General features: G+C 40.4%; 5 protein-coding genes across 9 annotated transcripts; 2 read left to right on the forward strand and 3 right to left on the reverse strand.

The window, feature by feature from the left end:
* Window positions 1–377: 377 nt before the first annotated feature.
* On the forward strand, window positions 378–33,420 carry DNAJC3 (DnaJ heat shock protein family (Hsp40) member C3). The gene is made up of 12 exons (XM_054192158.1): window positions 378–553; window positions 6,753–6,863; window positions 7,873–7,997; window positions 9,066–9,140; window positions 18,309–18,461; window positions 19,772–19,953; window positions 21,977–22,096; window positions 24,330–24,435; window positions 24,531–24,651; window positions 29,736–29,868; window positions 30,692–30,840; window positions 33,179–33,420. The coding sequence occupies exons 1-12, from the start codon at window positions 472–474 to the stop codon at window positions 33,334–33,336; spliced, it is 1,515 nt and encodes a 504-aa protein (XP_054048133.1). The 5' UTR covers window positions 378–471; the 3' UTR covers window positions 33,337–33,420.
* A 7,752-nt stretch (window positions 33,421–41,172) lies between these two features.
* On the reverse strand, window positions 41,173–132,425 carry UGGT2 (UDP-glucose glycoprotein glucosyltransferase 2). 4 transcript variants are annotated; one of them, XM_054192135.1, is made up of 40 exons: window positions 132,218–132,246; window positions 130,699–130,781; window positions 129,868–129,927; window positions 122,687–122,817; window positions 121,417–121,529; window positions 117,693–117,867; window positions 115,657–115,753; window positions 114,533–114,608; window positions 111,803–111,903; window positions 108,553–108,652; window positions 104,148–104,208; window positions 98,769–98,860; window positions 97,173–97,323; window positions 96,052–96,171; window positions 91,966–92,051; window positions 90,470–90,605; window positions 88,772–88,903; window positions 87,143–87,307; window positions 86,574–86,697; window positions 86,397–86,495; window positions 84,461–84,555; window positions 81,142–81,348; window positions 79,757–79,888; window positions 77,639–77,766; window positions 75,887–75,982; window positions 74,048–74,150; window positions 69,283–69,362; window positions 67,376–67,565; window positions 66,351–66,509; window positions 64,838–64,923; window positions 60,074–60,158; window positions 57,140–57,225; window positions 53,672–53,770; window positions 52,280–52,364; window positions 51,661–51,843; window positions 50,271–50,431; window positions 49,854–49,968; window positions 46,131–46,247; window positions 44,682–44,826; window positions 41,173–43,826 (listed from the first exon to the last, which is right to left on the reverse strand). In XM_054192135.1, exons 4-40 carry the CDS (start codon window positions 122,696–122,698, stop codon window positions 43,804–43,806), a joined length of 4,215 nt encoding a protein of 1,404 aa, XP_054048110.1. In that variant the 5' UTR covers window positions 122,699–122,817; window positions 129,868–129,927; window positions 130,699–130,781; window positions 132,218–132,246; the 3' UTR covers window positions 41,173–43,803. The 4 variants fall into 4 exon arrangements, with proteins under 4 accessions (XP_054048110.1, XP_054048093.1, XP_054048102.1 ...); XM_054192118.1 differs by lacking the exon at window positions 129,868–129,927 and having other exon boundaries at window positions 132,218–132,425; XM_054192127.1 differs by lacking the exons at window positions 81,142–81,348; window positions 129,868–129,927 and having other exon boundaries at window positions 132,218–132,425.
* A 17,779-nt stretch (window positions 132,426–150,204) lies between these two features.
* On the forward strand, window positions 150,205–453,797 carry HS6ST3 (heparan sulfate 6-O-sulfotransferase 3). Of its 2 annotated transcripts, XM_054188970.1 has the most exons (4): window positions 150,205–150,740; window positions 222,643–222,663; window positions 240,102–240,113; window positions 452,328–453,797. In XM_054188970.1, exons 1-4 carry the CDS (start codon window positions 150,205–150,207, stop codon window positions 453,031–453,033), a joined length of 1,275 nt encoding a protein of 424 aa, XP_054044945.1. In that variant the 3' UTR covers window positions 453,034–453,797. The 2 variants fall into 2 exon arrangements, with proteins under 2 accessions (XP_054044945.1, XP_054044946.1); XM_054188971.1 differs by lacking the exons at window positions 222,643–222,663; window positions 240,102–240,113 and having other exon boundaries at window positions 150,205–150,330; window positions 150,400–150,773.
* Window positions 453,798–498,170: 44,373 nt separating this feature from the next.
* Window positions 498,171–499,145, reverse strand: LOC128902709 (2-oxoglutarate receptor 1-like). Its single transcript, XM_054186142.1, has one exon. It carries the CDS (start codon window positions 499,143–499,145, stop codon window positions 498,171–498,173), a length of 975 nt encoding a protein of 324 aa, XP_054042117.1.
* A 19,940-nt stretch (window positions 499,146–519,085) lies between these two features.
* LOC128902448 (2-oxoglutarate receptor 1-like) lies at window positions 519,086–520,084 on the reverse strand. The gene has a single exon (XM_054185491.1). The coding sequence runs from the start codon at window positions 520,082–520,084 to the stop codon at window positions 519,086–519,088; it is 999 nt and encodes a 332-aa protein (XP_054041466.1).
* Between the last annotated feature and the right edge of the window lie 50,064 nt (window positions 520,085–570,148).

Below are 570,148 nucleotides of genomic sequence, written 5' to 3' on the forward strand. Positions count from 1 at the left end.
AGCCTGCGGCCTCTTCCAGGTCTGCTGGCACCCTCAGCGGGGCTAAGCCGGGGCCTGGACCAAACCCCTCCTCATCCCAGGCGAGTGAGCAAAGCGACACGGGATAAAACACAGAGGCAGATGGAGACACTCAGGGTTTTCCTTTCTGCGGGACGTCCGGGGCCCACCGCCATTTCCAGTGCGGGCAGACCGCTGCGGGCGCCGCCATCGCTTCGCCCTCCCGCGCATGCGCAAGCCCAATGGCGACGCCGGCGCCCCACCTCCCTACCGCGCATGCGCGGAGCCGCCCTCCCCTTCTCTCCCCCTGCCCGCTTGGGCGTGGCCCGGCGTTGCGTCGCTTCCACGTTGGGCGAGCGCGCGCGGCGGGGCCAATCAGAGGCGCCCACGACCCAACCCGGAGAAGTTAGAGCCGTCCGTCCGGGGGCGCCGCCACTGTCGCCGCGGGCGTCGCGGGGGGGGGGGGCGGCGGCGATGGTGTCTCCCGCGGCCTCCGCCGGCCGCCTGGGCTCCGCGCTGCCCTTCCTGCTGGTGCTCTTCGACCTGCAGTACCAGGGTGAGGGTCGAGGGTGGAGGCCCGGCGCGGTGGGGTTTGTGAAGGGGGCGCGGGGGGGAGCTGCGGGGCCCGGCTGGAGCGTGTGTGTTTGTGTGTGGCTGCCGCCGCTTCCCTCCGTGGCTCGCGGGGGCCAGCGAGCCTGAGGCGGGGCTGCCGGCGGGCCCACAGCGGGCAACTCGTCCGTCCTCCTTCCGGGCTCTCCTCAGCGATGGCGCCGGTTGAGCGCGTTGAGGTGCCCGCCCGGGTTGTGGGGCAGCCGGTAAAGCCGGGCCGAGGCGCCGCGGGAGAGCGGAGCGGAGCCGGCGGGACCGCGGCCCTGCCCGCAGGGAGCTGCGGCCGGTGCCACCGCCATGGCGGCGGGACAGCCCCCGCGGGACGTCCGCGGAGGGGAGGGGGGGGAATATTTCTGGAAGGGGTGTGAGGAAGAAGGAGGTACAGAAGTGCCACCTCATCACAGCTGTCGGGAAGGGTGCGTAATGAGGGCACCGTCGCTGCTTGCAACCTGCTCGGTTTTATCTGAATTCCTCGGCGGTGGCGTTGAAGGGAGCTTGATGTGTGTGCTTCGTTTCCCTCGGCCTGTTGATAAAGTGCCAGCACTTGTGAGGCCTGGAAAATGTCGTGGTGTCCCTCGAGTGCACCTGTGGGACAGCATTGGCCGGTTCCATACTGGCCTTGAATTTCTAACTTCTGTGTGAATTTTACGCAGTTTCCAAGTTCAGAGGTTTTTCCAGTGGTCCTTCTTGGTCACAGCCATTATTAGTGCCAGACCTATGAACTCACTGAGGCTTTTAACAGTTGTATTGCGTTTGTTTATGTTTTGTTGTTGTAGCTTTCTGTTGTCTGATTGTTGTTTTTTTTCCTCACACCATTAGTATTTTAAGTTTAGCAGAGAAGTTTATCAGCACTTTGAATGGCCTGTTTGCTTTTGGAGCACGCTGTCAGCAACACCTGTATGGTCAAACTTATATTCACAGGGTCCTGTTAAATGTATAACTTGGTTATATAATTGCGCACACAAAGGCAGAGTTTCACCTGAGGAACGTTCTTTAGCTGACAGTGGTAGATTGAAGTGGAAGTGAAGCTGTCAGTAGTCGGAACAAGTGAGACTTAAGACTGGCCTGGGCTGACATTAGAAATTCAGTTGATGTACTAAACTAACAAATACTTTAGCTGGCAAGTGGCAGCAGGAACATACTGTGACAAAACCGCTCTGTAGTATAAGACTACGTACTGTGGTGCTGAATTGCTTTTTTGGATGTGTATTCTGTTAGTGTTAGAAGAAAAATAATAATTGTGGTCAAAGTATACTTTTTTCCCCTTAGGATTGTGACAGTAATGCTCCTGCTGAGGATTCTGTATTTGGAGCAGCCAGGCTATTTCAAGTACATGGTTTAAGGGCTATGTGGCCTTGCCAAAGCCACATTTCCTACTTTGGGGTATATTTTCTTAACTTCAGTTGATAAAGATATACAGTAATAGAACGAAAAGTGATGGTTCTGTATCTTATTTACTGAACTTACTAACCTCTTAGTTTATGAGTTTATTTTCCAGAGTATATATTTAGGGACTTTAGACGCATTATTTAAACATCTGGATTTTTTCTCTCTAGTATTATTGGTCTTTGAACTCAAAGGTGTTCATATTCACATTTAAATTTACATCTTGCTGTCTTGATAATAGAAGTCCGCCTTGTGCCATCTGATTCATGAATCAGCGCAACAGTCGACCTGTATCAACTTTGTATCTTACAGTCGATATTTGTGAATACTAATTTATATCTGACTGGTAAATGAGTTTATTGGTGATGTGGCAGGTTGCAGTTCAGTCCTTACTGTTGCGTTTCTTGCATTCTTCCTCTTCAAATACCCTGACTTGTGCTGAATAAGCTCCCATTTGACACAGATCACCTCTTGGGAAGATTCATCCTTCATGGCTGTTTGTCCACAATAATAGCAACAAAAAGAGGCGACTAAGGATAGAGGACTATTGTTCATCTTCCCCCTCTCCTTCCTAGTAGTAAATGAAAGGAAATGTAATAAGGGGAAGAAGAAAGAGTGTTTAAGTATACAGAGCTCAGGTCATTATTGACAGACCACTGGCCTTAAGTGTTTCTTTCACCACCACGCCCCCCTCCCCCCAATACGTTTTCGTCCTGAGTTTGTGAGGCTTTTTTTTTCACCCCAAATAGTGAAGGCTACTTGGCGGGGGGCGTGGCTATTTGGTTTGCCAGTCTTAGCTATATTTACCAACTATCTTTGCAAACAGAGGGAGTAAAAACTTTATGGGAGCAAGTTACACATGGCTCAACTGGATGCTCTGAGGCTCCTTGTGAATCTTCTCATATTGCTCCTGAAACTGTAGTTGCGTGTCCACTTCGTACTTTGTTCTGTCTTGTCCTTGGGAAAAAAAACACCTGCAAAGCCCAAACCTGTTTAATAATAAAAGCAAACTTAAGACTTACTATGCTAAAACTATGATCAAAAAATGCCTCCAAACCAGGTTCTCCCACTCATGTGACAAGACAATCTTCAATGTTAAAAAAAAAAAAAAAGAAAATAGATTAAGATTAGTGACATGCATGTTTCTTTGTCTTTGAAAAAATTCTGTTTCTGGTACTAATTCTGTTTATTTTTGTAGTCCTGTACCCAGCTTGGGGACAAGAGTTTAAAATAAAGAAGAAAAAGTAGTTGGAAATGCTACAGGGGAAGAAGAGTGTGTAGACGAATGTAAAATCTTGAAACTGTTTTCAACCTGGAGGCCTTTCTTAAGCTTTTTATGCTGTAGATGTGGCTGATTATATGAGGATATAGTTGAAGTTTGCGTACTTGGGTACCCACATATTAACACCAATTATTCTAATAAAACAAAAATCCTACCAGGAAGTTATAATTTGTTTGAAGTGAGTGTATTTAACTGGAAAAACAGGTTAGCTGCATCTGCTGTTCTTTCCTGTGCTGACTGACTGACTTCCTTTGAGTTGTCAGGGCTGGTACCAATTCTTATTTGGGAGTAGTTTGGTGGCTTTTTTGGGTTTGGTGGTTCGTGGTTTTTGGTTTGGGTTTTTTTTTTTTGACTCTGCCACTCTGGCATAAGTACCAGGACGACAGACTCTGAATTTATCCAGAAAATCTGACTTGATTTGACAGCTGGAGCTCTTGTGTGTGGTTGTCTGAAGTCCTTGGTGAATAGATAACAATTAGGCAGGCTTTAAAAATAATATTCAAATGAAAATACTTGGAAGCTTTAAAAATAAACAGTATGCTTGCATATCTCTTGCATAAATTTAGTTTCTTGCTGGAGCATACAAAGCTGCTTCAGCTATAGTGCTGGGTGCTTGGTGTCCAGCTCACTAATATCTGTCTATCTGTTGGAAAGAGCTCTGTGGGGTTGGTTTGTTTTTCCTCCAGATGAACCTGAGTCCTTATGTTCATTGCCAGTCCAAAGAGTGACTAGGTACCCAAATAGGTTACACAGAATTTAAGTCCTTAGACTGCTGTCCCTATGTTAAATGTTTTCAGATGTCTACTCCGGGGTGGTTTATTGAGAACAAATGTTTGCCTACAGCCAGAAAATGAATAAGTAATATATTTTTATGAATAAACAGCCCAACTGTCAGGTCAGCGTGCAGCGTTCCTGTGTAGTTACGGTAAATGTCACTGTTCATCATGTTTACACTGACTATATGGGCTCCTGCTGGAGATCCCCACATCAATTTATGATGCTCAGCAACTTGCAGAGACAAGTTTTAATGTATGTCTAGTATAATTAGTCTTGTTCTGCCGGGAACAAGACCTTTACAGTTTGCCTTATTTCTCTATCTGTGTTGCTCTTGCTTTTCTTTCTTACCTGTTTACTATTAATGGTCACCTTTCTCATTTCCTTTATTTATCATCTTCAGTATTTTCAAGGAAAAAGATGTCTCTCCTACCTAAAGTATTATGTAACTATAAGCTGTACTGAACATAACGTATATGAAAGACCCTAAATAGCATAGGTACATCTTAATTTTGGTAAATCTATTCTTGGAGTTATCCTGATGTGACTAAATGTGAAACAAGGACACTGCTTCAGATGCTTGAGACTGTGAAAATTGAGTGCCGTGTTTAGGTGAATGGAAGGTTCATCAGAGAGTAATTTACGCCCCGCTTCTAGGATGCCTCTCCAACTAACAAGTTTTGAAAGATATCAGATATTCATATGTGGGGAGAGATGGGAGGGATGGAGCTTAAGAATTTTTCGCTTGTTTGTTTAAGCTCATGTTAAATACTTTGGTCTGTTTATGGTTGGTTATCTGATTTGTTGCTAGTATACTTCCACAGCCAGGGAAATCTGCGGTGGGATGTTTTTCCAGTTTCGGGGTGGTTGTATTTGTTTTGGTTTTTTCCTCTTCAGTGCTTGGCTTATCATTTTAGAGGACATTGGACTGCTCAATGATCAAAGCTTTAAGCCAGAAAAGCAGCAAAATGGTGAAGAATGTCAATTTTTCTGAAAATCGGACCTTCACATAAAAGCTACCTTGAAGTAGAATACCGTGTGTGAAAAATGACTCTCAAGAAATACTTCTTCACTATCAGTGGAGCTATTCCTATTTTATTCAGAGCTGTACATACCTAGAATGGATTTTAAAATGCATCTTTTAATAATATCCCTAAATAGACTATATGATAAGTAATTAATATTATAACTTTGTCTAAACAAACCCAATTGCTCACTACAAAATTGGGGCTTATTTTATAAAGTCATTTCCATTAATTAAAGGAATTTGTTTGCTGTCATTGTTCTAAAGCAAATAATTGAATTAAAGCCCTTGAATCCATTTTGCTGAATTATTATCAACATTTTAGCAGATAGAGCTTTTTCCAGGGGATACAGAGGGCATTTTGTTAATTTTAGTGTATACAGCTCAATGATTTTCTTATAATATGGAATTAAAAGAATTATGAACTATATCAATGAGTAGGAAAGGAAAATTAAATTAGGATCCTAGGTGCTGAGAGTTCCTAGTTCTAAAATCTTGATGATTTAGTGATCAGAACTTATTGTTCTTTCATTACAAATACTTTGTTTAATCACCCTTCAGTGTGAGAAGTTTTGATATACTTTACTTCAGTCTGTGTAGTGTAACATTTTTATTCAGACTCTAAGAAACTACTTCAAAGTGCTGCTGTGTTTTTGTATTTAATATTAATTCAAGTGCTTGTCTGAATTAGCTTGATACAAAACCTGACTGAAATAAATTGATTCCTAGTAATTGTAGTTCATTGTTTTCTAGTGCAATGTATTTATTCAGGTTTTTAATATATTATCTTGCTTAAAATTGTGCATAGGGTATGCTCTTAGTAAAAGAAAACTGTTTATAGGGTGGAAATTTTAATGGTTCTAAACTGGTAAACTGTAGTGACATTCTGTCCTAATTTGAAGAATGCTGGAAGCAGTACAAATGAAAAACCTCTGTGGCTGAATTGATATATGTACAGCATGTACTTGCACTTAGCTGCTCATTTCTTCTCAACAGTAGTCTTTCCCTGTTGGTTGAGCAGCAGCAACTTATTAGCTTTAAACTAAAATTGGCACTTTGAAGGCACACCACTTTAATGTGATTTTCGTACTACTGGTTAGTGAAAAGAGAATGAGAATTTTAATTGTTTATACCAAAGCTCGTGCTGTGGGAACAGTTTGCCTTGGAAGTTACAAAGATGAGGCAGAAGTGCAGTAGATGAGAAGCCAGTCTTTCCAGTAATTAACAGTTCTCATTTAAGTCCTAAGTTATCAGTAAGGTCATGAAATTTAACTTAAAGCTTTTTATACTTGCTATCTGTGCGTTATGAATGTTTTTCCAGATTTTTTTGAAATTGAAAGCCCACATAGAAATGTCTTTTGTCAAACTGTTTTTTATAGTTTATATATCAAGCTTGATGTGCAAAAGTATGTTACTGAAAGTACAGACAGGAATAGAAATGCATATTTGATGCCTTCTCACAATGTGGTGCTTTACAGTGTTTATCTATTAACTTTGACATCCTTTTGGGGGCAGGAAAGACATGCTAACTGTTTATTAGGCTGCAGGTTGTTTTATTACTGAAAGATGTGACTTCTGCTTCTGTATCAATAACTGTTTGTTATAAGTGTTATATTATCACTGTATGTGTTTGGTATAATCAAACTGGTCATTCAGACCCATTTTTTTTTTTTCTTGAAGGAGCTGAATGTGGAATAAATGCTGAAGTAGAAAAACAACTTGAAATGGGAAAGAAGTTATTGGCTGCTGGACAGCTAGCAGATGCTTTGTCTCACTTTCATGCGGCCATAGGTACGTATCTCAGGAAAGTGACCGACCATAAGATTTTTGGCAATGCTATGTATTCCATTTATTTTAAAGTTCAACCTCAAATGAGGTGAAAAAGAGAAATACTCGTTCTGTTCCTCAGATATGGATGTCCTTGTCTACAAATTCTGGATTGATGTGGGTTTTTTTTTTAATAGCACAGTAAAACATTTACTGTCTTCTAGTGCATATGGTTGTTTGGGTGGTCTGTTACCTTTCCTTGAGAGCCCACAGTAACTGTCATCTGTTTCTTTCAAATACTGTATAGAGAATAATATTAAGAATATTCTTCTTGGTTTCAGAGGCTGATGTTTGTCTCCTATAAGGGTGTACATACATGTACTAGCCTAGACAGTGTTGAAATTGCTGGATCTTGGAATTTTGACCAGCAGACAATATGGGATGTGTGGGCCTTGAAGTTAGTCTTCAGGTTTTGATAATGTACATGTGTTTGGTGTTGAGAGGGGGTGTTGGTGCCCACTTGAATATTAAAGAAGTTGCTGCTATTTCAAGGGATGGTGTAAAAGGTTTATGTGTCTGTGATGACGTTGGACTAGCATATTGGTCATTTTGGGATTATTTGCTTGCATCCTATATGATGGACAGGGACTGGGATGGAGAATGGTGAATTAACATGCTTTCAAATGGAGGCCTGCAGTTGGAGATAAACACTTAGTATGCAGTGGCTGTTTTCCCATATGAAGCTGAAAAACATGTACATATTTAAACTTCGTACTCTTAATCATTTGACTTTTACTGTGTTTCTGTAATTTGTATTGTTAAATAATCAACCTGCTGCCATATTTGTATTAAATAATCAACCTGCAACTGTATTGCTTTGGTAATGTTACAAGTGTTTTGTTTTATTGATAAAGACAGTATTTTCCAGTGGCATAAAGCTCAGGTAATGTATTTTTACTCGTTACAGTTTCACTATACCCAAAGTTTCAGTTGGTTTGAGGTAGTATTCTGATTACTGTTCATTCCCTTGCAGAGGGAGACTCTGATAACTACATTGCTTATTACAGAAGAGCCACAGTGTACTTAGCCATGGGCAAATCTAAAGCAGCAATTCGTGATTTAAGTAAAGTGGTTGAATTAAAGCAGGACTTCACAGCAGTAAGTATTACTGGAATTGAAAATTGTTGAAGCATAAAAAAAACCCAAAAAACCTGCTTCGAAGAAGGTTGTTTTTTCAGGTTTTGCTAAACTGAAGTAGAAAATCTATTATCACTCAGAGGCTTTAAATAGGATAAAATAATAGCAATGGTGTACGTGCTTAAATCTTGCAACTATGCTGAGTACAGTCTAGCCAGTTATTCTAACAACTGACGGTAGTTTGATTAAGCTCATGTTCCTCATGGGTTTGTGCTAAACACTTTCCCTCTCTGACTTGTGGTTATTCTTCTCTCAGTCACCAAGGCTATGCCCTCTGAGAGCAAGGCAGGGAAGAGAGCGTACAGATGCCTCTGTTTTTCTTCTGTCTTAATTGGCATTTGATTTGCCTAATCTCACTACCTTCCAATGGGATTGTTGCAAATTCTGATTTACTTACCCCTTGCTCACTTCTGCTTACCATATGTGGAGACTGCCTTAGTAGTTGGACTCAGATGCTGGGCTCCTCTCCATCTGATCCTCTGGTCTCCCTTTCCCCTGGGCGATGGCATGTCCTGTATAGTTACAATGAAGGACCAAACATTAAATTCACTGTTGTATGAAAATATTCTATCATAAATCAAAATCTTCTGAATCATTAACTTGTCTTTTTACTAGCTTCTATTATTCTGAAAGTGTAGTGAAAGAATTAAATGTGGGGATTATTTATTATTTCTGCTAATTTCTTAAAATCTATAAGCAGTTATAATAAGGAAAGAGGTGTAAGGTAAACATTCACTTTCTTTTATGCAACTCTTCAAATGGGCTCTTTCCACAAATTGCAGCTGCTCATAAAAACTGTGACTACTTTTTTCTCTTCTGTTCGGTGCAGAACAATCCTTTACCATCAAAGAGGCCTCATAAGGACACTGTCAAATTGAGAAGACAAAGAATGGGTGTTATAATCTCTATTTCAGCTTGTTAGCTGTAGTAAAATGAAACTTTTTTTTTGCTGCTAACTGAAACTTATTTTCGTATTTTGCTGAATTCCAACTTGTAAATCAAAATAAATTCTCCTATGTTTCATTTCAGGCAAGATTACAGAGAGGACACTTACTGCTCAAGCAAGGAAAATTTGACGAAGCAGAGGATGACTTTAAAAATGTAGTAAGTTGGAGGCTTAAGTTGAATTACATCAGTGCTTTTAAGGTTGGATTCTGAGCCAAAGTCTTGTGTCAACTCTGATGCTTTAGAGCATATGCGTATATATACCTGAGTTTGTCTTTCTTGTTCTTAGAAGGTATTGTAGCTAAGCTACCTTGTATGAATAAATGACTAATAAAGTTGCAGTGTGGTAATGAAGATGAAATCAGAAGGTGTTGCATGAAGTAGCACAGCACTTTGAAAAGTCTTTTTTTTTTTTTTTGGTGTGCCTGGCACTTCATGATCTCTGCTTGATGATGCCTATACTAGGGAGCAATCTTCATTCAGAAAGAAAGATAAGTGATGTGGGACTCAAAGTACGTAATTGAACCCTGCTTTACATCACTATATTCAGGTCACCCCGGGAAATCACTAGGGACCTCATGGGTCAACCTTTGAAGGTTCCTATCTCTCTTCACTGATTGCAGGAGGATCCCAGGCTCTTAATTTAGTCACTGGGCTGTTAAAATCAATGAATTTCAGTGTCGTGCATCTGTGTGTCTTCTCATCTGCAGAGGAGTTCTCATCTTTCATAAATGTGTTGGCAGTACTTTCTCTCCATTATCGGGAAGTGCCCAGAGTTTCCATACAAACAGAGTTGGATATTACCCACCTGAAACTCACTTGGGTTGTTTTTTCTTTCAATGGGTACTCTGTGTATTTTGGCCTTATGCTGCAAAAGTAAACTGGTCTAACCCCAGAACAAAATTCGTCAGAAAATATATGAAACTCGTTTCCCTCTGTTGCACAAAATTTCTGTAAGCATGAGAATAAATAAGATCCATTCTTATTCTTGCTTACTCTTCAAGAGTTGCTGGTTTGAACAGCTTGCGTGTCCCTTATGCCAAAACAAACAGAATTTGCACGTGCAGCTGCTGCTGTCTTGTTGGCTTTCTTAAAGTGTGGTGGAGAAAGCAGTTCTGTGTTTTACCAGTTAGATTTCCATTAAACATCTGTATGTATGATAAAAACAGAGCAGTTAAACTGTATGCTCTGCAGGGCAGTTGGGAGGAATCTCTCTTGCAGGTAGAAATGCACCAGTGAGTCTTTGTGTTTATAGCAAAGCTGCAGTAGCTTATTCTGAAATTTGTGTAGCAATGGCTCCTCTGGCTGCTGCTCCTTCCTCAGTAAGTTTCTTAGGGGTGTGTGGTCTGCAGTTGCATGTCTGATTGCAGTGCAGCCCTGCTGTTTGCAAACATGGGAGAATGTCGTTCAGCTCTGATTAACTGAGGACATAGTTGGTGCAATAGCAATTACGTGATGTCATTGTTGATTCTGAGTTTGTGTATGCATCTCTTTGCAGTTAGTGTTTCCTGGAGTATTGTTTGGTACTGCATATGGCAATGCTTTTCCAGTCAGCTGTCAAATAGCTTGCCTTTTTCCCAAACCAGCTGCGAAAATTTAGATTGCTGCCTTTGGTCAGTAAAATAGTTTCAGTCTTCACTCAAGTTTTAAATCTGAAGTAGAACAGAGTTTCTTCTCAGAAGCTGACTTGTGAAGATACCATATTGATCCTAAATCTTACTTCCAGTTTCCTTGGTTCTGTGAACAATGTTGCCTCTGTACTTAGAGAATATGGCAAGCAGTCTCTCTTGAAGAGCACAATTTTCAGTAAAGTACAGTATATTCAAGCAAAGTAAGCCAATATTAAAGTAAACCTTTGTAATAGGTTAATTTATTCATATGCAGGAGGGCATTAAGTTATCCTACGTACCATGACTCTTAAGTAGAATACATATATATTTGAGAGATTTCCTGTGTTTTCTTCTAAATCTTTCAGATAGTCAGTCTGATTACCAGTTCTGTGTGTTTAAAATACCTAGTTTACTCTGGTGGTATGTTTAAATAAGAAATGTCATTTAACTTCAAGATGAGAGGAAGTCAGAGTCACAATACTGTGAAATGTATTAACATTCTGTGTTTATTTGGGGTGTTTTTGTATATGAGAGGAGAGAAGGAGGAAGGCTGCTACAGAGTGAATATCTTTCCAAATGATTTCAAGACTTTTATGTCCAGACTCTATCTTTGCTACCAAAAGCGACAGGAAGCCAGGAGGAATAGGTTGTACCTTGAAGTGAAAATTCCTTCTACTACTCGGGCAGGTATGGCCTGGAGAAATGCCAATGGGATCTCAATGGCTTTTAGACTAGAACTTAGTTGTGGACTTGGCTACCTAAAATGGCATGTTTTACATGTGAATAGAGTATGTAATCTATGATTTTGCTCTTTAGCTGAGTAAATATAGGTCAGGATATGAACAGCCCTCTACCCTCTCACTTTGTTGGCTGAATATCAGCTGACCAGAATGCTCTGATCCTGGGTAAGCATGTAGCACATCAGCAAACTTTGTCTGAATCTGGACCTAAATTGCAGAAAAACTTTGGCCGTCCTGCATTAGTAATGCATAGGGTCTAAATCTGCAGTCACAGTAAATCAGTAAGCGTGCAGCAGCCTGGTCATATGTTTGTGTCTGCAGAAGTTGAGTATCATGGAAAGATGGGGTGGAAATGCTGTATTTAAAAACCAAAACAAAGCTCCACCCCATCCATCCCCCTTCACTGAAAGAGAAATCTTAATTTGAAGAAAAATAATTTGCTTGCTTTATTGTGCAGGGTTTCAGGACATTATCTAGAATAGGTGGTCCTGAGGATATCATGCTTACAGAAATGAATTGCAGGCTGTCAAATATGAGTTTTTGCCTTCTGTGTTAAGTTTTTCTTGATGAAATAGTTGTGTAGAGGAGATAGGCTTTCTTCTGGCAAAGCCAGCCTTCCTTGAAGTAGGCTGTATGCCTGTGAATGAGAGTAGCTGTGTTATCTCTTGTGTGATTTCACACAGGAGATTGTTTGCTTGGGTCAGGTGTTGACTTTAAGGAAGTAGATCAGATGTTGAAATATTCCCCACTTCTGAGTTGGAGAAAACAGATCAGGGTGTAGAAACTAAGGAAAGTAGTTTTTCTTGGACTACTCAAGGACAGACATGTAGGAATTAGATGGTTTGTAATTTGCTATATGATGCTTGCATTAAGAGTCAGTGTCACCAGTGTTGCTTTCTGTGACAACTAGAACTGCAGGGTGATTGGTGTAATGAGCTGTCTGAAAAATGCTGTTTTCTTCTAGCATGTTCCAGAAGTCTGTTGAATCCCAGTGGAGAATCAGAAGAGCTTTTTTTTTTTTCCTTCTTATCCCTCCTCCACTCTCTCTTGGAGTCATGCTCCTTGAAAGGGATCTCAGCAGTTTAGGAGATGCAGTCATTTTTGAGGGAGAGAAAGAGTAAGAAAAATTCAGCCCATCTAAACAGAGGAGAGGATGACAGGTAAACTTCCCCAGCTTGTAACAGCGGCAATTTTATGTAGAGCTTAAAAGAGTCATTGGAACTATTTTTTACGTATAATAGTAGAACTATCCTTTAGTGCATGCTTGTGGGAAGAAAAAAAAATTTCATACCCTTAAATTCTTTCTGCACAATTTTATAGTATGTGGGAAAAGTTCCGTCAGTACTCTAAACCTCTTTAAAGTGTATGATCGCTAAGCAGAGCAGTTCTTCTGGATGTTTCTGCACTCCGCACCCCACCCCACCCCTGCCCGTGTCTGGAATGCCTGACTGGAAGGGATGGGATTACTCCTTTCAGGAGCACAGACTCCTGAGACCCCGGCCTTCATGTCTTATTTTTAAATTGCCCCTTTTTTTTTTCCCTCCTCTGTACTTCCCTGCTAGCTGAAAGGTGTGATTCTAACTTACGCCTTGACATGTTAAGCAATACTACGTTTCTAGAAACCTCTCCTTTTGGTCAACAAATGCACTAAGCTGATGAAGTTCCTTATATGGGCCAGTTTGGTGTTTTGGTTTTTTTTTTGCTGTCTAGAGGTACAGAATCACAACTCATTAATCTTCAGAAGCTCTATAGTGTCTTCCTTTGCAACTCAGCTACCAGTTTGGAAATCTAGGACCTAGAGGGTAATAAAACTTTCAGCAGGTGTCAGTAGAGGGGTCTAATTCTTGTGTTCAGAGTGCCTGGGATGGAACGGGGATTAAGCCAGAGTCCTTAGGTGACTTTAGAAAGTCATTGCTCACAGTATATGAATAGTATGTAATTCTCTGCTCCAGCTTTGGTTGAGCGTTTATATGCTTTAATATCAAGTTTCTTTCTGTTTTGGTTAGTAGTTTCTGAATAACAGAAGTCAACAGGACAGATCTGTGGGCACATCAACATTCATGTCTAAGCCTCAATCTACGAAAGCCCTGAAATATTTATTTTATCTTTAAGCATGTGATTTTTAGTGAAAATAAAAGGAATATTGCTATGCTTTGGTTGATTGAAGGCCTTCTGAAAAGGTGACAAAAGCAGTACAAGTCCTGGCAGCCCTTTGTATATGCCTTGTAATATTGTCTATGGCCCTGTTTGCGGCCTAGAGAAAATGACAAGTGTTTGACTTGCTGAATTCTGTAGAAAACACAAAAATAGAACAGAACTTCTGCCTAGTCTATTGGAAAGTCTGGAAAGCACTAAGTTGTCATATTTCTTTTAAATTATCTTCGTTTTTTTATACTGAATGTAATGTTCACAGTTGCAGTTTGTTGGAATAAATACTGTACACTTAGGACACTGAGGTGTCCTGAATATGCAATTCTGTCTCCCTTGGAAGCATAAACACTTAAAAGCTGGAAACTGAAGGCATCCCTGCCAGCTCCACTAGATGTCAGCCAAGACCAAGTGACTGAGCAACGTGCGTCTGCAAATTCTTGTTTACTAATCTAGAGAAGCCGTTGGCTGTTGCAAAATACACTGGACAACAGTTTTCCATGGTTGGTTGATATGTGTAATAATACTACTTCGGATGTAGGTGGAAGAGACCATCTTACAGCACAGAAAGTTAACCTGATTTGAGTAAGTTAGTAGGCAAGCTTGGGTTGGGTATTTGAAGCTCTCTCAAGCAGATCATAGGAACATCAGGTTGTTTCCAGATGCATTCTTCTGTGGTACTGTGATCATCTGTAGCTTTCTGGGTAAAGAATAAAAGGTATTGAAATATTTCCTTCGTTTTTTCCATCTACCTAACATCATGGCTGTGTTACCTAATATATTTCTCTGCTGATGCAGACCTTTCCTTTGTGTGCTGTTCTTGTGTGTGGATGACTTGATCTCAGATAACACAAACCATGGAGGTTCCTTCAGTTCCTCTAAGAATGCTTTTCACAAGCCGTATCAATTTCTTTTCGTTGTTTGTGCATTTACTAGTTTGAAAAGCAAGAAAGTAAAACAGCTCTAGAATGCGTATGTCTACATTAGTAGTGCTGGAGCACTGCAAGCAAGGGATAGAAACAGCATGTCTGTAACACTTCACGTTTTTAACAATATTTTTGTTTTTAAACAACAGTATTTATGAGTTTTTCAAGTTGATAGTGTCTTTTCATAATACATACTAAGATAACTGGAACGCTACAGGTGAATTGTCTGTATATCTTTAATCTCTACTCTTTGAGAGTATGGATTTTGAGTTGGTGGTTTTTCTTCTCTAGGTTGTTGTAACTGTTCTTCATTAGAATTCTTGTACTAAATGCCCAAATTTTTCTGTATTGTTTATGGGCTGTTGCACAGGAAGGAACCGTATTGCTGATCCAAAAGGCATAATTGTAGGATACAAATAGGTGTATCACATTGAAATATGTTAATCAATTCAGACTGGCACATGGCATCATCAGGATAGCAGCGTCCAACACAAAAGGCAAACGGATCCTGTGTAGTTTAACATTAGTCTTGCTTCAGTGTTTTGTCACTGTTGATATACCAGCTTGGCTGTATTGATGGCCTCATATTAACAATATTTTTCTGAAGTGCTGCATTGTATTTTTTTTGTAGCCTTGTGTGTGGCTGGTCTTAACTTTTGTGTATGGTTAGAAAAGCCATATTGATGGACTTGTGAAATACAATGAAGTATTGCGAGTTGGGGGTGGGGGAAGGCTTATGTTGTTTCTTGAAAACCAGCATGAATTGTTTAGCTTGTTAAAATGGTTTTCCCATCAGAAAACTTTTAAATACTTGATGTTTGACTGCAAATGCAAGGCAGCCATTCCAAGGCTGCTAACTTTGATTAGAAATAATCTGAGCACTTTCTAGATGCCAAGAAAATGCTGGGTTTCATGAAGCAATCTACTAATACCTTTCCCTACTGTCTTGGGTGCAGCAAGGTAATGTTGCAAAGTTTTGAGTCGAGTCCTTGAGAATAAAGTTCTGGAAGAAACCAGTTTCTTCACTGAGAGTAACAGGGAGAAAGATGGATACATGTCTGAATGCTTTTAAAGCTCAACCTGATAAATTGAGTGGGAATGATGATTTTGTTCCCTTAATCTTGCTTACTTGGGGGGTGGAGGGGGAAGAGGGTGTTTGCTTACCCTAGGGTGTGTTTCTTCCCTATACTGAGACTGGGCTATAAAGCAGCACTGATAGTAGTAAATCTGTGATAAGAATTATTTTCAGTAACAAAGCCATTCCTGTGTAACAGCCTTTGTTTTTTGTAAAGGAATAAGGTGCGGGTTTGGCAGGGGGCTTGGTAGTGAATGAAAGCTGCTGTTAACAGATGGCTAGCTCTTATTGCTACAACTTAAACTGCAGCTAAGTCAGTGTTCTAATTCTAATGTAGTAAACCTCAAAGACAGCAAAGGATACTGTGCTGAGATGTTTACCAGTAGCAAGCAGTGTCCTTGTCCAGCAGAACTGAGCAGAGCATAACTTCTGACTTTGTACTTTGAGGCCATTGGCGGAGGATGGAGGAGGCCATAGAGGAGTGTTAGTTTTGCCTTAGACCTGTACTAAATTCAGCTGAAGAGTGTTTTTGCTCCTTTCTTGGAAATGCAGCATACTTAGTGCAAGCAGTTGTTCTGAGTTGTTACCCCCAAGCTTCCTGCTCCACAGGAAAAGGAGAAATAATTGAAATGTGATTGATAGTGATGTGACTGACAGTCCTCTGATCGCAGGGCCACAAGACCAAGACAAGAAAAAAAATTGGGAAGTAAACCAAAGTGAGAGTATCAAACAACGGCATCACATTTCCAGCTCTTTTCTGGGAGTTGAATGAACAGAATTCCTTTTGCTTTAGTTAACATTACTAATTAAAACATCATAGCAATATACTAATTACTTATTAAAAGCTTCTGAGTGTATTATTTTCATCAAACTGTAGCACACAAACACTTGATGGCTTTAGTTTGAGTGATAACTTGAAAAGTTTCCCTTTCTTCATTAAGAGTTATCTAGGATGTCTCACTCAAATGGTCTTTGTTGCTATCAGACTTGTCTGTATGATTGTAACATTGCTTTCCATATTCCACTGAATATGAAAATTCAGTTCAGCTCCAAGTAAATCATGAGAAACATACTGTGTCTGAGGAGTGCAGTGTCATCATGAGATGAGTTTAAATGGAAGCATAAAGCTTGTCCGTAGCAAAAGCTCTTAATTTTTGAGAGGAAAATTCTGAGAAATTGAGGGAGACATCAAGCAAGTCAGCTGGAACTGAAGAGTTCAGAACTTAGAGGGTTTTGCAGTCTTGGAACTTTTAAAATTACAGGTGCAGAAATTTGCCTCTACTATAAGCTCCAGATTTTGGGGGACAAAGAGTATGCACAGCATCAGGAGTTTATAGGCAGAGTTTTTGTTCCAACCAGAAGAAAAGCTTTTTGAGACTTATATTAGGAATCAGCGTACAAAGAAGAAAACTTTATCACTTTCCTTTCCTCTTGCTGAAAGACAGCGTAGAGGATAAAGGAGAATTTTCAGGTCTAAGTACAACTTGATTTTTGCTAAAGTAAAATGAAACAACTGCATAAGGCTCAAAAAGACTTAGATTCTTCATTTTAAGACAGAGGTGGGACCTGTGCATGCTTTTGATGTTGCATTTAGGCTTTTTCCTTTCATATACTTAAGTGTTAGAACCAGGGGAAATTTTGTTACGGGAGTTCTGAGGGCTGATGTTGAATTATATTAGAGACTTAAGCACAAAATACAAGTGTTTGAGGAACTTTCTGATGAGAAAAAGGTAAGAGGCCCCTTCAAGATAAAGGAGGAAAGAAAAAGTACTGGATGACTTTGAGGACTTGGTGACTCCAGTCACCATTCTGTGTATAAAATGCAAGGTAGTGCAAGCTTTGATTTTTAAAACAAACAAATGAAAGTGTTTAAAAAAAAAAAAAATAATAAGTCCTGCTGATCTGTCCCTTTTAAAACTTTGGAAGTCATTCTGATCAGCAACAAGTGTGAAGCCACTGCCTTATTCAGCCTACACTAATCTTACAAATGGCTTCCTGGCTTTGGAAGGGAATGGCTCAGATTCTTCCTGGCCTGTATTTGTCTTCCTGGGTGGTAGGAGAGTTGCCTGTGAGATTTTGGGTTTTTATTTTCATTGAAAATATAAAGCTGCCTAAACAAATGAAGGCAAGTACAATGTGACCCCTTCTGTTTGCTCAGAGAGAGGGGTTTGAGAAATGAGAGTCTTTGTAGACAGATCTTTAGACTTATTTAAAACCACATATGAAGCATAGTGCATAAATTCCCAGCTGATCCCCGTTGAGCCTTCCCCCCCACCATCTGCAGCATCTTAACTTGCTGCTGTAGCCATTCTTTCTGGGGAAAATGTAAGAAACACAGCTTTACAGTATAAATTCTGTGACATGTTGCATTTGTTTCTGTCATGAATTTATAAATATATATTGTGCTTAAAGTGAGATATGTGTTTATGCCATGTAGATATACTTTCTACTGATGCTGAGGAATCTAGTGTTTAATAACTGTCTGCAGAGAGGTGAATTAACTAGGCTACAATTCAGAGGTCCAAGACTGCACTGGTTGGATTGGGGGGAGCGGAGGGGGAAACAACAACTTGTGTATGATGTGTCTGACGGTGAATGATCAGGCATAGTGGGGGGAGGAATTAGTTTTCTCTGATGTTAGACAACTTGTATTGAAGCTAAAAAGTCTTTTTTCTGAAGTTTGGAGTTGGAAACACTTCCAGTGGAATTTAAAAACTAATTTTGCTTTATTTGCAGCTTTAGTCAGTTCTCCATGATATGATTATTAATGGGACAAAAAGAGATCCTTGAACAAGCATTTCAGTGTCTCTCCTTGTTAATGTTTGCAGCTCAAATCCAATCCTAGCAATAATGAGGAAAAAGAAGCCCAGACTCAGCTGACAAAATCTGATGAGCTACAGCGCCTGCATTCACAAGCATTATCTGCCTACCAGCGAGAGGATTACGTAGCTGCTATTTCTCTTCTTGATGAAATCTTGGCAGTAAGTGTTAAGTAAAATGGTACTGTGAAAGGGAAATAAGAGCTCCTGACATCTGTGTATTTTTGTTTAATAACTTCTTCAGTGATGTGAAAACACTTGGTGTAATTGGCTCAGTTTTGCTGAGCACCATGAGTCCGTAATGAAGTTGGAGAGTGGAGAATGCTGAGTGCTAGCTGCAAAAAAATAAAAATAATAGCTTGTAGTTCAGGTTAAAAATACAACTTCAGCCAAACTTCTGTTACAGATAACTTTCTTGATTATACTTTCACATTTTTCCACAGTTCAGTGTTCTTGGTGAAGCTGGGGAAAAAGTTGTTCTCAAAACAATGAGGTTTTGCCCAATATAGGAGGTATAGGTTTTTTAATCTAGATTTTTCATTGCCTATATGCAGGCAATTTTTGTCTTGAGAACATGAAGTAACAAAAGATCAAAAAAAAAAAAATCAAAAGTTAATGTATATAGCTATTTGGATTTTCAGCTTGTTCCTTGGATATCTGTATTTGTTGGATCTTAATCAGTATAGGTAGCCTGATACTATAAGGGTAAATAAATCAGTCACGTGGGTATTTTATGTGTCATATAGAAATATGTATTAAAAGATAGTTAACTACTAACACTCTTCACATACAAATTAACACTGCTGATTTGAAATTTGCAGCATTTTAGCTTTTGGTGAAGAAACTGCCAAAGTGGGAGTTTATGGGGAGGGAACACGGAAAAGCAGAAAAGCCTTGTTCTCTAAAATGATGGTTTACAAACAAATGATAAGACCCAGAATAAATCCCCTAAAACGAATTATGATAAGAATTCCTTTAAAGTAATTATTCTTGCCATACTGTCACATTGTTACTTCTGCATATATCTTTAAAATCCAGATACTAAGGTCAAATCTTGCATAGCTGAATCTTACCTACAGGCTTCTTTCTAGAGGACAACTGACAGCTTGGTCCTTGCTGTTCATTATCCCTATTCTTTTGGGAAGATATAATAATTTATGATACTGATATCCTTCCCTGGAGGCTCAACAGACTGTCCCAGTTTAAGCAGTGCCAGTAGATTTAATTCATCTCCCCACATGAGCTTATTGAATCATTTACAGATTTTTCAGGCCGTTGTTTTCTCTTTGGGCAGGTGCATCACAGCATCCACCAGGAAGCAGAGATGCTAATTTCATGCGCTCTGCATGCAGCTTGAACCTTATGCTGTTGCAGTTGGCAAAGTGAAATTAAATGGGATTTTTCTTTTGTTGGGGAGGAAAAGAAGTGAAGTGTTATGGACCAAAACCAAGCTTTAATTTTGATTTCTCAAGGTTTGTGTTTGGGATGCAGAGCTACGGGAACTTCGAGCTGAGTGTTATATAAAGGAAGGGGAACCAAGCAAAGCCATTAGTGACTTGAAAGCTGCTGCCAAATTAAAGAATGATAACACTGAAGCCTTCTATAAAATCAGCAGAATATATTATCAGCTGGGGGACCATGAATTATCACTCAGGTAATCTTACTGTTTGCTGTAATCATTATAATTGAGACAGAAAATGGGATGATATAGGTCATGATAAATGGTGAAATATCTATGTTTGTCTGTTTTTTGGATGGAGTAGCAACTCTGGTCTGGATCTGATAAAGGAAGCTCCTTTCCAGAAGCTAAGAACTGGCAGTGAATACGCCATGTTTAGTCTTTTAAGGTGAACCATCGATGGTTCCTAGCATCTTGTTTACTTAAATAGAAGCCATAGTGCAGGTCCATCAGAGTTGCTTACATCTACTGTCTTTATTGTAGTTCTCCATCCTAGAAGAAAGTGTTTCTCTAAACTTGCTTTGGTGGAGCCTTTTTTTGACCTTGAACCTCCATTCAAATTGAGTTTACAATGCAAACAAAAAATGTATACATTAAGTCTTAGGGCTATATTTTTATTTTCAAGAGTGGGAACAAAAGGTTACAAGCTTAAGAATAAATAAACAGTACAGGAGCATCCAAATATGAGGAGCTGGGGATTGAGAGCTGTCAATCTTTCATTCTTGCAGGTAGTGTCCAGTATTTTGGATAACATCCTACCCTTTTATTCATATTCAGTTAAGTTTAAGATGTCACTCACATACATCCCTAGTCAATCCTGCAGATAACTGCCCTTACCCAATCCAGACCGTTAACTTCATACTCTGTGCTCGGCTGGACAAGATGGTATATCCTTCTTCTTGCATACAAGAGGTTTCTGTGTGGCTCTTCATCTCAGATGCACTACCCACATCTCCAGACTCCTTCTAATATGGTTTTTGCCACAGAATTTTTTCAGTAAGAGGTGAAGGAAACTGAAAAAGCCTAAGTGTACAACAAAAGCTTCTTGGCAGTGTACGACAAAAGGTGGTGAATGGAAACTGCTTGTGATTATAACTGCAAAAATTCATTTTATAGATGGGTAAAAGTAAACACCAAATAACCAATTGGTTTGCTTTAGGAATCTCCTTTCCAGAGTACACTTAATTTCTGGAGCTCATAGGTCACTTCTGTGGTGACTTCCGGTAGCTGGCTGTCACTTAGCCTAGTGATTTCAAGAATAGGTGATATTTTTTTCACTGTAATCCACACATGGACACTCTGTTAATAACCAAATTTTAAGGGTTTAAGTACAATTATGAGCTATAGAAGAACAGAATGGTATCAGAATGAAGATATAAGCCTCTTTATTCTTCTCTGATTCATTTTTTCATTGTAAGATACACTAAGAAGGAGTTCTATAGCTCTTTTACTTACTGGGTGATTAATCTTGTCCTTCCTTAGTTTCTTCCTCTTACCTTTACAGGCCTAATGATTTTCAGGTAATAGATATTGTTGTCTGTGCTTAGGAACAAAATAAGATTTGTCATCTGTTTCTGAAAATAACTTGGTTGTACTAGCATGACTCTGAATGACACAAAACTTTTATTCCTTCATATAGTTATATTCTGAAGAGTTTTTTTTTTAAAGACACTTGACTATTTTAAGAGGTATCTGCCGTAATCAGAGTCTGATTAAAAAGTCTTCACAGTGAAAAGGAAGGCTCAGGTTTGGCTGATATTCCGTCAAGAGGAGGTTTAAGTCTTAGCTGAGCTATGTCTGTTTTGTGCAGTATAAAATATACTTTAACGTAGGTATTTTGTAATATAGCTGAGTTAAATATACAAGAAAATTACAGTTTTATCTGATAACTGTTGAATTGAATTTATTTCCCAGGGTCTATTTTTATTCTGCTGTTTAGTCAGTTATTAATGTAACACTCTTCAATCTCTGCCGCTTTGGTAAAACAATTAAAACCAAAACCAGACAAATATCCCTGTATGTTCTGGAAGACTTTTTTGTCTCACTTTGAATTCATTTTTGGATGGAGAGATTGTGTGAAGAAGTCGACTGTTGTTCTGGGCAGCTTATAGATGCTGCATTTTGTCTCTTAAGTGAAATTTCATAATGTGTGGTGATTTCTTTCTGTTTTGGGTTTGTTTTGGGTTGTTTTTTTTCCTCCCTACCTCCCTGTGAAAAGTGAAGTCCGGGAGTGTCTGAAACTGGACCAAGACCATAAGCAGTGCTTCTCTCTCTATAAGCAAGTAAAGAAACTCAATAAGCAGATCGAGTCAGCAGAGGAATTCATCAGAGAAGGCAGGTAAGTGTTCACTGCTGTATTTTAGGAAAAAAAAAAAGGGGGGGGGGGCGGGGAAAATCACTACTGTGGCACTTACTGGTTGAGGATTTGATTAAGTGATGCCTTTTGCATCTGTCAGTTGAAGTGGATGACTGAGCACAGCTCTCAAATTACAATTAAAATAAATATTGACTCACGTAGTGACAATCCTATTCTGATTCCTTCTGATGCCACTGTCTTCTTTTTGCGTACTTAACTTATTTGTGGAGCAGGTAGTAAGATCAAGATAGGGGTAATATTTTCAGCTGTCACAATTATTACTCAGCACTGGTGAGGCCATGCCTGGGGTGCTGGGCTTCCCAGTACAACACAGATGAAGCTACAGAGAGAGAAAGTCCAGCAAAGTGCCACTAAGGTGACAGAGAGACTGGAGCATCTCTGTCCTGTAAGGAAAGGCTGAGATAGCTGGGGCTTTTCCCCCTGAGCCCTCTTTGCCACAGAGTGATCTCATCAATGTACATAAATACCTGAAGGGAGGATGTAAAGAGGGTGGAGCCAGGCTCCCTTCAGTAGTGCCCAGTGGCAACAGACACAAACCTAAACAGGAAATTCCATTTGAACATAATGAAATGTGTCCCATCACCCCCTCATTTCCACTGGCACAGGTTACCCAGGGAGATTTTGGAGTCTCCCCTCTTTGGAGGTATTCAAAATCTGTCTGCACATGGTCCTGGGCAGCCTGCTCTAGGCGTCCCTGCTTGAGCAGGGCAGTTAGACCAGATGATGTCCAGAAGTCCCTTCCAGCCTCAACTATTCTGTGATTAGAGGACCACATCTTAAAACTAAAAACATCTAGTGACTCTGCAGTGCCTTGATAGCAAAAGTGGATCTGACTGAGCTTCTTTTATGCAGCCTGTTAAATGATAGACAATACCTCTGTATTCTTCTACTTCTTGCATTATTTCAATTTTGCATGTTCCCAAGCACACCACATCCAACTGTAAGGGCCCCTAAGAAGTGATTAAACATTGTCAAGGTGGCTTTTTGAAGTGAAATATGTTAGGCGTGTGAATCAGCACAACTGAAGACAGTTTTATTTAAGTCATCAGTCCGTTTGGACTCTTCACTTTAGTCTTTTATTTAATACAGTATCAGCACATTTTCTGGGAGTCTCTTGAGAGCTTGAATTTCTCCTAGCTTGTAGCAGCCCATGGCTTCAGTCAAATGCTTGCATTTTTATGTGAATGTTCTAATCCTTTTCTGCTCAAATCATGGAACTTCAGCATCTTTGAAACCTTCACAACAAAAACACATTTTACTATGTGACTTGCGGAGAAGAAGGAAGGGAGAAAACAACTGCTTGATTCAAGCTAGCATAAAGAACTTTTTTATTTTCTGTACCAAGAAATGCAGATAGTACAGTGCTTACATCAAGACTCCAGATTTGGTCCATCTCGGATATCAGAGGGGGAGGTGCTTTTTTCCAAGTGCAGAGTGGTGCGTTGGGCAGGAGGCAGGTCTGGAGACTGTTGTCTGTGCAAACTCAGGGGTGGTAGTCGTTCTCTTCTGCAAAAGCCTGACAGGCATAGTTACTGCTTTTCTGTTTCATAGCACAGAAAAGGGAACGGGGATGTAATTCTCGAAATGGCTAAAAGCTTTCTTTATCCTGTTGTCTCACATCACACCTTTGAGACTATTAAAAGTTAAGGTACACTGCTAGAAGGGTGTCAAAGTCTGTGAATTTTAAAATTTTGTAAAGAGATGATAAAATCATTTTGGTTGGAACAGACCTTTAATATCATCAAGTTCAACCATTAACCTAGCACTGCCAAGTCCACCACTTAACCGTGTCCCTCAGCACCACGTCTACCCGTCTTTTAAATACCTCCAGGGATGGTGACTCAACCACTTCCCTGGGCAGCCTGTTCCAATGCTTGACAATCCTTCTGGTGAAGAAATTTTTCCTAATATCCAATCTAATCCTCCCCTGGTGCAACTTGAGGCCATTTCCTCTTGTCCTATCACCTGTTACTTGGGAGAAGAGACCAGCCCCCACCTCTCTACACCCTCCTTCCAGGTAGTTGTAGAGAGCGATAAGGTCTCCCTTCAGCCTCCCTTTTCTCCAGACTAAACAACCCCAGCTCCCTCAGCTGCTTCTCATAAGGCTTGTGCTCTAAACCCCTCACCAGCTTTCACAACACCCTGAAATTGTTATTACATTTCATGATATTATGCTTATCTTTGATTTAAACAGATATGAAGATGCTATCAGTAAATACGACTCTGTAATGAAAACTGAGCCAGAAGTCCCAGTTTATGCTACTCGTGCCAAGGAAAGGATCTGCCACTGTTTATCAAAGGTAATTCTGCTTCTGTCTCCCTCTGTAAATTTCTTTAAAACGAATAAAAAAAACCCCGCCACCACATGAATTTTGTTTTACGTTCTCCTCTCCAGAATCAGCAGGCTACAGAAGCCGTAAAAGTTTGTACAGAAGTTCTGCAACTGGAACCAACCAATGTGAATGCCCTGAAAGACAGAGCAGAAGCTTATTTGCTGGAAGACCTGTATGAAGAAGGTACAGTTGTATGCAGTTTGCACGCATACTTTTTTGTGGGCGTTTAAAATGCAGTCAGTGTTTCAAAAATGTTTAATATGCTCTTTGATTCTACACTATGTTGTTATCCCTAATCAGCACTGGTAGTTGCAGATTTACAAAAATACCTGCTGGTAATTTTGTCTTGATGAGTGTAAGTGGAATGTTCTTGTTTTATCTACAGCGGAGTTGTCTTTACAACAGTGAGCTATGTTCAGGATGTTTTATGAGACCATACAGCTTACTCAACGTACTTAAACACACTTTATATAATCAGCAATGCCAGACAATTGCATTTAGAGATAAAAGGTAATTCTAGTTAGAGGGATGTAAATCCATTTTAAGAACTCCATTTTAATGTCTTTAGATGGCAGCATGAAACAGTACTGTTCTATCCCCTAGCATGTGCGGAGGGCAGAGGAAGCTAACAGCCATTGCTTCATCTCCATGGGTCTCTGTAGTGCTGTTAAGAGCAGTAAACTGATTCTACTCCTGAGGCTGCATTTTTCATACTGGGGTTTCCATAAAATGCATACATGGTCCCATCCACAGCCTCGGAAAGTAGGGACTGAGTAATGGGTGTCTCTGAGTACACCGTTATGTTGTTACCGAGCTTCTTTAAGGTACTAATGTGCTATAAAAAAAAAAATCTTAAAATTTTAATATAGTGAATCTCACTTCCACAAGAAACCAGGCTTAAGAAGGACCTTTGAACAATCCGTCTGTTCCAACCTCCGTGCTCAGTCATGCAGCAGTTCTGGAAGTATTGGGCTGTTTCAGGCAAATGTGATGAGGGAAAGCACATGTAGGCTTTAAATCTGCTGTAGAAAACTACTTCCATTAATTTTAGTACTCATAGAACAATTTTCCTTTTCTCTATTCTGATACTGGATCTTCTGCTTTACAACTGAACAAAAAAAACTTTTCTATTTAAACATTCATGAAGGCAGCTGTTCTCATTAATAGCACGCTCAGATTTTTTTTTGTCTTTTTGAGAAATTAATCACCGAGAGATGATACTGCTCACCTCCTGAAGCTCACTTCAAAAATGAGATACCTATTTTATTCTTTTTTTTAGGCCTCCTTGACTCAAATCAAAACTTGGTATAAAGAGGACTGGTGTGGTTTCAGGCAGTCCTCTTCATCAGCCCTGCAGACTTTGTACCTCTGAAATGACCAATGACCCAGTCCTAGTCCCTCTTTGCTGAGGCTGGCAAGCCTTCTTCCTTCTTATAAGAAAAAGGGTGGAAGGTGACCGCACTTTGGAAAACTGATGATCTTTATACAAAGGGATTGCTTAAAAAAAAAAAGAGGTCTAAAGCGTGAGGAAAAATTGTCTTTCTATTTTTCTTAGGGTAATGTCTTTCCATGTTTTGTTAAGAACCACTCTGTCAACCTAAAAGTAAGGCTCAGGAAGACTTTGCAGCGATGAGGCCCCCTTTGGGCATTTCCCCATCTTTTTCTGTAGTCAAGTACAGTGGAAGTAAGCTCAATCAGCGTTGGGAAAAGTAGATTTACAAGTGAATTTAAAAAAAAAAAAACAAACAAAAAAACCACCAAAAAGCACTTCCCTAAAATAGTTGAAGGTACAGAATACAAATCTACATCGGCTACGTCTTATACAAAGGTTTTTGATTTAAGAGGAAGGAATATCAGCAAAAGGAGAACCCAAAGAAATTTAAGATTATTTTTTCCCCTCAAGGTGTGTGAATCCTCAGCTTAGAGGAGGGGCAGGCCAAACAGGCCCCTTGCCGTGAGTCCTCTTGGGTGCATCTTTTGCTTTTTACTAGTGGACAGAATTGATCTGTTTGTTTTGTTGAAGTGGATTAGTCTCAATTTGGATCTTTCTAACATTATCTTCCATTAAGTCCTCATCTATTTCTGTCACCCCTAGGGTGAGAGAATCTGGCAACTTTTGCAAATTAGAGGTGGGGGAAAAAAAAAGTTTTGTAACAAGGTCGTGCACAAACGCACAGAGCCAGCTTGGTTTGTGTTGCAGGAAATGCCTCCCCGTTATGGGATATATGGAAACACAGAGAGGATACACTTGGGGTCTGGGAGAGCGTATTTCCTGGGCTGGGGCCTGCTGGGCTTGGTCCAGCCTGTTTCTGAGTGAACAACCATGCTCCAAGTCCCTGTTGTTTTAACACATCCCCCGCTTTCCTGCTGCCCTTGACAGTAGTGAGATGATTGTAGTTACACTCTGCCTTCCAGCAGAGCCTCCGTAAACAGTATTACAGCCCATTAATGTTAGCCTGCCTGAAGGTGTCTTCACTTGTCCTTCAGTTTTAACTGCTGTAAAATGATGGCTGATTCCTCTCTGCTGTAGAGAACAGTAGAGCAATTAAAATTGCAGTCTTGTGTTTGAAGGGGCAAACTCATTCTCATTCTTCCCTCAAGAAAATGTCAAGCTGGAGGCACCTATTTTCCTTTTTAAAGACAGGAAACTTCAAAGTACTTTTAATTCAGAACTGCAAGGCGATTATTGTTGAATGTTCAAGATGCACTTCAGTATGTATAACTGAGTTCTGATTCCCATCAAATGGTTTTAATTACTATATAATCACATGGGATCCAGGGCTTGTCTGCAGAGACAGATGTATAATGACTCCTTACCTCCTCCTTACCAGGGCTTACCTCATCAGTACAGGAATCTGTCTAAAGTATACAGCACAAGTTTTACCAAAGAAAATAATCCACCTTGCTGTTTAAAAATTGGCCAAGATGTCACTCTTCTTTTCTTTTTTTTTCCCTCCCCACCCTACTGCTGTGTAGAGGAAAGAGTCCCTAATTCAGCAAGCGCGTAACCATTCATTTATTCCTCTAACAGAGTTGGCATGGACATAAGTTGTCTGTAGTTACTTGTGTTTGATATGAAATTAATTCTGCATATGGAATAAAGTCCCATCTTAGTCACTCAGTTTTAAAGAGGCAGGGAGAGCCAGCTAAGGTATTTAGAGATATGATGCGATTACTATTTGAGAGATTGTGAAGACCCTTGTATTAAAAGGAGGAGAGTTAGATTTGGCTACAGTATTTAAATTAAAAGTGATACTGGAAACCGTCTGTTCCTTTCATGTCGTGGGACAGGAAAAAAGGATGTCTGAAATAGCAGGCTGGTAAGAAGCAGCAGTGAATTTTGTGTTGGTTTGTGAGTTATTAGTGCTTTTAGAAATAGGACTGAGGAAAAACTGATTAAATAACTCACTCAGTGTACCATGAATTAGTCGTAAATCTCCTGGTTTCATAGCAAACATCTTGTGGACAGGAAGGTGTCATCCTGCTTCCACCTGTATCTAACCCTCACCCCTCAGGTGGGGAGAGAGATTAGCTCTCTGAAAGAGGAAGATTCCTCCACTGGAGACCACCATCAAAATTGAAGGATTTTCCAACTGAGAGAAAGGGCATAATGTACTTGCCATCAGGTGTGCTGGGCTAAAAAAACAGACCTTCCCATATGCTTCATACTTGCAGCCTTTAAATAAGGGAATCAATTCTAAAAAAGGAGAAATCTAGTACTGTCATTGCAAGTACTTGGCCCCTGAGCAGCTTGGTTTCCAGCAGTGGTGTGTGCTGCAGGTGGCGTGTGGTGCTCAGTGAAGTTGAGCAATCTGATGTGCATTTGGCAGGACATTATGATGGGACTTCCCGTTATTACATGAAGCAGATTAAGTACTCTGGCGCTTCAAATTATTGGAGCAGCAAAGCAGCATAATGAAATCCCTGCGTTTTCATTGTTTTTATCAGTTTTGACAGCATATATTTGGCACATGCATTAGTGTATACTGCCATTTGTTGGGTTTTTTTAATGACTGGACAAATTATTGAAAATACCAGCAGAAGCCAAAATGCTTTATTCAGGCAGCAAATGACAGTTTCCAGTGATGTGAAAATGAATGGAAATTTCGTTTTGTTTGTAATAGCATATGAAATTGTTGGGGCACTGGAAATACTTTTTGGAATTATTTTTTTTCAATAGCCAGAAGAAGATTGCGGTGGTATCAGATGTCTGGGTAATACAAATTCATTATCACTTCCTGCTGTCTTGCTCAGAAACAGCGAAAAACAAATGTAACACCTGCTGAGAAATGGCATCTGCTTGGAAATAATCTGATGCAAGTACTTTGTCTGACTTGAGAAACCTGGGAGACTTGGATCTGCAAATGAGACTTTGAGGATTAGAACAGTGAAAGAGGAGCAGTTTCATTAAAGACTTCAACAGTTGCTTCCCTTGATAAATCTGAATATCAAAGAATATTTAAACTTGGTGTCTTAAGCATTCAGTTGCCACTTACAATAATAATATAGTTTACTTTAAAAAAAAAAAGGGGGTAGAACTGGATTTTCTTAAAAGCGTATGAATATGTTACAGCACCTCTTGCTTTCATTCCAGAGAAATGCAACTCCTGAAATAAAAACGACAGCATGCTTCTGGACAAAAAAAAAACGTAAAATGTAACTGTCTGCGTATTACGCAGAGGCATAAAATGTGAATATTTGTCTTTCACTAACAGTATGGACTTACTGATAATCTGAAATCCATCTTTACTGTCATTAAAGAGGAAGAGGTTTTTCTATTGTGTTGATGGAGTGCAGACTGTGGGAGAAGAAGGGATATTAATTTAAATACCTGTATAATGCATCCTTCACTTGAACAGGAGTGTGGGACTAGCATTGTGCAGCGGGCTTTTCAAATACTGGTTGCTGAAACTTGCTTCTTGATTTCTGTTTCATCCCAGTCCTACACGCTCATTATGTTCAGCCATGAGACCCTTGTAACATCTAGAGTGTTCTGACCTGCCACTAGTAACCTTCCATCTCCTTCCATTCCGAAAAGTGTCATGAACCTAAGGAAAGAAAATCACCAAATTCATATGTGAAAATGAATCTCCTCTAAGGTTTTCTAATATCGTGGGGAGTGGGGGAGAACCATGGCAAGTTGAAATAGAAGTTTTACTGTTTATATGTGGTAATAGCAAAACTTCACTTTTGGTGAGTGGTTGAGTTCTTAAAATTGAAGTTTTTAAATATTTGTGTAATTTTTTTTATTTGCTTTTTTATAAAAGCTATTAAAGACTATGAGACTGCTCAAGCCAATAGTGAAAATGACCAGCAGATTCGGGAGGGGCTGGAACGTGCCCAGAGGATGCTGAAGCAATCGCAGAAGAGGGATTACTATAAAATCTTAGGAGTAAAAAGGTGAGATAATGATAGTTGAGATAATGATATGAAAATTAGTTATTAAACAGTACATCTAGGGCTGATCACTAGAATTTGTTCTGCTGTTAGTTTTTGTTCCTGTATCTTGGTGCCTTTGCTTTCCTACTGTACTAGTTTAGCAGTGTTCAGTTTTTAAGTAGCCTTCTTTCCTTTAGAAAGAATGAAAAAAACCCAACATTAGGAAGGAAGGAAATAAATCCCTTGGCAAGAAATTTAGTATAGATGATCAAGATTCAGGTGAATGAATTGGGGAAGAAATGAAGACTGGAAAGAATTACTGAAAGCAACAAAAAATAAAATGGTGGCAGATAGTATGATAGATTGGAAGAGTTTGAAAGGACTAATTGAAAAGTATCTAAAATACTTCTGCCATTAGCCTTGAGAAACTAACAACTCTTTCTGATGAGGACCGAACAGATGTCCAGCTCTGAACTAATATTGGTCATCCTTCCAGTCGTGAACTAATTTGGTCTCTGCTCTTCGTGCTTTTTGTTACTCACCTGATTGTAAATTCTTCAGACTGGGAACTGTATTCTGCATAACAGCTGGCAGTAGCATCTTTCCAAAGAAAGTAAATGTGTAGTGAAGGAAAGAGTGAGTAATCTTTGTTTAAAGTTGCAGCTTGTTTCCTCTGGTTTTTGTGTGAAGAATCTTCAGTGCCACCTGCAGAAGGTTAACTAACTCATAATTTTCCTGATGCCTGTAATTCTTGTCTCAGTGTTTAAAATAAACCTGTAGATTCACTAGTGTGCCATGTGAACAGTTAGAAAGTTTTAAGTTATCTATAATTTTATCCATTCAGAAATGCTCGAAAGCAAGAAATCATAAAAGCTTACAGAAAGCTGGCATCTCAGTGGCACCCTGATAACTTCCAGAGTGAGGAAGAAAAGAAGAAAGCAGAGAAAAAATTCATTGATATAGCAGCTGCTAAAGAAGTCCTCACTGATCCAGGTAAGGATTGTTCTTATGCAGTGACTTCTTTTTAATTACTCTTTTACAGAAGTGTAAAAATGCAGCAAGTGTGAGTCATGACAAGCATTACAGCTTCCCTTTTTCCCTTTCTGCCCTTATCTGTCTTGAGGCAGCAATACACTAAAACTTGTATGCAATCTGGTGCAGGAAGTCAGATGTAAACCTGAAATTTATTTATTGTGTTTCAGTGACTCTTGTTTAATGTGAAATAAAAATTATTATTTCAAAGGTCTCTTTTTAGGATAACATCTTGCGGAGATTTTCAGGATGGATTAACTCTGCAGATGCTTAATTTAAGGATGTGGGTGTCTCCTTCTGCCTAAAGTTCTAGTGCAGACTACATTTAGATTAGCAGCACCTGAGGAACTCCAGAGAAGCCCTCAAAATTGGCCCTCATTGTGTGTATCAAAGCCTAGATCCAGTGTGCAAACAGCATTTCCCCGGCGGCAGGGGACTGAGAATTCCTGTTGGCCTGAGGGAGAGGATGCCCTCGCTACTGGTCTGTGGCCAGACTCCTGGGGATGGCCCAGTCCCTCAGAGCGAGGAGCCCTGTCAGGCCCAGACCTGGTCCTCTCTGCTGGTCAGCTCTGGGGGAGGGGAAGAAAAGTGAAGAATGCGGTCACTCTCCTGGGAGACCCCGTGGGGTGGTGACTAGGAGACTTGATGCCTGTCTCGCCAAGAGATGAACAGAAGAGGTTGGACCATTTTAGTCTCAGAAATGTAATAAAAAGCAAGGTGGTGTGGTTATCTTACCTCCTTGAAAAAAAAACAAGCGACCAACCAAAAAAAAAATCCAAACAAAGCAAAACAATCAAAAAACCCACCCCTCAACCACAGCCATCTGTTAAGTTCTTGTCTTTTGAACTGTTCCTGTATGGTCACTGGAAAGAGAAGCACATAAAGGATGTAAATATAGACATCGGAGGCTCTTGCTTTTATCTTCAGCTGTTCAGGATCGTCTAAGTGATAATTAGGCAGATGGGCTCGGACTTTCTTGGGAGGAGGAGGGCTCCGAGAGTGATGAACTGCATTACAAGCACTTCTGGTCAGAAAACCTTCTTCCGTGTTAATGTGATCTTGGCTCATAGTTCTGAGCACAAATTAGGAGACTTATATACTGGAAGTGTTTGAGATGCTGTTTGCCCTGTCAACATCTCCAGGAGATGTTCATCTGCTTTCTCCTTGATGCTGTTTCTTATGTGGTGTTTAAGATTCCTGTCAAACCAGCTGGGCAAGGAAAGTAACACTGGTCTGTCTTGGCTTTTATAATGCCACCTGTATTGCCTTCAATCTCTTCTTACTGCGGTGGCATTCTCTCCTTTCATACAAAGATTTTTTTTTTTTCCAGCTCATTTTCTGGCTCTAGTGATGATGTTGGTCACGTAGCGAAAAAATATAAAGCCTGTGGACCTCTGAATCTCTGGGCTTTGATTTGCAAGCTGCTTATCATAGGGCTCTGCTGTACTTTCAGGCCTCTTCCACATTCCTCCCCCAGCCAGTCTCATGATTCCCCCCTAACTCACTCCTTTGCTTCCCAGCTCTGCCTTGGTAAAATGGGTGTCCTGAAAAAGTGCTGGGTGATCAAAAAACTTGTGGTGCTTGCAGGCTGCTTGAAAGTGATGTGTGGGTGTGAACAACAGAGTAGTGGTGTAGCCTGTGACTCGTCTGTGGGTCCCAGGGAAGGCATTCAACTTTGTCCTCGCTGAACAAAGATACTTAAAGAATGTGCTTTCCGCCTCCAAACCGCTGTCCCCTAGGCAGCGCTCTGCCTGAGTGGTATGTGGAAAAGACCGAAAAAATCTGGGGCTCTGCATGCTGACTTTCATGCTCTCGCTGAATGATCAATATTGGAATTTATTGGTTGCGGAGAGTTGGCAGGATACAGCATGGTCTGTCCTTGGACTATCCCAAGTGAGCGCAGCTATGAGAGAATAGGGCAAATAAACTCATCAAGGACAAAATGTCCCAATTATTTGTGGGACTCAGTTGGTCAAAGCACAGCGGGCCTGTCCCTGTTGAAATTCACGTCTGTCCTATTGGACTGTCGTGCCTTGTTTTAAACTAAACGCCTTGTTTGAAGTCTTTCATCCAGTGTTTTCACAGAGTTTGTCTCTTCTCTGGCAGCATCCTGGACAGCTTTGAAAAACCTCAGTGACTGGGTTCTGCAGATGCTGCCAGTACAAGTGATAACTGCAGCTCTCTGGCCGCGGGGGGTGCGTGTGTGGTGTGTCTGAGTTGGCTGTTGATCATCAAGGGTGCTTGGTGTTACTGCCCTAACTGCTCTGCCATGATTCCACCTTGGTTTTGTTTCCTGCAGAAATGAGGCGGAAGTTTGATGCGGGAGAGGACCCACTGGATGCGGAGAGTCAGCAGGGCGGGGGCAACCCTTTCCACAGGAACTGGAACACGTGGCAAGGATTCAACCCCTTTGGTTCTGGAGGAGGACCATTTACATTCAAATTTCACTTCAGTTAGAGCCAAGACTGTTTCCGGTGGCTGCTGCTGTTTTTTACTTAATTCGTTGAAAAATAAAAAGTCTCTCGGTTCAAGACCCAAAAATCTTAATTTCTAATGTTGTCCTTAACCCAGAGTCTTACTGCCCTGGGAGAAAGCTCCTTCTTTCTTTTAGTATTCGGAGAGTTTGCTTTGTGGTGAACTTGACAAGCTCAAACTGGTTGGGGGGGTTTGTTACTGCCCGCGTGTTTGCTGTGGATCTGCAGGACATGCTTACTTCCATGGAAAAAAAAAAACCCAGTAAGAGGCTACTTAGGACAACACTTAAACTTAGGACTCAAGTATATGCTTAAAGGTTAAAAAATGCATGTAAATATTTTTCGGAATCGGGGCCTAATAAAAGTGGGGAGGGTAGTTACAATAGTCGCTACGGTAACAAATTGTTTTAAGTCATTGTCCATCTCTCAGTATTCTTAAAAGGAAACGCTAGTGCCCACCTGCTGTATTCCTGCCGGCGGTGCCACAGGTGGGGTGAGGAGGCTGCCTACGGAATGAGTCTGCACAACCGCTCCCAAAGAAGATCGCTTGTAACTAATTGTATTTGAAAATATCCGCTCACTTTATTCATTAACCCGAAATGAATCGGGATGATTTCCTTGGTAATTGTCAAATATGAAAGTAAAAAAAAAAAAAGATGTTTTTTGAAAGACTTCTCCGAATGTGATTTGGGATGTTTAGGTATCACTTTTGAGTAGTTTGCACTTTAACAAAATACCTGCTTGAGATTTGAGCAAAAAAAATTCAATGTGACGTTTCCCCGAGTATGCAGCGGTTTGTTACTTCTGTGTACGTAAGCTCAGAACCCGTACAAGTTGTGAGGTGAGCGGGCTGCGGGAACATTATATTAACTCTTCCCTTCTCCCGTAATACACCTTCATTTCTGTTGGGTGATGCAACAGTGAGTTACGACTACATGAAGTTATTTGAAGTAATCTTACGTCTTGTGTAACCAGCCGCAGTACTGCAAAAACAACGGCCTGTGTGCAAAAAAAAGAGGGGCTGATTTTTCCATTAGCCAAAAGTCTGGGGTTTTTTTTTTCTATATGCATGTAGCTAAAATGGATTTGGCGTTATTGATCCGACTGTGTGAACGCGGTGTGAGGTATTACCTGGCTGTAGCTGCTGGGAGTGAATCGGCTTCTCGTTCTGTAACCAAATATATCACGATTACTGATGAGTTTCATCAGCAGCCATCTTCTTAAAATGCAAGAATTACAGTTCACCAACGTTTTTCTTGATTGAATTTTAACTGGAAAACAATAATCAGTTGATAGGAATCTTCTCTCGCTTGAGCTCGTGGCAACTTGAAAGCACAAGCGGCCTCAGTAAAACAAATGAAATTAGCAAACAAGGCCTTCAATCTGAAAGAGGGGGTTTTATTGCTGTAATGGGAGTTGCTGTTGAAGCGTAACCCTTTGTCTCCTGCCTCAAGTACTTTACAGATGGAATTGTGAGGCCGTGTGGCTTTGCAGAATGTTTTTCAACAGCAATTTAAAGGTCAATGTTTGTTCAGCAGAAATTTATCTTCAAGCTGACGAGTGTGTGTGGTGATTTCCAACAAGTTGATGGCACAAAAACGCCCCAGCAGCCTGTTAAACGCCGCTGTCAGGTATCTCCCAAATTGAATGACTTTTCTAGAAGTTTGACTTCTGCTTTTCACCTGTCTGGAAGCTTTTTCTTTAAACTCCGTAGAAGATGCTCAGGATGCTGTCGATGCCGTTGCGGGCCAGCACAGTTCTCCTGGCACCTCTGAGGGCTCAGACGTAGGAACCTGCTGCACAATAAATACCCCGTTACCCCCCTGCTGTCAGCCCATGCAGCCGGGTCTCTCTGCGCGTGGTTTTTTTGCTCACAGTAAGTAAAAGATGGAAATAGGGAGCTTTCATGTACAGCGGCCGCTCTCGGCTGTCGTCACCCCTCTGTCCCCAAGGGCTGGATGAGCCAGACCCAGCGATCGCTTGTTGTGCGTGTGTGTGTGGGAGCCGCTGCTCTGTATAAACACTTTTATATTGCCTTGTTCACTACAGAAGGGGCTGTTTTTAAATTACTCTTGAATGACCGGTGTAAGCAATACGTCGTATTTTGTACATAGGAGTGTTGCGCAGTTCCGGGAAGCCGCAGCGGCCACCGCAGAGAGCTGTGCCTGCGCGCTGGGGGGGCGCGAGAAATGGTACAGCTTCTTGTAAAGGGCGGCCCCTGCTCGTCCCTCTCCCTTCTCTCTTTTGAAAGCTGTAGGTGAGAAGATTGTTCCCTGGTTTTTAATTTTTTTTTTTTCTTTTAGGGAAGGAATTAGACAGTCCCTCCTAAGTCAATTATTCAGTGACATTAGAGCGGTGCCTGTTCCTCTCTCTAAGGCAGCGGCCAGCTCTGCTGCACGCAGGAAGCAGTCGGGAACAAAAAGGATATGCTCATTTTGACAAGGAATGGGAAAATCCTTAAGTACTAAGGAGGAAAAAAAAAAAGGCTTGAATGTAGTCAGTAGAAGGCGGCAGATGATGAATGCGTGAATGCTGTTCACAGATTCCTTCTGGGGAAGACAGTGTCTTGAAAACCCCAAAAATGACAATGGAGAAAGCGGTGTTCTGATATTGAGCAGCTGCTGGTTACAAGAGTGTTACGGCTCCAGCGCTGTCTTTAAGGGAGCAGATACTGGCTTTTAGCTCTGAGGTACTTCTGAAAATACAGAAAGACAAAGTTGTGTTAAAAAGGAGGCATTTGCCTTTCAAGGATCTCCAGACCCGCATTTTCCTGATGTGACTCTAGAAAATGAAGCGCTGGGAACACACCGAGTGTTAACGGCGCAGGCGATGTACAAGGAAGCTGAATTAGCTTTTCTATTTATTAGTGGGTGTTCTGTAGTGCAATAATGTTCATTAACTGAGCATTGAAATAAATGTCTTGGTATTTTGTAAACCCTGAGATGTGCATGAAGCGTCCTTACAATAATTGGCCTATATGTAGATGCAAACTTTCTCTGTTGAACTCTCAGTTTTAAGAAAACTAGTTTTCAACTTGTTTTTAAAATGAAGTGTGTGTGTGTGGGGGGAAAGCGTATTTTACTGGATACGTGCTTAATACTGATGTATTAATAAATCAGTATTAAAACAGATTCAAAGTGAATTATAAACTTTTAAGAGCTCAAACTTGTAACATACGTAGAAAATGTGTCAGCTTAAACTTTATTTCTTTTTAAAAAAAAAAAGCTTGTTACCATTTCAGTTTTCAGACCAGCGTTTGGAATAAGAATTATTCTTCTGTTCAGGGCTGTGATTTGTAGGAGCTTTGCTGGAAACCAGCCAGTATAGCATAGCGGGTTAGTTGTATTTAAAAGTGCCTTATTGTAAGGTATTGTTTGTTTGCTCTGTGATACACACTTTTATCCATAAAACAATAAAAAAAAATAAACGGGAGAATAACAACTTGGTTTTTTTTTCCCCCCTCAGCAAATCTCAAAGTAGCGGTTTTATGTTTTAAGAAGGATGAGTAAAGCTAGCCGGAGATTTATCAAATGTTTCAAATTATAAAATGTCTTTGTATAAAAAAAAAAAAAAATAATCATAAATCTAAAAAGCAAGAACTTGTTTTTTCTAGAACTGTGGGAATTATTTTATGGTATTTTTCACAATAAAGATATTTATGATGACAAGAAAGCACCCCCTGTGTATTTGTCTGCCCTTCTTTCCCCAGCCTGGAGTTCGAGCCGTGCGGAAATGCAAGAGGGCAGCGACCTCTGGCAGGGGAGGCAGAGGACAGTGTCTCACAAACTGTCCCAGTCCGGTGCCTGGCAGGAAACGGCAGCCCGTCCTTCTGGAGAGCAGCCTGGCCCGGGAAGCCCTCTGGCCACCTGCCTGCTGGTGACACCAGGGGAGAGGAGGAATCGCCTCCACGGCAGCTCCGGGGTGAGAAGGTGGGTGGCCGAGAGCATGTGGAAGGAGCAAGATGAGCGTGATTTCTAGGCAGCGATTGAAAACTCTCTTCTAAAGACAGTACACTGACTTTTAATTACTTTTAATCCAGTAAACGTTGCAAAAGTACTGGAACTTGGAAGGCGGGTGAGAAGCTGTTGAGCCTGCAGGAGCTCAACTCAGCAGCTCCTCCAGCCAGACTTCCATGCCAGCTGAAGGCAGCAAGAGGCAGTGCTCCTCCGCAAAGGCCTTGGGAGTCTGTAGGAGGCTGGAGCAGAACCTGCACCATGGGCCTCGGAGCAGACCATGCCCTCGCAGTACTCCAGCAGGGCTTGAAGTCCACCGGGGACTTCACTGAAGAAAGTGCCACCCAGGGCTCGGTCTACTCGCCAATATAACCCCTGTGCAGCAACAGGAGGAACGAAGCGAAGTCATGCCCACGTCACCTGTAAAGGCAACAGTCCTGCCTGAAGTCAGCCAGAGCGCGTACACGCACAGGAATGACAGCGCGAATAAGTAAGCCAGCTCCTTATCCGTCATCACGAGGTACTTGTTATTCTCTTAACCTCTCCTTTAGAAATTTAATCTTCAGGAGTTCCTGGTTGGAAGCAATTTATCATACGCAGGGGCTTGTGTGCGTACGCAGTGGTGAAGGGCGCAGAGGCGCACACGGCTGGTGAGAGCGAAGGTGTCTGAGTTTAAAATTACACGGCTTGCAGCTGCCAAAGGTGTGAATGAGAACACAGAGGACAGAAGGCGAGAGGAGATGTGTTGGGGGGTGGCTGGAAGCAAGGACTTCTTTAGGAGGCCAGGTTTTCCATGAGATTCTTTAGTGTGGTTTCCCAGTGTCTGTCTTTGGAAACCCGTCAGGCATGAGTGCTTCAGGCTTTCTTGTCCTCAAAAAAGCACAACAGTGAGACGTGCAGTTACAGTCTAGGAGAGATTCTTGAAAGCTCAACTCTGTGAAGACTGGGGAAGGAGTTGCAGCAGGACTGGGGGGTTAGTTTTGTGGCTTTTTTTTTTCTTTTTTTTCTTTTTTTTTTTTTTTTTTTTCTTCAGGCCTGTAGCTGTAGGCAGAGCATCCACCTAAGGAGGGGAGGAACACGCATCGTACAGAGACGGGAGAAGCTGCAGGTGGGGTCCCAGCTGAGCAGCTCTTTATCAGGGCTTATAACGTTGCCACGTTCTGGCTGTTTTCAGAACGCTAGAGCGGTGTTACCTCTTGCATCATCTTCCTAAAAGTGAAGAGTCTTTCTATGGGCAAAACATATTTCCCTGCTGTTGTAACTGCAGGACCCAATGTGCTTCAGAGAACTGCAGATGCTCGCTATGGCATAGCTCATGGTAAGGGTAATAAAGGCTTGAAAACATGATGTTATTACCATCTACACCTCTATCTTGTACGGTCCATCCCCTTTAAAGGGAAGGGAAGCAGGTGGAGCAAGAGCCCCCCTCGGCTTAACTGCGAGCTTCCAAAAGAGGAAGAGTTCCAGAGATGGAAAAGCGGACAAATACCCGCTGAGAACTACAAGGGCACTGCCAGGGCCTGCAGACGCGCAGCGAGAAAAGCAAAAGCTGAGCTCAAATTGAAATTGGCCAGAGATGTCAAAAACTACAAGAAAGGGTTCTTCAGGTACATAAACAAGTGTAAAGAGAAGGAAAAACATTGCCCCACTGTTAAACGGGGGAGGTGAATTAATCACCAGCGACGCTGAAAAGGCAGAGGCCCTCAACACTTCCTTCACCGCTGTCTTTACCAGCACTGCTGGGCCAGAAGCCTTGGGAGCAAAAATCCAGGTTGATGCAAACACAGACCCACTGCCCCTGAAGGAAGAGTTGGTACGTGAACTGTTACAGAATCTGGACCCCTACAAATTCATGGACACTGACACTATCCACCCAAAAGTGTTGAGCTAGCTGCCCGATTTTGATTGCGAGGCCACTCTCCATGATCTTTGAGAAGTCAGGGAGATTGGGGGATGTTCCAGAAGACTGGAAGGCGGCTAATGTCACCTCCCTATCTACAAGAAGGGCTTAAAGGAGGATCTGGGAAATCACAGGCCCAGCAGTCTTACTTCAGTCCCTGGGAAAGTTATGGAACAAATCCTCCTGCGGGCTACTACAAGTCAAATGGAGCACATGATTGGGGAAAGCCAGCATGGATTCACTGAGGGCAAATCGTGCTTGACAAACCTTGTTTGCCTTTTCCAACAAAGGAACCTGCTTAGTTTATGTGGGTTGAGCAGTGGCCATTGTCTACCTGGATTTCTGCAAGGCTGTTGATACAGTTTCCCACAGCACTATCCTTTCTTTATAAACTGATGTGTTATGGTCTAGGCAAGTGGTCTGTGTGGTGGGTGGGTGGGTGGGCAACTGGCTGTCAGGCTGCACACAGAGGGTGGTGGTAAATAGCTCCTGTTCAAACTGGCAACCTGTCACAGGTGGGGTCCCCCAGGGATCAGCATTGGGCCCAGCTTCATAAGTGATCTGGATGACGGGATCAAGTGTACTCTGATGAAGTTTGCTGATTATGCCCAACTGAGTGGGGAAGTGGACATTTTGGAAGGCAGAACCACCCTGCAGGAGGACCTGGATAGGCTGGAAGAGTGGGCTAACAAGAACCTTATGAAGGTCAAGGAGGACAAGGAACTCATAATCCAGGAGTGCAGCACAGGCTGGGATCTACCCAGCTGGGGAGCAGCTCTGTGGAAAGGGACCTGACTGTCCTGGTGGGCAACAAGTTCAATAAGAGTGAACAGTGTGCTGCTGCGGCAAAGCCACCAGGATGCTGGGCTGTATTAACAAGGGCATCACCAGCAGAAGAAAGGAATTATTATCCCACTCTATTCAGCATGTGTCAGGCCACCCCTGGAATACTGTGTTCAGTTTTGGTCCTTCCTATACAAAAAAGATGTGGAGAGGCTGGAGAGGGTCCAGAGAAGGGCCACAAAGATGACCAAGGAGGGGGAAGCCTGCCATATGAGGAAAGGCTGGGAGAACTGGATTTGTCCAGCCTTAAGAAAAGAAGGCTTAGGGGAGACCTTATCACCACATTCCAGTGTTTAAAGGGTGGCTACAAAGAAGATGGAGACTCCCTTTTTACAAGGCGTCACACGGAAAAGACTGGTACAAGTTACTCCTGGGGAGATTCTGGTTGGACACAAGAGGACAATTTTTCATAATGAGAACAATATGGAATATTCACACATATTCATAATGAGAATATTCACACATTTCATAATGAGAACATATGGAATATTCACACTGGAATAATCTCCCCAGGGAAGTGGTGGATTCCCCAACACTGGACACTTTTAAGTTTCAGCTGGACAGGGTGCTGGGCCGTCCTGGCTAGATGACACAGGTTGGACCAGATGATCCTTGAGGTCCCTTCCAACCTGGTATTCTATGATTCTGTGAAGTCTGGGTGTGAAGGCAAGCACTTTATTTAGAAAAAAGGTTAAAAGGAACCTTACTGAGAAATACCTTCGCTACTAAAGCTCGGGCTTGCCCACAGTACTGCACTAATGTCTCGCTTGTTCATTTTCTGCTAAACTTGCACGTTGATATCAAGAAGAGCAAGCTGAGAAAAGACACGGTAATAGTAACATGACTATAAATTGTATAAGCTCTTCCTTTTAAGAGTCAAATATTACTTTACCTATTTACTGATTTGAACCAGGTTTCGGTAACACTCCTATAACCCCGGATGCACTTTCTTCCCTTTCACAGGGCGGAGCACACGGATTGGAAACTAGAGATAAACTCTTCGCCTCTCTACGGTCCCTCCCTACAGCAAACGCCTGACTTTGAACTTGCCGCTTCCCAGCACAGAGACTTTCTTCAGATTAAAGCCATCGGAGGACTTGCTGCAAGGTTTTTTTGCCTCGGATCTATTAACCCAGTTATTGTATAATACGACATAGGTGAACAGAAAAATAATTATTTTCTCCAGTGGCAACTTTTAATATTTTGTACAACATAGACAAGCAATTGGTTTGGTATTAAAAATATAATGATATGCTAATGATTCAAAGTGCTGCTTTAAGGAGATCTTTGAAAAGTAGCGAATATATTTGCTGGACCTTCTTTGTTTTATAAACCAATATATATCTCAAAAAAGAGCTTTCCTTGAAAAAAATTATTATGCAGGAAAAAGAAATGCTGTAAACCTTTTTTTTTTTACAAATACATAGAACACGGTAGAAAATGGCATGAAACCTTCTAAATCTTCAAAATATCTCCAGCAAATTACATTTCTAAACATTATATTCTAATCATTTAAGTGATCTAAAGGAAACGGTATTTAAAGAACTATTTCTTTTTTGAAGCCTGTAGAAGTAATCCAATTTCAAAAAGAACAGGATGCTACAGGTAAAATGAACAAGAAATCAGTGCATAAATTATCTGCTTTTTATACTGCATAACAGAAATTTCCCACACAGATAATTACAAATAATGAGAACTAAGGATTCTTAAAGATAAAAGCTTTTAACTTCTGGTTTAAATAAAAAAAAAAAACCAAACCAGTTTTCCAATGTATGCTTCAAGCATGAAATCCCAATTCCAAGGCAGATCAACGTGAAATGCTGCTGCAGAGTAAAGCATCAGGATGGAAGTATAAGCTTAAAAAAAAAGAAAGGGAAAAAAGGGGGAAAGGAAGGAAGGAAGGGGAAAGGAAGGAAGGAAGGGGAAAGGAAGGAAGGAAGGGGAAAGGAAGGAAGGAAGGGGAAAAAAGGGGGGAAAGGCAGCAAGCAGTTGAATAATGTTTTTTTTTTCTCTGATATGGAGTATCAGTTGTTTCACTGTTATGCATTGAATTCAGCAGATGTATACGCACCATTACTACAAGTCCATTATAAGTCCATCTCTATGGTAGCAAAATACCAACTTAAAGAAGTTCTCTGTTCACATATGTTCGAGTTGCTGCCTGATCTCCTTAAGGAACGATGTTAGAGAACAGGCGTGAACAAACCAGACATTGCAGTGACAGGGGCTAGCTAAAGCCAACCGCCATCAGGATTTAATTATTATTGCTATTGGGTTACACACGCAACGCTTCGTTGGGTACTTCATACAAAGCAAATGCCCACAACAGACTTTTTAAAATCCATATGTGACACGTTAAAAGTGTTCAAAATGCATAAAGGTCATAAACCAAAAAATATAAAAAGCTGTAAAAAAAATTCACACGTCTCGTATTACTAAGACTTGAAAAAAATCAGCAAAGCATGATTTTAAATACCTGCTCTTTACAGTAAGAAATTTTAAATAACCAACACCTGAGGATGACGACAGTACATACAACACATGCTTCATTTTTCTTATTATTTATTCAATTATTTGCTGGTATGGAAATATACGTAACTCGTCGTGGATTCACACACTTAGTGCAAATTACCTTATCTTTTATAATTTCAAGCATTTAGACTGAAAGACTGTGTTAAGCCGTTCTTATAAGGATTTGTGGTCACGTCCACCCTATTTTGAAACCAGCACAGTCTAAACAACAGTGTATGTATTTAAGGCACTAGATTTCAGTTTAAGAAATAAATCCCCTGTTTTCAAATATGTATTGCAAGAACTTTGCACTGCAATTTTTTGGGGGATCAAAATGTCAGTAGCCCATTAAAGCAATGGTTTTGTGTGTACATATTTAGAAAATTACATGAGACACCACTTATAGTCAAAATTACTCACGTATTTTATTATTTTCTTTTAAATTCTAAACAGAATGATGATAATGAAAACCGAGTGGAAACCGCTTTCAGGTACCGACCTTCTGGTGCAATGTATGCTGGTTGGAAAATCATCTTAACCAAAAAATATAATGGAATTTTATAACATACTATTAAATGACCAAAAGGAGCCTAAGAATCAAAAGTGATTTTTTTTTTTTTAAATTAGTAAGAGTGCAGCAATCCTGCATAAAAAAAAAAAAAAAAAAAAAGTGACATTTCTTGCTTTAGTAAGCTTCCAAGTTGACTTAGATTGGTGTGGTCTGAATTACATGAGGTGGTTTTTTATGCCTAATTTTTGCTACGCTGACATTTTTTCCTGTGACCTCAGCATTTCTCCAGGGACAAAACTATGGACATATAACCAAAATTCTTTATATTTAAATACAGTAGCTTAATGCATTTAATATGCACAAAACGGTTTTCATGTACATCTTTAATGTGTGTGTCCTCCCCCAGATGGGCACAACACATCTCTGAAGAGTTGAGCACATCGTTCTTTATACCCTAAAAATCCTCTGGGCAAACTGTCTTTTAGCAAAGGAAAAGAAAACCAATGAAATTAGGAAAGCTACTCTGCGCTGGTTATAAAAAAAAAATAAAAAAATCAAGTACCCGTGGATTCTCTTCTGGTTTCGTATTTCATTTAAAACATTTTAAATAACACTATAAGTTATAAAATATTTGACCTCCCATTATGGAATATCCCAAATGGTGCCAAAGTAACATTCGTAACTTCCACTCGGTCTTTCCCAGAAGACTACTGAGCTGTCACCATTGCTGTGCTAAAGCTCGTCGTGCTTAAGCCCTGTAACCAAAGGAAAAAAAAGTAATTATAAAACCCAGTTATACGCAGACCTAACAACTAGTTTTGTAAAATGTGGAGAAAGCCCTTTACTTTGTTTCCTGTTAGTCAGTCAGTTCAACAACATGAACTTCATTTTTAGAGCCTCGCTAAAAGTTGACCCATAAGCTTTCACAAACTATAAAAACTACTAAGAATTCTTTATAACAAAAAGTGAATCTGTTCCTTGACACATGACTTTTAAATACTTATCTGCTAAGTGTTTTCTTCAACCTTGAGACCTGAGATCACTATTTTTTTTGTGTTTCACATTACTCCAAGAAGTCAAGTCGTATTGGAAATCCTATAGGAGTGAGGTTTTTTTTCTCATGCTATCTAACTAACTCAGTTTAAAACAATTTTAGTAAAAAACGAAACCACCATGAAAATCTATTTGTAAACTAAACGACCATTTAGTCTGGTGCGAAAAGGCCCCACGTTGATAAGCCCAAAGTGAGAGATGCAGAGAAAAATTAATAGAGACTCAGTTACCTACTGTTTAATAGACATCAGCTTTAGATTCTCTAAGTGAGGTCTAAGCTAATGTCCTTTATTTAATATTTGCAGCTCAAATGACTTGGAACCGTTGGTTGTGTTTGAAGTCCACCACTACATTTTCTCTTAGATTCTGGCATGAAACAAAAGGTTTTATCCTCTTAGTGTAACTCCTGTGTAAAGAAGCATCCCACGACTCTCAAACCCCACACAATTGCTCTGAGAGCTGGAAAAATTACACTAATACTGCCTCCAATCTGAATTTCAACTATATAAATGGTTATTTTTTTAAAAGCTAACGGATAGAATATGCATGAAAATTACCTTTTTGAAAGAACGATGTTAGATTTTTCTTCTCTTTTTCAATTTGCTGGATTAACTTTCGTATCTCAGAGTCATAGTCAACCCATTCAGGAACTATCCGGGCCGCAGCCTTTAATTTTGGTTCTTTCGTTTGGGGATTGTTGCACTGAAAGTTTAAAAGATACTAGATGTAAACAAAGCAAGTGTGAAAACATCACCTTTCGAAGGAACTTACCTAAAATAGTTTTGTCAGCATTTACAATTTCACCGAAGGACGGCGTGCAAGGTCAGTTACCTTGATATTAATAATTAAAAAAAATAATAATAGTCACACAAACCAAATTGTAAATAAACCGTGTTTAAATAACTCAAAACATTTTATTGTAAATACTCGTATTTTTCCATGTGCTGCTGACTATACGGAGAGCAAAAGCACGGCTGGCGCAAGACTACTAAGATTTAGACAAAGTGACACAGGGAGATACAAGATATACATGAGTATATTGAAACTGAATCTGGTATGTTTTGTATTAAGTTTGTGATGCTTCCTCTAGTGGCGTCTAGAAAATGTATCGATTACTGCCATAAAATAACATAAATGGAAATGATAATAAAAAGTGATACATGATAATGGGGACTGAAAGACAGTCTAGTAACTTAATTTCAGTCTTTCTTCAATAGAGCACCCATCTTTAATGCACCAAAAAAAAGCTTATTTTAACATCTGTAAAGGCACAAAGAAAACCAAACTATTTATATACTGAATATTCGCAGCAGATTCCACCTGTCTGTCTGTCTTCAGAATTACGTCTCTGAAGTATCACTTACAGAGCGTGTGCATTGTCAGAAAAACAAGAATGGGGAAAAAATGGGATGGGAGCAATAATGACAGAGAAGAACGTTTTCTCTCTCTGTTTCAATGCCCAGAGACACTTTCTTCTTTCTAAATATGGACAGTCTCCTCAGAATTACACTTTTCAAGCTCTGCTTTATCTCCCATTTATAGCGATGAAATGGACAGAGCAAACCATGATAATATTAACTCCTCTACACAGAGGGCTCTGGGGGAACCTTCTTTGTAGGGAGCGCAAGAGCAGCACACAATAAATACTCAGACAGTTAACAGTACTTCATCATCAGAGTTCCACTAACCTGGCTGAATATGGAAAAAAAGATAAGGAAAATACAGATGCTGGTTTAAAAAGCCCCAATCCTGTCCAGTTACAGCTAGCGACATTTAATTTTGGGGTACAGTTTTCAGCTTTAATATAAGCAAACTGGGTAGAGAGCGAGCGGGAGAGGTCTCAGAGGAAAGGCAAAAAGTTGCTGTACTGCGAGGGGAGGGAAGTGGTGTTCCTGTGCCGGCAGCGAGGCCGCCTCCGTGACATCACGTACGCATATCTCAAAAGCCACAGAAATGACAGCAGAGTTTTTAATCTATAACACTAATTAAACTCAAAATCAACTCACCAGATCTATTGTTTTAGCCTTTTTCTTGGATTCATCGTCACACCAGGTTTCACACCAAAGCCACTCCTGAGGAAGAGACTTAATGGCTACTTGATGAATCATATTATTGGGAAGATCCTGTACAAATGTTGTAAAATCATAAATTAGCATTGAATTTAATGTAACTGGTTATCAAGCAACTACTTAAAAGTAGAATAGCTTTGCCTAGTACATTTTCTGCAAATTGTTCTTATATTTCCTTCTTACGTTTCCTTCTAAGTGCTCACCTAGTTCTTTTTCAGGTAGCTTGAAAACTCAGTCACGCTCACTTTGATGGCCAATTCCACCTCATTTCTCAAGCAATTTTTTTCTTATACTTACATCTGTCCTTCCTTAGCTTGACCTAAGCAATACTACTGTCTGAACTACTTGTGGTTCAGATACTGCATGTCAGACCATAAATACTACTACGCAGAATTAGACTGTGTGAAATTATTAAAGCAAAACTTAACCATCTTTCCATTCCTCAAATTCACAAAAAAGCTCAAAAGCATATAATCCGGGATTATGCCATGACTCTAAATTTAGACGACTTCTAGGAAAATGAATTCCAGGAACAGGAGCATGAAAAGAAAAAGACATTAAACTGCTATTCTGGCTATCTTCTTTACTTCACTTTTTTTTTTTTTTTTTTTTTTTTAACCTTTAGTATATAGTCAAGTACTCTCATCATGAAAACTCTGAATTAGTATCTTGCTGAATGCAGGGAACAGCATTTACAGATGAGAAAACCCTCAGGCCATCATACGCTGCTGCAGGTACTCTGGCCACAGTTAAAAATAGCAGGTGTAATGGGTAGATCCATTCGTAAGCTCCTTCACACGTGCAACTCCTACATTATACTTAAAAAAAAAAAATAAAATCAATGTCAGTACTGAAATAAGTATTAGTTAGTTCTTATTTTGCCAATTCACATTGCTAAATGTGACAGAATAGCACATATAGCTGCATTATGAAAGGCATATAATTTAATTCAAATATAGATATTAGTGTGGGAAAATTACATCAAATCTAAGTAGACTGAGAGTCTATTTAAATCAAAACATTGATTTAAATGCTTTGTGTTTTAAAAACGTCAATTCTATTAATTTTTGAAAGGTAAAATAAACGATTTATCACCATCTCAATTTCAAGAGAAAAGGGACTGGTTTTCTGTTGCGTGTCTCTGAGGGTTACAGTGGTAACTCAGGAATTGTGATTTCATTTAGAAAGTCAAAGTTGTGAATTTACAACTTGTTATATGGAGTAAAAAGTAGAAAGACAGCTGCTAGTTCCAGGATTTATAGTAAATAGAAGAAAATAAAAAAAAATAATCTAAACAAAAAGTTGCTTATCCTTTCTTCTAAGTGTTTTATCCTCAAACCCACTAAAATACATCTAGAAGATCAAAGGAAATATTCATGAATCAGAAAAATAAATTAACGAGGGTAAGAACAGATTGTTTTTACTGCCAGGGCCAAAATTCTTGTTCATCCAAAATATGTAAACTGCTGAAATGAAAGTCTTCTAGACTTTCACAAACAACATGTAAAAGTTGTTCTTCAATTTGATTTACAGTACAACTGTTTTCACATTCAGTCAGATAAGCTACACAGTTTTAAAGGGGAACTCCTCTACAGCAATATCTTTATTAGAAAATAAAACCTCAATTTAAAAATATAAAAACATTGACTCTTAATAAAAGAATGTCTTACATTCCTTTCTGCTGATTTTTATTCTTTAAGTAAAGAACAAGACGGTTAATCATTTTTAGTGAATGGCTATTAGTATAAATACTTGTCAAGTATTTGTTTTGTCATCTATACATAGACATTTCCATGCTTCTCCTTTAAAAAGTACAATTAAATGCACTGTACTGGAAGTCTAGTTTTTATCATGTGTGATTTTTCTCCCTAGGAGTTCTTTACTTACTCTTCTTGGCATTTAAAATTACTTTTTTTTTTTCCACTCTATCTACCTCTATTTTGTGGTTTATGTTAACCTTAACTACTACCCGTGAAGGCATCAGTGCTGGCAGATGAGCAAAGAGCTGAGATTGCTGCATCTTTGAGAAGGGCAGTGAGCACTCCAATCAGACATTTAAAATAAAAAGAAAAAAATTATCATAATGCATACTTATCAGTAGACAAAAACTCTGCGGGACCCTTGTAAAATATATTGGACTGTGGTTTGTATTTCTAGGAATGTTGCTGTGTTTGGTGTAAGTAGTAACAATGAAGACAGAAGATGATTCCTATCAATACAGTCAGAAAGCAGATTACTACAAAAATATTACTTTGAAATATTTCCCTTTCCTAAGTAATTCCAATTCCATTCTGCCAAGATGTAACTACCTTAAAATCTGCTCTCAGCACCGATGTGCTGAGGGAAGGGCAGCTGACACTTAATGGCTTTTGATTGGATCCAACAGACTTGTAAGAGATATATGCTGTCATGAATTAATGCTGTAATCGAAAACATAAACACCTTAAAATGGAAAGAAATACGTTATAAATATTTTGAGAACATTAGATTAAACTAAGTACCATTTCTGAAAAAAAAGCAGCATCATGATGCTGTAACCAGCTTCTGAATCTTAAAGGTCTTTCTGAAAGACACCTTGTCCATCTGGGTAAGACTATGTTTGAAAAACATACAGCTCTATCACATCAGGCCTCTCTAAGTGTGCGACACAGGGCCAACACTTTGTTCTGTTCTCCAGAAGAGAGAGGTAAAATCTGACTCTTGCTGTTACATCAAGTCTTTTCCTCTTAACAGTTACAGCTTCAGGCTGCTCTGACTCCCTGTGTCCAGTCTAGTTCGAGTTTGTAGTGTAGCTGTATTTCCACTTTTCTTCCAGCGTCATAAGAACTGCTATTTTCAATACTTAGTTTTATTTCTGGATAAAATGCAAGTGGCGATAATGTACATAGGTAAGCGAGAGGAACTCACTTGCAGAGAAAGGGGGTGGAGTGCAGACACTGAGAGATGTGGGGTTTGCTACTGTGGGATCCCTTACTGCGACAGGCAGGTAAAAACCTTTTGTGGTTCAGTAATTTCCAAAAGAAAAATTACAAAAGCAGGGACAATCATGCTTATGAAGCCTTATGAAGTTCATCCAAAGAGAGACATAAAGTATTATCTACTCAGGCAGAAAGCAGATGAGATGTATTATCAATCGTCTACTGAGTTAAAGAACCTCTACTACAGAAGAAAATAATAAATTTAAGTATGTTCTGTACATCTGGGAATATACTTACATGCTTGTGACTTGCACCCTGACTTACCCCTCCTAGCTTTAAAAATTGGTGGAGTTATATAAATGAAGATACTGTCACCCCAAGGTGACCGTGTACAGCAACAAGTAAGAATATAATAATATAAGAATATAATTACCATTATCAGAATATAGGATTATCATTAGAAAAACACAAATGCACATAGAAAAACTACAAATAAAGGACAGCGTCCCCTATGCTGTTTTCTCCTCATTTTTTCATATTAAATAATTATTTAAAGTAATCATCATTTAATGTTCAGTTTTATGAACTGTGCTCATCTGCACACCTGAAAATGTGCTAAAACAGCAGGAAGGGGCAAACGGTTTCAGAATTATATAACATACACATTGAGATACAAAATAACTCCACACATATTGAGAAAGTTAAAGAAAATAAAAACCAAATTGCTTAAAGCCATATATACCTGATCTAGATTTGACAGACTGTTTGGATCTTGACTAAGTGCCTGGTACTGGCCCCGAAGCCTATCTCCTGCTGCAATCTTCCTGAACTTCTTCAGATCCACAACATATAAGGCACTAAAAATATGAACAAAAGAACTCAGTTTTGTGGAGTTTCACCTCCTTTTTGGTAATATTAATGAAAATAACAAGAAACCAAAACCTGTTCCCATCCTAAAGGAATATATTTTTTTTTTAATTAAGTGCCTGAAGCTACAACAGAAGTGAAATCAGTATGTCATCAGAATTCACGCCTTATTCATCTCTTACTGAGAACGACTATAGGGCAATTGCTTTTGAATGCCTCAGCAATCAACACCAAGACCCAGAATTTAATCAAATTCACAAACTGCACAAAAATATGTAAGGGGTTATCCCACCTAATATGGTATTTCCTTTTCCCAAGATGCGATGCCCAGTATCCTGATTTCCAGAAACGGTACCCATCCATTTCTTTACGGCTGTCACAGAAAGGTGTGTATCCATAGGGAGCTCCATTTAGATCCAGATCTCTGAGTTCTTTTAGGTCACTTCTCACAATCTAAATAAAAAAGTCTTTATTTTTATGATTTAATACTCTCTTTAAGGTGTGCATATGAGGACATTTATTGCAGCAAGCTTCCCAAATTTTAATTAAAAAAAAAACTCAAACAAACTGCGACACTGCAATGGTGCAGTATGAAGTATTCCACTGGAATGATATTTACCAAATTATTGTTCAAGGAAAAAAAAGTATAAATTAAATAAAACAAGCAAAGTATTTTTATTTCATAGACCAGTGTTTCTGGCTGACCAATACTAAATGCCTTCGTGCAGGAGTATAGAGCTTTCAAAATCTACCGAGCATCTCCCTTCTAAAAAAGTCCTTCCTTTTTGTTACCTAACTTGGGCACTTCAAAATTATTGCATCATTTAAAAAATCTTTGTATCTAGGAGTAAAGTACTTTTAAAAATGGGTTATGAGGACATTTTACAGATGTCCTTTATTTACTAATCAATCATTCTTCCATCAAATCCCACTAATCTAATTTATCAGCAGTAAAAAAAAAAAAAAGTTTTAGCTTTCTCTGTATAGAGAAATCCTTACAGTAAGCAGTTAGGACAGACAACCAGTATTACTACTGTATCCAGATGAAATTATAGAAGTTGCAGTCTGCATTGCTACACCTAAATTTAATTTATTCTCAAGCTTTGGAAAAGGCCCCAGATATGTAATATTTGTTCTGAAGTTTTTAATAACCACAGGATGGACTCTTCAGTGTCTCATCTGTTTGAGACAGCATGTGACCTTTCAGTATACCATATAATATTAATTTCCGAGTGAGAGACTGCATACAAATTTAAGAAAAACAGTGAGAGGATTAATATTGAAAAAATTCAGCCATCTAGAAGTTGTTCAAATGCTCTAAACGAATCGTCTCAGACTCCGTCCATAGTGGAGAAGTCCTCTCACAATCAGCCCAGAGACTGAATCACTCAAATATACCTTAGGTGAAATGCGCCTTTAAGGTCACACAGACCCCTCCAGGTGCCTTTCTCGCTCCACAGACAATTTAGGGCAAACTCAGCGCAGTGAGGCTCTTAATTTCTACATGACTAAAAGTAAAATTATTGCATTTCGCTTTCTGCACCACCACTGGTTCTACTTGTACAACTGCAATAGTCTTACGGGACCAACATCTGAATAAAATGGCCACAGAGAATGAAACCGGATCAATTTAAACCAAAATGAATTCCTCATACATTTATACAGCATTATTTTTGCCTTACCTGGTCAGCATCGACAAATATTATTTTATCCACAGCCAAAGGGAAAAGAACATCCAAAAAAAGAATTTTGTAGCCCCAGATAATTCTTTGTTTTTCTGTCTGTTGATAAAGCCAACGGGGCCACTTATACTGTACTAACTCATACTTGAAACCATACTTTTTAGCCATGTGAGGAATAACATCCTAGAAGAAGAACCAAAAAACTATTAGTTGCACAGGTACGGGACACAAAAGGACTCAAAAGGAAAAAGAGGGAATGTTGCAACACAGTTGCAGCTGTGTTGGCCTTACTGACTACATAATTTATTACTTGAAAACGTTTCTTTAGTTCTAGCAGTATCCTCAGCTATTACACAACTATAAAAAGCATTGATTTCAAGCTCTGGGAGACTATCAGAAGAGATTAAATTATTATAATATATCACTGGGCTTTGGGTTCCAGAAAAGAACTACGGTCCTCATGAGATTTTTAAAACTATTGGTATTTAATGCATTCAGACATTATTTCCAACTATGAAAATTTAATTTTAACTATATAATTACTCAACTGTAATTTAAAAAAAACAAACCTATTTAAAATTTTAAAGAAAAAATAATTATAGGAAGACATTTCTCCTACCTTAAATGTTGGGGAGAGATAGTTTTTCAGAAACCAAAATTTAACTGGTGTTTTTGTATGACGTAGGACAGAAAGCATCATAATTCTGTGGAAATATAAGTCTATAATAAACAAACAAATACACACACGTCATTAAATTTCAACTGCACCTAACAGACGCTAAAACTTTCTAAGTCTAATTTTCTTTAACCCAGTTTAAGCAGAAATTTCTATCTATTTCAATTAAAAGCTTTGAAGAGCATTTGTTCAAGACCACTTTGAGATGGACTTATTCAATCCACATTGGCTTAGCAACATTAGAATGAACAATTTCAAAAGCGGATCTGTTAACAAGTTTTATTCTAAGAGAGGTGCCTGACAAAATCAGAATAACAATTACTACCTTATATTAACTCGGGTACTGAGATAACTTATTTTAGAAAACATTGGTTGAGTTTAATACGGTTGCCGAAAAGAAAAATAATGGGAAAGAAAAAGCATTGTTCAAGTTAAGGTCCTCTTCAGAAAACCCTTGATAACTGCAAGAATCACTATTTTGGTTTAATTTGTTTTTCCACTATTGTGGCATTTGTTTGGTGTAACCAGACAGATAAGCAACACCTTATAGCCTTATGTGAGGACAAGTCTGCCTGAAAAAATCAAGAAATAATAAGCTTTAAAGTAAGGTAAAGAAGTATGTAGGATGTTTTAAATTTTTTTTTTCTCCTTTAAAATAAATGAGTCTTTCCTTTTATGAAGGCTGTCGTAGGTTGAAAGAAAGAAATGCAGATGTTCAAACTGCATCAGACTGCTAAGAAATAAAAATCAATACATACAAAAATACTACTTTCCAAATAAATATGCATGAAAGAAAGAACCGTGAAATTCCATTTTAGGGTAGGAAAATCACTACATCTGACACCCGTAGACAAAAACTCAAATCAGAAAAGTAACAGAGATGGTCGTGAACAGATTAGGCAATGCTGTAAGAATTCCTTAGAAGCAATCACTGCTTACTGAATGAACGCCGAGATAAGTAAGGCCGTATGAGCATGTGTTATCCATAGTTTGGACTAAACATAAATAGATGTAACTCTAACGAAGTCACTTCAGTTATATCTTTATAAAGAGAGGCTGAACTGCATCTGTTACGTTCACACCTTACACATGCACTCATGAAAGACATGGATAACAATATTCTTTCTTCAAAGAATAATGGTATTTTTGAACATCTGTACGTTGAATCAGTTTCTTCTCAAAGATTTAGTCCTCACTATATACAACTTTTCTGTGCTTTGATAATTTATACTTTACACCTCGTTAAAAAAGTCAGTTTCTTTAAGCTGTTTAGTTTTAGGATGAGCGTTTACAGTATTGCTGTGAAATTCTTGTTTCCCTTTTACCTTTCTTTACCTTAAAAAACGTTCATATAAATGGCCTGAAGCAACTGAAAAAATGTTAAGAACATCACTTTTCTTTTCCTTCTCTTCTGCTGGAATTTCTTCTGAAAATCTAAGAAAAAAATCCCCCCAAATTATTATATAAAGTAAGCATTCAGCAGAAAGAAAATACTACTACATTACCATTAAGCTTGTAAAAGAATCAAAAGTAAGAAAATACACAAAAGAAACACTCATCCTACAGTAACTGAACAGACTTACATTCCACTCCCACTGCAGGTGCCTATGATATCAAAATCTTTTGGGAGCAACACCTCATACCCAGTCACTCGGGACAAACGATGGCACAACTGCAGTCTCCAATATTTGCAATCAAACAGAACCTAAATTTGGCAAGAACTCCACATTTTATCACAGAAAAAAAAAAAAAACAAAAAACCCCACCCAGCCAGAAACAACACACAGCCAGAATAAGTTGAGAACTGGTCATTTTTAAAATCAGCAACAGTTATTTTTCAAGCTTCATCCACACACGTTCTACACCAGAAGAACCAATGCACATTCTTGAGGCGAGGGATGTCTGCAGAGCCCCACAGGTGGTTGAGCTGAATATATACTCTAAAATAGAGACCGAACATAACAGAAAGCTGGCCACACCAGGCCAAACCACATATTTAGCCCAGTACCTTACCAACAGCAAGTGACAAGGCTGAGGAGTAGCAGCCTTTCCCAGAATACTCTCATAACAGCCAGTGGTCTCTGGTGATGGGCATTCCTGATTTTTTCATAATATTTGCTGAATTCTTCCTTAAATTAATCCAATTACTCTCCCTATAGGCCACCCTATATCTTTGAGGTCCATCATCCAGAGGTTTTCTAGCTTCTGCTGCACAGCATTTTTTGCTTGCTTTGAACACCAGGTCTTCTTTTTCAATCAAGTCTACCAGCATTGTTTTTTAATCACGTATGCCTTCCAGCACACGGAGGTGGAGATGGTGGCTGCAGTCTCCCTCAGAGCACCGCTTCACAGATCTCAGAAGTGCGAAGGCTGCCTTAGCCAAAATTGGTTACAGCGTGGCTTTATATTGTTAGAGATTCACCTCAACAGTCTTTTTTTGAGGTGAGTCATTCCTCACGCACTTAGATTGTGTGAGTCACTTCTTTTTATTTTTCTTCTGCTTAGATCCCTTTTAAAAATATACTTTAAAAAGTACAAAAATAAGTATCCCTCGTAATCTTTAAGAGCAAATCAGACAAGTCTCAGATCTCCAACATATTTAAAGGAATTCACATCACTCCACTAACACAAAGCTGAGATCTCAGAAGGCTGCAATGTGTGTACATGGTGCGAATAATCTTTTGAGAAACCCATGTTCTTTTCACCGAGCATTGGTTAAGAGGAGACAGCACAGTCTTACCTGATCAGGACACAAAAGAAAGGGACATCAGTGGAGCGGCACTGACTGTGTGGTGCGGCATCTCCAAAGGAGACAACTCCACAACTAGCACTGAGTTCTCACAGGCTAAATAGACTGCAGTTCACAGTCTCAAGCTGTCCGTCATCTTTCTTTCTGACTTTTTGTCCCATTTCTCATACGTAGTGATAGCAGGACTGAAAGAACGTCAATCTCTTTAAAATGCAACCATCACCACATGTGACTAACAAAGACAGTGATGAAACATCCTTTTCTGCCCTTACGTCATTCTCAAAAGTGATACAACAATTTCATAAGAATTTGTATCTCATTAATAAGAACTACATTCAAATTTTAAAAAGGGCAGCTTGAACCACATACAATCCACACTCAACATAACTGTGAGCAACATTATGACCAACTGAAAACAAAATTTTACAATGGTGTATGGCAAATTAGAAATACTACAATGTTAGTAGTTCCAAGTATAAAGCTTGAGACATTTATTACAATTATTTATAGAACAAAAACTTTAAGGCAAAAGGTATTTTATTGACAAATACAAAACCACATAATTTCATAAACTAGGTCTAGCTGCAGACGAGCAGCATCATAGTCTGCCTTTTGATGTTCATTTTGATACATCTGAGGACCACGTTACTGGCTGAGATTTGCACATTGAGATTGATTCCCTGACACAACAAATTAAAAATAATGCCAATGGAGAAAATGAACAGGAATTAGAAATGCAAAGGAGGGACTGAAAAATAAATAATGAGTTGAACAAAACATTACAACAGAAGGGGGGAAAAGACAAGCTGTAGACTCAGTTTGGGTTGGAAAGGACATTTAAAAAGGTCATTAAGTCCAACCTCCCCTGCAGTGAGCAGGGACATCTTTAGCTGATGAGGTTGCTCAGAGCCCCATCCAACCCGACCTTGAATGCTTCCAGGGATGGGGCATCTACCACCTCCCTGGGCAATGTGTTCCAGTGTTTCATCACCCTCAGTGTAAAAAATTTCTTCCTTACATCTAGTCTAAATCTTCCTTCTTTTAGTTTAAAGCCATTACCCCTTGTCCTATCGCAACAGACCCTGCTAAAAAGTTTGTCTCCATCTTGTAAGCCCCCTTTAAGTACCAAAAGACCACAATAAGGTCTCCCCGGAGCCTTCTCTTCTCCAGGCTAAACAACCCCAACTCTCTCAAGCCTTTCTTAATAGGAGAGGTGCTCCACCTGCTCTGATAATTTTTATGGTCCTCCTCTTTCTATGTGTTTCCTGTGCTGTGGGCCCCAGAGCTGGATGCAGTACTCCAGGTGGGGTCTCCCCAGAGCAGAGCAGAGGGGCAGAATCACCTCCCTCGCCCTGCTGGCCACGCTGCTTTTGATGCAGACCAGGATACAGTTGGCTTTCTGGGCTGCAAGCGCACATTGCTGGCTCCTGTCCAGCTTTTCATCCACCAGTATCTCCAAGTCCTTCTCAGCAGGGCTACTCTCAATCCCTTCATCCCCAGCCTGTATTGATACCGGGGGTTGTCCCAACCCAGGTGCAGGACCCTGCACTTCGCTCTGTGGAACCTCATGAGGTTCCCATGGGCCTGCTTCTCGAGCCTGTCCATCCTGTTCTGGATGACATCCTGTCTCTCAGGCAAGTCAACCGCACCACTCAGCTTGGTGTCCACAAACTTGCTGAAGGTGCACTTGACCCCGCTGTCTATGTCATTGATGAAGATATTAAACAGTACTGGTCCCAGTATGGTTACCCCAAGGGGACACCACTTGTCACCAATCTCCATCTGGACATTGAGCTGTTGACCACTACCCTCTGGATGCGACCATCCAGCCAATTCCTCATCCACTGAACAGTCCGCTCATCAAATCCATCTCTCTCCAACTTAGAGAGAAGAATATTATTGGGGACCAAAACATAATATTTATATTATAAATCCCTTGGGGAGCCTTTTTATATATTTGTATCGCTATTAAGTAAGAAACATTTACTTGACTTGCTGTAAGTAATAATAAACATGTCCTGGCAGAGTTAAAATATAAGCAAATTATGCATTACCTTGCAATTGATTCCCGATTTCCTTTTTTTCCTGTTGTTCCATCAGTAAGGAGATCTTCATTGATTTTATCAGGCTTTTTCTGTACCTAGTCATTAAAATAAATGTATTTGTGTAATTTGGCAAGTTAGTTGATATTAATTACTACTTCAGTTGTGATATCTAATTGCAGCGTACTTATTAGCTAGAGCTGGACCAGCATCTTACCAATTTCTATTTCAGTAAAATACTTACTGAACTTCATTAAATTGAACAGTAAAAATTTCATTTTGTGCTTTTAAACTACACACAGAACTGTGGGATAATTGCTGGAGGTGACTTAGGAACTAAAGTTATATTCACATTTTAAGAAAAGGTACAGCATTGAAGAAATTTCCAGGGTGGAATGCAGCTGATATGCAATGAATGTATTCCACTGTAGTTCCCTAGGCCACATAACCTGCAGTCTTAGAGTCAGCAGATTCTAAGGTGGAAAAAAGCCAGCAGAGAGAGTGGGGCAGTGTGAAGATACTATAGCCAAACTCTGTGCATCAGAGCAGGGAATGGGAACTTACAGTACTATGAACACTGATAAGCTTCATAGTTATTACCCTGAGCCAATAGTTTCTTATTTTTTGTAAAAATCATGTCCTTAGATTGAACTTTGCTAATCATAATGTCATTATAACACCAAAACACACCTCCATGCTAAAAGCTACCCGCCTCCAAGGTGCAACCACCCCTCACTGAGTCTGTGCTCTGAGTTTCTGCTTTTCTGAGTTTACACCAAGCACAACAAAGGTATGTATGACTAGAGTCACTCGAGCTCCACCTGAAAGGTAAAAAATAGTATAAAAATGGCTTAAGAATGGAGGGATGTCAGGAAGATATCACGAACCATCACTGACTTCTGGGACCAGTCAATGGGCTGAGCCTCTCTTCCACCCCCATAGGGACGCCTATCGGGTGAGATTCGAACACTCGGCTATACTGAGTGCTTCCCTGGGAAACTCAGAAATCGCTATAGAGAGTTGTTTTATGCTACTATATTACTCAAGTTGGTTCATGCTGCTGTATTACTTGCATGTGCTTTGCAGACAGGGTATTGTCACCAGCAATCCAAAAGAATCTGCAATTCTCTTGCCTCAATAAACTGCACTATTCATTAATCTAGCTGTGAGAGTTCTCATTGAACGTGACCAAGCTCCTTAAATCTGTCCATGCTAGTTCATTGAACGTGACTAAACCAGAAGTGCATTGCGCTATTGTGCATCTGTAATTGTGGTAGTTCAATACATTGAACGTGACCGGACCTATAGTGCCAAATTGGGCATCACTCAGAATTTAAGCCCAGCTGCCCCCAGCCCCTCTGATATCTGAGGACAAGCTGGAATGCAAAGGGGTTTATTTTCTGCCAAATTCCTGTAACCTTTAATGCAACAAGAACTTGCTGTAGTAAGAACAACAATAACCAATTAGGAAAAATTAAATGGCGATTAATAAATCAAACAGCATGTTCAAGCCCTCTGTACTTCCTTATGCAAACAATAACTAAAAGTGTGGGGAATGGTATCTCATTTTCTGCCCTCATGAGTTTGTGATCTGGACACTGGCTGCGAGAAGAAGGGTAGCAGGGTGTCACACCACGTTCATGGAACTTACCTGCAGGGAAACTGCAATTCTCATAAGTCCTTCACAAGGATAAGGCGACAAATCTGTCACTGGAACATAAGCTCTCCCAGCCAACTTAAGCAATTTCTGTTTTCTTACCCAGATGCTTAATAAAGGTTCCAAATTAATTTTGTTTGCTGACCTTAGCTTCCTTGATTAAAATAAACCTAATTGTTCTTGAAACCCGAATAGCTTTTAAAACACTAGAAGTTTGAACATATTCAATTCTAACTATATTAATTTCCCATGTTTATGCCGTCAAGCTAATGCTTACAGATTTCTTTTCACCTTAATGCTTCTGAAGCCACATCCTACGTATTGCATAGGATGCAACCGTAGTGATTCTACAGTTCAACTGAATAATAGAGCTCGCATATTCTAGTTATAAGCTCAGTAGATACCACCTTTCACATAGAATAATTTTACTATTTTGACCCAAATGGCACCCCTTTCCCCCATTCTCTGTGGTTTAAAGGCAGGCTCATCACGCTCCACGGAGTAATACGTTTCCTCCAGGTTCTGGAAACTTTCAGTTACAAGGCTGGGAAAGAGACTCTCACATGTGGTTTTAAAAATTCCTTCTATAGTTGTGTTCACATTGTTCTCTCTCCTTCTCAAAGGCTAAAATTAGGATACAAAGTAGCAAGGACACCTACACAAAATGTTACTTTACAAAATAATGGAAAACATATACTACTAGGACGTTCTTTCTCCTTAATTCTCCTCTGATTTCATTACCTCTTTTTGATACACCTTCAAGAATATAAGTAACGTAATTTCATTTACACAAATTTGGTAGCTTAGGGTAGCATTCGACATACCCAATTTTAACTTCCACTCTGGTATCTGGACTTCATGTAAAATCCCTCCCCAGTCACAGCAGAGAACTGGATGTCTCAAGAGGTGGTGATCCCCTTGGTTTAAATACACACACGAGATGGGACGAGCAGTCCTTTGGACTGTCTTTCTCATTCTGCTAAGCAGAGAGGGAGTTTAAGGCACCTAGACTATGCTCTTACCTTAAGCTGGATAAGACAAATCCTAACTATGTTACACACATGGATGTATTATTTTAACAGCTATTTAACAATCTCCCATGCAATTAGTATAACCTGATTGGATCAAATTAACTACATTAATTCGCACACCTTTCTCTAATTATACAGCATCCAAATTACATATTTCGGTACACATCTTCCAATTAAATATAGCCTAAAACATGTAAGCATTAGTCATACTTCATATAAGCAAATACTGTAGACAAAAAAAGGTATCTCTTTACATACTTGGACTTTGATAATTTTGCTTCTGAAGTTGTTTAATACCACGATAACATCTGTCAGGTCAGCTTCAGAATCCGTTCCTTCATGGCTGTGAGGAAAAAAAAAACCCATGCCATTAAAACAGGCATTATTACTCGTGTTTAATTAGAGTATAAGGTTTAGGATTGCTGAAATTTATAGATACAAAGTTTCTTCACTTGCACCTAATTATACCTTAACTTCAGAAACTTTCTCAGTTTTATCCATCACTAGACATTGTCCACAGTGGAAGCCCTCACTTTTTAATTTGGATTTTCACAGGAAATTCTACCAACCAATGAAAAAAATGCAGCAACCTTGAGCCGAATACTTAATTATGTATTATATGGGTATGTATTATATTCAAATATTAAACTACATTTTATTTTTCAAATACGGAGTACATCTTAGAAATTGCCGTGTGACGGCATTAAATGTACTTTTAAAATAAATCCGCTTTGAGAAGCCTAGGGAAAGCTTCACCACAGTGCTGAGATAGTGAAGAATGGCTTTCAACTGGCTGGCTTTGGTAACTGAACCCCTGCAGACACGGCTGGGCAAGGCACCACATGAACATCTGCCCTACTGAACATCGGGTTCAAGCCTTTCAGGCATCTCAAAACTGTACCGCAGTCCACTGAGTAACAAGTATGAAAAATGTTGCTGTCACCCCATGATACAGCATAGCAACATAATTCTCAAATTTTATAGCCTTTATATTTATATATGTGTATATATATATACAGCCCATATATTTTTCCATCAATCCATTCTGTCTTTTAACAGCATTATTGGTTTCCTCTTGCTAAGGCTGCACATACAAAAAATGGTTTAAGAAAGTAATCTGCTGCCCCTTAGGCTTGATTTTATTTTTTTTTTTTGGCCTAGAAAACAGAAATATTTAAACCTTGTTTCAATCTGTTTCATTCTACTTATCTGAAAACATCAGCATTTTATATAGTTATCTGAATTTTCTATTTAATACATTTCTGTAAAAAGTGCCCATGATTACTAAGTTTCATAGAGATGGCCGATTGTTGCACGAATCAAGGTTCAGGGTTATCTTGACTTTTCTACTCTCTGGTTTAGTTTCATTTTCACACTTTTAAAATACTGCATGTATGAACACTCAGCCAAGGACTGTCTTTTTATCACAGGGATGTACAGTACTCAACATAAAAGGGCACAGATCTCCATTTCAAATGAAGTGTGTCATTAAAAAGCTCTAAAATAGTAAAACTAGAGCCAAACACAACTGCTGACAGCAAAAAGCTGGCACAGCATTCCCATTTTTGCCCTCAGTTTTTACACAATCAAAATTTTCTGTTATTCACTCAGTTACCTCAAAATCTCTATGTTAGGAATTCCGTAGCTAGCTCTGCAGCTCTGCTGATGAAGACGATTTTCCAAAGTCTCTACAATATTCTCAAAGTGTTTAGTTTGGCTTTAAATTTAATAACATTGCTTTGTCTCCCTAAATCCCTTCTCTCGATCCCTCACTGGCATCTCCATCTTTAATGAGTGCTAGTTGTTTTTACTCTGCACGACATTCTGTTTGATGCATTTCTGTCCCAGTATGAACAAGGCACTGAAAATAAGAGTTACCTTGGACACTTAATGTTGGTCTCAAGATACAGTTTATCTGTTTCTCCATTCACATCTTTATATACTTCCTATTATTACTTCTTTTCCTGACAGAGTACTTCATTTCAATTCCTAGTCGCTCAACTATGTGCTACTTACTGACTAGGAGAGTCACTCATTTTTAGGTAGGTATCTCTCTGAAAGAAAATGAAGTCCATCATCTGTTCTCTAATTTTAAATCAACGTGCTGAATCTTATACAGGACCTCTTGTCTTCTCTCTGTTCATATGATATTCAGCATGTTGTAATTTATTCATGTAACAGATACACATTGCACATGAGCGATCATTTGAATAAGGTTTTGATTGTGACCTGGGGTTTGGAAGAACTGGGATCATGATTTATAAACTCCCTTAACGAAATGAACAAGGATTTTGTGTTTTGTCCAAAAGATGCTGAATGCTGTTAGTGTAACGTAGTTTGTAAACTCACTGAAAGTAGGCACAACTTCCATTTTAAACGCAAGCAAAATGTCTTGCATACTGACAACACTATTAAATATTTAACAGTAACTACTTCATTGTTATACAATTGTTATATGAAACTAAACATGTCAAGCAGACTATTTATGTCACAGCTTTAAAATGTTTCAAAACACCTATGTACTTTAAATATAAATATAAATAAATATCAATATAATATAATTTTCCATACGGAGAACAAAAGCACTCAAGTTCAACAAATGGAGACCCTTTAAGAATCTCAAAACAAAAAAAATCCTCCTTGCCCGAATTATAAAAGATACAACTTTCAGTTAAGCAGTCTGCATACCATCAAAATATAATGAATTATATCTACCTGCATTTTTTAAAAATGGAATATTCAGCAGGAGCTTATATACCTTTAGATGTATATTATTTTCTGCAGTCTTATCTTGCAATACCTGTTTTCCTACCAACATCATAGAATCAAAGTTCCAATAACAAGCAGTGCTCAGACTGTTGCTGAGCATATCAATTTTCATCTTCCTAATATTCATAGCAATTTACTAACAACAAATTGATTTACAAGTATGACTGCTTCAAAATAATGATCCTTTTTAGAAGCAGTGTTTGGCGGGGGGGGGAGAAGCTTATTTCAAAAGCTGTGTATTTACATAAAGTAAAAATAAATTATTTGCATGTGTATTAGATGTTACTATGAGAAAAGCAAATAAGCACTGAGGTGTAGAACACGCTGTAACTTCAAAATCCTGTATTTCTCCTAAGATTCCTACAGGCCTGTGCTTCAAAGAAAACAGGTCATCTCTCAGTTCAACAGGAGAGGATATGATTAGTATACGAGGATGGTGAATATACTGCAATACCTCTTGGCAAAATTCCCACCCTGTCACATAGTTGCTTGAGTTCTGATAGCAGTTTGATACTATCAATAAGTAAGAGTAATATCAAAGATCCTGGTACAGCCTCCCAAACATACTTCAGCTGTTGTACTCTAAGCCTACGGCTTGTAATAATTCAATGAAATAAACAGTATTGTTTAGATTCCTCATCAAGTATTAATTTTACATAACTTAGCTGAGCTCAATTAAGCTCATTTGTATTACTCCTTATGGAAAAATAAATCAGTAATCTTAAACGGCAGAAGATTTAAGTTTTCTTTGATCCAGCCCAGAATCTCGAGTGGTTTTGTTTCATTTTTTAATTCAACTACAGCTCATTACGTTATTAAGACCATGATATCTTTCATAAATCACTTTATATATATCTTAAGAACTGAACGTTAAATCCGACAAATAACTACAGCTGGTGGAGATTAAGTGAACTTCTTAAGATAAAGACCATGTTTTTCTGCTTTTTCAACAGATCGTGAGTGGTTTCTGGAAAAAAATAAATTGAAAATTGCAAACAAATAGAATGAACCTAATATTCCGTTACCATTTCTTCCAGTAACACTGAAATTGATTCATTAACTAAATATTCAAAAAAGCAAAGATGTTCATCAATTTTTTCATTTTTTAATAGTAGCGATGACTAAGCATCATATGGAACTATGTGTTCCTGAACTCCAAGTAATAATAAGTATTTTATAAGAAATAGACTTATTTCAGCCCACAGAATTAAAGGGGAGGGAGGAAAGAAGGAAGAACTGAAGCTGAAATGAAACAATCCTGTTCCTCTAGAAGGGGTCGGATCCAATGCTTCAAGAGGAGGCCCTCATATGCTAGAGATCTATGCTTTTACATAAAACATGAGAAAAAGATGATTCTTCCAACAAACAGTTGGAATGATGGCTAGCACATGCTCCTCATTTGAAAACTGACCATGGAAATTACAGAGCCATGTAGGTGGCAATTAAATGCCAGTTACTGGAGTACAACGTGACTTCTTTTCATGCGCAGGGGTTTCTCCCAAGAGAGGGAAACGTGGCGCAGTCAACATGCAGCCAGGGTACAGAACTGAAGGGTGCTTCTACATCCTAAGGTGAAGGTGTAACCACAGTGATTCTTGGATGACTTGGACAACTAAGAAACACTCAGAATTAATTGAAGAAAAAAGCCTAGAACTGACATTAATATAATGCTCTTGCTAAAACAAGATGCCACCCTCAATAACACTGCATTCAGAGGCATCCTCAGGGCTCAAAAAAAATAACGAGATGGAAATTCATGGCACTTCCTCTAGTTGATCAAGACGCTGCTGGAGAGCTAGCAATGCTCCAGCGGACATGTTCTTGGAATTACACGTTAAGTATGTTGGGAATGCCCAAATATTAATCAACAAAGCCATGAGTGACATTTCTACAGAATTTGGTGCAAGCAGTTGCATGATAATGCTAACCATGCTTGGAACTGACAGGACAAGCGTCTGGAAGCTGCGTAGCTGCACAGTAAGAGACTTTGCTAGCATCAAGCCTAGCTGAGCAGCTTAGGCTTATTATGCATTAACATATCCAAATATCTTCAAGAACACATGGAGCAATCAAACAAGAACTTAGGCTAATCAGGAAATAAGGTATCTCTTACAAACTTTACATCTTTCTTTGCTTCTTGTTCAATTTTTTTCGCTTTATTTTTGCTCATTTTCCTTCAGTACTGTCTGATCTTTCCAAAATATGTGCACTTTCAGATTTATTCATGTTTCCAAAAGATGGATTAATACTTACGAAAAAACCTGATAAATGTCTTCAGATCTTCCTTTACGCAATCTCAGTGTCCAAGCACCTGGATTTGCTTTCAGCTGAAAATACCCCTAAGAAAAAAAGGAAAGACAGTCACTTGTTCCATCAGCATTTCAGAATCAACCATGTACGCTTACAAACATCAATTATCCAACATTTGGTACCGCAGACAGGGTTAGTAGCCATTAACTACTGTCAAACCAGCACTGAAAGTAATATGGCAGTGACGCAATCAAGGATCACCTTTCCTGTATGTCCATATTAATGCCTTTCAGTGCTCCATTTGTTTCTAGCTCCACCTAGAACAGCAAGTGACTGAGTAGGAAAGAAATAAATTATTAAACTGACCCTAAACTGAAAGGCTTTTTTGAAACCTACAGTTTTTGTCTGGAACAGCTTTCCAAGTCAACACAGCTCCTTCCCAATTTAGGAACACTGCATACAGCTATCGCTATGTGAAAGTCAGATGAAGCAAGCTTTGGAATGTGAAGAATCATTAAAAATTTCATCATGTGGAACATCTACTGTTGAGATCGTATTTGGTATTTGTGTAAAAATCAAAGATTCACAGTTTATTAATCATTTTATTCTTTGTGATACAAAGAACAGCAGATAGGTAACAGATCTTATTTATCAAAATCCTTCCCTATCAAATGACCTTAGCCAATAGAATTTAAATCTTTCATTTTGGAAATAACAAGATTTTCTGCTCTACAGACTGTTAAAATGAAAAGTAATTACTTCAGATGACCAGAGGAATTCTCAGATGTGGATTTGTCCTACAGAGGCTTTAAGCGCTTGACTGAAGTATCTAAAATAGGAGCCTTCTTTTGCCTGGATCATTGTGTGACAATGATTTTGTGTGACATTGTGTGACAATGGTTATTTTAATCAGAACATGATTCATACCTTACATTTGTCAGTGGAATCTCCATCTGAATATAACTACCTCCAACCATCTACTTAAGACAATTAGGCTCCCAGTTTAGGTATTTCAGATAAGAATCTAAAATTAGCCTATATCCAAACCTTTATTGGATCAGAAGAGGAGCGGAGGAAAGCTCAGCAAATTAGAATCATAGAATGTGTTGGGTTGGAAGGGACCTTTAAAGGTCATCCAGTCCAACCCTCCTGCAGGAAGCAGGGACATCTTTAACCAGATCAGGTTGCTCAGAGCCTCATCAAGCCTGGCCTTGAATGTCTTTGGGGATGGGGCCTCCACCACCTCTCTAGGCAACCTGTTCCAGTGTTTCACCATCCTCGTTATAAAGAGCTTCATCCTAATGTCTAATCTAAACCTACCCTGCTCTAGTTTAAAACCATTGCCAATTAGAGATACACATCTTTTGTAGATGGTCTTAACTCCAGGATACTCCTGTTACTTTTAGCATTACTAAGTTTGCAACACAGAGAAATGGACTTAACGAACAAGAAGCTCATGAAGAATTCTCATGAAGAGCGTGCAATTGTAATGACTATTTCTGTACTTAATACTTACCAGGTTGGCCATCACAATAGTATCAACCATGACAGGATTATTCTTTGTGCCCAGAGTGAACTGTAACCCTCGAGGAGGTTGTCCAGTTGTCACATCAAAGCAGTGTCCTTCAAGCAATATATATTCTAGTTCATATTCTGCTATAACTGTCCCTTTTATCTGTGGAAGGAAGATTTCCTCAATAAATTACGTCATTTAACTATGTGGGAAAAGCAACATGTTGCAATGACAAATATGTTGCATAGGATTTACCTCAACTAAATTCAACTGTCAAACAAGAGAGAAAGGTCCTTCCAGAAGGAATTTCACTGAATTTTAAAATAGGTATCCAAGGTAAAGAGGATGAGTATCTGTGTGGAGGGACCTTCTCTCCACTGACCATTGATGAAGCTGAGGCATCCCAGCTTTGGTAAGGTAAATCCCAACCTTCATTTTCACAATACACCTTCCAAATACACAGCTTTGGTCTATCAAACACCCTCAATATTTTGAGTAAGTTTCATGACCGAAATGAACCTAGTGACTTTGAAGCTGATGGATTAAAAATAATTTTAAAATTGTGAACTAAAAAAGGTCAAATATATTTTAATAGATATTAATAAACAGCCATCTGTTCATGTTTATTTGAAGATTTACCTAGGTTAAACCTATTACTACCAAAAACATATAAAAAGAATAAAAGAGAAATAGAAAGCTAACACACAGAATCCCTTAATTGCTTTATTTTTATCTAAAAAAATAGTATTCCTGTAAACATTATAAAGCTCAACGTAGCAGATAAATTGCTTTCACTTGTACTCTGAATTCTGAATTTTTCTGTTTCATTGCTTTTTTTTTAAATTAAGAGAAAACGTAAAAAAAGATGATGAAAATATAAGTGGTAAAATGCTGACTAAATAATCAATTACCACAGAAAATATTTCCAGAAAACAGACACACAAAAAAACCTCACAGTATTTCCATTTCCCTTGAGGTAGAAAACTTGTCCAACACAAGTTTTATAATGTTTACAAACTATTACTTACATCCTGTAAATGAATGTTATCGAGATCACAGGAACTGTTTACTGCTTCAACCAACCAGCTTTCAGGAGTGATCATATTTAGAGTTAAAAGAGGTGATTCTGGCAATTCCAGGAATTTTGCCATTGGTTCAGAAGGAAGGTGCTTGTTGATCCCATAAGTTAATTCTGGTTCCAGAACAAAACGATAGAAGCTGTTGAAAAAGTGTTTTTAAAAAAACCCGTAAGTTTACTGACATATGAAGGCCCAAACATGAAGTTCTTCTAAAATACTAAAATATAATGAATGTTTTCCAAATTATTGATGTTTGGAGGCACGGCAGCTCCCTATTCTTTTGGAATACTGTCAGACAACACCTTTATTGTTTTGCAATACGTCAGACAATTTGATACGCTGTATCATATCAAATGGGCTGGTAGATGAACACAGATCTATTCCCTTTTGAAAATTTTTTGCTGTGAAAGTGCCTAGTTTCCATTAACATTCTAAACAGCTGGCAAGATGAATACCCGAGAGGTGGATCTCAACATCTTGACTGTGAACCACCTTGAATTCTCAGAATCTGTATCACTAAACTAAGCAGCAGGACTAACGTCTGCTAGAAGAAAAGAGTCTTTGGGAACAGCTCTTGACACTAGCAGCAGCAAAAGACAGAGCAGAGGAAAGGAGGGTCCTTCTATTCCTCTGCAGCTCTTACCTCATTTATTCCACAGGTAAAAGTTCCTTGCAACAACAAAATAACGATGATTTTCTTCCTTCCTCTACTGATACTCAACAAAATGAGAAGAATCAGTACAGAGAAAGAAGAGCACTAAAGACGCAGAGTGAAAGAAGCAAGCAATGAGTGCTTCATACAGGGGCACTTGTATGAAGTAATTAAATGTTACTAAGAAAAGTAAAAAGGTAAGAACATCTGTACCCATCAGGAGGAATACAGTTTTCCCCACAAAGTATTTGGGTTGGTATGCAGATGCATTTCGTATTAAACCACTACTGCAAGAAAAATACAACCTTTACGCAGGGTAGATGTCAGGACACTTTTTGCTCTCACCTCTCCCAAGCACAGGGAAAGAACCAGGCACTAACACCTGCAGAGTGCCTAAATTTAAAAGCGATCATGAAAACGTTCACCCAAGATCACTCAGAAGACTGATGAGATTAAGACACTCTTTTGCGGTATAAGAGACGCGAGCTCAATTCCTCTCAAACCGAATAGAAACTAAGGACTTCTGTTTTGTGAGGAAGTGATTAACTAGTCTGGTGGCTAAAGGGCAGGCAATACCAGCAGCCTCTCTCGTAATAAGATTGTATTTAAAATACCTGCCAAAGGGATGGCAGTGCTTAAACATTTCTCTTAGAGGGACTGGAATCCTCTCTGGGGAATTCACTGCAGTGTAACTGTTTGTAACTGAGTTAGTGAACCCTGGTCTTTACAGACAGTTAAAAGAAATGACAATTTAAGGCAGGTACTTTTAGGATATAATATTCTTAATGAATTATAACAAGATCTCAAATGCAGACTGGACATTTACTCAGATCAATTTAACTTTTAAAGTTAAGGGTACCTGTAAGAAGTGACCAAGTCAGGCAGACAATCTCCCCCTGCAACTTTTCACAGGCACAAAAGGCTCTCCACTGATTTCGCTAAGGATTGTTTATGAGAGGTGCATTTGATGGACTACATCACTTCCCTGTGATCCCATGCTTGACACCACAGAATTAGAATTTTTCTCCAGACAAGTGCAAACTGCTCGGGTAACATTCAGCTTACATTCAAAGAAACTAACGAATAAAACAAAAGAATTCAGAAACACAAGCCACTGTTTATTTTTCAAGGGAATATACACTAAGGCTGTTTTTCCAAAACGAGCTAGATCATACACTTGTAAGAAAAGCTATAAACTACTTACCTCTTCAGTGGCACTTCTGACAGCTTAGACCTGCAGTTCAAAAACAACCTGAGTTTCACATTGATAATGTCTTTGAGCACCTACAGAAAAAAAAAAATCTCTCTAAAAAAATAGTTCTTGGTAATCATCAAACTTTGAGTATAAGCCAAAGTTATCCTTGCCACATCCTGTCATTTCTCAAGCTTCAGTAGAAATCTCAAACATTTTAAAGTTCTAAATTTATCTGTATATTAAGGGAGGTTGTCAGATATTCCAAATAAAGATTTGACCTTTTCTAAAACTGCATGAGTTAGCATATGATATTCTTGATAGTCAAAATGTTAATGTTTTCCCCTAGTGATGCAGTTTTTTAAAGAGCAGCTGTCCCCCTTTTCTAATACTTGAATCAATTACATTATCACCGTTCTTTTATTGTTTTGTAGAAGATTTTAATGCACTTGAAAGTCTGTAAATATAACACATGCCTTTTATTCAATAACCAATCTTAATGACTTTCACTCCTATTAAAACAGTTGCATACAGTAAATTGTTGAATAAAGCTCAGAGAATTATTCTAATACTTAATTATTTGTTAATCTTCAATGGCAACAATAGAGTAATGATGTGTTAAACTTGAAAACATTCCAGTAAGTTAAAATATTTCTACTTCTTTCTCAGTTTCATCTATTCATTTCTAAAATACTAATTTTCTGGATGCTGTTATATAGGAACCATAATATTAGGACAGTATTTTTTCCTTATTTTTGTTAGCAATCAATTTTGTTTAAAGTTAACAAAGTTATGGATTTCTTTAAAGCCCTCAAAACCCCTTACCAAGTTATCTTCGCTTCTGTGTTTTCTGATCCAAAGTGCTTATTTGAAAGCATAAAGCAGCTGTGTCTACGTTTATGGATATTAGCAAACAAGATATTAAAGCTAAGTTAAAATACTGCTACCACTAAGACTAAAATCTAGAATTACTATAACAGCAAGCAAATTGGTAACAAAGCAAGACAACGGTCATCCTTAAATCTCTCTTATTATAACCATTTTTTTCCTCTTTCTTCAGTTCAACCCACGGCTATGCATACTCTTTACTATATGCTACAACTTCACATAGTCCTAGGGACCTGTTCTGCTCCTCATTTCTCATTCTCATCCTTTTTGTCACATGAATACCACCACTGAAAAACTACTGAGCAAAGGATGAAGACTAGGGAATGGTATAAGGGTGAGAACAAGTGAAGAGGCAGGAAATGAGAACCCAACAGCACTGGAAGCATGAGACGGGAAAGTATTATGTGACATGGGCTAAAGACCACCAAAAACCAAAACAGAGGTCAAAGTCACTCAAGAATCTATCATTCAAAAAAAACCCCATTTGTAACCAGTGCTAGCTGGTCTCATCTACTAAAACATACCCAGAATTTTCAACATTAAAGAAAACAATTTCTCAAATAAAGATGCTGCACGCAAAGTGATGTGAATCTCTATTGGACTTTATCTTCAAGCAAGACAAAAAACCCCCATCCATTAGTAAGAAGGATACTTCAGCGATCTGCATGGAGAGGTTGTTGTGTGTAGAATAAAATGATCTTGAAAAAGACTGAGGTACCATCTTCATTCATCAGCTGACCATGAAATTTAGTGTAGTATCATAGCCAAAAGAATAATGCAGTTCTTAATTAACATTTCAAAGGAATTTAATAGGAAATGACGGATAAGACAAGAATGCATTATCTCTGTGTTTTCCAACAATGCAAATTCTGGAATACTGTATCTGGTTCTGTTATTTAGGGCTGCTGGGGACACCAAAACCCAGGGCATTCAAGTGAACACATGAAAACAGGTTACGAGACTGGAAAGCCTCTTCTATAGCAGGGTATTTGAAGAGTTCAGTCTGTTTACTTTAAATAAGAAAATCCAAAGAAGAGCATGGAAATTTAGTTCAGGGAGTATTGTTCACACTGCAAAAAATAGGTGAATTATTTCAGTTTACTATGATTGGAAATTATTTAAGAGCAAGTTTTATTTTGCATGTGCAGTCACTTTGCAAACCGCTTACTGTAAGTTACCACAACTCATCCGAAAAGCATTAACTAACCCATGAGTATTCAACCAAACACTTGGAATTGTCTGTGAACATCACCATAATACGAAGCATCTACACTGAAAACAAACTCTTTATAATAGAATCTTCAACAGAACAGGCAAAATGATACAGCATGGAGCTAAATAAAAATCTGCAATTCCAAGCCTGAGTTTAACAGTCAGGTTCATTAGCCACTGGAAAATCTCAGCAGGAGCTGTATTCAACCGCTTGATAATATTTTAATTAGCTTCAGATTAAAAAAAAAAAAAAAGAAGATTTTTGCTTCAAATGTTAATTGATAAAAAGAAGTCTTATGACCAGTGTTATACAGGAAATCAGACTAATTATCAAAAGGGGCTCCTTCGGAGATTCCTGTCACTTTAGGGATGGCATAAGAGTTTCTCCCTGAAGACAGAAGAACCTAGAATAAAAGGCAGAAGATAATTGACAGGAAAAAAGAAAACGTTTGATTTTTCACTCCACATTTTTGAGTTCTTTGACAGTTACTGGAACAAGAAAAAAAGCGTAGATGATCCTAAGGATTACATACTGCCAGGGCAAAGCAGTTAGGCTAGGGGACATGTAGTTTGTTCAAGTGCAACATGTATAACATTTTTGCAGCTTTGCTATCTTGTCTGGAAATATCTGATGCTGACGTCTATGATAAAACTTTTTGAGAAAGGGAAAACAGGTTATATGGAAAGTTCTACCTGCCTCCCACTAGAGAGGATATAGAGCAGTTCTTATGATACAATCCAGTATATATTTTAAAAACAGATAAAGGCCTTGGCTCTGCTCTCATCCATGCTCTGACTCATACCTTGCCTCTGGCCTTAAATTCCCACTTTCTCAGAATAAGCAGTAAAGTTTAAATTACAGTTTACCAATAGCTGTTTCCACCTCCTCAATTTCAGTTCCATTTAATATGAGTAACTTTTTGTTTATATTAAAAAAAAAAAGTTTTCTTTGAAGTGACTATAAAGTGACACAAAGTAATAAAGTAACATGCTTTCACCAGGGTAAAAAAAAATAAAAATATCACAATGTGGACATAATCACCATGGACTGGGGCAAGAATCGTGTGTTTTGCTGTGGTAATTACCACGCAAATTTTGCACTATGAATAGCTACCATCCCAATATACCGGCCACTAATCCAATTGTGTTATTCAAAAAAGATCCTTTAAATATGAATATATCCCAGTGCTTAAAGTTTACATTATTTAAGTCACCTATATACAGCAAGATAATCAGAGAGGCATCCATTTAGGAACTTTGAGTTTGGGCCTTGCTGTACATGTAAGCATGTTTTGTCTACACCAGGAGGTAGTGGTTTTCCAGATAATTATATCTTTGCTTTTATTTTTAATTTTCAGGTTATTTTAATTTTCATTTTAAAAAATAAAAGATAAGTTTCACCTACATTAAAATACTTCCCATTTGTTTAGTTCTAACAGCATTTTGTTGTTCTCTCCGAAGGGTTGGCTTCTTGAATAAGACTCCTACGAATGAAGTAGGATCTGTGATAACTGAATAGCCTGGTACACCCCGGGGGTCAATTGCCTAGGCATCCATTAGGGAAGATAGTGCTCATTAGGGAGCCTGTTCCACTAGGAGGAATGGAAGCTTCTGATCTGAGCTGCAAGGTCCTTGATGCAACTTACCACAATACAAACTTCTGGCTGAACAGAGAGAGTTTCCAGTCAATTCCAAAATGAAAATACTTTCATTTGGTAGTATCGAGCTTTCACTTTAACTGAGAATGGTGAAATGAAAGATCTGGCTCTAGACAGAAGCTAGTATTTCACAGTCTTGAAATATCAGAATTTTCATGAATTTTTAAAATGTTTTACTTTACTATTATCTACGAAGAGCAAATGGATCCTTCGACATTTGATACAAAAAGCATAAAAGGGTATGAAAGTGGGAGGGGAAAAAGGAATGTAAGAATTTATGAAACTTTCATAATTACTGCAGAGAAAAAGATAAAACAGGATGCAGCAAAAATCAAGTTACGGGCTTCAGAATTGTAACAGACCATAAAGAGAAGACAAAATTTACATTTTTATGGGAAACTATAAAGGAACCTGAGGTAGAGTGATATCCTGCAGCTAGTGAAAAGAGAAAATCATTTTAGGAGCTACGTTTTTAGGACAGTATCTCTTTAGATGATCAATAGCTACACACAATGGAAGACTTCTAGATATACTTGGTAGCATTAATCAACTAAGAAATATCCTTCCAAGAGCTGAAAGGTTTATAGTGCAATCTTCTTATGATGATATTACGGGTCAGATTTAGACCACCTCATTTAGGTACCTTGGAAAACTAAGGTGATTTGGTTTAATGGAAAGAAGCATATGCCTCTTAAGATTTTTGAGATGGGGGATCCTTTCCCTCTATATTACGCAATCTCCTTCTTTCTTTTTATTGACTATAAAGAGCATTTATGGACTCACTTTTAAAAGGACTGGTTCAAGGGGCATCTGAATTTTAATTGCAAATGAAGTATTTACAATGATGAATCAGATCATCCCCAACTTTTTAATATGAATTTAAATAACTAAATATATATATTTTTTAAAATACCTACTTTTCGTTTACTTCTTTATCACACTGTACATGGAAATTAGAAGAAGTTTAGTAAAAATTAAACTACGAATATGCAAATTAAAAAAAATGACCACCATCTTACAATCAATAAACGAGCCATCTTCTGTGCTTCTCTTGTCAATGGATCCACAATAGCAATAACATCATAGAATGGTTCATTCTGTTGGGGATCGACTTTTACTACGCTGTTAAAAAAAGTTAATAGACAAGTGACAAGAACACTCTAAACTGAATTTGTGGAATTAACAAACATTTTTAGGCATGAATTTGTAATATAAGAGGCACTTCAGATTTTACTGCTCATGAAGATGTTTCCCTCATTTCAAGTAGTAACCATTATTGCTCCCTGTGATATCACTAGGAAAGCTAAACGTGAACAACAATAAAAAATTTAGCGTTACTCTACATAGTTACATATTGGTTATTGATTAAATACATGCCCCGTAACAAAATTAATAAAGTAAAAGGAAAACACACAGCAAAGTTTTTTAAACGGCCTTTTTGTTACTGGTCTACAGTTTCCTTCACCGATATGTAGAATTATCAGATTTGACAAGTGCCAGCAGTGACACAATTTTTAAAAAACAGTGGGAAAAATGGCAACTGACAAGTGTGAAACTTGACAGGCTGGACTAGCTTTATGCATTACAGAAAGTAATTTAGTTTGATAAACTCGATTAGACTAAGTCAAGGAGATCCTTGTTAAAAGTTGTCTGGATCTACAGGAATGAGAAGTTAGTAAACCTCACTTACAAAAAAAAAAATCATGTGCTGAAAATACGCAGAATGGACTATCTGAATTTGTTTTCCACAAAAAACATACCTAGAAATGTGAGTACCATTAGTGAGTCAAACGCCTTCCAACAGGGTAGTAATACAGTACTGGCCGTTGTTAGTGCAAGTTTGGAAAACGTGTTAGCCACTTAAAACAGGCTACTACTGATTTCACTCCTTGTATTTTCAACAACAGGACCAGCCCATCGGCACAGCATGCTATAGCACCTTTACCAATAAAAACAAGCACGGATTTGGAAATAGCATTACAAAAGTTTTTATTTTGATCATGGTTCTTGTGTTATCATATGTCCTTTTAAAAAATGTACCTGTCTGCTCCAGAAAGCTTGCCCCAGCTAAGCTTAAATTAAAACCAGCTACCATTAGAGTATCCCATTACAAAGAGGATAAGATTCACAGATGCACATGTTGGCATTTTAGGTCTCATTTATTAACAATGACAACAAAAGACGACACTTAGGGTATATTCACTTTCTAAATCTGGGATCAGAAACGCAAGGAGCCAACATACATGTAAGTACACTAATGACATTAATATGAGCTGGCCAAGTGTAAAACTGTTAGCTGATCTGTTCAGTTTTTCTTCAGGAATTAAGTGCCAATGAGCCCTACTAATTTGCATTTGAATGAAATCTAGGTGTATTAGCTGTGGATTTAGCTGTGGTCAAGAATGACACTGCTAAGCCACAAACTGTTATACAGGTATAAGCCTTGACAATACTACATGAGATCCACAAACAGAAAAAGCTGTACTAGAATTTTCCACATTAATGAAAATTAGTGGGGGCTTCTTTTAGCTCTAATCTGTGAAAATACTTCTAACATTTTAGTAAATGCACAGACTCCAAGTTTTCTAACTCCGGATCACCACTTGCGATTCACACCAATTGTAATAACTTTTTTTTTTTCAGCAAAGGACAAGGCAGGAAAATCACTGAATATTACTAATTAATTTATGAAGAAAGAGGTAAAGATGAACAGGTTGTTCCTACAACCACAGAATCAACAACTTCTTTTAAAACTGGAATGCTTACTCAAGTTTCCAAAGACCTTATGTAGTCATCAGTATATTCTAATTTTAATATGAAAGTACTATAAGTGCATTATCATGACAGACAGAACTTACCTGTGCTGTTCTTTGAGTAATTCAGCATCTTGTCTCACCTCTGTTTTAGGCAAAGACGACAGTAGGGCATCTATTTTCATAATCAAATCACTGCCACTATATTAAATAAGGCACATATAATTTGTTTTTCATTAGAAAAGCAGTAAAACATTCACATTTTCATGTCTGTCTGTCTGCATAAGGAATATTTAAAAAGCCCACATCCCAAACCTGGACTCTTTAAAACAATTATCACCTTGAGATTTGCAGCTTTGAGTAAAACCTTTAGCATGACAATGCCCAGGAACCACTAGTGCCTTAGAGCTTGTGAACTGTACGCTTCTTAAAATTAAATGATACAGAATTAGCAGAATTACCATTCAGCCTCACAGTTTGCATGGTACAATCTACTGACATTTATAGCTCTTTATTCCCTTTCTTTTTTTTGCCATTTTTTCCCTTTGTGACAACACATCTAGGAACAGACATAAATGAACGAGTTTCAAGTTTACTTGGCCACATCTCTTAATTTTTTTTAGTACTTCTTGCTGGAATTTCCTTAGAAACCTTAGTAGTTCTATATCACTGGCACTAAGTCCTAATATTTGACTAAATATGTTTTGCCTCTCACTACTTATCTCGTTGATAGTTCTACCTCTTCTTGATTTTGTTTTTCTGGTAGTTATTCTTTCAGTTGTGCCAGTCCTTCCAGATAACAGAAGTGATACTCAGACACAGAATGTCAATAAGACACTGTAAATACAATAAAATTTTGCTGTCGTCTTTGTACACAGAGTGGATCCTTAGATTAAAAGCTGGCTAGAACTCATCTTTACACTTCTTCAATTAACAGATGTGTGAATGCTGTCTAGCACGATGTCAGAGCACCACATCTGCGCACGCCTCTACAGGCTCCTTTTCCAACGATTCCCAAAGACAATGCACTTTCTTACTTCAAATATCAATATGCAGTCTTTAATACGCAGTCTTTAAGATGCACTGGATTTTATCGAGCTTATTATTATTCTTTACAATTGCCCTTAAGTAAACAAAAGCTAGTAGGAATTGTCTACAGTCAGCTGTACGCATCTTTTGGTTTTAAGCACAGTGAGAGCAGATAAAATATTTGGAGTGATTTAGCAGAGCTGCACACATGTTATGAGGCAAGTTGGAGAGGATACGATCCTTCGGACACCCAGTGCTCTCTTATGCCCTAGCTTCATCGCACATATGATAAAAGAGGGCATGTCTCTTGAATAACGCCAGGCGCCTTTTTTTCAGCTCTGTGCTGTAATGAGGTACCAGAGAGTCTGTCAGCAGCAGGGTAAGCGACACACAAAGTTGAAAGCTAACATACACAGTTTGTATATACAGTGGAAAACTATGTCAAATAGCATAATTAGCCAAGCATAAAGGTGATACAAAATTTAGCAGATGCGCCATTTCTTTTAGAAAATAGGGCGAGAGTTTGAGTAGGTAAGGAGACTAAGCTTGGCAGGGAAACGCTAAAAAGGAAATGAAGGACTGTTAAACCTGTCTACATAGAAGTACTCAGATACTAAGTAAGAGGATAGCAAATATATACCATGCAAACAACAAAAAAGTGCATGTAGAGGGTATATATATATATATATATATATATATATATGAGTATATAGTATGAGTACTGTGACTATATATTTCTTATTTCCCTTCATGCAAAAGGATTATTATTTGTCACAGGCAATAAGTGAGGCAATACATCATAAAGCCTCAAAATACAAAAAATTTTACCTTTTACTACTGTTTCCCATCTCTTTGACAATAGCTTTAATCTTCTCCGCTGAGGTACTGTATGTTATTTTTTCCAACAAATTAAAGTCTTCTGCATAGAATTCATTTTCTTCTAAAGGACCCAGTACCTTAGATAGAGAAAAAATGTTACTAAACATAGAATGTCCCAATAATGTTTCTTCTGTAAGCAAAAATATACAAATATTTTAAATGAATGCACAATATTCAATATGCAACCCCCAGCCCTATATACATCAATGTTATTAACTATATAGTACTAAACTGTACATTAACTAAGCAAGATTAAGTTTTTACAGTTATGTAATTACCGTTAATTATCTGTCACGAAGAACAGCTGCAATGATATCCATGGTATTTTTCATTACGGATACTTATGTAAAGGAGTACACTATTTAGAAATAACAGATCTAAGTTTAAGAAAAAGCTCTGTTAGGTACACTATTTCAAACTGAAATTCAAATTACTATCTATCTGCCTACTGCACTCTTTAGTTGTTTAATTCTGTGAACACAGTCTTGGCTTCTCAGATGAAGCAGAATGGATAGAATGGAAGAAAAGAGCAAAGGACAAGAAATGCAGGATATGCAGAGACAAAAACCAGAACTACCACATTTTTTCGGTGTCTGAAGGAAAAGAAGGTGCCTTGAAGTCCCAGAAAACAGCTTTGAAGATGCTGTTTGGATTTCCTACTCATAGTCTACCAGGCTAAACTGACCCAAGTCAACTTCAAGAGCCTACAGGGCTCCTAGGATATAGAATGTCATGATGTAAATCTGGTGCTGAATGCCTCTCTCACAAAATTCAACTGCTTCCTAGAAATGAGAGGTCATCTAACAAAATTCCACTTTTGAATTTTTTATTAATATTAATGATGCATGAGATAATCACACAATGGTTCTCTCTACGAAATACCATGCTACTTTTGTAGAAGCCATAATTAGAAAAAAAAAAAATTGCTCATAAAAACAGGACTTCAGTGCTGACGCAGCGAGGATAGAAATTAAGGATATCCCATGTCTTTTTTAAAAGTAATCTTTTAAAGTGAAAACATACTTTCAGAGAGATGAATATATATTACCAAATTCATCCATGTATTTTTAAGAAATGTATTTCCTCAAAACTTAAAATATTACATAATTTGAGCTTTTCTGGGCATGGAAAACAGAAATAACGTTTTCTAAAATAACGCTGCATATTTAGCTGGGGGTGTGTGTGTGTGTTTGACACAAAAAAGCCAACACATTTCTTTTGTGCTTCATCAACAAAAGCGCTTTCTGTGGGTTTGATAATGGTATTCCAGTTGTATCTTAGAAGTCATTTAGGATGCACAAGAGTAATTAAAAACATAATTTAAAGACATTTTCCAATAATGAGATGCCAACACAGTATCTCTATTTCTTTCTAATGTGGAGCAATAAATAGAAAATAGAGAAGAGTTAAAGAGTAGTTTGTGCAAATTGTGTTTGTAACATTAGGTATGGACTGTCATTAACTAGTACTAAATATTGAACACAATATTCTATTTTTTAAGCACAGTTCATCTACAGCCACATTGTAATTCAGGCTATTGGTTTCAGGATATAAATTCAAGAAATTCAATCAACAAAACTACTATACTTTTATCTGAACATTAAGAATTAAGACTATAGAACAATATTTATAATATTTATAAACAATATGAGTTTTTAAAGATTGAAATAACTATCCTAGTCAATGTAATTTATTTTTTATTATATATGCAATAGTTTATCCTATCCCAAAAGTGTAAAATATAGGTAACTTCAGGATCAAAATTTATTCTTAAATACCATTAATAACACATCAAATATTATCTTACTTAGAGAATTTTGTCAGATTAAGTTTTAAAATAGCCATGGGAATGACATAAGTATATAGTAGCTTCAATGGAGTGGAGCTAATAAACAAATTAGGAGTAAAGCAAAATAAGAACCAAGGCAAACATTCATACCACTCTCTAATAACAGGTTGCATAAGCGGAAAAATCAACAAAGTGCATTTTCTTTAGCTTGAAACTGAACTTCCAGGAAGTAAAAAGTACCTACAAAAAGACTGAGATGACTTTAATTTCTTTCTTACCCTGCCATTGCTCACAACAGCCATTTGCCCAGGAAGCAGCTTAAGAACCTCCTGGCAGAACATCTGGTGGGTTTTAATTATATCCAGTCCTAAAGTGTTGTACTTCTTCTCAAAAGCATTATTATCCATTTCCTAAGGCAAAGGTAAAGTATGAGATGGTAGAATGATTAAGCAAAAAATAATTTTTGTAACAGCAGAGGTAAGCAAAGATTTTCTTCAAGTTACACGGTAACCAGAAATCAAAATAAAGCAACGACCTCAGCTTCAATATAAGTAATATGACTATTTGTGTGGACCCACAGTTTCCCAACTAGTTAGTGTGCAGCTTTTACCCTTGGGCAACTGTGAATAACCATGAGAGGAAATCTGAGCCTGAGATTAAACGCTTTTTCTAAGATCCAGCACAAAGTTGCATGAAAAATAACACACTCTGTTAACAACTCAACTGTATTCTCACCTTTAAGAAAGGGACATATTACTCTAATAACCTAACAATAATTTTAACATGGTCGTTTGATACAGCTTAAACATGTTTTGGGGATGCCAACATCATCGAGCAAGACACATAACAAATCATTGTTCAAAGTGGGAAAAAATGCTGGAACTTTGCCACGCTTACAATGGCACTGTACCTCATCTGTTAAAATTATCCCACTAAATTAAATTCTACTGATATGTATTTCTTCATTAGAAATATACAAATTAAGCAAATAGAGTCATTCAGATACAATTAATATAACAAAATAAATTAGTAACATGCATAAACTGCTTAATTGGCTACCTCTGTGACTTTCAAAATGTATTAGACAATGAAATAAGAGCATGACCCAAATCCGCTAATTAGTTTTCCGCTATGGTGCCATAGAGTTCCCTTAATCTTCCAAATCTTTCTATTTAAAAATACTACAATTTACAGCTCCTTCTGAAAAAAAAAACCTGTAGTTTGCAGCTATTGTTTGGTAACTCTGCTCTAGTCTATGTGCAAACTTTGAAATAAGCAAGATTTGCATTTTAAACCAAGGAATTTTCATAGAAACACACCCGAATATGTTGGCCATAAGTATACAATGATCATTAACCTGAAAAATTTTAATTGAGAGCGCTTTAAAAAAAAAACCCCAAACAATTAAAAATTATTTTGATTCAATAATCCAGTGTCCATACTCAACATTCTTCAGTACTCTTGTACTTTCTTCCTTTAGAGAAATTTTCTATTCTTCATCACATAAGAGTTGTCAAAAATCCAAATCTGCTTGAGCAGAAACTGTATAAGGGTCATAAACTCCACAGCATTTGACCACACAGTGTTACTCTCAACAACATATCCTTACATTAAAATATGTGTAAAATGAAAAAGGAAGTAGTCTAATTCAGTTTGCACTCACTGAGGTGAGGAATTTAGTAATTTTAGTTCCAGCAGCAAGGGATTTTGCTGTCTCTTCTCTAGTTAGTTTACTTAGCAAACTTTTTAAGCTGCTGTTGTTTTGGGTGAGAAAAGCAGTCAAAATTCCTCTTGCAATGGCTGTGTTATCTTCCTTTATTTTTGATGAAGGATTGTTCAAAGTCCCAACTCGTATATGACTGCTTGTTTTCTGCAAAGAAAAATACAGAATAATACACAATTTTACAGTTCCATCTGCTGTTACCTAATGTATTCATATCTATTATAACTCTGTGAAATGCCCTTAAGTATTCAATTTTTTGCAGCTACTTGTCTTTAGAAAACACACATCAATGCCTAATTCAGAACTTCAACTAGGAGTAAAAGCGTTATTAGTAAGGATTTACCTATTCTGTCATACATATTTTAAATAGAAGGTTATTTTTTTTAATAGAACAATTGCCTTTGAGCATTCTGCAGAAGTTCATTTTTAACAAAGGACATACACAAGTGTTCATTTACAGATTTCAGAACTGGTTTTCTAGTTGTTTTTCTATTTTTCAAAAACTATCAAACTAAGCATAAAATAAATACAAGAAAGTTTACCCACTTATCACTTTACTCTTAATCAGCAGGAAAATCTTTACTTGCTGAAATTGGTGATACCACTTAAATTTTACTAGAGAGAACAATGATCAAATAGTGTCACTAACTGCAGAAAAGATAGATGGACTCTATTTCAGTAAAGGATACAAAAACAAGGGATGAAATGACTGGTATTCAACGTATGCAAACAGCAAATTTTAAGCCCCTGAGACAAGTTTTGTTAAAACACTTATTTGAAAAGGTTGAAAATGTATACTTTAAACTATTCCTGAGAAGCATGCTCTCACTGGAAAGACAACAAGTGGCATAGTAGGCTACATTAGGAGACACATGGCAAGCTGATCAAGGGAAGTTCTTATTCTCCTCTACTCAGTACTTGTGAGGCTGCACTTGGACTGCTGGGCCTGGTTTTGGTCCCCCCAGTGCAGTAAAGATGCTGAGATGGCCAGGCTCTTTTCAGTGGTGCCCGGGGACAGGACAAGAGGCAATGGGCACAAACTTGAACATAGGAAGTTCCACCTAAACATGAGGAGGAACTTCTTTACCCTGAGGGCGGCAGAGCACTGGAACAGGCTGCCCAGAGAGGTGGTGGAGTCTCCAACTCTGGAGACATTCAAAACCCACCTGGACGTGTTCCTGTGTAACCTGCTCTAGGTGACCCTGCTCTGGCAGGGGGGTTGGACTAGATGATCTCCAGAGGTCCCTTCCAACCCTATGATTCTATGCTGGACAGGCTTCAACAAAGGCTTCAACCAAGACGGTCAGAGGCCTATGAGGAAGAACTGAAGAAGTTGGGCTTGCTCATTCTGGCAAAGAGGAGGCTACGGAGAACCCCAATAGCCAGCAACAACTACTGAAGGGAGAGTGAAAAACAAGACAGAGGCAAATACTTCTTGGTAGTGGCAAACAGTGTAACAAGGGGTAGTGGCCACAGATTTTGGCTTGGCGGACATTAGGAAAAACTACATCAGGAAGACAGTGCAACACCAGAACTGTGCAACACCCAAGGGAAGGGATGGAGTCATCTCCTTGGAAATTTTCAGGACTCCTTCAGGCAAAGCTCCAGCTGACCTGATATAATGATGGCAATAGTCCTCCTCTGAGCAGGAGGGTGAACTAGATGACATCCAGGAGTCTAGCCAAGACATATCTACTTTTTTTCTAATAACGTTACAATATATTAGTAATTTTCAAAATAATATATATATTAGCTGAAATACTTAAAAGTGAGTTCCCTTCGGCCACTTCCCCTCCCAGATTCTTGCACATGCAAGAGGTGTCTGTGCCAGCTCTGCACCTATCAGAAATTCTACTGGACCCTGACCCAACAGACAAAAAGGCCCAGAAAGCAGTAGAGAATCTCTATACAAATCAATGGACTTTTAAAAAAATAATATGTTTTTGTATGTCATGAAAATTGAAAATTAGACCAAGCAGTACAACTGGAAATTAAGTTTAACTAAATCAAATCTAAGAATTAGAATGAACATAATCAATTAAATTGCTATTTCAAAGAAGATCCAACAAACCTTGTACAGAGCAGCTTTTTCTAATGCTTTTCCTGGATTCTCCTCACTAACAAATGGGGACTTGCCCAGACAGATCTCACTTCCTAGAGTTGTGAACTGTGGTATATTTTCCTTACTGAAGGATAGGTACTACAGGGGGAATATATCTACCTGTCAAGCTCGGATCACAGATCTAGCAGTCAGATAAATGAAATGTTTTTCCTGTAACAAGGACTTGTACTGCATATCTCTCCTTGCAGTTTTTTAAGCCTCTTTTTAGGACATATTTGATATCACATACTCTCTGCAACATACTGGTTTTTTAATTCCCTTAAGATGGTTCCTATTTCTTTCCTGATTATTAAACCTAGATGTTTTCCCAATTTCATTCTAATTACTCTTCTAAACTCCCCAGCACTGAGTGTTTTTGTCATTTATATTCACATGACATTTACTTGCGTACTTTAAATTCTATTATTAATACTGAAGAACTTAAAAATAAGCAAAACTCATAAATGCAGACAATCCTTCTAGCATATTAAAATGCTTCTTAGCTGACCTTGGTTGTTACAGCAATAAGAGCCTCTCTGCATACCATTCCTTGGCATGAACTATAAACATTGGTCTTATCAGTGTGAGAACGAACAGTTTTCTGCACAACATGCTGTTAGTTTCAGAGAGTTAGAAGACGCCTAGCTAAGAAGTAAAATTACTGAACAGAAAAAGTTGGTTCTGTTTTACCTCAGAGCAGGACAAAAGTGTAATCTGTCTCAGAAGCATACAAACAGCACGTGGAAAAATAGTCACTTCATGGCCAGTTATGCCACATGATACTGGAGAACACTGCATAATGCTTCACATGAACAGGCATTAACCCAACTTCCCTGGCCCAGGTAACATGCTAGGTTACCTCATGGAATAAGGTCTGTAATTGGGAAGAAATTAACTCTTTTAACGCACAGCGTTATAGTTTGTCTCCTGTGTCAGGAGCCCATGAATCAAACAATCATTTACAGGCCTGTAAGATGCCAGTGCTGCAGGAAACTAGAGTAAAATGAAAGCACTATCTCATAAGTCTGCAGCTGACCCACAAAAAAAAAAAATAAAATACTGTTACATCTTTATTTAAGAGTAAAATTTTTGAAGTGCACGGTGTTGTTAGGAACCTATCCATAATAATTATTTTAATAAAAACTGCTAGAAACTCACCAGGTGTTTCAAGGCATTAGAAAGCAGTCGTCTCCCAGCTGGCTTATCGAAATCAGCAATAATCCAGATAGTAACAGCATACAATGCATCTTCATCTGAAAATTAAAGATAATCCTGCTTCACATTCTAGAGAATCTTCTCACAAGTAATGAATTAATTCTGTTAAAGATTTTGAAGGTTATGTGTACGTCTGACTGTTGACTTCAGCTGTAAGACTAATCTTTGCCACATGAGAATCTTTTGTCCTCTGAATTGGAATACAATTCTTAGCAGGTACTTTATCACGTTAATATGAGAGAGTCACTAAAATAGCCAATCTATTGTTCTACCACTGAAACAAGATGGCTTTAATAAGCCAGCTCAAATTAACAAGACCTGCTTTACCAGAGGTTTCTTGTGAACATTTGATGGAGGCTCATTTGACAGAGGCTGGTCATACGGCCACAAATGAAAAGAATTAAGTAGTTACAAGAATGCCTGAGTTAGGCCATTCAATTTCCCCAGCAGCAAAGGGAGAGTCCTTCAGCCAAAGGCAGGACAAAACTTACAATTTCTGGACACAAATGGGAATATACCAAATACAGTCCAAAGAAAGTAAACTACAGTATAGGTGTATATGGAGAAAATGTCTCTTTTCCCTGGTCTATAGCCTCCTGTTCTTCATTCTTCATAGAATGGCAATGGTACATGAAAAATTCTGCAAAATTATCTGTACAACAACATCAGTCTATTCAGGCCTATTGAATATCCCCGTATTTTACAAGGTTCTGGTAAGATTCTAGGAAGAGGTTATGATTAAGCAAAAAACACTGGGGACAGAGGTTTGAAATGTAGATTCCAGCTTAAAAGTTGTGGGTTTTACAGAAGAGATCTGAATCTTCGAAATGAGCCTGCAGATTGAAGGCCAGTTGTTATTTGACCATGAGCTGGGATGTCCCTGTGGTTGTAGACAGAGAATCAAATACAGTCAAATAATTTTATTCCAAAGAAACGTAAGTATACAGCATTTCTTTTTGATAATGGAGTAAGTAAAAACTATGTTAACACCATATAATAGTTACTGAAAGAACAGCACTTTGCTAACAGGACTATTCTGTTCCTTGAGGGGCTGATGTAAAGGAGCAGCTTTTAATTATCTACTCCTAGATGTTAACAAAGTACAGACTAATGCAAAATTCCACACAGTATTATGTCCCTACTGTTGTAATTAGCATTTCCTGTAACTCAGAGGGAAAATACTTGCATATGCAATAAGAATATTTTACATAAAAAAATATCGTAAGTGTACAAAAAAGCGTGCATTTTAGTAAAATGTATAAATGAGCGATAATCCATAAGAATATATGCATTTTTTCTTTTCTATAGAAAGACAAAGATTTAGATAACGAAATTAAACAATCAACTAGAGTAAAAAAAATAAAGAGATACTAAATGCTAACAGATAAGAAATAAAATCAATTATCTATTAAACCGTAGAAATGCCTAATTTTGGTATAGATATTACAAAGACTATAAAGTCTTGACTTGATAACGCTGCAAATAAGAGTCACTTGAAAACTGAACATACTCTGTCCAGTATTCTCAAATAGAACTACGTCACGATGAAAACTGAGTCTGTTTTCAACACTGCAAAAGTCTTACTTTTTAATTTCACGTCTGTAAAACAGAAAACAACTAGCCATGGCATCCATTCCATTTCAAAACTACAAAATTTAAAATACCTATCCTGTTATTATAATTTTTTTATTTTATTTATTGTAAATAATAATGTTAGGATATGATCTAGCTCCAGAAAGAAGATACTGGGATATTGGGAAATGTACTTATTTACATGGGATCCTTGGGATGCTTGCTTACTTGAGATATTTTATTGGCAAACTTCAGCAATTTTTAATACCCATATATACATATAAGGCATATAAAAAAATTAATATACCCCTTTTTGTTAAATACTTCATGTTGTCTGAAATTACAGCACTTTTATCTTGTGAGTCCAAGAAGGAGAAAGTAGAGAAGTCTTCCACATCAAATGGAACTGCAAAATGTAAACCACAACATGTTAGACTTAAAAACGGAAAATCATAACAACAGTCAATCCAAGAAAAGTAGTTACCAGATGTGGATCTGAAATGTACGTATCTTCTTTCTGCTCCAAGAATAGTTGGGTTTATACGGGAAACTACATTGTGCTGATCCATAAGAAAATCTATTGCATTTACATGATCATTTAACAAACCCTGTAGTAAGAAAAAAGAAACTATAAAAGTACAGATTTAATTTAAAACAAAGACCAAGTACTTGTAAAGCCTTTCAATGAGCTTAAAGCTTCTATATACACACCCAGTTATGGACAATGTCAAATCAAAAATGTATGACTATCACACATACAGTATTTCAAAATACCAGATACACATTTTTCAATGAATAACTGCATTATATCCTCAGTTTCTGGTTGAAAAATTCCATATGATTACTATATGCTTAGTTGATCCTTCAACTTTGTATAATCTAAATATACTGTTTCAAAACCATGACTGCAAATTAATATAACAATGTAATTTCAGTTGTCATGTTACTAATTTTAAGCCATCTCATTATAAAAAAATTAATATATAAACGTGACTCAGACAATCCACTGACAAACATTTCATCTTGCGTTCACTCAGAAAATGTTAAACATACCATGAACACTGCCCTCTGGAAGAACCCAGTGGCATCAATAATCCTCTGAAGAATAACTGTCTCCAACTCCGCAGCATCCATCTCTTCTCTGTTAAAGGGCACGCCATTAAACAGAGCTTGAGGCAATGGACCCAGGCCAGTCTTTTTATAAAAGGTTGCTCCTGCCTGATCATATCAGAAATATCACAGGATTAAATAGACTGTGGCTGACTGTAGCAAAAAAGGAAACTAATATCAAGAGACAATGAATTCTAATCTCCAAGCACTATTCACTGTGACACCTTCTCATGAGTAGCCGGGACAAAAGAGGACATGTTTGGAAACTAAACAGGACACGTGGAACTCATTTCTCAAACAGATGACAAAAAATTCTAGATCTATACACGGCATTTTAAACTTCTGCTTTATCATCCTGCTGAGAAACATTATTTTATTTTGCTCAATATTCTTAGCAAAAAATATTAAGTAAATAATATTGCAGAAGGACCTTGAGACAGTCACAGTTTGAGGTGGATCACTCTAGACCTTTTCCCCGAAGACAGCACCCCCAAAACCCTCAAAACACTTTTATGTTCAGAAGCCAAGCCTTATTTGATTAGAAAGCAGAACTGGCTAGTTTTTCCCAAACAGAGAAAATTCAGTGAGACAAACAGAAATTAAAATGTATTTTAAGTAATTCCCCCTTCCTATTCCGTATCCTTTCATGCTTCCTTTCAGTGTCACTTTCTGAATGGCTACAAACTCTATGGCAGTGCCCATGCATCCATCTTTTTGTCACCCCACTGTCTCCTCCCTGATCTTCACCGCAGTTTCATAGTCCCTGTTCCTACAGGGGGCTTCCTCCTGGTACATCTCTGTCTACTTTTCCTTCCTTTAATATTCTCTGTGGGAAGCTTTTCTCCCCTAAGTGTATCCAGCTGTTTCCAGGGCAGATTCAAATTGTTCTTCTATGCAAAGCCTCCATGCAACTCAGTGAGGAACAAGCAGCATAAGGCAAACAGCACCTTTTTTTCCTGGCTGCCCAGATGCACCTTTTTAAAGGAACATAATATCCTTCATACAACAAATTTAAAAAGGAAATAATTAAAGTGAATGGCATGTGTCAGAAACACAAGATTGTATAGATGGCATGGCTGAAGAAACGTGAAGGACAAATACTTTTACATAGGTATTTTAGCAGAAAATTGTCTACATAATCAATTATAGATAAAAATGTCTTCTCTATAGCCTTTAAATCAAAACTCATAGCTGTCTTTCCCAAAGGAAATTATAACCAGAAAGCACAATTAAAGGAAACAACGATTTGCCTAGAAGATTGGCTTCAGCTCCTCACGTACAAGACATGGGTAAACAATATCTGCAGTGAGAGACAGACTCCTTGACATGCTTACTAGAAAAAAACCACAAAACTTGTGCTCCTGAAAGCAGCAGGCAATAAGAAATTTTAATAGTGCAAGCCGTAATGCAGAAATCCTTTCAACATTTCCGCAAATGCCTGAATGGTGGCTGAAGAAAAATTAAACTCAAAGATACTGTATTTCCGTGCTTTAACACCTACCGGTCTTTCAGCGGGGCAAATGCAATTAATTGTGTACTGCAATATTTCTTACCACTTTGCTCTCAACATACCTTCCTCCCATCATCGTATTCAGAATGCACACCTAGTATACTCTGAGCATCAGCATGGGGGTATTCGCTTCTAAGAACATCTTTCACATGATTTACTGTTAGAACATTTCTGTCTTTCACTTCACGGTACATCTGTAAAAATTATAACAGAAATAAATAAATAAAGTGTAATAAATTTTCAATCATATTTAATAAAAATAAAGACGCAATAAAGTAAATATAATCTTTGTACAGTACTGGAGTAATTTTTGTATTGGTATACTTTTATATTGCTTTTATTGCTATATTGCAGTTTTTACATTGCTTTAGTAATTATCACCATTGCACATATGCTCCATTTTTCATCAGAGCACTGTTCTGATGAATCTATTATTATACCTTTAGTCTAAATCTGAAGTGGCAAAGTGAATATGCTTATGTGAGCAGAATGTGAAAGGTTATTTCTCTCCACTGATTAGAGAGGGAATCTAAATTATTCCTACAAACTACCTAACCATGGGTATCTACCAGAATCTATATGGGATGAATCCAAGTCTGAATTAGTAAGTGATACTTTTTCCTACAGGAGTAATTTTTCCTTACCAACGCCATTTTATTCATAGCATAAGATTTTATTACTTTCATCAAACATACAAAAGAAATTTGAAGTGAAAATTATTCCACCCATTTCTTTTCAAATGAACTGTAAGTTTATCTCTACAGCACTGAATATCTCAAACCTGTATTTAATTGATTCTATTTTTGTTATCTTTTAATTATATTTATCATCTCCTCCTTTTTATATTTTGAAACAAAGTAAATAGAGGAACACAATATTTTAAAAAGCACGCTGTAAATTGATATTTTGTGACCTGGTCACAGACCATAGTCACACATGCGTGTCAGCTCCTAACACTTGTAGCTTTCTATTTCTCTTCCAAGGTACTCCTGGCTACTTCAATTCCTTTCATCTTAAGCTCTCTGAGTTTGTCCATGACATTAGTTTCTAGGCACTGAACAGAATAATAGAAAACAAAAGTAAGAAAAGATGTCATGTATTAATACCATGACCATATTCTCTGATATAATTTTGCCTGCAGAGTCTTCACATAGACTGCTCACTTTATTTCCCTCCACTCATCTCTCGTCTCTGAAATTCATGTCTTCCCATGAACCTGCATTCTCTCACACAGAAAACCTGGCTCACCTGTTAAACTGCAAGCCTGGAATATTTCCATTTTCTACACTCATTAACAGCTCAAACGACCAAATAAGACCTTAGCTTACTCTGTTTCACTTTCTACACTAGAGAACCAAGAGTTTTTCAAAGCTTATAGGATTGCCAAAGAGATATTAAAATGCCTGTACTCCAAGAGATACAGAACACAAAGGCAGACACATCACACTAATGCAGATAATACAGAATCATTTTTTTCACAAGAATGCACTGAAAGCTGTAAGGTATGCATCTGCTTTTTACATTCTTGTAGAAAGCCTGTAGGTAAGTAAAATTACAAGAATAAGTTGGTTTCTGGAGGAGGAAAATATTTCTGCAAATCATTCTATAGCAAATTAATGCTATACATGTTTTAATACTTTGTTTCCATGCAAAATAAATGCGAATGTATCATGTTGTCACAAGGTAGCAAAATCCTAACTATACAGAAAAGCAACAAGTTTAAAGAAAAAAAAGAGGTGATTTCTTGTGAAAGAACTAACATTAATTATCGAGGTAAAGGCTTGAGAGGTGTCAGTTTCCTCTGCAATGTAATTAAAAGTTCTCCAAAGAGCTATTCCAGCGTCTTCATTTCCATCAATTTCTTCTTTAGTATTTAAAACGAAAACAAATCCAATTCTATAAACAAACAAAAAGAGATCATACATTTTAAACCAATATCAGTTTCATACAACTTGTTCACATAACAGTTCACGTAACAGTCTAACACCAACAGAGAAACCCAAGAAGTCTGCATTTAAGTGATCTGTCCAGCATGTAGGCACAAAAAGCCAGCAGCAATTAAGATCTTTGGGAGTTATTAGGATTTACTGACAGCCCTTTCTTTCCTTAAGCGATCACAGGTTATGACACACTTTACATCCCTGCCATCATCTCTTAACCTTGAGTCTTTGTTTTAGTCTGAGTATGATCTGTCTTTATTTTTCCTGAAATGGGTGTTTTGAGTAGCTGCACGTAGACATGCTGGGGTCTTGGCACCCTGTTGCCAGTACATGCCATTCTTACTAGCCCTTCTCTTGCCTTTTTCACCTTCTGGGGCTTCCCCACCCTCCTATTACCATTCATTCTCCATTCACAGCAATTTTAAAAACATCTACTACAATTCCCTACATTTCCATTAAGTGAAAAAAGCCCTAGAAATAGGAGGCTTGAGAGGAAAAAAACCCAAGAAAACTCCTATTGGAGATGGTATTTTGATACTGTTCTCATGGAAAAAAAAAAATTGGGTCATACTACCTTTACAGCATGAAGTGTAACAGAGATTTAGTGTTCTACAACAGCAGGGGACATTCAAACCTAACAGCCACTTGTTTGTCTATAACAAAACATTTTGATTAAATTGAGCATCATCATTTTCACACGAAGACATCACTGAAAGGTTTGGCACACGCTCCAAAAAGCTCAAAAGTGAAAGATACTGATGCGAAGATCCTGTTTCTCCAGGGAACAAAGGCTTTGAGCAGTGAGACAATCTGGTCAAACAGACTGCAAATAGCAGCACAATGACTAAAGCACAAAGTCTTTCGCAGACTGAAGACATCTGAAGTCATATTCCCTGCTGAGAACACATGACGATCCTTCTGGTCTCTACTATACTACTTGAAAGGACTTCTGATCGTTACAGTCAGTTCTATCTTAGCTGGTATAGGAAAAGGACCAGAAAGATCCTTCCATTGAGGATCTTGGGACTGGCAAATTGACCTGGCCCAGAAAACACCAGGCCAGTTTCTGACAGTGCAAGGAAGGAAAGCGTAGACAAGCTCCATCTTGCATGCCATGTCACAAGCAATAGGTAAGAGGAGCAAGAGTACGAATATTTTCCATTAAATTTATCACAAGTGTGCAACCAATGTGTTGCATGAGAATGCTGTTGCATTGGACTTCATTTGAATTCACATATTTTCCTAGCAGAACAGAAGATGAAGAAGAAAACAACCTCCTTTTAAGACTTTTATTCAAGTCTTTCCGTTTTCCTTACCTAAGTGGTACATTATGATGATAGAATAATTCTGCCAGTTTCATATAATCACCTGTATCTCCTTGGACAGGATCAACAAAAAGTACCTAAGAAGAAAAAACATATTATACAGCCAATATTCATTCTTGATATCTGCTTTTGGGTTTTTTTCAGACATAAAATCTGAGATAAGAACAGAAATTTCCAAAGGAACTGTGCACCCCAACGGTTTTCAATTGCCTAGAGCACTCATTGTAAGAAACGTTAGGAGTGTAAATGAAAATAACCTCAGAATCAATGAATTTGGAGCAAACACTGAAAACAGGATTTAACCATTTATTGAACTTAAAACCAAGTGATATCACTACTCTCCTTTGAAAGACTGTGCCAATACTTTGTTCTTATTAATGAACTTGCTAATTAATTAAAAAGGATCTCATGCTCATTTTTCTATTACTTCTTTCAACTAACTCTCTTCTGTTGTGAAAACTAAACTAAAATAAACAAATAGAATATATTGACTTAAAACCTTAATTAAAAATATGGAGCATTGGGAAAGAATTCTTCCTTCCCGTCTCATGTATCTTTGTATTCACTCTTTCACTTATTGTAGCTTGAAGTGTAAAATCAGATCTTTCAGGCATGCACAGAATTTAAAACTGGGATCTGTCTGCATAGGTAGATTATCCTTATGCAGATTTAAATATGACACTAGTACCTTATTTATTCAGCTTCGCACTGCAACTCCCCTTAGAATTTATCATAACTTTGCTAGAATAGTTGAAATGCAGCGGAATAAATTTAAATTTTGAACACTCCCTCCCCCTCAGATTATAGTTAAATGATAGGTTGTAGGTTTCCATAATACAGCTGTTATATACATCTATGCCAATATTTAACTTTGAATACATAATGCAATTTACTTCATATTACACACATCATCTGCTTCATTATGAACATTTTTTTATTACATACTGCTTGTATTTTGGTTGTCTTTGCATATACTGAACTTCATGTCACTTGGATTGAATACAACAGTGGACAGGAAGGAGCTACTGATGTCATTTATCTGGACTTCTGTAAGGCTTTTGATATGGTCCCCACAACACCCTTCTCTCTAAACTGGAGATACACGGATTTGATGAGCGGACTGTTCAGTGGATGAGGAACTGGCTGTGTGGTTGCATCCAGAGGGTAGTGGTCAATGGCGCCATGTCCAGATGGAGATTGGTGACAAGTGGTGTCCCCTTGGGGTAACCATACTGGGACCAGTACTGTTTAATATCTTCATCAAGGACATAGACAGTAGGGTCAAGTGTACCCTCAGCAAGTTTGCCAATGATACCAAGCTGAGTGGTGCAGTTGACATGCCTGAGGGATGGGATGCCATTCAGAGGGACCTGGACAAGCTTGAGAAGTGGGCCCATGTGAATCAGCAAGGCTAAGTGTAAGGTCCTGCACCTGGGAGGGAGTAACCCTCAGTATCAATACAGGATGGGAGATTAAGGGATTGAGAGCAGCCCTGCCGAGAAGGACTTGGAGGTACTGGTGGATGAAAAGCTGGACATGAGCTGGCAATGTGCGCTCGCAGCCCAGGAAGCCAACTGTATCCTAGGCTACATCAAAAGCAGTGGGACATGACTCTCCCTGTCTACTTTGCTCTCATGAGACCCCACCTGGAGCACTGTGTCCAGCTCTGGAGCCTGCAGCACAGGAAAAGACATGGACCTGTTGAAGCAGGTCCAGAGGAGGGCCACAAAAATGGTCAGAGGGCTGAACACCTCTCCTATGAGGACAGGCTGAGAGAGAGCCTGGAGAAGAGAAGGCTCCAGGGAGACCTGATTGCAGCCTTTCAATACTTAAAAAGGGGTTTATGAGAAAGGTGGAGAAGCTTTTTACCAGTAGTAGTGACAGAACAAGGGGTAACAGTTTTAAACTAAAAGAGGGTAGATTTAGATTGGATATGAAGAAGTGAGGGTGGTGAGACACCACAGGTGTCACAGGGGAAGAGCTCACCCAGAGAAGTTGTGGATGGCCCATCACTGGCAGCGTCCAAAGTCAGGTTGGATGGGGCTTTGAGCAACCTGATCTAGTCAGAGATCATGGGGTATTGGACTGGATGATCTTTGAAGGTCCCCTTTCAATCCAAACCATTCTATGATTCTATGATTCATATAATTACCTTTTGTAATTTAAATTTCAATTTAAATTAGCAATAACTTTTTCCTTAACTTACTAAGTGATACAGACTGCTACAGACAGAGAAAAATTAGGCTACAAGACATTCATAATTAGTATGCTTTATAAATTAAATCTTTCTGTACCTTAGTTCATCACCTCTAAAACAAGGACAGTTATCATTACCTTCTCTCAGTACTGTACCATGAAGAAAATTAATTGATAGTGGTGAATTATCTATATGTAGCATGGAAAGGAACAGAAAAACTGACAAAACTGTGCCCAAGTCCAGTATTGTATATTATAGGAGGCAGAAAGCCAAGAATTGCATGGGGAGGATAAAATGAAATACTGAGTTAATTCAGTGAGTAGAAACTATTCTTCGCAGTGAACACAAATGTCACCTGGAAAAAAAGTTTGTGTTGTCATGCAGGTCAAAGCACGACAGTACTGTAGAAGAGAGCTGAAACTATAGCTGCACCATCAGAACTTCACTCCATTCCCCAGATTAATATTCATTCTGTGCTCTTTTTAAGCAAATTATATTTCACAGTATTCCCAGATAAGTACTCGCTGGACGCTAGCATTTATCAAAAATTACAAACAAGCTCAGTGGTGCTTCGTTCATCATGTGGGAGTAGCTCATTATTTATTTTCTGTTTTACTCAGGAGGATATAAGAAGTTTGCATTTCTCTGTCAAATTGTAACCACATTGCATTTAGAATTTTATTTACATCAATTCCTTGGCAGAGAGGTTGAAGAGTGCCATTACATTATCCCATAATTCCTTACAGGGCTGGAATAACTTGCTTCCTGTATTCTTCAGTGCTAATCCTATGCATCCCTTTCATCTCCTAAACTATATATCAAGGCAGTGGAAGAAGACCATTCATTATTTCACATCTCCAGCTGGCGGTCTTCAGTGACACCTAGAAGCAACTTTCATTGCTTGAAAACAAAACCTAAACCAGTGGTGAGTCTTCCATGAAACTGGCAGCATTTTCTAAAATAGTCTTAAAATGAGGCATGCATTCCTCTTCTCCTCTAATTAGTGGCCTGCTGGTACAAAATTTCCATCTTCATCTTTTGTCTCTGAATCTTAGCAATGAGATTCACCAGTGGTAATGGTGACTCTCTGAAGGATTTCAATAAGTTATGAGGCTACTTTATAATACAATCAGTTGCCTAGTATAAACAGAAAAGATTGACAGCTTGCTTGCAAAGCCTGAAAGCCAAGAAACACATGGGAATTAAAATACTGCTTTTTATGGCAGCATCTAAAATAAAGAATATGTCAATTAATTGAATTTGACATTCACATGTTAACTGTCCTGAGAAATCAGTCAGCTGTAAAAGTAGTTTCTTCTCCTTATACAGAATACTCAGCTGTTACGATCAACAGGCTCATGAACTCCAGTTTTAGGGTCTCCATGTCAACTTCACCTATGCCCCCTCACTCCTACACATTCTGAAAAAATTAATTTCATGATGTAGTCCTGAACATGTGCAGTATCTTTGTCTTTTATTATCTTTTTGTTACACAGCCAAATATACAGAAAAATTTAATGATATATATGTATTTACACCCTCATTAGAAAGAAAGTCCAGGTTACCAAATAGGTTGATTTTGCAGAACGTAAAGTTTGACATTATTTGTAATTCTGGGAATATTTCATAGAAATAAACCACTTCACCAAAATTCAAGCTGTTAGAGTCAACAGATAAAAGACATAAACGCCGCTTCTGGAAATCAGACTAATAATCACATATGACTCACTAAACAAAAAGATTTATTAACAGATCCACACAGAAAACATGAAGTTCTAACCTATGTTAACAATGAATATAGCATGTGTATTTTTCAATAAGTTGTCTGTCCACATATTAATACATAAAGTACGCAAAGAAATTAAGTTCTCCAAACTTACCAAATTATATAAATTACGTCTAATCTGCTGTATAACTCCAGGAAATGTGGGCTTTAGCAGTTCCTGATAGCTTGCAGGCCACGTGCTATAGCTGTGATCTTGTTCTATATTATTAACCCACTAAAACAAAGAAGCCATTCATTTAAAAAACCCAAATTTATTAACCACTGAATAGATTATGTATGTATAAATAAAGCTATTTTAACACGCATGGAAATGCTGGAAAGAATAAAGTGTTTTATCTTCTTTTCGAAATTGTAACAGGAAATAGCTTTTAAAATTAGTATTTTTTTTTCCTTCTCAAACTGTTTGGGTTTTTTATTTGCAATACATAATAAAACTAATAATAAATAGAAAAGGAAAAAAGACCATTTGTATGCTGCATCAGGATGTGAATAAAAGCATTTTTTCAAGTGTGCAAACTACTTTCACAATACAAAAGTCATAACAACATAACACACAGATATGTATGTAATACAGCATAACACCTTGCAAGACAAATACAGAATTTATCTATAACCTACAGCAGCAGTATTTTTATATAAAAATAAGTAATTAATATATGGCCAAATTGTTCTACTATTTCCCATGCAAGCCTGTCTACACTTGGCAAACAGAAGAGTGAAATGTGGTTCTTTCAGGTGAAGAAAATTAGTATTTTAGTGCCTTTTTCACCAGCATATAACCTTTGTAATGAAAACTGCATAAACTTTGAAAAAGAGAGGGAAGAAAAAAGCAAAGTAATCAGACAATTAAAAACAAAGTATTTAAGTTCTCCACAATTCAATTACCATACCTTTAAAGTACATTTAGCAGTCTTGCATAATACAAAGACATTACGTAGCTAAATGAATTGATGTAAAGTCAAATTCTATAGCTATCAGTGTGCAACCACTCTTCCTCTTTTCAATATCCTACATATTAAAATTTTAATAAGGTATAGGCTAGAGTAGATGACTCCTAAAATGTATTGAAGAAATACCACCCTCCAAAATATTTTACACTGCTTATTGATATATGGGTTTATGCCTAGTATTTTAATTACACTGCAAAAAAAAAGACAGACTGTCTTACACATAGCATCAAATATGTAACATTCAAATAAATAGTTAATTACTCACTATTATCGAAGAGTGACGAATATCTAACGCGTAATTGTCATCTGTAGGATGTATATGCAACCTCATAAATTTACTCAGGATTTCCTCTTTGATTCCAAGTTCATGAAGGCCATGCATCACTTTTCCTTCCAGTTTAAGAGTCTCTAAGATACTTTTTCGGGAAGAAAAAATACATAATGTCTACACAGAACTCTTGTCATGACATAAAAAATAAAAAAGACTTAACACAAGGATTATTTTAGTATTAAAAATAATTTTTATATTCTTCTGCAGTCAAATGTTTAAAACAAAATAGATTAACAACACTGCACTTATATGTCTTCAAATTTTTCAAAATAGAATTATAACATATTACACAAATAATAGGAAGCTTTGCAAGTGTGTAGAGAAGCAGGCAGCAAGTGGTGGAGAGACAGGCAGCCCCTAAATGTGCATCACAGCAGAACCCTGAAAACAGCGGGGAGGGAACATATAGCTACTCCTCTAAGAGAAAACTCTTTCCCAGAAAACCCAACAAGACTAACATTTGTTGCAATCTGAAAATTCACTATGTGAATGAAACAAACCTGAAGTACTCACCTACTAGACCACAGCAGGCAAGATTTTTCAAATGCCTTTATTCTACCTTGCTTCATTTTGAGTTCTATTCTAAAGGTTTCTTCTAAATTATACTGAAATTAAACCTAGCACTAGCACTAAAAAATACTATTAATATTTGCATCATTATCAAAAAAGATGCAAGTGACTCCGTCCCAAAACCACAGCTGAGAAAAAAATTGAGTAAAAATTGCAAGTATAAACACTAAAACCAAGAAAGTTTAAGAATTTCCTTGAAGGAGCAAAGATGACATTTTGAGTTAAAAAATAGAAAATAAAGAATTGTAGACCCTGATGAATTATAGGAAAATTAAAACAAAACAAAAAAAACCACTCAGCCTCAGGAGATTTACTGACAGTTTGCAGGCCACCAAAGATGATTTTGAAGTAGTCATGTCTGTTCTCTGTTGACATCATACAGAATGTAAGGGAAAGTGCAGTTTATGAGAGCTTGCATAAGAGAGGCAAGTCACACCCCAAAAAATTATACTATAATTACATAAACTGGAAAAAGATTTCTTATACCAAAAGCAGGTTAGTTCTGCATTAACAGAAATTATTATAAAAGGTGGCCAGATACAGACTCACAAGCATCCCAAAAAGAACCCTAGGTGTTGTGTATTTAAATTTAATGCCTCCAATTTTTTTGTTAATTTTTAAGAAATAGGGATGAAGTGAAAGCACTTAACTTACATTAAGTGCTTTTCCCATCTTTTTATACATAGATATTGGATTCCTTCCATTTTAACATGAATTTTACATGTTGAGTCATAAAACTGTAAGCAAAATATAAAACATGTTCCAAGAGAAAAAAATACTGTTTTCAGCTACTTCTACAATGTTCGTATTCAGAGTAAAACCACTGTAAACCAATACTCCCTCTATTGGAGCACTTCATGGCCCCAAAAACGCAACAGATGAGATTACTTATCGCCATGAGTAAAACTCCTCCAGTATTATTAGTAATTTGTAATTTTCAAATAAAATATACCATCTTACCTAAAAGGATCATGAAAATCCAGGTCAATATGAAGGCCATTTAGAAATAAACGTGCTTCTCCAGGTTGGATTCCAAGTATTTCATGAAAATGCTTAAAAATAAGAAGTACTGCTAAATTATTTAGGACACTAACACACATATATAGATATAAAAATACACAAAACTAAGTAATTCTACACAACAGAGATATTAAATCTCTTCCACATAATTTCTTCTCTTAGCCGAGTGTTGTTGGTAAAAATATTGGAAGCATACTTTTAGGAGTGCTATTCAACACACTTTCAATGCCTAATAGAAATACAAATTAAAATAGTCGATAATCCCCCCCGAAAGAACCTACAGTGTCCCTACCTGTACAAAGGTATAGGCAAGAACACATTCTCAGTGTCTCCCAACAGAAAGTAAAAATACACACAGATACAGAAATACAGCTCATAAGTTTTTGAAAATTAGCCCCAGCATATTCCTCCTACGTATCCATTCACCTCCAAATGGAGATCAAAGGCAGACCCTACATGTGCTCTCCAGACCTCCACTTGAAAGTACCTTCTCAATAGCTTAAAATCTTTCACAATTCCAAAAACGTGTAGTCACAACTGTTAGAGGGAGGTAGGAAAGACAGACGAGAAAAAACACAGTCTCGTCTAACAGAGGGGTTCTGGAAAAAAAATAAATCAGAAAGGGATAGCACATCCTTGCTTTGCATAAAGAAAAAAATCCACAATAAACAAATACAAGAGGAAGGAAGTGTTTAGGGACTAAGGTATGCCTTATCATTTTATTTCAGAGCTGTGAGGCACCACACTGTTCAATCTGCAGTGGCTGCAGCAAGATAAGTAACACGAGCAACAGCAGCAGTTTATTCCAACTCACCCCATGAGGAGCAGTCAGAGTTCCAGATCTGTCTTAATTCCCAACAGAGGAATGGAAAGCACCAAAAAATAGGCAGAAAACAAAAAGCAAGCTGAGAAAGATAATTTTTTCCCCATTTAGCTCCCACTTAGTGAACAAAGTAAGTGTGAACAAAAAGCACACTTTGAATAAAAGCACCCTTGGAGCAAGCAACTCAGGCTGCATATACTACTCCACTTATGAGCCTGCCACTGAACAAGTGAGAGAAAAAACAGGACAACCTTGAAAGTGACATTATTCCATTAAAGTAGCGTGGTTACTTTCACGCAGTTAAATGTAAGTAAACTCAAAGCTAACTGGTTTGTGGCATTCTAAGTGCAACCCCACATAAATGAGACAACAGTGCACTTGAAGCTCCTTGTAATCCAAGAGATGTGCATATTACTCACCATTCATTGAAAAGGTACCGTATTCCTCAGCTTATATAAACGTTTTCACAACCCAAAGCAGAATGGAAATATGTAATGGTACCTAATATCAATGTATGAAAGGCAGGGCTCTGCATGAAGGAAGAATGCAGCTGTGATAAGTCCGAGCCTAACACAGAAAGAATTTTTATGAAAGCCCCAAACCTGACCTTGAAAACCAGCTTTTGAAACTGGTAGACTTAATTTATTCTAATGGTGTAACCTGAACTTTGTAGTGCTTTTTTGTATGTAGATTTACAAGAGAGTAATAATTACTGTGTTATAAATTATCTAAATACTTTATATATTTATATTTTCAAACTCAGATATAATGTGAAGAATATGGTGGATTTGGGGGGGTGGGAGGTGAGACTGCATCCCACTAATCCTAAGAAATAACCAGAAAGCCTTTTTTTTTTTTTTGGTTAATTTAGTTAGTTATTATCTTTCACGAAAACTTCAGTAGGCACCTAAAAAATGGATGTCAGTGGGCCTTTCAAAAATAAGGAGCATAAATGCGTGGCACTAAGTTTCCTATGGTTGGATAAGGGAAAAAAAAAAAGGAAATCATTTAATTACTTTTCTAATTTATAAAGGAAAAAGGAAGAGGAAGGACTTTTATCTTCTTCATAACTAACTGCTGCTTTGCATTACTCTGGCCCAAGTGCAGGACTTCATACTTATCTTTGTTAAACCTCATGCAACCGTTAAAACAAAAACTAGAAGTAGGGGCTAGTGTCTGATGTTAACATTTTTCCTGCCACAGCTTCACACAGAATTACACACCCTCCCAAGGTCTCACTCTACACATCCTTTATAAGCAGCCAAAATTCATAGATGCCTAACAGTGCCAAGTGCCGCTGCAGCATGTGGTATTTCTGATCGTTTTACCTAGACAGAGCTTGATCCTGAGACACAGTCAAAATGGGCAGATGGGACAAAATTAAACAGCCAGGCACACAAAGATAAGACTTCTTTCTACCCAAAGTCCTAGGTAAATTTGAAATCTTTTTGTAGTTAGCAAATCCAACTTGGCTTCCAGTTTTAATACCAGCGTTGTGCCACAGAGTGCTGTAACCACAAAAAAATCCCCCTTAATGCCACTGGACTCAAGGAGTGAACAACTATAAGGAGGATTCCAGCCTCAAGAAATCTTACCAGCATCTTTCAAGGCTCTTGCACAGATCTTGTGAGATCAGCTAGAACAGTCCCTCTCCTTGAAGCACCGAAATCAGCATTTCAGGTAAGAGATCTCTTACCCCTACTGAATGCTTAATACGCCCAGACATTCACGTAAACAGAGATACTGAGTAAGACTGCAACTGGCTGATGCAGGTCACACAAAAACTAATACTCAGTAAAATGAATGCAAGAACAGTGATAAAAGTATCAGCCATTGGGTGTTGAAATAGGAGTTTAAAAAATTTTTCAAATCCTTCAGTAGGAAAAGAACTGAGCTGAATCAGAGATGAGACTCACTATACAATTTTGATACTAGGCATTTGATTGTTCAGAAAAGCATCCATTTGCTGTAGCGACTTTGATGGAAGGAGTATTTAGGCATCTAAGACCAGAATTTAATGATGATAATACTCACACGGTATTTTCTTGCTAAACTGTCAGCAGATTATTGCATCAGAAGTTCCGAGTTGTGTTTAATGAGATTTTATTGTTTCTCTTATCTATAGCAGTTCTTTGTCTATTTCTTCGTTAGGTATCAATTCATTACACTAAATCATCACATGCCTTTCAACTTCTAATACCTTTATTTCCTCCCATTACATTTCCTATTCAACTTTCATTATCTTGAGAGGGAATCATCCAGTTACACACAGCATGAGATCATATCTCTCCTGCTGCTAGATGGATGTACTGCAGCTTAAAAACGCACAAGCCAATTTATAGTGCTCTAGCAGCAGTGCTCAGAAAGTTTCCCTATTTTTATTAAACAGACTTTAGCTTTTAGCTGTCGAAAGGCCTATACCCTCAGGTAGGATGTAGCATGAAATTTAAACTTAGTGTTCTAGGTGCTTAAGACCCTCCTAATGTATTTAATACAGTCATGGAATCATAGGAGCAATTTAGTTGACCAACCACACAGACACCCAATATAATTTATCTCAGGACAAAGCATCTCAGACTGGGAGGTATGGGTCAGGCAGAAGGGAATGGATATCCCAGTGGACACATCTGCCAGACCTGTATGGCTATCTCAGATAGCCTGCAGCATCTCAAATGACATCAGAAATTCAGGTTTAGGCAACTCAATCATGTCCCACAAAACAACCACCGAGTGAGCTAAATTGTTTTTGATGTCCATTGACTACATCTTCATTGTCATAACAGGAGTTTACATACCATACAGATGTGCCTAAATGCAGAGATATTAATTTCCAATCAAATCTCAGTAACTTTTCCTAATCCTTATATTTAGTAATAACAGCTATTTCAATTTCTGATATGCCTTTTTTTTTTGCATTTTGGGGTAGAGTTTTTGATTAAGCTGTTGGTTTTTATTTTTGTATTAACAGAGCTGCAGTTTGAGAAAGACACTGTAAAGACTTCACCAAAAAACAAGGAAAGTCCTGATACCAACACTCATACTCTGGAGAAAGTATGATCAACAGGGCTTTGTTTTGCTTTATCCTGACTATAACCCTAACAACAAAGAGATACAGGAAAATGTGTATCTCATCTGCACATAGAAAGCACCAAAGTGGGGTGCAGATACTGATTTGGTCCCTTGAGGAAAAACTACAGCACTTCTCACTAGTGCAATAAACAAGCTGTCTGCATAATGTTGAGCCCACTCCGAGATCTCTGTGACAACCCAAGAATCACACATGCAGCTGGCACACAAGCAAGCTGAAGGGCTCAGGCAGGTGAACTGCTGGGATACATGAATTGTATTCTCAATAGGCCAGTACCATGTGGAATCACCTATGGTCTAAAAAGGCCCTATAAAATTGTTTGCATAAACATTTACAAGGATGCAACACTTGATCCTGTCACTATTTGGGCAGGAAATACTCAAGGCTGGAAAGCTTTACAATTAGTTTTGCGTGGTGGAGAGCTCTAACACATTTATGTGAAATTTTTGCTACAACAGAGATGACAAGCTCTTCATGAGAAGGTGGCATCAGTGCAACAGGGATATTGTTAACTTTCACTCTTTTGGAAGGTGGAAGAAACTGGAAAGGAGTGACCTCTGGAGATATTAGTCTTGGCAAGACAAGAGGAAGAGGCCTGAATGGATACAAAGGAAAACAATACATGGAAATGTTCCAAAAGCACAGAAGTACCGTAAGAAAGAAATAAATCCCTTTTCACTATGGTGGCTGGTCAGCCTTAACACCATATGAAAATATATGTTCTGAAGATCACGGGCAGTGCTATGGATGTCCTTTCATGTGACCAAAAGCATGGTGGCCAACATTTAATTTTAACATTCAACTTGAAAGAAAAAATCCAAACTCTCAACTGAGACAGAAAATGACAGATGTCACAAACTCTACAAACGCAAAGTGGCATCTTAGAATACACCTCAGATCAGTCAAAAATCACATGAACAACGGCTCCTAATGTGATACACAAAAGATGCAATGCATCAAGGATGAAAATAAATCCACCATCCACCACAGGCAACATTCAAAATACCTTGCAGAATAGTTCTATGCGTGCGTCAGGGTGTGGAAAGCTCACAGCTAGTATGTGCTAACCATAATATAAGCAGCAAGCCTAGAGTCAACACCAAAACTCTAGAAAAATTAAGTGATACTTATTTTGCTTTCACAGCACACAATTTATGACTGAACACAGTACTCCATAAAAAAGAATTGTTTGTCCTTGCCTAATTCTGTAAAAATCAAAAGAAGGAAGGGAAAATGGACCAAGAGCAGCAGAAAGTGAAAAATTTGAATTGAGTATTTCAATGTTGTTTCTTTAGCTCTTTTTCTCTGATAGAAACCCCATGAAAGTTGCTACACTAATAAAAAATTCTCCAAAAGCAATAATATGATAGTAGTACTCAAATGTCCACTTGAAGAAATAAAAACAAACCTTCTGATTTTCTTCTATTTCATTTCGCATTTTCTTGTCTACAGGCAGTCTGGTCAGCGATCTGTAAAAATGAGAAAGGTGTAACTCAAACTGTGATGTCAAAGACAGCAATAAAACCAGTCAACATGGTTTAAATATGTTATTATCAGTAGTCATCGGAGGATGAGCTTAATAACTTGCTTATTGTTTGTTGCGGTTTTTCCTCAAACCAGGACATTGTTCAACTAATCTAAACCTTCTCCTAAAGCTTAGGTACTCTCTCTGAACATACAGAATGTTGTAAGTATATTCAATACTGAGTAAATATAATACTGTACTACTTTCTATGTTCACTAGTTTTGATATATGAGTCATAGAGCAGAGAGCAAGCAACTATAAATATTTCTGCTGAAAAGTAAACATTGCTGATTAAGATTTTTAGAAAATATTAAAAGACTGTAAGTACAAAGAAAAGACTATCTGAAGCCAAACTTGAACTTGGAAAAATGGAGAAGGATTAGGATGAACACTATCAAGTAGAAGTCTCAGAAGCTGACTATATAGGACACTGCTTTAAGGGAACTTCCACCAGCAACAGACATAGTTCAGGAACACTACAGAACTTTTCTCATTAAAAGAATATCTGTAATTGATGGGAATTATTACTGACAATTTACTTAGCCAACAAGCAAAACAACTACTTAACAGAAGGACTTCATAGCAAGGTAGAAATTTAACGTGTGGCAGTACTAACACAACTATTACTTTGAATTCATAGCAATAGTTTTAGAGTCCTGAAGTAAAACATCTGTTCAACATCTTCATCAATGACATAGACAATGGGATCAAGTGCACCCTCAGCAAGTTTGCTGATGACGCTAAGCTGAGTGGTGCCGCCGATGTGCAAGAGGGATGGGACGTCATCCAGAGGGACCTGGATGAGCTAGAGAGGTGGGCCCCAGCAAACCTTATGAAGTTCAACAAGGCGAAGTGCAAGGTCCTACACTGGGGTCAGGACAATCCTCATTATCAACACAGACTGGGGGATGATGTAATAGAGAGCAGCCCAGTGGAAAACGACTTGGGTGTACTGGTGGATGAAAAGCTGGACGTGAGCCAACAATGTGCGCTTGCAGCCCAGAAGGCCAATCGCATCCTGGGCTGCATCAAAAGAACTGTGGCCAGCAGAGCTAGAGACGTGATTCTGCCCCTCTACTCTGCTCTCGTGAAACCCCACCTGAAGTACTGTGTCCAGCTCTGGAGTCCGCAGAAAGACATGGACCTGTTGGAGCTGGTCCAGAGGAGGGCCACAAAAATGATCCGAGGGCTGGAGCACTTCTCCTATGAGGACAGGCTAAGACAGTTGGGGTTGTTCAGCCTGGAGAAGAGAAGGCTCCAGGGAGACCTTATAGCAGCCTTCCAGTACCTGAAGGGGACCTATGAGAAAGCTGGGGAGGGGCTGTTTGCAAGGGCATGTAGCGATAGGACGAGGGGCAATGGTTTTAAACTAGAGCAGGGTAGATTTAGATGAGACATTAGGAAGAAGTTCTTTACAATGAGGGTGGTGAGACACTGGAACAGGTTGCCCAGAGAGGTGGTGGAGGCACCATCCCTGGAGACATTCAAGGCCAGGCTTGATGAGGCTCTGAGCAACCTGATCTAGTTGAAGATGTCTCTGCTTACTGCAGGGGCATTGGACTGGATGACCTTTAAAGGTCCCTTACAACCCAACACATTCTATGATTCTATATTTTAGGGAAAAAAGTTCTGATTTTTATCTTGCTCAACTCAACATAAGTAGTACGAGGGCCTGCAACTCTCAGAATCAATGCTTCATTCTGCATACATAGGTGAAGAGAGCTACACAGATAAAAAGAACAACCTAAATCTTTCCAAATAGCTTAGAGTAGTAAGTCAGAAACATTAAAAAATGAATGTGAAAATAGTAAAAAGGTGGAAAGGAAGAGACGAAGGTGGCCCAATATTAGCAAGGAAGTAAAATACTTATCAGCAAAAAGGCAAGCTTTACTGATAGCTTTTTCTGATAATAGCAAAGCAATACATTAAAGAATCATTAACTAGCTCCTTGTCTATGCATGGCAGTTGACGATGCAGGTTTCTAGTAAGATTTTAAGGAAAAAGTGTGATGGTCAGCTGTTGAGAAGGACACCCTAGGAATTTGAGGTAACAACTGTAAAAGTACCTGTGAAAGGTATTAGTTCATTTTGAGTTCAGTCATTTGTTCAATTTGTTAAAAGCTTTACAAAGTTTTATGCATTGCTCTTCTAAATATTCAGTGCTAAAGACTTACCAAACAGAAACACCTTACTGTCTGAAAGTAAATGGATACTAATTATCATTCTACATGATGCAGGAATATTCTTGTATGACCTTAAAGTTGTAATATTTTCTGTCACGTTATTTTATACATCTTTAATCTTATCTGGAAAAACATGTAGCTATACAGTACTGCATATCAGGAGAAAAAAAAAGAAAACTTTGCACATAGTTCATAATGTTAACACTCATGAATAATGAACAGATAACAAGAAACACAGTATGATAATTCTTGTTATCGTATTCTTAATTAACAGATATTTATGACACATATACAATAAATCAAAGATTAAAAATATCCTAGAAAATGCATTATCAAAATATTGCCATGACATATATCAGTTCTTACACTGTCTACATCTGATGACATTTTGTACAATCTAGCTCAGACTAAACTGTTCAACTGGAAATATTGAGACACAAAAATGCAGGAAATTTCACTAGAAACTTTAGGAAGACTGGTATATTATTTTTTATGGTCTAAGGAACTCCTCCATTTTTAATGAACGTGTAATATTTAATTTTTATTTTAATAACAATAGTTCTAGAATTTTTACACAGCCTTTTCAAAGCAAAATTTGCATAACTAAGAAAATGGTTATTTTCATACGTAAACTGTGTGACATTTAATCAATTTTAAAACACTACTATTAGAATGACCAGTTATCTATCTAAAGTGATTAAGCAATATCTTTTAATTTCCTGTTTATTCTAGGTTGGGTTTTTTTCCAAACTAGTATTTGTGACTCAGCAGGTTAAGCATGATTAGGTTATTAAGGAAATATATTTTGTGCACTGTTGTGGTTTTTTTTTTTTTTTTTTTTTTTTTTTTTTTTTTACACAATGCCCCTTTGATTTAAGTCTGTTTGTTGCCAATGCAGACCTACTAACTTTATTTAAATATTCATAATCTCTCTTTGTTAAAAATAATATGTTAGATTAGCATATTAGAATAAATTATACAGGACATAAGCTGCGATTCCCCTTTTAATAACTCTAAAATCTTCTTACACTTTTACTCATAAAAATAAAATGTTTGAAGAGCAGGTAAATTGCGCTCTAATGCCACAAATACACGGCGGGAGTCAAAGGGAATGTAACAATTTGACTTTTTAAATCAATGATTTAAATGTCACCTAGCATACTTCAAACCGTCTATTTCCTATCCTTTAAAGAACAGAACCAACCTTGCAGTTCATCATTATGTACGTTTCCACTACTTCTAAGGGAAAGCTGTGTTTTCTGATTGCTAATCTAACTGTAATTTGCACCTTAATATTTAATAATAATTACGTTTCAGGCATTTTAAAGTTATTTTTCTTCTTTGAAACAGGATGTTACAAAGCTGGTTTTTCCATTACAGTGTAGATTTTCTCTAACAGAAAATCAGAGATGACAATGAAACACTGTGATAATTAAACAAGAGTTGTAAAATATGAAAGCACACTGAGCTAAAGAACCCTGTTTAGCATCATATTTAATTCAGTAATTCAAGCAAATATTGCTGATCGGATTGCATGAAGAACTTATTAGATATGAAGACAAGCATTTCTCAATTACAATACAATTATCTTACAGGAAGAGCAATTTTTAGTATTACTACAGATATTTACCTTGATCTTTGTCAAGTAATCTGTTATCTTCCCAGGTAAAACACTGACATCTTATCAGCAATGCTGTGCTTCTAAGCACAGTTCTAATTCTAACTAATGTGGGTGGATCCTCTATGAATTTTATTCATAGAATTTTGCTTCTTCCTACCGTGAGTAGATCTGCTGTTAACTCAACAGAATTTTCCACCTGGGAAAATATTATTCCAGTAAAAGCAGAGAGGAGTAGGCATTCAACCATAAGTGCCTGATGGATTAAGAAGCCTTCATGGCATCTCCTGCATCAGACAGGAAGCATTTAAGAGACCGATCATGAGCTCTGCCAGGAGTTATTTTCTACTTGACGAAATTGCCAGGAATCCATCTAGCAAGCTGTAAAACACGCATATCTGACTGCAGGATTTGGATATAAATCTATACCGGTGCCATTAAACTCAAACACAAAAACAGCATTTGAAAAACAAGCTTAAGTATCATACCTGGCTCTTATTGGGAAGTTCTGAGCTATGTCTTTCATTACCTTTAAGGCATCATAAACAGGGGCAGACATAATTCGAGCAGCTGCTTGAAAACTAAGATCTGGAAAAAAATAAAAAAAATCACTGGAAATATCACTCTCAATCAATACTGCCTATAACCAGAAAACTGTCCCGTATACACACTTCCATTATTAATATTTTTTATGTTTCAATTATACATTGTAAAAAAATTATGCAGTCACATTAAGGTCGAAAGGCGGGCACTTAAAAGTTTGAAATACCAAAATCAGGCTTTCCTACGCAATTCTGCTCAGCCGTCCTAAGCACATACATTGTCCATGTAATTTCTAAGCTTACAAAAACACACTGAAAAAACCAGACAATTCATCATGTGATATTGTACCAGTATCACAAGGATATCATGCTCAAACCTAGACACACGCCAACCCACAGGCACCCATAACTGTAGTAAAGAATAAGATCTTTCCAGCTCCAGGACTTCACAAGATTTTCAGAGAACAGATATGTTAAATGTATAAGACTGTATTGAGCATGTGAGGTGCACAATTTTCAAGAGTTTGCAGCCATTTCACAGGAAGAGAAAACAGAGACTCATGAAAGAAAGGTCAGTCTACTGTAAAATTCAAATTCATAGTTCTCCTAAGTGTCTAGCTCAATTTTTAAAGGTATCTCATTTTTCTCTCCCTACTTTTTCTCAGAATGAGGTAAATTTTCATATGTCAGGACAGTTTATAATTCATTTGCCTGTCCACTGGAAAAACAACACTGGAATTCAGTCAGCCTTCTTTAGGTGCCTAACCTGGATGTGACAAACCTTGGCACATGAGACTGGAGAAAATCCAATTTTGGTACCAACAGTACCAAATAATAAGGCAATAATATAATAGGTGCTTCTGTGTACTTTGGATACAGCCTGTCTAACTATCTTGGGGCAATGATGCTTTTTCTTCATAATCTGCTAGTTAAGACATTTGAGCAGAAACTGAAGGCCTTGGGTTATTCACTTTGAGGAAAGCAGATGCCACGTTAAGTAAAAAGTGCTGGGTAGAAAGCCATAGAGGATGCTGCCCTATTAGAATTTTGCATCACCTTTTTGAAGCAATTAGGAATTAAAAAAAGCTGAAGAAAAGCAATCAGCATGCATTCCTCATTTAGCCCAATAAGGTACACCTTGGCTGGAAAAAAGGCGAGTCCGAGAGGTGGAATGTTAACGTGATATTTCTTAATATATTTAATGAAGAATATGAAGAGATTAAGGTTCTCAAAAAGAACCTTTCAGATCCCTTTCAACAGCCACATAAGCTGTGATCAGGTGAAGCAATATCCAATTGCTGCTGTTAATACAGCTAGTGATGCCTTATCTGCTGTGCACTTAGGACACACACTTAAAAATCCTTCATAAATTGTTGATTATTTCCATTCTACGCTGAACAGCTTAGAGTACAGATATTCAAATCCCGCTGAGGCAAACTGACATGTCGTTTTATCTTCTTGGTTATCTCTGGTCCAGGACTGTCACTTACAGACCTCCCCTTGCGGCACCCTAACACAGCTGAGAGTGCTGTGTAGGGCACCTTGGGGAAAAGACGATCCTGAGCTTAAAGCAGATCTCAAAGTATGCTTTGAAAGCTAATGAAGCACTAGAGATCAAGAGGCTGTTCACACAGATAAAAGAATGAGTTATTAAAGGGAATACCACATCAGTACTCTGTGCATCGTTTCTCATTACGAACAGTAAATCCGATTACTTACCTAAAACATAAGGCTCCTGAAAGACTCTGAACGGTGTTTAGGGTCATTTATAAATAGAAGTATGCCTTATAGCTGACGGAGTTTTGGTTAAATTTAGTTAAGTTTTTACTTGGAAGCTAATTAAAGGAAATCAGAGAGTATCTGAGCCATTAACTCAGCCACTATCGTTAGTCATTAAGAATGAACTAGAGAAAACACCCAGTCATGTCAAGAGTAAGAGTAACAAAACAATTGTGCCATCCAGAGAGGGGGCTGAAGATGCCATGTCTGAAAAGGCCCTGAATGTACTTACCACAAGCCAGTACCACTCTTCCTAGCACCAAACAAACAGCATCCCAACACTTAACTACTTTCAACATTGTATGAACTGGTTGCTTGGGCAGCTGCACCACTTTCATTTTTTATTTATATAGTCATGACACCACAGAGAAGACCACCACTAAATAGAGACCTTATACAGGCTTTTGAAGGTAGACACTAAAGGGATCAAAGCTTCACAGATGCTTCTGTTCGAACATCAATTAAATGGTATTCAATCATGTAAAAAAATTAATTAACTAGACAAAAAGATAATTTTATTTTTATTTGCATAAGAGATTTCTCAGGAGAAGTGAAATGCGATGTTTTTCAATTTTTTTTAAATTTTGGTCCAAGATAAATACTGCACCCGAAGGAGAGTTCATTAATAAAAGACTGCAAGTGAACTACAATTATCTCAAATAGCCAGTTTCAGACCAGGTACTGCTAGCAAACAGTCAGGGTCCCCAAAAGAAACTGAAGTTCAGATGATTGCTCAGTCTCCTTTGTTGCACTAGTATAAAGGTAAATTAGTTTTGGTCAGCTTGTCCTCTAAAACTGAAGAATGTAACAGGTAAAATTTAGTTGCCTAAACTTTTGTGCATTTAGGGACCTGTTTTAGAGTGATTTATAATACCATCCAAGCTACAGAACATCCTGTAGGTCATCAGCACAGAAGGCGTTTAGAAATCAACTTCTACATATTTGTTCTTCTTTTCCACAGGAAAGCTTTTAAAAGCATGCGATGTGAACTCCAGTACATGATAAAAGTTAGCATTTATAATTTAAAGAAAGCAAAGGTATTAACCTGTATTTCGTCCCGACTCAATAGTTATGCCAAGGTGATATTTTTTGCCTGATTTCTCAAAAAAACCCCTGAAACTAAATTTAACATCCAAGATAACACATCAGGCAGAAAACTGGGCAATATAATTTCTGTCTTTAAAATCAGTAAAGCTAGTTATGATTCTCCACCTTATAAAATAACTTCAATGCTCCTTTAATATCTAGCATGTAATACCAGGACAAGATACCAATACATTCTTTTTAAATACTTGATATAATACTGCTTTTTTTATGAAACCATGCATCTCTTTTTAGAAGAAGCTTTTATCATACTGTTGATACATCAACATAATGAACAGAGTACTGTGTTAATTCAGAAATATGCAATACGTACCCTGTAGCTCCCAAACTTTAAGCGGTTCCATGTTGTTAGTAGTTTCAATTAGATGTTTTCTAAACTCTTTCAGATTATTTTTCAGATCAGGATGCATCTGTCTACAATAAGACATTTTTTTTAAAAAGGCAAAAATCAGTGGCATCCAACAATGTCTGTTTTTATCCACAGCATTGCTCACAGGTAATACTATATCTGCAGGGTAACAAGCAAGAGTCAAAATTTTAATTCATACTTAAAAGAAAAATGAGGATTTGGGGTGAGAAGAGGTGATTTCTAAGGACTAAAAAACAGTTAATTACAAGGAGGAGTTCAGTTCTTTTGTAGCGATATATCTCAAACCCTGTCGCATAAATTTTGATGGAATAAAGAAACTCAAAGATTAAGTAGTATTAACAATACAGTTAACTGTATAGTTAGTTTACTATAGCATAATGTATACTAACTGTATTGTAGAATAACCGTAACTGTACATAGACACAGAGTTTGTTGTATTACCTACAAAAGACATAAGCCAGTCAATGTTGAGAATATCTTTTATAAATTAACATCACTGACAAAAATCAAGGTACTGAGCACGCAAATCACTAGTCAGACCTGAAGAAGAGCGTGGTGCCCAAAAGCTTGGCTATCTTTTTTGAAAACAGAATTGGGCAAAGACATTTGGAGGGCAAAGACTTCAGCCTGCAACAAGATACCTTCCAACATCAAACAATCACCACTAGATTTTTAAAGACTCTTCTACAGCAAGTATAGAACAAGAAGCAAAAGAGTAGCTAAAAGTCTTAATGATTTAGATTCTGTAATATTTCATATTTTATTTTAGATATTAAGGAGTTTCACAAGGAATCTCTCCCCCCTCATTTTATTAGCTGTTGGATTATATTAGCTGTTGCTCTTTACAGAAAAAAAAAAAAAATCACTGATGAAGACTGTTGTTCTGGGATTAAAAAATAATCCAGGTTCCTCAATGAAAGCATACTCATCTAAAAAGGGAAGCAAAGACAGAAAATTCCTTTTTATCTTACTTGTAATATAGGCCTAGAACTGACAAACATGGCTCATACTCCTAGAAATCCCTCTATGACAGAACAAACTTAACTAGTTTTGATGTCTTTAATTACTGCTTTTACTGCCTTCTTTGCAAATTTATCTTCATGACATTTTTTTCCTATTCAGACCCTCTATTCTTCTGTGAGTGAAAGACAATTGACAAATAAGACCCAGCCACAAGCTCTAACCAAGATCTAGTATTGATGCTCGGTCCCTCATTTCTCTTGTTCAATTACATTAGGGTCAGCGCGGGCACAAAATTCAACACACAAAGTAAAGTGAGAAAAGCTGCCCTTCTCTGGATATGTATTATGATATGGGATTAAATTACGTTAATTTGAAGAACCAAAGAGTTATATTTCTAAGATTTTTTTATCTTCTGCTTACATCTGTACCTATTTCACAGTGGAGAAAAGTATAACCTTTGACATGGCTACTACAACTGAAGGACAATATAAAGATGGCTGAAACATCTCTTTCATCTTCAGTATGAAGAGGGGAAGAAAAAGAATTTAAGAGTCTAGATACACTGTCAAGAAGTCGGGGTAACTATCTGACAGCTTCACAAATTAGCCATAGTGCAACACCAAGAACCTAAGTATAACTGATCTGGCGCAACTGAAGAACAAAAAAGCTCAGATAAAAATATGACATAGGCATTTGATGCTACCTGCTGTGGAAGATCTCTACAGATAGGACAATCACATAAGGATGCCTGAAGATCTGGGTGCACTTCTATCTCAATGTGTTTACCTTAAAAAAGGCAGAAAGGGCATGGGCTCTCATGAATTTAGAAAGCATTAGCAGCTCTAAACCCCAAGGAGACTTACAGCTTGGTGAGAGTATCTACAAATAAGTTTACTTTTTACTTTAAAAAATAAGAAAGAATGACATTAGAGAAGACCCACACTCTTGAGTTTCTTCTTGAAGAAAAAGCCAAGATTTATGATTCACTCCATGGATCTGTCACAGGAAAATGGAAGCACTTCTGCTGACAACAATCATGAAATGAATCCATCAACAGAGAACCAGAAGCAGCCCATAGCCCTCAATAAGGTAAGGATCCAACTCCATCAATCACTTGGACTAACAGATTGTAACTTGGAGATAAAAAAGTTCCTGCCAGAATGGAACACAAATTCACGAACTCCAAAATCAGAAGACATTTATAATAAGCATATCTTCCAAGAAATATCACTGCTTAACCCTAAGAAATCAATGCCTAACTAGCTTGAAAACACCTTATGTTACTGTAACCCACAGCCTTGGATTTGTTGTGCTACTGCTTGCACTTTGAAAACCAACATTTTGATTCTAATTATCTGAAAACAGAAGTAATAGTAACCATTTACTGTAGAACTCCATGTTTTCACATTTGTATCTAAGGTTTTTTTTTTTTGACTGTTGCTCAGAAGGATTATTTTTTTTTTTTTACTTTAAAAACAGTTTACTATATACATTCTGAAAGAATTAGGAAACTAAAATCAATAAATTGAAATGAATAAACAACTGTTGCACCTTTACACTCACAAGACATATACACCAAAAAAAATTAATGAGAGTTTTCACCAGTGACAAATTTTCAACATAAATCTCACTACTTCTATAAAAGAATTGGGTTTGGTTCACATTTCAGAAACTAATGTAGAACTTTAATTATAACTTATGTCAACTCACTTTAATTTGCCAAAGAGAAATCCTTGGACATCACTTTCCTCCTCCTCCTCTTCCACTTCTTTTGTATCATTTGCTCCTGAACACACAGCACATGTAGAAAATATAAAGAAAGAAAGTTACCGATGTATTATGGTCTTACGAATTATAAGACTGTTAAAAGAAACATACAAACAGAAAGTTGTTGTTCCCAGACATAATGTCAATTAAATTTATATTTATGCATTCATATTTTGGCATCAGAATAAATAGCTTTACAGAAATTAGCAACATTCAAATTAGTTTTTAAATATCATTCATCCAACGGTTACATTTTTTACATAAATTAAATTGATATGTTTAAATAGTTTGCTTCCCAAAATAGCCATTTCTCAGTTTGATTAAGTGGTAAGGTATAACTCTTACGAGCCAGCTACTACCAGATTTATGCCTGAAAAACATGACGACTTTAAAGCGCCTGAATCTCCAGCTATCATTTGATGTAAGTCAAAGATGAGTTTCTTCCCCTTAAAAAAATATTATTCTAGTTTTGAAGTGGCTCACAGCCTATTAAACCTTATTCTCACCAGAAGAGAGTTAGTTTCTTTAAATCTTGTAAATCTCCACACAAAGTAATTTCTCACTGTCAGAATGCTATAGCTACTACTTTCTGTGATGTGTGTTTCATTTCAACATGTAGTAACATACACCAGTACCAAATACTATGGTAGAGCACATCTTTCCTACCAAAGGCTGTGAAAGTATTTTCTACAAAAATTTAGGAACCCAGCCCTGAAACAGTAATGTGTAGCTACTGTGGTAGTTAGCATATTAAAGATGCCAACAAACATAAAATAACTGAACAAAGGTTAACGTTCTTATACTTATTGAAAGGAGGAAGAATGGGTTACATTTTGAAATAAAGCTCCAAATAATAATTACAGGTTAGGTAATGAACTATATTTTAAGCACAGCTGTTTAAAAATATTTGCATATATTTTGATATATTACTTCCCAATGCTGAGACTTCCTTCTGTGAAAAGAAATTAAGTATAACCTTCAAAACTTTACTGACTTTATAACTGAAGATTGTAACATATTTTAATAGTATCACCAAATACGACATAATGAATAAAAAACCAACATACCTTTAACCTGTGTGTCATCTACGGCTTTATATTCTGTGCTCTTTATTGCAAGTTCTACACCATATCCAGACAAATACAGTTTTCTGGAACTTGGTTTCTGTTTGATGATATTATTTTAACAGAACAAAAAATGTAACTTAAAAAACTGTATTTATAGGAGATTAAAATATTTAATACTGTAACTTTAAAATTTTATGACAGTCATAACTTAAACTCATCTTTCAGTTTATGATTCAAAATACTACATCAAATAAAATGCAAGAGTCATGTAAGGCATATCAATAGTCCATTGAGAAGGTGTGTAAAAGAAAGTAAGGACTTCCTTTATCTCCTGCAGACCACAGAAAGGCTGTCAAAATTGTAGTCACTGTAAGTAATATTAGAGGAAGGACTAGAACAGGCAGAGTTGATAGCCCCCTATACAGTTACTGGTCACATTTTAAACTGTTTTTCATTTAATTGTAATTTTAGCAGATTTCAGCATCTTGGGAGGAAACTATCTATTTCTACATCAGGCTGATTCCTTAAAAAAAAGTTTTAATGAAAGAGTTAATAACTTTATGCAAGAAGGATTAAGAAAACATAATAAAATATCACTGCTAAAAACACGTCACCACTTATTAAAAACAAACAACACGCATTTCTAACTTTGGAGTGGAAGTTTGACATTCAACAGTGTAATTACTCAAGAGCACATGTATTTCTGAAAAACACTCCCTAATTTCCCCAAAAACGTTTGAAAATCCCCTTTCCAAAATGCAATTTGCATACACACAGAACTTGAAAGCTTTTTGGCTTTGGCTTACAATTTTTAAGAATCATTCTGCATTGAGAATACTCCAGCCCACAACTGAAAAGCCAGCAGGACTGAGGGTTTTCTCTGCTTGTCCTCTAAGCAAATCTCAATGCAGAGAGCAGTGCACTCTCTAAGCAGTCTTGGTGATACTGGCAAAAAAAAAAAAAAACCACCACAAACAAAAAAACCCCAAAAACCAAACCGACAGCAGAAAGACCATACCTCTTCTGCTCTCAATGCTCCCTCTTCTGGTATTTAATGGAAAAAAGGAGGGAGAATCCCTCTCAGTGGAAACCAAAGAATAAAAGAGGAGGTTGTGAGGAAGGAGGAAGAAGGAAGAGCAGTCTGAAGAGAGAAAAAGTGCAGGGAGGAAGACAACAGGCATTTGGGGGGACCATGGTGCATAAGCCAGTCAGAGCAAGGAGACTGTAGGTATTTAATTGAAAAAAAAAAAGTGCACAAAAGAACAGAAAGTTCAGTAAAAACTATATCCCACACAACTTAGAATTTAAGATTGGTTTCCTCAAATTCTCTGTTTCATTACTGTGAGCAAACAACTCAGTCATCCACAAACTATGGATCTCATTAAGAGCTGTACCTTGAATATAAATTACAAAAACCTTCCAATAACCAAAAGTGGGGGCAATATAGTACCATGTACTGGTATTTGTCTTGTTTTGTTTCAGGGAGAAGCGTAAGTTATGAAAAGCATTCAGAAACATTATGTTTAAAACACTGACACTATGGAATGTGTCGAAAAATTGGTCAATGATGATGTTGACTGTGATAGCCCATGCTGTTATCATACAATGAATGTATGCGATTATACTCAGAATATATAAAGTATAATTAATTATTTTGACTTGATTTTCTATTCTACTTCCCATTTTTCTAATTCTTGTTATTAATATATTCAGTCTCCTGCACCAAGATTCACCCAAGGTCTCCATACAATGTACAAAAAGCAGACACATAACCAAAAATTAAGTACTTCAAGATCAATCAGTGATGCAAACAGTGCTTGCATGCAGGATTAGATAATATTATCATGCTTTCCCAGCTTCAAAGTTTGTATTAGGTGAATCACTTAATCTAGAAGGTTTTAAAATTAGAATATATATTGCACATGATTTAGGCAAATGCAAAAATAAGTGTAGAAAGTGTGCTTTGTCAGAAAGCAAGCAAAATAAAGACAGAATACTAACAGTTTACTGAATCAATGTTAATTTGAATTGCATACCTGAACATAATGCCGGAGAACATAAACAATTTCCTCCTTTTCCGCCTTCTCAGATAAAATCTTGTGGAATTTAACAAAGTCTTTTGTACCCATTTCTGCATAAAGAACAACCACTGGGCCATCCTCTTTGAGAGTTGGGAATTTATGATCTCCCTTAAAAAGATACGGCCTGGGTCTGTTTTTAAAAACAAATAGTTGTGATATTATATATTCAGAAAATAAAAGCAGTGGCAGTTTTTCTACTTCATAATTGAAAAACTATTAAGGGCTTACACACTAAAAGTATAAAAGCCATGTTAAAATCATCACAAAATAATCATGATTTCTCACAAAACAACTTAGAACATAAATTTTCAAGTTAAAGCCCAAGAAACTGAAAAATCAGCATCAACTGTAATTTATTTTACCCAATCACAACAGAGCCAATGAAAAGCATGGCGCTTCGAGATTTTGTGCAACAAGCAGTTACAGCTCGAACCTCTTAAATTAAATGATGCATTACATCTACTAGAGATGTACAGATCAGACAGTGAGTAACAGAGTAGCAGATGGATAGTCACTGAAGTTTGTGAAAGCTGCCAACACACACTGGGGTTATGCTTCTCTTACACCATTAAGCTCTGTTGATTTAGGTAATTTTACAAATTTTGATTTCCTACCTACCCTCCTAGTTACGTTTGCTATACCTGTGATGGTATCTTAGATGACTACAAACATCTTTTGAATGAATCCTTGAAAAGATGGAAAAGTAACAGGGGATATGGTTGAGTAATATACTCAACATGCTAATTATTAATGAGTACACTTCTTTTTCAAAGTTGCCTTTGCATAGTTACACTTGAAAGACCAGTAAACTCCCTCCAAACCTCTCCAAGGCAAGTGAGAAACTGTAATCCAAAACACACTACAGAAATGCGTGTAGTAGATGTTCATTGAAAAGTCATATTGGAAAGGTGCGAGCAGAACTGCACGCACCACAGTTCCTGTGATACAAAGTTTAGGAATATCTTCAATATAAAAATCACAGAATAATTTACACTGCAAAGGACCTTTGGAGATCACCTGCTCTAAACCCTCACTCAAAGTGGGGCCAGTTTGTATCAGGTTACTCAGGGCCTTAACATCAACGTCCTACATAACTTGGTAGGTACACAATCAAAGACCACATTTGTAAAGCAGAGAAAAAGTGCCTGGTTTGAGAATTAACTTGGGTGCATGCAGCCATGTGTCACAGAAATATCAGGCAAGCTTTCCCCTCATCACAGGACAGGGCAGATGAAGTAGGTGTCATCAGGGAGTCTGAAACAACTCCTGAAATGAGTAAGCTCTGTTCAAGAACAGATCCATATTTGCCCAAGATTAAAGCATATATATGGGATGTGACTTGTGCAATTTCCTTTTCATATACAGAGAGACCTGAACTGCCACAGTCATTTACAGAGTTGAAACCTAAATCAAGGGAGCTTCTCTTTTCTAAACTAGTCACCTACGTATCGCAGAAGGATGACTCCTGTTCTCAAAAGGTGGGTACCAAGGGCTGTCATGACTTTCTTGAACGCTGACAAGGGAAGCATTTTATACTATAATGACCCAGCTCCACTACAAAAAAAAAAAAAAATTAAGTGCTGCAGTGGAATAACACTGCATAGGGCTAACCATAATGACCTTGGATTGGAGAATTAAAGTGTTCAGCCCTTGTAAATCCAAGATAAGTCCCCATTCTCTGTTTCTCTTCGACACTGAATAGTTGTGAGAAGTAATTGGTTCTCTTGCTCTTAGAGCTGAAAGCTAATTTATTTCCTGCCATAAGAGATTCTCATGAGAAGGCTGCCTGAAAGCAAAGGACAGCAGCTGGGCAGAGAGAAAAACCCAAAAGATAGAAAACCCCCATGGATGTGGAGTTCTGCACTCGCTACCCAGTTACTAGGGTAGTATAAGCAACTATAGGCTTGCCTTGATAGTTGCCAAGACATGGTGCAGAAGGAATGTGGTACACAGAAGACAGCAGACATGCATACTGACAGACCTTCTAAGGCATTATTGTTTTGAGCAAAATATGACTCCCATCAATGCTTCTCCTCTTGGCAGCAACAGCCCCAGAAATCTTAGTGTTGTATTTTGGACAATTAGCAAGATAAGCAATCCCAGCCATTTAACCACAGAAGATCTTGCTTTGAAAGGTCCAGAGCCCTCGATAGTAAAACTGGAAACAATAGTGGAAACAATTACAAGAAGGCGAACATGGATTTCTCAAAGTCTAGCTCCAGGAACTCTAAATATTTGAGTGACTCAACTACTTTTGGGGTGAACAGAAGGAGAGGAAATTTATCAAGATTTGTCTCTGCAGCTCTGAAGGTTGTGATGTGACTGGTGCACACAAAACCATCCAAAACACAAGAACAATTCAATAGAAAGAGCTTAAGTTTTGAGTTCTTAAAGTTAATGATTCATAGAAGTCTAGCTCTTTCAATTCCAAATACTTCAGGATTCTATTGTGTAGTATTGTGAATTTCCAGAATCTTGTCAATTTGGGGATAGTATCTCCAGAATGGAGAACATACTGAATGCAGTTAACTGCTTTAAAAGAAGAGCATATTCAGACATTGTGATAAAATATTAAGGTCTCATGATGCCTAAATGTATGACCAGAAGAATTCAACATCATTTTAAAAGCCAAAATATAGTACAAATAATCTATGTAAGAAAGTAAGAGACATTTGTTAGGCAGAATGTAATAGTTAAAATGGGACATGGCATTTGAAAATACTGTACATGTAGAACGCAAAATTGTTTTCAGAAGCAACCATCCCCAAAGAGACAAATTTATAGGTTTTCAGTTTTGGGTTTTTTTTTTTCTGATTTCTATTTGATAGAAACCAAAATCCAAGAAATATGGCCTACTGAATCATCTTTCAGCTCTACATATCTCCATGAAGCAGTTGAGGGTACAGACACTGACATGTATTATGGTGACCTTGACCGTTGCAGGAAAAACAAACAAAAAAATGCTACATACAGATCTTGAAAAAATACGGATTAATTCTTTTTTTATGGAGATTAAACATTTTGCTTTCATTATTTTCTTATTATTTGTTATTTTGATAGGTTCTATATTACTTTACATCCCAAATTCATTCTGGACTGATGCTACTTTCTACAGGACAAAGTCTGCAGAAAGGCTTGATAGGTGCGAAGTCTAGCACAAGGTGAGGAAAGGTTATGCCAGCTGAGGTAGACTCCTCTTCCACCCCTGTGCCAACCCCTTACCACCCAGAAAACCTCAAATGCAGCAGCACTGACTACACAGAAAGGTCTGACAGCAGAAGTACTGTCTGAGACGCATTAAAGGGTAAGCTTGTATAGAAAGTGCACTGTAACTTAAACCTGACTATTCCACACCAAAGAAAAAAAAAGGGAATACAAAATTATCCACGTGTTTAGAGTAGCAGAGCTCTTTTTTTTTTTAAATCCCTAGTTTGATTCATAATTGATGAATTCTTATAGCAGAAAGTGTTTAAAATATTTCAAAACCAAAAGTCATTCTTAAAATAACTTATATTTTAAATGGTTATGTCTTTCAATATCCAGTAAACAGGGATTTATGGGCTTGGCATTATCAAGTAAATAGAACACAAAATTTCAAAATACTACAAGTATATATGCAATAATACCTTTTCCTCTTTAGTAATCTATTTTTCCTCTTAAAACAGATCATTACATTTACCTCTTAGTAGCTTTCTTCAGCAGCTTTTTTATTTCATTAGTCTTACAGGTGTGCTTCTCATGGATAACCACAAATGCACTGCAGCCTTCTGGTGGAGGTTCATCAGCTGCAATCTAATATTTCAACAATTATACTCAACCAGAATGCTTTGATTGCACTTCAACTTAAACTCACATCCCTTTGATTAAAATAACTCAACAGCTGCCACTGAGTTGTGTTTCTAATTAAGCCCATTCAAAATTGGGTGCATGTGAAAAAAGTAATGGAAAATATTAGAAGATTAATACCTTATAACCTTTGTGACACATAGTCTATCAAATGCAGTCATGCTCCATAAAATCCAAGTCCATTTATGTTCTGTAAGACAGGGCGGAGAAATCTCCTCCACAAGCTGAAATCACAGCCTGTACTCTCAGACATTTTTAATTTTAGTTGCTATCAGCAATCATGTTAATATACAAAGATTTGACTGCTAACCGATAAATCCCAAACAATTAACATCAATTTTTGGTTCTCTCTCCTTCCCATCCCCCCACTTTTTTTTTTTTTAACTATATTCAGCTATTCCTATGTAAGTGGGAATTATATGACTGCCTATCAATGACTCTGGATTCACAAGCTGAAAGATAAAAATGAAAATATACTAGTCTGAGATGATGATATTCCTCCAGAGAACACTTGCAAAAAAACCCCTTAACTTTATTACAGCTTATTACCTTTCAGAAACACGGATTTCTCACTTTATCTTGAAGGTGGCATTGCTAAAAGGAGGAGGAGCAGCTTTAGGCTAGAGGCACAGTGAATTTATGCCCTCCCACTTTTTCATTAACAAAGCAGGTATTTGACTATTCTATCTTTCATCTTTTCAAATACTAATATAATGAGAGGGGGGGAGAGAGGGGGAGAGAGAAGTGCACTAAATAACAAATATAAATGACTTGGAAGTTACAGGAAATTTCCTACTTAGGGAATGTCTGAAATTCCCATAGGATTATTTAAAGCAATGCAAAAATACCACCCACAACCTGAGTTTTAAAAACAAACAATTCCAAAAATTCCACCCTGAAAATGCTATCCATACCATTAAACATGAATATTTGTTCCTGTCAATATAACCAGCTTATAAAGCATCACCTTCATAAATTGATCATGCTTGATTCCAAATAACATTGGCATATATTTTACTGAACTATAATAATGAACATTCTTCACTCTGCAGCAAATATACCACATAAAATCATGTACCAAATATATCAGATAATACAGTCACCTGCTGAAACATCTGAACAGTTGGAGAATATGCCCGTATGGAAAGTGCAAACTTCAACAGATTGATTTGCAAATTGGATAAAAATTGTCCTGCTTTCTTCAAGATTAAATTGTAATAGGAATGCTCTGAATCTGTTGAAGAAGAAAAAAAAAAAAATGACACTTTTAGTAATTAGCCATAAATGATGTGGCATGTCTACCTGTGCTATATAACAGGCAAACATTACATTAGTGCTGCTTGGCAATTCAAGTCTTAAATGTTGTCCACTGATAATTGTTTCCTTTCCTACCAATTCTAAAGGCCTAATGCAACGTAAATACAACAAAGATGAGTGCAATAGCACTGGTTAACATTAAGTCATTTTCAGCAATATAAAAATTGGCTCAAGACAATAATGCCTCTCTGCAGACCCAAACAGAAAGACTTAAATAGAACTTCCTCATTTATTTCTATTTGTCATGCTTATGCTAGCCTTTTAACGCAAATTTTGGAGGTTACTTACTTTCAACTAGCATTTTACATATTATTTCCTCACATTTAGTCTGGGAACACTCCAACCATGCAACTTAAATAAAAGTCTTCAAAAGGTGACATTCTTTGTGCCACTCTCTCATGTCCTATTTCTTAAAGACAGATGATAAACAGGAGTATGAGAATGGATGCAGTACAGAAAGTGGCTTCCCCCCTCCCTTCATATCTTGCCTTCTCAAGGCCAAAATTAGGACTCCAAGTAGGAAGGAAGGTGGATGGTGCCTGGGAATGACAGAAGTGATAATAAAAAACATTGGTTGGAAATAATTAACCTTCATTTATTCTTCTAGAGGCACATTCAAGTGAATATAGTCATGCTCTCCTTGGACTGTGAGGCAAAAAAGCCTAATTAGAATGAGGTTCTAATATTGTTTTGTCAAGTTGTGAAAAAGACCTGTACCTGTTTAGGGAATAATGCTCACCAAAATTTTAAATCAGGCTGTGTACATCGTACTATATAATATTTTTGAATACAAACGAATTAGAGTCAGAGAACCAAAGCTGTGACCATACTATCCCTGTTCCAGGGGCTGTTCTTCCACAGGAGGAACCGCTGAAACACGCGTGAAGCGGTCCAGAATTACCAACTTATGGCCCAAAAAACCCTATATCTATGTAGTCAGCATGTATTTTACTTACACTGATAAGATACTATGTGGAAACTGCAGTGACTCAAGATCTTTTTCATGTGTAATTCAAACATTCTCCTATAAAAGCAAAAACTTGCAGCAAAGTGAATTGCACAGAGGAACCATTCTAGCTGTCCCGCTTGAATTTATCTGTGTTCTTGGGTCAACGCCTTATTTTAAAGGTGCTCTTGCTGTGAAAGTGGAATGATCATCCCAGAAGGAAATTCCTTTAGGGGTCCAAGAGGCACCAAATTTTTTACACGGTGTGAAAATCACCTCATATGATTTAACCGGCCAGGTTTCACCTGCCTCAGCTGCAGCAGATCTGAGAATTACTCTTATCAAATCATGAATGCAGCAATGCAAATGCCATTCCCTCACCATGGCCTAGGTTCCAGCGAAACATTATACCACATACAATAGCCCTACAGGCCATAGTTTTGGAAATGCCCATTAACTGCTCCCAGCACTTCTGTATGCTATTTTCATAACTAAGCACTTCCTATCTTCTCACTTTCCTCTTTACAACCCTTAACCTTCTTTTGTTCTTAAAGCCTCAAGGATCTCTTTTCTGCCTTTCCTCCTTCTTAAAACTCATTATTTAGAAAGGCCGAGTTTGCTGTGATTCACTAGAAAAAAAAATAATCTACGATTACAAAAGGGTATGATCTACATTTCCAGAAAGCTGCCTTCCCATAAATTGTATATGATCATTACTGTCTAACGTTAAATTCAATGGACGAAAACCCCATCTCTTCTACGTTTTCTAAACCTACACATAGCCCTGGCAGAACTCAAATGAGATAATTTTGGCTTCACACATTCCAAGCAGCGAATGTAAAAGTTTTGGAAGTGGCAAATACTTCCAGATTGAAACATCTTCCCAATAACATGAAGCAAAAATAAAAATTAGATATGAAATCTCTGCCTCTCCACTCGGCCCCAAATAACTTCCTATTGAAAAAAATGAAGTTATTAAATATACAATTCTAAAGATACCACCTCAATAAAACATTTTTACCGCAAGTCTTTAAATTCTTTGGCTTACAAATTCCAGCTGTGCTTTCAGTGCTTTATATAAAACATCTGACATTTTTGCTCTGGAAGATTATTAAGACAATGATGATTTTAGTAAGTAAAAAAAAAAAGAAAGATAATTTGTCACGTGCTTTCAAAAATAGTTGTGTTACATATTGACACGGTCACATTTATCAAATTATGCATACATTCCTACCACTTCAACTTACATCACCATTGGTGGCTTCAATCAGACTACAACTGTACTTAAGCAAGATAAATTAATCTACATCAAACGCTATACAATACACCTAATGCAAAAGCATTTTAAAAAGTCTATTACACACAGAACTATGGTTTCAGTTTTGAAAATTATTTTCACATAGTACTTGCTCCTTGAAACTTTATAACTACTTTCCCTCCAGGCACATTTTAACACTGCACTCCACGCCAAAAAGTAAAAGTCATATTAAGTCATATTAAATTTCTTAGGATGTTACAGGGAACCATGGAGAAACAGATGTTTCTGGTCATAAAATGTGGCATGATAGCATATTACCACTAAATTCATTAACAGAGTTGATTTAAAAATAAATAAATAAATGAGACAACATTAATAGGATACAGCTCCAGATTTCAGACATCTGAACGCATGTTTATGAGCTACATACCTGTAAAATCCCATTCTAGCCAAGAGAGATACAGCCTAGCAGCCAACAAAACCTGAAAAGCTATTCAGCTCACTCTAAAGATGCCTAAATTTGTCAGCTGAATAGCTCCCTTAATTCCTGTGGCCAAATTGATTAGATTGACTACAACAAGAATGGAACAGCTAGCTAAGCAGACACATTTAAACACTGTCGTCTACTATCCACAATCTACAGCAGTATCTGGCATCACAGGTAGATAAAAAATAATTAAAGGAAGATGACCAGGACAGTCACAAAAGGAAAGGTCTGTATTGCAGCTCCTCAGATCTCATGCACACACAGCACAAAATTAATCTGAGTATACACTGGTGGCCCGCAGGAGAATTCAAAGTGCTGAGACACAGTCAGTAGGGAGAGTAAACATAAGGGACATAATTAGTCAAAAGAGCACAGGGTTCTGGCATCATTATTTTGAGGGATGGGAGCGTGGGGATTTTTCCAACTGCATAGATGTGTATATCTGTATCTATAGATCAGCTAGGGAACTAAAGATCTCAGGTAACAGCAGTTGAAGCAATCACCAGCCAGTCAAATCCCTAGGACATTCAAGCAAGATGCCAGTAGAGAGGGAATACTTTATTTTATTGCATGATTATTATAGAAGTGCCATGCTTGTGAAACTGATTCCTCTTGAATCTTTAATGTTGATACAGTATATAAAAAAAATTATGTAATTTAGTTGTGAATAATGTATAGCCTTCTAGATTACAACAAATAATTTTCATGATTGTTATTTCTATGTAATGCTCTGTTACATTTTTTCAGAGAAAATAGCTTCTCTATTAGTATGTTTGTGTGGGGTTTGTGGCTTTTTTTTTGGTTGTCTTTTTTTAATATGTATTTAAGAGATTGCTGAGAATTCATTATATTAACTGAACCACTTGGGAAGACAGTAAACACTCAAGTTATAATTAGTCGGCAGGGAACTGGCTACTTACCTTCACTGTGTTCCTAAATTAACCTTTTGAGATATAAAAGCAGCAGTAAATTTAAAATGCAATCTTCAGTGTTTTGTAACTGTGCTGGTTTTAGTACAAATTTTTTGCAGCTTTGATTTCTTTATAACATGCATGCAGCCCAAAATAGCATCACCTGCATTTACAAATCTTCCATAAGCCTGGTGGCAAGTATGTTGCATATTGAGTAAGCACACACAATCTTGCCCATACTACCTGAAGAACTCACTGTAATTTAATATAGTAAATCCCATCATTAACTTTTTCATGTTTTTCACAGTGTATAATCTCAACGATGCCCAAGCTGATTTGAGTTCATATTAAAGAAAGTGTTAAAACAACCAAATACACCACCAGACTAAATGCTTTACCGAATTCCACGTATATTGTTCCTACCAAATCCGTTAAATTGCTACCTATATCATAGCTAAAGAGACCATTACTAGACCTAATTTGCTAAGGATGAATATTTTAAATGAGCAAATTAACAACAGATGTTGATTTGATTATTCTAAATTTAAAATAACAAGTTTTGAGAACTGATAAGCAATGGTTTGGAAATCATCCAAGGGATAATTTTAAAGAACAAAAAGAGCCACCATATTTGATTTTTTTAAGTTTTAGTTTCAGTACTTCTGAAATACTCAACTGTAGGTTGGGATACAAATCTATCATCCAATTCTCCTATAAACCCAGTTTTTCAGCTTCAAATCTAGTAATTCTTTACCTTCTATGAAAGCATTGCCATTTAGAAACAACAACGCCTTTATTTCCCAGTTGTCCATCCTATCTACTCTTGATTTCATCCAGAGCAGAACTAAAAAGCCAGTCATCACAAACAATCCTTTTTAAGCCAGATCCTTTAATTTGCTCCAGTAGTTATTGTTACTTCAGCCTTAACGCATCATGAACATCCCTCTACGTCAACACGTCTTGACATGCACCAGCTAAGACGGAACCCATTCCACCCCATCCAGAGAACCACCTTCTCCTCAGAGGCATACTGTGCCACACCACTATTTCAGTATCAGTATTCTTCACTCAGCTGACCATTTTATTGTAGACATCTAATGCAGACTTCCCTACTGAAAATGGCTTAACTATTGCTGGATACGTATGATGCTCATATTATTTCTATTTCATACTTAGTATGTTGACTTCTGTAAGGCGCTCTTAAGTTGGAAGACTCAGTATCGATGTGATTTTGTCATTAAATAACCACTTTCTTCTCCTCTAAAACTGAATCTTTCCTTCTCATCCTGTTCATAAAGAGCATTGTTTTGCTTGTATAATACTACCCCAACTATGAATAGACTTTTAGGAAAACCACTCGGTGCCAGAACTTTTTTTCCTGCATTGTAAACACAGGAGTTCGTTGGCCATTATGATAAATCAACATATACACATCAATTGCTTAGTATTCTTAAAGTAATATTTTAGTACATTCTCAAGGTTCCCCACTACCATAATACTGCAAGACAGACCATGCAGATCATCCTACTGGTAATTTATTTATTCTGAATCACAGAGCTTATCCAGGTAAAATAGGTAAAGTATGCAGCTAACAGCAAAGTTCAACAGACACCTGTGTCACTAAAGCTTCAAATTTCTTGGAAAGTTGGTCCGAGCACACAGACCAGAGATGGCTAATAAAACCCCCTGACACATCATCTAATACATCACTCTTCAAGGCAATATCAGCTGCATCTAGACTACTCATAGAAAAAACAAAACAAACAAACAAAAAAAGACTAATTCAAGTCAAAAGTGACTTCTGGAGGTCACCTTATCCAAACTTTTACTTAGAGGAGATCTAATTTCAATGCTGTATTAGGCTGCTCAGGGGCTCACGCAGTGGTTTTGAGTATCTCTAAGAATGCAGATTCCACAACCTCCTGGGGCAGCCTGTTCCAGTGTTTACCCAACCCCACAGCAGAAACATTTTCCTTAGTATCTAACCAAAATTTTCATGTTTCAACTTGTGCCCATTGCTTTTTTTCATATTACTGTGTAACTTCAGGAAGGATCTGGTTCCATCCTCTATATCTTCAACTTCTTATTAGGAAGGTATGAGGTCTCTCCTTACTCCTCTCTTTTCTTCCTCAGGTTGAATGAAACCCAGTTCTGTCAGCCTTTCCTCGGAAATCTGCTCCAGTTCTCCAGCCACTGTGGTGATCCTCTCCTAGACTTGATCCAGTCTTTCTTTTAATGGGGAGCCCCAACCTGGGCGAAGCACTCCAGAGGCAGTCTTACAAGTGCTACATACAGTGAAATAATCACTTTTCTTTACTTGCTGGCTACACTCTTGCTGATGCAGCCTAGCATGTAGCCAGCCTTCTCACACATATGAATTTAACTCGCTGTTGACAAGAATCTCCAGGTCTCTTTCTCAAAAAATGCCTTCTAGTCAGGCAGTGCCCAGGTTGCACTGTTGCTGAGATTATTCCAGCCCACACGCAGGAGTCTGCAAAGCGCCTTTGCTGAAACCTCCCAATGTTTCTGTTGGATTATCTCTCCAGCCTGCCAAGGCCTCTCTAATGGCAGCCCTACCCTCCAGCTTCTCAACTTCTCCTCCCAGTTTTGTGTCATTCACAACCTTGTGGATGGTATAACCCATGCCACTGTCCTGTGCGTTGACAAAGATCTTAAACAGCATTAGTCAACAGTACTTGGCTCAACAAATGCTACAGGTCAAATTCTGCACCTACTTCAATTTTCCACATCCTCATACCCTTACACAGAATGGCTCCAAGCAGCATTTACCACCCGGGCCTCCGTTCTCAGCAGTTCTCTCTGGCTTTGTTCATACTTCTGACCTCAGACCATCCCCAGTTTTTATCAGCTCACAGTAATTTTCTAGGTTTCTTTTCAGCTCTCCAGTTGATATCCCACAACTATAATCACAGTTGTTTGTACATCTTCTGCTTATACTATATCCTTTCTGAAGAAAGGGAGAAATACAGAGAAACAGTGAAGTAGAACATCATGTGTTGCTCAACACAAAAGCACATCACGGAATCATAAGCAGCAAAATGCTGTTTACCATGCAGGTCCCTGTTTCTTTCCTAATAATTTTTTTAAGTCTATCAGCTACCTTGGACATTGCTGAACACTCAAAACAACATTCTCACTGACCTATCCACAAGGACACCGCAATCTCTTTTTGACTTGTATTCAGTCAGTCACAATTGTTGAAGCATGCCGTTTCTTAAGTTCTCCCTCCAATACATAGCATTTTTCACATAACAAGGATTCATTTTTGTCATCTCACTGCCATTTCCTGCATAATCTTTCTAGTGTTTGTTAGCTTTTGACAACTGATGTAACATTCAATTTACCTGAAGTCTCTTCGAGTAGTAGTTAGGTCCTCACACTCATGCCTAAAGAGCTGTACTATTCTGAAATAAAAAGCAAAATGAAACAGCCTTACCTTGTTTTGAAGCTTTTTTCACCTTGTTCATCTATTGACCTACCAAGTAGGTCTAATATTGACAACCTGTTGTAAAACCCAGTAGGTTTCCAAGTTTTTCATTACCATGGTCATTTCTAGTAAATCTCTCTCCAAGGTATCTTCTCAGGTGGCTCATTTTTACGATTCATTTCCTAGATTTTATGCTTTGTTCCTCTCTCCAAACTTCTAACAACTTAATAGTCTTATGTCTAATCATGCCAGTTTTTTTAATCCTATTTTCACAGTGATAAACATTTATTCCAAAACACCAGTATTGCTGCTAGAAAACAGTCTGTATGCCATCTAACAGTATTAAACCTTTTTTGGTCATTCTTTACATTTTTTCCTTTAGCTAGCATTCTCATTTTAGTTATGTGTGGGTTTTTCTCCCCTACGAACATACATCTTACATAAAACATGAAGCCTGAACATCCTATAAGCTCTTGCAGAGCCACCTAAGAAGGTAGGTATCTTGTAATCTTTACATTTCTGTTCCATATGGTAACAGCAGTTCAGTCCGTCTCATCTTCCTTGCTTTTACAATGCTCCTACAGGTAGAGCTCCCAGGGAAAAACATGCTACAACTTTCTGAAAGAAATCTACCTCGTAAGCAATAGTGGAAGAGTTAGGCTTTACCTGACAGGAACTAGCTAATGTGTTAGCTTGATTTTTAAAAGTGCAAGATAATATATTAGAACTAGCATGCTCTTTAACTTACCTCCTTGCTTATAAACTGTTAATTCTCGTACGGTTTCCAAGAATTGCCAAAACTTCTCATTACCATCTTCTGCAATAAATTCACTGTTTAAAAATAAAAATGAATCGTCCATAGGTTGATTTTGTCCAAAGATGTACCACAGTAAAAATCTTCAATTGCTTAAAATAACAAATACCCAGCAACAACCAAGTATTAAGTATATTCAATGACCATCTAAGTTCTCTGCAGCATAAACACTGAACAGTGATGTACTTGCATTAAAGTTTTGAACAAAATACTACCCATCTGAACTCAACAATGAGAGCTGTAAAGCAAGCAGACTATTCTCCAATACAGAAATAAACACAATTTTTCACTTTATTTTTCAACAGGTATTCCAATATACAGTTATAAATAAAATCAACTAAACACACAAACTTTATTTATTAGTGGCTAAATGTACAAATAAGAACATACACTCTGTCAGGTTATATTTTTTAATTAAATGATAATGTCTACTGTGCTATGCAGAGGAGGTCCCCAATCTCTGGAACACTTTCAAAGATGTGTTAATCCTTACAAAGCATAAAAGGTAAGGTTTGCTTTATTCCAAATACCATTCTTCCACTTACTGGTAACACTTTTTAGTTTTGTGGGTTTTTTTTTTAAGAGAACATCAATTGCTCACACCATCCCAACCCCCCTTACATCTGCACAAGATATCTACTTGCTAGCATGAGTGTACTGTTTTCTAATCTTTACTTTGGAAGTTTGCCACTCCTTTGATTACAGAAGCTTGCAATCCTCCCTTTCATGGGAGTTCTCCAAACAGCAGCAAACAACTTTATAAACAAAACAACAAAAAAAAAGATTTTTAAACCAAACTGGCAGGAGAGCCGCAAACATGTAATACTGGAAAACATTTTCACTTCCAATTTTGAAATTATGATTACGAATTAAAAATACCATTCGAGAAAAAAAAGATATGTTTTATTACTACAGCATCACATATTCGCTAATCCCTTTATACATAATTATTTCATTCACGAGCAAAAGTAAACTAATTGGGGTGAGATGAAGAGATACTACTAGTCAGCAGAAGGTCGGAATTGTGTAGATAGATTAGCCCACTGCACCTCCTCGAACTAGCCTGCAAAATATCCGAGGTTAAATACAAAGCAACTTGAGAGCACACTGAAAATCTGGGAAAGCCTGTCAGCACTAACCAGAGCATTTTACGAAGGGAGAAAACAGTTAAGCCCTATACCAACGGAGCACTTGAACGCGCCCTCTGACAGAGAAAGAGAGAATCGCAGCCATCCCTTTCTGACAGCCTCCCTCCCTTCTCCGCCGAGAGAAGGAAGGGCCCCCCCGCCCTCCTCCTGCCCCCTCAGCCAGGCGCCCCCGCCCCCCCCCCGGAAGACCGCAAGGGGAGGCTGCGCCGCCGCTCCCCTTCCCCAGCCTAACGGCCCGCCGCGGCGGCCAAGGAAGGGCGGCAGGGGGAGGAGGAGGAGGAGGAGGCGGCGGCGGCTGCACGCACCTCGCCTCCAGCAGCAGCGGCGTCGCCGGCCACTTCGCCGCCAGCCGGGCCGTCACGGCCTGCGAGGAGGCCGGAGCCCTGCCGCAGAGGCAGTGCTGGACACGCAGGAGGGCGAGGAAGAGGGCCGGCAACAGCAGGGGCCGCCAGCCCGCCATGAGGAGGAGGACGGGACGGTGAGGGGCGCTCGGAGCTCCCGCCGCTCCCTCAGCCTCGGCGTGCACGGCCCCGCCCACGACGGCCTCTGCCTCGCTCCCACTGGCTGCACCGTACCCTCGCTAGGGGGCTATTGGCCAGCCTAGAGACCAATCAGCGGCTGACGCCAAATAAATAGCGGGGCCAGCGGGGCTGGTGCCGTGACACGCGGCGCTGGGGGCGGGGCGGCCGGGCGGCTCGCGCCCCCGCGCAAGCGCGGGAGCGGCGGTGGCGGCAGCACCTCCCCTCCTCCCCCGCCGCCCTCAGGCGGGGCGGGGAGCGCCTGTGCCCGCCTGGGGTGCTGTTCCGTTACCTTTTTGTGAATTCTCGGGATGTTTTATAAGTGGGAGTTTTGCGTAGGGTGTCTCTAGCTTTCCTGTTAAAGGAGAAGCCGCTGGCCGGGCGTTCACACAGCAATCGTGGTGTCGCGCACACACACTTTCAGGGGCGCTTCCTCCCCTTTCGGGCGTTGTTTTTTTTATAAAATAATTAATTTAATTAGGAGGTACAGTGGCAAGGACAGCCCAGGCTAGGTGCCTCCAAAGGGGGGGACCCCAAGCAAAGAAATCCCTGGGCCATTACTCTGTGATCCGCACAGCCACCCCTCATCCATCTTTCAGTCCAGTGGTGATCTTTGGTCTGGGGTCCTGTAACATTTTACTCAATTCTTTCTCTGTGTCCAGGCCCGCGGGCTCTCACCTTGTTGATTTGCAGTTTCAGCCGAGGGTTGGAGCCTCCTTATCTTCTGGTCTACGCTCCTCGTGCACCTGTGTCTGCCGGCAGAACGTGGAGAACTGAAGAATCCCAGACTTGGGAGAAACACTAACAAAACATCAGTGTGATATCAACATATTTCCCATACTAGAAGGCTAAACACAGCACTGTACCAGCTGCTAGGAAAATTACCAAGAAAATAACTCTATCACGGCCTAAAGGCTTTAGCAAATCTAGCTACTCATGCTAAGTAAAGCGAGGCAAACAGCACAAATCACACCATATTGTAACCCTAAGTAATTTATTCTAATTAAAACTTACCTTTTTTTTTTTTTGGAGGTGCTATGATAGAGATGGGTTTTTCTCTGTGTTCATTAATTTTTGTGCAGCTTACAAGAACTTAATACTGTTGATTTCTTACTCAAATTTGATTGAAATTATTACACTAAACAACTAATACCCCTCAACATTTCCCCTGCGGGGCTCTGGCGTTATTTGTGAGTGGTGGACACTGCTGTTGGTGACAGTGGCAGCGGCGGCTCACGGCTGAGGAGAGACAGGGCTGTGTCATCCAGGAGCCGTGGTGGCAGCTGCATTCCCTGGTGATCCCCAAACTTCCCAGTGCCTCTGCTTGTGCTTGGTCCTGAATGGTTGTTCAGCTGAAAATAGTAGCTAGGAGCTTACTAAGTGTGAAAGGCTTCATATGGAATATACATTCACATATACTTGGTAAAGGAAGAGGGAATTACTTAATTTTTTTCCCCCCTTAAAGTGAAAGTATTCCATGCCAATTTCTATTTTGAGATGTGTTCTGTTTCCTACCAACATAACGTTTTCCTGAATAGACATGAGCTTTGCTGGAAAAACAATTGTTTGAACCCTACCTTTATATTCAAACTTAAGATTTTTCAGGCTTGTGGTCTCCAATTTCTTTTTTAATCTGTTTTTGTAATTGCACTAGTTAATTCCACTTCCTCTGCAAAACTGCTGCATTTTCTCCCTTAGTTTTCCCCCAGCTGTATAGCAAAGCTAGAAAAGCAGGTGCAGGTGCTTCTGAAGCAGTATTGTGGGATGTGAATGCGGAGTAGCTCCGAATAGTTGTTTATTGGAGGAAGAATCCTCCAGCTGTATTAAAAATAGAGGGTACCGCCTTTCCCAAAGAAAACATAACCCATGAAACGTGGAACTTGAAGCTGAAACCTGGAACATCTCACTGCTGCATGCACCATAATTTATTTTGCTAATGGTCACTTCCTGACTCCTTAAAGCTGCTGTGTGGGTAGCAGGAGTCAGTTAGGGCTGTAGTCTAGGGAGCAGGGTATGGATTGTATAGTCTCCATGTTAGTGCTCAGGACCAGTCAGAATAACACCATACGTACAAACAAAAGGAATCTGTTTGCCAGGTGTTCTCAAACTATGGTACAGAAACTCTGCCCAAACAAAACGCCTGTACTTACACACCGCTGGGTCCTTATCATCTGAAAGTATGATAAAGACATCCCTGAGGGTTGTTCATATGCAAATTCAGTCTGGGGCCCTTGTGTTTGATCTTTTTTGGACTTATTCCAACAATTTTGTGCTATTACATGACCTCAGATAATTTTCAGGTATCACTGGGAAACATCAGTGATGCCAACTTTAATGTAAATCAGTTGATTTAAGTAACCTTACATAAGACTGGTAGTGTTCATATACCTCCATAGAAAAAAGTACAGGAGTATTTCTATTGGTTCATGGTTCTAAGACCATTAGAAATACTATAAATTCAGTATCTTTCGTATGGATATACTGTGATACACTGTTTGAGCAGCTTTTTTCTTTTATATTGACCATTCAGAAGCTGCTGCTGCCAACGGGGTGTTGTGTGTATGGATAAGTAAGTTTTGTTCCCGTGTTTTTCTGTGCTAATAACCTATGTATGTGGACAAACTCTTGCATCCATGGAAAGTAAAAACACTTACGATGAACTGGTGAAAGACACTTCCATCACTCCCTAGCAAAGTTCAAAATGCATTTGATAGACTTACTAGAACTCTCTTTACACTTGTTCTGCACAGAATATAGCTATTTTATATGAGCATCTATCAAAAAAAAGCCCAAACAAACCCAACAATCCTTTTATGGTTAAAGGAGTAACTAGTGAGTTGCTTTTCGCTGTTTCTTCAGCCAAACCTGACATTTACTAAGCGTGCTCCCCATGTGTATACATTTACCATGCATTTTTCATAACTCCATGCGATACTATGTATTTGGGATGATGGATGCATCTCTCTTACCCTAATCTCTCAATTACTTTTCTATATAAAGTTGCTATATTACATTTTGGTTGATATTGGTATTGAAGAGGCTGCTATTGTTGCTTAAATGTGAATTCTTAATAGCTTGTACTTGTTTCATCTTGAGCTGTAACAATTTATGATTTGCCATGTAAAAAGATAAATAAAAGTTTGTTGCGACTGGTTATGGAAATACGACTAGCTTTGAATTTAGTGGCAAGGTAAAGCAGTAGCTCTGAATCACAGGTCAGATAATTAATCTCTGGTGAACTGCAGAAAATATTTTGTGCGGTTTTTATCGTTCTGCTTAAATTCAGAGATCTCCATGAGGCAAAAAGAATCTCCCTGCCAAGACATATCTCTCTCTCACATTTAGGATTACTGTTTTATTAGGTGCTTAAAATTTAGGATGATGGATAGGCTAAACGAAGTTGGAAGGGACCTCAGGAGGTCTGTGGTCCAGCCTCCCGCTCAGAGCAGGGTCAGCTCTGAGGTCCAGTCAAGGCTTGAAAAAATCTAGGGATGGCACAACCTCTCTGGGCAACCATTGCTTAAGATGCAGTTCCGATAGCCCCTTGGAAAGAAATACATTATATTTCCGTATAAAAGCTTTTGCATGTTTATCCATCTTCCCTTTGCTTTGGCACCTTAGCTACACTCTAGCCACAAGGAGCCAATACACACTTTTCAAAAATCTGTTTCTTTATATTTGGACAAAGGCAGATTTTAGGTTTTTAAGCGGTGTGCAAAGCTAGAAGATGGAGAGCAGACTTAATTTCTACAGCAGAATTTTATGTAATTAAGTATTCCAAATAGCACTTGGCCATTTTTGTACGTATATTCCATATATATCTGAGAAAGCCCCATAGTTCTCTGAAACCGTTTTTCATCACAACAGAAAAACAATTACAGCAAAATTTAAAAATTATTCATATCACAGCTGTGCAAATAAGAATTGATTATCATAGCTGTTTCAGTGTGAAGAGAGGAAGTGATTAATGAAGACTTCTCAGTAAGATGCAAATGTTTTATAGTATAAGTCACAGTGAGCTATGTCTATTTAATAGAAACAGTAGCAGTAAGTGCAAATAAGTTGAGCTTCATCAGCATATTCAGTTAGTTGAAAATAAAACTTTATTTTTTAATGGATTGAAGCCAATTTTTGAGCTGAAAGGCTCCCTTTCTCCCTAACTTGGAGGTAATGTAAATGTCAAACACTAGTCAAAAGATGTACCCGATATCTGGTTATTAATTGACAGCCTCCTGCGCAGTAACTGCTGGCATCCTTTTATCTCGCTGCGAGATTGGAGGCCGATCTCTGCAGAACCTGTCAATGTCACTCCTATGTCAGGCATTTGAGGTGTTTCCCCGAAGACATTAAGGATGCTCTTCGTCCATTCCGTTGAAAAGAAAGACCGGCCTGGGTTACTTGATTAGCATATCTCAATATAGTGGTATTATGTAATAAACAATGCAAAATATATTTTATAGTCTGTTAGCTCTTCATTTTGATTTACAGGGACAACCAAGTGAAAGAAAAACAGATGCAGAAGTAACATAAGCCTGATTTCAGCAGCTCACAAAAGCTGCTCAGTGGCAACTTTTTGGCAATCGGAATTTATGCTGCTTTGCTATGCCTACGCGTGCAGCTGCAGTGACAGTAAATGGGTCTCTTCCAGTGTGCTTCTCTTTCCAACTTTTCATAGAAAAGAAACTGAAGCAACATTTTGCTTTGTAAAATAAAGACGGAAGTTACAGCTTCTTATTTAAAATGACCCACCTCTGAAATGTAAAGAATAGACTTCCCGGGCCAGATCAACACTGTGGGCACATCTGTGCTGCGTAGTGGGGGACAGTAAAATGTGGCCGTGATGTGGACTGCAGCCCCATTTGGATACATCGGCTCACAAGAAACGCCACTGCTCTGCTGTGCCAACAGGACAGTGTGGTTCTGTCGATTTCTGGACTGTACTGGCTCCTACTGTGCCAAATCTGAGCAACTCGCTCTACCAACGGATAAATGTAGGGCTTATCTTTAACATAGCAGGTTTTCCTAAGTCTGACTATGCTAAATCTTAGCTTATGGGATCAAGCTCATCATGCAACATGAGTTGTCACTTCTGATGCCAACTAACAACCCTGGTTGTTAACTGGCATGCTCTCGTAATTATTCTCTTATTCACAGAACCCTGTGAGCTTCTTAGGTGTTGAAAAAAAAGAACATTTTTCCTTCTTTCCCTAATTGCAACTTGTGAATCTGTCTATGTACTCAGTGAAAGGAACACAGGTGATACACAGGTCATAAAAAAAATTAATGTAAAATGTCCAGTAAGGCTATTAAGTCACCATTGTTAATGATTCAAATAATAGCCACATACTTGTGTTTTAGACGTGGCTTCTCACATGCAAACATTTAGGAGATTATAACTTCAGTAGGTAGGATATTTAAAAATAAAAAGTACTAAGTTGAGTATTTTTACATTAATTCATAAGCTGATAATGTGCACTGAAGTGCCTCAAGACAATTCTGGCCACATAGTACAACAGCAGCACCCAAAAAGACTTTAGTGTGAAGGTACAGGTGTGTTCACTGAGAAAATACAGTATTTCCCAGAACAGAGATTTGAATTGTAGGCCTAGCATGTATGAATCAAAAGGTGCTATTGCTGCATGCAGGGTGGAAAATATAAAGATAAAATAACTGTACAACGAAGTATATCAGTGATTTTTCCTTTTCAAGTCAGATCAGCGAGGCGAGTTCTGAATCCTTTCCAGGATACCTAAGAAAACATAAGTTGGAAAATTAGCCAGTCCTGAATGTGCACTCAGCCAAGTCACCTTTGATAGAAGCGAGGACTGCAGAATCATGGCATACTGCCCACTTAAAGCCAAGTACAGTTTTTCTTTGAAGAAGCTCTTCTTTTTTAACTGGTTCAGAATTGCAATTGTATTTTCTTTTGTGCAGCTTTACATATAGACCGCACCGTCCAGCGTCCTGCAGTGAAGGCACACGCTGGGCTGTTTGACGCAGCAGTTCCTGGCTCAGGGTGAATTATGGACTCGGCAGGAGCGAGGAACCACTGCCACGTGAGGAGGCACATGCCCCTAAAGAAGTGACTTCTGGGGTAGTTCTCTGTTCCCAGCTGTGCATGGAGTGATGTTCAGGCCACAGCAGGAGCTGGGTGTCGGGACCAGCTGGCTCGCAGGCTGCATGTGGCCAAGCATCCAGCAGGAGAAATCTTGTGTCTTTGGGAACGGTATCCCTCACTTCTCACTGAATGTCTTGCTAGTGCACCTCCAATGCAGGAAAGAAAAATATAATGCACTTCTTAAAAGGATGCTCCCCTCTGCATTATGTTGTTCTAATTTCCAGACTCTAATTTCAGAGAGTGGTGACACTTAAGATTACACCCTGTTTTTCGTGCGGCTGTGACTCTTGACTGGACAAAACGCTGGGCAGCCTGAGGGAACTTTGAAGCCAGTCCTGCTTTATGCACAAATAGAACAAGGTGACCTCCAGCACGCTCTTCCAACCTAAACTATTCTATGGCTCTTAAGTGTGATTTATTTTAATTAAAGCTTTGTGTAGCTAAAGTGAAACAGAACAAGTCATGCTGCTTTATTGTGTGAAATGCAATGGATTTTTTCCAGTCGAACAAATTCCAATGCTACTTTTTAGGTTTTGCTATGTCCCTTCTCATTGGTCTATCATTTTGGTAATGTTAGTAGCAAACTAGTAGATTGGTTTCTTGCCTGTCAGGGCTCGTTTCCCCTTACTTCCCAACTTTGAAAAAGCATACTTGCAGACAAGTCATCTAAAGCTATTCCTTCCAATAATTTATGCTGAATATCTTTAGAGAGAACACAAAATTATTACTTTCGAATAATGAAAATTAATATTTTATGTCCTTTTCACTTAATCTCAGTATATAAAATTTTCAATTTTTATGATTTATACACAAAGCTAATTACAATCCGTTGTGAAGACAGCTTTAAAAATCAATGTAAAAAATAACAGTTACACATAAATGAAAGAGAATCAAAAAGTGCAGCCACAAGCTATTACACATATAATGAAAATGGATTTATTGCTCAAGTCTTTTATTACCTTCTATTATTAAACCATTAAGAAGGTCCCTTAAGTTTAATCCAAACTGGAAAAGACATGTTTCCATGCACATATATATGATATTCCAGGCAAATATATACTAAAGGAACATTATGAGACTTGGAGCTCCCAGAAGAAAATAAAAAATTATGATTCCCACATCTCTGAAGTCAGCATGCCAATAAATCATAAAATGTGTACTTTAAAATGTTCATAAAGCTTGGAACGGTCAGGAATTACAGTTTTTTAGCACTGGAACATACACATATAAATTGATTCCTAGGTATTAGCCCAGCACATTTCTTTGGTTTCACTGGCACTAGCCACTCAAAAATCCAAGGAAGTACAGTCCCAGAGAAATAACTGGTCACTGAACACTGAAGTAACTGCAAAGTTGTGGTTTATATCTGTATATGAAGAGATTCAAATATGCATATTTCTGGAGCTTTGCACCTGTGTATTGAAGTGATTGCACATAATTAGAAATGTGATTATCAAATATGTTTTCACATACTGCATATAATTAGACTTACAGAAACACACTACATTTAGAATATTTTAATGTAGATAAACTTTGAGGGCAAAAATGAAGTGTTATTAACGAAATGCAAATTGTTTAACCCCTAATGTGCTAGCTTCTGCTAATGGTATCTCCTGTATCCTCCTGTTGGTAGAGGGATTCCCAGCCATGCAAGCTTTCCGCAGCGGTGAGGTAAGAGCCGGTAGGATGCTCTGTGCGGGCTTTTTCACCCCTCCCTACTGATGTGCAGTTCCAGGCTATGGGACACTGAAGAGGCAGGAAGAAAAAGAAGGCAAGAGGACTAATGCTAGATGTATGCTATCCTGATGCATGGTCTTTTGAATAGCTTTGTCACTAAAATAAAATGGTCACGCATCTAGACACATGTTTGACTAACTTCTAAGATGACACACAGGTATGTATGGTAATCCCATATAACTAATCTCTCATCTTAAACTAAGGGAAAATTATGTTTATCTATTAGTTTGTAATAAAGCTATGTTTCTGACTGGAAAACTTGGCCTTATTTCTGTTTTCCATTATTCCTTGATCATGACTTCCTAGATTAACTGAAGTTAAATCAGATGTATGCTAGCTGTACTAGTTATTCACATTTGTTTAACTGCTGTTCATGCTATAGTTTTAATAACTCTGACCGTTATCATAAACAATTTACTATATTAGACTGATATACTTAGGCCTTCTAAAAGTATTAGGATTAAATGATAGGTCTACTCTATGATACTAAAGAATGAAAAATGAAATCCTGCCTGCTAGAGGCCCCAGCAAACTTTTCCAAAAGAGTCTTTCTAAAATTCCTTACAAAAGAAAGCGTAAGCTCCCATTTTCTCCACATTTTTGCTATAAACTTGGGGTTCTCAAACACTTTATTCAAGGAATGCAATTATAAAGTCTCTGGACAACTCTCATCCTTCTATTTCTTAACAGTTGGGAGAGGGGATGATAATTACGTTATAAACATCTCTATTTAAATAAAAAGGCTTTACAGCGTATGCATTTTTATGTTATAACTGTAAACCTCGATTAAAACTATTTTCATGGCTGTTAATTCCCAGTTATGCTTGCACATAGCCACAGATGAGTGTACAGGGCTGATAATTGTTTTACAGATCAAATTCTGGTATTTCACGCACCATCAATGGTTTGTAAGCCACAGTGCGACTACACTGCTGTGGGCAACTTCTGTCTTCTCTTAGCAGTGCAATTCTTACTCTATTTCAGCTTTCCTTTTGCCACAAAATGATGTACAATGTTGGTAGTTCGAAAGTACGTGCTTTTCCTCACTAAACCGCTTCAACTTCAGGTGCCCTTAGACCCCTTGTCCAAACAAACTCCTTTGACCAACCTGTATTTTGATCTCATTTTCTGCCAACCAGAGAATTATTCTCTTTTTTCGGTCGTTCTTAATCAGAACAAACACTCAAGTAATCTTCACCTCAGTTCTCCCTCTGAATTTACAGTTTATTCATCTCAAACCTGTCACAGTGCTGAACAATTTTTCTTCCTTCTTGTATTTCTTACTTAGTCATTGGTCTCTCACAGACAGACTGCAAGGCCAACAGATCATTCCCTCTGCTGAGGGTTAGGGGAACTATTGATATCTTGACACTTGCTGACACAATTTGCCATTACAGGTTAAAACTCCTGGTTCTTATGGTAATTACAGTTCTTAGCATAGTCTAATCCAAGATCATAAGATAGATTAGAGGCAGATGTCTCAAACCAAGACTTCAAACTGAGTATGAGTATCTAACCCGTCATCTACAGTACTGGTAACTTTTCTGCACTGTAACTTCTGTAGGTCAACCAGATTTGAGGTAATAAGGGTAATTCTACTGCAGCCCCAGCTGTGAAATAACTTACATCCCTTCATAACTAAACCTGAACGCCTCTCAGCATTTTCCAGAAGTCCAGCTGAACTTTTAACTGATGACAGGACCAGTATTTCACTGATCTCAGTAGGATAATTTAGAGAATAAATATTACCATTCATACATTTTATGAATCCATAAGGAAGACAACATTAAATCTTTATATGGCTATACGTTAGGGAAGAATCACTGATTACATGCCTTTAGGTGCACAGAACGACAGGTGAATATGGAAGAGTTAAGAAAAATCCCCAAAGAAGAGTTGGAGTCCTTCTCAGAAGGGGCTGAATTGTTCTAAAAACTCCTGTAGCAGCATATTAAAGAAGTGCAGTTCTTGCATTCAAACTTCAAAGTATCCAGGTCAGCTTGCTGAAATGAATCCAAGAATGGTCTAGTAAGAAATAGTGGCAACCCAGAAAGCGATAACAGTCCTGAACTTGCTGTGATTTTCAGTAAGGAGTTGGAGGTCAGTTATAAAAGAAAGGTTCAGATTTGTGGACAGCTGTGAAAGCCAGATAGAGGTGCTAGAAGTTGAGCCTGGTCTACCGTTTGCAATGCTTTTCTCCATTTTCCATCTGTATCCCACAGAGATCAGATGAAAGAGATGAAAGATTCTGAGATCAAATACTACAGAAATAATTTTTTCCATCTTGGAGAGGGAAACTTCTTAGAAGAGTTTTTTTTGTTGTTGTTGCTGCTATTGAGGCTTTTTGGGTTTGATTTGCTTTTTTTTTTGTTGTTGCTTTTTTTATATGTCACATCCCAAAGGCTGAAAAGATGAATAAAAAAAGGAGGGAGAGGAGGTCTAGTGGATCATTTTAAATATTACTTCATATTTATTTCTCAGAAGACACTGAAGTTTCTAGACTTCATACAAAGTTGAAATCAAGTTTGAATCAAAGTTGTGTCAAGTTAGACTGCGTCTATCCATCACACATCTAAAAATCAATCCTGAAGGAAAAGACAAGATATGGCCTGAACAGCTTCGAAAATCGTAGTAATTTGGCTTCTAGACACAAGTAGAGGTGCTCAAGAAAAACTGCTGGTGGGATAAGTTATTCTTGATGGGGACTTGCAAATTAAGATCACCTGAATGGGAGCAAAAGGTTTTTGTGTGATGGTAGGTGGAAAAAAATATTGCTGTGATGCGTATCACCAGGTGGCAGTGTTACACAGTCTTGCAGCTCCTATACTTTATGAGAAGTTTTGGGGTCTTGGGAGGAATACTGATAGGGATATGTATTAGTTTTTGCTAGGCAGAAGGAAGCATTTTGCAGTTTCAGAAGAGACAGGTCCCTGCATTGATCTCCCTGATCAGAGTCAATCGCTGGGAGGAAGTTACAATCCTGGAACTTGGGCATTGACGTGGACACCTTAATCTTTAAATACAGGAATTTATTGCATGCTCTTAGGCTGTTCTTTACTGGGCAAAAGACCAAATGCAAGTGCAGTAGCGATATCCTTCACATGATTGACAGTGACTGAGTCTGTAGCATTTCCACTTGTAGCTGAATCTTGAAAAATAAATGTGGATGTGGTACAGATGGCATGCCTTTGGTCTGTAGTAAGTCCACAAAAGCTACTCTAGAATTTACGTCATAAGTCTTACAGGATTCAGAAGGCCGAAGGCTGGAAGGAATGTGTATAAGTACGTCTAAGTTTTTCCGTGCACAGAACAGAAATGGGGGAGCAACTTGCTGTGTCTGTCCTGCTAAGTGCTTTCCTCAGGCTGTCCTCATGTTGCAGATTCTGGTTGTAGAGAGCACACATGAACAACCCTATGTGTAGGGGGTTTGGGATTACAAAATAACCACCCCGCATTTCATAGTCTTTCCTTTCGCCCTTTGGTGCAGGACCAGCATTTGCTGCTAGTCATTTGATGTTGCATCTTTCAATAACGGGAGCATTTGTAACTCCACTCGAAGTATCTTCTCACTCACCAGCTCTGTCTGGCCATACCCTGAAGCTGCACACATCTTTTGAACGACAACAGCAGCCAGAGGCTCTTCGGCTAATTTGCAGGCGCTGGTCCCATCTCACATCGTCCTTGCCACAGTTCTGATTAGAGCTGGATAGCAGCAAGGCTCACCATTGCTTGTCCCTACTGCCACCCCATCCCCGAGGCAGCGGAATCCAGGAAGCTCCCTACGTAGCCTTACATGCCAGAGATTTTCTTTGCTAGCTAACATACTGTAACTTCAGCCTGAGTTTTGTAATGTAACTTGGCTGTGCCGCAGTACAAAAGGCAAGAGGGAACACAAATTTTTCTTCCTTAAATTAAAAACTGCAAATGCTCAGTGGTGTTGCCTATGTTAGTAAATGAAACATGCTCAGGAACTTTCTTGGATACTGAGGCCAAATAGCATGGCATGGTCTGACCCACACTGAAGCTGTAATCTTGGTCACTGAGTGCCTCTTGAAAATTATTTCTGGAATGGTTTGACTCCCAAACTATGTCCAGGATTGTATGGGAGAGTGCTAGTTGGCACATACCAAAACATGGTTACAGCATTTTCTCATTCTTTACTTTTCTAGATGTCCACGTTGCAAAGTCCAAGAATGATCCCTGGTGCAAGAGCAAAAGATGACCGAGTTTACATGACAGAAAGAAGATCTTCCTATAAATATCTAGCTTTTGGCAGCTAAAAAAAACTAGCTCAAAGTTTTCAGAAAAGTTCCATTTTTGGGAAACTACTTTCCCAAAAACTGTAACTAAAAAAAAAGAAAAAAAAGTATTGTAATATTTCTATGAGCAGTTATACAGTTTTAAACAAAAGAAAAGTGGCTAGAATGCTGGAATTGATTTAAGATGTTCCAGTTGTCCTAGGTCAGCATCTTACACAGGTGGAATTATGAAAGCAGACTATACCTGATCCTTTATCTCATAAGGAAAACAAGCAGCAATGAGTAAGGAATGATTTGCAGAAGCCACTGCATATGGACTGGCACATGTGAGACATTGAAAACATCGTTTCTGTATTGTCTGCTTTCAGACTAAAAGAAATAAAAAGGGGTCATAGGTTTAATAAAGTTATTACATCCAGAAAAAGAATGGCAAGCAGGAGAAGTGAAAATTAACAAGCCTCATAACGAATTGCAACTTTACAATAAGATGAACCGGTAACGGTATAATGCATAAATTGTTTTAAAAGGAAGAATACAGCACTCAATGTGCCATTGAAACAGAAGGTTCAGTAAGTGCACATACTAAAATTTAATCTGACAAAAAAATAAGGGATGTTTATACTATAAACCTTGGAACAAATTAATCCCAGAGAGATGACTGAAGTGAGCATGAGTTTATTAATTTAACAATTTGCATCCTTGTGACAAGGATGCCACCTGGGACTTGCTGCACAATGAAAAATTGGATTATTGGAAATCTCAACTGGCTGCAAGTGTTGAAACAGCTCAGGTCAAGCGGTGATAAATAATTTAAAGAAACCAGTGTGAGGCAGGTGTCACTTTAATTTTACATTAACAGATCTATTAGACATTAACCTTATCAGACAGGTAATTGTTAAATGAAATCACACTTTTGTACTTTTGCTTCGTAATATCATTTGCTTACTTATACATTTTGTACAAACCTTGATGTTGGCACTGGCACTGACACTGCTTCACGTGTCCATTGCTTCAGACTAGCAAATATTGTATTGACCTTTAAAATAAATGGTAAGTATGCCAATTTTTATTTTTAGCAACTCTGAAAATGTGTTGTGTGTTACCTCAGAAGTGGCAAGGAGAAGGGACATACTGCGCTGGAATTTTAAAATAATTTTGTGTGCACATTTTCACATGTCAGGACATCTCTCGTAGAAATGACAGTAGAGCTGGCATGTAAATTTTAACAGGTGAAGGGGTTCTGCCTGAAGTCGTTATGAGGAATAGGTTATTGCAGGATTATTTTCTTTGAATTCTTGGTGAACTCTGAACTGTATGCTGAGAGCATAGGATCTCAGAGAATTATTATGTTAGAAATAAGAGAATCCTAAGTCTTACTTGCAATTGTTTTATTTTGAAATCCACAGAAACTACATTCATTTTTTTAAGAGTATCCCAAAACTAGCTTCTAACTGACTTTGGATTTTCCTTGTAGTTAAACTCTCACCGGAGATTTAGAGATGAGTTACATTTGAAAGGGAAAACGTTGAGATTGCAATTTTTAGGGCTTCATTTTGAACCCAGTCGTGTTCCCATCAAATCAATGGAAACACGACCACGTTCAAAATGAGCCTTATCATCACTTCATTGATGCTAGTGAGTTACAGCCATTACTTCTAAAGAATCTAACTGATTTTATTAAAGTTTAATCCCACAGGGCCTTGCAGAGTAACCTGGACCTCTATAAAGACGACATAAAGTGCTTCCAAATGAAAACACTACATTCTTTCTCTAGGGATAATTAGCCTCTGCTGACTATTGTGAGACTCAAGTTCACTCTGGAGACCCCAACTCTTATGGAAATTAGGGCCACGTTCGGTATAGCCACTGGGAAGAACTGGGTGGTGGTTGGATGTGCTGTGGGTTGTGGCTGTATATAAAGCATGGTCCACAAACCGTCATTAAGAATATTAAAATTCATAAGTAAAAGCCTGTCTTTGAAAGCTGCATAAATGTATTGATTCATGTGGGCCTGCAAGTGCTTTTGCTAGTTTCGGAAAAATGAGAGCTTTTTCAAAAGTCAAGTTTTTAATCTAAACCTCATTATAAATATTTTCACTTCTCTTGGACATCTTTTCTGTCCAGTAGAAAATACTTTTTGCCAGTCTTCATGAATCAGTAGCTGTCTTGGGCAAGTTTAAATAAATAAGAATTTTAAATTTAACTGAAATTCACAATTTCTCTGTTTAGCAAATTTAGCTTTGATCTTTTCATGGAGATGAAGGTACAGTGTCAGTCTGGTATTTAATGAGAAAATCTTAAATTATAATAGCATCTCTGTATCTTACTAAAAGCATTATGAGGGATACTTAAGTCTAAATCCTTTATCTGTGCTTTTATTCCAAATACGTATTTACCCACACAAGCCTTGATAGTGCTATTCTGTTACCGAAATAAGGCTGTATTTATATTTAATGTTGGGTTGGGTTTTTTTTGATGGTTCCTTAGGTGATGAGTAGGCTGAGGTGAGAACAAAATACTTCTATATCTTACATGTATAAATATTTACATTTCTCTGGGATAGGCTTCCTGTCACCTAGTGAAAGAGAGAGGTTAAAAGGCAATCTCGTTAAGTCCACTCTTGGGAGACACGGGGAGTCTGGAAGCAGGTGTGTACGGTAAAGGACAGAGCAGAGAAGAGAGTCAGGTCTCCCAAGAGAGAAGGTGGATGCTCTGCTTCTCTTGCTGGCAGAGAACACAGTGATTTTCCAAGGCAAAAGTGCTGTTTTCCACCTTGGTAAGAGTGAGTGGGTGCACACCTCTTGTCATTACTGGAAGAAGTAATGCCAGACTCTGCCTTTTCTTCTCTTAGAAGATGGAGGGACCGGCATTCCAGTATCGTGGTGCATGGCTGTACAAGGGTGGATTTCACCAGGTGACCCATGGCGTTCTCCTTACAAAATTTCACTGAAGATAAAATTGCATCTCTTTCGATGTCTTGGCAAGACCCAAGAATTTGCTACTCTTACCAGCATAGTACTTTAACAGTGCTGTGGGACTCTGGGAATGTGTATGTGTGGGTAGCACGTTCATGCATTTGAAGTCGGGTGGTGTATGCTGTTGTTCTTGTGGTAGCAACTTTAACGTCTAGATTTGGCACTTCAGGGCATGCTCTGAAGGGCAGAGACTGTAGGTTGTTGGGGGTTTTTTTGTTGTTGTTGTTTTTTGGGGGTTTTTTTTGGGGTTTTTTTTGTGTGTGTGTATGTTTGGACTCAATGATCTCAAAGGTCCTTTCCAACCATGAAGATTCTATGATTCTAACTTTTGGAACATCTCACAACGTTTAGAGTTTTAACTGCTTTCGTTTAGATCATTTTCTGGTAACTTCTACTATTTCTGGAAAGATTTAATGAGAGCTGATACTCTCTTCCAAGAGTCCAAATACTTACTTTCTACTTACTTTCAATCTTCAGCTTGAAATACATTGTTATAACTATTTCTTTAAAGTTTTAAAGTTAAATGGCCCATGGGAAGGCACTATTCTTCTGTTATGAGCCTTCCAGAGGTGAAGTTGTCTTTAGAGTTGAGCAAGAAAGTTGCTTTAGCCCTGTCAGATATCTAATTAATCCCTCAGTAAATAAAGACATTCTGTAATTAAATAACCACGATGTGCAATCAGTTCTAACATGAAATGCTTTGCATATTAATATATTATAATCCAGGAGCTTGTACGAGGCTTGTATTTGGATATGAAGTGTTTGTGACAGACTTTTAAAAAAAGACGGAGAACTCATTGCAGACAAAAGAGTGTTTGACAAAGCACTGCTTAGCTAGATGTGACCTCTAAGGTAGATATTTGAATTTCTATTAAATTATAATTTTTTCAATAGGGAAACAACACAGTTTCAACCTGAGAGGTTTTGTAAATATGTGAAGGGGCTTGAAGAGTTAACTCTTGAAACTTTGATAAAGCAGCTGCTGGGGAATAGATGTTGCTGCCTCGAGAACAGTAAGTTTTCCTCAGAAAACTTTCAAGCATTTGGGACTTTGTGCTCTGGAGGCTTCAAGTGACCCCCAAGAGCCACCAGCACTGCAGGTCATTTAATGTATAGTTAGGTAGTTGTCCTGGTTTGAGCGACACAGGATTAATTTTTCTTTCAGTAATTTTACTTTTCAGTAAGGTCTCTTCTAATGCTTGGGAAAACTGCACTTTTAGAAAACTCTAGTGTCTGATTGGTGAAAATATTTACTTTACAGCCAGCTGTGGTATGTGGTATTCAAGGTCTCAGTGCTTCGAGCCTTGCCAGGTGCAGGGATGAGGAGGAGCGAGACCCGGGCACTTGACCCAAGCCGGACAACAGGATTATTTCATACCATGAACGTCACATTCAGTATAAATTGGAGAGTTTGCTGAGGAGTTCTCTCTCTCCCTTGATGGCTGTGATCCTGAGAACGTCTTGCCCCGCTGCCAGACCCCTGATCCCTTCCCTTCCTCCCGGACCCGCAGCGCTCGCGGTGTCCGACATTTGCTGTCCCCTGCTGGGAGTGCACAGCCTCCTGCTGACAGCGATGGCTGAGTGTAATCCGCGTGTATTTCATATTGGTATCGGGATCGATACTGGTTCTTTAGTGTTATTAATGTTAATTATTTAGTCTCATTCTGTTAAATCTATTTATATTTCAACCCTCGGGTTTCCTTGGTTTTTTCCCCTGATTCCCGTTCCCAGGTGGGGAGGGGTCATCGGGTGATGGAATAATTGTCTTAATGACAATAAAGTGTTGTGGGTTCCTCAAGCCATAATGGTAATTAACACGTGCCGCAGTCAGCACTCCCTGCCCTACTTATTTGAAACACTGGAACTCCGGGGTTACAAACACAGGCTTGAAACCGCAAGCACTACGAGACCCACGTTCCCCCAAGGCAAAAATAATGGAATTTTAAGGAGTTTAAAAGAAAAAAAAAAAAAAAACCAAACCCCGATGTTATCTATTCCCGCCTGGCTTCGCCGCGACCGACCGCGGGCGCGTGCTGGCACCGGCCCGGCGTCGCGCGACCCCGTGCTCGCGCCGCTTTCCGCGCGACCCCCGCTCACCTGGCGGAGCCCCCGTGTCAATCTCATTGGCTTCCCTCCGCTCCGCCCTCGGCGCCTCATTGGCTGATGTCGCCTTCCCCCCGCCCCCCTCACCCTATCGGCGTCCGTCCGATACCTGGAGGGGAGCGAGGAGCGACTCCCAGCCAACCCACCCCCCCCGTTCACTCGCTGCCCGCTCTCATTGGCCATATAGCCGGCGTGCTAGGCCCGCCCATTGGCTACTCGGCCGGCCGGCTTTGCCCCCATTGGCTGGCAGGCGGGGTCCGCCCCGCGCCTCCCCGCCGGGGGCCGAGCGGTGTGTTTGGGCTGGAGAGTTGCCGGCGGAGCGCGGATTCAGGAGCTGGCGTCCGCGCGTGCCGGGGAGGGCGCGAGGTGCTTTCCCCCTCAGCCGCGAGGAGCGGGATGGCGGCTTCGGGCGGGCGCTGAGCGGAGCGGGACGAAGCCAGCCGCCGCCTCCTGAGGGGGACCATGCCGTCGGGAAGGGAGCCGTGCGCCCCTCGGCTGCGGGATCCGAGGGGGGCGGCCGCCCTGCCAGCCCCCGGTAGCGCCTGAGCCCGGGGCCGCGCCGCACTGCCCCCGCGCATCGCCATGGACGAGCGTTCCAACAGGTGGCTGCTGCCGCCGCTGCTGGCCATGCTCTTCTTGCTCATCGTCTACCAGTACGTGTCGCCCGCCTGCCCCGGCGCCGCCTGCCCCCACCGCCCGCCGGCCTCCGCCGCCCGCCGCGGGGGGGGCCCGGCGGAGCAGGAGGAGGAGGAGGTGGTGGCGGGCGCCGCGGAGGAGGAGGAGGCGGCTGCGGCGGCAGCGCTGCCGCGGCTGGTGGCCAAGTTCCCGTTCGCGCGTGGGGAGCTGTGCCGGCGGGTGCGGTTCGACATGCGGGGCCGCGACGTGATCGTCTTCCTCCACATCCAGAAGACGGGCGGCACCACCTTCGGGCGGCACCTGGTGCGCAACATCCGCCTGGAGCAGCCCTGCTACTGCCGGGCCGGGCAGAAGAAGTGCGCCTGCCACCGCCCGGGCGGCGACAAGGACACCTGGCTCTTCTCCCGCTTCTCCACCGGCTGGAGCTGCGGGCTGCACGCCGACTGGACCGAACTCACCAGCTGCGTGCCCGCCGCCATGGAGCGCCGGGGCTGCGCCGGCAACCGCACCCTCAGGTCAGTGCCCGCCGCCCCGGGGAGGAGGTGGCGGGGGGTGATGGGGGCAAACCCACGCGTGCTCGGAGGTCTCGCCTGTGCGGCTTGATTTCCACCCGCTCGAAACCTGATCCCACCTTTCCCAACCCGGTGGGAAGGCTCCCTGTAACTGGGTCCCGCTCGCCGGCAATTTGGCAAGAATTGTCCGCCGCCGTCGTCGCTGAGAAGCAAACGCGGCGGGGGCTGTGTGTGAAAGGACTTCTCTTCCAGTGGAGGTTCTAGTTCGGGCTATTCCCCTCCCTATTTGTTACCTGTGATGCGTTCGCTTCACCTCAAATTTGAGCTGATTCCACGTAGCGCCTGTGCAGCTGCCTGCTGTACAGGGTTAGCGTGAGAGAAACTACTCGTTTTAATGCAAGTTTCTTCTATCTGTTTGTCCTTTTGAAACTTGTTTTTGACAAAACGCTGTGCTCTTCTGCATAAGAAGAGTGCCTCTGCAGAATCTAATGGATTGCTGCAGCTGCTGAGTGATGCAACTAGTGGAGTTTGAAGTATTCAGAAGCCCTTAAACTCTCTTTTTCCCGTGTTTCTTGTTGGCAGGTAGACTGGTTCTCTGCTTCGTGTTGAGTACTGAGCACTTGCTCTATGTGCGAGCTGAAAGCCAGGCTCTGTGCAGGGAATGCAGTACTAGCAAAAACTGCAGTGTTAATGGTCCTTGGATGATCGGAGGACAGGGCAAAACTTCTGATTTTTGTATGCATCCTGCCTCTCTGCCTGTTATCTTCTATTGCGCTTTTTTTGGGTCGTGCAAACGGTCTTTTCTGTTTTTAAAATGGAAAAATTGTCAGATGGCTGATCTTTCTTGATATGAGATAGCTCTAGGTGATTCAGTAAGTTTTGGGCTTTCTTCTAATTTATTTACCATTAAATCAAGATTTTCAGGCTAATATTAGATCCTGTCTTTATTTGGATGATAGATTTCAACATGCGTATTAAGAAGTTATGAGCTGAATTCTCTCTTAAACCTTTGTACTGTAATGATTGTGACTTCAACATCTGTAAAGTATTTAGGAAAAAAACTTTTTTTTTTTTTAGTTAGATAGTTATCCAAGTAACTTCTTTCATTTTACTATCCATCTTAATTTTATGAGTCTGTAAACTTTAAATTTTCAGTAGGGCCACTCACACATTGTGTTTTGTGGCTTGTCACTTAAAAACATGTACAATCTATGACATAGGTGGACTCATTTTCACAGGGCCTATTAGTCAAGACAGTAGAGTTGATTATTATTGTTGTTGAACAATTTGAAGATTATTTGATATGAACATCAAAGTCTCTCCCATACCTCAAAGCTAGTCACATTTGGCGTGACTCCAGTCAGGATAATTTGAATTTATTGTTGATGGTTGTGGACTGGGACTGTACTTGCAGAATGCTGTTAAGGTAATTCATACAATTTTGTGAAAAATGTTTAGCTGGAGATAAAATGTATGCATTTGTGTGCTAATGGAATAGAAATGCTGTGAATGCCTCCAAGGACAAAATAACTTGGTGGTAACTGTACAGCTTTAAGGAATATTCAGTAAACTTGTAATGTAAACCAGGGAGAGAAGGAAGAAGAGTAATACTTGTAGAAATGGCTGAAAATACATAATCTGCCACTGAAGTCCCCTTTTCCTCTGTCATGAAGAATATTAGTAGGTAAATAACTCAGTGTTAAATTGAATTGTGAAGATTACAAATGGGCAGTAAAATTGGAGTAGTGGCTTCAGTACTTTTAAACAAAAACATGATTATATTAAGTAAATTTAAAACTTCGAGTTGAATTACAAAGCAGTTCATTGTGGTTATTTGGTTGATAATTATTTCGATTGAAGAAAGACGTGTGGTGACATTTCACCATTATAGCTGAATAGTGTTTTCTTAATTTTTTTTTTTTAGTTAGTGAATGATTTGGTTAGTGTGACATTGCACTTCTTGATTTGTCTTTATATAAGTGAGGAAAGTGCTGTGAATAATTTTGTTGCACCTTTCTAATACTCATTCTTTCTTGTATTATTTTGTGTGCTGGACAGATACCTTTTCATTTTTCCCTTTGTTTTCTCTTTATAGTCATGTAGCTTGACTTCAGTTTTTCAAGGAGCTGTAAAATGAATTGGATAAGCCTGAAGTACGAATTGTCTTTGCTGCTGGTAAAGTTGGAATCAAGCCTAAAGTACTTTGCTGGAGGACTGTAATATTGGAGGCGTGCATCTAAGTCTTTTTTTAAAGTCTGAACGGAGAATTGAGAATGAGACTGTATGCCTAAAATGGGCAAGAAACTAGCATAAGAGTCTAATGTAAAGCACAGTGATTATTTTTAAGTCATCTTTTAAAGCTTCTGAATGTTTGAGGCATTAGACTTTATTGAATAGCTCATCTTTTTCTCTTCTCCCTTCTAGCTATGGAGTCAGAAAATTAGGCTAAATTGGTTAAATATCTGACAATGAATTTTGTTTGTGGCTAGGAGGGCAGTGGGACAAAACATATTATGAATTTGGTACCAAGGAGTTTGATCTCTTGTGCCGTATATTTGATGCAGTGAGGATGATGTTAAGTGTATTTCAGATTTTTTTTTTTTTGTTCCCTTCATAGCAGGATGTTAGTAATATAATCTGTTCTTTCAGTCCTCTGTATGTGTAGTCTGCCCCTTACTACATAGAGGGAATAAGGGACTTAGAGTATAAATCTCCACATTCTGAAAATTTGCTTCTTAGAGGGCTGGTAATAGTGTAACATAAGTAAAAATTAAACAAGTGGCTTTTGGAAGTATTTTCTTTGCTATTTTGTTATAAGTAAGTTAGATTAAGTCCTACCTTTTAGCACACGTCTTTAGAAGAGTCAATGGAGAGACTATAATTAGAATTCATGGGGGAAGGGGCTAGGTGGCAAAAGGAGGGAGTGGATGATGGTCCTAGGTCTCTTAGAAGGTGTATGAAGCACTACCTCATCTCACCCTGGGTTCTTTGTCTTTCACGGGCAGTGTGTTTAAAGATGTTTTACTTCTGAAATCTCATTAAGGTTTTGAAGAGACTTTATCTCGGCTTTTCCTGTTTCTGATGTTGGTTTTTTGCAGCCTCAGGTCCCAAGGGAGGGAGCACAGGGCAGAAATTGCTGCTGTGCCCCAGCAATTTGAACTTCTTTAAGCTGAAGTGCCAGCTGTAGTTTTGATGTCGCTGGACCCTTACCTCAGTGTGACTTAATGGTCTGAAGTGTCCTGTGCCCTTGTCCCAGCTTAGGTACTTCATTTTGAAAAGTTCTTTGTTATCAATGTATCGGATGCTATTGTGAAGTTGTAGAACTATCTTTTTTTGTTAAAAATCAAAGTTATTCTTTTGAATGACAATACTTTAAAAACAGAACAATAACTTTAGACTTTATTTCTTCAAACACTTGCATATGTTTCAATTTTCAGGATGTGAGATGTTCTGCTGAAACACCTGCTTAAGTGTTTACAGAGCCAGGCTATTAGTTTTTCATACTAATGTATAGCTTTCACTTTCACAAAAGTTGCTGTCCAGATAGTAAGGTTATTGAGAATGGTATGCAGCTGATGTATTTTTAAATTAAATTCTTATTAGTGTAGTTTTCAGCTCAGCATTGCAAATAATTAGTATAAGTAAAGCATCAGGACTTTTTCCATGAAGATGCAGTTAGGTTCGTATGGAAGTTCTTGCATCAGTAGCACAGCCCCCCATATGTTTAACAGGGGAGTTCTTGCTATGCATTATGTCTACAACTTGTGTTACTTACTCTGCCTTACAAAAATGGGTGTTACAACAGAAGGTAACTGAGACTGGTGTGGAATTTCTCTTTTTTTTTTTTCTTTTCTTTTTTTTTTTTTTAAGTAACAGTGTTTTATTTCCCTGTGTATTTGCTCTGCCCTCTCTGGAAGTCATTGAAGTTGATGATGCTTCTGTTTAGCTCCACCTCTGGAACTTGGCTTTCCTTCAAAGGTGCCAAGAAGCTGAGGCTATGGAGTCTTAGCCAACATTACTTGAGGAAAGAAAGGGAAGAGAAATGTTAGATGTCTAACCTGGGATGCCAGGGAAGAGTTGGTCTCAAGTCTGAGTGAATGACTTTAGACTGCCTCTGTAGATGGTGGGGAGAAACAGAATAAAGCAGGCAGTCCTTTGGTGGATCTAAGACATGTCTGAGACCTGCTGAATTGTCTTCTGGAGGGGTAGTTCTTCCTTTCACCAGTTACAAGGGAAGCCTGGAATGGCTAATTGGCACTTGGTATCTAAAACTAGATGACAAGAACTCCACATCTAATGTTGCATAGACATTGTCCAAATGGATTGTGTGCCTCTGATAGGTTACCGGGTAAAACTTGGTGTGTGAGGTGGGGCTTGCTTTGTCTCTCTACTCTGTATGAGGGATTGAGAAGGGACCTTAGAAGTCCTAATCGAGGCACACTTTCTCCCTTGCTGGTGTGCCTGCAATATAATTAATAATTATTCATTATTATTTATTACAAGTTTGATTAAACTAGGAAGGTAATCTTTTAAACTACACACTTGAAAGAACACTGCATTGAAAGTGTTGTCTAATTTTCTTATACGAAACAGTGAAATCAGTCTAATTGTGTAAACCCCATGAGCTTTATTATCAGTGCAGTTTAGTCTTCGAAACTATTGATTTTCATTAATTTGCTTCCATTATACTCTCCATTTCCTCATGTCTGTTTAACTTACTGTGTGCTCCATTATTCTCTGGAAGGATAAACCAGCAGTAAACCCATGAGTCATGGAACTGGGAGGGTTGAATAGAAATTATTAGTAGGATTCCTTTTTCTTCTTATGCAGTCCTTTATTTGACTATTGAGTATTTTTAAAGCTTTAGCAATAATAATGTAAGATGGACTCCATTCTTTGCAGCCATGGTAACTATGATCATTGTAAAAATGTAAGAGCATTAATTGAAAATTAAGACTACACTGAAGGTAGTGGGGAGAAGAAAACAAAAAGCCACAAATGTTTAAACTGTGGGGGAGGGAGGAAAACACAAATTCTCTACTATACCTTGATATTTTCTACTGAAATGAATGCTAGAGCCAGTAAACTCTATATAGTTTGGTTTTTTTATAAATGTAAAGAACAACAAGGATTGAACAATTTCCTGAGGTCCTGCTACTGACAGTGGGTTTTTTTTTTCCTTCCTTAACTGTCTCCAGAGTGGAATGCTTTAAAAGAACCTTGGTAATCTGCTGCAGCGTTTCATTGTCCTTACTATTGGAAAGTAGTGTTGTCTTCCCCCAGTGCTTAGTGTGAATCTTATTAACTTAAATTGTAACCCCATTGCATCTTCTGTCTTTTGAGAAACCGAGAACAAATTGATCCCCTTTTCTCTGCAATAGCCTGCTAGCTACTTTGGTTCTTAGGAAGTCCTCTTTCAACCTTCCCTTCTTAAAGTGTAACCAAATCCAGATCATTCTGTATTTATTGTAGGCCATTTTTAATGTTCCTCTTCCTTGGATTGATATCGGGTTTTTTCTTGAAATGTGATGCTTCAGTAAAGGTACAGTATTTTGTTTGTAAGTGTAGTACAAAGTGGAGCAAAAAAGATTACTTAACTTATTCTGAAAGTTGTGTTTGTGGTTGTATAATTCAGTGATGTTTGCCTATTTTGCAGTTGCCTGACATTGACTGTTCGGCTTCGGATTTAGATGCTATTCATTTTCTTAAAGACAACTACTTATATTTCCCAGTGTCTTTTTACATGAGTTTTGTGCTCTCCCCACTGGATTTCATTCCTCTTCCGTCAGTTTCTTTAATTTGTAAAATTGATTTAAATTTTAATTTTGTCCTTCCTAGCTTTTCATCATTGGCATATTTAATAAATGTGTTTTGTATTCAGCATCCACATTGTTGATGCAAACATTGAATAGAATTAAATCCCATTGTAATAAACCTTTTGTTTGATATAACTCTCAGAATTGCTTTCCAGGGAGTTCTGCCATGCCACGTTTTTTTTTTCTAGACCATTTTTTTTCTGGCTTATGACACTAATTAAAAATGTTGTCTAAAGTCATACTTTTTTTTTTTTAAAGCATTTCCTTCCTACTGTTCCTATTCAAAGCCAATTACTGTATTTTAGAAGGAAATTAGACTTATTTGCTCCAGCGTGATTGAGATAGTAATGCTGTCTGCTAATCTTTTCTTCTATGTGTTTAAAGATAACTTGTCTTAGAACTTGTGGCAACATCTAACAACTCTCCTTAACTACTCTTTGCACTGTACTTGTCTCCTGTGAGATTTTCCCTGCAAATGATTGATGGGGACGAACTCTTTAGCATTGGGGTTGTCACAGCTCTGTAAAACTTTTGACCTAAAGATAAGTCTTGTCTTCAGACTTTTGAAGCTGCTGCAATAGAAATCTTAGGTTGCCTTGCTGGTGACTACAAAAATGACTTGAACTTGTGTTTACTGTTAGTTGCTAGTATTAATAAAACAGTGATCGGCACTAATTCAGTTGGGAATTGATTGTTTTTATTCATCCATCATTGTAATTTACAGATAACTCTGAAATTTAGTAAATTTTGAGACAGAGGTGCATTTTATGAAAATGGTCACCGTAGCAGCAGTTCTTCTCATTGTCTCGAAGAGAACTTAGCAATTTACGCAAGTAAATTTGCTTACTTCTTTGCTGGTTCCTTTTTAATCTAGTTTGTTACATCATGTTGGGGTGGGTTTTTGGCTGCTTCTGGTATTTCATTTTGGAAAATATACTGTCTAATAAGATTTTCTTTAAAATGAAGGAGCTGTTCTCTTCTTTGTGCAGGAGCCCGACAGAGAAGCCCTGGGAGAGAAAAAGAAAGTGGAAGTGTCAGTAGCATCTCCTAGGGCTGTATGGTGTTATAAGACATAGCAGCTGTTGTAACTCTCTCGTGTTATTAAGATGCTTTTTAATTTCTGTTAACTAGCTGCCTAATTTAGAGTAATTTCCTATCCTCTTCCTTAAATTCTTACATAGCTTTGGGGTATGTATTTGTTTGAGGTGAAATGGGAAAAGTTATGTGTGAGTGAGAAAAGTTGCTGTGTAATGCCATCACACTGATAGAGATTAAATCTGTAGACCCAGACAGTGGCAAAAATAGGGATAAAATTGTGAGCTTACTCTTGATTTTTTTTGAGAACGCTTTGCAGAAGAAGAAGAAGAATCTCTGCCAGCTCAGCTGTAGCGATCACAAAGAAGCTCAATGGAAAGTGTAGAGAGCTGGCTGAACAGAATGATTTTTCTGTTCAGGTGTCTTGGCAATTTTCATATGTTGCCTTCTAAGTCAGCAAGAGTAAAGCATTTCCTCCCAGGGTTTGATGCAGCCATGGTAGTGAATTGAGCTAATAACAAAGATTCTGCTGCTCTCTGTGCAGAACGAGACCTGATGAAAGTAAGGGAACCTGTGTTCTTTAATGTATTTAATATTGCATTCAATTTGCTGCCTCTGGAGGTATTTATAACCCAAACTTCTAGTGCTAAACTACGTTGGATGTCTTAATGTTCTTGGTGGCCTTAGAAGGTAACTTAAACTCCCTTCAAAGTTCTGTTATTGCTGAACAAGGTTTTCAAGTGCTATGTAGGAAGCTGACTGTATGAATTAAGGGTCTAATTTGCACTGCCTAGATGATAAAATGATTTAGCTTTGAAAAAACTACTAATTTGCGGGGGGGGTGGAGTGGGTTGGAATTAACAACAGAACTACTTTTGGGTTTGTTCAAGATGGCATGGGTCTTCTTTTGGAACAAATTCCGGAGTGGCAAAATCAGTAACTCTGGAACTACTTACGGTCTATTACATGATCAGTGTAATTGTATTGTATTGACATCTCAATAAGTATTGACTAAAAGGTATAAAATGGGTTCTTGTAAGGATCAGGCCTTTTATCTTCAAGCTCTGAGGACTTTGGTTCTGCTCTGAAACTTAATGTTAGATTGTCTCATATAAACTTCTATAAAGATCTGGAGTTTGACCCACAGCTTAAAGTCATCTTAGAAAAAACGGAGTGGGGGATTAGATTTTACTTAATGATTTAAACTTAATGTCTTAAGCCTCTTATTTTCTTTAAAAATTAGTAATGTTAGAAAATGGTTAATGTAAAGTGGATTTCAGACATACATGAAGTGTTCTATTAATGAAGTTGTATGTCAGTTGTGAAAGTGTATTAATGCAGGTTGAAGTGTGGCTCTGAGTGTCTATAAACTGATGGAGATGCCAAACACACTGGCTTAGTAGTAGGGAAACTTTGAATGCCATATGAAGAATAATGCTGTCATGGGGAAAGCAATGACCAGATGCAGTTTCAATTTCCAAAGTCAGAATAGTGAAGGATTGGTGAAACAAACAGTGATATTCATAATTGACTTGAAACTATACTTTCCAACTCTGTGAAGTGTACCTTTTGTTGATGAGAATGCTGGCCATGTGGTTCCTGGTGGTGTTTGGTATACTGTGAGGAAATGGCCGCTTCAGGATGTCAGGGTATGTGGAGGAGCTGACCTCTCTGAGACCAGTTACTTTCTGCAAACAAGTAAACTTGAAAGCAAGGTCAGTGAAAGAAGGAGGCATACTTCACAAAATACTAGACAAGAATGTATTTTATTTTTTTTCAAATTCTCATCTAAAGTCTAATAATGTCAATGGGAAGAGCTTGCTGACGTAAAGATTTCCATTTGTAAGACTTGGGCACGTTATGCTTTTAAATGTATGTTAAATGAAAATTTAGAGGTAGTAATGTAGGAAAAAGCTTTTTTTTTTTTAACAAAGTAGCCTATTTCTAGCTTGTTTCTTGAGCTGGCTTTTGTTTAAGTAGCAAATACATTTGTATATGTGTTTGTGTATTTTCACACTCAAAAGTAGCTACTTGCAATTTTTTACTTTATTTCCATGTGTCTTTGCACACAGGCTATGGTTCAGAATGTGGGGGTGGGTGGAATGGCAACTGATAGTGTTTTCTTGGGGAACCCCTCAGAGTAAGGGGAAAGAAGAGAAACAGTGTAGGAATAAGCTGTGGGCCCAAAGTGAAAGCAAAGTCTGGAAGAAGCAGAATAGAGCAGGGAGCAGAAATAAATCTACAGTCTTGTGAGGTGAAGGACAGATCAAAATTTTGCAATTTGAGAGTCAATTTTTTCCAAATAAAACTTGGTTTAGGATTTAAAGCTCTCTGTTTGTTCTTTTATACTTGCTGAAAGAAAAAGATGTGGACATAATGAGAAAGTTCAAGTACCAGCTAGTTTGAGTTCCTGTCCTTCATGGGTCTTTTCTTTTTTTGGCATAGGTTTTTCAAGTCAGATAAGCGTTGTAATAAGAGACCCAAATGTTAAATTAAGCATCTTCAGCTCCTACACTGTAAATCCCCAGTAGCACAGTTGTCACATAATATTTTCATCCTTTAACTAGACCTTAATTTTTAGTGATGGGAGTAGGACTGTTATTTTCCAAGAAGCTTCAAATGTGAGTGACGAACAACTACTGTAACTGCAAAAACTTTGTTTTCATGCCAGAAAAGCCTCTGTCAGGCTAAAGCTATAGCTTTTCTGTTGCTGACTTAACAAGATTCAGATGAGAAGAGTAACTTTATGAAATATTTCATATTGTCCTCTACTAATAGTCATTTGGATTTATTATAGAATCTTGTAGGTAGGAAGGGACGTCTAGCAGTCATTTAGCCCAAACCCCTGCTCAAAAGTCAGTCTAACTAGAGCAGGTTTTTCTAGGCTTTACCCAGAAGTTTTGACTAACTCCAAGGGTGGAGATGTCATGGTGTCTCTGAGCAGCCTCTTCCAGTGTTTGACCACCCTTCAGGGGAAAATAGCTTTTCTTCTCATCAAGCTGAAATTTCCCATTTTCCAACTTGTGTTCATTTCCTCCTGTTTTATTGCTGTGTGTATAAAAAGAGTCTGGTTATGACTTCTCTATGCATTCCCACCTGAAAATAACAGAGCAATAAGGTCTACCTGGTTGCTGCCTTGTCCCCAAGCTGAACATCCCACCTGAAAATAACGGAGGAATAAGGTCTACCTGGTTGTTGCCTTGTCCCCAGGCTGAACAAACATAGCTCATTCAGCCAGTCCTTGTGTGTCATATGTCCCAGTCCCTTGATCATCTTGGCAGCCTGCTGCTGACAGTTGCCATTATACCAAGATCTGTCTTTTACTGGGGAGCCCAAAATTGGACACAACAGTCCAGATGCTGTCTCACGGGTGCTAAATGGGGGAGTGAGGGGAAATCACTTCCCCCAACCTGCTGGCTAGCTCCTGCTGGCATAGCCCAATACTTGGTTAGCCTGCTTCACTTGCAAAGGGCACATTGTTGGCTGTTATTCAACATAGTGTCCATCAGGAGCCTCAGCCCCTTTTCTGCAGAGCTGTGTCCTAGCCACTCAGTGCCCAGCCTGTCGTCTCGTGTGTTCTTACTTCACCTTGGGTGCTAGTTTTTTCTTTTACTTAGAATCATAGAATGATTTGGATTGGAAAGGACCCTAAAGATCTTCTAGTTGCACCCCCTTGCCAGGGCAGGGATACCTTCCACTAGGCTTGATGTCCAAGTGGAGACCAGTGATGAGTGTCATTCCTCAGGGGTCTGTACTGGGACCTAGTGGAAAGCGTCCCTGCCCATAGTAGGGACTTGGAACTAGATCTTTAAGGTCCCTTCTGGCTCTAAGCATTCTGTGATTCCATGATCAGGTTGCTCAAAGCCCCATCCAGCATGGCGTTGAATGCATCCAGGGAGAGGATATCCACAACTTCTCTGGGCAGCCTGTTCCAGTGTCTCACTGCCCTCACAGTAAAGCACTTGCCATGGTTGATCTTCATGAGGTTCCCATCAACACAGCTCTGTTGCCTCTTGAGATTGCTATGAATAGAAGCGCTGCTTTCTGGAGTATTGATCACTCTCTCCAATTTGGGGTTGCCCATGAACCTGCTGAAACCAGACTCCATCTTATCATCAAGATCCTTAATACTGACCTTTAAACAGCATTAGCACCACTGTCAGTTCTTCAGTGACACCACAAGTAATCAGCCACCAGCTGGACTTTGTACCACTGCTTACTCCTACTTGCAGCCCAATAGGCCACTTTGCTATATTGCCCCGTCACCTAGTCCATATCTCACCAGGGTGGCTGTAATGACAGTGTGTGAGAGCGTGGCAAGGTCCTTGCTAAGGTCAATGCAAACAACATCCACTGCTCCAGCGAAATTTGCTTAACCACCTTCCCAGGGACAGAGGTGAGACTGACCAGCCTGTACCTCCTTGAATCCTCCTTCTTGAAGGGAAGTGTGAGGTTTGCTTTTTATTTATGGACAATGGGTAGAAAAATTACAACAGATAAGATGCTGCAACATGCTGATGTAGATATTTTAACCACTCCCCGTTCTTCAATTTAAGAATTCCTTGAACAGGGTCAGAAGCTATAATTATTAAATAAAGAAAGGATAGATACAATGATTTTTTTCGCTGTGTGCATTACTTTAGTTTGTCGAAAGAAACAACTTATTACCAGCAGTAACTTTTTAAATGTTTGATATGTCCATGACATCCTATGTAAAGCTGGTCTCAAGCATGTGTTGTAAATACATTCCTTTGTACATTTCTTTGAAGACTGGGATGGTGTGCTTCTTTGGTGCCAGGGAGGGTCAGCTTTTTCTTATTAAGCTGAGCTTAGTTGATAAAATAGAACTTGAATAGCAATTCAGTAAATAAGACATGGTCACATATTTGTCTTTTTGTTGTTGTTAATACTTGGACCCTTGATGTTCTGTAATATTTATACAGTTTCAGGATATGTTGAGTCAAGCATTTCTATGCAAATTATTTTTGTCCAGAAAGCTAACACTTCTACACTTCTATAGTTTTCCATATTCACATTGCAGACAGTGTTCTTCAGAGCTCTTTAACTTCCATCTACAGTGATACCTTTCTTTATTAAACTGTTCACAATTAAATTATAGTGTAAAACCTTAATTGTCATGTGTTAACACGAAATAACTTTCCAGACTGTATAATAAAAGAAGATAACTGTTTTGCCTTTCTTTTTCCTATTCCAAAGTTGAGTTATTGGAATGAACTTTCAACATAGGTTAAGATTCTTTTGTGCAAGGTTCAAAACTTCTCTATAAAATTGTCTTTAGGCAAATACAGAATCCACAAAAGAGGAACAAATACAGAGGCAAAGAACTGGTGTTTATACCTTTACATTTCTTTTAAGTGGACTATAAATTCTTAAAAAAAAACTAAGTAGGAAAAATTCAGAAGATGTGATCTTCTTAATCAGTCTACTTATTAAGATACCGGGGAGAAAACTGAAATAATTAGTTTGTGTGTGTATGCATTTTTTTCTACTTTTTTTTTTTGTGAAGTCAAGGTATAAAGTCTCCATTTAAAGACTTGAATCACAAACTTCATCTCAACTGTGTTAAAGCATTTATGCCTTTTTAACATGCTTTTAAAACCTGAAAATGCCCATTGAAATGGTTTCCTCCAAATAGAGAATTTGGCTGCCTAAGCGAAAGGAGTAAATGAAAATAGCTTTTCCTAAAAAGCCTGTGTCCTCTGTAATGCATTGCCTTCTTAAGCAAAGGCTTCTTTTTGATCTCTGGTCTCCTGCATCCGTTGTCCAAAGCTGGCAGGTCAATGAGCATGTAAATGTATGTTAGGTTTTGCAGTACTGCCTCTGACATCTGCAGATTATTTCGTATTAGTGTATATCTCTTTTCCTTTTGATCAAATTGCCAGATATCTGACAATGGGATAAAGAATCCCATTGTGATATGGGCTAGTAGCAGGCATCTAAATGGCTGCTGGGCATCGCTATAGAGAAATAGTAAAACTGATGGACTGCATCTGACAAACAGATTGACTGGGAAGCTTAAGTGCGGCCGCACAGAACTGCAGCTTTGATAAGGAGAGTAGTGGGAATGGTGGATGCTTATCATTCTTGTTTCATGCTCTGTTGCTTGTATTTCAGTCCATTATCAGATAGTTCCAAAGAAAATATTAAAAATAAACCCCAAACAAAACATAAAAATCGAGTTAATTAGGAAGTATTCATATTTATGTATTTTTTCTTGTGTGACTCATCTCCTTTGCGTTGTACCTGATTGCTTTGCGTATGGACTGAGCTGGTTGGAGTAGTGCTCATCTCTGTTTGACTTGTTTGACAAACTGCAGGCTTGAATTGCTCAGTTCTGTTGAGCTTGTCTGCCCTGCTGTAGGTTTTCTAGGTGTTTGGCCTTGCAAGGGGTAACAGAATTGACTATTTTAATCTGTCCTAAAGTCTTTGTTTTATTGTTCCCTCTGTTCCTAGCAGTACACAAAAACTGATAAGGAAAAATAACTCTTCTTTTCCCCATACCTGAAGAGACAGGGGACAGAAAAGATGCATTTCTGTGTAACTCCTGTGTTTCTATCTGCTCCCTGAAGCTGCTGCTCAGAGGGCTTTTATACTTGTTTCCCTTTGATTTGTATTCAGTTTCTCCTAGGATAAAGTATTGCAATTGCAAGTTGTCTCTATGGCGCATGCTTTAGTCTTTTGTTTTTATGATGTCTTGGAGAAGAAGGTATTTAAGATTAGTGTTGACAGAGCTGGCAGAAAAATTTTGTGCTTTACTATCAGCTGTCGGTCGGCACTGCTGAAACCCAGCTCTGCAGGGTGAACCACCAGTTTCATCCCAAGGAGGGGAGTCCTTGCCAGCAGATGAAGGAAGGTAGATAGGTTGTGACTTTGTCCCCCTGCCACAGAGGGAAAGAAGCAGGGTTGCTAATACTTCTGTAATCTGGGGGGGAAAAAAAGGCGATGGTTTGATGGAACTAGAAAGGTATGAAGTAAAGAGGAGAATTTAGGTACAAGTAGGGAGGGAGATACTCCTGGGGTACACAGAAGGAAAAGTGATTTCATGATAGAAGCAATAAGCAAGGAGATCCAAATAGAACATCTGTTTGCATCAAAACACAGGAATGCACATAACTCTACCAAGTCAATTTTCAGCAGGTGTTTTGGCTCTGCAGTGGCTTCTTCAATCTCATAGTCAAATTTTAATTTCTCTAAAATCTTTGAGAATTAATTTTAAGCAGTTAGCTTATGCTTTCATGTTATCTTTTAATGGAGATTTTTTTGCATTCTGCTTCTTCAGTTCGCATCGAGTATCTGAATTACAATTTTTTAACTCTTTCATGGGTTAGAAATTAAGAGAAACAGCATCTCAAGAAAAATGACAAATATCTAATTCCAGGACCTGGAGCCCTATGAGCAATGTGGTGTATAAATGCCCAGAAGTTGACTTTATTATATAGTGGTTCTCCTTCCCTTCCTTCTCTTTGGAGCATTTTCATTCTCTTCAGGCCTCTTAGTTGTATTGCTCCCTGGTCAGCCTGGTTCCTGCATGGTAGTGGCAGTGGCTGCAGCAATGATTGATGTGGAGACTAAATTGCTAGGCACAGTGAGTGTTTCATGGAGCACTTAGCCCGCAAACTTGAAGATGGAGAAACAGTTTTTTATTTGGTTTTGACTATTGTTTGCAGGATCTGGTTCAAAGTGTTTCTGCCAAACAGTCGTTCTGTAAAATGTATTTAAATTTCTTACTGGATCAAACAGTTCTACCTCTGAAAATCCCCTGATTTGGGGATTTTGTTTTTTAGAGAAAATTCCTTAAAAAGAAAAATCATATAGAAGACAATTTCTAAAAGTAAAATTCTTGTAAGTGGCATGGGAACTACTTGAAGATGCCGCATCCTGGAGAAAATGCATGCACCCGTTGAAGACACTAAGTCCAGAAAGAAACTGGCATGGCATAACTAAACAGCCGGGTAAGAGAGGTAGTTACACAAAGCAGTTTTCACCATTTTTTTTAAAAGGTCAAGTTTTGTCTGCAAGAGCAAAGCACAAAGGTTCATAAATTCTTTCAGGATAAGGTAAAAATGCAATGCAGTTCAGAAAGATGATTGAGGAACAATTTGCAGAAGGTATAGAATTAATGTTTTTGAAAAACGCTGGTAACAAGAAGCCTATTAGAGAATGCGTAGGACTAATAGATGATTTCTCCTTCAATCCTCTGATTGGAAATAAAGCTCTATCAAAAAAGAAGCTGTTTTACCTGTTGCTTCGGTATTCATCTTTGAAGAATTTCTGATCTGGAAGGTCTTCATTATGGAAGGTGTATCAACAGATCACTCTTCAAATTGAAGTGTTGGTAGAAGCGATTATAGAACAAGTTCAGGGAAAAAAAAAGTGGGGGGAAAAAAAAAAAGACATAAACCAGATGGTATTTAAAGGTGCCAGTTGCCAGAACCAGATGGTATTTAAAGGAGCTCAAGAATTAAACAACCAAACTACTAAATGCGGATGTGATGTCCTGCTTAAAACGTGGTATTTGGAAAACTTGGAAGTAATTTTTAAAAAGACCTCTACTACTTGCCCGTAAGCTTAACATCTGCAATGGGAAAACTAGGAGAAACTATTACAGGGAATAGAATTAGTGGATAGTTACCTAATACAACATGGTGGGAGTACCATGTGGCTTTTGCAATAGGAAATAGTGCCTGAATAATCTTGTAGGATTCTGGAAAGGAGTTAAAAGTCATGTTCACAAGGCAAGTCCGGTGGTTGTAGTCTGCTTAGGTTGCCAAGGTTGTTCAACAAGGCTTTCCATTAAAAGCTCTGTGGGAACCTAAGCTGCTATAAAATGAGAAGAAAGGTCATGTCATGGGGGAGAAATATTCTTCCTCTGTTTTATTTTTAATATGTTCATTTATTTATTTTCTAAAATGCTGACAAATAAACGTAAAGGGATATCGTCTGGAAAGAAGACAAATACTGGAGGATAATGATACTATGAATTGTGAAGAAAAAGCTGGCTGTGAGGACTTGTAGAAAGACTTTTTTAGGTATGTAAGTGATAAACTGACAGTTGGCTTTCTTTGTTGATAAATGTGTAGTGATGTATACAAACCGTCCTAGTTTTGCTTACACAGTACGGGCTCTGAAATGACATTATACTCTCCTTCGAGAAGCGTGACAAGGAGAATTCAAGGAACTGCAGACAAAGAGCAAGCAGTGGATGCTGTTCGCATTGACCCTAGCAAGGACTTTGCCACGCTTTCCCACACGGTTATTGGGGCACATGGGTGAGACATGGATTAGGTGACAGGGCAATATAGGGAGCTGCCTATTGGGCTGCAAGTGGGGGTGAGTGGCTGTACAAAGTCCAGCTGGTGGCTGCTTAAGGTTTAAAGGTCAGTATTAATGACCTGGGTGATGGGACAGAGTCTGGTCTCAGCAGGTTTATGGGCAACCCAAAACTGAGGATAAGAGTCGTTTTCCAAGTGGGAGTGTGTAGACAAACAGAACCAGACTCTTTTTGGATGCACACAGCAATAAAGCAGGAGGAAATGAATGTAAGTTGGAAAATGAAAAACTTCAGCTAGGGAAAAGCTCTTTTCCCATGAGTGGTCAAACAATGGAAGAGTTTGCCCAGAGACACTGTGGCATCTCCATCCTTGTAGTTAAAGCTTCTGGGCAAAGCCCAGAGCAACCTGCTCTAGTCTGTATAGACTACGTTTTGAGCAGAATTTTGGGCTAAATGACTGCCACAGATCTTTTCTAACCTTAAATCTACTAATCTCTTCAATGAGAACTTCAGCAGCAGTATCTTCTTATTGAAAAACTACTAGAGTGAGCTTTGACTTTTTCTTCTGTTTGATTCAGAACAGATTAATGGCCTGCACAGTTTTCCAACAATATAATGCTCTCAGTTAATGTTGATGCTTATGTGACTGTGTTGCAAAGATACAATTATAAGTTGTGTAGAAGTCCGTGCTGTAAACTAACTAACTTTATCTACTGCTTGTGCAGCAATCATAGCAAGCCAGTGTTCTCAAGGGAGCATTGCGGTGTGGTGCTTATGCTGGTTGTAAATTAAAGTTTCTTCTCTGAGCTCTGGGTTGTTTGTCCTGCTGCAGTACCTTTAACTCTTCTCTTATTTTGTTGTGGTTGGGTTTTTTTGGGTTTTTTTGTTTTTGTTTTAGGAGTGTGTGAGGGAGGACTGGTAGAGAAAGGAAAAGGGCATGGGATGCCCTGCATTGCAAAGATAAGTGGATTGCAGGGGTGGAATCGGAGCAGATGGACGTAAGGCTGTGGATGTTACTGAGAGATTGGGGCCTTTCAGATCTGAAACTGAGTGGGGAGATAGAGCAGAAGGATGTATGTGGCTCGGCAGTGAAGTGGAACAGAGACTGCTGGAGGCTTTAAGAAGAGTTTTGAAAACTGACTACAACTTTATGTATTTATTTTAACAGGCAATTCAATCCAAATTGAACTAGCATCCATAGAACACAGAGGTAGGGTAAAAGCCTACTGCTCTTCCCAGCTTTTAAAACTCACAAGAGGTGAGCCTAACATATTTTTCCTGTCTTCAAAAATAACTCAAATCCTTGAACTCTTATCAGTTGCCTATCCAAAACTTGTACATTAAGAGAGTCCTTTTAGGACAGTGGTCGTTTTGAGAATCGTTGATAGAGAAACAGTTTATAAATAATAGCAGTGAAATCCTTGTAACTTTTCAGAATAAATGCAAACTCTCGAGGGAAAGAGACAAGAAGTTTCTGCATGCCCCAATTCTTTCACGCCTTACAGGTACTCAGTTTGTCACATCAGTTTCAAGTTTCTTGCCGGTGGTTACCCATATAGCACTCAAGCTCAGACTTATGCAGACAATTGCACTGCAATAGATGGATTATAAATCCATCGAATCAAAATAATCATCATGGAATACAATAAACTTCATGTGAAATTTCTGTGAGCTGCATGTATATGCACCTTTTAATCCTTTCCATAATGAAAAGACATTTTTGGCTTGATGAGATGTCGGTATGAAAAGTACTTGCATATAAAAAGATGTGCTTAGATACATCTGCTGTGGTAAATCCCATTCAGCTGAAGTTCTGAATCTGCAAATTCTGACAGCTTTTTATTCAGTGGTACAGCTGTTTGCATAGGTACATACGGTAGCAATGCTTAGAAATATTACCTGTGAGTTCTTAAATATGTATAAAGCAAAGAAATCCTTTACCTTCATTTGGCACTTTTTTGAGATAAACTACACTGGCTCTTGAAACTGTAATTTTAGATCTTCAACTACAAGGCTTTTTAAAAAATGTTTCTTTTTTATTTTTCTTTTCCACAAATTCAGTGCAATCTCTTAGGACCCTGAATGAGACAGCGCATTTAGGTGGAATTACTTCCTCTATGCATCCCCAGCACCATTTTTATATCGAGCATGCCAAAAGAGATTAAACTTTTCAATTCCTGAAACTAAAGACTTTATTAGAGCACAACAAACCTGACCAGGATAAAAAATAGGAAAACCTCAGGGTGAGGGAGAGTTAGTTGTAAGGCTGGAAAACAAATTACTGCTTGCTTCGCATGTCATTCAAGTGTGTTGGCTTTTCCTTAGTCCTTCTTTCAAACCCTGCGCATTCTTCCCTCTCCCAGTGGTTGCTCGGTTAGAGACAATCTACGTTTTCCATCTTATGATTTTTTCCTCAGCTTCCCAAAGAAAATCTCCTTTTGAGGCTTGACTGTGGTTTTGCTTTCTGAAGCTGTCAAGAATACTGTCAGTCTTAGCTGCCCTGTAGCTTCCTTACTTGCCATCTGTCCCTCGCTGTCACTTGTGTGCTTCTTTTCTGTATTTTTAATGGCTAAGAGTGATCAGCGTTTAGGGAAGAAGTCTCCTTCCTTCTCCACTAACTCACTGCCTAAAACGGCTGTTTTAGTCTCTTTGTCACATGGTATTTTATGAATTGCACAGAGTTTTATGGTGTTCTGTAAAATGTAACCTCATGAAGTAATGAAGATACCAAATTCTGTAAAGCATGAACATGAGTTCATATCTTTTTAGTGTAATGTTAAATGTGGATTTACCACACTCCTGTTCTCTTGTGTGCTTGCCCACAGATGCTTGTACTCAACCATTTACACCGGTTAAATACAGGAAAATAGTGTTTGTTTACTCTCAGTGTTCCCCCACTGGCTTCACATTTTTTACAGCTATTAAGTGACTTTTTCTTTCTTTGTAACTTTGATCAAAGCATTTAGGTCGTCTTTTATTTGGATTATGTCAGCTCATATTCCTTTGCACCTCCTAAGTTCTTCTTATATATATGTGCATGTATTTTTGGAGAGAAGAGGTCAGAAGTGTATTGTGGAGAACTTGTTACAAAAAAGAAGTCATTATTATTTTGGAAGTGCATAGGAAGAAATTTTAAGCTAATGAAGTCTCGTTCAATTTTTTCTGTTGAAAGTAGGTTGAGACTGATTTTGGCCCTGTCAAAATAAGGGTAGATTATTGTTTTCTTATGTAAAGGTGACTTGCTACTCACAGTCTAAAGAAGGGTGCAGAGAGAAAGGGCCAAGGTACTTTGCTGCTGCTGCTTTCCAGACACGGCTGTTCTTTGTGTTGTTTGGTACTGTGTGTCTCTCTCCAGCTGAATCGCCTGCAGGGGGAACAGCCAAGGAGGGGCAGGTGGGCAAGCAGCTCCAGAGCTGGAGTGATAGTACAAGGCTTCTTCGCGTTTCTCAGGAATTTAGGTGAGAAATCCCTTGCTCTGTTTCCTTTTCTCCACTGCAGCATATGTGCTGATGTCTTTAATGTGTAATGACGCTACGAAACCTTTTTGTTTGATGTTAATGGAAGGCAACTTTGTACCTACAGTTGATGGTATGAATGTCTGATGCTTCCACTGATTGCAACAATTTCTCTTCTCCTAGATTTCTGGAGGAATTGATCAAATCTACAACAACTAACAACCTTAGTGGTTGTAAACTTAATTACATCATACCCTACTTATGCAAAAATTACATGAATGCTTTATTGTGGGACTTGAGACTTTGTTTTCTTTAAACTTGAGGATGATTTTATTCTCATAGATTAGTCTTTTCTGTAGGTTATTTGATCTTTGGTTTTGAAGAAGATACACCTAGGCATCATCTTGGTGGAAGGATGACTGCTGACTACAAAGTATTTTACCTTAACTGTCTTAGCGTGGTTACTTGTTTTGCACATCTGGGAAGGATTTGGAAAGATTCCATTCAGTCCCATTAACAAACTCCAGCTTTGTGACTTTCAGAAAAGAAGGAACAATATTACCTATTATGAAAGATAAATCAATTAACAGTTGTTGCATACATAACAAAATAGCTCTCCTATACCTTTCACGCTGCCTCGTAGCAGCAGTCCGACAGTGGCAGAACCCCTATTCCCTCCCCCCTGTTCCACCCCCCCACCCCCCCACCTTCTTAATCAGAGAAGAGTCGAGGAAAAGATGATGGTTATGTGTGAGTACATGACAAAATCACAGGTCGTTCTCAAGAACAACAACAATAGAAATCCCTACTGGCACAGAGAAAATGTATCTAGGTGTTTACCGACACACTGCTGATGTATTTTAAGGAGGCAGAACCTCTCAAAAGAGTGGTGTTCCAATGCTGACAAATCAAGAAAAACATTATTTCTGATTTATGTGGAATTAAGGGCCATTCACGTTTATAGGCATGGGTAAATGAAACTCTCTGAAGTTAATCTGTTCTAATTTAGGAAATGCTAAATATGTCTGTTATTGCCTAGCCTGTAGGCAAACTATTCCCCCAGCGCACACAGTGTTTTATTTACGGTTGTGTAAGTGTCCCTGCTGCATGCCTTTGCCATTCGGTCACATATACTGCACAGTCCTATCAAATAATGTATCCTACATTGGCATCTTCTGGCTATTGGGTGAAAGGGAAGGGGAAATTATTTCCTCAAAAGACAGTGATTTGGTGTTTTTTTGTTTGTTTTGTTTGTTTGTATTGTTTTTTGTTTGTTTGTTTTTAAATATTTATGTGTAGCAGAGAATGCAAATTTCCACAGTTGGGTAGGATTTAAAATCTTGACATCAGCAGCATCTCCTCGTTTCAGAAGATGGAATGAATGCTTATCTATATCTTCCCGTAGTCCTGTGTTGCTATTGAGAAATGGTAATAAACGGGAAGGTGAGGTCATGGAGCAGACTTAACTACTTTATTGCTTACTTCCCCTTATCTCAGTGTTTCAGACTGCTTGACTCAAATGCTTCAACTGGAGCAAATCACACTAATTAAACTTACAATTTATGCTATGAAGATTCAGAGGCCACCCTGAGATCACCGCTGGTGATACCAGTGGAAGGAAACTCTTCTCAAATATAGAAGTTTAGGTTTACTCTTACTTTGTTTCCTTGATACAATATGAGGTATACTCACCTTCTAATTGATGTATTCATACAGTGATCCAAAAATAATTTACCAGTTAGTCAAAATAATTTGCCTCTTACTTTCAAGACAAGATCTGTGTATCCCTCTCTTCTTAAAACCCTCAGCTAACTGCTTCAGAGATATCACAGAACCATGGGCTTCAGATTATTTGATAAGTCTTCCATGATTTTATCCTCTTAAGTAGGATAAAGTAATCTAAAATGACTGAGGAGCAGCTTCTTTAAACCTATGCTTTGTTGAACAGCGAATTTGATATTGACAGTGTTCTGGGGGGTGTTGAAATTACAGATTTGCGCAAATCTCTGTTTTAAGCTAACTGTTTTGGCGAGGGACTAAAAGGCAACTGGCAGTGTTGACCTTCAGTAAAATGAGCAGCGGCTCAGACTTCACTGATTTGCAGGTGATATTAGCAGCAAGAACTTTATGTGAATCACGGATTTTTCAGAGGAAGGTTTGCAAACCACTTCTCAAAGGTCTAGTTGATTTACAATAGCAGCAATTATTTTCTTGTTAGAGAAAATTGTAGAAAATGTTTTTGATCTATTTTTTTAAACTAGCTGTCAGATCACTTTTTATCTTTTCTCTATTTCTGGACATTATTTATGGTATTGAGCAGGAAATAAATCAGTGTTGAAATACTAGCTAAGGACATTGCTTTTCTGTACTTTTAAAGATTATAAAAAGTAAAATATTGAACAGGTTTTTTTATGCAGAGTGAACTAATGTTCATAGTAATCTACTCTTTTGATGACAAAGAGAATATCATTACAGTTTCAGGAGCTAATCATTTTTAGTACAAATGTTTCTAGAAATGAGCAGACATCTTCAGATCTGCACTGAGGTCAGGAAGATGATTTTCTTGAAGATTGAAGTGAGAGTGAATACTTATGGCCCTTAATCAGTACTGATTTGTACAGTTCCTGAAATGTTCAGCCCTTTGTTTTTCTTATTGCTTACTTATTATTACTATTTAGTTTGGCATTACTAAGGAAGCCAGCTTTATAATATACATGTGCTTTGACTGTAATTGTCAATTATGCTTTGGATTTATGGTTTAAAAGGCATTAAATGTATTTTGATTATATGTGGAAATGATGGTCTGTTATGCATAACTTCTTCTAAGTGTAAAGGCAGTTGAGGGATTGGGAGAGGACAGCAGAATATACTCCAGGGGAAAACAGTCAGTCACTTAAGAAAAGAGAAGAAACTAAATGACAGAAGCATCAAGCAAAGAAGAAAACCCTGCTGTATGAAATGTAAATAAAACTTGTAATAGCTTGAAGAATAGGTGAGGATAAGGCTGGAATTAACAGCTTTTTTGAGTACCACGTTTTCACAGTGACTAGAAATTGTGGATGGCTACCTTCAAATAGGGACTCCATTTTCAGAGCTGAAGGCATGAATTGATTTAATGTAAACATTGTTGAGAGGCTTTTAAAATGTCTTTAAGATAGTCCACCTAGTTCACTTGCTGATGGTTCTAGTTCCCTTCAGGGTACACTAGGCACTTACAGCTGGCTGGTAGATGAGATGGAAATGCAGATTTGTCTAGGAGACCTGCAGTACTTCGGAGCAAAACCTGGAGATGGGGTGGGGAGTGTGTTACCTTAGAATGCCTGAAAGAGAACTGATTGTTTGCATTTAAACTACTGAATCTTATTTGGCCCAGAATGTCTTCTAGGAATCACTGGATTGAGTAAAAGTGACTTTGCATGCCCAGTTAACACAAGGTCCAAGTCCACTTTTGAGGTGGTCTTAAATATTATAGTAGTATATAAGTAGGGAGAGAAATAATTGTACGTCTCTTCCATCCCCAAAAGTTTGACTTCATGGATTTTCTAGGACTGTATTAATTTCTATTTCTACAGGGTGTGTATTATTGGTGCTTCATGATTTCAAGGTCACATTACATATCCAAGATGCTATTGTGATTAAACTACAGACAGAAAAGTATCATACCTGAGAACAGAATTCAGAATATCATGTCTTTTGTAGAATCTATAGTTAACTTGATTTGGTTTGTGTTTGTTTTTTTTTTTTTTTTTGTATGTTAATAACTTAAATATCTGTTATGTATTTTGGGATAGTTGAAATATGGCCAGAAGGAAAGAATGTGCCTAAGAGGCAATACTGAGTGTTTGAACACTTTGAAATATGTTTTTCTGTATACACCCTAAGTGTCTTACCAGTGGAGGCTGCATCTGTCTCTGTGGAGAAACACAGGCACATTTAGTTTAGTTTTGTACACATCTGTAAGTACATAAACGTTCCTCAGGCAAAATGCTTGTTTTCCTTTAATGCTTGATCATTATGGTAGTGTGAATGTTTGCACATATAAGTTACTTGAAGTCTAATGCATTCAAACAAAAACTCTAATAAAATGTTTTTTTTTTTAGTAGGTTACATTTGAAGATTTTTAAAACTGAAGGATAAAATGTCAATAAAAATAGAGTGGAATACTACGATGTTCAGTATTTTGATGTTTCTTTCCTGCTTGCATAGTAATATAATGAATGATATGAGCTGATTAAAGAAGCTTCTAAATTCATTGTTGGTAGAATTTGGTGGCAGAAAGGCAGCAGTGCTAATTATAAGCACAGACTATATTAAATTGACATCAAACACTTAAGAAATACCATAACTAAGGCGGTGGGTGTGTTTCTAATTTTCCCCTTTGTCCCCTTGTGCATGGGCAGCATGATACAACCTCCAGTTGCGTTATCACTTGTGCATTTCTTTCCCCACCAAGTCCTGCCTCATTCAGTGAAGAGGACAGATGATACTCACTTCCTAAGACGCTAGTCAATATTTATCTTAGCCTGGTTGTTCATTGTGAGCCTCAGGCTCTGTTTACTGTAGGCTATTAATTTCTGTGTGGACTTTTCTGTGGTGCTCATTGCTGTAATGTTTGAGTACCTCACAAAAAAAAATTCAGCACCCTTTTTTAAGGTCAAGGGATGATCTGGAAAGCACAAGAATATAGAATCAAGGAGTCATGGAATGGTTTGGATTGGGAGGGGACCTTCAAAGTTCATCTAGTCCAATCCTTTTGATGCAGCCCAGGCTTTCTGGCTGCAAGCACACATTGCTGGCTTATGTCCAATTTTTCGTCTACCAATATCCCTAAGTCCTTCTTTGCAGGGCTGCTCTCAATCCAGTATGAAAGATTAAAAGGAAAAATACTATGTTTAAGTGTTTGACTCTTTACTTTGCAGTTTCTGGCTGAGGTTGGCACAGAATACAGTTTTATTAGCCACTTGGAGACCTGCCAAGCTTGTCGCGGCATCTGGCTTTTTAAGATGCTGGTTTTGATTGCTTCTGTAGTTGCAGACTGACAGGAAAAGATTTAGTCTTACCTGAAGAAGACTCCAATTAAACCACAGACAGAAAGACATAAAAGAAGAAAAGGTGGGTAAGGAAAAGATCTTATGAACAGGGAGGCAAGAGAAGTAAAAACCACCACATTCCATGTTCAGGACCTCTGGACCTGTTAAACACTGATTTATCTCTAGGATGGATCTTTCCTAATCAGTGACCAAGGCAAGGGTTCTCTGAAGATCACAGAGGATGTTCCTAAAGTATAGGTACACAGGGAGTTGGACCTAGGCGTATATAAGAAAATTTGTATATGGCAGAACTTGGATATTAGAAACCTTTATAAAGCTTCTCCTTAATTTTACATTTAAGCAAACTTCCTTTGTCCAGACTTTATCCCTAGTCAGATCACTGCTTCCAGCATGCAGCTGATAAAAAGTTACTGTGAGGGCAGTGTGTGAGCTAGCTATGGCCTCTCTAGAGCTGGGGGCAACTATTACGGTAGAAGAGATGAAAAGAGGAATTATATGTTGACGTTACCCTCTCATATCAGTAGGATGAGAAACCATAATAGGTCAAATTCAATGACTTTGTGGTTGAGGCAGAAGAATAGTTGGTCATAAGTCCAGAGCTTCTGTTTCTCTGGTAGGGGGTGGTGGTGTATAGACAGCACGCTCAACAACGGGGGCTGATGTACTGGCCACCAAAAAAAAAAAAACCCCAAGAGAGCCCTGTCAAGCAAGAGTGTAATCATAGGTGCTTTGTTTCAATAATACTTAATTTTAATTGAAAATATCTGAAGATGCTGTTAAAAATCTAGGTGCCTTAGAGGACTTCTAGTATCTATCAGCTATGATTTTTTCAAACTTTGTCATGTTTGTATGAGTTCTCACTGAGATTAGAAAAAGGCAAATTCCTGACATTCCAGTAATCTTTCATGAAAGTTCCCATTTCATAGCTTAAGGAGTTCAAGTTTTTTTTCTTAAGTACAGACAGATTATTTTTTTTTATTTTTATTAATCTTTCTTGGGAGGGAGGGGGGCAAAAACTGGTTTCACAGATTTTTTTTTTTTTTTTTTTTTTTCCCCCCTTACATTACTTCCTGTACATCTGTCTCTCATTTGGTTGCTCTGCTGTTCTTCTTCCTCAAAATATCCCCTAAACCTCATAGAGACAGTAAGCAAGATAAATTTTAGCCTTATTGGTGAAAGCTTGACAAAGCTTACTAGCAAAAGGTAATGGGATATGATAGGAATAATTTAGCCATACTGTATAACCTGTTTTTCCTCTAATGGTAAAATACTGAGAGAAATTCAGTGGCCTGAGGAAATTTGTGTTTAAGGTGTTTGGGCCCAAATTAATAGACACATATGGCATGGAGTTAAAAGAGATTTCCATTAATGTTTCATTGCCAAATCAGCAGTGTGAACCTGTTGTTCTAGACTTAATTTCTCGAATACTCCGTGCCAAGTTTTATTTTATACTATTAAAAATACTGCCACTGACTACTTAAGGGAGTGAAAATAATCAATGTTGGAATAAATGAGTAACCATTGCAAATGGATGCTTTAGTAAATATCTGATCTGTATCTTGTGTGAAAGGCCTTTCTGTATATATTACCTCCGTGGTGATGGGTTTGCCTCTAGTTGGGATGCTCTTCTCAAGGTAAATTTGGACCAAAATAAATATTCTTCCAAGAATTGTTAAGAAGTCCTATGTTTGTGTGTTGTCAGCAACTGAAGCAGGTTGGCTAAAAAAGTTCAACCAAAATGTCTGTGAATCTTTGCCTTATCTCACGCGTAACTAGAAAGTTTGCAAAAGAGAAGAGGTTAGTAGCCTTAAGTGTTCTGAAAAGTCAGAAAAATATTTCTTATATATGTGAAGCTGTTAAATGTGTAGTTTTTGAAACAGACCAGCTTAGCAATTTAAAATGAAAGTTAAATTTAGTGGTGGTTCTTTGCTTCCAAATACTAGGTTGAGCCATTTTCTCCAGGTCAGACAAACTGAGTTGAATGTAGTGAGTCATTGTTCTGTTCAAATTACTACTTCAAAATCTTCTTTATCTTTTCTAGAAGTTATTCTGTTACCTCCCTCTTCCCCATACTGTGGTACATACCAGCTAGCTCCCTTGCCACTCTTCATATTTTAGCCCCTCGTTGTCTGTCCTGATGCAAACAGATGTACTAAGAGTATGTTGTTTGTAAGTGTGAAAACCAGTATGCTCTCTGCAACAACCTTCTTCAAAGCTGGAAGATATGCCTCTTTTGAGGGCTTCGTTGTGCTTGAAAGATAATCTGTTGTCATATTTAATTCATAAAAAAATCTTCATTTCCCAGCTCTTTTGCTTTTTAAAGACTTATATTTCTTAGTTTTATACTTCACCAGCAAGAGTGTTTTCTTTTTGGCAGTTCTCAAGAGGTTCTTGTCTTTGTTTGATTAGGAGTTGCATGAATAACAGCATGCAGTTTATTTCTGGTCTGATAGAAATGTTGTTAGTAATCACTTACAACATCAAGTCATCTTGTATTTATAATATTTTATTATTCCTATGAGAGTATCATCATGAAATTATTATGGAAAGGCTTATTGTTAGATAAAAACACTTTCAAATATGTATTGTAGAAAATACTTTCAATGCCATCACAACACTTCAAGAAAGAAGCAAGCATTCTATCTCTGCAAGTAAATATGACAGGGAAGTAATCCATAGCTTCTTTAAAACAAATTCTCCAGATATAAACTTCCCTGGAGTTTGCATGAAGACTTCAGTATAACTTTATAAAGAAGAAAACGTCTGTTTCAGTATTCTTCGTATGCTTTCTGTGGCTTTAAAAATTACTTTTCTTAGTGTTGTGAGAAAAAGTAAAGCTCCTTTTGAAACCAGCCTCTGAAAAGTGACTAGACAAAGTCATGGAAAGAAAACTCATCGAGAGCTATGTAAAGGTGCCAGAAGTGTTTGAGGCACTTCTGTAGTAGAATCACTGGATGCTGAGAGAGTTTTGATGGAAGGCTCTATTATCCGCAGCCCACATTTGCATTGTTTTCCTATGCACCTGTGTAGCCCAAACTGTAGCTCCAGTTTTGAATCTTCAATAAGACCAGCATTTCTTATATTATCATCGTTTTTATTTTTAAAATTTAATTTAAATTAAAATAAAGTTAAATATATAAAACAATATTTGAGAGGGACTTGATTTGCATAGAATGCATGGGAAGGCAATTTGACCCAATAATCTTCTGGATTTATAAGGTAGCGTTCATAGTGTGCTCGCAGAAAAGAAAAACTCTGGTAAGTCTTTTGCCTTTACTACATTTTAGACACTACTATGGTATAAATTAAAGTGAAAATAATAGGAGGTGATTGTATTGGCAGTCATCTCTGTATCGATATTGAAGTCCATTCCTGGTGGAAGTAACATTACTGAATGGAATAGTTTTTAAAAACAATGTCTCAGTGGGAAGTGAATTGACTCAGGGGGCAATAAATCGGAAACAGTTTAATAGTTAAGAAATGTGTTTAGAATAAGGGCTAAGAAGGTATTCCAACTGTTCTCTCTGTTTTGTTTCATGTATCTGTTTTATTTCTGTCACTGGAGTATCCTGCTGAAGGCTGAAGCAAAATTGGAGGTAGTGTTTTTTTGGAGTGTTTTTGAATTCAGTATAATGTTAATCAAAACGCCTTGGCTACTCTTTAACTTCCATTTGCCAGTGTTGTGAATGGATGGTCAGTGCCTTTTCTCATACCTTAAGGCAGATAAAAGCCATTGAAATTACATAATGTTGGTCCTTCTGTGAATCCACTGTTAAAATGTTAGGGTTTTGGGTTTGGCTGAGATGGAGTTAATTTTCCCCATAGCAGCCTCATAGTGCAGTGCTTTATATTGGTAGCTAGAAAGGAATCGATAACATACCAGTGTGTTGGCTACTGCTGAGCAGTGCTGGCTTAGCATCGTGGCCATCTCTCCAAAATTCTCCCTTCACCCGGTACGCTAGGGATGGGTAATATCTTGGGAGGGGATGTAGTCAGGACAGCTGACCCAAACTGACCAAAGGAATAATCCATTATCATATGATGTCTGCTCAGCAATAAAAGCTAAGAGAAAGGGGTGGGGGGCATATTTGTTACTACGTTGTTTTGTCTTCTGGAGTAACTGCTAAGCATACTGAAGCCCTGCTTCCTGGAAAGTGGGGGGACATTGCCTGCTGATGGGAAGTTGAGAATAAATCTTTTGTTTTCCTTTGCTTCCGTGCATGGCCTTTGCTTTTGCTTTATTAAACTACCTTTATCTTGACCCACAAGGTTTTTTTTTCCCATGTTAATTTCTCCCCATGCTGGGGAGTGGTAAAGCAGCTTGGTAGGCAACTGGTGTCCAGCCAAGGTCAGCCCACCACAGTCAGCTAAACTTTGAAGTAGTTTGTGTACACTGTAACCAATGGAGCAAGAAACCACAAAGTTGTGAATAAGTGTGACCTGCACACTGTCTCTTATTTTAAAACTTTGATTTTCATCTTGAATATGTGAATGTTTAAGCATTTATAAACAAGTGACCATACTCTGAAATTTTGTCTGCTCTACACAATATAGTTTTCATATGTTTGTTCATTCTGTGATTTACTTTTTAAAGACCTTATTATATGGGTGTTTCTTAGTATCACGGAGTGATCTTGGTCTTTGAGCAACCCCATCTAGTGAAGGATTTCCCTGACCATGCAAGGGGCTTGGACTAGATGATCTTCAAAGGTCCCTTCCGACCCAAGCCATTCTATGATTCTGTGGTCCAGGTTGGGAGGGTCCTCTGCCCAAGAGGTCCCAGACGGGAAGCTTCTGTTACAAGTTTAGAATTTTTCTTGTATTTCTCGAGAGTAACCGGTTTATATAGGTTGCTTTGGGTTGTTCTTCTGGTGCCTGTGTCTACCTCTGAAGCTTTTTGGTGTGCAAATAATTATTTTGATAACATTCACTTATTTACAAAAATGAATTGTTTGAGGATTTTTCATATCCAGTCATCTGTGGTACACATGCTTATTTATGTGAATGTACTGGCCTGTGTGCTTCTGTGTCCAGTTTAGTATTGTATCTTGAAGTAGTTTGCAAAATGTGGTAAGAATTACATCCTAACTCTTAATAAAACAAAACACCCCCCAATGAACCCAAACCTCCTCTCTACTTAATTGATAACAAATACAAAAAAAGACTTAACCCCTCCAAACTAATATTTTAGCATGTGAATTTCAGCATTACTTTCCTAAGCTAGAATGAGTAGTGAAAAAAACCACACTTTAGAAAATCAAAGGTTTGTTTGAATCATATAATAAGGATTCCTTATGTAAGAAAGTTAAGTCACCAATCTGAATAGCAAAACAGTAAAGCTTATTTTCTGTGATAAAATTTATTCATATCTGCTCTGAATCTGTCATGGATAACTTCTGAAAAAAAAAAAGTGTCATTTAAAAATGTTTAGTTGGAAGATTATTGAAATGAAGCAGGCTTTTATTTGAAGGATATCATAAATTAATTTTATGTATAAGCCTATGGAGAGTAAGTTTAATCAAAGCCCTTTATGCCCACAGCAGTTTTTTATAGTAGTTGACATCTCTCAAACTGTTGCCTAATTAATACTTTAGTTCTACAAGGTGTTAATTCAGATCCTTGGAATGTTATGGATGCTGTTACAAGGAGTCTTTGAGAACATCTCATTGTTTGACCTGTTCTATAATAAAATACCCATCACACAAGAAGCTTTCTAGTTTTATCGCGAAGTATTTTCATATATTGGGAAGCTAGATCAAATAAAACTGTTGAAATGCTGTGGTTTTATTGTGTTTACCTCGAGTTGTGGACTAGAGGTGGACTAGTTCCCCAGTGCAGTAAATATCAGTGTAACTGTACCTGTTAAATCCCCTCTCATTTGTAGTAGCCTGTAGTGATGGCAGAGCGTGCAGGAAAGACATTCGGTGTATCCTTAGCATAAGTTCAAGGCACAAGTCATGTGGAAAGGAAAAGTCAAACCTTTGTTCAAACTCCTTAGTCATGTATCTGGAGGTGGGAGGTGGGGGGGGGGGGTAAGAGACCTGCTTCATGGCAATATGAAGAGTTTGAATCACTAGCGACTGGTTGCAGGACCAATACAACTGTTTATTTACTATACAACTGTGGTTGCTTTTGATGACCGTAGGAGGAAGAGGTTTTTCCACTGAGGCAAAACTCACTTGTAAGTACTTACTGGCACTTGCAAGTGTTCCATCTGTTTTCTCAGCAAAACGTGTGTTTGAGTTTCCTGAGACCTGGGTACGGTAACCTGTATGCTTACTTAAAACTTAAACTGTGTTCGTTTTTGGTTTTTTTTTTTTTTGTCTTATCTTAGCCTGAGCTAATACAGGTATACACTATCTTCTCTCCTTTATTTCTCTTACAGAAATGCTTGTGGTCCAAAATCTGGATTATCCTAGTGTGAATGAAATACACTGTCACTGCAGAAAAAATAGATTGTTTCCTTGCACATGTGCAAACCTCAGAATGGCAAGTGATACAAAAGGAGATAAGCAGCGTTGGTCATACAGCTTCTGTACAAACCAGGCCTGGTAGGGCTTATTTGGTCAAAAACAGTGCATCTGAATCCAGGTGAGAAATCTGTATTAACACTAGCTTGGGAATTTCTGTGTTCCTCAGTGAGCAGCATCACTGACATTTATTTTCTCCACTGAACTTTTACACGACTATCATGCAAAATCCACTGTGCCTAATTTATGTAGGTTTTATATTGTATATGGATTTGATTTATCTAGGTTCTGTCTCCTCTTCCCAGTCTGGGAAGCTGGCAATCTGTGCCTGTGACTTTTAAACAACTAGATGTCTTCAATTCTAGTACACTCCAGTTATTCACAGCTGCTTCTGGAAATGTGGTCTTGCAAAGGAAAGGTCCTTTATTTTTAAAACTAAGGAAGCTGATGAGGGGTTATTATGGGACTAGGTACATAGTACAAGGTGTCTTCCTTACTGTTTTATCCTTAAGTGGTTGTGCTGTGGTTAAACACATTATTGTATCGTTACTGTCTCAGAGGAGATCTTTTAGGCTTTCACCTAGGTGTTAGTCCTGTAAGCTGCTTCAAAATGGGTATGAAACTACAGCGGAAGACTTCAAGCCAGGATAAACAGGCATTCTTTCAAAAAAGTCCTGCACTCTTCTCTCTCATCTCAGTTACTGTGCCAATACTTGTTTCTCTCTCCCCTGCCTCCCCCAACTTCCCAAAGTGGTGAATTGAATCGGTTTGGGGGTCTATCTCAATTAAAAGTATCTATATTTACCTTCATACAGCTGCATATATGGAAAGGAAGGCAGCGTGAGGATAACTGCTGGGGCTAGGAGGGCTGAGACTGTTGCTTCTTCTGCCAGCTTGATTAGTGCCGTGGGTTACAATCAATCAGTTGAGCTTAGTAGCTGTAAAAATATCCTATACAGATACAGCTTTAGATCACACTCAGATCAAATTTTAAATGAAACTGTGCCTCTGTCATGTTTTAACATTTGCCATCACAGTTTGCACTTAGGATTCACCAGTTTTCATGCATGATGTTTTCAAGCAGGGGAGAAGCATGCATATGGAAACATCAGGCACGCAGTCCTAAGGAGGTAAAAAGCATTAGAGAAATCATCCATCCTTTAAAATTTCTGACTAATCTCTTCCTTCACCGTGAAGAAATGGACTCAAAATAACAAGGGAAAAAAAAAAAAGCTGCGCTTCTTTACCCCAGTTGAGTTGGTTTTGGAGCATTGTGTTTAATGGGTGGCATTGTAAATCAACTTTGCTACTGGAAAAATGACTGATTTACTTTATGCGCAAAGATTTTTGCTGTCTCTTCTTTGGTTTTTTTTCCTACTTTTTTCCAGCTCCTCTTTTTTTCCTTCCTGGTTGCAATTTGCAGAATCTCTTCCTCGGTTTTGCATGCCACTGTCTTGCTATCCTTACTGTCTTTTTTCTGTTTTTCTGTGTCATGTTCCTACCTCACCCTTGTCTCCTGTTTTAATCCTGCTACATGCAGACAGAAGGAGCAGGGAAGTATTTCCCACCCACCCAAGCATCAATCCCACCACCCAGTCATAAGGTTTGAAAAGCCTACCAGACTGAAGACTAGATGCAGTTGGTATTTGAAATAGAAAGCCGTGCTATCTAGAGGCAATGCTCGAGTGAGACACCAAAAAACCCCACAACCAGCTTCTTGTAGCTATTAGAAAAGGGACTATCCTGTGCACTTTCAGACTCTCCTAGCTTCTGGGTAATAAGTGTCTGGTTAAATACATGTCCCTTTTCGTCTTGTAAGCAAGAGGTACTTTTTTTTTTTTTTTTTTTTTAGCTCTTTATACAGTGTTTAACTCATATTCCTGTGCTGGTCGTCCCCTTTTTGCTCCTGCCTGGGCCATTGTTAGCAAATGTGTTTTGTGTCTTCCCCCTCTCCATCAGCTCTTCTAGACAACTTGGGTCTTTCTGTGGGTTGTGCAGAGCTTTGACAATGGAAGATGCTTCTCTGTTGTTTTGCACAGATGATGCTTTTGGTACTGTGTACGTTAATTATATTTCAAGAATGCTACTTCAGTGAAAAAGAAAAGATTCCCAGGACACATGCACGGCAGTTGAGTGTGCTGAGCAGCAGGCATGGGGTGCTGAGGTTGGGCTTAGAGGGAATGTGGGGCTTGGGGTGTGCTTGACTGTGGGGAATGGGGTGGGCTTGTAGGTTGGAGGATGTTCGGGGGGTCTGTGCTGCAGAGGTGCTGTCAATCAGGAGGAGGGTTTTGAGGGCAGCTGAAGAGGTTGTGTGTGGGGGCGTTTGTGGGTGACTGTAGCTGCTGGGTGGTCAGAGAGTTCTTGGGGGTGACGAGGCAGGGGCGCAGGCGTTGAGAGGCCTCCTGGGCAGCAGTGTGGTGGCGGGACAGACTCAGCCCTGATGTTGCCCACAGGTGGGGTAAACTTGTCCAGAACCAGCTGGTGTTATCAGGGGTACCTCCCCATGGGTGACTAGTGGGGCTGCAGCATGGGACCTCAGGGACCTCTGAAGGGGCCCGGCAGCTAGTGAGGCATGTGAGATGTTGCATCTGGGGACTAGGAAACTTAGGGGTTTTTTTTAACTGCGTGAGTAGTCAAAATACTGGGTCGGGATGTCACGTGCAGTAGCGGAGTCTGTGTCCTTGGAAATGTTCATGAGTAGATGCTGCCCAGTGCCATCTGATCAGGCTGGCTTTGAGCCAGGTGTTTGGATCTGGGTGGCCTCCAGAAGTCCTGTCCAACCAAAATTTTGTGATTCAGAGATTTACAAAGCAGGCTTGCTGGATAGCTTATATTTTTAGTGGTCTTTTTCTAATTTGAGGGCTTTCTAATGTTGCGTACGTAACTTGATTTATGGATGTTTGGGAATTATGTCATTGTTGGCAAGATGCACACTAGCACAGAGAAAAGCATACAGAAAAATAAGATTTGCCATGCTGGGTGAAATCATCTGGTCTGCCTAGATGATAGTAAGCTAGCTGGGATCACTACCAGATCTTTAAAAAAAAAAACCAAAATACCAAAACAAAACCATCCGATAGCAAAACCAGGAAAAAAAAAAGTCAAAAAAGAAAAAAAAAAAAAAGAAGCCAAAGGACTCTGTAGGGTCAGTGTAGGATATGATTATGCACTCTCTTCCTCAATTCTGTTTTGCCAGAAGCAGTTGGGTATCTATATTTCATTAATTGTTTTAAGTCCATTAATGTCAGTCCCTTCTGAGTTTTGACTTAACTAACTTTGGCAATCATTGCTGAAGTCTTATACAGTATGTAGTGGTTTTTACTCATTGACACTTGTTGACTTTTTATTGGCGTATTTTACTGGCTGCCCTCTTCTACATGGGGAACAGATTATTAACTATCCACACACATACCACAGAGGTTTACAACTTTTTAATGAGATAATAAATTGTTCTTGTTTGTTCTTGTTCTTCTTTTATGGAAACCATTCTAATTCTTTTCGGTCTGTCTGTATTAGATCTGTTGTATGGCATTTCTTTGAGTTCACTTTGATGTTAGGATTTTTAGAGATTTATGGTGTGTGGTATTATAAAGGAGACCGCACCAATGAATTACATAATGGTATATGTGGATTCCCTGTTACCCTCCAGTCCTTTGGTTTTGTTTGCTTAGATCAAGTTTGATTTAAACTGCAACTGCACTTTCAGTTTCATTGAGCCATTTGTATGGGAACTGAAGTCCCTTTCCCTGTTTAATAACTGTGAATTTATAATCTTTAATAGGCTATAAAAAGCTTAACTTTTCACTCCAAGGAGCCTTCAGTACTGTCAGAAAGAATTAAGGAGTGGGAATGTCTTACCCATTTGGATGTCATTTGTCTTGATAGTTGCTTTCTGGAGATAGTCAAGATTAATATTAATTCTGATATAGTGTGCATATACTTCTGTTTTCATAATTCATTTCTGGACAGTGACTCTCCTAAATACATTGCTGTGTGTTTATTGTTGACTTTCATTGTATGCCCTGTGTATAGGGTAAGTAATCCAAATTCAAGAAAGAGGAAGCATGAAATCCATAACAAAACAGACATCCACATCTGATTCTTTGATAACGGAATTTGTATGTTGTAAAGCATAAAAATCCTGAAGTTTAATTCACTGTAGATACTACTTGGAATCTAGACTTTCTCTCCCTCCCACACGTATTCTTCATTCCTTTCCAGATATGCTAATTGTTGTAGGGGGTGGTAAGGAGGATCAAAATTGTCAGTAACATAACTATCTATATGTGGTAATAAGAAACCAGTCTTACTATATCAAAGTAACTCTAAACTTACGTCGTATTCAGAAGTCTTGAACATTCATCTCTTGAATTTTCTCTAGGGATTTTGCTTGTCTTAAGTAGGACTTTGAGTACCAAAAATAGAATACAGTATTTATTTTTAAAAAGAGCAAAAATAATAAATCCAATCTGATATGGGCCATGAAGGGAAGAGCCATGAGATAAAATCATTCTAATGCCTTGTTAGATGTCTGGTTCCTCCCTCTTCCCCCGCCCCCCCCCCCTTTACTTCTCCAAAGATATTTGCAAAGGTTCTTCATCCTAGTCCAGATCCTGGAAGAGTAAGTCCAAGTGTATGCCAGAGACTGTTTAAAGATTATTTATAAAATGCTGACAAGAGCAAGCCAGGAAGGGCCATAATATTGCCACTTACTTGAGTGAAAGGGCTTTTAGTTGATGCAAGTAAACTGATGTTCAAATGATCTTTTTGATGTTTGATTGAAAATGCCTGAGCAAGGCTTGATTTTTCTGGAAGGCTGTTTTTGTTAAATGCACTTCTTAACACTTGGAATTATTGTATTCTGAAAGTCTAGATTATTTAATTGTGTGTCCATCAGATCCTGGGTTGTGTGTGTGCACCTTAGAGGGCTTTTCAGCGAATGAGGCTTTAGTTGTATTTCGGAGGTAGCAGTTAAGTAACAAATCTTCTCTTTACATCCATATTGGAACCTAATATGGATTGATTAAATTGAGAAGCTGCTGTAAAACTACTTTATCTTATTAACTGTGCTGTTCACTTGGATGTGAAATATATGCAGTGCTCATCAAAGCTAAATGGTGGTGTGAACCTAAGTAGAAATATGTTAAGATATAAAATTCTGCATATGCTTTTTATTAGTGAATGAAACCAAGCCTTCATTTATATACCTTTGTAGAAAAAGTTAACAAGTAGAGGAGTGCATTTCTATCCATTTTATTACGATCTGTCATGTATGCATTCTTCCCCCTTAAACCCGTCTTCTCTTTTTTTGTCTCATATTAAACTGCTTATGTTTCTGAAAAGAATGTTAGACTTAAGAAAATAATTTTTTCCTCTTCTCCTATGTTTTTGCACTTAGTAATCCTTTTACTTTTTAAAAATCTTTTTCACAGTTCCTCTGGTTTTCTTGTATGATATCTGTAACATTCCTGCTAACACTACACTAAGAACTCTGCAGTTTTTTCCTCTGTTTGTGAAATTGCCTTTACCTCATCTTTCAAAAGTCTCCTTAAAAGTACGCTATAGTAATTCCATTGTTTCTCATCAGACACGTGTTTTCATACTGCTGCATGTGTGGGGGTGTGCGTGTGTAGGTGTTGTCATGTCCACCTCAAGATACTCATTCTTCCTGTGAAAGTGCATAAAGTTTTCCTGCTTCGGTTCCCAGTCAGATCCTTAGTTATGAAGGAGCTAGGCAATGAGTGGAACCAGTTGAACAAAATAAAACACCAAAAAATCTGCCTCTCCGCCTGTGGAAGAGAATGCTGCTGGCAAAACTGGGTTACCACTTTGGGAATTTGTAGTTCCGTGTGCGTCAGCTACTGGTGCAAATTCACAATTTTATTAGATGTGTGCTGCTTTTTAATACATCGTTTAAGCTTTCTAGAACACATTTTAGTTAGGTTATCTTCTACCATAGGCCCTAATAATTTTAAATATAATTTTAGATGAGTTAGAATATTATAAATAACTTTTAGATTTGGATTTATTCACCTTGGCTTTTTTCAGATTGGGCAGTACAAGCATTTTAATACAACATCAAGGATGCCAATGTAAACTCTAGGAAGAAATACCTAAGACACAGACTTGTTTTATGAAGCAAATTAGCCTGTTATGGAGTAGTTATCGTAATTTTTTCCTTAACAACTGTCTTTCAGGGTATATATACTGCTATCACAGGAAGGTGCTAAAATGCCTTTGATAAGGGTCTGGGCACTACCTTGTGCTGGTGCTTTTGATATTTACAGCTGAAAGGGGATTTCAAGTGTTTCTGAACAAGCTCCATGTTCTTCATCTTGTGCAGAGCAGGAACACGACAGAGTAATGAAAGGTTTTGGTTTAGTGGTTTGAATATTGTAGGTAAAATAATTGCAGGCAGTGATCCTATGGGATAAAAGTTGATTGGGAGATGTGTAGACTAACAGAGAGGTATTGCAATTTTTGTGGAGCAACAATGCCATGTTGAAACAATATTTGTTAATTGGCTGGTGTGTTTAAGGAGGAATAATCTGCCTAGTTTAAGATTGAGCATTTTTTCTTTTATTTGTGCTTGTTGCCTAAATGAGAGCTCATTATTCAGGTTTAACAGCTAGTAATTGCATTGGCGGCTCTAAGTGTTACTGAATCAGCACTAGAACACTTTAAGTTATTTATACAGATTTACTGTGTTAGTAACTTTCCATGAATAACTATGCCATTTAAAACTTAGCCTATTAAGGGGTCTTCATTTATATCATCAATAGCAAGGGTGCTCCCTCCTTTTCCCTTTAGTGATCTTTTAAGCGCTTTTCTTCGTTTATACTGGTATCTGCTTCATTTGTCACTGTTGAACAGTAAAATTATCTAGTTTTAGTAAAGTGGCTTTTATAACAGCTTGTGCATAAATATTTTGGTGGCTAATGATTTTCAAGGAGATGAGAATGTTTTAAATTCACTAATCGGAATGAGCTAATAGCTCTCCACTCCTGGGAAGTTACTACTTTATTGATATTTTGTAAAATTTTTAAAAATTATTTTATTGAAAAATATTAAATTCCGTGCAGCTTTTTGTCATTTAGTTGCAAATCCTAATGCTTTCCAAATATTAACTACTTGAATATTCATTAATAGTCATCAAAAACTCATCTTTGTAAGAATGTATCTACTGTTCTAGTGAAGTGTTTACTGGTTTTCATTGCTGTGACCGCCCTAGATAGAAAAATAGCTGTATTTGTTTTAACAAACCCACTTGATTTCAAAAGCAGCATTAAGACATTTATAAATATGGCAGTAAGAGTACTGGTTGCTTGTTTTTTCGGTCTGGCCTAAGAATACTGGAAAAGAGTAAAAAGTGCTGGACTGTTTTTTAAAATGCTTTCATGCTGATGGTATGAAAATTGGCCTTGCCCCCTCTATGTGCGCAGGAGTTTCTAGGAGGGAATATAATCACTGTGACTATTTGCAAATATCCTGCAGTTTTCTCTGAAGTGAATATTCAAGGAGCCATTGTGCATTAAGTTTCTTAAACTAGGACCTCTGCTTTGATGTCTCAGACCTGAGTTTCTTTGTAAGGTGGTATACCCCTTTGCAATGCCACATGCCACTTAGTCCAGATTCTCATCTTGAATGTCTGAACTTGGTTAGGTGTGGGTTTGGTTGCATTTGTAACGTACAGCTGTCTGTAGGGAGTGTGAACTGATCAAGGGGAAGGTCAAATGCTGAGTTAAGCAAGATGACCGGGCTAGATGATTGTGGACACTTAAAACTTGCTGCATAACCAAATAAACACCCAATAACTGAGAAATTGCAGTGTTTTCCACCTTCTGTTGGAACCTAACTGATGGAATGAGACTCATAGCATTTGAAAGCATCGGTTTTAATTCCAAAAGCGTTGGGCAGAGCAGAAGTCTTGTCAACACTTGGCAGTGTTTTGATCATTCTTTGTGTGGCTTCTACTATTAACCACAAGATGGTGCAGTAAAATGAATTGCAACTTTTGTGTATTCTTGCTTCTGAGCCACTAATGCAGGAATATTCAGCAATCTGTGATGGGAAGAAAAATTTCAGAAGAAAGTTTGTAAAGATGAAGTATAGAGGTTATAATACCCCACTTTTAGAAACTGTTTTTAGTGGTGCTTAGTGCGGACGTGCTCTTTCCATTGAAAAGTGATTGAGCAGAATAGCAAAATTACGGAACTAAATAGTGTATTGCTGTTTAAGCATCCGATGTTATTGGTATTGAACTCTGTCTCTTTTATAGATGCACTGTGTGTAAAGGAATATTTAAGGTAGATTTATCCATTATTAAGGTGGAAGTAATTGTGATATAGAAACTTTTTTCTTTGAGATTCCAAATCTCAAACTCTCTTCCTGTATCTTTATGGCCTTGGTAATTTTTATTTTTGTAATGAACAAAACAATTCGTTTACTGTGCACTTCCCTTATGAATTGCACTTTTTTATACATGGATGTATATAAGATTGGAAATGGAACAGCTGATTCTGGGCCAAGCTGACGTACAGGGGTGCCCTCTTGCAGTACCACATGAGGACAAATATATCTTTCTGTCACAGTAGTGTATGATCCCAGTGGTGTCTCCTGTTTTAGTCTTCAGTAGCTTTACTGCTACAATAATGTTAGGACTCTTTTGTATTATTTTAACTTTTTTCTTTTTGCTTTCTTTCTTTTTTTTTTAAGAGCAGAAAATATGTTCCCCTCCTTTCTCTAAAAATGTCGTAGCCAAGTTGTCACCAAATCAAAGCATCAGGCTGCTCAATTCTTCTCTTAGACACTGTTTCAACTCCTTTACAGATAGCTGTAGAAAGCTGTGTGTGCTGCCTTAATACATTTCCTCTATTGGACTTTCTGTCTGTCATGGTCCTCCTCAGTGAAGACAGGGAAGTTCAGAGAGAGCTGCCAGCACCTGTATTTTTCTCATAGTTCACAGGAAGAGATTCCAACTCTAACTTGGATGGGTTATTTTTTGGGGAAAATACTATGCATCTGAGGCTTTAGCCATCCAGTGTCTGCAAAACTCATGGCAACTGTGTCAGTAAAACATCCCTGGCACTGAGAAGAGATGAACCACTCTTGCCTCCCTTCTGCAAGCTGCCACTCTAGCACTGCAAACTGTCACTGCCCCTGCATCAGAGCCAGGCAAAGTTGTGTGTTCGGTGCATGAGTAACTTGATGCTGGTTTGGGAAGAAGTGAAAACGTTTATCCTCTGAACAGTTAAAAGCCTCTTCTTGTAAGAGTGGTTGGTAGAGTTGGAACAGCCTCTAGGTCAGCCTCTACACGACACACTTCCTCAAGCTGTGTTTGCAGACACCACTAGCTGAGTGCTGTGGTTGATGGTGGTAATTCTTTAATACTCTCCATCAGCAGTGGTGTCGTTACCGCTGGCAGAACCTAGTATTGTTGAACATAGTTTTTCCTTCTTGCGGGAAGCAACCATTTAACCAGGATCAATCCCTCTAAGAAAAGCACTAAGAAATATTCTTGATGCATAGAAAACATCAGTTGTCTCAAAGTACTCTTTTTTTTTTTTTTTTTTTTTTTACAGCTAAGATAAAACACAACTTCTGAAAAAATTGCTGAGATTCTAGATGTTGACAGGCAGAATCATCTTTGTAAATGAGACACTTGGAAATCCTTCTATCTATTATTACTATAGCAACAACATAGGTAATAGGTAACTTTATCTGGTACTATCTGCAATGCCCTGGTGCTGTTGAATGAAGCTTTGTTTATTGTTGGTTTCCTTTGTAGTTCCCTTTCTGATGGCAAGAGTGAACATGAACAGATCTCTGAAGAGTGAATGCGAGTGTATAAAGCGCTTTGTCATTTGGTATGTTCTTGCACATGAGTCAATCTCTTTGGCTCTAGGACTACTGCTTAACGATCTTAAAGAATTAAGACCTATTGGACTGTCTTAGAAGATCTGTCCGCATTGGGACAACTGTTGTGAGAGAGGAGAAATATTTGACTCCTAATATTCCTCATCCATCCAGCAAGATGTTATGGCAGGGTAAGATACCCTGCTTTTTTGACAAAATTTGCAGAAAATTAAAACTTCATTTCTTTTTGAAATTTAAAAAGAAAAAAGGCTGAAAAAAAAATCATATGAGAAATTTCATAGGATTCCAGTGCCTGTCTGGCATTTGTATTTGTGCTAAACATGCAGAATGACAAGTCAAAAGAGCTTTTTTTAGTAAGTGAAAGAGTATGGACCAACCACTATGGAGTTGTGTCATTTTAATTTATTTGACTTGCTTCTGTTGTTGAAATCCTGATAGAGGTTTTCCAACCTAAGTGGACTTGTCAGATACTAGTATCTGCAAGAAAGATGCTTCATAGTTGAAGGAAGTAAGTTCTGCTATTTTCATGCTGTATTGCTGCAAATAATAGTTATCAATATATCCCACACTTCTTACACATCTCTCTCATCTTGTGATAAATGTAACAGTACGTGTGCTTTTCTTTATGCCCCACATCCTGATTGCTCGAGAATCATTTCTTCCTTTTTTTTGGGGGGGGGAGGGCTAAAGTTTCTTCGAATATACAGTTATGGGGAAAATTGAGCAAGCTAACTATGTCTTTATGTGTCTGCTTTAATAGTGACATTTTCTTGGTGTTCTTGTGGTTATGCTGTGGATATAAATAATATTTAGAACTATTAAGACTGGCAAGGCTACTAATTACATAGTTCCATCAAGGAACTAGCTATATAATTTGCCCTGTTTTCTAGAATGATGCCTGAATATTCCATTATGTTGTGACCAGAGAAGAGTATTTTACTGTCACATTCAACTGAATTTATTGTTATTTTTCCCCTGTCTCTGCTCTTTATGTGGCTGTTCTCATTACAGTAGAGAAGTATGCATTTTTCTATGGTGTGCAATTTTAAATTTTTTTTTTTTATTGAGTTGTCTGAATGTGACAGCAGCATGGCTGCCTGAAGTCATGTTCTTCTGTTGTCATGCCCATGGTACATCCATTTCTAGACTGGCTTAGTTGATGTGTCAGCCTGAAAGATGTTACAACCATGGTGACTGATCCCCCGCCTCATGGTCTGCAATGTGAAAGTCGACTGGTCTAATGTCAAGATTGTTTCTGTGGGGTAAACACCTAGTGGAGGATATCCTGCTTTTTGACAAGTTGGTATCAAGAACAGAATCTTTTTTTATAATCCCGAGGGAGCTTTTCTGTGGATCTGAAGAAAATACACTAAGCCCCTTCTCTCTGCTGTCTTGCAAGAGGAAACCCCTGAGGAGATGGGTAATTGGATACAAGAAGCATCAGACATTATTTTCAGCGCGTGCTTGTTTTTAGCTGGCCTAACTTGATAAAAGAAGGTAAGACAGTTTCCAAAGGGCCCAGGGTTTGAGTAGTTGTGACATGGTTCTTGAAACCTCTTTAAAACTTGCTGCAGGTAGGAGGTGCTTTGTCCCTTTCAGTCTTTGTGCTTCTGGAAATGTTTCCAAGAAGATGTGCTTTGAGAGTGGGAAGGAGCCTTCGAGTTCGGTTGCTGCTTGCTGCACAGCAGGCTGGCAGCTCCTTGTCGATTCCAGAAGCGGTGTGTAGCCCTGGTGGTGTCTGGGGGAGGGAACTGTTATTTCAGAAGTTAACTCAAGCTGTATTGGAGTGCCACAAGCTTGCAGCGACAGACCTACGTGGAGTCTCACTGATGCTTGTGGTTACCTACCTGACTGTGTCGTAACTGCTCTTACCGGTGCTCGGGCTGCAAGCCAATGCTCATACCTGTCATAACTGTCGGTGGAGAGCTAGGTAAGAAAGCAGCTCCCTCACTGCAAGGGAGCTGTGTTTTAGTAGTAAGTGTAGCTGCAAGTTAAATACATTGATAAGTGCAATAAGTTGGTTTAGGGCTACAGAGGACTTAGTAGAAAAAACGGGGAAAAATGCAAGACTGCTTTGACTTCAGAGCAGATGGCTGGTGTGTTATTTTATCTGCTACCATTGCTAAATGGAAAACAAGCTTGTATTTGCCAACCCTGTGCTGTGTATCAAAGACTTCCAAAGCATAAGAAAGCAGTGCGTAAGTGTATGATGTCTTTTAGCCTTAACAAGACATCTTGTAATTAGATTTATGTAAATGTATGGTGTCTTTTAGCCTTAACAGGACATTCTGTAATTAGATTTATGTAAAAGAGAAGAAACACAGGTTTCTTCTTTTGCTGTTTGAGCGAGGTTTTCTAAACAAACGTGACTCTCTGCCCTAAGTACTGTGCTGCCGCTAGACTAATTAATCATTTCCATGCTGGAGAGGGATCATCAAGAAATGACCTATAGCTTTGAAACTTCCTGGAGCTACTACTTGTGTATGTTGCTGAATAATTAAAACTTAAAATCAGCATTTTCTTTCAGTTGCTGAGTTGTGTGGCTTTGATCAAACTCTGTGAATGCAAACTGAGTGACTTGCAAAGTTAATAATGTACTACTGCTACTTTATTGCAACATCTGTACTTGTCTGACTATAACTAGAGAGGTGCCAACACATTAACTCAATACACTTTCTACCTGAAATATCAACTTAATTAGGATCATTTATCAAAATGACACTTGTTTCATAAGGCCAAATCAAATTGATTACTGTTGTTTCTGCTGCACTTGTGCCAGCATTAAGAGCAATACTTTCAGAAACAAAGGTGTATAAATGCATATCTTACATTGCATGAAAATGTACTGCTTGAAGAAGCCCAAACGTTTTAAAAGTATTGAAATCTATAAAAGAAAATTCAAAAATTTAGCCAATGTAGTTGCTTAGATAATCTCTGTGATCATCTTATCCGACTAGTTTGCCTTCATACAATGGGAAAAATTGTCACTGTTTTGCAGATGGGGACTTGAGAATCAGAGAGACCAAGGCTCAGACTTTCAAATGCGGTTAGTCACCTTAATGGCTTTTGATAAGACTAAGAGTTAAGTATCTGTTTATTTTCCAAAGTTCTGGATTTAAGTGACCTGAAGATCAACTGAAGTCAAACTAAGTATTTCATGTTTTGGGAAAGTACTTCTCAAACAACAAAGCAATTGAAAATTCAAACAGCTAAAATAGTTTTTAAAACAGATTACTTTTCTAGTGTATGAATGAAGGCTATACTTAGTAGATAGTATACTTTCTTTCTTTAAAATTATATCTGTTTGGATCCTCTTGTAGATGTGCTAATCTCATGTGCTGTGTGCTTAAAACCTTTTGAATAGTACTGTCTGAATGCCACCAGTGACTTAACTTACATGTCTTTAGGCTTCTGTGTTTAATCTTATGAAGTCAGAGCGTGAAGTCAGATCCACAATTATCAGTCCTTCAGTTCCCTTGGTAAGTCAGAATTTGAATTTTAAAAAGCGGGTAGGATCAACTGCGGGGGAATCTGAGTGCTTAAGTAAATCTAATAAAAACCCAGTTAACAGAGGAAACAGAGCATTGCCATTCTGAATAAGGTAATGTTTCCTCTTTAAAGATGAGGAGCTCAGTGGTGGGAAGGAGTCCCATGTCAGAGGTGGGATTTTGTCTCCTGACTTTTGCCTACCAAATTTTGGTGAAAGTGTGAAAAGAAACATTAGATGCCCTTCACATGACCTGTAGTAAGCTCTTGAAATGGGATATTCACAAGGTAAACATGGGAGGAATGGCTTGGAGGAGATGAATGCAAGTCCGGTCCAAAATTGGTTTGCAGACTGTATCCGGCAGTTTTTGACATTCCACTTTTACAGGGAATTACTGTATAGTCCTGAGGCTCATCTGTTTGAAGACAGCAGTAGTTAGTGTGTTAATGATATGGATCTTTGTGAAAGAGTTGAGAGCATCTGCTAGGGTGCTGAAGGGATGGTTTTGGAATTTCAATTTCAAGGGAGTTGGTAGCTTGGAGAAGTGGTCTGAAGTAAATGAGGGGCAGAGTTCAGGATTGGTTCTGCACTACTCCCTGCCTAAGCTACTAACATGAACCCCACTGATGAAACACGGGAATAACTTATTTACTTTTCAGATCTGCAGAAAAAGGTATAAGGCTGTAGCTGATAAGTTGAATGTAATTTAGTGATGTCAAGCCCTTTTGATTAAAGGCAAGTTATATTGTGCTGTATAAAGAGGAGCATTGTCTGCAGGCATGCTCCACATGAGGTAAAGTTTCTGTTCTGTTCAGCATTGGTAAACCCTCGGCATTATTCTGCCCTCTTCTGGGTACTGTGTTTTAGGAGAGATAAGTACCATGTAAGCATGATGCAAAAGAGAGGAGTAAGAATACCCAGGGTCTGGAATAAGTGACTTCCAAAGGAGAAATGAAGAGATAATTTATTCTAACATATAAAAATCTGTATATTTATATAAATATTTGTATTTATACCTATCTTTATACTCTTTTTTTCCTCCAGGACATTTTTTCTATGCTTACCTGGTGAATATCCCATTTCAAGAGTTTACAGAGCTGATGTGGATGACATGTAGTGTTTCTTCTCATATTTGACCAAAATTTGGCAAGGTATCCTGATTTGAGGAGTCAGGAGACATAAGTCCCACCTCTGAAACGGACTCTTTCACATCATTGAACTCCTCTTTAAGGAGGAAACATTACTTTATTCAGAAAAATACGTAAAGTATATGACTTCCAAAGGAGAAGTGAAGAGTAGAGATAGTTTATCCTAACCTGTAAAAATACAACTGAGAAGCAATGTGGTAATAATACGGCAGTGTAGAGAGGAAAGAACTCCATTTGTCTCTGATAGACCTGGCAAGAAGTAACAACAGTAAATTGCAATAAAACTTTTTTCTTCTTCTCTTAAGGTTTGGCAGACCCTTAACAGCAAGACAAGTGAACCCCTGGGATATTTTGCCTGGAGATTTGTTTACAATGTCTGAGGTCTTCAGGAACAAAACAGAAAACACAATTGTTAGGATTGATAGCTTAAGGTCCCTCCCAAATTTATTTCTTTGATCTTTAATTTTATTTGACCTTCATGACCTAAACTACTGCTTTTTGGGGCCTATGTACAGTCACTTTGGAACAAATGCTAAACTGTGTGTAAATAAAATCGTAGTGACTGAAAGCAAATGAAGCAAGTATGAGCTTTATTTCTGACACTACTTTAATTAAGTGTTCATATAGTTCTGAAGATTAGTTTGTTTTATTTCAGTGGAAACTCAAATATAGAGATTGAGCATATTAGATTTACATGTTGTTTTTGTATTTTCCCTTCACTACACGTAAAAAAACTTCTCAGTATAGCAAACCGTTTCCTTTTGAAGTAATGAAAAAAAGCAAGCACCAAAACCTCTTTGTTGTTGAGGCTTTATTTTACGTTGGTGATGTTGCAGTTTGCCAGTGTTATTTTTTGTACTAAAAGAAGAGCAAATTGTTGCTATATTGGTTTTGCAACTGAAATTGAAAATATGCTTTGTTCTGGCCTATTTATTTTTAATTCTTTGTCTTCAGTTCTTTTTGCCTCTAGCAAAATGCCACTTCACCCTAGCAAACTATTAAAAGAAGCAATATCCGTGCTGCTTGTTTGTCCTGTTCCATCAATGCATGCATGTGCATCAAAACTGTCAGAAGAGACTTTTCTGTTGCACTCACATCACTTAGTGAATTGCCCTGTTGATAAATTTTCCGCTCTGATGTCTTATTTACCCTCTCTTTTTGCCTTATTGTGGAGGAATTTAGCCCCTTGTTTGTTGTATTGCATTTCACATGTCCAGTGGCTGAAGTATCCCCCGTATCAATCGCTGAAGCGTGTCCAAAGAACAACAGCAAAGCTGGTGAAGGGTCTAGAGAAGAAGTCCTGCGAGGAGCTGCTGAGGGAACTGGGGTGGTTTAGTCTGGAGAGAAGGAGGCTGAGGAGTGATCTTATTGTCATCATGCCATTTGATATACTACTCATATAGAATTTGTTTAGCATAACTTGCTTAGCATTATTAGTAGCTAAATTTGGTGAAGCCTTAGGCCGCAAGCTGTGAACCTTCACCTAGATATGTTGAACTTTTACCTAATCAATAAAAAAAGACCCCAGAGCTGGTCCAAGCCAGAAGACAGGAAGCTACATTCATTAATAGAAGTTGCAACCTTAGAGATAAGAAAAGAAACAACTTGCCTAGGGACAATGAAAGGACTCAATGAAGAATGGAAAGACCCCAGATCCTAATATTATTACTGGTCCGAACTGTTGAATGTGGGGTGGGGAATTTAGATTGTAAGGGTATGATTGCCCAGTGATTTCTTTGTTCAAGGCCCCTCTTTGGAGGCACCCAGCTCAAGCTGTAGCGCTATTAATAAAAAGGACTTTACAGAAGAATCTCTTTTTAGCTTATTGATTCAGCGGAAACCTGGAGTCGAACCCTGTTATGGTGGCTGGCATGCATAATTTCCATAACATCACTCTCTACAACCACCTGAAAGGAGGTGTAGTGAGGTGGGGATAGATCTCTTCTCCCAAGTAACAAGTGATAGGACAAGAGGAAATGGCCTGAAGTTGTGCCAGGGGAGGTTTAGACTGGATATTAGGAAAAATTTCTTCACCAAAAAGGTTGTCAAGCCTTGGAACAGGCTTCCCAGGGAAGCGATTGAGTCACCATCCCTGGAAAAGAAGCTTAGGCTCATAGTATAGTGGTGGACTTGGCAGTGTTAGGTTTATGGTTGGACTCCATCTTAAGGGTCTTTACCAACCTAAATGTTTCTATGACTAGATGCACTGAGGTGTTCTTCAGTGTGAGAATTAGGACTGACTCCTATTTCTTGAGCAACAACGGGTGGCATTTTGAAGAGATGACCAGCCTGACTACCTGCAAGTGCCCTGGTTTGAAACTTTCCATTGGTTCTATGAGCTCCAGAAAAAGCCTGGTGCAGTACACATCCACTTTGCTTCATGGGAATTCTCCAGAATGCAAATCCATCAGCACCAGAGATTTAAAATGATATGCCTGATTGAAAAGAGCGATTGAAACGTGGGCAGTATGCTCTGTATTTTTTGTTTATTTTTTTTAAAGATTTGTGTTCATGTCTAGACTGCTGTCATCATATCATGGGCCTCGAATTGGAGTACCTGAAAAAGCTTGGAGTCCGTTTCAGAGGTATTTGCTTAATGGATAAACAGGATAAAATCTGCAAATAAGAATTAAGCTTTAATTGTGTCATTTCACAGCATTAACCCTCTGTTTACCCAAAAGCCATAAAATTTGCTAGAACAGATAGTATCAATTTGCAGTGCAGGTACGTTTCCCCTGTTAACCCCCTTCTAGATGTTTAATTTCCAGAGCCAGAAAAATGCATGTGAGGTGACTTTTCAGTGGGAAGGATTAGTGCAGGGAACTTGCGGAATGATACTTCTTTCTCCTGGTTCTGAAACTGTGATGAGGAAATGATCTGATAAAAATGCATGGCCCTGAGGGTGTTCACCTCTTCAGATCTTAAGATTTTTGGTTTGGATGACTTTTGGGGGGGTAATATCCAGGTGTTGCTGGAGGAACGCATTAAGTTAAATTGTGTTGGTAGACTGCTTTGTTAAGAGTGAATACAGTATTTTTTTTGTCATTTTTTTAGTAATAGTTAAACCAAGGAAATATTTTCTTGCTTTTCAAAAACTTTTTTTCTAGCAAAGGCTGTTTTGGAGGATGATCTGTAAGACTAAGGTTACCTTATATATTAACTACCTCGTAATTTGGAATCCTTCATGATGACAAGTAGCTTCCAGATCAGTCCTGCCCATTAGGTCAGTTTTTGCCATCTTAAGCATCACGTGGAGTATTTCGTAGAACTTTAAAAGCAAAAAATGGAATTCTTCATATTAAAATGTGTAGCTCAGGGGTAGGGTTAACTTGTGTATAGGTAATATGTCAGTACAACTTCTTTGCTGCTCAAAAAAATGTATCGGAAATCCATCTGGGGAAAAAACGCAGTTGCTTGCTTCAGTGGTTTCTCATGAAAAGACATTTTTGGCTTTTGCTTTCAGATTCCAAGTGTCTTGTGTTGTTTGCAGTCCATGGTCTGCTGGGCCAGGAGAAGAAATTTTGAAAACTAGTAGTGAAAACAGGTGATTTATCATGAGCAGCCCACAAAAAGTTGGGGTCACAGGTAACTTGTGTTGAAATGTTTCTATGAACTGAGATGTGTTAGCATAAGCCCTTTTCAGAGAGATTTTTATGTTTACAATAGAATATTTTAATCTATGCAGTAACTTCTTTATACAGTCACTTTGACATCTTCAATAATATAAATTTGTGTATTGTGGTTTGAAAGCAGTGCGTAAAAGAACTGTGTTAACACTTCTTTTTCTGACTGTAGTGACACTTAGCTATTGCATGCAAGTTGCAGGAGATGAAATAATGTGACATGAAATGTTATTCGCTTGGTATTGGATTTTGGGCTTTGGCCCAGAAAGTGCATTTTAAAGACTTTTAAGGCAGTCCATTTATTGAGGATGGAGATGGCTGAATGACTTTATCACTGAGTTTGTCACTGCTAAAGGTAACTTATTTAATTTTAATGCATACAATTGAAGTCCCTGTTGAACTCTGCAGTATTATCAGTTTCCTTTGTAATTCTTGGTAAGTGAATGCTACTATATTATGTATATTCGATACAATAGTGCTGTTCAGAGCAGTGGTTTTTAAGTGCTGTTTCCAAACTGCACAGCATTAGAGGATGTCTTCCTTCTTATTGTGTTACCATTAGTCTTTTCTTTAGAATTGTTGCTTTTAATATTCTGAAATACATTGGACTCAAGTAATGTATAAAATCTGAAGTCTTTAGTCTTCTTATCTATGAAACATAGTTTATGATAAGACAGGAGACACAACAATTTAATCAAAAACCTACTTTCATCCTGGGCTCTGTTTGGAAATGTTTCTTCCAAAGATGTTTGTGATGCAGGAGCCCCATCCTATCAGCAGTTTGTCTTGTTTTGCCTTGGAAAAGTTCGAGAAGCTGATGAGTAGTTTTGCTTAATATTTCAACCGTACTTAACCATGAAAACCTACTATTTTTGAAATTTTCTGTGTTCCTTATAGAAAGTTGCAAACACATGAAGGAAGAATATTCATTCATTGCTCTAAATGTCTGAATCCCCTTTTCTCATTTCATGTTTGTGTGGTACCACTGAATGTCACGTTTCCTCCCCTGCTGTTTCAGGTAAACCTTCATGCATACGTAGAACAGCAATCTTCATTGCCAACAGTATGAATTTAAGGAGCGGGTAGAATGAAGAGAAGACCGTAGCTTGTCAAAATAAACACTGACCACTAAAACCTCATTTAACAAGAATGCCAACGCAGTACTAGGTCTTCCTTTTCTTTGTGTCCTGATACAGATCTAGAATGTGTATTTTATCCTTATTTACAAGCTAGGATTATTGCTCCATCTCCTGATGTTGCCAAGGTTATGAAGGATAGGTGCAGTTGTTAGGAGTATATATGAGCTGAAAAACTGTTTAAATTTGTATTTAACAGAGATGTAACTTTGTACAAAACAGAGATGCTGTTTTGTATGAGAGCAATCACTTCATTTTGATAAATAAAAAATTAAAACACTTTAATCATATCAAGAACATCCTGTGATAGAAAATCTAGTTGCATGTGTTTACTGTAATCTCCCATGAAAAGCTGTCATTTCTATCGTAACTAAAGCCATCATGCCTGAAATGATAGAGATTGGGATAATTCACTTCCTGTGAATGTAATTGCTGTACTATAAATTCAAAGTGAAATTCATGTAGTAGGAAAGTAGCTATGATGACATTCATTACTGCTATGAAAGAAAGTTCATTGGGATTTTATGCAGATGATACTTATGTGATGTTATTGAAGCAAGGTTTTGAATGGACTCTGATTTGGAAATGACATGCAGGAACCCTGGGCCTGCTCTTTTAGACCTATCTGCAGTGTGTGTTTCTCTAGAAGAACTTGCATTGGAAGCATAAGGAAATCTGTGCTCTTAACAATTAAAAAATGAAGAGATATCAAGGTAGCTTGAAGAAAGATGAACAGCACGTGCTGTTTGCAGTTTTGTTGTTGAAGCGTGACTGTCCAGGGCTTTGGTTCTGCTCGGAGATCTGCTATTATCTTTTGGTGGGTACATAGTCAGTGACCTCAAAACCAACTTTGGAAGTGCTGTGGTTTTCTTATTTTAAAAAAAAAAAAAAGAGGGGGGAGAGGGCAAATAAACTCTTAAGATGATTTATTGGCACTTACAAAAGGAAGTAAAGTTGTAAAGCAGAAATGAGTTGACACATGTTGTTAAGGGGTGGTGGAATTGTCTTGTGTCTCTCAGATTCCATGGTGGTGCTGAAAGAACCTGTTGAGGGTTAACTTTGGGAATGAGTTAACTAAGCCTCTAAATCTAGTAAGGCAGCACTATATAAAAAAATACTTAAAAAAAACCCCAAAACACCAAAAACCAAAACCAGAAATGGGGCCTTTAAAGACTGACTTTTCCTTAGTCTTGTCTATATTTGCTCATAAAATGACAAGCTTTTGTTACTTTGAGTAATTAGTTACGTTTGTTCCTTAAATTATTAGTTAAACTGTCTTTTTAGATTGTTGTTGCAGGAGTGAAGTAGCTAGTGGAGCTTTCACGAGAGCTTGTTAAATCTCTGGAATCTATTGTCTCTTTCTACTTTTTTTTTTTTTTTCAAGCCACATTAGGAATAGGTGATTGTAATAGAGAAAAATGGTAGTTGATTTTTTCTTTTAAAGTATTTAATGTTTTTTTTCAGATGAACATTTCCATGTCTCTGCAGGTTTCCATTCCCCTAACTAGATCCTCTACTGAATTAACTGTAGCAACCCCGTAGCCACCTTAAAAGAGAGGGGAGAAGGCAACAGGAGTTAGTTGCCAGTTAAAGGTGTTTGGTACAGAAACTTTCGAAAAGTACATTTGTAGCCAATGGAGGATGTTGCTGTTCTACCAAAAGCTCATCACTTTCAGTGTCTCCTGATGCTTCATTCTTGCCTCCTGCTGGAGATGTCAGTTAATGGCTGAATGTGTGTTGTGGGTGTTGCTTGCCTCTTTTCATATTTGTAATATATTTGGAAAGGAAGAAGAGCCCAAGAGGGAGCAGGGGAAAATCTGTAATCTGGTACGTTTTATGAGACTATTAACCGGAGGCTTGGTTATGATTTCATGGAGCTTTTCTGAATTTCTTCTGTAGATAAATGTGCAGGCTGAGCTTCCGTGCACTCTAGGTGATTCAAGGAGTCTCCATCTCTTTCCTTTGGTAGACAGCTATGAGGAAGTCCAGCCTTGGGACTGATGCCCATGCTTCACTGATTTCCTTCTGTTACTCTGAAGGAAACTTCAGCTTTTTGTAGATGTAGTTGACCATGGTGTTATTACACATAATATGGGTACTTTGAAAAACCTCCATATGTTCTTGTTTTCCTTGCAAGTCAGGGCAGGAGTGACAGGAATTCTTGACAGGAATGAGAGGCAGCCTAAAGACAAAAGAGTGTGTGTATTGCACTGTTAATCTTCTAGCTTGTTAGTGTGGTTGTGCAATTTGTACCTTTTTTTTTTTTTTTGGTGTTTGGGTATGGTATAGAACTTATCCAAATCAGCTTCAGGAGTTGCATTTCACTAGTTGTTACTTTGTCAGAGGGATAACTTTGACTAAAAATCCTGTCATCTATTGTTTGATGTCTTGGTCCTTGCTTCTTGTTTCAAGTACTGAATTTCTACTTGATTGCTGTGAATGGCCTAAGAATGTAGTTAGTGCTTACTTTAAAAGAAACGCAACTTCCCTCTGCCCAAAAACTTTGTGATTTATTATTTTTTTCTGTACAGTTTTGAGATTTACCTTCCTACCTGTATATTTCTTGAGTACTTTTAAACTCGCGAGAGTGTTTGTACATAAATGCATGCCAGATATGGAAAATCAGAGTACCAAGCAGAGGCTGCTGTCTTTCTGTTAAAATGTGATAGTCCCTTAGAACATTTCTTCCTAAGAGAAACAGAGAATGAAGTAGAAATGTAGTTATTAAATGGGGTAGCAAATGGAATATATTTCATTCTTTTTGATTGCAAAAAGGGTGCCAGGTTATCCTTCCTCCCTTCAGGACACTGAAGTAGTGTGATAGCTTCTTGGAAAGACAGTGCAATTAGCAAGGAGTACCAGCTACTTAATCAGTCAGTGTTTAAAAAATCATTTCTCTAAAGTTGATGATAATTGAATTTAGGATTTTCTTCATTTAGCTTTGTAAAATGAACAGCAATATACAAATCCAAATGATTAGTCGCAAAAATGTGATTGCTGTTATGCTAGCTTTTTAGCTACAAGTGAATTTTTAACTCTCTTTGAAAGATAAATGAGCTTTTATTGATATAGGCCTCATTCTTAAATGGTCCTCGTTTACATTTTTCATCCAGAAGTGACATGTTTTGGGGTTTGTCATATTTCCTACTTCCCAGACCCTGAAGCAGGTGAGTTATGAAGTTTCTTTGTCTCGCCTGTCTTGCCAAACATAGAAAAGTTTCAGATAGCTTGGAGATCTGCACAGTTAGGTAGCAGTTACTGCCGGCTGATTTCAGAAGACAGAATTGTTCTACATAGAGGTAAGAGATTGCTGTGCATCTCCCTTTGCTTCTGTGGCTGCATTTGTTTTCTTTTCAGTCTGGGTCATCAGAGAAATGCCAGCATTGTAGTTTGGATACCAGCTAGAATAAAAGACAGGTTACTGAGGACAAACTTTTTCTGGGGAAAATAAATAAAAAAAATAGATACATAAGTGCGAAAACTTATTTCAGTAGCAAGTTTGATTTCTCAACTTGGCTCTGATTTTAGATTGATTCTGGAAACATTGTGAATGTAGCACCTTTCCCTCTCCCTTCTTCCTTCTAACCAGCTTTTCTTTCCAGTGGGCTCAGTCTTCAGAGTCTACTGTATTTATGTTTTGTGTAGAAAGTTATTGTATATGTGGGGCAATTCTGGGGGGAAAAAAAGGCCCTTGTTGGCAAGGAGTATAGAGTTGAAGCAGACACATGGAGTGGTGTGTCAGTGTGATCAGAACATGCAAGTGTATAGGTGTATCTTGATCTGACTGTTGCTTCTACTTTTTTGTTGCTCGGGTGTATGAATTTCCCCTGAGAGCTATTTTTGAAGAGGTATGAAAGATGCAGGGAGCTCCAAAGGTATGAAAGCAGAAAGATTTAGAGTTTATATGTATTCCTGGGCATGTCAAATGTGATCTCTTCTTGTGGCCCTGATCACTTCAGTTCACAGAGGAGATGGCTTAGATGCATCGCAGTGAATCTAAGGGCCAGTTTTTAAACTTTTTGTAAGTCTGGAAGTGAGCACTGTGTTGTACAAATGCTTCAGGGTACATACAAATATTTGAGTCCAGGGTGTAGTAAGCAGAATTTCATCCAAGTTAATACAACAAGAGATTTTCCATCCTATATGAAACAAATTAGGTATAATGCCTTTATACATGGTATCACAACCTTTGCTGGCAGCTCAAGTAGCACTTCTGAAGTACAAGCAGTTTTTCTTCAAAGCATTTTTCTTTTTTAAACTCTTTTCATGCTGGCATTGGAAACAGATGTGCTATTCCAGGCAATGGCATAGACGGCTGTGAGGTGAAGGAGTAGGTATTACAAGACCATTACTTCTGATCTGTAGTTTCTGAAATATGTTGACTGAAAGTGGTAGTTCTAGTTGGATTTGGCATCTGGAGAGCGCATCTGTATGTGTTTAGGAAGGTGTGTGAAACCAACTGGCAGTGTATGTCTAAGAGAAACTATCGTGGGAATCCTACACTACAATCAACCATGTGCCCCCACAATGTGGGCAGAAGAGAAGAAAGAAATTTGGACTCAGTGGCGATGGCTGGGGCTTTCTGGGAGTGTTGAAAGGTTTGATGCAGCAAATTAAAATTTACGCCTGAGGCATATTTGTATTGCAGTGAAACCATAAAGCTTAATTTTTCCTTTTTTTCAGATGTTTGCAGGTATTCATGATGGAAAACATCGATTTCTGGAACTACTGTAGTGAATTTTGCAATGGTACTGGTTAATAAGCTGGGCTTTGAGGAGGACAAACATAGATGGCTCAGAAAACTTCGGTTTATTTTTCCTTTTTGGACTATAAAAAAGGGAACGTAAAGCTTGTCTTAGAACTGTTTGTGTTTTGTTGTGCTCTTCACCATGGCCCCTGGAGTTCTTCCAGAGTGAACAAATGAAATGGCAAACAGATGGCAAAGTAGTAAAGCCTTCCCTTACCTTTGTTTCAGCAGTCTTTTGTGTTTACCTTAGTAAAGATGATGTCTCTGTGTGTACAAAGTATATCATGTGCTACTGCTTATTTCTTACAGGACTGAAGGCTTCTCTACCTCTTAAAATAGATTCGATGACTTAGAGTCATCTTGTCTTCTGACAAGAGTCTTCTTGTCTTGTCAGTCTTCTGAATGAGTACCTAAGCAATAATGAGATGCAGCTCACTACCAAATATCATTTCAACAATTAGTCGTTCTGACAAACTGTCACGTGCTACTTTTCTTTTAAAATGGTTCCCTTCTCTTTTCCTCCTCCTTCCCCATTTCTTTAGGTGAGGGTGTGTATAAATAAGTCTTCTGTCCCTTCTATGATGAGGATTGCAGCAGCAGCTGTCTCTCAGGTTTTGGTCAGCAACCTCAGGGCATAGTATATCCATTTTTAATGGTTATGGAAAAAAATTGTTTTATATATGATAAAAGCTTATCTTGCTGTTGTAGAGATACAGGTCAGAAGAGAGATCTGCAAAGTTTTTTGGTTTTTTTTTCTTACTTTCCAGGAGAACCTTGGAGCCATAGTTTCTTTTTAATCGTGAATGCAACATGCCTGCATTATAATATATGCAAAATCTGAATATATGATAAGAACTAGTCTCCACTCAAATGATATTGGGACAACTTTTTCATTATTTTTAATCAGCGGCCATTTTTTATAACTTCTCCTTTTAAGGTGAAAGATATACAGGGATTTCAAGCTTGCCTTTTCCGGTGTAATTTGAATCAACCAAGAAATAATGGAAAAACTCTAAAAAGTAGGTTTGGATTCTCCTATTTTATTTTACAATATGTAATTCCCAAGGTTACAATAAAGATTGTCTGTCTTTGCCTTTCTTTTAGAAGCATCATTTCTTTCGACCTTTCTATTCATTCCAGGTACTGAAAAATACCGATTAAAATAAAATACGGAGGAACCTGATGTGTTTGAGGACTCTGTTTTTGTCAAACTTGTTTGAAGCTGCTTAGCGAGCTCAAAAGTTAGTGGAGGTAGTTATCAGTCAGTATTTTTGTTGGGTTTTTTTTTCTGTAGGGAGTCAGATTATAGGATTTTTAAAATAAATGCTGAAGATGTCTCTTTTTGATATGCACAAAAGTGAATTATTATTTTTTTGTATAATGTGGCAAAATCCAGAAGGAAGCGGGCTCTTAGAAATGTATGAAGAAATAAGATAACAGCTTAGGAATAATTGAGGACAACTTAGACTGAAGAAGTAAAGGGAGTTAAAGTGTTAAAGGGAGTCTTGTCCCAAAATTACTTGTTTGAATTAAATTCAGTTAAATTCTGAAGTGGGTATAAGGCACGCCTTTTAAGGAATCAAGGAATTCTTATAAAATGACCTGTTCTCCTAGATCTGTGTCCATCCTTGGCATTTTTTTTTTCATTCTTGGCTGTTTTCCGGTATGCATGTTGAATATTGTTTTGTTTTATCACTGTGTTAGGTTAGTTTTCAGGAGCAGAATGTAAATATCTATTGCAAGGTGCTTTTAACATGAGTTCATCAAATTTTGCTGTTTTCTTTGGCTGTGAAAGCATATTTATTTTATTGGGAAGATAGATCCTCCTCAGCCCTCGTGCATGAGGCTCATCATAGGCAAGGGGGAATTGATTTAGTTGTAGCTTCCTGTTGAAATATTTGCAGCACATCAGCAAAAACACTGTTGGGATGGTAGGTGAGGGTAAACTGGGTGGGTGAGTGGGGGAATACGTGTTGCCAGGTTATCTGAATAATACTTCCATAGCTATGCAAATTCACAAGTATAAAGAAAAAAACCCACACAAATGACGTCAGTCAAAATCTTAAAATCAGCTGCCAGAAGACAATTCCATATGGATCCAGTAAAGCTTAGAAAGCAGTTGGAAGAGAGGTTGGTTAAAGGCAGGGTGCTTTGCTATATTAGTTAAATGCCATTTTCAGGGTTTTGGGAATATCTGGTTCTTATAGAGAGCATACCTCCATTTTTGTGTTACTGTCAACAATGTCATCCCTGTAGCAGTGTTTGGAGCACTTCTGCTTTAGTAACGTTATTTACTCCAACTTGGAATTTGTTTGGGAGCTCCCCCTGCCTCAACTCATAATTGCTCTAAATCTTTCCTAAATAGGATTGATTGAGTTTCCTTTGTGTTTTTAGTACCGTATTTCCATCTCTTTATGATCTAAACAAGAACACTTTGTTTTTCTGGAGCTTAAGTGTGGGCAGAAATAGCAAAGCACAACCTAAAGTTTAATAAAGTTGCCTTTGCTTTTTGTTATCTAATTTATGACTGGATAAACTGTCAAGCTGAACAATTCATAATGGTCAAGCCATTATTTCACGGTATTGTTCTGTCTACTGTTATAGCACAGAAACATTTAGTAACTTGAAAATGACCGGTGTTCAAAATAGCAGCCTAATTAACTCCAGTAGAGCACTAGGAACAGCAAATAGATAACTAGTCATTATTAAAAGGCTATGAAAAGCTATTGAACAGAAAGCTTTATTAAAAATAAAACATTGTTTGTGGCTGGAATTTACAAATGAAGGAATCCAAGTTAAGGCTGTGTCAGATGGCTTTGGGATGGAGAAGAAAAGTATCTGCGGTAAACTTAAAAGAGAAAGTGATGCAAAAAGTGCAGAATTTCAGATGCTGTGTGTGTGTGTGTGTGTGTGTGTGTGTGTGTGTGTGTGTGTGTGGGTCCAACAGAGTCGTTTTTGTAGTTGCCTTGCAATAACACTCAATTTCTGTTAGCTATCAGAATGTTTCTGAATGTGAGGAAGAAATATCATTTTTAAGGCTACCTTCAAGTGCTTGAGAGAAATCTTTGTATAAAAGCACTGAAATTATTGAATACGGTAATATTCCTTTTGCTGAGTAGTCAAATCTGGTAAAGTCTGTGCAGAATATCTTCTGTTAACCAGACTAGATGAAGCTGGGGACCGTGTCAGTGGTTAACAATGTACTGACTAACTGGTGAAAGTTCTGCTGGCATAAACTTCTCATTTAAATAAAGTACTTTCTTCAAAGATATTAGTATTAAAAAAAAAAAAAATCTCCTTTGCATCTGAAGGTGTTGATGATTAAGGACTTTGTCATGCTTGGAGTAATTGCTTTAATTAGCTATTAAACAGGTTTCAGGGTCAATGTGAGAACAGGTTTCTCTCTTTCATTTGATTTAGTAGGAGCAGTTAATGATTTTGTTTTTATTATCTTTACTTTCTTCTTTAGAATTATTTACTTAGCACATCGAAGGCAACAGATATTTGCTATTATAAAATCAATTTCATGCCTGACTAGGCTATCTCTTCCACCTCTATCATTACTCTTGGTGCTTGGGGTGTTATCTTAGGCTTATTTGTGTTTATACAACTAGATGGCAGTGGGCCTTTCCAGTAATTATTTGGGGATTTTGGACCCTGCAGCAACAAACAAAAAAATGTTAGAAATAGCAAATTTTAAGTATGCTTGCACATGATTGTCATATTCCTTCCTTATAGAAAAATGAATACTTAATTTTGGATAGTGTATAAAGCACATAGATACTAAATAATTTCAACTATGTCTTTCCCTTTAAATAAAGGAAAAACAGCTCAATAGAGAAAAGAAAAATGTTTATATAGAAACTCCTAATTAGTCAAGTAAGAGTTGTAAGTAAATGTCTGCAAAGCAAGATTTGAGCACTAAAATGTTGACATTTAGTGCTTATCGTGTTCCTTACATTTCTAATCTATATCTACTGTGCTCATATTTTTTCAGTTTGAGATGATGTAATAATTTAATAGATTATGGAGCAACTTTTGCATTCAAAAGGACTTCTCAAAGAGTATGTACAAAGTTAGTTGTCAGAATGAAACAATATTTTCACATCAGTTTTTTGGGATATCTGGCATGTATAACTCAATTAAAATATTGTGATTTACAAAGGTAAAAAAAACCCAAACAACCAGGAGATACTGCAGAGGCAAAGAACATATACCCAGTTCCCACAATGGTGAGCTATGTTTGTATGTGGTTTTGGTGTTGGATGAGCTGAATTAGTTTGTTTCTTCAACTGTTAGGTCACCTCGTGTAATACAATAGAAGACTAGGTTTTTCTTCCCATCAAGGTGATGTTCATGTTTTGGTATCTGGGAATTGTTTGCTTTTTCTTGATGGTCACATAAGAAATGTCTGTGTCCCTCAGAAATGAGCTGCTGCTTCTTGCTTGTGATTTCTTTTTTTTCCAATCGTTTTTTGGGGAGTGGAGAGAAAGAGTAGGTGATGTGAGTAGAGTTGTGCTGCACTTTTATTCTAGCTGCCCTGAACTTGTAGGTTGTTTCTGATAAATAAGAAAGGAGATACCAACTGGGTCATTTTATCTTTCATAGCTGTGAAAGAGGAGGTTCTCCTGCTCTGTTATTTTCTTATATTCTTCTTCACAGTTTAAGTGACCGTGATACTTTTTTTTTTTTTGCTCACCTGTTAAATACTCAGCATTGCTGATGTTTTCCTTCTCATTAAAAAAGAACTTGTGCAACTTGAGCACCCATGGGTGCACCTGCGGTGCATAGGGATGTAGGAAGCAAACTGCCCTAGAGAGCAGTTAAATTGAGGATTCTCTTCCAGCTCTCGCATCTCCCAGACATTTGCCCTGCACTGTACAGCGGTGTCTAAACTATACATGCATTGGGCAAGTGTGGAGGGTACCAAGGCAGTACCCTTGAGATTTCTGATCTGTCCTTCCATTAAAGAAAAAAAAAAAGGGATGGGGACAGGGACAGGACAGGGTTACAATCTACATATATGCCACAGTCATATTCCTGTATGCAGTTATAATCAGGAGTTAATGCCTTTTCTCCGAGATATCTCATTTCTCATGCCTTTCAGTGCTTTCACAGGAACTACGATGCCGAGTCTATCCAAGTGGGTTGTTTTATCATTTTTCATGGCTGTGTTTTTCTTGTGCACTGTGCACATCAAAGCTGTTAAAATGGAGCTGAGAAAAACACTTCTTCTTGTAAGCTATTGAAATCAAGTTATAAGATGTTAGTTTTGAGCTTTACACTGAGCATTTCAGAACATTAGAAATTTGAAAAATTGAAAAATGAAGATTGAATCATTTGAATTGAGTGGGTTGTTGCAACTGAGAAACGAATAGCTCTGAGAATTTTGTTTCATACCTGTTGCTCTGTATTGATCAAAGTCTTAAAGTTACTCAGTTATAAATAAATGAGCATAAATTTTGATCTTTAAGTCTGCTGTGAGGTTTCTAACTGTTGTTATGGATGAATCATGTCTGACTTGTAGATGTCCATAACGTTAAAAGGAATCTTTTGGAGGACTAGCCATTTAAAAAAAAAAAAAAAACCAACCCTTACTTGCATTGTAAAAGAATGAGTTTGTATGAGAAGTTACTTCTTTCACCACACGGGCATGCTGTGGAAGCTTGCCATAGGAGTAAGGTGCTGTTTCGGGAAGTAATTCTCATCATTTCTTTTTGATATTAGTCTCATTTGGTTTTCCTCCGTGCTTGGGAGGGAAGGAATCTTTTTTGCATTTTTTTTTTTTTTTTAATAGCACTGTTTATAAGAGAGTGGTGTGACCTCTGTCCCTAATAGTTGATCACTACAGTGCTTGTTACTGAGCTCATGCCAGCACCCTTGTTTGAGAAGATACGGCCTGTCTGTGCCAGTACAGGAATAAATAGACCATGAGGTTGTGTTACATGGTGATGCTCTTCATGGAGTTGTGGTGGAACACACTTCTCCAGTGCAGTCAGGTGCAAGCAGAAGTGATGCTGTGCTGAAGCAGTGGATGTGTTGGGGCTGCAGTTTCCTTTTGACTAACTTTACGTGCTTATTTATACACACATAAGTTGGGAGGAAGAAGCAGTGGGAGTAGGTATCAATTGCCTGATTTTCTACTAAATGTCTTCACTTTTTGAATTTGTTTTGGAGAAATACCTATTAATCATTAAATGGAAGGAATCTGAAATTAAAGAGAGTAAATTCCTATCGAGATTAGGAAAAAGCCAAAGAATTTATGAAGCCCAAATAGATGGTCTTTCTAGTGACTGTTACTGGGATCTCTACCCCCTGAATTGAGTCTACTGCTTTGGTCATTGTGGGAAGCAGTCCGAGAGGGACAGTCACGTAGAATTCAGAAGAAGCAGGAACTAAGTGTTACGGAGTCACCTTGTATAAACTCTGGAGATGCTGGATGTGTGTAAAGGCCTCTGGATTTTATTACTACTTAACTCTTGGGCGTGGGATATGGTGTTTGTATTTGGTTCTGGAGCTCAGTCTTTGTGCAGGAGGCTGTACTTCACTGGTCAGTTTATATGTTGTGGCTGAAAAAGTTGAGAGAGACTGTGTAGTCTGAGGCTTTTGAGGCAGAGAACCAGCTGTGAAGTCAAGTTTAATTTGATCGCTCTTACCATGTTGCCCTTGCATCATGGTGGTTATTGTAGTGAAGGTTTGCCTGGTCGTAGTTTGAGTGCTTAATACAAAAGCTGGTTTTGATAGCTGGTTTTGACTCCACGTAACAGATGGAGACACTTTAAAATTGTTCTATACTATTATTTTTGCAATAAATTGGGACTGGAGAGTACTTTTTAATTAAAACCCCTTTTATGTTTGTGCATATAATTCTGAGGACAAATCACGGAATTTCAGAGTTGGAAGGGACCTCTAGAGATCATCTAGTCCAACTCCCCTGCTAAAGCAGGATTGCCTAAAGCACATCACTCAGGACTGCATGCAGGCAGGTCTTGAAAGTCTCCAGAGAAGGGGACTCCACAACCTCCCTGGGCAGCCTGTTCCAGGGCTCTGTCACCCTCACCGTAAAGACGTTTTTCCTCATATTTGATCGGAACTTCCTGTGTTCCAGCTTGTGCCCGTTACCCCTCGTCCTGTTACTGGGAACCACTGAAAAGAGTCTGGCTCCATCCTCCTTAAACCCACCCTTCAGATACTTGTAAACATTAATAAGGTCTCCCCTCAGCCGTCTCTTCCCCAGGCTAAAGAGTCCCAGCTCTCTCAGCCTTTCCTCATAAGGGAGATGCTCCAATCCCTCAGTCATCTTTGTTGCCCTGCGCTGGACTCTCTGCAGTAGTTCCCTGTCCCTCTTGAACTGGGGAGCCCAGAACTGGACACAGTATTTACCTCCTTGTTCAGGAGCTCTTCTCTGGGAAGTGTTGACATGAATTCAGTGTGTTTTCTTAGGAGTCCTGCTGATTGTGTGGCTTTCCCTTTCTGTCATTGCAGCTCTACTTTTTAAACGGCATGTGGCAGTATGAGAAATCCCGGTTTCTGCTCTTACTAAAATTATTTTAATAGTAAGAAGTAATTAGATTGATGAGTTAGTGATTAGTCCGTTTGACAGTGAAATGGCAATAGATAGCCTAGCCTATTGATTTTTTTTTTTTTTTTTTAAGACAATGACTTGAATTATAAGGTGTAATTTCACCCTAGCTGAGTAATAGCAGCCAACGCCTGTGTTTCCACACCAAGCAGCTGTTCAGGAGTAGGACTGAAATAGCAAGGCAGCTCCACCATTAGCTCTTCATTATCTGGGACAAAGTCTGAAACACAACAAAAGAGACTGGAAAAATCCAGATAATTTGCTTCAATAAGATGTCATAGAAAAGCTGCAAAGAGAAATCTGCTATCAGCTCGTACTGTTCTTGGGTTGTGTTTGAATACCACTCAAGGTTGTTTCTGCAGAACGAGAAAGCTGCCTCTATTGTGCACTTTAATGTCACAGATTATTGAATATGCAACCCTGTTTTTCTTGTCCCGCTGTGGGACTAGTACATAAATAAGAGATGGCTTGGTGCTAGAGACCAGTGGTCTCCAAAGTAGGGTGTGTGCACAATCTATTGGGGTGTAGGAAAAAAAAATTTTTGGTACCATGAAAAATAAATGAAAATAATTGTTAGTCTATTGACTAAGTCCTTCCACGTGGACTCCTTCAGTCCTCTTGGGTGTACCACATCCTGGTGGAACTAAAGGCCTGAATGTGAAGATAAGTTGACTAGAACAATAATAGTTACCAGCTCATTTTGTTTATTGACACATTAACTTTAACAGAAGAATTCCCTTCCCTTTCTATCATCTTTTTCTCTGAGATTTGACTAATTCATGTGTTGACTGAAGTCAGGAGCAAAACACCTTTTCACCTTGTGAGCCAAGATGGCATTGTCAAAATCTTTATTTAAAGGAATTTCATTAAACAAAAACTGGAGGTAAGTGATCATTCTGTAAGTGTTTTTAAAATATTTAATACAATTAATGATACATTTTAATGTAAAAGCCCCAGCGCAGGTAACCTTACATACATGTTTTTCAGTGAGAAGCTTTTTATCATGTGTCAAATATTAATGAAACATTACTTCTAATAGGCAAAAAAACCCCACAACCCAGAATTTAGAATGCACTCTAATGTTTTAATGCTTTTAATGTAACTGTTTTAATGCTTGATTTGAACTGTTGTCAAGTATGCCTTGTATTCTTTTGTATTTGGTAAGAGCTCTTTGCTTGTGACCATCTTTTTGTGTTACTTCCTCTTTACTGTGGCTATTTATTCCTGCCTTTTTGTTATCCCCAAAAGCTAAGACATATATAACTTTTATCATGCTGGTTTTCTTTTGTGTAGTTCAATACTTTGTTTTCAGTAGGAACTAAGTACCTGACAGTGTTTCTGTAAAAGTTTCAAAGTCTGTTGCTTGTGTGTATTATTAGATCAAAAGAGAGGAGAGCTGAGCACATAAGTTACCTTTTGAGATGGTGTATTCCAAAGAGAATTAGGTCAGTAGAAACTGATGTCAGGCAAAACCGTTTTTCCATTACTTATTTTTTTTTGTCTAAAAAGAGTTTCTGTATAGGTGTTCTTTGCAAAATGATACCTCTTTTCCTTTCACTCTTCTTTTTTTATTCCTGACCTCTCACACAATTACTGTGCTGCCTTAGCTATTCTTAGGAACAAGTTAAAGCTGGTAGGTCTGTGGGTAGGTAGAATTAAACTTTTTTTTTTTTTTTTAAAAGGAGGTGGTGATGTAAGCAACAGGTTATCTTCCAGCATGTCAGAATTAAATTGGTTTTAGTGTGTCAGTAAAATCTTCACATGCAATCAATGTTGCAAGAGTACTGGAAGTCTTGTGCGTTTCTTCACGTGGGTTAAGTTGATATGCCTGGTGATGGAGATTACTTAGTCCAAAAGCTTATTGATTTGTTATGCGTGATCCCACTTTTTAGATCATCTAAGTGAATTCCATGTGTAGGTCCTTACTGTGTTGTATATCATAACCTGCTTTAAATAAGAGTGTATAATCACATGGTTACAGAATACGATGTATGTGTAGTTCACGTGGACTGAAGCTAAAGACAGAAATCTTTGTGAGAATTTTATTAAAATTAGTAAGTGTTGTATCTGACTAATTTGGTGACAAATAGCTGCATTAGAAGTAGGGGCTCAGTTGGATAGCTGCTGTCTATATGCACAGGCTTGTTGAGAGGGATCCATATTGCCCTAAAGCATCTTCTTGAGTATTCTTACCATTTGAACATCATAATGATGTGGTCTGCTTCATGTGATGGACAGTATGCCCTAAATCACCAGGTGTAATTTAGTTAAAAGAAGCAAGATAGGAATTTCCTCAAACTCATTTTTGTATACTGAAAACTTGTTTTTGAAGCCTGAAGCTACAAAGATGAGAAGGACACAGTGAACTGCTTCTGTCACTTGGTCTGCACAGCATGAAGCTCAGTTGTGTGTTTTTGTCAAGGGTTCCTTATTCTGATAGAATAAACAGACCATCTTTCCCTCAAAGTTGTTTGGGTGTTACTTTGTGACTAACATAGAGAATGTGACTACAAAGAGTATATCTCACACGCAGTATATACTGACACAGGATAACACCATGAAATGGTGTGTGTCAATATAATTTTGAAACAAATTACATTAATGTAAATATGAAGTAATTGGCATGAAACTGATATTGGAAGAGAACATCTAAAATGTTACCGAAATCACAAGAACAGAACACACTCGTTGCAGTAGGCTATTTTTCAAAGGCCTGTTAAAAAGTCCTGTGTTAGCTCTGGCTTGGTGCGTGCGGGGTTGTTATTTATTTTTTTTTGTTTTTTGTGCTTGACCACTACCACTTACATCAGCCTATAGACATACATACTTACTACGTGTATATACACATCAGCGTGCACCCACCCACCCATTTGCCTCTGCTTGGACAGAGATGTCCCTTGGGCTGTGCTTGGGCCATGAAAAGCCAGTACACCTGGTTGTGTGCCAGCTGGCTAGTATCCTCCTGAGCCTCTCCTCCGCCATAGTCCTGGTCCCTCAGAGACTTTGAACAGGCCTAAAATGCAGCAGACGTGCCCTTGTGATATACCCTGGTTTATGGTGTGCTTCAGCTTGTGGCTGTCAGAGAAATAATTCATACCTTGATGTGAGTAGGAACCGTGAAGACGAAGGGGATATCTTGACATCATAGGTGTCCTGTTAGAAAGTACTGTGTCCATACAGACTGGTAGCATAAGCTTCAACATTTTGATAAATTCCATCATTCCCAAGAGCTGTCACGTGTCATGGTTCTTGCTTAAAAATTAGAGGCAGCTGCCACTGCAGAGGAGAGGTGAAGTTTCTTCTCTTTCAAGCCAAATCAAAGGGTAAAGTGATGCCTCTGCTAATACGGGAACGATGGATGCAGCTACATCTCTGTCCAGTGCCTGCTGTATCACTGGCAGCAGCTGAAAGAATGGTTGGTGTGATGTAGCTGGTTTCCTCTTGGGACTTCAGTCTTTGCAAAGTTTCTTGTTCTGTAGACTGCCTTCTAGAATATGGGAAGGCTCTAAATCTGTTCAAGCTGTGTTGTGACAGAGTTTCTTGAACCGATTTTCTAAGCAGAAAAATACAGTCTCTAGAACTGGGTATATATGTTACTATCTAGCCAGAAGTGATTATGGGCCATCAAAACCCATCCTAAGGTGTTACGAGACCTTGTCTGAGTAGTGATCCTGAGGGTTAAAAAGAAAAAACTAGCAAAAGATCTAGCAGCTAAAAATTAAGAAGTTTGTCTAATGTGCTCTGTATGCAAGATAATACTCAAATCCAATAACATACTTGAAAGCTATCTTTTGGTTAATTGCATATATTTGTATGTCTGCACGTGTAGTAAGTTGGGTACACAGCTTCTACCTGCTAATCAAATATTTGAGTCTTCATAGTCTATGAACAGCTAAATGACTATGTAGATATGCTCATATGTGTCAACTGACTTGATTATGTTAAGGATGCATATAGAAGTCTATGTTGCGTAGCTATGAGAATGGTTCTCCTACCTCTCTGTAAGACCAAATACTACTTAAAGATAAAATACTCTTAGTTGTCATAGGAATTTGTTTAAATTCTAACCTCCCTAAATTTATTAAAGGAAACATTGGGTGTTGGCATCGTTGCAATATTAAATGTAATTGCTTTCTATATCTTTCTCTGGAGATTTATCTCTGAAGGTATCCTGTAGAAATAACTGGACTTTCTCAACTATTACCACGGAACTCAACAGTTATTCTACAGATCTTGGGATAGTGAACAGTCTGTATTCTCCTGCAGCCTCACTGTATGGCTTAATTTTTCAGCATGTTTTCAATACATGTTTCTTCATAGGAGTGAGAACTCTTCAAAGATTTTATTCTTTCTTATACTTCTATGCAGAGAGGCCAGGTTACTCTTCAAATTGTATTCCTCTTATTATTTTGTATTGGAGAGGAACTATTAACTTAACCTCTTTAAAAAATGGAAATGAGTTCTGTTATGGGTATTGTTCAGCTCTGTAGGTAGATTTTGGATCGTGTTCTTGAAATAATTGTTTTGATTCAGAACTGGTTCCTGAAGAAAAGCTTTATTTAAAATAGCAATATATGTATCTCCCCCCAAGATAATTCTGAACTCTTTTCAGTTTGTCTCTCATCTTGTAAAACATGTATTATGTCAACTTTTCAAACTTTGATTAACCTATTATGACAGGTTACAAACCAACCACTTAGTCTCCGTTTTAGTAACATTCCCCTTCCTGCCCCAAGGGAAACTTTGAATATTCTCTTTCTGTGGAACATTTCCCTTTCTATCCAATGGAAAATAAAAATAATATAAATTACTGTTTTGTTGTTTTTCCTTCAAGAAGGCTTAATAAGGATCAAATTTTTATTGTTCTTGCACAAAAATACATGAAAGTGTTGCCTGTGCGTCAGACAGCTCAGCAACACAGTGATAAATGAAATTCAGAATTTGGGAAAGAAGGGTATAATGAGATTAAGTGCAAACAAAATAATTTGTTCACATCATTGGGGGATGTATAATTTGATCATATCTTGATTCCCCCTGCTCCCCTCTCCCCTTTGTGCCTCCAGCTTCCTTTACTATATAGGACTTTCATTTAACTGCCCTACTTGGTTAATGTAGAATTTATGAAGATTTTATAGTACCACAGAAAGAAATACTTTGTCTGTGCTGCATATGTTACAGGAAAAGGTGCAAACTTGGGATGCTGCACGCACACTACTACTTTGACTCTTCCCTACCTACCCTGGAAGTTAAGGCCAAGAAATATAATTAAAGCATTGCTTTGCATATAAAGAGGAGAGATTAGTTATTTTGATGCCTTCTGCAGTTGATCAGGCAGCTAGGTTATGTAATAGAAGCTTATTAAAAGACTTGTGTGTAACACACAGATTTTCATGGAAATCTGGGATGATATAAATAATCACCAGTAAGTCTGTCTTCTGAATTATTCATATATAAAAGCCAAGTTTTCTTTGTCTCTTTGTTGGGCATAAATCTTTTTTTATCATATTCTGAATATGGTGAATATAGTGTTGAAGGTTAGAACAAAACTAGAGGATCTTTCATTGTCGAAGTGTCTGAAGATGGTCCATGAAATGGCCTAGTAAAATATACAAATGGGTACACTGGGCTTAAACAACAGACTCCTCTTGGCAATAGAGTGGTGACTTTCATTGTCACTGGGCAAAGTCCCTGGAATACTTTCTAAGTCTCTGTTGGCTTTTGGTTGTGGTTTTTTTGTTTTTTTTTTCTGTAGCTTGGAGGAACTTTAGTCCCCAAAATATGTCCAGTTGCTTTTTAAATATATGAAACTTCTCAGATCTGTTGCAGGTACTTGAGCAAGGAAATTCATAGGATAACAAATAGTGAGGAGTCCCCTCTGCGAACTTGCCACATATTGGCTTCATTTAATGTTCCTTGGTTATTAATTTGGAAGATGCACTGAACAGTTGTTCTGTTTCTTTTTTCTTGCCATTAATTATCTTATAAATTACTGTCATATCTCAGTTATCTTTTGGACTGAGGAGTCCAAGTGTCTTAATAGTTCCCCAGATTAATCTGTTCCATGTGTTCGAAGGGGCTTGCTGTCCTTCTCAGTAACTTTCCTATTTATGTCCTTTTAGTGATAAGAGGAATCAGAAGTGCCCAGAGTATTGCAGATGTGGTTGCTTCATTAATTTATACCAGGGCATGATGTTCTCTGCTCCTGCTGCTGAATAGTTAGTCTATAGATAACAGATTACAGTGGCTCTGAGCAGATTCCCATGAAGTACCACTGGGCAATGTCTTTCCAGGGTGAGTACTGCCCATTTCTTTTCCCTTGTTTTTTTTGTCTTTCATAAAGTTATCTATCCAAGCAAAAACATTCCTCTTATGCTGTGGCAGCTTTGTGTCTTTAAGAGCTTTTTGTGAAGGACACTGAAAGATGCTTTTTTTAATAGTCCCTGATGGGATTTCTAATTTGCTTTTCTTGCACGCGAAACCTTCTTTTAAGGTTTGTCAGTCATGATACCGCTTCACAAAGGCTTTGTTAAGTCTTTCACAGTATGTCCTGTTTGTCTGTGTCACTAATACTGTTAGTCTTTTGGTATGATGGTTGTTCTAGTTGAGAAGTGGCATTCTTAGTTTTTGTGTCTTTTCCAGATTATTCTTTAAATACTTTTGTGCATGATTTATTGCCTTTTATTTTTTGGCCTGTCAGAATTATAATTTTATAATTTCAATAGACCCATTTTAAATAATATTTTTTTGCTTCTAATAACCTACATTATTCTTTTGCTCTGCCATATGGTTTTCTCTTGTATTTCTCAAATATATTGATAGATGGTGTGAATCAGTTTACACTTCAGTTCAGTGATGTTAAAAATAGTGTTGAGATTGCCCACAAAGCTTTTCCTTTTTATAATATTTTGCAAAAGTTTCACGATTTTTCATGCTGTTTCCATTTTTAAAATTAAACACAATGCTAGTGAATCCTTCAGCTTCTGTTGCTCAAGCAGGAGTGCTGAATCTAAGTAGATTGTGCCAGAGTAGCCCTTCAACAGTTTTATGAACTTGGTTGTGTGCTGATCCAAGCCATATCAAGATTTGCTTCTCCTTATGCTTCTCCAGATTTGAACTCTATCACAATTCTTTGTTTGGGCACTGCGCCCCAACCAAGTGTTCACCCACTCTGTGAGGTCCTGGACATTTGCTGTTGATGGTGTTTCTTGCCCTAGCAGCTTCTGATTCCTTCAGCGTGTTACTACTGTTGTCAGTATCCAGACTACGTTGTGAGCTGTAGTATAGTTCTTGCCTAAGCAAAAAATTTCAACCTAAAGTTTCTGAGGCTCCTGAAGCCCTCTTCTGTGCTATTTGTCAGTGTGGTTAAGTTCCTCATTTGACTTGACTCTTAAGGTGGGGGTGTTACAGTCTTCATGAATGAATGGGTTTGATGGCCCATTGCTTGTAAGAGGAGTTCACATGACAAGCTCATTTGTAGACACCTACTTTTGCATGTCCACAGTTGGGAGTAATCCTGTGATTACCTTTCTGCTTACCAGGCTTCCACCCTGCATCTACTGTGGTATTGCTCTGTAGTTTTCTACACAGTGCCTTTGTCTTCCTCTCAGCTTCCTTCTGTTCCTATCCATAAAGGAGTGTACACTTTGTCCAAGAGGTGTCCACATGGTGGTCAGCTGGTGGGTCCTCCAGACCCCACTCTTGCTCATTTGCTTGTACAAGACTCTTCTGTAGCATTCAGTTAGGCTGGAAGTATTTGGTCATTTCCCTAAATTCCCTGTTCGCTGGTTCTTAATTTTTCCCTAGCAATTTTTTCAGAATTTGTGATCCAACACTCTCTTCCACCAAAATGGCAGGTCAAAATAAATTTTGCTTTTAAGCCTCATCTCTACAGTTTTGTATTCATTTAATAAGGAGTATATGTTTTAGAAAGCTAGGCAACTCCTAACGTGGGTACGTTCACATCAGTGTAAAAGGTTAGAGGAATGATCTTTGCTATCGAAAGTATGTTTTACACTAGTGTAATTACAGTTGTGTAGCTTCTATCCCTACAGATGATTTCTAAAATGATTCTGCTAATAGCACATAAGCAGTGGAGTGACAAGTCTTCAGTGAAATTCTGAAGGTCGCTGAAGAAAAAGGATGATTAATAGCATAACTGTTAAAGCTCAGTTGCCTTTGGATTTATGTCCTTTACCTTCCAAAGAGGAGTTCTTTATTTTCTCCCTGAATTTGTCTTTTAGCATCCCTGTTTGATATCATTTGGTGTGCCTTCTCACACACGCACCAGACCGCCACCACCACCACCCCACTCCCAAATTGTTTAGGTTGGATGGGACTTCTTGAGATCACAGAATCATAGAACGGTTTGGGTTGGAAGGGACCTTTAAAGATCATTCAGTCCAATCCCCTTCCTCAAGCAGGTTTGTCTAGAGCAGGTTGGTCCAGTTAGATTTTGAATATATACAATGTATATATACTCAAATGTATATACACACACAAAATATTTACTCAAATATTTATATACACACACACAGAGTGTGTTTATTCCATTAGTTAGGTGATGGATAACAGATTGGTTAAAGCTCCTTTGCCTTCAGTAAGAGCATTATGTAGGTGTCTCTCTTGTACTCAGCTTCTAATTTTTGTAGAATTTGCAGGACCTTAATTATTTTTGAGTCTCCAAACCCTTTATCAAATTTAGTTGAAATTGGCCAGCAAGTTTAGAAGATAAATGTGACAAGTGAACAGATGTGCGACTGCCTAAGCCTCATTTCCTTGGAGTCTTAGACAGTCCAGGTTAAAAATGTCTCTATTTTTGGGTTCTCTTTGCGTTACCAGACTAATGTAGCATGAAGCTGCTCAACTGTGCTAGGTAGTTAAGGGCTGGAGTCTGCTGTTTAATGTGTATTGTATGAGTGGTGTTATTCCTCTCCAATGATGAAAGCAGTTGTATGTACAGTTTGTCCTGGAAATTGTTAAAATACACCTTTCCTAAGTGTTAATGATAATATTAACAGACAGTATATTTTCTAAATCTCGTTGCTGATGCAGGAATTCTTTCCCACTGTCAGAGAAGTCTTCGTATTTTAAATGAAATGTGTTGGGTTCCTTTGTTACTTGTGAACCTTATTTTTCTGTTTTAGCCTTGTGAGAGTTCATTGAAGTCAGTGAGAGTGTTTCCTATCAGATTCAATTTCCTGAGAGCACATCTGTTACATCTCAGAGGAGGACAGAGGAGGCAGAAGTAACTTCCTAGCAAGTACATCAACTTCAGCTCAACAGGACAGCAACTCCACAAAGGCTTGTGTCTTAAACACTAAATGAAGTTGTTAGGTACAGCAAAAAGATTAATGTTGTGACTACCAATCGTCTTGTCTTTGGCTTCCAATTCTTAATTAAAAAGAGAGCCCCAACCCTACCCGTAATTAAGGCAGCTTTGAAGAAAACTTTGTAAATCCAGAGACTTCATGAAGCATCTCAGTACGTTTAGGCAAAAAGTGACGGTCTATGTAGAATTTTACAACAAATAGCAGTTGTGGTGGACTGTGTCATGAAAGGAAAATTTTTTCAGAAGATGAAAAATACTTTTATATGCACTGCAAATGATTGCGTACTCTGCGTACAGAGTGTCATTCTGAGGACTGACAACTTAGAATCTGATACTTCTTTCTTCACGCGTGAAAGATGTGGTTTAAACTTTGGATCCTGAGCACTGCTGGGGTCGGGGAGGAATATTTTATTTCCCTCACGCGAGCAGCGAAACAGGAAGAGCAGCTCTGCAGCAGGTAATGTCACTGGACATGCATTCAGACTGAAATGTCTGCTAAGGAAACCCCACATTGCCTGCTACAGTGAGCTGTTAGATTGCTTTCTGTGAGTGAACATCACTTGACTTTCATAGTGTTTATTTATTTTGAAATATTTCTCAAATAACATGGTTAGCTTCAAGAGATGACTGTTTATGGAGGAAAAAATAACAGGTAGTAAAGGCGGTTAGACATGCATGGAGAAGAGAAGGCTTCAGCCTGGAGAAGAGAAGGCTCTGGGGAGACCTTACAGTGGCCTTCCAGTACCTGAAGGAGGCCTATGAGAAAGCTGGGGAAGGGCTGTTTGCAAGGGCATGTAGCGATAGGACGAGGGGCAACGGTTTTAAACTAGAGCAGGGTAGGTTTAGATTAGACATTAGGAAGAAGTTCTTCACCATGAGGGTGGTGAGGCACTGGAACAGGTTGCCCAAAGAGGTGGTGGAGGCCCTATCCCTGGAGACATTCAAGGCCAGGCTTGATGAGGCTCTGAGCAACCTGATCTAGTTGAAGATGTCCCTGCTTCCTGCAGGGGGGTTGGACTGGATGACCTGTAAAGGTCCCTTCCAACCGAACACATTCTATGCATCTGCCAGAAGTGCAAGGAAAACTGCATGTAAAAATGCCAGATTTCAGAGGTAACAATGTATTTACTATTAGACTTAAAGTCAAGACTATGAAATGCTGTCTTGATGTGGTATGGAGAGTTAGATGTCTCTTATACTACTTGGTCAACTGTACCTTTTTATTTCTTCTCTCTCCCTTTTTTTTGTCTTTCTCTTCCTCCCCTTCCTCATACCGTGCTGCCCATGCCAGATGAGTGCAAGTTTGATGAGGTATTAAAGTAGTAATTTGAAATGTGCATAATGACAGGAGTGCAGCATGGATGGAATTCAGTGATAAAGTTGTTTCTGCTTTGTAACAATATTTTGAACTAGTGATAGCCTATTAGAAGTGCTGTTCAACAATTAACAGGAAAAACAAGAGGACAAGCGTGGTAATTGCATAATGGTTTAGGTGTGGCTTGACTTAAGTTTAAAAAGGTGTTTCGGGTACCAGAGACTGGGTATTGCTCAGTGGAATAGATAAGTCTGCATTAAGCTTTCACACCTAGAAGGTTCCTAGCAGCGAAGGCTTCTTGAAATCTACCTTTTAGCGTCTCTACTTTATTCTTCATTGTGCGGGTAGTTTGGATATATCCACCCTACAGGAAACACTGCTCTTACTGAATGAAAAATGAGAACTGAATAAAACAAATTCACACTTGGATTATGTGAGTCTTACCCGCAAGGACATTTCATTCTGGATTTCTGACATGATGAGGTAAATTTCAAAGGCTTGCTCTCTGTCTGTCAGCTGACTCATCAAATGCATCTTCCGTTCCCTAAAATAATTTCTGAAGCTATTGGCCAATTGTCAGATTGGAAAGAAAAATAGGTCTCCCAAAGGTGCTAGATTTCTTCTCCGTGACTGTTGAAAGTAGGAAATAAAATGGCACTTTTTCCCTGTTGAGGGGGAACCGAGCCTGTATCCTGTTCCATATAGTGGCAGCCAGCTGGGCAGTCATCATACACCTGCTGGATCCCTTATAGCATGTGTGTTGTCAGAGCATGCTGTCCATGTTGTAGGCTGCGTGAGAGGAAAGCTGACCTAAGGGACTGGGCTGCCCGCGTTCAGGGGATAAAAGAAGAGACATTTACTGGAGACTAAGTTCTCTTGATTCACTGCTTGTGCTATGGCACAGTTACACAAGTTGTACTTAAACTAAAGAGTCTTCAAACTGAATTGAGTTTAGATATTGAGAGCCCTTTCTATTCTGCCTTAATTCACATTAAACTAAGAGGATTTACAACCTTGAAATCATCTTGGTGTATGACAGTCTCATGCCTAACTTAAATTATTTTACTTTTGTGCTTACATTCTAAATGGTGGGCTTATAATGTGAATTGGATAGAAAACATTGTGGTTTCTGATATGACATGCTTTTTCTGATGATACAGAGCAGTGTAGTTATTTCGGGTACGCGATCTTTTTAAGAGGACTGATGGTGTACTTGAAGCACAGGATACTGAATAGGTGTCTTGGAATTATTTTTATATATAAATATATTGTAAGGTTTCATTGTTAATACAGATGTTATTAGCTGTTCTGTGACCTAAACAATAAAGTCTTTTGAGGGTGGGGCAAATCCTTTAGATGGAGTATTATTCATAGGACAAAACACTTCTAAAAGGAATTGATTAACTCTTCATAATTGTACATCCTTTAATATGTTTCATTTTGGCTGTTTTGCACGGAAGATTGGATTCTGTTACTAACGCTATACTTTTTTTTTTTTTTTCTTTTTTGAACTGAAGTGATATCCCTATCCCATGTCACGTTTTGTAGGTTTGTTTTTGGATTATATATTTTTTTCTTGTCAGCTTGTGGCAGTTTTTCAGAGGTTCTGTGAGCTGCTTCTTCCTGTTTGCATTTCTGAGACAATATTGTTCTGTTCCAGCTTCTGTTAATAAAATAGGTTTGCAGTTACTTACACAAATGGTAGGACAAAGAATTGTATTTAATCGCATCAGAAAGCATTGATACGGTTATCAGTAGATGCAAAATTAAGAAGGTAAAATAAACCTTGGAGTATTGAGTAAGGGTATCAACTCTCATCCTTTAAATTCCTTACCTGGGTAATTTCCTTGCCCCTGTTTGCTTAGGGGACAGTGGTAGCAATGGCTTTCACAACAGTTGTCAGCAACTACTAAAATCATAGAAATTGTGTCAGCTTACTCCAGTAGTGGATGTAGTTCTGCTTTATCTTTGTGAAGGAGTGTTGTGTATTATGCTGAAAAAGAATTAGGTTTGAGATCCTAGGTTTGTGATGTTTTGGTTTGGTTTGGTTTTTTTTATAAGTATGCAGAATTATTTGCTATCCCATTTTAAACTGCATATTAGGATCTGTGAAGATATTCTGTTTATTCTTACAAGCATGTTATTGCTGTTACTTTCTGTTTTTTGTCAAGCAATTGGGGTTTGCTTATCTATGGGGTTTACAGTATTTTTGTAATACTCTTTCTTTTCTGGTAGGGCATGTTTGTAATGTTAAGATATATTCAGTGAGTATATTTAACTCATTTAACAAAGTTTCACTTAAACCTTAATAAAAATTTGTCTTCAGATTAAGTATCACATGTCATATGTAATATGCTTTAATTTGCACTTAGCAATTACAGCTCTACCTGGAAAGGGAAGGTTGATTTGATTAATCACACTTAAAGACTGTTATAGTGAACAAAAAGGAAAATGGTTTGACTTGATTTCTGACATAATTGCTTCATTTGTATTGGCATCACCTTCCACCACTTTTTTGGAAAAGGGGGACTGATTTCATGTGAAAGAATTGTGAAAATTATTAACCGATGCTGAAGTTGATGACATTTAAATATAGCTTTATGTGAAGATCAGTGGAAAGAGGAGGAAAAAAACCCTTGCTTTACAATGCCGCTACTGTAGTGCATACTTTTTTTTAAGCTTAACCCCTCTATTACTGCTGTAATCTTGCAATAAGCTTACTGCTGTTATTGTCCCTCCACATAATATAAATAAAAGAAATTATGCTGGGGGGAAGGGGAAAGTAGTATTTTGCTTTAATCATTTTAACATTTTAGAACAGTTGCTTTTTGTTGGTCTGTAACAACTTCTTTCTTCTTAATGGTTTCTGAATAAAATTGTATTTGTCTAACTATGGCATTTGTGGGGGAGAGTCCCAGATTGAAGTCTCTTTTCCCTTTAGAGCTGTCTTGCAACACCTGTCTCAACTTTTGTCTTTCTTCTTTTCTTCCCTTGGTGCTTGAATAAGTTCCTTGATGTTCACAGTCATATACTGCATCTCTTGCTCGGAAGGTGAGAGTGCCCTTTTCTGGTACTACTCAAGTATCAGTGCTAATTGTGTTGAAATATTGTCTTCTAATTTCATTTTGGCTTTAAAACAAAGTGGCACTGCATTTCAGAATTCATAAAATACTTGCAATCCAAATGTCTGTAAGCTTCGTCGATGTTTAAATTTTGTAGGCTTTTCTGGATCCTTGCTTACAAAAAAAAGAAGGAGCCTTCTTATGCTTACATGTCACCTTGTTTTGCTGCGTAACCTCAAATTCTTCCTCATTGTATATATTTCCATGACTGAGGAGCACTGGTCTTGCAGGTGTGCGCTGCAGGCAGGCAGCTTTGGAACAAACCCTTTGATAATGACCTATCAGTAAAAAAACTATTTGGGAGACCTTTGGCTTCCTAGGCACTCAAAATCCACTTTGCAAGTTCTTTTAAGTAACCTGTCTTGCTGCTTGGGCTTCCTTCTTAGTAATAAAAACCTCAACAGTATTAATTCTGTTCTGATGTACTTCTCGTCCCTTATACTGGTCTCTACGTCTAACAACTTGCTTCACTTTTTAAAGTGAGGAGTGGTAACTTTCTAGTTTGAGGCTTAATATGAATTTTCTCCACTGTATTGTATTTTTGTAGGTCTCCTGTATGTTGTGAACAACACCTGTTTTCTTTTCTCCGTGTTCCAAATCTTCTTATTCCAGCAATAATTTTCACATCTAGGCAATATCAGTGCCAGAGTCATTCTCTTGTAATAACTTTTGGAACAGCTGCACACTCAGCTGGTAGTTGCTGAGTGGGATATGAAAACAGCCCAGGAGCTGCTTTCAAGGCCAGAGTCTCTGTGGCCTGATGGTCTGCATCTTCACTGAATTTCTATTGCTTTGTGGGAGAAATTCCTGTTGCTGTTCTACGTCAGACTCTGCTACTTTATGGAGAAGGGACTGAATCCTGGGTGAGTGTTTTTTCTTTCTTATCCCTCTGAGATTGCCCTTTGTTTCTAAATCTTCAAATTTTGCTGCCCAGCAAAGGAAACTTCACAGCCCTGCTCACACCATGTGGCCACTGCTCTACCACCCGTGGCCTCTGTTAGGCTAAGAGCTGTCACCTTTGGCTGACAAATAAGAAAGTATATGAACCTGTTAGATATGCTCTTTTTTGGCTTGGGCATTGCAGCTGTCATGCCTGACTGTATATGCCATGTGCTGGCCGCTGGGATAACGTTGGCAGGTGTTCATCAAAAACTGGAGCAGATCTAATGATGGTGGTCTCCCTCATCTACGTGTGCATTCACAAAGTGGGCGTTCGTGTCACACGTACAGGATAAGTTATGCCATAAGCAGTATCTATACGGCTCATTCACATGTTGTATATTCTTGTATATACAGAACACTACCTGTTCTGAATACTCTAGGCACTTCGTTGCTTTGTACTCTATGCTTCAGTGTCTTTAAGATGCAGACTAATTAACTACAATGCTAGAAGTGTTTCAGTATGGCTACCTTGTAACCCTAAGATAGAAGTCAAGATGCCACTGCTAATTTTACACTCCTGCTCCAGCATTTATAGTCTTGACAGAGATGTAGTGAACTTGCGCGTGAGGACAAGATTAGAAAAGAATCTCTAGCAATAGAAACTCTTTCTCATGAAGGGAGAAAGAGAAATAGGCCACAGGACGCTTGTTTCAATTTTACCAATTTGACATCATGAGTACCTGTAGTCCAATAGATCTTTCTCAACGTGCTTGACCTTGCAGAGGCATGAGAAAGTCTAATTGCTTCTGAGGAGGAAGTTTTGCTATCCAGTGGATGTATTGTCAGCTACTTCAATGAAAAAATGACTGATTTATGTCCTGTCTCTGCATAAGATATAAATTATTTGTTATTGGGTAGTTTAGGCATGCTGTATGTCTTTCAAGTCTTGTCAACCAGCATTTTTGGCTATGACCTGAAGCGATGGGGGGTAACAGTATTTCAGTTCCTGGTAAAAACTAGGAGCTTCATAATGCATGACAGCTGTCAGCAAAGGCAGTGATATGTGGTGTACATTGTTAACGAATGTGGTTTCTGAATATCTGTAATCATTTAACTTCCCCTCCCAACAAATCTGTGCATGAGCATCTCTTAGGATGGTGGGAGGAGATGTGTCTCCTGAGTGCTGGGAGAAAGCCCTTGAAGTCCAGTTTTATTAAGTAGTTTGTAATAATGGGTTGTTTGTTAAAAAAACTACACCAAAACACCAAACCACCAAAAGCAAGCACCCTGCCCCACCAAAAAACCAAACACCAGGACAAACCGAAACACAAAAAAAAAAACCAAACCACAATACCAACAAGAAAAACCAAACCAAAAAACCATGACCAGGAATTACAAAAGTGTTTAGCCTAATTCACTCCCAGCGAAATGCTCTTAAAATGGTAATCCCCTATGGCATGCTACTATTATTTAAAAAAAAGAAAAAAAACAACAACAAAAAAAACCAAACCCGAAACCAGTAATTGGAAAAACTTATAGAAACAAAAGATCTGAAAAAGAGGTGTGGGAGCAGAACATAGGTAGACCTTAGAGTGGGACAGGCAAAGAAGAAGAGGAATTTCTTGAATTTGTCTTCCAACCATACAGGGTCACACCGGATCCCACTTGTTAAATTGTTTGTGAAGGAATATGAAATATGAATGACAATAAACAAGTGAACAAAGAATCCTGCACAGTTTTTTAGCCTTCATGATCACTTCTTGTAGATCTTCCAAAGAGTGCACAGACTGTTGTCAGAATTGTTGTGTGGAGTCTACTGCCGACAGCAGACTAGAGGTGTTGATTAGGAGATTCTAATTCAATACTGTTGATAATAGACATCGTGTGAGCCAGTGAGAATAGGTGTTATGCTCGCTTCTGGCCTTTCAGTGTCTTTGTAAAAAAAACACTATAAAGAAGAGCTGTTAATTGTGAATTTGTAACAACATATAGCACCGAGAAAAATGTTTTCTCAAACTACAAAGAAGTATAACTTCTAGATTCATGCCCAAATTTGTGGCTATGAGCAACGTGATCTAGTTGAAGATATCCCTGATCATTGCAGGGGGGTTGGACTAGATGACCTTTAAAGGTCCCTTCCAACCCAAACTGTTCTATGAGTCTATGATAGTTCCACTTTCACAAGAAAGTGAAACCACCCACACCAGAACCCTCCGGTGTTTTTTAATAAGTTGTTAATTTGCTTTCATAAAAATTGACATCTATTTGCATTATTCTCTCTCCTGCTTAGTAAATACTGAAGAATTCAGTAGAAACTTTGAAAGGTGCTTGCAATATCCTTTTTTCTATTGATCTGCTTCTTTATTTTCCAGATACAATCTAAAGAAATGTGTAATGTAATTATGGCTTAATCACTGAATTGAAAATGAGGTGAAGTCAAATTCAATTTTAGATAGCTTTCAGACTTGGTTAGAATGACTGGGTTGGATAATTAGGTTTCCAAGTAACATAAATAGAAGTGTAAGTAATGTTAAACGTGAAGGCCATGTCAGTCGGCAATAAAATGCCATGTCCGGCTTCCTTGAAAAGATTATCTTGCAGTGCCTTTGAAATCTAGATGTTATTTGCAATGTCACGTTAGTCAGTTTGTGCTGGGAGGTTTGCAGCTTCGGGAACAATTATGCTATTCTCGGTTCTTCACATTATAACAGTGTGGACAAGGCACATCAGTAGCCACTCTTAGACATCATCAGTAGCGTAAACTGCTGTTGAGACTCAGTACTGAAGTATTCAACCTTTGTATTTTGCCTGGTTTTTTAGTTCCTGTCCAGTTAGTTTACACTGAAATTTTGTATGAAAATAATATAAAGATTTTGGGAGGCAATTGTAAATGCAAGAGACTGTAGTTGGTTACTGAATAAGATAAATAGTAGTTTTACTGAAAATTGGTCTGTTGTCTAGCATTCTTTTTTAATTTAAAAACTTTGCAACCTTACTATATTCTTGAATAATCATCTCATGGGAACCTAGTTTATTAGGAATTTAATACTAAGATACTTCAGTTTTTTTATATTTTTGTGAAATGAACAAACCCCAATGTTTCAAAACATTTGGAACATGGGAAACAACTGGGATTTTTTTTCCTAACATTTGTGCCTTTTTTTATAATTTTGAACTTCCTCTAAACTATTTAAAGAGAAATGGATCATCTTTATTGACAGTTATTGTTATATGAAAATGTGAGCTAATTAGTTCCTAACTAGTTGCTAGGTGACTATTTAGAAGGATGGCCCTATTTAACTTGTTATAGGAATTATGTGCTTGCTTGCATAGTAAAAATGAAGAAAAATACCAGTGTTAGGTGTAAAAAGCATTGAACCTGTAAATATTCTTACAAGCAAACACTACCTGTTTATCACTGCCATGATTGCTGATGGGTAGGCAGATAGGAATTCTCCAAGAAAACAGTTCCATCCTCTATTTAATTAAAACCTTAAGTTATTTTCACTTGTAAGCTGTAGAACATTTGTGTCTGAAAATGTTGTGGGGTTGGGTTTTTTTCCCACTTAAAATTATTGAAATTTAGATTACTTCTGTGAATAACTCAAACATCTAAATTTAACCTACAGCCCTGTATGGTACCTGTTTGGTAGTTCCTGGTTTGAATAATACACAGAAGGTAACCTACCATGCTTTCAGCTACCTAGATCCTGCTGTCCTCATTGACATAAAAGTCACAGGTATGTCACAAATTACAACACATACATGAACCAAATAGTTTTCAGTAAAATAGACTTTCTAGATATTTAAGAAATCCCGTGGAAATTCTCTCTTTATTCACTTCTCCCCCACAAGAATCAGCAGGTAAAATACAGGTGCTAATCACGAGGAACACAGCTTTGTAAACTGGGTAATAGAATACGTTAGAATGTGAAAACTGTCAATTTTTAACAGCAGAAACCTGGAAACTGAGCATCTTAACTGCTGTAGGGGGGGAAAATAAAGAGCTATTTCACCATTATACTTTGAATATGAGTTACCTAGTTATCTCATTTACTTATTTGCATGTATTTGCTGGCCTGTCTTTACTGTCAGGTGTTTTGAAAAACAGTTTACACATAGCTAAACAGGTACCATGTGAAATAATCTGCTTTTGGGTTGAGCAGACTTAATGTGATAATCTTGGCTTAATTTAATTTGTTCTAATGGTAGCAGTGAATTTTTAAATGGTTCATTTGGTGCTTAATTATTGTTTAAGGGATTTAATATACTTTGAGAACACTCATATTGGCATCAAGTGCAAAAGCCGTTCATCTGCGTACATTTCTTGTCTTTCCACTATAGGATATGAGCAACAGTAGGAGGGAAAACCTGGTGATTTGATTGCTTAGAGACAGTAAAGGTTTCTTCTAAAAAGGCTTTTAAGGTTATGGTACGTTTTATTTCCTGTGATGTAGTGTGAGAGGCATAGTCACTGTTAGTGAATGCCTCAAGCTGGTGGTCCTTTTTGACCTCTTTGGAGGCTGTAGGAGATGCTGAACCAATGTTAGAGAAGGGGCTCAGAGGAGGTCGTATGTTCACATGAAACTCAGATAAATTCAAATTATCAAAGAACCTTCTTATTAAATAAGGGCATATTTACATTTTCTTTTATGGAAAAGATTTCCAGTTCTAAATGAATCCAGTGGTTTTTAGGCAGCCTTGTTGATGGAGTCCTTATCTGTTTATAAGGCAGATACAGCACAGAACCTGGTGCGTTGCCTGTGGCATGATGTTAAAAGTACATGTAAAGTAATGCGTTAACATGGTCAAGTACTGTGGAGAGTGATACACATGTAGAATTGCACAGTTGCTCTGAAATCACGTTTGCCATGCTTTTTTGAGAGCCTCACCTTTGCTGTTTCCATTAATCCATTTTCCCAAGGACTTGTTCTGAACTTAGACTACTCAGGGGGTTCAAATAGTTGTTGGGGGGGAGAAGAGGAGCGACTGGATCATCCTTAGGTGGGCAACACAATTAATTGATTTAAACATTTGTATAACTGCACCTTCTGCAAAAATGATGATACCTTTATCCCATCCGAAGCCAACATGTCTGTTCTCCCTTCCCTCATCTTCTGTCCTTATTCAGGGTCGTCTAGCGTATCGAAGTGATGCACGTGGTACAATTGAAATACCATCTCCACAGTGAACCTCAGAACAATTTATACTTGTTTATATCTAGGAAAACTATCAGTTCTTTTGGTGGCTCTCAGTTGGAAACACTACGCCTCCAGGTGTAAATAGTAAGGTCATGGTGGGGAGTTGCGTCTTGTTGAGTGAAGATGAGATTTGAATGCAAGCAGTAGGAGATAGGTTCCTATTTTCTACTGAAATTACCTTCGGGTTACACTGTGACAGGACCATAAATTTTAAAGCGACAGACCTGTCCAGCAACGCACTCCTGCAATGTGAGGGTAGCATACCTCATTAGTAAGACTTGTTCTTGAGTGGTAGTAGTATGAATTCGTGTCTCATTTGCTTCCATGGTGTAGTTTAAGTAGTATCTCTGTAATATGCTTCAGTCTTGTGATCTGACTGAGAGCATTAGCAGTCACAATTATCACACCAGAAGCAGCTGCATTACAGTTCGGCACACCCAGCTGAGAGTAATCACTGGAAGTTTTTACCAATAGTTTTGTACCTCCCAGGTAAATAACTCCTCAGCACTGTTTCCAATGTTGCCTTTCTGTTGGTGCTTCCTTTTTCTCTTCTTCTTCCTCTGTAAACATCTTTAAAATCTCTTTTGTCTGGAAAAGAAATCCAAGCAAAACCTGCCTCTTCAATACTTTTTTTTTTTTTTTTTAAGCTGGTATGCTGCCAGTTCCTATCTATAAGATTAATATATCTGTATTTATTTTCTCAAGATGGCCCTTGCAATTAAGTGATTTATTCCTTACAGTTTTCAATGAGAAATAGGTATCTTTTCCAACTTAAATTTACAGATCTAGTAGGGCTGGTAGGCAGTATTTACTCTTCATTCTTCTTACATGCTGTGTTATGATACTTGATCCTTACTTTGGGATCTAATGAGTTTTCTGATGTAAATAAGAGTCACTGTTGCATCTCTTGTTTAATTTTATGTAACCACGATTTTAAAAACTTAATTTGCCCATTTTTTTCCCCTCCAATAACTTGAGGGTGGGATGAATAATACCTCAAACCGTATACAAGTTTCTTAAATTCATTTAATTCTAGTTGATATTGTTGGTGTGTAGTCTTCTAAAAATCAGTAGGCAAAGCTAGTGTCACAATATCTGTGTAAGGGATGTTTTGATTTCTTTATCCGTCCCTGTCCACCGCTCCAGAACCCTCTTGCTTCACCATTCAAAGCCGAGTCAACAGTAATAATTGCTTCAGCGTTCCAACTACTATTTTGTCCCTGAAATACTTCTTCAGTAAGATCTTGGGGCAGTGAGCTGAAAATGTTTTAAATAGTTCTGTTGACTGAAGAGTTCTGAGTGCTTATCAACTCCCAATTTTGATCTGTTTGAATACTTTTTTTGCCTTTTCTGTCTGAAGGGAGGAGAAAATCTAAAGAAAAATCAAGGGTGTCAGGTGATTGTTGGACATGACTTTTTTTTCTCCTCTTTTTCCTGTGTTTTTTTTTTTTTCTTTTTGCCTATTTCCTTTTCTTTTTTTTTGTTTTGTTTTGTGACTACCATTCTGTGATATTCTTCCGCTGTACAATGTGCAGCTGTCTTTCTCATAATAGTCCCATGGAATGACCAGATCTGACTTAGACTGCAGTCTAAGGAAGTCTCCTTAAGTCTCCCTTCCTTTCTTACATATTGCAACTCTGACTTCGTGGACATCTGTCTAAAAGACTGGTTGTTGAAATTTTGTCTTGAAAAATATGGTAATTCTCTACCAAAAAGCTAAATTCTGTAGGTAAAAACTCACTTTTCCATCGACCCTGCTAATCACAGACGTGAAACAATCCCTCTGCTATTGAAGAAGGATGCAGTGCAGTTTTATATACTCAGTTTTCTAAGTTCAAAATTAAAAAAGGTTGCAAGGTTGTTTCTCTGTTAGTATATCTGTTGAATTATTTGAAGACGCATATCAGATGATTTCAAGTTGGCTGCTCAGCCCTGAAGAGAATTTTTAAGCACCCAGGATCAGTGGGAACTGCTGAGAAGGTTGCCTTTTCCCTTTGAACACTACATTTTGCTTTTTGTATTCTGTAACTGAAAAATATTGCCAATTTTGGTCTCTAAACAAATCAACCCTGCTCCTATGAAACATCTTTATTATTTACAAGCAGTGTCGCACATTGAATCTATTTGAAATCGTATTTGAATCTATGACCCATCTACACATTTAATGGAATGTATGAATTATTATTTTAAGTTTGGCAACACCTGTTTTCTCTCACTTGAATTTACCAATTTACTGTAGCAATCCATTATGAGGCTATGTAGTTCTGATGTTCGTTAGGATGGCTGCTTGCGTAGGATCTGAGTACAGTTCCTTGCTTTGCCTCTTGGGGATACGGTTTAGTGATGGTTTTTGTCAGAGTTAGGTTGGTGGTTGGACTAGATGATATGAAAGGTCCGTTCCAACCTAGGCAATTCTATGATTCTATGAGATGCAGTAAAGATACACCATTAATTTTATTCATCCCAATTCAGTGATATTAGGTTATAAACGTGCAAATAAGGTTTGGCTGCCTTTGTCTGTTCCTCTGGTTCAGTAATAGAAGGTAACAGATTCACTTTCTCCTCTGACAGCTACTATATACTTCCCTATTTTCTTTTTAGGAAGTGGTACTTTTAAACATTGATAGCAGGGGTGCAAACTTAACCCAAAATGCTAACACCAAAGTTCAAAGGCTAACCCCAAATCGTGGTAGTGATTTCTGACTCCTAATATAAATAAGCTATTTTCTTTCTCTTTCCTTCTAGCATTGTTTCTATACATTGATTACTGGTGTGATGCTCAAGAATTTTGCCCTGTGTAAGAATTTATTTTTATCTTTATGATTTCATTATTAATATCTAAATCTCATGTGATGCTTGCCTTGTTTTTGTCTGGATGTAACTTTTGTTATGTATTTCTTTTTCTGTATGAAAGTGCATGTTCAGTTATGATGGGGAAATAATCTGTAACAATAAACTTACACTCTAAAAATACTCTTAAATCTTCAAATATTTTGTTCTCAAACCATCAGAAAAGCAAAGTCATAAGATACACATGGTTTTACTTTCATAACAATGGATAAACTTATCAGTAATTTAAGTGTACAATTAAATGTTTAATGTTGCAGTCATGAAATATTTGTGAAACATGCACTTTTTCATTGTAGGGTTTTCTTTTTGACTAAATGCAGCATCCATTTCTATAGCTACTTTTTTTTTGAGGGTCATAGAATCTTCATGGTTGGAAAGGACCTTTGAGATCATCAAGTCCAACCCTACACACACACAACCCGCAAAACAACAACCTACAATCTCTGCCCTTCAGAGCATGCCCTGAAGTGCCAAATCTAGACGTTTCTTTAAATACCTCTAGGGATGGTGACTCAACCACCTCCCTGGGCAGGCTGTTCCAGTGCCTGACCACTCTTGCAGTAAAGTAATTCTTCCTAATGTCTAATCGCAACCTCCCCTGCCACAGCTTCAGACCATTTCCTCTGGTCCTGTCATTATTCACCTGGGAGAAGAGGCCAACACCCACCTCTCTACAACCTCCTTTCAGGTAGTTGTAGAGGGCAATGAGGTCTCTCCTCAGCCTCCTCCAATCTAAACATGCCCAGCTCCCTCAGCCTCTCCTCATATGACTTGGTCTCCAGACCCCTCACCAGCCTTGGTCTCCTGACCTCACCAGTCATAGTACAGTGTGTATAGATTGGAGACTGATAATCCGTTTTGATGACTAAAGTGCTGCTCTGGCAAAATTTTGGAAACTAAATTTAAAAGAATTCTGTCTAGAGACAACATAAATATTTAAATTTTGGGGCAGAGTTTTCCATGAATTCTTACTCTTGATGTGTCCCAGCATTTACCAAGCTGACTGAGAAGTTTGTCCTCGTGCTAGTAGATCCCAGAGTGCTGCTAGCCAGGACCGGGCGTCTTTTCCCTCAGGCTATAGGGCACATGCATTGCTGCAGACCACGTGCTTGGACAGAGGACCTGCCTGGTTGGGCAAAATGTCAACTGTTGTCAGCCTGGTAAGGTGTGACCCACTTAAGCTTGTTTCTGTGGGTACTTGTATGATTGTGTATATATATATACATGGGTATTTGCATGATTGTGTTGTTTCTGTTTTATGGAGAGGTAATCCCAAATGTGGGAGGGGAAACTGGAACAGGAACTTTTGGTTAATTTGTTCTTTTTATTTGTTACTCTTCTCATTTCTCTAATACCACAGTTCTCTTCTTGTAAATACCTTTGTTAGTTTTGCCTGTAAACCGGTCTGGCAAGTTAAGCTGCTGGCTGTTGCTTCAGCTGACCTTGTCCACATCTCAGAATATTATCCTGGCCACTGGGCTCTGGGAAGCTTTAAGTAAAATTTGCGGGTCTCCACTCTGCGCCTGAAGTAGGACCAAGAAGCAAGATGTGAAAGCAAAATTCATAGTGTTGTGGGAAGTGGGTGCAGCCAGGAACTGTCCTTTTACTGTGGTAAAGCTCAGCATCACAAGCTGGATTCCCTTTTAAGAAACTGTAGTGCTTGACTACAGGGGTAAACATGCATATAATGCAAGAACTTTGAAAAGTAGACACACAAGTGATGCTAGAGGTAAAACTATTACTCTCACTAGTGAAAACAAAAAATCCAAGCAAACCTCCTCCTCCACTTCCAGTCTAAAAGTTGACTTCGAATTTGTAGTTTCTCTGTCCTATTCAATTAGATAATGAGCAGAACAGTTACGGTAGGCTGTCTGTTACGGTAGGCTGTCTGTATGGGAATACGTGTATCTACGGAATCAGAGATGGTCATCAGAGCCTTTAATTGAGCATTCTGGATCTCCATCTCCAAAACTGTCTCAAGCTTTAAATACTGCTGCACTCTATTACACGCTTGTTGTAGACTTTCCCATCTCACACAAGTAATGCAACACGTTGCACCCACAGATCATAGTGTTTTGAAGACAAAACGTTAGTTAATTTCATTTCTTTCATGTTAGGAAAGAGCATGCCCTGCAATGTTCTCCTGATGAAATGCTGATATTATAGACCCTTGTTATTTCAGCTGTGGTAAATCTCTGCAGCTGAGCAACTTTTTCCCTTTGTGAAAATTAGAATAAATGACAGATGCAGAAAGCAGCAGTGCTGGACCTTAAAATGTCCCACAGTGACTATCTCTTCTCTCTTCAAAGTTGATTGCAGAGGAGTATGTAAATATTAAGATTTTGGAAATGAAACCAAGATACAAGTCAATAGGTTGCCTTATTTCCTAGTCCTCCTTATAGCTGAGCAGAAAGTATAATTATTAAAGTACCTGAATTCCTGGAGTATTGTTAACAGCTGCCTTATTGCTGCTGCAAGTCACGTTTATCTCTGTTGTTGTACTGCTAAAGTCAGTTCCGTTATTATGGGGCATGGGGTTGGTCTCTAGAGCATTTCCTAAGACCCAAATATATTGCAGTCTTTAGGGCTGAAGTTTTTTTCTGGGAATGACAACGAAAAAACTACTGACAGTTTTATTTTCTAGTCTGTGCCCCTTCTCGTCATACCGGCCTATTTGTTAACTCCTTACTGTGGCCTCTGTCCTGTCTGCAGCAGCAGTGCAAAAAAAAATGAAGAACGGAAGGTGGAGAGGTTTTGACATTTTGCAAAGTGATTTCATGTTACTTCATTACACTTGAATGAGAATGAAGTGGGGGGAGGACAAAAGGATCACCAAGTCCCTTCTGAAGTGGAAAATGTAGAACTGGCTTTTCAGAGTCTGAAAGTTGTGCTTGAAAACAACTTCTAAAAGTTTTCTCAATGTTTTTTATTATTTAGGACTAAAAATAATACATATAATCTTACTGAGTGAAAATCCAGCCTGACATTAAAAAGAAATAATCTGTTTTTAAATTTAAAGCTGGTATATACTGTGTAGAAAGCAGGTTGAGTTCCAGAATATGCAAATACCATATCAAGAAAAGGAATTAACATCCTTCCTCTCCTCTGCTGCCCCCCCCATGGTTCAATCTTCTGGTTTTGTCTTCTTTTCTTGTTTTCACATCTCTGAAATACTTACTGCAAGATAAAAAGCTGTAAAAAAAAAATTAATCAAGCACAAATATACATTAATGGCTTATTGCTTTTAAAAATGGTCATTATGATCGTTATTCACAAATGTTGTTCACAGATATGTAGGAGTGCTGATGAACTGAAGGACTACTTTACACTAACTTTAAATATGTTCAAATTCCACTAATCAAATAAGGGAAAGTATAAAAATTGCTGCTCCATTTGCACAGGTAATTGTAATATAATGAAGATCTGAAAACGGTGTTATTGATTATCCAGTAAGGAGAAGCAGCTTGTACCACAACGTTTCACTGGTAACTATGTACTGGTTGGTGTTACTTGCTTTTATCTTCTTTTCAGTGTTTCGTTCCTGTATTCCACTTGCAGTGTGAAAAAAGTGGCTATGAAAGCATGTGGTAATCAGACGGACTGTAACCTGAGTGAGATCGGATTCCTGGAGAGTAGGAGGTGTGACCACTGTTGTTAGAGCAAATCGAGATCTAACAACATGGGGAAGATTTTATTTATGTAAAAATTAAAGAAGGGTCTAAATGGTGCATTATTTATTTTTACAGAGGCTTCAATGGTGCATCTCAGTTGGTTCATGATAATATGATAATAATGCATTTGTTTAGAAAGTTGAAAATTAAATTTTGGTATATTGTTCTATTAATCTTTTTCCTTAAATAACTGTATTTAATGGGAATATTACTGAATATCCGGTCTCTCAAAGCCTCTGTTGAGAAGACCACAAAGGTCTTAACTTTAAACTCTCCTATCCTCATAGAAGGAAACTGCAGCAGGTGTGGTCCGAGGATAATCAATGGGAAGAAGTAGGTGCTGGGTAAGGGCCTGTTGCTTTATACAACTCGGTGAAGTTAAGATACAACAAAAGTGTTTTGTTGTATGCATCTGTATCTACTTACTCTGTGTTTTATTTATAGGATATTATGGAGAGATGGGTAAGTTGGAGCAGAGGGATTTTAGTTTGGTCCTGCAGTCTCCGGACTTGAGAAGCAGAGGAGAAAGAGAAGTTGAGCATTGCCATTACTACAGTCAGAAACACTTTAACCCCCAGCCATAGGCAACCATATGGGACCCTCTGCTGAAGCTGCTAGCATCTTCATTTAATTATGTCATAAGTGTCACCTGTATTTCTTGTGTGCCTTAGTGTATATTTATACAGCCTCTTTAAATTACAAGCTTACTACCGTAATGGTACTGCTTTCAAGCAGAAATTTCACATCTTCAATATAGGATTTGGCTGATTTTTTTTGTTCTATAATTTTTTCAGTCTACTCGTGGGTTACCTAATTACTTATTATAGAGACAAAATCATCATTTCACTTTTGAGTGTCAATGGGAAACATCAACATCTATTTAATGTATGAGAATATGCTGAAATGGAGGGAAGGGCTTTTGGTAATTTGTTTCATTAGGCCTTAATGTGTTATTTGGCTACTTCCACAACCTGTAAGTGTATTAATCTGTGACATTAGTAGTCTATAGTTGTGGTATCAAAACGCATGACACTTCTTCCATATTTTGGATGTATTACAGCAGCAATAAAAGACCTGCCAGACAGTTGAAAGTTGGCACAATTCCTACAACTGCTGCTCTTAAAAAGATTGTCTTTCTGGAATAAATGATGGAGGCTATTAAACATTGTTGATACTTTAACACCATTATGGGGAACAATACGAAGAGCGCTTGCAACAGTGGCACCTGGCACCAGAACAACAGCACTGGATAAAAATACGATTATCTACAACGAGGTCCAAAGGCAGAACTGGCTCTAGGGATAGGCAAGGTTGTTGTCCTAAAAATGGACATGCTGGCAAAATGGCCATGATTTTGCCACTTGTGTTGCTTAGGAGGAAGCCTCGGTCAGTCGGCTTGCTCTTGCTACCGTGGATGGCAAGGCTGAGCTGGAGGACGCATTTTTGTTTCTGCATGGAAACACAGTTGTTACCCAAGCTGTTGCTCACCCCTGGCTCTGCAGAGAAAGTAGTGATCGTCATGTGGGGCCAGTAGAGAGAGGAAGCAGTTCAGATTTACTTTGATTTCAATTTAGGATATCACTTCATCAAGACCGGTAATAAAGCCATGATATTAATCTGTAATTTTTGGATGTATTTATGTAACAGCTTGCTGTCTTTCGTGTGGCAAATGTGTACAGTTGGCTTTCAGTTAGTTTAGTTTACAGGAAAAATAAATTGAGAAACGTAATTTTTCCTATTTCAAGGGGAGGGTGCTGTAAAAACAAAAGTATCTTTGCTTTAGAGCAACTAACAGCTATAATAATCATCAGAGTAGAATATTGCCTGGGAGAACTCCCATTTTTTCAAAAGCCTATTTTATATTTAAAAAATATTTTGGATTAATGCTTTCAAGTAGATCCAATTTTTGTATTGTAGTAAGACTGAAAACTTAGAGGAACAAGGGTCTTGTCTACTTTTACATTATGCAGGTTTGGTAACATCAACACCACTTCACACACATGTTTTGTCAGCAAATTTTGTGTCTGACTTGGTCCGTTCAAGCTGGTCCATTGGTCCAGCACATGAGCAAGCTGGTTACCGGCAGGGCCTGGTTTGGTTTGGCACCTTCAGTTCGGCATTTCCACTGACATGAACGTACTTGGTTTCTTCTGGGGCAGTGTTGCACCAAAGAATCAGACGCAAAGTTTTGGTTATTAAAGTCTTACTCACTGTCCATACTAAATTAAAAGACTGCATGAAAACACCTGTAACTTGGTTATCTATCCAAGAGCATGCCATTTCAGTCAAAGGACATAAAATCACTACAGGGACGGAACGTAAATAGTGATTTAGCTGACCAGCCATAGGTGTTTGTCGCTGGAGAGCCAAGTTGCTTCCTGGGATTCACTGACTGTAGCAACTAGATCTCTGCGGAGTAGAAAAGCAATGCAGACACTTATCTTTAGGTATCTCTACCTGGTACTGAATCATACCTACAGTCTGGTACAGGGAGTAGATGATTTACAAGGGAAGGATATTTTTACTCTGCTGAAACTTTTTAAGTATTAATTTTAAATGAAATCAGCATTTGTTCTGCTTGTCCACTCTTTTTAACAGACTGCCTTTTACTGAGCAGTCTGAGATAAACGTGATGGTGGGGAAGAAAAAGCTTTTGTTAAAACTTTGAAAGGGAACAGAAGAAAATCCCAAACAAAACTCAGAATGCAGTCAGCCAAGAAGGTCACAGTCACAACCAAGGGCTAGTTGGAGCGTTCAGCTGACACCGGCTGCCTGTGTTCTTACAAGTGAAGACAAAGCCACCCTCAATGTTGAATACGAAAATTAAAAATTAGGATGCCGATGGACTCAGTTGGTCAACCTGTTCTCAACACTTTGTGTTCTAAGTTTCTGCGCTTAAGTGCGTGTCAAAACATAGAGAAGAAATGCTTTTTCCCCAACACATGGGGTTCATTTTCATTCATAATTTTGGTGCTTTTGGTCTCCCCTCTGGGGCTATGAGTGTCTATTGCCTTTTCAGAGGAATGGTATCCACATTGTCCTCTGTTTTGATTTTGTGTTGTGTTTTTAACCAATATCTTGTAGAAGTGATTGATAATCCGGCCCCATATGTTTTTGCCTTCTTTGCTTAAGAATAGATGAGCTTTTGTTTTTTAATAGGAAAAGTAGATTTATTCTGTGGTATGCACAAAGCACAGACTCTTAGGCTTTAGTGTGAAGTTAACTCTCAAATTCCTAGCTAGATGTAGTCCTTAATGTTCAAAGAAGCTTTGTCCAAGAGTCCGAACTGTTGCTGTCTGTTTTATCCAAACAGAACAAAAACCTTTGAATGCTTTCTTTAATCATCTTATTCTTTGATCAGTGGCACGAGTAGTTGTGGAAATTTGTATGTGTCCAGGTGTTCTGTGCTTAGATTACAAGGCAACAAGGGGTTTCGACAGGTTTGGTTAAGCACTTAAAGCTTGGAGTGAGCATCAAAACCAAACCCTTGAGGGTCTCTCTTCCTGCCTAAACATCTGCGATGTGTGATTTCCATTGTCATCTAGAGTTACAATGAAGAGCAAGGGAAAACAGATATTTAGCATTTGAGGTATGCAAAGATGATTTATTTCATGTGGATCACAGTGTAAGATTTTGAGAAGGATGACATATAGTTGTCTGTTGCAAGATCCTCTGCTGCCTTAAATTTTCGTAGCTTCATTGATGTTGATGGAAGTAGGACAACATAGACCTGCTGTGGTTTTGCCTGGATTTGGTTTGTAAATTTGCCGGAGATACTAGGATTGTGCAAAAGATGTCTCTGTTCTGTGTAGGCTCTGCACATTTTTACTGAAGTCTACACTTAAGTCTGTGCGTATTGGGATCCAGCTGCCCCAGTGACGGGACTGAACAGTTTGTTTGGAGGGTGTCACTGTTCTTATGGGGGTTATGGGTGCCAGTGTGGTAGTGGAAACCAGCCCATGAGAAAGACCGCTGTTTGCCCAGGTCTTGCCCCATATGGAGTGTTCTGAGTAGGTCCTGGAAACAACTGAAGCCCTTCTTAAGTTGAGCAGTATGTGTAGATGGTTTCATGAATGGAAGTGTGGGCTGAAGGGGGACTCACTGGTGGACAAAATGAAATGATAGGGTCTGAACTAGACAGAAGGATATAGAAACTCCCTATACATATATATATATATATATATATATGTATATATCAAGGCTGCTGTTTGAAAGGGAGAAAGAGAGAGAGGAGAACAAGAGTACATGCAGATTACATAAAGCACTTGGAGCTTTGAGTTATGAGCCCCATGTGGGATCACCGTCAGTCCGAGATTTAATAGCTGGGGAATTTAGTCCTGTGTCTCTGTTTTGGTGGCAAAGGAGGTTTCAAATGCCTTCCAGACAATGTTATAAATATTTCCTCTGTTTTCTGATGAATGTACAAAGGTAATTACTCTTTCTGTAAATTCTGAAGTTTGTCATCACAGCTGTGGCTTCTGTCACTCCAAAATCTGTGTCACAAGACAGTTTTTTAGCTATAAGTGCTCATTTTATGATTCTTAGGACTTCCAGCTCCAGGTGTGGGACAACACCATACCTGTACGGCACCCAGTTCTTGGCTTTGCCTTCAGGTCTTGTTATCATGTCGTCAGAAAATAGAGGAAGTGCTTTCAGAGTGAACCTTTCATATTTCCAAGATCAACCTGATCTTCCTTCCAGATACTGTAAGGGTTGTTCAGTGTTTGCAGAGACACGCAGCTCTCGCCTTCCCAGACTGACTGTGACGGCTTTTCTGTTGAAGAGCTGGTCCTTCAAGAACGCTGACTGCATTAAAGCTCTGGGCACTTTGACGCGAGATTGCAGTTTACCATTGATCCAATTTTACATCAGCTGATAGAGTGGTGCGAGATCCCTTCTTTTCTCTCAAAGGATTTGAATTCTGGAAGTGCAATAATCCATGTTCAGTGTACTTGATTTTGGTATGTCTCATGGGCTTGCCAAACATTTCAGCAGATTGTCTTGTGAACTTTTCGCCTGGATTAAAATTAGGAAAGGGGTCTTTTCTGGTGGTTATCATGTTTACCACGAGACTGAGAGATTTCTTTCTCTCTTCCCTTGCCTCCTGCCCCCATACCCCAGGGAGTAAACTCGCTCTGTGTCCATCTTCATTCCCTTCCTGATGTTGTGCCCAACTGCTGTTTTTTTCTGAGGCACAAAATTCAGCTGCCTCCAGCTGAATTTCTCCAGGCCGCCTCCTGTGGAACCACAGGCTTTGGCCTTGCTTGTCACATAGGCCATGTTTGGAAAGCAGTCCTTCTACTTGCCCAGGATCTAGCCTTTCAGATGACCTTGCTATAAGTGCGTGAATAACTAAGAAACCAAAAAGTTCAGCAGTCTCTTTTCAATGAGATAACAGCCTTGTCCAAGATTGTGTAGAACCAGCTAAGCTGGAGTTACTTCTGGTAATGAGAGCGTGCTTTGCAGGAGGTCAGGGTCCATTGGTGACTTTAGTGAAAAATGACTGTCATTCCTGATACGTACAAACCAGCGTTTTCTCATAATCCTAGCTATTTGTAATTGAAACTGGTTCCCGCCGCCCTATAAGAAGTACTGTGCTAATGTACTGAGGAGTGTTGTTCCACTTGAATAAATTGTCTTAGTCTTCCAAAAGGTTTTGAGATTTATATCCCAATCTGAGAGTTTGAATGTCACCTTTAGAGAAAAGGTGCATGCAAACAAGAATGTGAGGGACGGTAAACAATGGAAATGAGTTAAATTTGACTGAGTGTACGTTCAAGGCTTATCCTCTGTGGATGATAGTCCTGATAGCCCCTAGGTGTGCAACCCTAGGAATGCATCCTAGGCTACGCATTGTGGTGAGCACCTTCCTTTATTGTTCCCCTGGTTTAATTGGCTGTGTAAAGGCTTACAAACCGAGTTGCTGAGCTTTTTAGTTAACATACTCAGCGTGCTGTTCAGAACTGAGACAACCTTCAGTCTGTAGATCAGATGTGTTATCTTACTGAAACGTATTTATAGTGCTTATATATTCTACTTGTACAGGAAATGAATGCAGGCATGAGTAGAGCTTTAGCGAATAATCTTTGAAAATAAAATGCCCGAAGCATGAACCTATTGTGAGGATTTGTGCTGCGTTGTGGTGCTCTATCTAAAGCTGTTATGACAGAATATCAAAAAAAGGGAAATTCGGAATAAAGAATGAGTTTTTAGGATGTAAAAAATGACATGAAAATTGGATTGACTTGTTGCATAGCATCATTGTAGACATGAAATAGGTACAGTGTTGTTTCCTAGACATTTTTAAAAAAAATGTGTATTTTCATGCAGATGCACTTTGCAACGATGCCTTTCTTCAGGTCTCCTTGATACAGAAATCGCTATGGCTATTTCAGACTCCATTTTTTAACATGCTTGTTCTTTGAAGTTGGTTTTGAAGGTGACACCTTGTTGTGTCTTAATCACTTCTCCATAGCAATACTGTAGGCTATTATGGTCGAGGTACTTAACTGCTTTTCTGCCCTCTCTTGTACTCTGTCACCGTAATAGCTATCTTTCTGTACACCATGTTGGGGGGGAAAAAAGGTGGAATTCAGATTAGATTTCTATTATAGCCCTTATCTAGATTGAGCCCTCTGGTTTATGGTAAGCAGTAAGAAATTGTGCTGAATTTGAGGTGCATATTTCCATTTATTGTGAGTTACGTGGAACATGTTTTATATAGACCTGTCTGAACAGTGCATGTAGTTGTGCGCATAATTTATAAATAAGGTGATTTGACCAAAGAGAAGCAATGTGGATCGACACTAGTTAAATGTTAAGTTAACTTAACTGCATCTGGAGGGTGGTGGTTGTGGCCAAGCATGGTAGCGCTCCCTCAGAGCAGTGCCGTGGTTCCTGTGTGGTTGAGAGTGATGCTAAAGTGAAGGAGGTGGCAGCACTCGTGGAACAACGGGCTCTCTGTGGTGGGTTTGAGATGCACGTGTTCTCCTCTCATCAAAAAGCAAGTGCTGATAATGCCGCTCCTCTGCCCATCCTCAGTTTGGGAGCAGTAGGAGACAAGGCAGGGCTTCTGGATGGACGGGGAGATGGCAATCCCAGGGTTGATTTTTCTTCCCCAGTTCCTTGCTGGACATATTGTAGTATGAGATGGCAAGCTGTCCTTCAGTTGGCTAGTTCTTCATTAGTGTTTTCAGTGAATGAGAAAGTATTTTTGATTGCTGTGTGAGGGTGTGGAGTTTTTTTAGGTAAAGCAGCTATTATCGTCGTCTTCTCATCACCTGTAATTGTGCAATAGGGCACATCTGGTTACAGGCTCATCATGACACAGTTACATTTTAAATAGTGTGGCTATTTAAAGTGACTTAAATATTCTCTCACTTATTTTGTCTCCTAAAGAAAAATGAACAACCTTTTTACAATGATTAGTTTGCTAAAAATAAATTACTTGAGTTGCCTTTCCTTACTGTAGTTACTGTATGGTACAAGGGAGAAGTGAAAGTTGAATGCTTTCATTACCTCAAATTCAGGGTCATTTCACAGGTGACAGCTAAGAAATGTTAATGCATGCTAAGAATGCGTTTATTAATGAGACTAATGCAGATATGGGGACAAAGCCGTCTCATGTTCCACAACCATAAGGCATGTTAATCTCTTTAGTTGATGAATTCTTAAATGAGCAGATTGAGTGAATAATTGGGTTGCTCTCTTAGTCCTTAGTTGGAAATGTGAATGAAAAATGCTTTGATATTTATATTTGCATAAGACATAATGTCTTCTAATTGATTTATTTAATACTTTTGTACTGACGTAATTGTTTAGTATGCTTGTTCTCTATGCCTTGGAAAGAAATTATAGAAACAGAGGCTTACGGTTTTGCCGTTTCTCACACAACTTTCAGCAGCCTAATAAGAAGGTGAGGAGGCAAACGATATTTATGTGAAATTGTATTCTCTCTATTTTTGCTAGCTGTCACGTTTCCTATGTGAAAGCCTGCAGCTATTGCCTGACATTGTTGCTGGGAAGGAAGATGCACAGAGATGTCATGCTTGCCTTTCCGATTGCCCTTTTACACTTGTATTCATGCAGTCCTCTTACATTTAGTTATGTTACAAAATTCTTAAAATTGGATGTCTGTTGATTTTTGCTATGGTAAGCAGACACAGAGACTGCAGACTGGACAGTGAACTGCAGGTTTGATGGTACCTTCCATGTTTTACTGTAGTCTTGCGGAAGCTAGGTATTGTAAGATATGGTGTCAACAAAATTTGTTTTGTTCTGGTTTTGGTTTGGGTGATTATTTTTGTGGGGTTTTTTTTGTTTGTTTGGGGTTTTGTGTTTGTTTGTTTTGGGGTTTTTTTGTTTGTTTTTTTTTTTTTTTTTTTAAAGAGGCCTTGTCAGTGTCTGATTTTCCATAATAAAGGAGAATCTTGTAAAATTTGTAATGTAAACATATCCAGTGATCACATGGGTAGAGTGAGACTTCTCACTATATTCCCAAAACATAAAGGTTAGTACTCCTGCTCACTAGTGGGTTGAGTTTTATGTTTACGCATGCAGGGTTTAGCAAGTGAGAAAATAATTTTCTCCAAATACACTGTGCACAGATCTACAGCAATGTCATTGGAAGATTCTTCTTAAAGCTTTATATGAGAGGTTTTTCTGAAAAATTGTTTGTGCTGTGAGGGTTAGGAGCTTAAGCAGGCTGTGGCTTTTCTCATGTTTCACGTTGGTCTTAAGGCAACCTAGTGTTTAAGTTAATGCAGTAAGTATGTAATCAGCCCTATTGCTGCTCTCTTGCTCTGCTGCGTCTGGCAGTTTTAGCTTTATTTTCTATTGTCCGTTTTTGGCTGTGTTTCAATATTTGTTTCTAATTTACTTTTTTTTTTAATTTATTTACTTGAACTACTTGAACTACTGAGCTATTTAGCATTAATTTTCAAAATGCTATTTAAATCTATACTTAAATTGCAAAAAATTTTACAATTTCCTGAAAAATAAATTCAGACTGTCTTATTCAGCTCCAATGCTTCTTGGAGTTCATCTTTTTCACAAAATAAAATATTGTGCTCTTGTGTGAGAGTTGTAAGGTTGGGTTTGTCTTGTTTTCAGTTTTCCAGCTTCTACATTTTAGTCTCAGAACAGCTCTTAAGTCCTTTGTACTTGCTGTAAAACTGTAGATTTTGTAGACCTTGAGCTATAGAAGTGGGGAAAAAATGAAACACGTTATGGGAAAAGGGACTTTGTGCACTTATTACAGTCTCTTCTCCTTTTATTGCCTTATAGACTGATACCAGTTGCTGTCAAGTCTTTCCTCTGTGTATTGTGGTTTTATTAGATTCTTCCTCAGAATTTGCCCACATCAAAATTAATTTACTTCCATTTTTGGTTTTCCTTTAGGTATGGATGGGAATGATCAGTGAAATCCATCATAATGCTGATTACGCTTATACCATTGCACTAATATGATCTGTTCATACTTCATAAGGGCAGGCTTTTCTTTTGATCTTTTTACTACAGTGGATTTATAACTTCATAATACCATAAGCTATTCCAGTTTCTTCTGTATCCTCTAGGACACCGAATGTTGAAGATCCCTGTTGTTTGTTTGGGTTTTTTTGTTGTTGTTTTTTTTTTTTCCTAGAGTTGCTGCCATCTTGGTACACCTCAGCTTGTAAATTTGAGGAATAAGCTTGGCTTTGCTCTGCCTGTTAAGCTGTGGTACATAAGCACATGTTAATGTCTTCCTGGTAACTAGTCTTCCATTGCTCTGTGAGAAATCTAATGATTTCCTTCTGTGGGGCTGTAGGTGATTTTTTTTTTTTTTTTTTCCTTCAGTCAGCCAGATACAAAGATGTGCTGTGGAGTTTTGTTTTGTTCTCCTTTTTTATTTTTCATAATTGTTGCTGCCTGTTTGCACAGTTTCTCTTGCTTACTTAGGAAAATAAGACATAACATGCAGTATTCTAAAACTGGACGTGGGTGTCTATGCAAGCATCACCTTGTCTTTGTAAAATAAATACACACTTGCTGTTGTGTTCTTTGTGCAATGGGGTGAAGTACCAAGACGCATTTAAGTCGCGTTCTACTGAGTTGGTAATGGGGGTACTTACTTGCTGCAGCCTCACGCTGCCTGCCTGCTCCCCCAGTTTGTCAGAGGGCAGCCGTGGCACCAGAGCACAGGGATCAATGCGCAGCTTTCGATACCTCCGGTGCCTCCTGCCCACCCGCTGTGCACTGAACTTTGTCACGGTAGGGCTGTGACAGCCCATCGATTAACGTGCCTGTGGCGATGCCAGGGAAACAGACAAACCCTTGCTTAATTGAAATACTTATTTTATTAACTGATTAAAGTACCTGAAGCTAGTAAAGCAGTAAAGCTAAAGAAAAAGTGATATAAACTAATAACAAATAATAACGCTTCCTATGACCTGTTTCAGTTGCCTACTCTTTGCTGCCCACACTGTGGCTACCCAAGGGGGTCTTGCCCCTGCTTATCCATCCCGATGGGTGGCTGAGAGAGGCTACCTGCGTTGGGCTCCAATCACTGATTAGGATCAGGTTGTGCTGACTACAGTCCAGCTCAGGGACCAACACAGAGTTTTGTCCCAGGTCCAATGATGAGGAAAAGGCAGCAGTGCTTCTGCACCATTGTTGCTCCTGTTGGCTGATGTTCCTCCAGGTCTTTGGATGATCTTCCCCTTCTCCTCTGCCAAAATTGCTCTACCATGCCAGGTGATGTCATCAGTCTCTTGGCCTGAGCATTACATGACTCTCTGAATCTAATATTACTTTGAATGATTTAATCTCGTATCTCATTTTCTGTTCTTGTTGGTTACTCCCTCATCTTACTTTTGGGTACTGGTCATTAGGGTTGTTTCTTCATGTTACTTTTGGGATGCTGCCATCAGTAATCTCCAGGCAAATGTTAACTCCCCTTCCATCAATCATGCTCAAAGTCTATCTTAGTTCCCCCTTCCTTACAGCCAAGAGCTCTAAAGACTGCTATATATAATTTATGTCTGGCTAGGTCATAGCGTCAAAGGAGGTCTGTGTGGACACATCCACAGTTATTCAAGTGTTTGGGGATTTTTTGGAAAGGCCTCATGGGGTAATGTAGGATACTACATTTCCAGCAGATTCAGTGTAGGAAGAGGAAGGGGCAAATACCAGAAGTGGTGTTGCAAGGTTTTTAAGATTTATTGCTGTGTAGTAGTGAAAGCTTTCCAGCTTTTCAGGTCTGTCCAGACAGGACCAGACTATCACAGGTTCCTCTGATTAGATTTACAGACTCATTAAGTAGGCTGTGTAGACTCATGTCTGTTATAACTGGTATAATTTAATTTCATTAGTAAAGTGGCTATATACTTTTCAATGTCATGAGCAATGGTGTTGCAGCATGTTTGAACTATAATAGATATTGTTACTGTTTTATTTTCATTAGTATTATATTTTCCACTTTTTGCTTTTGAAGAGATTAGCCATTCTTATTTTAGCATTTTCCAGTATGTCTCAGGCTCTAGGCTTACCCTTTGGGCTTAATTATGAATGCATGTCATGTTTGCAATTACATTAAACGTAAGCAACAAAATGTTACATGAGTTAAGCTGGACAATAGCCAACTTCTTTTCAGAGAACAGCAAAGTCAAGGAGGTAAGAGCTGAGAATTAAGCTAGGTATTTTCTTATCAAAACTGGGGGCTGTAGTTCTGTATTTTGGACTTTAAAAAAAATCCGTAACAACAGTTCACAAGAATTAAGATTAAAAAATAATTAATGTTAAGCAGTATTTAAGTATAAATTTTAAATGAAACCATGTAAAATAGTTAGTTCAGTATAGAAGACAGGATTTATTTGTTCACCTTGTGACATTCTGTTTAAATACTATAAATAAGGGGAAGACTAATTTATCAGAAAACCCATCCATTTTAATGAATTTCTTTGTTATCATTTGATTTTGAACTATCTGTCCTTTTAAATGACCATGATCTGTTTGAATTAGGAAAAAAGAGCATTACTGTTATTTTGTTGCTGATGCTTAGTGAAGTGAAAGGTATGCACCATGCGTGTTCTTAATAGTTCCCAAAGGGATTGTCCTAGGAAGACAAATGGTATGCTTTGTATAAAGAAAAGAAAAAAAATATCCCAAACTCGCAGGATGATTTTGATCTGCTTGGAGATCTTTATGCATTCCCTCTTTTGTGAGTTCAGAAAGTGCTGGAGGTTAAACAGGAGGTACTCCGGCGGAGGTCAAGCTGAAGGTCCATTTTTGTGTAACTCTACATTGCATCTGTAGTCAGAGGAGCCACAGAAACAAGGTGTTCTGCATCTTGCAGGAAAAAGATTAATGATCTTGATTGAAAACTTCATACAAAAAGCCAGGAGGATTTTAAATTACCATTTTCATAAGAAGTTGGTAAGGAAAGCAAATACATACAGACTGCAGCTTGGTGCATCTAGAAAAATAGCAGTGAAGCTCTATATAATATGAAGAATATTTTTTTTCAGTTCCTTTTTCAATAATGGTAGATGTCTAGTTAACAAGCAAAAGGTGTGATGAGAAGTTGTATATAACTGGTAGAATCGTTTGGACTGAATTAGAGTCACTGTTTGAAGGATAGAGAGAATAATAGGTCAGGTTGCACTCTGTTTTTTAAAGACTTCATTACCTTTCTTAGAGTTACTGAGAATGTAACCATGGGTTTTTGAGTGTGTGTGGATCGATATGCTGCCGGAGGGATCTGTTACCAATCATCAAATGATACCACGGAAGAAAAGAGTTACTTTAAGTACCTCTGTAATTCACAGTTAATAAAATGGTGGTGTTATGGGGGAACTTCAATTTAAGAGACGTTTAGTGGAAGATCTGTGCAGTTGGACATAAAACAAGCTATTGTTGCTAGAAAATAGAGGATAATTTGCTAAAGCAAAAAGCTATTGCATTGAATATATGATAAGTCAACTCTGTGTTTCATTTTGATGGATAAAGATGAACTAACCACTGGACTGGAAGCTGATGGTTGCCTAGGGACCAGTAATCCTGACCTGATTATATTTAGTATAGGTAAAAAGAGGACAAGTCCAATCACAAGCTGATATCAAAAGGGCTAATTTCCCAGAACTGAGGAAAACTATATTTGAAATTGTCTGTGAGGAAGATACAGACAGAAAATTGGGAGTTCCTTTAGAAAGAGTAAGGAAAGGGCACCATGGAAAATATCTGTAGCTAGGAAGTAGAGGGAAACAATCAGGTTTTTATTCTAAAATACACTCAGATCAAGAGAAAGTTACAGGCTCATGACTAGAAAGAGGTTAAAAATCTTAATGTTGATTTAGGGGAAAAAAAAGGTAAGAATGATAATTAATTTTCTTTCTGCATTTTGAAGTGTGTATCTCAGGATGTACCAATGAGATTGCAGAAATCCCTCATCTTTTCAGATCTGTTAGTAACCAAGGACAGTGGTGATAAATAACATAGACTTATGGAACGAGAACTGGTGTTACACCTGCACCATTGCTGGAACAAGAGATTGAGGAGAGAATTGTTGCAGTTGATTATTGGACTGGTGAAAAGACATTTAATCAACTCAAAAGGTTGTATCTCACCTGTCCTTAAAAACTTCACTGCTTTTTGGGGAAGAGTTTGCAAAGGCAACACTGTTTGCTGAAGGCTTTTATGGGACTCACAGGACTTGAAGGTCTAGAAGGTCTATAGCTATGCTATGGATAAAAAAATTGCTATTAGCATAAAAAGAAATCACTGCTAGTATTTTGTTGAATCAAAATAGCTTTGCCAGCTATGAACAAATTCAGACCACTGTGTTTTTACTCCATCAAACTAAATTCTGAAAGGACTAAATTCACCAAGAAAGCAATTCAGAATAACTGCACTGTAGCTCTGCAGGTGTCTTCCAAACATAATGGAATTTGGAATCATAACTGTGTTATACCCCCAGCAACTGGATTCTGTAGGTAGGTGGGAGTCGGAGGTAGAGCATGTCCTACTCTGCGATGTCTGAAATCTTTGTTTTGGCTGGGTAATGCAGACCCATTCTTAAAATCACAGTAGCTCAGGGTGGTGGTTCCCTTCACCAGAAGAAATAGAAAATGCTAAAGATCTGCTTATAACATGTTAATGACATCTCTAATGAGGGTAATAAAATATATGATGTCCAGTATGGTGGAATGGTTATAAAAGAAATTACAATGTGAGTTTCTTAGAAAAATAGAGGACAACTTTCCTGCAGTCTTGCAAACAATTTAATCGGCTGTTACAAGGAAGTATTGGGAGGATTACTTGCCACTAATCCATCTCAGCACCCACTGTTTGTGCTATTTTGAATGATCTATTTTTTGTTCAAATAAAATAATGCCAGATCTGTTTGCATGTAATTACCACCAATGCTACTTTTTCTTATCCTTTACAGCCTTCAAAACTAATACAGGGTAAGAATGCATATATTCTTTACATGAAGTTTTATCCAACTTGCTCAAACCAAAAAAGCTGCAAGACATCTGTGTCACTTACCATTGTTTCCAAGTGGTCCATTAAATTGACACAGTGCTTGATTTGCCTCATGATTATTAAAATCTTGCTTGTCTGCAATACTATCAGTGCATTTTGAGCCCTGTTGTGTTCTTAATGACCAGCATGTTCATAGTATGATGGTGAAACAATAGTACAATACAGTAGTTATACAAATTATACTACACTAAACTTACCAACAAGATAAACTAAAAGGTTTTCTGGCCCAAGTTGGGAAAAAGCTTGACTTCCCCTTTCCTTCTCCTACAGGGAAGAAAATCTTCTGTCCTATGTACCTTTCCTTTTTCTCTTTCTCTGGGTAGAGTATCTAAGGATGGAAGCTTATTAAATCACTTTTATTTTTGAGGGACAGCATTTTTAAAGATTATCTGATAAGTATGATGTCTACATAGTGATGACTTCCTTCTTACGCAGTGTACGTGCAGCATATTTACAAAAGTAATTATGATATTTGTAAACAGAAAGGCTTAATTCTGTTGAATACGGTTGGTTAATGACCATAAATAAATGATCTCTAGGTTACAGGGAAATGGCTTCCAACTTCATTGACATCACTGTCTTTGCAGGCTTTGTTAACTGTCTGTCTTGGTTATGGAGATGCATTTAGATGAGTTGTCATGTTGGACATGAGCAGTTCATAGCTTTTTATATTTCACTGTAGTTGAGTATGAGAATACTAATGAACACTTACCTAATCCCCACCACTCGTTACCCTTTGGTTCTTGTGATATCTGTTTTCTAGCCTCTTTGTGTTACAGTTACACTTCATAGACTTCATGGAGAAGTATTTAATTATTTCCGTCAACTACATTTTACTGATTTATCAACAAGAGATACACTTGGAAATGTCTGACAAGCAAACTGTAGAGATGAGTATTCCTCCTCGCAGTCCAGCGTGTGCTTTGGTTCTAGGTCAGTCTCAAGCCTCAGGCAGGGGGTGGGACAGATGCTCTAGTGGCACTTCAAATGGCAGGCAGCATCTTTATTAATTCATGTATATTTAACCATGCACCTGTTGTGCATACATCTAAATCTCAATTAGGGTGCACGTCAGGAAAAGATGATCTGATTCTCCTCTCTTGCTGTTCTTCCAAAGCTCAGGTCCACTAATCCCCCTGATTTTATTTTGTCTTCCTGCAGTCTGTCCTTCGATGGTACCACATGTCTGTTGGCCTTCTGACAAGTCTTCTGTCTGTTGAAACCTTTGGCCATCTACCCCTGCCAGTTGTTAACGGCTGAGTCTTTGAGTTACTGAACAGTTCATTATGAAAGCAAAAAAGCAGCTTGATCTCTTCCAGTCCGGACTACAAGGAAAATTACTTTCTTGTCTTGCTAATATGAAAAACAGGATGCTGCATTTGCCTGTTATAGACTATTACAACTGAGTAGAGAGTACAGATGGCTGGGTGGAATTTCATTTCTGGTTTTGGTCTGGGTGGGATGGCCCTTGTTCATCTAAGTCCAGGCTTGAAAATTATTCTGCTGTCCAAACCACCCCATCAAATCCCTACCTGGGATCTGTAGGAGGAGGGGGCAAGGCAGATGAGACTAATTTTTGTTATTTGGTGGTTGTTTCTGGGGGAGGGAGGCCAGTTATGCAATACCTACAGATATCATTTGTTCTTCTTGCTTGTTGTTTACCTTCCTCATGTTCCTTCAAACAGCATCTGTGTAGGTTTCAGTTGTGGTCTCCTATAAAAAAAACAACTTCATATTTGTATTTTTGTTTATTCTTTCACCCTGCTATCTCGCTGTTTATGTTGATAGACCTCAAGTGCTATGTGTTTGTCAAATAATGAGCTTGGTCATGTAGTTACTATCATCTTCTGGTTAAGCGATATATAGTTGCTTTACATGTTATGAGTTACCAGCATCACAGGCCGTGATGAGAGGTAAAGAAAATTGTTGTTATCTCTCCAATAACAGTGAAGCTCAGTTGTTGACCTTACCTGCCACAAGCTGAACCAGTTCATTAGAAAACTTGGATATATCAAGAAAAACAGCCTCTGTGTCTTCCTTCCACTATGCAAGAGAAATGGGGGACAAAGTCTGTTTCTAGTAGAGTTCACTTAACAGCGTCTTACTACTTACTGCCCTTCTGTAAGTCTGTGTTGCGTCATTCCTCCTCTGAACGGTTATGGCATTAGTAGCTTGCACTTGTTCTGTAAGGTTTGCAAGTGTAATGAGAATTAATTTGAAATCTTGCTATAGATAGAGGTCAGCAGCAGATGATAGTCACAGATCTTCCGGGGATGGTCATCTGTTTCTGTCCCCAGTCCCAAAGCAGAATCTGTTGTATTTCCTGAGAGTAAAAGCAGGCTAGGTCATCATCTAAAAGAGATTTCACAACTGGAGTGATAATGGTCTTCCTAAGATGTTGCATCATTCCTTAGACTCCTCTTTTTATTTTTGAAGATTCTAGTATAAGAGTATTGACTCTCTAGTATAAGAGTATTGACTATTTTGATAATACAAAATGACAGTGTAATTCAATGAGGTTGTAAGCCAAGTATTATATTTGGTGTGCTGCAATATATAGAGTACACTTTTGTATTTTGACTCTGAAGGATCATCCTGCAGGTAGGGGAGGTGATAAGTTTGTCTCTTCGGTATTGGGCATCAGTAGTTTTTTTTCACCTCTGCACTGGGTTGTTCACCTGTTCATCTCCTGTATAAAGAACAGTGATTGTTAAATTCATTACTACTCCAGTTTTCCAGATTTTTCTTTTTCTTTAAGAGACTGATGCTTTCTGTTCCCAATTTTTATTATTTTTATTTATTTTGACTGATGAATGTTTCAATAAGTGAAAACTGAAAGTTAAGGTGTGAATGTAATAAAACGTTCTAAAGAAACAGTGGCAGAATTAGGGAACTTCTCAGCTGTAGACACCTTTATAACAGTAGTGCATGTCTGTAGCATCTCTGCAAAAGTATTTGATGCTCAGAGTGACTATCAAATCAATAAAACTTCTATTTAAAGTCATGTCAGTTTTGTATTACGAAGCTCTATTGTTTTCTGTGCTAAACTACTTAAGAAACAATTCCATATTTCTTCAAAGAAACTGAATAGAAAAAGTTCCAGGCAGACAGTCATAAATTTTTTTAGTCTTGGTTGTGATGTATGGGATTCACTTTGAGCTTACTTTATTACGCTAAGCAAGTAATTGGATATATTCGGAAATATATATATTGAAATATATTGAAAAATTACAAACAGCCTGTGCCTGTTTGTTAACTGAAGTTAAAATAACATTAGCGTAAACTCATTAATAGGTCCAAATTAATAGGTCCAAAAGACCACAGCTGATGGGAATTGGAGCTGATTCTGTCAGGTGTCAACTTAGCCATGAACTCTTCGCTATCCTTACTCCTACAGTTCAACTCTCTCACGTTTGCAAAAAATTACATTGTCGTTCCTTTGCTAGAAAGGAGTTCAGTTCAAAAAGTCATCCTCCCACGTAAACCACTGGTGATCAGATGCAGTGGGATGCCAAAAGCTACCTACTGCAATTTTAAAGTGTGTAGAAAGAGAGTGAACTACTCCTACTTCCAGAAAATCTGTATATGCACAGATGAGAGGCAACTTAATGTGCTTCAGCAGTTAAATAATTTTTATTTTGAACATTTTTGCTCGTTATGCACAAAACAGTTGTTGTAGGCATTTAAGGAAAACGCTTAACAACCTCCTAGAAGGTGTATCGATTAATGCATGCGCAAATTTTTGTAGCACAAAGCAAGGTGAGTTCCATGTAGCTGAGAGCATGAGAGGCTAAATTAGATGCCATTTTACCCCATATGGAATAGTTCAGGAAGTGTGTAATTTGGAAATGTCAACTACTAAGTAACAGTTTCGAATACCTTAGAAAATACTTATAAATGGCTTCCAGTCATTATACTTTGAGATGAGATTAATACTGTGCATCTAAATGAGATGCTTATTTCAGTCCCCGAGCAGATTAATTTCAAGACACCAAAGGTCAGGGAGGCTCTAGTAATAATCTAATAACAATTGACTGCACGTTTCTGGGAGATTTAGCTGCATTAGAGCCTGGTTGCTGAGGGCAGGACGAATTAGTTATTACTTAACTGGCATAACTTGAAGCAGCGTCAGCCATCGAATGTGACTAATACAATGTCATGGAGTAGCCAAAGGCAACAAATGCTTGGACAAGTGCTCTAGAAACTCGGAGCATGGTCACTGTGGCTCTGAGCAGATTTGTCTGTGTCCCACCTAATAAAGGGGGATTAAGTTGGGTGGGATTAAGGCGTGATTAAATTGGGACTGGGATATGTGACGTCATGGTTTTAGGCAATAGGCATCACGCCATGGTTCTGGAGAGAAATTAGGTGTTGAATGCATTCACTCAAGCGAAAAAAACATGATTTTTGTTTTGTTTGTGGGTTTGGTTTTTGTACAGGTGATGATTCTTACAGCAGCCTGAATCACTCCAAAGCCTGCCTCCCTCTGAATCTTACCACAGTCCGACTGTATGATGTGTGTAAATTCACGTGGAGATGCACAGATCGTAGGCACTAAATAATGGCAAAGAATTTTTATAATATTGGTAGACAATAATATTCTGACCATGACACCTAATAACAGTTTCCCTGGAACACTGAATGGAACGTTTAAATCTCAAGACCAGAGGCTTGTTTACAGTTTAATTGAAGTAAATGCATATTAATACTGATAGTATTAGTATTCAGTGTCTTTGGGAATTTACAGGCAATTAATCTTCATATTTCCTAGAGGAATAAATGATAATTTGGGGATGACTAATTTGATGTAGTAATTCTAAATATGATTTTGAAATGTATTAATACGATTTATGAAATGCTTCTCACTTATTTTCTGGTAATCTAGTGAAGACTCAGTTTAAAAAGGAAAATTCTGCTTTTGAGTGAGTATATTTGTCTCTTGAGTTGGAGGTTAAAGCTCGTATGTCACGGGGGAGTCAGCCTTGCTGTTGCTACATGCTTTCACTCCTGCCCCTGGTGGTGCAGGGCTGTGTGAGAGGAGAACTTGTCCCCAAGGAGGCAGTTGTGCTCCCACTCAACGTCTCTGATGCTCACCGTACCACTTTGCCTAACAGTTAAACGCGCTAGCCTGGAAAGAAACTAGACTAGTGAAATAAATTAAATTTCTTTCTGGCTAATGAGTTGAATCAGCTCATGAGAAGATGTAAGACATGTTAGAGCTCATGCCAAAGGATTGTGTGAGTAGGGGAAAAGGAAAATTGTTGCTCTTGAAGCAACAGTGAGCTGCTAGGTTAGCTGCTAGTCGTGGGATTGCCAAAGCAATTCTATGTGAAGATTGACACTTTCTAAAAGCAATATCCCGTACTTCGTATTGGTTCTGTCTGAAGTATTAAATCCTGTTTGAGAAAGCACTTGGAGAAAGCAGGAGGATCAGAGCTCTGAGGAATCACGGCAATCACTGGAATACACTTATCCCCCATCTTCCCTCGTCTTCTTTCAGGGATCATGAATTCCATTTTTTCAGTCATTAATTTCTCTGAGGCTTTGGGATCTTGGAGATAGCATCATTATTTTGTTGGGCAGGAGTATGTGGAGCTCAGTTTTGTTAGCAATTTCAACTTGGGAATAATATAAGACAGTGTATGGAGTTAATGTATTTCCTTGTGTGGGGAGTTTACCACAAATCTGGCCAGGATCTAACAGGAATCTCTTTGAATATATACTGTTCAACATATTCCTAAATCTGGAAAAAGGACAAATAGTGAAAAGACATAATTCTGTAGCATGAAATAATTAAAGCATTAAATTAAAATCAAAGAATTGCAGAAGAATCTCATGATATTCAGTGACTGGGCAATAATGCAACAAATGAAATCATAGCAATAAATTCATAGTGCATAGGGGATAAAACTGTTGCTGCTAACACAGTGATGGGCTGTAAATTATCCATTAGCACTCAGAAAAGAGGTCTGGAAATCATTGTGATAGGAGGCTGAAAATGCTGGTGCTGTGCTTAGTACCAGTCAGAACAATGTTAAAAATTATTAGGAGAGAAGGTGAGAACAAAATGGAAAGTGTTTTATAAATGTATTGTGCACTTGCATCTTGAGTAGGAAACAGCTACTGTACAAGGAGAGATTAAGTAGAGTAGGGCTCTCCAGTTTACAAAAAAGGTGACTGAGGAGAAACTGATTTTATATAGATATAAAAAAATCATAAATGTCTTGGAGAACACTAGACTAGGAGATATTCAGTAAAAAGATCAGGAAGCATCTCTGAAATAAAATAATGGAAATAATTTTCATACTGTACCTAATTTTTCTGTGGATCTCTTTGCAAAGGACAAACGTCTAAATATCCACTGAATGGATTAGGAAGGGAGGGTAAATCAGAGACTGATAAACTGTTGCGGGCAGATGTGTACATCACAGGGGGATCCTTTACAAGGATGTGTAGAGATTCTTCAGCTTCAGAAATCTTTAAATACAGATTGCTGAAAATTGGAAGAGTTAGTTGCATACTTCTCCACCTTTTTAATGCCCTTTTTTTTTCAGCATCTCCCACAGCTGCTATTAGAGGGAGGGAGTTGGTTAGACTGACATTTCGTTGTACCCAGTACTGCTGGTTAACGTAGGTTAACGTTTAACCGCAAGAGGTATATGTTTAGAAATGACTGCCTTAGTAGTCTCCTGGGAGCACTGATGCAGGATAGATGGAGCAAATAGTAATTTGTATGCATCTCTGGTGGCCCTCTGTCCAGACCAATAAGTCTGTGTGACCTGTAGGGTTGAAGGCATAGTGGAGGTGAAGGGCAACTGTAGGTGTGAGATAGTGACAAGAGATGGACACTAATACAGTGTGTGTATAAAAAGCTTTGATTCTGTTGAGTAGTGGTCGTGATTATTAGAAAAAGTTAAAAAGCGATAACTTCAGGAACAACTTTAGAGCAGAAGGCGTTACGCTTGTAGCTTTACTGTTAACTCTGTGCTCGACTGTTGACAAGGCAACTTCCTTGACGTTTCTGGAGTTTAATATTGTTTTGCGTTTTTAGAGATTGTGTCATGTCTTTCCTGTTCCAGCTATCAGATCAAAAGAAAAGCATTTAGAGGGCTATAGTCCAACAGGAACTGAAGACTGAGGGTTAGGAATTGAAGGATTGCTGAGAAATTTGCCAGGATTTAAGATGCAGATTTTTCCTGAATATGAGGGGAGACCTAAAGTTTATGGAGCTGGATCCTCAGCCTGTCTCCCCAAATACATTGTAAAAGAAAGTTGTGTGGAAAATAAAGCTTCAAAAATGGTGTAGAGAAAACCTAGAAGTGGAAAACTATGGAAAAAAAAATGTGGAAAGGAAAAGGAACACAGTGCTTGTTTTTTGATAGAAATGTTAGACCAAGAGGTGAAGAGCTTTGGACTTTGATTTTACTGAATTCATATTTTTCAACTTGTCTTGAAAGGATAAAATTGGAAGACCACCTGTGGAGAACTGTAGCTGAGTGGAAAATTTTGTGTACAACACGTTATGCAGAAGATAATGGGTCCCTGTGGATCCTCATGGATCTTAAAATAGTGATTCATTCTGTGCCTAGAAACCTGAGGAATTGACATCCTCAGTACTTTTCACGTAGCAGCACAGTAAATTCCTGTGACCCTGTTCCACAGTTTGGTTGCTGTATTTCTCATCATCCAAATGTATGTCTTTTAGATGAAGAGAATTACAAGAATATACAAATCGATTCAGAAAAAGATGGCACTTTTAGCAGTAGTTTGGTGTAGTGACTCCATAACTTAAGACCATCCATCAAAGCCATTAAAAAAAGTTTTGTTGGAATCTCACTTGTTGATACAATTCTGCAAGCACAGAAGCTGAACAGCATCCAAAGTGCAGATGAATACACTAAAGGAGAGCCTTTGCCTCACATCATGAACAAAATCAGTCATGAATCAGGAGAATTCTGCTTAAGTTAGTTTATTTGTGATTTCTATCAAGTTGTAATTTCTGGTTCTAGTATCAAGAAATAAGATGAACAGTTACACTAACACTTAGAGAAAATGCCTCGGCTTCCCTCCAGACACTTCTTCTGGCTTCGTGGTCTGCAGTCCCCTGGCTGCATGTTATACACAGACCCTCGTTGAGGTGACAGGTAGGGCAGAAGCGTGAGGTCAGTGTGATGGTGTTCATTAGCTTTTTGCCCTTCCTTGTTGGTTACTCAACTGCTGTGGCATGGCTTTCTCCAATGGCCCCAGTCCCTCTCAGGAGCTCTGCCTGCTCCACTGTGGGTTCCACCATGGGCTGCAGTCTCTTTCAGGGGTTGTACTTGCTCTGGCATGTGTTATTCTATGGGATGCTGTCCATTTTGGGGGTTGGTTGTACTTGCTCCGATGTGGGTTCCTCCATGGGCTGCAGTCTCTTTCAGGGGTTGTACCTGCTCTGGCATGTGTTTTTCTACGGGCTGCAGTCCATTTCGGGGGTTGTACTTGCTCTGGTGTGGGCTTCTCCATGGGCTGTAATCCCCTCAGAGGTGTTGCTACTCCTGTGTTGTCTTCCACGTGTCTGCCCTTGCTCGGACATCTACTCTTGTTTCTCCTCTCCAGCGTCTCTCCCGCCCCTCGAGGTTACTGCCCTTTCTTAAATACACTTTTTCCTCTGGTTGGTCTAGTTTTGGTAGGTGGTGGGTCCGTTTTGTCCATTGCTGAAGTGGCTGTGACCAGCACAGTGCAGTCCCTGATCTCCTCTTCCACAGGTCACCCTTGCAGGTTCCATCCCACCACTGACAGTTATGCCTAATAACACCCCCATGCCCCATAGCTCTTGTACGTGTTGTGGCTTTGTTAGCCAAGTTTCAACAGGATTGGGAAAAGGTCCCCTTTCCAGTCCAACCTGGAGGCTGCGGAGCTGTTTAGAGTGGTAAGATGCATGAGTTTTAATTCTGCAGCCTGTGAGGAGAGATGAGCATGGGTGGCTCATAAGTGAGGAAACACTTCTCCCAGTAGCTCAGCTTTAAAAAGAAAAGAGTTAGTTCTGGTTTTGGGATGGTCATGTGAAGTTAGTAGGATGCCATGAACGTACCCAGTGATGAGCTTTTCAGGGAGCCTCTTGCATTGCTTTCTGTAATTTCCTGGCCTCAAATCTGATGTAATCAGGTGGGTAGCCAGTTGCTCAGTTCTGGAGACAACCAAACGTGCACAACATACCGTAAAGATACTTAGGAAACTGTTATGTTGAAAGAGCAGTGAATTTAGGAACTCTTCATTGCAGGGAGAGGATGAAGAATGGAGTCTGCATCACGCTCTTCGTATTTGCGCACCAGAATTCTGCTAAATGCTCCTTTGGATCTACCAGCTATAGAATTTCTGATTATTTTCCTATTCTGCATATATTACATTTAATGCTATTCTCAAAGAAACAGGCTTGCATGTAAAAGCAGAAGTATATTAACAATTGCATGAGTATCAGAATACAGGAAATGTTAATGTTCCAATTTTTCAATCCTTTATATTCTTCTAATTATGAAGTTTGTCCCAGCAGTATTACTCACTGATGTTTAGTGCTAATTTATCTAGGCAGTAGTATATAATAGAAGATACAATCTTCAAATTATTTTGGTAGCATGCATTCATAACTACCTTATGGAAGAAATTGAATAGATTAAGTGGGAGTGGACACACTACATACAAACTTAAATCTTGTATTGAAATCTTTCAAGTGTGGTATCAAAATTTCATCTTTATGTGTATCACTGGGATTTTATGTCATTTTTGAGCTATATTTATATATCATGGGTAAAAAGGTATTGATGAGACTAATTTTTCATGTAGTATGTGTTGGTAGATCAATGGAAAATACATTAGGTTCTAGTGAGCTGCACCTTATTCTCCTTAAAGAGAGCCAATCAATAATACATTTAAACAGAGATGCTTTGTGAAATCAGAAAACCTTCAGTAGGAAGATCTAAAAACATATCCACCAAATAAGAATAAATGGAAAAATGGATAATGATCTGGATATGTGCTGGGGTTAAACTCGTTCACGTATGTAAAAGTGAATTACTGTGCCTTAGTGATGCCAGATGGTATAGTGCGTTGTGGAAACTGGAAATAAATAGATTAACAAAAAAAAACCTGGCAAGCCTATTTTTCTGGTCTTTGGTATGATTCTGTTCTGTGAAGCGCTGAACCAGGATCACCTGGTATTTACAGAGGAATAAATCGGGGTGATTAGCACATTCTGTGTGACATAAAACAGACTGTTATATGGTGTTGATTAAAATATTTTAAAGTTACATTAAGAAGGTAGTTGTGACTAGGAGAGAATACTCTTCAATGTTTTCTTAGGTTATTTATCCTTTACAGTAATCTATCACAAGTGTTTCTAGGTGCATTTCACAATCCCATTGGTAAATTTGCAAATTACTCTGTCCAAATCAACACACAAGCCATGACTAAGATTATCTTTTAAAATGTCCCATGAGTAATGCTGAATCATTCCACATCATCCAGCTACTAGAGAAAGCGGTTGGTATTCTTGGGTGAGAATTTATCATCTTGTTCCGTGTGCCTTAGAATTTATTCAGGTCAGTAAGCTGAGGCAGAATTTAATCATAACCAACCATCTGACCTAGCTACATGTGGCACGAGTGCTTTGAGTCATTTTTATTTCCTTATGAAGTAGTGGAGGCAATACACACTTTCAAATGAGAAGTGAGATGTGAAAGCTGGGTAGTGTGTTCTCCCCTTTCACTGTGCTAACACGGTACAACCAAGGGTACGAGAAAGATCATGACACTTCTCGGAATAGGATACTAGAAGATGACCATTTTCAGGTAGTCTGTTTTCAAATAATGGTTGTTATTTTTGATGTTCTGTAGCATTCATACACACATGAGGTCTCCTTTAAGGTGTCTGGTCTAGAATCAGTAATAGGTTATACTTTTGCTGCCCTAACAGACATTGTGATTTATGTGGCTAATTTTGTGTCCTAGACAAAACACTGAAACTATTAATGTCTTTTGAAATACAGTATACATGCTCCTGTGACTACATGCTTGCAGACACTTGGGGAAGAGCTTTTTAAAAAAATCCCATAAAACTGGACTAATAGTAACTCAAAATCGTGAAAATGTGTAAACAGAGTATATTCCTTTGACATTTCTGGCACTACTCACTCAGACCTCTCATCAGACTTAATTTATAAAGTAACCCTGAAGAATTAAATGGAACTAATTTGTTCCTCAGATGATTCACTGCATTGGGTATTCACTCCCGTTGTTTTGTGTATGTGTTTTTCAGAAAGTAGTAAAAAGTCTGCATTTACTGAAGAAATTATCTATTTTCATCAAATACAGGTACTAAAGCCACGCAGTATTCTGTTTAATGAGCTATTCTTAGGGCATTTGGTTTTATAACGTACTTTTGTTTCACTGGGGGATGACTTCCATGGGCTATGGAGATGTGAAATCAGCCTGGCTTGCTAATGTTTATAAATCCTTTTTTTTTTTTTTTCTACCCTCTGCAAGTGGGACAGAAATTATATTACTATTGTGATACAAAATGAAATAGCGGTGAAATTTTGGGCTTTTTACCCTGTTTTTACTGGATACATAGAACCACAAACATGATTCTTTGTCATTCTTTTTAATACAAAAAAAGTTAAAAAGATTTTAAGAAAACATTCTTGAAAATATGAAGACTCTCCAAGCATCTTGTCATCAGCAAAAATCCCCGTCTCGTTCATCCCAGAGGGTTAGTCGTGTTGAGTGAACATGCACTTGCTGCTTACTTGTGTTCATTGTGCATTCTTGTGCGTCATTTCTGTGTGACAGCTGCATCCTACAGCAGATAGATACAATCTTTTCATTTCCCTGAGCTGTTCCTCGTAGCCCTCATTGTAGGATGTCAGGTTATCAAAGGCACATTAGAAAAAAAAACCAAACACTCTCCCCTCCCTGATTACAGCAACCTCTTAGATCTTTGCAAACAATCTTTAGAGCATCCCTGTGAAGTGAGGTGGTGCTGTAATCACTGCTCACACATGAGGAAATAAGGCACAGAGATTATAATTAATGATTTTTGACTGAAGAGTTTGAGAATGTCTGGGGCTAGACTTTTTTTTTATTTAGTGCTTATTGCGTTTTTATATCAGCAGCAATTATAGCTATTTGGATTTATTAAATAAAGAATCAGACCTCAAGCTGTTGTACTGGGTGTAGGAAAGATGCAGAAAGGCATCTAGATGGAGAGCTCTGGTTGCCCACCATTCTCTCTCAAAGCTATAGAAGAGAAAAGCTGTACGAGAGATCAGTCAGTCCACCTGGCTGCCTCTGACCATCTGATGTAGGTACCTGACTTAAACACCTCTAACTAATGGAGAAGAATCTGGATGTCTGTGATTATCTTTAAAGAGGAGTCTTGATCAACATTGTACATGGGTTACACAGCATTGTTAGAGGTGGCATACGGTTCTCAAGATCTGAAGAGCAGAAACTACCTCGAACCATATGATCTGCTTGTCTTCTGAAGTCTCCTGTCTGATTCATTACACACTTTCTAACTTTTGTGACAGCAGAAATAAGGAGAGCCATATGGTTGATTCTGTAGACAAGTATCACTGACATTCACAGATTAGTCTGTCCTTTATGTAATTTAATGGAGAAAAGAGTACATGATCATGTAATTACATATCGCATCCTAACACATAGATGATGAATTAACATTGCTTAAGCAGGGTTTGTTTCCTCATCTCCTGATTTTTAAACAGTGGGCTTGAAATTTTAGCTTCCTTTTTGCATTTTAACATTCTAAATGTCCAAGTTTGAAAGTCTGAATATGTTGAAACTCTATGGATTCTCCTTTCCTTCCCCTTGATGGTTTATCTGTGGCGTTTGAGGTTTTTTTTTTCCAGCAGGCTTGTCTATCAGGCTTTTCTTAGCGTGAGAAGAATGTCGTCTCTGTATGGACTTTCCCCTGGAAGATAGTGAGCTAAACTGACAACAGAGTGGTGTTTACAGTGACTCTGCTCAGGCACGTACCTACTATAGCCAAGTCAGGAGAATCTCCCTAATATAGATAGCGTTGCTGGAGAATGATAGACCATCCCAGAGAGATCAGCAAAGAACTCAAACCTTCCAGAAAAATAGAGCTGACTTTTTGAAGAAGTGCTCTCCAGTCAGCATAATCCCACACGCACCCCTTTTCTCAGGGCCGATAATATCTTTTTTTTTTTTTTCTCCTTAACATAATAGTGTTCATGAACGTTCATGCCTATGTCTTTTATCACATTCTTTACAGGTTTTTTTGCAAGCTGTCATTTTTTGTCTCTGCTCTAGTTCTGTTCATACTCTCTTCCCACTGCCATTTTGAATTCCCTTCCTTCCTGTCTCTGTTGTTTCTATCCTACATACTTATTTTATTCACATTCCTCATTCACCTGAGTTCTTGTTTGAAGTGCTTATTAATCCTCATTCCTGCTGTCTCAAGGGGCAATGCAGAGTCTTCCTTCTACGATTCGAAAGTGCTAGTGACTCCCAAGAAGCAGGAGTGCCTGCAAAATAGTCTGCTTTATCTGTGTTTATCTTGAATAGAGCTTGCTTAATTCTGTGAAGATGATGACTGCAGTGTACCATGAGCTCACAGGATTTTTGAGAGGCAGTGCACATGGGATCTTCAGAGGATGGAGCTTCTCAGATCTTCTATCTCTGGACCAGGCTTGATCTAGGTGAGGAGGAATTTTTGAAAGACCTATACACAAGCCATCTGGAAGAAGTGGCTAAAGAAGTGTCTGTGGTGGTAGAATGTAACTGTCTGCTAGATAGATCCATTCCAAAACATGAAGGTCCTGGAATTTGGTACAACAGAGAAAGACTAGAGCTTTAAAGAAAAAAAATCTTTCAAAAACACACGGCCTGAGTTTGTCCACAGAACACAATACTCCATAGATGAATACTGATGGAATATTACTACCATGTTTTAGTTGTAGTGTATGTTGGTGCAGTGCTAATTTTTTCATCCAGATAACAGTGTGCTCCACAATGGAGGAAAGCGAGGCTTGTGTGTGTCTCGCTAAGCTAATGGCTGGCTTTCATACTTTGCATAAACAATACCTTATAGAATCACAGAATCATAGAACGGTTTGGGGTGGAAAGGACCTTAAAGATCATCTCCTTCCAAACCCCTGCCATGGGCAGGGACACCTCCCACTAGACCAGGCTGCTCAAAGCCCCATCCAGCCTGGCCTTGAACACTTCCAGGGATGGGGCATCCACAGCTTCTCTGGGCAACCTGTTCCAGTGTCCCACCACCCTCACAGTAAAGAATTTCTTCCTGATATCCAATCTAAATCTACCCTCCTTCAGTTTGAAACCGTTACCCTGGGTCCTATCATTACACTCCCTGATAAAGAGCCCCTCCTTATCTCTCCTGTAGGCCCCCATTAGGTACTGGAAGGCCGCTATAAGGTCTCCCCAGAACCTTCTCTTCTCCAGGCTGAACTACCCCAACTCTCTCAGCCTGTCCTCATAGCAGAGGTGCTCCAGCCCTTTCATCATCTTTGTGGCCCTCCGCTGGACCCGCTCCAACAGGTCCATGTCCTTCTTGTGCTGAGGACTCCAGAGCTGGATGCAGTACTCCAGGTAGGGTCTCACCAGAGTGGAGTAGAGGGGCAGAATCCCCTCCCTCGATCTGCTGGCCACGCTTCTTTTGATGCAGCCCAGGATGCGGTTGGCTTTCTGGGCTGCAAGTGCGCATTGCCGGCTCATGTTGAGCTTCTCATCCACCAGCACCCCCAAGTCCTCCTCAGCAGGGCTGCTCTCAAGCCATTCTCTACCCAACCTGTATTTGTGCCTGGGATTGCCATGACCCAGGTGCCAGACTTTTCACTTGGCCTGGTTGAACTTCATGAGGTTCACCCAGGCCCACCTCTCAAGCCTGTCCGTGTCCCTCTGGATGGCATCCCTTCCCTCCAGTGTGTCAACCATGCCACACAGCTTGGTGTCGTCAGCAAACTTGCTGAAGGTGCGCTCAATCCCACTGTCCATGTCACCAACAAAGATGTTAAACAGCACTGGTCGCAGTACTGACCCCTGAGGAATGCCACTCATCACCAGTTTCCATGTGGACATTGAGACATTAACTGCAACCCTTTGAGTGTGGCCGTCTAGCCAGTTCCTTATCCACCGAGTGGTCCATCCATCAAATCCATGCTTTTCCAATTTAGAGACCAGGATGTCGTGCGGGACAGTGTCAAACGCTTTGCATAAGTCCAGGTAGATGATGTCAGTTGCTCTCCCCTTATCTACCAATGCTGTGGCAACCTCATAGAAGGCCACCAAGTTTGTCAGGCACGATTTGCCTTTGGTGAAACCTTAAAATATCCTATCTGCTATTGCATCACTTAGTGGTAATAGATGGTCCAACACACACACAAATATTTTTCCAAGGTGGTATTGACTTCATATTAACTTCTGTAAACCATGTGGCTGGTATTTGTCGTAGGAACTTCTCCATTCTGTTTTGAAATTTGTTTAAAAACCTGTCTATTGACTATAGTGAAAATCAAATGTGTTCCCTCCCTCTTGACCTAGGCTGTTTCTCACATTAATTCAACATTTTCCTACTTAATGAAGAAAAAGCTTAGATTTTAGAATCTGGGATAAAAATAGAATAGTTACAGGTAGCATCAGCCTTTCAACAAATCAAAACACCATTGTGTTACCATGGGATCTACATGGATGCAGTTCTGGTCTCCCAGCCTCAAAAAGGATGTAGTAGCATTAATTAAAGGATAGAACGGATTCTGCATGCAGAAAGATTAAATTAAATTCTCCAGATTGAAAAGGAGGAGTTGTAGGAGGGTTTTGATAATGTTAGGAGGGATCAGGAGAGGAGGAGAGAGCATAAACAAAAAACATCATGCTCTTGTATAAATCCATAGTGATCTTGCATCATGGAGGAGGTGAAGAGACTTTAAATAAGAGAGTTCTTCATTTTAGAAAAAGAATGACTGAGGAGAAATAAGAGTTAAGTATATAAAATCATGAATGTCATGGAGAAGGTGAAAAAGGAATAATTATTTGCTATTTCAAATACAGCAGCAAGGGGATATCTAGTGAAATGATCAAGCAGTAGCTTTAAGACGAATAAAGGGAAGTAGTTCTTCATGATGTGCATAATTAAATTGCAGGATTCATTGCTGCAGAGTGTTGTGGAGGCTTAAAGTCTGAATGGGTTCAAAAGCAATTAGACAAATTCATGACGGATACTTCTATCTAGGGCTGTTAAGCACAACGATGGGAATTGGGAATCCCTCAACCACAATTTATGGGAAGATGAAAGGTTGCTGGAGAGTTGGGCAGAGTAAAGGAAGCATTGCTCTGTGAAATCAGATGGCTATTCTTTTCCTAAGCATCCAGTGCCAGCCACTACTAGGGATGGAAGTAGTACAGAAGGAGTGATGGCTCCCTCATATTTGCACTTTCCCCTCGGTTACTTATATCCATTGCTGAGATCCCCCTGAGCCTTCTCTTCTCCAGAGCTGAACAGTCCCATTCACTCAGCCTCTCCTCATAGGAGAGATGCTCCAGTCTTTTCATCTTCTTAGTGGGCCTTCTCTGGACTCTCTCCAGTACTGGACCCAGTACCGCAGGTGTGCCTGTACCAGTGCTGAGTGGGTGGAGTCCATATTGTGTTTTGAGGGCTTGGATTGTAGCAGAGCTCAAGGTGGGTTAAGCAGCTAGCCTTCAAAGGACATCTCACCATGTCTGGGTAAGAGTCAAGGGACATTTCAGGAAAGCAGAGTTACTTCTTTTCTTTCCTTTCTTTCCTTTCTTTCCTTTCTTTCCTTTCTTTCCTTTCTTTCCTTTCTTTCCTTTCTTTCCTTTCTTTCCTTTCTTTCCTTTCTTTCCTTTCTTTCCTTTCTTTCCTTTCTTTCCTTTCTTTCCTTTCTTTCCTTTCTTTCCTTTCTTTTCCCTTTTTTTTTTGGGGGGGAGCAGGTATTGGATGTCTGTAGTTTAGAGTTTAGCAGCATGGCTGTATGTGCATTGCAGTTTGAGTGCTAGGTGCTGCCCGAAACTCTTAGACAACCTGAATTTCACTTGATATTCTGAAGCTGTCATTTCAGGAGCATCTGTTTGCTCACTGATAATCTATAGTATATGCAAAAGTCCTTTATTTTATTTTACCAGACAAAATTATCTATGTGTTTGCAAACATCAGACCAGTTACCAGTAGAATGAGATCAGAAAACAGAAACAAAATTTTCAGGTACAAGATTAAACTGCATTCTAATTGCTTTTCTTTTTCAAAATAAGAAATTGAAAAATCTAGACAGTGCTGTTTTTCCTCGTGTAAAAGAATTTACCCATGTAGAATGTGATTGTGTAAGCTACTTTTCTGATGCTGCAATGGATGATTAATTGTGCTGGATTAATTAATGCTTTGCCACCTTCAGATAGAAAAGATATTGTGCGAAGAGGAACGTTTAGACTAAATGTGTTTGAGAAATGAATTGCATACTCATAATTGTTTTTTATTATTAAAGTATCTAAAGGGATTTTTGACGTTTTGAAATGCTACAGAAGTCCATCATTTGTATAATACTTTATTGTTGAGGAAGCCTCATGGATGTTTTTGCCTTTGTGTTTTTCTGCTTTTTCATCATTCATCAGGTGATGAAAGATGCGTAATGTTTCTGGGAAAAAGGAAAAAGCTGCGATTCACATTTGAGAACTTTGAAGCCATCAGAAATTAGAGTCTAAAATAGTCTACTAGAGAGACAATATGTATGTTACTTTTACATTACATTTTTATTATCAGCTTTTAGTGTTTGTTACACAGTGAGAACCAAAAAGCCAAACTGCAATATGAAATTGTAAAAAGAAAACAAGTCAGTCATAGTAACTACTTAACACTTGGCTGTGGTATTAGGGTAACACATAGTGTAGGGTCTGCTGAGTAATGCTGGTTTTGTTGCCTCTCAAAATTTGGAAGTGGAATGTAAAGATACAGCAGAACTAACCTGATAACTTCAACAAATTCTGTGACTTCCATAAAGCCTGGATCTTCTGTCCTAGAAACAAAAGTCTCACAAGTTACTGTAAATATAAATGCTGTTCAAGCAAGGAAACATAATTAGCTTTTTGCTTGTACAGGAAAAATTAAAAATTAATTAGTGGCATCCATGGCATACTTTTTCTCCTTTCCTGCAAGCTCACCTTGTTAAGAGTGGATCATTATCTCTCTGATGGGAATTTTGAGGCTGGTCATGCTTTGGATGTCTATCCTTTTTGATTAGTGCTTGCAGAATGATATACCATTGGTACGGAATTAAGACATAGCAAATATATGTGTAAGTCTTAGTATGACGACTCTAAATTAATACGCAATAAACACTTAGGATTGTGTGCCAAGTGATCAACACGGCAGGAGAAAAACTCAATATATTAAAAAATACTTCTACTCTTGGTCTTGCACCATTTTTTTTATCTGGTTTCTTGCTTCAAGAAAAATAGATCTTCTGAGCATTTGTAAAACCATGTTGTAGCTGAATAATGTTTTATATGGGACATGACTGTCGTTACCTTTTGTAATACAAGAACTAAGTTATTAAATGTCAGCTGGTGACAGGTTCCACATAAACATAATAAGATAGTTTTTCAGATGAGTTAATGAAGTGGTGAAACTTTTTATCAGAGGATGCTTCTATATGCTAAAAGTCTTCATGTGTTGGAAAAAAAGACCTGGACTCTCTGTTCAGTTCTGGGCCCCTCTGTACAAGAGGGACATAGAAGTGCTGGAGCGTGTCCAGAGGAGAGCTACCAGGCTGGTGAGGGGTCTGGAGACCAGGTCATATGAGGAGAGGCTGAGGGAGCTGGGCATGTTTAGCTTGGAGAAGAGGAGGCTGAGGGGAGACCTCATTGCCCTCTACAACTACCTGAAAGGAGGTTGGAGAGAGGTGGGTGTTGGCCTCTTCTCCCAGGTGAATAATGACAGGACCAGAGGAAATGGTCTGAAGCTGTGGCAGGGGAGGTTGCGATTAGATATTAGGAGGAATTACTTTACTGCAAGAGTGGTCAGGCACTGGAACAGCCTGCCCAGGGAGGTGGTTGAGTCACCATCCCTAGAGGCGTTTAAGAAATGTCTAGATGTGGCACTTAGGGCATGCTCTAGTGGCAGAGATTGTAGGGTTGGGGTTTTTTTGTGCGTGTGTATGGTTGGACTTGATGATCTCAAAGGTCCTTTCCAACCATGAAGATTCTATGATTCTATGAAAAGATAAGTTGATGAAAGAAAAATCTGCAGAGGGTTATTAAACACAAAGTTGCCATCTTTGGCTCAGGAAATCCCTGAGCTGAAATCTCCACTGAAATTGGGAAGACAAGCTAAGAAAAAAAGCATTACAAGTTTGGCCTATTTTCATCGTCTCTTTTAGGTCTCTATTACTGGACGTTGTCAGAAACAGGATAGCAGATTAAAAACCTTCAGTCTTACACAGCATCTTCCTTTGGTTGAGTAATAGCTGCATTAGATCGCAGAAGGGAAAGGGTTAGCCAGCATTATGATTGCTAATTATTTATTTACTCAGATTTTTCACATCAATTTACTTATTTATTTTTTATTTTATCAGAAAGTTGCACGTGGAACATTCCCAGTGTAGAGTCCTTGGTTCTGCCTCACATACTTGCTTCAAAAGTTTCATCATTGCTATTTCAGTTTCCTTTTTTCTTATTTCAAATAGAGAGTTTAAAGTGGGAGCAGCAGAATTTCACCTTGTTCTAAGGATGTTCCTAATTTGTTCTTTGCAACGTTTATCTGTTTCTCTGTGATGTTCGAGGCTGCTGGGTTACTCTAAAAATACTCGCCTTTCTTGAATGGAAGTAGTTCATGAACTCTCCTCCACAGGGCTCAGTAGCATCTTCCTATATTGAGTAAAGGGTTCTCTTTCATTCCTAGTTATCCTGCTGAGCTTGCAATAAGAGTTGACTCTTCCTCCGTACAGCCATTGGTTTTTAATCATAACCTAATTTTAAGTGGATTCTGTTCTCTTTAAACAGCTAAGAGCTCAATCCAAGCAAGGCTGATAGATGTGAAGTGGGGCCTAGGAGGAATTGAAGTGTCAGAGTCTAATTGCGTCATCCTAACCTTTGCCAAATTTCCATCAAGCCCCGAATCCATAAGCACTTTTAGCTAATGTAGCTCCGGTTAAATTCCCTCGGTGCCTGAAAGTCTGCTTGTGCACACTTCATAGACTCATAGAATGGTCAGAGTTGTAAGGGACCTTAAAGATCATCTAGTTCCACCCCCCTGCCATGGGCAGGGACACCTCCCACTAGACCAGGCTGCTCAAAGCCCCATCCAGCCTGGCCTTGAACACTTCCAGGGATGGAACATCAGAACTTCTCTGGGCACCCTCTTCCTGTGCCTAACCACTGAGTTTCTAGCAGTGCAAGCAGCCTTAGCAGAGAGGTTTGTACATCGTACACAGATCTGAATAATTTGGAGTATTCTCCTCTCTGAAGAACCTTTGAAGTGTATCCAGATCACCCTGTATACAAGTGACGGAATGAATGACATATATAATGTGTTCACCATGACTTCCTGAGAAGCAGAGACACTTCTGTAAGTGTTGCAACAGAGTATTCTCACTCAGAAGTGTAGTGTTTAGGATTCGTAAAAGGAGAGGGAGCAGTTGCACGTTTCCATTTCCTTGTCCAAACCTGTTCATACCCTTCCCTGATAAGGCAGCCATTGGATAATAAATAAGGCAGGGCGGTTCAGGAGCAAGAACTCCCTTCCCTTCTCAGAGAGTGCCTGATGTCCTACTGACATCTTACCCCTCTGGTTTTTAAGTCTTGCATACCTTTCTGCCATAGGAGCAAAAGGCACCTTGTTCTCTCCTCTGTCCCTATTTGGGGGTTTCTGTGGGGTGCGTGTGTAGAAGTTTTGGAGTTAGGATGGTGTTGGTCCTCTGTTAAACCACCTTTGGAGTGCAGGGTAGAGGAAGTTACATCTCTCTGCATCTGTATTAACATGCACATAGTCAGCTCCAAGTGGTCTATATTTAATCTTTCCCCAAATTTCTAATCCTGTATTTACTTATAAAGCAAATATTAAAACAAGTAGAGAACCAAGTTTCCAAAGTAATTTTCGTTAAGATCTATGACTTTGATACCATCCTGAAATTACAGCAGCGTACATTCTTAGTCTAAAAAAACCTCAGTATGTATTGCTCTGTTCTCCACAGCAAGTAAGAAGAACTGTTGCATTACTTTAGTTAATTTGGATTAATTCCTAGCCAAACCACAGTATTAAATGATCATTAGGCCTGGTATTAACCATAAATACTGGTTTAGGTTTATTTGTTTCTAATTGCTGCTTTTCTTTACTCTACTTTGCTGGGGACCTGCCTTGCAGCTGATTGAATATTGATGTGGAACAACGGTCACATAAAATGCTTTCTGAACTTGGAGGAACTTTGTCTTCTGTTCTGATCTCTAGCTAATGTTTCCTTTGCCTTGTTTATCTTGCCTGATAAATGGAAAACATCTCAATCACCCAGGTCTAACGCAATTTCATGATGTTCAATCTCCTTTCTTAAAGAACATTTCCATAGTTTACCCTTTCTGTCTTACAGCTGAAATAACTTTTAAAGCACCACCTAACTTGAACAATCACGTTTTACCCAAAGCCCCTTTCCTTTTTATAAAGTTGATGATGTTCCTTGAATGAGCTGCAGCACTTCAGGAACCACACATTAGTCAAATGCTTGGCGAGAAGATGAAGGTCTGCAGGGCATTGAAGTATTAATGAATAAAAAGGCAAAATTACAGTGCTTCATTTCTTCCAAGCTGCTGTGCTTTATTACTCATTCTGAGAAGTTCTGTCTGTGCCCCCTTCCAGGTTATGGCGTACACAACAGAAATGCATCAGTTTTATAGGTAAATTTATCCTAAAATGTATATATTTTTAAATTTATCTAATAATATGAAAACAGCTTCTCAACAAGGAACGCACATGTCAAAAATGATTTGCCGGTTACTGTGTTTGAAACGAAACAATTCAATTGTGAGAGTTATTAAATAATCAATAGTCTTTGCCAAGACAGGTGGTAGTTCTAATAAATGGCTCATGGACAAAATAATTTGATTCAAACATTTGTTGTACAGTTATGTTAGACTACTGTATGGAATTTGAACATCATTTTGCCTTATTTCTATTCTACCTTAACGCTTATTTCTAATAAAATGACTTGTAACTCCAAATTCTGCAAAATTTAGAGGTGATTTATGAAACAGTTCTTGTTTCATTCGGATAAACTAGATCTAAAAAACAAAAAAAATGAAAAAAGAAAAAAAAGTGTGTGGGTAAGGCTGTTCAACTCAATAAATTCTCTTTTAGAAACTCAAGGTAAACTTTTTGATTCTTATGTTGGTCGCTAGCCACTTACTGTAATTTGAATTTCAGGAGGTTTTTCTTTTTAAAACCTTACGAATTCTGGGCAGGGAAAACTGTTTCCCACCTCAATATAAATACAGAGAGAGAGTGAGGAGGTACAAAAATAAGACCAACTCACAAAATGTTCCGCAAACTTCAAATCTTAGGAGGGAAGTCTGTGATGGGACCACGGATGGAACAGGTACATTGTGAGGATGTGTCAAAGCTACTGCTGCAGTGAAATTCCTGAATATGCTTTTGGAGTGTGCTGAGACAGGGTCTCTCAAGTCGAACATCGCAGTAGTTATTAGGCAGATCGATAAGCAGTGTTATCTCTGTGGATTAGAGTGAATTTCCTATAGTTCTGCAATGTAGCTAGGATTTCCTAGATATCAAGGTTATTACAAAACTAAAAACTCAGACTAATTTGACGTTATGTAATTTACCTAATATGCCCCGAATTCTTGAGGATGGTGTCTGTTTAAAGCAAGGTAAACATGTAAGGCATTTTTCTTTGAACCAGCAAGTATAATTTAGTTGCAATGAAGCCTTTTCTATACACTTAAGAATCTGCTTGGGTGATAGATTATTCAAACCCACCAGGCAAGGTGCAAACTGTACCTCTGAGAAGCTGTCTTAGACTCTGATTCCTGTGTACTGTGGTGGACAGTTTAAGGCAATTGCTTCTTAATTACAGGGTTGTCCTTGATAACAGTGAGAAAAAATTAGGTTGGACAGTATTGATTCCAAGCACTTCTGTTCCTCTTTGGGGACATTCCCAGGCAGCAAAACATTCACTGACGGTCAGATAAAACAGCTTAAGTTCACCCCATGCTTAATTTAATCAATAGGAGCCTATTTACATTGCAGAATGGTGGCCATGTTAATTTACTCCTGGAAATATCATCATCATGTGCCTCTTAGGTACCATAGAAAACAGGTTTTGGTTAAATACGTACATATCTATCCAGGTCTTGAATTTTGCCCAGTTATTCTTTAAAAGACTATAGTTTTTTCATAATACTAGTTTTGGCAAGTTTTATCCATCTTTCCTTAGCTGCATATAATGATTCTCTCTTTGTAAATATTTGGTTTGAAATGCATTCGTTTTTAGCAAGTGCTATGTGTCATCCCTCCTTTATCACAGGGAGAATTGGAAACAGCCATCGTGGACTAGTGCTGGGTTTGGGTTTGGAAGGTCTTTGATGCAAAATTTCACCTTCAGAGTATTTACCAACATTACTCACAGATTCTGTGAGATAAAAGCAATAGTATACCTTTCTAGAGAGAAATTGGGATCAAGTGGGATTAATTGCTTTGCCCAGGGTCACCTTTCAACTCCGTTGTGTGGTCCAAAAGTAAAGCTCTACAATGGATAGGACTGAAGTGCTTTGCATAGGTAATCTATCAGCCTAATTATAAAAGGTCATCCGTGTGATATCATAGAATCATAGAATGGTTTGGGTTAGAAGGGACCTTAAAGATCATCAAGTTCCAACCCCCTGCCATGGGCAGGGACACCTCCCACTAGACCAGGCTGCTCAAAGCCCCATCCAGCCTGGCCTTGAACATCTCCAGGGATGGGGCAGCCACAGCTTCTCTGGGCAACCTGTTCCAGTGTCTCACCACTCATGTATTTTCTCATAATCTGAAGTGAATTATTAAAATTCAGAATAAACATTAATGCAGGTGGATTTAGAAGAAAAAAAAACTACAACAAAATAAAAATGGATAAATATTCACATACAGATACATCTGATGTTCAAGCTGCAACATCCAGTTTTGACTTTGGGGTTTCTTTGTTTGGTCTCGGCATTTTCTCAGCTGTGAACTTTTTTACTTGTTATAGTAACAACGTGGTACAGGAAGCGAAACATTTTGAGATTGCATTTTGGGGACTTGAAATTCCCTGATCATATTACTATTACTTTTATGTACGCTGTGGCAGCAAGTCTGTTAGCAAAACAAACAGGGACTGGAGTGGGAGCTGGCGAAATGAATGCGGAATATAGGCAGAAGCAGTTAAGACAAGTTTGCAGCGCAATCCATAGGTTAAGACAGTGTTTGAGCCAAGGGTCTGTTAGTAGCTGAGAAATCCCTTAGAGGTGAGAAAACCATGGAGCTAATAATAATCTTAATTACAAGCATAAAGCATAAAATAAACATTATTTTACAGTGTTCTTCTGAGAAACGTGAAAAACATGGAAGAAAAAGGTTCCTGTTTTGGAGCATAAGCAAAACTTGTTCTCAGCAGTATTGCTGTAGTGACCAGTGGTGCTCCTTGGACAGGTGACAAGGATCAGTGTCAGGAATCAAATGAAGGTTGATTTGGCTGCAGTGCAGGTCACATCACACGTGTCAAGATGCTGTACAGGTGGGCATTTATGAGACTTCCTTCATAACTATTCCCAGCATCTGATGTGATGGGGGAGGATATACAGAAAGCAACAGGATGATTTGCTCTTATAGGCTTGTGCCTATAAAAGAGAATGGTAGACGAAAATTGGTTTTTAAAAAAAAGGGAAAGAAAAATACTCCTTCTGTTACAGTCTTCTAAATAGAGCCTTTGTAGAGCAACTAGCTATGGGGTTTGTAAATAATTTTGAAATTCATACACTAAAATATATCTTGCATACCAGTAAGAACTGTTAAATGATAATTGAGTGGTGTCATATTGTGCTCATCTTTCATTTTTTGACCATTTAGTTTCACATTATGCATGAAATGAAAATGAGCCAATTTATTTCCACGTGTGAACCATTTCAACTTTTTTTTTTTTTTTAAATTATGGAAATTAAATTAATACTGCTTTTTGGCTCTGGTCTGCAAATTCAGTGTTACATCTGAGTTATGCTACATCTAGTGGCATCACATTTAATAATAACAAAACCTTGCAATTACAGAAAAGTTGTATAGTCTAAATAATGTGCTTTTAAATAAGCTTTCTCTGGCCAAAGGACTTGCTTCTCCAGTTAAAAAATGCATAAATGAGAGAAAAAATACTATATTTAAAATGTTCTTTATATATAACTTTTTTAATGAAGTTTGGCATTGCAAACATAAATGAACATTAACCAGAAATTTGGATTTTGAATGGCACTGCACGCTTTAATTAAGCTCTGTTAAATGTATTTACATTTCTCTTCTGTTGGTCTTAGCTCTTTTTTCCCTTATAATTCTGCTTTTTGAAAAAAATTATGCTACGCTTCTGTTTAATACCCCTGTACTAACAATTTGATCTTTAATAGATTGGGGGTTTTTAACTTGGTAGTGAATGTAGTAGCAATCTATGATCTCTAGGGATGTTTTCAGGTACTCTGTGTTCTAGTCAAAAGTTAGTGTCCTCATTTCAGGATCCCAGGTATCGTTCAAACATCTAATTCTGGAGAAGCACAGGTTTGAAAACCTGGCTATTCCATTTTTGCCTAACGTTTAGCTGCTGTTCCTGCAAACATTTCGCTGCAGCAGAAAGTGCAGAGCAGTCCTCGACTTCTCTCTGTAAATGTCCAGTTACAGCTGCTTTGACAAGTTTTCTGCGGTGGCTCCTGTTACTGCCCTATGTAAAAGCTAACCCACAATTTTACATTTGTTCTAAATAACTTCTCGTAAGCAGATGTCAGGTTGCCTTTTTGGTTAAAACGTTATTTCCAGTTTTTCTCTCCATCCTATTTTTCTTTGTCCTCCAAGAGGGAAAAAGAAACTCCTGATGATAGAGAAGCAGCAGCTCTTTCTATTCTGTCTTAAAAATAAAACCCAGACCAATACAGCGAAGAAAGGAAGAAGTATTCTCAGAAAATTGTTTACATAAAATACTGTAGTCAGAAAGTGATAAAGAATAACTATTTTTTTAGCAGCTGGAGAACATCAGAATATAGTCTTCAATTCCCTTACGTGTTTTGTAATGCAGATTCCCTTTAAAGTAGCCTTACCAATGTACCTTAAATATATTTTAGAATTATTTTACCATGAAATTAGTTTTTCTCCATCATTGGCTTAGTTGAATCCTTCTTTTTGATCTATGCTGGGACATTAGAAGTGAAGCCGTGGCTGCACATACTATTTTAGTAGGTTTCTATCAAAATGTGTTCTGCAGTAGACCATACCCATTGAGAGCGGAGGTTATTAGCGTAGCCTGGCTGCTGTGTGACTGGCTTCTCCAGCTCTCACCATGAGTCTTACTTAATTCCCACAATCTACATTTCTGCCATCAGGTTGTATTTACATATTTATTAACTGGAGGAATTGCAGAGAAGAGAATTTCCATCTCGAGAAGTGCAGAACGGCAGAAGGCTCTTGAGGCTGTCCTCTTGCCCTCCTAGTCATCGGTCAGCCTGATTTAAACTCCAGTCTCTGGAGTTTCCTCCCTAGTAAACAACTTGCAAAATATTGCCTGCCTTTTAATCTTATCCACTAGAGAATGGAAACAGGGTTGTTTGGGTTTTGTTCTTGGTGTTTTTTTTAATTTTTTTTGTATTTGAGGAGGGTTAAATGAAGCACTTAGAGGAAATAAATTGGTCTGGGTAGACAATTTTGGCTTACTAATATTTCAGTATCCCTGTCCCATTAATGGCTTTTTTTCCTTTTCACTTGCACGTAGTTCATTTTCTTCTCTTTGTTATTATTTTATTTTAAAGCATTACTTGACAATAGCTGTAGAGAAAATTGTTTATTGTTCTTGATTTACAGAGCCTGTTCAAGAACTTCTATACTAAAATCAAAATGCACTTTATTTTATGAGGAAATTAAGATTACATTGGAGCAGTTAAATCTTATGTTAATGGAAATTATTCTTCCTAAAACTTCATGATGTTTACCTGCCATTTCATTTCTGGATATTCTATAGTACTTTTAGGTGGAATGCTTTTTCCCCTCTTTTTTTTTTTTATTTTTAAACAACAGTTTTGTGCTTATCACAAGGAAGAAGTTATGCAAATCAGTAAAAGATGTGCTAGATGGATTTCAGAGGTTTGAGTGCCTTATTGCAATTTTTGTAACTAGTTTTCCTCTGAGGTGAAATGCCACAAAGTGAGTGACTTTCAAAGAAAGAGCGTATGAATTTAAGGCTACCCTAATGTGGGTCTTGTGAGAACCTGAAATTCAGAGCACAAAGAGAACATGGATGATTTCTTAAAGGTAATCCACGGCAGAATCTGATCCGCATGTGTGGGATCCTAATCTCTCTTATATTCTTGCATATGCCTTTGTATGAGTATAATCACTGAACACGTACGAGGGCCAGATTTTCCATGAGTAGTATTTTAAGAATAGAAAAAGAAACCTTATTTTTGTTATGATATCTATTGCAGTAGGTAACATGTGGGCAGCACATGCAGAAATCACCATGGCTCCACTTGTCTATACTTCATCCACCATTGCAGGCAGAGGCACTAAACAAATTCAGCATCTGTTTAGAATAAACACCTTGGTTCGGACATGCATTAAAATTAGTTCAGTTTAAGTGTTTGTAACTGAAGAGTATTTCGCCACACAGCTCTAAGCAGCAAACCAGTGGTTAATTCCTAGGTACTGAAGTTTTGTGCTTTCTGAAGTAAGGGAGACTGGTTAGAGGGTGATGTTGGCTGGTCTTTTTTCATATCTATTCTTGGAACAGAAATATAAATTGACATAAAAATAGGAGAAACATTGCTTGCAATCTCCAGTTATGAACAAAAATGCCGTTAGTAACCAACAGATACTAATTTTCACCTGAGTTTCAGATGTCTCACTTCAGCAGGATCTCCTTACTACCATTGCCTATGTTTAGAGTACATGAATTTTTTGCAGAACTGCTCTATCAGGGTTAGAGTCAGACACCCTCATAAGGTGTGTGCCCACCCATGGCTCCTCTGGGGGTGCTCACTGTCAGTTCCTTATCACGAAGGCTGGGCCACCTGCGGCAAGCTGGACCTGTTGCATAGAATGGTTTGGGTTGGAAGCGACCTTGAAGATCATGTAGTTCCATCCCCCCTGCCATGGGCAGGGACACCTCCCACTAGACCAGGCTGCTCAAAGCCCCATCCAGCCTGGCCTTGAACACTTCCAGGGATGGGGCATCCACAACTTCTCTGGGCAACCTGTTCCAGTGCCTCACCACCCCCACAGTAAAGAATTTCTTCCTAATATCTAATGTAGATAATATCTAATATCTAATATCTAATGTAGATATTCTTCCTAATATCTAATCTAATTGTTGGCTGGATGAGGGGAGAGCCGTAGATGTCATCTACCTTGACCTTAGCAAGGCTTTTGACACTGTCTCCCATAACATCCTCATTAGGAAGCTGAGGAAGTATGGGCTAGACGAGGTGACAGTGAGGTGGATCGAGAGCTGGCTGAGTGACAGAACCCAGAGGGTTGTGATCAGCGGCACAGAGTCCAGTTGGAGGCCTGTAACGAGTGGTGTCCCTCAGGGGTCAATACTTGGACCAATTTTGTTCAATATATTCATTAATGACCTAGATGAGGGGACAGAGTGTATCCTCAGCAAGTTTGCTGATGATGCCAAGCTGGGAGGGGTGGCCGACACTCCAGAGGGCCGTGCTGCCATCCAGCGTGACCTGGACAGGCTGGAGAGCTGGGCAGAGAAGAACCTAATGAGGTTCAACAAAAGCAAGTGTAGGGTCCTGCACCTGGGAAGGAAGAATGCCAAACACCAGTATATGTTAGGGGCAGACATGCTGGGAAGCAGCTCTGAGGAGAAGGACCTGGGGGTCCTGGTAGACAGCAAATTATCCATGAGCCAGCAGTGTGCCCTTGTCGCCAAGAAGGCCAATGGCATCCTGGGCTGCATAGGGAAGACTGTGGCCAGTAGGTCGAGGGAGGTCATTCTCCCCCTCTACTCTGCACTGGTGAGGCCACAAGTGGAGTACTGTGTCCAGTTTTGGGCTCCCCAGTTCAAGAGGGACAGGGAACTACTGGAGCGAGTCCAGCGAAGGGCAACCAAGATGATTATGGGACTGGAGCACCTCCCTTATGAGGAAAGGCTGAAAGAGCTGGGACTCTTTAGCCTGGAGAAGAGAAGGTTGAGGGGGGACCTGATTAATGTTTACAAGTATCTAAAGGGTGGGTTTAAGGAGGATGGAGCCAGGCTCTTTTCAATGGTTCCCAGCGACAGGACAAGGGGCAATGGGCACAAGCTAGAACATAGGAAGTTCCGTTCAAATACACGGAAAAACTTCTTTACAGTGAGGGTGACAGAGCACTGGAACAGGCTGCCCAGGGAGGTTGTGGAGTCCCCTTCTCTGGAGATTTTCAAGACCCGCCTGGATGCAGCCCTGAGGGATGTGCTTTAGGCAACCCTGCTCTAGCAGGGGAGTTGGACTAGATGATCTCTAGAGGTCCCTTCCAACTCTGAAGATTCCGTGATTCCGTAAATCTCCCCTCTTTCAGTTTAAAACTGTTACCGCTTGTCCTATCGCTAAACTCCCTGACAAGGAGTCATAGAGTCATAGGATGGTTTGGGTTGGCAGGGACCTTAAAGATTGTCTAGTTCCAACCCCCTGCCGTAGGCAGGGACACCTCCCACTAGACCAGGCTGCTCAAAGCCCCATCCAGCCTGGTCTTGAACACTTCCAGGGATGGGGCATCCAGCCTCTCCACCTTTTCTGTAGGCCCCCTTTAAGTACTGAGTAGTGCTGGGGTGTCGCCTGGCACATGGACTCAGAAATTTAGAGATGTGGAGGGCTGGTATCAGAGATGAAATCTTGTTCCCTAAATTTGGCAGCCTGCATCTTAACCTGAATTTAAAGATATGTATATTTGTACCCTGCTGTTGTCCAACCCTGTGAACAGCATACATACAATGTGACTTAATAGTTCAATAATCTGTAAAATAGATTTTTATTTTAACACAGCCTGCTAGAGGCAGCGCAGTTTGGCTTTTGTCCAGCAACTAAAATACGACATGATGTATCAACATACAATATTTTTTTTTTTTTTTAATATGCTTATTGATATTTTTAGAAGATGTGGACATCGAGCTGAACAGCTGGCCGGGTCCCTGCCAGGTGCTTCTTTCTGGACACCTGTGCCCATCATGTGTCTTAATGCTGCTGTGGCAAGCATGGGAACAGCAAAGAGCGATGGTGCGCTGTGTTGGGTTTCTATCCCTGCTGCCTGGACAGACTCGGCCTATGACTTCGCATGTTTGGGAAACCTCTTTTACGCATGCCAGGTGTGTCTGCCTGGGGGAATTGGCTTGCACGCTTGGAATCTTGACTGCTCCGCTGCCATCACGTGCGTTCAGGAACAGCAAGTGTGGATTCGTTTTGTTGGGACTTTTGACTTGCTGTTTGGACAACTTAATCAATCCTGCATGTAAATCAGCTCTCTGCTTCCCCAGTTAATTTTTCACTCGGTTCAAATTAATTGTCTCTCCTAACCTGCCCAGGCCTGATTTTTCTTACTGTTCTATGGTTCTCTCCTTTCACTTTGCCATTTGCCTCAGCAGGCCTAACCTCCCCCAGACAGCTGGGCTTTCAGTTTTGGCTTCAGGTTTTTTCCCACCTGTCCCGTGGGGAAAAAAGTGTAGCGGCAGAAGCTGCTCTGCTTTCTCCCCAAAACTCAGTGGTTCCTGGAGTTCACGGCCCACACTTTTCCCTTCTCCTCGCCTCCTGGGAAAGGGGGCAGTGAGTCATGTAACAGCCCAGGAATAAATGAGCTTTCCATTAAACCCTCTTCCAGTGAAGAGGGTTGGTCACATCTCTGTATGCGAGGAACAGTGACTGAAGGATGTATGCGTTGCAGCAGTCCCAAGTTATTAGCCAAGTTATTAGTCCCAAGTCTGACTGTTACTCACATTAAGCTGGGAAGCGGGGCAGCATTTGAGATGCTTCTTTGGGCGGTCGGAAGAGTTGCCCGATGCGAGCGGACACTGCCAGGTGCCTGGCTGCTCCTGTCACCCCGCTGCGGCGCTCCATCACCCAGCCCGTCCAGAGGGTTTGCTTTGCAGTCTCATGGTGCTGCGATCTCAGGCATGGCCCTAAGCCCAGCGTGGTTATTCTAAAACCTGCAATATTCCCAGAAGTTCCCAGGTGTGAAGAAGGAAATAAAATAAACAAATAAGCCAACAAATAAGTAAATACACCCCTCACTCTCCCAGCCTTTGGTTCAGGAAAAAAAGCGGGAAAAAATGGAAACAAGGTTTAAATTCCACAAAGAAAACAGTAAAAACTCTGGCAGTCACAGATTTTTTTAGATAACCTTTTTATTTATTTATAAGGGTAGATATGTTATTTATTTTTGGAGGGTCACAGAAGGGAAAACTACCTATTAACTCCATGTTGTGTTTTCGGTCACCACACTCAGCTCACCCATCTTCTCACTAATGCATTTTGTTACCTATTCGTGTTGACTACCTCCTCTGCTGTGTTTTCTGGTGTGTCTGCTGCTGATGTGTTGTTTTGCAGGCAGAGAGTCAGCTTAAACTGATTACCAGGAAAACAAAGCATCTATGAATACTTGAAATCATACTTGTATGCTTCTTATCTTCATGGGACAATAGTAAGCTGTTAGTGTTGTTTTGAGCCTGTCTGAACAAATTTACCTGGAGGGAAGAAAGAAAAATCTACCTGGATTGCACTCAGGCAGAGTGGAACACGCCAAGGTATCAGAGCGCTGTGTAATAGCAGTGGGTGAGTAATAAATCAGCTGAGTAAACTTATACTGGGAGATGAGGTGGGGTGTGTGTGTAACACTACTTGAGCTAACAAGTATTTGTTACTTGTTTTGAAGGTTTGGTTTCTGCTTAATGTAGCCTAAGCTATGCAAGCTCACTAAGTGAACGCTAACGTGTAAGAAGGATCTTTATTCAACTTAATACTAATTTGAAATATGTGATTAGAAGTGTTGAGTGCCTGGGTGATAGATGGCAGATGAAATTCAGTTCTTGTATGAAATATTAATGTGTATGTTGAGGTGAGAGAGGAGGAATTATCCTAACTTTGTATGTGTGGCAACGAGCTCTGAACGTTCTATTTCCATTCAAGAAAAAAATCTTGGAATTATAACAGGTATTTCCATAAAAGCATTATCTCTGTGCTCAACCATAGTTAAAGAAACAGAATATTGAGGATGGTTATGTGGAGAATAAAGAACAAAGCAGGACGTGCTGCAGAAACCTGTGACTTGTATGGTTCTGCCCCCCCATCTTGAAAAGGATGAATAGAACTGCACAAGGTACAGTGCAGAGGAATAAAGAAAAAAAGGTATGGAAGAGCTTCTGCACAAGTAGATGATTAAATAAACCAGGACTTACCATCCTTGAAATGAGAGGACTGAGCACAAATGGAAAAGGTGAACAGCAAGTGGTTCTCATTCAGGATGTTTGTCTCCCACCAGATCTCGGAGGCAACAAATGAAGCTGACAGATGGCAGATTCAGAACAAAGGGGGATGCTTCATGTGTTGTGTGATCAAGGATATTGTATGTTCCAGGTGTTTACACATAACAGAAAATCAGAAAACGAAGTGAAATTGAGTAAAATGGAATAAAAATGTGTCACAAACCAGACAAATCTCTGTCAAAGCACACAGGTACCATGCCTGTGACTCAGGATGACGCTGGTCTGCATACTGTTGGGAGCATATCCCTAGAACGTGTCTTTGTGTCCTTTTGCTGAAGATCCTGAGGTAAAAGACCCTTTTGTCTGACTTAGGAAGACTGCTCTTCCATTTCTTTTGCTGTGTATGGGAGGCTAAAGTTTAAAAGAGCAGTGCAGTTAGGTTCAGTCAGTTGTAACAGACACCTGAACAGATCTTTACAATGCACCAGCCCATCAAGGATTCTTGACCAGAGCCTTGTCATCTCCTGCTTCTCTTCTGTTCATTACCAGAAATAAGTCTAAACTTCCTTTCTTTGTCCTCAATAATGTAGTATAAGAGGTTGTAGAGTATATTAGAGTTGTTTAGTTGTTTGGCGTTTTTTAATTGTCCAAGGATTTTATGCTCTGAAGGCCTGTGCAGGCCTCAATAACACAGCTACAAAAATAATTAGTAATAGAATGTGTGTGTGTGCAGATGAGCTTTTTATCACATAAGCTAACAGAAGGAAGGAGAGCTTCAGCAAGAATGAGGGAGCGGGAAGAAAGTCCGCTGAGATCTGAAATGAGATGGAAAGTGATTAAAGCAGAGGGGGGAAAGGGAAGTCTGATTAAAGATAAGGAATTCTGATGATGTGACCTTTCATGCCTGCTGCTTCTTCGATGGCCAATGCAAAGTAAAGAGAAGGGTTGATTTAAAGGGCAGCACAATCTGAGATTGGTTGCACACATCAGTAATGGAGATCAAAAACAAGGAGAAGGCAATTTTGAATTGTGCATTAAAACAAAGGAGGACCAAATGTAGATGTGAGGGACTGGTGGTGTGGTGTCCCTCATCTTTGTCTAAGGGTTGCAGAGCCGGAGAGCTCTGACATGGGTGTGACAAAGCTGCCAGCAATTTCACTACAGTTGAAAATGTAGCAGGGGCTTGTGCAGAGACTATTACAGAGGCAGTAGTGAAATAGAGACAATTTGCTGTCCATGCTGTAGATTTTGGAGACTGAAGCTGTAATTCAGTGCTAGAGGGTAATATCTGTTTGGTTCCCAAATAAGACATTAGATTTACCTGTACTGGCTTGGCTGAGAACCTCTCACTTGTTAAATGACATATTGGCCACTCTTGGTGGGTGTGCAACCGCTGCATGAATTTGCAGAGAAGGGGATGGAGGGCTCCACAGCTGAGTGAAAGCCAAAATGTTTGCTGTAGAACCTTTCAGCTCTCACACACACGCACAGATGACTTCAAGGTCTCTCTTCTCCCAGGGCCATCATTCTGTGCTGGAAGAAAAACTGCTGTTAAAAGTCATAATTTCATGCAGCCATGGTGTCCCTATCATTTCTGTCCTCAGGCTCCTCTGGGTGACCTGCCGGATCCCAGTGAGCGCTGGTTGGTGTTTTCCTGACCTAACAGCAGAGGTGGCCAGCGCTGCAGGGGAGGAACATGCATCTTCACTGATCTGTGGGGGCTCGGGGTGTGAGCGCCAGCTGCATTTCCTTTTCAGTGAAATTCTGGGGGGAAAATAAGGAAACCAAAATCCTGTTTCACTATTGTCACATTTTGTCCCCTCAACTCATGGCATGTACTTTCTGTAAACATAGCTGCCTTGTGTGGCAAGCATCCACAACTCAAAACTCAAGGTGGGCTTTTAAATACTCTTGACTTGGTCCCTTCCTGGCACAATGGCCTCCTGTTGCCTTCTGCATCCTTAACCTGTCTCTGCTCTGTCTTCTAGTTGGGGTGGAAGAGGGCAGGATTCCTGGGGTAATGATACTAGCCTGACTCTGATGACAGTGTTGAGGGCTATGGGGTGGGTGATGTTGAACAGTTTTTCTCTGCTGATGACACCTCTAAAAATAGCTTCCTTGAGAGAGAAGTGCTGCCTTCCAGCCTTCAGTGGACTACCATCCATCCTTTGTCATCCCTTCAGGCTTTCCATTAATTAACAGATTTTCAATCATAAATAGCTGGCTCAAAAGCCTTTCTTGTGTCATCCCTGAAAATCCCTAACTTTCATATGAGCTATTGTCCTTTTTCCTACAACTCTGAAGTTGATTATTGCGATACTAAAGAATTTCTTTTGTGTGGATCTTCTTCCTGTTGCCTAAAAAAGGCTTATATTTGGGCCCTTCAACACAGTATTATCCTTTCCTGGATTCATTTGTTTCAAAACCTTTTTCAGCTTTGGGATGTTCCCTAAAAAGGCCAGATTCTCCATCTCCTTCCATCACACAGGAAACAGTCATCCATGCCTAGGCCATGCAACCTGTCAGTGAGGAACTGGGAATGAGAATTAGATCCTGAAAATTTCTGAGAATATGGGGCCATCTGATAACGCCAAAGTCATAATCTAATAAAAAATGGTTGAAACGCTACATGCCTATGCTTTTCTTATTCTCAAACTGAACTAAAACTAACGGGACAGTCAATGGGCTTGCCTATTCCCTGACTTCGGCAGTGTCAATGGAGAAAATCAGGAATGGCTGTGTTGGAGCAAACCAATAACATCTTTTTTCCAATATCCCATATCTGGTGGCGATGTGCAATAAGCATCTGTCTTGGTTTATTCTGTGAAACACTGCAGGGGTTTATGCTCTTTGTATCTTATCTGTTGTAATTGTGTATTCCCATCATTTTATGTAAGTATGTAATCTCATTTAAAATCCCCCTAAGCTTTTTGGGTAGCAGATACACGTATGTCAGTATCTTTTCCATATGTATATGCATGGAACAACTTTCATGGTTAATTATGCATGGTTTAGAAATAAAAAAAGAACTTTAATCAATTAAAAATGAAAATATGTTAAATTAGGAAGTCTATATTAATTTTAAATGTATTGTCTTTGCCTTTCAGTTTCATTCTTTATTCACTTGCTCTTCTGAGATTATAAATAGAAAACAGTCACTGTATTTTCTCTGTGTTGGTTTATTATGTACCCTACTTTGCTTACTTCTGTCCTTCCTATCTCTCAGGCTTCTGTTCCTTATGAGGCACCTTAAATACCTCTGTGTTTTTTCATTGCCCACTTTTAAATTTTACATATTGCCTGCTATAGCTTTTTATTTCTGAGATAGATGACAAGAAGTACCCATCGTTTATTCCTGTATTACCCATATTAACCTGTATTACAGCATGATAAAACCAGACACAGAATTACATTTTGTTCATTTGCCAAGTATGACCAAATTCTTGGGACATACATCATTGTAAGTGGACAGAAATTGCGTGCTGCATTACACAAAAGCTCATGGAAAAAGTGAGCAACAAACTAGATAGCTTGCTGAGGAATTCTAGGTTCTTTGCTCAGGTTTTTAACAAGTTGTTTGGAGAGCTCTCTTTTCAAAGTGAGCTGGAAACCCCAGGCAGGTTCCGTAGCAAAAAGAATGATAACACGTTGCGCAAATCTTGATCAGTTTAAGAAACCTGGAACTTCAGGGAGTGGAGACTCTTGTACCGCACCTACTGGGTATTTTCTTCCAATAACGGACTGGTCTTACCCAGCCTCCTGCATGTACTTTTAAGATTACTGCTGATCAGGAGCAAGTATTGCTTGGTCTCATAAGTGTTCCCAGGGAATTTCGCACATATAGTACTAGTCTAGCATTACACACACCTTTTCCTATGTTAATTACGAGCCTGATTGCGCACTGCTTCTAGGAAAAGAAGTTTACTGTTCCTAATGCCTGTGTGCCTGCCTCCTTGTTTGGCCAGGACATGCAGCATATAAACTCTGCCTGTTGCCTTTGGCCATCCCCCCTGCTGATTGCATCAAGCAAGGCCTGGGAAGGATTGCGCCTTTCAAAAGATAGGTAGTGGCAACTTGCTGTGTCAAAGAGAAGAGGATCCTTAAATTAGACCTTAAAGGTACAGAATGAAAGGAAAATACACTGCCATCAGCATCTTCAATGCCTCTTCTCTCTCTTTTCTGTAAAGTGGTGATGAAAGTCCAAATTTATTTTCACTAGTCTCATTAAAAGTCAGCAGTTCTTTTAGCATAGAAAAACACCTGTCAAATTATACCCTGAAATACGTTAATTATTAGCTTTTTGTAATTATAATCAAGTGCTTTTGTATTTACTAAGGGAAAGTGGTATGTGGGAGCTTAGTATTACTGAATGTAAAACTCCTAATTTAATTTCATCTTGTTTTCCCTTTGATCTGATTATTCTGAATGGCAAATCTATTATCCACGTGAGCACTGGGAATATTGACTTTTAGTTGGTATGTATTCAATTCTAACAGGTAAGATGCTTGCTTGTAAATATTTCTGCAGCATAATTTTCACCTCTGCCCTACTTAGAGCAGATGACAGTGTTTTCATCTTGCACTATGCAAGATGCTTTTAATTAGTTTAGTGTAGTCGGCTATGAATCATTCGCTGTCCTTGAATGCCAGAATTGATGACTGTCATTATGATACTCTGAAGAAGTGTGAACGAATCTAGTTAATGAAATAGCCATTTGGGCATCCTTATTGCTTCCGTTTACATCTTTGTTGCAGTAGCAGCAATAAAAAAGTTTGTGGTTCACAGTTATGATAGTATTTAGATCAAATAGATCTCATTATATGTACTGTCTACGGATGTGCATGCAGACAGTCAGATAGCTAACATGAAAAAAAGTTATATAATTGTTTCAAGAAAGAAAAGATCGCACGGGATGGTGATTTTCTGATGTACAAGAAGGTAGTAAAGAGCTGCTGACTATTAAAGCTTAAACTGGTAAACATGGGGACTAACTCTTTGACTGTTACCCAGGTATTTTCTTTCCTCAGCTTGTTTCCTTGGTTCTTTCCTAAATGTAGTTTGCTCAGAAGTATATCTTCATCTGTTTGAAAATGCTCACTGTAGTGTACAAACGTTAGAAAGTCATGAGATGGTGTGAGCTTCCCAAATGGTTCAGGTTGGAAACTCAAGGCAAAAACACTCGTGTTCATGCCACACTTCAACTCACATGCTTTAAAACTCTGCTTTGTGTCTAGTCGTGTGAGTACCGTAAAATACTATATTGCTAAGGCTACAGATATTTATACAAGGACAGTATGGACCAAGAATTAAACTCTGGATCTTCAAAGGATGTGTTAAAAGACATTTGTTTTGGCATCATCTTCTTTGACCTGAATTACTCTCAGAAAATTAAGTGTCTGAAAGTAAATTTCAGAAAGACAAATGTGATCTGCTTCAGTAAATAATGTATTTACTTCTTTATGAGGAAAGTGTGTTTTCCTGTTGGTTTTCTTATTTGATTAATGTGCCCAAAGTATTTGGGGAAACGACAATAACCAAAAGTCAGGAAGTCAAAGAATTATGAAGTATGTGTTTGATCAGGAGTGATGATATGTAAGAGAATGCATATAAAAATTACTTTTTATGCTGCATTTTACTGTTAGACTGTACCCAATGAGAGAAGGTGTGAAGGAGACTATAGCCCTTTCCCTTCACAATCTTCTCAACTCTCTTCCAGCAGCATTTGGTGTAGGTGCTTCCATGTTGTTTCACAGTTGTCCCTGCCATTGCTTTTGGCATTAGATCTATGATATATGTTTGAATTAATAGTAATAGAGAAGAAAACTGCATTCCTCTCCTTGTAGGTGACAGGCAAGGCATGGTACAGAGTAAAGATGCTGCAAGGCATAAAGCCCACAAGGCAAAATTAAACAAAGACTCATCCTAACTGCTGAATATTTGCTAGTTGTTAAATATTTGCTTATTTGTAGTATATTTATATCTGCTGAATTTAAAGAGGAGGAAGAAAATTTGAGTGATGTTTCTATTCATCTGTGTTTTCTTAAGCATGTGGATTAAAAATTAGGATCCCCAAACAGAGCAGGAAACATGGGAGCTCCAAATGTGACGGTATTGGGCACCAAACTACTTAATGCTTGCCTCCACTTAAAGCAACTGGTTATAGTTGTATCTGAAAATGTTTGGGAAAAATTACTAGGAAACCAGCAAGAACCTGCTGTAGAGGGAGTTTAAAGGCTAATGATTTAAAGAAATGGCTAACGTACTTAAGGGATAATCGATGTTTGGATGCAAGTATGTTAGGTTATGTGTATTACAGTATTAAGTGTTCTTGGTTCGGCACCCAAGGATTTGTGCAAACATTTCTCTGGTGAACTTCTGAAGCATTAAAGCAAATGCCTGACAAGGGGAGAAAGGTAATTTGAATTCAATAGCCACTAGTCATTTGAGAGAAGAACACCAAGAAAACACTGAAATAGAACAGTACAGCCACATTCTGGGGTTCAATTCTTGCCAGTTGTTTTAAGAAACTACAAAAATGATGAAATTTGGATATAAATAATTAAACAAAATGGTAATATTTACATACTTTGGAAAGGCAGTAAATAAATAGCAAAGGAGTATTTGAAGATATCTCGGTTAAAATGCAGGAAACCTCAGACTGCCTGGGAATCATCTCAACAGGCTCATCTTCTCAAACAGGCCAGCACGATCCTCACAAACCTCCCCACCATTCTTCTGTAATGTGTTTGCTTTTGAGTGTTCTTGCGTGAAAAGTTTGGTGCTTGCTTCTTTTCAGTACGGGAATGAAACAACAGTGGTTAGATTCATTTGTAGCTAAATACAGGAGGTCTCGTGCAGCCTTGTGCTCCCTGCTGCGCACCACGCAGTGACTCACGAGAACAGAGCTGAAGGGGACTGGTGCCGTAAATACCTGGTGGTCTCACAGCTTCGTCTGTCAAATTGGAGGCAGCTATTTTTGTAGCTTTAGGTAACTGGATGCGACTGACTCAGTGACAAAAGTCTTCCTCCTTCCTCCCTCACAGATAGAAATAACAATCTCTGTTTATATAAGCGTCTGTTAGTCCTGAAACTCCTGGATATAAACTGCAGGTATTAGGAGGCAATGTCAATCCCGAGCAAATACTCAGGTGTACACTGGCCTCCGGAGAGGCAGAGATGCTGAAACATGAGGTCAGTTGTCTCCACAGCTATAAACTTTTTTTCTGTACCTTTTCTAGGTGCAGTTTTATTGCAATACCTCGTTATCAGTTACATTTTGTCTTTTTCTGCGGTTCTGCTAGGGCCATCACTAAGTGTGAACTGGTTCATTTGACTTTCTCAGCAACAGACTGCATAATTTCACCCTTAGAGAGCTTCTGTAATCTACAACCTTGATGTTCTGGCTACAGACTAGACTACACCTAGACTTACGGGTTTCAGCTTTGCAGCATTTAAGCTTCACCTATTTGGCCCTCTAGACAGAATTCACAATCTGGAGTTGTATGCCTTCATCCTGTATGTAGTGAATAGGACCTAAGTGCTTTGTGGTGGTTTTCATGACAGGCAGCATGCCAATAATAACCAAAGCGAAATAAGAGTGCATCTCTGCAGATGGAATGCTTTTGCTTCTGATGCAGACAGAGTAGGAAGAGATGGTTGTGGCTTCAGAGCGAACACTCAATGTGGAGTGTGGCTCTGAAGCCCAGTGGTTGGACATTCACTAGGAAGAAAGGGGAGCCAAGCGGTCCAGCCCATCCTGCTCTCAGGACTGCTCGTGCAGATACCCCTGGCTATATCCCTGTTCTTACTGCTGATTGCAGTGTCCTGGTCCCATCTACTTACTGCCTCTGAATCCAGAATGAGGCTTTTTTTTTTTTTTTTCCCCTGCTCAACACCACAGCTTCAGCAGAAGGCATTAAAATACCTACTCTGACTCGTAATTTGGTGATCACCATTCTCCTAAGTGGGTTGCAGCAAGTGACGAGCTGGAGAACTGTTCCAGTCAATATAGGGAATTGTGAAAAATGTAGGAGAAAGTCTCAGTTCTTTGCACTCCAATAGACAAAGTTGTGCAAGTGTGGATCACAGAATCACAGAATTGTAGGGGCTGGAAGGGACGTTCAGAGATGATCTAGTCTAACCCCCCTGTCAAAGCAAGTTCACCTACAGCAGGTTGCACAGGAACGCGTCCAGGTAGGTTTTGAATGTCTCCAGAGAAGGAGACTCCGTAATCTCTGTGGACAGCCTGTTCCAGTGCTCTGGCACGCTCAAAGTAAAGAAATTTTTCCTCATGTTCAGACAGAATTTCCTGTGTTCCAGCTTGTGCCCATTGCCCCTTGTCCTGTTGCTGGGTACCACTGAAAAGAGTGGCCTCATCCTCTTGACAGCCACCCTTTAGGTATTTCTAAGCATTGATGAGATCCCCTCTCATTCTTCTCTTCTCCAGGCTGAACAGACCCAGGTCTCAGCCTTTCCTCATAAGAGAGATGCTCCAGTCCCCTTGATCATCTTTGTAGCCCTCCGCTGGACTCTCTCCGGTAGTTCCCTGTCCTTCTTGAACTGGGGAGCCCAGAACTGGACACAGTACTTCCAATGTGGCCTCACCAGGGCAGAGTAGAGGGGGAGATAACTTCCCTCCACCTGCTGGCCACATTTTTTTTAACACACCCCAGGAGACCATTGGCCTTCATGGCCACAAGGGCACCTTGCTGGCTTATGGTCAGCTTGTCCACCAGGACTCCCAGGTGTCTCTCCGCAGAGCTGCTCTCCAGCAGGTCAACCCCTAACCTGCACTGGTGCATGGGGTTTTTCCTCCCTAGGTGCAGCACCTTACACTTTGCCCTTGTTGAACTTCAGTAGGTTCTTTTCTGCCCAGCCCTCCAGCCTGTCCAGGTCTTGCTGTATGGCGGCACAGCCTTCTGGTGCGTCAGCCATCCCTCCCAGTTTTGTGTCATCAGCAAACTTGCTGAGGGTACACTCTGTCCCCTCATCCAGGTCACTGATAAATATGTCGAACAAGGCTGGACCCAGTACTGATCCCTGGGGAACGCTGCTAGCTACAGGCCTCCAACTAGACTCTGCAACACTGATCACAACCCTCTGAGCTCTGTCATTTAACCAGTTCGCAATCCACCTCACTGCCCACTCATCTAACCCACGCTTCCTAAACTTACCTATGAAGATGTTATGGGAGACTGTGTCAAAAGACTTGCCGAAGTCAAGGTAGACAAAGTCCACTGATCTTCCCTCATCTACCCACTCATACAATCATAGAAGGCTATCAGATTGGTCAAGTGTGATTTCCCCTTGGTGAATCCATGTTGACCACTCCTGATAACCTTCTTTTCCTCCAAATGCTTTGAGATTACATCCAAAATGAGCTGTTCCATCACGTTTCCAATGTTGGAGGTGAGGCTGACTGGCCTGTAGTTTCCTGGGTTCTCCTTCTTGCCCTTTTTGAGGACTGGAGTAAGATTGGCTTTCCTCCAGTTCTCGGTTTGCCTAAATGTTCTCTAACCTGATCCTCCTCAACCAAGGGAAAGTCTTCCTTTCTCCAGACATTTTCTCTTACCTCCAGGGTCTGGGGATCCTCAGGACCGGCCTTGGCAGTAAAGACTGAAGCAAAGAAGGCACTCAGTACCTCCGCCTTCTCTGCATTCTCCATCACCAGGACACCCAACTCATTCAGCAGCAGGCCCACATTTTCCTTAGTCTTCCTTTTGCTACTAATGTACTTGAAGAAGCCCTTCTTGTTGTCCTTGACATCCCTTGCCAGATTTAATTCCAAGTGGGCCTTGGCCTTCCTCGTTTAATCTCTGCATACTCTGACAATGTTCCTATATTCCTCTCAAGTGGCCAGTTCTTTTTTCCACATTCTGTAAAATTCCTTCTTCCATTTGAGATTTTCGAGAAGCTCCTTGCTCATCCATGCAGGTCTCCTGCTTTCTTTGCAAACTCTGAGTCTGCAAACTGTGAGTTTGGCCTTCACTGAAAGCTCCATGTACACCACAAGGCAGATGCCAAGCTACAGCCAGGTACACTTCTTAATGTCCCTCTCCCAGTATTTCCTGCTAGCAGTTTTACTCAACTTCTCTTGAGTGTAGGGCATGTAGGAGGTGATGCAGATCTGGGAATATCCATCCAGCACTTGAGGATGACAGGACACAGTTGCTGTTGGCATTACCCAGCCTGAGCTCTTTGTGCGACTGTCTTGAAAGCTGTCACTGATGCAGACCAGTACCTAAGTGAACGCAGAGCACACTTGGCTGGTGTCAACTGATTGGTGTTGCTCCATTGCTATTTCAATTGCAGTCATCAGTACAAACCCCACATCATTCCAGGACAGTGAGCTTGGAAAGTCCATAGAAGTTTTTACTTCTCTGCATGCTTCCACTTAAAATAATTCATAGCAATTTGGTCTGTCTGGTAAATATTTTTGCTGCCACCTGGGATATTTGTTTGCTGATTCAGCACTTTGTTACCTGAGAGCTAATAATCTCTTATCGATGTGTGCAGGCTAGCACAGTAATACTTCTATCTGCGTTAGGAGAACGGGGGTTTGTCTACACAGGGTCATTCAGGAAAACTAATCCAAATTGATTTTTAAAGTAGATTAATTAAATTAGGTTCCATCTCTTCGAATTCACTAAATGGCCAAATTTATGTTAGTTAAATTAGATCAAACCCTTGTTTAACCTTTCTGGTTCAGAATTGCCATGGCTTTAATTTGATTTATTTTAATTCACTTAAAAATTGAGACAAACCTAAGTGTGCTCACTTATATTCCAAATCAGAGACTTCTATCTAATTTAACTAAAGAACTTTAAAGACAAATGTTCAGTTAATTGGGATTCAAGTTTGAGTGTCCTGAGTGAACAAGTATCTGGAACAGAAAGTACTCAGCAATTTATTTGTTCCATTTTTTTAATTGTAAAACATAAATAATGTCTGATGGAGTCAACGTACTCTTGCTGAAAGCCTTGTTTGTGTCCTCAGTAAGTATTTAATGCGTAGATTTAAGGATGAAAGAGACGACTAATATTTGACAACAAAAGACTTAATTTTATCCGCTGATAAAAATCGTACTATTAATTCACTGTAATTTGAAACAGTGTATGCAAAATACCTGATGATAGAGCTATCAGAGCTTGCCCAACACTAACAGCCAAGGATTATCCAGCTGTGTCTTACATCTGGATGTGTTACTGTGCGTATCAGTGTGGTATGTAAACTCTGTGCAGTATATTGTCTAACCTTCCTATGCTTCTAATGCAAAAGATAATGATGTGTGTCACGAGAAGATTGTACAGGGGCTGGTAACAATATGTATGTGACAATTCCCTCATTCCATGTGCCCGCTGCCTCTGGCACTTTCGGTGGCCGGGGAGCTGGCCTGACCTTGGCAGGGGCTTGCAGAGCAGAAGGATTAAATATTTGGTTATGAACACTGGGAGTGAAGTGATGTCTCTGATGTGGACTGTTAACTAAGGAATTAGTCAGACTAACATTGTCTCAGCCAGTTCTTTCCTGATTTATGTAGCAAGGCTTGGTGGCACATTGCTTATTTATCACTGATAAACTGTTCTTCCACAAAACTTTTTTATATATATTCAGTCTCTCACTGCTGTGGACTTTTGATAACATTATGATTTATATTTACCCGTGCTTTTGCCTGACAGTAGTTGAATAACAATAAAATTCCTGTTGATTTTGGGTGGTCAGATGAAAACTTTGAGCTACAACCAATGTGTTAATCAATGCCACCCATCAAAATGCTATGGGTCAAAGCAAAAATTGATATAAAAGTTATTTTATTTTGTTATCTTAGTGAATGGCATAAAGTATTTCCTAGGTTTCCTTATCACTGGTAATGCATTAATGTTGGCTCATACTCCTTCATAGTCTGTTGCTAATCAATAAATTATTTTGATTTGTGTTTTTTTTTACAAGGAGTGTATAATCTAGAATGAAATTAATCTTTGTGGAAGAGTGAACCTGCATGCTTTCTGGATTCAATTATTCACGTTTCTTCAAATGTCTGTTTTTGTTTGTCTGGAAAACTGCTTTCTGAATTTATAGATGGTTTCAGAACATTATTTTACCACTGCATAATGACAAAAGTAATTTAAATTTACAGATTATTTTGATATGGGAAGCCAATAGTACTGGTAAATTGTATATAGTCTTCCCAGCTGAGCAGATAGATTGCTTGTAGAGGCCAAAAAATGGAACAAAACGAGCATAGCACACAACGCAGTAAGTCTGCTGATATGCCGGAGAAACACATCATACTCACTAGAACCATGATACCAACGAAGTTGTTGCACTCTTCAATGACTTAATGGTATGCAATGCTGCACGAATAACGTCAGCTACTCATGCCTGTAGATCTCTGTCGGAAAGAGTTAAAAAAGTCTAAAGAGGCTTGTTTTAAAATTATACTGTATTTTTTTCAAGATGGAAACATTGGATGGCCTGTTTCCCTTCTGAAATGCAACTCCCGAGCTACTCTGGTGTTGCTGGCTTTCTGAATTGTTGGCTAATCAAATAGAAGCAGTAGGATAAGAGTTGGTGACAAATCATGCATAATTTGCAATTAAATAGGAACATATCAAATGTTCTGAGGTGCAGTCTACATGCTAAGGCTTATTCATTTGGTTTGGAGCATCCTCAGCTATGAAATTATTAAAATGGAAATTAGTGTCTTGAAATTAAAAAAAAAAAAAATTAAAAACCAAAAGCAATATTCAATAGCTGAGCGCACGTCAAAACTAGTGAACGTCTTGTCAATTCACTTTTGAGTCTTCAGTACCCCTCTTTATGTTATTCTCCTAGCAGACTGTGATCACCCTCAAGTGTTATTCATGTAGTTGATGTCCTGTGTTAGAAAAATGTCCTTTTCTGTCTTCTGATGTTTGATGCCTTTAAAGCCACTGGGTGCAACTTTTCCAGGTTTCCGTTATAGTGAAAATGTCATTTTTTTTGTGCCTTACTGGAATTCTGGTGTATGGGGTATAAACAGCAGGATTTCAGTAGCGGGGTGCTGCTGGGGGTACCCCTTGTAGGAAGAGGCCAAGAATTGTCCTGTGCCAGACACAGGCAGTTCAAGCCAGCTCTGAAACACCCCATAGTGTGCCAGAAGTTCAGCCAACCAGGGGAGCATATGAGGCTTCTGCCTAGACATTTAAGAAAAAGCCTCGGCTGCTAGGAGTAGGAGATGTAGGAGGAGATGTGTGAGGAGATATGTGAAGAGATGTGTTTGGAGAACAGGGAGGAGGAACAGAAGAGAGGTGTGGAAGAGGACATGGTTGGAGATGCGGCTGGAGATGCCCTCCTGGAAAAAGATACTCCGTGGCAGAGGAGGGACACTCCCAATAGAAATGTGGCCTGTAGGCAACCAATGCTGGATCTAGGAAACTCCTGAACAGGGACTGTGTCTTTATGGAGGGACCCATGCAGAAGCAAGTACACCCCTGAAGGTACCGCAGCCCATGTAGGACACATGCTGCAGTAGATACATCTGCAAAGGGATTGCTGCCTCTGTAGGACCCACAGCAGAGCAGGTACACCTCCGAAGTGGAGGACCCACGCTGATGCACAAACACCCCTGAAGGTATTGCGGCCTATGGAAGAGACCACAGGAACCCACAAAGGAGCAGAGGAACAGGAAGAAGCAGTGGATGAAAATTAAAGTAAAATTCCCTGAGTCAAGATTCTTTTGCCCGCAACACCTGTTTAAACTGATTGTCAGTGACAGGTTTCAAAAGTGTGTCCTAAATACTGTTTTTGGTAAGAGAAGCTCAAAATTGTGATTCTCTGGGAAATTCAAAAACTGTAAGAAGTTCTAAATTCAGAATGGAGTATCATAATTTTCAGGTCTTTCAGGGGAGAATAATTCTGTTTTATTTGGGAAGCTACATATTTACCCCTTCCAAAGTAAAGATGACTAGTAGCCATCTTGATTTCTGCAACAATTTAAATGCGCTGCCGTAAACAAAAATTAAATTGGAAGGAATAGTTAAAAATTGCTTGGGCAAACAGCTATCACATTATTGCAGGTACTGCTGGCATGATCGCTATATTGATTTTCTTATCAACAAAATAATATTTCATCCTTACTTAAAATTTCTTTTTAAAAATGGTGCTTTTTTTCTATTAACCAAATGAGTAGATATTCTTGTTTTGTAAGGCTTGTATTCAGAGGTTTACTTCCAGTGAGTTTATTCCTATAAACTTTCCTTAAGGAAAATGTTTGGGGCTGATATATTTAGATTTTTTCTTTGTTATCATAAGTTTTTGTTTTATCTGTAGGTTTTTCATATAGTGGTTTTCTTCTTTCTGTACCTTTCCTCTGTCTCTCCTTCCATCTGCTGCTGGTGATAATGTTTTGTTCTGCTTTCATTAAATATTACCCCGTTTTTCCTTTAATTACAGGAGGTGTTTCTATTTTGTCAAAGATAAATTTGCTAGTTCTGTTTGTGTTGGTGTTGAGAGAAACGCTACTGCTTCATGTCTTCTCGTTAATTTATCTCTTAGTTTTAATGCTAATCTGGTTAAGACATGATTAACAGTATTCTGTGGGCCTCATTTTTTTTTTTCCTGTCCAGAGCCTATTTCGACAGTTGAATTAATGCTTTCTTATTTGCTGTATATTTGCCCAGAGCTTAAGTTTGATATTTTTCTATACTCTACCAGTGGTTTAGGTTCCTCAAAAAATATTTTCAATAATTTCAATTTGAAAATTTTCACAGAAATGTAGGCAGATGGGGCAATTAATTATGAAAGTGCTCTTGAAACTTCTAAAATTAATGACACAAGAGTTTAAGAATCTTTTTGCAACATTTTAGAGTGAAGCTTTTTAATTGTAGAGTACATCATTGCATAAGTGCTGGTGAAGGTGTCTCAGGTTTCAGTGCTAATTTATTGGGCCAAAATTCTAGACCTCTCATAAAATAAAACAAGATAGAGCCAGTCTTATATTTTAATACTGAAAAAGAATTATGCACTGTTCGAATCATGCCTCTCATGCCAGTTAGAGCTTCTTGCCTGTACCACCTTGTCTCATGCCATTTCTTTCTACTTAGAAACCTTATAACAGTCTTTGTAACGTGTCTGATAATGAAAAGTTTCTCTCACATCCCATGAAAATTAGACAACGCATTTGAATGCTCCAAGACTTCTGATTTTAGACCTTTGAACATGCTGTATCTCTTCCAGGTGATACTGTGCTGGACCACACCAGGCAACTGCCCCTTCTATATTCTTCCTAGTAGAAACTTTTCAGATACTTTATGTGATATATCTTCTTACTTGCCTGGTGTATCGCTTATCCACTAAAACACCAGACATCTCAAATACTTATCACAGAATCACAGAATGGTTTGGGTTGGAAGGGACCTTAAAGATCATCAAGTTCCAACCCCCTGCCATGGGCAGGGACACCTCCCACTAGACCAGGCTGCTCAAAGCCCCATCCAGCCTGGCCTTGAACATCTCTAGGGATGGGGCATCCACAACTTCTCTGGGCAGCCTGTTCCAGTATCTTATCACCCTCAGCGTAAAATACAGATTGCTCAGTTTTCCTAGTCTTCTGGCATAATAAAGGGCAAGAGATCTCACCAAGAAGGCAGATAGGAATGATCTGCTGGCACAGTGCTTCTTGTGAGTACACCCTTACCAGAGGCTAGGATGGATGGGTAGCGATTTTGAGTTCTTTGTTCAAAGCAATATGACAAGGCCTGCAAGACCATCTTGGAGCCCATTAGCCCAGAACTTCTACATATCTGATGAAGCAAGAAGAGGAGTTATTTTCAAGAAGTGGCAAGACTCTCCTGAATAAATTAGAAGTAATTAAATTATGGGGGCAGGGGGAGAAGTAGCAAATACATATCAAGGGGGGAAACATAATACTGTCTGGACCCCCAGGGGAGTGCAAAGAGGACATTATCTGTGAAAGTGAGTGCATGCCACTAGGAGGGGGGTCTCTTATAGTTAAGGCTGTCTTTTAGAATAGGTCATGCAGAAAGTCTCATAGTGTGTGTCAAAGTTATCTAGATAAAAAGTGAGAGAAAGATTTCAGACTTGATCTTGGTGTAGGTAGGCTAAATCCTCTTTTTCCTTCGGTTCCTCACTTCTGTTTCTCACAGCTATTTGTAGCTGTGGTGACTACTTTGGATATGATAAATTAATTCTTTGTTTTAACCTCAGCCTACTTTGAATAAAGAGGGATTTCAACAGAACTAGCTGAAAAGAAAGCAAGTTTCCTAATCAAAGTGCACCGAAAATTTACAGTATGGCAAGAGCCATGCTTATCCACCCCATTCTTCAAAGTGGACGAACAAGGTACCACCGTCATAGAAGGTATAGACATCAGGATGCCCAGAGTCAGGAAAGGAAGAAATGCCTTCCAGTTGCAAATAATAACAAGAAGAGCTACTGACTGCACTTTCACCTCCCCGCAGTTTCATCCAGAGAAAAAAGACCTGTTTAACCAGATTCTGTGTGAAAACAGATTAATATTCTAGAGAGCAGACCTCCAGAATATATATATGAGTATGTAAGGTGGTTATGGGGCACCTGACCTGTCCTCAGCAAAGTGAAAATGTCTTCTCATGAAACCAAGCAAGTCTTCAAACAGGGCTGCTGTGGAATTAAGAACAGTGCAATTACAAAGACATAGACCTTATCAACTTCATTTTTCTCCACTTAAATTTACAAAACTACATTCTTTTTGACCCTAATTACTGTGTCTAACCACCATAAGTGCTATGAATATATTAGCTTGGGGCTGAGCTGCCTTGAGCATCTGCATCCTGTAATGCATTAGTTGATGTGGATGTGCCTTCAGCAGCGTTAGAGAAGTTTGACATAAATTCTATAAATACAGCTGGTTTTTTTTCCACGAAATCACAAAACATAATCAGTAAATTTAAAATAAATTGTAAAAACTTATGATCCATTTTTTCACAAATAAAAGTACTGACAGCAATCTTTCTGTTTGGGGTTTTGAGCTTAAATCTCAGGTTCATCTGTTTATCCTTCTGAATCAGCACACTGAGCTCTGAAAGCAATTTTTTATGTCAAGATTAAGCTACTTTAGTGAATCTTTTAAAACTTTTCTGTAGGATTTGTATTAATATGTACAGTTTTTCTCTTGCAGTGTCCTTGTTAGGGACTTGTTGAGTAGGTGGACTCTGGATGTTGTCTGGCGTGGAATTCCATGTTTCGGCTCCAAGTAACTTGACACCAGTCATACCACAAGCAAACAAGGAGGCCGGTATTTCAAAGTGATGCAAATATGGATGTACTGCTTACAAACATGCTGAAGCTACCATATTTCAAGCTTGAAGTAGTTTTCTCAAAGGCTCAAGATAATACTCACGTTGAAGACTTGTTCTGTCTGTGAACAGCACTGTATAAACAGACTGGCAGATTTTTGATCTTGATGAAATTTGAGATACTAATTATCGTTCTGTTCAGTTGGCATGATCTTTCAGTGTTCTTCAGTGCCTTGACTTTTCTCTTCATGACCAATGTACCAACTCCAGGTGTGTTAAGCAACACTATAGACAGAAACTGTCTCGATATAGTTATGTTTTGGACTGGAGGGCAGTGTTGGCGAGAAGGACAACAGTCTCATTCTGTCTTATGCTGACTGCAAAAGTCCCCGCATAAACTTGTAAGAACTTGGAGTATCTTTTCATTTTCTGTAAGCAGAAAGCATTATTCCATTATGGTTTTCTGACAAAGCCAAACACTGGATGCAACTTGTGCTATATTATGTGACCGTGAGCTTTCAGCTTTCTCTTGGTGTAATTGGAATTAAATCTTCTCCTTTCCTCTTTCTCTTAGGAAGGAGGTTGTATTAAATCAGACTGGTTTTTCAGGTTCTGAAGGTCTGAATAGCAGAGGAATAGGAAGAATAGGAAGTGTTTGTTAGTGCTTATCAGTATGTTTTTTCTTCTCATTGTTATTCAATTGAGCTTAAAATAACCCTCTCTAATTACTTCGCTGTTTGACACTGTCAAAGGGTTGGGGGTTGTTTTACAATTTAGCATCTACACTACGGTTCGAGACACCCTTTTGTTTAAAAAAAAAAAGGAAAAGGAAAAGTCATTACACTGATGTTTTAGACTTTTTTTTTTTTTAACAGGATATAGTCAGTATATATACACATACCGTTTGCCATGGTGATTTGCTGTGTGGTGAGGAGCTGAATGCTGAAAGCAGAGATAATATTGGGAGCCTCACGCATGTGTGGTTATGACAGCTGACAGGAGAGCTCAGGCACTGCGGAGAGGGCAGGCATGTCCACAGAACTGCTGCAATAAAAATTAGTGAAGGAACAGCCCAATTTCCTCCAAATGAAGGGTAAAACTAAAAGGTTACGTAGGGGTGCCTGAGCTCAGTGCAGTCAAAGATCTCTTTGTCGCTGTGCATGTTTTGCCGATTCCTGTTCCCCATCAGTCAAGGTATGAAGGGTGCCTGTTTCTGAAGGCAGTGTAGGTGCAGTATTTTCAAGTACTGGGATAATAGCCTTTAGATAAGCTGTATTCTTAATGCGATTTTCTGCTTCCTTCTCTTCAAGCAGTAACACGGGAAGAGAGGGTTTTGGTAGGTTGTACCTTCATTCCCTGGCACAAGTGGATGGTGACAGGTTTGAGAAGCGTTGAGCACGCTGAAGGAAAAATCTTCTGCTGACCTTGTTACTGGGGCTGACTGAAGCTGTTGGGAGGACCTGGAGAAATAACTTACGACATATTCGGCTTTGACATTGTTTACTTCTAAACAGCTTCCCGTTTCCATGCAATTTCCAAGCTGAACCTACTTGATATTGACAGGTAATATTTTAATGGATAGATTGATTGGACTGGCAGAATGAATTAGCCATCAGCTTGACAACCATGTAGCATTATGTTGTGTATCTGTTTACTCAGCACTGGGTGAAATGCAAGAGTCTATTGAAAATCAGATTTCCATGCTGCTTTGTCAAAGCAAATTTAATCACAGCTAGAACATGTGGCATCCATCATTTCCACTTCAGAAGGCATCAACAGGCACAGATCAGCAACAACAAGCAGTGCTGCCACTGCTGTCTTGGACTCACATGGAAAATTAAATTTTACCATAGATTTTTGATAAATGATGCAGTCTCGCCCATCAAACATGGTTACTTAAGTGTTCTCTATTAAAGTAATCCCCAATAGCTTTGTATCCAGGAGGAAGGTCTTACTCCATTTGGCTTTGAGTTGCTCCTCCTAATGTGGGATAGGCTTTTGGATATTGCCTTTGCCCATCAGACACTGCTTTCCGTTTGTTTTTCTTTGAAATCTCAGTTCTGCCCGGCTGCCTATGTTTACCTGTGTTTTAGTGACCAGCTCAGCTACATACTGTAATTTCTTCTGTGGTTTTCTCTGAAATTTCACATTAATGCATCTTATCTACCTCACTGAGATCAGGGTAGCAAATTATATTGTAAGAAATGACAAGGTAACTTAAGGAGTGAAACAGTATAGAGGACATGTAAGGATGGAACCAGTTGCTTTGTCATGCCTCAAGTGTGGTGGAGAGCATTTGAAGTGATCAGATTTACGTAAAACGTGGAAAAACATTAGTTCTGCACATTTTACTTAAAAAAAAATTTCATCTCCTTTAATTTATCACAGAAACTGAAATTACTCCAGTTTAAAAGCTAATTAATGTTTTATTTGGGGTGATCTTTTCCCCCCCGCTTCCACTTCCATTTAGAATGGCCAAGCATGTGTTTTGTAACACCACTGTCTATTGCTATTATTCTTGTTAAATTTTCATCTGATGTGTTAATGCCTCCATAACTGTGAGTCCAAAGCCTTTTTCTTCCAAACATGAAGATAATAGCACAATTTTTCTAATTCCTACTAATTGAGCTATGATTCTTTAAGATTGTCTCATGTCTTGTACTGTCTCTTGTAATGTCCTCAAAAATTATGTCATTAATTGAGAGGAGCTCATAGTCATTGATAGGTCTTCTGAAAATCATTTCGCATTTACTGTTTTGAATTACAGTACTGCTCAAAAATATCTTGCGTATAGACATTGAGAGTTCAAATAATAATGCTTCCTGTGTTTCTGTGTTTCCTCAAGCATCAATATTCAGCTGTTTATAAATATTTTTTTGTACTTACAATACAATTTCTAAATTGCTTTCCTTTATAGTGTTGCTATTAGTGGTACCAATATTTTGAATCAAATGTCTGAATATATATTTTTTTTTTTTGCCTCTTTCCTTGAGAGGCATTTCCACTGATAAAAAATTTATATAGGTATGCGATGATAACCTATGGATGCTGATTAAAACGTAAACTTTTTTCCATTGATCTAAAGCAACATCTTAATTAAAACATATGGCCATATTTATTTCATGTAACTTAGAAGTTGGCTAATTCATCTGAAGTGATTCACTTATTTGTAGTCAAGGGGGAGAAATACATACTCCAAGGGATGATTCACCATTCTAAGACAGGCACCTAAAAGAGGCCAAGTAAGTCACCTTCTGGAGGTATTATTCTCTCTTGACTGTAAAAGGTGCCTGGGATGAGTAGTGTTACCTGGGAATGTTAAGCGATAAGCAGAATTTGAGGAGGAGATGTGCCAAACAAGCACTGCCTCTTTGGTATACACCGCGATACAGACGTATTGCCGGAACTGCTGGCACCGTACAGATGTGTGGCACACCTGCCGCTGGGAAAGCTGTAAGAAGTTGTGAGCAATGCTCACTCTGTGATTTGTACTGATGCATGCAAATGCTGCACAAGCAAAATGTGTATTTAAAGGCTTAGGCACCATAATTTGTCCCTTACTCTCCCAGGTAGTTGCCCAGCAGATGTACTCTCTGAGTTTTCTGTTATCTGCACTTGGGCATCTGTATCAGGGACATTTGTGTCAAGTGACAGGTGAATACATACAAGAACTAATCAGTCCCTAAGGGGACAACAGTTTTTTCTCTGTCAAACTGGTTTATTTCTCGTTTTCTTAGAAAAATATGAAGCTGATGAAGTGTAGCTTACCTTTCAACACCAAAAGGTGTTTCTTCCCAAAGGCTGCGATGTTCAAGATTTATTACTTTTTCTGCTCTCCGATTTGCTGGTCTGCATGATTTATGATGAGCCTGTTCCTACACTAGCTATCAGATCGTCCTTTTCAAACCAGAATATCTCATGTTAATAGTCAGTGCAATTCATAATTACGTATCACTGGGCCTGACTATTATCTGAGTGGGTTGATATGCATCCACTAGGCAGCAGGTCTTGCTTGATGATCCACTTTCTTCTATATGGGTCTTATAACTTAAAGGTGCGCTCAGAGTGATAACAGTAACTCAAAATTTAGAGAATCGAATTTTAGATACCTAAATTATGTATGATGAAGGTTAGCTGTCGTGTCTGATCATAAATAAGAGGTGAAGTGTGGACTGGGATAGCCAAGCACAGTATGACTTTCCATCCCCATATGGATGTAGTAGCTCCCATATACAGCTAACCTAGTTTTGTGTGCTTCCTGATCTTGCCCAACATGAAAATTCATTGGTTCGTCTGGTTTTGTTGCCTGAATTGAGTGTTAGGCTGCTGCTTTGGGAACGAAAAGTGTGGAGAAACTGCTCAGTTTATGTATTACCTTACTTCATGCCAGCAGAGTAGTTTCTCTGGGTTTTCAGAACAAGGCTGTTGTTGGATGCTGAAGCAACTTATTAATGCAAAGTCTATGAACCTGCGTCTGAGCAATAGTAACTATCAACTGTCTGGAATGGTGATGGACCTGCGTGCTTGGGACTGCTGCCTTGCCCAGCATATTGAGTTGACTGAGACCATGCATGTATGGGTTTTTTTTCTTTGATGTGAGAGAAAATATCTTCTAGTTCACATTCTTTGCTCATTCCCATTCCTGAGAACACTCGAATTAGAAATGTCGGGAATAAAAACATGAGTTGAGGGAGAAAATCCATTTTGATTGTAGCCATCCAGTCTAGCAAAGAAGTAATAGTGGTGCTTCAAATTTTTGAATAATGCAGTAAAATAGAGATAATGTAGCTGAATTGTATATATAAATAACTTTATTCTGGCTTATTTTAAAACAAATAACGTTTTCTTAATTTTTTATCGCAAAATTTCCAAACACTTCTTGATATTGTGTCCCAAAACTACTAAATTCATGAAACTTTAAAGTTTCATGACAGTTTTACTAATATAACTGAATAAGAAAAATAACAGATTTAGATTTGATGACTGTTTTATATGCAGTGCAGAAAAGAGAGGAATAGGCTTAGTTGGTGTTTTGAGCAAAGCAAAAGTATTACTCTTTCCTTTGCGTCTTTTTATTCAGTAAAGAAACTTGTGTCCAGTTGAACAACACGGGACCTTGGTGGGACATTATTCCACTCTACTGAATCAAAGGATTTTTCAGCATTTTCTGAAGCTTTCTGTAATCACATGGTCTCTTTAATCATTTTAGCAGTAATGTAACAATTTTTTATGCCTCTTTGCACTCGTATGTATACATCCATCAAGTTTTAAATTATATGCAATCTTTTTACAGCAGTTTAACAAGGGAGGAGTAGCGCATGAAGCAGCAATAAACATTTACAAGCCAATGTTTGTCAATTATCACTTGGGTAAATACATTTTAAAGACCAGGGCATCCTGATTTGCTCCAGTGGCAATCTCATAATTGAAGCAAGTACAATTTAGAGCACACGGTTCTGGCAGAAAAGATACTGGGAAAGGCTAGGGGGATGGAGATCTAGTATTGGAAATAGCTGCTTGATTTCTCATGGAAGCCTGTATTTTTAAGAAAGCAAGATGCTACTTTCTCTGTCAGTTTAAGCTTTTTTTGGTTGTTGTCTTTTTTACGACATGGGGCGAAAGTGGAAAACTTTAATGAAAGCACACATCTATTGCAGAGGAGACCACTAAGACTTTTAATATAACTGGTGACCTAATTGTAGCATGACCTATGTTTTCATCTGTTTCTGAAGGAAAAGAAATTTCTCTTCAATTTGTGTTTTGATAATTACAGACGCTTGCACTTCAGAAGCCTGGGCTTTGGTTGTTTCCTCTTATGCGAGTGATCCCTGAGTGTACGGTCTTCATTTCGGGGTCATTCTCACTCATACTGGAATCTCTTCAGGGAACTCCAGGGGAAAAGGAAAAAAGGTCTTCATCACCAAGGTACATGACATCTGCCATGAGTTGGCAGGTGAATTCCATCAAAATCAGCTTCCAACTCATCCTTTCCTCCCGAGTAGTTTAATTTGAAGCAAAGATACTGGACTTCACTCTTTCCAAAAATCTTGTGTGCAATGACTCTGGTACTGCATATGATCTTCTGCCTCTGCCTTTAAGTTGTCTCTGTTTCCCACAGAAGTTCCTACCTATGGTTTCTCCTCAATTACAGCGTATCATTCAGACACTGTGTCAGACTTGATTATTTTTTTTTCCTTTTGCTAAACACAGAAAGTCGCAGAGGTTTCCTTGAAATCCTCCATACTGGATCCCTATACATTAGGTCACTTGAGTAAGCTCCGTGAGGCAACATCTCATCAGGAGCAATCAAGCTAGTCAGGCCTGGTATGCTGTGATCCAAATCACAGAGAAGACCACTCTTCCTCTTCCAGCTGCTGTCATTTCTTGTCTCTTACAGCCCGTATTTGCTCTTTTCAAGGGCAGCCAATTAGTCAGGCTTGATCCCTTTTTCCCTACACAGATGTTGGAAACTATCATCATTCTTTGGCAAGCCATGGGATGGGACCGAATTGCACTGGACAGTATCACTGTATTCTGTACTGCTCTGCCTCGGGTCGGCAAGTCTCCCAGGAATTTCTGGATTGAAGTGAGCTTAATTTCTAGCTTTCTTTTTCTGCACGAACATGGATGTGTCCTCATGCATGCTTACGTAGCAGCATGCTCTGGGAAGGTTGCAAAGTGGCAAAGTTAATTTTTAGAAGATCCTACATGTGAATCTCTTCATGGCAAAACAAGGTCTTCTCCAGACAAAGGCTTGTTCCTGGTTTCCTCATTTGCACTGTGAATAAAGCCTTGAGTCGGACCTTTGAGGTAGATGTGTGTAGATATTTCTGCTATAATAAGCTCCCTGAAGAAGATGACAAGCTTTTGAACTCAAGCCAGATTTTATGTGAGTAAAAGCTAGAATAAGTAACTTCTTAAATCAAGAAAACCCAGAGTAGCTAGATAAAATGGAGTGAAAAGAAAGCATACAGCATTTTTGTTGATTTACAAAATCTGCTATCCACTGTGTCTGTTCAAAAGGTTTTTGCTTCCAGGCAGTTTAACCGCTCTAAATCACAGCAAATGCTGCCCTGACTCCTCTAATACTGAGGAATTTGCCTTCCAGCTATCTCTTGGAGGTCTGGGTGTTTGCTTCTGGCTCTGGGCAGTCTATGTGAGCTGCAGCGTCCCCAGTCTAAGCTGGGACTCCCTTTTTTCTTGGCAGGCGCTGCAGTCTCTGGAAGATAGGTCCTTCTCTCTATGCTCAGTACTCCTCCAGAAGAAAGGTGGTCTCCCCTCCTTCCCTTCCCTTACTGTTTGGGTTTTTTTTTTTGAACATCACACGCTTGTCCAAAAATATAAGCAAGCATACACAGGTATTTGAGCTTTCCTGTTAAGGTCTAACATATGCTTTTCCTGCGCTTCCTCTTATACCAAAGTAAAGTTTATACTGAAGGAAGGCCATGTCAAAATTATTTCATAGCCTCAGACAGATGAAATGCTTAAGCTCATCTACCTTGTCATGCTGTCTGTAAAAAGATTAGGAACCTACCTCTAGGCATGAAGGATCTCATATCTCTGTATTAGGGCAAGAGTTTTTATTCTAGTTCTGCCAGAACAGCTGGTTTGTCCACAAAGAAACTGGCAGGTCAGGGTGTTCTGCTGAATTTCAGAAAAGGACCCACCTTTATTTAATGGAGATTGCTTTACTTAATGCTTTATTTAATGGAGATTTTTTTTTTTTGCACTGCAATCATAGCCACAGGTGCCTCCTTATGAGAACACAAAATGTCCTGAACTACTACTTCCATCTTAAAACATCAGAGGTGTACTTCATCTAATACGTAAATTTTTCAAGATCATATCAACGATTCATCCCCATTCATGAATGCACTTCTTTCATGAGAAGACTATTGCATCTTACTAGAAACTGTGTCTGGTTTTAGTGGTCAAATTTCATCCTAATTTGCAGGGGACATTATATAAACTGGTAACAACTTGCTTGCAAAAAAATGTATCTTTGACATGTGCATCATATCTTCTAGGATATAGATGTCATGGATGCCCTTCTGTCTGAGCCTTCTGAGGCAATATTACGCAGAGATGGTGTTGAGTTTTAACTCAACAATTGCCAAACAATTTCTTCTTCTGATTATACACCTCCCTCCAGCAGATGTCTTTTTTCCTTTGTTAGAGCTCCAGGCTACTCCTGTAGTTGGTTGAGAAACTTCAATGCTGGGGGTCTGCAGAGAGCCTGGCTGGTACTTGTAACTTCCAGAAAACATTGCTCTGTTGCAATGGGTGATGAGGGCTTGAGTAAAGCTCTTGTGATGTCTCTCCTTACGCTCTCTGTCTTTTAGACACTCATGGACTCAAAAGTTAAGTATGTGTGTCATACGCATGTGAAAGAACAAGGGGCATGTTTAACAGCCTTGAAAAGTGTGTACAAAAATGACACTTTTATGGAGCTGCAGATATTGTTGGAGTCAGGAGACCAACTGTGTTGTTGAGGAATAGTGAGTGTGTTTGCCTGTGCACCCAAAATTGCTGCCTTGCTGTACAGTGCTAGTGATAGATAGCTTAGTGAACCGAGCTGTCGGTCTTTGAAAAGGCAAAGAAAAAGGAAATGGAAAAAGGGAACCCAGATGAAAAACTGCTTGTCGCATCTTGCAAAAATGATTGATAGTTCAAAAGGAATCTCACATTCAACGAATGAATATAGAAGCGCATAAATCTGAAATAAATAAAATGTTGTGACTTAAATGTTGCTTTCTGTTTTCTGGATTTCTGTGTTGTTTTCTTCAGTCTCTCACTCTCCCCATGCCCCACCACCCCTTATGATTCCCCATTTACTTTTCTTCCCTGTCAGTTTATGGTTATTCTTTATAATTTTTATGTTCTTTGTGGATATCCCATATTGATATTTTCCTTCCCCTTCTATCTTTTCTGCCTCTGGTTTGTTCTCCTCTAGTCAGTCCTCTTTTGATAGCCAGAGGAATCTTACTTCCCTCGCCTTTGGCAGCCTATATACTCCATCTCCTTGGAGACTCTCTTTCCTCCACCATATCTGTATCGTCTCCGTTATTCTCCGGCTACCTGCTGGAGAACACATCTCAAAGGCAGATATTCTAGTCTCTTTGGCTCCCACATCACTTGCCATTTCAGACTGCTTAGGCTGAATGAAGACTAGGGATTTTCTCGGATGTTCTCCAACTGCTCCAGCATTTTGGGAACCTCACCATGATGTTCCCTTTTCCTTTGCCATTCCAAGAACACTGTGTCATATGGACATCCGTAGTACTCATATCTTTGCCTCTTGGACCTGCGTAAGATTTAAATCCTCAGTGAAGATGATGGCATGACCTAGAGTGTGACCTGCTAGTTGGGTCTAGCTCAATGAGGCCTGAAACTATGGCTATTAACTTGTCATTAACAATTATAGAACTGCAGAAGCTTTTGAGTGCATAGTAGATTAAAAATAATAATACAGACCAGAATCAGTAAAACTAATACAGCATGTAACTATGAGCTGAACAGAAGTTTTAATAAAAATATCAAATTTTGCTTGTACTAGTAGATTTTTGAAAATGAGAATATATAACTTAAGTAAGCTAAAATAATTAGTCTCAGAATGGTGAAGTTTCCCATCCCACGGCACAGCAGCAGAATTCCGTAATTTCCACTGAAATTAACTGTTTTATTTTTGTACTAGGTAATTATATTTTGGTATTCAGCTAATACAGAATGCTTTTTACTCTGAACTTATTAGCAGTTAGGAGAAGTAACATGTAATAATGTTTCTTGTGCTGTTACCTTAATTATAACTTCGTATGCTAATTCTTAAATTTATTTTTAAGTACAGAGATAGGTCTTTATTTTAACTGTGTAGCACTTGGAGAAAGTTGGAGTCTTATAATGGATCTTTTCTAGATTATTAGACAACTCTTTTTTTTTAGATTTTAGAAAATAGAACAAGGCTTTATATAATCTCAATGTGACAGTTATTTTTAATGAAGCCATATTGATTGAATGCTTATGGAATGTTCCTAATATGAAATATTTTGGGTAGAGAACACTATTTTAACCAATTATAGCAGTAATTTGTGAGCTGTTTTATGCTATACTAGTGTCTCTTTAAAACTGTCAATAACTAAAAGGATATAATGTAACATTTTTTTTGGAAAGAGGCGCTTGTACTGGTTTAAAAAATATCCCTACAGATTGTGAGAGTGTTTTGCTGTATGTATCCACCCCAAATGACTAGTTCATTTGTAGATGTCTATGCTGTAGAGCTCTGACAGACACACAGTGAATCTCAGCTCTGGATTCCCTCCACTTCCACTTAAGTAAGAGAGGTGCTTTCAGCGGGCAATGAATCCACCTTAAAATAGCCAGCCATCTAAGCCATATGTACTGAGTCCTTTTATAATTAGCAAAGGTAGCATGGCAAGCCCTTAGGAATAAAAACCAACAGATAAAGTGCATGAAGACAAACTGCGTTTTCCTCACCACAGAGCAAAATTCTTTGGAAGCTCAGCCTACCTCAAGTTGGGAAGAAGAAGCAGTAGAGCATGAGCCCTTGTGTTCTGTGTTTTGTTTTACCAGTGCACCTGTCAGTGTTATGTGAATGGTGTGTGGTGTGCTCAGGCTCCTCTGTATTTCTTCTTTACACCAGCCTGTCTGTCTCCTCAGAGGTGTTTCACTGGTGTATACGGTCAAAGTAAGGGGCATGGCCAACAGGTGGAGAGGAGCTTTTATTCATTTCTACGTGACCCTGTGAGGCTGCACTTGGAACACTTTGGTTTGGCTCCCTGGTGTAGTAAGTATGTTGAGGAACTGGAAGGGTGCCCTGGAGGGCTGCTGTGATGAGCAGAGGCTAGAGTCTGCATCCTGTGTGAGGGATGTTGAGGGAACTGGGCTTTTCTAGTTCTTTTCTAGAAGAAGGCCTTTCTAGAAGGCCTTTTCTAGAAGGCCAAGAGCACTCTAATATCAGACTTGAAATGTGTTTACAGAAATTACAAAGTCATCTTAGTAGTGCTGGAGAACACATCAAGTGGCAGTGCACACAAATGTTGGATGGGGAGGCTTAAGTTGGATGTTAGAAAAAAGAACTTCAGTAGGTGGGCCGTGACTCGAACAGGTCACCCAAGGAGATGGTGTCGGGGAAAAAAACTTAACAGTACTCTTTTTACTAATTAAACAGTCTAACTCAGTATAATAACCATTTGAATTCCTGGGGAAGGTCTTCTGTAAGGAAGTTGAAGTGTAGTAGTTGACTTCAAAGTGTTTCTGTGAAAGGTTTTGAAATCTGTCTCCTTTTAAACCTTGGCTGACAAAATTAGTTCTGAAAAAAATGATGTTTGATAAAGTTTATTTGGAAAGCAGATGCTTGCTGAGTCAGAGTTCATGGGATTAGAATATTGTACACTGATTATATCAGGCAGCAGCTGTGGCTCTGATTCATGTGCCAGGTTTACATAAAAAAGAATATTTCTTCTGGGACCAATCAAAAATACTAATATTTGATCAAGGAATTACTAGCTGAATCTTTATTAATTGCATAGTGAGATGTTCAGTGACCTTTATTTAAGATGATTCTTTAGAGACTAAAAATTAGCTAATCTAAGTGTGTTTCATTTAGAGTAGACTAACCTCAGAAATATTATTAGGAACGAAGCATCTGTTCATCAATCAAAAAACTCTTTACGGAAAGAGCTCTCAGTTGATACTTCTTACGAAGTCAAAAGAGACTTCTAGATGAAGTAAGTCCACCAAAATAGCAAATTTCACAGAACATTATAATACATGAAATGAAAATGAAGGATATATTTCAACGAAGTGCAAAGGTAAAGATAAAACTTCATTATGGAGGATGGGAGTAATTAAATTCCTTTTTTCAAGTTACTGTGGGTATATGTAATATGTTATATACCGTTTTCATAACCTCTGTAATCTTGAGAATAATGGGTTCAATGAAGATGGAATTTCGCTGTAGGATTTTACGTACTTTATTCTCTACACTAGCTCGAGAAATTTCATGTAAGTGACTTCAATCTCCACTTGGTATGTCTGGCTAAAATATGATAATAATTATTTTTAAAAAATGTCCAAGTAGTATAGAGTGGGCAGTGGCAACAGAATTGTGTAAGTGATGCTGTGTGTCTAGCTCTGTCCGGAGCAAAGCCCCTTGATTTCAGTGAAGGTTTAAGGCAAGGTACAGGTGAGACTAAGCATTCTTTCAGTCTCTAAGCAATCGTCATTAACCTACAGTTTCTCAAGTTTAGTGTATTTTGGGAACAATTTGCCAGTTCTGTTTGCTGCCCAAGTATGAATTTGGAATATTTCCGCAGCACTATTATCTTTTTTACTGTCATAGGAAAATAAACATTCCTTGTTTTATTTTTGTGGGCTCTTTCTTTCATTTTTCATGAACTATTAATTGGTTAGTGAATTTAACTTCCTCCAAAAAAGATCCTTTATAAATTGAAAATATGACTCTCTGCCATAAAACTTTAAGAAATCATTGCCATTTTCGTAGGAAATGGTTTAAAAGCTGGAGAGGGGAAAATTCATACCTGTTAATTGTAAGCTTTTGGGTTACCTACGCTAGCAATCTGGTCGTGTTGGGCTTCCTAGAGAGTGCACAGAAATGGGGTTCGGAAACAGATCAGGATGGTTCAGAAATCATGTGGTCAGCTTTTAACATAGGTCTTTCATTTAAGTTACGTTTGCATCCAAAATTAGATGGAAATAAAAGTTATTCCCATGAGTTTGCACACAGATTTTATTTTCTTTTTAAGCACTTTTCCAGAATGATATACTTTTGAACAAGTCGGTTCATGCGGAAAGTTTTGCCCATTCTTCTAAATGAAATGTTCCTGGCACACAGGCTGGAGGGGTATTTTCCTATTTTGTTCCACTTGTTACTCTCCAGACAGAAAAATTCATAAAAAATGCAGCATTTTCTTTCACTGGTGGAATGCATTTATAGTGAAAGTGTTGCCACTGTCTGATAAATTGTGGAATGCAGTGGGGTTTCTTTTGTATTTTCTTACTTTTTCTGCTTGAAATGCATAGAAAACTTACCAGCAAAATACAGTAAGTATCATGATGAAAAACTTAAAAAGCTGTAAATGCAAAGAGAGAATTCTCTGTTTCACTTTACTGCTCCCTCCTTTTGCACATCCGTATATTGCAGTCCTTAAGAACATGTTTCCAGTGAGACACATTTTCCATTTAGTGCGCAGGTTGGGAAGTGAATGAGGGTGCGTATGGAGTTCAGCAATTTCAGGGTCCGGAATGAGCTTTCTTATTTTTCCCTTTGTAACACACGCCCTACTTGTTTTTTGATAAATGTAATCTCTCTTCATTTTGTAGCTGCAATATATAGGAAGGACAGGTATTTTTGAGTAGTGGAGAGAACATTGAAAGGATCTTGGCTACTACTCCAGTATTTTCTTGCGGTAGGAAACACCATCTGGGAGGAAAATACAGTACTCCTTCCTGAAGGCAGGCACTGGCTGGTGAGCAGGCGATGTGCAGTGTAACTACGCCTCAATCAATGAGAATATATCTTTTTCTAAGCACCTTCTAATTTGTGGCCTTCTTCTGAAAACAAAAAAAACAACCCTGTCATTTGTAGCCGTGTTTAGTCTTTGCTTAGGTAGTGTAGTAAATTGAAGGCATCAAAAGCATGTGCATAAATACCTCTAGTGATGCAAAGGTTCTGTACAACAGTATCCGCGGCCACATACTTGAATGCGTTCAAAGGGGCACAGCCTGAACTTTGTCCTTTCTGCCTCAAAGGTATTTTTAGTTGCAAATTTAACAAGGTATCGAGGAGGCTGGGGATTTTGCTTGTTTTCATTTCGTTTTGCTTGGATTTTTAATTTGTAATACGAAAACTACAGTTGTGTTCTATAGAAATTTGACTGCAAAGTAGACTATCCATAAAAAACCAGTATTTAGAACAAAACAGTGAATGGTTTATTTCCTTTTCATTGCATCTCTGCTATATAGTAGGCTGGCTAGTCAGTCTGTGAAGAATCTGATAAACAAGTGTCTTTTGGACGTAGAAATCAAATATTTTCAGTAACTTTATCAAGATTGTATTTGTGTTTGCACTCTAGAGGATTTCACAACAGATGCATGGTTTACTAAACTGTTAAGCTTAAGTTATGACAAGTCTACATGTTTTTCTCCCGTTTTAGTCTTTGAAGCTACTAAAAGGATTTTACAAAAAGGAAAAAACACATTTAAATACATTTCAATGAATAAATAGGATGTTCCTCTGCATAAAAATACATTCCTAAGTGCCCAACATCCTGGCCATAAAGATAACCACGTCAGCCCTGTTGTTAGCAGCAAGTAAGGAAACAGGAATGTACCCCTTGCTTCTTGCTAGTTTGGGATTTTGGGTTCAAAAAAATCAATACCAAACTTTTGAAAGACACTGAGATTTTTTAAAAGAAAAGTATTTTTAAAACTTTCTCTTCTCTTGTTTTGGTTGATCCTGACCTCTCTTTTCACCGAAAAGATTGCGAGCGGGAGTGCACTTGCGTTTCCCTTCAGCCACGTGATTGCCTGCCAAGCCTTGCAAACGTACATTTTGCCACACTGTTTGCAGTTTTCTTTTTGATGCCTGTAATGCTACAGAACTTGAATTAATGCACAACTTGACAGTCATTGTGCTTTAAAATAATTGGTATGGGTTTCTTTGCTGGTAAAACTGGGAGAAGAAATTAATGAGAGATCCCTTTTCATTTGCAGCTTTAGTGCTAAACTAAAATGTTCTGGACTTTTTTTTTTTTTCCCTTCAGTTTCCTGAATTCTTCCTTATCCTACCTAATAACAGGCTTCTGAGTGCTAATTAGTAACTACAAAAAATAGCTCATACTTTTATCAAGAGATGAGCTTTCTTGTTCTGATAATATATGGTAGAGCAGTTTTATTTTGCATGGTGTCTGTGGTACAGTTTGTACCTCAAGAATTCAGTAATTAAGTGAGGGAGGGGACGGGGAGGAAATATCCTTGTGGGGAGAAGGTGCTAGGAGGTTTCCTTATTTTTATCGGTGAAGACATGCAAGACTGCAATTCTTTTTTCTTGTTTAATTTCAATCAGCGAATTTAATCATATTTCAATATCAAATTAAATGATGGTGCATTTATAATTTGGTGCATTTAAAATTTGTTCCTGTTGTAGCAGAAGTCGTTTTGTCAGCATCCCTATTAATAGGGGAATCTATTTTTGCAGTTTAGAAGGAAATGCTTTGGGGTTTGTATGTATTGTAAAAATGAAATACAAAGACTAACTCAGAGCGAACTCAAGCTTGCAGGTCTGCAATTACAGCATCTAGTCACTTTAATTTCAGCAGCTTCTCACAGTAGCATTTAATTCAGTAGGATCAGTCAATTTGCTTTGTTTCTGTCCTTGAAAGACAGTGAGTCTGATTTCTGTTCTGGTAGGAGTGTTTGTGCAGAAGTCAGGCTTCTAACTTGCAAAGGCTTTAGAGTCCCTGTAGCACCTCTTCTTGTGAGACTTGATTAAACTTCTAGACTTAGAGTTTGCAAAATATGTGCCCTTCACTTGTTAAATATAATGAATAGTCCACTGACTTAGCTCTGTGCAAGTGTAAGTCTATGGGAGGCTCTCGCGTGCGTGAGAGCTTGAGCAATGCTGGGCAGAGCTGGGCAAGAAGAGCAGCAGGATGTTGACATTCCTAAAATCCTCCTTGTGTAAGACCATTTACAACACAATGCCTAAATGAAAACTGAAGAAGTGCTATGGTGGGACCCAGTGGCTGTGTCCACGCCGCTCCTAACCACTGCTGCTGTGTTCAGCTGTCTCCTGTCTATACCAAGTCAGTCCAAGGATGCCTTTGAGTGTTCCTGGCAGGATAACAAGCCACTTGAGTGCATGTTAGTGGCATATTAAGCTTCAAGGGTATGTTTGGGCTCATGGGATCACGTGCATTTCCAATTATGCTTTTCAAAAGACAGGAGAATCCAACCAACTTTGCTAATGTCCCTTTCTTTTCCTGCACTATCAGAAGTGAGAATGTTTCTACAAATAATTAATCATCTCTATTTAGCGTGTACATCACTGAACTCCAGTGACATACACTGTAATGTATGACTGAGGGAATGGTTTGGGATGTTTAAAATGTAATGGCCTAGCACTTTCGTTGAAGAATACTTTATTCGCTGATGTTTTCTGGTATGAGAATGAAAAGTTAGTAAATGCAGTTTTAAAGCCTATTAATTCATTTACCTCCTGTTCTCATTGAAGAGATTCAAAGCCTGGTAGGTTAACTGTCTTTAAAATCTGTAGTGTAAACATTGCAGGAGATTATTTTTCCAACTAAACCAAAAGTCTGCAAAAATGACATGTCGGACAGAGAACAACTAGAATAATGTCTTCTAATTGGGGGGTGTTTCAATTCAAAATAGGAAACTACAATTCCTTAATATTTTCCTTCACTTTTCAGAAACTGTAGGCAATCAAGTGTTTCTCCTAAATGCAAACTGAAATAGCTGTAAGCATTTTTAGGGAAGTTAGGGGTACAGAAGTATTTCATCTTAAGATTTCTTTTCCCTCTCTCAAAGTTTGTTATCTGTTTGGGTGAGTTACCCAGATCAAATTTTGTCCAGCATAAATAAATATGGCTACAGGTATTATAGTACTGGTAGTTAAAACTAATGATGAAAAATTCCTGTGCCAAGCAAAGTGATTATAGATACTAGTAATACAGGCCAGTATGTAAAGAGCAAGATTTGCTCTTCTGACAGCCAGACCCATGTGTGGTGTAGAATTTTTCTGGCCAGTCTCTCCTCCGTTTGCAGAGAACTTTCTGGATCTTGAAGTAATGCTTCTGAAAACTTGGTTGTAGCCCAAATACTGCCTATTTCTAGTTTTTATTACTTAATCAGTTCCAGCAGAACAAATCTCCCATCTCCCTTTGCAGGAGGAACAGGCTTCTCTGTGAGTCTTGATTATGGTAGGCATTTTCATGGTGTGGAAAAGATAAGAGAATCTGACTTTGCTAATGCCTTTTTCTTTTCCTGTACTGTCGGAAACGAGAATGCTTCCATAAATGATTAATCATCTCCATTTAATAAGCCTATGTCTTCATTTCCTGTAAAAACAGATGGGAAGAGATGTCTGTCTCTATTCTGCATTATTAGGTCTACGGAAACTTAAGAGGGCTAAAGCAGATTTTGGAAATTAATTGATTTGTCCAGTTTGTCATGAAGCAAGGTCTGGCAGTTGTACCTCCAGAGGCCCCTCTGGTATCCGTCCTTCTGGAGGATGCTTGATCCAAACCAGAAAGGATTCCACAGAGCTTGCTAGGCAACGTGATACTCAAAATGGTCCTCAATGAAGCAGAGCTCTGCAGGATTTCATAGTGTCTCTTTTACACAACACAGGTTGTTCCCGTGGTATCACTGGGACTTAAAGATCATGAGATCAGTTCTTATTCTACATTTCTTTTTTGAAGGCAAACAGTTCTCTCCACCTTACAGAGAAGGTTGAAGTTGTGTGGTTGTAGGATTATTAGGTTTAGGAGATGACAAATGTTGGATGTCGAGATGGCTGTGTATTTGTCCACTCTGTCTGCCCTTTGTATGATAGCATTGTGCTGGGCTTCAAGTGGCTTGTTGGCAATCTCTGTCAGACTTTGCAGTAGTCCAAGTGTAATCTTTGCACACAAATTCCTTTTGAGACCATTTGTTTCTTGTAATTCACCGTGGACTCTTTGCACTCCTTATTTTATCAGTACAGGCTCGTGATGTTGTAGACGGGGTGGCATGTTGGGTAGTGTGGACCCTGCCAGTAAATGGCTGACTCGCTGCATCCTAAAGGTCAGAGGCATAGGTATGCATCCAGAATATCTACAGTAAGGTTATCTTCTTTAAGTGATCATGCATTCTGTTTGCCATTTAATATGGTATTTGGTATTTTCCTTTTTTTTTTTTCTGCCACTGCCCCAAAGTGCTGGTTTGCAAAGTTACTGACTGCCCATACACAGGGAGCAGTGCATCGGTTTCTTGTACATTCATAATTTTTCATGGCTCGGCGTTATAGTCTAATGTCAGAGAAGTGGATTGGCAGAACCATTCTTGAAATACAGCAACAAACTCAAAAATCACTGAGCTTTCACTCTCTTTTTCCAGTTTGTGGTAGCGGTGCTTGCATTATGGAAGCAGTTAGACAATCACAAGTGATGTGAGCACAGTGTGCCATACAAAACACCCCTCTGGCTCTTTCCTTGAGGACTCTGGCATCATGAAAAGCTAATCTGCAAGAAAAATTGTGAGTATTAAAAACAAATGAATAGTTACTGTGCTCCCTCTTTCTCACTTATGACCCTCGTCTAGCCTCCTAAACAAAAGAATGTAGCAATCTGTCACAGAAAGTATTCTTGACATCCTCAAAATGAGCTTCTCTCCCTTCCCCCTCCCTTTTTTTCTTAAATTTAAGTTGTTGCATAATTAAAATCTCTTTGACATCCTGCGTACACTCATATAGTCATCCTGTCACAGGATTGGTATCCATCTGGCTCACAGCTGATGGAACTTTATACTAACCCACTCTCCTTGTATTAGACACCACTAGGAAACTCATGACCTTAAATGTCACCATGGCTATACTTTTTCAGCCCCCACCAAGTGTAATGGTCAGTAGGCTGCACAGGTTTTTTGTGTTTGTTTTTTTTTTTTGTTTTTCTTTTTTCTCTTGAAAGGCATTTAATTTAAAACAACTTGCTCTTGTGCTCTTGTTTAGTAGGTAGAAATGTATTGATTTTCACACATATTATAAACATCATAAATACACTAACAAACGAGCAGGGATCCAGCGATTATTCCAAGGCTCTTTCTGGGCACATCGCCTTTAGCTGTTTTAGCTCTTACACATCCCCACTAGCCAAGAAATACAAACTCGACCTGTTCAGAAAGGATGCTCACATTTCAGTGATGCAGATACAGCCCACGAAGAGCTGCGTCTGCCCATTCAGGACCTGCTGGAGTAGGTATGCCGGCAGAGGTCCACCGTACAGCAAACATGCAGTGGTCCAGTGAAGTTGCCATTGGTTGTGCATATACACTATATGTACAGTGAGGCTGACACAGCTGGGAACCGCCGTGCTTGTGCGTGTCAGTGCAGTGTTTATTCAGGGGGTCCCATTCGTCCAGGCCAGCTTGTGCATGTACGGTAGGTCTGAAAGGTCCCGGATTATTTCAGAAACCCAGACACAATTTTGGTTTTTTCCACCTGTTATGGTTTGAGAAACCCATAACAATTTATTGTCATTAAGACAATTATTCGATCACCCGATGACCCCTCCCCACCTGGGAACGGGAATCAGGGGAAAAAACCAAGGAAACCCGAGGGTTGAAATATAGATTTAACAGAATGAGACTAAATAATTAACATTAATAACACTAAAGAACCAGTATCGATCCCGATACCAACATGAAATACACACGGATTACACTCAGCCATCGCTGTCAGCAGGAGGCTGTGCACTCCCAGCAGGGGACAGCAAATGTCGGACACTGCGAGCGCTGCGTGTCCGGGAGGAAGGGAAGGGATCAGGGGTCTGGCACCGGGGCAAGAAGCTCTCTGGACCGCCGCCATCAAGGGAGAGAGAAACTACGCAGCAAACATTCTAATTCGTATTGAATGTGACGTTCATGGTATGAAATTATCCTATGGGCCAGCTTGGGTCAAGTGCCTGGGTCTCGCTCCTCCTTATCCCTGCACCTGGCGAGCTCAAAAACACTGGGACCTTGAATCCCACATACCATAGCTGGCTATAAAGTAAATATTTTCACCAATTCAGATGCCAGAGTCTTCTAAAAGTGCATCAGAAGAGAAATTAGTCCTGTGTTGCTCAAGCCAGGACACCACCCAGGCACAAATCTCCAGGAGGAAGAATAGGGCAGATCTGGGAGAAGAGAGCCCTGGTTTTGTATTGTATCAATACTATTCTTGTCACCAGGTTAATACATTGAAAGCAGTTCCGTTGAAAAGCTATTCAAATGCAGTGAGCAGCTGAGCAATGGTGTAATTTAAAGGTGGGCTGAACTTCATGGCAAACAGGGGAGGGCAGATGTCTAGGCGAGGCAGCGCGCTGTGTAAGTTTTGATGTTTTCAGAAGTTTGTCCTGGGCTGGAGTATGCTTTTTTTAGTTATCGTGCATTTATAAAGATCTATTTATGGAAATCCAGGAGTTTCATGAATAAATGAGATGGCATATTCCTTTCTTCATTTCATGAATTACAGTATCAACATTTTAGAGCCTGTTCATGAATTAATAATTGCTTTAATCAATAAAAATAATTACAGTGCTAAGAACATTTTAACAATGAATGCTTTCACGCTGTTTCCACTCCTTTTTAATTAAAGCATGACAACTCATATTTACCGTTTTCATCACGATAGCTCTAAATGGTGAAATTTGTCATCTTTGACTTGGGCTCTAATTATAATTCTTTTAGATGGTTCCAGTTTCTTCTCATTATTCAATTACTCTTGCTCCAATTTTAAACCGACAAATTTTTCCCCTCAAAGTCTCTTTCATGCTGTAGGAATATCTTTGGCTTCATAATGCTCATTTTAAATATTCTATGCTATTCAGAATAAATGCAAATTAAATATATGAAATAGAAAAACAAATATAAACTGCTGAATATAAATAAATGCAGCAGAAGACCAATTATTTCCAGTTTAAATGCATCTATCTTACTTCAGTATAGCATGAAATATTAATATAAATTTGTTGCAAATATAGAAATTGCTAAAAGACCATAATAAGCTTGCCAAAGCAGCATACAAACTTAATTTTTATGCCTGTGAAATAGTTTTCAATTAAACGATCTCTTATTATTTTTTCATATGGAATCTCTTCCTTGCTCTTTCAGTAGATTGCATGGCATTCCCTTAAATATAGTAACTTACTACAATATTCTTGTTCAGCCTGTTCTCCATGTCTTGATGTTACTAATATTTTTTAAACTTGGCTATGTGAGAATAAATTTATTTTCCTCATCACAGGAAGGTCCGTTTGCCTCACAAATATGGGGGGTTTTTTTGCTGGTGCCTCAGAGAAGTGTGTTTTGCCAGGTGTATAGCTAAGAACGTGAGCCACTGAGGAATTATGGGGAAAATTGTTATGCTTGAGTTGACCATATTTGGGCACGTAGGACCTAGGTTTTTCAAGTCCTTGCTTTCTAATATCGTGTCATGCTAAGGCACTGTACTAACACGCTAAGACTGAGCTTTTACTTATTTCAGACACAATTGTGAGAGTACTTCCAGGAATCAGCGTAGACTGAGGACTTCCTGATGTCAGTTCATGCCATCTGAATTTAAACATGTGATTGTGATACATATGTCAGGAGCGAAGATCTCTTTGTTCTCCCCAAAACCACAATGGCTCCTTTTCACTCCTTGCTATTAGCATTTCTGTCATTGTATGCCTTTATTACAAATCTTCTACATTTTTCCTGAGCATCAGATTCGCTTGTAATAAATATAAATAAGAAGAGGGGTATTTGAGCAAGTATCAGCATGGTCCAGTTGCAGTGCCTGTCAGATGGTTTTACCTATCCTAAAGATGCTTTCAGTTGACCTCTACGGTTTTCAGGCACTGAATAGTGTCTGCCTAAAAAGCCAAATGCCTTCTCCTGTGCCCTTCACAGACCGTCGCTTACAGCCAGTCTGCTGCTTCAGGTTTTCGTTGGGCATCAGCCTGCAAATAGATGCCACTGTTGGAATCCAACCTTTGTGAACTGCTGTGATCAGACAATTAAAGAACTGAATTATAGTGTGTGTGCGTGGGGGGAAGTAAGTTAAATTTGCAGATGGAAGCCAATTTCTGCCATTTTGTCTCTGGAGTGCTTGACTTAAAATCATGATAAGGTTGTTTCAACAAAATTTTGTGCATGCGGTGTCCAGTAGTTTTAGAAGATCCACTGGGAAGAAGCAGCAAATAAGCCAGTGTACACATGGATCATCAGAAGGACTGAAAAATTTGACATCCCCTGTGCAGAGGTTTGCTCTTAAACCTAGTTCAGCAGTCAGCAACTGCATCCTCTGAATGACTTGCCCTTTTCCAGTAGCTTCATGCAAACTGGCTTCCCGTGGTGGAAATCTCGGGGTTCATTCCATCTCTGGAACAAAGTGTGCTTCTGGATGCGCACATCCCTGCCTCCTTTTACCAAAGCACTTCTGACCTGTCCTGTTCTGTCTTTTCTTTCTGCCCAGTTCCTTTTTCGGACCCTTTGCTTGCCTCTTCCAGCCTGTCGTGGTTTTGGCCAAATTGGCCAATGGCCGGCAACAGATGCTCTCCCTCCACCTCTCACACATGGAGAGGAGGAGGAGAGGTAAAGAGATTTACGAGTTTAGAAGAAACTAAACTACTTTAATGAAATATTAATAATAAAATATAAGGGAAATAATGAAATAGATACAGTATATACAAAACTGTATTAAGCTCCCAGGATGACGTCACTGGCAGGCACTGGGGAAGTCCCAGGCTGGACTCAGCGATGGGTGGGAACTGGATCCCAGGGCTGGAGTCAGGAACACACGGATCAGGATCAAAGGCAGATGAACAGACAGGGTCCTCCTTGGACGTCAGCCATTGAAGGAAAAGAGTTGACCCTTTGATCCCTCAGCTTTTATACTGAGCATGAGGCAGATGGGATGGAATAACCCTCTTGGTCAATTTTTGGTCACCTGTCCTGTCTGCTCCTCCCTGCAGGTGAGAACCCTTTTCCGCTTCCAACCCTCCAAGGGGGCAAATAACGAAATTATCTGACCTTGGTTGTTATAGCAATAAGTATAAGCAAGAGCCTCTCTGCATACCATTCCTTGGCACTAATTGTAAACATTGGTCTTACCACTCTGAGAATGAACCGTTTTGGCACAACATGCTGTTAATTTCAGAGAGTTAGAAGAAGCCTAGCTAAGAAGTAAAATTACTGACCAGAAAGTTAGTTCTATTTTACCTCAAACCAGGACACAGCCTCTTCTCCATGGAGGTTCTTCTGGCTCTGTCTAGGCACTCCTGTCCTCTCCTGGATGCTGTCCTCCTTGCACAGTGGAGTGGATTAAGATGTGGTAGATTACTAAAGTAGTAATAAAAAAGTGAGTAGAAGTATAAAACTTGATGATGGTTACACTCTATTTTTTACCTACAGGGCAGTACCCGATTACAAAATATATATGTAAGTGCCTCTTTACCTGTCAGTATAATAGAGATTAGTTGGTGTATAAGACTCATACTCCCTTTTCGCACACAGCAGAATGAATTGCTGGTATATTAATTGCACTTGGTGTGTTAATGTCTTAGTGCATCTTAATGACAAAACTTATTTTTAGAAATTGTTAACTTCATGCGGGTTTCAGAACAGAGGAAGTGCATTTTTAAGCTATTTAAACAGTCAACTTTTTGCAAGGAATATAGACAAGCTTTGGACTTGGTTGTCATACATGTAGACAACTAAGAGACAATCACTGATTTTTATATGGACTTTTTTTAGTGACAGAGAATATGTTCTTATCAAATCCAAAGTAGCGGTCGCCTATACTTAGTTGCTATTTCAGTATGAATTGTAATCACTTTAACGAAGCAGCTATTTCCAGTTTATCACACTGAGAGAGGAGCTCAGGTACCTGTTTTCCTGGCACGTGTGTTTGACAAAATATTAAATACTTGAAATACGATGCGCAAATCCCACATCAAAGTGCTTTTCCTATATTTTTTCTTGAACCCAGAAAATTAAGATACATCCAAAAAGTATCTTGAGTAAATATTTGCATTTGGTGGATTTATCATTTGCTGTTGGCAGCTATTTCAAATTATTTCAAGATATCTGAGATCTGGGAGTAATTTGCCATGAAATGATAAAGCTTTTCCTTTAAAAAAAGGCATAAAAAATAATTGCTCTATAAGATGTAATGTTTATGAGGTCATAGGAATGGTTGCATAATGTGCACATGGTGAGAACTGTGCATTTCATGTTAAATATAAGAATGGCTGCGCACCAGGAAAGAATATTTAAGAAATCAAGAGAACTATAAACGGCCATCTGCTTCATTCTCCATTTTTATTTGCTGGATTAACCCACTGCAATATTTTAATGGATAATGGATCACTGTTCCATCTGCTCATTAAATTTTTCATACCATAAAAATACCTTATCATGAAAAAGGGTTCCTTTCTGTGCAGGGAGGGGACGGTTGTTGGGGAAGAGGAAAAACAAAATATAATATGACAAATGGCACGAACTGTACCTTTCCTGTTAACCTTTGCTGGGATTCCAGTTTTTCCTATACTTGCTCCTTTCTTCAGCACAATGGTCCTTATGTTGCTATGGGGTTACAAAGGAGGAATAAATAACGAGGTCCTGTCACCGTTCTTCCCCTGTTCTTCTGGGCAATCCTCTGCGCTGCAAGTAGGACAGCGAGTGGTCAAGGTGTGCTGTGTGTGGTTACTCTCGGCTGCTTTAGGTGGACCTTTGGCAGTGTTGTTGCTGCCAAAGTATTAATTTGAATAGAATCATGGAATGGTTTGGGTTGGACGTTCAAAGATCATCTAGTCCATCCCCCCTGCCATGGACAGGGACATCTGCCAGTAGATGAGGTTGCTCAAGGCCCCGTCCAACCTGTTTGTGAACACTTTGAATAGCTCCTAGGCTGCTCTGACCCTGCTCTTCGCTGAGATTCACAGAGTTGACAGGCTGAGTAGCATGAAGCTTGTGCAAAACATTTTTCATTTCTTCCTATTTTGCCTCTTTTGTACCAGACGGAGGCAATGGAGAAGGAGCTAGCGTGTGGCTGCCTGTGTGCTCTGAGGCTGGACCTCAATTTTGTGCTTTGCTGCAACAGCAGAAAACATTTGAGTCTCTTAGTTCTGCGAATACGCATTACTGCTCTGCCTATTCAAACAAGCAGTGTAACTTTGTTTTGTGAGGTGTTTCCAGGGAGCGTTGTTTTAAGGAATAAGCATTTCTAGGTACTGGGGAAAGCCCTTTCCATGAAGGGTAAGTCCTGGGTCAGGGTGCAGCTTTTTTTTAAAAAAGGGGAAGTGATGTTGAGTGTTGTGGTGTTATTCTTAAGATGGGAAAACGGCTCAAGAACAATTTACCATAATATTGTTATTGTAAGATAATAAACCGCGTAGTAGGATTTACCTAAATAGGCCTAATAGAGCATTTTAACCGTTCCAGTGTGATTCTGTTAAGAGTGGGGAAGCACAAAGCAAATTACAGCCGGAGCCTCAGAATCTGATGTTTGCAACAGAGATGCGTTGCAGAAAGGCATTTGAATACATTGTTTAAAAGAAAAAGACGTCTGGTTGGGGTGACCCACCAACCCTGGAGCATACGCCGTTGGTCAGCCCAGAGCTTATGTTTTAATAAAAATTCCTGTTATCTTGCAGTCTCGTTCCTGAGAGGAAACAGCCCATTAAGATCTATCTCATTGCTAGGCTGAATGCGTGGTTCAGATTACTGTTTTCCCCATGTGCACCACATTTGTTTACACTGAATTTCACTTGCCATTTTATTGGCTAATCACTCGGTTTCATGAGGTTTTTCTGCAGTTCTCTTCCCTCACAGCACAAATTGCAGGTTCCACAGTGCCTCTGCCTAGAGACAGGCTGCTTGGTATCTTTGCTCTGTTTGAGCTATCTTACCGTCTTTGACGCGTATTTCTGAAATTAGGCCTTATCCTTTGGTGCCTCCCTCTGAATTTAGTTAGTTTTCAGGTACTCGAGCTCGTCCCCTTTTTCTCTCCTTGTTTTGGTGAAAAGGACATTTAAATATTCAAGGTCTAAAATGCTTCTTCCCAGATTCCTTGCCCTGTGTGAGAGCATTTGCCTTTCGTAATGGGCAGGTTTAGTGTTTGTTTTGTTTGCGAAAATGACTTACCTGAAAATGTATTTTGTCTAATCTGAGCAAGTGAGGCTTGGCATGCTCATGCCTGGCTGTGCACCTTGTCAGCCTTTTTAGCATCTCTGCCCAGGGGGTGCTGGGCCCTGCTGAGCCTCTGTTAGGAAGAGCAAGAAGTCAGAGATGAGTCTTTCCTTGACTCTGAGGACTTCAGCAGGAACATTTTACAACCCATGGCTATGGGGAAGTCACCCACCACCTTACACAAATCAGAAAAGGTAGGTCTCCTCGTAGTGTCTCCGGTTCTGCAGTCAAGAAACTGCAGAGCTTAGAGTAGGAACCCATGAAGCTTCTTGGCAGTACATCATCAATATCCAAAGGGGTTGTACGTGTGATGAGATTTTTTTCAGTACAAACATCCTTGAAAATTGGAGAAGCTGCTGTTTTACCCCATCATGTCAGAAAGGCATAGTCAAAGCGAGCTTATACCTGACCACTCGTTCCCTGCTGCTCCTACAGTCAAAATTAATTGAGTACCACTCAATTTGAGTAGTGTGGAGGTAACTGCAATGTGATCTCCCTTTCCTAACTACCAGACAGCTTCATAGAGCTGCACTGTTCAGTAGAAGGCTTTGGCAGATTACTACTAGTATACTTAATGGCTACGATAATATTAAAAATTAACTTTAAAAAGATTGAAAAAATGTTGATCCAATTTAAAGACGTTTGCAAGACTGCACATATTAGGTAATATTTTCTCTGTGCCGTTATGACTTGGTTTTTCAGTCAAAGAAACTCTCAGAAATATATATTACTGGATTAGAGTGGAAAAGATGACTGATGAAAGGGATGTTGCGAACTTTCAAAAAAGAGCAGGGTGTCTTGGTTGCCATCTGGTACAACTGCTGCAGACAATACCATTTAAAAATACTTCTAACTGAAAATGAGGTGAATTGGTTTTGCTCTACTTGTTCATAAAAATTATTCATCAACTTAGAATAATTATGAAGCACTTCTGGCACACCATAACTTTCCCAATTGCAGTGAGTTCATGGACTTCGTTGACAATGGTCATAAGAACGTAGGAAGCACATTGGTTATTAATTAGGGAAAAGTCAGTTAAAAGCAAGAATTTCTAATTTTCATTATATGACACATACTTTCTGAAAGATTTAGAGCTAATACAGCAAGTAGATTTTGTTTACCTGTCACAGGTACTGAGAAAAAAAACCCCACTCTCCAGTAGAGATTCTCTCATTTAAAGTTCTTAACATTTTACAGAGTGGGTGAAGCCCTCCAAATATGCAAGGTTTCTGATGATAGTGTGTCCTCTGTGGTTATCTGTGCTCCAGGAACAAAATGAAATACGCTGTATCTCATCCTCAGGGCGTAGGTGATGGCTCCGCCTGCCAGTTGTTATCAAGGTTTGTAACATCAGGCTGTAAATTCAAAGTTAAACTTCCACAGGTCTCATACTGCATGGTGTTGGCTGGTTTGGGGCGTCTCCCTTCTTTTCTCTGTCTGTGCACAGCTGGACGAATGAAGAGCCTCTAGGCTTTAGATTATGAGGCCAGGAATATGTTGAGCACATTTGAGAGCTTGAGTCACATCAATAATTGAAAGCGCTTTACAGATTTTTAAATCTTATGAATTAGTAAATAAAACATAATAAAGTCTTTAGATGTGAAATAAATGAAAATGAAATACAAAGTACAGTTTGCTTTAATAATTATAATTCTTCATTGTGTGCTTCAACATTATCCTATTAAATCACAGCTTTGAATTGCTGAGACTGACGATTTTTTTGGTGCCTAAATTATGGCACGGTAACAAAATGCCTGTTTCTGAGATTCTAATGATTCTAATGAAAAGGAAAAATTAGGAAAATACATAGCATGTGTCATAAAATGTTTGCTCTGCAGTGTTTGGGACACCATTTTAAATTTGCTTTTTAGTGCATTACCTCATCTTTCCTTATCCTTTGATTTTAATGCAAGCAGGATCTTTTTGTGGTAGGTGGAAGTACTCTGAATTCAGACTTCGTGTGCTGTGTACTTTTAGTGCTGTGATTTTCAGACTTTTCTTCACGTACCAGTGGGAAAACATTGGCGGAGGTCTTTTGATTGTCTTTTAGAACTTGGGGAAAATAGTACGCTTTGAATTTCTCTGAAAGTCAGAACCAAATAACAAAGTTGGGGTTTTTTGGCATTGTTTGTTGGGTTTTTTTTTTGCCGGCTAATGGCTTATTAGACTCCAGCTGTTTCAGCGTGGGAAGCGGGAGATCACTGTGGGGCCATTTCAGAGTCTGTGCGCCTTTCCTCCTTGTGGCCCCAGAGGATTATTTTGAGAGTGTGCAACTCAGGGCTGATATATATGACAAAAGCATTCCTCCAAATGGTTTTGATGCCCTTCCGTGCTGACCCTGGACTCTCTCTCCACCTTTTGTCCCATTTCTAAGGCATCTAGTTTTGATCATAAGGTCATCTTAGCAATCACCCTTCACCTTTACAGGAGCGAGGCATTCCTGAGGTGTGCATCATTTTCCTAAAGGCAGATGGTTTTACCAGGTACGGGTTCACCTCGCCTGGGGACAGTTCGCTCTAGGGACTGCTCTCGGAAAATGTTGTGGATAAAAAGGCACAAGGTTCCTCTTCCTCTATTCCATGCAGGTCTCTGACAGTATCTGAGCAGACTCCCAAGCATGGCCATATGCCTGCTCGTTGCCTGCCACGGCATGCAAGCGCCTGCCCAGTTTCTTGCTATGGAGCCCCGTTCGTACGGGGCTCCATACGTGGAGCTCACGTGGCTCAACACAGCCATTTCCAGTGTGTTGAAAACACACAAAAATAATGTTGCTCAGTCCAGTCTGGGATAGATGAGAGTAGCCTGAAAGAAAACAAAGCCATTAGTGGGGCAGAAAATCAGACCCACTCCTTTTGCACCGCAGATGAGACTTCAAACATCTACGAGGTTAGGTGGGATTCCAGGTAATGTGCTCTTAGATTTATGTGCCATCCTTCGCTGTAGATCGTGCGACATGCCTACTTTCTTTGTCCTTGTACCTGACTCCTCTTGTGAGAGATACAGGCTTCGCAAATGGCACTTCTTTAGTGTCTGTGCTAGGTTGCATAGCTATTTTATGTTTAATCACCCTCTTTGCTGCTTTTGAAATGGGGCTTAATCCACTCATGAGAGGGGTCATGAGAGAGGCACCTTTTACTCTAAGGAACTGAATTTGAGAAACCAAGAGATCTTATCCAGACATGTTTCCATTTCTGTTGGGTTTTTTGCCTTTTTTTAGTAAGTTTCTGAAACAAGGGAACAGCAAACACAAGGCCCAAACAGGGAAAACACTTGTATTTTTTAATTAATTACCTTGATGTTGGAGGCTAAGCACATGCTGAAGAGGTTTAGTGTGTCCTGTCGTCCACCCATCGGTCTACCCCATAGGCCGTAGAGTGAAGTTTGAATTCCTGCTGCAGCTGAATCCATTTCATGATTCTTTGTTGCTTTTCTTTGGTTAGCCAGATTGATCTAGATTTCATAACGTGTTTACTTTGGTGTCTGTTATGCTATTAATTTCCTACTCAGGTATTCAGAGAAAAGCTATGTGTCAATGTGAAGCATTACACCTGCATCAGCATTGTATTTGTCACTTTCTTCAGGTCTAAGGAGTTATGTATTTCATTTAAAAGAAAAAAAAAAAAAAGACATTAGAGTAATTTCGGGATGTTGTCATAATCCATAGCGTCGCTGAATTGTATTTTTGTGTTTTTAGCAGCCTAGCTTGCAGTTTATGTTGTGGACGTGTATTATATGTAATTAAAAAAAAGTTCCTTTAATCAGTCTTAAATGTATTACCTTTGAATTTGATCTTGTCTTTTAGGAAGAAAATACAAATACAAGCATCATTTATCATTTTCGTAATTTATCTGCTTAAAGAGATTTCTCATGCCTTTTACCATTCTCACTGTGTTTTTGGATCCCTCTGACACTCGTGTATTCTTTTTCAAAAAGTATACTTTACTGGAACTGAACAATGAGATTCAATGCTTGTTTGCAATCTATAACGTAAAATAAAGATTTAATATTTTATTAATTTTCAAATTCATTCCATCTTCTTAGCCGAACATCTACATGAAGCAGGGATTCAGTGAACTATCCACTATAAATTTCATTTTTTTCACATTAGAGTGGTTTAATGAAGAATTCAGAAGTATGAGCAATTCAAGTAGTTTTCTAAGCGTTATGCATTGTATACAATAATATGCGTAATATTTTACATTGATCTGAGTGAAGTATTTCTAATGACCTCAGGCTTTTTTCAGTCTTGATTGACTAACTGAAATTTTTTCTCTGATTTTTAAATTTTGCTGGCCTTGTTAATCTCTCCTTGGGACAGACTACAGAATTTCTAGGTTTTCAAACAGGTTGTTTCATGGATTAGTTGGGGACGTTTTTCCATGGGAAAGGGCATCGAAGTGCCAGCATGTTGCATTTAATATTCTGAGCAGACTCTTCACAAATTCTTATACAAATTCAACTGCAATGTAAGCAAAATACTGGATTGCTGAAAAATGGAAAAAATGTTTTTGTAGCTGTACTACTTATTTTCTAAGAAGACTGTGCAACGGGCTTTGGTCTGAAAATGTCATTAAAATCTCTTTTGGAAATACCATAAGCTTATGTACTTAGATACGCCTTGTCTTGAAGTGAATCATGATGCGGGTGTGGACAGTTTATGATCAAGCCTAGCGAATTTTATTTCATTGAAACTCAAAATCGTATCTTTTAGTTTCAGTGAAATGTATATAAATGTTTTTTCCGTGAGGCTTCTGAGTCTGTGTTTAATGTCCAGAAGACTTCTAAGATGGTACACAGTTCAGTATTTTCTCAAGTACAAGTCATTTTAAACGATGTCAAGGAAAATGCAAATGTGTTTCTGTGCCTGTGACCAGGATGTGCTTAACGCGATCTGCAGTTGTTTTCCATTCTGCCTCTTTTCATCCTTGGGTTCACTGTGCTACAGCTGTGTTATAATTTAATCTGGGTTATAATTTAGAGGTATACAAGCTGTCAAATGTTTGATCATGTCCACGTCAGCCAGCTGTGTGGTCTTGCCCAATACTTGGCTTTTAGTGGCCAAACCTTCCTTTTAGTGGCAAAAAAATTGATACAATATAATAAAATAAATGTCCGTGTTATACAGTAATTACTCTTTGGAAAAATACATGCCACAAGCTAACAAATTCTCATTAGTTTATTTTTTATATTGCTTTAATGTTAGGTCGGTTCCCTCTACAGTACAAGGGAGTATTTCTTCTGGGGACTGTCCCAACTTGCACTGAAGGGGGGAGTCTATTCTGGGGGGGTGTTCATCATCTGTAGTCTTCAACCCATTGTATAATTTGCTACGAATGTCAACAGTAGTGGCCAGCTTTATGTCATGTACACTAGAAACCAATTAAGTCTATCATATCATTTCAACATGCAGTCCAGCTAATAAGTTTGTGTCACCGCTGACGTGAATTGGATTTGAATTGGTGTTCTGGAGGGTAAAGACTGGATATTAAATTATTAATGCTTTGCAGTCTTAAGTTTCCTCACTGAAAGTGTCCTTCCCTCCCTCCTGCTTCCTGCAGGGGTTTTGTATAAAATAGACAGGTCAGCTCAGGTCTGTTCTCAATAGACAACCTGGGATTTAGGTTCCCTTTTCCTGTTCCCCCCTCCCTACTCCCAAATGTATATCAAGTTGACATATATTTCATTGTTCTCCAGCCACTGTCTGCTTTTACAATATTGGTATCTCTTCGGTTCCACACAGGAATCTGTGGCTTTATAGCTGAGGAACCAAAGACCAAGAGTATTCCTGTATGTTTGGAGGTTTAATTTTGTCTCGCTCTATTTCTCTATGGAGTAGTGTCTCTAGAGGAGCAAAACGTGATATGCCACAATAGGATTTTTTTCATTATTCCTTTTAGTAGCAACGCTACAGGTACTCTGGTTTGTAACACATCAGTGTAGTTGCATCTTTAAAAATAATCTCTTATAACCGAGAAAGGAAACATCACACAAAGATAAAGTCTGCCCTCATATCAGAGACAGGGAGAAAACATCTTTCAACTTAAATTTGTATAAAGCCTGACAAACATAGTTTGCGGTGATTTTACTTGCAGGGAAAAGCCTTTTCAAATAAATAAGAACTTGCTCCAGATTCAGATGACAGTGCCTCTGTAAAAGTCAGATCTGATTTTTTGCCCTTTCCTTGACAATGATTATAGTAAGTGACCTGAATGTGGCCTGTTCCTTTAAAGTGAGCAGCTTTGAGACGCGTTGGGGAGGCTCCTTCCTTTCACCCTTTGAAAATTAAACTAGCAGGATTGTAACGTTCCCATCCCTGTAAATGGGAGTGGTACATGTGCCTGCTTGTGTGCGTTTTCCAAACACTTCCCCTGCTAGCATGCTTACGTATATTTAGTAGTTTATCAACTAACAGATGCCGAGTTTGTTTTCCGTGATTTCTGTTAATGCCTTTTCAATAACTGAAGTATGTGAATAAATAGATGTTTATTATGATTAACGGAGTAACCGTATATTCTAAATTTATTGAGTGCTGACTGGAACTTTTTGGTTGGAAGTTGGTTGGGAAAAATTACTGTCAAACTCATTTACCACGATTGCAGCAGAAGTGCAGTTCCTTCTGGGAACACAGGCATTTGTATAATCTGACTCTGTGGCACTGAGCTATGCTGTGTGTAGTGTATTTATGATTGAACAGAAAGTTTCAAACAGCAGCCTGTGAAATTGGATTTCAGATGTAATGTACCATAAATAAGTGCTATAAAGAATGCCTTTAATGCTATAAATCAGTTTTTATTGGTTTCAGCTATCTCATTCTGGTTATTGTATTACCCACAAAATCAATGGGAATCAAAGAGCTGGAATATATATTATTTTAATGTCCCATCTCCCATGGAAATGGCATATGAGCCCTTAGATCACCTTTTGGGTAGGCTGGGCAAGGCTGATAAATTACAGGCGATGAGAGTGTATTCACAAAAAGGTCTGTGTAAATAGTAGCCGTGTAAGGCTTGAAATGCTTTGGTACAGCACTTCCTTCCTGTAAGGGGATACTTGCCTATCTTTCTGAATGTCCTTTACTTTTGTTGCTTCAGTAAATTTACCAATGTGATTTGCTTCCTGTAGCTCAGGCTTTAAAAAAAAATGGCATCACCAAGTTACGTGAAGCGAATGTCACCGCCATTGCATCCGGAGTCGGGGAACGCTTTGAGGGTGGGAGATTTGGTTTCTTTGTGCCTTTAAGCGTTCCCTCTAGCGGAGGCTTGCTTGTTCCTGGTGTCGTGGTTCCAGCAAGAAACACTTCTAGCAAGAAAAGAGCAATAATGCTTCTAGCAGCAGTTGTGAAGAGTAAAATATGGTGTGGGCTCCATTTAAGAACATATTATTCTAGTGGAAGAAAGGAAGGTCATGCATCATGATTCTATGAATAGACTTTTAAAACGAGAAACAAATCATACTATCCTGGGAGAGTGAAGAAATAGGAAGAAAACCTTTTTTCTAACTAAATAACATCAGATCAATTTAAAGTGTTAGCTATGCTTCCTCTATGTTTCTCCTTTCCTTATATTAGTATCTGATGGTAGGATGCAGTTAGGAGAAATGCGCATCTCTGGAGCTCGGTTATTTAGGGCTGGAAATCTGTGGTGGAGGATGGAATACTTGTCTTTACATGTGTTTGAAACGTGCACTGTGTTAAAAGATGGAAGTACAAACACATTGCAGTAGCATAAGGGTACACTGCTAAATGTCTCCTGGAATACTGTACTGCTTTATGAAGTTACGTATGCCCGTCAGTAAAGCAGACTGAAGAAATAAGCTTTTTGATAGGTATTAAATATGGGTTATTTACTGTTCTACGCATCAGCATTGAATTTTCCCTTATCAACTAAAGGTGGTGTAATTTATATCCCAGAATTAAGAGGGCAGAGTAGACAAAGAGGAATGATCACTGTGGGGATTTGAGCACCGTGTAATAGGTTATTCTTAGTAGAAGTCTGTGCGCTAGGATGATGGTAGGGTAGAGGAACCAGGAGAGCCGATTTACTCATCTTTGATCCCACGAATAGTGTTAAACTGCCTTTGAGTCCAACATGCTCATGTTGACTTACACCCACATCACTTCACGTTGGATTTTAAGCTTTTATTACAAGGATTGAATGACACGTTTTATTATTTGCAATGGTATAAGCAGTTATTCTCACTGGAGCGCAAAGATGTGTGGCTTCACGAGAGGGGAGTGTTAATCATTTACATGCAGACGTGTGTGGTTATCTGTGGGAGTGGGTTAGAGAGACAGATGTCAGACCTGGCTGCTTAATAGGAATGTAAGACATGAATGATACCAAGGAGGCAGAATAAAATGCCCGACTGCCTCAGAGATGGTTATAAAGTTCCCTACTCCTACAGTAATTTTACAGGTGGCGATTACAGGAGACGTAATGATTTCATGCAAAATACAAGATAATTAAAATGTTTGATTTGATCTACGGACCTGTGGTCAATTTGCAAGCCAGCTGCTGACCAGCACTGCACCGTGGCATCCTGAACATCGCTCAGAATTATGCCCTTGGTTCGAGTAATGCTGTGTCAGGTGTAAATTTAGATGGTCTTGTTGCCGCTGCTGATTTGGCTCCGACCTAGTAGCTGGGCTGATTGCTAAGTCCAAAAGAGACAATAAATCTATTTCTCTGATCAAAGAATGAAACGTCCCAGGGTCTTTGGGTGCTGCTAACATGCAAAGCAGCAAGTGCAGCGTGTGGTGTCACAGTGGGGAGGGAGGTGGATGAGGAATGCTCTGAGGATAAGAGCTTGCTTAGAGGTCAGATGGGAAAATGAAGGACTTCACAAGTACTTAGGGTTCGGTGGGCAATCAGCTTCCTGCATATTGAAGAGAAGCGTGGGATGGTGCATTAGTTGCTTTCTTCTCCTGAAGGAGAGAATTTAGATGTTAGCATCTGAAACACAGATAGGGCCTTGTCCTTGCTCACTTCAGGTACAATTTCCTCAATCAGTGAATAAAACAGTGCTTCTTGAGGCTTTGGTGAGCACATGGTCCTACGCATCAGCTATATGGTTTCACAGAAACACTATCCAAAAAAAGTCAGTGACAGACAGATGAAGATACCTGAAGTGTAGAACTGAAAAAAAACCAAAGCCCTTTGCAATCATGTGCTTCACCAAAGGATAGGATCAAGCAATATGGTTTTGACATATGTAGAAAAATTATAATATATGGAATACACATGCACATGTGGAATCTGATAGTAGGTTTGCACATATTTCTTCTGTCTTTGATGCAGTGAAGTACAGTTTGGAGCTGTGCAGTGGCCTATCTTCCCCAGCTGGATAAACCCCTATGCAGTTGCTCATAGCCCTGACGGGGCACTGTGTCCAGAGGTGGGAGCTGCAGATCAGGCAGGAGACCCAAGTGTCCCACATCCCAGGAGTGTGGTCCCAGTAGTTTGCCATTTACCAAAAGATAAGCTGATAAACCAGAAAATGAACTGGGTTAGGCCCTTGGGTGGCTTTAAGCACAACAGCAGCTATATGTGACTCTTGCGGTCTCTAGGCTGAGAATGGAGTTGGGATACTGCCATGTAATAGAGTTCTGGGGACATCATCCCCCATGCGCACTTTTTATGGTCGGCTCTGCTGGGTGCTACAGTCTTACTTTAGGCATTTCATTTTAGATCTATTTGAACAAAGACCTATACTTCCCTTTGGCTCCTTGGGACTATGGAACCAAGAAGAGAGCAATATAAATGACACAAAATGGCTATCTGAGTCTGTCCTTAAGGAAGACTGTTCTAGTTCACCATAGTTTTTACTGTTTTTTTTTCCCTTCCACCTGAAAGCTGATACGTGTCCTGATACTGGTGATCATTATAAAATTAATGCCAGTTTAAGAGAACACATGGACAGAAGGACAAAACGGAACCAAGGGAAACTACAATGTGACCTTAGCAGGCCCCATCTCAGGTTAACCAACAGGGATGCAGCGCCGTGCTGCTTCGGCCATGCTGCCCGCAGGTTCAGAGCTGAGCTCATGGCTTTTCTGGGCATTTCTGTCAGGTGCTCCACTGGATGGGCTTAGCATGGCGTTGTGGTGTGTAACAGTAGGATATGTCCCAGCATTTGCTGGTTGGTGCCTTGTCCCAGACTAGTATTGAAAATTACAGTGGCAAGGAGGTGAACGGGACCAACTGTTGGACCTGTTGGAGTGGGTCCAGAGGAGGGTCATGAAAATGATCAGAGGGCTGGAGCACCTTCCTATGAGGACAGGCTGAGAGAGTTGGGGCTGTTCAGCCTGGAGAAGAGAAGGCTCCGGGGAGACCTTATAGTGGCCTTTCAATATATAAAAAGGGGCCTACAGGAAAGATGGGGACAGACATTTTAATAGGGCCTGTAGCAATAGGACAATGGTTATGGTTTTAAACTAAAAGAGGGTAGATTCAGACTAGATATAAAGAAGACATTTTTTACTATGATTAGGGTGGTGAAGCACTGGCACAGGTTGCCCAGAGAGATGGTAGGTGTCTCATCCCTGGAAACATTCAAGGCCAGGCTGGATGGGGCTTTGAGCAGCCTGGTCTAGTGGGAGGTGTCCCTGCCCATGGCAGGGGGTTGGAACTTGATGATCTTTAAGGTCCCTTCCAAGCCGAACCATTCTATGATTCTATGAAGATGTCTCTGCTCATTGCAGGGGGGTTGGACTAGATGACCTTTAAAGGTCCCTTCCAACCCAAACCATTCTATGATTCTTACTGGCAGATCTCATGATTTTACAGGAACACCACATCAGAACTCTAATTCATGAAGTCCCAGTATGTCAGTCTATGTCTTGAGACAGAGTGACAGCCAGATGGCAGAAGGCTGTGAGTGCGAGGATGTAGTGTGAGCTCGTGCTTCCTAGAAGGGCTCCTGTCGGGACGGTGCCTGCTGGGAAGCACCCAGTTTGCAGTGCCGAGCAATCCCACGGCCTCTTCCCTGCTCCAAGGCCCCATGCATCAGTACAGCTGGCCATCTGTGTCAAGCATGTAGGATTGTGAAGAAAAAAGAAATAAAAGGACACAGCAGTGGGCTGTTAATGCATGAGGAACGTGGGCTGTTATTTAGGAATACAAGTGGGGTGGTGGTGGAGTCCCTGAATGAAGTTTGTGTGTGTGACTTCTGCAGGTGTGCTGCAGAGGGACACGCAGATGAGCTGATGAGCTGTTGGAGTGGTCATTGCTGAAGTGTAACAGAGCACTCACTTAATGCGTATTGATTTGAAAGTGTGGCAGGAAAAAAAAAATTGCAGGTTTTGTAACATGTAATTTTTCAAGGTGTTAGCAACAGTGTTAAATAGCTGAAGTTAAAATTGCCGTGCTAAGAAACAGCTTAACTTGAAGTCTGCAGGAACAATATTCTGCCATTAGCTCCCACATCCTCTGTTTCTTGCCTGAAATTGCCATTGCCAGCTGCAGAAATAGAACATTTTCCATATAGAGTATATACTGTTTCGGCCAGCTCTACCAATAAAAAAAGCAGTTTCTGCTCTTTCACCCCCCTGTTCTTTGTTGGCGTGAACCCTTTTGAGACCAGACAGCCGTCTTGGTTAGGGACCCGAGCTGGCTGAAAAGTAGCCCAGCTCGACCCCCACAGCCCTTCCAAAACCCCCCACGGTTTTAAAACGAGTTCAAATCCTGCACCAGCTCACCCAGGCACAGAACATCTCATCCAGCACAGTCCTTCAGTTTAATCCTTTAGTTTGTACCTTGCCTGTCTTGACTTTTTGATTGCCTCTCATCCACTAGCACACTGTTCTGTTCTTTCCTTTATCCAGGTTGCATTTTTTTTTTCTCCTATCAGCTGATGAATTCGGGAGGGGAGAAGAATCTCTTCTTTTGCAAGTCACAGAAGTGGCTCTTTTTTGTTGCCTGAGCTGCTCTGCCTGTTCTTTCTCTGTCTGTTTTAGATGGTTACTTTTAACGAGCGGCACTCTGCAGTTATTTCAGTAGGTCTATTCCCTGGTTCTGCAGGGTGGCACAGATCAGAGGCTTTGCTTCTGAGCAGGACACCCAGTTTTAGTTGTCAGTTTTGCCTTTTTCTCCTGTTAAGTCAATGGTGGGCTCAACAGTGCAGGGTAACCTTTATTTTTCTCTGTACTTCATTCCTTTATCACCACTGACAGTGCACAAGAAAAGATGAAAAAAGAGGCTTCTCTGAATCCTCAGCCAGATAAGCAGAATCCCCAAAATAGAAAAAACGGTGTCAAACCAACAGACTCAGCACTTTCTCCATTCTATTCTGTTCTTTTTTCTTTCTATTTCATTTTCTCCTATTCTGTTTTTTCTGAAAATTAGAAATATTCGAGAATATTTCTGTTTCCCCCCTCCCACCTGAAATCAGAAACGTGTTTGAATATTGACAGTCTTTATCAAAGTACCAAATTATTTGCCAGCTAAAGAGAAAAGGTGGGCATAACCAAAGTATGTACTCCCTGGGCAAAATTTGGTTCTTGAAGTGACTGTGGCTGCTAAGTAGGGATTACAGCAAATGAACAGATTTCCAGGGGTCAGAGTAAGCAGCCCGTGTAAGTGCTGTGTACTGTGCCTGAGACGCAGTGAGCTGATGCTGTGGCAGGTTTCCCATCGCTGGATGTACGTCATTGGAGCGTGCCCTTTCTTTTTTGCGTGTGTCTCTGGCTTTGATGAATGCCAGGGCAGGGAAACATGAGTTTTTACCTTTGTAATGGTTGGGTGAATACTAGTAAATTTGCCTGTTGATGCTGATACAGTTTTTCTTCAAAGTCAACTGAGAGGAAAGTGTAGTCCAAATGAGGTCAGCAGCTGCTCTGTGTGCGTGATAAAATAAAATGCAGAGAAAGAAGAATGGGCTCAATTGATGGTAACACTCACAATCTTGTGCAATATAAACAAATAACCAGACTAGAATTCTGCTTAGAAATTGAGACTTTTCAGGCATGTCTTAATGAGCTCAGCTTCACAGGCAAAACAAGAAACTCTCAGAACCTCCATTCTTCATCTGCCTTAACTTGCTAAATTGCATTGACACAGAAGGAACGTGCATTCAGCATGTCTCCTTAGACATAAATTATCCCATCACCCTTTTTGCAAAAGCACTGTGCCTTATTATTTTCCTTTACGATGTGATAGATTGGTAATCATGGAGTAGCATCTGAAACTATTATGCCATCCTTAAAATGAGAGGATTTTACAAAATAGTTAATGCTGAGATTTTAATTGTCTCTTATTTATCAAACACATAGAGTTTGGGTTTCCAAGCTTCACACCACAGTAATGAGGCATATATTCAGCTTACCTACTTTCACACACTTTGCCGAAGTATCTACATTAATGATGCGATTGCTTATGCTTTCCTTCTAGTCAACGGAGGAAGATAGGCCCCTTCAGAATTAGGTAACTGAGATGTGAAAGACACTTTGAAGGTAGTGATAGTGCTAAATTAGTCACCTTAACTTAATGATTAAGCTTTAGTGAGCTAAATCGGTGCTTGGCTCTTTGTTTCATGTGAAAAGAAAGATCACTGCAAAACGATTTTAACTCCGAAAGGAGTTTTTAAAAGAATTGCTTTTAAAGTTGCAGGAAAATCCTCAAAGGGGGAGGCTACGCTAGGCATGGTTTGCTAACACTTTTAACAAAATGTTCTCAGTCTCTGATAAATCCTCAGAGGTTATAGGGAGGGTTGAGAGGTGTACTATAATCTTCTCTTTAAAAACAAATTTGTTTTATAACCCAGGAGCAGCAGGCTGCAACAGCTATTTGTAATAATGTGCATGACAGTAGCCATTGGATAGAGGCTCTTACAGTCACGTAGGCCGTATGTGCTAATACAGTTTGAAACAACCAGAGAGCTTCAAGTTTAGGATTATGTAAAGATTCAACAGGTAGATAAAATGTAGTTGCTTAGTGGCTTTGGGAAGCCCGATGACAAGGGAGTTTCTTGTTTGGGGGGGGGGGTGGTGGGGGAAGAATTGCATGAACAAATTAGTAGTCATGAGTTACCAGAGGCCCAGTTAGTGCAAGGGTGTTGTGTTTTGCAGGAGACCAGAGAAGATACATTTTCATAAGGAAAATGCTAGTTAGAGGCTTTGGTTGCACTTTCCTTCCGTGCCTAAGGGACAACCCTAAGGGACAGCCAAGGAGAAGGAGGTCCAGAGAGAAATGGCACAATGAGTTGTTAGGCAGAATGAAAACGTGGCTCATGCTGTGGTCAGGTAGTAGGTTTGATAGGTAAGGGTGAATAAGATGAGATCGATGGGCACGGGGCAGTGTACTCACTGACAGTCAAGTAATGACTTGGACATTGGGAGGTTTGAATCAAAAAAGCTCTGGAGCAAGCCCTCCTTATCTGTATTCTGGTGGGACTGTAGGATGCACTGTGGCATGACGATGATGGACGGGACTGATCCTGCTGAAGGTACCCATATAAAGTGTAAGTGGATGGTCTGAGCTCATCATCTAGGTGCCACCTTCTGGTCACTACCAAGCGAGCAAGGGAGAAAGCCGTTCCACAGTGCATTTCTTGTCCACCCTCACATGGATGTTAAAGGTGATTGTGATAAATTGCCTTGTGGCAGGTCTCTGTCCATCTCCACAGAATGACTTAAAATAGGTACCAAACTTGTATGTATTTGGGTGAAAAGTATTCTGCTCAAAAGATGGAGTAAAATTAGTGAATTTATACAGTGTTATGCAGGCTGGGATCATGCGCATGTGATTTAAACACTATACCAAAACTGTGTGTTTTGAAATATTTTTAAGGGAAACAAGTGTGACTGTATCCCACATTAAAAAAAAAAAAAATGGGGGTAAGGGGAAAAAACAGAAACTTGAAGATAAAGGAGAAGGTGAAAGCATCACATATTCACTTGAATTAGAGATTTTATCTATTGCCCTTCAAATCAGATAGAGGGAAGAGAGACAGACCTGTATGTAATAGAGGAGCTTTCTAAAATTGTACAGTTGCCTATGGTTCCTACAGAAAATAGAAGAAAACTATTGTAATGACAGCTGTAATGATGTATCTGCAGAAAGCTAATGCAGCACAGTCTTCTGATTTCAGAAGTAACCCGATTTGCCCAGCATGGGTTTGAAATAAAAGGGAATCCTTCAGGTTTGTGTAATCCTTGGTAACTGAAGGTAGCTGCTGTTCAGTGCTTTATCTTCTCTCCTACCAGGACAATAGAAACTGACCTGAAACTTTCTGTATTTTTGCTTGGGAGCACCAAATTGCTATCAAATTTGTTGGCCTGCTGAGAAACGGTAATAGAAATCTTGAGGGAACCTTTCACTTCTGAGAGATACAGGATTCATTTTTAATGCCCAGTTCAAGCATTCTTTTTGCCCGTATTCCCACGCTTACTAGCAGGCACCAGATCTCTACTTTTTAACAGAAAATCTTATTATTGGAATGTCATTCCAATAACATGTCTGTCATTATTATTGGAATGCCTAAACTGATTATTTAAATCAGACAAGTGTTACAACTTCAGAAAATGAACTTTCTTCGGCTTTTTTTTTTTGTTGTTGTTGGGTATGATGGAAAACCCAGGTGCTGTGACTTCAGGTAGTTAGCTCAGTAACTGACTTCAGGTACCAAGGTTCAGCATTTGTACATTCTTCAAGTACTGGCAGTAATCCTGATAAGCCCACAAATTTATGCTTTATAACTTTTATATTTATTTTATTATTTTTTTCAAAAGCTGATGGAGTAAACATACTGCCTTTGCTGTTCTTGTGTGGGTTCTTTTCTTGAGTTTGGTTTGTTTGGGCTTTTTTTCTCTTCTTTTTTTCCCCCAGATCAGCCACACATCTTAAATTCTTTGCCAGTTGCTCTCTGGCCAGGAGGAGCCAAGAAGGCTGTAAACCTCCAACAAACTGAACGAGTACAATTTTCCTTTATAAAGAGCTCCTTCTGCTGGTGGGAAAAAAACCACGTACACTAAACCCAGCAAAGAATGTATAGTCTAGGTTGTGTGGTAGGTACAGGCAGATTTCTGAGGTATTTCTGATTGGGAAATGCGTTATATTTAACTTTTCTATTAGCAGAAGGGTCGTCATGTGTGCTAAGGCTTGTTATCCTGTGGCTCTTCACTGACATTGTCCCTCTGTCATGCACAAGTAATATAAGAGAAATTATGTTCTTGATACCTGTCAGTCTTTGATGGACGTAATGGATAATAACATGCAGGCTTGTATGTGTTGAAGACGCAAATATTGTAGGTTTGTTGTCAATAAAATGTGTTTTCTTTATATCATGAAATAATGCAGTGAAAACAAGCTTGCTGAAAGAAGTGGGTTTCTCATGAGCTAAAATGAAAAATAAATTCTGGGGCACCAGCCTTGGGTAGCAAGCTGTGAGGGAGTTCTGCTTTTCGAGACATTTTCCTTCCGATACTGAAGTTGTTGGGACTGCTGTGCTAATACGGTTTGATATTCTCACGCAGCATTCAGCAAATTTTGATAATGGGACAGGCAGTAAAGATGAATACTACAACAAAACTGATTTTCTTCTTTGATGACTGAAAATTTTTAACTTCAGCCAAGTTTATTTTCACTTAACTAAGCTCTTTCCATTGTTTCTACTCTCTGAGGTGCTGCCAGCTTAATAATAGGACACTGCTCTGTCCTGAGGCTAATATTAACCTGTGATGGGGGGCTTTATTAAAATGTGGGAAAATGAAAGTGGGCTATGCCGTCTTCTTAGCCCCCAGGATGGAAGAACCTAGAGTCTAATCACTTTTGGGTGTACAATAATAATTGTGAATAAACAATGTGCATCATCTCCAGGGTTGCCGTACAGTGTCTAACTTTTGTATGCATCTTTGTAGGAAATCCTCAAAGCGTAGTGAGATTCACCTCTGATTCTTCAGTTGTGTGGTATAAAAGACTCTTTGACTGAATACAAAATCATTTTTCTTTGTTTTCTCGGGAATTCTCCAGAACTTCTGTTTTCAGGCAGTTTAGCAGGACTAAGGAACAGTTCCTTCCTTTGCTCTTCACAGCTGATTCTGATGTGGGCCAGAAAAGAGCTCTCATTTTCTTTGAATGCTGCTGCTGTGTTCAGTTTAGCACATTGGTCAGATGTTTACTTTGGATGGTTAATTTTTCAAGTCTGGTTTCTTTAGAACTCCTGGATCCTCCTCCCTGCAGCAGTGTCCTCCTCGCTTATGAGAGAGTGGACACTTCTGGGGAAGAGAGGAATGAAGGGGTGGTGCTTATGGGAGTAGTTGTGGTCCTTTGAGAGCGCTGTTTTCTTCAGTCTCACTTACCTCGTTCCTCGTGGGAAGGAAAAGACTCGGTACTGTTTAGCTGAAGAGCCCAAGGCAATCTGGACAATGTAGCTTTTTATATCCACTTGGAATTGTCAGTTCTGTGGAGGACTGTTTGTACTGTTCTGCATTGTTCTCCTACAAAGCAGTGCTCAGGGATTTTTATGAAATATTAATATAAAAATGCAATGCTACCAAAGTGTCAGATGTACTTGCTTAGTCGCATTTGGGTGTATCAACTCCAGAAATCGGTTAGCGATTCCTGCCCACTCCTATGTAAGATGTTCTTTGAGATAATGTTTATACAGGTTGAGCTTGTAGTACTCCTACAGAACTTAAAAATACTTAGTTCTTGCAAAAGTGCTTTGAAACCAAATATAGGGAGTAGGCCTGATTTGCTTCTCAAAACTTCTAAGGCATGTATATTTAAGTAAGTTCTCAGTAGGCTAATGCACAGGGCATGTTAAGAATCCCTGATGTTTCTCAGTATGAAAACTATTTTCTTTTATACAGAACTTCTAAATTAAACTTTTAATGGCAAAAATCTTCTCCCAGTTGTTTGGACTTTTTTTTTTCCTAAAGAAAACTGCACTCCAAACCACCTTTGGGCACAACGCGAGTGCCCACGTGCTGGCATCTAGTGTTTTTGAGTCACTGTAGTATACCCTGCCTGGCCTCCAGCTGCCACTCTGGAAGGACATGGGTCTCCCATAGCCGCTGCGTTGTATTTGCTCCTCCATGACAATGTCTTGGAGAAGTTGGGCTTGGGCTGTCCCTGAGGGGTCAGCTCAGAGCTGGAAGAGCTCACTGAGCTTTCTTCTGCTGGCTCCTTCCAGCTACTCTTGAACATTTGCAGCTGTAGCTATGCCGTGCTGCGTCTTCTGCAATAACGTGATCTAGATACTCAAAATAGGGACCTACACGTAATAGGTATCTTTGACCTTGATTTCTCTGCGCTTTGTTTTCTCATCTGTAAGTTTGGATAATACCAGCTGTTCATCTTTCAGGGATATTGTGAGGATAAATTATTAGTGAAGCACTTAAGTACTTAAGGGATGAGTAATGTTGTAAAGTCTACAAGGAAATTAAACATTCTGTCTTTCTAGCAGGATCTGAATATTGTTTACTAAATGAGGTACAGGGTCATACACAAAATGCTGAATAGAGAGCTGTGCATCCAAATGAGGCAGAGCTCCTATCTTGGAAAAAAACAAGTGTGAATCAAAACTTCTGTGCCGAGTACGTAAGTGTATATAAGCACATGAAAAAAAAAAACAAAGGTAGGATAGTCTACCATAATTCTTATATCTGCAACTTTTTGGCTGCTGACTTACAGCTTTAATACTACTTTTATGAGGTGCTATATTTTGTGATGTATTGTCTGCTGTATTATATAGACACACGTACACATGTCCTCTCATAGCCAGCTTTGTTAATGGTGGAGTCCTTAACCAGACCATACAATGCAGCCAAATCGAGGATTCAGTAAGTGTTAAAAAGAAAGAAAAAAAGTTAGGATGTTGACTTAGGGGGATATTTTTTGTTGGTTTTTTTTTTAGCATCTGTCTTTTAACATGGAATACAAATTTTCCAAAAGGTTCACCACTCAATTAAACTTTTCTATTAAATGCTTGATGCAGAAGCCATATATTTAACAAGTTTTCCACTCTGTTGCTTTACTGTATAAATAATACGTCTTCTGGAAATTTCTAATACACGCCAGGTATTCATGATGAAAAAGCACATTTGTACTGCCAGTTCAGAGATAATTACTTGCCATTAGGTTCATAAGAACATAAATTTTATTCATTTCTATCATCTAACTTGTCAACTTCTTATATTTTGTCTACACTGTGCCCCTCACTGACAAGCAGCAAATAATTTAGTCTTCCACCAAAATGATAATGACTGGCAAATGAAAATTTCATTGAAAGAGACAGCACAACATCAGTTGCACTGAAAGAACTTCTTTATTTTTAATTTTTTCCAATGATAATTCAAGTGCTGTCGCTGAAAGGAATTTACTTAAGCGACTTCTATTAAGCTGCTCTTATTTAGATGCTTACTTGTTATTCAAGGGGTAAGCAATACATACCGGTTATTTTGTTCAAAGTATATTTTTACAGACAGTCTTTTCGTCAGTTGTGTTATAACTTGTTTGAGAAAATAATAGAATTTACCACTGTAACAAAGCTTCTTCTCACAGTTTTGTCACTTACGTGACACAAAAAATGCATACAAATCCGATGGGGGATGCAAATGTCTAGCTTCTCATTAGACAAAGGTCATCTATTTTCACGTCAATTTGGTTTTGAGATGCTGTCCAGCAGTAACACTGGGGATGGTTTCAGTGATGTGTTGTCTGTAGCTTAATCAAGGGCTCCCACGAAAATCTATTGCCTCATTTGTAGAAGGATCTGTGGCACGCTGATACACAGATGAGTAGAAAAAAATCTTGAGATGTTGGGGAAAGCTGTTAATTTCGTTATTATTTGGGAAAGACTTTACTGTTCCCTGATATCTGCCCACCTCTGTCCATCCAAAGAAATTACCCATTTCTTCCTGGAGTCATTGAAAGGACTTTTTTTTTTTTCCCCTCAGCTTTTGTGTTCTTTATGTGGAGCTCTTCCTTACCTCAGTGATTGACTACATAAAAACCTTAGAGAATCATAGCTACGCTGGGAGAATATACGCATTGGCAAAATTTATATTCCTAATCGTGATTTGGGGCAGTTATAGTATTAGAAAAATATACTTCAAATATTAAAAAGAGTAATCCAGACCAATGTTTAATATATGTAATTTGAAATGAGAAAAGGTGAAGTAATACTTGGCCATGTCAGTCATGTTTGTGTATTAATTTGCCGCTGGAGACAATCAGATGCAATACAGGGGGAAAAAGAACTAGCAGTAGAGAAGCAATTTTCCAGTGAATTAGTCTCTGGTAAAGGTTGTTTAACAGGGGAGCCTTGCCTTTCCATCAAAGAAAAAAGAAAAGTAAAAAAAAAAAAAAGTAACATCACCTTTTCCGCCATTTGGTGGTAAAATTTTAGTAGAGTATGATCCAGTTAGTCCCACAATAGCTTCCAGCATATGAGTGCTGACAAGATTTAGAAAACAAAGAATGTCCTCTCAATGTGTGTGTTAGATATCGGTATTGTGGACTTGCCTTTACGCTAGCAGGAAAATATGCACATCTTCACGTTGAGATGAAATGGTTTGTGAAACATTCATGCTATGCATCGAGTACTCAAGAATACCTTAGTAAACATACAGTTGGAGGCTATTAGTGTATATTATTGACTTCAATTAGAGTTTACTGTGTAGCTAGTAAATGCGAAAGTGTGGAGTTGCATGCGTAATGCCAAATTAATGTAAATGCTTGGAGGAACAAAATGACCTCTGATTCCCTAAGATATTTTACTTTGCAGGTCAGTGTAGCTGCAAAGATTTTGTTAATACAATGTTAACGCGGATACAAACTCACAAAGGTGGACAAAGTAAGTAGACAACCTGCGTCCTGGGGATAGATACTTCTGTACTCTTCTGCCTCTTTCACATTTCCAATTACCCCACTGCTTGTGTAGATATTCTTGATAGTATTTTGAATATTTTGTTCTACAGCAATGCTACATAGAAGCTTCAATATAAGCCTGAACAAATTTCTTTCCTTTTGTTTGTTTTTTTTGTGAATGGTTTTGGAAATCTTAAGGTCTCCAAGAAATCTGGATCACTGAACACCAGGCTCTGAGAAACAGAAAGCTGGTTTAGGTTGTTTGTGGAGAATGCACACAAATGTAGGCAAAATATAATCTAATGCATTTGCTTACAGTTTTGTTGTTAACTGTCAGCTTTCATAGTAGGATGATGTATTTCATTCAAGCATTTTTTTCATTTCCTTTTTCTGGGTGTAAAATTGACAATCTTCCTTTGAAGAAAACTTCTAGGAAGAAGGATTTCAAAAGAATGAAAATGTACAGTTAAAAAAAATATAATTAAAATACAAGTGTGAACTGGCAGCTCAATTTCTGTACTTCTAGTTTGCCAGAGTCCTAGCTTCTCCTGGTGCACCTGGAAAGTCCTGGTGCCGGCTGTGGCTCCAGAGCTATTAGGATCCCTGCTGGAAAGCCATCCTTCTGTATCCTCACTCCCTTGCAAGGAGCTGAAAGACCCCAGCGATGTTGAATACCAAGGCAAAGTTGCACTGCCAGGAAGGCTGAGGTTTTCAGTGTCTCATCAGATGAGTTGGCAGGAAACTGGTTGAGTTTCTACCTTCCTGTTTCTGCTCAGAAGTTTGTTTGAGGCACTTCCATTTCAGTGAATCTGGTTTTCCAAGGAAAAAAAAACAACGCAAACGACTAGCAACATTTACAAGAAGAGAGATTTCTGGCCAGTTGTCTTGCCATTTTTGGCCAGAAAACCAATGTGAGATTAATTATTTGTTTTTCTAGCTGACTGCAAAGGTACCTCTGTTACTTTCCTACTCATTCTTCTTGAGACCACGCTGAAGCTGCAGCTTAGATTTTCCCCCTTAGTTTATTAAGCAGAGCTAGACAAAGGCACTGATGCATTAAACGCAACACTTCTATGGATTCTTTTAGGTCAAGGAATCTTCCAAAAGCCACTTACTCTAAGCAGGCAATTGGTTTGTAAATTATCGGAGAGCTGTTTACTCATATTCCTATAAGGATTTGTCATAACGTGCTGGAAATAACCGCTCTGCTTTGCAAGGTGTCTTCCAGTCGGGTGGAAACCATCTAACACCCAGTGGGTTCGGTGTGTAAGTGGGTCTGAGAAATGAGAAAGACAAGACTCCACCTCACAACTTAATATTCAGACGTCGCTCTCCTCCGCCCGCGAGCCCGGGCTCCGGAGGGTTTCAGCAATGGTGTCGCTTTCCTTCTCTGCACCGAGGCAACCAGCATATGTCAAGCCATTTGTACCATCTGCCACACCAGCGTCGGGGAAAGCAAGAGGAGCACAAGGGGGACGGATACTCGAGGACTTTAGCGGTAAATTATTTAAATAAGAAACACCAGGCTTGGAGTTGAAAAAGCTGCATAATCTTGGCGAGCCTGGCTTTTCAGCAGGCGGTCAGGAAAGCGAAGCACAGCTGAGCCGCTCTTGCCAAAACAGCAGGATATTGGGTAGGCCCAGTCTGTTCGTGTACCTGCACTCCTGAAAATGAAATGGTGAAATAAAAGAGCGATTCAAATGCAGTTTGTGAGATGGCTAATCTACAGCATGTTTTGCTCTATGAGAAAAGGAGCCTTGATACAAATGTTTACGAAGAGAGGCTTGAGGATTTTCTAAGTATGCCGATTAAAAGTTTACCAGCAAGGATTTTTTTCAGCTTGGCCATGGCTAATTACCTCACTTTTGAGAACTTCTCAAGCTGTATCTCTGGGTTTCTTTGTCGTGGTTTTGGGGTTTTAGTTTGCACTTTTTATAAATAGGCTTAGCAGGGTGGCACTAAAATGTGGGGTGGGTCTGTTTGCCGGGAAAATGCAAGAGTTGACTTCCCGTGTGGCCTTCTTGGCTGGCAACTGCAAGCTTAAGTATATTACTCAGTTGTATTATTATTATTATTATCATCATCATCATCATCATCATTATTGTTGTTGCAGTTGTTGTTATTATTGTTATTATTATTAAGTTGTATTATTTATCTGCTTCTGCTCGCCGCTTCGCAAAACTTGGACCCATTTCTTGCCTGGAAAGGAGCAAAGAGAGGACACAAGAAACAGGTCCGTTGTATATGAAGAAAAGCGTGGGGTTTAAGGGAGACTTCTGAAAACCTACTGTCTTGCAGCTCTGCGCCATCTTTTTCTTGGTGTACAGTAAGAAGGACCGCCCCAAACAGTTTTAGGTCTGAGAAAAAAAAATGAAACTGAGGAAAAAAAATTAGGGGCTGTAAGGAATCTGATTTATAGGGGTGATAGCAACAGGCGAGGTATCTGCCTTCCCATTCAAGAATCCTGCTGTGATTGATGCAAACCGGCGTGTTGTTGCAGGATGGTGTGGCTGTCGCTCACCCTCAAGCACAAATTACCTCTGCCTGGTTGGTAATGAATATACATTTCTTGTTTTGCCGTGGCCACACAACTTTGATCTTAATGAAGGCTAGAAGCAAATATACATTGGTATATATGTGTGTGTGTGTGTGTGTGTGTGTGTAGAAATGAGGGCTGAGATTCTCTATTTGCCTTTAGACACTGGAATTTAAGAAGACTTTCCCATGTGGTAAATTTTGTGACAAAAATTAGGTGCGTTTAGTCTGATGTTTCTACAGGGTCTCTGGGTTTAGATCTATGCAGCAATTTTCCCGCTTGCTTCCTCGCACCTGGCTCCTGCTTTCCTGCTCCTAAAAGTGAAGAAAAAGAATTTGAGTGCAAATTCTCTCCCAGCCCGGCAGATAGGCTGTTACACGGTGGGGCTGCTTGCTTGGTTGGTTTTGCGTATTCGCTTTGCTTTGTTGCCAGTCTCCTGTGTAGAAAGCTATTTGTGCTTTAAGAAACAGAAAATGACAAGTGCTGCTGAACCTGATGGGCTCTCAAAGCCCTGAAATGGAGGGAAGCGGGAGGTTTGTACCAAGTGCCGGTGTGCTGACTGACCTCGGTGTGTCATTTAAGTGTTTTAACTACTCTTTAGCTCACGTCAGTGCAAAAAACATTAAGGTGTTCACATATAAATTTCTGGCAATGACGCTACAGAGATTAAAAGAACAGGACAGTATTTTATTTGTCGTCAATGTACTCAAAGCAGATTTGCTGAAAGAACCAGCATTAACGACAGAGCTATAACAAGCTTCCCCAAATCATTAGTTTTGAATAAATGGTGTTTGAGCACGTTGAAATTTTGCATGAACTTATGAAAAAAAAAATTAACTCTTTTGCAGTTATCAAAACATATGACTTAATTTACTCTGCTAATGAGAAAAATAAATGCCTTTTTGGAACAACATGAAAAATAATCATACCCTCTTTCTTACGTAATCGAAAAATATTAAATGATTACTTTTATGACTTTCCTGTTTTCGTTCTGTTATAGGACTTAATGTACATAGTCCGTAGTCAATGAAAGGACGGTTGTATTATGAATTGTCTGTTTCTTAAATCATTGAAATCCAGTTGCCTTCCCTTAAAATACTTATTACTTTTTACTGGTTACATATTCGTGGCTGGTGCACCTCAATGCAACGTTCCAAAAGTTGCATTCTTTTTGAGGCCTACATTTTGTTTATGTATAGCATCTGTATGCCGAGAAGCTAGAAAGAGTTGCAGAATCCAGTCTGCTTGCTGACGAGTGCGTGACAGTGACTGCCTCTTAAGTGCTTGTGTCTTTTAAAATGAAGACCTTCCTTCTTCCTTGGAAGAACCTTGCTGAGTGAAGAAGGTCTCCAAAGCATTATTCTCCCGGGTTGCCTTGTCATCTCGACTGAAGCAGCATGACCACGTGCATATATGTAACTACTTACCTTCTGTTTCGGCATCATGTCGAGTTAGAAGATAGTTGTATTTATAATAGACACCAGTATGAAATTATGAGTGAGACTAAAGAAAAATGACATCTGCTCCAACTCCTGTTTCTGTAACTGTGGTATCTAAAGCAAAAAAGTAGTAGAATATGAAGGAGTGGTTATCAGTGAGTATATTACTTTGGGTTTTTTTTGAGGAGATAAGATAGGATTGGACAGTTCACTGTGTAAAAAATGTGTCAAGATTTAGTTCTCTTTTGCTGCTCTTGGCTCATGTTAAATCAGATTGATGACCAGCCAGCCTCCTATGTTGGACCAATTCTGTGGGCACTGCCAAGAACTATTGTGCTTTTCAGAGAAACACTTTAAAAAATAATCATTAAAAACTTCAAAATAAATCATTTTATGGTTTGCTAATAGAACACAAGTAGGTTTTTGTGCGGCTTTTAATAGTGCTAGGCTGAGCTAAACGGCTTTAGGTATTTTACCACTGGCAGTAGAAGCTGTTTAGTTCCACGGCTGGACATTGATATCCTGGCACAGGAGTATTTGAATCCCTTTCCAATGTCTTTGGCCCTGGAATAACATTGAATGTTAGTTTAATTTCCAGCACAATTATAAAGATCCATGAAAATTTTACATGAAAGTTTAAGATTGGAAGACTGTACTTAAAAGAAAAGAAAAAAACCAAAAAAAAGTCAATCCCAACTGCACACTCCCCCAAAAAGCAATGCTGAATGCTTAACAGGACATAAAGGAACATGCATTTCGGTTTTACATTAGAACAAAATTATTAACCCGGGATGTCAATTTTTCTTTATAATATTAATCTTTTCTATCTAAAAGTACATTGAACTTAATTTTTAAGCATTTTTTTCATAGAGTGCTCTTGGCATATGTCATAATTAATTATGGTAATTTCTGTCCAGTATGGCAGGATGGAGTCAAGTCTACACTAACCTAGCTTCATCTTTTTTTAATCTTTTAAATTTATAACTCCTGAGGGTTTCCAGAGGGGGTGGGAGATTTTTCTTATTTATTATACTGAAGTTCTCCTGAATCTTTCTTTACCGAAGAATTTTGATGTAAAGAATCTTTTGAATTTTGTTATTTATTTTTTCCTGATTTTGTAAAAAACATAATCTTTTCTTGTCTTTTCCTGCAGTTTCCTCATTTCCCATCTACCTTCCTGAATGAAGGCATAGCTTTACTTTTTTATACGTAGGCTCTACTTCCCAATTGACCCCCAATCTGGAATTAGTGGTTCAGTAGATGTAATGTGAACATTGAATCAGTCTTTTCTAAATTTGATACTTGGAAAAATGAAGCGTTATTTCTGCAATGAGCATGCTTTGCATTCTCCTTCCTGCACAAGAAGTTGCTTCAGCTCTTTAACTTCATTGTGGAGGTACGCCAGGGCACCGACTGGCGCTGAGCAAATGTGGGACATGCCATTGATTTCTGCTAGGGAAACTCAGAACATGCCACCAGCTCTTCCTGCTTTCTGAAGTGACTCCCAAGCCAAGCCTGTGAAGAGGTAGCCGTGTTGGCACCCTACCCCTGTCTTCTCCCCCACTGCTACCGCTATCATTTATTACAACTGTTGGCAAAAAGAAAACATAGAAAAAAGCCCCCTACCTGACAAGTAAGTAAAGATTAATATCTGGTTTCTGATGAGGGTTTTACACAAACCTGCCTATTTCTTAATCAAATACAGAAAATGCATTTTGTATGTAATACAGCTTTTTTTTTTCTTTTTGAGCAGAACATAATTTTTCCCCGTGCTTGTTCCTCCTAATACATCTTTCTGTGGTCTTCATTTCATATCTGAATATTTTTTCTGTGCATTTTTGAGCTTTGATTTTCAGGGGGAGATGGTATCTTTTTTTAAGCTCACCTGATACACGAAAAAAATGGATGAGCTTCTGAAGTTCATCTCTTACCAAGCTCTTCTCAAATTATTGAGTTACTCTTCTCACCTTTGTTGCTTTTACATCGGATCAGCAGACAGCAGTCTGTTGGCCGAGTGCTTTATCCTCTGCAAACATTTGGCTTTGCTACTCTGGGATTCTCTGAAACATATTGTGAAATTCTCAATGATCCTTGACAAAACAGAAGTGAACATGCAGTTTTTCAGTAATTTCTCTAGTATTGGAATAATGAGGAAGAGAGGTGTTTGTACAGATCTTGGCATTTGTGACTGAATTATTTGGAAACCAGGCAATACATAATAATTTTGTTTAAGAATTTGCATTATTTTATGTGACTTTATTAAAGGAGAAATGTGATGATCCCGTAATTTTTAAAAGTCAATAATGAGACTGTAGCTGGAAAATGTGCTGCTCCAGACTCTGGGTGCAAAAGCTTTGAAATTGTATCCTAACAGAATAACTGCATTTTTATATTAATTTTGTCTGGTGGCGAATGACTACACAAGGTGAAATTAGTCCAGTGCCTCCTAATTAGGACCGACAGCTTGTAATACAGGTGCTTTGGATGTATGAAAAAACCAACCCGAAAAGGAAAGGAGCTCTGTGAATCAGACTGTGCGGTGATGACTTTATTTATAGCCTAGTTCATTTACGACTGTAAGTAAACTTGACTTCCACACACAGCAAAGTGTGAAATATCCAAATTAATCACAGACATAAGTGCCAGGGGAAAATAGATTTTAAGAGGATCAAAGGTATGAAATGAGAAACAGAAAAGAATGGGGAACAGGCCGTTTATGGATTCACAGGCAAAAGGGTCGCTTAGCCCTCAGAAACAGGGCTCAAAGGCAGAGCTGCTATTGATTTTTTTCTTAACTGAAATCCCATTTATACTGAAAAGAATTAAAGCATAGACACACTAAACAGATTAAAATCTTCTAGAGCCCACTTGCATGTGGCCTCTGAATTTACCTGGCTGGTTGTAAAATGCTAGTGCCGTAGTCTGTCCACCATGAAATGGGTGACAGCACAATGTGCCAGTCTGTTGATCCTGTCCCACCATGTGGATCCCACAAGTTCAGCAGAGCTCTAAGCAGCAAATTCAAACTGGGCCTGTGAAATACTCATCAGATTTTAGATGGGAGTGACCAATGGTCCAGTCATGCACTACAAAGAACATGTGGATTTTGGACAGGGCATACAGTGGGAGAGAGAGCAACCATGATGATGGATGTGCGTCCTGCAAAGCAACTGAACAATGAAGACCCTCTTTCTGGATCTGCCGTAAGCTCTGTTGCTCCTAGCGGAGTTGCAAAGAACGTGACGTCTGACAGACATCATGGTGACTAGCATGTCCCAGAAAACCCACATGGCAGTAGGATAATCCACTCCTCTGTTACATGCTACTGATAAATGCCTCAGTAGTACATTGGGACATATACTTCCCATTTTAGGACCTTAAGAGGCAGTGGGCACAAACTGGAAATTCCATCTGAACATAAGGAAAAACTTCTTTACTTTGAGGGTGACAGAGCATTGGAACAGGCTGCCCGGAGAGGTAGTGGAGTTTCCTTCTCTGGAGACATTCAAAACCTGCCTGGACGCGTTCCTGTCCAGCCTTTCTAGGTGACCCTGCTTTGGCAGGGGGCTTGGACTAGATGGTCTGTGAAGGTTCCTTCCAACCCCTACCATTCTGTGATTCTGTGATTGATGCTGTGATTATCTTTTGTCTCAGGGGAGAACAGCTAAGGAAAGAGTAGTGTAAGTGACGTGGTGTCATCTACAGTGAAAGTCTGTACCTTCGGTGAACCACAACCACTGACAATGCCCTATGGCACTCGATGTCCCACTGTTCTCTTCACAGCAGGCACCTTGCAGCTGAAGGCGACTGAAGCTAGACTGAAGTATCTGACTTACAAAGTGATGTGCATTGCACCAAAAAGTTCTGGGATTCTCTGTCTGATTCAGTTTGGTTATATTATTGTCTGTCGGGGACTTAATGGACTAGATAAGTAGACGGTGAGGTGAACTGGAAACTGGATGAACTGCTAAGCTCAAAGGGTTGTTGTGATCAGTTGCACAAAGTCCAACTAGAGGCTGGTAACCAGTGGTGTGCCCCAGGGATCGATACTGGGGCAAGTACTGTGTAACGTCTTCATTAATGACCTGGATAATGGGACAGAATAAACCCTTAGCAGGTTTACGGACAATACAAAATGAGGAGGAGTAGTTGATACAACAGCGGGTTGGAGCTGCCATTCAGAGGGACCTTGACAGGTTGGAGGACTGGACTGACAGGAACCTTATGAAGTTCAACTAAGGGAAGTGCAGAGTCCTGTAATGACCTGGCTTTGATGTTGTTTTACTGGATGACTTTGGATTAACAGGTAGGTGAAGATTTTCTGTCTCATGGCGTAATTGCTCTGTTGTGACCAACAGACCATTCCCTTCTTGAGCTCAGTTTTCATTCTCAAGTGTGCCAAACTCATAGCCATGCAGTACAGCTTACCTGGTGCTCATCTTTCCCAGTGCAAGAGCTTAATACAAAGACAATCAATATTTTCACCACAAAGAGGTGAGAAAAATGTTTGTGTCTGTTGGCATTCCTAACCACTTCAAGCAATTAACTCTTGAGGCTTTTGACCGCAAGTGAAGTATGTCTCTCTTCTGGCTCATTGTGACTTGAACTGGTGTCCCTCTCTCTGTCTCTATCCCTCCTTTTTTAGAAATCTTGTGTACTCAAATTCCTGTGGAATACAGATGTTGAAGAGCGTTCTGTGCCTTCACCAAGCAGGCTGGGAAGTTTCCTAGTCATTCCTGTTAGATTTACGTTGCTGTGCAATGGGAAGGAGTGATAAGCTGCTGTTCAGTGCCAGAGCTTTCATGGCTCACTTCAGGGAGGTGGAGATTTTTAGAACTGCATAGCCTTTGTATTTTAGAGTCTGTTTTGGATAGGACAAGAAAACCTTGTCAATAGTTGTAATTCTGGAGACAGATGACAAAAATGAGCAGAAGTCTGAAAGAGAAATGCTTCTGCACGCAACATTTATTTGAGTTATAGAATTTTTTCCCCTTGGGGGACAGTGAATGGATGCTGTAAGTTTTTAGAGGTTTGAAAAGGCATTGAACAAATTAACGGAAGAAAAATCCCCTGAAGCCTAAAGTTGCCCCCTCTGAATTAGAAAGTGCATGAATCAAAAGTTGGTGCATGCTAAGAGTGTATGCATGCTTACACTTAAACTTCTCTATTTGTGACCTCCTGATACTGAGCTCTGTGGACCCTTTGACCTGACCAGTACCTCTGTCCTTGTGCTGTTCTCTGAACTGGTCCCTCTCAAAACCTGAGTCCTGGCTACCCCTTACAGCTGCACACCACAGCGAAAGGCACTGCTACTTGGTCTTGAGCCTTGATGCAGGGCCCCAGAACTCAGGGTCTCAGGAGGAAGTTGTGAATACACTGGATATTTCTCCATGTGGATGCTGGGCACTTTCTAGGATTCAGGTGGGGTGTACATGGACTGTGTCAACTGTGCAACGTGTCACCATCTGGTCTTCTTAGGTCAATAAAGTGCAAGTTCTGGGCCCCTCTGTACAAGAGGGACACTGAAGTGCTGGAGCGTGTCCAGAGGAGAGCTACCAGGCTGGTGAGGGGTCTGGAGACCAAGTCATGTGAGGAGAGGCTGAGGGAGCTGGGCATGTTTAGCTTGAAGAAGAGGAGGCTGAGGGGAGACCTTATTGCCCTCTACAACTACCTGAAAGGAGGTTGGAGAGAGGTGAGTGTTGGCCTCTTCTCCCAGGTGAATAACGACAGGACCAGAGGAAATGGTCTGAAGTTGTGGCAGGGGAGGTTTAGGTTAGATATTAGGAAGAATTACTTTACTGCAAGAGTGGTCAGGCACTGGAACAGCCTGCCCAGGGAGGTGGTTGAGTCACCATCCCTAGAGGTGTTTAAGAAACATCTAGATGTGGCACTTCAGGGCATGCTCTAGTGACAGAGATTGTAGGTTGTTTGGTTGGACTCGATGATCTTAAGGGTCCCTTCCAACCATGAAGATTCTGTGATTCTGTGATTTTCAGATCATGATCAATTTATTGAAAATAGGATGGTTCCCAATGTCTTTTAAAATATGTCTGCTTTTATGGAGGCCATAAGCTTAAATCTGGAAGAATAATTTCAGGCAGCACCATTGAAAACATTGGCTGCTATAACTTCAGTTTTTTACAGAACAAACAGAAGAAAAATTGCAAGCAGAAAACATGTTTTATGTAAATACCAAAACATCTCGGTAGAGCCAGCACAACATAGGTAAAAATAACTTTCTGGTTTTCTTCCAGGTTTGCATTTTGAATCAGTCTGTACACTTTAGAAACAAAGTAAAATTAGAAGATTGGAGGTGTAAAGCAAGGTTGAGGGTTTTAGTTCAGATAACAATGTGTAGATAGAATTCTCTCAAAGTGCAATCAACTCCTGTTATACTGTCAACGTGATATTTGACTATACACAAACACAGACTGCTGCAATGACAATTTTATACCCTATTGTACAACTCCAATCAGCCCTGGTGTTTCAAAACAAGACAATTTGTCTTGCTGTAAATACAAAAAGAATTATACAAATGTATCTTTCTGCTTTATTATCCTGGAAACCTCATAGATCATATGAAATGTTTGGTGTGTGGCAGTCCAAGGAGAAAAACAGAAAAAGAGATGGCATTTAATTTGGCTTCTTGCTATGTTTACCTCTATCTGATGTGGGATTAAATTGTCATTTATGCAGCTTTAACAACATTTTTATTCCTTTTGAAGTTTGTGAAATGCAGGTCGGACGAATTGCACAATATTTCGTGAGTTTTCTCAGTGTTAGAAGTCATTAAAAGAGTGCAGCAACTACTTGGAGAGGAAATGCAAGAAAAATATTATACACCTCAGGAAACTGAAACTCCCCTTGCTGAATGTGACATAGAGAATATCACAGAAACATGTTTAAAAACCATGTTGACTTCTGAATGATTATGGTTTTGTTTTGTTTTTTTTTCTTCTATTGGCAATCCAAGAAGTTTGGTCGAGTGCACAAAGAGTTATGCCAGTGGCTATCAGCACCTTAGCCTTAGCTCACGGGGCAAGTGCCAGTTCATAGAGGAGGTGCCTTGGCAGTGAGCTTCAGGGAGGTAGAAGGGTGAGATGGAAGTACCACTGCAGAAGTGCTCAGGGTCAGGTATTTCTTTATGCATCAAGGAAGAACTGGCTTGAATGAGGAGTAAAAGTTGGAGTAAGAAATGGTCATTACTAACAGTTGAAGCTGAAGTCTTTGATTGTTGCTTTGGTTTGATTTACCGTTTTCTCAGTTTTGTTTGACATTACGCTTTGTTGTGCCTTTTGCTTGCAGCCTTGCCTTCTAATTTCACTTTGGCCCAACATAGACTGTACCTGTGTTACCAGCTGCTCAGATGTTTGAGAGGCAGATTGCGTTTGGCCTCCAAAGGGCTGAGATAGGGAGTTCCTTGTTCCCTGTTGGTGCACAGAGCAGACTGGATGAGAATATTGAGCTCAGGGCAGTGGCAGCTCAAGGACATGTGCCTGTTGGGCAGAGAAACAAAAAGCCCACCCTAAATTAAAGCTAGGTGATCAGTAATTGCAATGGAATAGATCTGTGTTTTTTTTTTTCTCAGCTGAAATTTTAATTTCTGAAAAGTATAGCTCAATTCTGCATAGGGCTTCTATATAAAGGTCCTGTTGGTCATTGTTTTTTCTTTATACCAAGAAGACTTTGTTTCCACACAACAGCTAACTTTTAAAAGTGTACTATTCTGCAAAATTCCTACTTGCACATAATTCAGTAGCATTTGTAATGTGTGCATAACTGTAATTAATTTTACTACTATAGAATTTCCATATAATAAATACTCGTTGTCCTGTCAGGCTTCAGAAGATGTGTCTGTAGGAATAGCAATCTTTATATGTATGATCAACAGCAAAACAGAGAGATTCTTGTTTGCCCTGGTAGCTTTTTGTATCAGTCCTGCCTGACTTGGGCTATGGAAAATGCTTTGTTAATAAGTTGAAGAAGTAACTAGATGGAAGTTTTACTCAATTTCTATGGTTTGGAAAATGTGTTCAATCCAGCTTCTGAAACATACTTACACAAAAGCAGAAAGATGGACAACTTTAAAATAAATAACCTTATGTCCTATAACCAACATAGGATTCTCTCGCGTTGTGGGCAGGATGTCTTAAAGCTTTGCTCCCTTGACTGTGGCTGGCTGTCATCCACATATGAACTGCATTACTGGAATCCAAGTGAACTTCTAGCTATATTTTATGTTACATGAGTAAACGAAGAACTGGAAAGTATTATTTTGTGTTGGTTTATAGTGCTGTGAAAAATTACTGCCACTGCTTGCCTTAATCACATGCAGTAATCAAAAGACAATGCTGTGCAACATTAAGACACTGATTTCAACCAACAACAGTAAAAGAAAAGGAAAAAAATTGTCAAATTAAAGCTCTGAAAATGAGCCCTGGCCCTGCTTGCTTGTATACACATATATATATTAAAAAAACCTAGTAGCTATATAAGTAAATAAATAAATAAATAAATAAAAAACCTAGTAGCTATATAATTAAATATGGTAATGCATAGTCTAAGTAGTGAAAAGCTGTGTGCTCCATTCATATCTTCATGCTTCTTCAACATTAAGATAATGATTTTATTTTGGGGGGAAAAAAATCCGATTACTCTATGACTGATTATAAGCAGAACTGTAAAATAGCTTAAGATATCTTAAAAGACTTCAGGTTACAGCAGTGGCTTTGCTTAGTCTTTTGCCTGTCATCCAAGAAGGCAGTTTCTGATTTTTGACGAACAGACAGGAATAACTAAATAACCTCTTACAAATGGAAAGAATTGCTCTTAAAACCTTACCTTTGAAAACTTGGAAAGGTTTACAGTTGCAGAATATCAAAATAAGTAGGGTGTTCTTGTAATATTTTTCATAGAGTTGGATGAATTTGTGAAAAACACTTTGACTGTAGGCTTGCCTTATTTTTCTACTGCTGTCAAGTCCATCAAGCGTGTGAGCTACTGCAAAAGGAGGAAACTAAAACAGTCAGGAAAAGAGAGGAAAGTAAAGGTACAGAAGTTTTCTGAGTCCTACAAATTAGGAATAAAGTAGATGTAATTATATCTGTGCCACTTGGTCCTTTTGTAAATCTGCTAATGTTTTTCTATTACTCTTTTTTTATTTGTTATATGGCATTTCTAATAGAAGGAAATATTATAATTTGGGGGGGTCTCACAGAAGCATTTACATATGCTAGGTCTAGTTTTTCTTTTGCTTAATGCCCAAGCAAAATTGCATAGCTGTAAGCAAGAACAAAATGTAATTATGTTAGTGTGTGTATTGGTTATTTATTTATATTTATAATACCTCAAAGGCATAGTCATGATACAGTACCCCAATGCAAGAAGTGCTGGATAAATGCAGAACAGAAATATTATCTCTTCCCCTAAGAATTTGTGATCTAAATTTAAGACGAGAGAAGAAACGATTTCAGGAGAATAAGGAAGGGAACAATACAGTATTGCTACGGTTACTAGTACAATACAGGATGTCCCTCCGTACTCAGAATGGTAATATGAGAAACAATGACCTTCACACAAGAGCAGAGTAGCATCTGCCTAGCTTTTTGAGGCTGGGGGCAACGGGCATCCATGGGAGGAGATTTGAAGAGCAGTTTTGCATTAAATTGAAAGCATGTGCAGGGCTTAGGGATCTCCTGAATAAGTGGATCTTAAAAAAAAGTTAAGTCTGATGTCCAAGTTGCAGGTCCAAGATATGTATTGTGGTGGTGATGAGAAGAAACAAGAAAGGCGGCATGACATGCTTGCTTAGTCATGTTGAACCTGCATTGGCAGCTGTAGGGTAGATAGGAATGCGAGTCAGGAGTTTGTTTTGTTGCATAACTCCGGGCAGCTACATCTGAGTTAGTCATTTAGATTCCTGTTATAGATGATGCAGAGAAGCAGACACTTTAAGGGCACAAATCATCTGTCCTCTTTTAAAAGCTGACTTGGGACGGGGGAGTGAATTGTGCCCTAAAAGGACATGTATCTCTGTTGATGAAAAGGCAAAAAATGACCAACTGAGTCTAACTGGCTGCATTGTAGACATCTACAGTGCAGATATGTCCAGAGTGAAGTGAGATGAATCCCATGATGAGACAGGTGGGAAGCACAGGCTTTATAGGAGAAGGAGAGATAGGCATCATGGCAGAGCCAGGTTGACTCATTTCTCTCCATGAAGGCGAGAGAAAGGCCAAAATAATTTTTCATTTGGCATTTTTCAAAGAAATCAGCAAGATTCTCTGTGGAGAGAGAAGTAGAGACGGGAAATGCTTTGGGATTTTGAGGAACAAATCCTGGACATTGAAAAGCTCTCGGGGACTGTCAGTGTGGGATTCCTTGAAGTTAAAATGAAGGTATTAAAAGGAAATAGAGGATGGCTAAGCTAAAGGAAGAGTGGATGAATCACTGATGGTGAATGTCACTAGGGATACTTTGCAGTGTGTACTAAAGGTGCCTTGTAGAGCAAAGTCAGGCGCAGGGAAAGCAAATATTGGAATGATCCAGGCACAGGAACTGGCAGGATGGGCTACGTAGAGGGAACAAGAGAGAGATGATTGAAAGATGAACAGTTTCAGCAGCTTTGTCACTGGAGAGGCATGAAGACGACTTGAATTCTGCTAAAAAGCCATCAGACCTAATGCACTATAAATCACATACAAGTTGGTTGCCAGGACATGATTAGGGAAGAGTGAGGAGCTCTGGTGGTGCCTGGAAAGGGAGAGTGGAGCAACAGAGGCTTCTGAGAGAGAAGCAGCGTATGTGGTGAAGAGGAATGGCCTTTTGCGAATAGAGGAGATAAATCGTGGCTGCAGGTCAAATGAAGATCTCACGGTGATGGGAACAAGGAACTAAAACAGGTCAGGCAGGTGGAAGTTGAAGTCATTAGGAAGGCTGTGGGGCTCATTAATGCTTCGGGTAGATAAACCGTCTCATTGCTAAATTTTTACAGTGATTTCTGCTCCATAATCATCAGTGATCACAGTCTGGTTTGCAACGAGTTTCCAAGATTTATATAACTAATAATAACTCTTACACAGCTTTTTGGTTTGGAAGAACTTTAGGAACAACACAGATTAACCTCATTTTCTTTCTATGTCAAGATGAAATTAAAAATACATTTTTCTGTAACTTGGTTTATTTTTGGTTACAATATCTGAAGCCAGTTAGGGATGCTTACTTGTTCTGTTTCTCTCAGCTTTAGAAAGTGTTTCTTGGTTGAGGTATTCTGCAGATACGTATATAAAACAAGAGAAAATAATACATACCAAATTTACAGGTTTTTTCCAGCATATCAAGTTCTCCTTAGTTTTTCCTTACAACTTTTCTATATATTTTTCTTTATATTTTTCTTCTATTGTTGGTAGTAGGTCCTTTCCTGTGCAGAAGCTATCCACCAGCTTCTGAAATCACGCCTTTGTTTTATAGTGACAGAGGCCTGGAAGGGAGATTACATCCAGAATGAAAGCAAGAAAGATTGACAAGTGCTTATTTCATAATTAAAGTGAAGTATTTAATAATATAGCATTAACTACTGGGATTAGAGCTGAGTCTTTTTAAATATGTTAGGCAAACGTGCCTGGTAACAAAAAGGCTTAAAGTTGGGCAGAAAGGTTTTCCTTCTGGAAGCCTTCAGGGACACCTGCACCTTTCCTCTTTGCTTTCAGGAGTGCTCTTCTAGGCACCCAAAATGAAGTTTGCAAGTTTGGCAGCATGGATCCTGAGAGGTTTTTTGGGCCTCTCAAACCAGTGGAAAGCTGAGAGTAACTTTCATTAAAATAAATTGTTGTTTCTATTGTATTAACCGCTATTACAGCTGGCTGCAAAGTCTTCATTTTCTGTAGGTGATATTAATCACAGGGTGCCTGTAATGTGCTGCTACTTATCCTGAACAAATACAATTAAACTATATTAAAATTCCATAAGGAATTCTCTAAATGCATCTATTCCTATGTGAGTATTAATCATTTTTTCCACTTAGGAGCAGATGTTCACTCTTCCTGTTTGAATTCCTTTTTCCAGCACAAGCTGTGTGACATTGAGGTACGAGGCACGCAACGTTAGCACATGTGTTTGGAATGGGTTTGAGCTATTTAGTTGGTTGTTATTCGTGCCCCTCGGGTTTTGCTTGATTCCTTGTCGTATAGGACTAGGGTTGTATAGGTTCATATAGTCATATATCGCTAGTTCCTGTGTCACTAACGCCAACACTTTCGTGTTGGGAAGACTCATCATGTGGCGACGTTTTAGAATGGTGCATCCTTAGTGCTTGAACTAAAAGCAAATAGCAAAGCCTGCACTTCCTTAAGCCAACATTTTCCCGCTGGGAAAAGGCCACTCGAGGCCTGAAGGATATTGGGGCTGCTCTTCAGAGAAGCTCAGTTGCACACTTATCCAAGATGACGTGCAAAGATTTAAAACTTTAGGCTGCTGCTCAAGGAACCTTACTTCTCTTACCACAAACCTAGATTTGTCATAATGTCTCCTACGGTGGAAAATCAGAGATTTGGTAGTTTCAGTGTTCTGTGCATGGAACAATTGCATAACCTCATAGTTATGGGCATGTGTTTCTTTTCCATTATTCTAACAGAGGAGGACTGTAAACCTCCTTGGAAAATGAAGTACAGCTATAAAGATTTTCATAGTAGTTGTGAAAAAAAAAAAATCATCATGTAATCAGACTGATGGGCAAATCATAGAATCTAAAAACTACAGCCAAGGAATATTGCCTGGGCGGGGAAAAAGACAAAACCCTTTAAAATAATATATAAAGCTAAAAGGGAGGAGGAAGCTACAATGTTTTCACAGCCTATGGGTTAGTATAAATGTGACCATCGCCACTTTTTATTGTAAAAGTTTTTTGCAATCAAACACAAAGGAAAACATAGCTGGCACACAGCAGAAACATTTAAGAAGACTGGCTTTAAATATAAAAAGAAAATACGAAATTCCTGGCAGAACATAATCCATTTAGCAGTTTAAAATTGTAACTCGATAACAATAGTTTCCTCATGTGAAGCGATGAGAAAGGTGGAGAAAAGCTAAATCCATCAAAATCTATCAATTCTTAGTCTTCTTAAGGAAAGTACATGGAAGCGGCTCGGGTAACATATTTTATAGCCACAGAAAAAGGACAGACAAACTGGCAGTTCTTGAACGGTTGGCTTCAATCCCTTGCAATATGTTGATGGTTTGCATTCAGGAGGGGGGATGATCACGTCCAGACGTGACGAGTAGCCACGCTGCTTTCCCCAGACCTTTTCTCAGGGTCAAATCTGGCTTCGTTACCCTTCTTCTCAATGAGCGTTGGATAGCAAGATGATGTGGATGGTACCATTGTCACCTGGATGTTGCGTTGCTCCTGGAACAACAGCCTGGGCAAAATCGCTGACTCAGACGTGAGCCTGATAAAAGGAGAGAATGGATGCGTGAAGAAATATTTTCAAGAATTAGCTAATACACTGTTCTCACCCTTTGTTGCCAATTAGTGCTCTACATATGCCTTATGTAAGGAAGACTGAATAATAACTCAGTGTTATTTTTGCAAATGTGAAGATGGGAAGGGGGACAAGTGAGTGAGAACTCTGAGTGAGAACAGTGGTAGCAACATATGGAGCTTAAAAGCGTGTCTTATGAAAAATATGCTCTAATGCTCCATTTTTATGTGATGTCAGTGGTATTACAGTGAAGTAGCTGCTGCTGCTCGCCGGCTCTGCCATGCCATGTGGGAAGCACAGCGCTTTCCCAGCTGGCAGCGCCAGCAGAGAGTGTCCACCAGGAGAAGCTGGAGTGAAGGGGGGTGGAAGGGATGAAGGCCATAACTGCCAGCTGAACGCTTCATCTGAAAGTTGTGTCCTAGCTCAACTAATTATAACTTTCCTTTCCTTCTCTGTTCACCTTCAGGCAATAATCATTAGGGCTGTATGAGTGTGTTTATATTTACTGAGAAACAGCAAATTTGCTGAACAGTGTGATTTAAAGTCTCAGAAGCATTTGAATGCATCAAATAATTGTGGCTGGAAAAAATCCAAGGCTTAATTGGAAGTTTTCTCTTTGTTAATCCCATAACTAATTTGGTGATTAGGGCATTCACCCTTGATGTGGGAGAACTTTATTCAGTTCCTCTCTCTACCTCAGGGGCACAAACCCAAACTTGCCAAATCTGAAGTGCACCTAAGCACCAGATCTCATCCTGTGCCTGTCCTACCAACATGCTTTCATTTTGGATAAGAGAATGGTCACTGGGACGATGGCTAGGACCCAGACGCCTGCAATCTAATCACCAAAATTAGAGAGTATATTACTTCTTGCTGTCTGTTTTGTTTGCTGGTAAAGCTTTTTATGCAAAAGGGAACAGCTCCAGAAAAATATTAAGGACAATATTTTAGGCTCTCATGTAATATTCTGCTCTGGGAGAGTTCCTAAGAAGGCAGACTTTGGCAGAAATTCCTACTCTGAACTAGTTAGAGAAGGGATTTCAGTCCAATTCTTTTGCTTTTAAACAAATTCACGTTGTTGACAGTACTTTGACGTGGATAAGGTTCAGAGACATCTTCAGCTACTTCCTAGAAGAGTGTAAGGGGCAGTTCAGAGGCTGCCTGGACTCGAATACCTCTGACTTACTCAGTAATTCCTAGCTGTTCCCTTGATGATCCTGTTTAGTTGTTAAAACTGGATTAATTAATTTGGGGTGGGGAAGAATAAATGACTGAAAGAAGGTAGGCATTGAATACTGAAACCTTCACTGCATCATCCATTATGTGCTCTGTTTTCCCATTACAGAAATAAATTCTATTTCTCTGTTTCTGTTTCTTCTAACTATTAACCTTTTTTGTTGCCTCTTATGTCCCTTACAAACTATAGCTTGTCCCATGTCATAACCTTTCTAGTGTTGTTCCCACATGGTGGTGGTGTTCCTTTGTTCTTGTCCTTAAATAGGTGTCCTTATTTAAGCTTTCAGTATAGGGTTTTTTTTTTTTTATTTTTTATTCTGAGGTCACTGAAGAGCTCTAAATGTGATCATATTGTTTTATCACTGTTCTCTGTACCCTTCCTCTGCAATAGCATAGTACATTGCTATTGTATTTAATAAGACTCTTTCAGGTCTCCAGGACACTTCTATCCTTTGTGCTTCTCTCCCAGGAGACCCTTTCAACCTGTTCCCTGGGTAGGTTAAATTCCACTTTTCAAGTTGGTTGCCCTTCTCTTCTGTTCCTACTGATTCCTTTCCTTAAAATAGCAGGTTCTTTTGCTTTGTTGTCAGCTTCGCTGAGCTTACTTCCACTTAGTTTTCCCAATTATGTCCCTATCAAATCTAAAATATTTGCTTCTCCAGTAGCTTCCTTCATTTTTAGGAACAGTCTCCTGCTGTACCTCCCAGAGCTTGGATTGTCCCCTAAGCATTTCCGCTGATTGTAGAAATCAATCCCTTGCCTTGTCCCAAAATTGTAGCTCCCCACCATGATTTTAGCCATGTTCTTCAGGGCCTTTATTTTCAACCAAGTCAAAACTCTGCCTTCTACCTCTTCCAGAAGCTGAAAGTGAGAACATACGTTTAGTTGGGGGTTTTTTTGTTTGTTTGTTTTGTTTTGTTTTGTTTGTTTTTTACATAGGATACAACATCCCCTTTTTTCTGTATAGTTACTTTAGGAGACTGCTGTATGCTTGGGCTTTTTACTTCACTTTTATGTTTGCTTTTTGTGCATCGAAGAGTTGTGCTGCTGGACTGTTGAACTAGTTCTTCATTTGGAATAGATAAGGATTTTAGCCAAAGAAATGCTTAATTATTAAATACTGTATTTCCTTATAGTTTCCAGAATAGCAGTTTATTAAAAGATTCAATTTTACTTTGGATTTCATATGAGTGGTTAGTAATTACACTCAGTTTAAGAGCAATGAAATGTTATTTTAAAATCTGAATCGTAGGAGAAATTAGGAAAAACTGGCTAATTAAACAATGCGATCATTTTTAATGGTTCCAGTTGCACAGTAATGTAATTTAGAAAATAAATTGTTTGAGAAGTATTTTAAATAATTATGGGAGATAACTACGTGTTGGTGTTTGCTTTGCAAAAAGTGCACCACATAGTGAAATTATTTTTGAAATCACTGCTCCTAAACCATATATGAATGGAAGGAACCATTTGGGGCTTACAAATGTGTTTGGAGCGGCTATCCCATTATAAGTAAAATATTTCATCTTTCCCTTGGATGAAATTGCCTTCTCCAAGTCCTGCCTTCATCCTTGATACACCTTACAGACTATTCTTCTGAAAAACAGACTGAGCTCTTCCCCAGGACAAGACAGGCAGCAGAAAGATACTGTAGGTAATGTGACTGTCCCCAAACTGTCCTCGTGTTTCTTTGTGTCCCAAAATGGCACTGTACAGGGGAAACAAGGTGCCTGGAAATCTCAACTATGAATTATTCTGCCAAAATAATTTCAGTTATATATACATTCTGGGGAAGCTGACAACTCTGAAAATAGGTGGAGACACTATCCTACAAAATCTCCTACCAAAATAATATTTAATATTATGAATAAAATCATAGACTAAGCACTTCTTCCAGTGGTGGATCCTTTTCCAAGTGATTGAGTGCTGAGCAGTCTTTTCGAGTACCTTACTTCATGTCGGAACCTGGCCCATTGTGGAAATCACATCCTTTTTACAGGTCTGTTGAAAGGCTTTTGTCTGCTTCTTGAAAACACAGAAACCCAAATATTTTTTCACTGTATAGAAGCTGGTAGTGTTTTCTTCTCATACTGAGCCAACAACAGGTGTACAAGTTAACACAGAAGGCATCAGAACTGTCCTAGCATGAATTAATTTGAAGAGAGGTAAGGCAAATGCCACATTAATTCTTTTCTCCCCTAAAGAGTGTAATCTGTGATGACTGATAGAAGTGTTTTGAAAAGAGCATTTCAGATAACAAAGCGCTGAAGAATACTGATGAGAAAGTACTTCACCTTCTCTTTTTTACTATAAATTCTGTGAATGCTTCCGTTTTACAATGTTACAAAACATACTTTGGTAACTTGGCAGATATTTTCTTTTTCAGCAAAAGTAAAATTGTCTGGAGTTTTTGATAAATTTTTCATGAGGAATCTCAGTATTTTTCCCAATTCTGCTGCTTGTTTATGCTGAGATTGATCTACTAAAGACAAGGAATCTTTTCCAGTCCTGCCCTTTCCAATCCTACTCTTCCAAGAGTATGATCATCCTTGGGCTTCTCTGGACCAAGAAGTATTCCTTCTGCAGTCCTGGTTCTCCTTAGTTGCATTGCTTATGCTTTTTATTGGAGAGTAGGGAGTTTACCCTGTTTTAGCTTCGATCGTATCTTCTAAAGCTGGGAGTCACTTGTGAGAGAACAGGATTGCCATTTGCTTGTGCATCCTAATTAAAAATGAAAATAAAACTTCTAGAGAACAAACAAAAAGTGTGAAATCTGAGACACTTGCTAGTCAAAAAGGATGGGTTCAAAGAATGCAATACTCAAAGACTTTCCATTAAATAGTATTTCATGAGAGAGACACGGGAATTGGGTTCATTAGTATTTATGTCTACTACTAGCACTGGAAAACAGGTGTCAAACAGTCCATCCCCCTGCCAGGGCAAAATCTTTTGGGATTTTTCGGCCCCTTGTTCTCTCTTTGCCTGAATTCCGCCTGCCCCATGCATGGGTGTGACGGCCTGCCAGGAGTTAGTCCTTTATGATTTAAATCAAAGCTGGTTTTGCATTATGTGAGTTAAGTCCATCTATTTGAAATTTGTGACGCTAATTTGCTCTGGACTCTGACTTGATAGCAGATGCCAAGTTCCTGCCCAGAACAAATTTTACAGCTCAATTCCTTTTTCCCCAGCTATTAGAAAGGGGATGAGCAAAGGGGCAGAGTTGATTAGATTTATAGGCAGTCCTTCTGAACCGCATGTTTTGTTTTGTTTTGGTCTTTGTTTTCAATTTAAGGCAGATGCACCCAACATGCTTTTTTTACATAAGGTATGTTGTATTAATTTAAAATAAATAAAACAATGCAATGATCAGAAGCCCTGATGAGTTAAGTATTCATGCTAATGAGAGGAAACAGGATTTTTGCACCTTGCGTGCTTTCCCCCAGGTTCCACTAGACACTGTTTCTCTCCTAAAAGTATCACCGTTTGCACAATTGTTTAATATTAATTTAGGCTTAGGGAAGGTGGCAGGTTGTCATTCCCGACCTCCAGTTTTTCTTCAGACAAACCAGTGAGAACTCCAGCCACCTTCAGTCCTTTAGTCTCTTCCAAGAGGGTACCATATTTTATGGTACTTTTTACAATGTGGTTACTGGTCTGGGGAACTGAACAGCAGCCCTCAAACATGTCAGTATGGTCCCACTACTTTCAGGTACAGAAAATAACAGCTAATTGCAATTGGGAACTTTTTGGATCATGCTGGCGCACTCTAGTTGGGTGGGTGTAATTCAGGCTTGTTCAAATGACTGTAATTACTCTGTCTGAGTTAATGAAGCAGCTATTGCATTACACTTTATGAAGCAGAGATTTATAATTTTGGAGTAAGTGATACTTGGGAAACTTAGGAATGAATTAAGGAAATTTTTTTTCTAAAAATGTAGTCGTTATACATAAATGCTGCTGCATAAAGAAAGGGACAGGGTAGCAAAATTACAAACATCATTACCAAAAAAAGAAAGATTTGAGTCAGATATTAGGAATATCTTTCAGCGGTGAGGGTAATGAAACACTGGAACGCATGAGATGAGGCCACAGTTTCCACAGGCAGTGCTGCAGGTTTTTAAGAATATCTGTCAGGAAGGCATTTGTGCATACTCATAGCTACGTGACCTTTTGAGTTACCTATTGATTTTATTCGTCACACTTTATACATACAGGTAGTTCAGGACTACACGGGCAGTTCAAAGCCATAGATTTCACATCATTTCTGGTTTTGTGGAAATTCAGCTGAGGCCTGGATCATGAGCTGTTTACGATCCATCTCCCGTGATTTATAGGTGACCACGAATGGGTATGAGATTCTAAACCCTGACTATGGCTATGTCACCTAAACCCTGCTGTGTTAAGACTTCAATACCTAGAGTTTAAGCCCAGACAGACACCCAGTCTGATGACTTTCAAGGGCTGCCTAATTGCATTCTTGAACTCAACACTTATTCGCTAAGATATTGCTTAACTCTAGTGGCCTGGGAAGGTTCTGGCCCCGTAGGTGTTATCAGATGAATTTAGGAAAGTGGCGTATAAATCTTCAAGAAATGCCCAGGAAACAAGATATGGTCCCGTCTTAAATGGATTTTGATAGTGGACGCTGTTAACATTATTTTTCATGGTTAGAGCTGTCAGCCAGGGGGCAGGGGACATAGGTTCTGGTTGCTGATCAACCTGGAGAAGAATGATCTAGCCTCTTGGTAAGGGAATTTTCCTGACTACTAGGTCTTGAGCTGTTCTCAACAAGAGCTTTCACCTTCTGTGCTGTGCAAGCTGGGCCCAGGAAGAACGCAGGCAAAAAAAAATGCTGGTTTAATGGGTGAGGAGGATCCCAGCTCAGGGATCCCCAGAATATTGATGTAAATTACACAACTACTGATAAAAGCTAAATCCAGTCTCGGATCTGAGTGACTGAAGGTGCCTCACGTTTCCAGGTGGTACCCTGTTCTCTCACTGAAGGAAACAGATGCGCAATTTGAGCAGGCTTAGGCTCCCTCTAGGCGTGCACATGTTCCTTATGAGTTAATAGAGGCAAGAAGATACTCTTGTTATGTGGAATTTCAGAGGAACTTATTTGCTCCAGAGAAGAAATATCAGTAGTTATGGTGGGCAGACAGGATGCTCCCTGCTCTTCTGCTCTGGTCCACATCACTAAGTTAGGCACATAATTATTGTGAGTTGAATTCAGCACTTCTGTTTCTTAAAAGAATATTGTTATTTGTTTTTCTGAAGCTGGAAGGCAGTGCATGTAAAAACTGATGTAAAATTACCAATTAAATGCCTTTCCAGTATGGGCAGAAAGTTCAGGTCTTCAAGCAAGTGCTGATGATCCTCACTAGGAGGGACAGCCTCGTGCTAGAGAGAGACGAAAGGCAAACTCTTATATACCAGCTGTATGTATAAAAAAATTAAGGAGTGTTGTCTCCTTGGTCTTCAGCTGGCCGACTTGAAAACAAGCTAGGTGAAGAATATTTGCCTTCTGTAGTCTTCTCAGGCTGGAGGTAGACACCAGAGAGACAACAGCCAGTCGTGTGGGAAGTGGTTGGGTGGCGGTGCAGAATGGTGTCTCAGGGATCTGGAAATGTTGTGTACCTTCTGTTCCCAAATATCTCTCAGTGCCCCCCGGTTTCCATTTGCAGGCCTTGCTCCAGTGAGGCTTGTAACCTGAAATGTAACAGAAAACCACTACCTTTCTCAAAATCTCCTGATCACTTATAATTGGGGCCCTCACTGCTACCTGGGGAAATGGGTTTGTAGATGCATAGGAAGAAGCACAGTGTGTGTCTGGTCCCTGGACTTTTCGGCTGCGTGGCAGTAGGATACATTTTTAACCAATACAGCTCCTATTAAGAATATTTTTATTCAGTTCTGCAAGGAATAGTGTCTTTGAGTATCAGTTAAAGTTTAAGGCCTCAGTCAGGCATGCAGTATAACGCTATGTATGAACTGGCTCAAGTTCAGACAATTTTGACTAGGCAACAGATGAGTAAAAGGACAGAATGCAGAGAGAGGCATAGACACTAAAAACAGAAGTCAGTTTTCATAAATTCAACGTCAAAGTAGTCATATTTATTACCGCATATGCATGACAACAGAAGACTTGCTGTTAAAGAAGGCACCAAAAGAGAACAGGAGCTGGTAATTTCCATGCTGAGTTCTTCCCAAGCCTAAGAAGAATGGAGGAAACTGAGGAGAAGCCTTAAAGATAAAAACTGATTATTTAAAATGCATAGCCAAAGCTCCTGCTAGTAGAAAAAAGGTGAGAGCTCACAGTAAGAGGAAAAATTAGATTTCTTATATTTTTTTAGCAAGCAAAAAATCCTTTATGCTTTTTTTCCTGCTGTCCTGTGAATATTTATAACAGCAAAAGAAGAACTGACAAACTACATAAAGAAATAGTAAAATTAACTGTCTTTTTCACTACCTTGTTTCAGTCATTGTCATGTAAGATTTTAGTTGTAACAATGTCTAATATTTTCACACGGCTTTATGATTTTTTCAAGTTGACTGAGCCCATTGAGCATTGAAATTCTGTAAGCAGATCTCTGATATTATTAAATTTGTCTATTACATATGTGCATCTAAACAAGGAAAATATGAACCTGTATTAAATTTGGGTTGAGTCATGCATAATTCCTCAGCACTTCGTATGGAGATGCCGTACCCTTTTCTCTTCTCTCTCCCTAAACAAAGTGCTGCAGCACCTGTAGTTCTTTGGCATAAATCAGTAGATCAGAGCAACTCCGGCTGTGGTACCTCAGGGTGAAAAATTAAGACTCCTTTGAATGCCACATCTGGTATTGAATTGTGTGGAAGTTAGATTAATGAAACTGAGGTTTTCTTAGTGTGCTGTATTTATGTATGAAGGTGCTTCTAGAAAGTGTGCTGTACATGGCAGTATAACATACTGTAAGTATTACACAGATCTTTTTGGCATTCATTTTTAGGGAGCAAGGTGGAATTCAGTAGCATTCAGGGCAATGCCACAAAGTCTGGGAAACACAAGAATGTAGGTTTCTCCAGATCTATCGATGATGCTGGCCTCCTGTGTGAGGTGAGTGAGACCTGATTTAAGTATTAAGATAAATTTATTAAAGCAGTTGAAAAGTAAACAATATATCCATTTTGTTTAGTAGAAAAGAAAACTAATTAGGTTGATCTGTATTATTCCTACTATGGTCCAATTACTTAATTGTTCTTTGGCCATGATAGACTTCCACCCCTGCTTGTACTGAAAACTGGTGTTGACCACAATACTTCTGGTAAAAGCTCTGAACTATTTAGTTTCAAAGCAACAGGTCAGTGGGATGCTGCACAGGACTTTGGGGAGCCATTTTTATTGAAAATTAGAATGAAATGATGGAGGAGAAGGCAACGGAACTATTTAGAGTTGGAATGATGTGTGGACTAGTACCAGGGCTGCTCTAATGCATTTTGAGAGCTTTTCATGTTCAATCAAGGCACTAGCACCTCAATCATAGAATCATAGAATGGTTGATGTTGGAAGGGACCTTAAAGACAATCTAGGTCCAACCCCCCTGCCATGGGCAGGGACACCTCCCACTAGACCAGGTTGCTACATGTTGGAATAAATATAAGCTCTTTTCTGGATTGCAGGCACAAAGCAAAGTTTTCCCCTGTGCTTTGGGCCAGGCACTGTAACCGTGACCTGTGTGTACTTGCATGAAGCCTCTGGAAACCATTTCAGATTCCTCAGGGACCAGCCCGAACCTGGATGATGCAGCCTTTTGATTGCAAAGCTTTGTTCAGGTAATGTCAACGTTTTTTGGGAAAGTACTGCTATGATGCATAGACAAAACTGGATAGAAACTTCTTCAGAAGGTGCTTTTCATAATGTTCGGGAAGGATCAGAACCAAAATCATTGCAAAACAGAACTGAGCTGTGCAGGAAATAGCACAGAAATGAGAAGAGTGAGCTGGCTTAAATAGAAAAGATTTAAAGTCTTTAATGATAGCTTAAGGTAATGACAGTAGTGATAAAATAAGTATGTTTTAAGTGGTTTGTTTTAATCTTCTTTTGTATTTGTTTCCAGAAGAAAGACCAAAGAACAGGGAAAACTGTAACAACTCATATCTAGTTTTTTATAATTGAAACAATCTTTCACATTCAATTTTGAGTCCTCTCTTTGCAAACCCAAAATACTGTTTCTGCAGAACATTAATTCGGGCAGTTTAATCATTAGCAAGCTCTGATCAAATTACTCTGTTTAAGTGTTATTATGCAGAAAATGTTGTTTGATATATTTCATATTTGCTTATTATCTCACTCGTGATTTGTGTCCTTCCCATTTGGATGGAAATGTGTGCTTAAAAAAACAGAATTTTAAATCAGATTTTTAGTGATTGCATTTATTTTATCTTTATTACTTAGTTCCGACGATGTCTATTTTTCACTTCAAAGCAACAGATCTACTCAATTTCAGTACTGTTTTCTAGTCACTGCTGGACTGAGTTTTCTTGATACCTAAGCAGCTATCAATGTAGAGATTTCAACAGGGTGTCCCAGCAGGTAAAGTTTCGGGGTTATGCTTGCAGCCATTCAAAGGAGACAATGATGTTCTGTAAATCTTATGTCTTTGGTAGCCTTGTTGTTGTTAGAGTTATCAGGAGAGCTAATAAAACTGGCTACAGCAGGCAGAGATCAACCTCTTCGAGGTATAGTCTGTGAGAGCCTTCACATCCTACGTTTTTCTCTCTTCTCTTGGGCGTGCCCTGACTTGAAGCACCAAACTAACCAAGAACTGCCATGGCTTTACAGCTCAGAGCCTGTTGAGATGCATCTGAAACGTCTTATCAGTGACCTACCTGTGCTGTTGCACACCCAAGAATACCTGTGCATGTCCTTCAGTTTCTGTATTTACTAGGTCTCCCTTCTTACCATGCAATTTGTATTCATGTGCTGGGAGAGGAGAACAAGCTTTTCAGCTTTTTCAATTCAGAGCTGGTGTCTTAACTTTCGATGAACTCGTGCAATCAAAGAAAATAGGCTCTTGACACCTGCTAGTTGTGCTGAAAACGTAAGTAATTAAGGAAAAAGCTCCAAATAAAAACTAGAAAATTGTAAATAACAGCTTTTCTTCATTCTAAACGCTAGGTTAATTTAGCAGCTTAAAGGATTGTAAGATACAGGGATGTCTACGAAACCATAATGAACCCCCAAATTTTGGATTTCTCATAACTGTCTGTTTTTTAAATGTGTTACATGATTTATTCATTTGTACATGATTCAGCAACATATGTTAACTTTTAAAACACAGTTGTGTTATTTTAATAGAGGGCTTTAAACTCGAGTAGTTTGTCAGAATTACCCATTTATTTGTCAACAACTGTATTTGAAAGAGAGAGGATATTTTACAACGAGATTTTTTAAGTCATACATTTTTGTCCATCCTGACATCAAGATGATTTGTGGAGTGACTATTATGCTTTGGGCACTTTTATAGCACTTCCCAGTTTATGGGCTGTGCAGTGCTTGTTTTGTGGCTTTAAACAGCATTATGATTTCTGTAAGCATTTTGCCTTCATGGATATAATATAATCAAATTTGTATTTTGAAGCCTATAAAGTGATTACAAGAAGAAAATGCAATGTTATTGCAATGGAAAGACAGCTCTCTGATAGATGGCTTACTGAAACATATTTGTTTGATTTTGGGGATGAGTTAGTGCCTTCATTGGGCACTCCTTTCCATACACATTGAGCATTCAGGTTGTGGGTTTTTTATTTACTTAAAGTCTTCTTTTAGTTAGCTGTGCTATAGTAGATGTTGAAAGAAAGTTAACTTCATGTGTTCTGCAGTTTTTTGAAGAGGGTTTTATTCAATAGCTCTGATTTATGGTCTGTGACCTGCTTTGTTAGATGCTCAGAGTTGCTTTGAATGCATACTTAAGTTTAACAGTTGTGATCCTCAAGGTCTTCAAGCATTTGGTCTTGTGTTAATTTACCTGCAGGGGACTATTAACTTGTCTTATTAGTTTGAGGTCATTATTTCCTGTCTGAATGAAGTGAAACCCAATTAGCATTCTCAAGTGTTTCAAATGTTAATTTGGAGAAAAGGGAAGTGGAGGGAAAGGCAAAAAAAGGAGAAAAGAGAACAAAGAAATAAGAAGGATTTGGCCTTTAAAATACAAAGCTGCAGTTCCATTTCTAGTTACAGTGATGCAAAGCTACCATAAAAAGTTTTATCTTCTGGGGTTGATTTAGGTGCACTTACTCCTGACTTCAACAGAGATGAGAAGCTCTCAATAGGTGCCTGTTGTCCAAGGGGAGGTCTCTGCTTCTTCTAGCAATGGCAGTCAATTCTGTATTTTTGATTGGTTTCAGGAGAGTCAGGAAAAAACCATTCAAATCCTGCACCATGCAATGGATGATGCCATGTGCATTTGCATTGCACCTGTAAAGCACCTGTTCGTGGTGGTACTTGGCATTTCCAGGTCTCTGGAATAGCATCGATACCTACAATCTTGGTGCCTGACTTTTCTTTATAAGATGTTGGGAGAGTTACACACAGAAGAGATCCACAGTGCAAACCAATGCCTTGAATTAAGACACTTAAGTGGTGCGGTTCAGGCTGTGTCTTGAATTCTGACCCTTTCCAGGCTTAATTGCCAGCATTGAGCCATCCTTCAGGATTGTCTCCACAAGCCTCACACAGGCACAGTTCTTTGGAAACAGATAAATGGTATAATCTTGATTTTGGTGTAAGGATTTACAAACTGATGGGGAATTGGCTTGTTTGGGTTTAGGGGCTCTTTGTTCCCCCTCCTTTCTTTGGTTACGAAATGAAGTGTTTCAAAATAACGCCATATTAAAGGTTGAGCACAAATGAGTGAACAGTGGTAACTCTGAAAACCAGTGGTCGGGTTACTCGCCCAAACAAAATTCTGGGGTACACTGCCCAGTATCAAAGTGGGTGTTTTGTGTTAACAGCATAAAATATGAAGACATGGGTATTTTGAGGACCTGTCTCTCTGGCTGAGAGCCGACCTGCTCAGAAGTACCACTCTAGATGCCTAAATCCTTTTATGAGGTTGGTGTCAGGGAGCGTGGCAGAGCAGGGGAGGGCACTGGTGCGGTTTGGGTGCTGGGGCACGGACGGGTGCGCGCCTGGAGGGAGAGCAGTCAAACCCTGGCGCGCCTCACTCTGTGTACAGGTCTCCTGTCCGTGTTTTTCAGCATGAAATGTCTGGAGACAGTACTGACAGATATAGGTCAAGTTGCTAGTTATGTAGATTTGTAACACCTAAATAATTTTTACTTTCAGCCTGGGAAATGAAGCTGAGTTGATGGTACAGTGTGTTTTAGGAAGCATGGTATCAATAGTTTAATCTCAGTCTATTTTATCAGCTACAGTACTCCTTAGCCTTGTGTTCTTGCTTTTTCTGTAGCAATTGCTTGTCTATGGGGATTTACAACCCCAGGAACAGTCTCCCACACCAGATTCCTCTATGTTAGTTACGGCTAGCGTTTCAAGGTTTCTTGACGAGCAATATTTTTGCTAATTCAAATATCAAACGAGGAACTCCAAATAAAAGTTAAATTTTTTGGATCCAGAGTGAAGGTTGATTTTAGATTACGGTCCTAGTGGGTTATCCGCGAAAGGATGATTCTGTTCTGTAGCATGTGGAATTTTGTGTGGAATCATGTTCCTTGGATAAAGAGCCTGGAAAACAGCAGTTGCCAGTGTATTGCCAGTTTCTCACGATGCAAATTTAGTCTGGTAGGAGTTATAACACTACCCTTACTGCACACATTTAAATATTTTGTGTTTAGTGTTTAATGTCTCATATTTGTTCAGTTTTGTAGGAAAGAAAACATGCGAGCTGAGGTTCTTTTCTGTGAGACGAAGGGGGAACAGGGTTAAAGGTCTTAATTTCTATGTTGCTGCCTTCAAGAGATTGCTCTCAAAATGTTGGATCTGATTTTCATTACTAACTCAACTGTTTTCACCTCTTCAGGCAATGGAAAGTGTCCCATCAAGTAGGAGTGATTTAAGGCAACATTCGGTATCCTGATGTTAGAGAATCAGTTGATTGTGTGTAATTAGTCAGACTCAGGAGCACATCAGCAACACTTCAATAAACACTGTTTCTCCCTGTCATCAGTTGTGACTTCCATGTTCAAAACTGATGCATGATTTTGAAGCAGAAGTGCTTATCTGGAGGAATGAGTAACAAATGGGATATGTAACTTCCCATCTTCAGGTTACTGATTTGAATCCAGCCTTAATCGGGAAAAATGTTCTAAAGTTATCTAAATATCAAATGGGAAACTGTAAATGAGAGTGAAGTTAGCTGGACGCAGAGCGAAAAGGTATATTCCCCAACTACCTGGCAGGCAGTCATTGCCAGAGGATTCCACTGTACTGTTTTGTTTAAAACTTTAGTGCCAAGGTTGAAAAGATCCTAATAGTAATTTTCTTGGGATAAGTCTTCATTTTCTTGTTTTGTAAACTTCTGTGAAACTACTCAGCAAATGCTGAATTTCTGTATTAGTATGTGTATGGTGCCAGCTGAGACCCTGTAAGGGAAAAAAAAATGCAGAGAGTGTATCTGGAGAAGTAGAAAAAAGTGTGACGTGGAAGTAGAACAAAGTGTCTTCCTGGACTGAGGGGACAGAGAAGGCTTTGATATTTCTTGAAGTAATGGCCCAGATACTATTTTCTACCGTCTTGCACCCTCTGTGCATTTACAGCCATGACCATTGAGATACTGGCTGTGCAAAATTCTCCAATTCTGGAAATTGCTTTTTCACAGCGTGCCCTGGTCTATGTGAATATGCCGCATCCCTGGAAACATTCCAGATCTGTCAGTAACATGCTCTAAAGCAGTAAGGGAAGTGTGAGAGTAACGTATGGTTCAACATCCTGTGCCAGGTCTGTGCATGCAATGAAGTTTATAGAGCACTGTGGGCATTATACTGTCAATGAAGAGAGGTAAAGATGTCCACATTCAAGGGGAAAGGTGTGCCTATCAGAATTGTTGGATAGAGGGCAAAGGAACCCTGAAGATGCAGATTGGATAAGGGATGGGTTCATTTTTTGCCAGGTAATCATAGGATGGGAGCCTGGTCCCAGGAGACACACCAGAGGAGCCATGATAATACCAAATATTAGGGCTTATCCAAACTTAGGAAATCTCTTGAGCCCATGGGCACAGTGAACCACTACATGAATACATTCAGGTGAAGTGTATCAAGGCCACACACGTGACTGTGACATCCAATGACAGTATCTCTGTGTGCTGAAAATGAAAGATCTGTTGTTATTTTGCCTTTGTTTGGTCTCTCCAATCTGTTGTGAGGTTTTCTCCTGAAGTAACATCCAGAATAAAGGGAAAGTAACTTCTGAACCCCTTTCCCAGTAGAAGCTGTTTCACATGTGTCACAGTAGAGTCATTGAAAAGGGGAAAAAGATGCAGTGCAAAGATAAAAATGGAAGTAAAGGCCTTAAAAAGAGAATTAATGGAAGACTACTTAACCTAGCACCTGACCATACAGTGCTGCTTCGTTCCTTTGTTATCTCAGATCAGTTCTGTACACGCTCATTGTTATTTTGTTCCTTCTTTGTGCATTGAATACCTCACTGTATTCAAATGGATCTATAAATGGACATTGGACTGTCTAGGTGAGAGGAGGACAACTGCTGAACCCCTTCTTGATAATATAAATATGATACGGTAGGTTGGCTTGAAGATAGCATTTAAGATAGGAAAGGTATCTAATATATCTTCAAAAGCTACCTGCTATTTGCATTTTGTCTTACTAGTGACTAATGCATGTTTCCTAAATAAATTCTCTTTGGACTGTCTTGTGCCACCAAGAAACATACTTCAATCTAGTGACACCAGGTAAAATCTTAGTTCCATTGAGAAGGAGACTGAAGCACTGGTGAAAGAAGAAAAGGGTCTGGGTGGAACACTATTGAGCCCATAGAGAATATCCTTCATCTGCAACGGAAAGCAAAAATTTCTTCCTAAATACAAGAACTGACCTGTTCTGCAGCTGTGCTGTCATCAAGTGCTCAATGAATACTATTTCATTTAGTTCATGAATATAGATGGCTAATTCCTTGGGGCAACTGATTCTATTAATACAAAGCATATGCACAACCACCACTAATAGCAGAACTCTGCTCAGTTTCTGGTGGTTTGACATTATTCACTAGAGGGAAATGGCAATCTCAGAAGAAAAGGATGCTGACAATAGGGTTCCTACGACTGCAGTAGTTCTGCTTTAGTCAATGTAGACTTTTAAAGAGAGTGGTAATGAATTTATGTACTTGGGCAGTTGATTTGAGACCTTCCACGTCTCTTAATTTTGAGGCAGCTGGTAAGAGAGTTTTTACTCTGAGTTCATTATGGAAATTACTATACAGTGGGATGATTATCATGCTTAAAGTTAAGCATTGTGCATAAGTGCATTCTGGGCTGACTGACAACAGGACAAGTTGGGAAACTGACCTTGAGAAGATAATCTCAAAATAGACACAAGTGTTATTTCCTTTGTCTGTATGGTAAAGTATGGAATAGGAAAAAACACTTTGTACATCCAAAAGTAGGAGAACATCACCTATAACAAAAAACCATGGCAATATAAAATGTGGAAATAGTGACTCAGGAAAGGAAAGAGTCATTAAAATATCAGGGTGTAACCACTGCAAGACCCTATCTAGTGGGGTCAAGAAGCTTTTAAGTCTTCTGGCTCCACAAAATATTACGCTTTTGGCAAAGGTAGGCAAAGCTTCTTCTTACGTATAAGAGAAGTTAAAAGGCGTAGAAATGTACCAGCGGGAAAGCTGAGGGAAGAACTTCCACACTTTCAGTAGGAGCAGGAGGAATTTCCCTTGTGTAGCTCTTGAAGACCTTTTGTGTTCTTCTCACAAGTGAGAAGAGGTTCAGCTTCCCAAGGTGTTGTGGAATAGATTCCATCTTGAGTCAGCAGCTTGTGCAGAGGAGATAGAGTTAGCATCTCTTTTATTTGAATAGACCGTCCATTTTAGCTGCCTGAGAATTTTATCATTTGTAATTACTGGAATCTTCTAGTTTAATTTTCTACAACGTAGTTGTAAGTGATATATGTTTTTCCTCCAAATGTTCCTGGCTGCAGCAGAGGTCCCAGTCAGCTTTTGAAATGTTTTGCCTATTGACTGGTAAAAACTGAAAAAGAAACTTTTCAGGTCATCTCTTCAATTTCGCTCTTTATGCAACATTACTTCCCAGCAAATATTCCTAAGTAATTTAAATTATGTAATTGATGGTGTTTTCATCAGCTGTGATTACGTAACATATTGCTCATCTTATCTTCATTATACATCCGTGGGGAGGGTTACTTTAGATTAGACATAGCTTGGTCTGCTTGGCTGGACGTTGTGACTAAAAATGTAGTACAAAGCCTTCTGAGGGGAACTTCACAGGGCTGTGAGAGGAGCAGCTGCAGTTTGGGAGGGGGAAATGTGGCAGGTGTGAAGGAGGCAGAGGGCAGAACTGGCTAATAAGGCCCTGGAAGATGAAAAGAGGCCTTGAAGTAACTTTCTAATCCTCTGCAAATAGATAAAGCCTTCTTTCCTGTCCCTCTCACCCTCTTCCAGGTGGTTTTTGGGAGAAGCCACCTATCTGTCCTATTTCTGGGCTTTGGGCTGGAGCACTCTGTTCAGAGGCTAGCTTCTCCTTCCCCATCTCCCTCTGGGCATGCAATGCTCCTTGCCCCAGTGGCTCTTCACAGCCAGACCTTTTCAGCCCCAGACACTACCCCAGCTTCCAACACACGAAGTGATGGGGCCAGGCTTTCCTCACGTCTGGTCCTGTGTGAAGGTTCCAGCTGGCTCCCACGGACCCACCACAGCACATACTACAGGAGCCCCTCAGCCAAGCTGCCCGGACAGGCAGACAAGAAGGGAAAAAACTGCGAAACAGCAGGGGGAATGCCAAGGTTATAGAAGGAGGAGGAGATGCTCCGTGGTGCCAGATCAGATATCCCCTGCAGCCAGTGCTGGAGCAGAGGAAATGTGAGAGTGGAAGGAGCAGCAGAGAGAATCTTGTTTGTATTGGTCACCCCACCCCCCCATACACACACCCCCCCACGCACACACTGCCCCTGTACTGCTCAGGGCACGCAGAGGAGTCTGGAGTGAAGTTGAAATGGGAAAGGGGAGAAGAAATGCATTGGTTTAACATTTGTCTGGTTTCTTACTACCTGAGTCTATTTTATTGGCAATAAATTAAATTAATTTTCCCCAAGTTGAGTCTGTTTTGCCCATGACGGTATTGATAAGCAATCTTCCTGTCTTATCTCAACCCATGAGCTTTCCCATCCTATTTTGTGCCCCTGTCCTGCTGAGGAGGGGGGGCGAGTGAGCGGCTGGGTGGGCATTTGGCTGTTAGCCAGGTCTAACCCACCACAGAGCTCTTGGGTAGGTCGGAAACGGGAGGTGCTGATGCTGGCTGTGACCGTATAAAAAGATGCATGATTCTAGTTACTGTGTGAGACCTGCTGATCTGTGTGCGTGGTGGGCTCTCAAACGTGTTCTTGTGGTCCTTACAGAAGGCAGACTGAGCAGTGGGCAAGGTGGCAGGCAGTCGTGGTGGTCTGATCAGATGTGGGTTTGGCCACAGAATTCGCAGTGTCTGCTGTGTCTGTGCAAATTGGCAAGCTCGCTGTGCCTTCGCTACAGCCACGTTGCGTGGCAAATTAATCTTACTTTGCCATTCTCTGCCTGCCTCTACTTTCGTTCCTGCTTTTGCTGTCTCTGCCTCCTTTAGTATACCAGTCATGCGTATTTCTCTTAGATGCTTATCTCTTGTATTCTGCATAGGCACTGTTTTCTGCCCAGTCTTTTCACCGTCCCCCCCGCCCCAATCTAGTCACTTCCTACTCACAATTTAATGTGTCAAATTAGAAATCAGTGTATTTTTTATTGGTTTTAAGTTGTAAATGAGCATGTTACATAAATCCAAGACATCAGCATCATTCTGGACTCTATTTGTCCTTGTTTCATACTGTTTTCATTTATTATCTGTTATCTGTCTTCATTTATATATGTTTTTAAAGAGAGTTTTCAGTTCGTGTGCATTTATTTTTCAGGTGGAGTTTTGTGTGGCACGGCACTATACTCTGACTAAATTCTGAAAAGATTGCCTCTGTTTCATTCCCTTACTGATTCTTTAACTAAAAATAAAATCAAAATGAATATTCTTCCACTTGAGCCAGGTTTTAATGTTTTTGATAGTAACTAACTTTTTTTTTCTCTAACTCTTGCATAAATAAAGTTTCCTTTTTAGTGGTGTGGCCAGGTAAAGTAGGTAGATCCTTTAAATATAAAATCGGTATCTTCTTAGTCATAACTCTGGCTGAAATCAGCCTGAATTAAAAGTCTGAATACGTGTATTGTAATCTGGGGTAAATGCTAAAATCTTGAAAAATATTTCATCTGTTACAGAATGTATTTATTCAGCTTTGTAGTTTCGGTCCCATTTATTTCTGGAAATATGGAAAACGCAAAGCACTGTTTGAGCTCTCAGGACAGGCTATTTGGCAGTGCTAGATACTTGGCATTTTGATCTTTAATTGGGGAAAAGGGTGAGGCTATTTTGTATTTGTGCGTGATCATTATGGTTTTAATAATAATAAGAGACGGCCATTGCAAATTCAGCCTTTCTTCTCTATGTGAAGGTAGACCAAAAGAGCAGGGTGCACGTGGCATCTGGGAGGAATAGCGTTTTTATCCTCTTTGGAGGATAGAAGTTGAGTTCAGTAGATAGAGGATAGAAACTGAGTGAATTATTGAGTTCAGTTGTAAAATTTGTAGTGATTTTAATTCTGTAGTTCTGAAGCCTGGCAGAGGAAACCACTGAAGGAGATACCTTAGTGGAAGCGCCTGTGTGTTGCTCCTTCTCTGCCAGCGAAGTTCCTTAACGAATTTGGGATACCTGTTTGGGATATCTTTCTTAAATGCTTAAGCTTTGCAAGCTCCTTGTTGCTCAGGTCTGCCTTTGTGTTTGACCAAGTAGATTTGGGCATGCCTGAGGCAAGAGGGCATGTCAGCTATCACTGTCTGTAGCTGGGAAAGGGTTTTCCAGTAAAAGAGGGATTCGATTTGCAAGCAAAAGCCTGGAAGCTGTGGAGCTCGGGAGTAGAGTTTTATATAGAAAGAAAGTTTGTGCATGTGGAAGTCTTTGAGGATTAAAGACACTCTGGAAGTAAACAATCAGGACCCTCATTTTTGTAACGTTCCCCTTGTGGGAAAGGGAATGGCAGCTGTAGTTGCTTTACACTGTTCCCAGTGTAATCACTATCACATCAGTGCATTGAGCATTCAAGTGCCTCAGCAATGTCTTCCTCTACTAACACATATTAGACCGGGAGACAGATGTTTATGTCGTGTTATTTTATTCCTCATCAATCAGCAGTTTCCCCAACTATCTTATTTTTAACTTGATTATTTACTAATGAGCAATAAAAGTCACAGTGCCTACAGCAACGTTTGCACAGTGGGTCGTGAAATAGCAACACACACACTCAGTTTTATTTCTTTTCATGTTTACCACAAATCAGGTCCTCTTCTAATGTCTATGTCCTTGTTTAAACCTAAGTCATAGCCGGGTATTTGTGTTCTTTCAGTTGTTTCCTTTCAGTTACAGTCACAACATTTTGTCCACTGAAGTCCTAGCAGCTTGTAGCAGTCTTGGAGACCAAGCCCAGTATTTTCCCTAGAGGCTGTATGTCGGGATGCTGGAAATGAATTTCTGATTTTTTCTGGCTTCCTTAGCCTACATTAATTCTGATTTGTTATGAAGTAGATCAAAGCTAATAGGAAGTGAAGCTTCTTTCAGCTAAAATAAGTGAAGGGGTTGAGGTGAAGGGGTCCAAAGATGCCACGAGGCAAGATGGCTGTTAAGTTTCGGAGTGACACATGCACTGTAGTCTTGAAACACACTGCCTTAGATCATCTATCCGGACAGCCCTACCCCTACAGAAAGCCAAAAAAAGGCTTCCTCTGTCAGTCTTACACAACAGAATAAAACATTTTGGCTTTGCACCAAATGTTCAAGTTTGCAACACAAAGCCAGAGTTGCAAGAACTGAAAAGAGGACATGATCCAGGATGTAAGAACGACGTTAAGAGGAGTGGGGAGTAAAGACAGATGCCGTTAATGTGAATGGCTACGGGGAGAGGGATTGTAAAGCTACCGTTTGTCAAATCCAGTGAAGAAGAAACAGAGAAACTAGTCATGTTTGTAGAAACACCAAAACATATGGAACAGCAATGTAATTTTCCTGAAAACTGATGTAGATAACAGGAAAACAGGGAGCGTATGTGTGTTAAGAGGCAGGGAAGAGCGAGAAACTGGGTTTGAAGCTATAATCGTAGAACCACAAATTTGAATAGACTACCCATTGCATGACAGTGTATTAAAAATAAAGCATTGTACAAACTGGATTCAGTTTTGCTCTGTTGAAGCTCCAGTGTTACAAAGGTATGGCATCTGAATTACAGCACCTGAGTACTTCCCAAAGTACGCTTAAGCTGCCTGTACCATATCTCACTCTTTCCATGTTGCTTTTCTTGGCAGAAAAATTAAAGCCCGCTGTGGCTTGGCTTTCTTTAATTGTTCAGTATGCTGCGGCTCGGTGCGCCTGCTGCTGACGGCAGTGTCGGTGATGAGTACTTCGCTCCTGCGGCCGAGGGTGGTGTGGGATGTATTCATTCGTGGGTCTTCCTGGAGTTTATTTCACAGCTTCTGATTTGCTTCTCAAGAAAATCCAGTGGTTTGCATTGGTCGTCTTTATCCTCGTTGCATTGCTTGTCTAAACTGAAATATTCAAGTGGCTGCATTAAATTCTCTCCAACTTGAAGCTAATTTAAAGTCTTCCATGACAAGAGAGGCGATTATGGTTTCTGAGTGAATTAGTTGAGAGTAACTGGAAAACAGTGGAGAGAGTAGCCGATGGCTACTTTCAGTGCAAGTGGCTGCTCTTTTGTTGGCTGTATCGGTGTTAGGGCTTGTCTGCATAGAAACTTGCACCACTGTAGCTAAATGTTTTGGGTTTTTTCCTGCGTTAGTTAAATTGATAAAAACGCGGCAGATGGACTGGCCTTTATTTTGCATCTTGCATATTCTTTTCCTCCAGCCTGGGATCGAACTGCCTCTGCAAGAGATATTTCCTCTGCTCAAGGTGTGGTCCCCACTGTGAAAGTCTGAGGACGCCTTATCAGAGAAGAGTTATATCTGCTCACCTTCAGGGACTCATTATTTCTCCTCTGTATCATTGCACATTTTTAAGGTGCGAGGAGGGAAAGAACACCCAGCCTACCAGAGCTCCCGTGATTAATGTGGGCTTAGCCTCAGTAAGTGCGACGAGGTTTCCTCTCCTCCTTTGAGGAAGAGATGAAGGGGCAGACTGAGGCCAGCAGATGGATAGCCGGGCGCTAAGTGGATTAGCTCAGCGTTAACTCGCAGCAAGGCCAGGATGTAAAAACGATACTGGATCAACCTGGCGCCGGATACCAGCAAGCAGTCTATCGGGGGATGGTAAATCTAAACCATAATGAAGTACCTATGCAAGGACAGTATTAAAGTTGGGGGAGTTTCTTTCTTCTCCTTTTTTATAAAAAGAGATGTAACTCCCAAGAAGAAAAAAAGTAGCTTTTTCGTTCTGTTTTTTAAAGTTTTGCATTTTTTTTCCCCCAGCTTCAGATACGTTTTGCAGCTATGGTGGAAGATTTTCTCACGCAGTTCTGTATTTTTATCACCAGACTATAAAAGACCTTGAGAACCTCTTTCAGTCATTCTTATAAAAGTGATCGGTATAGCAAAATCCCAGTATTTTCCCTGTAATGTGCCAGTGTCTCCTTGAAATCTGCCTTGCCCTCTAGCAGGTAGTAGTTTTTCCAGCCTGAGTGCACTGCAGCGGGTGCGTTACACTCTGCGTAATCTGCAGGAAAGATCCACTAGGTCCGGCGTGTCTCCGTGCGACGTGTCTGTTACTGGCACCTTGCTCCTCATTACCAAGCTCTGTTCTAGACTGGGAAGAAAAATGCTTGCACTTCAAAATATTTCCCAGCCCATTTGCAAGCTCTACAACATTTATTATTTTCATCATGTTTAATAGCACAGCTCCTCATTTTTGTGCCCTTTTATTGCTGTTATAGTAATGTGGGCTACGACTTCATTTGCCTTCTCTAAGTAGGCAGTATCACCTCTAGTTAGCATTTAGATGGGAAAATATCTGAGGGTGTTCGGGAAGCATAATGGCTGTTCAGAATGTGACATGTATCCATCTAAAACAAGACTGAGAGTATGCTGGGAAGTGATTTATCAGAAAATGTTCCCTCATCAAAACTGAGTACTTTCAAGTGAAAATAACAGTTCCAGTAAAACCTTAGTAAAACAAACAGTTTAGATCAAAACAGGAGAGGCAATCCGTGGTGTCTGTGATGATACGGTGCCCGATATCCTCACTGGGTAAGTGCATGAATTCATTAGTCAGATCTTCCTACCTCTGTTCTTCCACACAGCAGGAGACTGTCCAAGCCCCCAGCCTACCGGCTGTCTCAGAGTGCCTCTTCCACGCTGGAGCTCTTTCACCACATATTAAATTCTTTGGTCTAGCAGTTTGACCCTTGCAAGCTCTATAGCAATAATCCATTTGGCTTAAAGGTCAGTCTCCTTTCTGCATGTACAAGCTCTCAATCGGTCTTATAAAATAGGACAGCTCCAGTAGGAAGGACTTGATGATCTACCATGGAATGATAGCATAGAATCATAGAATCATAGAATTTCTGAGGTTGGAAGGGACCTTTAAGATCATCAAGTCCAACCTTTAACCTACCCTGACAAAAGCCACTTCGAAACCATGTCCCTAAGTGCCCCATCTACCCTTTTTTTAAACACCTCCAGGGATGGTGAATCCACCACCTCCCTGGGCAGCCTATTCCGATGTTTAATAACCCTTTCAGTGAAAAAATGTTTCCTAATATCCAATCTAAACCTCCCCTGACATAACTAGAACCCGTTTCCTCTCGTCCTATCACTTGTCACCAGGGAGAAGAGGTCAGCCCCCATCTCTCTACAACCTCCTTTCAGGTAGTTGTAGAGGGTGATACGGTCTCCCCTCAGCCTCCTCTTCTCCAGGCTAAACAACCCCAGGTCCCTCAGTCGTTCTTCATAAGGTTTGTCCTCCAGACCCCTCACCAGCTTTGTAGCCCTTCTCTGGACACGCTCCAACACCTCAATGTCCCTCCTGTAGTGAGGGGCCCAAAACTGAACACAGTACGTGAGGTGGGGCCTCACCAGTGCCGAGTACAGGGGGATGATCACTTCCTTAGTCCGGCTCACCACACTATTCCTGATACAGGCTAGGATGCTGTTGGCCTTCTTGGCCACCAGGGCACACTGCTGGCTCATATTCAGCCGGCTGTCAACCAACACCCCCAGGTCCTTTTCTGCCGGGCTGCTTTCGAGCCACTCTGCCCCAATCCTGTAGCGCTGCATGGGGTTGTTGTGACCCAAGTGCAGGACCCGGCACTTGGCCTTGTTGAACCTCATACCGTTGGTCTCAGCCCATCGGTCCAGCCTGTCCAGATCCCTCTGCAGAGCCAACCTACCCTCAAGCAGATCAACACGCCCGCCCAGTTTAGTGTCATCTGCGAATTTACTGAGGGTGCATTCAATCCCTTCATCCAGATCATTGATAAAGGTATTAAAGAGAACCGGCCCCAGCACCGAGCCCTGGGGGACACCACTTGTGACCGGACACCAACTGGATTTAACTCCATTTACCACCACTCTCTGGGTACGGCCATCCAGCCAGTTTTTTACCCAGCGAAGAGTACGCCTGTCCAGGCCATGAGCAGCCAGTTTCTCCAGGAGAATGCTGTGGGAAACAGTGTCAAAAGCTTTGCAAAAATCCAAGTAGATAACACCCACAGCTTTTCCCTCATCCACTAAGTGGGTCACCTTATCATAGAAGGATATTAGGTTTGATAGGCATGACCTGCCCTTCACAAACCCATGCTGACTGGGCCTGATCACCCTGTTCTCCTGCATGTGCCGTGTAATGGCACTGAGGAGGATCTGTTCCATGACCTTCCCAGGCACCGAGGTCAGACTGACTGGCCTGTAGTTCCCCGGATCCTCCTTCTGGCCCTTCTTGTGGATGGGTGTCACATTTGCTAACCTCCAGTCAGCTGGGACCTCCCCGGTTGTCCAGGACTGCTCATAGCAATGTGGAACAGGATGGAGGAGGCTTAGGTTATATCTTGAATCTGAATCAGACAGGGAAAGGACTTGATTTTGCAAGGGTGGCCTTAACCACTGTGGTGTGGAATTGATGCATGGCTTTTTCTCGGTCTTTCCTGCTAGAGCTGCGCTGAGTTATAAGAACTATGAAGTGTCAGTGGTGTGGAGAACTGAAAAAGCATCTTCTTACACGTCGTAGTCTAAGGACAGATTTTTGTACCGATATAGCTGTTTCAGTTATGGGTGTGTGTGAACCAGTATGTCTTTTCAGTGTGAATGGTAATTTCTATGAAAGTGTCTTTGCTTTTAATCCTTCTTAGAGAAATTGCTAGATGTATATAGAATAAGATCCATACCAGGTGAATTTATTGCCCTAATTTTATTGCTACAGCTTTATGTGTGGTCAAACAAAAGCTGGTTCAGTTCAACTTTCTGAAATCTTTAACTGAGGCCCCTGACACAAAATCCACATTAGTCTGCATGTGTTTACCAAATTCTGCTGAAAGTTGCAGCCTTCGTGACCCAAACCCCAAATTCTTTTGAAACTGATGCTAAAACTCACACAGATTTCACAGGATCAGCTTCATCCACTAAAAAAGGGAAGTAAAAAAGAAAAAAAGAGAAATTAAGTATTTTGTTCCCATTGCTTTCAGCTCAGTTATGTCAGGTTCCAAAGGTTATGTACTTTGTTATATTGGAATAGTAAGGCTGCAATCTGACCTTGCAATTTAATTAACAGTTCCATTGATGATGTGCTGATCGGAGCTGGAGCTTTTGCTGCCATAACTCTCTTGGCTAGGTAGAATTTAAAGGAGGAAAAAGGAGATGTTAGGTGCTGAGGGAAGCAGGTGTTACTAGAATTACACGCAGGGAGGAGAACTGTTGCGTAATAGATGTAGAATTTTTAAAAATCAGTTTGCTTTCCTCCTGGCATCTCACTTTTATCATAAACTGTTGTGTAGTGTCATGGAGTTCTGTTAAGCAGATGGTGCATTTTATCCCGGTGGTGTCTGCTTATTACTCGTGGATGAAGTGGTCTTTCTATGCAGTTAGTTAAAGTGGAACTTGAGGTTCTTTCGCAGTTCCAAGTTGTTATTTAGAGAGGCTTAAAATGTAAGTCATGGGTAACTCGTTGCTCATTTTATTTTATACACGCTTAGCACTAGGCGTGCTTCTAAAAATACAAGTAAACACAGATACCTAAGTGCGCCTGAGGAAGTTTTTAACGAGCTTAGTCTCTGTTCAGTGGAAGGAATTGGTATTTTGTGCCAGCTGCAGGTTATATTAGGTAAGCTTTGCAAGACTAGGGGTAATGAAGAAATAGATGGAGCTTGTAGAGCTCTTTAGGAATAGGTTCAACAAACATCTGTCAGGAATAGCGTAAGTATGGGAGGGTGCAGTGAGTGACTGCCCGAGGTGTCTCCACCAGCACTCACATCCAATTCCGAAACTCACAGGTTTTCCAGTCAGCCCCTCAGATGGCAGATGGATGGATGGTATTGGCCTAATTCTTGAGACGTACAATCATGGAATTTGAGACCCAGACTCGGGGCAGCCATAGAGGAAACACATGTGTTTTTTCCACTCCAGTGTTTAGGCTTCCCAGGGAGCTGGTAGGATGTGGATTTTACAGAGGCAGCAAGTTTTGCCTTGCTTTGGTTTTTAGCCTTGGGGGTTTTTTTGTTTGCTTGGTTGGGTGGGGTTTTTTGTTGGTTTTTGGGTTTTTTCCCCCCAGTTCCTTTCTTCTTTTTGCTATCCTGACATCTGTGCTGGTTTTCAGCCTGTTTGAAGAGTTCTACTGTGGTCCAGCAAAAGCAGATCATTCCTCCTGTTGGTTTACTGTGGGAGTCAAATTTGAGAACTTGTGTGTGTTGGGTTGGAAACCTGGGACGCTACTGAAAACCACTGACAGGACAAAGCGCTGGCTGGGATGTTGGCTTCATTCTTCCTGCATCACTGGAAAATTTCTAGGAGATTGCACTGATGTGTCATCACTAACCCATATTATCTTTTTAAAGAATTTTAGCAGCTTGAGCTGTATGTGATCTTCCTTTAGAACTTTCGAAGGAGAATAGCTTTCTAAACAGCCATTGCACTACTTGCTGTTCCTTACCTCCTGCTACTTTTTAACACTTGGTGAATGAGATGAGCTATTAATAATTTGTACCCTATTTTTCTTACTGTAAATAAGTAAAAGGTCTCCATCACATGCTAAATACTGTGAAACATTATGATCAAAGGAATTATGAGCATGTTAGCCTCAAACTCGCCTGACGTTCATTTGAATTCTGCTGCTCTAATAGCACCCTTTAAATTATTCCTACATCATTCAAGCTACAGGTAGTTCTTTGACACACACATTCCCCTTTCTTTTCCAGTGCGCTTTTTCATTTTGATCACCGTTGTCTAAACTGTTTGAATAGAATGTCACTCATTTGTGTCATTATTGGAAATACTAACTGTGTGTATCTGTCACACACTTCCCACGCTAGTGGTGAAGTTCAAACACTTACAGGATGGTTAAAGGAATAGTAACAACACAGGGGTCTTCTGTAGTGGCTCACACAGGACTCAAACGTAGTGCCCCTACATAAGATCAGTGCAGGGAGGGGTTTTCAGCCTTCCTTTTTCTCTGGTTTCCTTCTGTCCAGTTCTTCAAAGGAGATGGTGCCGATGGTGTCCCAGTGTGATTAGTGAACAGGACTATATTGTGGGCACAGGCAATGCTTCATCTTAGGCTGTAGCTATATATCAACATTTATAAATAGATCATCTTGATACCTTTTCGAGACAGCTAGTGTTGTGGTGATTTTATTTGATTTGCGCTTCTTCAGAAAGGATAATTATGACAAATGTTTCCATTACCTATTGCTAGTGCTTTGGGAAAGGAAGAAGTCTGTGATTGCAATTAGCTCCTGTAGACAGCAGGAGAACTTTAACTAAAACTAAGTTTGCTTTAGTGTTAACTGTTTCCTTTGCAGAAATCAAAGGAAGGGTAAGGAAGACGCTGAATGTCGGATGCAGCATTTAGGCCATGTGGTCAAAATAGCTTGACACTGAGTGATGGCACTACAGAAGTCACACGGGTTTGAACCATGAAGCATACTTCCTCCGTTCCTCTCTAGACTGCAGTTTGTCTCGTTGAAATTCTCACTTTTCTGTTTCTGTCAGTTCTGTCTCTGATCTTCCCGAGGTGATCCCTTTCAGATAAAACCTTGGCTGACTTCTTCCAAGTCTGCCTCCCCACTCACTGATTTGCCCGTCTGCCTTCTTTTTCAGCGGAGACTCTTTCTCTGGTGGACTCTCAGCTCCCTCCAGTTTCAAGACTAGCGAAAAATTCTCTAATCTTCTCTTACTTCACAAGACGGTTCATTTTCCAGGGAAAGACCACCCATCGATAACCTACTTAGGTTAATTTTTTCCCTGCATGGGCGTTTCATTGCTCTCTGCCCCAGTCAGTCAGGAGAGCAGAGAGGGCTCTTCACTTCAGTTTCTTTCTCCTTTCCGCCTCTACAGCTGGAGATGTTGTTAGGCACTGCACAAAAGAAGAAAGTAGTCCTGGAGGTTGCAGAATAGGTAATGCTTATTTTCTTCCCATCTTTTTGGTCAGCAAGTAAACGTAAATCCCAGATCTCTTCAGAGGGACTGGAGCGGCAAGCATGTCCACTAGCTGTTCCGGTCAGGAGACCTGTCCTGGCTTTAGAGGCTGGAGCATTTGAGTCAGAAAATCATTTTGATTTGCCCGAATTAAGATTGACTATATAGCTGGTTGAATTTTTAGGTACTCTTAGTTGTATGCAGTAGTAACAACACATCAGTAGGTAGTACTCTACTCTCCAATTATTTCCAGTAGCCCCAGCTAGACCATTTGTATTGTGCAATTTGATTTATAGCTCACAGAATGTCTTAGGATGTGGTGTTAAGGCATGTGGCTGATGAACACCATTACTCTTGGGTAGGAATGTAAAGTACTCGAGTATACAGCTCCTCAAGCTGTTGTGGAAGAAAGTACTTTAAATGGACTTCACCTGGGAGAGACTCTTGAAACCCATATGTGACCTTTTTGTCTCAGCAGTAGCTTGCTGTTCCCTTCTTTCTTAAGAGTACAGACCCGCAATAAAGCTATCTACCGCAGAATAATCAGAATGGTTAACCTCTGACAGTCAGTTTCACATCTGGAGTCTGGCTTCCTTTTGAAAATTACTTACATTAGCCTGCTTTCTTGACAGTCAGCGTATGGGATGAGGGGTTTCTATTAACGTTTGCAGAGAAATTATTAACATAAGGTGATTCCCATTCACTTTCTGGTTAATACTTGGTGACTGGGCTTGTTATCCCATGCAGATGGCCTACACTTATCATAAAGTTTTCCACGTGCAGTATTTGTTACTCAATCTCTATTCCTAAAGCTGAAGATCTTTTCCCCTCCTTTCAGATGGCTGAGATGCTTAACTGCCTTCGCCCATTATGACCGGCTTTTGTTCTTTTCTCTGTTGCAAGATTGATCTGGTTTTCCGAAAGGGTCAATTACATAGGTCATTTTTCACTTGCCGCGTTTAAAGCTTCACTTAGTTCTTTCAAGTTCTGTATTATGTCAAAATACACAGATTGTTGAGATTACAGGATGCATACATATCCGTTTAATTGTACTTTATTCACCTGATTTTACCAGTCATCTGACCAGTATGTGGCTGTTTAAGTGTCTGCAATGCCATGAAACTATTCAATGGGACCAGCAGCATATAAAGATGAATGCATTTGAGTCTTCTGGAAGTACTCTGCAATATGAGTGCCATACGATACGTATGCATTATCTCTTTTTGCCTTGGACTCCTTCAGTAACCCTGGCTTCTAGTGAAGTTGTTATGTACTTCAACCAAATCTTCTAAGTGCAGACTGCTGTTATTCACTGTTTACACCATTGTACTTCATGACTGTGCTTAATCAAGAATTTGCAACTAACTTCAATACCAAAATGATAAGATTTCCAAAGAGCAGGTCTGTTTACATCTTGTTGTATCAGGTCATGAAGGAATGTAAGTGGCAAGGACTCTCTAAGGTTGTCACTATTATGATTTCTTGTAGCACAAACTTTGAACATCCAAAGCTTGCATCATCTATGAATCACCCAGCTCTACGTTTTCACTTGTTAAAAAGCTGTAAAGAAGCTTGCAACACATTTATCGTGACTAGTTCTCTGAAAATGCCAACACAATGCCACAGTGACTTGCATGGAAATACTCTGTAATAGCACTGAACTTGTGTCGTAGGGGTGGAACACTGGAGCCTTCCTACGGAGTGATGAATGCAAAGGAGCCACATCCTTTTGTTGGGGAAGATCATTTCAGATCCTCCAAATCAGATGACTCCTCACTTTGTGCTTTACTCATGGTTCACCTAACATCTTATTGCCTCGTATTACGTTGTACAGGTCTCTTTGGAACACCTGTTTGTAGACACACAACAGAGTTTTAAAGACTGTCTCAGAAAATAAAAAGCAAGAAAATGTGTAGAACATAGTTTCTCTTTTGCGAGTGAACTTTTTAGAGCAGGGTCATGGCTACTTTAATTGCAGGCCGGGGTTGAGGCTCCTCAGTTGTCAGAAGAGGGATTGGTAAGTAAGGGAAGGGAATTCGCCTGCCACCGCCAAGGCCACAAAGGGTTATTGGGTCTTGACAGCTCTTCAGCACTTGGCTTCTCTTAAAGCCAAGGGTTCAGCTCTGTGACATTGGGGAATGGGGCAGAGAGCTGACTAGAAATAGGAACCCCAACTGGCTTCAGTCTGTTTCAGGTAATAATGTCTTTCTAAGGCTACTTGCTTCAGGTGTAGTTGAAGCCACACACCTAGTGTCATGAAATGTGTGACAAAAATCTAAGGGGAATGGCAAGTGGTCAAGACTATGTGAGCCAATCCCTTCCTGTCCACATGTTTCTCTGAAAAAAGAAATAAAAGTCATCTTTCTCAAGGAATTTCCCATCCAAAAAATATTGTCAAAATTCCCCACTGAGCCAAAAATGTAGTTTGAGGGCCATAAGAACTTCCCGTACTCACTGCAGGAGCTACCCACATCCAAAGGCAGCAGCCAGAAAGGGAAACAGCATCTTTACAAATGCTTCCCTCCCTTTTGAGGCTGGGGGAAAGGGATAGATAGAGCCAGGACAGTGATACGGCACTTTAAGGGAGATGATGGATAATTGTTCCTGTCTTTCTTCTCCTTCTCCCTCCATTGTTTGCCCTGGAGCGCTGAGGAGTTTTGGTTCAGTTTTGGTCCTTGAGCAGTTCCTGATGCAGCATGACTGCATTCCCCTTTTACAGTCAGTGAAGAGTGTAGTCTCGCTCTCAGCTGTTTCTGTACACTAGCAAGAAAAAAAAAAATCAAGCTGGGTGACCTGCCAAGGTAACCTTATAAATTTCAGTGACTTTAAAAATTTCATCAACCTTAACCATATGTGCTGAATGCCCCCAACAGCTGCAGGTTAAGAAGGGCATTCAACACGTAATTACCTCAAAATTGACTTTTTTCTTTTTAGTGCCCATGAGTCTATGCTTGCCATGGCTGGCTGGCTCCCATTCAAGTGACGATCCAGCATGCTGCACACTGGTGATGCAGCAGCCACCACTGAGCCCACTGAAGCATGGGGCAAGCTGGGGGTGGGGGGAGGGGGGTGGGGAGGATAAGTGCTGCTCTTAAGTCTGTATATTGCCTTTCACCTTTTAAATCTTTTTTGCATAAAATTTTGCAAAAAACATGCAATATGCATTTTTGTTTTGTTTTGTTTTGCTTGCTTGTTTGTTTGTTTGCTTTTTAAAATGGCCACTTAATAGACCCTCTTTGCAAACAAGCCATTTTGCGTGAGGCTTCTTGGACAATTGCAGCTTTACTCATGGTGGCAGCTGGGCAGACCGGGGTTACACTTATGAGGAGGGACTCAAGGGGAGGACTGAATCAGACCTCGCAGGTTTATTGTCTGGGGCTGAGTGTGGCTATTGATGTCAGGGCATTCAGTATCTGTATTTGAGTTACGTCTGGCACGTCACTTTTGAAAACCGAACCGCTAATTTATGGAAAGTATGCTTAGATCAGCAATTTTCTGGAATAGATTGGGTTTTCCTACTAGAAATGTTGGGTAAGGTGATCATGATCTCTCTTGGATTGGGGAATGGTGGCTGAATAAAATCCATCAACAAGTTTAGAATTACTATAGTGCAAACAGAGCAATCCTAGGTTTGATACTTGATTCTGCCTATAAGGCAGTGAGGAGATTATACTGTACAACCCAAGCGTAAAGGACCTCAAGTTCCTGTTTGTTGTAAGGCATTTACACCCTCTCACCAGAGGAGAAAGACAATATCCCTGTTGCATGGAGGCTCCTCCCGGCTGTGAAGAGTATTTTGCTGTGGCAAGTCACTTATTACCTGTGTTACACTTGGAAATAGTAAGACGGGGAAAGAAATTCTGTGCTTACACTTGAAAATATTGTTCCTCTTTGTATGAGAAGTGTGCATCCAAGTTGCTGAGCTTGAATCTCTGCAGTGATACTAAGGGTGGGATTTATCTGACTAATTGTAGATGTCTGCATCAGAGTTACTTGTCTGGGCTCTTCTTATAGTCTATGGAGAGAGATATACACTTTTATGGCATGATGCACCGCATCCTAGAAGTATACCTTTAGGCATCGGAAAGGATCAGACAACTTGTGACCCTGAAGGGGTCAGTTTCTAGTGACTGACTTGGCTGTTGGTGGGTGCCTCTGCAGATGTCCTAAGTAAGCGAGGTGACCCCTTGAGGGCCTGATGAAGGAGGCTAAAACTGATTCCCGAAAACAGCTGATGCCTGTAAAAGGAAAACAAAAATCACTTAATTTTAGAAGTCTTTGTAATGGCCCATAGCCTGTGGCCTTCATTAAGACTTTTAGGAATGCAGTGGCCCATGAGAGGACTTACTGCAATGCTGTGCTACTAACTGTGTTTCTGATCACTGATAAAGCTGGGAAGATCCGCATTCATGTGAGATGCCACTTGTTCCTAGTTAGGAACTGGTTTTTATTCCTAGCAGGTTTGTTCTTAATAATGTTCATGAATCTGACTTTGCCATCACGATCACATATTGATTAAATTCAATACTTGATTCCGTTTTTAAACTTGAATAATCCGTCACCACTTATAGATAACCATTTTTCTAAATATTCTTCGAATCAAACTTTCATATATTTAATATAAACTTTTATCTGATACAATGAAAGAACAATTCTATGCTTTCATTACCATCCAGGAAAAGGCCTTTCTTCATATGCAATATTTACCTAGGTAGCAAGTGGATAACACTTCATTACCACTCCACGCTTAAAATAGCAGGAACCATAATCTATTGCGAGTAGTAATGCAGGCACAGTGATACAGAATCAATTAGTTGTTTTTACATTACACATGCAGACTCCACATTTCCTGAAATGTCACCGAGAGACAAGCTTTAGTAAAAATCCTGCCATTAAAGTAGAAGTTCTGCCTAATGCGAAGCGCTAGCTGCTGTTTTATCAGCGTAATGAATAGGGAGAGAGGAGATTACCTCCATAATCAAACTCCCGCACTGGCTAAAGTTCAGTGCTGTTTCAAACCAAGAGCAAAGCCTGTCGGTAGTCATCAGTTGGTGGAATCGGCAATGTCAGTGTTGTAAATCAGCAAGCGCTCTGTATTTTCACAGCCATTGCAGTGCAGCAGAAACATAGGTCTAATTTCCTGTGATTTCTCATTTTAGTGCTCGAAGGCTGATTTTAATAAAAGAACCATGCATCCTAAAAATGGTAGTGCCGAATTATAATTTATTTATCAGTGCTTCCTCTAAATCATGACGGGTTTTGTTCCTGGGCTTTTGTACTTAAAAAGGAGAGGAGCATCCTAAAGGGTACATTTTGAAGGTGAGGAGGGTTTTTTTGCTTTAAGGAAAACTATGATTTTTTAGGTGTATATTCTCGTTCCTTTATTTCAGTGATGGCAAGATTATAAATCTGAGAAGCTGGCTTCTGGTCTGTCTTATACTCGAACAGACAGAATGTATATTTTTATATCCTTAATGTATTTTCTGATACTATATATAGCAAAAATGCTTAATGAGCACATAACACAGAGTCAGTAAAAATGTGGCTCTTAGTTACTCAGCCACAAGTTCCCTAGTCAGATCCCTTGACAGCTCCTGGGTCTGTCCCCTTGTTGCTGAATTGAGGTGATGATATCAACCTTTCGGGCGAGCGTTTTTTTCATCATTTTGATGAAAGGTTTGAGAGGACAGAAATTAAGCCTGCTACCCTAGTCTGCTGCACATGTTCTCCCTTCTTTATCAGTGCGGAGGATTTTTTTTGAGGAAATCTCTTTGCCCTTTTACAGTTGCCTGTGAACTCTGTTTGTAAAGTGGGAACAATAATGTTAATCCTTTGATTTCTGTTGGTGAAACATACTCTTTAAAAGCTAAATATCATTTACTATTCAAATTCCATTAGATGAAAAGTATTGGGGAGATTCCCACTGTGGCCAAAACTACGAAAAGTAAATTACAAGAGAGCTGCAAGGATGAAATTAAAGCGTGTCCTATAGTTATAGTTGTGGCGTAGCTGGGTATCAGGACTGTATCTGCATACGCACCCAAATTAGTAATTTCCTGCATGGTCTGGGAGCTCCCCAGTTAGTCATGTACATAGATGAGACAGTGGATTGCCTTGAGACAAGGACCAACTTGAGACAAGGTGATTGACTCAACTCTGAGCCACCTTCACAGCGATGTATTTGACTAATCGGTGCAGGAGCTCTCCAGGTGGGAATTTCAGAACTATAAATTCACCCAGGCAGTTCCTGCCATGTCTTCACCAATTGGTAGGCACTACTTCTGGGCCTGCACCTGTTGATTAACATTCTGGGTGGAGAACCTGGTTGTATGAGACTCCCCCAGGCAGTTCCTTTTGAAGAATTGACCAGATCATATCTAAACAAGATGTTTGTCCATAATCAGTAGGAACTGTTCCTGCAGATGCAGAAATGGTCATTCAGGACATCTTTTGAATGTAGATGAGGTGTTTAAAAGATGTTTTGTAGGTAATTTAAGATAATGCCTAGCAAAGGACCATGCGTATGCTGGTGTGGTTGCGTAGGACCATGGACCAGCTGCATACAAGAATTCAGTAGACTGGGGAGCCTCATGTTTCCTTCAGGAGCTTTCACAAAATAATTTGAAATTTTTACGGTGGAATTTTTGAGTGGCATTCTCCTATTAGAGAATGTTCCACAAACTTCTTAGTCAAGCCATGGCTTTGAAGGGGGTGGTGAGACCGCAGAGAAATGTATTTCTGGGTATGCTTCAAGTTGGGTGTGTAGCTGAGAAAGGAGCTGGTTTGGTGAACTGTCCCTTACTCACTGGTCAGAGTTTCTGGTGGTGTAGGGGTGGGTGGGGGAATTGGCACTGACTCTTCAGTTATACTGAAGGAGTTTGAAAGAAATGAGTCTTGACAAGGCAAGCAGCACTTTGATTTTTCAGCCAAGCTGAAAGAGACTTTGTAAATGAATACACTTAAATATTCCATTTTGGTTTTCCTCCCAGCAATATCCCTTTTTGTACATGCAGGAAATATCACTGCAATCAAAAATACGTCGAAGAAAATGTAAAGACTTTCTAAATGCAACACCTCAAAAACTTAGTCAAACCTGGTAGACATACATTGTGATTTGATTTTTGGAGAAACGATGAATCACCTGTGTCACAAAAGAAGTTAGACTTTACATTTCTATTTCTGGGTTATGGGGGTCATGTATAACCTGTAATGCAGTTATTTGATGCTGAAACTGCAGAATGTTTTGGCCTAATTATTAGAATTTTCTTTCCATCAGTTACACTGTTTGCATTGCAAACCTTGGAGCTGTCAGGATCAGGCAGTTTTATTACAGCATATTAATTACTTGCTATTTAAATATTTGGGGTGGAGGTACTACTTAAGACTGCCTGTGACAGATCAGGTAAGTGTTTTTTAACCCTGTCAAAATAGCCAGCCAAGGTTAACTTGAAACCTGAAAAGCCTGAGCCAAAGTAGGGGGAAGATTACTGCACTAAAATGGGTGTAAAACAAAGGGAAGCTTAAACATATTTTCTAGGGATCAGAGAAAACTGTGGACTTGACGTTTTGCACTGAGGAATACTGTCATGGTTTGGCCTCAGATGGCAACAAAGAACCACGTGCCGCTCTCTCGGGCTTTCCCAATACGGGAAAGAATTGGAAGAAGGCGGCAAAACTCGTGGGTTGAGACAAAGGCAATTTAACACAACAGCAAAAGGAACAAGAAAACATAACAATAACACGGTTAGAGGAGTATACAAACACGATTATGGAACCGCTGTGCACTGACCGGCTGCCAGAGCCTGGGGAGAATTAACCCTATCCCGACCGGAACCACGACAAAGACAAAAATATGTTGTATGATTCGTGGAATGACAATTTGCTCCCTTTTAAATATAGGGAATATCAGAAATAGTTGGTCAGTGGGGTGGACTTCTTAAATGCAACATAGCCAGCAGTAGAAAGTCAAGCAGCGAACAGACATCTTTGGAATAAATACACTTGGGCTGGCACACCACAATTTTGTGAGCCTTGTGCCGTGTCTTGTGGGAGAGGAGAGATGTGGCTGGTGGTGAAATCTCCGTTGCTAGCCTGGTACCTATTTACTGTAAAAGTCACCCAAGTAATCGTCAGATGGCAAGGACAGACAGCACCGTGTCATCTAACAGTTGTCTTTCCCTCACATGAACTTTTCATGGAGCAAACCTCTGTAGGTGAGGGCAGGATGGCTTTTGGGTGGTAAAGAGCATAAGAAAGTGAGGAAAGTTCTTCTGGGCTCAGGAGCATGAGAGGATGGGGGAGATGGAAAGGTGGCTATGACTTCTATTGGGAGTTCAGTAAAGTGCCCTCCAAGTGAAAATGATAATGGGAGATATATCCTGCCACGCTTTTGATGTGGAGAGAGAAGGGAAGAGGAACAATTTAGTCTTAGATTTTTTAATCTCTTTGTAAAATACACTGGAGCTTTTCTTACTCTGGAGGGAGCTGGAGGGGTTTTATAAAAGTGAAGGTGTTAGTGTGTAAGGCTGTCGTGCTGTCATTCAAGAAGTGAAGTAGATTCCGCTCCTAAGGAAGTCACAGAAAGACTTTGCGTGTGGAGCCCACTGGTGTGTTTGATTAAAGGATATTTTCCAGAAAGTCATACAGTCTTAATCCAAAATTTCAATAAATGTAGTATCTAGCACTTCCTTTGGTAGTTTGTTTCAAAGGTTAATCACCCTCTCTGCTAGAAGCAGAGGCATTAATTCTCATTTAAATTTATCTAGCTTCAACTTCTAGTCATTGGTTCTTGTTATGTCGTTCCCCATTAGATTAAATAGGCCTTTAATATTGGCATTTTCTCCCTGAAAAGATACAGCTTTGCTGTAATCAAATCTCTTCTTCATTGTATTTTGAAAAGCTAAACAGTTTTAACTTCTTAAATCCCTCACTATAACACCTTTCCCCAACACTGAGCTGAACGTTACGTAGGTTCTCCAGGTTTATTTTATTCCTGTAAAAGGAAAATGGCAGAATGCTATGTGATGTTCTGGTATTGCTCCCATTGATGTGATATTTAGAGGTAAAGTTGTCTTTCTCCTAGTTGTTGCTCCGTTTATCCAACCCAGGGTTATGTTTGATATCTTTGCTGCATTGTCTGTGTCACATCTTCTCTTGGTACAACTTCTTTGCCATTTTTGAGAGAAAAGGGAGACCGTATCATTAATTGTTGGAAAAGGGAAGGGGATAGTTCCTCTTTATTTTACCTATCTTTTATATGGTCTCTAATAAACAAAGAAACTACATTCCAAAGAAGAAAATGAAAATTTAATGTGTCAGTACAGAAATTATGGAAAGAATGCGCACATTTAATGGCAAGAAAAGATCTACCGTGTCATGTGCTTTTGCTTTATTGCCAGTAGGAGACCTGCTAGAATTATTTGTGCTTCATCTTCAGCTAATTCTTAAGCCCAGTGGGGAGCAGCCACTGAGTTTGAGGTCAAGTTTTCAGAAATAAAGCTCTGATACAGTGATCTAAACTCTGAAACCACCCTGTGCAAAAGTATCAAGCCATTTGTGAAATGATTTGGTAACATCTAAGGACACGGTTATAGAGGAGGTTTCTGTATTCCTCTAATTATAGAACTGACCATGCTGTACAACATATGTGTGAACTCTGCAGCCAACTGCCCTTCAAGTCAAATTTGTGTGTCTTTTGCTCGTCGAATTATAGCATTTGGATTATCGATTGCTGGTTCTGCTCAGCTCTCAATATCAAAGTCAGTTTGAGGATGCTGTTAGTATTTCCAGGTTACGCGATTGTGCCGCGTTTGTCTGCCTTTTCTTCCTCAGTGAATCTGCTGGAAAAATTTGATAGAGTTGGAAGGGTCTCAGGTTATTAACCCTATGCATTTCGTAAAGTGAAGTAGCTGGGTGCAGGAGCTCCGCTTGGGAGATCTGTAGTGTGGGCTCCCCCCAGCAAAGAGCAGGGGAGAGGTTTTGCGTGTCTTAACCGTGAGCAGTGGATGCAGCTGGAGCTCGAGCCTTAGCCCAGATGCACAACTTCTGTTCCTTCTTGCTTTGTTGATGCCACAGGCGCACATGGGGCATCTTCTGCTGCATTTTGATTCCTTTCATACAGTGCATCTGTAAGGCATCCTTTTCCAAATTAAATGACATTTTCTCATGCTTTTTTCTAAGCAGTACTCCAATACTGAAGAGACATTTGTAGGATACAATGAAAGTACAATGTACTTTGTAATAGTGTAAGGGATAGACATGCATGCACACAGAAACAAAAAAAAAGGCTTTCAGAAGAGTGTTAGAGTGTCAAATTAAGCAAGTGGAAGTGGAAGTCAAGAAATGCCAGAGGTAAGGCTATTTCATGCTGGTTTAATTTAGTTCTTTCATATGGATGACTTACAGTCCAGGTCTTGGACTGACAGGTGCCTATTATGCATATTCACTCTGACACCAGCTTATTTTGTCATTATAGTGAGATAATGCACAAGGACCAAATGCGTATTGCAAGGTGAATGAGCTGTTGCATGCAGAATTCTTCATTCACCAGTTGTATTGTGCCATCTCGGCATTTTCAATTTAAATATTAAGAAGTGCAGGGGGCAGGGAGAAAGTGGGACAAGGTGCCAAAATACAGCACTTGATGCAGGCTGTCTCACGCAAATGATGTGCAGGAGACTCCTTTGCATCCACAGCAGGGACCAGACCTTTTCAGTTCATGAGGCAGCAGGTAACTCTTTGCTAGTGAGTGGACCAGCGGCCAGGCTGAAGGACTGTGAAGTTCTCACTTACCGGGATCTCTCACCTGCCAGCAGAGCATTGCTGGGAAGTCCTTAAATTTTAGGTTCTGGGTGGAAGCATGCTCCCAGTCTTTCCTTGACCTTCTTTTTCTGCTGCTGCCCTTTCCTCCCTAAGGTAGTCATGCATGGGCATGCAGGAACTGTTTTGCAGAAGTGGTATAGTGTGGCCAAATGTGGATAACGCTTCAACGCGGATCTGCTCCTGACACTGGGGAAGCAGCTAGGATGTGTTTTGTTGCTCCAAAGCGTGATCATGTTCAGGCTTTTCCATTAAGTGAATTCCAAATTCTTACACGTGAACCGGGTAGTAGGGAAAATAGAGATTTTTTTTTTTCTCTAACACTGATGCTGCAGGAGAAAAAAGCCAACTTCATGCATGTACTAGCCTTTGAAAATCTCAGCCCCAAATATTCAAATTTGATGAAATTGTGAGTACTGAAATTATCATATGAAAGTATGGCACTGCTTTAGAGGGATATAATTCTGCCAGCTGTCAATATAGTAAACTGCTACATATAATTTGGTATTTCATTATGTAAAACCTGTTCCTCTGAGTCCTTCACGTTACAAATTTGCTGAAGTTAAGATCCTCCTCATGAATTTCAGGCTAGTGAATTCCAGTTATAAGAATTATGTATGACATAAGCCTTGTTTAATAATAGTTTTTAAGATTCAAGTGGTGGTTCCCTGCTCTGGTGAAGGTTTCATATATCACATCTTCAGTGATGAGGGAGTCCATTTGACATTGCTTAGTCTTTACTGGGAAAGATACTGCATCAAAACAGGAAGATTAGAGTTCATGATGCAGTGCCCTTTTTGATATTCCAGATAAATAATTCCATTTTAATCTCACAGTAGGAAAAAAACTGATAGAGATTTAATGTCATATACAAGGAGCTGCACAATGTGTTAGTTATTTGTCAGTCTGATGGAAGAGCAGAGGAGTTTGCTTCCTTTGATTCCAGACACGCTATATTTTATGACTAACTTTTACTTGTTTTACTTATTCCAGATAAAATCTGTCATGATTATACATCAGAAAACATTTCATTATTCCATCCATGAGAAATAACTGTAGTCAGTGCAGAAGCAACAGATTGCAGGCTCTTGCAAGCTTTATGGAAGTGTGTTGTAATGGGATCGAGTAGCCTGGATCGATAGTTCTCTCTAGTAATACAATCCACTGTCAGATAACTTCCAACAGCTTTACAGATTTAATGAACTCCCTCGGTTGATGATAAAAATATAATGTAAGAAGGAAACTAAAACACCATCATGTATTAGATATAGCCCTAGGCAACATTTTATGACCATCTTTTCTTCAGTTGTATGTTTTTAATTATAAAGCCAGTATGCATCAAGCACTGTCCTGAAATCCTCCATCAGTGAAATTCATCTTGCTCTTCTCAAGTCAAGGATAAGGAGGCTTCATGTAGGGAACTAAATGAGAATTTCAAGCTCTGTGTTCACAATACTTTGGTGGTAGTATTTCAACCTGTGAGCTGGAGGAGAAGCCGTTTCTCCTTGTGCCCTCTTTGCGGCCATTAAACTCTTTTGTCTCTGGCTCCCCACTGCCCCATCCATAGTAGGATCTTAATTGCCCCAGGTTTTTTGGAACTGAGGAAGTCACAGAAAGAAGTACGAATCTGTGGTCACCGAATCAGTGAGAACATGTGTCTGAACTGCTACTAAAAACATTGATTAGGAGTAATGGGTAAATAAAGTCTTAAGAAATTAGACCTATTGTAAGGAGGATATATACTATGAAGAAGCAAACTGCTTAGATAAGACACTACAGCTGTGGGAGTAACCTTAAGTGTGCCTAGGTTTGAGCACACTGATACAAGAGGTAAGGATTTTTGCCTATGATAGGAAGGTGGAAAGCCATATAAATATGTTGGAGGATCATTAAAAATTATTTTCGTCCCTAGAAAAAGGTCAATAAAAAGTTGCCAGTGCCATACAGTAAGAATTTCTTTTTTCAGATTTTCATCCAAGTGAACAGGAACTCTAACGCAGGTCTTGGATGTGACGCAATACTTAGTCTAAAAGTTATGAAAAGCAAAAGTAGCAGCGGTGTGACCTCTGGACAGACTGAAAAAGATACACTGTGGTTGTTCTTATTTCTTCCTGTCTTTGCTCTCCAAATGAAAAAAGAAAGTGGCATTGTGATGATGCTACTTACTAAATTTCTGTTGGGTGTACCTAGATTTCCTCCCAGGAGTTTTGATGCGGCTCCTCAGTGGTGCTGAGCTCTGTCATTCACGTGCTGCTGCCGTTCATCCTTCCTTTCCTCCTTTATGGGCGGTGGGAGTGTGGCATCCACCTCAGTGCTCGTGCCACGCCGTAACTCGGATGGTGCCAGCATCCTGGTAGCGCACTCTCGAAATAGGCATTTCCCTGCCTAGCTGGAATTAATCCTTTTGCCAGGTTCAACCCCGGGGGAAAAGGTAGTGCTTAGTCCTTTCCCACTGAGCAGTTGGAAGAATCAAAGTTCAATGCGCTGTTGGAGGAGTCAGGTGTAGGTTGGCAGTTGCGGTCAGGCCTTGGACCACCTGAGACCAGGGTACCTCCAGCAGGGCAGTAGACAAGGTAATCCAGGAGCCATAGAGGCTTCCTGATTAAGATTCACATCTAACAGGAGGCCAGATGGAGTTGTGTACTTTCCTGAGCCAGCTTCACGAGGAGCAGTGGATCTCAAAAAGTGATTTGGCCCAACTGCTCAAAAACACGCAGTGTCTTATCCATCCATCCCAAGCAAGCCCCATCCCTGCCACTGCAGCTCTGTGACAAGGGGAACCTGCAGACCCCCACAGTGGGGGCAGTTGCACAGGAGCTGGCTGGCCCTCTGCTCCATCTATCAGGCTGACAGCCGCCATAAAAAAATAGGAAGAAAGTTTATGCCTGATGCACGTAAGTGCCAGGTATTTCTTCCCTGAAGAGTCCAATTTTTGGCCTATTTCAGAAGACCAAAGTGCCGCCTGCACTGCCTTATTAGAGGAACAATGTTCATAAAAATGTTGACACTGCTTACTGTCATGAGCATTGGTAACGTTAGTGGAAAAAAGGCAAAATTTATGCAAACAATTTAGTTCTGTTAGAATTATTGAAAAGGGGAAATATCTCCAAAGCAATAAAAGCAAGAAATTATATTTATGACAGTACCAGAATTCCTGGGGAAATAGCGCATTAGGTAAACAGGAACCACATTGTGTATTTTGTTACTGTGCTTTTTACAGAGCAGGAGCTTTTAAACCAAACAGGGTCACACTGGCCCATAAAAGTGAATTCTTCCCTTTTGGCTTAGATATATTTCCTAGCAGAAGACGTGGAAGCAGGAGCAGATGATTGGAATGAATGTGTAAACTGAATTTTAAAAGAGGAGGTCCACTTAATTCTTCTTACATTATTTCTCCATATGATCCAAGCTCCAAGGGTTGGCAGACGCTTTTATAGAAATCCTTTGTGTGTTGGACAGACGGCATTTCATGCATGCTGTTAGACCTACTAAATTTTTCTTAAGGAGCCTGACTGCGGCTCAAGCCACAATTTCCAGTGAAATTCATTCTTGTTCAGCTCTAGAATTCATCATGTTAGTGACCTGCTGCTTCTTAGAAGAAGGAAACGTCTCATTACACCATTGAAGACCACTGAGATACCTCAGTGCTAACTGCATTTGATTGACCTTGAGTGATTTTGAGCATTGACTGGTCTTTTGATGGGACTTAGTTTGAAGGGACACTGGGTTTTGTTGCAAATGGCTTGTTTTTGAAACACCTTGGGGGAAGTAGGCATATTTTTTTGAAAGAGGGAGAAGGAACCTGTGAGATGAATATGATAAGCTTTTAGCTGAATACAGTAAGCTGAACATAATTGGTTAATGTGTCTTTTGGGAATTCATATTCCAGAATTTCTGCAGGAATAGAGATGCTTCTTTCAAAAATGAGGGCCTTCCTTTTGGGACTGTGAGCTGTTTGCTGTTTACTGGCCCCGCTAGCTTAGATGGGGAGTGACGTACCTTCTCTGATGAAGTTCCAACCAACGCAGGCATGCCAACAGAGAATGAGACTAGCAGGCCACATCACAGCTGTGCAGTTTAATACCATCAGTGACTGCAGGCAAATGGACGTAACATTCTCTTGGACACAACTTGAAGCAGTAAACCTTTTTTTCTTCTTTTTAGCTCCTCTTTCATCATCATTTTTGATATTGCATTTTTATCAATCTTCTCTTTCTGTGTCACATAGGAATAATTTAGCGAGTTGGATAGCATGGCCATCTGGTCGGCTTAAGTAAAGAAGCCTACAACCTTGTGCTTCCAGGCTTTGATCCATTAAGCATCCAACTGTAAACTGTACTTCTTCACAAGTGTTTATTGGATGTATATATAAACTGGTATGTAGCAGCCACGTGCCAAAGGAGAAAAGAACTTGGAAAAATCTAGTTACAGCACCACAAGTCAAAAAGCATCAGTAACACACTGATTAAACTACTGCATATGACTCAGTGAGTCTCATAAATCGCAGTTGTTTCCTGGTAAGAACTTTACAGAAAGGCACAGTTGTGTAGGCCTGTCTGAAGAGTTATGTGGAATAACCCTTCCTAGCTTTAATGAGCAAAGAGAAGACCCAAAGGCAGGAGACATGACTCTCAGGATTACTCTTGTCCCAGTCAAAGAGAGAAACAGTTCTTGGGCTTTTACCAAATGAAGCAAGAGCTCCTGGAGGTGTACAATGTTTAATCGTGTTTATAACCTCTGTTTCAAAGTCTTAGTCTTACTAGCTTCTTAAAGTACATCAGTAGCAGAATTGCTCATTGGTCACTGTAACTGTCAGAAATATGTTTTTACGTAATGCTAGTCATGGTGTCACCTTCATTTACACAGAGCAGGTATTTCTGATCTTGATTATCCCTCCAGAGTTCCTTTTGCCTGCTCACTCGCAGAATTAAGAATCTTTTTCAGTTCAGAGGTCCCAAAAAGCCTGTTTTGTAGTTCATTCCAGGGGAGATGAGATTGCTCAAGGTGAGATTCAGTTGTCTGGTCCTGGAGTCTTATGTGATTTTACTAGCCGAACTTTTTTCTCTTCTAACTGTTCTACAGCAGTAATTTTTTATAAAGCTTACCTTTGATCTTGGTATGCTTTCACTGGGGCACAGTGCGTTCTGAAGCAAAGGCTTGGCAACAGCTGTCACAACCTAATGAACAACATCTCTGAATATCAAATGTAACACAGAGCTCTGTGAGTGTGGGGACTTGTTCCCAAGAAATGTCAACTCTCTTGCTATGCAGCATGTAGCAAATACAGTTTATACAGCTATCTCCCAATATGTAACTGCTAGTCTGCAGCCTAAAAATAAGACAGAAATTTTATAGGTGACAAAAAGCAGTAATGCTTGGTTGAGGCATTAATGGATGAAAATACCACCTCCATGTACAAAAAGTCTGTGCTCTGCTGGTATCAGCATTTTATAAGAGACAACCTGCATGTTTCTTTTTGATTATTTTCTTCTCGTAGCCCTAAGGGTGTCTATAGAGAAGATTAAGACAAAAGAGATTTTTAGTGGCAAAGCAAAAACACATTCTGCCCCCCCTTTCCAGAGTTTTTCACAGAGGAGCGTTTATGCCCTGATGCCCACATCCAGTTATCCTAATAGAATACCTAAACCATGCGACTGAAAAGAGAATAATTTGGAATTTACAAAAATGCAAGAGAAAGACAAAATTTGCCATTATCAAAAATGCAGAAAGTTTTAAAGCAGCAGGCTTGGCAGGATTTCACTACACTGAACAGATTTGCTAATTGTATTTTATTAGTTCAATCTTGTTTTCTTAGCATGAAAAATTAACAACGGATCTATTCTTTTCTTTCCTTGTTTGAAAGCGGGAGCTCTCCTAGGAGCTCTATCCAGACAAAGCCATGTTAAATAACAGTTTATGAGAGCTGGATTGGATAAAATTTGGAGATGATTGATGACATGATTGCTACTGGTTGTCTGTGGGATGTCTCAAGCTTTTAACTTTTCTGCTGGGAGTTCCATGCATAATGCTCCGGCTACATAGATCTCAACAAGGCAGCCCTAGAGAGCCACAGTGTTTAAATGTCCCTTTTAACAAGAATATTCATAATGCACTGGAGAAAGGTTTGCTAGAGCTGAGCCTTTATGGAAACATCTGTTACTCAAATTTTGATTTTGGTTTGGTTTGGTTTTAAAATCAAAGTGTATAAGTGTGTATACCTTCACAAAGAATCAAATCCTCTTGATTTTTGATAGATCTGTCCCACAATAGGATATTCCTATGTAAGCATCAACTCTGAGCACACAGTGGGGAAGAAAATGCAATATTCAGGAAAAGTGCCAAATTTCAAAATACTTGAGATAGTAGCACATCTGAAGGTGCACCGGTGCCTATCTAGATTTTACTGATCCCGTTATACTCAACTTCAAAGAAGAAAGGTTTGTTGAGAGTAGCTGTTGCCTGCTGTAGTGCAGCACAACAGGGTAGACACAGAAACCCCACTGTGGGTCAGACCAAACTCCAAGCCAGCAGTTTAACGATATTATAGGAATCGATCAGGGCTTCAAGCAAAATAAGCTGGGACTCTTCCCTGCAAATACATTTGCAGGAAACAGTATAGTACTGCTCATGAGAGAATATAGATTTAAAAGAAAGAGTTCACTGCTGCTGGATGTGGCTTCTCACTGAAAAATCAGTGTAGCTAATGCGGAATTCAAGGTACAGGAATCAGAAATTTTGTAAGCTTCCAGCTTTGTTGAATTGTTAATGTTTAAGAAATGACACTTTCATTAAATAATTATTTTTGCAAAGCATGCTTTACAGTTCAAAGCTTAAGGACTATCCCCTTTGTATACCTTTTTGTCTTTCAGGACAATTATAATTACTGTAGAAAACCTCATTGTAGTGATTAGCGTTTTATCAATGGGTCTCAAAGCACTACCTAAAGGAGCTAAGAATCATTATCCCTGTTTTGTGTGTGAGGAAAGAGTCAAGAGATGATGAAGAGACTGGTAAAGGACAACTGGGAGACTATAACAATGGCCGAAATAGGAACAGGGCCAAGGACCAGCCTCGTACATTATCAAGGAGGCTATTCTTCCTCGGTCTTTGCTTTCTAATGAGGTTTTCTCCCAAAGATTAATATTCAGGTTATATCGTTTAGTTCTGTGTTTTTCACTGACACAGAGAACTGCAAAGTGTGGGGTTTATACTTAATACAGCACTTAGCATGTATTTAAAAACTGAGCAGCTGTCTCCCCTTGAAGTCCGATGCTCTTTACCCAGTTGTGCTGAATCAGGCATTTCCTACAGTACGCTCCCTAATGCAGAACAACAAAATGATCTGTTGGATTCTTCCCTTTCCATGAAGATGACTATGGCCAAAAAAACCCCAACAGTGTGGTTATTTATACCAATGACAACTATCGAGTCAGTTTTTTCTGACAAAACGAAATTTTCACTGCCCTTCACGTGTGCTATTCTGTTTAAAACACAATAGATGTTTCTAATCCAAATGTGTCTCATCTCCAGCTAGGTGCAGGCTAAGCCATGTACTACCCCCTGAGGGTCATTTGGATAAATGAATCTGAATTGCCCTTTAGAGATGTATTTTCCCTCTCTCTTGAGTGCAGAGGCAACTTGTGGTGACCAGTATCCAAACTTGCATGTCTCAGGAACTCCAGACTAGGTAGGAAAGGCTTCTTTGACTGTTTAGGGAGAGGGCGCGTACCTCCTTTTTTTTTGTATGCATGGTTAAACTTATCAATAGAAGAGTATGTCAGCATGTCTTCACTAGAGGTTACTCTAGCAGTAGCGTTGCTGAAGCCTGGGTGTGCACAGGAATGAATCATTCAAGACAACGCTGGTTTTATGCGATGTTCCACAGCACGTCCTCAGAGTGGAGAGAGCTGACATGTTGTTTGAAAAGGTCACTTAAAACCTATAGGCAGTTGGCAATTATTAATATTTATTACTTGTCTAAAGAAGTTTACGTGCAGATACTTACTCCTTAAAGGTTGTGAGCTGTGGCAGATAAAACTGATAAAGTTCCTGTTCTTATCTGTTAGCAACTTTTCCCCCTTTCTCTTCCTTCTTAAATTTTTTTCTGCGCATCATTTTTTTCTAGTTTTGCTGAACGATTTGGAAGTGAGGGAAAATTATATTACTATTATTATTATTTGGAGCTACACAATTATACTATTAAGGTTAATGATGCCAGCAATTATAAGGCATCTAGTTATTTGGAAACTGTCAGTTGGGACAAATTGTTCTTTAATGTCTCTACACATGGATTACTTTGATGGGAATGTAGGAAATCGGTAGGTCAGTGCAATATTTCTTGTTGCTTTTCGCTGTCAGGAAGCTTTCCCTGCTGTCCTTGAAAAGTATTGTAGGAAAGTGTAAACCACATTATACCACCCCTTATCTTTCTTATGGGTATTAGTTACAAATATTCTCATTAACTCTCCATCAATGAATTATGGACCAGCTATTTATGGTACAGAATTATAAATTGTCTGGGACTGTTTGCGCTCGTGGGTTTCTGGCTCTGAAATTTGCCTCCTTTTCACAAAACTGGTAGTTATAAAACACACCTGGATTTCTAGAGGATGAATGGCTTTGTCATGTATGCCTCCCAAATAAAATTTTCCTTCTCTGTAAGATTTTGCATTGCTTGAAAATTTTTCCTCATCAAAAAAAAAAAAAAAAATTGCAAATACCAGGCCAATTACTCAGCTGCGCTCACAGCGAGCCCCGAGTCCACATGCAGCCAAGAGGGAGGAATATCTATCAGCTCAAAATTTTGCAATCACTTGTTTTGATAAAGTCCATGGTATTTAAAAACCTAGATGGGAACACTGGTGTTTTCTGCCATTCCAAGCTCTGTTTCGAGCGTTCACTAAACATCCTTCAGTGAGCACACGTAGTGATACCTGCAGTGCATTTCCCTAGAAGATTGCCAGGTTTATTTTGGGCAATTAGATGTGACAACATCAACATGTAGACTTTTGCTTGTATTCCCTGTACTTATTAAAGAGAACAGCTGGTTAATACTGATAATGTATTGAAATGAACACATATGGATGCACAAATACATACAGTTATCTAGGGAATAGTTGTCATGATTTTATGATGCTACTCTCATGCCAGCTAACAATTAAAGGTTAAAAAAAAAAAAAAAAGTTTCATTTGTTTCAAAGTGATAAAACGCAACGAAAGATCGATGTCTTGGTCTAGGGAACACTTCAGGTTAAAATGCTATTTGAATGCTTAAAGTGACGATCAGCTTAGTAGAAAGTGCTTAAAACTGCACTGCAAAATGTTAACTATATCAGCAATGAGGGGTGGATGCTATCCTACCCACTCTGTGCAATTTCCAGCAAAAAAAAAAAAAAAAAAAAAATCCACAGCAAAACCCAAACCATATATTGCACTTTATTTTCAATACAGGTGAAATACAGTGTTTTAAGTGGGAACGCAGACAGTGGTCTTGGAATTAGAGCAGCGCTAATGAACTGCTGGTGAGCTTCAGTGAGAGCCTACCCAAAGCGCCTAATGACAGAGACCTGTCTTAATGTACCTACTGGTAGTAAATAGGGTACTTGCTGGAATTGCTCCATTTCTGTGTTCCTTTAAAGGTGTGAATATGGAAATATGGGAAATATGAATATGGAAATATGAGAAATATGAATATGGAAATATGAATATGGGAAGCTGGAATAGAATGGAACCAAATACAGAAAGATTTGGAAAAGTTTGGGGTTTGGTTTTTTTTTTGTTTTACCCTGTTTCAGCTTCCCTGACAACCTTTCCTTTCCCTTTAAAGGAAACTAAAATCTCACTGAGGAGTTTTATGCTCAAAAGTAGTTTGTTTTAAGCAGTGAAAAACGTTCTTTGGATCTTTTTACCTTTGTTGCAAATACAGATCCAGTTTGCGAGCAGCACTCTGAACTAGCTCAAGTTTGAATTTTACAAGATAGGAATATTCCTTCCACTTTTAATGGAAAGTCCAAAAATGGTTTCTTCCCCAAAGGCTAGAAAATGTAAAATATTGATTAATTTTTGTTTTCTTAAACAAGTACATAGTTCAACATAATTATCCAATGACTATTGTTTATTTAGCCTTAATATTTAGTTGCTCATGTGAAACAATTGTCCAGGTTTTTGCAACAACTTTGAAGTCTGTTTAGGAAAATAAATACTGTGATTAGAAATTAAAAGTCATGTTGCTCAGTATAATAACTACATTAGTTTTAAGCAATGAAATGGAGGTAGGCTTTGTTCTTTAATTACTATTATTATTATTTTTCTTAATATGTATGTGCCCCATGCTTATTTCCTGCCTGGGGCATCACATTTGCACAAGCTGGTCCTGAGACTATTTCCAGCCAGTTTTGCTTGTACACCGTGGTGTATAGTTCATAAAGAACCAGGTGACTGATTACACTGGTAGAACAAAAGGGTAAACGAGAAAACATTTAACTAACCACAGGAAACCTAATTATAATCAGAATTAAGTTATATTTTCTCCTGATTTCTGAAATATTTTTGGCATGGGAATTATTTCTGCATCACTAGCTGTAATTGTTTCTTAAGTATATATAAACATTTTCGCAGTTGCAAGATGCAGCATCAGATCAGAAATGATCAGAATCATTTCCAGCGAAGGCTCAGTTGCAAAGCTACTAATTATGGGTGCTGTAGGGGTATAGCCTCTCAGCCCAGTCCATAACAGTACTTTTCTCAAGTACATTTTTGAATTAAAATATATACATGGGCTTTGGATTCCCCAGCACAGTGGGTTTAGATCTGAACTTTGTACGTTGGGTGGAACTATGTTTTAGGTGCAGGAAAAATAGTCATGATTGTGACCCCTACGAAATGGGTATCTACCAAGATCCTAATGAAATCGTTTAGATAGAGTGATATTCTCAATGAAGCGGAACTAAACTCTAGTCAGGTAGTAAAGCAGAGGACTTTCTATCTGTGCTCAACACAGCACTAAAGAGCAGTAAATCAGACTTGGTGAACTTAGGGATAATTGTGTGTCATAGGTGCAGGTCTCGTAGCATTAGCGTTACTGGTGGATATTGACTGTAGAAGGCCTTTCCTAAATGGCTTCTGAGTTACTGCCCTCAGGACTGCGATGGTAAACTCTGCTCAACAATGCTGACCAAGCACGTTATAAGGCAGTCACTCTGACATTCGTGCTCAAGATGCCTTAGCAGCTTGGTCAAGCCAATGTAGAAGGATCAACAAAAATAAAAGGGGTTTATGTAGGATGTGTTAACTCATGTGTTAGCCCCCTTTCCCCTGCCAGCAGCAGCATCTGTTTTGTCTCAGCCAAAGCAAAACCATAATATTTGTTTTTTCAGGGAGTGAATACTGCATTGCCTAGAAAAATCCTTTCCTGGTGAGAGGGTTGAGGATCCAGGGGCATCCTCTCTGCCTCAGCGATGCCTGTGTGTGGGAGAAGGAATCGCCTATCTACCTTTCCAAAAAACGAGGAAGGTCTGCCAGCAAGTGTTGCCGTTCTCTGTGCTCCCCTGCCCACAGAGAGACCTTTCATGTTGTGGTCCAAGAGGCTGTAGGTCCTCCCACTAGGAAGGACCCTGATGGCAGCTGAGCTGCAAGGACACAGGCACCAGCAGTTCCCATTTGTGCAGGAGGTTGGACACTGGTCAGGTTGATCAAGGAACGTACAGAACTCTGGCACCCTCGAGGTGGTGCTTCAGTACATCCCTGCATCAGGGGCTGTCCCTCGGCTTTCCACGCAGAGGATAAAGCCTATCCCAGGAGAGCGAGAATCGCCATCAATGGAGGGAATACAAATTCACCTAACACTTTGCCTGTGCAAAAAGATAAATCAAGCTTTGCATTTTTAGTCTGCTGCTTCTTTCTCTTTTATTGCTGTTTATTAGGATCTGAGGATGCTTTTCATTAATTCTGAATCCCCTTAGCAATGGCTTGCAAAAATCTATGAACAGTGTATAAGAGCAGACTGGTTTGGTCTGACAAAAAAAATCACTTGCCATGTGCAACATTGGTGTCAGAGGTGTCAGAGGTACTGAAGGTGCTTCAGTACCTTCATTGAACTTGATGCCACTTTTTTATTCCCTGGTTCTGTCTGCTAAGTTTCAGTGGAAGCCAAATTCCTCCTCTAAGGGGAGCGTGTGAAGTAGTTGCCAGTAATAAGACTTGAGCCAGAGGATGACAAGTGAGCTGAAGAAGCCCAGCAGCAATGCTTGTAAGAATACTGTGTCACGGAGATCATTTTAAGGCCATTATTGATTAGGGGAAGATGAATGTGCCTTTTAATGGTATTCTTTGGTGTATCATTGATCTTCATAGGGCCCTACCAAGCTGCCTTCAGGTGCTTCACTGAGAGCGCCATATGTTGTAGCCTGGGGCTGTGCGGTGATAAATTACATGGCACGGATCCACTACCGACTGCTTCCCTCTCCCTCCAGGATCTTCACCAAAAGCCTGCTTGCTGCACTGGCCCAGCAGCAGGCTCCAGCGTCTCTTTGTTTTCTTACATCTCTGGTAAGACTGATAAGGCTGCTGTGGTGACTGAGTAAAGCTTCTGAAATTCAGTTAGGAAGGAGTAGGAAAGCGGCTTGCCCCTTCTATACGATTAATTGCTTGGAAGTTACGTTCTCTCTTTGTATTTGTTCTCGCATAGGCAGGACATGCTGCAAAACAAACATTGGGATTGCAGCTGTATCGATCGCCTGGATTGATCAGGCCTGATCCCCTATATCACGCCGACCGCTCCTCCCGTGGTGAGACGGCGGCGGGTCGGTTACTGAAGGCAATCCCCAGCAAGAACGGCGTCCAGTACGAGGCACTACACAAAATTTGCCAAACAGATTATAGGCATCCGTTTTAAAATAACGTATGTTTAAATAAAATCTGATTAAAGACTATTTTAAACTTTTTGAACCGTAATTATTTCTGAACAGTTGCTTTCCTTTTATCAGGGGAAGTTTTGTGTTTCATACGGCACGAATAAATAAACATTGTGCAGAATGGCTTCATGAAGAATCCATATTGCAGAATTAAAATAATGTGATCGTACGCACTTTTTCTTGTTAAGGCAGCTGGGTAACTCGCATGCTGCAATTTAATGCTTCTTTATATGCAGTAAAAATTCATGCCAGCAGTTCGATAACCAATATGTTTTGTGTTCCTTCCTGCCATGACATAGAATGAGGCCGTTTCTGAAAATCTTTTAGTTGAGCGCTGTACATATGGAGAATATTAACTATGCATGTATTCTGAAGCTACCTCCTTTTAAGAAAAATGTCAGGGGTTTTTTTGTGATTTTTGTACTCTTCAGTCTAATACATCAACAAGCCGCCATGAATTACACATGCATTTATTTCTACGTATTTTGCATTAATGTAGCTTTGAGACATACTCTTTCACGAGACAATGCATTTAGTATGAATACTTAAATAAAACTTTTCCTACATATGAAAGGTAATTAGGTGTGGAGCTCCCAGGAGCATACTATTGGATTACAGTTAATGGCTGCGAAAGTATCAAGAAGACTTAAAAAGTGTTAAACTGTTTTGGACAGTCTGTATTCATACTCCAAGGTAACTTACTGCATTGTCATTAATTATTTTGGGGTCTAAGTGAAATTATGGAAGCACTCAAAAAATTGTACGCCTTTCCCTTTTTTAATTTAAAACTGTAATCATAGATCTTAAGAAAAAAAACCATAACCTTTAATTCTTTAAAAACATTAAATTCCCCTGGCTAATAGATTTAAAAATTAAAAAAATATATGGTTAATTAAACATTTTTCTCATTGTTGAGAAAAGGAGCAATTATGCCATGGTTCAAGTGTGATTTAAGTATTTCGGCTCATCTTCAGATGAGGAGTAATTGCCATAATGACTTTTGGTGGCTCATGGCAAACCGTGCCTTTAATGCAATAAGGCATAATCATTCTTTATGGGATCAAAGGCATTACGCTTATATTTAATATACACTAAGTACATGTAACAGGATCTCCACGTAGCCTGCGCCAGGGTGGCTCGGGTTGGAGCGGCACCTCCTCAGTGCTGGTTCCTCACCAGTTGTGGTTACCCTACAGATTACTCTAATGGTGAGTGGTTGAGACTCAAATTCAATGACGGCATCAAACTCTGTGCTTTTTTTAAAAACAGGTTTTTTTCTGGCTGTTGAACCTAGTGAGAATAGCCATGGAGGAAGGGACCTGAGTTTGTGTGATAGAAGCCCTTGGCATGTACTTTCAACCAGCCTTAAAAAATACAGCTGAGAGGTAGGGATGGCAGCATCCTTCTCTTTTGGGTTGTCTGTTCTGATGCTTGCCAGCCTATCTGACACTGCTTCAGCAAGGTCGTGTGGGGTGGAGGAGCATGGCTGTCTTCACTGCTCTTGGCCATCACAACTTGAGCTGGGCGCAGGAAGGACTGGCATCCCTCCTTGGCACAGACAGGTCCATAATGCAGTAATGTGGCCAGGGAGGCTTTGAAGGGACTTGATCAGTAAGTGATTGCTGTGATGTTCCTCCAGTTGTCTCAGATGGTGAGAAGTTCTCTTTGGGACCCTCTAGTGGCCTTGGCCACTGGTGGTAGCGTGGGGTGACTTCCCAGCCTGTTCTGCTGTCTTGTTGTGCAGCTTTTTTGGGAGGAAAGAGTTTGCTGCTGCCTGAGGGCTTTCTCTGTTCACCATTTCAGCCAAAACACATGCAAAAGTATACACATTTTAGATTTTCCTTCAGATTTCTGCATTTCAGGGGGCAGAGATTTTTGGTGAAGGTAAACTTGGTGAGCCGGGAACAGCCCAGAGGCCCACTTGGTATCTCCAGATTCAAAACAATGCTGGAAAACGGTGTGTTTCTGGGTGGCTTCTGGGCAGAAATAAGGACTGTTGCAGTCAGGACTCTCTCTTCTGAGCTTCTCTCCTGTTTTTCTTCTATAAGGATATTTTTCCCAAGAGCGCCTCGACAATTCGAGCTGCAAATCTGCAGACTCTGGTACATAAGCTTTTCCTGGTGACATGTTTATTAATCTTAGTTGTACAGCATCTCTCCAGGTGGGCAAGTTTGACGTATTTGCATTATCAATCTAATCTAAAACCTTCTGACATAACCAGACTGAGTGCCTCCCAAGTATTTAAAAGCAAAAATATTCTATTTCTTATAATTCTCTAGGTGTGATGAGTTCTTATAATTATGAATTTTTCCTGGGCTTCTATCTGTAAATGACACGTTGAGGAAAAGCTGTGCTAAATTCTTGCAGTTTGGCACGTGTTTCATGACTGTTCTTATCTCTGACAAAGTAAGTAAGTAGATAAATAAAATGTTCAGTAGTCCAGGTTTGGCTCTTACATCAGGTTGGCCTCCTGCACTCATAAGCTTCCCCCTGTTAGGTGACAGTTTAATTATCCTAACGGGCAGTTGTGATTACAGAGTGCAAGGTGACTTGTCAGGTATCCAGGCATAATCCCGTGTGCATTAGAGTGAAATGCAAATATTCAATGTCAGTTCAGAAAGCTGAATCACGCTACGCACCGAATGGCTTGCCAGGGCAAAATACATGCCTAAATGGTGGTTCCATCATATCCTTGAACTTTTTCATCTTGTGTCTTCTCCAGGCTGCCCGGTTTCACACAAGGAGAAAGCAGAGCTCCGTACCTACAGAAGACCTGCGTTGACCTGGCCTAGAGGCAGCGCAGGCAGGGAAGGCCGAGAGGCTGGGTGGGCAGCAGAGAGTTGTCTGCCAGTCTCCAGTGGTACTTGGTGCCCTTGGCTTCTGCAGCTCCTTGAAGGTCCCAGGATCTGCCAGTAAGCCTACTGAGTTAAGGAGTGGTGTGCTCCATGCAGCTTCAAAACTCCACACGTGGAGTTTTGAATTCTTGAGAGCGCTGCCTATTTTCTTTCAGCCCATATCTTGGTCTTATTGAATTTCACTTTTGCTGGCTGTTTTTCATGCAACACCAGCAGCACTTTGGGAGATGGCAGGAGCCGATCTTTCAGAGGTCCAGCAGGATGTATTTTCCTTCGCTGTGGAAAGGAGATCTTTCATCTCAGTGAAAGCCTTCAGCCCAAGAGTTGACAAAGAATAATCCCTAGTCTCAGCAGGACCCCCCGTGCCTGCTTTCTGAACAAGCCAGTTCAGAAACAAACAGAAGGCACAGGTTATACGTTCAGCAGTGGTTTGTGAATTTTATAGAAACATGGTAATTTCTGAAGTTACAATACTATTACAAAGTGTTTTAGAGTAGAAGGTAGATGTTGGTTGATCACAGAGCCTGTCAGGACTAATCGTCATTGGCATCTTTTTGGTTGAGGAGCAGGACAAACGGGGAGCGGCGGGAAGTCTTCTCTCAACTTCTAAATATTGGGGTACTCCAACCAGGACCTAAGAAATCATCTTGCAGCTCTGCGGAGCTCTCGGAGCTGTTGCTCAGTCTCCATCGTACTGTTTCTTTCAGTAAGCGAAACACGAAGTGGAGTTTTCCCCATTCTCCTCCTGGCAGGGTTCTTGTCAGGCTGCTTGGCCAGACTGGACATGGGTGAGCCCTGCACCTGGGAGGATAATTCTGCTCAGCGAGAGGTGGTGTCTTCTGGGGACAACTCAGTCTGCATGTCTGTCTTATGAGGTATTTGTGATCCGGAGGGGTGCTGTGCTGGGTTCCTGCGGCAGCGGGAGATGTGGTCGCTTTGCTTTGCTTTGTGGTGACTCAGTTGAGTGAAAATCTTTCACGTCCAAGTACTTCTGAATCAACCTGTACTTCTTCCACCAGCAACAGTCAGGTTTTCTTGCTTCTTTTTATTTGTATTTTACTTCGTCAGGGTCTGCCCAAGACTGACTTTCACCTCCGTGGCAGATGTAGTGGAAGCCACATCTATTCCAGCATGCTGGCAGCAGGCAGTAGGGCAACAAGGCTGTACCTTGATCATTTATGGGTGTATTTTTAGGTATGTTCACTGCTTATATTTGAAACTAGATTTTCCAAGAGGTGCTAGATCCCTTGGAAAAGGACCGGGTGCCTGCTCTCAGACAGGCAGTGACCCCACCACACGCCGGGGCTGGACTCCTGCAGCACCCAGCATTGTCCAGGGGCTCGGGGTAGTGGTGTGTCTGGCAAAGGGTTTATCTCCAGCTAGAAAGGGAGTTGATGGGACCACAGCAGAGCGCTGCTAGGTTTTTATGTGCGGCCTTGTCATCTGCCCTTGGCTGCGTAACTTGCGTGAGAGACAGCAAGAGATAGAGACTGAGGGTAGCCACCCACCTCCTCCCTGGTCAGAAGATTTATCCGCAAGGAGACCAAAATCTATTGAGGTGGTGACCACGCGGACTTTTTGCATTGTCAGGCAATAATTTTCTCTCATATAAGTCTGTGGTTATTGGGTTTTATAGCTGAGCAATACAGCCAGGTTTTACCTGTCAGTTTACGGATTAAACATGCACACAAAAGGGGCTTGAATTGGAACAAACTTTTCAGTGGTGGAAGCGTGGAGGGAAGAGGATGGCTGGTCTGTTCTCCTCCAGTCTGCAGTGAACAAAAGGCTTGGGGCAAGGAGGGGAAATAGCAAATGCCAGCTCTGCTGTCTCGGCCAGCAAAGCTAAGCTCCTAAGCTTTTCTTCTGGCATTATATAAAAGCATACCGCTATGGCTGAGAATTATTAACATCCAGTTGTGTGGCCTCTGCATACCTGCAATGAAAGGGAATGGAATAAAAGCAGATAAATCACTTATCTTTGTGATTTTATCAGAAAAAAAAGTGCAAGCAGGTGTTCATGCAGACATATTCTGGTCTATGACCTTTAGTTTAAAGGATTTATTTTGCATTATTCCTTGCTTTACAGCTTTAAAGACATAGTAATGAGGTACTCTCTGTGCATCCTCCTACTCAGAGAAGCTATATTGAGAAGTACAGCTGCAGCCAGCGGGGTGTTAATCACCACTTACCGACAAGCAGGACTAACACAGGCAATTGGAGAGTGTGGTAATTTTCTATAGGACGTCTGCTCTCGCCATCCTGTCTTCCATTAATAGGGTAACAGTTGAAACGCTCACGCATTAGCTATTTTACCATGGAGGATAGATTTATGTAAACAAACATTATTCCGGGGTGAAATTAGCCAAGGTATTAAATTGATAAACGTGACTGCGAACAGTGCCGATGACAAGAAGGCAGGAGAAATACGGCGGTCTTCTGTGAGAGACGGAGTACCCCCCATAGCCAGGGATGGTGGGCTTGGTGACCTGTGGGCTGCTAACATTTACATGAGATTTCCCTGCCCTCCATCAAGTTGAAAATGGATTTACGGTCTTCCTGCCTCTTGCTGCTGGCCTTGACAACAGGGAGTTTCAGTGTCTCGTGTCATTTCGGACAACTATCATTAGAATGGTGATTTTTCAAGATAATAATTAAATCTTTGTAGCAGGGTCCCATCACAGTGTTGTCTCCTGCAAATTATGTCATCTTCTGACTCTTCACAATTTGCTTCCTTGTTCGGTTTTTAGGTTTTTTTAAAAAAGCTTCCATTAGGGATCACATTACAAGCACAAAGGACTGTATTAATTTTGGATCTCTATTACCTTTTCCAGCATTACTCAAAATTTATATTGTCTTGAATACCAGGGGACCAACATGATGGATCCAAGTGGCTAATCGCAGTAGGATAAAAGGTTATTACAACCCAAAGAATTATGAGTCTCATAAAATATTATTAAAAGTTAATGTGTTTGATTTTTCTCTTAAAATTATTCAAACAATTTTACTATCTCTGGGTAGCTGACAATTTGCAAGAGGGTAATCAGAAAATATTCCAAGGAAAATGTGAATGCATAGCTTTTGGATTGTTTCATTATGTGCTGTTTTACATTTGTTATGACTTTTAAACTTAATTATCTCACAGGGTAGGTAGTGATGCACTCAGTGATTTGCCAGGCACCGAAATATTAAAATATAATGACTCATGGTGGAATATATGCATCCAGATATTTTCAGTGTTATTGCTTGCCTTTTAAAATATTTAGATCCAGAGCATGGATTGACACTAGCTCTCTCTTTGTTTTAATGGCTCGTTAAATAGGAAGATAAATCCCCATTTTAAAGAGAAACAAGAAAATGGCTAAAGAGCTTTGAACCTCTTATGGTGGTACTCTGGCTTCTCTTGGCTTACCCTCATCTTCAGGAGCTAGATGGCTACATGCATCAAAAACACCTCCCAGATCTAATTCAATGAAAGTTTGTTTCTCAAAAAAACCCACCCAGAAGTCTAAAGGAAATTTCACAAGTGATTTTTATTTTCTGGTGTTTTTATTATTTGCATGCGTACTGGGTGTTCCGTTTCTCCGGAAAACGGAAAGATTAAGAGACCGCTCTTAATCTTTTTATGATCAAGTCCTTTGATTTGCAAATTGGAAGATGGAGAAAAATAAGAAACCAAACTGAAGCATTTGGCAAGCTCCTTCTTTTCTACAATTTTGTCTTTAAAGGGCAGGGAGAAATAGGTTAGGCAAGTTACATTTTCTTCTGTGTCTCAAACTTGACATGTAAATTTATCAGATGTGATAAGTCCGAACACAGAGAGGTGGGGTGGTGCCTGCTTCTTTGACTTCATGCCCGTCTATGAACAGTGCAAGGAAAATACGCAAGGAAAATACGGGCATGAGTATTCGGTGTTCACTCACCTACCATCTCTTCTTTAGTCTTTAGAAGTAGAAGCGGATTTTTTGTCAGTAAATAGTTGATGGTTTTGTTTTGGAAAGACGCGTTGATGGATCAGGAGTGACCAGAGACATAGGGAAGCTGGATGCAGTTTTTCTCTCTCCCGCGGGCTCCTTGTGTGACTCTGAGATTACTTAATCTCTCTCTCTAAAGGCAAGGATGATAATATATTCCTACTTGGATGGGATGACACATCCCTTCCTTGGGCATGAAACGCTGTGATGGCTGGATGCATACAAGTACTCAGAGAGGTCTAGCATGGGGATTGATTTTAGCAGCACACGGTGCACCAGCAGAAGCTGCTGTTGAGTCTGTAGGTGTTGCATCCTCCCACAGAAAGTTTCCTCCATTTGCTCGTGCTTTAATCCCTTTCCCTTTCACCAGAGCTAGTGTCCGTGCTGTGATTGAAGTAATTAATGTCAGTCATTCAGTGGACAGAGAGGATGGCATACACAGGACCTAAGGGGAATTTCAGTTGCACAGTCCTTCAGCAGCAACAGATTTCTCTCTGCTGGCTGAATGTTGATACTTGGGAATAGGCAGGTAAAAATAGATCCAGAGGACAGATAAAAGACTACTTTTACAGCAGCTGAAGGATACGACAGTTTAAAGCAATAGCTTTTTGCTTTGTGTAACAGCCCTGCCGTATTTGAGATGCTTATGTAGAAGGTATTCCTTTGGCTTGCCTCTCAGCCTGCAGGTTCTTGGCTCCCTTATCCTTACAGTTTATAGTTTGATGTAGAACTGAATCTGAAAAAAAAAAAAAAAAAAAAGAGCTGTTTTAGAGAGAGGGATGAATACCAGTGAATGAGGGTGGGATTTCCTCTGGCAGAGTAGCATCTGAACCACAAGAGAGCTGACCCGTCTCCTCTAAACAAACCCCGATGTACAGATTTGTCTGGGGTCCATTCTTGATGCAGAAGGCTCGCTCTTGCGGTGGCCAACATCACAAAAACGTTGCGTTGGCCGTGTGAGGAGGAGATGCTGCTCCAGGCTGTGTTTGGGTGTTTGCAGCATTTAAAGGCTGTGTGATCACTCCTGCGTCGGCTTAACTGTGCTTCAAAACCTGCTTTGTACCAAGCGTGTGGATACTGTTGGTTATGGGTCAGCCTCACTGTTAGCGAGAGGATTCGTAACTGGTGGTAGCACGGCAGCTGATCGTAGGGGAGGGCTGCACTCTGCTGAGATAAATTACGGTGCCAGCAGGCAGGAACTGATGCCAGTGATTAAACCCATCGCCTGCTCTCACCACTGTTCAGAAAAAAAAAGAAAAGATTTTTGCATGTGGAAACTTGACAAGGAATTATATGAAACACAGAAAAAAAAATCCACTTTTTTTTTTTTTTTTTTTTTGGTGTCAAATCCGTACCCTTTGAGGTATTTCTGAGGTAGTGTACGCTCTGCTGAGCAGCGAAGTATTGCTTGGCAGGTGTCACCAGGTGGCACTGCTTTCAAAATGTCATTGTGTGCTAGGAAAGGCAGAGATTGGCATCTCTTTCCTGCTGACATTTTAATACACCTTTCTGATGAGGGCATCGCTGTGTGAGAGGCCAGAGAGCTTGCTTTTGGCCGATATCTTTGATTGAAGCTGCTCCCTGGGAACAGGGCATTGGGGTTTGGCTGAGCGTCTTGAAAGAAGAATCGCCTCTGTGTTATTTATGACAATCTCTGCTCCAGGATGAGTGTCTAAATGTAAATTACTCAATTTGCCTTTAGAGTATATCCAGTCTGATTTCTCCTCCACTGAGAAACCAGTCTGCAGGGCGCTGACATCTGCTAGCATTCAGAAAAGAAGCAACACGTGTTCCTAGAAGTTAAAAATGGAAGAGACATATTGCGTTTTCTAACATTGCTTTTCCCTCTGCCAGTGCCAGTGTTTGTTCCCGGTGCTTGGGTCTGGCTCTGCTTAATACAACTCCAAGTGACTTAAGTTAGTACAGTTGCCATCATTTCTCAGAGGAAATAGTGCCTCCACCATCCAGGTATCTGTTCTTCTGTTTAATTTACAGGTGGTTTTTGTTATTGTCCTGTCTTCCCTTAATGTTTAGCCATTTACTTTTCCTTAATTAATTTCTTTCCCTGCTTTGTTTGTATGCTTTAAATGGCATAGTTTTAAATTGCATCGTCCTCAAGGGATCCCATCTTACAACCGTTCACGTCAAGGGAGGTGATTCTTCCCCTCTACTCAGCACTGGTGGGCCCAGTTCTGGGCTCCTCAGTATAAGACATGGGCATACTGGAGCAAGTCCAGTGAAGGATCACTAAGATGATTGGAGGACAGGAGCACTGCATGTATGAGGAGAAACTGAGAGAGCTGGGTCTGTTCAGCCTGCAGAAGAGAAGGCTCAGGGAGATCTCGTCAGTGTATATAAATACCTGAAGGTTGGCTGCAAAAAGGACAGAGCCAGGCTCTGCTTAGTGGTGCCCAGGGACAGGACCAGAGGCAACGGGCACAAAAAAACATGGGAGGGTCCTGACCAGCAGGAAACACTTGTTCACAGCAAGGGTGACTGAGCACTGGCACAGGTTGCCCAGAGCAGTTGTGGAGTCTCCATTCTCAGAGATACTCAAAGTCCAGATGGACATGGTCCTGAGCAAATTGCTGTAGTTGATTTCCACTGTCTTCAGGGCTCAAAACCCAAGAGTTTATATAGCCCAGGTTCATAGATTTGCTCCTCTCCTGTCAACACTTTGCTGCCATTCCCTCCAGCTTGTTAGCATTTTTTCTTATCCCAAAACATTATAATTAATTCAGACGTTAGTACGCTTAAGTCAGCAAAGTCATGCCATACCATAGGATACTTGTGAGTGTAAAGTGAAAAATTTCCCTTTTTTCCCCAAAGTGTATATGTCTAAAGCACTTCCCATATTATTCCATATTTCTGAGTCTAAAATGTTTCCATCCTATAAAATACTTGTTTCAGATTATATTTTTCTCATGTGTTTCCATACAATTTTTGATGAGTTTTTTTACTCAGTTCTCTAAGTAACTTTATATTGTTTTCATGCAGTTACTCGGCATCTGCCAACTTAGTGTCGTCATCATAATTAATTATGATAATTAATAATGATAATTTAATTATCAAGATATATTAAATATCTTTTCTCTGAAAGTATTTAATCATAGTATATTACACTGGATAACATTGCATCAGATAACATTGCATCCAACAACACGGATCAAAGTAGCACCCTTTATATGTTCCTTCTTACAGTATTTCCAGACTTGACATTAATTTCTATTTTTTTCCCCATCATTTAATTACCAGTCTATATGACCATGTCAACAGCTGAGAAATGTTAGCATTTTTTTCATGGATTTATGGGACAATATTAGATTTTACAGCAGTTCTTATACAGTGATTGCACTCCTCTAATACCTGCACTGTGGTGATTGAAATCCCTGCAAGTTCGTGCTGCACAAGAAGTCAACCGCCTTCTACCAGAATCTAGATACACATTTAAAAGCCTAATTTCCATCCTGTTTTTAAAACTCTTGGTGTCTGAGCTTACAATTTATGGGCGAAATTGCTATCACTTATCAAGCTCTCAGCTCAGGCAACCCACCACTGCATTTCTCAATGAAATCCCTCAATGTTATTGGTTCTTATCAGAAGCAGAAGGGACTGAATAACCCTACGCTTACCGTGCACACACCAAACAGCATTGTAATGTCCTCTGCCAAGTGACAGCAATGAACAGGTCTTGGCAACAGCTCCGACACAACAGAAGTTTGAAAAATGAATTGGACCGTCATTTATTTTGAATGATACAGCAATAAACGAATGACTCAATGGATCACTGAGCAGCCACACTTAAGAAGCTGGAGAACTCAACACAACAGTGAAACAGGACAAGTAGCACTCAACTTTTTAAATGCCGAAGAGATAACCATCTTTTAGAAGTCAGCATTTTGTAAAATAAGTGATGGAACCAAGTAATTTTTCCAGTAATGTAATGCACGTCATCTGGGGAAAATGTCTTTGTCAGGTGGTCATCAAACACCATGACTGATTGCCATGTTGTTCCCCAGTTGCTGAAAAGAAAGGAGCATCTACCAAGTGCAGGCAGTTAAGTACTCAGTGTGATGGCTCTCGGTCCTTGAGTTGCATTTGATCTAACCTCATTGACATCAAGAATGGGGTGATGGTGATGGTGGCTGTGGCAGGGGCTTGCAAGCAAAAGTGAATGTAACTGTATGGAGCTTAACTGGAGCACACCTTCAGGGACAAACTTATTCCATGTCTCTCAGACAGCTGTCTTAGGAGGGGTTAAAACACCTTTGGAGGTACCCACCTTTCTCACTTGACTGCAGAGGTAACAGAAATGCCTAACAGAGTAGATATTTAACATTTGCTGACAGCAGATGTAGGTCTCACCCTGAAAGTCCTGTGAGAGGAGGTAAGTATCAGCAGAAGTCAAAAGGCAGTATGTTAAACTGAAGATATTTTGAATGTGCTTACACTACCATTTTCATCCTAAAAGATAGGTTTAGAAATAGGAGAGGCTAACATTTAAGAGATAGCTCTGAAAAAAACAATCTGTGTTTGAATGCCTGTAACAGTTACATGTTTTCTGTCTTAGATAAATGTCCCCATTACCAGTGCCAAATTCCCAAGAGGAAGGTTTTTATCCACATAATTAAATTAAAATAAAATGTCAACAGGGTAAGGAAAACCAGACACAGCTGTTCTCAAACCATCGAGATCTGTGCTACACTATAGCGCACTGGCAGAGTGCACTCCCAAGGCTTCCAGGGCAAGGACATTTAAGCCAAAAGCGGTTTACAGAGACCAGTTATTTCAGTACTTCACAGCAAAACACACACATGGCAACTCTGAGGTCACAACTGGGAAAAGTGAGAAGAAATTTGGCTAACAGAGTCTATAGATCAGGGTGATGGTTATTTAGAAGAGATATCTCAAAAGTCAGTATTTCAATTTACTGAAGGTTCAAGAAGAAAAGAGAGATTCAAGAGTTCGGTAGTGTCCTACAGACTTCAAAGACCAGAGGAAATACAAGAATGCAAAGATTTTATGGAATTATTGGCTCCAAAGAGTCTGCAAAACTTTGATTGTCTGAAAAAGAGATATGTAGTCATTGATAAAGAAGAAATCAAACGTCACATGTAATCTTTTTCGTAATCATTGATATTGTATCCCACAGAGTCATATGATTGTATTTTGGGTGTATTTCCATATTTTAAAGATAGAAAACATCCATTTTATCTGGATGTTTACCTGTTAGCTGTGGTGTCTCCTCCTCACAAACTCTTGAGGTCTGAAGCAGTCAGGTTTCAAACCCAAATGAATGCAAAAACATCTCCAGAACTGAAGCAGTATTGCAATAATTATTTGCTTACTGGTATTTACATCACTTATTTGCGCTTTGAGTGAATGAATCCCTGTTGGAGAAAATAAAACTGTGATTACTTTAATTCAGTTCATTACTTTAAGTCCACCTATCATCCAGCTAATTTACTGTGCTCACAACTGTCTCTCTGCATAATGAATTAGATAATACTTTTTAAATGTCCACAAATAATTGAAGTCCTGCTTCAGCAAGGCAGTTAAAGCCTGTCTTTATCCAGCAAAGTGTACAGGCCCGTCTTTAACTTACGAGTCTTTAACTTACATCTTACATCTTTATCTTAACTACAAGGTAGTGATGGCAACCAGACAGTCAACTGGTCCCTCATACTATCTCCTCGAACTGTTATTTTTATCTTCAAGTAAATTTGCTTGTGATGTTGTGCTTATTAGTGAGTATAAAGTGGTAGGCTGATTTTAAAATCAAGTTTTCTGTGTAGCTTAGATGTACTTCTTTTTAAGGCACATTATGTTAATCGTTGTTTGACTGACAATATATTGTGTCCATACATCCTCTGGATTAAAAAAAGAAAGGTTTGTGTTATTTCTGGATGTATCAAACATTCCTTTTGTATTAGGCATTTTTACCCTATCAACTGTTTGTGTTCTTGCACCCAAGAATATATTTCTTGATGAGAAATATATGGACAAAAATAAGCCATGCCATGTGAACATCTTTCTTTTAATTGTGCATTACCTGTGTCTTAGTTATTCCTAGCATCTGACACTAAGCGATGGCTCCAAAACCACATTACTGCCTTATTAATGTCAGTCATTTCCTTATTAAGATTTGTACTGCCTGAAAGATGCAATGAAAAATAAGAGACAGCCATTTCCAAACAAAAAGTGCGGGAGAGAGAGGATCGTTTAGTAGTAATGGTATTTTCGTACCAATAACCGTTTCATCATCCTGGGCTATGCGCGCTTGCCATCAGTACACACAGCAAGACTATAAGATAGAGAAATTACTAAATCTTCAAGATGCCTTATTGCGTTTTAGTTATGTTAGGTTGTTATTACTAAAATTCAGGATTCCAGCTGGAACTGAAAAGAGGTGGCCTGATTTCCAAAGACATCGGTATTGAATGAAGTAGTCTGAAAGCCCGAGCCGTAAGGAGCGAGTACCAAGGCTGGGAGTCTCAGGCTCAAAACCTCGCCCAATTCCACTGTCACAGGAAGCCTGAGTTGGGAATAGTAAGGTTTCTCAGGAGTCTCCAGTTGTGCTATTGTGGACGTGCAGTACAGCTGCCTGTTTGGGGGGGGGTCTGGAGGCTCTCAGGGAGCACAAGTGGGGAATACGTTGCTTCAGGAGCCCTGCAGACGTAAGCGAGTGCCACACCAAATAGTAGTCACAGCTGCTTTTGTCAAAAGCTGGGGGTGGTGTCTAGAAAGTGGAAGATGTTTCTTCGTTTTCTTCCTCAGCCTGAGGGACTCGGGTTTGCCTCTCCTGTTGCCCGCGAGATGGTTGCAGCTCCGCGGCTTCTGCCTCTCTGAGGAAGGAACTTGTCCCCAGTCTTTGGTCTGGTGCTGTTTCCTTTTAACCTAAAAGAAATCAGGGGGCAAAAGTGTGAGGATATGAGTATAATAGGAGTTGTAGGAAATACTAAGCCAAAAAAATTAAGTGCAATGTATTGCAAGGATGATTGTGATAGTAAAGGCGATAAGGAAACGTGACATTCTATACCCTGAGCAGACTCTGTGCGACATGCTGTAAATAAACCACTGAACTACGTGCTTTCAGATGATGATAAAAAGAAATACTGAACAGGCATCTCACTTGCTGAGCACTGCCTGTTCTGTGCACTGCATAAAGCAGGGGTCCTGTGGAAAAATAATATTTTTTTGTAGCAAATAAATAGGGTATCATAATGGCAAAATAAAGCTGCACAAATAATATTATTTCTGGCATTTTCTAACTCTGAGGACAATATCTCACCTTGTAATAGAGGCCTTTATACATTTATTTTCTCATGAAATCGACACGGTATTGTTATTAAATATGTTCTACTCCTTTAAATTTTATGTGTGATATTCAACATTTAAGGAATTTAATATTTCAGTTGTGTCATTTACTTTCTTCTCGTTCATATGGTTTTAGTACGCTGGAGCGAGGAAATGTATGTTATGTGGAAAGAATTGCGGAGGCTAGGTAAGTTAGGACAGACATACAGAAGAAGCGAGCGGGGCAGCAAAACTAAGCAGATCATCCTGGTGTGGTTGCATGCTCATAAATCCAAATTAACTCCTGCGCAGTTGTAGCAGGTTAGGTACCGAGGCCATAGTTTGACAATACAGTCAAGCTGGCTTTAGATCTCCTAGTACTGGCCCAAAAGCGGGGTGAACAAATGATGCAAAGTACTACTCCGGCATAAATTGGTTTTGTGCCAGAAGATTTTGTGCCGGAATCAGTGGTTTGGCTCTACATTACCCTGTGCCCCATCTGATACATCATCTATCCTCTCACTTCTGGCACACGTGAAGACATAAAACCAGCGTAAGCACCACATCATGTACTCTAGCTAATTCGTGTTGCCTGGGTTTGCCGTGGGTCGTATTTTCATTGCCAGGCCACCTAGCCACACGCAGAGCTGGCGTTGGACGGTGGTGGAGTTGTCAGGAGCAGGGTGAGCTGTCTTTCAGCCTACCTGAGGATCTCCTCAGCCACCCTTTCTGCATTGTGGCCTCAATGGGATGCTCCTCTCCTGCTTGCTGAGCCTCGGTGGTCGGTTCCTGCATTCCGACTGGTTCCATTTCTCTTTCAGAGCTGACATGCTGTTTTATGTTGCCTCCTACCAACCCCTGGTAATAACATATTTTCTGGTAGTCTCTTTGTAAATGAATGGAAAGAGTTCGTTTTTACAAGCAGTAGAGAAAGAACTGCCGTTTGTAACACCCACATCGTGAGACCCATTTTTAAGAAAACAGAAAACAGATTTCTTATTGAAGGTGAGAGAACATTTTCTATGCCAAGCATCACATCCAAATTCCACTTTACATTTATAACTAAAACTGTACTTTTGTCTTTTTCTTTTTGCTTTGAATTAACTCATCAGCATGTGAGATGCTTCTCTCATCAATGTTAATAAAAAAATAATAAGTATGACTGACTATGTGGGTGGCTTGAAGTAGCACAGGGATGGCTAAACTGAGTCAGACCAAAGGTCCATCTAGCCTAACACCTTGTCTCCAACAGTGGAGATGTCCAAGGAGGACAAGAACAAGGCAAGCATGTAATGACGATACCCCTGAATATACTCCCTGGGTCAAAAAATTCAAGGCTTGAGAATTTCTTGCTTAGTGGAGATGTCTCTATTTAGTAACTCTTATTGGGTTTACCTTCTATGAACTAGTTGAGTAGCTTCTTGAACCCATTTTTAATATGATATTTTTTTGTTCAGCTTTTTTTACAGAACATGATTTTTCTAAAGCCTTTTTAGAAAGCTGAAGCCAGGTTCAGGCATGGTTTAACAGAACAAAGTCCAGTCGCGTGTTGTAACTGCTATAGGATGTCCAGCATTGAAAGTTACACAGAGGTTTTCAGAATAATTTCTGGCTCTCAGATTTATTAAAAGAACCTGAACTGACAGTAATGTACAGGGATCTAAACCGAGCTCTCGGGGAGTTTGTGTATGTGGGATGCAAAAATTGGGTGGATCCAGTTTCAGTGAGCTAAAACTAAAAAATCCCAAGCTGAACAGAATTCCCTATCCTGGAAAATAGTAGAGGGAGAGGCACGAATGAGGGCAGCGCTGTGAAAATGGGGAAGCAGCCATGTGCCTAAACCAGCACATCTCTGGGTTGGACCTGTCCTCAGCTTGGCTTCGTCGGTCCCTGCTCCCACCCCGGCGAGCTGCAGGCACAGCACAGGGTTTTGAGTGACACCATCCCACTCAGTTTTGCTCTGCAGTCAGCTCTACGTGCAGAGAAATTTGGTGCAGGAGCAAATGGGCTTAACCCTAGCTTGGAAAAAGTCGGTTTTATTCTGTATCAGCCCAGCACATGGAAAGGCTCTGTTTCCTCTGCAGCTCCTCCAGGCATAAAGTTCTCCTGCTGCTGTATGAGAACACAAATAATGAAGGGGGAAAGAAGGCAAGAAATGGAGAAAAAAAAAAAAATAGGTGGTACAAAAGAATGAGAGAGAAGCTGGGAGGAAAAGACGAAGAAAAATGCACGTGTAATAAATGCATAGTAAGAAACACTGTAATTTTCCTAGCTCTGATGAATCGCAATGTTGTCTTCCCAGTTTGAGTGTTGAGATTGTGCTCAGGGCTCACTGGTTTAAGGATTTTATCCCCAGATCCTTTGCTCCAAGGCATTTAACATGGATTTTTGATTAATATCAGGTATTTATTTTTTTTAAATTCAAGGTTCGGTCTCTAGGATATATGTGTTTGTAGGGTATTGGTTTGTTCTATATATTCAATTTTTACAATAAAGGCAGGCGTGTTTTAGAATAAAAAACTCTTTCAGGAAAACTGTGTATCCTTCTCTCATTGCCTGGTCTGTTGACATTTGCACAGTATTTTTCATAAATACCTCTTCCCATTCTGTCAAGAATATTGGGACAAAAAGAAGCAGCAATTAGGTTAGGGCCAAGTTGTGATTGTCTTTGTGAGCCTGTATTTTCCCTTCCTACCTACCAGCCCCTCTTCTTCCGACGCGGTAGACTGGGGTGTCTGCCAGGGAGGAATTGGGTCTGGGGAGGGATGCCAGGCTGGGGGAGGTGGATTGGTGGCCACTGCCCCCAGCCCTCACCCGTGGACCAGGCTGTCGGATGCCTCTGTGGTGAGTAAGGAGGGTTACCTGTGCCTGCGCACCCCGCTCACGGCAGTGGCCCAGCCACACTGCTGGGCTTTTCCCCTTAATGCTCAGGGAATACTAATGTGACCCCTGGGCTAGTCCCCTGCTACCCCTCTGAGGATCCCCGCTGCTTTGCCGAGTGGGATTTTTTTGATGATAAATCCCTGCCTGTGCTGATGATTGTTCCTAGCAGTAAGAGTGGTGTTACTGGAAGCAACGTGGAAAAATGTCTGAAGCGAGTTATTTTTAGAGCTGTGGTTCGCATGAGTATGCTTAATGCTGGTGTGTTTATTAAGGCCATGGAGCAAATTAAAGTGTCAGGAATAAAGGTCTGTGTGCATGCAAACTTCCTTCTCGTCTAGGCAGAGCCATAGTTTAGCCTGAACATACAGCAGCTGCTATCTCAAGATGGAGAGCGGAGATACCAGTGCTAAACAGCACTTGGTGAGACTATTGGGATGTATAGTTTTGTCATATATGAAAAATGATACAATTATAAGCAAAAATTTTGCCTTAGAAGAAGCCCGTTGAAAAGGAACATCTTCAAAGCAAAAAAGCAAAACCAGATTAGTTTGCATCCTTTTCTTTTTTTGGCTGTTTTTACTGGGCAGGTAGCACATCTTCAGTTGCTCAGGAAACTATGATGAAGTTTCTTTTTTAAATTCACAGATAATAATTTATGTAAAATTATGTAATATTCAGTATGTGTACCAGAAATAAGATTGGCCCAGACTAAGTGATCTACTCTGTTAGGTAAAAGATAGGAACATTGAAATCATTACAACTGTAGAATGTTCAACTGTTCATGACATTATGTCATTTTAACCTGAATTTTGCTTTCCTGTTTGCATCACTGATGGATTTTATTGACAGTGATATTCTGTATGAAACAGAAGGCAATTTATAGAGTCTATAAGGAAATCTTAATGAATGTTTCATATTCAAATCTTTGTGTTACTTAGGATACACATCAGCAACTTCGCTCCTTGTTAATGCAGAAATATCTTTCATAACCCTGTTATCATCCCCTTTCCTTTAGGGAAAGATAGTTTGTGACCTGAAGAGCAGTCTGGCTCTTCAAAGGGAAGGGAAGAAATCCTCAACTTGTGAAGGTAAAGATCCTTACCATTAGGTATTCCTAGACCTCAAGCTCAATTTCAGGTGGATTTTGTTTCTGCTGCCTGAATTCACGTTCAGCCTCTGCCCAGATGTTCATTAATTTCTGTGAGAGATACATTTGAAAATAGAGTCCTGCACACTATTCCCCTGGCTTTTAGTTCAGAAAGATGCATTGAGATCATGTTGAGTCTCAATGTCAAATATCTCTGTGGGGAAAGACTAGAAAGCCTGACCTATTTGCATATGTGAGGGGTTACGGCAACAGTCTGCTGCACTAGTGTAAGAGGAGTAGGTTATTTTCCAGTAATAATAAGATTGCAAAGATGATAACCTGCAGTTCAAAAAAAAGAAATTCCTCCTTGTTTTTACAGACAAAAAGGAAGAAGAGTGAGAACATCAGCTCAGAGACTGTGGCTGGCTTTTAATAAGGGCTGTATGGCTTCATGGCCCCTAACAACATTTATATATAAATGAGTTGAGATAATAAGGCTAATCAAATGTCATGCTTCAAGTAGTCAGTTCATGGCCTGAAGGGATTGGGAAGTGCTTTTCCTCCACTGTACAGATGTGCTTCATTGATCAGGATTTGTCCATTCCGGAGGAGGGTTGCAGAGCCAAAGGCATCCCTGATGACTTGCTGCAGCCAGTAATTCATACGGAGTCCCATCAGCACCCTGGGTATTTTCTTTTACCTGAATGCACAAGTATTGCAGCAGCCTGAACTCTGTCATCGACATTGGTTGAACACGACCATGTCATATGGCAATATTGCTGAGTGATCGTGAAAACTTTAAGCAAAGTTTGCACTGCAGATCAAGGTGCTTGAATGAGTTAGCAGATTGGCGGGTTTGCGCTGTATCAGCGAGGCTGAATTCACATAATCGCTTGCTAGTTTTCCTGAAACGTAAAGAATCACTCATAAAAGTTGGCAGTTAGAAGCCTAGGCTTCTTTATTTCATCTTATTACCTTCTTTCTCCGAGCACAGCGTCCACAGCCGATAGCGGTGCAGTGCAGCGCGAGCCTGGCATGTGTGTCAGAGCCTCGATTCGTTAAGATTTGAGGTCAGAAGGAGATAGTCCAATTTCTATTAGATATTCCAAGGTCAAAGGTATGGTAAATAACAAAAACCTCACAGAGCTACAATTGAATTAAGAAAATGAGGACATACAACACTGTCTCCATAAAATGTTCAGAATATTAAAACAAGGTATCCCAAACAAGATTTGTTTTTCATATCTGCTGGGAGTTGAGAGGACAGCGCAAATAACTTTAATAACATTTGCACCTTAACTGTGGTGCCTACGGGATGCATTCACACAGAGCTGAAGTCACTAATAGTCACTTACTTGGGGTTTACCCTACAAATTACGATATAACGTAGGGGCAGGCTGCATCTTGAAGGCTGCCTCGCCATTGCAGTGTGAGCTGACTTTGTGCGTCTGTGTCTTTGTCTGTGTAAAAGATCTCATTTTGGCTGGTTATTGCAAGTAGTGAACTTGGAAAAGCTTTGTCCAAGTTCTTTGCATGCCAGATATATAGTGGAAATGGTACACGAAACCCGATTGCCTTTCAAGTTACAGTTTTTGTCATATAAAATTATATCATAAACTCAATTCTAGTTGGTAAAAACTTTTTGCTAAGATACTGTAGTATCTGCAGACAAAAACTTTTAGTCATAAATTTTTGGAAAGCAAGTTAAGCTTTTGCTAAGATTTGGGGATGATAAGAGGGCCCTCTTGTGGAGATTATACATATGTGTACATATATATACACACACATAGTCTAAAGTGAAATAGAAGAAATCTGTTAGGTCAATGGAGGAGGAAGATGGCAATTTTGCTTATAGCAAAAATTTCAGGGTATAATTAAATGCTACCAAGGATTTTAGTAGGAAACAAAGCTCGGTGTGAAATGGGAAGTCAGTGGTCTGTGTTATAAGTATTCAGCTGAAGTACCTTGTCATCTGCCTGCTTAATGTCTTACAAGACATTAAAAAAAAATTAAAATCTGTACAGTTACACCACAAGAAGAAGAATGTTAGGGGAAGTTCGCATTTCTGTCTTACAACTGAGCGATTTTCTTAGGTTTTGTGAATTGTTTCAATGAGTAAATAGGAAGGACTACTCTTACAGTGTTTGCATTAGTAGAATCTCCTGAAATTCTTTAACATCCATATTGTTTACTTTATGGGAGGCAAATCTCCAAAGTTATGACCAAACATACATATTTTAGAAACTCAGCATGTAGGACAAGAAAATGGTTGTGATGCCTGGATTTTGTGATGATCATTTATAATTTATGGTCATTATGCTTGATGTCAGAATTAATAAAGACTTGAGGCAAAGCTTAGAGAGAATAAATTGATGTACTTTCAAAGGGATCTCAATTACTGGGCCTTTTTATTGTTAATTACTTTATTAATTGAGCAGAATTACTGCACTGATTCAAAATGAGTTGCAGTGAAAAATCCCTCAGAACTTTCATCTGAGCATCCCAGATTTGGAAGAAGGCATCTGCAAACTGAGCTATTAGTTGGAAATCAGAGGCGGCTTTGTTAGGGAGGGAGCCTTGGTACGTGCCATTTGTGGCACAAACTGGTGTCCAGTGAAGGCAGCCGGCTATGGAGGACCACTGGTGATGCCTGTGCTGCTTGTCTTACCTAGGCAGAGAATAAAACGGAATGGCAACAGCTCCTTCAAAAACAAGGAAGAGGATGAAAGTAAACATTGTGGTTGAATTTAACATAAATATTTTTGCTCTGTTTCACACCTAACAAAATCTGACTGAAGAAATATAAACGTCAGAAGATTTAAGGGTCTGGCTACCTTTTATTTGTCTATTCAGGGGTTCTTTGAAATTTAATTTTCCCCAAAAGGTGTATTGTTGGCAGCCAGGACTCTTGTGATAACAGATCTCTCATAATTCTGCATGAAAGTATGGAGGGGTTTTTTTTTCCCTTTATAACCCTTACAAAAGGCCTTACGTTGTTTACATTACTGAATAGGCAGGGGTTCTGTGTCCCCATCTCTTTGCTTTGGATCTGCCTGCTCACTCCATCGCCCAGGCAATAACCTGCTCTGGGGAGACTCCTCCTGAAGCAGGGACTTGTTCTAACCTTGCTGGCAGCTGCTCAGAGACTGCAGCCTGGTAGCGAGGAATGTTTTGTGGCTTGTCCTGTGTTCAAAAGGGATATTTTATGAATCCTGTCGTGCTAAACCATTACCCATGATTATAACCATCAGACTTGATCAGGAGGGTCCCTTCCTTCCCAACCTGGTTTCTGTAACCTTCGGGGGCTCAGTTGGCAAAACAAGCTTGAACTGCAGGTCCCTCTTGCTGCACCGTCTCCAGGTTTGCTGTTCTCTTGTCCCTTGCCTGTCATCACCTTTCTTTTCTCTGGCCAGCCCTTGTTTTCTGCTGCCGCCTGATGCTGCAGGTCATGCCCTCAGCTTGTCTCTCCCGTGCTCGTAACACCTCTCTGAGAAAGGCAGGTTCAGGTTCCTCCCCACGCTGGGGGCAGCTCTGGGAGGAGGCAGGTCGTACAGTAGTGCAACATCCTGATTTCATTTTCCCTTCTATGCAGTGGCATAGCAAAGGCAGAGACAGGAGAAACAATCTTTTTGAGGAAAGATGTCACACGTGCCCCAGATTTTCACAGTTCCTTTCAGACACAGCAATGATCTGTGCACAATAGGGATGAGATAGAACGAGGGCGATGTGAGCAATGGATTCCTCCTTTGCCAATCCTGGCCACAAAGGATTTATTATTCTCTCTGGCACAAAGGTATGCATGGTCCTGCATACAATGTCCTTAAAGAATCTTATGGACACTGTATGTATTTATTGTTTTTGAATATTATTTCCTCCTATGCGTGCTCATACACCATCTCTTACAAGGTAGAAAGTTTTTATTATGCACGTGCTTCACAAAACAACCAAATTCTTATTATTTGATTTATTATTGCATTTTATATTTATATATCTTTCAGAGCAGCTCTTGCTATTTCACTCCTTTCAACAATTTAAAGAACACTTAGAACAACTGAGCTTGATATAATTCAGGCAAAGAACAAAGATCTCTAGAGGGAACTTTGTTAGATTTGTGTCTCATAAAGAAATGATTTACAATTTGTATCAAGGTTGGTTGATGGAAAGTGGCAGATTTGTTTTTCCATCAAATCGCCTAATCGTACATTTCTATTCCAGGCTGCTTCGCTCTCAAATAAATTGTCATTTCCCCATCTTAACCGTTCTCTATGTTCTCACATGCTGCAAAGCTGGGGCCACAATTCCCAGCCTTTGGACTGAGACATGTAAATACCCAGCGTCTGTCTCTGATAGCGGAAGGGAAATTTACCTTCAATAAAGTGTTTGATAGAGTGGCATCTGCAAAGTTACTATACAAGTCAGGAAACGTAAGACCGAGCATAAGAATTTTCTGGTGGACAAGCTGGTAACAAATCGGGATATGCTGGAAGAGGAACTTTCTGGTTTAAAGGAAAGTTATTAACGAATTTCCTCAGGGCTGGTCTTAGCTCTGATCCTATTTCATGTTTTCCTTCACGATGTTGGCACAAAAAGCTGAAGTATGTTAATGGAATTTGCTTAATGACCTTGAGGATTTCGGTAGAAGAGGTGGAATGAAGTTTGATAACGAAAAGTGCAAGATCATGCATTTGAAGCCAGCAGAAACAGATTTCCTCTATCATCCAAGTGCTTATCAGCCGAAACAGGGGGAGCAGAAAGACCTCTGTATATTAGCCAGTAACACAGAAAGTATGAGTTTCCAGAATTAGGTGGCCGCGTAAAAAAAATAATGCAATGTGAGGGTGTATCAGAGAATACATTGTCACTGGAGATAAGAAATATTTATTATACAAGGCACCTGTGAGGCCTCATGTGAAATTTGCCCAATTCTAGCCACGTGTAGTGAAATGTGAAGTCGTGCAAGGTCAAATGCCAGGAGAGGACTGCTTGGGTGGTCAGAAAGCAGAACCAATCTCAGGAGCTACCAACATGTCTTACTTTTGTGAGCATCCTGTCAAAAGCTAGCATGGAACACTGGGATGTGGGAAAACTCGGGGTGCATCTCTGAGTGAAGTGATCTAAGTGTGACCCAAGGGTTTTGGGGGACTGCAGCGTGGTCACTTCTGGCTTGTCTTATCAGAAAAAAACAATAACAGCTAGTTCAGCTTCGTCAAATGAAAGCCAAGAGGTATGATTGCTCTCTGATCTCCAACTTAAATGCCATTTCTCCTTCTCTGATGTTACATTTATAAATCCTCTTGATGTATTTGAAGCGTTAACCCAAGAACAGGTGGATGTGAGTAGACCAAGACCAGGTTTAGTCTGGGAATAAGACTCATGTTCCTAACCATGAGAAGCAACCTTCACAAGCCCTTTTCAATGGGAGCAATGGCAAGAAAAGGATATTTCAAAAGGGGCTAGGATGTTTTGTGAAGGAGATAATAAAGTGCTGTTATCTGTGTGGAGGGAAGTGCGCTCTGAGGGCTCTGGGAGCCTCCTTTTGCTAAATAAATCAGCAGGCCATGTTTTCTGGGTACCTGAGTGTCCTTAGCTCTTACTCCTGTGTGTTTTTTCACTGGCAATGAGGCTGAGTCTATCTACATGTTTAAATATAGAGTTAGATGCCTAACTTTATGCTCCGTGTTTGAAAATTTATGCCTAAATCCTAAAGGCAACACACCGGAAAAACATGCGTTAGCTTAGAAAGCTCACGCATATTCATACGCTGTTTGTGCGTACTTTCTAAAATACTGGCATTAAAACTATGGGTAGCTACATCATTTCATTAGTCTAGGAGTTGTTCAAGATCCAGACTTGATACCTGTGAACAGAATTAATTTCTGTAGGGACATGTAGTTGCTGCACTGTCCTCTCCAATTTCTAGAGAGTCCATATCGAACGAAGTGTCATTGAAATAAATATTCATGAAGTTGCTCAATAATTCAAGGTGCGCTGATTCAGAGTGTTAAAATCGTATACAAACCCCCACAATCTCCTAAAAGGCAAACCACATTCCCTGTATTCTGTCTTGGGTAGCCAGGTAAGAACAAGGGAGGGCAGATATGATCTAGTTGGAGAGTTGGTTCTGGTTTGATGTGTTTTCTGAGAGGACTGTACATTTGGTGACAGAAGACTCTGCACTGTCATGCAGAATGGCAGAACCCCTGGGGCGAGAAGGGACCTCAGGATGTCTCTGGCCCAGCTCCCTGCTCAGAGCAGGGTCACCACTGAGCACAGATGGGGTTGCTCAGGGCTCTGCTCTGTCCAGTTGGGTCTTAAAAACCTCCAAGGATGGAGGGTGCACAGCTTCTTCAGGCAAAGGTTTCTCAATGCTTAATTATTCTCATAGGGAAAATTATTTCTTGTGCATCCTCCCCTTTTTCAATTTATGACCAATGTCTCTCCGTATCCTACCATGCACGTCAGTGAAGAACCTGGCTCTGTCTTCTCACTGACCTCCTCTTAGTTACTAGAAGGCTTCTGTTTGGTCCCCACCTAATGTCTTACGCTTGTTGTGTAATGAAAAAAGGGACTTGCAATTTATAAACAGAAAAATCAGGACTTTCATAACGAATCCTAAAGCGACAGATAAATGTAAAAGAGACTGCAGTTGGTGACAGGGAGTATCCCTGCTAACATGCAATAAAATGTGAAGGTTCCCGTTTCCTAAGTGCTTCCCAGTGCCCAAACACCCCATTTCATTTCTCTTGTCCGCAACAGACTGTGTCATCACAAGTGACTTCCTGAGCAACCAACCCAACCGCCTTTGTTTTCCAGAACCAGAAATACAATCCCAGCTGTTTAACTGCAAGCCCTCCCCCTGGCTCACTGATACACTGATATATCAGCGAGGACAACAAAATTATGGTAGGCTGGTATTCTAACTGCTGGTTTGAAGATTTGTGTGAAATTATAAACAACTTAGTTAAAACTTCTGTTTGCTTTGGGAATGCTCCAGCTCTAAAAACATGCTTAGAAATGAGATATCCTAATGTGACTGGGGTATATATGTATCTCATTGGTACAAAAAGTCATCAAGTGGAGGTTCTGTGTAGTTACTTCTCACTTGTTGCAAAATGTTATATTACTGTTTAGTTTTTGAGGTTGGCCTGAAGCTTGTCCTCTGTGAACATGTCTGTGCAGGCAAGGGAGCCTTTGACTCCAGGCATGGGGTTCACCTTACAGATGAAGACACCTGTATGTAGGTGCTTACAATGTAGACATCTCCAAGTTAGCGGGTATCTAAGCTCCCGTTGTAGTCAAGGTACGCAGTGCAATGCATAGGCATCCTCTGAAGTGATGCACCTCATGCCAGAGCTTTGGCCAACTGCTTCACCCGCTGGACACACACCACTGCCTCTATTGAGCAGCTCCCCGCTGGCCTCAGGGGTTGCTTAGATGTGTAGCTTATATGTAGACCACTGCATTTAGATGTCTTACCCTGGAAGTAGTATCCAGTCCCTTCTCTGAGCAGGCATGTCCTACAGATTTAGCTGTGCTGCATATCACTGAGATAGCAGAAGGGGTAGTTAACCAACAGAAGCTTGTGGCCAATTTGCAAATAGGAAGCAGTGGGCAGTCTTTTTTCTGGTTGGATTCAAAGCCATGGGACAAAATCCCAGAGGAATAATAAAACGTAGCTAAAATTTTATCATTTTCTACCTCAAAATGCAAGTTTGGCCTTTTTTTTTTTTATTTAACTCTGCTGAAGTCAATGGCAAGTTCTCTTTTAATGCGGAGTAACCAAGCGTCTGTAGGACATTACAGCCACTGTTTTAAGTAAGCACAGCGCCGCCATCACAGTTAAAACCAGCAGAAGTGGTGAGTGCTCAGATCCTCTGCAAAAACAGCCAATTGTTTTTCCTACATGCTGAATGGGTGTTGTATGTAGTAAGAGTGGGTAAATGTTTACTTCTTCATGGCGACAGCTGTTCTTTCAGTAAAAGACTTTTAAAGAAACCCATGACAACCTGAGAGGACAGCTAATAGTATTAAGGTCACAAACTTTTCCAAAGGATGTCTTAGAAAACCATTCCCATCACTGTGGTCTAGCATCCTGTGACAGATGCTAAGCTTAAGAAACCTATGCGCGGTTGCTACATCATCTTCGCAAAAGTTTGTGGGCTAGCTAGTGCTTATCTGAGTTGGTGGATAAGCTGTATGATGCTTCCTGTAGCCAGATGGGCACGCATATAATTTGCGCACGGTTTCATAGCTTTTTCGTTACAGTACTGTTGTGTTGAATAAGAAGCATACAGTCAGTTCCTGTTCTGTTGGGCAGTTTGTCTGTAAATTAAGCACAGCATAGACACTCTGCACAATAAGGCTGCCAGCCATGAGCTGGTACATCTGCGTTACGCTAGGATGACTTTGACCAGTTCGGATCAGCCCAACAATGTTTCTTTGCTTTCTGTCTCCCCCCGCCATCCTTGTTGCATGCTCTTATTCCCTAATTGTTCGTGTATTTCATTACCCTTATTTTTGCGTCATTTGTTTACCCTATTTACCGTTACCCATACTGATGATACTTTGCCTGAAGAGGTCGCTGATCGGTGGTTAACTCTGTTACTGCCTCTGAGAAAGCGGGTTTCAGGATAAAACTGGGAGGCATCAGGCTTTTGTTCACATAATGCAGATTCTTCTTAACCCTTTGTCTTGCCACAGCCTCTGTTATTAGCAGAAGTGTAGTGCCAGGCTGGCTTTTCCTGACCTTTCCTTTACCGAGGAAAGGTATTTCAGACCTTTCCTCGGGAGCACACTCACTTCTAGGATTAAAGCTGCTAACTTCTGGTCTCTACTTGGGTCGTAAACTTGACCAGGGCTTTTATTTTCCCTGCTACCAGGAAGAATCAGAATGTGGATGGTTTTATGTTGCACCTGGGCTTTTCAGTTGTTTTCGTTCTTCTTTCTTCTGTCTGTTAGTGTCTTCCAAAATATTCTCTGGTGACTCTTTTTCTCCACCTCAAATACTCCTCTGTCTGCATCAGCTGCTATGGGTGTGCTGTTCTCCTTTCATGAAGCTCATCGCTCCCTGCACATGAGGTCCTGCTTTTGAAAGAAGAGGGAATAGCTTGGTTTTTCTCCTCTCTGATCCTCCGCGAGAGCTGCACGAGCTCTCCTTGTGCCGGCTGCTCCACACAAAAGTGGGAGCGACAGAGAAGATGCCATTCATCCTTCTTCCCCAGGAGGCCCTAGAGGATCTTTTTGTTCTCGATGTGTGGTGATCCTTCCCGTATTTAGTAAATCTCCCTCAGCGAGGATGTCTGTTCCATGGCGATAGAACAGGCAAAATGCCCTGGTTTGGGATCACCTTCACTAACATTGGAGTCTGCTCGTCTGAAATTAATTTCTAAACCAGAGCAATACTACTGAAGGATTAATGTAAGATTAGAGCATTTATATTAAAATACCTTATAATGTGAAAGAAATACATGTTCTAAGGCTATAACTAGAAGCTTGTTTTAGCTGTTCAATTAATTAAAGGTTTTCTTTGCCTAATGCTAATGAAGAGACTGGATTTCATGCCAGTGGGACTAGAGCCTTCTGAATTCCCAAGTGCTTTTTAATTCTAGTGTAAACAGTAGCGTGCAGCCCACGCTTCTCCCTGGTGCTTGTTTGGGCCCTTGCCTGGATTGTCAGGCCTGTGCCCTGACCATCACGGTGCTTAGCATCTGTCCAAAAAATCAGCTGTCCCATAGTGGCGACTTTGATAACCCATTAATTTCAGTACATTGTGCTCAAAAGGAGATGGTTTAATCTGGGGAAGTTGTATAAAGTTTCCTTTCAGGAGGAGCTAATGTAGTGACTAATGGGCTGGTGTTCTTTGAAATGTAATCTAAAGTGTTTGTACATGTCTGTGTGTTTATATAGACAGTCACAAGACACATTGGCAAATACACGCTATGCATTTACCATGATTTTTCTTCCATTGACAACTGCAGCTTATGGCCAGATTCGCATGGAAATGTTTACACACACACGTGCACGCATACGCTTATAGATAGATATAGATATAGATTTAGATGATATAGATGTAGAGGTAGAGGTAAATGTAGGTATAGATATAGATGTTATAGATATAGATAGATATAGATATAGATATAATTTGTAGGGGTTTTAATTAATGTTGAATGCTTTGTGTAGAACATCTCACTGACACGCCGGCATATTCTGCTTGGCGAGCCTTTAAGCAGCGAGGCTGTCTGTGACAGCAGTTTGAGTAATCGATGATGGGAGTCCACTGAAATGAAGCCAATAAGTCTGAGACGAGTTTGCTTTGTCAAATAGGGTAACAGAAGTTATTACTTAATTCTTTGCTGAGTATTTCCCACAGTGGGTGGCTGTGGAGTTTAACGTAGGCATGTAAGCATCAGTATGGGCGATGCAAGGGGGTCATTTACACTGACAAGATGTTCGGTGTGTAGCTGAATTGATGCTCTTTTACTGAACAGTAAAGAAAAGAGAGACTGAAAGCCATCCCCAGTTTCATATTTTTATGAACTACTTTTTGTCTTTATTTTGAGCCGACTCCCCAGCCATTCCTAGTATGATTGCACACTCTGTATTAGGCACTAAAACTAAGAGCTCTGAAATGCTGCTATATTTAATCCATAATTGTCAACATTTGAAAACAATTTCCTAAGATAATTTTTATAATTTTCCAACTGAAACAAATGTGCATGACCTATGTATTTTTACTTACGTCATTATTCTAGGGACGTGACATCCTTTTCCCCGCAAGAAAAATTTTTTGCCACAACTGCCGCGCAGCATCCCCCAGTCCTCTGCGTAGCGTTGAAACAGTGTCATCTGGCCCGGATGGGAGAAATCTTAAGGTCTTCCAACCTCAGATTGTTTAAAAGGGTGATGGAGAGTCACAAACAGAAGGTTAAGCAGAAGGCTGTAAACTATGAATGCGGCAGGGGATCACTGCACTCTTAGTTATTAGTGCCTTGGAAACTAAATGTGTGTCAGGCTGCTGTGAAAGGTTGTGTGCCAGATGAAGAAGCCATTCAGTTGGTAACACAAGAAGGCGACACTCTGAAAGGCGTGCAAACCAGAAGCAAATTAATCAGGATAGTGAAAACAGCTGCAGAAGTCAGGTGGTCACAAGGAGGAGCAGCAGCAGCAGACTGGCGAAAGTTTCTCGCCCGGCCTGCGTTAAGGGAAGCTGCGGATGTTACACAGAGACGTGCTGTTCTCATTTCCCTGCATTTGCTTCCTACTCCTGTTTATTGCACATCAAACACATTTACATATCCAGGGATGAAATGGAAATGATTGATGCAAAGGAGGTATTTTTGTTAATTGTTGTTGCTCTGAGTCATGCCTGACTGGGACTGCTGGAGATGGGTGAGGAAAGACAGAATTATTATTAGAGGTATAAATAATTGTCAAGAGCGACTTTTAAACCCGTCTGTTACCACATATCAACATCCAACATCATCTGACGAGGGGAGGGGCAGCCATACAAGGACTAAGCCAATGCCACGTCTCTGTCAATGTAGATGTTGGCAACTGCCTCTGAATCTTTGTCCATTTTTTTTCATTTCTGCTCCCTCGGAGCTTCAATCATTTTCTGTTACAACCCCATCAAGTGCCTGCTGGATGTTGCAACAACAGTGTCTTACGCTCAGAGCTGATGGGTGTTTGAGAGTTTGGCTGCTTTACCTGCACAACACTAGTGAAAAGTGTCCACTTTTTGTTCTGTTAGTTGGAAAGCAGTTCTTAATGTGCTCTCATACATGCAAGGTAGAGCCAAGATGAGATGAGCATCCAATTTGAGAAGGGAAAGCTGTGCCTGAAGTGCCTAAAGACAGTGCTTTTCACAGTGGCACTTTACTGCAGAGCACACAAGAGGATTTCTGGTCCTTCCTGCTCTTCAGGAGCAGTGAAGAGGGATTTTAGAAATATCTGTCTATGGATGGTTGTGTGGTCCTTGGGCTGCGTAAGTAACTGAAGTGGATTAAAACAGCCGAAGTGCAGTTTGATTGTGTGTGCGTGGCAGCCAGAAAACCCAAGCCCCAAATTATTTTTCAAATACCGTTCTTCAGAGCGTCATCTGATGCTAACACAAATCATGGCTCCCAATGCGAGCGATAAAGAAAATACATCCATGGCTCTCCCTAGTTTATATCCTTCCACCTGTAACTCTTCTGTTGTGCAATAATCCATGAAACAGCTGTTTCCATTAGATAGTAGTTCAAGAAATGACCCTGCATAGTACGTAGTTTGGGCTCATAACCTTATTCCAGAAAATATAGTATAGATCCTCTAGGGGGAGAACTCAGAATGAATAAGGACAAAGCATTCAGCCCTGTTCCCTTTTGCTTAGTTTGCACTGGGGAAAATATCTGCATTTTCAGGAATATGTGAGAAAATACCTGTTTTTATGACAAACCTGAGGTTTACGGAGAAGCTACGGGGAATCTTTAATGGCAGAAAACGGGTAATATCTGAAAAAGAAAGGCAATCGTCTCGGAGATTGTTAGCAGTTTCGAGATTTTTCGTTCGGCTGGAGTTAGCTCATGTACGAGATGGCCCTCACGAGGTGTTGGTTTGTTTGCAGGGTGAGACGTCTGTGGCAAGCTTGCCTCCTGCTTACTTGCTTCATCATTCTCTAAACTTAAAGAGTATTGAGATCAGACTTTTCTTAAGAAATCTTAGGGCTCATGATTTATTAATGTATTGTTTGCAGTCAGATGAGTCACGCGAACTCACAAACCTATTTTGGTACCAGACCGTGTGTTAATTTTAGTCATGAATCTTCTGCTGGTTATTCTGGCTGACAGAAATCATAAATATTTTGGTTTTGCTTTGTCTTTATGATATCACCCTGTAATTCAGGTGAGTTTTTATTGAATAAAACATTTCTCAGTAAAAAACTCAATCTGTGAAAGCCTGCTTGAAGCATACTCAATTGCAGTCCATTTCAGATTGCCAGAAATACATGTACAAACTGAATTCAATAGCTAAAAGATGAACAGGCAATGTGAGTTCTGCAGTTATTTGCTCTATTTCAAATCAATATTTCTTGGTGTCTCTTTTGTATTCTTGACAGGTGAGGTTGAATAATGGTAATCTTTATATCAACAAATGCTTTTGTACTACACGATGATAACTAATTTCAATCAAGCACTAGTCTAAAATTAAGTCATATGAATGGATTTTGGGTCTCTCATTATCTTCACTCCAACCCATTTAATAATAGGGTTCTTCTTAAGTAGGTGGCTCATGCCAGTCATTCACATGGTGTTATTTTTAGCAGCATCCACATGAAATTGCTCATCCGTCTCTTATATTCTGACCAAGCACTGTATGGATTATCATCTTGTTCATCTTGTGAGACATGCATGTCTCAGTCCAGAAGAGAAGTGGCAAGATTATAGAAATCTCTTTTCCCACTGTTTCTGATATTACTGAGGGTTAGCATTCACTTCAGTTAATTGGCTTTTGTATAAAGTAACTACCACTGAACAGTTGATAGGTCAAAGTAATTCCGTTTCTCTGATAGCTGCTTATTTCCCTTGATCTCTTTCTCTTTCTCCCAATTTACCTTGTATTTTATTCACAGTATTTATGAAGCTTTAAGCTTTTTACTGTCTCAGAAGTAGTCGCTTAAACTGCCTACATTACAATGGAAAAAGTGAAGGGGGTGGTGGCGGTGGCTGATAATCGTTTTATTAGAGAATAAAAAAAGTGCAATCCTCTGAATCTTAAAACTGTGTTTAATTATATGTTTCAGGAATTTCTATTACATCACGATGCTGAGGGATCCGGTGTCACGGTATTTGAGTGAATGGAAACATGTCCAGAGGGGTGCGACGTGGAAAACTTCCCTTCATATGTGCGATGGAAGAAGCCCAACACCAGACGAGCTGCCTACCTGTTACGAAGGAGACGACTGGTCTGGAGTCAGTTTACAGGAATTCATGGATTGTAGCTACAACTTGGCCAACAACCGCCAGGTGCGCATGCTGGCAGACCTCAGCCTGGTGGGATGCTACAACTTGACTTTCATGAATGAGAGTGAAAGAAATATGATTCTTCTCCAAAGCGCCAAGAACAATCTGAAAAACATGGCCTTCTTCGGGCTCACGGAATTTCAGAGGAAAACGCAGTATCTCTTTGAGAGGACATTCAACCTGAAATTCATTTCCCCATTCACCCAATTCAACGTTACGCGGGCCTCCAATGTGGACATCGGTGAGGACGTGCGGCAACGGATAGAGGACCTGAATTTCTTGGACGTGCAGCTTTACGAATACGCGAAGGACCTGTTCTTGCAGCGCTTCCAGTACTCCAAGCAAGAGGAGCATCAGCAGAACCGGCTAAAGAGGCGAGAGGAGCGGCGGCTGCTGCGGGAGCAGAGAGCTCACCAGTGGCCAAGGGATGAGGCAGCAGAAGTAACCGTCACTGAAGATTATAATAGTCAGGTCGCAAGGTGGTGACGCTCCTCCATCTTGACTAACCGATGAGAGGATCAGAGAGTTTGTGCAACTTGGCTACCTGGGAATTAGCCAAGGAAAACCTACCACTTTGGTAAATGAGACGGCATCTGACAACTACCCCTCCTTGTCTCTGTTTTTCTTGGTTTCTGCCAGTGAGGAGAATGTATCTTTTTTCTCAGTCGGCATTAATTAGTGTTATTAAATGGCAGTAGAATAGATTCCTGTTCAAAAAGACTTCCTTCAAAGCCCTAAGCTATGAGGATGGTTTGAAGAGAGAGTGTTACCAGATGTACCCTATACAATCTGAGCTACCAAAACTTGTGCAGACGTGAATGAAAAATAGAAAAAAAAATATCTTTTTTGGTTCCTCTGTGACATGAGGTTTATTTCATACAGTCCTTTGCAACTGTAGTGCATAGCTTTCTAGTGAACGAAATGGAGGAAAGCGTATTGCCCTTCAAACTTCTACATGCTGTGTTTTCATTAAGGGAAGAATTTGCCGAGGTGATTAAAAAAGACCTAGGAAATACGGGATTGAGTTCTAGAGAACCTAAGAAATGCTTGTCCTGTTCTGTTAGCCAGCAATCAGAGATGGTTTGTAAGGAAGTGATGGGGAGGTTAGCTTATTTCTCCATGGATGATGGGAGTTCCAAGCCCAGCCAGGTAGCAGCCGTCTTTCTGAGCACGTGTGGCAAAGGGAAAGCCTCGAGAAATGAGGTCCACGCAGTAGCTGGGCACACATCGTGGAAATTATCTGTCTGGAGGCAATGAAATCAGCCTTCGCATTCACAAAAGGTGAAGAGGGGCCAAGCAAACTACAGGGAAGAGGAAAGAGAGGAGGAAAAGCTTAAATATTAGTGTGACATTTTCCAGATTTGCTGTAAAAGCCTGGAGATAGATTGTCTGTGAAGGTAGGCAGGTTTATGATATTGTCTGTTAAAATACATTGATGCCAAGTGAATACCATTTAAATTGGTTTTCTGTCTAACTACAGTAGTGGCTAGAAAAAAAAATCAGATTTCATTTTTATAGGATACATAATGGATATGTGGAAAGTCTTGATATTTATTACTCTGTATGAAGATTCTTCGTAAATTTATTGCTTTCCTGATGAGAGATCTGTATCTGTTTTTCTTCCTTGCCTAGAAAAAGATTCAATGGGTTCTTCCTCCACATGTTGCATCCTTGTGGCAAAACTGCATCTATTTATTCCGAGATTTTATGTTGTTCCATTCGTAATAGTGAAATTTTAAAAAGAGGGTCCTGTGCACCATAGATCTTTTGAGAGAGTTTTTTTCCTTCTTCTTCTAGCATAAATGTAAAGCATTAGGAGGAAATTTCTCTAAGTGCCTCAACGTGGCTGCTAAATCGAGATGCTGAAAGTATATTACTGCATGCATGAATGGCTTTTACCTTACAGATTTGCTAATTAGAACTGCCGGAGTACCTGATGCGGATGCACATTTCTCATTTATTTTCAAAATTCAAAGTTTTTATCCAGTCGTTAAAAAATAATGTTACAGAAAAAAGAGGCTGAATTTGCAAATTTGTCCTTTCATTTCCAAGTCTTTTTTTTTTTTTTTTAGTGCATGCTGTGTCTTCTTTTCTTCTGACGATGCTATTGCTACTTCTCTATGCACAATATCAAAAATATGATCTAACAATCCTGTGGAGAGTTAATGCATACAGTAATACATTAAACATGGAATATCATAATGGCTATTAAGTAGTGAAGAGGGCTACCAGGATGATGCCTCATTATCAGTGTAGTTTATTAGCAATATGCTGCTTTATGCCTGATTGTCAGTGTGCTACTTTTGGGATGAGTAGCAGTGGGTTTTGGTCCCTAATACCTGTTCCACTGGTGGACCATGTGCATCTCCTCCCACCTCTGCATTCAGAAGGCAGAACGTGGCACGGCAGATTGTTATTCTCCTGGCCGAGCGTGGGATGTCTGCCTTAGAGAAGAGCAAGGAGCTCTCTAGACTCCCTGGACACCTGCTTGGATCCCCGTCACCTGGAAGAGGCGCTGAGACACCTCGCTCACGTAGGGACGCCTACCTTCAGAAGTGAAATTACATTGAAATGTTTACCGTCTAGGACGGAAGCTCGCTCTGGGTATCCTGGCTGCAGGATGGCGAGGCCATGAAGAGCTAAGCCTGAGTGGTATTATTGCACCTTTAGTGCAGCGCAGGTAATTCTCAGCGAGCTGCCATCTCACCCACTGGCACCGGGGCTTCAGGCTGGGCTGGCCCTGGCCCTGCAGAGGCAAGGAGCTTTCTGGCTGGCGATGCAGGGATGATGGGGATCTGGTGACGCAGGGATGACAGGGAGCTGCTGCTCCCCGTTCCCACGTCCGTTGCTGCATCTTGCTGCAGACCCCGCAACAAGAGAGGGGAAGGATTCCTTTGGAACCCCACATCCAGGATTTGCAGGTGTGCTCCTTGTTTCCATGAGTGCAGGGGGCTGTGTGTGCTGGGGGGGCCCTAGAGGACCCCCCCCCAGCAGAGGCAGAGGTGGCGTGGGCAGTGGTGGGGGGCTGGCAGGCAGGGAGGGGGCTTGGCAGGAGCAGGGCTGTGTGGGAGACAAGCCAGACACATAGAAGGAAAGCTGCAAGGCCAAATTCACATTAAAGAAGAAAGTAAGTGAGGAAGTAGAATCGGTCCCAACCCATCTTTTGTTGTAAAGCATCCCTTCTTTTTCATAGACTCATAGAATGGTTAGAGTTGGAAGGGACTTTAAAGATCACCTAGTTCCACCCCCCTGCCATGGGCAGGGACACCTCCCACTAGACCAGGCTGCTCAAAGCCCCATCCAGCCTGGCCTTGAACACTTCCAGGGATGGGGCATCCAGAACTTCTCTGGGCAACCTGTTCCTGTGCCGCACCACCCTCACAGTAAAGAATTTCTTCCTGATATTGAATCTAAATCTCCCCTCTTTCAGTTTAAAATGGTTAAATTGTTACTCCTCACCCTGTCACTATAGTCCCTGATAAAGAGTCCTTCCCCATCTTTCCTGTAGGCTCCCTTTAGGTACTGGAAGGCCACTATAAGGTCTCTCTGGAGCTTTCTCTTTTTTTCTCCAGGCTGAACAACCCCAACTTTCTCAGCCTGTCTTCATAGGAGGGGTGCTCCAGCCCTCTGACCTGAGGAGCCCTTCCTCCTCAGCATGAGAAAAGGGTCCCCATCCTTGCGTCCCTGCCTCTTTCCCCAGCAGGCCCCCTCTCTGCACCACTCACGGCAGTGGGGCCCTTGTTTTTTAGTTAGAAAATGCAGTGTTACCTTTTCAGGGGAGAGGAGAGAGAGCTCAGAAATTGTTCCCTGCAGCCTCACCAGTGACTGTAAGTATCAGTTACAGCTGTCTAGGCATACCAATGTTCTCCACAGTGTTCCTTCTGCCTGACAACAAAACAAAGCCTAATGAGCAAAATCGAAGCAGTCTTTGGGCGGTTTACATTAGCTTTAATAGTTTGGCAATACCTTAATGCGATGCCTAACCTTTTCATCAGTCATTTCCCAGGAGACAAGATTAGGGTCCTGAAGAGCTGCTAATGTGCTGTAGCATCTATGTTAACGGGATTTGCCTTAACGCTTGGGATTTAGTTAAAATTGAAGTTGGTTTGTTGTGGGGTTTTTTTGTCCCTGGAGCCTGTGTTGCAGATAGCCCTGGTTGTGCAGGAGCGGTTGAGGAGGGGGAGCACCAGCAGCTGAGATCTTGCCCATTGCCCCTGGGACTGAAGGACCCGGCACCTCCTTCCTGAGCGCCAGCAATAGATCCAGCAAACTCACTGTGCCAGCATTACTGGTTTTCTGAGCAGAATTTCCTGGCACGTGACAAATAAAGCAGTTGTTTGGAAATACTTTCAGGCTGACTTCTAAGACACAGGCTTGCAGCTTTTTTCCTCTTGGGCGCTGCGCCCGAAATAACGTAACGCAAAAGCAAAATAAAGGCCCTGGTTCATATCTCTGTTACTCCAGGTTTTCGTTGCTCTGACAGCACGGACTTCACTGTAATTACACTGGCTCATATAAGATGGGAGCACAGCATGTTTCTTTCAAAACCTTCGTGAGCAACAACGCTATAGGATTTCTGTCCATCTTCCTGGCATTATTTTGTTGCTTAAACAAGGCAATTTGGCTTCTGCTACTGTGGTGCTGAAAGAAATCTCATTCTTTTGTAATGGAGATGTACTTGCTAATCTCTCCCATCACATCCTCTGCACTGGCTGCCTTTTCCAGTTATAATTCACTGTGGGCTTGGAGCAGACAGAGAAACATGCTTTGTCGTTAAAACTTGTTCCCGGTAATTTGATGTCTAGTCCAAAAACTCAGCCTGTGGCCTCTGGGACGTACTTTATTAAGGAATGAAAATTTGCCCTTTCTTCCCCGCTCATCAGTGCTAACGATAAAATGCTTTTTCATCATGAGGAAAGAAAAAAACACCGTTTCTGATGATGGGTGTTCTTCACTGCAGTTATGTTAGCAGTGAGGCCGCGGTAGCCTTGCTAGGGCTTCTACCCAATACGCGGTAGTTATTTGCAGTTCACTAAAAACAGAACTACCGAACAAAAAAAGTGATGGAACTCAGATCCAGAACCAAACTTCCTAACTGCAGCATATCCGTACAGCCAAACCACGTGGCAGGTCACATCACCGTTGCATCTGCAGTTGTTTCAGATTTGACATCCATTACTAAAACATGAGGTTTCTCAAGTTGGCCTTCTCATTAACACGTGCTTCCTTCTGCACTAGTGGGCTCTTGTTTCCCACCCGCAGTCTTCTATCAGTGATGAGCACTGACGTTATAAAACCTATCTCACTGATACTTTATTTTTCCTCTGTTGCTGTTCCCCTGATATATGTGGAATTATTCTTTTTTAGTCCAGGATAAGGAATAACTTGTTTCCAGGCTGGTGGAGAATACTCTGTACGAGATGAACAATCACAATAAAATCATTCTGCTGGAGCAGATTGCTGTATCCTCCCTACAGGTGGCAAAAGCATACTCGGAAAAGGTACCCAGTTTGCACTGAACCACTTCTTTCAGTTTGTTTCTTGTAATACTTTCTTTGTTACTATCTTGTGGAGGGAATGGATTCCATAGCCTATAATGTCCTTGGCTTTCTTCTTGGCCGTATCACTAGCTCTGTGATTTCAAATAAATGTTGGAAGTGAAAAAAAAAAAAAAATCAAGAGTTCCCATCAGTTGCCATATTTAAGATGAAAGGGTAAATTAATAAGCTGTAAATTACTTTATTCTTTAGGAATTTTCCTTCTGTTTATGTGCAATAATGTGTGTGAACTCTGCTACTAAGAGATTGTATTGTGAGTAACCATATCTACTTTTATTCCTATTTACAAGATAGTTTGTAGACCTAGGCATTTTCATTGATGTAAAGCACAATTTAATGAATTATTTAATGTGTTTAACCATTGTGATGTCAAAAGCAATTGCTTTCATATATTTATTTGCTGGTGGTTTTCTGTAAAATGATGCTCATTAAGAAATCTTTTAAAAATGAAGAAGTTTTGTTGAATATTGTTGGGTCCATGAATTACTTATGAGCAACAAATAAACATTGTTTGCGTTTTGGAAACACTAAAAGTTCCATCTTATCTACATAGCCGTAAAAATGACTAAAAATGCCGGGCCGGTTCCAAGCATTAGTAAAGATCCACCGTGACCATAATTATGTTTTTTTAACAAAATGTACATGAAGCAAAAGCATGTTAATGTAACTTACTATTCAATTATGTTGGGGCCCAACACCAAATCTTTTGATTCCAATTGACTTTGGTGGGCTTTGTCTCAGATTGAATTAAGACCAGAGACTCGAGACTTGAATAGTCACCAGCACTAATTCAAGTGACCCCAGTGTCAGATTTTCCATACGGATTGAGTTAAGACTTAAGTATGCAAATAGTGATAGTTTATTCATTGGACTTCACTTCTACTCCAGCGGCACTGAGGAACAGTCTCATGAGCTGCTCTTGGGGAAGGAGGAGAAGTTGCAGTCTCTTGCCACACCGTTAGTCTTGTATGTGTATCCTCATACCTTCTGAGGGTGGGTGGACCTTGGGAGGAAGTGGTTGCTTATTCAGCCATACTATTTCATGTAAGTGCCTGAATACAGTGAACTAGGACAGAGATGGGAGCATGGAGGACCATAACAGACTTGAGTAAGGCGGAAACACTGATCTCTCTTCTACAGAGTAACTGAGGCCCTCTGTTTGGTCTCCTCCTTCCAAGAGTAGTCCAGGCCTCTGTTCTGTTTTACCAGACCAATACTTCTTCACATTTCTCCATTTTCCCAACAACGAGCCTTGCAGACATGCCACATCCCTGGAGATAAGTCTGGTTAAAAGAGAAGGCCATGCTATGGCAAATCAGAGCGGAGTGATCACGACCCACCACTTTTTGATCAAAGTCGGCTGACCTCTGCTGTGGGAAGCTGTATTAAAGGTAAAAAAAAGACATATTCTGCATGAGAAATTACTCTTGGGACACAACAAAGACAGCGTTTGATGAGGGCAGAAGAAGAAAGGAAGCTCTCAAAGGTTCTGGTTAGTTTTTTTTTTCTTAATTGTTCTTCACAGGTCCTTAGACTCAAACAGCTACTGTTTAAAAAGTGCCATTGTAAACAGGGTCTGTTTGAACCTATAGTAATCAGTACCTCTCTATAATTTACTTTGATATCAGTCTGCCATTTTTTTATTTCTCTAGCTCCATTCATTTCAACACTGAAGTCATCTGTACTGCTGGTTTGCTCTTGAAGTCTTCATATACGTGGATATATATGCATCTGGACTCTTAATATATTGGAGAACCTTACAACCAGGTTAATAATCATGAAGAACTAGGTACAATTATACAAACGCGTTGCAAGAAGACTGTGTTAGATAACCTTTTGTAGCCCCTTTCAGTGCTGTTAATGAAATCTCCACCGCAAGTTTATATTTTCATGCCACCCATACCTATGTTAGGATATAACATTTTAGGGAAGCAAAAGGGTTGGAGGACTTTGTCATCTCCGGGTTTATGTGGATTGTGGTGGTAATATCTCATTGCTTGCTTGGCTGCTGCTGTGAAACAAGCTTGGTTCCTGGGAGACAGATGTCAGCCTCTGGAAACTCATACTGTTGTTTGCAATCAAACGCTTAGAAGCTGATGGCTGAGTGGACATGAAGGCTGGATCCTGACAGTGAATGCCAGATGGCATGGGGAGTTAGTACTACTGGGAAGAAATTCGGGCTGCTAAACAGAATCATCCAGTGCTGTTTATGGTGCCCTGAAGTTGCTCTCCTGACCTCTAGCTGCTGCTCCCAAAGGATGCAGGTCTCCAAATAGATGCTTCATCATATCTATAAACCCTGTGCAGATGTCTCGGATAGCTGCAGATCTCCAAACAACAGTCTGTCTCCTGGAGACTTATAGTTAGGAATCCAAGTTGTTCCCAGTGTTTGTACCGTTTAGAGGCATCACTCTCTGCGAGCTGAGAGTCCATCGTCATCACCGGTTTTGAGCACAAAATTAAATGCACTGCAGGGCAGCATGAGTGATAATGGCAAAGTGAATGTCGTTACATTTCTGGGTCCTGCACTCTGGTGAAAGCAGTTACGAAGCAGGGGCAGCAAGATGGTAAATGAAATAAATGTCCGTATTGCTGACAAATATTACTATCTATCTAGCAAAAGGAGAAATGGATTTTGCCACCAGAAGACAGATAATTTTTTTCCACATATATGGTTACATTTCAAGAAATACATCACAAAATTTTACTGTAATGTTCCGTTTATGGCACAGTTAAAAGCAAGAGTGAGACTCAGCATTGCTGGACTGTGTTATGTATGGTTGGAGAAAGGCTTTGATTTTCAAGATTTCGTTCACATTCATTTCTATTTTAGCTACAGAGGCTATACAAGGTGTGACACCTTTGAGCATTTGCTAAGAAATTTGTGAGTATGCCCCTAAAATTCCGAATATGAACAAGTGAGATTAGAGAACATGGAGGTAAATTGGACTTATAAATGCTACTGTCCTGTAAAAGCACAGAGTGCTGAAAATGTGTAAGGGTGAGAATAAATAAGGCCTTCCCTACTCAGACAAGGGGGCTACTGCAGGAGTTTGTCCACTGGGTAAGCAGCTCACCGCTTCCCTGTGAAACATATCGAGTGAGATTCCCTTCGCGCAAGTAGAGATCAGCTGGCAGCCAGCCTCCTCGTGCAACCCCTGGGGACCTCCTTACAGGCAATGGAGGAAAATGCACTTTCAGGGCACGTGCGTCTGGCCTGCTTTAGGCATTTACAATGGTGTAAGAAGAGTCTCATTCCAGAAATGTCTCCTTCCCTTGTCTGTTTATAAACAGGGGGAAAAAATCCACAAACGTACCTTAGAGGAGGTAAAACCTCAGCCATGAAAGGGGACGCGGGGGCAGCACTTCACTTTCGGAAAGGCTGAGCTTGAAATGAAAGTAAGGCTTCCAAGTGGATAGGTCTAGAGGCATCTGAAGATGCGACAAAAAACAGAAGGGGAGAATTAAGGACTGAGAGAGCTGATCTGGGGACCCTCTGTGCAAAGACGATGACCGAAACTACTGTAATGCGTGAGGTAGCAAAGAAATAGGAGAGAAGGGCGGGAGGCGTGCAAGCATCAGAGAGACAAAGGGACACCCACTGCAAAAGGCAAGTGTGGGTGTGAAGCTCCTCTGAAAAATCTGCTTAGCTATGCAGATTTCAAGGGAATAACTGGCAGTCAATTTTGGTGGATTTCTGTTGTACTCCAAAATCTCTATACAGAGTATTTAATGTGTCCTCAGGCCCAGCATCATCAGGCAGGGTCATACAAAACCACCCATGCTCTGCTAAAAGTAGTCAAAGTCACCCAGCCGTCCCTCTGAGATTTCACTTCCACGGTGCCCCATCCAAGTGATGAACAAGCAGCCCGCTGTTGCCACATGGACACGCAGAGACCAAGCGATGCCTCCCTTTGTCTACGGCAAGTTTAGAGTTAGGTTTGCTACTGCAGCTGTGAGACTGGAAATCTGGGACTGGTGATGCTTATGACAAGCAGCGACGACAACGTCACAGCTACAGAAGTGAAAATGTTTCTGACTAACAGGATGCAGGAATATGTGTGCTAATAAATGGCTGGATGTTAAACAGGGAAAAGAAAACAACCCTAGGTGAAACCCATCAGCAACAGACCAAAATAAAACTTTATCATTGCTATAATTAACATTGCAGTCTAATTGGCCTGCAGATGCATGTTTTTTTGGTCAGGAGAGGGTTTCAGCAAAGAGATCATATGAAAATAAAAACTGCCAAGAAAGCATGAACATTTTGTAAGACTTTAATGCTACACAGCTCCAGGTATGGTCCAGGGGAGCAGGGGGCTTTCACCTCAGGAGTGACTGAAGGTTAAAATGTGTGTGTGGATGCTTGTGTCTGCATGACACAATGTGTTTGCCAAATGCCGCTGCTTGCCACTTGCATACAGTTTGATTCCTACGTGTAAGACCCATATGCTTTGGATTCCTAGTCAGAGAGAGCCCAGCCATGCGTCTGCATTTATTTTAGGGGATGTTTTTATGTAAGGACCAGATACAGAGAACTGGTCCTCCATCCACCACACACTGCCGAGAGCAGGAGTTTTTCCTCATCTGCAGTATTGCCAGAAGCTCAGCAATGGCTTGCTGGCTTGAGAGCGTCCATTCATGCGATGGAGCCTCATGAGCTTTCTGTTCTGTCTCGACTCTTTTCAAGTGCTTGCTGGTGGTAGCAAATGGTTATGCAGAACATTTTTAAGACAGTACCCACTTCAGAGATGAAGGTAGAATAAGAAATGTTAATCCCTTCCCCAGCCCGCCACCATTCTTGAGTATGCTGTAGGATTTGTGTCAACGCCCTCTCAGGGACTAATGCTTCTTCCAGCAAATCCTTTCCTCTGCATCAAGCTGCTTTTGTGAGCTATGGACCAAGTACCTGTCTCAATTTAGCTTCTTTGGACCTTGGCTGGTCTTGCAGCTTTCCTTGCTTATTCTCCCCTGCTTTCTGAGTCCGTTTGACTTCTGATATTCCCACATGAGCACATAGTTCCTGTGGCTATCCATGGATTGGGAGCTCTTCTCAGCTTTTGCCTCCCAGCTCAATACTGGGGGGGGCATAGTGATACCCTTGCCCCCTCCAAGCGTCCTGCTCTCCACGCAAAGAACACAAGAATAGACAGACATCCCAATTGTAGTGAGTCAAGACTTCAGGATGTGGCCTCAGCACTGACCATCTAAATGGTACAGCCATCATCTTACTCAGCTGTGTGTTTGTGAGAATTAAATGGCAAATAAATGAGTTGCAGTTTTATGAAAGGTTTAGATAAACAATCATAGGATGTTTCATCTTCTATTTGGATCAACTGGGCAGCTAGCTCAGGAGATCATGGGCTGAATTTAAATTTCTCCTGGGTCTGAGCCAGGCTTGTCTTTGCCAGATTTTGTTTTAAAGAAGCATCTTTATTTATAAACTCCAAGGAGAATTTATCAGTCAACATTGTTTGTGCCACATTTAAACCTATTTAAATAAATCACAAAATGGAATAAGTATCTGAAGGAAGGAATATGTAGGAAATATGTATTTCTGTTACTCCTGGGCAAAATACACACTCTCGTTGAGTCATAACGGTCCCAGGCTTAGGAAATACAGGCACTAGTAGAGAGTGATTAATCTCCTGAAACACCTACCTATTCCAGGACATACTAATCTGCCTTTTTGTTGCTGTGTACTGCAAAGGGAGGTAAACTGAAAAAAATCTAAAGCAGATAAATTGTATCCGCAGACTCTTTAATTTTTCTGCTTTGATGCCATGCCCACTGGATGAACCCAAGCTTACAGTGACCTTTTTAACCTAACTGAGAATTCTCCCTGGCACATCTCCCTCTGCCAACAACATGCAATGAACAAAACTACAAAGATTTACATTAAAAACAGTTTTTGGAAGAGTTGAACTAGGGTCAACCATTGGCTTCTTGTAAGAGCAGAAAAGGATATATATATATGATCAGTTGTCTCCTCACTGCCAGTCATTTTCAGGTCAAGGACTTCTTGACCAAATTTAGCGTCTCTGAATGTAACAGGGCTTTTCGTGGGCTTTTTTTCTTTGAATTTACCCAGTTGCTCCTTGAGCTCAAGTATCAACTTCTGGTACCTTTTAGCTTAAATATGATGAAAGTTTCATGAGCACAACAGGAAACTATCTCTTTTTGATTCTTTGGAGTGGGACATCTTCTGGTTTCATTTAAGCATGCCTAGTTCTTACATTGGAAGTGATACTGAACAACAAGTCCCTGCTCATCTTCATGCAACTCCTAATTTCATAGTTCTCTGTCATTTTTGTGTCTTTCCTCTGGGTCTGTACCAGGCAGAAGAGCGTAAGACTGTTCAGTAAGTGCCCACGTCTTTGATTATCCCGGTTTAGCTTGCCTGCAGCGTTTCTCATTCTGATATATCTTTTCTTTGGAGATGGGAGGACCAGGGCTGCTCACAGTACTCGATACACAAGCACACCAAGGATTTCTATGGTGAATATGAGTGATGTTTTCCACATTCCTTACTGTTCCTTTCATAATATTTCCTCTAAATCAGTTTTGGATTTTTCTGAGCAGAGCTGAGCACAAATCTGACATTTCCATAAAATTATCTGTTCTAATGGCAAGATCTCATTTCCAAGTAGCAATAGTCAACTCAGAACTCAGCACAGCGTATCAAAAGCTAAGATTAGGTTTTTTTCCCCCCACGTGCCTCATTTTCAATTTATCTAAGCTGAATTTCATCTGTCATTTTATTGCCGTCATTCTGTGTCATTAGGGTCTTCTGCAATTCACACTCAGCCCTTGTCTTTAGTACCCCGAATAATTTAGCGGCGATTCTCCAGCACAGATTAGTGTCCCCAGAGTTCATTCTGCACCCTGCCCAGGCAGCGGGGGAGCAGAACTTGAGGCACGCTGACATAACGCCCCAGTAGCAGATATAAAGGCTTCATTTGCCTTCCCAACCATTTTGATGAAAGTGCTGAGATGTATGCTGCCATTCTGCTGCTCTCGCCACGGAGCTGAAAAATCAGGTTTTATTAGTGTTGAAATTGCTTTTCACACAGGTTGCCATAAACAGAAAGGTATTGCTTTTTTGGTTCGTTCTTTTAGCAGAAAGTCATACTGAAAGGGTGCTTAATACCCTTTCTCATCTGTATTCTCGGGATTCTTTAAAAACTTTTGAAATGACATTGCTGCTTCCTTCTTTCCCACGCAAATTTTGGCAAAAGGAAATTTCTGTCTTTCCAGCGCATAAGCAGCTCCCGTCTTCACTTGGTCTCTCTGCTGTAAGGCTATAAACAAAGGCATATTGAGTGAGCTGGCAGTGAAATTACAGAAAGCTGAAAAGGTCAGAATCTTAAATCATAGATCAGATAAGACAAAGAATTTCAGCTATCTCACAGCAAATAAGGTACAGAGGATGTGATGAACACTGTGTATAACACAGCATGAAACCATGTATGGAAAAATGTGAAGTGCTATAAACTTCCTTTTCTGATTTAATTTGCTCCAATGGCATTTAGAAATTATAGCAAAAATGCATTGATAGCCACGTTATTATTTACACGCAGTAGGAAGCAAGGCTGAGCCTCATGCAGAGACTGTCAAGGGGTGGGGGGGGGGCGGTGCTTTTAGTTCTGCAAAAACCTCATTAATTGTGTTTTGGTTTGGAAGCTCAAAAATCAAACTTGCCACCCTAGCAGCTGCCAGAAAGGTATAATTACAATGATTTAGCGCTTATATTTCAATAGCATGCAAGAATTCAGGCTCTATTACTTCTCTGGTTGTCTGCAGTAGGGAGGCGTGAGTGAGGAGGCACCCACTCTAGAAGCCATAAAAAGTGGGATCAACCGAGATGATACCTTGCTACAGCCCGGTCTGTATCTGCGGTGTTTTTTCTCCAGGAGCGTGCAGATGACCCAGGGTTGGTGCTCAAAGCTGCCAAAGCCGTTTTGAGGTAAATAACCCCAATTCCTCACTTGTTGGAAGCAAGCCAGCCTTCATCATGAGCCAACGTCGGTTTCACAAACCAATCCCCCAGAAAACCCAGATTATGAGGAGAAAAGTATCAGCTGGAAGTTACGTGGACATCTTTCTCCGTGAGGTCAGTTACTGGAGAGCAGCAGGAAATGGAGGTGAGCAAGAGATGGCTGGAGAAAGGAGCTATTGCAGAAGGCGCCGGGTGACTTTTTGGGTGAAACCATCCCTCTTGCTTTGCCCTTTTCACTACAGAGGCAGCAGCCGCTTCGTTCCCCTCTGCTGGCAGGACGGCCCCAGGATCAGGCTGGTTTACAGCAGGGACGAGCTGGAGAAGAATCAGGCAAATAGATTTTGGCAGTATTGTGGAGTGTATTTTCTTCAGCTTTTTCCTGTAAAGCTCAAGGACAAGAACTTTAACATTTCTTCTTAAAATATAAGACTTAACTTCTTATTTATGAGCTATTTCTGAAACTGAAAACGTCTCATAGCCTTACTTCAATATCCCGGTGTTTGGCCTAGCCTATAAATAATACAGGTCTATGAAGAGATGCATTTCCATGCCAAGGCTGTAAATACATAGTGAATATTGATACACACTCTCTTTTAAAGCAGGCAGGAAAAGCTGCCTGCCCATGGGTACGGGATGACTCTGGAGAAGGGCTGGGGGGACAAAGAGGTCTTCTGTCCAGTGGGAATTTTGGGTTCTGGTGGCTTCATACATATAGTGCACTGCTTTTGGCTCTTACCAAAATTCCAGGTAAGGAACCTCAAGGTTTTAAGGTTTGCAATGATTTAACTGACTTTGCTTCTCAGCAGAGAGTTAATTCAAGACTGTTAATTAGCTGTGAGCAAGACAACCTGCATGAAACCCCAAGTACCTTCTTGCCTCTCAATGGGGAGGTCTTGGTACAGCAGGTGAGGGAAGCAGCATGGAAAAAGTTACAGGTGTTGTGCCTGTGCACCACCCATCAGGGGAGTCCATCGAGGATTTTTGAAGTATACCCCAATATATCATCCAAAATTCTGAATTAAAATAAAACTTCCTGAGACAATGTCTACCTCCACGCAGCTTCACTGATGGGAAGAAAGATGCGCTGCAGGGATGTTTTTCCATGCTCTTCCCCGCACACTAAAGACTTCTTCAGGCCACGTGTCATTCACAAGCACCAAATTACGATGGACCTTCCCTGAAAGCCACCCACTTTCTGGTTCAACTTTACAGTTCATCACAGTGATACAGGCCCAGAGGAGGGAATGGAAGGGGTCTGGGCCTGCTTTTGGGGAGGGAGTTCCAGTGACACAAGGCGGGGAGAAGGGAAGCCAAGAGGGGCTTGCGGGACACCAGATCAATGCGTAGGAGGCAGGCAAAACCAGATTCTTCAGGAAGAAAGCGTCTGCAATAAGCAAAAGCAGCAGAAGTGCTCAGCACTTTCAACCACTTGGAGAAAAAAAGCCAGGTAGACAGCAAGAATTGCTGGAGCCCGGTGACATCAATTATTGACTTCCTAATTCCACTGGAAAAATGTTTTCAGAGAGGTCTGTAGAGCCAGCGATGTGGTCTTGAAGTGCAGTAATCAAAACAGAATCATCTCAGGGACCAGGAATGGTATTTTCTAGGCTGTAATTAGTCAGTAAGCTCTCTGCTGATTCTCTGTTCTCAGTGCCCTCCCTTTTCTGGCAAAAATTGTTAAAACACCCAAAATCTTTGTTCAAATACTTAAACCTGTGAAGACCCCCACTGTTATCAGAAATAGTGTAATTAGAGCCCATGGTCATGTAGCTTTCAACTTTGCCTCTTAGATATTAGTAAAATGGCTGAATCTCTGATTAAAAAAATAATAAAATCCAAGGGACCAAAGCTGCTCTCTGTCTGTGCAGAGAGCATCCCATGGAGCAATCACTATTTAAACTCTGTGGTAGCTGTCATGCCAGGAGGTCAGAAGAAAGCCTTCAGTCCCTGAGAAAATTATCAGGGACTTAGAAAAGGCAAGAAAGACCCTGTCTCTTTCTCTCTGCTTGTCAAAGATGTGAGATAGATCCCAGGGACCTGTGTGTGTTAACCCCATCAATGCCACAGCTATACGGGAAGCAGGAGTGGTTGCACGAATTCCTCCCTCGGATTTGCTCTCTGTGCCCTGCCGGCTTATGAGAGCTGTAACCTTTCCTCTGGACAAGGATTTGTCAGCTGTTGTTTTTAATCTGCGTCATTAGTGGGAAGACCATTAACAAATTATACGCTGCAATGTGTCAGTAAGTTTACATCAGAAGTCATCTGTTTGTGGCAGTCACAGGAGTCCCACACGGCGCTTCTGAGGACCGCAAACCAACACAAAAGCAAAATCCCAGACGCTTCCAGCAAATCCACGTTAGAGCAAGCAACAGCAAACAGCCCAAGGTCTGCATCCTAACGCGCTGCTTTAGCTAGTCCCCATCCTTCCCTGCATTCATTTACTGCATCTGTGCCTGCCTAAAACCCAGCCCTGATCCTGCCCCTCTGTGGCACTGTGTCGGGTTGCTCGTGTATGTCAGATGGAACAGGATCGGGGCATCAGGGTGTATTTTTATATTATGCTTGATCTCTTCTAACAGGGGAGAGGCCAGGTTTGCTCTCCCCTGCCTGCATGCCCTGACCCATGGCCTGCACCATGCCCTCCACCGGAGCCAGGGGTGGTGTGGCACACCGGGTAGATGGCCAACCCTGGAAGACCTGGAGAAGGGGTTCAAGCTGCCCCCCACTCCCTCTGTGGGTGCTCCAGTGCCTGACACCAGGGAACAGGGGGAGAGGGAGGACTGAGGGTACCTCTTCCAGCAGCACCTTGCAAGAACAAACCCTGCTGGTCTCCAGGGGTGCACTTGTATTGACTGTGGCACAATGGCTCTGCGTGTTACCAAAGCCCAAGTTTAGCCAAGATAACTGGTGAATAAGGACACTGATTAAAAAGGAAAAGAAGCAAGAGAGGGTTAATAGCCTCTGCTCATTCAAGGCTGGATTATTGGTTATTCCCCTTTTTTGAATTCAGAGTATGGAAATATATTAACCTCCAGTGTCTGGGTTCGATTAGATAGATACCTGAGTTCTGTCTTTTCCCTAGGATATATCACTAAAATGGTATTTCCTTTTTAATTTACTCCACACGTGACACCTTGTCTTCTTGCTCACCTTGCAAGATATTTTCCCAAGCTCTCTGGGTGACTATTTACCTGTTGGAACATTTACATTGATGCTCCAGCGCGGGCAGTTTCTCTTGGCAGCTTTCCTTTTGGACCCGGTGGGCCAGACTTTGAACTTTTTCAGCTTGAAAAGGTCAGGCCGTTACAGAAACTGACAATTTTTAATTTGGTAACCTCTGTGGGGAGCTGAACAAATAAATTAGTGTGAGACTGACTGCTTTAACCAAGCTGCGGTTGTCGTTTGGGGGAAGAAGTAAATTAATTCCAATAAAAAAAAAAAATCCTTGATGCCCTTCTGACAACACCGGGATCTCAGGGAGGAGGGAAAGAAATTTAGCTTATTAATTGTTTAAGTCTTTGGCAAACTCTCAGAGTTTATCTTTTCTGTTTGGGTAACGCTAATTTTTTGCAGTTGTGTAGACAGAGGAGACTCTTGGCCATTAACAGCCCCTTCGCCATGCGGTGGTCTGGTGGGACATTGCACGTGATAGGACATTGCACATGGGACATCACCCCCTTGGGAACATTTACAGCAGTTTGAGTGGTTCGTGGCCACAGTATCTCATGCAGAAGGCAAATTAACCTGTCACAGAGAAAGTTGCCAGGGTGTCATCATGGCTACACCAACACAAGGTGATGGGAAAACTCACACCAGAAGCATGGTCCCTTGTAGACAGACCCTAAGGTTTGGGGGGCTTGGGTTGTTTTTTCGTTTGTTTGTTTGTTTTTTTTCCTTGAGGATTTGATAGAGCCTGCCTAATTGAGTGGCCTGGGGTTTATCTCTAGTTTGTGAACACTGTACCTCCGCTGCTGAACTGCACAGGCCAGGACATGCCTGTGCCATCCTGTCTGTGCCTGTGCCACTCAGCACCCTCCTACATGGTCCCCAGGCACAGGTCAAGGTGTAGCACAGGCCAGGGACCACACTCAAAAGCAGCTCAGACAAGGCTGCTGTCTTTCATTTCCTCATGTTTTGCTTTGGTTCTGTTAGGAGCAGGAGCAGAGGTCGGCCGTGGTCACTGACCCATTCTGAGGCCAGCTGGGGAGGGGCATCTTGCTTTTGTGGAGGGCAAGAGCAGAGGGAGGGCCAGGAGAGCTGCTCCAAACCTGGGCAGATCCCTCCTAGTGTGGCTGCTGCCAACCAGGCGCCAGCTGTGCAGGTGATGGCAGCGCCAGATGTGAGCAGCTGGAGGCAGGGGAAGGGGCTCCCTGTTCAGTTCCTTGGAGCCCTCCAGACTTCTTACTGACACCAGGCTCAAGGCAAACCACCCTGGTTACCCTTCTCCTGCCTCTGAGAGGGGGATACATCCCTCTCAGGCGTGTCAAGTCCTGTCCCTGGAGGACTGTCTGAGACAAGTGGAATAAGATAAAGCATTTGCTAAATGCCTCTAGTTGCCATAAGCGTCACAGGATTTCTTTAGACAGATACCACCACAGAGTTTCTTCTTCCTTTTGTTTTAAAATAAAATCTCATCTGTAAAGGAGGTGAAAATCAGTAGTTCAGTTGTAGGATTTTTAATGGCTATGGTTGTGTGACTGAGGTGTGTCATTGGTGTCTCTGTAGACTTTTGTACACTAAGCATAGAGGAGCAGACCTCTGCTGGAAAGGCAAATGCCAAGGCAGCACGCCAGGTTAAAATGCAGAATATTTCCTTAACTACCAGCCACTGACACAACAGGTTTTGTAAAATTCGCACTGAGATGCCTAAAAGTTGTCACTCAGCTCCTGGAGAGGCACTTAAAGTGCCAAGTTAGGGGTTGGTGGGGAGCACAGAGGTCTCCAATGGGACCTGTCACACTGAGCCCCAAAACAACCGGTGTGAAATGCCGAAGAGAGGGCGGTGCACAGAGCCTCTGCCGTCCCTCCTCCTCACATTTAGCGCCTACCCAGCTGCAATGGGGCACCTCTGCCAAACTGGGGTGCTCTGGTGTCGACCTCATGCATGTGGGTCTGGATGTCCTGCACCTTTCTTCTTTGCAAACGTGATGGGAGGAAGAAATGAGATTTTAAAATGCATAAATGTAGGTTGTGAATTGTTCTGGCCCAAGGATGCTCAAGCCTACTGCTCTCTCTTCCCAAGAGGCTGGCAGGGCCATCCATTCAGCTGAGGCCAGAGTCAAGGTAAAGGAGAAGGAGGAGGGTGAATAGCAACCTTCTCCGCTCCAATTTCAGCTGAGCTGTGGCACTGTGAAGGAGTTGATAGACTCTTAGAGCTCATCTCAACAAAGAAGAAGTTTCGGTACCTGTGTTTCCTAGGGAGAATGGTTGGCTGAAGTCTGTGCTTTGTTTGGGTTGCCCTCTTCAGTTCACCTCCATGTGGGGAGAGGCTTTTTGGTTCTGACCTCACGTTCTTTTTGCTACAGAGATCTTACTTTTAATCTTGGTCTGCTTTCAAGTTGAAATATATTATCCAGCCCAAAGAGACATATTTTCTTACACACGCGCTGCTGTTTCAAGGTCGGTGCTTTGTACGCAGCTCTTGCGCTTCAGCACTGTTTCGAAGAGCTCACTTCATCTCCAAGGATGTGCCTTAAGCACTAGCAAGCACAAGATCCAGGCCTGTGTGGGGGTCAGTCTAATGTGAGATAGACTTCAAAAATAATAGGAAAAACAGTACCATTCTTTTCCATGAGGATAGGCTTGTATATGAAGAGGCCTGACTCTCCCTCCCCTAGCAAACATTAAGATCTGAATCACCTTGTCTTATGTTTGCAAACTATACCCTAGGTCCCGATTTACTACGTGGAGCCATCTGTTGCAGTCACCATCTCTGGGACCCCGCTGAGGCACAGAAAGCACATGTGAGACCATAGCTCTGTAACCTGGTCCTGGCTGAACCTAAGCCACCAGCTAAATAATCATTTTGAAGGACATGAATCCATCATTGGTACTGAGAAAGGTCAAGGGCTTGGCCACACAGGTCCAGTGCAATGACACTGCACCTCCTGCTTGGAGAGGTCCAGCATCTAACGACTCTGCTGACACAGGGTGCTTGGGAGGTCGACTATGTGGGTAGAAAACTGTGGGATTTGGAGGAGTTTCACTGTCAGAGGTAGAAAAGGTTGTGGGCGTGAGGAGAGGACGCAATGTGGAGTTTTTTTAATCTACATAGCTTACTTCAGTTTCTGTTTTATTAGAAGTGGAAGCAATACTATGTTCAGGACCTCCCAAACCTATATTTGGGTTACTACAGAAGCTTTTATTTAGCATAACGTGTCCCTTACCGGAACTGCTATCATAAAGCAGAGCATTTAATGTTTCCTTTCGATAAAACTGGAAATCAGACCTCGTGTCCAGTTCTCCAACTGGTTGGATATATCACACTGGTTTTAAGCTCTATTCTGTAAATCAGTATTCAAATTCATGCAATCTGCCAAGCAGGTAATGAATATCAAGGAGGTTTTCCGGGAAAACCATGGCAAGTTGAATTCTTTAGCTGCTGTAATTGATACGGCCTGTCTTAGGAAATAATAAACATCACGTTTTAGGGAGCAGAAGTCTGAAGACAGAAAAGCCCTTTGAAGGAGAACCATTCAGGGGACAGCAACAGAAGAGCACATTAAAACATAGGATGTCCTGCCTTTCATGTCATTAGGTGGTCAACACAAACACACACGGGCTATACTGTTGTTGAATATACATCACTTGAGCCAAAAAGGCCTTTCCTAGTGCCAGCGCCCTGCATGTGGTAAAGCCTGTCCCTCGCTCTTGAGTTTGCTAGCCCACTGCTGAAACAATAGCAAGTGAACACGGTGGTATTTTCTGCTGATGATTTCTGACAAGGTGGGAGAGTTGCTCTCCCTTCCGTACTTAGCTGAGCTTCAAACTCAGGGCTCAGGACTTGATGTACAGTTCATCTGATGAAAGCATTTTGCCTAAGAGGTAGTTTAGCACGTCCGAGGTACAGAAATGGGCTATTACTGTTTTCATTTGCACAGTAGTTATCCACTCATCGTAGCTCATAGATCTTCCTCTGTGGACAGATCTTGAATGCGCCTCGCACACATGGCATTAGAGGCTCTCCAGCATGCTGTAGTGAAATGTCATTTTGGGGAGGATTGAAATCCTGGGTCTACAGCAGCCGCTTTGTGGGAGCACATTGAAATGGTCCTGCAAAGTCCTATCAGACGTCTGAATTTATAGCGTGAGGAGGAATTGCCACAACCATTAAACATAGGCAATTGCAGGTGTAGTTTTGTAAGGGAAGGTCCCGGCTCGGTGGGTTGAAGCTCCATTGCAGCAGGACATGAGATGGTGGCACGAGAGGAGGATGAGTGGGCAGGGATTGCACAAATAATCCCAGTGCCACGGTTTGTACTTTGGCCCCATGGGAGACTGGGTTACCCAGCTCATGTCGGCATGATCAAACACTGTTCCCTCCTCCCAAAACAGGCTGACTTTGCCTGTGCAACTCATTAGGAGCTGGTCCTGGACTGTCCCTGCCTCTAAACTGTCACCAGGCAGTGTGCGGGAGAAAGCCGGGTTAGACCTGAGCTGGGGAGCACATTAACAAGGCAACAGCACCTTGGTTTGGCCCTGGCCCACTTTAGACCACTAGCGTAGACATAGCCAGCTGCCTCCATTCCTCTACAGAAAACAGCTTGTAGGCTTGCCCAGTCTGAGTCGATGGGGGCTGGCAGACACTGGAGATGTTTACTTGAGACCTTGAACCTTGAACAACTGGTGAAAGCAGTGCGTAATGTGGGAACCCCCACAAAAGATACCGAGAAAGTGCCTGTTCTGAAGAGGACAGTGTTTGAGGGCAAAGATTCCCACACCTTCCCGGAGTTTCTGCAATTACAGCTTAGCAACAGGCACAAAGAGCAGCAGTGATTGAGGAGTCTGGGTCAGAACCTCATAAAAGAGTTTGATAAGGAAAGAGAGAGCAAAGCTGGCTTCCTTCAGCTGCCAGGCATCTCTCTGACCGGCAGCAAAATGAGTTTGACTAGAGCATAGTGGGTCTGCTGCATTTCAGGAGTCCAGATTTCCTTAGAGCAGGTGATAAAGCAGAAAAGCTGAAAAGTGTCTGTGGTCACCCATCCCTCAGCGTAGCTGCTCGGCTCTTGTCAGGCACGTTCTACATTAGTAGTTCTGCTCCCCGGGGGCTCACTCTGCCGTCTGCACCCTGTCTGAAACCCAGACCTCCCTGCTGAGACCCATCACTCCGACCCCTATCTGGAGAGTCTGGAGGTGCGGCAGAAGGCCATTGGCAGGCTGTCGATTTTCACTGTCACAGACTGTCTAAACATTGTGACCCGTGCATCTCGCAGTGAACTCGAAAACGTAACGTGCTTTGTCTTCCCTGCCCTTACAAGCATTGTCATCCTCTGACTGAAACCGATCTTTAAATAATGAATGCGCTGTCACGTCTTGTGCTTTTTTAGATATGAAGTGTGAGTGCAACAGTATAAAACTCACCATCTCTCCGAAACATGGCTAATAAGTTTTTACTTTCATTTGATACCACTTGCACTGGCTGTGGCTTTCCTAGTCTGAACGGGGGCATGTGTGCCAAATGCTGCATGGTGTAGGAGTCAGGGGGTGTTGGGGTGTCCTTCCTTGTTGTCCCTTGTAGGGGAAGCTGCCAGAAGAAGCAGAGAAGCTCTGTGTTACGGAGGGTTCTAGTGAGCCGTGAATGAGTGTGCAAAGGTGATGCGAGCTCTGCATAACCTGCATATGTCAATTTAATTGAGAGATGTAATGACCATTTTACTCGCTGTCAATTTTGTATTATATATGCACAAGTAGCATAAATGCTACTAATGGAGAAGCCTTTTCAGTGATGGGTTACTGCTTTTTGAAAAAGTTGCATTGCACTCAGCCCAGACTAATGTACTTAGGCTAAACTACGCCTTGAAAATGTGTCTAATTGTAAGTTTTTATGTTGGGTGCAAACCGTAAAAAATTCAGAAAGATAAATGCCTACAAACCTACGGTTTGGCTTCGTACAAGAGAAGGCAGGGATGTGCCCCTTGGGCTGAGCCGTGCAGGGATCCAAACCCAGGAGCTGGCAGGAGGTTTGGCCAAAGGCAGGAGAGGTCGGTGGGTACTTAAGTCACACATATGTACGCTAGTGACTTGGGAAGATACCTCTTGAGATGGAGCTCTGGTAAATTATCGTTGAAAGATACTTTCTGTGCTATTTTACATTAAAATAAAACCGCAGGATGGTCCCACCTGCCCAAGCTGTGCAGTAGCTCTCAGGGATGGTGGACGTCAATCCTGTGGCTCCCACTCAGGGTCGAGGTGAGGATGAAAGGTTGAGCTGAAGGGATCCTGGATGAGGTTTTGGCACAAGAGGAGGGCTGAGCGTGCACAGCAGATAGCAGATACCCCTCCACACCCGGGCATTGGCATTAGCTGCAGTGACTGGCTTCCTGCTGTGCTGCACCTCATGCACCAAGAGGAGCATGAGGGAGGTAATGGCATCCTCTGACAGACACACGATGGCCATGATGGGGCTTTTCCTCAACTGAGCCATGAGCCTCTGCAGCCGCCTCCAGACATCCTTATCAGCAGGGCAATTCATGGTCTGCAGAACCCCGGGAGCATCCTGGGCACCAGTCTGACCACCACTGTTGATGGGGCTTGTGCCACCATGAGTCTGATCAGGAAAAGGGTGAGGAAAAGAGGAGTAAAAGACATCTGAAGAGGAGCTGAAGGGGCAAACAGGTGACTATAGGTTTGCAAAGCAATTGAGCACCATCCCAGCTTGCCCTGCTACTAACTCAAAGTCTTAAAGCTCATGTGGTCTCACACTGTCTGTGGCACTCAGTGCTTACACCTGTGGGCACACACAAGGCTGTGCTCATTGGAGCAAGCCCAGAGAAGGGCCGAGAAGATGATCGGAGGGCTGGAGCACCTCTGCTATGAGGACAGGCTGAGAGAGTTGGGGTTGTTCAGCCTGGAGAAGAGAAGGCTCTGGGGAGACCTTATAGCAGCCTTCCAGTACCTGAAGGGGGCCTACAGGAGAGATGGGGAGGGACTCTTTGTCAGGGAGTGTAGTGATAGGATGAGGGGTAATGCTTTTAAACTGAAAGAGGGGAGATTTACATTAGATATTAGGAAGAAATTCTTTACTCTGAGGATGCTGAGGCAGTGGAACAGGTTGCCCAGAGAAGTTGTGGGTGCCCCATCCCTGGAAGTGTTCAAGGCCAGGCTGGATGGGGCTTTGAGCAGCCTGGTCTAGTGGGAGGTGTCCCTGCCCATGGCAGGGGGGTGGAAACAAGATGACCTTCAAGGCAAGGTCCCTTCCAACCCAAACCATTCTATGATTCTATTTCCATGCACGCCTGTCCACTTCTCAGGCAGCTTCCTGCTCCCTGGCATCCCCCCAACATCCCCGGTGAGAGGCTGGGGCGTGCCACACCTCAAAGCAGGCAAGGGCAACTGGAGCATGTCTTTCAAACCCGGATCAAGCTTTTCTTCTTGACAAAGAAGGAAACACACTTTTTGTGCCTTTTGTGTGTTGTGTTTGCCATTTCAGGGGGACGCCCAGCTGCTCGATTCCTCTCTGAACCGCAATGGAGGTGAACTTGCATTCTCCATTTTCAGTAGAACTGGTGGAATGATTTGCCTTTTTTTTTTTTTTTTTCTTTTGCTATTTACATGTGATAATCATGTTGGGAACTCGCAGTTAGTGTAGACTTAAATACACTGAGATATGAAATGCTGTCAGTTATAACACTGGAAATCCTTAAAAACAAGCCTACTCATTTAGAGCCGTATCTATGGCTATAAGTTGTGAAACATAAACTGTGGAAAATATGCACTGTAGAAATGTTTATGAGCAGAGCTGTGGTTTGATCATGCTGCTGCCACTTCTAAATTTATATTTGGCTACTGCAAATTCTTGGTCTAAATTCTGGCTACAGTAATCTGCATTCTTATGAACAGCTTGGTTTAAGAAAAGAGGGAAGTGTGGGAGGTAAAGGATTAAAGAACAGTATATGCATGCCTCAGATACCTCTTCTTAGCAAAAGCTTGCTTAAATGAAAAAACAACAACAAGCCCTTGTGGGAGGCTGGCTAGAAGCTGGAAAGGGAAAAATCACATGCAGCTGGTGGGTGAAGGGCTGAGACGCCAGGTGAAGCTGTTTGCAGTGAGCTAGGAAGGATTTAGAAAACAGTCTCTGCTTTTGATAAACAGACACGTCATCATAGGGGAAGATAACATGCCAGAAGAAAACTAGCTTAGGAGATATCTCCTTAAGGACACGCATGGGCTGCTTGCGGAGGGGATGCTGTTGCCTGTGGTGAGGGCACCTGAGGGTCCCTGCTCCCCGATCCCCTGCCTACCCCAGCGGTGTGCTGCTGCCAGGCCCTGACGCGCTCTTGGGGTTTCGCCCAGAGATTTTCACCCAGCAAAACGGAAACGGCACCATGGGTCTTCCTCCTTCCCACTCCCCCTCCTGGATGTCAGGCTTGTGCCCACACCCTGCTGATGTGCAGCCAGCTTGATGCTGAGGGGAGCAATCTCCAAAACGTTCCCTTGTTTAAGGTGACCAAGGTGACCTTTTAAGTGCAGTAATGTACTTTCTATACTGTGACTTTTTCCCCCAAGTTCTTCTAGCTGTTCTCCTGACACTGATTTTTTTGAAAATTATTATTTCAAAACTGACCCAACAATTAAAGTAACCAGCTTTTAATTTCAGCTCAAATGCAGGTCTCCTCAGATTTGGAGGAGTACCAGGCACCATCATCTGGGCAAATGTTATCCATTACCAAGAGAGACTTGAGGGAAATAAAGTGTATAAAATTTAACCTGATGTTTTCAATGGCAAATGTATTTTTTCCCTGTAAATGCCAGAAACGCAGCTATAGCTATAACTACATCGCACGTTGGGGCTGGGATCTGGCCCAGCAGAACTCTCAGCCTCTAATTGCTGTATCCAAATTAAGAGACAGCCAGACCCCGCGTCTCAGCTGGGAGGCAGCCACTAATGGCAAAGAGGCATTAAAGCACTTAAACCTTCTCTGAGCCGTGCCTAATCATGCAGAGGCTCCTTTCCTGGCCACACTTGTGGAGTTTAAATGAACACATCTTGTTATTGTGCTGAAACAGAAGGTGAGTATTTACACTGACAGGAGGAAGGAGGAACTTCGCACCTGTACGGGGACAGCTTCTTAAGCCCCTCAGCTTTCTGTGGTAGCCGTCCAGCCGTTGATCCCAGGCTTTCTCCATGCAATATCTGAGACGTTAGCATAAATCACCATTAATGTTTGACTTTGCAATGCAATGGGCTAAAAGAGCTCACAGTCAGACATAGATGGGAAGAGATTTAAGAAGCTTTTCTTCACCTCCTGTTATTGAAGGTGGGAGCCAGTCTGCCCAAATTGGGATTAGAGGCTGGTGCCAAACGCACGCCCAAGCAGGCGCTCCTCCTGGAGGAGCAGGCTGCTTTGGGCTCTCGGGATGAGCAGGGTCCCGATTCTGCAGCATGTGTGGAGGGTGTCCCCCCGGGACCAATGGGAGGGGACAACTCCTGGCCACCAGCATTTTTAAAACTGAGAGAGCCCAGCTTCCCCTCTTGGGAAAGCTATAACTGCCTAACTGTCCATGCTATCTCTCATTTAAAGAAGGTGGCCCTGTTGCAGTAGGAGCTTCTATGCTTAAACATGCATAGGCAAACCAGGCTGTAAGGGTGCAGAGGAGTAGTTCCTCTTACTCGGACTGGATCAACCTCTGGATGTCTTCACAGCAGCCCAATTCTTCCTCCACTGGAAATGGAGATACTTAGGCCACCGCATCTTCCCCTCTATGCCTGTGGCGAGGTGTGCTAGCTCCGATGTTGGGTTACACTCCCAACAGCCACCCAAGCTCTCCACATAAGTTTTGCTATTGCTCCATATCACTGCTTTCGCGGCGTGGATGGGAGGCAGTTTTTTCTTGCCAAGTATCCTCTGACCTCAGGGACCGTGAGGATTTCAAGCCACGTGCTAAGGGTTGGCACAACCTGGAGGTGGAGCGTTAATCCCATAGACAGCAGTGGGACTAAAGAAAAGCAATAGTTTGGGCTCAGTGATGTGTCATATAGACACAGGATATATGAACATGCAGAAGTGGTAACTTCATAGCACTGTCCTTGTAGGACTGAGGAATAATAGCTTTGTGATAAAATTAAGGACTTCTGTTTAATCGGCTTGATCTTTGGGTATTTTTCCAGTTCTTTGTAAAATTACATTGTTCTTCAGTTTTTTAACAAAACACATATAAAACCCAAAGACCGTACGCTAAGACCGATGACTGCAGAGTTATTATTTTAGTTCCAGGAACAGGCTTTTGAAGTCCCCATCATCCTCAAGGAGCTGAGAAAGTCAGGTCTCCCCGGCAGGCAGGTCCTTACTGCGATGTACGATGGGGAGCAGGTGCCTTGTTGCTCCTGCTCCATTTTCTCCCAATTTGTTGTAAACCTGAGCAATCTAGTTCTTGCTTGTGCTCTTCAGGAAGGCTCCCTGTCGAGAGCACTGGCAAGGGGAGAAAAAGGCAATTTGGGCTGAAAGACTTAAAATCAGGTGTGAGCCAAGCTGCTGACATGAGTGGGAGTGGAATGAATTCAACACTCAAGAAAGCAACCACCACCTCACAGGCTCTGAAAGAACAGTTCATCTGCGAAACACTGAGTAATAATTCTGGTTATATCACTGGCTGTCCTTGGGGAAAACTAAATATATCCTGATCCTGATATCATTGCTCCCAACTTTGCTTTTTAATTGCACTTCTTGCATTTATGCTTAGTAAAGCACTGATGCCTTCCTCAGAGTTAGCCGTGGAAACTGAGGAAGCCAGTGACTCCAGTTGCCCCAGTAAGCAGCTGCACTGGGTCCTGCTCGCTGATGCTGCTAAGCCCTGTCAGCATGCTGCTCCCCGTGTCTCTGTGTTTCTGCTGGAGCTGGACAGAGAGAAAAGAGGGAAACCTTGAGAAATCTGCGTTATTTCCATGGTGTTAGTCTGTGTAAACTATGGTGTCATGGTTTAACGCTGGCCGGAAACTAGGACCACGCAGCTACTTGCTCACTCCCCCAAGTTAGGACAAGGGAGATAATTGGAAGAGCAAAAGTGAGAAACTCATGGGTTGAGAAAAAGAGAGTTTAACAGGTAGAGCAAAAGCTGCGTGTGCAAGCAAAACAAAACAAGGAATTCATTCACTGCTTCCCATCGGCAGGCAGGTGTTCAGCCATCTCCAGGAAAGCAGGGCTCCTTCATGCATCACGGTTACTTGGGAAGACAAACACCATCACTTTGAATGTCCCCTCTTCCTTCTTCTTCCCCCAGCTTTATAAACTGAGTATGATGTCGTGTGGTATGGAATAGCCCTTTGGTCTGTTGGGGTCAGCTGTCCTGGCTGTGTCTCTTCCCAACTCCCTCCCAGCCTGCTCTCTGGCAGGGCGGTGTGAGGAGCAGAAAAGCCCTTGACTGCTTAGCCATAACCAAAAATGCCAGTGCACTATTGACACTATTTCCCATCCCAAATCCAAAATACAGCACCACACTGGCTGCTAGTAAGAAGGGTAACTACGTCACAACTGAAACCGTGACAATGGAGCAAATCAGTCTAATTCCATTTGTGCTTTCGGATAGCACCTCCATCTCCCGATTAGCAGATTAGGTGTTCAAGATCAAGGTCTCAGTATGACTAGCAGATAGGTGTTCACCTTAACAAGTTATTGCCTTGCTGGCTAAACATCTTTACGAACAAATAGTTTTTGGAATGAGCTGAAGTTTGCTTTTTCGGAGTATAGCATTGGCACTGAGAGCTAAACATGAGCACACCTTGCTCTAGCACAAAGGAAGATGTCGTCACCCTGCACCTTTTAGGGGACTTAAACTGTGGACAGGGATCTTGAGAAGAAGTGATGATTTACCTGAGTGACCACTGGATGTCATAATATCCTTCAGCGCTGCCACAGCCTCATCTCTCAGGCAGCAGGATCAAACGTGGTTTTAAAGGGGCATCCTGCTGCCAGAGCTTGTTATGGCTGTGTTAAAGCTGCAAGGCTAAGCTGAGCTCTTTGGGTCTTAAAATAGGATGGGGATAAGCGTGGAGAAGTGTGACTAGAGGTCTGGAAAAAAAAAGCCAATTGACTTGCTCTTTGCTAGGATGACTGGGGATGGTAGGGTGGCCTTTAGGCTGGGGGGTGCCTGCTGCTGCCCCCCACTTTGCTGCAGGGAGGAGGAAGAGTGTGTGGAATGGGGCTCCTATCAGGGACTCACACTCGCTCTTCAAGGCTGCTCCATCCCTCCCGTGTCCCATTTGGCAGCTGGGGACTGCTGGCCATTACCTTGTACCAGGGTGTCACTTACACCTTAAAGCGTGTAGCAACCTGCCAACCATGTCTGCTTGCTCGAACATCTCAAATATTACTTTAATATTGAAAAGAATAGATTGAAACTTCACGTGTGCCAACTGGAGAGACTCGAGAGGACTGCAAATCCCTGAAGGAAAGTGACCACCCTGGCTGGAGCACGGGAGGTGTTTGCCTATGCTGGGAAAGAGAGAGGCAGCTTGTTTCTGCTGGTGATGCTCACAGCATGCATCCTGGGAGAAGGGCTGGGTGGCACGTTTTCCATCTCCTACCCCTGGTGCTTTGGCAGTACTGGCCTTTTCTGTACCTGCCCTTTTCTACCCGCAGCTATGACTCACGCACACATGCACAGAGTCCCAGCTGCGCATTGCGTATGGGCCCTCAGTGTGTGCCTCGTGGGGCAAACCTCAGCAGTTCAGACTCTGAGCAGTGATTTCTTCCATAGTGAAAGACGAAAAAGGCCTTAAGTGAGGGCAGCAAAACCAACAAGGGGCAAGAGTGTTGGGAAGAGGGAGAAGCAGGGCGCTGCTAACAGGGCACGTGATGCCTGCTGAGACTGGGGCTGCCAGATCTGGCCCTGGCTGCGCTTGTGTTACCCATCACAGCAGCAGCACCAGCGTGCACTGCTGAACAGGCAGCTCCTTAGATTTATCAGATTAAGGAGTATGTAATTCCCTCACCCTGCTGGGGAGCAGAGCTGGGCACACGTTGGTGCAAGTGCAGCTTGGCCCATAGGAGCCCGGTGCACTGCAGGGGGGACACCAGTGCAACAACAAGACTCCCCTTTTGTTGTTGATTTTGGTCCCCCAGCAATTTTAAAGGCAAGAAGGGGCTGTGTTTTACACACCATAAAACTGTACCAAGAGATTCTTGCATCAAGCCTGTAACTTCTTGTTGAGCTGTGACATGGCCTTCAAAAAGGCATCCAGCCTTGATTTAAACACCTCGAGCACTGGGGAATTGACCGTGTCTGAGCACCTCATTTTGAATTTCAATTAATTTAGTTTCTGTTTCCTGCCCAGAGGCTGTGCTTGCTACGCATTTGTTTGTTGAATTAAAGAATTTTCTATTAGCAGTGATTTCATCACAAAGTTACACCTAAAATGGGACTAACCCAACATAGCCCCTTCTTTGTTAAGCCGAATAGGTTGAACATCAGGGATATCTCAGTATGTTTGCTCCTGTAACGGTGTTTTGAAACCTGTATTTAACGTCGGTTTTAAGTGTGGGCGACGAACATGGACACTGCGGTCTGGTACCCATCCCAGTGATGCTGCTTGCCGGAGTGACAGGCAGGCCTTCTTGTGTCCAGCAGAAATCCCCATCCCCATTGCTTGGGGACTGTCTGAGCTCTCTCCCATCGCTCTCTGCAGGCAAACGGGACAATTTCATGGCTCCTCGTTGCTTTTTGATGCTGACAGGGGGAATGCTTTAGCCTTTTCCCTGTTGCCCTATCTGTCTCCGCTCCTCTCCCTGTACTCCCTACCAGCTTGTGCAGGCTCGGCTTTTATTCAGACTCCTGGCTGAGCTGCTTCCATTGACTCCAATGGCAGAAAACTACACAGGTTGAGGTTCCTTCTGAGGTAGTTTTCTGCAATTAGGTGAGGGAAAGTGGCTCACGGGGGTCTGTCACACACTGGCACAAGGCAAGCAGCAGGAGGAAAGGGCTGGGAGCAAGGAGAGGGCAGGGGGGAGGCAGGAGCAGATGTGTGCCCTCTTGGTGCCCGTGCTGGTCCTTGCAAGGGAAACCTGCCTATTCCCAAGCTCTTAGATGCTGGAGGTACGAGCTCGTGAGCAGTCATGCTAGGCCTTAAATGATACTACTTTTCCACGGTGATGTGGTCCTGAAGGTAGGTCTTACCTGATGATCCTTGTGAAACAGCTGTATGAGCATTTCTAGAAAAGAAAAGGAGCTGGTCTTTTAATTAAAAGCCCATTTAAATGGGTTGTGCATCCTTATTTTGCAAATGCTTTGTCCCCCCTGGCGACCCAGAGGAGAAAAAATAGTGACAGCACATCACACTTACAAATCACTGCCTATAAGGACTTGCCTTAAGATTTTTGCAAAGATGAGCCTGTCCCCTTTTATACATATGCAAAGAAGTTAAACTGACTTGTTCAGTGGCTCAGCCACAACAGGGTCCAGCTAACGCTGGGGAAGAACTTATCTTTCACCAGCTCCTTTTTCCGCCTCAAGCTGCAGAAACCTGCAGCGAGATGTTTTTAATCAGCCAGGATTTTGTATTGAGCCAGGTACAATCTTGGGCAGCTGCAACAAAATCAGCTTCTTTTTTAGCTTATAAATGCTGAGAAACTTCTCGGGCATCCTCTTGCGAGAGAGGATAATACGGTGGACGCATTGTCATCATCAGCTATTCAGAAAGCATTGCACCTGGATCCCGTCTTTACAGAGCCCTCAGTGCTTTAGATAAGACAGTGATAAAAAAGATGAGTGTATGTTTTTGTGTGTATAAAAGCCTGGCTTTCAGGGCATTAAATCTGCCTCCTTGTGAAGAATTTCTGAAGAACTGTATGTCAGTTTATTATTCTGTGCTTCAACTCTGGATACTTGGTGATTGACTGCTTCCACCTATTTGTTCCAGAATGATGGCAGCTTTATTTAGGTGATAATAGGAGTGCTGTGCTGTTTTATGAGGCTGTAATCCAGTTCCCAAGTGGATGAATACTCTCCAAGGCCGCGTAGTTTATCCTGACTATCCAAGGAACTGAATTACTGACCAGAAAAATAGTGGTGTTCCTGCTCATGTTGTTATGCTCCAATTGTCCGGTATCCATGCTAAATAAATGTTAAAAGCATTTGTGACATGAGAAGCAAGAGCACAGGGAGAAGATGGGAACGACAGTGAGGAGCAGACTGGAGCTGTAGCTGGGGATATTTTATTGTTTGCTTCTTAATTATTTCAGTAATTTCTTCAGGATATTCCCCATCTTTCAGACAAGAATTGCACCTCCAGCTAAAGTCCCCTGCCTCTGGGTTAGACGCCAGCTAAATAATTTCCACAGGCCCAAAAAGCTGAGAGCTAAAGGCTATTCACAATTGTCAGAGTCCAATCTGTAGCTGAACATCCCATGGGATAAAAATGCTCCAGCCTTTGCACTGTGCAGGTTCAGGGCTCCTTGTGCGCGGTGTGGCACAGGCAGGCTCTGCTTTTTTTTTTTTTTCTCTGCTTTACTTTGCTGTCCTGCTTGCTTTTGAAAGGGATCTTGAGCTGATTTTTCTGTTTTAAATATTAGGGCTTTGATATAAACGTGCGTGTTGTATGATTATGCATTACGCAGCAAATAAACACCTACCTGGTGTCTGCATGTTCAAGCTGAACTTTGCAGCCCTCAGTACTGTTGGGGTGCGCAGGGTGCAGCTCAGGACTGGGGCCGTAGTCTTTAATCAGAGGCAAATTTACGACTAGACAAGAAGTGCTCCCAGCAAAAGAAGCTAGGAGTGAGAACGGGCTTTTACAGCGGATACGTGAATTCACTGACTCTCCTTGTCTGTTAAGGTATGTTACAGACTGAAAGAAATACACTCCTGGGAACCATGATGCTCCCTGTCTTGCCCAGAGGCTTTGTGCCTCTCTGCTGGCAATGTCTGTGCAAGCCCAATAGGAGCTCGTTTGGCTTAGGTATATAAACGGCCACTTACCTTAAGCATTGCGTGGATGGCGATTGTATCTTAGGGCCAGCTTATTTCGCAACACTGGTGGAGGATGTTTTCTGCTTTTCTGCAGGCCCTCGGTGCAGTGTCTTGCTCGGATACCGTCAGGCATAGACATCATCCATCACCTCTGCACTGACCCGAGTGCAGGATACTCCCTCTAGGCTTAGGGGGGCATCCTGGGAACCAAAGGTTAGCTGGTTGCTTCTAAGCCCAAGCTTCTAGAGTTCGGTAAATTTTGAGGGAGTGGGGAGGGTTTGCCCTCTAGCCACCACCGAGAGAGCCACAGCTTGTGTTTCAGCCCAAAGGTTCAGGTCGGAAGGGAGAAAATCCGTAGCTGTCACCAGAGGTGCTCAACACTTCGAAAAGAGCCTGCAGTGACCAAGACTCCACATTGCAATTTTGCAGAGCACTGAAATACTAATTAAAATTACAATTAATTAAAAAAATAGATAAATATTACCTCTTCCATTACACTTAGGTGTTCCTTCCTGGTTTGAGCATGCAGACTTCACACTGGCCGCCTTCTTCTTTTGGACTACTTAAATCTTCAGGCTCGCCAAGCCCTGATGACTCTTTGGTCCTGTCGGGGTTGATATGAGAAAGCATTCAATGAATGTACTTTTATTACCATTTAGTCATTATTTAATAGTGTTTATCAGAATTAGCAATCTGAAAAGCATTACTGGCTGAAAAAAGCTCCATGTTAAAATTCTTACCTACGTAATATACATGGAGTTATTTACCTAAACGCCAATTCTGTAAAGCCGTTCAATAAATCTCACTGGCAGTGGGACTAAAACCACGTTTAAATATGAGCTGTCTTCCGTATTTACATCAGCGTAGTTGTAGCCTCCGTTTAGACCACAGATGTTCTTGTTTGGGCAGTACCCTGCTGCTCACTCGCTCTTGCCCGAGTGTTTGAGTCCCTACCAGTGAACCCAATATCAGTTTGTCCTAATGTGCTTATTGTGACCCTTTTGGTCAGCCCCAAGGTTCAGGTTCTTGCCGAAAGAAGAAGCACCTGATCTCCCTGTTGCAGTAACCAGAAATAAGCCCGGCCGTGGTACTCCAGTGTTGTGTTGGAGGTAGGCTGCGTGCTCAGATACTGGATCTGCTGTTAACTTTATCTTCTGCTGGTGGCTCATTAGTACCTTTCAGATGAGCAGTAGTCTCCCAAATGCTTGGCTAGGAATGCTTTAGAGGATCTCTTTTTTTTTTTTTTTTTTAAATAAAATTAAGCAATTAGTCCAGGAGCTAATTAAACTGAGCATATGGTTTTCTAGGGTAGCACATGAATCATGAATTTGAACATAGGATTAATTTATCTCTTGGTGACAAATCTATGTAACTGACATGCAATTTTAGGGGCAGACGCAGGTGCTTATTCAAATAATATTCACGGATAGAAGATATGTACATTAATTATCCTATGACAGCTGCAGCCAGATTTAACAAAACATTTCTCTGCCTAGAATAAGGTAAATAAACTCTCTTGCTCCAAGGGGTGCTTTTGGCGTGATACTTTCCACAGGCCTGAGAAGCACAGCTGATAACCAGTGCCACCGGTGATTGCAAAGCATGTGGGAGGAATAAGTCCTGGTGAAGCTGTTTAAAGGGATGAAAGAAGATGTTGGCACAAGCTGTCCTGGATCAGTATTCATCACTGCTCTGCTCCTTTTTCCATTGACCTTGCCACCGAGTCAGTAGTGGTACTCAAATACGCTGTCTCACTGGTGAGGCAAGAGCTGGCAGTGGTGGCCCTAGTCAGCCCCAGTGTCATTAGTCTGTGTCAGAAAACCCTCTACCAGACAAGTGAGGGTGACAACCATGTGGTAATATTTATAGAGATACATACTTTGTGATAAATGACCACCGCCTCAGAAATGAAAGCTGAGTAATAAGTAAATCTTCATCTTAAAACAGAAGAAAATGGGATCACACGGGTATGCAAGCGAACGATGAAGGTAAATCTGAAAATAAGGGTCTCCAGGGAAAAAGAAGAGGTTCCTGGTCCATAAATTTTGGGGGGAAGGAGGAGGTGAAGAAGCTGGCAGGGAGCTGGCTGGTGGCTGTCACAGCAGCTGGGAAAGGCAGGGTGACACTGTAGACCCTGACTCCCTGCATGGACTGTGAGCTATGGCTGTTTGCAAGAGTTACTCCAGCTGAAATGCCCTTGGTCTCACCAGACGGAGCCCAAGGTCTGGGCTTTTCAGTATTTTTTGAGATTGATGTAGTCACCTCCAACTTAGCTTCCCTGTATGTATAATAGACCAGAACAGGTTGCCCCGAGAATTTGTGTATGCCCCATCCCTGGAAGTCTTCGAGGTCAGGTTGGGGCTTTGAGCATCCTGATCTGGTGAAAGATGTTGGACCAGATGAACTTTGAAGGTCCCTTCCAACCCAAACCATTCTATGATTCCCTGGTGTCATCCGCGTGCATGATGTCCAGGTGCTTGGAAATGAGACTCCATGGGTGCTTCATGTCAGCTGGTTTAGGAGGAAAAAGTCCCTTTGGGAATGCCTGCCTCCTTCCACTAACTGGAGCCAGGACCAAGTGGACAAGCTCAGACCATGGGTCAGAGCTGCGGATGGATAAAGAGAAGGCCCTTCCTCCCTCAGCCTTCAAGTGTACTTGCCTTTCTCCTCAGGCAGATGGAGGGACTTAATGTTTTGGCCACTGATTTTGCACCCTCTGAGCTGTAGGCACACATTAGGTCCCATCCTGAGCAGATGAATTTACAGAAGTGGTTGCAATGAACGCTGCAATCTGCTGGGCTGGATTGCAGAGGGGTCTCTCCAGCTTGTGATCCTGCAGGAGTCCCCAGGGAGAAGGAAAAGCACAATACTCTTAGGGGAACAACACTGTAAGCAAGATGGGAAAATTTATTGGAATGACCTGTATTTACGAGCCCTTTTGGGTGTCTGAATAAACTTAGATTATGAAGAGCTAAGGCAGGTTATTTGAAAACAGATCCTATGAGTAGATAAGGGGGTCTCTAATCTCCTCCTAATATGTTGCTGTGGTTGGTAGGTACGCCTCTCAAAATTTTAAAGGACAAAGGCGATGTTGAATGGACAGCGTAAAAACAGCTGGATCAACAAGACATGGTGATGGCTCCATGGCATGAGGAATAAGTCACATACATCCCTCTGTAGCTCTCTCCTCCATGTTCATCTCACAGTGTTTGTTTAAGGCATTATGTTGCATTATCCTTGTGTAAATGGAGGAGATTTTTGTATCGTATCCTTTGATGTGGGCATTGCTTGGGTGCAACTGAGACAATTTTCAGATGCGTCAGTTTTTAACTACACATGTAGCTTAGAGATTACTAAGTATTAGGAACCATCATTAATGCTTGTCAGTTTGGGAGCAGGTTCCAAAGGTGGTGAAGATATCTCTCCAGCAGTTGCCATCCTGCGGGCTGCCACTCACTTTAATCTTCCCGTCACCTGTATTTCTCAGGCACTTGGTAGTCCCTCAATTTCGCTGCTGCAAATTATGTGCTTCAGAAGTTTCGTGAAGAAATTTAATAGTTTGGTTACGTTACAGGGAGGAATCTCCTATAAATTTTACTTCTGAATTTCCTTAATATTTTTTTAATACCCCATTTAGGGCCTCAGTCACAGCGTGTCCCGTATCAGAGCTATGGCAAATTAAAGGGGTCTAATGAGAAATCCTTTTTTCGGACAAGCTCCTGTAAGGGCCATTCAGAAAAGTTCTCTAGCAAACTCAGAAAGTTTGCAGAGGTAGAGAGCAGAGATACTTCAAAAGTGCAAAAACAGGACTCAGGCATAAGCCACCGCTCTGAACAGCTTCTCCGGCTCTCAACTCCAGCGTGTTTGTGTGTGTGTGTGTGTACCTGCACCTATGTTGACACACAGGAGTCTTTCTCTTCTTCCCTTGTGATGGCTCACCACCTGTTTATTTTCTTTATATTTTTCTCATAGCTTTTCGTACTTTTTTCGAATGCTGTAAGCTCTTTTTATTTTTTTTTTTTTTGGCTTTTTTCTTGTAACTCATCAGGCTTGCTCTTTTTCGTGCTAGAAAAGGCTCCTGTCACCCTTCCCAGTTACCTCCTTGCTACTTTCTGGTGCCCAAAGCCAAATCCTAGCACAAATCTGCACAGTACCTGGCCCCCTCCCTTGGCCTGCCCCGCGCTCCCCCACGCAGCGGGGTCCCATCAGCACCCGGCTCCCACAAGTGAATCAGCCCCTTAAAGGGGGGGGGGTCATTCCTCCATGGGTGCGTGAAAGGAGGGTGGGATGCTCCCTGGGGGATGAGTCTGGGGCAGAGCCCGGGGCACCTTGACTCCAATGTACCACATATTTGAGCTGGGTCTATGTCCTCAAAGGCTTTTACACTTATTTTTATTTCTTCACAGTTCCATGTGTTCTATATATTCTCTCAATATATAGAATACGTATAGAGGAGACACACAGGATATTCTATGTTCTTATTTTCTGCATAACTGTAGCCTCTCATTTAGCAAGGCACATGAATATAATCCAGACTTCTTAAACTAGGTTACCCGAAGATAATGATGATCCAGAGGACATCGTAAAAATTCACCAAAAAGTGCCCTACAGCTAAACTTTAAAAAACCTGTCATAAAATCAAAACCTACTACTCTTTTTTTTTTTTTTTGCCAAACTTTTCATATAGAAATGACAATCAACCTACAGGTGAGATACAGCGGACCAGGTCTGTCATGTCAAAGCCTGGGTGCTGGAGTCAGAAGTGTGGACACCATTGACTCCCTGTGCAGGCGCTTCTAAGGCACAATTCATCTGGCCCAATTTGGGGGGAATAATTGGGCCCTCCAAGCTCCCATTTCTCCCTGCTGACTATAAAACACCCTAGATATCTATGTCAGAATTAGGCCTATGTGTTATCTGAAGTTAGTCGAGGAAGCTTTACCCAGAACGACTGCTAAGAAAAAAAGGAAATTTAAAATAAAACAAAAAGGGATGACAGAAAGACACCTTTATTTTTTTCCAGAGGAGAAAAAAAAAAGTTCCCTTATAGTAAGTGGGGCAAAAATAGTCACCTTAAGTGGGTGATAGAACTCAGTGCAATGTAAGATATATATTTAAAACAGGTCAGATGAGAATGCTCTTTGTGTTCTAAGTATGTGAATAAGCCTAAACTGCTTGGACAGTGATCCACATTCAATTTTGCAGTGCAGAAATGAGCCACGCAATCGTCTTGAAATATCAACATCTTAACAGCAAAATTTACAGCAAAATTTACACAAGCAAATACCCCAGAGTTGAATAGCCTACCCTTGAATACACATCCAAATCCGTTTTAGTACAGAACATTATCATTTATCACAGAGGCAAATACAACTTGTTTCCACGGCACAAAAAAAAGAAGCTAAACAGCCAGGTGCTAGCGGTATTAAATATAAATAAAACAGCATACTTAGAGAGGTCTTCAAATCAGTAATAAAACCTTATTAACTTGTATAAAGCAGAAAATTATATCTTAAAAATTATAACATTTATTTAGCCCAGTATGTCACCACCAACTTTTGAAAACTGCTTCAGGAGATTTTGCGCATTGCTGCGATTACTTTTGTAGCAATTGCATTTTGTCCTGAAAAGTGATTTCTGTTCAGCCAGTTTCTGTCCCCAATGTCACGCTATTTTTATTCTGCAGAAGAGAAAAGGAACAAGTAAAGTAGATATTCATATCCAAAGGAAGGGGCACTGTTATTTTAAGAGTTTTATTTTTGCATTAGGTCCTGCTTCCCCGGGCAAGTGTATCTGCATACGTGTGTTTATGTGTCTCTATACGCACAACTGATAAGTAGCTACATCGTTTACATTTTTATGGCTGAAGCCCTTAATTGAATTTTCATAATGCCAGGAGGGCCCATTCGGGATTCAGATCCTGCTGTGCAAATACTCACCAAGACATCTGCCCCAAAGAGCTTGTAACTCTAAAAGGATAAAATGTGGCAGGGGAAATAATTAGGGGGAGATAAAGTGAGTGTCTGTGGTCTGATGGGAGGGTCAGTCAGCTCCAGGACCAGAACAAGCATTCCTACTTGCCCGGCACTGATTTATTGGTGAATCAGTAGCACCGACCCAGCTTTACACTGGGCTTGCGGCCAGATTGTCCCACCTCCTTGTGCTGGTGGGTGGACATCCCTGACCTCATCTGAGCTGCGCAGAGACATCTTCCCCTCCCAGAGAAGACACCCCCCCACCTCCATGGCATAAATCAGCCCTGGTTTTCTGCATACTCACTTGCTGGGAGAGTCATGTAAAGAAAAGATTTTGCTGTTGTTGGACTTCTTTTTGAGGCAGGAGGGGGTAAGAAAATGTTTCATAGAATGGTTTGGGTTGGAAGGGACCTTAAAGATCATCTTGTTGTTTCCCTGCTACAGGCTTGTTTCTCCATCACACATAAAAGGAAAGGCAGGTACGAGGAAGATTTCAAACCCCTATGTCTGTCCCCAAAGGGACATCGCTGTCAGCCGGGAACCCCCAGGAAGTGGTGAGCTCTGACACATTCCCATGTGCCATCTTTCTTTGCTCTGCCTGTCAGTCTTCCACAATGCTATCCCAAAACACCAGCATCTCTGTGCCTAAAGTCCAGGCCCTCATCTCCAACACGTGGCCATAGCCAGGCAGGGAAGGAGGGAGGTCACCTTGAACACTGGGTGGAAGTGACATGAAAAGCGAGGCAGAGGGACACCGCTGAACCTCCAGCCCTCTCTGGAGCCAAGGTGCCAGACCCAGCTTGAAAATCAGGCACCTGCGTTTGCTCAGGGTGGGGAGGTTTGGTTTGCACTGGTGACTTGCACAAGTTTTCTACCTCTTCTATTTTATCGGTTGTCAGCTCCACTGGCTTTGGAATGAGCCAGACCGCTGCTGCTGATGTATTCAGTTCGGTCCTGCTGCGGGTAGAGGAGGAGAAACACGGTGGTGCAAATGCAGCCGTTTGGCCTTTGCTGCTGCTCCTCTGTTTCCGTATCTCTGGTGAGAAATTGCCCAATTGCCCAGCAGAGTGAGTTAAGTTTTTTTAAGCCTGCTCTTGTCACTTTTGAAGAGCCATAGGAACTATACCTTCTGTTGTGATTGTGGCGTGCAGAAATGAGAATAAAAGCTGCAAATTAGTGTGATTGTCCACCGTACCTCCATTGGTGGATTTGTGTAAAATTCAGAAACCCCTAACACCCTAATTTCCTTCTACTATGCAAACCCATGATTTATTTTGGTGTTGCCACTGTCTCTGTGGAGCCGGCCCAAGATGTTGCAGGAGTTTGGGAACGCTTTAGATAACAGATTCAAAATTTCGACATAATTTGTGGCTATTGCCTGAACCCCTGTTTCATGCTCTCAGCTCAGTGCATGCGCGTTCTTGCAAATTAAGTCATCCTTGTCTCCGTTCCCCAGGGTTTGCATACGCAAAGCTATGAGCAGACACTGAGGTTAATGTTTGGGTAGGTGGTTTTATAAAGTGGAAATCTGCTGGTGGATCTGTGGGGATATTCTCGCTGACTATTTGCATTGGATTTGTACATATACAGAAAAAAAGGTTACCGGCAGTCATAGTTTTTAAATACAGTGCTTAAATAACACTATGTTTAACTGAGACTCAGGCTTACTCCTTGGGAATGGACACAGTTAAACTGGAAGAAGTGTCTCCTCCTCCACCACTGCTGCAAGACCAAACAGCATTTCACATGTCCATCCTTGTGTAGTTACACTTTTAAACCAAATGTAACCAGCTGACTTGGTTTTGCTTGGGTTGCTCCACAAAGTCTTTGTGTGCAGTGCCTTCCCTTCCCACAGCTGACCCATGTCTCCTGCTCCTTGTGGGATCTGCAGAGGTATCCCAGAGCACAGGCTGCCAGAGAAAAAAGAAAACAATATTAAAGAAGGAAAAGGAAGGGGGTGTGCGTGTATGATATTCATACAGAGAGGTGAGAGTCTCACCAAAGTTGAGATGGGTTTCCCTCCCCTTCCCATTTCACTGTCCCTCATGCACTCCTATGCACAACACACATACAGGTCTGTAGTAAGTCCAGGCTATTTGCTCGGGTAAGCCTAGACTACCTGCTGGGCACTTTAAGCATCCTGAAAATAGATATTTCTGTCTCCTTAGAGGTGGGGATAAAATGAGGTGCATGTGTTGTACACTTGATGAAACTAGCCTTGTCCCCGTTTTCACTGGCACAGTCATGAAGTCCCTGAACCACTGTCATGCTGCTGGCACCGGCTGGGTTTCTCCTTGAATGGGTTTTCCCCGTCCATTGGATGGTGACTTGATATAGACAGGTGGAGAACAGTGTTTTGCTCTCTGACATTCTGTCAAGCCTACAGCCTTCTCCTTCTAGGCCTGCTTTCTGATAGCTAAGGCCTTTGTGGAGATGAAGCTGGTGTATCTGCCCAAGGGGTGAAAATGTTACCTCCCACACTTCCAGAGGTGGATCTTTTGCCTTAATCGGTTGGAAATCACGAGGAGAGCATAGTCTTTGCTCTCACACTGCTGCAAAGATGCCAAAAATCCCAAAGATCAGCCTGAAGATGAGAGCACAACACATGCTAGATGGTACACACAGCGATGCTCCTAAGCCTTACGGTTTGCTTTTACAAGAGTGATGGCTGTTGGTTACCTTATAGAAGGAATTATTTTAGGAACTGTCATTTTTGTTTTAATTATTGCTGGGAATCAGACACCAGAGAAATTCTCTACTTGCTGAGAAAAAGTAATTATTGTCCTCTTCTAGTACATCATTTCCTTTTGTGCATCTGTGCAGGGAGGTGCTGAGGTTAGGGGTATGGATCGGGGCCTTCGCTGAGAACTGTAAAACACAAATTTTGACTTATGTCTCTGTGGCTTGTGTATGGATGCTCTAGTCTTGTAAGAACATTACAAACAAGCAGTACATGATCATAGTATGATACTTATTTAAGGATTAGTGCCCTACCTGTAGCAGATTGAGTATATAGTCCTGTCTTTTACTCCTTGAACATGATTAGTTTCCTTCTCCTTAGGGCAAATGTATTAGAGGTGTATGGAAGGAATAGCAAGCCCTTGCATTGTAGCAGTTCTGAAAAACCTACAAAAACATTTAAAATTAAAGCTAAAAAGCAAATACAACGCTTAGAGAGGTCAGATAAAAAATTAGTAAAATATGAATGACTGAACTGTTATCCCTATCTGGGGTGATGCAAATCTTAAAGTACAAGGATCATGTTCTGCTGCTGGACCTGACTGTCATGTCAGCTGGTAGCAGTTTCTTGATAATATTTTTATTATCTTGCCCTTTTTTTCCCCCTAGCTCAGTTGAGGATGATTGTAGTGGGGTGAAGGGAGAGTGGAATGGATGCTGACAACCCCACAGCAAGCGCGATTACTGTCTTTGGTTGGCCAATGTCACACCATATGATACCAGGTTAGGGATGAGCCTGCCAACAGTTATGGCCCTATAGCGGTCAGCATGGCAGACATGCAGAGGAGCAGGGGGAGTTGAGGGCAGGAAAAAAATGCAAGTACATATGCACGGAGGACAAGCAAAGCGGGGGTAGGTTATTGCAGCATGGAGCAATATGAAAGTGGGAGGCCAGTGTTGATTGCTAGCGGGGGCAGGGGAGCAGGCAGGACTCTTCCACAGATATCTTTTTCTTTGACTTCTGTTGAAATTGCAAATGTACCGTTTATAATAAAGCAGCTTACAGGCTTGTTCTTCACAGTTTGTAGAAAAATCTGAGAAACCGAGATCTGGTTCATCCTCTTGCCAACTCAGGATGATCTCTGCCCAGATCATTCCGGGTGAGGGTGCTAGTACTGAAGATGTTCCAGGCACCTTCAATTTAAAAGAGAGTACATAGCCTGGATGTAAGAACAGATGAGTGTGCTGAGTAATTTATCCAGAAAATATCAAGTAGAGCTGAAAGGGGACTAACGCAGAGCTTCACTTAAATTTGAAAGCAAAACCTGCTCCTATATATCTGCAAAAACAGAGGCAGTTCCTTTTCTTTCTGAAACACCAGAAGACCCAGACTCCATGATGTAGATGTTAAGGTAGGACTCAATTCAAGTTAATGAAACTCTTGTGTCTATATGCAGTAGAGGCTTAAGAGATATTGTATCATCCTGGTTCTGCTGAAAAAACACTTGGTGGTTTGTTGATAGGATATCCTAAACTGAAAAACAGCTAAGATGTTATGTTCAGTATTGCCTTCTGAACTGAGTTCAGCTGCCTCTGGTGTCTCAGGAGCAAGCAGTTGTGAGCAGCACTCTAAGTGACATGGAGAAGGTGGTGCTGCCCCTTGGAGACTGGCAAAACTGATGCAGCATATGGGGTGGGAGGACTTTTCTTAACATTTTTTGGATATTTTCCTCATGTAACATCTCTCCAGGTCTGCACTAGGTGAGATTCCCTCTTCACCTAAAAAGCTCATCCACAACTTGAGGATGGGTAATGGTCACAGCGGAGATCATGCTGCACTGTGCACAAATTTTAAAACTTGCATTGACTAATACCCAGGGGTGGATTAAAATGAAATGGGCTATGTCTGCAGGAAAATGGCTTCCTCCTCTGCTTTCTGGCAGAACTTTTCCTTCACTGGCCATCTTCTACCCTATCCCAGACAAACACTGCTCTTCCTATGTCAGGGATGGTTTCTAATCTCCTCTCACTCCCTTGACAAGACTGTAGCTTGCTGTTGCATTTTTCTCCCCTAGCTGGCCCGGAGAGAGGCAGTGAATGAGCTCCCCATGCCACAGAGGAGTCACAGGCTATCTGCCAGTCACTCAGGCATGATGCTTAACGGGAATGGTGGTCTGGTGGTCTTGGTCTGGTGGTCACTTGAATTCAGGCCATGCATAGAGGGATTGGATAAGGAGAAGGGTCATGTGAGAGCCTTGCGACAGTATGCGTTACCATTGATTAATGAACATCGCAGGGTGGAGAGCAAAAGTGATGAAACATGAAATAAGGCTGTTATAAAAATGTGTTGGAGAAGTCACTCTGTGGTCATACTTTTGGACTCTGAATATTATGTTGCTAATAGTTTTGTGTTGTTGTTGGCTGGGGTATCGCAGCTGGTTCTGGGACCTCTCTAGATGGTGTCTGCAAGTATTGGACTCACATTTTCCTGCGAGTCTTTTTTTTTTTTCCTGTGAGACAGGCCTTATCGCCTGTCAGATGTGTTATTACCCAAAGTTCTTCCTCACCTGGTGTGACCAAGCCGACCTTCACTAAGTAACGAAAAGGGCAAAAATGACTTTGTATGGATCACAGAGAAGGACCTGATGGTGCTGGTGGATGAAAAGCTGGACATGAGCCAGCAAAGTGTGCTCTCGCAGCCCAGAAAGCCAGTTGTCTCCTGGTCTGCATCAAAAGCAGCACGGCCAGCAGATCGAGGGAGGCAATTCTGCCTCTTTACTCCACTCTGGTGAGACCACACCTGCAGCACCGCATCCAGCTCTGGGGCCCTCAGCACAGGAAAGACATGGACCTGTTGGAGCGGGTTCAGAGGAAGGTCACAAAAATGATGAGAGGGCTGGAGCACCTCTCCTGTGAGGACAGGCTGAGAGAGTTGGGGTTGTTCAGCCTGGAGAAGACAAGGCTCCAGGGAGACCTGATTGTGGCCTTTCAATACTTAAAAGGAGCTTATAAGAATGATACTTTTTAATAGGGCCTGTAGCAATAGGACGAGGGGTAATCATTTTAAACTAGATTCAGACTAGATATAAGGAAGAAATTTTTTACCATGAGGGTGGTGAAACACTGGTGGAGGTTGCCCAGAGAGGTGGTAGGTGCCCCATCCCTGGAAACCTTCAAGGTCCAGTTGGATGGGACTCTGAGCAACCTCATCTTGTTGAAGATGTCCCTGCTCGTTGCAGGGGCGTTAGACTAGATGACCTTTAAAGGTCCCTTTCAACCCAAACCATTCTATGATGCTATGATTCTATGGATCTGGCACATTTATACATCCATTCACTTCTCACCTCTGGACTAAAATGAACACAGAAATCACAGTTAGTAGTATGGAAAACTCTTACAGGAGTGGTATTGTATTATTGCACCATTAATCTTCACGTGATCACTGAAGGCACCGAACAGGGTCTTATTGTGTAAGCCCCCCTTTTAGCCACCTCTGGAGAGTGATCCATCCCACTCTGCTAGAGCTGGGCCTCAGCTGTGTAAAGGCAGGCATGAACATTTGGGTCTGTGTCTGATCTACCTACCTCTTATGGTCAATGGAGAGAAACAGGCACTTCTAGGTCATGATTCATCTTGTCCAACTGCAGGCATCAAGAATAATTGGGTGAATCACACTCTAAAACTGATTATTTCTCTCCCCTATTATGGGAAATTATAAAGGGAGGACCAGGTGATTAGCTTATATGCATACACCTACCCTGTCAGTGTCTCCAGGGAGGTGAGATGAACCTTCTACAAGTCTAAAATAGGTGTAATGAATTGAATTGCACTCTGGAGGGTCTTACCTCTCTCCATTGCTTAGGAAACAAGTCAAAGGCAGGCACCTAGCCTAGACTAGACACTTAACTTCTAAATTACTAAAATTAAATTAAATTACTCCCACCCCGAACCTGTATCTGCCACTAATAAGCAACTATTTTATTTTTTTTCTGGAACCGTTGGCCATTCTCCAAAAGAGGTATCAAGGATTCAGGAAGCAAATACAGAGAAATTTCTGAGAAGTTTCACATTTAATTTTTTAGTATTTTATTTAAATCCTTTTATTTTAAAGTTAAGTTTATAAGTTTTCTCTTTTGATGATCAATGTGCAACTCCAAAACACAGAACAGATTAACGCTCCTTCAGCATTGGCAGGGTTAACCTGAGTACTCTGATGGCAGTGAGGTTGTGCCTGGCTGGTTGAAGGCAGGTTTGGACCCTTCCTCCATAGCTCTTTTATGGCATCAATCACTTCTACTTCAAGTTCTTGTTTGTCCAAAACTTGAGGAGTGAGAAGATCGCCTGCTGGAAGTTGTCTCCCATCACTACATAGAGCAGTAAGTTTCCAAAAGTATTTAGCGCTGCTAAAGGTTTAGCTATAATAAACATTAAAAAGATCGTGTTCTTCATGTGGCAGCTAACCGGTTGTACTCGGAGCTCCAGCCGAATCCCTTGGAAGATGTGGAAGGGGAGGAAGCACACATAGAAGACCACCAAAAGGACAATGGCAAGTCTGCGAGCCTTTTGTTTGTAGCAAGCCCGCGTGTGGGGCCCGGTAGCCAAGGTGTAAATAATGAGCGCATAGCACAGAGTCACCGTCAGCAAGGGCAAGAAGAAGGCAAACACCGTTAACAGCCAGTTATACCACCGACTAGTGTCAAGGTCCTCAGCAGTAGCTAGGTCTGGGCAGATCGTCCTGTTCTGCTTATGCCTCGTGTCAATCAAGATGCCCAAGGGGCTGATGGCCACCAGGGAAATCACCCAAACTACTACGCAAGTCACCACTGCCCATCTTCGTTTTTGAACAAAAAAACATTTAATTGGGTGGAAAACTACAAAAAAGCGGAAGATGCTGAAGCAGCTAAGGAAGATAATACCACTGTACATGTTGAAGTAGAAACAAAGGTGAATAAACTTGCACATGAATTTTCCAAAAATCCAGTTATTTCCATTAGCAGAGTAGTGTATAAAGAAAGGAAGCGTGGCTATATATAATAGGTCAGTGATAGCCAGGTTTAACATAATGATGGTGCTGCTTTTCCAGGGTCTCATCTTGACAAAGTAAACAAAAATTGTCACGATGTTCCCTGGGAAGCACACCAGGAAGATGAGGCCGTAAAGGACGGAGAGATAGGATTTCACCTGTAAGAAATCTTCATCGTTGCAGCTTGTCAACGGGTCTGCGTGGCCTGGCAGAGCAGTAAAATTGCTGTTGCGTTCAGATGCCATGTTTGCAGAAATCTTCTTAAAGCTTTACAAAAATCAGATGGTTAGTTTTAATTGATTGGTTGGGACAAATGCATTCAGTTAAATCTTTTGTGGCTGGAGCACATGTTGTATGTTTGACAAGGCATAGTAGAGGGAGGGAACGAGGATTTGCTAATGCACCCAGCTCTGAACAAGATAACCCCACTCAAAAGTTTAATTTCACCCTTCTCTCTCCTTTATGTTTAATTTTGATAATGATTAATATTGATAACGATTAATATTACTCTTGCTTTACTTAACCTCCTACGTTGAAGAAGACAATTACTGCTTATCTGCAAACCTTCAGGAGTAGGAAGCACACATTTAGGTAGCTAGAGAGACTTTGGACTTAGATTTTGCAAAACTGTGTGTGAATTAGTCCTAGCCTTTCAGAAAGTAGAGCCATACCCATATCTGATCTTCATTAATCTGAACTAATTGGTGTTTTGTGCTTACGAAACCAGAGATGGCATTCTGGTTTCACGAAAACCAAAAGATACAGATCTGAGGACCTGGTGCTCCCATAACCTGACGATCATAGCTTGTTCCCTGAATATGATGTTACTCTCTTGGAGTCATCAGAGTATAAAACTCGTATGAATGATTACTTTTTTAAAAAAAATCAAGCTTCATAATGGCATAAAACTGATTTAAGTGATCAAAGACTGTTTCTCAAAGCACAGAGGGAAGGTGGAAAGCACAGATACTGAGTGAAGGCACTGATCTTCCTTCACATTTTGTGCCAATTGGAACTAGACAGACTTGTCTCTGATGAAGTTTGTTGTCTGCCGTGTCCAATTTGGATCTCTCCACAGTGAGTTCAAGACATAACCTTTCTTGGTAGCATTTTAACCTGAAAGAATGGTAGTCAGGGATGAAAATAATCTCATCTAACTTCAGATATCAAAAAGTTAGATGCTTAAAGTGGAGCCAGTCATCCTAAGCCCCCCTTTATCATCAAGGGAGAGTTGTAGGTTCCTCCAGGACATTATGTATCTTCCTAGAAGAGAGGTTTCTAAGATAAATTATTTACTCTTTTTGGCATACCTATTTCTTTCCATTGATGAAAAAGGCAGCTCAAGGTGACTAATTCAGACCTGAATGTCTAACCTTTAGATGTCTCAAGTGAGGCAAGAGGTGTGCCACTGTGGGTCTTCAACATCTCAGGTGAGCACCATTCCTCCAGATCCTAACCTAGTCCATCTGAGAAAATATTTTAAAGTGACTTCATAAAGTGCTAGACAGCACACTACCAAGGCCAAATTCCTCTCTCTTGTCCCAGAAACACAGTCTGTAAACTAAACCAACATTACATTGGACATGTAGGATGAAGTCATCGCATTAAAAAAGAAAAAAAAAAGAAAAAGAGAAAAGAAAAAAAGACAGAAGTGTACCTTATTGTGGTCCTGGAAATCCTGTGTATAGAATTAGGTTTTGATGTGACTCAGTTAACAGCATTTAGCCTGTTACTTGTATGGATGTTTCTGCATTATCCTAATGACTGGCAGAACATGACAAATTTTCTCTGACAAAGCCAGTCATTAAAGCTGGGACAAAAAAGGAATTATTTCTTCATAACCACTCAGAAAGATGGGTATCACTTTGTTACCCAGGAGCACTTCAGAGAGAAATTTGAACAGTCTCCCCATAATTTAGTTAAAACACTAATGCTTTTCAACGTGAATGTTAGCTCTGGCATAGCAGCTTTGCAAAGATTCATTAGGTAAAGGCAATGAAGCTTGTTTTAAACAAATCCAGATTTACATTCAGACAAAAGCTAGGGATATACACATTTTCTCTCGTTTCTGCTGTGTGGCAATACCACTGTCACCCACATTTATGCCTCTCATTGTTATATTTCAAGTAAAGTTTGACAAAATTTTCTAGAATATTTGATTCATCCCCAGTTTAGTTTTCCTGCACTGCTGATCGGTTCTTCACTGCAATCTTGAACCTTCCGAATTGAAGATGGAGAAATACTGCTTACCTGAAAACTTGCAATTCTGCTTCTCCCTTTGATACTGCTTTGAGCAAAAAGCACTACAAATGAAATGTATTTATGTCTTACTTACAGTGAAGCAGGTTTTAGTACGGCTTTGCGACCATATACATTCACTCCCTGGCAGACCGAGACTCCATGTGGCCGTAAATTAGGAGACTGGTAGAAAACCTGTTACTGGCTCAGGCATCAGCTCTTAGACGTGGGTGGCTGTATGAGGTCTCTTTTGCCCTCTGTCATTCATGCTGTCTTGCCTTCAGATCACGCTTTGCTGGCAGCAGTTCTGCATGCCGAGGTAGACCTGTAGTATTCAAATAGCAGCGGATCACATTTAAATTAGTGTGTATGTGTGCGTGCGTGTGTTTATAAAAGAGAAAATTAAATCTGTTCTTCATTTCCTGTAAAGTGAAACTTGATCACCAAAGTGCATAAGACGTGTTGCCATTTCAAGGCCAGGTGAAAAATGTTATGACATACTGTCTTCATTAAAAACAAATTTCAAAGTACAATTTTCATCTCATGTAAGAAACGAAGGTTTCTTTTGGCATGGTGTGCTTTTCAGGGACTGTGGCAAATTTTCTGCTTATTTTTGGTGAATAAAATATCTGTAATTAGTGTTGTCTGGTTATTACTGGGGTAGCTGAAGTTGCAAACTTGTCTTCTTTTGAGTCTTTGCTTTCGGGCTTCGTGATTCACAGAGCTGCAATTTTCCATACTTCTTGAACCAAAAGACTGTTCTTGAATAAATATCTCATTATCATTCTTAGCTCGAGGAACAAGAGGAAAAGAGATTATAATTTAAAAAGAAAAAAAGTTATGGCATCTTGAATTTTGAAACTGCTGGCTTCAATGTCTGAACTTGCAACCTGGTCGACGCAAAGAGGCCCCGGCTGCCCAGCATGGCCGGCAGCCTTTTGGCCTTGGTACATTTTATACGTCCTGCTTGGTAATGAGGCTTATGATGCAGTATTAAACGAGCAAGGTTTCGTTTCTGAACAGTATGTATATTAGTGTAGTTACTGAGAACCATGCAGAGAAGAATATTTTTTGGAAGACTGTCTTGGCTCTCCTTGAGTGCCTGTATTGTAGGCATGAGTTAGAAGAAGGCTATCTGTTTTGCTAATCATACTGCAGGGAAAGAGTGGTAACGGGGACAATCAAGACTGGGGCAGCGGTAATGTCTGACAACTAGCACATTATCTATCTGTTACCATTAGGGGAAGGGCATCATCTCTGTTCTCATCTGACCAAGCTTTTCTCTAGGTCAATGCCCAGAGCACTTTTAAAAAATGTCCAAAGTTTCTCAGTAATTGTAAAATACACTGTCGTGTACCAGCTCAGGGATCAGCAACTGTTTAAATAGCTATTACCCTGTTCCTAGACACTGCATGTGTCATTAGAAACCATTTGTATGAGGCTGTAGTGTTATAAGCACAGGGGGAGCTAATTATAGTTAGGGATCATTTAATGCATCCACTACTTAATCCATTATACCCCTGAGCAATAGAAAACCTGTGCAGCAGTGGCTGGTATTTATCCTTCCTTGGCAGTGGCAGTGCTTTCTGTGAAGCAGAAATGGGCTTTCCTGCCACCGTGGCCCAGAGCTGCCCGGGATTTGGGGCTCTGGGTTCTCGCGCAGGCACTGAGGTCACCTCTGAGTATCCGACTCTGGGCAGGAAAACAAAATAAAACACCCAGTTTCCGACCAATTTCAAGAGAGGATGACTAATAGAAGGTCATTCATGCAGAGCTGCTCTGCATGGAGACCAAGCTGTGCTCCTTAGCTTACCCAAATCTTGTCTCATCATCAGCTGTAGAGAGCATGTGGTTCCTGCCTCCCTGCAGTCTCCCTCCACCCTTCACCAGGGTTTCAGCAACTCTTCATTGCACATGGACCTTCGGAAACGCTGGCTTCGATTGCAACCATGCGACTGGCCCAGGGGCTCGTGACAGGCCCTAGGGAAATTATGCATAAGCTAACAAGGGTCAATTGTGAATATCTGATTGAAATCACTTGCCTGGCGTCGTGTAGGATCTCTATGAATAAAGGCTTGTCCTGCAGTGTGGCTTTCAGCTCTTTAGTCTGTGGACCTTTTCTCTTTAGCAGTAATTTCTCCACCTCATGTCCCTGGACATTTTAAGTCTGCCCATAGGTAGACCAATCTGATCCTTACCAAAAACATGGCCCTTTTTGTGCTTTCAGGCTATCCTCACACTGCCCCCCTCTACAAGCATTGGGGGGAAATCAAAATACCCTGTAGTTTCACAGTTGATTTAAGTGACTCTAATTGCAGGCTGCTGTCAAAAAAGTTGGCAGCACCACCTCCCTCCTCTCATCCTAAACCACATGTTTTCAATGGCCCCATGGGATGTGTTGGCTAAGTGAGCTGACTAAAAACAAACCAGTTTTCTTATTCTTGGGTTAGCTTGCTTTGGTGAGGAGCTGGGGCTCCTCTCATGGATGCGTGGGCTCCAGGACCCATGGGAAGCAGTGAGAGAGACTGACCGGGGCAAGAAGAAGACAGCAGAGGTAGACCAGCTCGTGCTGACAGCGAGGTTGCACGGTGGGTTCCTGATGTGGAATGGTGTTTCTTCCACCATTACCGGCAAGCAGCCACCTGCAGCTGAAGCTACTCTCCAGCAATGGTCCCCCCCGAGAGATAGCACTCATCTCTTGTTTCAACAGTCTTCCAGGCAGGATGCATTGATTTATCAGATGGGCTGTCATTTCCCCTAATTTAATGAGTACGGATAAGAATTGCCAAGACCAGTAATCCAACAGCAAAAAGCAAGCTATTTGCACCTTTCCTGAAACCGCCATTATAAAATCCTGCGGTGTTCATGTGTGGATATAAACATTGCTCTTAGTCACTGTATACAAAGGAAACTGGAATGATTTGGTGGCACAATTATTAATTAAAGATTTCCTCTTAAAACTTTATGCGGTAGGGTGGGTCAGTTACCCCAGAGTGCATCACGCAAATAGGATCGTCTTTTCATATTGTATTTTAATTTCTGTGATGTCAGGGCGAACGGGATGCAGAGGATGACAGAGGAGTCTGCATACCTGGAGCACGCAATCTGCTTCAAAAGCTTCCAGGCTAAAATACAGGCGTGGAGAACGAAGTCCAATACTTTTATTTTGGTTTGTGGCTGGTTGCAGACAATGTCTCTTTCCATGAATGGTCTGCCCGTTGGCTTTTGTGGGCTTTGGGGTGGAAGAGGTCGTAGCAAGGCTTTTTGCGGTGTCCCAGCATCACCGCTGAACCCAATTGTAATTAGGACTTGTGGGTATGAGGGTCCTCCAGTGCAGAGGCTGTTTTCATCTCATAAAACCGGATCTAAAATCCACAGGCATGAATGGAAGACTCCTTTCAGAGTCAGATCTTCAGACACGACAGCACCTGGTGCGGCACAGTAGAAATGGCAAAGATAGCTCTGATTAATAACTATGTAGGAAAATAGGCAGTTTGCTGGGCAAAGGCTAGGCTCCAGAATGTTAAGAGCTTCCATTATACGTTTTACTTTTGGTTCAGCAAACATATAATCTTTCCATGGGCTATTTTCCTTAGCAGACGTACGCTGGTTTGGCTGATCTTACTCTGTGTGTGATTGAATACCTAATTACAGTTGTTATCAGACCACGGTTGGGAGGCGCTCGGTTCTGTTGAGAATGATACCGTGCGTCTTCATCGCATGGGGAAATCAGCTCCAGCTCTCCCTTCGTATTTCTCCCCTGACACAGACTGGTAAGGGCAGCATTTTTTTAATCCCTCAATGCACAGTAACTCTAAATTAATCACAGTTAAATGCTGCCATCCAATTATGTAGGTAATAGAGACTGTTAATGAAAACTTCTGGAAAGGAATATTTTACCTTAGGAAAAATGCATATATAATCTGGAATATATGCAATGCTGCTGCCACATCAGCTGAGCAGAAGTAGTTCGATACAGTTCCAAAAATAGCCTGTATGGATCCGAGGCACTCTTTTACGGCTAATATTAGTCCTTGAAGTGAATTGGTGCTCATCGACTACAGGGCATAGAAGATGACATCTGCTGCAGCCCTTAGACGAGCGCTGAACTTTGAGAAGGCGAGTTGCCCCATGGGGGGTGGGGAGAGGAAAGACAATGGCGCAGGCGATTTGCCTGCTCAAAGCCAGTACGTGCTCAGGTACCTTGGTACAGCACGGGCAAGACCATAAACTGTGAATAAAAAGCGCTGCAGGAGCACCCAGCTATGAAGTGGCCTTAAACACAGCAGCTGCGCCAGTTAAAGTTTTCCCAGCAGACACTAAAAGCCAAACTAAACTCATCGGAGATGTGACAACAGTTGTAATTGTTTTAGGTAATGGGGCATTTCCTGAAAATGACCCAGCTTAGTCGGCCTGAAAACAGAGAGGACCAATTTGCTGCCTTGTTATTTTGGGTTTTTTTTTTTTTTCAATTCCAAGACAAAGCAGCCTCTAAATTCTTGTGAAATGAGATATACATCCTTGGCTTCCAGTAATGTGCCAGTACAGGATGCAGCAAAGGGTGCTGTTAATGTGACCTCCAGCGTACAAGCAAGTTTTCAGTCATTGAAGATATATTCTGTTGCGCTGCTGACGCTCTTGTAATTTGTTCGCAGGGTGCTATGGCAAGCGAAGGAAAGGCTGCCCTTTGCCTTAGGCCACTCTAATAAAGCTTTGTCTTCAGCAAGTGACTTGTACCATCCCAGCCCTCTACACGTGTTTAATATACACAGCCAAAGACGAGCCTTTCTACTAGCCAGGTACCATTCCCTCAGCTAACACAAGCCCTTAGCTAATGCCTGGCTCTCGGCAGAAGGACCCTGGGTCTCTTCATTACTGTTCTGGTCTCCCTCTGGGCCCAGCTCCCACCTGCCGAAATTCGGAAATGAGCCTTTCCCAGCAGGACTGGTGCCAAGAGGAGCACAGGGAGGACAGGGAAGGGAGCTCAGCCTTGTATGTAGGATGCACTTCATATTTTAAAAGCACCATTTCCCTCCCAAGCTTAATCTCTTTTAATTCTTTTATTTACACAATCACTAAAGTTATAAACTGGTAAATTAGTTGTTTGCATTACTAGTGCTTGTTTCTGATGAGGTAAGGTAGTTATCAGGTAGGATTTTACTATCATTAAGCAATAAGCAGAAACAATTCTCAGTCAAAGTGAAATTAGGAGGTAGCTAGACCACAGCAGCAAAATAGACAGAGGAAATGCTCTGCGAATCATCACTTGAGTGCAGAGTCAAAGGTCTCGTATTTTTCGGAGAAACCTCCCTTGCACAGAGAGCTGTGTAAACAGGGAAGGCGTTCAGGCTCCTCACCCCAAACCCTTCCCGTTGCATCCCCTCTGGTACAGAAACCTCTGTGCCAGCATGGGAGCGTGAAGGCAGCTCTCTCTGCTCCCCCGCTTGCCCAGCCTTGCTCTGCCGGCTTCATCCCCAGAGTCATGCAGCTTCACTGCCTTTGAAAGAGTCTTGTGCTCTTTAAATGATGCTTAAATGCTAAGTATTATTACCCTCAGGCAATTAAATGGCTCTCCAACTATTCAGATCGGGTGGAAGTGCGGGCTGTTGAACTAGCCTTCAAAGAGATAATTCATGCAAACTGAGCCTGGGGAATTCATACTTTCATTTTTTTAAAACCTAACATTTTTTCCTCTGGCTATTTTGCGCTCATCTAAATCAAATATAGGAAAGAGAGGTGCACTTCTCTCCAGAGGCTTTCTCTTGCTTTGCCTTTCTATGCTACCTTTCACCAAGAGCTTCAGTGCCACCTGGGCTTTGGTCAGATCTCCTCCCTCTGCGCTTTGCAGGATTTGAACTAACAGAGTGTCACACTTACTCACCATGCCTGGGTCAGCTGGGGATCTCTGCTGTGAATGTCATTCTGTCATTCTGAAGACAGAGAGTGAACCGACCGCATTGGTTTGTATAGGCCAAACGCAAAAAATCACGGAGCACTGGAAAATCAGAGTCACATAATTCAGAAAGTAACGTTTTGCCACCATCTGCAGTGGAACTAGTTGCTGCTGGAGCATTATCTTCAAAGAGAAATACCTAGTAAAGCAAGAGATGAGGATGTGCATTTCACTCTGGACACAAGCAAACAGTTAGCAGAAAGCAGTTAACCTGGCTACCTTCACAAGCAAATGCAGTGTTTACAGAAACCCAGTGGTACAGAAATAATGATGCAGTGTATTTTTGTCGTCGCTTTCAGAGCTGGCACTGCCTATTCTAAATACTGTGACAGTTATCTATTAAAGTGTGCAATAGGAGGGAGATGGAAGAAATCACATCACCATGGGACAGAAGATTACACGTCTCAAGAAAAGTGAGAAAATAAGACAATTAGAAGCTCTGTGCACTTGACCCTGGCTTTTTGGTTTTTCAAAAGAGACTATTTAATAGTTTGCAATAAACTGAAATGATATAAAGTGATATATGATAAATGTGTTGAAGGATATAAAAAATACAATGCCCTGTGTGGTTAGGGTGTTTGGGGTCAGGCCAGGTATTTCAGCCATTACTCTGCATTTTGCCAACATACAAATCTCCACTGGCTTTGGAGCCAAGTTAATTCACCCCAGAAAAATATCTCATCCATTGTCTTTCCAGGCACAACCACTGCAAGGAGCTGAGCTCAGACACCTCCCTTCTCTGAGGAATTATCTTGGTGTGTGCAGCAAGATGCTTGCCTTTCCTGAAATCTTCTGTCCTGATTCAAAAGTGTTTTGCCCATGGCGTTGCAGGAGGTGAGGTAGAAGGAAGCTCCTCAGGACATGCTGTCCATCAGCTGCCCCAGACAGAGTCATATCCTTGGCCGGCCCAGCAGATTCTTTTCCAACCTCTTCTAAAATCTTCTCTTTACCAAACTTCTCTGCTTCTCTGTGCCCACAGGACATATTGCCCCATGTCCAACATCTTCCCAACCTAGTCCTAGCAGGGGGCATTCTGCTTTCTGGATACAGGTGACATGTGTGAAGGTCACCATGATCTTTTCGTCAGTGGTACTTCTCATAGATTGAACAACTCTCAGTCACACAAACTTGTTTTGGTTTGGTTTGGTTTGGTTTTTTTTGAACCTCTGTTCTGCTCCCTGTCCAGCAAGTCCCTGTCCTTCTTGAAGTGTGGTGTTGGACCAGACATGCCACCCCAGGAGACACGTTTACCAGAGCAGAAGAGTTACTCATCCTGCCTGGCAGTCTGTGCTGTTATTTCCAAGTCCCATTCTGCTGTTTGCCCTTTTCACAACAGCACGACATATTTGACTGATGTTCGGCTTATGACCTGCGTAGCCCTTCGATTCTTTGCTGCGGTACTGCTGCCTAAGCAGATAGTCCAGATTTGTGCATTTTTGATCATTTTCCTACAAACATAAATTTTGCATCTCTCCTCATTGTATTGCGTCCTGCTTTTTTCAGACCATTTCTCCAATTTCTGTAAATTGCTTTGAATCTAATGCTGTCCGCCAGCATGCCAGCAGTCCCCTCACTTGTCATCTGCATGCTTAAAGGGTATACTTTCTACTCCATTGACCAAATCACTAGTGAATATAATAACGATGAGCTCACTGCATAATCTGGACTTGGATGGAAAATTTTGCCATGCTAAACATCCTAGAGCCGGGCCTTGCACTTCTCTCCTAGAAACTCCCATCAGTATTATCTGTGCCTGGAGTAGCAGCTTAGCCACGGCTCCCAGCACGGCTTTTGTGCGAAATCTGAGAAAAGAAGCAAAATATCAAGTTTTGTGTCTCTTGTGTCCCCCTCCCAGAGCATTTCAGAGAGAAACCTGGTCCATCCCAAGAAAGGAACTGGATGATGCTAAACCATCCTGATGGATGATGCAGCAGCCCTCTGCATCCCACCATCGCTGGCTTCCCCGTTCTCTTTCTGGGACTGGTTGGCTAGCTGGGTAGCTAGCCTGGATGCTGCCTACTTGGTTTCTATCAACATTTTTGATAGATTCAAGACATTCACGTGAAACGTTTTGATTGCCCTTGGATTATGGAGGCTTCATTCTGCTCCCTGAGCCTGTCTTCCAATTCAGGGGGCTGGGTACCCAAAGAACAATTGGTCTTACTATTAAAGACTGAGGCAAAGAAATTACTAAATACTTCAGCCTTTTCCTCATCCTTTGTCACTATGTTTCCACCCACAGTCAATAAAGGCCGGAGATTCTCCTTAGCCCTCCTTTTGTTGTTAATGTATTTATAGAAACATTTTTAACTGTCTTTTACGGCAGCAGCCAGATTAAGTTCTAGTTGGGCTTTGGCCCTTCTTGTTTTCTCCCTGCATAACCTCACACCATTCTTGCAGTCCCCCTGAGTTGCCTGTCCCTTATTCCAAAGGTCATAAACTCTCCTTTTTCTCCTGAGTTGGAGCCAAAGCTCTCCGTTCAGCCAGGTCAGTCTTCTTCCCTGCTGGCTCATCTCTCAGCAGATGGGGATGGCCAGCTCCTGAGCTTTTAAGAGTTACATCTTGAAGGATGTCCAGCCTTCCTGGACTCCTTTGCCCTTCAGGACTGCTTCCCAAGGGACTGTGTCAACCAGGCCCCTGAGCAGGCCACAGTCTGCCCTACGGAAGACCCAGGTAGCAGTTCTGCTGGCCCTCCTCCTTACTTCTCTGAGAACTGAAAACACTAGCAATAAATTGTCTACCAGAAAGGGCCAAGCAAGCAACAGAAAGAGGGTTCAGCAGCGATACAGTTTATTCTTTCTTTGAAGACCTGGTTTTGCAGCTGCTTAGTTGGGCATTTCACCCACTAGTATCTCTAGCTCATCTACCTTGGAGCAGAAAGTTTTAGGGTGGAAACTTGTGTTGATGAGATGATGCATTTCATGGACCCCTGAAAGACAGCAACAAGGAAGACTTACTGTACAGCTGAAGCCACAAGTGTGGTTTAACCTCTGTTAAACTGATGGAACAGCCTTCAAAGTGAAGGCCTCAAAAGTGAATAGGTAAGAGGGTCGCAGAATAAAGGTCATCTCTCTATATGTCAGTATCTTTAATTCATACAAGAAAAGGAAATTTTGTACAAAATTTAACATCAACTGCCTCCCTGAGGCAACTACTTGGTGAAAGACCACATCTGCCAAGATCCATCTGTTCCTTACCAAATCCAGCTTCTTGACTCCCTGCAAGAGAGGTTTTTACTTTTCACCTGCTGTCACAGACTTTTGTCTTTTCAATAAAATATTCCCTTTTTTTTTCCCAGAGTGATGAAGACAGGAGATTTTTCCATCAGATCAACATCACTTGAAGCAGTTATCATGGCAAGGACAGGTGGTAAAGGTATTGATAACCATAGGGTAGATAAATGTGATCTCTTGAAATGGTCTAGTAGACACCAAATGCAGCCCTGTGCCAAATACCAGATACCTCTCCTTAGCCCATGCCAGCATCCAGCAGAGCTATCATTGACACCTTAACAGTACAAGTCAGATAGAGAATATATAATTTAACCTCATTTGGCACGGCTGTCTTTCAGGATTAATGCTTCTTCCTTTGCTTCCAATATTGTGCTGTGAAAGTCTCTTTGCAATGGATTCGCATGCCTTAATGCAGTGAAAACACATGCTGCTGCCTGAAGGGCTCCTTTCTTTGGCTCATTAGGGCCACAAATGTAATCCTTCTCCGGGCACACCTCCTGTTTAGCCTTTGATGTGACAACTGTGGAGACTACTGCCTGTAGTGCCATGTCTCATCCAGTTTCATCATCTCACTCTGGAGGGAGAGTCATTGCCACCCTCAAGACTATGTGGGACCAGGAGATGGGACCCACCCAGAACAGGGGGACAACGTTTCCTTTCAAAAGCCCATGTCTGTCCAGGGGGGAGATGAAATAGAGTAGCGCTTGTGGTAGAAAACATTGCCACGCCAATCTTCCAAAGTACAGTTAATTCAGCCTTTAATTATCCTAGCTGTGGAAGGTGTCCCAGCCTCAGGAAAGCCTCTGAGAGCTCCGCTTCTTTGATGGGTCTTCTTTGGTTCTTACCTCTGTCAGCATAAGCAAGTTTAAGAAGATCAAATCAAATCCTTGTTTAGCATTCAAAAATACCATTTAGCTCACAAAGGTGGTCCTTCTGGGTCTCAGGCCATCTTTGTGGATCTGTGACTAAATTAGAAAATAAACTCTGAATTGCTTTGGCTTCCCTAGCATCGGTCTTGTTGAATCGATGTGAAAGCCTGCTTTGGAGAAGCAAGATGTGTGGTGAACAAATCTTTTTCCAGTGCCCTTATCTGCAATGCAGGAAGCTCCCTCAGACAGTCAGGCTCACCTGGAGAAGGAGCTGCTCTTTTGGGGAGACCAAGAAGAGGAAGACATGTTGATGACAGCCATACTTTCCACTCCTGCAGCAAGGTTCAGAGAAACCTGTTTGCATTTCAGCAGCGGAGAAATGTGTGAGGAGAAAATGCAAGCCATTATTTCCTGCAATAGTAGAGTGGTCAGTAATAAGAGAGAGATAAACCCACAGTTTGATATTTTTGGCCAGGCATTCAGGAGGGGATGAATTCACTGTTGCCCTGAAGTGGATAAACTCTAATTCCCTATATTTATCCTTTCTAACTGTTTGATATACTTAACTGGCTCCTATCACTGTTTGTAAGATAACATCCACAGGGGCAAGATCAGCTGTATTTGATTTACGATTTACATGTTTATACCCACATAGCCACTCCAGCTGTATTTGATATAAAGATATAAACTACAGCTTGTGCTTCTTTAGAGGAAGCTGGAACGATGCTCCCACCTCACTCTCGCAGGCGGTATGAACATCTTTTTGTTCTTCCTTTTCCTATTTTCTGCTTCCTATCCTCCAGCCCAGACCTCCTTTACCAAATCAGACACCGTTTTCCCGCATACTTATGCTTTTCCAGAGCGATCCTTTTAACGGAAGAGTTTTGCCTACCCTCTAGTGGGAATTTGAATTACAGCACCCGCGGGGCCCAGCTGCGGGAGTACGGGAGGTTGGAGCCCCTTGGGCACAGCCTGGAATTACTGCAGGACTGATCTTCCTGGTGTTTACAGTAAGCACGATGCCCCATTGCTGTCGTTCCCTTCCCTCAGTGAGATTCAGGTTTGCATTTTGGGAAAAAAAGTTATGTCTGCTAGGATTTTTTCCTGGCAGAGGGAGAGATTTAGATTTTCACCGGTATTTGTCGGCCAAATATTTAGCTCTAATGAGTTAGTGTAGCTGCATTAATCATGTTGAATAGCAGTGAGGATGGAAATTTAGGAGGTGTATGAAAAAATCTGCATCTTAACTCCGTTAAGAGAAGTTCTGACATCCGTGTCTGAAGGCAGAACATGGGCCTCTGGATCTGAACAAGGGTGTGCAGGGAGGGGGCTGGCCCCAGCTCTGAGGAGTGTTAGCTCAACCCATGCGCTCTCCCAGCATCGGCATAAGTACGTGGTGAGCAGTGGGACCCTGCCCCTTGGGTGAAGGCAGCTCACTAGTTATGGAACCTATTTCTGACCTTTTATACCCCACAGAGAACAGCTTCCCAACCTGTGGTGCGATGCACATCTTTCAGCCTGAAAGGTTTCCCTATATGCTGCTAATATTGCGTGTTAACCTCCAAATTAACAAATACTTGATACAAACCTGTAAATGGGATGAATACAGCTAATTACTGGCTTTCGGCTGAGATCCGATGGTTGATGGTTTGACGGTTTGATGGTTGGACTAGATGATCTGAAAGGTCCATTCCAACCCAGGCAATTCTGTGATTCTGTCACATGCAGTGTGACCAAATGACTTTGGTGATAAAGAGCTGGTCCCCCAAAATCTTCTCTGAAGGAAAACAGAAGTGCTTCTTCCACAGATGCAGAGTATGATGTTGGGGATGAACCGGTGCCTGAATAGCACAGTCACTGCTCTAACTCAACTTTTATTACTGAAGTGCCACAACTGAGCAATCAAGACTCCCTTGAAAATCTTACCCTAAGCCTAAAATGCACTTTGTAAAAGCTCTGGGCTAGGAACTGATCTCTTCCCTGCTTGGCTGCTAATTTGCTTTGTGACCGGAGGCAAGTCACTTAAATCCACTATGCCTCAGTTTCATCACCTGTAAAATAGGGGCAATATATAAATATCTCAGAGCAACTTACTAGCAGAAAGGTAAATGTGAGGAAACTCCTGTAGGCAGGTGCTGCTGCCTTGTCTGTTAAGATAACTTCCCGTTGATAAAAAGCATGATAAAGCAAAGGGAAAAAAGGAATTTTCAAAAAGGTTTATTGCTTGAAATTGTTGCACAGTGGATTTGTATGCCACTGTCTGCTAGGCCTTCTTCATTATTGCTGAGGCCGTAAGTGATTGGGCCAGCCTGCCTCACTCAGTGGAAAATTGCCCCTGTGGGATCATTTCGGGCTAGGAAATAAATCCACCCATAATGCTTCCCTTCTTTGTGCCACATCACCTCCTTTTTGCCCAGCTTAACAGGTCTGTAACAAGAGCAGAGCAGGAGGCTTTACCTTGAATGCCCTTTGAGGCACCCCCAGAGAAGGTGTTTTCTAGCCCTGTCAGCTGCAGGTCCAGGGCATCACTTTGCACAGAGGCTGGCACCATGGAAGTCCTTGAAAACTGGAGGAGTGATGTGAGAATGTCACTGGGTGCTCTTGCGGTAATACCAAAATATCTTATCACAGATCCACCGACAAAATATGGATTCTCCCAGATGCAGAGGAATTGGCTTGAAAGTGCTCTAGGATGCAGCCAACTAGCTCGTGCCTATCAGGGGTAAAGAGGAACAACAAAGATTTTGGCAGAACCATTAGAAGGGACAGGGTGAATTTCCTAATAATTTTTCCAAAAAGCTGATGGGTCTTCAGCAACAGGCTGGATGTGGTGAAGGGAGAGGGAAGGACCGAGTAACCTGGCATCAGGTTTGCTAATTTGGGTAGCAGGGAGTGCGCTGGAAATACAGCCGTATGAAAACACGTGAAGAAAGTTGTCTCCAAGAGCTATACCTTCTACCTTGCTTTATGGCGTTGTCTGTCTGTGCACAAAGTTGTATTTCTTTCTTTTTCACCTTATCTTCTTTCACTCTTTTACAAAGTAAAAGGAAATCAATAAAATAATTTGGAAAAACACATCTTTCCCTTTTTTAAAAAAAACCCAGAAGCTCAGAACTTCGTTCTCCTTGTAAGAGTTAAGAGCATTGCCAGTACACTATAGCTTCCAGGCAACCTTCTCTCTTTTGGTTTAGAAATCAGTGATATCAACCGTTTTGGGGAGTAAAGAAACCAAGTAGAGATCTTAGAAGATAAAATACCTTTAAATTCAAATGCTTTTTAAGGTTCTAGCAATGATGAATCAAACATACTCTGCATTATACTTGCCTGCAGCAGCCCTGAAAAATCATGTTCCCTCTGTGTGTTATAAAAAAATCATCATTTCGGCTTTAAATTTTATTTTGGAAAGACACTTAACTCAGTGTTTACCTACTTTACTTTTTCTCCTTCTGGGCCTCAAAGTACAGCTCTGACTAAAAGCAAGATTTTTTTTTTTTTTTTTTTGTTCTCCTGCTTTAGGAGGCATCCAGCTCTCTCTGCTCTCCACCGCAGCACCCAACAGGCTAGAGCATCGAGTCAGCAGACACCTTAGTCAAAAGTACTGCTCTTTTCCAGTTGCTATTCAGAAAACAGGCATTGAAATAAATTTTCTGTAGGGTAAACTCTTTTTTTCCTTCCTGGACTTGGTTGCGCGTCCTTTACATTGAAGTGGCATCAGCTGGCACCGCTGGATGCCTTTACTTTCACAAAACGTAAGGGAGCCGTGAGGGAACACACAAAGTATTTTCCTTTACATCTCTCCTCCTTCTCCGCTGGCAGGGAAAGGCAAACGCAGTTTGGGGCTGGTAGGAGTTGAATAGCGATGTGTTCATTTGTTGTTTGCTGCTTTAAAGTTTAGGTTCACTCAACCCGCACTTTCGGAGTAGAAAATACCGACAGATGGAAGCAGTCACTCAAAGATTATTCTGCTCGCTTAGCCTTATCAGCAAAATGACAGCATCTATCTGAGGTCTAAATGACTCAGTGGTGAGCCTGGCACTACCCTCCGCTTCATGTGGTGGATCACTGCCGTGCAGTTACACTGTACGGCTAATGCAGCAGCATCCCAACTCCGCATACCATTGCATCGGGATAAAATCGCAGCCTTGTAAGACACACCTTGTAAGGGCAGACCGTTCTCAAGCTATTTGAGCCTTTCTCTCTACTAGCTGTTTACTAAGCTATTCACTTTGATGCTACACGCAGTCTGCTTCACACTCTTCTTAGGTGTTCAGTACGACACAGAATTGCTTGAATGGCAGCTAGATGCAGCCGGATTAGGACAGATTTTGTGATATTTTATTTTTTTTTTCATGCAGAACGTTACAGTCAGTATTTTCGCTCCCTGGGAAGTTTGAGTACAAGGAGGGTTGTTTGCTTTCACTTCTTAAGGGAATACATGATTTGAGGAGAAAAGGAAAAAAAATTGCTGATTGCCTTCCTGAACAGTTAAGGTTAGAAAATAGCTGTGCTGCAATCTGTGACAGTGCGTGAGTCACCGTGGAAGAATAAGGTTCGACACGCCTACAAAAGCAGTCGGCAATTCCAAAATTTCATCTTTAGCATCATCAGAGTTGACAGCCCCCATGAGAGGTTTACCTTGCAAAGCTATTCTCTTGGTCCCTCTGTGGTCCCAGGCAGAGAGCAGCGTGCTTGAGTCGACAGGACTGTCTTTGCAGACAAACCTACCAGAGACTTTTGACAGAAGCCTGGTTACTGGAGCATAACTATACTGTGAATTAGCCTGCAATAGTGTAGTAATTTATGTAGCTGTGTTGTCACACTGTGTACAGAGCTTGGAAAGTGTCTCCTGTTTACTGCAATCGAAGCACTTATCTTTGTTTCAGCAGTAAACTTAACAGCTGCTAAAAATAGAAGCTATCGAGATGTCACCCTTCACAGTACGCAAAAGGAATGAGTCACATGAGATAATGATCTCTCAGTCCTACAGAGCACCTGAGCAGTCCTTGAATGCTTTAAAAAAGCCTTCACTGAGCTTGAGCTTTTCTCCTTTTCCAGAGCCAGCCATGCTGCTGGAAGATGTGACTGCCCTTCTCCTGGGGGTTCTTGCCCCACCGGCAAACTACAGCTCCCAGGATCATTCCCTAATCTAGTCTGGCACTTAAAAATCAGCTATTTCACCCCAAACTGAATGAAGAGAGGTGGTGGATGAGCAGGTGAGATAGGAAGAGAGGAGGAGGATGTAAAAAGGTAGCCCCTCTCCAAGTCTCTGAAACCGTGGAACTGTCACTCTTGCCGTTAGAGACGGAAAGCCTTGAACACTTCCATTTCACACGTTTTACCTTTAGCTGCTCCATTTTATATTGTATGTGTAGTTGTACTGAAGAGCTTCTGCTTGTATGTGATAAGCTCAGCTTGGGCTTGAGAAGGAAGAGCTTCTGCGAACAAGAATTAAAAATGCTCTGAGAGAGGAAAAAAAGATAATTTTTAATCCGCTCCAGATGCATATGTGTAAGTGGTAGACACATCTTGTGCTTTCACTTAGGTGGAAAAGGAAGAGAATTTGTGCAGTGCATGTTTGGCCATGTTGGAGAGCTGGGATGTTATGAATCTATGTCAGAAAAGATTTATTTCATGTGAATCATCTTCTGTATTTGTGTAAATGTGGATTTGAATCAACCATGTATACGTGAAACCAGGTAGCTTGGCCATGATTGATCACCATCTAGTGGCAACCTGTAAAATTCAGACTTCAACAATGATACAGAAGAGGACAATCTAAAATAGAAAACATGTCAAAAGGCCTATAGCACTGCTTCTGAAAGATATATCTGGTGGTTGAGCCTTTACCAAATAAAGTATTTTAGATATCCACAAGGCATGTTAAACACTACGGTGTCATGGTTTGTCCTACTTAGGCTCCTGTGTGCCAGTGCTAGTGCAGGTGCCTGGGCTTTGCTGGTCACTTCCGGCCAGCTGCCAGCCCAAGGAGACCCATGGCAGCGTGGTGGGACAAGCTCTGGTGCCGGTGATGCTCCTGGGCACTGCTTGTTTTGCTGGCACCAAAGCTATCTGCAGTGTATGCCTAATTGCAAAGCCTTGTGGCCAAAAGGGACCTCCAGAAGGCAGGCAGGCTTGTGTCCCTCTTGCTCAGTGTCTGGCTAGCCTGCTCCTAGAGACACGTGGCTGTGGGGGCTTCTCTTGTCCTCACCAGGGCTTCATCACCAGTCGTTGAGATAAAGTCTTTCCTGGTATCTGCCCTTGAGGGATTTGAATACCATTTGGTTTTCTGTACGGTTCCTTCCCCTCGGGACATTCCACTGAGTGGTCTTGCCATACTCCTCTCATCTGTGTCTCCCCTGAAGGTCAGCCTCGAAGGCTGGGCGTGATGCTCCAGCTGGGAGGGGAACAGTGCTGCAAAGGGTGTAAGGGCTGCTACACACATCTCGCACATCATATTCTTTTTTATACATCACAACATTGCATCTGCCCTTTTTGCCACAGCAGACACTGTCAGCCCACTGAAACTGTCGGCTCCTGTCCAGCCTGTGATTCACAGTAACGACAGATCTTTCTCTGCCAAACTGCTACCTAAACAGGCGGGGTTTTTTCTCCTTTTGTGTTTGCACAGTTCATTATTTCTACTTAAACACAGAACTTTGCATCTGTCACTGCCTAATTGCATCCTGTGTTTCTTCAGCCCGTTGCAATTTGTCAACTTAATTTTGTCCTCTCAGCTTCATGTCACCTGCAAATATAATAACCAGACTTTATTTCATCATCCCATTTGTTAAGGAAAACACTAAATATCCCTAAACCCAGGACAGACTGGTGAAATCACCACTCAGTGGCTCCCCCTACTTTGATAGTAAATCACTAATATCTCTGCTCGGAGCTCAACTTTGTAACCGGCAAATTTCCTGCAGACTGTTGCCTTACCTTCCACACAAGACTGTCATCTCAGACAGTGTCAAAACTTCTTCTGGAGTCAAGATATATGACATTGTCTTTTCCTTCAGGTACAAGCCTGTTAATTTGCTGTAGTAGGAAAACAGAATGACCTGGGATTGCACATAGCTGATAAGTCCATACTGGCTGGTACTTACCTGTATTCATCCTCTGTAGACTTCCCATCTGATTGTCTGTTTCGGTATTTTTCTGAGGTTAACACGACTGTTAATTCCTTGTTCCTCCATTTTTCCCATGTATATAGATATCTATCTCCTTTTATATATCTATATATCTATATCTCCTTAAATTCACCATGTATGTCCTCCTCTGGTACTCCTCTCATCCTCTCCTAGGCCAGTTCTGAGATTTCACCATCCAGTTCCTCAGTGCCCTATGCTGAAGTTCATCAGGTCTATGTAATTTGAAAACATCTGATTTATCTAGGTGCTTTCTAAGTATGTAATTCAGTGGCTTCAGTATCCGTGACAATATCTACTCCATTTCGCTCGGGCTGTAATAAACAAAGCACTACATCAGTGACAACACTGAAATCAATGGAAGTTGTTCTCATGTCCAGACTAAGCTTTCCATGTTTCTGTAATCAACCGCAAAGCCCCGGAGCAAGAGAACCCTGCATTTCCCAAATGTCTTTGGAAACAGTCTGGTTGGGTGGTTTTAAATTTCACCTTCGAGGTGGCTTACAATCTTTTCTTTTCACTCCTCTTTCTTTGGTTTCTAAGAAAGGTATATATAAACCTGCTCCCGAGACAGCTTTTTGACAAGTGCTCTACTGCAGGGAGAGGGTGACGCCAGCTGCAATTCTTGCTGCCATATCACCACACCTGCCTTGGCAGGAGCTTACAGCAGCAAAGCTGTCCTGGGTTTGCTGGGATTTTCTTCAAGGGATTCCTGCATAACTTTAATGCGATTTCTGACTTGGCCACTTAATTGTTGCTCCTGGGCTGCTGGATATATTTGCTGCACTTACACCTTGAAAGAGAGAGGACAGCCTGTTGGAAGTTACCTCCAATCACGACATAAAGTAGCAGGTTTCCACATGTGTTGAGCGCAGCCAGTGGCCGAGAGATGATATAGATGGAGTGGATTTGTTTCTCGAGCTGACAGTTGGCTGGACACAACCGTAGTTCAACACGAGCCGCCCGAAAGACGTGAAAGGGGAGGAAGCACACATAGAAGACCACCAAGAAGACGACAGCGAGTCTGCGAGCCTTTTGTTTGTAGCAAGCCCGCGTGTGGGGCCCGGTAGCCAAGGTGTAAATAATGAGTGCGTAGCACAGAGTCACCGTCAGCAAGGGCAAGAAGAAGGCAAACATCGTCAGCAGCCAGTTATACCACCTGATTGTGCCCAGGTTTTCAGAACTGGTAAGGTCGAGGCATAAAGATCTGTTTTGTGCCTCTTTTAAGGAGATCAAGAAGTGGACGGGGCTGACAGCTGCCAGTGAGGTCACCCAAATGGCTGTGCAAACTACCACTGTCCACCGCTTCCTCTGGATGTGGAAGAACTTCATAGGGTGGACAATCACTACATAGCGGAAGGCACTGAAGCAGGTGAGGAAGAGGATGCTGCTGTACAAGTTGAAGTGGAAGCCGAAGCGGATGAACTTGCACATGAATTCACCAAATATCCAGTGCTCCCCGCTGGCATAGTAGTGTATCAGGAAGGGAAGGCTGGTGAGGTAGAGCAGGTCTGTGAGAGCCAGGTTCAGCATGATTATGGTGCTGCTCTTCCAAGGCCTCATCTTGAAGCTGTAAACACAAATCGCGATGACGTTTCCCGGAAATCCCACCAGGAAGATGATGCTATACATAATGGGGAGGTACAAAGTCTTCAGACCAACTTCCACATCAGTGCAGTTGGGAAAATCACCTTCAGTGTCTTGCCAGGTGGTGGGGTTGGCTGAGTCGTCATTTGTTGTGTTCATGATTTTTCCTTAGCACTTAAGGAAGAGGGAAATGTTTAGTGTTCACTGACAGATAAGACCTTCTCTTAGTCCATTAAAAACAACTAATGATCAGGTCTTTACTTTCGACTTCCCATCAGTGCCACTATTAAACGCCTTTATTGAATAAGGAAAGGCCTTGCTGCTTTGGTGAGAGTTGATCCCGATCTACAGGGATTTTATCATATCCATACAGAGGTAGATACAATTTTATTTTAAAATATATATTTTCATGGAAGGGTCTGCACAGGCACAACGAAGTTGTAATATAGGGGATTCCCAGCCCCACAGTGTGTGATGTGTCCCCCCTGGTATATAAAGTTCTGCTCTCATCAGCAGAGAAGAAGGACAGGCTAGTCATGTTGTGCTACTGACCAAAAGATAGAGCAGAATGTCCAGACCATAACTGCTCCATAGAAGCTATTTGCAGCCTTGTTAATTAAGTGGAAAACAGGGGGGATGTTGAAATGTTTCCATATTCTTTTTGATCCTGGAGTTAGTTAACATTTTTCTCCCTGCTCCTTGGAAACAACTGATAGAGCAATATTTAATTCTTTTAGTTCATTAACAAGATTGATGTTGCAAAGAAATAGGTTATTTTTAGGCTTGTCATTAGCTGCTATGTAAATTTCTATCCCTGTAAAATTTTCAAATGGTGTTTTGCTTTGACATTAGTCTTAGATAGAAGTTTTGCGAAACATCGGAATAAATTCATCCAACTTTGCAAAGCAGCCATTTGCAAGATACAACAAGGGACTTGAGCAGGATTCAAGGGAAGTGAAGGTAGCCTGGTATATAGTCTCTACAACAGAAAATACGGGGCCACTGAAGCGCGTGTCAGATAAGTGCTAACATGCCATCCAGTAAGTGCATATGTGTGAATGTCTTCTTTCTTTTCAAGTGGAGTAAATGTTTTGATGGAAAAAAATGAATAAATCTCCAGCTTAATTTTTTTACAGAGGAATGCAACTTCTTACAGGATGGTGCCTGTCCTCAAATTACTTTGGCCTGGGTCCGTCTAAATGGATCCTACTGAATCACCATGTCTATTTCGTGTTCCACTCTGAATTTTCTTGATGTAGCTTCTATCCTCACTCGTGAGATCTCACAGAGACAGGTTGCAGGATTCGAATTCAAATTTGTGTAGAACATTTGGTTCAAAAGTACTTAAAACACTTTGAAAACTGAAGCTGGAGCTTCCGGAAATGCATGCCAAACATTGGCCTTTGTTTTTAAAGAACAAACCAGCTTCAAATCTCTTCTCATGGCTGGGGATGATGCAGGGGATGGTTTGGATAAATCCAGTGGCTCTAACTCAGTTAAGAAGTAACGCAGCGATACCATCATCCCCAAACAGACTTGAAGCCTCTGATACGGCTAATGGTTAACTGGGCTAACAGCAAAGCCCTCCATCCTGCAGTGGCAGGTCACGGCGTGCTGTCTGCTGCTGGAAGCACCGGGGCTGTGCACGCCGCAGTGTTTACAGTGCACGGTTCTTAAGCAAGCTGAAGGGCACGGCTGGGTGCTGCTTCCCGCATCACTTTCTTCGTGGTTTTGTAGGACTACCATTTTGTCAGCAGCATTTTTTTTTTTTTTTATTCCCCACCAACCAGTGTGCTGCTGCAGGAAACCTACAGGGGCTGGAGAGCAAGTACCTACGATGGTCAAAGAGCGCGGCAGTGGCACTCCGCCGCTGCAGTCCCTACCGACAGCCACAGGCTCTCAGGCGCTTTCAGAGCCATCCCCTTTGCTGTCGGTGAGGTATCTGATAGGGCTGGATTTGGGTTGAGGAATTCCCCCCATGGGCCAGGCCACTCCCAAGCCCTGGTTATGGAAAGGTGAAGCGGGGGACAAATATTGCAAGAAAATCACACGGGTGTGGGGTCTTGGTTCTGGAATACCCTAAGATTACATCCAACCTTACAGGTTGGCACAGGGAGCGAAGAAAGGAGACAGCAAGTCTTTGCTGTCGGCCTTATTATTTTGCTGTCTGAATTACAAATAGAATTTAGACAAAACTTAAATCTAATTAAGGAACAGTTTGTACTGTGGCAGATTTTATCACACTAAGTAATTGGCCATAATGGGACTTCTGCAGCCCAAGCTGAGGGCAAATGATATATGCTGTAGACACATAATGAACTTTAAATAAATTATCCAAGAGCAGAACTCGTAATAAAAGGGAACTAGGTTATTGAAATAGAAACCCTCTTTCAGTCTTAGCGGTGGAGTCACTGCTCTATTACATGGTATTCTTTACTGTAACCAATTGATTGGAGTCACTTTAAAAAATGTTGTGATTGCATGTCTTTAATTGCAGTCACGTATAAGGGAAACTTGTCTGCTCCCGCATTGTGATAATTTAATTAGAGCCTGCTGGAAATAAAAGCCAAATGGCTGCAGCCATGGCAAAGTAACCTAATACCTGTAATTGGACTATATTTCACACAGATGTGTTGCTGAATAAATTAAATAGGATTTCACTCGCAGTGTTCGGCTCTTCCACTGGCTCAGATTTGAGACGCAAATGATATATTTAGGGATGAAGATGTAAGCCCTCCTTCCCTTACCCTTTATAATTCAGGGAGGTATCTCCATGCAGAAAGAGAAAATTCAACTTGAGTACTGGATGCATCCCAGATAAGTTTAATTTGTTCCATACTTCCATCATCCTGTAACCCTTTGCTCATTTCTGTCCACTTCGCCTGACGTCTAAGTTCACACCTTTAAATCAAAATATGCATTTTACCTGTAAATCCTTGGTGTTGTCTTCTCTCCTCTTCATAACTGGTTCCTTAAATATCCTACTCCAGCTGGCAGAGTTTGCTTTTGAATTCCGCAGGTGTGCAGTGAGACCGTCTGGGAAAGCCATAGCAGCTCCCCCGGGCTATTGGGCAGGTTGCGGGAACGCTCTGCCTCCGGTCCCAGGTCTCTGCCAGGCGAAGGTGGCGTGGGCTCCACGGAGCTGAGCGAGAGCAGCTCTGACCCCACTCGCCTACCTGCGGGCTAGCTGTCACGTCCCCGGCGGCGGGGCTGTGCAGGTGTCAGCTCTCCTCTTGTCTGGCCTCTGCTGCCTGTGTGGGACGTGGGGACCTGCTCTGTGTCACTGGTAAAATTGGTTGGGACTGCCTGCAACCCGTCCGGTTTGGCTGGAGCGGTTTGTTACGGGCGCTTCCAGCCCTCGGCGAGGGAGGCAGGCCAGCAGCACTCCGGCAGGGAGAAGCAGCACTACCGCAATGCCTGCCTGAAGGAGTATCTGCTCTCCGGGTCCCAGAGCACGGTATAGGAGAGGTGGGAGATGCAGGGAGCAGGTTTCAAACTGGCAGGAGCTGCCCTGCAGAGGGCTTGGTGGATGCTAGGAGCTGAGATCAAACCCGCACCTCTCAAGGAGGGTGAAGGTACCCATGGTCTCCAAACTGGGAGCTTGGTGGGACCAGCTCCCCCTTCTGCAGGGAGGGACCTGGCTCTCGGAAGAGAAGGGATTGTGCAACTGGGGCACAAGCAGGGTCTTGTGTCTGGCAGAGGTATCTAAGACCATGTGCTTCTGAGGGCAACCTGGCTGGAGGAGCACTTTGCTGGAGAAAGGGATTGCATGACTCTGCCAGACAACAGTCCTGACTATATTACATGGGTAATACCCTTATTTGTTGGCATGACTTGTCCAGAGGTCAGAGGAACAAAGAAGCCCAGGAAGGAACTCAAACTATGTGCTGCCTTTGCATATGGTTTGAAAAAACACACAACCTGCTGTGTGATCTGCAGCATGTTACAGTTTCCAAATATCCAGGCAATAAAGCGGAAGAAAGACCAGCACTTCCCCAAATGTGATGGCCAGTCCTCAAGAAGGAGCTAGCCGAAATCTCCTCTCCCTTTGGAGAGGGAAGAAGGGCACAGGCACCTTCTGGGGTGCCCTTTGCACAGTGAACTGTGAGGAGCACTACTCCGAGATGCCAGGGTAATCACGGTGCTGTAGTTACAGAATTTATGGGGTGACTTAGCTTTCCAGTGTGTGGTGCTAGCTGAGACTATGACCTTGTGGAGGTCTCCTACACAGGCAGTATTTATTTACACATTTTGCTTGATCTTCTCTCCCTCTTCCTCTTCAACAGGTTTTGACTCTTGGGCTAACTGTGCTCTGTTGACTTTCAGCTTGTTTCAAAGCAGTGATCCTTACACCAGTTTCAGGCTTCTCTCTTTTCTTTTTGTTTTCTTTTTTTTTTTTTTTCCCCCATGAAGAAAACATTTTCAAAAGCATAAGCATTCCAGATTTGATTTTGAATTAAATATTTGCAAACTTCTCTGAACAGGTAGGAAAGTTATTATCTTGAGAGGGAAATGTTTAGATGAGGCTAAAAAGAACTTGAATGTTTTCCAACACTGAACTTAATTTCAGATCTCGTTTGAAGCTATTATTTACTTTCTCCTGATGATAAGAGCTGTGAACCTGGAAACATGAGCAATTAGGTACTGCATAATGTAACGGCGAATCAGGCTCAAATTATTTAGTAAATATAACTTTTAATATGGTTGCATAACTGTCCTGTTTCTGTACCCGATGCTTTCAGAATTAGATATCTTCACAGGAACTACTTTCAGCTTACTGGTCGTAATAGAATAGAATAGATTTTTTTATTTTTTATTTTATAATAGAATGTGTTGGGTTGGAAGGGACCTTTAAAGGTCATCCAGTCCAACCCCCCTGCAGGAAGCAGGGACATCTTTAACTAGATCAGGTTGCTCAGAGCCTCATCAAGCCTGGCCTTGAATGTCTTCAGGGATGGGGCCTCCACCACCTCTCTGGGCAACCTGTTCCAGTGTCTCACCACCCTCATGGTGAAGAACTTCTTCCTAATGTCTAATCTAAATCTACCCTGCTCTAGTTTAAAACCGTTGCCCCTTGTCCTATCGCTACATGCCCTTGCAAACAGCCCCTCCCCAGCTTTCTCATAGGCCCCCTTCAGATACTGGAAGGCTGCTATAAGGTCTCCCTGGAGCTTAAGTTGCATGTAACGTAATCTGTTCTCCTTAACACTGTTTGGTATAAACTTGGCCACATCAGACTTGAATGTGAACATTACTTTTGGACTCCTAAGTACAAATATTCAGAAATAAACTGACAGTTGTCAACATATCCCTGAGTAACAGCAGATATGAACCACCATTGTTTATAGAAAGAGTTTAAACCACTTTTTACCACGTGACTAGCTACCAGATAGTAGTAATTTCAGTTCTCTGCATCATGGAAACTGTACCTTCTGCAAAGTGCAAAAAACCTCTTTGCAAAGGGCATATGGGGAGTCATGGAGAGACCAGGAGCATGAAGCTCTATGTTCTCAGGAGTCCCAGTATATCCCTACACATATAGGTGAAGAACTTTCTGCATTTTATTTATAAGTTCCTGTCAATGTATAAAGGATATCAAGTTCATTGTCTTTTTTTTTTATTATTATTTTTATTAATTTTCTTGATATTTGTCTGCTCTGGCATGGTATTTTTGAATAAGAACTGATATTGCTCTGGCATTATGATTCAAATTATATTAAAACAGGTTAATTACTTGAATACATCATCTCAGGCTTAGTGTTTGTAGTTAAAGAAAAGATTTTGAAAAATTTTAAGGAGCTGGAAAAGAGTGTCAGGTCTGAATGGAGTACTGGAAGATGTTGTGACATGCCTTGAGAGACTTTTGTGGCTTTGGGGATTCTCTCTGGTTAGTTTATTCGAGAACAGATTTAAACAGGAATGGATGGTAGCCATGATCACATCCATGGGAAGAGACTCCTGGCATCAGCATAGCTGGAGCTATGCCAATCCAGGCTGGCAGCAAAGCACAAGTATTTCTCGGTGAGGGTGGGTAGCTACTAAAACAAATCCCCATAGTAATATGGTTGATTCTTCAACTTTGGAATTTTAAAACCAACATTGAGTGTCTTTTGCATAAATATTGGCACAGTCGTAGAGCAATACCATCATGCAACTTTGCAGGAGAGATTAATAGATTTTAAAGGCTAGAAGGACCTCTAAAAAACTGAGTCTAAAGGGCTGTATCCCCAAGGCCGTGTACACCCAAGGCCATAGGACTTAACTCAGAATTCCCAGTAACTTACGTGTAGCTGGGGTTTTTTTTAGTAGGAGGACAATCTTGATTTGAAGAGAGGGGGAGTATCCTCTTATTCCTTTGATAGCTTGTTCTAAAGGTGAATCATTTTTCACAGTTGAAATCATGTCCTTAGACTTTAATATGAGACTCTAGTTTGTGTTTCCAGCCTTTCAACTTCTTCATACATGCCTCTGCTATAAGGAGAGAGAAGCCCATTTCAGAATGGCTATTTTGTTTTTTGTGGAAGTGTTTAAACATGATAATCCAATTACCTTTCATACTTCTTCCTGATTATTTTGGTAGCTTATGGCATCCTACAATAGTATCTAGGCTTCTCCAGCCTATTCTTTTTCCTCATATCGGCTTTGTTAGGTAGCACATGAGGTCCTCCAACCTCCATCCTGTGTTTCTGCATCTCAGGCAACATGGCTGGAGCCATGTCCCTCCCTGCAGCACCAGACTCACAAAAATCCCAGGCATCCCCAGTGCCCGTGCACCAGCCAGCTCTGTCCAAGCTACCCTGTAGGATTCTGCTGAGGGGTGTCAAAGGTGGCCTGTTCTGCACGCTCAACCCTCCTGAGCCCTAATATTTCCTGCAGAAATTGGGGAATCCTTCCTGGTTTGGGAGCTCTTGGCCCCTTCATCTGATCACGTAGCTATTCCTTCTTAGCATGATGGGAGCACCAAATAATGATTGTAGGCACTCTTTGTCCTTCCAGGAGGAGAGAGGAGGGGAGAGATCATTGTATTCCCATTCTCTTGAAAAATCTAGAAATGGAGAAAATATTCCTCTCTATCACCATGGCGGAAAGACAGGAATGTAAAGCGGTATCCTGGGCTGGGAAATCATCACCCAGGGTGGGAAAGCCAGAGAGAAGAAGAATTGCAATGAATGGGGTCTAAGGGAAGTGGTTGAGGCACCATTTCTGGAGGTATTTAAAAGACGGGTAGACATAGCGCTTAGAGATATGGTTTAGTGATGGTTTTTGTCAGAGTTAGGTTTATGGTTGGACTAGATGATCTGAAAGCTCCCTTCCAACCTAGGCAATTCTATGATTCTATAAGGATCACACACACACACAAAAAATTTCTGCTGCTGCACCAGTAACAACTCAACAAGGAATGTATTATTCTTCCCACTTTTATCATATAGAGCAGGGAAGTCATGCAGCAAAGCAACCTCCATCATGCAATGTCAGCAAGGAAAGCCTCCATAATGTAGCCCTTGTGAGAGTATCTCTCCTGCTTTTCAGGTCTGACTATACTGTGCTGTGTTGTTTTCAGCTTGCTTCCAAAATATGTGTCATGGTAAAATACTTTAAGATGATCCAGTTGTCAGAGATTGACTCCTTCTGTCAGAAAATAAATGGGATCTCCCTGCTGTCTTTCCCAGCAAAATCTTGTTGGTTTTTTTCCCCCTTGGAAAGAGTTTTTCTTAAATAATTTCATTAGCTTGGATTCTTTGCTTAAATTCAGATGTTCCTTAGCATGTATTTTTACACTAATCCATTGTGTAATCTCCCTATATACAGTTCTGAACCATTTTCATGTTGTGCAAAGAATGTCTTTGAAATTGCTCTGACTTTGACATGATGTTTTGGGTCCCTTATAACTGAAGACTTCAAAGATGTTATCTATCTTTGCCAGATTTCATGTTGACGGATAGGAGGTTTTCAAGTGTTATGGGCATCAACAGGGATTGGATACTAATTGCCCTTGATTCCTCGAATAAATCTCTTTTTCTGACTTCATTGGCCACATGCGTCCTCCCGGCTGTGTTGCTCCCCTCTGTCTCTTTTTCCAACAGAGAGATTTTATAGTTGCAATGGAGACATTTTAAGGGCCCACCATTGAAATGTGTTCACCGATTGTCATCAAGGTGATTTAAAACATGCACAACACACGCACACATTTTCATTCACACCCACAGTTTTTCCTTTGGGAAAAACTTTACTTTTCCTTTGATTCTGCATAAAATTCCCAGGGTACGGCTGTCCCATGAGAGTTGGCTGCTTGGCAATTTTTGCCTCTGAAGTGCCTACATCACGTGTTCTTCCGGCCATTCATTGCCCCTTCCTGCACTGAAAACTTCCTTCCTGCACTCAGTGGGAAACTCAGACTGCTAAAATATGATGCTAATACCTCGGTTCTTTTCCCTTAGTATAACATCTTTGTCCTCAGGGGAGTTCTGGTGTGCCTGCAGGACCTAGCAGTGTAGATGGGCGCACGCCAGATGGCTGCACACCCTTTCAAGATGTGTATATTCCAAAGACACAGGTTTGTTCTCAATTTATTTTCCCACATGTTTTGTAAGAGTTTATTGGAGTGAAACAAAAACAAAAATTGCAGAGTGCTGAAAATACCCATGGGCCCTTGGAAAATAGGATATGCAATTAGTACATTAGTCTTTGGTATGTTTCATTTGTAGCACTTTTTCTTTCTTTAAATTCAGTAGCATTGTAGTGCTACGGCAAAATAGGCAACTATTGCAAATCATGTATTTCAGGGATGGGTTATCATATATCACACTTGGGGGCCCACAGTCTCTTTCTTAACTAGAAGTTCATGCTTCTTAGTTTTATCCTCTGCTTTCACAAGTCTGACTTTTTTTTCTATCTGTCCCTGTCATGGCATCAAGAAAATCCTCCTGTCTTGTTTGTACTACACCCTGTTGAAGGTTTCTCTTATCTTTCGGGGTGTGTGTTCTGCCGAGGGTGGCCGTTACTGACGGATCTTTCTGCAGCTCAGCTGAGTGCTCCAAAGTTATTTCCTCATTCCCTTTCCCTTTATTAGGTTTGCAGTGTGAGTTACTTACATGCACAGTTTATAGTAGTTAAGGACAAACCTGCTGCTTTTCTTTAGCTGCAGAGTCCTGTTTAGTCAAAACAAGACCACGTGGAAAGGCAAGAAGGAGAGAGTGGTGGCCAACAGAGAGGCAGGGAAGTGAGGCACGGAGCTCACTGGGAAGGGAGGAATATGAGGCTCAGGAAGCCCATAAGATCTCGTGCTGCGTGAAGCCTAGCTCGGGCAAAAAGCAAACATTGCCATGGATCACCTTTGCCCTTATGTCCTTTCACTGGAAGACAAGAATAAAATTCTTGCATATGACATCCTTGTCCAGCGCAGATGCCAGTTACCAAATGCTGAGCACGCACAGTGGAAGAGCAGATGATGGTACGGATCTAGGTGTGATGGTCACCTCTTGTCAAATATTTCTTAGTCCTAAGCAGTGCCTGAGCCACGTCTGATGGTGTCTGCGTATTCTTCCCCTTGCATGCTCAGCTGGACCATTGGCCAGCTGGTGTCTGCAAAAGCCTGTGTTTTCTCTTATTTCCTCTGTTGCTGCCTTTTTGCAGTTAAAAACTGAAAATGTCATCCAGTCAAGTTTTGCGGGAAGAAGAATTTGGAGAGAAACCTTTTCTTCATAAAGACAGCCGGGCAGTAGAACAGGCCAGTCGGAGAAGCTGTGCAGGTGCCATCCCTGGAGATTTTCAAATCCCAGCTGGACACAGCTCTGAGAAACCTGGTCTGAAATTAGTGCCAACCCTGCTCTCAGCAGGCAATTGCACTGGAGGCCTCCTGATACCCCTTCCAACCTGCTTGATTCCAGGATTTTATGATCTTCTGAAGTCTGCAAGCTGTAAAAGTCAATATCAAAGAGCCATCATTTCAAGAGAAAGAAGTACCCTGCTGCTTCAGGAAAGACAAATCATGGTATAGCAAAGCTACCCTAGACCTCATCCAATCCTTTTCCACAGGTGGAGAGTCCTGTTTACCAGCCGGGCTTGTCTGTCCAATCCCTGTTTCTCAGGATTCTCGAAGGCTGCAAAACTGAGGTAGTTAGCTGAAATTGCTTAATTTTCCCATTTTATTAGTCCTCAAGATTGTGCAGTCCTTTATATTCTTTTTTCATACCTGGGATTTGGACATGAATGGCTGTGTGCATATGTGCATGCTTGGTTACCCGCCAGCAGTCACATGCAGAAAGCAGCCTGGATTTAAACAGAAATTTGTACCCTGAAATTACTCATTTGACTTCATTGTGGCCTGAAAAATATTTCTGTTGTTTAATCTAATTTCTGATAAACCAATTGTCAAGCTTCTCTTTAACAGGGATGCTTTCTTTCAGGCCTGCATTGTGGTATTTCACTGTGGAACAAGGCTAGGAGCGCACACGAGTCCTGGTGGGGAAGCTCTGAGATCTGCGTTCACAGATTAGGTTGTAATCTGTTTTCAATATCAAAATGCCTCAGTGTTCAAACGGCGTATTTGATTTGAGTCTCATTCCCTGTGGACTCCTCTTCAAAATGAAAAAGGATTTGTCTCTCTGGTTATGCACCCCCGATTCTTGAGACCTGCCACCTTCTTCATTCATTGGGTTTGAGTTGCTGGTAGTACTGCCGTGTTTGTACGTGTCCTAGCTGTTGGTACTAACAACTCCAGATTTCATTTTGGTTCATCCACCAGAACTTTGGGTGATTTGCTAATACTTACTAAAATACTGACTCTCATTCATTTTAATTGACAGTACGGACTGAAGGCCTGAGGGCAGAACTGCTCAGAGTCTACCTCCAGCCGTGTCGTCGTAACCCGGGGAGGAGAGGGACAGCCACCGGCACACCTAAGCGCCCGCTCTGCGGCTGCTGGTCCTGACGGACAGTAGATGTCACTCTTGCCTAACGGATAGAGATTGGTTTCTCCACTGAAAGGATGGAGATTTGGAGGGGGAAGAATGACTGCGGATCATAATTGCTACTGAGTGAAAACTTTCTTTTCAGATAAAAAGATGTCTACATAGAAAACCATAGTTTTTATAGAATCATAGACTTGTTTGGGTTGGAAGGGACCCTTAGAGATAGGCTAGTCCAACCCCTCTGCCATGGGCGAGGACATCTTCAGCTAGATCAGGTTGCTCAAAGCCCCGTCCAACCTGGCTTTGAACACTTCCAACGACGGGGCATCCACAGCTTCTCTGGGCAGCCCAGTCCAGTGTCTCACCACACTCATCACAAAGAATTTCTTCCTTGTGTCCAATCTAAACCTACTCTCTTTCAGTTTAAAACCATTGACCCTTGTCCTATCACTACAGGCCCTGGTAAAAAGTCTCTCATCATCTCTCTTATAAGCCCTCTTTAAGTATCAAAAGCCTGCAATAAAGTATCCTCAGAGCCTTCTCTTTCCTTGGCAAGATGTTGTACCCATACCTTGTTCTGAATCCCTAAAGAAAGATTTATTGAATCCTTAACAAAAGGGAGTTTGGGGTACAGTTTTTTGGGGGTTTTTAACTCAGTCTCTGAAATGTGTGTTAGGGGCCTGCTAAATGATGCAGAACTGCCCATCTCATCAAAAACTTGCCATTTTGATAGATAAACCAGTGGAAACCTAATTGTAAATTTGGGTACTGAGGGGTTGAAGGATATTATCTTGACCATTTGTCTTACGGGTGAAGAACAAACCAAACCTACTACAATATCTCTGATAGCGTAATGTCTGTCAACGGAAGGCTGCCAGCCTGGGCCACGCAGGCAAATCCTGTGTTCCTCTCTGCTCTGCAGCTCCCTGGCAGCTCTGCAATCACCTCATCACAGTTATCCCCCAAGCACTGAGGGCTGGAGCTTTCAAAAGGCTGCAGAGAAATTCATGCCATAATTGTGTGTGTTGCTATGCCTCACTTATTGTTTAATAACATGTTCGGAGTCCCTTTGAGTATCTTGGGAGACTGGACCAGTGGCCAGTCAGGGGAAAAACGCCTGTAAAGTTGCAACCTGTGGGAGCACCTGGGCTGGTTAGTGTTTTTTTCTTGGTAAGTGAGAATCAGGTTCCCTGAAGAGAAATATTAGTTGCTCTCACCGGCGTGAACGCTCTCACTGTACCTCACAGTAAACTTCATTTTTTAGCAATGTGTGGAAATCACAGTAATTTCTGACCTCTGCTGGAGTTCTGGCTGGTGGTCTCCTATCGAAATCGGACTTTCTTTCAAATAGTGACCATTTTAAAGACTTTTCACATAAGATAATTTTCCTACCAGAAAAAAAATCCACTGTGTTGCTATAACAGCTACATAAATACTTCCGATTCTGCCTGGATCCCTAGAAGCTCAGTTTCACTGTACAGGACCAGAAGGTGTTTACAAAAAGAGAAACCAATTGTCTTTATTATTAATGTCTGCTGTGGATATGTGATTTCAAGAGCGAGGCAGAATGGAGGAATTACACAACTGGGACATCACTTGAGAGAGATGCGGAAGGCGAGATATTTCACTAATACACATCTGCCACAGACTCCTTTCCTTCTGAATCCCACCCTATACCCACTGCAACAGAGATCTCAGTCAAGCATTAAATGCTTGTTTTTAGAAGAATCTTTGAAAAATCTAAGATTTATTAAATTAGCAGTGTTATTAATAACCCTAATGAAGACAGTGACAGGAATGTATTTCAGTCTGGCAGTTCTTTAATCTCTCCAGAGGAAGTCAATGTACGGCTTCTTTCATAACAGTGAGTGACATCCACCCAGGAGATTATGCAAGAGAATGGTAGTGTGTCAGGAGGAAAAAAATTGTTGGCAACTGTATTCGTCTAATTAAACCAAGGGATTTAGGTAATGTGAAGGGAAACCTCATGGATCCAGCCATTTATATTATTTCAGAATGGTAGCTGGCTGAAAAGGCTCATTTGGAAACAGGTTGCTGTCATGGGCGAGGCAGGGCGAACAACAGCCTCGAGTGGCTCTGGATAACTGGGATTTATTTAAGAAACAGTGAGACAAGAGTTTTACTCTACTTTCTGAGACACTCATTCCCTCACTAACCCCAGCCCTACAGTCACAAGGTCTCATCATCCATCTCAGCAGGGAGGGTGGTGCTGGCCCAGGATTGTCTAGCAGAAAGTCAGGTTGGTTCATGCCTTGTTGCTGCTCTTTATTAACAGTCTCAGGCATGATGCGCCACAAGCTGTCCGGTCTCCTGCACCTTCCCCCATTGCCAGGCTATCCCTTCAGGCAAGAGCTTTGCTTTCTTTTTTTTCCAGGGTCCCTTCTTCTTTCTGAGATTGATACTTCATTTTGGGAACCCCTCTCATCAGCACCAGCTCTTCTTTCCAGCACCCAAGCCTAATTTTCCCGGTTTAAATAGTCTGTGTGCAGAAGCACAACATGTGATCAGCCTCCTAATTGCAGGGTTCGTCTCATGTCTATTTATTAATTGGAGGATTCAGGATGTGCCATGTTTGTTCGGTTCAGGTGGGATGAAAATTTACAACCAGCAGCTGGCAAGCAGCAGATTTCAGCTTGAGGATTTCAGAAATTCACACCTCCATGCAAGCATACCCAGTTTTCTCCTGCCTGTTTGCATTCATAATTAAAATTATTTTCCACCTTATTCTTGTTTCTTCATTATATCTGCCGTGTCAAGCACAGAAACTCAGGATACCTGATTTTCAATCCAAGATTTGACACCAGGTTTGCTATGTTTAGAAGCCTTGCCGCTAGGTGGTAATGTCTTCATCCTTAACAAACCAAAACACCCACCACCCTCCTCTGGAGGCATAGGCTCAAACAAGAACTATTTCTGCAAGGCTTATATGTTTTTATGGAGGGATCAGAAAAATTGTGGCTGTTCTGAGGTAAAGCCTTTGATTACCAGCTCACTGCACAGCCAAATGCCTGTCAGGCAAACAAAAGATGTGGGAGACTTATGCTGGCCTCACACTTTTCTTTACTGTGAGCAGAAGTTTGGTAGGACTGGAAAAGTGGGCATTGTAGACATATTTTGAATCAAATATGTGATTACAAAACATCATGCAAGCGTGTTCTTTTTTATAGTTCTTGAAGCAGAACTATTATACCGGACTGTAATGCCTCTATAAATGCCATGCAGTAGCTATACACACATTCACCATGCTGAAGGAAATATTCCTGAGCTTTATGTGCTCTCTTTTAGGATATTAATACAGAGCATAAAGCAGCTCCTCAGCAGCGAAGACTATTGCAAACAGCTCAGCTGTGCCATCTTCCGCTTACAATGACTTTCCACTCAACAGCAGCTCACAGTGAGAGTGTCTGTCCTGAACTTTCTTGATGCTTCAGTCAAACTCAAGTGCTGGGCAGCTGAAGTGTTAAGGTAAGGATCATGACATGTCCTGAGAGGAGACGGGACACTGTGAGACCTCCATGGTGAAGCTAAACCTCACCCCTGGAGGAGGGTTCCTGCAGGCTGCAAAAAGGCCCTAGGATTGAATCGCTGAAGACTCACTTTGCCTTGAATATCAGTGATGCTGGTACCACCAGCTCTATCCCAGTACAGGCATTCTGCCCTTCGCTTTGACTTCCACACTGAATACATAAAACTGATCAAACATCACCAAAAAAAACTAATAAAATGCATTTTAGAAACTTCCCAACCAGGTGATTCCCTTGGACAGAAAAATTAAACAAATTTGTATGTAGCAAATGGTCTCCAGGCCGCTTACAGCCCTTTGGGCAGTGTTCAGGCACCACAGTGGTGTCTATGCTGTTATATGAACATTTAGTGGACTATATTCTTGGCAATAATTGTGCAGTTTTTCCTTCCAACCTCACACTGTGTTTTTGTTTAAAAAAAAAAAGTAAAAAATAAGATCCTGAAACACGTCTTAATCCTCTTTCACTTTTCACAGTAAATGAAAAAAACTAATGTATGTCGTAATATAAACCATTAAACTATATTTATATTTTGATCATCAACACAAGCAAAAGAAATCAAATGCTATACTATATTACTGAAAGCCCCCTAAAAAGCTGACCTGCTCCTGCTAGCTTTTACCCAATGGCTCAAGAAAAGCACAGTTGTCTGTCCTAAGGAAGAGTTATACTCGCCTGCCTCAGCTGCCTGAACGATATTTCTAAGGCTGGCTGGTTGCCAGTCTCTCCTGCAGTACAACTCCATGTTGTTAAAAAGTCATAGACTCGTTTAGGTTGGAAAAGACCTTTAAGATCATCGAATCCAACCATTAACCTAACACTACCGAGTCCACCACTAAACCATGTCCCTAAACACCACATCTACATGTCCTTTAAATTCTCCAGGGATGGTGAATCTACCACTTCCCTGGGCAGCCTGTTCCAATGCTTGACAACCCTTTCAATGATGAAATTTTTCCTAACATCCAATCTAAACCTCCCCTGGCGCAACTTGAGGCCACTTCCTCTTGTTCTATCACTTGCTACCTGGGAGAAGAGACCGACCCCCACCTCTCTACACCCTCCTTTCAGGTAGCTGTAGAGTGTGATAAGGTCTCCCCTCAGCCTCCTTTTCTCCAGGCTAAACAACCGCACTTGCCTCAGCAGTCCCTTATTAGACTTGTGCTTGAGACCCTTCACCAGCTTCGTTGCTCTTCTCTGGACACGTTCCAGCACCTCAATGTCTTTCTTGTAGAGAGGGGCCCAAAACTGAACACAATATTCAAGGTGCGGCCCCACCAGTGCTGAGTACAGAGGCACGATCACTTCCCTAGTCCTGCTGGCCACGCTATTTCTGATACAAGCCAGGATGCTATTGACCTTCTTGGCCATCTGGGCACACTGCTGGCTCATATTCAGCCAGCTGTTGACCAACACCTTCAGGTCCTTTTCCACCAGGCAGCTTTCCAGCCACGCTTCCTCAAGGCTGTAGAGTTGCATGGGGCTGTTATGACCCAAGTGCCAACCCAGGAAGGCTTTGGGAAAGGAAGGAAGAAGGAGCTTTGCTGCTCGCTTGGGAGGTCTGGCTGCTCACCTGAGGATGGAGTTTCTCCTCCTTGCTCTGCTGCATGCTCAGTTATTCAAGGTCTTGTGCCATCAATAAGAGGGTTTGAGGGCTCTTCCTCTGCTCCATTTTCTGTGTCTTACAACAAGGAGGGTATAGCATGCTCCTGAGAAGCAGGATATTCAGGTTTAAAACCCTGCTGGCAGTACCAGATGTTAAACTCAGTTTCCCACTTCCCAAGTGAGTGCCCTAACTTGCTCGCCGCCCAGTCGGGGGTGGCAGAAACTTGTCCACAATGCTTATGACCATAGCTTCCCATTCCACCCCAGCCCTGATTCCAGAATTAAAAAAATGAGAGAATCAGTATTTGCTTGGGGAGAAACAAAACCACCATTTTGGCCATGCTAACTGTTTTCTCAAAAAAATGTTACCCAAATCTAACAATAATAATTCCCAGGATATCATTCATTGCTAGGAGCTCAAAGGGAAAACTCCCAAAACAGTAAACATGAACATTAACATAATTGCTGGAAAGAGCTTTTTTTTTTTTCCTCTCTCTTTGCAACTGTTTGTGCTCCTACTGATATGAATGTGAGAGCTTACTCTTATGTTTGCAATCAGCCTTGCTTTACCTGCTGTCATTGACAAAAGTCTGCTCCATACCATGCTGAGTGTGTGACAGCTGAAGAAGCTATAGAGTACGCCACATGCACATGTGCGCTGAGGCCTTAGGGGCAACGCATGGCTAGTCTATACAAAGCAAAATATGTATTGTATTGAAAAAAAACCCTGTTTTTGGTTTTTTGTTGTTTTGTGTTTTTTTTTAAAGGATCATCACTATGAAGTAAGAGAATTGTCGTGATTTAACCTCAGACAGCAATTAGGACCATGCAGCTGCTCGCTCACTCCTCCCAGTTGGGATGGGAGAGAGAATCAGAAGAGTAAAAGTGAGAAAAAACTCATGGGTTGAGATAAAGACAGTTTAATAGGTAGAGCAAAAGCCATGCCCACAAGCAAAGCAAAACAAGGAATTCATTCATCGCTGCCCATCAGCAGACATAATGGTTACTTGGGAAGACAAACACTGTAACTCCGAACGACACCCCCTTCCTTCTTCTTCCCCCAGCTTTATATACTAAGCATGACATCACATGGCATGGAATATCCCTTTGGTCAGTGGGGGTCAGCTGTCCTGGCTGTGTCCCCTCCCAACTTTTTGTGCCCTCCCAGTCTGCTCACTGGTGGGGCCGTGTGAGGAGCAGAAAAGGCCTTGAGAGCTTAGCAACAACCAAAACCACCAGCACATTATCAATGCCGCTCCCATCCCAAGTCCAAAACACAGCCGCGCACCAGCTGCTAGCAAGAAAGTTAACTCCATCCCAGCTGAAACCATGACAGTATACATCACAGTGACAAAAGACCCTTTTTTTGGCTATATTCTGGCCAAATTTCAGTGTCTTTGCCCAGTCACTTTGCCTGAACAGTTTAGAAAATTCAATAAGGTGTGTATATCCAATATATGTGTATATATGTATATATGTCAGAAAAGGTACTTTTTCCACTATTTTCCCTGCTCAAATCTCATTTAACATTTCTGCTTAAACTTCAGAAATAGGTTGCCTTTCAGCAGGGACCGAGATGGGAATTTTCAATGAAAATTAAGAAAATGTTACAAAGATGCAGCTAGAATGGTATTAACTATAGTTGGAACACGCTTTGGTCATTTACTGTCTTTTAAGGGGTATACGACCTTTTAATGCTGACAACTGACCACCTCCATATCCTTCAATGGCAACTGGCAACTCCGGCATTACAGTTTAATGCCTTTCTTACACTGTGTGAACTTTATGTATCACAGTTTGAAATACTTTTCAGTGGGCTGATCATACTGCAATATTTTCCAGGTTAAAAGAGTGTTTTCCAAAAAGATACTCTCCGCTGTTTTTAATTGCTAACCTTGTTCACCAAACTCTACCCTACATGGAAAGCACCGAAAATTTTTTCACCGGGGGGAGTTATGCTGGAAAACTGTCCTGGTGCAGCCTAGATTTTTTTTGCTTCTGTTAAAAGGAAATACTACCTTGGAGCTGCTAGTATGACACCAATAATTTCTCTGTTAAAAACTGAGTCTAAAATTTCACACAGGAAAATGAAAAGGTAGACTTAGTGCTACACTAAAGATTTCCCGAAGCGAGATAAACACTGAAACGAATGTTAAGACTGGGAAGAGAACTGCAAAAGAGCTACTGAAAAAACAAAGTGAGGGAAGAAAAGCTGGCTGTGTCCGATGCTACACCTAGCATGTGATTAAATACTGTAGCATAGCGAAAGCCGCACGGCTGCCAAGGGCACGCATTTGTTTCCCCCTGCAGTCACGAGCAAGTGACTTGGCAGGAGCTAAAAGGCATCGCGGGTACTGTGCAGTTTATAGGATATTCTGACCTTCACGGCCTGACTCGTCGGCAGGCACTGCAGAGGCATGGGTGGCTAAGGCCAGCTCAACACCAGAAATATTTACCGGAGTCATGCTGCTACAGGGCACGGTGTTTTTAAGCAACATCCCTATACTAACGCAGCTAGATGCAAGTGCAGAGCGAAAGACTGTGGTGCTGCTGGTGTTCCTCACTTTGTACAGAAAACTGGAATAACGAATATCGATCTAATTTTGGAAATCTCCAAGGATCCACCACCTTTCTGGGCAAACAGCTTCAATGCTTAACCACCTAGACAGGGAAGATTTTGTTTCCTTACGTATCGCTGGCATTGTCCTTGCTGTCACTGGTGACTGTGTCACCCCTTGTCCTTTGCTGGGCACCTGGGAGAAGAGTTGGGTTTCCTCCCTCTCTCACCAGCCAAACTCTGCCTCCCCTCCTTGAAGTACAGCCCAGCCACCCCCCACCACCCCGAGCATCCCTCCTGTGGGGCCTGGCTGCTTCAGGCAGTGGGGAAGCCCTAACGCCTTGGTCCTCCTCCCTAGGGAGGAGAGAGTGGGGACCCAGGGAGGCCATCACCACCAGGGAGGCAGGGAAGGACTCCTGCCTTGGCCTTTAAAAAATTAGTGCTCTGACAGCCTGCTCAGCATTTTTTCTGTCATTTTGTTTTCATTTATGGTTTAAATACTAAAAGATTCATTATGATGCCATTCATTATTTGTATCTCAATCTAATAAACTTCCCACTCTCCCACCTTGACATTTATTTGCTGTTAATGCACGGGCCAAAATCATTGCAGTTTATTTGGCCGAGGCGAAGGCTATTTGCTCAGGAGCAAGAAGCAGACACAAATTATCATTGTGATATTTGCAGGAGCTGTAGCTGCACTTGCTTTACGATTCTGCACCGCTTAATTGCAAACAAAACCGGCACCACTATGTGTTATTGCCATGTTCTGTGCACAGTGCTCAACTTGTGTACCATTCAAAACATGAAAAAAGCCCATTTAGGCAGTTGCTCTCTACCTCTTGCTAATGGAGAAACAAAGAAAACAAAGAAAAAACACACAAATCCCCATAATAGCAATAAAAGAAGTATAAAAATAAAGATGACAGTTTAATGGAGATTTGTTTGAACAGTATGTTTTTCTTCTAACCGGTTGTTGTGGTTCACTACTAATGGTTTTCAATAGCCTGAAATCGAGCTGCTGAAAACATTATGAGGTTTGCAAACATCTTACATTTTGGGCCACTGGTTAGGCACATAAACAGTTCGTCTGAGCTTTCAGAGCTGCAATAAATGTGCTAAACCTTGGAAAACAAGTCATCTTGCACATATCAAGCACCATGCTTCAGTTGTCAGCCCGATTTTTTTTATATACAAATTAGCTTTTCTGAACAAAGAAGAATTTGTCTGTTACCACGGGATAATGCTGTCACTTGATACGACTTAATTTTATGGTCGTTATAAATAACTTTGTTATAATCAGTCTTCACCCTCATTTCAGCCTGCTTTCTTGGCAAAGTCTTTGGCTTACTGTAAAGACTGTGCAAAGGAAAGCACTGGAGAGTAATCACACAAGTGACCTAATATAAGAGTCTTTCTTCACAAAGCTGATCAGAAGACTGGGATTTCCTTAAAAAAGCTTGTATGAATTTATAGATTTCATAGTAAGTGCTTCCAGAATAATACTATAACATTGAAATGAAAAAGTAACGTCACAGACAAATCCCAGTCAAGCTGCCTGAAGAAACCTAACAATAAAGTATTTAAAATGCACACATATATATATATTTTTATAAACATAATTTTATAAACATACATTTATAGACCCAAAAGTCTTGGTTCTCTTACTGGTTCTTCTGCTTCTATTGTTTCTCTTATACACTACCAAAAGAAATTCAAGGACCATGACAACCTGATTGGGGCATCATAAAAACCTACGCAGAATTTCTCTTGCACGCTGCTCTCTCGCTCTTAAGCCGTGCTGGGCTTTCCTCGGTGGCTGTCAGAGCACGGAGACAGCTGTTCAGCTGTGTAACAGGAACAGCACAAAAATAGACGTTCTGCTCAGCACTTCCAGCCACATCAATCTCCATAACGGGCATTGGGACCTGTGCGTGACACCCCTCCATAAAATTACCATATGATGTGATGGTTGGCACCCAAAATAGTGTTTGAGTCACGGCTGCCATGGATAAACCTCAATCATCGTTAGTCATTAGTGCCCTGTCTGCAGGAAGCAGGGGTTTTGGTGGGACAAGGACAGAGCTGTTGTTGCTCCCCACTGGTTCCTGGTGGAGAGGAGGTCTGTGGTGGAAGCTGGCTCACTCATCCCTCCTTTTCCAACCTTCTCTAGCTGTCACAACATTTTTTCACCTAAACTCTAGAGCAAGGATATTCATCTCTCACAGGGGCCTGCAGGACAGCCTGGCACACCTACCTCTCGATCACCCTCTTCCCCATGGCCATACACACATGGAAATACCCCCACTCCAGGTGCCTCCATGCCTTTCCACAGCCCCCATGAAGAGGAAACCTGGCTTCCTCCAGAAGCTTTCATTTCCTACCTTTGCACTAACAGCAATGAGAAGAGGAGATGTATTAGGAGGAGAAATGTTTCCAGTGGGGAAAGATCACATTACTGAGGTCTATTTGTGTCTCCTGCTGTGTTGTGCTTCTTTTTTCTTCTCCCTACAGTCGCCTTTCCTCTGGTTCAGGCCCTACTGAAACCGATGCACCTCCTTTGCACTATGTTGGGCACCCAACAGAGGGAACGTCTGCACCCCCAAAAAGCCTAATGAAAAGCTTTATTTATATTTTGCAGGCATGGGCAGACTAAACTCATTACCAGCAATCTGTAAATGGCCCGTGTTTTCTCTTAGTCTCACACTAGTTGTTCCCACTGGCCGTTGACAGACCTTCACGTGTCACCTCACAAAGTAATGTTTCAGCTAATACAATTTGTCTTCTCAAATGTGACATTATTTTGCACTTGAGTCAGCCTGATTACAGTGAGCGAGGATGTAAGTGCTACCCGAGGCCTCCACGTTGTGCTGACAACAGCCCTGCCAGAGCTGGGGGACAAAAGGGAGCAGGTGAAACACACTGTGAGCAGCTTAGCTGTGTTGTCCTCTTCTGCCCAGACAATGAAAATGGCTTCTACTTTTGCTTATATTCTTATCCATGCTGTGCCAGGTTCATGCGTTAGCATCTCTGAAACATGCGAGTGATGTAAATACCCTATTCAGATTAAACTATTGGTATGAAGTTGCAGGTAAGCATAATGCAGCCCGCAGATGTTGTAGCACAGGTATCCTGCGGTGGGCATCCAGGTACTGAAACAGGATGAGCTTTAGTAATATTCAGTGTGGCTGATAGAAAAAAACCTTCTTTGCAACACAGGAAAGGAACAGCTTTGTGGTTTTCACTCTTCTGAACCTGGCTTGCCATACAGCCCCGTAAAATTTGCTAGTTCTTACACTTTCTTGGTTTTTCATATCTGCAATAAATGTAGAGCTCTCTTTTTCCCCTCAAGATTTCACCATACTGAGCCAGTGTAGAAAACCTGCATAAATATACACTGATGACAAGGTGGCTTTCCAGTCTGCCCGTGCTCTGCAGTCAGCAGGAATGCTGAAGTCACGAGTGGCTTCACCTCCATACAGCTGAATAAATAATCTAGGTTGTCTTCACGGGGGATGGAAAGCTGGACAAGACACTCAGTAGCGTATAGCCTGCAGTCACCTCATCCTATAGTGAGCAATGACATTTGATCTTAAAACACCAGTGACTTCAGTAACTGATGAGACCAGTTTTGGGGATAATGGGAGATGAGATACCCAGCACAGGCGTGGACCCCCTCACCACAGGCACCTACACTGAAGCCAAATTAATTTGGAGTGAAGCTTGGTTTTAGTAGCTGACCTTGGAGGGCTTCTGAAAAGTGAATGCGGACACATGAACAGCTATTTTTTTTTTCCCATCCTTTGACAACAATAGTGCAAATTCATGTGGTTTGGCTGATGGTCAGCTTAAAGAACAGCTTCACCCCGTCAGGTAAATGTTGCTGAGGACAGGTGTTTCTCCAGTGTATTTTACATTAAATAGACTAGAAAAGCCTCCGAAGTTTGTATTCTGTATTTTACAATGTAAAATCTATGCCACGGTAAATAACCTGCAATAACGCTGTGAGAGCTGATATGGACAGAAAGGAGAAAGATTTCCAAACTGATAATCTGAAAAATGCATAACCACGTGTGTGGACAAGACTGGCAAACCTGATACTTATGAAATATTACCACAGAGCTGAAGGATCCCAACCAAGCGTTAGACCTCCAATGCGCTGGAATTTGCACAAATGTACAAAAGAGATATTTTACATCTCACGGAATTAAAATATACGTAATGGCTGTGTGAACTGCAACAGAGGTGGGGAAAAGTGATGCTGGTATTATTTAAAGTAGTAATTTTAATGTTGATTATGTCTGAAATATACTTTATAGAATTCTCATAACCTTTTCACTGATTATATAGGTGTATAATCAACGTACTCACTTACAGGTGAACCTGATGAAAGGCTGTATCTGAATTTTATGCAGAGGCCAAGGACTGTCGCCTACCATGCCTGTTCTTGCCACTGGGCTGAGTCTGTTCTGAGTCTGTTCTTTCTGCTTTCTTTTTTTCACTTACTTGTTGGCCTCACGCTGGACATCCTCCTTCTTCCATTAGTTCTCTGACTGTTTGATGAGAAAGCTGTCATATGGGAAAAAGACAAAATCTTCTGCTCACATGATTTAAAAGAAAGCAGTAGTGGGATTTTGATAGTCCTTCAGGGCATCATTACCTGAGAAGGGATAGTCTGAGGCTCCCTTACAGTGTCGGGGCCCAGAAGGAAAAAGAGCCACTATTTCTTGCATCTCGTTTGGGCTGAGACATGACATAGGTACCAAGTGGTTTAGACAGAAATGCTTTCTGTGCCCAGAAACACAAACCGAAGCATTTGGGGAACTTCAAACCAGAAGAGCGAAGCAGTTGTAGACCAGAGGCATCCCCAGAAGGACACAGCAGCTCAGCAGGGGGGTACAGCATCTTTTGTGTTGGGCAGCTAAATTCTACCCAGGTCTTTACAGGTTGTGTCTGGACCTCAGAAATTTCAATTTACAGTCATTCCAGGACCCACTCGTGTAACAGACTAATGACCTGTAAAATTTCAGTTTAAAAAGCCTTTGGAGAGTTATAGTAAACATTTTAAAATGTAACTGAAGATACATTTCCATTCTGGTTTTACTCTTACAACCCATAAAGTAGAAAGCATTTCATATAAAAAGACTCTAAACCAAATCCCCGCTTCTCATTTTAATTTTTCTCATATAATCTATAAACACTTTTATATAAAAACACTGTAAAATGCATTCCATTCTGCTTCTTCACTATGTTGAATTTTCAGAGTGGTATGAATTTCTAAGCCTAAGCTTCTGGAGAGAAGGGCTTATACAAAAATGTTGATGGTATCTTAACTATTGTGCTCTGACCAATGCTGCAGCAACAGAGAACACCAATAAAGTACTGCAGTGCTGTATAATTGTCTTATTAATTGGAACATTATTTACAGAGAGGGCTGCCTTCACAGCATGCACCTACTTTCTGAAATGCTTGCAGCACTCAGGACACAGCAGGCAGCCAGCACAAAAGTTCAGTTAAAGAAACAGTAAAATAGCCATCCATATAAGTGCAAGTTAATGAATTGAGTCCTCCTAGCAGGAAGAGTTGAATGTGAGCAAGCATTTTCAAATTTAAAGGGAGGTGACCTTAAAAGCCTGCCAAATCTCAAAGGTAACGCAGCATTTATGATAATGATGGTGGGGCCCTTTCCTTTAATTTTTAGATGAAGAACAACCCATCTCAACTATTCTATTAAAATATGTTGTATGTTACTTTACAAACTACATTTTGACAAAGATTGATTTTGGAAACCAAAGGCTAAGAAAGAAAACAACCCTTTTGAATATGTAGGGCACTACCTCACATTTAAATTAACTGCTTAAATAGCATTGTACATACGAAATACTGTGCATGGCAGTTGTTCATGGAGTCCCTCTTTGACAAAAGTTCTCCAGACACCATGAAAAGGAACTGCCATGCTCTCTCTATGCTCCTAAAAATGACATTAGTGCCAACTATTCAACAAAGCATTTCATATTTTCATTGTCGCCATAAAATCCTTTCAGCTGACAGAAGGGAAATTATTATGTCTGTCCCTCTGCCTCTGCAGTATCCAACTGACTTCTTCACAAATTCAATGGAAAAAACCAAAAAGCATGCAGGACCAAGACTTACAGCTTTGAAGGACCGTTTTTCCCAAGATTAATGTTTCCTTATCATATATGAAATATAGCACAGCTACTCCGTCAATATTTACATTTACCACTTTCGTGCTAAGTTCATAAATTGCTATGTGGTTTATTCAGCATGGGTACACAACACTGGGTTTTTAAAGAGTTTTAGGGCAGTCAATATTTTTGCAGAATACCTCATAAAATCCTTTTTATAATTTACTTCCTAAAATATCTGATACTTGCAGACTTTTGGACAGATTGCCTATTACGCTTAGGACTTTCCCACCCAGCTCAATGCAAAGCAGGAAGATGATTTTTTTGCCGTCAGCACTGAGTTGCCATAAATCAGGCTGTCATTGTGGGCGCTTTGGATGTGTCATTCATGATGCTACAACTTGCACTCAGTTCTTGGAAACTGAAGCCAGTTGCTTCCTTGGCAATTATACGGTATAATAGCAGCCTGGATCCCAGTTCATCTGCAATGAATGTCAAAGCGTTTTATGTTAGTTACTCATTGGAACACAGAGCACTCTAGTGCCTGATTTCCTCTGCGGATCTAGTCATTCCTCTTTTCCTCAGAAAACATTGAAAATCAACACTGTATTTTTTTTTTCAATGTTTTCTCTGGTGCTTGGAATAAAATCAACTAGTTTGTTGTTTAAAAAAGCACCTGTGAGTGAAATACATCCCATCTATGTCTAGGTACCTATTTGAGACAGACCTACTTCTGCTTTCGTCACTTTATGCAATCCGACCTCCATTGCTCTGCAGCTCATATTTGATTTTTCTGGGTCCACCGCCACCCATCTCCACCAAATCCTTACCGGCCCAAAGCAAAGAAGCACCTTGTAATTCTGACAGCACCGAGATGCGGGCAGGTTACAGGCACTGCCAGTTTTTGGGTCCCTCGCGGGCATTTGAGACAAGGTACAGTGCTCTTGGGGAGCAGCCAGCTGGACAGCAAGAAAATCCAAATTCCTGACTTCTTTTTATTTCAAAGCCCAATTATTCTTATTTTTTTCTCCTACAGAGTAGCTATATTAACTTCAGTGTTCTGGATCTAGTTCAGCTGAGATAGATAGGCAACAGGCTTATTACTCCCGCAGTTTCAAACGCTGGTGGCATTTCCTTGGCTCTCTGCCAGGCATAAAACTATTGCGTGTTGTTGCTAGATTTGTGTAAACAATTACCAGCCTTCCTCTGAAAACCAACTGCATGTTGGTAGTGTTTGGGAATAGCGTTTTGCATTAGCTAAGGCTGTAAGTAGTATCCTCTTCCAATACGATCTGCCTTCCAAAAATGATACTCCATCCCACTGGCTCATTATTTTTTTTTCAAAGAAAATCTGCCTCAAAATTGAGTTTTTCTGTGTTTCCATTTAACAGAAGGAATTCTAAAAGACTTAAGGAAAGCCAATTTAAGTTACCTCAGGTAAGGGAAGCACAGAGATTTAAGTAGGCATGTAAGTTAGACTAGTGTTTCCATAACATGGATCAGACCAACTTATATTTGGTTCACGGGTGAATTGAGTTGCTACAAGCTCACATTTCAAACGCAAACAACTATGATGAAAGAAATGGTTTTAATGTTACAATGCTACTGTCCAGTCGTAATAGAGATGACCCAGACTCAGGTAAGCCCATAGCAGGCTGGATCCATATCATGGCTGCCTATTTGGCTATATTCTGGCACTGAGCCTCTTGTAGCCATCTTCTCCTGTTTCTTTCCTTAATCCTTGTCAAGGACAAAGACATTTTCTGGCTGCTATAACTGTAGTCCCTCTTCTTGTTTCTGTCATAAAGTCATGGAAGAAAGTTCATGTTACAAGTGTGAAGTACGAGTTACTGAAACGTATCAATTCATATGCTTTTATTCTCTTTTATGATTTCTGGAAGCTTTATCAGTTCAAGTTTTGCTTCTGAGTCCAAATATATTAAAAGCTGTTTATGTTACCAAATGCCAGAATACACAGATGGCATCCATTTAACTGAGTAGATTTTTACTATTGGTTATGAGCATTTCATGCTATCAATCTGACATCTTCCCGAAGTGTTGTGGTTTAGGTTGGGCTGGCCACTAAACAAACAACAGATTAATTTTAATTTTTTTTTAACTCTTCCGTAAGGTAAATAGGTGTTTGGCCAAATCCTTCTGGCTCTACTTTTATGAATTAATTTCACGCCAGCTGCTATAGTATAAAGAGAACACTGTGATGTTTGATTTATTATTTCAGTTGAAGAGCTCTTGAAATGCCTAGTAAATTTGATTCTGGTAATTCCAAATACAGCATCTATATCATAGCCATATGCACAGCACATCGTACTTTTTCTTGATAGAAAAAAAAAAGCAACCTGCAATCTCCTCAAATATAAATGAAATTTGAAGAAATAAGAACCATACCTCTGTACATGTGTTCTTTGGCCTAGAATGTATTTATTGATACAGGATATGGATCTAAACCAACATGAAATTATTCCTCAGAAATGCCGAATTTTACCCTTCAAAGAGTGTGAAAGTGCACCAATGGAAGATGGCTGAATTTGACAATGATTTCCTAAGCTTGAGCTATATTAAGAATAATAGGATTATGTTATTACAACTCTAGCTGTGATAGGGCTGGAGAAGGTTACTTAGACCCTTCTACACTGCTAAATAGAAGAGAGCCAGGAGCTAATCCTCAGTGCTGAGGCCAAGCGGTAAGCACAGACAGATCCATGCTACATAGCTCTTGTCCCTGCAACTTGTTTCACCCCTTGTGATGCCTATGCGGTCTGATGGAAAATACTTCTTTTCATGTGTTTTTTTTCCAATTCAAGATGTCTGAAGTAACATATAACCTGTGTTGCAGCTTGCCAGAGTGGTGGGTTTGTAACATGAAGCTGCCTATGTGTATGGCATGTCTGAAGGGTGTAAAACCTGCTGGGATAGCATTGGAAGATTGTGTAGAGTGGAAGGAGTTACACTTGGTGCAGTCTTGTCCATGCTGTCCTGGAATGAACTAGTTCACTGAAGTGAGCCCAGGCATGGATGAGAGCCAGGAGCTCAGCAGAGAAGTCCATCCCCTGTTGACCTGAACTGGAGATACAATGCAGCTTACCCTCCACAGCTGAACTTGAACCTTAGTCTCTATTTTGGTGTTCAAGGAGCTTAAGAATCTCCAAAACGTTGCCCACATTTCTACCACTGTCTTTTTCCAGCCCAGAAGCCCAGTGTTTCAAATGCTGGGAAATGATGAGCTGAGAGCGCTAACCATGTAGCCTAGGCTAAATACACCATAATCTCTGTCAGGCAAGAAGAAGACATTGCGGAACATGCAATCTTTCACTCTCAAGAACAGAGAGCCTTCAAAGTGCTTTTCTGGTGAGAAGTTGGCACTTGCAGGACAGGGTCGTAAAGAAACTGATTTGACTGAGTAGACTCTTGCATGCAGTCTGGGACAAAAGAGGCACTGCTCCCTTCTCAGAACAGAGGAATGGAGTCCGGGAAAACACCAATACTGGAGAGAAACCTTTTATACCAGCCCTGGGCAGAGCTCCCTGGGATTTCAGGCTCCTGTGGGAACATTATTTTTTCCCCCTGCCACATGCAGTGACTCTTGTTAGGAGAGGGAAGCAAACTTCTCATGCAGGACACTCTGCATCCAGTTCCAGACCAGTAAAGGCAATTCCCAGTGATCAGAGTGCTTTTGGTAGCATTCCCAGATCTTGCCAATGTGCAGCATGGCACATGCCAGCAGTCACTCAGCAAACCTAGACAAAGCTCTATTATTGATCTTGAATGTCCTCTCCTTTTCCCAGCAAGACACTGGAAATAGCATAAGGCTCTCCACTCACTTGGCAGTGCAGCCTACAGACACAGCAGGGAATTGCCATGGGACTTATCACATGACAGAGACAGATGGGCTCTTCCTGCTCTTTACCTCTCTTCCCTTTGCCTCTGCTTACTTGAACATCCTCCTCCTCTTGCAGACTGAGCTTTAGGGATATTGCATGGCTGCACAGTTAGTAGCATTGATACTCATGACCATGCCATCTCCTCTAGGCTCACAGTCTCAGGAGTTACCACGCAATCCTCTCTAGACCTTTTCTCTAAGGAGGCCTTGGGGCATGGTTTGCTGAGGCACTGGTCCAGTTGAATGTTCTCATACAAAGTCACACAGTTTAGGTGTGAGATGTCTGTGCAGCAAGAACTTTGGTCCAGACGATAGCCACCCTAGGTTTTTAGCATCTCCACACACTACTGAGACTATAGGGTATGTTGGCTTGGGCCTGCCCTTCAAGGTCCTCCAGCACGGAGCTGGTCAGTGAAGGTATGCTCCCCATTGGTGCTAAAGGAGGTGAAGGCCTAGTTAAAGTCTTCTGAGGGACGGCAGGTGTCAATAGAGCTGCCTGTCTCATCAGGATGCAGCACAGGCCACAGCCATGGAGTCAACACTCTCATACTCATGATACCTATGTCTGGGAGAATTACATGGGAAAAACCTTGCACTCCATCTCCTGATGAAAGCATCAGATACTCAAGTTTGTTTCCAAAATATCTTGGATCTCTCATACTAATCATGACTAATATATGCTACAGCCATGGCCTAAGACTGTAGTGAATGCTGTTACCCTGTTGTCTGACAGTAATTCCCTTCTTTTTTTGTCACTGGAAATTTTTCTTTTGATGACTGACATGTGGCCACTACTATTATAAGGAACTTAGAGAATGCAAATAAAGGGTTGTTGGTTTGTTTGCCTTACTGCTACCTTAAGGCAATTTTCTGGTGCTTAGTGCCCATCACTGAAGCCTGCCTTCCCTCCCCTGGGTCTCATTTACAGATACACTCTGTGGCCCCAGGAGACACTTTGCATAGTTTAAAAATTAGCGCTCAGTCTGAAGATGGGAGGATTGCCAGCTAGTCAAGTAGCACTAAAAATCATCACTTTTTTATTCCACCTGGCTCAGTACCCCTCCTTCCAAAAGCAAATTATACACTTCAGTTTCCAATGTCTTCCCTATTCTTGCCTTAGTGCCCTATACTGTCTATTGATTTTTGTTCTTACTTGTGCAGAGCGCTGCCCTGCTGCAATGAGATTACAGGCCTTAACTCTCCTAGTGCTCTTTCTGGTTTTACTTCTTCATTCTATTTTAATCTTTAGGAACCAAACAAACTGAGACATGGGTAGAAGGAAATGAGGAGAAGGAAATGAGGAGGCTGATGGGACACTGAGGAGGAAGATTAGGGGAAGGAGAGAGTCAGATGAGCAACCAGTGTCCAGAAGTCAGCTGCACTTGAGCTGCGTGTACGGGCGCTTACTGCACTGCTGTCTGGGGAATATGAAAGAATAAGGTCCTGAGGTACTTCTGCTCAGCTTTTTGCTACTTTTGCTTTGCCTGCTCCACCTCCAAGTTGGTTTAATCTCTGGAAAGTCTTTCTCTGTTGTCTAGTGGTCGTTGCAAACAGAAAGAGGGTGAGTAGGAGGCCATTCAAGCCCATACATTACATATTTAATCATTGCTTCCTCTAATGCAAGGCTTATTGCTGTAGGCATGCTTTCCATTTTACGCACCCCTCCCTTGGGCCGCATATAATTCTTCATATTGTGGTTGACATTCGGGCATTTAAATTACAGCTCTCTATCTTGCCTTGCAGACTGCAATGACTTTTTTGGCTTTAGAGTATTTGCTGTCCAGATGGTTGCTGTCAAATAAGAAACAGGTGGCATCACTGACGTGTGGTTTGCCTATAAATTTCTTCGGAAAACAGAGTAAAATTTCAAAATGTTCTTAAGCTTGATTTTCTGCATTATTACAAGGCATTTCAGTCCTAGGTAGTCTCTGTGGGACCTGGGGAGAGAGACGCTTGAAAAAGTCTCTGCGCAACTTGAAGATGACTGTTTATTGGGCTCGCATCTTCTTTCCCCAAAGACCTGACACTGCCCGGGTGAGCTTGGCTCACACCTCAAATAATTTCTTCTCCTTTTTGCAAATTCTACAATCGCTTCTGGAGCAAGTGCTCAGCAGTGGACGTGACTGCAGTGGCAGAGAGGGCAGCGGTGAAGCTGGCGAGGGAGGGAGGCCAGGAAAGCCCTAGGAGAGGTGCTGGGTCCAGCATGTTCATTTATAGCTCTTTCCAGCATTCCCTCCACTAGATGGTACTCAGGGAACACATTTGTCTTCACTGGCTTTCCCAGCGATGGTAATCATAATAGTACAGGGTCCCTGCACAGAGAAGCAGACAACCGGCAGGCTTTTCAGGGCGCAAGAAACTTCTGATGAAGACCATTAAACTTTCAAGGTGAAATATTAAAAATTTAGCAAAGAAAACAGGTGGCCTGAGCAAGCTGAGCTCGCTTTCACATCTGTTACAACAACCTTTAGTTGCATATCACGTTCATTTTTCCATAGTTTTGTTTTTATTTGTCCTCAAAGGGCATATATAATCTAGAATACTGTTACAGAAAACAAATGGTAAGAATTATGTTAATATTAGATCCTACCACTATCTTTTCCCAGAAGTTACCATTGAACAAAAAAATTAATTCATTTGCCTGCCCTTACCAACACATACATTATTTGCTGCAATATATGGCATCCAGAGCAAGGCAAAACTAACCCTTACAGCTTGTATAGCTTAATCTCGTAGCTTATTGGTGTCACTGTCAACCAGCAGCTCAGTAAATGGTAGTGACCATGCACTTCACAATATTCGTATGTCTTACATTGATATTTTTAATACCTGGAAAGGTAGAAAAACCTTTTGGACTTTTTTCAAGTGGAGGGGTGAATGAGAATTTAAAGAGGTAAGTGAATCTCCATACCCACAGTTGTATCGGGATTCTTACGTCCTAGACTGAGTGTGGTACCTTATTCCATGGGCAATGATAAAATCTAAGGCTATTTGAGGTGTAAGATCATGTGAGTGTGGTGGGTTACAATTTTCCATTTCTGCTCCAAGACAAACAGAACTGCAATAAGGTTTGTACAACTTGTCAGCCAAAATGCTGTACAGCAATAAAGGAGCAGGACTTCCAGGCTGTGCTGGAGGCTCTGACAGCTCATCCGATGAGCGCAAAGCTGTTGGAAAGAAACAAGATGACATAAACACCTAGCTATTAGGGCATGCTGGTATCTCTCTCAGACTTTTAAACCCAAGAATCGCTGAATTTTTTCTTAAGAAAAATTTGCAGACTGTCTGCAACAATTAGCCTCTTTTATCTGTGTGACTGGAGGATTTAAAGCATTTTACAAACCTCCTTCTCCCATCCCCTGACTATAAGACCTCCTTGAACTCTAAAAAAATATTAGAAGAGACAAAAGGAAAAGATAATGTATTTTTCACGTTATTTATTTCTTATAACTCTAGAAGTTTGTATGGTTATTAGTGTTACAATAATGTATGACATTCCTCATGAAGCTTCAAGTTGACAGTAGCAATCTCTGGTCAAAGGGTATGTAAGCTGTTTTGAGGGCATTTTTAACAAAGAAAAATGTGAATTCCATAGATCTTGTTCCTTTAATGCACACATTTCAGAATTTTATTAAAAAAGGTTACTTGAGGGAAGACAGTTTGAGTTAGTTCCACCAGCGTTAAAGCAAGATTAATTTTTCCTTTAGTATTTTTTTTTTTTCAGAACTGGTACCATTTTCATGCATCTAAAGAGCTTTTCTGCCTGCTAACAACTCTTTACTTTCTAACGAACCTGTGACTGACAGAAAGTTGAGCTTTTCTTTCCTCCCACTAATACCACCATTGTATGTGTCTTGTTAACCAGTATTGTGTATCAGTCACAAGCTGACTCCTTTGTGCCTTTGTAAAGTATCGATTTAGTCAGCATTATCTACTGGGGAGACAATGCTGCTGGTAAACGTGAACACAAAATCCCGTAGCATTATAAGCCCTAAAACCACTGGTTCAGCCAGGAGCCCGGGAGCCTGGGAGGTGGCCAGGCTGCAGCCGGAGAGCCGGCTGCCCGTCAGCAGCTGGCGGCTGCAGGGTCGGAGGGAGCGGGACGGCAGCCAGGACAGGACCGGCTGCCAGAGCCAGCCAGGGTGCAGGGGTGGCCGGGAGCTCGGGCAGAGTCTTCGTTCTGGCTGACAGTTAGGTTGCTTGGCTGGGAAAAATACCCCAAAACCAACTATGCCATCCAGATCTGCCTGCCAACCTGCCTGCGACTTGACTCTGCTGATATTTGACCGGACTGACACATTCCCAGCGTCTGTTTTGATTTTTTGCTTGATCAGGCTTTTCCAATAGCAAACTGATTTCTCTGTGTTATAAAAACAACTCCAAAACCCAAAAACCCCGTGGCATGTGCAGAAAGTTGCAGCTCAGTCACTGGGTCCCGCACTCCACGAGGTGCCTGTGGCTTCTCGTACCTGCAGATGTGAGTTAGCTCCCTGTCAGTCTCCGGGTAGACTTTAAAAAGGAAGGTTAGACCAACTCAGTCTTTCCTTTCATGTTTTCCTGCCTGGACGATGGTCAGCAGAAATACCCAACCCCCATTGCACTAGAGAGGGGGAGGGCAGCAGCTCTGTGGGGGTTCTGTGTCTTTGGATGAAATTGTTCCTTTGTTAGTCCAAAATAGCTCAAATTGGGCAACTTTCCAAGCATGCAGTGAAAGACGTCTGTTTGAGACAGTGCTTAGAGAAGGCTGAGGATGGAGAACTGAAAAAGAGGTGCCTGACTGGCTGGGTTCCCATCGGAGTGATTAATGTAATGTTGCTGGGATTTTACTGCATTATTAATGAAGTGCTAGTGTGCCTGGAGCACTGGAAAAACATCTATGGAAAATTATTACTAAAAATCTGAATTGGTGTATTGGATAACCTTTCATATTTATTTTTTTTCCTTGCCCATAGAGCCCTTATCATGCCAGAGGAAGGCTATAAATAATAACGAGCAAGAGCAAGACGACGCAGGCGCTGCTCCTTCCACCTCCCCACGGAGCGGTGGTCCCATTGCCAGTGGGCTCGGGGTGCCAGTAGCCCACGGGAGCCTTGCCCGGGGGCTATGCGGGGGTGCAGGATTGCACCAACCAAGCCCCTCTGGACTCCCGGCCAGGGAGATGCTGCCTATGGAGTCCTGTTTTGTGGAACATTGGTGGGATCTGACAGGGAATAGTCTGGGCTGGTTTATGGCTATTGTTTGCATTGACGAAGCTTGCATCTAGGATGATCAGTATAAAATATCTCTACTTTTTTTTTTTTTCCTAAGCTGTTATTGCCTTTTTAATTGGCTTTGTCATGCTTTTTTTTTTTTTTCTTCTTGTCTTCTAAATCCTCAGCTCTTGTGATCTAGATTTTAATCATCTCATATTTTCTGATGGTACCAACTGTGGGGGGATTTTTGGGGGGAGGGGTGGGTTTTGTTGCCTTTTTGGTTGGTTTATTTATTTTTTATTTTATTTTATTTTTTTTTTTTTAACTGCTGTGCTTTAAAGCAGCCTTGCCTGTCTAAGGCTTCCAGTTGCTAAGCGACTTTTCCCCTCCGCCCTTCCCGCAGCCCGGTTGCCATAGCGCTGCCAGCCTCGGCTATCAAGTAGCAGAGAGCAGTCATTACTCACCCGAAAAAAACCCCAACGAACCCACCAAAAAACAGGGCTGCACGGGCAAATAAACATTTCCTTTCCTTTTTAATTCATTTTGCGAGCCGGCGGGAGGATCCCTGCGCACATCACAGCCGCGGCTGCACGCTGCGTTATTTTCTTGCGGAAGTTTTTGGTTCGGTCTCTGCGTTAAAATAGGATGGACTGCAGTGCTGACTCATGGACACCTGTGACGTTGTTCATGGCAGCAACAGATATATGAGGATGTACTTTCTAAGAAGCTGGTTTTCGTACCTGGGTGACTGGTATCTCACCCTCCGTGACTGTAATTCACCCAGCGCCAGCAGGTCCTCTGCAGCTCTGCAAATCCCAGCATCTTTCCTTAGAAACCGGGTGATATGGTTAGAGCTTTTCTCTTGAGACGTTTTTTAGTAACAATAACATTATACGTACATAAAACATGTGGTGTGCTACCATCAAAGACTAAAAGAATGCACACTGGTCAAAAACTGCCTTTTCTTTTCAAATGCACTCGAACAAATTTGTATGAAGAATAATATCCAGAGAAATAGAGAGTCTTCCATTTTTTAAAGAAAAATTATATCCCCGGTGTCTTGGGTGAGACAAAAGTTAATGTCAGCCCTAAAACATACTAAAGAAGAAGGAAAACCTGACATCTTTCTTTTCTAAAATGGTGAGCTTTCTTGTCATCAGTCTACTGACTGCCAGATTTTACCAGCTGGGTGCTATAGGGTGACATGGAGCATGGAAATACAGTCCTGGGGTCTCTAATCAGCCACGCCATCCATCATACCCTGTAAAAAAAAAAAGAAAGATGAATTATTTGATTGTTATATAAAATTGAAAATGTGCAGGCTTTAAAATACCTACTAATAAAGAATTTGGTAGTATAAGGTTACCTGTGTGAGAATATAAATCATAGGAGTTAAATTTAAGTTGATAGTTGGGGGAGAGAAGCTTTTGCATCAGTAAATGTTACGAGTGGTAGTTGAGTTGGACATAAAATAGTTGCAGTTGTTCTGTGACTTTAGCTTCCATTAATCACAGCAAAAGCTTCCACCTCGGGTTGTCAGTATAAAGCCTCTCTTAACATCCAGGGAACTTTCTTCCCATGTTCTGCAGTCGGTGAGATATTGTGATAATAAATGCAGCGAGGAGCTAGACTCCGTGTCCTTACATGCCCTCCCATTTATCCAATCCAGCATGGGCCTATTTGAACGAGTGCATCAGATACAGGCAGCGTGCCAGCTATTAAAATGTTACACCTACCGCGATGGAGCTGAATTGTACATTTTGTTTTCCCCTTGTCCTTGAAAAGGACTCACTCCTGAAGTAAGAGGAGTGTGTTTAATGGCTCCTTGTCTTAAATTCCTTATTTACCCAACTGTCTGTTGCCTGATTTGGTACTTTGTATTCTCTTCTTTTCATACTATCCTCGGGAACATTAAATATCATTGTGCAAGAAAAGTCATTTAAGGAAGAACTTTTGCCAATTGTATGGAAAACTGATTTCAAAATCCATTTCTACTCTGATGAAGCACGCAAGTCAAATATTGTGAGGAAAAAAAAGGATTATTTTAAAATCTCCCTTTTTTTAATCAGGATGTTTTTGTTCTACATAGGAGCGGACCTGACATAACTTCAGCTGGGGGGCCATGTGCGGTGGTCGGAATCCAGACATCACTGAGGTTTCAATAAATTGACATTTTCTTACTGAAAAAAAAAGACAAAAAGTGATTCTCAGCTTTACTATCTGTTGTTCTAAAGGAACTCAGGACTTGAGAATGGCTATGTTCAATAAATCAGGAATTGAAGGTCTACGGAACAGACCTTTTGTCCTGGAAATATTGATTTAAGGGAAAATATTGCCAGATTTATTATGTGAAGACCCTTGCCTAACCATAGAGTTAGGTGAAGATCCTTATTCTCAATTAGATTGCTTTAGCTCTAGGCTTCATTTCATCCAGAAGAGAAATTACTGGAATAAAGGTTAAATATCCAAATCAGAAATATTATTGCCTGTGTTTCTTGATGTTCGAAATGGTAATAGAACAAATTGAACATTAACCTATTAGGACCAAGCCATCTCTATTTGCATGGTTTTGACATCTGAATTGGGCAATAACTTCTCCATGCTGAAATTATGCAATGGTTGTTAGTCAGTCTTTCATTTCCTCAAGCATTTGTGCACAGATTACATCCGCATATTGTATTTTATTATGACTCATTAAAATGCTAATCGACAAAAGTATGCTATCACCATTCCAGGAGAGATCTACATCATTAAATGGCTCTCCATTTTGATACCTTTCTCGTAGCCAACACAGCACATCAAGTGAAATCCACGTCAACTGCTTGCTTTCTGAGTCTATGAGCAATGTTCACTTTGTGCATTGCCAGTCTCACTGTACCTGTTTTGTGCATGTCCTCTCCTTCTGATTTCTTTCTGGTTTCCTAACCTTCTGTCCCAACACACCCAACCTCTTCTCAAAGTAAAATCACTGTATCTTTCAGGTAGTTCCATGAGTGCCACCTCCTCTGCTGTCCAATGCTTGTACTTCACCTACCTATCACAGTCCCCAAACTTTTTTCTCTGTTCACAGAAAACCTTTGATTGCTGCTTTTCCTCTGTCAGTTCCAGATCTGCTTGTTTGTTCTTGTATTTTCTTTTCCCATCTGACTGTGCTCTCCAATCCCGCCCTATGCAGTTATTTGTGTTCACTACAAAGTGCCTTCACACCTAAGTTGTTTATCAGGAAATGATTTCACCATACATAAAAATTCCGAAAGCCAAGACATCAAATTGACCAAATAGTACATTGTCCTTACAGCTAACAGACAGGACGCTTACTTTCTCCCTTAAAACTTTTAGGTAATGATAACTTTACATTAGCAGAATTTCCACTATGCTGAGTCTTAGTTACTCTGATGTGAAAATCAGATTCTGGGAAATTGTTATTTCTCACCAGATATATGCTTAACCTGTTCCCCTGTTTTCTACCTTTGACCATACTTTGATGTTATATTGATTTTCCTTGCCACCCATACTATTTCTTAAAAAATTGTTCTGTAAAATTACTTCCCTCTGATAAGTTAAAATTTCTCAATCTCAAACATTTACATTAAAATCTGGAATTGGAATCCAAATATTCAAATATAATTTCCTTTGCTTAATGAAAACTATTGAGAAGGAATGCCCAGTTTTAATTCAGAGTTGCAGCCTACCTCTTTCAAAGGCACCGCTATACTGGCAGGAGGAGTCATTCTCGTCCTTCAGCTCTGCCAAAGCAAGTATGTCCCCTTCCCTTGGACTTTGTATCTGCTCACTTCTTTGTGTCACTGGCTTATTGACTTGTGTCCCTGCAGCCTGTGGCTCCTGTGGCAGGATTTGTGGACTTCTCTGTGGTTTAATTTGGACATCGAGTTATATGAACTTAGGTCACGGCTTTAGGAAGCCCCAGGTTTATCTGACCATGGACAGTGAAAGCAAACAACGATGACAGTTGTGAGAAATGAGAAAGCTGGCCCGAGTAAAAGAATTAGTCTTCCTCTCACCTGATAACAGAGCCATAACCAGGATTAGCTGAATCTGGGACTACCATGACTTAGTTTAGACAGTTGTGACTGAAGAAGGTTGAGGCATTCTGGCGGCTTTCAAAATAAATATGTCGATCATCTGCTCTCATTGGCTCCCACTCCAGTTGGCTTACTTGAGTTTTTTAAAAGTAACATGTCTGTTTGTCGTGCACCTGGTGTAATTCTATTTTTGTGCTACTATGAGGCATTTTATCAAGTACATAAATCATGCTGAGTACTGCAGTATTTTGAGCATGTGTATGTGCATGTAATTCTAACACATAGCCTCAAAGAAAAACCTTTGTCAGAATTATAGATCGCTAGATATTCATTATTCACCATTGTTCAGATTTCTGTCCAAAACATTTTATTATCCTTTTAGTCTGATAGCCATTTTCTAGACCATTGTGCAAGCTTTAGTGTTACTTAGCAGTTAATCTCACCCAAAAATGGAATAACAGGCTTCTTTGTCTACCCAAATTCACACTGTTTGCTGTTTGATCTAATCAAAGAAAAATAAACACCATTCATTTTTATCGTACTACTTTTCCTTCCACTGTACTCTCTAAATACTAATACAGTCCATTGGAAAGTGAAAAAAATGCACATGTAGAAGAGGTTAAATTCCAGTCTGAAACAACTTGTGATAGGAAATAATATCCATTAAGAGTAAATAAGCGAACTCTTGCATGTTCTGTGGATTTTCTGAAGGTCTGGCTGGCATCCATGGATGCTCAGATGTTGATGTGATGGAGACCTTCAGAAATGAATGGATAGATAAAACTCAGCATCTATCTTTTCCTTCTTTTTTTTTTTTAAGTTTTGTTTTGTTTTGTTTTGTTTAAGTTTTGTATATATGGGATTTCTTTCTCAAGTAACAAACATGTAATGAGGTTCCTCTTAAAATGATGATGACTTTAGGTAAGTGGTTTTCTCAGTGCATTACAGGATGAACTTTCTATTCTCTTTCTAGGAAAGTGATTATTTAGAGCCATCAATATCTGTTTCCATTCCCCTACTTCCATGCCTTTCAATTGAAGATACCTAAGTATAATTCTAATTCTTTTTTCCCTCTACAGAGAAGAAAATGTAATAACCCATGGCTTCAGAGACAAATGTGGTTTTTTGCTGTTGCCATGTTTTTGTCTCTTGTATCATTCTTTTTTCTTTTTTTTTTTTTTTTTTTTTTTTTAGCCTAATTCCCTATTCTCTTGTAGATCTGTATTTCAGATTTTAGCCAGCGGCACAAAGTGCTTCTCAGAGAGCCTCTTGAAACTTCTCAGTCCATTCCATGAAATCAGCGTGAATGTGCCTGTCTCATGGGATTCCTAGAATAGATAAAAGCCTGCAAGGGCATCTACAAATTGAAAAACCACAAAAAAGAAAAACTAAAGTCAAGTTGACTACAACTCAGACCGCCTTTTTACCATGGGGGAGAAAGGAGAAAGACCATCCACTTTGCTCAGAATCAAGGCCTCAGTCCAGCTTTCACTGAAGACAGTGGAATGTTTTCCCTGGGCTTGAGTTAGAGCTGCATCAATCCCCACTTCTAAAGTACTCGGTGTTAAAGCAAGCACTTACATATAGTCAGGCCACAGCCATACCCCAAATTGCTATTTCCTTCCCAGACTAAGCAACTGCCTGGCAATGTTTTGCGCTTGTACATTTCTTTGAGGCTTTTATTATTTTATCAAAGCTTTAGGAGAACAGGTTATATTTTTCAAGCTGCCATGTGCACCATGCAGCCTAACTTTCATTAAAAGTTATTTGGACTTTCTAGTTGGGTTGATGCAGAAGGAAAAAAACTGAGTCTTTGAGTTACGATTTACAAGTAGTATTATTCCTCTTTTTGTTTTCAGTGTTTTTGTGGACCTAAGTTACACTCGTGTCATCTTGTACCACTCCATTAGGGCAAGATGAACCTCAAATTAACTTGATCTGGCCTTTCAGGATTTGTCTTGTTCTGTGAGATCCACTGTTTGCACAAGGAATACCAAACAGTGCCATTTACTGTTAATATAGGAAACAGAACTAAAATTTATTCGCATTATTAAATAAAATTTATCTGCATTATTTACATGCCTGTAAACAAGGCCTTTCATAAATAGATCATCAGCTTTTCATATCCCTGAATGTAGTGTCCATAGACCATGATATACAGAGACAATGAAGCTCCTAACTCTACCTTAGATACATTAGATTAGAAGTTCAGGTACTTCAGTATCAGCTGTGAGCCTTTGAGGATCTGGCCATAGAGAATATGGAATACACAAAAGTATTCCACAACAATATACATTTTAATACCACTGTTCCCCTCCCCTTGCTCTGGAAGACCCTATAATGAGCCTTGTTGGTTGCTTAACAACAGGTTTGTTCACACCTCACCCTGACCTGGCCACCAAGGCTTCCTCATTGTGGAAGCCCCGAAGTTGCAGATGACAATGGGATGCTGGGAAAGGTGCGTGTAAGTCCTCTGTCTGCAATAAGGTCTATAAGGAGCCTGGGCAGAGGCTAAAGACATCTTGGAGCAATAGTTCCAAGACTCGGATAACGGAAATCCCAGGGAGGGAATTTCTGTTTGAGAGCTTTGGGAAAAATTCATGCCCTCTCATTTTCACTACTTAACTGAAAGACTTGAATGAGAATGCAGATTCCTAACATTTCCTGTAATGGTATCTCCAGAAAGGAATTCATAACTCAATAGGGCAAAACAGACACCTCTAGAGGGCTGTCTCCTTCCACTGTCCCCACAGGGACCACAGGTGACTAAGGTTTCAATGGAGGTACCTCATTTAGATGCCTTCAACTAGATGGTGTGAACTTTTCTGAGTTTGGTATATGCAGGAAATGACTTAGAAGCAGAACTAGAATTTGCAGGAGGTATAGGAAAAACTTCTGCTTTCTTTCAGTACACCAAAGTTGGGTCTTCAATCAGAGGGAAGAATCAAACTTCCTTCACCCATTCCATATAGTAAGTGATGGAGAAACATATTATTGCTCCACACTGGAGCAAATTAATATCTGGCCTGGAACAGTCTAGTGCAAAACCTTTTGCTCTTTAGATCTTGTACAACAACTACCACATTGCACATTCAGCAGAACAGAAAAACCTGGGGAGAACGTGCCTGCGGGGAAGGAGATGGGGATTGTTTACTTACTTGGGTACACACTGTATACACAGCTATGTGTGCCATGACTGTCCCTTGTTCCTCCAGGAAAAGCGGTCATCATTTGTGCTCAGTGAACATAGTGGCTCAGAAACAAACCCCAAACAGTGTTTGATTTCTTTTCATTACATGAGACATTGGACAAAGGAACTATATAACATATTGTCTAATGTACAAATATTAAATATTTTCCATCTTCTTGAATTACGTTTTTTTGTCATCCATTCAGTCAGTCCTAACAGTCTGAAATCCCTCTGACAGAAACTTCCCTATATCCCCACTCTGGCTCCCAGTTTGCTAGACATATAAATCTTTTCAAAATAGCAGCTCTCCCCCCTCCCCAAATCTATTTCTGTGATACCATAATTATAAAAATAAACACATAGATAAGGAATGACTGAATTCAGATGTCTTTCACTCTAAAACTAAGAAGGCAACATTTTAGTTCTCACCATGCACAAGGTTTGAAGAACACTCCCAGCAATCATGAATCTGTTCAAATTACTTTAAATATATCTGTTTAACCTTTGTACTAGGAATTGACAAACTACTTTCAGCAGCAAATTAACTGTATTTTCAGCTCTGTAGAGGCCTTTGTTTAAGAGGTTAGTAAATGTTAAATGCAGGATAAACATTTATTTAGAGATATGTAAGAGAGTTTTGCAAAGTAGCTGCTTTGAATAAAGTATAAGTAATATATTTCTCCTAGGATGTTTTTGAAATTGTAACAATTTTCTATAGTGAAGTTTGGAAAACCTGGTGCTGCCTCTAGGACTGCTGACCTGTGTACTCTACCTCTAGTTGAACACCCTGCTGCCAGGATTTTTCCCCAGCCAGCTGCTGCTTGGCCCATGATGAGCCAAGGCTGAGGTCCCATCCCAGCTTCAGCTGGTCCCCAAGGAGGTGGTCCCCCGGTGCCCCCCAATCTGCCCTGCTCCTGACTGGGGTGGTGAGATGGGCCGTGGCTGCTGCGTCCTGTCCCAACACCCCCAGCCTGGGGACCCCTCTCCGCTCCCATCACCCTGGCCCCAGGGAGCAGCCTGCCCTCGCTGCCAGTACCCTGCCTGTCCTCCCCTTCTGCAGACGGGCATTATGTCTGCATGGTAGATGCTGAAAAACCACCCTGGTTGTCTTGGGCACACAGAAACAAAACCAGCTTCATCTGTGCTACCTGTAGAAGATTTTCTTCAACATACTGCTTCCCACAAGGCTACTGCACAATATATGCAGAGTCATCAGCTATCATTGCTTCACAGCTGGTCAAAATGATGCAAATTGGTATCACAGTACAACTTAAACTGAGAATTAGGTTAATTTATAGACAATGAGATTTACTAAATTTGTTGAGAAAACTGCTGATCATGGGGAGGACTACTACAGCCATGAGTACCGATGATCTAATTGGCCTTCAAGAAAGCTGGAGAGGGACTTTTTACAAGGGCATGTAGTGATAGGATGAGGGGTAATGGCTTCAGACTGGAAGAGGGGAGATTTAGATTGGATATCAGGAAGAAATTTTTCCCTATGAGGGAGGTGAGGCACTGGAACAGGTTGCCCAGGGAAGTTGTGGATGCCCCATCCCTGGAAGTGTTCAAGGCCAGGCTGGATGGGGCTTTGAGTAACCTGGTCTAGTGGGAGGTGTCCCTGCCTGTGGCATGGGGGTTGGAACCAGTTGATCTTTAAGGTCCCTTCTAGCCTGAACCAGTCTATGATTCTATGACTTGGTCATTTCACTTTCCTTAAAGCATGGTCATTTCCACCTGGTTGAATGGGCACTGTAAATCAGCTGTTTTGGAGGGAGATGACATTGGTCTGATACTCTGTGAATTTTCACCAGATTCTGTTGTTCAAAATCTTCAAAGTAAAATGTCGTTAAAAGGCACCGCTCTGGGGAGTAGATGTGCCGAGTACTGTGGGCACACTCCCTCGCTAACTCACTAATTAGCCCATAGATAGGAAAACATGACTGGCAAAGGAGCATCAGTGGAAAAGCAAGGGGAAAGGGACGACACATGAACACTCTGGTTGTCAAATGTAATTTTGCATAGTATGGGGTTTTGGCAGACCTATGACTTTGTGTCAAAAGTGCTTTGGATATTGATAAGCTGCACAGCTGGAATAAGTAGATGTAGAGAATACCACGCTGTTGGTAGCTCAAGGTCTCCTTCCCATCCTATTGCTCTCACAATGGGTCACTGAAAAGAGCTAGTATATTTGTTTTGGTTAGCGAGTTTGGGTTTTTTCCCCCCATTGTAGACATTGGACAAAAACATAACATTATTTCCCTCCTGCTCCGTCCCTGACACACCACAAAACGATGACAAGGAAGAAAGCAGAACAAAATAGCAGAAGATAAAAATGCAAAATGGCTACAGCAGTGCAGTGGGAGCACAGAAGTTCAGAGGTACAGAAGAGCAATGGAATACTCTAGGAGAAATGAATACATTAATTATATGGACAGTTTTATTTATCTAGTCTCGTGTTCTCATACAGTTTTTATTGATCAAGGAACAGTTTAGCATACCAGCAGGAATGCTTTTCTGCATCCCACTGGGTATTACTAAAACCCCAGCAATATTTTAAATTCATTGGGGTCAAGAGAATTTATTTGTTACATGTAGTCCCATTGCAATACCCAATTTTTAGCAGTACTAGTCACCATTAATGTTTCCACTGATGAATGCATGTAAGGGTTCAATAGCTGTAAATGGCAGATCACAAAATATTGATGGATTAGTTTAAACCTCATCTTAAGTTCGATAAACCAAGGATGCCAGACCCATCAAGACAATTTTAATGTCTCTTCGAAAGTATTGATTATTGCATTGTTGATTTTTTATGAAGTCTGCAGTTAGACCAAAACCTCTATACATTCACTTAAAGTTTAGAAGAAAATGCCACACAGAAGCAATCCTTCATTCCACAGGATTTCTTTCTGAGGCTTAGGGTGACAGTATTTTTCTGGGTTCACTTTCCTCCTTATTTGGGTTTTATTTAACCCACAGCCAGCATTTTCTTTCCACAAAAAGCGGTCTGAAGGTTGGAGTCTCAATCACGTGCATGGAACCAAGTTATGTCACCAGCCACAGCTGCATCCTTTGGCTTAATTGTAAGTTGAGGCTTGTACGACGAGCTACTGGACTGCTGATGGCATGGACTTGTTTCCCTTCGACTTGTTTCTTGCAGACCTGCTTGGGACTAAAAAGAAGAACTTTCCACATTCTCTAGACACTGGCTGGCCATTGCCCTATTGAAGTCGTCTTCCTCATCCCCCATTAACTGCCAGTGCTGGTCTTTTCCTTCGTATGTCCTGTATTAACTTTGTTAGCCTGCTTCTTGGGCTCCCTCTTTCTTTTTTCCCTGTCCAAAGGAGCAGACAGCTGGTTCTTAATTAGAGTATAGAAAATCTCATAGTAGACATGACTTTTTCTCCTTCCTCAAGTAGGAATGCAGTTAATCTTTGCTTCTTGCTTAGTAAAGGTGTGCTCCTATATATAACCTTTTGGTCCTAACTTCTGTCTCAGAATGTTGGGAATTACATTGTCGGTTAAGATACTCATTACCTGAGAAAAGCATCCTTATTTCTAATGACCGCCCTAATATTAGTGCTTCTAAAAATAACTTTGTTGTCTCCAGTCTCAGTTGCATTCTTCCAGTGCTGTTATTGAGAACCACTGAACCTGAAATATGGTTATTGCCTGTCTCATTAGGTCAGTCTCATACTAAATTATTGAATGTAAATCGTGTTGACGTTAAAAAGTTAGGCAGTTTAACATTTGTCTCTGCTTTGGTTCTCTTGGTAAACTCTGAACTTTGTGATTCTGCTGACATAACAGGCAGCTATTTTTCAATTAGTGATCACTGTTGGTCTATTTTAGCTCTGTGGAGAAACACTGGATTTCTTTTTTATCTTTCTCAGTTATGCCCAGTATTTTCTGCTTGACTTCACTGGCTTATTGTAGCTCTCCTTCAAAACAGTGACTGGACGTACATTGAGGCTAGGAGCCAAAATGGACTTCAGCTTTCCTCAGAGAAAAAGATGCCCAGAATAACATCAATTTTGAGCACTTTTATACAGCTAATATTACTTAACAAAAGCTGTTACAAAATGAATGTGATGACCTCAACATTTACAAATAGGTCATTTGGATTTACTACACTCTTGCTCTCCCTCTTGTCTCTTCACTTAGTAAATATAGAGGTACTCTTCAGTGCTACTGCCAACATTTCTACGAACTTGAGACAACTTAACAGTTCTTGGCCCAGGCACCATTACTACCCAGTGAACTGTCTTTTCTCCTGCCTGGGTATGTCACCTTGTGTGAGGTCTGACAACTTCAGGGTGCCAATTCTGCAATTTTTCTATCACCTTTGGTGGTGAAACACTGGAGCAGGTTGCCCAGAGAGGTGGTAGCTGCCCCATCCCTGGAAACATTCAAGGTCAGGTTGGATGGGGCTTTGAGCAACCTGATCTAGTTGAAGGTGTCTCTGCTCATTGCAGGGGGCTTGGACTAGATGACCTATAAAGGTCCCTTCCAATACAAACTATGAAACTATGGTTCTATGATTCTATGGCCTTGTGTACCAAACGTACTGGCAGTTTGGGTATAACTCTTCCCCTTAGCAGTTTGTGAACACAGGATTGTTTTATCAAAACATCATTCAGAGATTAAAGAAAATTTTAACAGTCAAGGGAAAAGATAATTTAGCAGGATTTGCTGTGCCCCAAACACTATAAGGACTATACTAGTTTGGCAAAGCTTTGCCACCATAAAACGCCAGAACGTAGCCTTCCACGGTCTTCTGCAGCCTTCCAGCAGAAGCTTGTTCAGCGCAAACAGCTCCCCAGATCTTTGTAGAAAAATGTCCTTGTCAATTTAGATTGTTTTCTGGTTCATTTCCTAGAGTTTTTGACCTTGCTAGTCAAAAATGATTTGGTGTGCTCTTCGACAAATAGGTCCTAACCTTCTATGGACAGTTGCTGTGCTCTGTATCAAATTGCAAGGACTTTGATAAATGATTGTCTTGTCTTCTGCTTGTGTTCTCACAGAGTGTCAACAAACTGCTACCAAACTAAAGTAATATAATCTGGCTGTGACTATGATAATAACAAAGTCCAGATCCTTGAGTGTTTTCAGACCTGTTGAAGCCCCATTAAAAAGAAAGATGCTTAGATACTTAAAGGAGTGTGGGTCCACCTTGCATAACAGATATATATATATATATATATATATATAAAAATTACCACAGAGCTGCTGTATCCCTCATGAATGGGATGGAAGGGAGAAGTTTGAAAATATATATTCAAAATTATACCACAGGAAGGCAAAAATCTGACCATAACTAGACTGAGTAACCCAAACGTTATTGAAGATGAAAAATAGGGCTAAGGAAGAGAGAAGACAACAATGTATGTAAGGCTATGCTACATAAAGAGATAGAAGCGGGTAATTCCAAAATGAAGCGAAGGACCTGTGCCATAATTTGGTTTTGGTCAAGGCAGGGGGAAGAGTAACTCTGGGGCTGCAGGATGGATCAGCGGAGGGGACTGAAGGGGAGCAGAGGGGCTGGCCTGGCAGGGCCAGCTCACCGAAGAGGAAAACAGTTTTAGAGAACAAATGGCCAGAGCTGAGAGGACGGAGAAGGGCCTTAAAGTGTGAGAAACCAATACAGTTGCTAGTGCTTCAAAATAGTAGAAAATTTCTGATAGCAACTGCTCAGTTTTTCCTTCTTTTGAAGGAGTGGTTATCTCCAAGAAACTGAAATAAAACCATCCCTTGTTTTTATGATGCACCCCAACTGTATCATGTGGCTTTCTCTTCTCCACCTGTACTGTAAATGCAGTGTTACAATTTTATTTAGGTTTGTTGGGCCCGGTACACCCTTGCACTTGAAAACCACACAGCACACCGTCATTTCCCCTGATGCCTTCTGCAGGATTCTTTACCATCGAGCCCGAGCCTCAAAGACCACGGTGTCATGGGGCGGAGGCCAGGCTCCTTGCCGAGGAAGCCAGCACCTTCCTGCCCTCACAGCCTGTCCCTGAGGAAGCCCAGCACGGCCTGGCCCTGAAAGCGGCCAAGGTGTCACCCTCCCTGTGACACCCTGGGGCGACGGAGGCCCTCCTGGATGAGGAACCGTGTTGAGCACGGGCCCCACTGCCGCTGGCAGGATGGCGGGCTGCAGGACTGCCTCACAGCACTGCCTGCAGGGGAAGGAGCCCTGTCACCTGTGGCCTGATGGCAGCAGGACTGGGAGCCACCGGACACATGGCAGAAGGGGAAAGGGAGAGAGGGAACATGCCACTGCTGCCCCAGCCACCATGGTGCTGCTGACTGCGCTGAGCAAGTGTGCCGGCCCTCAGCGTGTCAGAGCGCCCTTTCCCTCCTTCCCTCCTCCTGACTATCATCGCCATCTGCCCTGTGCCAGGGAAGTGCAGGAGCAGAGTTTTTAAAGGAGGGGGCTGTTCTCCCGCCTCTGTGGACTACCTCCTGTGATGCTGGGTGGCTGAGAGGGCCACCAGCCGTGCCATGACAGGGGCTGGGGACTGGCCTGCTCCTGGCAAAACCCTCCTTAGGGAAAGCATGGTGCGGGGATGCAAAGTCACAGTCTTATGGACACACATTTTGATGGTGAGAGACTCTGGGAGCCAAAAAACCCCACCAGTGAAATATAGCTGCATCCAGCATAACTGTGTTCGGCAAGTCATTTGTCTTTAGCAGGTGACAGGATAATGTCACTTGTCAACAGTCTGCGCTGAAATGTTGCCTTTTTTTTCCCCCATGAAGTGTTTTATGTGCAGATTTTTTATTTAATTCTGACAAATAACTGCCTTAGATCTTGTTTCCAAAGTGATTTATTTTCATGACTTCATGTATTTGTCTTCACTGCTTGCCCAACGGTGGGAAAACAGGAGTTGTCACCTCAGCTCTGTGCCGAGGGTCAGGTGCATCTGATTGGACTAAATCTTTGGACATGACAATTTGTCCCTTCTGAAACAGAAGGGACGTGTTCTGTGGTGACGTATCTCTTCCGTATGCAGTGAAAGTCCCTTTGCAGACCATTCTTTTTTAGGAAATCCCCTTCTATGTGATTCTGTCCTTGCATACATTTAATCCTGTAAAGTGAATGTATTTGAATTCCTTTGAACAGACACCTCTCACGCTATTCAGAAGATGGGAGTCTTGCTGTTTGTCAAATTATGAACCCCTCAGCAAGACAAGAGGTGGACGGTTACAAGTTGGGACAGACAGCAAGTTAGCGTAGCTGGTGGCAGCCAGTGTTGCTCTATAGTAACTGCCTAACTTCATGCGTTTTAACCTTACCCTGCATGCTAAGTAGCTTATTCTTTCACTGAGGGGTAAGAAACCTCAAATTACCCCATATACCCCACCGCCTGTGTCAGCACCATGTCCTCTAATTACATATTGTGCTAAAAAAGTGTTATTTTTTATCAGTTTTTAATTTGCTACCTTACAATTTCACTGAATGTCTTCATAGTCTTGTGTTGAGACAGGGAAAAAAGCTGTCTCAACAAAGCTTTTTATCTACCTTGCCTGTACCATTCCTTACTTTAAATACTGTTATCATGTTCTCTTTTAGATATCTGCTTTGGGAAATGAACAATCCCAATCATTTCAATCTATTTGTGCATGGTTTTTCTGCACTTCTAATCATTCCTGTTGCTTTCCTCTCAATGCCCACAACCTCTGTTTTCTACTGTATTCTGTTGGCAGATGGTGCAATCTCTTCTAGCCTGGAGAAGAGAAGACTGAGAGGGGATCTCATCAATGCTTATAAATATCTAAAGGGTTTTATTTATATAGATATTATAAATATCTAAAGAGTTTTTATTTTTTTAAATATCTAAATGTCAAGAGGATGTGGTCAGGCTCTTCTCAGTGGTGCCCAGGGACAGGACAAGGGGCAATGGACACAAGATGAAACACGGGAAGTTCCATCTCAACATGAGGAAAAATTTCTTTACTTTGAGGGTGGCAGAGCACTGGAACAGGCTGTCCAGAGAGGTTGTAGAGTCTCCTTCTCTGGAGATATTCAAAACCCACCTGGATATGTTTCTGTCCAGCCTGCTCTAGGTGAACCTGCTTTGGCAGGGGGGTTGGACTAGGTGATCTCCAAAGGTCCCTTCCAACTCCTACAATTCTGTGATTCTGCAACCTGTTTTCTTTTAATATAATGGCTACGTAGTATTTTTTTGGTGTTTTTCTCAGTGACCTTCTCAGGGAATGTAATGCTGGGTTTTGTTTCTGAATATGGTTGTGTACCGAAGAAAGACTTTCACTTGAGCTGCCCCTAGTGGTAAACAGGTGTCCTTCCTACATAAGAATCCCAAATAATCCCAAATTTCTCTTCACACATGAGTTATCTAGCGACACTGAGCTTAGCCTGCCATTGTGCTATTTGTTTACCTCGTCAGTGTAAGTCCCTCTGATGTTTGTAGGGGGTCTTTTCAGGACTTGCCTATCCTGGGTAGCCATCACTGCATTTGCCTGTAGCCAAGTCTGTAGTTTGAGGAACTATTTAAGACAGAATAAACTTTCACTAGTCCCCAGCTGCTCAGTCTTTGCTTTAGAGAGTCATACATGCTTGTGTGGTTATGCCACGAGCTAGGCTGAGGAAGAGATCAGGCTGAAAGCTAACACAGGGCCTGACCCCAGGTCCCACCTGACTAAGGACGTGGCTGTGGAAGCAGCTGTGTCCACACAAGGGAGTAATGCAGAGGTGGGAATGTACTGCAGAGAGTGGAGGAGATTGGGGACCCCTTCTTTCAGCAGCAGTGCTATCTTAAGCACTCTTTGACTTACAGCCCTTTTTAAGAATGGTTTAAGAAATTATGGTTTTGTTAAAACAACCTTCGTGCAGAAGTATCTGTTATCAATGAACAGACTGATGATAACTGAGCTGAACACCTTAGCTGAAGTCCCTGCTGCAGGGTGGTTTGCTGTGTGTGCCTCTCCGCGCTCCAGAATTCTCCTTCCCGTCAGAAGGGGATTTCAAGAAATATCATCCAAACTTTCACCTGATCTAGTTGAAGATGTCCCTGCTTACTGCAGGGGGGTTGGACTGGATGACCTTTAAAGGTCCCTTCCAACCCAACACATTCTATGATTCTATTTAGTATTAGATATTGTTGAGAAGCA

Source organism: Rissa tridactyla, chromosome 1 (genome assembly GCF_028500815.1).
Source record: "Rissa tridactyla isolate bRisTri1 chromosome 1, bRisTri1.patW.cur.20221130, whole genome shotgun sequence".
Lineage (NCBI taxonomy): Eukaryota > Metazoa > Chordata > Aves > Charadriiformes > Laridae > Rissa > Rissa tridactyla.

Excerpts from the sequence above, each read along its gene's own strand:
- DNAJC3 (XM_054192158.1), top strand. The coding sequence starts at position 472 with ATGGTGTCTCCCGCGGCCTCCGCCGGCCGCCTGGGCTCCGCGCTGCCC. Across the intron at positions 7,998-9,065 it reads TAAAGCAGGACTTCACAGCA|GCAAGATTACAGAGAGGACA; the intron begins GTAAGTATTACT and ends GTTTCATTTCAG. Across the intron at positions 9,141-18,308 it reads AGGATGACTTTAAAAATGTA|CTCAAATCCAATCCTAGCAA; the intron begins GTAAGTTGGAGG and ends TAATGTTTGCAG.
- UGGT2 (XM_054192118.1), bottom strand. The coding sequence starts at position 132,372 with ATGGCGGGCTGGCGGCCCCTGCTGTTGCCGGCCCTCTTCCTCGCCCTC. Across the intron at positions 75,983-77,638 it reads ATGGGAAACAGTAGTAAAAG|TGGCAGTGATTTGATTATGA; the intron begins GTAAAATTTTTT and ends TATTTAATATAG. Across the intron at positions 44,827-46,130 it reads AGGCTAAAACAATAGATCTG|TGCAACAATCCCCAAACGAA; the intron begins GTGAGTTGATTT and ends TTAAACTTTCAG.
- HS6ST3 (XM_054188970.1), top strand. The coding sequence starts at position 150,205 with ATGGACGAGCGTTCCAACAGGTGGCTGCTGCCGCCGCTGCTGGCCATG. Across the intron at positions 150,741-222,642 it reads TGCGTGCCCGCCGCCATGGA|TTCATTGAAGTCAGTGAGAG; the intron begins GCGCCGGGGCTG and ends GCCTTGTGAGAG.
- LOC128902709 (XM_054186142.1), bottom strand. The coding sequence starts at position 499,145 with ATGGCATCTGAACGCAACAGCAATTTTACTGCTCTGCCAGGCCACGCA.
- LOC128902448 (XM_054185491.1), bottom strand. The coding sequence starts at position 520,084 with ATGAACACAACAAATGACGACTCAGCCAACCCCACCACCTGGCAAGAC.